Source organism: Gorilla gorilla, chromosome 20 (assembly GCF_029281585.2).
Source record: "Gorilla gorilla gorilla isolate KB3781 chromosome 20, NHGRI_mGorGor1-v2.1_pri, whole genome shotgun sequence".
NCBI lineage: Eukaryota > Metazoa > Chordata > Mammalia > Primates > Hominidae > Gorilla > Gorilla gorilla.
In genome coordinates, this window is record NC_073244.2 from 14,699,764 (window position 1) to 15,276,479 (window position 576,716).

Below are 576,716 nucleotides of genomic sequence, written 5' to 3' on the forward strand. Positions count from 1 at the left end.
AGGTAGAGGACACGCCAGGAAGAAGGGCTGACTCCATGCACAAGGTTTGCTGGGGGTCCCATCAGGGGCAGAAAGCCTTGGGGAGCCTCACCCTCTTTTACTGAAGGCGCCACACACACATTCTCTGCTCTCTGGGCTCTGACAGATCCATTTTCAATGTCAATCTCCCAGACAGTCTCTGTACTAGTGAGCAGGAGCCAGCGGGCATGGGCAGGGTACAAGAGATCCTTCAAGGACATCAAGACTTGCTCAGGGACCACCAGGAGCTGCACATTGAGGAGGCTGAGTCGCAGGGCTCCCTGTGGGTCCAGCCCCAGGAACTCCTGCCCCAGGCGCAGGTGCAGGACCATTCCTGGTTCCAAGACCGCGATGATCACCTTCCTCTGGGGAAGCTGTGGGCCCTGGGGGAGAAAAGCCGTGGGTCAGTCATTGTCCTCTGAGGGTGGCTCAAACAGGGAGAGAGCAAGGCGGGGAGCTGCCAGTAACTTCCCCAGGCATAAATGAAACCCCGCAGGGACACCCAGAATTTGCACCTGTATTGACGCCCCTTGGGACGGTGATTTCCTGGAAGTCCCCTAGGGCCTGGAGCTCAGGCAGACCTGTCTCACCCACGCCCACCTAGGTGGTGTGACCTTACCTGGGGCAGCTCCAGGGGCAGCTGTGCAGGGTGGTGGGGAGCTGGCTGTACCGGAGCTGGTTCTGCACCTGTGGAGAGAGCAGAGTGTGCAGGTGAAAGCCCTTGTCATGCAGGATGCCCTTGAGGGTTCAAGGTGCCACCGTGAGAAAGACCAAATACAGAAGAAGCCAGGTACAGGACACCCAGCCACGGAGCTGCAGGAGGAAGCTCCCGACACTCTGGACAGCACAGCTGCTCGTCTCATGACGTGATGGGACACTGGCTTGGTAGCAGGGGACTCAGGATGAAAAAGAGAAGATGCCTCACCTGGATGAGGACCCAGCTCCTCCACTTTCTGGCGTTTTGGGGCATTTGATGGCGTGCCGCTGGAGCTGTAGGACAGAGAGACACAGTCAGATTTCGGGCAGTTCCCTAACGTCCAATTCCCTGAATCCCCACAAATTCACTCCACTTCCCTGCCTTTCATTCAAGGTCACAGACTCGTCATGCACTTCCTGTGAGACCTGCTCCCAATCTGTCCTAACTCCCAGCTGTTCTTGTTCTCACCCCATCTACCTGAGCTTCCCTGAGTGAAGAAAAGGCAGGGAAGGAGGGTCGGTGCCCACAGGGAGCAGTTTACCCTTTCAGGAGCTCACGCAGATGAGAGTTGGAAAACTCTCCTTGGGTGTGAGGAGCTGGAGAAAGATGTGGAGACCCCGGAAAGGTGGCACCTCTGTCTAGACAGGTAACAACGGAATGGGGTCTTAGGATTCGAATAACAGCAGGAGAAAAGGAAGGAATTTGTCGGGCATGATGGCATGCGCCTGTAATCCCAGCACTTTGGGAGGCCAAGGTCGGAGGATTGCCTGAGTCCAGGAGTTTGAGAGCAGCGTGGGTAACATGGTGAATCCCAGTCTCCACTAAAAATACAAAACATGAGTGGGTCATGGTGGTGCATGCCTGTGGTCTCACCTACTCAGGAGGCTCAGGCGACTGAGAGGTGGAGCCCGCAGTCAGCTAAAATCACGCCACTGCACTCCAGTGTGGACTATCGGAGTGAGACGCTGTCTCAATAAAATAAATCAGTAAATAAGACAAATAGAAAAATTAAAAATTAAAAAAGGAGGAAACTCTTTTATTTTTCCTAGTAGATCTTGAAACTCTCACATCATGTCCTACAATCTCCCTTCTTGCAGAACACAGAACCCATTCCCTGTGGAGCTGGTTGGGTGGATTGAAAGTGGGGCTGCCCTGAGATATGTGTGTGGTTGGGATGTAGAAGCCTTCCCAGCACCCTGGGATGACTTACGGGCACCTCACTTCCCTCTGGCCCCAAATTCAAAACATCCAATCTCATGGCAGGTTCATGCATCCCTTTTCCCTTCCCCTCTCTCCCACACACACCCACACATCCCACAGGCAGGTCACCCCGCAGGCGTCCCCAGCACATAGCAAAGCTCACCCGCTCTCTCCTGCGTGGTCGCTCTTGGATTCGGTGCAGGAATCACTGGGGCTTCTTGGGCGCCGGGAACCTTTCATGGTGAAAATTTCCAGGGTTCTCCAAGTCAGCCACTGCCAGTGTTTGTCTGTCTCCTGCCAAGATTTCTTCTTGGCTCCCGAATCCTTTAGTTCCTTTGAGAGAGTGGTGTCAGCCCCAAAGCTGCTCCCGAAGGCTTGGGATGTGTAGCGACGGGGCTGTGGCCAGCGGCAGGTGGATGAGGCTCTGACAACTGAGCTCTTGGGGGAATCTTCTCCACTGTCAGCAGGGGTGGAGCCAGGGGATTTGTCAGCAGGAACTGATGTGATTGGCCGTTCCTGGTATGACAACCTGAGGGGCCCTCATGGAGGATTGGGGCGTAACTCAATCGATAGATGACCGATCAACAGAACCTGCCTAATCCCATCAAGAGCCAACCTGTTTCCTGTCCCCTCCCATCCTCTAGGTCTTCCCTAATAATGATAGACACTTTCTGTCATACCCAATTCATCCATCGCTGAAATAGTTTTTCATGTGTGCCTTTTATATTTTCATGCAATACAAATATGTTAACTTTCACGGTGGCTATCCTGGGAAATGTTATGTACATGAAATGAAGTGTCAAAGGAGCAGAAGCAGAAGGAAATTCACAAGCTTCTCTGAGCGTCTCTGCTTGAATTCCTGCCATGTTTCCTAAACATGTTGGCTTCATTGTTCCTACCCGAGGAAGAAGGTGCTTCAGAAGTTCAATCTTAGGGCATTTGACAAACGCTGCTGAGAATTTCAGGATGACACGAAGGAACCTTTGATTGGATTTGTGGATGTGCCTATGAAAGCGTGTGTGTGTGTGTGTGTGTGTGTGTGTGTGTGTGTGTGTGTGTGTGTGTGAAGCCAGGATGAAGTGGCTGTTCCTGGGGTGGAGACCCGTCTTTCTCTTGACAATGTTCATTGCTGTTGACCCATTGTGGGTTTTCGAGATATTTTCTCTCTTTCTTTCTTTCTTTCAGACATTTTTTGCTTTCTCCCTCCCTCGATCCTACACCCCCTCCATCCACCCCCTCACTCCCTCCCTCCCTCTTTCCAACCTTCCTCCCTCCCTTCCCTCTTTCCTTCCTTCGTGCCTTCTTCCCTTCCCCTTCCCCTCTTCCTTCCGTCCTTCCTTCCTGGGTGTAAAAGAAAAATTGGTGAATAGAAGAATAATTGAATAACTGCCTCAGACACTTACACAGTTCTCATCTCACTCTGGTGACACAGAGGACACAGAGTTGGACTCATCTCCTCGATTTTAAAAACAGTCATTCTAAAATCAAGGAGACTAGATGTATGACTTCTAGGCGAAATCTTGAAAGAAAATGTGTAAGAGTTTCATGTGCTCTTCATCTCTGTGATCAGAATTGAGGAAGGCATGAGTTTGAGATGCTGCATCGCCAAGATCGTGGTGTTGCCATTATCATTACCCTTGTAACTTGTGAGCATCCTTACTGCCAGCAATCATTATTAGATATGGGATATGAGAAAGAAGTTCATATTTACTGTATGAATATCTTGGTTTGGGAGTGGTGGCTCATGCCTGTAATCCCAGTGCTTTGGGAGGCAGAGGCGGGAGGCTCGCCTGAGCCCGGGAGTTCGAGACAAGCCGGGACAGCATAGCGAGACCCTCGTCTCTACAAAAATGTAAAAATTAGCCAAGTGTGGTGGTAGGTGCCTGTAGTCTCAGCTACTTAGGAGGCTGAAGTCTTACGATCGCTTGCGCCCGGGATGTCAAGGCTACAGGGAGCCGAGATCATGCCACTGAACTTCAGCCTGGGCAGCAGGGGAAGACTCTCTCTCAAAAATAAAATGCTTTTTCCTTTAGGCTTAAATTCTAACCCTGAAACCTCCAATGTGAAGGTACTAGGAGGTGGGGCCCTTGGGAGATGATGAGATTATGAAAGTGGAAGCCTCGTAAATGGGATTAGTGCCCTTCTGAAAGTGACGGAAGAGAGCTCGCCGGCACCTTCCATGTGGGGAGACAGGGATGATATGACAGTCTCCAACCTGGAAGAGGGTCCTCACCAGACCCCGATCATGCTGGCACCCTCATCGTGGACTTCCGGCCTCCAGAACTCTGATAAACAAATGTGTGTTCTTAAAGAAAAAAAAGTGTGGAAAGGAATGTTAATGTTCCCAGTGACTTTGAGTACATTCTTTCCTTAACTATGTCTTAATGCATAGTTGTGTTGGATGGCCTAGTTTGTAATGTTAGAATATGCATGTTAGTGAATTAATAAATAGAGCTGTAAAGAATACAGCTCTGGTTGGGAATGGTGGCTCACGCCTCTAATCCCAGCACAACGGCAGGCCGAGGCGGGTCAATCACCTGTAGTCGGGAGGTGGAGATCAGCCTGACCAACATGGAGAAATCCCGACTCTACTAAAAATACAAATCAGCCTGTCATAGAGGCACATGCCTTTAATCCCAGCTACTCGGGAGGCTGAGGCAGGAGAATCACTTGAACCTAGGAGGCAACGGTTGCGCTGAGCCGAGATCGCGCCATTGCACTCCAGCCTGGGCAACAAAAGCTAAATTCTATCTCAAATAACTAAAAAAAAGAAAAAACTAGAAGGCTGTTTGTTGACCATTTGATCGGCCAGTCTTGGTGCTTCCTGGTGGGCGAGGAGAGCCCTGCCCCATTCCTCCCCATTCCAGTAGACATGGCATAAGAGTGATTCTCACTTTCTGCTATAGCCTCCTTATCCATTGGCTGAAATGATTCTTTTTAACGTGTCTTATAAATGCTTCCATAGCAAAAAAAATTGAATTGACTTTTATAGGGACTCTTTCGGGGATTGTTAACCATCATTCCATAATTTGTTTGTACTCCTAGAAAAGGGAAGTATGCGGAGCACAGTGGATAGTTCGTCTCAAAGAATAAACAAATAACCCAATAGAAAAGAAAGAAAAGGAAGTAAAGGGAAATATACAACTGTACAAGGTGTTAGGAGAGAGTTGCTAATTGTGATTCCCCCTTAATTTTCCAAACAGACCACTTGTGGGGATCTATTCCTAAAAGACTCGTTAGAAGTGCAGACTCATGCATTTGAGAATCACTCAGGGAAATCTGAAGATGACCTGTGGTGGGGGTGTAAATGGATACTTAAATGTGTCTTGTGATTGTGTGAGAGCGTGCCTGTGTGTTTGTGTGTGTGCTGTCATCTGTGGAGTCGGGGATCCTCTTTTGCCTTGAGAAAGCTCATCTCTGTCCACTTACTGTGGGCTCTACCATCTGTGCCTTGTATCCAGTAGAAATAAAACAGTTTGCGGCAGAAATGGAGTTTTATTTTATTTTACTTTACTTTTTATTAGGATTATTTGTAGACCGGGTCTCACTCTGTCACTCAGGCTGGAGTGCAATGGCACGATCTCAGATCACTGCAACCTCTGCCTCCTGCACTGAAGCCATCCCCCCACCTCAGCCTCTGGAGTGGGGAGATCCCACACCTGTGTACTTTTTGCATTTTTTCTAGAGATGGGGTTTCCTCATGCTGCCCAGGCTGGTTTCCAACGCCTGTGCTCAAGTGATCCACCCGCCTCAGCCTCCCAAAGTGCTGGAGTTACAGGTGGGAGCTACTGTGTCCGGCCAGAAATGGAGATTTTTGTTCTTCTTTTGATGAGACGGAACCTCGCACTGTGGCCCAGGCTGGAGTGCAGTGGAGTGAGCTCGGCTCGCTGCAAGCTCTGCCTCCTGGGGTCATGCCATTCTCCTGCCTCAGCCTCCCAAAGAGCTGGGACTACAGGCGCCCGACACCACGCCCAGCTAATTGTTTTGTATTTATTTTTCTTTTAGTAGAGACCGGTTTTACCGTGTTAGCCAGGACGGTCTCGATCTCCTGCCCTCGTGACGCACCCGCCTGAGCCTCCCCAAGTGCTCGGATTACAGGCATGAGCCACCATGCACGGCCCAGAAATGGAGATTTTTGAGCAAACACATTAAAGAAAAGAAACGCAAATAGACGAAACTCATTTTAACATTTTTATTTAACCCAAGGAATACAGATATAATCAACACCAATACAATTGATGTCACAATGATGAATAAGATACATGCTACAATCCTTCATTCTCAGATGCAAAATCTAGTATGTGTTTTACAGCAAACCTCAGTTGGAAACTGAACGTCGATCACACATCCTTGATGTGCATATCAATTTCATGAGACTTACAATCTCAGGATAAGTCTCACATAGCGTAAGAGTCCAAACATACCTTCAAGTGTTCCGACAAGTTCTTCACTACTCGTTCTTAGAACTGAATTTACCAACAACAATCCCAGCCTAGTCATTGCTGAACTGCATCCCATTGAAAGAATGGGTCACAGTTCCTCTTTCTAGACACTGTGGAACGACATTGAAGTCCCTTCCATCTTTTGGCGATTGTGAGGACAGGTGCTAGAAGCCTCTGCCCTCAGCCTTGTCCACGTGAGTTCTAACTCCTTTAGAACAACTATCTCAGGGTGGGAAAGATGGTTCCAATGCTAAGTGCCTATTGCACTGATTATGAATGAATGAAAGTCTTTCTCCCTGGGGGTTGTCCCAGTTGGATTCCAAGCAGCACTGTCAGAGTGTTCCAGCTTCTCCACACGCTCCGCAGCCCTTGGGGTGGTGAGTGATTGTCCCGGTGGCTTCTGGGAGAGCTTCTTGGTTGTTGTTGAAGGTGTATTTGACGTGCATTTCCCCGGGGAGGGACACTGAACGCTTTTTGAAGTGGTTCTTTACATCCCCTTTGAGGAAATGTCTGCTCAAGTCTCTTGCTGGGTTTTGAACAGAATCATTTGTTTGTTCCATTGGAGTTTTGACAACTCTGTGTATTCCGAGTATGAGCAGTCCTTGCACGTATATGAGATTTGCAAATATTTTGTGCCCCAATCTCAAGGTTGCTCTTTGATACAAATCAAGAGCCTCTGAGGCAGAGCAAAGGTTCAGGTGAGAGGACGGAGCATTTCTCCACCTCTCCAGCATGCGCAGCATCTCTCTCCTCCGAGATGCCGAGACATCTGTGCAGCGAGACACCATGAAAAAGCAGGTGTGCTTCATTCTGAATAGAGCATCTCTGATTCCCGTCTGGTGCCTGAGGGTTCATGGCCCATGAGCCTTAGAAGAGACGTCTTCGGGCCTTGCACGTTGGCCTCCATAGAAACTTGTGGCAAATTCTGGGCTCCGGACTGGGTGAGGGAGGTAGAGGTCTGAGGGCAGAGGTGGGCAGGGGCTCCAGGCCATGGAGATCCAAGTGGAATTCTTCAGGCAGAGCCTGTCTCCAGGGACTAGGCTTGGGCATTTGGGATGAGCCCTGGGGGACGGCCGCTCTGTAGTCAGGTTTGAGGTAGAGGACACGCCAGGAAGAAGGGCTGACTCCATGCACAAGGTTTGCTGGGGGTCCCATCAGGGGCAGAAAGCCTTGGGGAGCCTCACCCTCTTTTACTGAAGGCGCCACACACACATTCTCTGCTCTCTGGGCTCTGACAGATCCATTTTCAATGTCAATCTCCCAGACAGTCTCTGTACTAGTGAGCAGGAGCCAGCGGGCATGGGCAGGGTACAAGAGATCCTTCAAGGACATCAAGACTTGCTCAGGGACCACCAGGAGCTGCACATTGAGGAGGCTGAGTCGCAGGGCTCCCTGTGGGTCCAGCCCCAGGAACAACTGCCCCAGGCGCAGGTGCAGGACCATTCCTGGTTCCAAGACCGCGATGATCACCTTCCTCTGGGGAAGCTGTGGGCCCTGGGGGAGAAAAGCCGTGGGTCAGTCATTGTCCTCTGAGGGTGGCTCAAACAGGGAGAGAGCAAGGCGGGGAGCTGCCAGTAACTTCCCCAGGCATAAATGAAACCCCGCAGGGACACCCAGAATTTGCACCTGTATTGACGCCCCTTGGGACGGTGATTTCCTGGAAGTCCCCTAGGGCCTGGAGCTCAGGCAGACCTGTCTCACCCACGCCCACCTAGGTGGTGTGACCTTACCTGGGGCAGCTCCAGGGGCAGCTGTGCAGGGTGATGGGGAGCTGGCTGTACCGGAGCTGGTTCTGCACCTGTGGAGAGAGCAGAGTGTGCAGGTGAAAGCCCTTGTCATGCAGGATGCCCTTGAGGGTTCAAGGTGCCACCGTGAGAAAGACCAAATACAGAAGAAGCCAGGTACAGGACACCCAGCCACGGAGCTGCAGGAGGAAGCTCCCGACACTCTGGACAGCACAGCTGCTCGTCTCATGACGTGATGGGACACTGGCTTGGTAGCAGGGGACTCAGGATGAAAAAGAGAAGATGCCTCACCTGGATGAGGACCCAGCTCCTCCACTTTCTGGCGTTTTGGGGCATTTGATGGCGTGCCGCTGGAGCTGTAGGACAGAGAGACACAGTCAGATTTCGGGCAGTTCCCTAACGTCCAATTCCCTGAATCCCCACAAATTCACTCCACTTCCCTGCCTTTCATTCAAGGTCACAGACTCGTCATGCACTTCCTGTGAGACCTGCTCCCAATCTGTCCTAACTCCCAGCTGTTCTTGTTCTCACCCCATCTACCTGAGCTTCCCTGAGTGAAGAAAAGGCAGGGAAGGAGGGTCGGTGCCCACAGGGAGCAGTTTACCCTTTCAGGAGCTCACGCAGATGAGAGTTGGAAAACTCTCCTTGGGTGTGAGGAGCTGGAGAAAGATGTGGAGACCCCGGAAAGGTGGCACCTCTGTCTAGACAGGTAACAACGGAATGGGGTCTTAGGATTCGAATAACAGCAGGAGAAAAGGAAGGAATTTGTCGGGCATGATGGCATGCGCCTGTAATCCCAGCACTTTGGGAGGCCAAGGTCGGAGGATTGCCTGAGTCCAGGAGTTTGAGAGCAGCGTGGGTAACATGGTGAAACCCAGTCTCCACTAAAAATACAAAACATGAGTGGGTCATGGTGGTGCATGCCTGTGGTCTCACCTACTCAGGAGGCTCAGGCGACTGAGAGGTGGAGCCCGCAGTCAGCTAAAATCACGCCACTGCACTCCAGTGTGGACTATCGGAGTGAGACGCTGTCTCAATAAAATAAATCAGTAAATAAGACAAATAGAAAAATTAAAAATTAAAAAAGGAGGAAACTCTTTTATTTTTCCTAGTAGATCTTGAAACTCTCACATCATGTCCTACAATCTCCCTTCTTGCAGAACACAGAACCCATTCCCTGTGGAGCTGGTTGGGTGGATTGAAAGTGGGGCTGCCCTGAGATATGTGTGTGGTTGGGATGTAGAAGCCTTCCCAGCACCCTGGGATGACTTACGGGCACCTCACTTCCCTCTGGCCCCAAATTCAAAACATCCAATCTCATGGCAGGTTCATGCATCCCTTTTCCCTTCCCCTCTCTCCCACACACACCCACACATCCCACAGGCAGGTCACCCCGCAGGCGTCCCCAGCACATAGCAAAGCTCACCCGCTCTCTCCTGCGTGGTCGCTCTTGGATTCGGTGCAGGAATCACTGGGGCTTCTTGGGCGCCGGGAACCTTTCATGGTGAAAATTTCCAGGGTTCTCCAAGTCAGCCACTGCCAGTGTTTGTCTGTCTCCTGCCAAGATTTCTTCTTGGCTCCCGAATCCTTTAGTTCCTTTGAGAGAGTGGTGTCAGCGCCAAAGCTGCTCCCGAAGGCTTGGGGTGTGTAGCGACGGGGCTGTGGCCAGCAGCAGGTGGATGAGGCTCTGACAACTGAGCTCTTGGGGGAATCTTCTCCACTGTCAGCAGGGGGTGGAGCCAGGGGATTTGTCAGCAGGAACTGATGTGATTGGCTGTTCCTGGTATGACAACGGGAGTGGCCCTCATGGAGGATTGGGGCGTAACTCAATCGATAGATGACCGATCAACAGAACCTGCCTAATCCCATCAAGAGCCAACCTGTTTCCTGTCCCCTCCCATGCTCTAGGTCTTCCCTAATAATGATAGACACTTTCTGTCATACCCAATTCATCCATCGCTGAAATAGTTTTTCATGTGTGCCTTTTATATTTTCATGCAATACAAATATGTTAATTTTCACGGTGGCTATCCTGGGAAATGTTATGTACATGAAATGAAGTGTCAAAGGAGCAGAAGCAGAAGGAAATTCACAAGCTTCTCTGAGCGTCTCTGCTTGAATTCCTGCCATGTTTCCTAAACATGTTGGCTTCATTGTTCCTACCCAAGGAAGAAGGTGCTTCAGAAGTTCAATCTTAGGGCATTTGACAAACGCTGCTGAGAATTTCAGGATGACACGAAGGAACCTTTGATTGGATTTGTGGATGTGCCCATGAAACCGTGTGTGTGTGTGTGTGTGTGTGTGTGTGTGTGTGTGAAGCCAGGATGAAGTGGCTGTTCCTGGGGTGGAGACCCGTCTTTCTCTTGAGAATGTTCATTGCTGTTGACTCATTGTGGGTTTTCGAGATATTTTCTCTCTTTCTTTCTTTCTTTCAGACATTTTTTGCTTTCTCCCTCCCTCGATCCTACACCCCCTCCATCCACCCCCTCACTCCCTCCCTCCCTCTTTCCAACCTTCCTCCCTCCCTTCCCTCTTTCCTTCCTTCCTGCCTTCTTCCCTTCCCCTTCCCCTCTTCCTTCCGTCCTTCCTTCCTGGGTGTAAAAGAAAAATTGGTGAATAGAAGAATAATAGAATAACTGCCTCAGACACTTACACAGTTCTCATCTCACTCTGGGGACACAGAGAAACGTGTTGGACTCATCTCCTCGATTGTAAAAACAGTCATTCTAAAATCAAGGAGACTAGATGTATGACTTCTAGGCGAAATCTTGAAAGAAAATGTGTAAGAGTTTCATGTGCTCTTCATCTCTGTGATCAGAATTGAAGAAGGCATGAGTTTGAGATGCTGCATCGCCAAGATCGTGGTGATGCCATTATCATTACCCTTGTAACTTGTGAGCATCCTTACTGCCAGCAATCATTATTAGATATGGAATCTGAGATAGAAGTTCATATTTACTGTATGAATATCTTGGTTTGGGAGTGGTGGCTCATGCCTGTAATCCCAGTGCTTTGGGAGGCAGAGGCGGGAGGCTCGCCTGAGCCCGGGAGTTCGAGACAAGCCGGGACAGCATAGCGAGACCCTCGTCTCTACAAAAATGTAAAAATTAGCCAAGTGTGGTGGTAGGTGCCTGTAGTCTCAGCTACTTAGGAGGCTGAAGTGTTACGATCGCTTGCGCCTGGGATGTCAAGGCTACAGGGAGCCGAGATCATGCCACTGAACTTCAGCCTGGGCAGCAGGGGAAGACTCTCTCTCAAAAATAAAATGCTTTTTCCTTTAGGCTTAAATTCTAACCCTGAAACCTCCAATGTGAAGGTACTAGGAGGTGGGGCCCTTGGGAGATGATGAGATTATGAAAGTGGAAGCCTCGTAAATGGGATTAGTGCCCTTCTGAAAGTGACGGAAGAGAGCTCGCCGGCACCTTCCATGTGGGGAGACAGGGATGATATGACAGTCTCCAACCTGGAAGAGGGTCCTCACCAGACCCCGATCATGCTGGCACCCTCATCGTGGACTTCCGGCCTCCAGAACTCTGATAAACAAATGTGTGTTCTTAAAGAAAAAAAAGTGTGGAAAGGAATGTTAATGTTCCCAGTCACTTTGAGTACATTCTTTCCTTAACTATGTCTTAATGCACAGTTGTGTTGGATGGCCTAGTTTGTAATGTTAGAATATGCATGTTAGTGAATTAATAAATAGAGCTGTAAAGAATACAGCTCTGGTTGGGAATGGTGGCTCACGCCTCTAATCCCAGCACAACGGCAGGCCGAGGCGGGTCAATCACCTGTAGTCGGGAGGTGGAGATCAGCCTGACCAACATGGAGAAATCCCGACTCTACTAAAAATACAAATCAGCCTGTCATAGAGGCACATGCCTTTAATCCCAGCTACTCGGGAGGCTGAGGCAGGAGAATCACTTGAACCTAGGAGGCAACGGTTGCGCTGAGCCGAGATCGCGCCATTGCACTCCAGCCTGGGCAACAAAAGCTAAATTCTATCTCAAATAACTAAAAAAAAGAAAAAACTAGAAGGCTGTTTGTTGACCATTTGATCGGCCAGTCTTGGTGCTTCCTGGTGGGTGAGGAGAGCCCTGCCCCATTCCTCCCCATTCCAGTAGACATGGCATAAGAGTGATTCTCACTTTCTGCTATAGCCTCCTTATCCATTGGCTGAAATGATTCTTTTTAACGTGTCTTATAAATGCTTCCATAGCAAAAAAAATTGAATTGACTTTTATAGGGACTCTTTCGGGGATTGTTAACCATCATTCCATAATTTGTTTGTACTCCTAGAAAAGGGAAGTATGCGGAGCACAGTGGATAGTTCGTCTCAAATAATAAACAAATAACCCAATAGAAAAGAAAGAAAAGGAAGTAAAGGGAAATATACAACTGTACAAGGTGTTAGGAGAGAGTTGCTAATTGTGATTCCCCCTTAATTTTCCAAACAGACCACTTGTGGGGATCTATTCCTAAAAGACTCGTTAGAAGTGCAGACTCATGCATTTGAGAATCACTCAGGGAAATCTGAAGATGACCTGTGGTGGGGGTGTAAATGGATACTTAAATGTGTCTTGTGATTGTGTGAGAGCGTGCCTGTGTGTTTGTGTGTGTGCTGTCATCTGTGGAGTCGGGGATCCTCTTTTGCCTTGAGAAAGCTCATCTCTGTCCACTTACTGTGGGCTCTACCATCTGTGCCTTGTATCCAGTAGAAATAAAACAGTTTGCGGCAGAAATGGAGTTTTATTTTATTTTACTTTACTTATTATTAGGATTATTTGTAGACCGGGTCTCACTCTGTCACTCAGGCTGGAGTGCAATGGCACGATCTCAGATCACTGCAACCTCTGCCTCCTGCACTGAAGCCATCCCCCCACCTCAGCCTCTGGAGTGGGGAGATCCCACACCTGTGTACTTTTTGCATTTTTTCTAGAGATGGGGTTTCCTCATGCTGCCCAGGCTGGTTTCCAACGCCTGTGCTCAAGTGATCCACCCGCCTCAGCCTCCCAAAGTGCTGGGGTTACAGGTGGGAGCTACTGTGTCCGGCCAGAAATGGAGATTTTTGTTCTTCTTTTGATGAGACGGAACCTCGCACTGTGGCCCAGGCTGGAGTGCAGTGGAGTGAGCTCGGCTCGCTGCAAGCTCTGCCTCCTGGGGTCATGCCATTCTCCTGCCTCAGCCTCCCAAAGAGCTGGGACTACAGGCGCCCGACACCACGCCCAGCTAATTGTTTTGTATTTATTTTTCTTTTAGTAGAGACCGGTTTTACCGTGTTAGCCAGGACGGTCTCGATCTCCTGCCCTCGTGACGCACCCGCCTGAGCCTCCCCAAGTGCTCGGATTACAGGCATGAGCCACCATGCACGGCCCAGAAATGGAGATTTTTGAGCAAACACATTAAAGAAAAGAAACGCAAATAGACGAAACTCATTTTAACATTTTTATTTAACCCAAGGAATACAGATATAATCAACACCAATACAATTGATGTCACAATGATGAATAAGATACATGCTACAATCCTTCATTCTCAGATGCAAAATCTAGTATGTGTTTTACAGCAAACCTCAGTTGGAAACTGAACGTCGATCACACATCCTTGATGTGCATATCAATTTCATGAGACTTACAATCTCAGGATAAGTCTCACATAGCGTAAGAGTCCAAACATACCTTCAAGTGTTCCGACAAGTTCTTCACTACTCGTTCTTAGAACTGAATTTACCAACAACAATCCCAGCCTAGTCATTGCTGAACTGCATCCCATTGAAAGAATGGGTCACAGTTCCTCTTTCTAGACACTGTGGAACGACATTGAAGTCCCTTCCATCTTTTGGCGATTGTGAGGACAGGTGCTAGAAGCCTCTGCCCTCAGCCTTGTCCCCGTGAGTTCTAACTCCTTTAGAACAACTATCTCAGGGTGGGAAAGATGGTTCCAATGCTAAGTGCCTATTGCACTGATTATGAATGAATGAAAGTCTTTCTCCCTGGGGGTTGTCCCAGTTGGATTCCAAGCAGCACTGTCAGAGTGTTCCAGCTTCTCCACACGCTCCGCAGCCCTTGGGGTGGTGAGTGATTGTCCCGGTGGCTTCTGGGAGAGCTTCTTGGTTGTTGTTGAAGGTGTATTTGACGTGCATTTCCCCGGGGAGGGACACTGAACGCTTTTTGAAGTGGTTCTTTACATCCCCTTTGAGGAAATGTCTGCTCAAGTCTCTTGCTGGGTTTTGAACAGAATCATTTGTTTGTTCCGTTGGAGTTTTGACAACTCTGTGTATTCCGAGTATGAGCAGTCCTTGCACGTATATGAGATTTGCAAATATTTTGTGCCCCAATCTCAAGGTTGCTCTTTGATACAAATCAAGAGCCTCTGAGGCAGAGCAAAGGTTCAGGTGAGAGGACGGAGCATTTCTCCACCTCTCCAGCATGCGCAGCATCTCTCTCCTCCGAGATGCCGAGACATCTGTGCAGCGAGACACCATGAAAAAGCAGGTGTGCTTCATTCTGAATAGAGCATCTCTGATTCCCGTCTGGTGCCTGAGGGTTCATGGCCCATGAGCCTTAGAAGAGACGTCTTCGGGCCTTGCACGTTGGCCTCCATAGAAACTTGTGGCAAATTCTGGGCTCCGGACTGGGTGAGGGAGGTAGAGGTCTGAGGGCAGAGGTGGGCAGGGGCTCCAGGCCATGGAGATCCAAGTGGAATTCTTCAGGCAGAGCCTGTCTCCAGGGACTAGGCTTGGGCATTTGGGATGAGCCCTGGGGGACGGCCGCTCTGTAGTCAGGTTTGAGGTAGAGGACACGCCAGGAAGAAGGGCTGACTCCATGCACAAGGTTTGCTGGGGGTCCCATCAGGGGCAGAAAGCCTTGGGGAGCCTCACCCTCTTTTACTGAAGGCGCCACACACACATTCTCTGCTCTCTGGGCTCTGACAGATCCATTTTCAATGTCAATCTCCCAGACAGTCTCTGTACTAGTGAGCAGGAGCCAGCGGGCATGGGCAGGGTACAAGAGATCCTTCAAGGACATCAAGACTTGCTCAGGGACCACCAGGAGCTGCACATTGAGGAGGCTGAGTCGCAGGGCTCCCTGTGGGTCCAGCCCCAGGAACTCCTGCCCCAGGCGCAGGTGCAGGACCATTCCTGGTTCCAAGACCGCGATGATCACCTTCCTCTGGGGAAGCTGTGGGCCCTGGGGGAGAAAAGCCGTGGGTCAGTCATTGTCCTCTGAGGGTGGCTCAAACAGGGAGAGAGCAAGGCGGGGAGCTGCCAGTAACTTCCCCAGGCATAAATGAAACCCCGCAGGGACACCCAGAATTTGCACCTGTATTGACGCCCCTTGGGACGGTGATTTCCTGGAAGTCCCCTAGGGCCTGGAGCTCAGGCAGACCTGTCTCACCCACGCCCACCTAGGTGGTGTGACCTTACCTGGGGCAGCTCCAGGGGCAGCTGTGCAGGGTGGTGGGGAGCTGGCTGTACCGGAGCTGGTTCTGCACCTGTGGAGAGAGCAGAGTGTGCAGGTGAAAGCCCTTGTCATGCAGGATGCCCTTGAGGGTTCAAGGTGCCACCGTGAGAAAGACCAAATACAGAAGAAGCCAGGTACAGGACACCCAGCCACGGAGCTGCAGGAGGAAGCTCCCGACACTCTGGACAGCACAGCTGCTCGTCTCATGACGTGATGGGACACTGGCTTGGTAGCAGGGGACTCAGGATGAAAAAGAGAAGATGCCTCACCTGGATGAGGACCCAGCTCCTCCACTTTCTGGCGTTTTGGGGCATTTGATGGCGTGCCGCTGGAGCTGTAGGACAGAGAGACACAGTCAGATTTCGGGCAGTTCCCTAACGTCCAATTCCCTGAATCCCCACAAATTCACTCCACTTCCCTGCCTTTCATTCAAGGTCACAGACTCGTCATGCACTTCCTGTGAGACCTGCTCCCAATCTGTCCTAACTCCCAGCTGTTCTTGTTCTCACCCCATCTACCTGAGCTTCCCTGGGTGAAGAAAAGGCAGGGAAGGAGGGTCGGTGCCCACAGGGAGCAGTTTACCCTTTCAGGAGCTCACGCAGATGAGAGTTGGAAAACTCTCCTTGGGTGTGAGGAGCTGGAGAAAGATGTGGAGACCCCGGAAAGGTGGCACCTCTGTCTAGACAGGTAACAACGGAATGGGGTCTTAGGATTCGAATAACAGCAGGAGAAAAGGAAGGAATTTGTCGGGCATGATGGCATGCGCCTGTAATCCCAGCACTTTGGGAGGCCAAGGTCGGAGGATTGCCTGAGTCCAGGAGTTTGAGAGCAGCGTGGGTAACATGGTGAATCCCAGTCTCCACTAAAAATACAAAACATGAGTGGGTCATGGTGGTGCATGCCTGTGGTCTCACCTACTCAGGAGGCTCAGGCGACTGAGAGGTGGAGCCCGCAGTCAGCTAAAATCACGCCACTGCACTCCAGTGTGGACTATCGGAGTGAGACGCTGTCTCAATAAAATAAATCAGTAAATAAGACAAATAGAAAAATTAAAAATTAAAAAAGGAGGAAACTCTTTTATTTTTCCTAGTAGATCTTGAAACTCTCACATCATGTCCTACAATCTCCCTTCTTGCAGAACACAGAACCCATTCCCTGTGGAGCTGGTTGGGTGGATTGAAAGTGGGGCTGCCCTGAGATATGTGTGTGGTTGGGATGTAGAAGCCTTCCCAGCACCCTGGGATGACTTACGGGCACCTCACTTCCCTCTGGCCCCAAATTCAAAACATCCAATCTCATGGCAGGTTCATGCATCCCTTTTCCCTTCCCCTCTCTCCCACACACACCCACACATCCCACAGGCAGGTCACCCCGCAGGCGTCCCCAGCACATAGCAAAGCTCACCCGCTCTCTCCTGCGTGGTCGCTCTTGGATTCGGTGCAGGAATCACTGGGGCTTCTTGGGCGCCGGGAACCTTTCATGGTGAAAATTTCCAGGGTTCTCCAAGTCAGCCACTGCCAGTGTTTGTCTGTCTCCTGCCAAGATTTCTTCTTGGCTCCCGAATCCTTTAGTTCCTTTGAGAGAGTGGTGTCAGCCCCAAAGCTGCTCCCGAAGGCTTGGGGTGTGTAGCGACGGGGCTGTGGCCAGCAGCAGGTGGATGAGGCTCTGACAACTGAGCTCTTGGGGGAATCTTCTCCACTGTCAGCAGGGGGTGGAGCCAGGGGATTTGTCAGCAGGAACTGATGTGATTGGCTGTTCCTGGTATGACAACGGGAGTGGCCCTCATGGAGGATTGGGGCGTAACTCAATCGATAGATGACCGATCAACAGAACCTGCCTAATCCCATCAAGAGCCAACCTGTTTCCTGTCCCCTCCCATGCTCTAGGTCTTCCCTAATAATGATAGACACTTTCTGTCATACCCAATTCATCCATCGCTGAAATAGTTTTTCATGTGTGCCTTTTATATTTTCATGCAATACAAATATGTTAATTTTCACGGTGGCTATCCTGGGAAATGTTATGTACATGAAATGAAGTGTCAAAGGAGCAGAAGCAGAAGGAAATTCACAAGCTTCTCTGAGCGTCTCTGCTTGAATTCCTGCCATGTTTCCTAAACATGTTGGCTTCATTGTTCCTACCCAAGGAAGAAGGTGCTTCAGAAGTTCAATCTTAGGGCATTTGACAAACGCTGCTGAGAATTTCAGGATGACACGAAGGAACCTTTGATTGGATTTGTGGATGTGCCCATGAAACCGTGTGTGTGTGTGTGTGTGTGTGTGTGTGTGTGTGTGAAGCCAGGATGAAGTGGCTGTTCCTGGGGTGGAGACCCGTCTTTCTCTTGAGAATGTTCATTGCTGTTGACTCATTGTGGGTTTTCGAGATATTTTCTCTCTTTCTTTCTTTCTTTCAGACATTTTTTGCTTTCTCCCTCCCTCGATCCTACACCCCCTCCATCCACCCCCTCACTCCCTCCCTCCCTCTTTCCAACCTTCCTCCCTCCCTTCCCTCTTTCCTTCCTTCCTGCCTTCTTCCCTTCCCCTTCCCCTCTTCCTTCCGTCCTTCCTTCCTGGGTGTAAAAGAAAAATTGGTGAATAGAAGAATAATAGAATAACTGCCTCAGACACTTACACAGTTCTCATCTCACTCTGGGGACACAGAGAAACGTGTTGGACTCATCTCCTCGATTGTAAAAACAGTCATTCTAAAATCAAGGAGACTAGATGTATGACTTCTAGGCGAAATCTTGAAAGAAAATGTGTAAGAGTTTCATGTGCTCTTCATCTCTGTGATCAGAATTGAAGAAGGCATGAGTTTGAGATGCTGCATCGCCAAGATCGTGGTGATGCCATTATCATTACCCTTGTAACTTGTGAGCATCCTTACTGCCAGCAATCATTATTAGATATGGAATCTGAGATAGAAGTTCATATTTACTGTATGAATATCTTGGTTTGGGAGTGGTGGCTCATGCCTGTAATCCCAGTGCTTTGGGAGGCAGAGGCGGGAGGCTCGCCTGAGCCCGGGAGTTCGAGACAAGCCGGGACAGCATAGCGAGACCCTCGTCTCTACAAAAATGTAAAAATTAGCCAAGTGTGGTGGTAGGTGCCTGTAGTCTCAGCTACTTAGGAGGCTGAAGTGTTACGATCGCTTGCGCCCGGGATGTCAAGGCTACAGGGAGCCGAGATCATGCCACTGAACTTCAGCCTGGGCAGCAGGGGAAGACTCTCTCTCAAAAATAAAATGCTTTTTCCTTTAGGCTTAAATTCTAACCCTGAAACCTCCAATGTGAAGGTACTAGGAGGTGGGGCCCTTGGGAGATGATGAGATTATGAAAGTGGAAGCCTCATAAATGGGATTAGTGCCCTTCTGAAAGTGACGGAAGAGAGCTCGCCGGCACCTTCCATGTGGGGAGACAGGGATGATATGACAGTCTCCAACCTGGAAGAGGGTCCTCACCAGACCCCGATCATGCTGGCACCCTCATCGTGGACTTCCGGCCTCCAGAACTCTGATAAACAAATGTGTGTTCTTAAAGAAAAAAAAGTGTGGAAAGGAATGTTAATGTTCCCAGTCACTTTGAGTACATTCTTTCCTTAACTATGTCTTAATGCACAGTTGTGTTGGATGGCCTAGTTTGTAATGTTAGAATATGCATGTTAGTGAATTAATAAATAGAGCTGTAAAGAATACAGCTCTGGTTGGGAATGGTGGCTCACGCCTCTAATCCCAGCACAACGGCAGGCCGAGGCGGGTCAATCACCTGTAGTCGGGAGGTGGAGATCAGCCTGACCAACATGGAGAAATCCCGACTCTACTAAAAATACAAATCAGCCTGTCATAGAGGCACATGCCTTTAATCCCAGCTACTCGGGAGGCTGAGGCAGGAGAATCACTTGAACCTAGGAGGCAACGGTTGCGCTGAGCCGAGATCGCGCCATTGCACTCCAGCCTGGGCAACAAAAGCTAAATTCTATCTCAAATAACTAAAAAAAAGAAAAAACTAGAAGGCTGTTTGTTGACCATTTGATCGGCCAGTCTTGGTGCTTCCTGGTGGGCGAGGAGAGCCCTGCCCCATTCCTCCCCATTCCAGTAGACATGGCATAAGAGTGATTCTCACTTTCTGCTATAGCCTCCTTATCCATTGGCTGAAATGATTCTTTTTAACGTGTCTTATAAATGCTTCCATAGCAAAAAAAATTGAATTGACTTTTATAGGGACTCTTTCGGGGATTGTTACCCATCATTCCATAATTTGTTTGTACTCCTAGAAAAGGGAAGTATGCGGAGCACAGTGGATAGTTCGTCTCAAAGAATAAACAAATAACCCAATAGAAAAGAAAGAAAAGGAAGTAAAGGGAAATATACAACTGTACAAGGTGTTAGGAGAGAGTTGCTAATTGTGATTCCCCCTTAACTTTCCAAACAGACCACTTGTGGGGATCTATTCCTAAAAGACTCGTTAGAAGTGCAGACTCATGCATTTGAGAATCACTCAGGGAAATCTGAAGATGACCTGTGGTGGGGGTGTAAATGGATACTTAAATGTGTCTTGTGATTGTGTGAGAGCGTGCCTGTGTGTTTGTGTGTGTGCTGTCATCTGTGGAGTCGGGGATCCTCTTTTGCCTTGAGAAAGCTCATCTCTGTCCACTTACTGTGGGCTCTACCATCTGTGCCTTGTATCCAGTAGAAATAAAACAGTTTGCGGCAGAAATGGAGTTTTATTTTATTTTACTTTACTTTTTATTAGGATTATTTGTAGACCGGGTCTCACTCTGTCACTCAGGCTGGAGTGCAATGGCACGATCTCAGATCACTGCAACCTCTGCCTCCTGCACTGAAGCCATCCTCCCACCTCAGCCTCTGGAGTGGGGAGATCCCACACCTGTGTACTTTTTGCATTTTTTCTAGAGATGGGGTTTCCTCATGCTGCCCAGGCTGGTTTCCAACGCCTGTGCTCAAGTGATCCACCCGCCTCAGCCTCCCAAAGTGCTGGGGTTACAGGTGGGAGCTACTGTGTCCGGCCAGAAATGGAGATTTTTGTTCTTCTTTTGATGAGACGGAACCTCGCACTGTGGCCCAGGCTGGAGTGCAGTGGAGTGAGCTCGGCTCGCTGCAAGCTCTGCCTCCTGGGGTCATGCCATTCTCCTGCCTCAGCCTCCCAAAGAGCTGGGACTACAGGCGCCCGACACCACGCCCAGCTAATTGTTTTGTATTTATTTTTCTTTTAGTAGAGACCGGTTTTACCGTGTTAGCCAGGACGGTCTCGATCTCCTGCCCTCGTGATGCACCCGCCTGAGCCTCCCCAAGTGCTCGGATTACAGGCATGAGCCACCATGCACGGCCCAGAAATGGAGATTTTTGAGCAAACACATGAAAGAAAAGAAACGCAAATAGACGAAACTCATTTTAACATTTTTATTTAACCCAAGGAATACAGATATAATCAACACCAATACAATTGATGTCACAATGATGAATAAGATACATGCTACAATCCTTCATTCTCAGATGCAAAATCTAGTATGTGTTTTACAGCAAACCTCAGTTGGAAACTGAACGTCGATCACACATCCTTGATGTGCATGTCAATTTCATGAGACTTACAATCTCAGGATAAGTCTCACATAGCGTAAGAGCCCAAACATACCTTCAAGTGTTCCGACAAGTTCTTCACTACTCGTTCTTAGAACTGAATTTACCAACAACAATCCCAGCCTAGTCATTGCTGAACTGCATCCCATTGAAAGAATGGGTCACAGTTCCTCTTTCTAGACACTGTGGAACGACATTGAAGTCCCTTCCATCTTTTGGCGATTGTGAGGACAGGTGCTAGAAGCCTCTGCCCTCAGCCTTGTCCACGTGAGTTCTAACTCCTTTAGAACAACTATCTCAGGGTGGGAAAGATGGTTCCAATGCTAAGTGCCTATTGCACTGATTATGAATGAATGAAAGTCTTTCTCCCTGGGGGTTGTCCCAGTTGGATTCCAAGCAGCACTGTCAGAGTGTTCCAGCTTCTCCACACGCTCCGCAGCCCTTGGGGTGGTGAGTGATTGTCCCGGTGGCTTCTGGGAGAGCTTCTTGGTTGTTGTTGAAGGTGTATTTGACGTGCATTTCCCCAGGGGAGGGACACTGAACGCTTTTTGAAGTGGTTCTTTACATCCCCTTTGAGGAAATGTCTGCTCAAGTCTCTTGCTGGGTTTTGAACAGAATCATTTGTTTGTTCCATTGGAGTTTTGACAACTCTGTGTATTCCGAGTATGAGCAGTCCTTGCACGTATATGAGATTTGCAAATATTTTGTGCCCCAATCTCAAGGCTGCTCTTTGATACAAATCAAGAGCCTCTGAGGCAGAGCAAAGGTTCAGGTGAGAGGACGGAGCATTTCTCCACCTCTCCAGCATGCGCAGCATCTCTCTCCTCCGAGATGCCGAGACATCTGTGCAGCGAGACACCATGAAAAAGCAGGTGTGCTTCATTCTGAATAGAGCATCTCTGATTCCCGTCTGGTGCCTGAGGGTTCATGGCCCATGAGCCTTAGAAGAGACGTCTTCGGGCCTTGCACGTTGGCCTCCATAGAAACTTGTGGCAAATTCTGGGCTCCGGACTGGGTGAGGGAGGTAGAGGTCTGAGGGCAGAGGTGGGCAGGGGCTCCAGGCCATGGAGATCCAAGTGGAATTCTTCAGGCAGAGCCTGTCTCCAGGGACTAGGCTTGGGCATTTGGGATGAGCCCTGGGGGACGGCCGCTCTGTAGTCAGGTTTGAGGTAGAGGACACGCCAGGAAGAAGGGCTGACTCCATGCACAAGGTTTGCTGGGGGTCCCATCAGGGGCAGAAAGCCTTGGGGAGCCTCACCCTCTTTTACTGAAGGCGCCACACACACATTCTCTGCTCTCTGGGCTCTGACAGATCCATTTTCAATGTCAATCTCCCAGACAGTCTCTGTACTAGTGAGCAGGAGCCAGCGGGCATGGGCAGGGTACAAGAGATCCTTCAAGGACATCAAGACTTGCTCAGGGACCACCAGGAGCTGCACATTGAGGAGGCTGAGTCGCAGGGCTCCCTGTGGGTCCAGCCCCAGGAACTCCTGCCCCAGGCGCAGGTGCAGGACCATTCCTGGTTCCAAGACCGCGATGATCACCTTCCTCTGGGGAAGCTGTGGGCCCTGGGGGAGAAAAGCCGTGGGTCAGTCATTGTCCTCTGAGGGTGGCTCAAACAGGGAGAGAGCAAGGCGGGGAGCTGCCAGTAACTTCCCCAGGCATAAATGAAACCCCGCAGGGACACCCAGAATTTGCACCTGTATTGACGCCCCTTGGGACGGTGATTTCCTGGAAGTCCCCTAGGGCCTGGAGCTCAGGCAGACCTGTCTCACCCACGCCCACCTAGGTGGTGTGACCTTACCTGGGGCAGCTCCAGGGGCAGCTGTGCAGGGTGGTGGGGAGCTGGCTGTACCGGAGCTGGTTCTGCACCTGTGGAGAGAGCAGAGTGTGCAGGTGAAAGCCCTTGTCATGCAGGATGCCCTTGAGGGTTCAAGGTGCCACCGTGAGAAAGACCAAATACAGAAGAAGCCAGGTACAGGACACCCAGCCACGGAGCTGCAGGAGGAAGCTCCCGACACTCTGGACAGCACAGCTGCTCGTCTCATGACGTGATGGGACACTGGCTTGGTAGCAGGGGACTCAGGATGAAAAAGAGAAGATGCCTCACCTGGATGAGGACCCAGCTCCTCCACTTTCTGGCGTTTTGGGGCATTTGATGGCGTGCCGCTGGAGCTGTAGGACAGAGAGACACAGTCAGATTTCGGGCAGTTCCCTAACGTCCAATTCCCTGAATCCCCACAAATTCACTCCACTTCCCTGCCTTTCATTCAAGGTCACAGACTCGTCATGCACTTCCTGTGAGACCTGCTCCCAATCTGTCCTAACTCCCAGCTGTTCTTGTTCTCACCCCATCTACCTGAGCTTCCCTGGGTGAAGAAAAGGCAGGGAAGGAGGGTCGGTGCCCACAGGGAGCAGTTTACCCTTTCAGGAGCTCACGCAGATGAGAGTTGGAAAACTCTCCTTGGGTGTGAGGAGCTGGAGAAAGATGTGGAGACCCCGGAAAGGTGGCACCTCTGTCTAGACAGGTAACAACGGAATGGGGTCTTAGGATTCGAATAACAGCAGGAGAAAAGGAAGGAATTTGTCGGGCATGATGGCATGCGCCTGTAATCCCAGCACTTTGGGAGGCCAAGGTCGGAGGATTGCCTGAGTCCAGGAGTTTGAGAGCAGCGTGGGTAACATGGTGAATCCCAGTCTCCACTAAAAATACAAAACATGAGTGGGTCATGGTGGTGCATGCCTGTGGTCTCACCTACTCAGGAGGCTCAGGCGACTGAGAGGTGGAGCCCGCAGTCAGCTAAAATCACGCCACTGCACTCCAGTGTGGACTATCGGAGTGAGACGCTGTCTCAATAAAATAAATCAGTAAATAAGACAAATAGAAAAATTAAAAATTAAAAAAGGAGGAAACTCTTTTATTTTTCCTAGTAGATCTTGAAACTCTCACATCATGTCCTACAATCTCCCTTCTTGCAGAACACAGAACCCATTCCCTGTGGAGCTGGTTGGGTGGATTGAAAGTGGGGCTGCCCTGAGATATGTGTGTGGTTGGGATGTAGAAGCCTTCCCAGCACCCTGGGATGACTTACGGGCACCTCACTTCCCTCTGGCCCCAAATTCAAAACATCCAATCTCATGGCAGGTTCATGCATCCCTTTTCCCTTCCCCTCTCTCCCACACACACCCACACATCCCACAGGCAGGTCACCCCGCAGGCGTCCCCAGCACATAGCAAAGCTCACCCGCTCTCTCCTGCGTGGTCGCTCTTGGATTCGGTGCAGGAATCACTGGGGCTTCTTGGGCGCCGGGAACCTTTCATGGTGAAAATTTCCAGGGTTCTCCAAGTCAGCCACTGCCAGTGTTTGTCTGTCTCCTGCCAAGATCTCCTCTTGGCTCCCGAATCCTTTAGTTCCTTTGAGAGAGTGGTGTCAGCCCCAAAGCTGCTCCCGAAGGCTTGGGATGTGTAGCGACGGGGCTGTGGCCAGCGGCAGGTGGATGAGGCTCTGACAACTGAGCTCTTGGGGGAATCTTCTCCACTGTCAGCAGGGGGTGGAGCCAGGGGATTTGTCAGCAGGAACTGATGTGATTGGCTGTTCCTGGTATGACAACGGGAGTGGCCCTCATGGAGGATTGGGGCGTAACTCAATCGATAGATGACCGATCAACAGAACCTGCCTAATCCCATCAAGAGCCAACCTGTTTCCTGTCCCCTCCCATGCTCTAGGTCTTCCCTAATAATGATAGACACTTTCTGTCATACCCAATTCATCCATCGCTGAAAGAGTTTTTCATGTGTGCCTTTTATATTTTCATGCAATACAAATATGTTAACTTTCACGGTGGCTATCCTGGGAAATGTTATGTACATGAAATGAAGCGTCAAAGGAGCAGAAGCAGAAGGAAATTCACAAGCTTCTCTGAGCGTCTCTGCTTGAATTCCTGCCATGTTTCCTAAACATGTTGGCTTCATTGTTCCTACCCGAGGAAGAAGGTGCTTCAGAAGTTCAATCTTAGGGCATTTGACAAACGCTGCTGAGAATTTCAGGATGACACGAAGGAACCTTTGATTGGACTTGTGGATGTGCCTATGAAAGCGTGTGTGTGTGTGTGTGTGTGTGTGTGTGTGTGTGTGTGAAGCCAGGATGAAGTGGCTGTTCCTGGGGTGGAGACCCGTCTTTCTCTTGACAATGTTCATTGCTGTTGACTCATTGTGGGTTTTCGAGATATTTTCTCTCTTTCTTTCTTTCTTTCAGACATTTTTTGCTTTCTCCCTCCCTCGATCCTACACCCCCTCCATCCACCCCCTCACTCCCTCCCTCCCTCTTTCCAACCTTCCTCCCTCCCTTCCCTCTTTCCTTCCTTCCTGCCTTCTTCCCTTCCCCTTCCCCTCTTCCTTCCGTCCTTCCTTCCTGGGTGTAAAAGAAAAATTGGTGAATAGAAGAATAATTGAATAACTGCCTCAGACACTTACACAGTTCTCATCTCACTCTGGTGACACAGAGGACCGTGTTGGACTCATCTCCTCGATTTTAAAAACAGTCATTCTAAAATCAAGGAGACTAGATGTATGACTTCTAGGCGAAATCTTGAAAGAAAATGTGTAAGAGTTTCATGTGCTCTTCATCTCTGTGATCAGAATTGAGGAAGGCATGAGTTTGAGATGCTGCATCACCAAGATCGTGGTGTTGCCATTATCATTACCCTTGTAACTTGTGAGCATCCTTACTGCCAGCAATCATTATTAGATATGGGATATGAGAAAGAAGTTCATATTTACTGTATGAATATCTTGGTTTGGGAGTGGTGGCTCATGCCTGTAATCCCAGTGCTTTGGGAGTCAGAGGCGGGAGGCTCGCCTGAGCCCGGGAGTTCGAGACAAGCCGGGACAGCATAGCGAGACCCTCGTCTCTACAAAAATGTAAAAATTAGCCAAGTGTGGTGGTAGGTGCCTGTAGTCTCAGCTACTTAGGAGGCTGAAGTGTTACGATCGCTTGCGCCTGGGATGTCAAGGCTACAGGGAGCCAAGATCATTCCACTGAACTTCAGCCTGGGCAGCAGAGCAAGACTCTCTCTCAAAAATAAAATGCTTTTTCCTTTAGGCTTAAATTCTAACCCTGAAACCTCCAATGTGAAGGTACTAGGAGGTGGGGCCCTTGGGAGATGATGAGATTATGAAAGTGGAAGCCTCGTAAATGGGATTAGTGCCCTTCTGAAAGTGACGGAAGAGAGCTCGCCGGCACCTTCCATGTGGGGAGACAGGGATGATATGACAGTCTCCAACCTGGAAGAGGGTCCTCACCAGACCCCGATCATGCTGGCACCCTCATCGTGGACTTCCGGCCTCCAGAACTCTGATAAACAAATGTGTGTTCTTAAAGAAAAAAAAGTGTGGAAAGGAATGTTAATGTTCCCAGTCACTTTGAGTACATTCTTTCCTTAACTATGTCTTAATGCATAGTTGTGTTGGATGGCCTAGTTTGTAATGTTAGAATATGCATGTTAGTGAATTAATAAATAGAGCTGTAAAGAATACAGCTCTGGTTGGGAATGGTGGCTCACGCCTCTAATCCCAGCACAACGGCAGGCCGAGGCGGGTCAATCACCTGTAGTCGGGAGGTGGAGATCAGCCTGACCAACATGGAGAAATCCCGACTCTACTAAAAATACAAATCAGCCTGTCATAGAGGCACATGCCTTTAATCCCAGCTACTCGGGAGGCTGAGGCAGGAGAATCACTTGAACCTAGGAGGCAGCGGTTGCGCTGAGCCGAGATCGCGCCATTGCACTCCAGCCTGGGCAACAAAAGCTAAATTCTATCTCAAATAACTAAAAAAAAGAAAAAAACTAGAAGGCTGTTTGTTGACCATTTGATCGGCCAGTCTTGGTGCTTCCTGGTGGGCGAGGAGAGCCCTGCCCCATTCCTCCCCATTCCAGTAGACATGGCATAAGAGTGATTCTCACTTTCTGCTATAGCCTCCTTATCCATTGGCTGAAATGATTCTTTTTAACGTGTCTTATAAATGCTTCCATAGCAAAAAAAATTGAATTGACTTTTATAGGGACTCTTTCGGGGATTGTTAACCATCATTCCATAATTTGTTTGTACTCCTAGAAAAGGGAAGTATGCGGAGCACAGTGGATAGTTCGTCTCAAATAATAAACAAATAACCCAATAGAAAAGAAAGAAAAGGAAGTAAAGGGAAATATACAACTGTACAAGGTGTTAGGAGAGAGTTGCTAATTGTGATTCCCCCTTAATTTTCCAAACAGACCACTTGTGGGGATCTATTCCTAAAAGACTCGTTAGAAGTGCAGACTCATGCATTTGAGAATCACTCAGGGAAATCTGAAGATGACCTGTGGTGGGGGTGTAAATGGATACTTAAATGTGGCTTGTGATTGTGTGAGAGCGTGCCTGTGTGTTTGTGTGTGTGCTGTCATCTGTGGAGTCGGGGATCCTCTTTTGCCTTGAGAAAGCTCATCTCTGTCCACTTACTGTGGGCTCTACCATCTGTGCCTTGTATCCAGTAGAAATAAAACAGTTTGCGGCAGAAATGGAGTTTTATTTTATTTTACTTTACGTTTTATTAGGATTATTTGTAGACCGGGTCTCACTCTGTCACTCAGGCTGGAGTGCAATGGCACGATCTCAGATCACTGCAACCTCTGCCTCCTGCACTGAAGCCATCCTCCCACCTCAGCCTCTGGAGTGGGGAGATCCCACACCTGTGTACTTTTTGCATTTTTTCTAGAGATGGGGTTTCCTCATGCTGCCCAGGCTGGTTTCCAACGCCTGTGCTCAAGTGATCCACCCGCCTCAGCCTCCCAAAGTGCTGGGGTTACAGGTGGGAGCTACTGTGTCCGGCCAGAAATGGAGATTTTTGTTCTTCTTTTGATGAGACGGAACCTCGCACTGTGGCCTAGGCTGGAGTGCAGTGGAGTGAGCTCGGCTCGCTGCAAGCTCTGCCTCCTGGGGTCATGCCATTCTCCTGCCTCAGCCTCCCAAAGAGCTGGGACTACAGGCGCCCGACACCACGCCCAGCTAATTGTTTTGTATTTATTTTTCTTTTAGTAGAGACCGGTTTTACCGTGTTAGCCAGGACGGTCTCGATCTCCTGCCCTCGTGACGCACCCGCCTGAGCCTCCCCAAGTGCTCGGATTACAGGCATGAGCCACCATGCACGGCCCAGAAATGGAGATTTTTGAGCAAACACATTAAAGAAAAGAAACGCAAATAGACGAAACTCATTTTAACATTTTTATTTAACCCAAGGAATACAGATATAATCAACACCAATACAATTGATGTCACAATGATGAATAAGATACATGCTACAATCCTTCATTCTCAGATGCAAAATCTAGTATGTGTTTTACAGCAAACCTCAGTTGGAAACTGAACGTCGATCACACATCCTTGATGTGCATGTCAATTTCATGAGACTTACAATCTCAGGATAAGTCTCACATAGCGTAAGAGCCCAAACATACCTTCAAGTGTTCCGACAAGTTCTTCACTACTCGTTCTTAGAACTGAATTTACCAACAACAATCCCAGCCTAGTCATTGCTGAACTGCATCCCATTGAAAGAATGGGTCACAGTTCCTCTTTCTAGACACTGTGGAACGACATTGAAGTCCCTTCCATCTTTTGGCGATTGTGAGGACAGGTGCTAGAAGCCTCTGCCCTCAGCCTTGTCCACGTGAGTTCTAACTCCTTTAGAACAACTATCTCAGGGTGGGAAAGATGGTTCCAATGCTAAGTGCCTATTGCACTGATTATGAATGAATGAAAGTCTTTCTCCCTGGGGGTTGTCCCAGTTGGATTCCAAGCAGCACTGTCAGAGTGTTCCAGCTTCTCCACACGCTCCGCAGCCCTTGGGGTGGTGAGTGATTGTCCCGGTGGCTTCTGGGAGAGCTTCTTGGTTGTTGTTGAAGGTGTATTTGACGTGCATTTCCCCAGGGGAGGGACACTGAACGCTTTTTGAAGTGGTTCTTTACATCCCCTTTGAGGAAATGTCTGCTCAAGTCTCTTGCTGGGTTTTGAACAGAATCATTTGTTTGTTCCATTGGAGTTTTGACAACTCTGTGTATTCCGAGTATGAGCAGTCCTTGCACGTATATGAGATTTGCAAATATTTTGTGCCCCAATCTCAAGGTTGCTCTTTGATACAAATCAAGAGCCTCTGAGGCAGAGCAAAGGTTCAGGTGAGAGGACGGAGCATTTCTCCACCTCTCCAGCATGCGCAGCATCTCTCTCCTCCGAGATGCCGAGACATCTGTGCAGCGAGACACCATGAAAAAGCAGGTGTGCTTCATTCTGAATAGAGCATCTCTGATTCCCGTCTGGTGCCTGAGGGTTCATGGCCCATGAGCCTTAGAAGAGACGTCTTCGGGCCTTGCACGTTGGCCTCCATAGAAACTTGTGGCAAATTCTGGGCTCCGGACTGGGTGAGGGAGGTAGAGGTCTGAGGGCAGAGGTGGGCAGGGGCTCCAGGCCATGGAGATCCAAGTGGAATTCTTCAGGCAGAGCCTGTCTCCAGGGACTAGGCTTGGGCATTTGGGATGAGCCCTGGGGGACGGCCGCTCTGTAGTCAGGTTTGAGGTAGAGGACACGCCAGGAAGAAGGGCTGACTCCATGCACAAGGTTTGCTGGGGGTCCCATCAGGGGCAGAAAGCCTTGGGGAGCCTCACCCTCTTTTACTGAAGGCGCCACACACACATTCTCTGCTCTCTGGGCTCTGACAGATCCATTTTCAATGTCAATCTCCCAGACAGTCTCTGTACTAGTGAGCAGGAGCCAGCGGGCATGGGCAGGGTACAAGAGATCCTTCAAGGACATCAAGACTTGCTCAGGGACCACCAGGAGCTGCACATTGAGGAGGCTGAGTCGCAGGGCTCCCTGTGGGTCCAGCCCCAGGAACTCCTGCCCCAGGCGCAGGTGCAGGACCATTCCTGGTTCCAAGACCGCGATGATCACCTTCCTCTGGGGAAGCTGTGGGCCCTGGGGGAGAAAAGCCGTGGGTCAGTCATTGTCCTCTGAGGGTGGCTCAAACAGGGAGAGAGCAAGGCGGGGAGCTGCCAGTAACTTCCCCAGGCATAAATGAAACCCCGCAGGGACACCCAGAATTTGCACCTGTATTGACGCCCCTTGGGACGGTGATTTCCTGGAAGTCCCCTAGGGCCTGGAGCTCAGGCAGACCTGTCTCACCCACGCCCACCTAGGTGGTGTGACCTTACCTGGGGCAGCTCCAGGGGCAGCTGTGCAGGGTGGTGGGGAGCTGGCTGTACCGGAGCTGGTTCTGCACCTGTGGAGAGAGCAGAGTGTGCAGGTGAAAGCCCTTGTCATGCAGGATGCCCTTGAGGGTTCAAGGTGCCACCGTGAGAAAGACCAAATACAGAAGAAGCCAGGTACAGGACACCCAGCCACGGAGCTGCAGGAGGAAGCTCCCGACACTCTGGACAGCACAGCTGCTCGTCTCATGACGTGATGGGACACTGGCTTGGTAGCAGGGGACTCAGGATGAAAAAGAGAAGATGCCTCACCTGGATGAGGACCCAGCTCCTCCACTTTCTGGCGTTTTGGGGCATTTGATGGCGTGCCGCTGGAGCTGTAGGACAGAGAGACACAGTCAGATTTCGGGCAGTTCCCTAACGTCCAATTCCCTGAATCCCCACAAATTCACTCCACTTCCCTGCCTTTCATTCAAGGTCACAGACTCGTCATGCACTTCCTGTGAGACCTGCTCCCAATCTGTCCTAACTCCCAGCTGTTCTTGTTCTCACCCCATCTACCTGAGCTTCCCTGAGTGAAGAAAAGGCAGGGAAGGAGGGTCGGTGCCCACAGGGAGCAGTTTACCCTTTCAGGAGCTCACGCAGATGAGAGTTGGAAAACTCTCCTTGGGTGTGAGGAGCTGGAGAAAGATGTGGAGACCCCGGAAAGGTGGCACCTCTGTCTAGACAGGTAACAACGGAATGGGGTCTTAGGATTCGAATAACAGCAGGAGAAAAGGAAGGAATTTGTCGGGCATGATGGCATGCGCCTGTAATCCCAGCACTTTGGGAGGCCAAGGTCGGAGGATTGCCTGAGTCCAGGAGTTTGAGAGCAGCGTGGGTAACATGGTGAATCCCAGTCTCCACTAAAAATACAAAACATGAGTGGGTCATGGTGGTGCATGCCTGTGGTCTCACCTACTCAGGAGGCTCAGGCGACTGAGAGGTGGAGCCCGCAGTCAGCTAAAATCACGCCACTGCACTCCAGTGTGGACTATCGGAGTGAGACGCTGTCTCAATAAAATAAATCAGTAAATAAGACAAATAGAAAAATTAAAAATTAAAAAAGGAGGAAACTCTTTTATTTTTCCTAGTAGATCTTGAAACTCTCACATCATGTCCTACAATCTCCCTTCTTGCAGAACACAGAACCCATTCCCTGTGGAGCTGGTTGGGTGGATTGAAAGTGGGGCTGCCCTGAGATATGTGTGTGGTTGGGATGTAGAAGCCTTCCCAGCACCCTGGGATGACTTACGGGCACCTCACTTCCCTCTGGCCCCAAATTCAAAACATCCAATCTCATGGCAGGTTCATGCATCCCTTTTCCCTTCCCCTCTCTCCCACACACACCCACACATCCCACAGGCAGGTCACCCCGCAGGCGTCCCCAGCACATAGCAAAGCTCACGCGCTCTCTCCTGCGTGGTCGCTCTTGGATTCGGTGCAGGAATCACTGGGGCTTCTTGGGCGCCGGGAACCTTTCATGGTGAAAATTTCCAGGGTTCTCCAAGTCAGCCACTGCCAGTGTTTGTCTGTCTCCTGCCAAGATCTCCTCTTGGCTCCCGAATCCTTTAGTTCCTTTGAGAGAGTGGTGTCAGCCCCAAAGCTGCTCCCGAAGGCTTGGGATGTGTAGCGACGGGGCTGTGGCCAGCGGCAGGTGGATGAGGCTCTGACAACTGAGCTCTTGGGGGAATCTTCTCCACTGTCAGCAGGGGGTGGAGCCAGGGGATTTGTCAGCAGGAACTGATGTGATTGGCTGTTCCTGGTATGACAACGGGAGTGGCCCTCATGGAGGATTGGGGCGTAACTCAATCGATAGATGACCGATCAACAGAACCTGCCTAATCCCATCAAGAGCCAACCTGTTTCCTGTCCCCTCCCATGCTCTAGGTCTTCCCTAATAATGATAGACACTTTCTGTCATACCCAATTCATCCATCGCTGAAAGAGTTTTTCATGTGTGCCTTTTATATTTTCATGCAATACAAATATGTTAACTTTCACGGTGGCTATCCTGGGAAATGTTATGTACATGAAATGAAGTGTCAAAGGAGCAGAAGCAGAAGGAAATTCACAAGCTTCTCTGAGCGTCTCTGCTTGAATTCCTGCCATGTTTCCTAAACATGTTGGCTTCATTGTTCCTACCCGAGGAAGAAGGTGCTTCAGAAGTTCAATCTTAGGGCATTTGACAAACGCTGCTGAGAATTTCAGGATGACACGAAGGAACCTTTGATTGGACTTGTGGATGTGCCTATGAAAGCGTGTGTGTGTGTGTGTGTGTGTGTGTGTGTGTGTGTGTGAAGCCAGGATGAAGTGGCTGTTCCTGGGGTGGAGACCCGTCTTTCTCTTGACAATGTTCATTGCTGTTGACTCATTGTGGGTTTTCGAGATATTTTCTCTCTTTCTTTCTTTCTTTCAGACATTTTTTGCTTTCTCCCTCCCTCGATCCTACACCCCCTCCATCCACCCCCTCACTCCCTCCCTCCCTCTTTCCAACCTTCCTCCCTCCCTTCCCTCTTTCCTTCCTTCGTGCCTTCTTCCCTTCCCCTTCCCCTCTTCCTTCCGTCCTTCCTTCCTGGGTGTAAAAGAAAAATTGGTGAATAGAAGAATAATTGAATAACTGCCTCAGACACTTACACAGTTCTCATCTCACTCTGGTGACACAGAGGACCGTGTTGGACTCATCTCCTCGATTTTAAAAACAGTCATTCTAAAATCAAGGAGACTAGATGTATGACTTCTAGGCGAAATCTTGAAAGAAAATGTGTAAGAGTTTCATGTGCTCTTCATCTCTGTGATCAGAATTGAGGAAGGCATGAGTTTGAGATGCTGCATCACCAAGATCGTGGTGTTGCCATTATCATTACCCTTGTAACTTGTGAGCATCCTTACTGCCAGCAATCATTATTAGATATGGGATATGAGAAAGAAGTTCATATTTACTGTATGAATATCTTGGTTTGGGAGTGGTGGCTCATGCCTGTAATCCCAGTGCTTTGGGAGTCAGAGGCGGGAGGCTCGCCTGAGCCCGGGAGTTCGAGACAAGCCGGGACAGCATAGCGAGACCCTCGTCTCTACAAAAATGTAAAAATTAGCCAAGTGTGGTGGTAGGTGCCTGTAGTCTCAGCTACTTAGGAGGCTGAAGTGTTACGATCGCTTGCGCCTGGGATGTCAAGGCTACAGGGAGCCAAGATCATTCCACTGAACTTCAGCCTGGGCAGCAGAGCAAGACTCTCTCTCAAAAATAAAATGCTTTTTCCTTTAGGCTTAAATTCTAACCCTGAAACCTCCAATGTGAAGGTACTAGGAGGTGGGGCCCTTGGGAGATGATGAGATTATGAAAGTGGAAGCCTCGTAAATGGGATTAGTGCCCTTCTGAAAGTGACGGAAGAGAGCTCGCCGGCACCTTCCATGTGGGGAGACAGGGATGATATGACAGTCTCCAACCTGGAAGAGGGTCCTCACCAGACCCCGATCATGCTGGCACCCTCATCGTGGACTTCCGGCCTCCAGAACTGTGATAAACAAATGTGTGTTCTTAAAGAAAAAAAAGTGTGGAAAGGAATGTTAATGTTCCCAGTCACTTTGAGTACATTCTTTCCTTAACTATGTCTTAATGCATAGTTGTGTTGGATGGCCTAGTTTGTAATGTTAGAATATGCATGTTAGTGAATTAATAAATAGAGCTGTAAAGAATACAGCTCTGGTTGGGAATGGTGGCTCACGCCTCTAATCCCAGCACAACGGCAGGCCGAGGCGGGTCAATCACCTGTAGTCGGGAGGTGGAGATCAGCCTGACCAACATGGAGAAATCCCGACTCTACTAAAAATACAAATCAGCCTGTCATAGAGGCACATGCCTTTAATCCCAGCTACTCGGGAGGCTGAGGCAGGAGAATCACTTGAACCTAGGAGGCAGCGGTTGCGCTGAGCCGAGATCGCGCCATTGCACTCCAGCCTGGGCAACAAAAGCTAAATTCTATCTCAAATAACTAAAAAAAAGAAAAAAACTAGAAGGCTGTTTGTTGACCATTTGATCGGCCAGTCTTGGTGCTTCCTGGTGGGCGAGGAGAGCCCTGCCCCATTCCTCCCCATTCCAGTAGACATGGCATAAGAGTGATTCTCACTTTCTGCTATAGCCTCCTTATCCATTGGCTGAAATGATTCTTTTTAACGTGTCTTATAAATGCTTCCATAGCAAAAAAAATTGAATTGACTTTTATAGGGACTCTTTCGGGGATTGTTAACCATCATTCCATAATTTGTTTGTACTCCTAGAAAAGGGAAGTATGCGGAGCACAGTGGATAGTTCGTCTCAAAGAATAAACAAATAACCCAATAGAAAAGAAAGAAAAGGAAGTAAAGGGAAATATACAACTGTACAAGGTGTTAGGAGAGAGTTGCTAATTGTGATTCCCCCTTAATTTTCCAAACAGACCACTTGTGGGGATCTATTCCTAAAAGACTCGTTAGAAGTGCAGACTCATGCATTTGAGAATCACTCAGGGAAATCTGAAGATGACCTGTGGTGGGGGTGTAAATGGATACTTAAATGTGGCTTGTGATTGTGTGAGAGCGTGCCTGTGTGTTTGTGTGTGTGCTGTCATCTGTGGAGTCGGGGATCCTCTTTTGCCTTGAGAAAGCTCATCTCTGTCCACTTACTGTGGGCTCTACCATCTGTGCCTTGTATCCAGTAGAAATAAAACAGTTTGCGGCAGAAATGGAGTTTTATTTTATTTTACTTTACGTTTTATTAGGATTATTTGTAGACCGGGTCTCACTCTGTCACTCAGGCTGGAGTGCAATGGCACGATCTCAGATCACTGCAACCTCTGCCTCCTGCACTGAAGCCATCCTCCCACCTCAGCCTCTGGAGTGGGGAGATCCCACACCTGTGTACTTTTTGCATTTTTTCTAGAGATGGGGTTTCCTCATGCTGCCCAGGCTGGTTTCCAACGCCTGTGCTCAAGTGATCCACCCGCCTCAGCCTCCCAAAGTGCTGGGGTTACAGGTGGGAGCTACTGTGTCCGGCCAGAAATGGAGATTTTTGTTCTTCTTTTGATGAGACGGAACCTCGCACTGTGGCCTAGGCTGGAGTGCAGTGGAGTGAGCTCGGCTCGCTGCAAGCTCTGCCTCCTGGGGTCATGCCATTCTCCTGCCTCAGCCTCCCAAAGAGCTGGGACTACAGGCGCCCGACACCACGCCCAGCTAATTGTTTTGTATTTATTTTTCTTTTAGTAGAGACCGGTTTTACCGTGTTAGCCAGGACGGTCTCGATCTCCTGCCCTCGTGACGCACCCGCCTGAGCCTCCCCAAGTGCTCGGATTACAGGCATGAGCCACCATGCACGGCCCAGAAATGGAGATTTTTGAGCAAACACATTAAAGAAAAGAAACGCAAATAGACGAAACTCATTTTAACATTTTTATTTAACCCAAGGAATACAGATATAATCAACACCAATACAATTGATGTCACAATGATGAATAAGATACATGCTACAATCCTTCATTCTCAGATGCAAAATCTAGTATGTGTTTTACAGCAAACCTCAGTTGGAAACTGAACGTCGATCACACATCCTTGATGTGCATGTCAATTTCATGAGACTTACAATCTCAGGATAAGTCTCACATAGCGTAAGAGCCCAAACATACCTTCAAGTGTTCCGACAAGTTCTTCACTACTCGTTCTTAGAACTGAATTTACCAACAACAATCCCAGCCTAGTCATTGCTGAACTGCATCCCATTGAAAGAATGGGTCACAGTTCCTCTTTCTAGACACTGTGGAACGACATTGAAGTCCCTTCCATCTTTTGGCGATTGTGAGGACAGGTGCTAGAAGCCTCTGCCCTCAGCCTTGTCCACGTGAGTTCTAACTCCTTTAGAACAACTATCTCAGGGTGGGAAAGATGGTTCCAATGCTAAGTGCCTATTGCACTGATTATGAATGAATGAAAGTCTTTCTCCCTGGGGGTTGTCCCAGTTGGATTCCAAGCAGCACTGTCAGAGTGTTCCAGCTTCTCCACACGCTCCGCAGCCCTTGGGGTGGTGAGTGATTGTCCCGGTGGCTTCTGGGAGAGCTTCTTGGTTGTTGTTGAAGGTGTATTTGACGTGCATTTCCCCAGGGGAGGGACACTGAACGCTTTTTGAAGTGGTTCTTTACATCCCCTTTGAGGAAATGTCTGCTCAAGTCTCTTGCTGGGTTTTGAACAGAATCATTTGTTTGTTCCATTGGAGTTTTGACAACTCTGTGTATTCCGAGTATGAGCAGTCCTTGCACGTATATGAGATTTGCAAATATTTTGTGCCCCAATCTCAAGGTTGCTCTTTGATACAAATCAAGAGCCTCTGAGGCAGAGCAAAGGTTCAGGTGAGAGGACGGAGCATTTCTCCACCTCTCCAGCATGCGCAGCATCTCTCTCCTCCGAGATGCCGAGACATCTGTGCAGCGAGACACCATGAAAAAGCAGGTGTGCTTCATTCTGAATAGAGCATCTCTGATTCCCGTCTGGTGCCTGAGGGTTCATGGCCCATGAGCCTTAGAAGAGACGTCTTCGGGCCTTGCACGTTGGCCTCCATAGAAACTTGTGGCAAATTCTGGGCTCCGGACTGGGTGAGGGAGGTAGAGGTCTGAGGGCAGAGGTGGGCAGGGGCTCCAGGCCATGGAGATCCAAGTGGAATTCTTCAGGCAGAGCCTGTCTCCAGGGACTAGGCTTGGGCATTTGGGATGAGCCCTGGGGGACGGCCGCTCTGTAGTCAGGTTTGAGGTAGAGGACACGCCAGGAAGAAGGGCTGACTCCATGCACAAGGTTTGCTGGGGGTCCCATCAGGGGCAGAAAGCCTTGGGGAGCCTCACCCTCTTTTACTGAAGGCGCCACACACACATTCTCTGCTCTCTGGGCTCTGACAGATCCATTTTCAATGTCAATCTCCCAGACAGTCTCTGTACTAGTGAGCAGGAGCCAGCGGGCATGGGCAGGGTACAAGAGATCCTTCAAGGACATCAAGACTTGCTCAGGGACCACCAGGAGCTGCACATTGAGGAGGCTGAGTCGCAGGGCTCCCTGTGGGTCCAGCCCCAGGAACTCCTGCCCCAGGCGCAGGTGCAGGACCATTCCTGGTTCCAAGACCGCGATGATCACCTTCCTCTGGGGAAGCTGTGGGCCCTGGGGGAGAAAAGCCGTGGGTCAGTCATTGTCCTCTGAGGGTGGCTCAAACAGGGAGAGAGCAAGGCGGGGAGCTGCCAGTAACTTCCCCAGGCATAAATGAAACCCCGCAGGGACACCCAGAATTTGCACCTGTATTGACGCCCCTTGGGACGGTGATTTCCTGGAAGTCCCCTAGGGCCTGGAGCTCAGGCAGACCTGTCTCACCCACGCCCACCTAGGTGGTGTGACCTTACCTGGGGCAGCTCCAGGGGCAGCTGTGCAGGGTGGTGGGGAGCTGGCTGTACCGGAGCTGGTTCTGCACCTGTGGAGAGAGCAGAGTGTGCAGGTGAAAGCCCTTGTCATGCAGGATGCCCTTGAGGGTTCAAGGTGCCACCGTGAGAAAGACCAAATACAGAAGAAGCCAGGTACAGGACACCCAGCCACGGAGCTGCAGGAGGAAGCTCCCGACACTCTGGACAGCACAGCTGCTCGTCTCATGACGTGATGGGACACTGGCTTGGTAGCAGGGGACTCAGGATGAAAAAGAGAAGATGCCTCACCTGGATGAGGACCCAGCTCCTCCACTTTCTGGCGTTTTGGGGCATTTGATGGCGTGCCGCTGGAGCTGTAGGACAGAGAGACACAGTCAGATTTCGGGCAGTTCCCTAACGTCCAATTCCCTGAATCCCCACAAATTCACTCCACTTCCCTGCCTTTCATTCAAGGTCACAGACTCGTCATGCACTTCCTGTGAGACCTGCTCCCAATCTGTCCTAACTCCCAGCTGTTCTTGTTCTCACCCCATCTACCTGAGCTTCCCTGAGTGAAGAAAAGGCAGGGAAGGAGGGTCGGTGCCCACAGGGAGCAGTTTACCCTTTCAGGAGCTCACGCAGATGAGAGTTGGAAAACTCTCCTTGGGTGTGAGGAGCTGGAGAAAGATGTGGAGACCCCGGAAAGGTGGCACCTCTGTCTAGACAGGTAACAACGGAATGGGGTCTTAGGATTCGAATAACAGCAGGAGAAAAGGAAGGAATTTGTCGGGCATGATGGCATGCGCCTGTAATCCCAGCACTTTGGGAGGCCAAGGTCGGAGGATTGCCTGAGTCCAGGAGTTTGAGAGCAGCGTGGGTAACATGGTGAATCCCAGTCTCCACTAAAAATACAAAACATGAGTGGGTCATGGTGGTGCATGCCTGTGGTCTCACCTACTCAGGAGGCTCAGGCGACTGAGAGGTGGAGCCCGCAGTCAGCTAAAATCACGCCACTGCACTCCAGTGTGGACTATCGGAGTGAGACGCTGTCTCAATAAAATAAATCAGTAAATAAGACAAATAGAAAAATTAAAAATTAAAAAAGGAGGAAACTCTTTTATTTTTCCTAGTAGATCTTGAAACTCTCACATCATGTCCTACAATCTCCCTTCTTGCAGAACACAGAACCCATTCCCTGTGGAGCTGGTTGGGTGGATTGAAAGTGGGGCTGCCCTGAGATATGTGTGTGGTTGGGATGTAGAAGCCTTCCCAGCACCCTGGGATGACTTACGGGCACCTCACTTCCCTCTGGCCCCAAATTCAAAACATCCAATCTCATGGCAGGTTCATGCATCCCTTTTCCCTTCCCCTCTCTCCCACACACACCCACACATCCCACAGGCAGGTCACCCCGCAGGCGTCCCCAGCACATAGCAAAGCTCACCCGCTCTCTCCTGCGTGGTCGCTCTTGGATTCGGTGCAGGAATCACTGGGGCTTCTTGGGCGCCGGGAACCTTTCATGGTGAAAATTTCCAGGGTTCTCCAAGTCAGCCACTGCCAGTGTTTGTCTGTCTCCTGCCAAGATCTCTTCTTGGCTCCCGAATCCTTTAGTTCCTTTGAGAGAGTGGTGTCAGCCCCAAAGCTGCTCCCGAAGGCTTGGGATGTGTAGCGACGGGGCTGTGGCCAGCGGCAGGTGGATGAGGCTCTGACAACTGAGCTCTTGGGGGAATCTTCTCCACTGTCAGCAGGGGGTGGAGCCAGGGGATTTGTCAGCAGGAACTGATGTGATTGGCTGTTCCTGGTATGACAACGGGAGTGGCCCTCATGGAGGATTGGGGCGTAACTCAATCGATAGATGACCGATCAACAGAACCTGCCTAATCCCATCAAGAGCCAACCTGTTTCCTGTCCCCTCCCATGCTCTAGGTCTTCCCTAATAATGATAGACACTTTCTGTCATACCCAATTCATCCATCGCTGAAAGAGTTTTTCATGTGTGCCTTTTATATTTTAATGCAATACAAATATGTTAACTTTCACGGTGGCTATCCTGGGAAATGTTATGTACATGAAATGAAGTGTCAAAGGAGCAGAAGCAGAAGGAAATTCACAAGCTTCTCTGAGCGTCTCTGCTTGAATTCCTGCCATGTTTCCTAAACATGTTGGCTTCATTGTTCCTACCCGAGGAAGAAGGTGCTTCAGAAGTTCAATCTTAGGGCATTTGACAAACGCTGCTGAGAATTTCAGGATGACACGAAGGAACCTTTGATTGGATTTGTGGATGTGCCTATGAAAGCGTGTGTGTGTGTGTGTGTGTGTGTGTGTGTGTGTGTGTGTGAAGCCAGGATGAAGTGGCTGTTCCTGGGGTGGAGACGCGTCTTTCTCTTGACAATGTTCATTGCTGTTGACTCATTGTGGGTTTTCGAGATATTTTCTCTCTTTCTTTCTTTCAGACATTTTTTGCTTTCTCCCTCCCTCGATCCTACACCCCCTCCATCCACCCCCTCACTCCCTCCCTCCCTCTTTCCAACCTTCCTCCCTCCCTTCCCTCTTTCCTTCCTTCGTGCCTTCTTCCCTTCCCCTTCCCCTCTTCCTTCCGTCCTTCCTTCCTGGGTGTAAAAGAAAAATTGGTGAATAGAAGAATAATTGAATAACTGCCTCAGACACTTACACAGTTCTCATCTCACTCTGGTGACACAGAGGACCGTGTTGGACTCATCTCCTCGATTTTAAAAACAGTCATTCTAAAATCAAGGAGACTAGATGTATGACTTCTAGGCGAAATCTTGAAAGAAAATGTGTAAGAGTTTCATGTGCTCTTCATCTCTGTGATCAGAATTGAGGAAGGCATGAGTTTGAGATGCTGCATCACCAAGATCGTGGTGTTGCCATTATCATTACCCTTGTAACTTGTGAGCATCCTTACTGCCAGCAATCATTATTAGATATGGGATATGAGAAAGAAGTTCATATTTACTGTATGAATATCTTGGTTTGGGAGTGGTGGCTCATGCCTGTAATCCCAGTGCTTTGGGAGTCAGAGGCGGGAGGCTCGCCTGAGCCCGGGAGTTCGAGACAAGCCGGGACAGCATAGCGAGACCCTCGTCTCTACAAAAATGTAAAAATTAGCCAAGTGTGGTGGTAGGTGCCTGTAGTCTCAGCTACTTAGGAGGCTGAAGTGTTACGATCGCTTGCGCCTGGGATGTCAAGGCTACAGGGAGCCAAGATCATTCCACTGAACTTCAGCCTGGGCAGCAGAGCAAGACTCTCTCTCAAAAATAAAATGCTTTTTCCTTTAGGCTTAAATTCTAACCCTGAAACCTCCAATGTGAAGGTACTAGGAGGTGGGGCCCTTGGGAGATGATGAGATTATGAAAGTGGAAGCCTCGTAAATGGGATTAGTGCCCTTCTGAAAGTGACGGAAGAGAGCTCGCCGGCACCTTCCATGTGGGGAGACAGGGATGATATGACAGTCTCCAACCTGGAAGAGGGTCCTCACCAGACCCCGATCATGCTGGCACCCTCATCGTGGACTTCCGGCCTCCAGAACTCTGATAAACAAATGTGTGTTCTTAAAGAAAAAAAAGTGTGGAAAGGAATGTTAATGTTCCCAGTCACTTTGAGTACATTCTTTCCTTAACTATGTCTTAATGCATAGTTGTGTTGGATGGCCTAGTTTGTAATGTTAGAATATGCATGTTAGTGAATTAATAAATAGAGCTGTAAAGAATACAGCTCTGGTTGGGAATGGTGGCTCACGCCTCTAATCCCAGCACAACGGCAGGCCGAGGCGGGTCAATCACCTGTAGTCGGGAGGTGGAGATCAGCCTGACCAACATGGAGAAATCCCGACTCTACTAAAAATACAAATCAGCCTGTCATAGAGGCACATGCCTTTAATCCCAGCTACTCGGGAGGCTGAGGCAGGAGAATCACTTGAACCTAGGAGGCAGCGGTTGCGCTGAGCCGAGATCGCGCCATTGCACTCCAGCCTGGGCAACAAAAGCTAAATTCTATCTCAAATAACTAAAAAAAAGAAAAAACTAGAAGGCTGTTTGTTGACCATTTGATCGGCCAGTCTTGGTGCTTCCTGGTGGGCGAGGAGAGCCCTGCCCCATTCCTCCCCATTCCAGTAGACATGGCATAAGAGTGATTCTCACTTTCTGCTATAGCCTCCTTATCCATTGGCTGAAATGATTCTTTTTAACGTGTCTTATAAATGCTTCCATAGCAAAAAAAATTGAATTGACTTTTATAGGGACTCTTTCGGGGATTGTTACCCATCATTCCATAATTTGTTTGTACTCCTAGAAAAGGGAAGTATGCGTCGCACAGTGGATAGTTCGTCTCAAATAATAAACAAATAACCCAATAGAAAAGAAAGAAAAGGAAGTAAAGGGAAATATACAACTGTACAAGGTGTTAGGAGAGAGTTGCTAATTGTGATTCCCCCTTAATTTTCCAAACAGACCACTTGTGGGGATCTATTCCTAAAAGACTCGTTAGAAGTGCAGACTCATGCATTTGAGAATCACTCAGGGAAATCTGAAGATGACCTGTGGTGGGGGTGTAAATGGATACTTAAATGTGTCTTGTGATTGTGTGAGAGCGTGCCTGTGTGTTTGTGTGTGTGCTGTCATCTGTGGAGTCGGGGATCCTCTCTTGCCTTGAGAAAGCTCATCTCTGTCCACTTACTGTGGGCTCTACCATCTGTGCCTTGTATCCAGTAGAAATAAAACAGTTTGCGGCAGAAATGGAGTTTTATTTTATTTTACTTTACTTTTTATTAGGATTATTTGTAGACCGGGTCTCACTCTGTCACTCAGGCTGGAGTGCAATGGCACGATCTCAGATCACTGCAACCTCTGCCTCCTGCACTGAAGCCATCCCCCCACCTCAGCCTCTGGAGTGGGGAGATCCCACACCTGTGTACTTTTTGCATTTTTTCTAGAGATGGGGTTTCCTCATGCTGCCCAGGCTGGTTTCCAACGCCTGTGCTCAAGTGATCCACCCGCCTCAGCCTCCCAAAGTGCTGGGGTTACAGGTGGGAGCTACTGTGTCCGGCCAGAAATGGAGATTTTTGTTCTTCTTTTGATGAGACGGAACCTCGCACTGTGGCCCAGGCTGGAGTGCAGTGGAGTGAGCTCGGCTCGCTGCAAGCTCTGCCTCCTGGGGTCATGCCATTCTCCTGCCTCAGCCTCCCAAAGAGCTGGGACTACAGGCGCCCGACACCACGCCCAGCTAATTGTTTTGTATTTATTTTTCTTTTAGTAGAGACCGGTTTTACCGTGTTAGCCAGGACGGTCTCGATCTCCTGCCCTCGTGACGCACCCGCCTGAGCCTCCCCAAGTGCTCGGATTACAGGCATGAGCCACCATGCACGGCCCAGAAATGGAGATTTTTGAGCAAACACATTAAAGAAAAGAAACGCAAATAGACGAAACTCATTTTAACATTTTTATTTAACCCAAGGAATACAGATATAATCAACACCAATACAATTGATGTCACAATGATGAATAAGATACATGCTACAATCCTTCATTCTCAGATGCAAAATCTAGTATGTGTTTTACAGCAAACCTCAGTTGGAAACTGAACGTCGATCACACATCCTTGATGTGCATATCAATTTCATGAGACTTACAATCTCAGGATAAGTCTCACATAGCGTAAGAGTCCAAACATACCTTCAAGTGTTCCGACAAGTTCTTCACTACTCGTTCTTAGAACTGAATTTACCAACAACAATCCCAGCCTAGTCATTGCTGAACTGCATCCCATTGAAAGAATGGGTCACAGTTCCTCTTTCTAGACACTGTGGAACGACATTGAAGTCCCTTCCATCTTTTGGCGATTGTGAGGACAGGTGCTAGAAGCCTCTGCCCTCAGCCTTGTCCACGTGAGTTCTAACTCCTTTAGAACAACTATCTCAGGGTGGGAAAGATGGTTCCAATGCTAAGTGCCTATTGCACTGATTATGAATGAATGAAAGTCTTTCTCCCTGGGGGTTGTCCCAGTTGGATTCCAAGCAGCACTGTCAGAGTGTTCCAGCTTCTCCACACGCTCCGCAGCCCTTGGGGTGGTGAGTGATTGTCCCGGTGGCTTCTGGGAGAGCTTCTTGGTTGTTGTTGAAGGTGTATTTGACGTGCATTTCCCCGGGGAGGGACACTGAACGCTTTTTGAAGTGGTTCTTTACATCCCCTTTGAGGAAATGTCTGCTCAAGTCTCTTGCTGGGTTTTGAACAGAATCATTTGTTTGTTCCATTGGAGTTTTGACAACTCTGTGTATTCCGAGTATGAGCAGTCCTTGCACGTATATGAGATTTGCAAATATTTTGTGCCCCAATCTCAAGGTTGCTCTTTGATACAAATCAAGAGCCTCTGAGGCAGAGCAAAGGTTCAGGTGAGAGGACGGAGCATTTCTCCACCTCTCCAGCATGCGCAGCATCTCTCTCCTCCGAGATGCCGAGACATCTGTGCAGCGAGACACCATGAAAAAGCAGGTGTGCTTCATTCTGAATAGAGCATCTCTGATTCCCGTCTGGTGCCTGAGGGTTCATGGCCCATGAGCCTTAGAAGAGACGTCTTCGGGCCTTGCACGTTGGCCTCCATAGAAACTTGTGGCAAATTCTGGGCTCCGGACTGGGTGAGGGAGGTAGAGGTCTGAGGGCAGAGGTGGGCAGGGGCTCCAGGCCATGGAGATCCAAGTGGAATTCTTCAGGCAGAGCCTGTCTCCAGGGACTAGGCTTGGGCATTTGGGATGAGCCCTGGGGGACGGCCGCTCTGTAGTCAGGTTTGAGGTAGAGGACACGCCAGGAAGAAGGGCTGACTCCATGCACAAGGTTTGCTGGGGGTCCCATCAGGGGCAGAAAGCCTTGGGGAGCCTCACCCTCTTTTACTGAAGGCGCCACACACACATTCTCTGCTCTCTGGGCTCTGACAGATCCATTTTCAATGTCAATCTCCCAGACAGTCTCTGTACTAGTGAGCAGGAGCCAGCGGGCATGGGCAGGGTACAAGAGATCCTTCAAGGACATCAAGACTTGCTCAGGGACCACCAGGAGCTGCACATTGAGGAGGCTGAGTCGCAGGGCTCCCTGTGGGTCCAGCCCCAGGAACTCCTGCCCCAGGCGCAGGTGCAGGACCATTCCTGGTTCCAAGACCGCGATGATCACCTTCCTCTGGGGAAGCTGTGGGCCCTGGGGGAGAAAAGCCGTGGGTCAGTCATTGTCCTCTGAGGGTGGCTCAAACAGGGAGAGAGCAAGGCGGGGAGCTGCCAGTAACTTCCCCAGGCATAAATGAAACCCCGCAGGGACACCCAGAATTTGCACCTGTATTGACGCCCCTTGGGACGGTGATTTCCTGGAAGTCCCCTAGGGCCTGGAGCTCAGGCAGACCTGTCTCACCCACGCCCACCTAGGTGGTGTGACCTTACCTGGGGCAGCTCCAGGGGCAGCTGTGCAGGGTGGTGGGGAGCTGGCTGTACCGGAGCTGGTTCTGCACCTGTGGAGAGAGCAGAGTGTGCAGGTGAAAGCCCTTGTCATGCAGGATGCCCTTGAGGGTTCAAGGTGCCACCGTGAGAAAGACCAAATACAGAAGAAGCCAGGTACAGGACACCCAGCCACGGAGCTGCAGGAGGAAGCTCCCGACACTCTGGACAGCACAGCTGCTCGTCTCATGACGTGATGGGACACTGGCTTGGTAGCAGGGGACTCAGGATGAAAAAGAGAAGATGCCTCACCTGGATGAGGACCCAGCTCCTCCACTTTCTGGCGTTTTGGGGCATTTGATGGCGTGCCGCTGGAGCTGTAGGACAGAGAGACACAGTCAGATTTCGGGCAGTTCCCTAACGTCCAATTCCCTGAATCCCCACAAATTCACTCCACTTCCCTGCCTTTCATTCAAGGTCACAGACTCGTCATGCACTTCCTGTGAGACCTGCTCCCAATCTGTCCTAACTCCCAGCTGTTCTTGTTCTCACCCCATCTACCTGAGCTTCCCTGAGTGAAGAAAAGGCAGGGAAGGAGGGTCGGTGCCCACAGGGAGCAGTTTACCCTTTCAGGAGCTCATGCAGATGAGAGTTGGAAAACTCTCCTTGGGTGTGAGGAGCTGGAGAAAGATGTGGAGACCCCGGAAAGGTGGCACCTCTGTCTAGACAGGTAACAACGGAATGGGGTCTTAGGATTCGAATAACAGCAGGAGAAAAGGAAGGAATTTGTCGGGCATGATGGCATGCGCCTGTAATCCCAGCACTTTGGGAGGCCAAGGTCGGAGGATTGCCTGAGTCCAGGAGTTTGAGAGCAGCGTGGGTAACATGGTGAATCCCAGTCTCCACTAAAAATACAAAACATGAGTGGGTCATGGTGGTGCATGCCTGTGGTCTCACCTACTCAGGAGGCTCAGGCGACTGAGAGGTGGAGCCCGCAGTCAGCTAAAATCACGCCACTGCACTCCAGTGTGGACTATCGGAGTGAGACGCTGTCTCAATAAAATAAATCAGTAAATAAGACAAATAGAAAAATTAAAAATTAAAAAAGGAGGAAACTCTTTTATTTTTCCTAGTAGATCTTGAAACTCTCACATCATGTCCTACAATCTCCCTTCTTGCAGAACACAGAACCCATTCCCTGTGGAGCTGGTTGGGTGGATTGAAAGTGGGGCTGCCCTGAGATATGTGTGTGGTTGGGATGTAGAAGCCTTCCCAGCACCCTGGGATGACTTACGGGCACCTCACTTCCCTCTGGCCCCAAATTCAAAACATCCAATCTCATGGCAGGTTCATGCATCCCTTTTCCCTTCCCCTCTCTCCCACACACACCCACACATCCCACAGGCAGGTCACCCCGCAGGCGTCCCCAGCACATAGCAAAGCTCACCCGCTCTCTCCTGCGTGGTCGCTCTTGGATTCGGTGCAGGAATCACTGGGGCTTCTTGGGCGCCGGGAACCTTTCATGGTGAAAATTTCCAGGGTTCTCCAAGTCAGCCACTGCCAGTGTTTGTCTGTCTCCTGCCAAGATCTCTTCTTGGCTCCCGAATCCTTTAGTTCCTTTGAGAGAGTGGTGTCAGCCCCAAAGCTGCTCCCGAAGGCTTGGGATGTGTAGCGACGGGGCTGTGGCCAGCGGCAGGTGGATGAGGCTCTGACAACTGAGCTCTTGGGGGAATCTTCTCCACTGTCAGCAGGGGGTGGAGCCAGGGGATTTGTCAGCAGGAACTGATGTGATTGGCCGTTCCTGGTATGACAACCTGAGGGGCCCTCATGGAGGATTGGGGCGTAACTCAATCGATAGATGACCGATCAACAGAACCTGCCTAATCCCATCAAGAGCCAACCTGTTTCCTGTCCCCTCCCATCCTCTAGGTCTTCCCTAATAATGATAGACACTTTCTGTCATACTCAATTCATCCATCGCTGAAAGAGTTTTTCATGTGTGCCTTTTATATTTTCATGCAATACAAATATGTTAACTTTCACGGTGGCTATCCTGGGAAATGTTATGTACATGAAATGAAGTGTCAAAGGAGCAGAAGCAGAAGGAAATTCACAAGCTTCTCTGAGCGTCTCTGCTTGAATTCCTGCCATGTTTCCTAAACATGTTGGCTTCATTGTTCCTACCCAAGGAAGAAGGTGCTTCAGAAGTTCAATCTTAGGGCATTTGACAAACGCTGCTGAGAATTTCAGGATGACACGAAGGAAACTTTGATTGGATTTGTGGATGTGCCCATGAAACCGTGTGTGTGTGTGTGTGTGTGTGTGTGTGTGTGTGTGTGTGTGTGTGTGTGAAGCCAGGATGAAGTGGCTGTTCCTGGGGTGGAGACCCGTCTTTCTCTTGACAATGTTCATTGCTGTTGACCCATTGTGGGTTTTCGAGATATTTTCTCTCTTTCTTTCTTTCTTTCAGACATTTTTTGCTTTCTCCCTCCCTCGATCCTACACCCCCTCCATCCACCCCCTCACTCCCTCCCTCCCTCTTTCCAACCTTCCTCCCTCCCTTCCCTCTTTCCTTCCTTCGTGCCTTCTTCCCTTCCCCTTCCCCTCTTCCTTCCGTCCTTCCTTCCTGGGTGTAAAAGAAAAATTGGTGAATAGAAGAATAATTGAATAACTGCCTCAGACACTTACACAGTTCTCATCTCACTCTGGTGACACAGAGGACCGTGTTGGACTCATCTCCTCGATTTTAAAAACAGTCATTCTAAAATCAAGGAGACTAGATGTATGACTTCTAGGCGAAATCTTGAAAGAAAATGTGTAAGAGTTTCATGTGCTCTTCATCTCTGTGATCAGAATTGAGGAAGGCATGAGTTTGAGATGCTGCATCGCCAAGATCGTGGTGTTGCCATTATCATTACCCTTGTAACTTGTGAGCATCCTTACTGCCAGCAATCATTATTAGATATGGGATATGAGAAAGAAGTTCATATTTACTGTATGAATATCTTGGTTTGGGAGTGGTGGCTCATGCCTGTAATCCCAGTGCTTTGGGAGCAGAGGCGGGAGGCTCGCCTGAGCCCGGGAGTTCGAGACAAGCCGGGACAGCATAGCGAGACCCTCGTCTCTACAAAAATGTAAAAATTAGCCAAGTGTGGTGGTAGGTGCCTGTAGTCTCAGCTACTTAGGAGGCTGAAGTGTTACGATCGCTTGCGCCTGGGATGTCAAGGCTACAGGGAGCCAAGATCATTCCACTGAACTTCAGCCTGGGCAGCAGAGCAAGACTCTCTCTCAAAAATAAAATGCTTTTTCCTTTAGGCTTAAATTCTAACCCTCAAACCTCCAATGTGAAGGTACTAGGAGGTGGGGCCCTTGGGAGATGATGAGATTATGAAAGTGGAAGCCTCGTAAATGGGATTAGTGCCCTTCTGAAAGTGACGGAAGAGAGCTCGCCGGCACCTTCCATGTGGGGAGACAGGGATGATATGACAGTCTCCAACCTGGAAGAGGGTCCTCACCAGACCCCGATCATGCTGGCACCCTCATCGTGGACTTCCGGCCTCCAGAACTGTGATAAACAAATGTGTGTTCTTAAAGAAAAAAAAGTGTGGAAAGGAATGTTAATGTTCCCAGTCACTTTGAGTACATTCTTTCCTTAACTATGTCTTAATGCATAGTTGTGTTGGATGGCCTAGTTTGTAATGTTAGAATATGCATGTTAGTGAATTAATAAATAGAGCTGTAAAGAATACAGCTCTGGTTGGGAATGGTGGCTCACGCCTCTAATCCCAGCACAACGGCAGGCCGAGGCGGGTCAATCACCTGTAGTCGGGAGGTGGAGATCAGCCTGACCAACATGGAGAAATCCCGACTCTACTAAAAATACAAATCAGCCTGTCATAGAGGCACATGCCTTTAATCCCAGCTACTCGGGAGGCTGAGGCAGGAGAATCACTTGAACCTAGGAGGCAACGGTTGCGCTGAGCCGAGATCGCGCCATTGCACTCCAGCCTGGGCAACAAAAGCTAAATTCTATCTCAAATAACTAAAAAAAAGAAAAAACTAGAAGGCTGTTTGTTGACCATTTGATCGGCCAGTCTTGGTGCTTCCTGGTGGGTGAGGAGAGCCCTGCCCCATTCCTCCCCATTCCAGTAGACATGGCATAAGAGTGATTCTCACTTTCTGCTATAGCCTCCTTATCCATTGGCTGAAATGATTCTTTTTAACGTGTCTTATAAATGCTTCCATAGCAAAAAAAATTGAATTGACTTTTATAGGGACTCTTTCGGGGATTGTTAACCATCATTCCATAATTTGTTTGTACTCCTAGAAAAGGGAAGTATGCGGAGCACAGTGGATAGTTCGTCTCAAATAATAAACAAATAACCCAATAGAAAAGAAAGAAAAGGAAGTAAAGGGAAATATACAACTGTACAAGGTGTTAGGAGAGAGTTGCTAATTGTGATTCCCCCTTAATTTTCCAAACAGACCACTTGTGGGGATCTATTCCTAAAAGACTCGTTAGAAGTGCAGACTCATGCATTTGAGAATCACTCAGGGAAATCTGAAGATGACCTGTGGTGGGGGTGTAAATGGATACTTAAATGTGTCTTGTGATTGTGTGAGAGCGTGCCTGTGTGTTTGTGTGTGTGCTGTCATCTGTGGAGTCGGGGATCCTCTTTTGCCTTGAGAAAGCTCATCTCTGTCCACTTACTGTGGGCTCTACCATCTGTGCCTTGTATCCAGTAGAAATAAAACAGTTTGCGGCAGAAATGGAGTTTTATTTTATTTTACTTTACTTTTTATTAGGATTATTTGTAGACCGGGTCTCACTCTGTCACTCAGGCTGGAGTGCAATGGCACGATCTCAGATCACTGCAACCTCTGCCTCCTGCACTGAAGCCATCCCCCCACCTCAGCCTCTGGAGTGGGGAGATCCCACACCTGTGTACTTTTTGCATTTTTTCTAGAGATGGGGTTTCCTCATGCTGCCCAGGCTGGTTTCCAACGCCTGTGCTCAAGTGATCCACCCGCCTCAGCCTCCCAAAGTGCTGGGGTTACAGGTGGGAGCTACTGTGTCCGGCCAGAAATGGAGATTTTTGTTCTTCTTTTGATGAGACGGAACCTCGCACTGTGGCCCAGGCTGGAGTGCAGTGGAGTGAGCTCGGCTCGCTGCAAGCTCTGCCTCCTGGGGTCATGCCATTCTCCTGCCTCAGCCTCCCAAAGAGCTGGGACTACAGGCGCCCGACACCACGCCCAGCTAATTGTTTTGTATTTATTTTTCTTTTAGTAGAGACCGGTTTTACCGTGTTAGCCAGGACGGTCTCGATCTCCTGCCCTCGTGACGCACCCGCCTGAGCCTCCCGAAGTGCTCGGATTACAGGCATGAGCCACCATGCACGGCCCAGAAATGGAGATTTTTGAGCAAACACATTAAAGAAAAGAAACGCAAATAGACGAAACTCATTTTAACATTTTTATTTAACCCAAGGAATACAGATATAATCAACACCAATACAATTGATGTCACAATGATGAATAAGATACATGCTACAATCCTTCATTCTCAGATGCAAAATCTAGTATGTGTTTTACAGCAAACCTCAGTTGGAAACTGAACGTCGATCACACATCCTTGATGTGCATATCAATTTCATGAGACTTACAATCTCAGGATAAGTCTCACATAGCGTAAGAGTCCAAACATACCTTCAAGTGTTCCGACAAGTTCTTCACTACTCGTTCTTAGAACTGAATTTACCAACAACAATCCCAGCCTAGTCATTGCTGAACTGCATCCCATTGAAAGAATGGGTCACAGTTCCTCTTTCTAGACACTGTGGAACGACATTGAAGTCCCTTCCATCTTTTGGCGATTGTGAGGACAGGTGCTAGAAGCCTCTGCCCTCAGCCTTGTCCACGTGAGTTCTAACTCCTTTAGAACAACTATCTCAGGGTGGGAAAGATGGTTCCAATGCTAAGTGCCTATTGCACTGATTATGAATGAATGAAAGTCTTTCTCCCTGGGGGTTGTCCCAGTTGGATTCCAAGCAGCACTGTCAGAGTGTTCCAGCTTCTCCACACGCTCCGCAGCCCTTGGGGTGGTGAGTGATTGTCCCGGTGGCTTCTGGGAGAGCTTCTTGGTTGTTGTTGAAGGTGTATTTGACGTGCATTTCCCCGGGGAGGGACACTGAACGCTTTTTGAAGTGGTTCTTTACATCCCCTTTGAGGAAATGTCTGCTCAAGTCTCTTGCTGGGTTTTGAACAGAATCATTTGTTTGTTCCATTGGAGTTTTGACAACTCTGTGTATTCCGAGTATGAGCAGTCCTTGCACGTATATGAGATTTGCAAATATTTTGTGCCCCAATCTCAAGGTTGCTCTTTGATACAAATCAAGAGCCTCTGAGGCAGAGCAAAGGTTCAGGTGAGAGGACGGAGCATTTCTCCACCTCTCCAGCATGCGCAGCATCTCTCTCCTCCGAGATGCCGAGACATCTGTGCAGCGAGACACCATGAAAAAGCAGGTGTGCTTCATTCTGAATAGAGCATCTCTGATTCCCGTCTGGTGCCTGAGGGTTCATGGCCCATGAGCCTTAGAAGAGACGTCTTCGGGCCTTGCACGTTGGCCTCCATAGAAACTTGTGGCAAATTCTGGGCTCCGGACTGGGTGAGGGAGGTAGAGGTCTGAGGGCAGAGGTGGGCAGGGGCTCCAGGCCATGGAGATCCAAGTGGAATTCTTCAGGCAGAGCCTGTCTCCAGGGACTAGGCTTGGGCATTTGGGATGAGCCCTGGGGGACGGCCGCTCTGTAGTCAGGTTTGAGGTAGAGGACACGCCAGGAAGAAGGGCTGACTCCATGCACAAGGTTTGCTGGGGGTCCCATCAGGGGCAGAAAGCCTTGGGGAGCCTCACCCTCTTTTACTGAAGGCGCCACACACACATTCTCTGCTCTCTGGGCTCTGACAGATCCATTTTCAATGTCAATCTCCCAGACAGTCTCTGTACTAGTGAGCAGGAGCCAGCGGGCATGGGCAGGGTACAAGAGATCCTTCAAGGACATCAAGACTTGCTCAGGGACCACCAGGAGCTGCACATTGAGGAGGCTGAGTCGCAGGGCTCCCTGTGGGTCCAGCCCCAGGAACTCCTGCCCCAGGCGCAGGTGCAGGACCATTCCTGGTTCCAAGACCGCGATGATCACCTTCCTCTGGGGAAGCTGTGGGCCCTGGGGGAGAAAAGCCGTGGGTCAGTCATTGTCCTCTGAGGGTGGCTCAAACAGGGAGAGAGCAAGGCGGGGAGCTGCCAGTAACTTCCCCAGGCATAAATGAAACCCCGCAGGGACACCCAGAATTTGCACCTGTATTGACGCCCCTTGGGACGGTGATTTCCTGGAAGTCCCCTAGGGCCTGGAGCTCAGGCAGACCTGTCTCACCCACGCCCACCTAGGTGGTGTGACCTTACCTGGGGCAGCTCCAGGGGCAGCTGTGCAGGGTGGTGGGGAGCTGGCTGTACCGGAGCTGGTTCTGCACCTGTGGAGAGAGCAGAGTGTGCAGGTGAAAGCCCTTGTCATGCAGGATGCCCTTGAGGGTTCAAGGTGCCACCGTGAGAAAGACCAAATACAGAAGAAGCCAGGTACAGGACACCCAGCCACGGAGCTGCAGGAGGAAGCTCCCGACACTCTGGACAGCACAGCTGCTCGTCTCATGACGTGATGGGACACTGGCTTGGTAGCAGGGGACTCAGGATGAAAAAGAGAAGATGCCTCACCTGGATGAGGACCCAGCTCCTCCACTTTCTGGCGTTTTGGGGCATTTGATGGCGTGCCGCTGGAGCTGTAGGACAGAGAGACACAGTCAGATTTCGGGCAGTTCCCTAACGTCCAATTCCCTGAATCCCCACAAATTCACTCCACTTCCCTGCCTTTCATTCAAGGTCACAGACTCGTCATGCACTTCCTGTGAGACCTGCTCCCAATCTGTCCTAACTCCCAGCTGTTCTTGTTCTCACCCCATCTACCTGAGCTTCCCTGAGTGAAGAAAAGGCAGGGAAGGAGGGTCGGTGCCCACAGGGAGCAGTTTACCCTTTCAGGAGCTCACGCAGATGAGAGTTGGAAAACTCTCCTTGGGTGTGAGGAGCTGGAGAAAGATGTGGAGACCCCGGAAAGGTGGCACCTCTGTCTAGACAGGTAACAACGGAATGGGGTCTTAGGATTCGAATAACAGCAGGAGAAAAGGAAGGAATTTGTCGGGCATGATGGCATGCGCCTGTAATCCCAGCACTTTGGGAGGCCAAGGTCGGAGGATTGCCTGAGTCCAGGAGTTTGAGAGCAGCGTGGGTAACATGGTGAATCCCAGTCTCCACTAAAAATACAAAACATGAGTGGGTCATGGTGGTGCATGCCTGTGGTCTCACCTACTCAGGAGGCTCAGGCGACTGAGAGGTGGAGCCCGCAGTCAGCTAAAATCACGCCACTGCACTCCAGTGTGGACTATCGGAGTGAGACGCTGTCTCAATAAAATAAATCAGTAAATAAGACAAATAGAAAAATTAAAAATTAAAAAAGGAGGAAACTCTTTTATTTTTCCTAGTAGATCTTGAAACTCTCACATCATGTCCTACAATCTCCCTTCTTGCAGAACACAGAACCCATTCCCTGTGGAGCTGGTTGGGTGGATTGAAAGTGGGGCTGCCCTGAGATATGTGTGTGGTTGGGATGTAGAAGCCTTCCCAGCACCCTGGGATGACTTACGGGCACCTCACTTCCCTCTGGCCCCAAATTCAAAACATCCAATCTCATGGCAGGTTCATGCATCCCTTTTCCCTTCCCCTCTCTCCCACACACACCCACACATCCCACAGGCAGGTCACCCCGCAGGCCTCCCCAGCACATAGCAAAGCTCACCCGCTCTCTCCTGCGTGGTCGCTCTTGGATTCGGTGCAGGAATCACTGGGGCTTCTTGGGCGCCGGGAACCTTTCATGGTGAAAATTTCCAGGGTTCTCCAAGTCAGCCACTGCCAGTGTTTGTCTGTCTCCTGCCAAGATCTCTTCTTGGCTCCCGAATCCTTTAGTTCCTTTGAGAGAGTGGTGTCAGCCCCAAAGCTGCTCCCGAAGGCTTGGGATGTGTAGCGACGGGGCTGTGGCCAGCGGCAGGTGGATGAGGCTCTGACAACTGAGCTCTTGGGGGAATCTTCTCCACTGTCAGCAGGGGGTGGAGCCAGGGGATTTGTCAGCAGGAACTGATGTGATTGGCCGTTCCTGGTATGACAACCTGAGGGGCCCTCATGGAGGATTGGGGCGTAACTCAATCGATAGATGACCGATCAACAGAACCTGCCTAATCCCATCAAGAGCCAACCTGTTTCCTGTCCCCTCCCATCCTCTAGGTCTTCCCTAATAATGATAGACACTTTCTGTCATACCCAATTCATCCATCGCTGAAAGAGTTTTTCATGTGTGCCTTTTATATTTTCATGCAATACAAATATGTTAACTTTCACGGTGGCTATCCTGGGAAATGTTATGGACATGAAATGAAGTGTCAAAGGAGCAGAAGCAGAAGGAAATTCACAAGCTTCTCTGAGCGTCTCTGCTTGAATTCCTGCCATGTTTCCTAAACATGTTGGCTTCATTGTTCCTACCCGAGGAAGAAGGTGCTTCAGAAGTTCAATCTTAGGGCATTTGACAAACGCTGCTGAGAATTTCAGGATGACACGAAGGAACCTTTGATTGGATTTGTGGATGTGCCTATGAAAGCGTGTGTGTGTGTGTGTGTGTGTGTGTGTGTGTGTGTGTGTGTGTGTGAAGCCAGGATGAAGTGGCTGTTCCTGGGGTGGAGACCCGTCTTTCTCTTGACAATGTTCATTGCTGTTGACCCATTGTGGGTTTTCGAGATATTTTCTCTCTTTCTTTCTTTCTTTCAGACATTTTTTGCTTTCTCCCTCCCTCGATCCTACACCCCCTCCATCCACCCCCTCACTCCCTCCCTCCCTCTTTCCAACCTTCCTCCCTCCCTTCCCTCTTTCCTTCCTTCGTGCCTTCTTCCCTTCCCCTTCCCCTCTTCCTTCCGTCCTTCCTTCCTGGGTGTAAAAGAAAAATTGGTGAATAGAAGAATAATTGAATAACTGCCTCAGACACTTACACAGTTCTCATCTCACTCTGGTGACACAGAGGACCGTGTTGGACTCATCTCCTCGATTTTAAAAACAGTCATTCTAAAATCAAGGAGACTAGATGTATGACTTCTAGGCGAAATCTTGAAAGAAAATGTGTAAGAGTTTCATGTGCTCTTCATCTCTGTGATCAGAATTGAGGAAGGCATGAGTTTGAGATGCTGCATCGCCAAGATCGTGGTGTTGCCATTATCATTACCCTTGTAACTTGTGAGCATCCTTACTGCCAGCAATCATTATTAGATATGGGATATGAGAAAGAAGTTCATATTTACTGTATGAATATCTTGGTTTGGGAGTGGTGGCTCATGCCTGTAATCCCAGTGCTTTGGGAGGCAGAGGCGGGAGGCTCGCCTGAGCCCGGGAGTTCGAGACAAGCCGGGACAGCATAGCGAGACCCTCGTCTCTACAAAAATGTAAAAATTAGCCAAGTGTGGTGGTAGGTGCCTGTAGTCTCAGCTACTTAGGAGGCTGAAGTGTTACGATCGCTTGCGCCTGGGATGTCAAGGCTACAGGGAGCCAAGATCATTCCACTGAACTTCAGCCTGGGCAGCAGAGCAAGACTCTCTCTCAAAAATAAAATGCTTTTTCCTTTAGGCTTAAATTCTAACCCTCAAACCTCCAATGTGAAGGTACTAGGAGGTGGGGCCCTTGGGAGATGATGAGATTATGAAAGTGGAAGCCTCGTAAATGGGATTAGTGCCCTTCTGAAAGTGACGGAAGAGAGCTCGCCGGCACCTTCCATGTGGGGAGACAGGGATGATATGACAGTCTCCAACCTGGAAGAGGGTCCTCACCAGACCCCGATCATGCTGGCACCCTCATCGTGGACTTCCGGCCTCCAGAACTCTGATAAACAAATGTGTGTTCTTAAAGAAAAAAAAGTGTGGAAAGGAATGTTAATGTTCCCAGTCACTTTGAGTACATTCTTTCCTTAACTATGTCTTAATGCATAGTTGTGTTGGATGGCCTAGTTTGTAATGTTAGAATATGCATGTTAGTGAATTAATAAATAGAGCTGTAAAGAATACAGCTCTGGTTGGGAATGGTGGCTCACGCCTCTAATCCCAGCACAACGGCAGGCCGAGGCGGGTCAATCACCTGTAGTCGGGAGGTGGAGATCAGCCTGACCAACATGGAGAAATCCCGACTCTACTAAAAATACAAATCAGCCTGTCATAGAGGCACATGCCTTTAATCCCAGCTACTCGGGAGGCTGAGGCAGGAGAATCACTTGAACCTAGGAGGCAACGGTTGCGCTGAGCCGAGATCGCGCCATTGCACTCCAGCCTGGGCAACAAAAGCTAAATTCTATCTCAAATAACTAAAAAAAAGAAAAAACTAGAAGGCTGTTTGTTGACCATTTGATCGGCCAGTCTTGGTGCTTCCTGGTGGGCGAGGAGAGCCCTGCCCCATTCCTCCCCATTCCAGTAGACATGGCATAAGAGTGATTCTCACTTTCTGCTATAGCCTCCTTATCCATTGGCTGAAATGATTCTTTTTAACGTGTCTTATAAATGCTTCCATAGCAAAAAAAATTGAATTGACTTTTATAGGGACTCTTTCGGGGATTGTTAACCATCATTCCATAATTTGTTTGTACTCCTAGAAAAGGGAAGTATGCGGAGCACAGTGGATAGTTCGTCTCAAATAATAAACAAATAACCCAATAGAAAAGAAAGAAAAGGAAGTAAAGGGAAATATACAACTGTACAAGGTGTTAGGAGAGAGTTGCTAATTGTGATTCCCCCTTAATTGTCCAAACAGACCACTTGTGGGGATCTATTCCTAAAAGACTCGTTAGAAGTGCAGACTCATGCATTTGAGAATCACTCAGGGAAATCTGAAGATGACCTGTGGTGGGGGTGTAAATGGATACTTAAATGTGTCTTGTGATTGTGTGAGAGCGTGCCTGTGTGTTTGTGTGTGTGCTGTCATCTGTGGAGTCGGGGATCCTCTTTTGCCTTGAGAAAGCTCATCTCTGTCCACTTACTGTGGGCTCTACCATCTGTGCCTTGTATCCAGTAGAAATAAAACAGTTTGCGGCAGAAATGGAGTTTTATTTTACTTTACTTTACTTTTTATTAGGATTATTTGTAGACCGGGTCTCACTCTGTCACTCAGGCTGGAGTGCAATGGCACGATCTCAGATCACTGCAACCTCTGCCTCCTGCACTGAAGCCATCCCCCCACCTCAGCCTCTGGAGTGGGGAGATCCCACACCTGTGTACTTTTTGCATTTTTTCTAGAGATGGGGTTTCCTCATGCTGCCCAGGCTGGTTTCCAACGCCTGTGCTCAAGTGATCCACCCGCCTCAGCCTCCCAAAGTGCTGGGGTTACAGGTGGGAGCTACTGTGTCCGGCCAGAAATGGAGATTTTTGTTCTTCTTTTGATGAGACGGAACCTCGCACTGTGGCCCAGGCTGGAGTGCAGTGGAGTGAGCTCGGCTCGCTGCAAGCTCTGCCTCCTGGGGTCATGCCATTCTCCTGCCTCAGCCTCCCAAAGAGCTGGGACTACAGGCGCCCGACACCACGCCCAGCTAATTGTTTTGTATTTATTTTTCTTTTAGTAGAGACCGGTTTTACCGTGTTAGCCAGGACGGTCTCGATCTCCTGCCCTCGTGACGCACCCGCCTGAGCCTCCCGAAGTGCTCGGATTACAGGCATGAGCCACCATGCACGGCCCAGAAATGGAGATTTTTGAGCAAACACATTAAAGAAAAGAAACGCAAATAGACGAAACTCATTTTAACATTTTTATTTAACCCAAGGAATACAGATATAATCAACACCAATACAATTGATGTCACAATGATGAATAAGATACATGCTACAATCCTTCATTCTCAGATGCAAAATCTAGTATGTGTTTTACAGCAAACCTCAGTTGGAAACTGAACGTCGATCACACATCCTTGATGTGCATATCAATTTCATGAGACTTACAATCTCAGGATAAGTCTCACATAGCGTAAGAGTCCAAACATACCTTCAAGTGTTCCGACAAGTTCTTCACTACTCGTTCTTAGAACTGAATTTACCAACAACAATCCCAGCCTAGTCATTGCTGAACTGCATCCCATTGAAAGAATGGGTCACAGTTCCTCTTTCTAGACACTGTGGAACGACATTGAAGTCCCTTCCATCTTTTGGCGATTGTGAGGACAGGTGCTAGAAGCCTCTGCCCTCGGCCTTGTCCACGTGAGTTCTAACTCCTTTAGAACAACTATCTCAGGGTGGGAAAGATGGTTCCAATGCTAAGTGCCTATTGCACTGATTATGAATGAATGAAAGTCTTTCTCCCTGGGGGTTGTCCCAGTTGGATTCCAAGCAGCACTGTCAGAGTGTTCCAGCTTCTCCACACGCTCCGCAGCCCTTGGGGTGGTGAGTGATTGTCCCGGTGGCTTCTGGGAGAGCTTCTTGGTTGTTGTTGAAGGTGTATTTGACGTGCATTTCCCCGGGGAGGGACACTGAACGCTTTTTGAAGTGGTTCTTTACATCCCCTTTGAGGAAATGTCTGCTCAAGTCTCTTGCTGGGTTTTGAACAGAATCATTTGTTTGTTCCATTGGAGTTTTGACAACTCTGTGTATTCCGAGTATGAGCAGTCCTTGCACGTATATGAGATTTGCAAATATTTTGTGTCCCAATCTCAAGGTTGCTCTTTGATACAAATCAAGAGCCTCTGAGGCAGAGCAAAGGTTCAGGTGAGAGGACGGAGCATTTCTCCACCTCTCCAGCATGCGCAGCATCTCTCTCCTCCGAGATGCCGAGACATCTGTGCAGCGAGACACCATGAAGAAGCAGGTGTGCTTCATTCTGAATAGAGCATCTCTGATTCCCGTCTGGTGCCTGAGGGTTCATGGCCCATGAGCCTTAGAAGAGACGTCTTCGGGCCTTGCACGTTGGCCTCCATAGAAACTTGTGGCAAATTCTGGGCTCCGGACTGGGTGAGGGAGGTAGAGGTCTGAGGGCAGAGGTGGGCAGGGGCTCCAGGCCATGGAGATCCAAGTGGAATTCTTCAGGCAGAGCCTGTCTCCAGGGACTAGGCTTGGGCATTTGGGATGAGCCCTGGGGGACGGCCGCTCTGTAGTCAGGTTTGAGGTAGAGGACACGCCAGGAAGAAGGGCTGACTCCATGCACAAGGTTTGCTGGGGGTCCCATCAGGGGCAGAAAGCCTTGGGGAGCCTCACCCTCTTTTACTGAAGGCGCCACACACACATTCTCTGCTCTCTGGGCTCTGACAGATCCATTTTCAATGTCAATCTCCCAGACAGTCTCTGTACTAGTGAGCAGGAGCCAGCGGGCATGGGCAGGGTACAAGAGATCCTTCAAGGACATCAAGACTTGCTCAGGGACCACCAGGAGCTGCACATTGAGGAGGCTGAGTCGCAGGGCTCCCTGTGGGTCCAGCCCCAGGAACTCCTGCCCCAGGCGCAGGTGCAGGACCATTCCTGGTTCCAAGACCGCGATGATCACCTTCCTCTGGGGAAGCTGTGGGCCCTGGGGGAGAAAAGCCGTGGGTCAGTCATTGTCCTCTGAGGGTGGCTCAAACAGGGAGAGAGCAAGGCGGGGAGCTGCCAGTAACTTCCCCAGGCATAAATGAAACCCCGCAGGGACACCCAGAATTTGCACCTGTATTGACGCCCCTTGGGACGGTGATTTCCTGGAAGTCCCCTAGGGCCTGGAGCTCAGGCAGACCTGTCTCACCCACGCCCACCTAGGTGGTGTGACCTTACCTGGGGCAGCTCCAGGGGCAGCTGTGCAGGGTGGTGGGGAGCTGGCTGTACCGGAGCTGGTTCTGCACCTGTGGAGAGAGCAGAGTGTGCAGGTGAAAGCCCTTGTCATGCAGGATGCCCTTGAGGGTTCAAGGTGCCACCGTGAGAAAGACCAAATACAGAAGAAGCCAGGTACAGGACACCCAGCCACGGAGCTGCAGGAGGAAGCTCCCGACACTCTGGACAGCACAGCTGCTCGTCTCATGACGTGATGGGACACTGGCTTGGTAGCAGGGGACTCAGGATGAAAAAGAGAAGATGCCTCACCTGGATGAGGACCCAGCTCCTCCACTTTCTGGCGTTTTGGGGCATTTGATGGCGTGCCGCTGGAGCTGTAGGACAGAGAGACACAGTCAGATTTCGGGCAGTTCCCTAACGTCCAATTCCCTGAATCCCCACAAATTCACTCCACTTCCCTGCCTTTCATTCAAGGTCACAGACTCGTCATGCACTTCCTGTGAGACCTGCTCCCAATCTGTCCTAACTCCCAGCTGTTCTTGTTCTCACCCCATCTACCTGAGCTTCCCTGAGTGAAGAAAAGGCAGGGAAGGAGGGTCGGTGCCCACAGGGAGCAGTTTACCCTTTCAGGAGCTCACGCAGATGAGAGTTGGAAAACTCTCCTTGGGTGTGAGGAGCTGGAGAAAGATGTGGAGACCCCGGAAAGGTGGCACCTCTGTCTAGACAGGTAACAACGGAATGGGGTCTTAGGATTCGAATAACAGCAGGAGAAAAGGAAGGAATTTGTCGGGCATGATGGCATGCGCCTGTAATCCCAGCACTTTGGGAGGCCAAGGTCGGAGGATTGCCTGAGTCCAGGAGTTTGAGAGCAGCGTGGGTAACATGGTGAATCCCAGTCTCCACTAAAAATACAAAACATGAGTGGGTCATGGTGGTGCATGCCTGTGGTCTCACCTACTCAGGAGGCTCAGGCGACTGAGAGGTGGAGCCCGCAGTCAGCTAAAATCACGCCACTGCACTCCAGTGTGGACTATCGGAGTGAGACGCTGTCTCAATAAAATAAATCAGTAAATAAGACAAATAGAAAAATTAAAAATTAAAAAAGGAGGAAACTCTTTTATTTTTCCTAGTAGATCTTGAAACTCTCACATCATGTCCTACAATCTCCCTTCTTGCAGAACACAGAACCCATTCCCTGTGGAGCTGGTTGGGTGGATTGAAAGTGGGGCTGCCCTGAGATATGTGTGTGGTTGGGATGTAGAAGCCTTCCCAGCACCCTGGGATGACTTACGGGCACCTCACTTCCCTCTGGCCCCAAATTCAAAACATCCAATCTCATGGCAGGTTCATGCATCCCTTTTCCCTTCCCCTCTCTCCCACACACACCCACACATCCCACAGGCAGGTCACCCCGCAGGCGTCCCCAGCACATAGCAAAGCTCACCCGCTCTCTCCTGCGTGGTCGCTCTTGGATTCGGTGCAGGAATCACTGGGGCTTCTTGGGCGCCGGGAACCTTTCATGGTGAAAATTTCCAGGGTTCTCCAAGTCAGCCACTGCCAGTGTTTGTCTGTCTCCTGCCAAGATCTCTTCTTGGCTCCCGAATCCTTTAGTTCCTTTGAGAGAGTGGTGTCAGCCCCAAAGCTGCTCCCGAAGGCTTGGGATGTGTAGCGACGGGGCTGTGGCCAGCGGCAGGTGGATGAGGCTCTGACAACTGAGCTCTTGGGGGAATCTTCTCCACTGTCAGCAGGGGGTGGAGCCAGGGGATTTGTCAGCAGGAACTGATGTGATTGGCTGTTCCTGGTATGACAACGGGAGTGGCCCTCATGGAGGATTGGGGCGTAACTCAATCGATAGATGACCGATCAACAGAACCTGCCTAATCCCATCAAGAGCCAACCTGTTTCCTGTCCCCTCCCATGCTCTAGGTCTTCCCTAATAATGATAGACACTTTCTGTCATACCCAATTCATCCATCGCTGAAAGAGTTTTTCATGTGTGCCTTTTATATTTTCATGCAATACAAATATGTTAACTTTCACGGTGGCTATCCTGGGAAATGTTATGTACATGAAATGAAGTGTCAAAGGAGCAGAAGCAGAAGGAAATTCACAAGCTTCTCTGAGCGTCTCTGCTTGAATTCCTGCCATGTTTCCTAAACATGTTGGCTTCATTGTTCCTACCCGAGGAAGAAGGTGCTTCAGAAGTTCAATCTTAGGGCATTTGACAAACGCTGCTGAGAATTTCAGGATGACACGAAGGAACCTTTGATTGGATTTGTGGATGTGCCTATGAAAGCGTGTGTGTGTGTGTGTGTGTGTGTGTGTGTGTGTGTGTGTGTGTGTGTGAAGCCAGGATGAAGTGGCTGTTCCTGGGGTGGAGACCCGTCTTTCTCTTGACAATGTTCATTGCTGTTGACTCATTGTGGGTTTTCGAGATATTTTCTCTCTTTCTTTCTTTCTTTCAGACATTTTTTGCTTTCTCCCTCCCTCGATCCTACACCCCCTCCATCCACCCCCTCACTCCCTCCCTCCCTCTTTCCAACCTTCCTCCCTCCCTTCCCTCTTTCCTTCCTTCCTGCCTTCTTCCCTTCCCCTTCCCCTCTTCCTTCCGTCCTTCCTTCCTGGGTGTAAAAGAAAAATTGGTGAATAGAAGAATAATTGAATAACTGCCTCAGACACTTACACAGTTCTCATCTCACTCTGGTGACACAGAGGACCGTGTTGGACTCATCTCCTCGATTTTAAAAACAGTCATTCTAAAATCAAGGAGACTAGATGTATGACTTCTAGGCGAAATCTTGAAAGAAAATGTGTAAGAGTTTCATGTGCTCTTCATCTCTGTGATCAGAATTGAGGAAGGCATGAGTTTGAGATGCTGCATCACCAAGATCGTGGTGTTGCCATTATCATTACCCTTGTAACTTGTGAGCATCCTTACTGCCAGCAATCATTATTAGATATGGGATATGAGAAAGAAGTTCATATTTACTGTATGAATATCTTGGTTTGGGAGTGGTGGCTCATGCCTGTAATCCCAGTGCTTTGGGAGTCAGAGGCGGGAGGCTCGCCTGAGCCCGGGAGTTCGAGACAAGCCGGGACAGCATAGCGAGACCCTCGTCTCTACAAAAATGTAAAAATTAGCCAAGTGTGGTGGTAGGTGCCTGTAGTCTCAGCTACTTAGGAGGCTGAAGTGTTACGATCGCTTGCGCCTGGGATGTCAAGGCTACAGGGAGCCAAGATCATTCCACTGAACTTCAGCCTGGGCAGCAGAGCAAGACTCTCTCTCAAAAATAAAATGCTTTTTCCTTTAGGCTTAAATTCTAACCCTGAAACCTCCAATGTGAAGGTACTAGGAGGTGGGGCCCTTGGGAGATGATGAGATTATGAAAGTGGAAGCCTCGTAAATGGGATTAGTGCCCTTCTGAAAGTGACGGAAGAGAGCTCGCCGGCACCTTCCATGTGGGGAGACAGGGATGATATGACAGTCTCCAACCTGGAAGAGGGTCCTCACCAGACCCCGATCATGCTGGCACCCTCATCGTGGACTTCCGGCCTCCAGAACTCTGATAAACAAATGTGTGTTCTTAAAGAAAAAAAAGTGTGGAAAGGAATGTTAATGTTCCCAGTCACTTTGAGTACATTCTTTCCTTAACTATGTCTTAATGCATAGTTGTGTTGGATGGCCTAGTTTGTAATGTTAGAATATGCATGTTAGTGAATTAATAAATAGAGCTGTAAAGAATACAGCTCTGGTTGGGAATGGTGGCTCACGCCTCTAATCCCAGCACAACGGCAGGCCGAGGCGGGTCAATCACCTGTAGTCGGGAGGTGGAGATCAGCCTGACCAACATGGAGAAATCCCGACTCTACTAAAAATACAAATCAGCCTGTCATAGAGGCACATGCCTTTAATCCCAGCTACTCGGGAGGCTGAGGCAGGAGAATCACTTGAACCTAGGAGGCAGCGGTTGCGCTGAGCCGAGATCGCGCCATTGCACTCCAGCCTGGGCAACAAAAGCTAAATTCTATCTCAAATAACTAAAAAAAAGAAAAAAACTAGAAGGCTGTTTGTTGACCATTTGATCGGCCAGTCTTGGTGCTTCCTGGTGGGCGAGGAGAGCCCTGCCCCATTCCTCCCCATTCCAGTAGACATGGCATAAGAGTGATTCTCACTTTCTGCTATAGCCTCCTTATCCATTGGCTGAAATGATTCTTTTTAACGTGTCTTATAAATGCTTCCATAGCAAAAAAAATTGAATTGACTTTTATAGGGACTCTTTCGGGGATTGTTAACCATCATTCCATAATTTGTTTGTACTCCTAGAAAAGGGAAGTATGCGGAGCACAGTGGATAGTTCGTCTCAAATAATAAACAAATAACCCAATAGAAAAGAAAGAAAAGGAAGTAAAGGGAAATATACAACTGTACAAGGTGTTAGGAGAGAGTTGCTAATTGTGATTCCCCCTTAATTTTCCAAACAGACCACTTGTGGGGATCTATTCCTAAAAGACTCGTTAGAAGTGCAGACTCATGCATTTGAGAATCACTCAGGGAAATCTGAAGATGACCTGTGGTGGGGGTGTAAATGGATACTTAAATGTGTCTTGTGATTGTGTGAGAGCGTGCCTGTGTGTTTGTGTGTGTGCTGTCATCTGTGGAGTCGGGGATCCTCTTTTGCCTTGAGAAAGCTCATCTCTGTCCACTTACTGTGGGCTCTACCATCTGTGCCTTGTATCCAGTAGAAATAAAACAGTTTGCGGCAGAAATGGAGTTTTATTTTATTTTACTTTACTTTTTATTAGGATTATTTGTAGACCGGGTCTCACTCTGTCACTCAGGCTGGAGTGCAATGGCACGATCTCAGATCACTGCAACCTCTGCCTCCTGCACTGAAGCCATCCCCCCACCTCAGCCTCTGGAGTGGGGAGATCCCACACCTGTGTACTTTTTGCATTTTTTCTAGAGATGGGGTTTCCTCATGCTGCCCAGGCTGGTTTCCAACGCCTGTGCTCAAGTGATCCACCCGCCTCAGCCTCCCAAAGTGCTGGGGTTACAGGTGGGAGCTACTGTGTCCGGCCAGAAATGGAGATTTTTGTTCTTCTTTTGATGAGACGGAACCTCGCACTGTGGCCCAGGCTGGAGTGCAGTGGAGTGAGCTCGGCTCGCTGCAAGCTCTGCCTCCTGGGGTCATGCCATTCTCCTGCCTCAGCCTCCCAAAGAGCTGGGACTACAGGCGCCCGACACCACGCCCAGCTAATTGTTTTGTATTTATTTTTCTTTTAGTAGAGACCGGTTTTACCGTGTTAGCCAGGACGGTCTCGATCTCCTGCCCTCGTGACGCACCCGCCTGAGCCTCCCCAAGTGCTCGGATTACAGGCATGAGCCACCATGCACGGCCCAGAAATGGAGATTTTTGAGCAAACACATTAAAGAAAAGAAACGCAAATAGACGAAACTCATTTTAACATTTTTATTTAACCCAAGGAATACAGATATAATCAACACCAATACAATTGATGTCACAATGATGAATAAGATACATGCTACAATCCTTCATTCTCAGATGCAAAATCTAGTATGTGTTTTACAGCAAACCTCAGTTGGAAACTGAACGTCGATCACACATCCTTGATGTGCATATCAATTTCATGAGACTTACAATCTCAGGATAAGTCTCACATAGCGTAAGAGTCCAAACATACCTTCAAGTGTTCCGACAAGTTCTTCACTACTCGTTCTTAGAACTGAATTTACCAACAACAATCCCAGCCTAGTCATTGCTGAACTGCATCCCATTGAAAGAATGGGTCACAGTTCCTCTTTCTAGACACTGTGGAACGACATTGAAGTCCCTTCCATCTTTTGGCGATTGTGAGGACAGGTGCTAGAAGCCTCTGCCCTCAGCCTTGTCCACGTGAGTTCTAACTCCTTTAGAACAACTATCTCAGGGTGGGAAAGATGGTTCCAATGCTAAGGGCCTATTGCACTGATTATGAATGAATGAAAGTCTTTCTCCCTGGGGGTTGTCCCAGTTGGATTCCAAGCAGCACTGTCAGAGTGTTCCAGCTTCTCCACACGCTCCGCAGCCCTTGGGGTGGTGAGTGATTGTCCCGGTGGCTTCTGGGAGAGCTTCTTGGTTGTTCTTGAAGGTGTATTTGACGTGCATTTCCCCGGGGAGGGACACTGAACGCTTTTTGAAGTGGTTCTTTACATCCCCTTTGAGGAAATGTCTGCTCAAGTCTCTTGCTGGGTTTTGAACAGAATCATTTGTTTGTTCCATTGGAGTTTTGACAACTCTGTGTATTCCGAGTATGAGCAGTCCTTGCACGTATATGAGATTTGCAAATATTTTGTGCCCCAATCTCAAGGTTGCTCTTTGATACAAATCAAGAGCCTCTGAGGCAGAGCAAAGGTTCAGGTGAGAGGACGGAGCATTTCTCCACCTCTCCAGCATGCGCAGCATCTCTCTCCTCCGAGATGCCGAGACATCTGTGCAGCGAGACACCATGAAAAAGCAGGTGTGCTTCATTCTGAATAGAGCATCTCTGATTCCCGTCTGGTGCCTGAGGGTTCATGGCCCATGAGCCTTAGAAGAGACGTCTTCGGGCCTTGCACGTTGGCCTCCATAGAAACTTGTGGCAAATTCTGGGCTCCGGACTGGGTGAGGGAGGTAGAGGTCTGAGGGCAGAGGTGGGCAGGGGCTCCAGGCCATGGAGATCCAAGTGGAATTCTTCAGGCAGAGCCTGTCTCCAGGGACTAGGCTTGGGCATTTGGGATGAGCCCTGGGGGACGGCCGCTCTGTAGTCAGGTTTGAGGTAGAGGACACGCCAGGAAGAAGGGCTGACTCCATGCACAAGGTTTGCTGGGGGTCCCATCAGGGGCAGAAAGCCTTGGGGAGCCTCACCCTCTTTTACTGAAGGCGCCACACACACATTCTCTGCTCTCTGGGCTCTGACAGATCCATTTTCAATGTCAATCTCCCAGACAGTCTCTGTACTAGTGAGCAGGAGCCAGCGGGCATGGGCAGGGTACAAGAGATCCTTCAAGGACATCAAGACTTGCTCAGGGACCACCAGGAGCTGCACATTGAGGAGGCTGAGTCGCAGGGCTCCCTGTGGGTCCAGCCCCAGGAACTCCTGCCCCAGGCGCAGGTGCAGGACCATTCCTGGTTCCAAGACCGCGATGATCACCTTCCTCTGGGGAAGCTGTGGGCCCTGGGGGAGAAAAGCCGTGGGTCAGTCATTGTCCTCTGAGGGTGGCTCAAACAGGGAGAGAGCAAGGCGGGGAGCTGCCAGTAACTTCCCCAGGCATAAATGAAACCCCGCAGGGACACCCAGAATTTGCACCTGTATTGACGCCCCTTGGGACGGTGATTTCCTGGAAGTCCCCTAGGGCCTGGAGCTCAGGCAGACCTGTCTCACCCACGCCCACCTAGGTGGTGTGACCTTACCTGGGGCAGCTCCAGGGGCAGCTGTGCAGGGTGGTGGGGAGCTGGCTGTACCGGAGCTGGTTCTGCACCTGTGGAGAGAGCAGAGTGTGCAGGTGAAAGCCCTTGTCATGCAGGATGCCCTTGAGGGTTCAAGGTGCCACCGTGAGAAAGACCAAATACAGAAGAAGCCAGGTACAGGACACCCAGCCACGGAGCTGCAGGAGGAAGCTCCCGACACTCTGGACAGCACAGCTGCTCGTCTCATGACGTGATGGGACACTGGCTTGGTAGCAGGGGACTCAGGATGAAAAAGAGAAGATGCCTCACCTGGATGAGGACCCAGCTCCTCCACTTTCTGGCGTTTTGGGGCATTTGATGGCGTGCCGCTGGAGCTGTAGGACAGAGAGACACAGTCAGATTTCGGGCAGTTCCCTAACGTCCAATTCCCTGAATCCCCACAAATTCACTCCACTTCCCTGCCTTTCATTCAAGGTCACAGACTCGTCATGCACTTCCTGTGAGACCTGCTCCCAATCTGTCCTAACTCCCAGCTGTTCTTGTTCTCACCCCATCTACCTGAGCTTCCCTGAGTGAAGAAAAGGCAGGGAAGGAGGGTCGGTGCCCACAGGGAGCAGTTTACCCTTTCAGGAGCTCACGCAGATGAGAGTTGGAAAACTCTCCTTGGGTGTGAGGAGCTGGAGAAAGATGTGGAGACCCCGGAAAGGTGGCACCTCTGTCTAGACAGGTAACAACGGAATGGGGTCTTAGGATTCGAATAACAGCAGGAGAAAAGGAAGGAATTTGTCGGGCATGATGGCATGCGCCTGTAATCCCAGCACTTTGGGAGGCCAAGGTCGGAGGATTGCCTGAGTCCAGGAGTTTGAGAGCAGCGTGGGTAACATGGTGAATCCCAGTCTCCACTAAAAATACAAAACATGAGTGGGTCATGGTGGTGCATGCCTGTGGTCTCACCTACTCAGGAGGCTCAGGCGACTGAGAGGTGGAGCCCGCAGTCAGCTAAAATCACGCCACTGCACTCCAGTGTGGACTATCGGAGTGAGACGCTGTCTCAATAAAATAAATCAGTAAATAAGACAAATAGAAAAATTAAAAATTAAAAAAGGAGGAAACTCTTTTATTTTTCCTAGTAGATCTTGAAACTCTCACATCATGTCCTACAATCTCCCTTCTTGCAGAACACAGAACCCATTCCCTGTGGAGCTGGTTGGGTGGATTGAAAGTGGGGCTGCCCTGAGATATGTGTGTGGTTGGGATGTAGAAGCCTTCCCAGCACCCTGGGATGACTTACGGGCACCTCATTTCCCTCTGGCCTCAAATTCAAAACATCCAATCTCATGGCAGGTTCATGCATCCCTTTTCCCTTCCCCTCTCTCCCACACACACCCACACATCCCACAGGCAGGTCACCCCGCAGGCGTCCCCAGCACATAGCAAAGCTCACCCGCTCTCTCCTGCGTGGTCGCTCTTGGATTCGGTGCAGGAATCACTGGGGCTTCTTGGGCGCCGGGAACCTTTCATGGTGAAAATTTCCAGGGTTCTCCAAGTCAGCCACTGCCAGTGTTTGTCTGTCTCCTGCCAAGATCTCTTCTTGGCTCCCGAATCCTTTAGTTCCTTTGAGAGAGTGGTGTCAGCCCCAAAGCTGCTCCCGAAGGCTTGGGATGTGTAGCGACGGGGCTGTGGCCAGCGGCAGGTGGATGAGGCTCTGACAACTGAGCTCTTGGGGGAATCTTCTCCACTGTCAGCAGGGGGTGGAGCCAGGGGATTTGTCAGCAGGAACTGATGTGATTGGCTGTTCCTGGTATGACAACGGGAGTGGCCCTCATGGAGGATTGGGGCGTAACTCAATCGATAGATGACCGATCAACAGAACCTGCCTAATCCCATCAAGAGCCAACCTGTTTCCTGTCCCCTCCCATGCTCTAGGTCTTCCCTAATAATGATAGACACTTTCTGTCATACCCAATTCATCCATCGCTGAAAGAGTTTTTCATGTGTGCCTTTTATATTTTCATGCAATACAAATATGTTAACTTTCACGGTGGCTATCCTGGGAAATGTTATGTACATGAAATGAAGTGTCAAAGGAGCAGAAGCAGAAGGAAATTCACAAGCTTCTCTGAGCGTCTCTGCTTGAATTCCTGCCATGTTTCCTAAACATGTTGGCTTCATTGTTCCTACCCGAGGAAGAAGGTGCTTCAGAAGTTCAATCTTAGGGCATTTGACAAACGCTGCTGAGAATTTCAGGATGACACGAAGGAACCTTTGATTGGATTTGTGGATGTGCCTATGAAAGCGTGTGTGTGTGTGTGTGTGTGTGTGTGTGTGTGTGTGTGAAGCCAGGATGAAGTGGCTGTTCCTGGGGTGGAGACCCGTCTTTCTCTTGACAATGTTCATTGCTGTTGACTCATTGTGGGTTTTCGAGATATTTTCTCTCTTTCTTTCTTTCTTTCAGACATTTTTTGCTTTCTCCCTCCCTCGATCCTACACCCCCTCCATCCACCCCCTCACTCCCTCCCTCCCTCTTTCCAACCTTCCTCCCTCCCTTCCCTCTTTCCTTCCTTCCTGCCTTCTTCCCTTCCCCTTCCCCTCTTCCTTCCGTCCTTCCTTCCTGGGTGTAAAAGAAAAATTGGTGAATAGAAGAATAATTGAATAACTGCCTCAGACACTTACACAGTTCTCATCTCACTCTGGTGACACAGAGGACCGTGTTGGACTCATCTCCTCGATTTTAAAAACAGTCATTCTAAAATCAAGGAGACTAGATGTATGACTTCTAGGCGAAATCTTGAAAGAAAATGTGTAAGAGTTTCATGTGCTCTTCATCTCTGTGATCAGAATTGAGGAAGGCATGAGTTTGAGATGCTGCATCACCAAGATCGTGGTGTTGCCATTATCATTACCCTTGTAACTTGTGAGCATCCTTACTGCCAGCAATCATTATTAGATATGGGATATGAGAAAGAAGTTCATATTTACTGTATGAATATCTTGGTTTGGGAGTGGTGGCTCATGCCTGTAATCCCAGTGCTTTGGGAGTCAGAGGCGGGAGGCTCGCCTGAGCCCGGGAGTTCGAGACAAGCCGGGACAGCATAGCGAGACCCTCGTCTCTACAAAAATGTAAAAATTAGCCAAGTGTGGTGGTAGGTGCCTGTAGTCTCAGCTACTTAGGAGGCTGAAGTGTTACGATCGCTTGCGCCTGGGATGTCAAGGCTACAGGGAGCCAAGATCATTCCACTGAACTTCAGCCTGGGCAGCAGAGCAAGACTCTCTCTCAAAAATAAAATGCTTTTTCCTTTAGGCTTAAATTCTAACCCTGAAACCTCCAATGTGAAGGTACTAGGAGGTGGGGCCCTTGGGAGATGATGAGATTATGAAAGTGGAAGCCTCGTAAATGGGATTAGTGCCCTTCTGAAAGTGACGGAAGAGAGCTCGCCGGCACCTTCCATGTGGGGAGACAGGGATGATATGACAGTCTCCAACCTGGAAGAGGGTCCTCACCAGACCCCGATCATGCTGGCACCCTCATCGTGGACTTCCGGCCTCCAGAACTCTGATAAACAAATGTGTGTTCTTAAAGAAAAAAAAGTGTGGAAAGGAATGTTAATGTTCCCAGTCACTTTGAGTACATTCTTTCCTTAACTATGTCTTAATGCATAGTTGTGTTGGATGGCCTAGTTTGTAATGTTAGAATATGCATGTTAGTGAATTAATAAATAGAGCTGTAAAGAATACAGCTCTGGTTGGGAATGGTGGCTCACGCCTCTAATCCCAGCACAACGGCAGGCCGAGGCGGGTCAATCACCTGTAGTCGGGAGGTGGAGATCAGCCTGACCAACATGGAGAAATCCCGACTCTACTAAAAATACAAATCAGCCTGTCATAGAGGCACATGCCTTTAATCCCAGCTACTCGGGAGGCTGAGGCAGGAGAATCACTTGAACCTAGGAGGCAGCGGTTGCGCTGAGCCGAGATCGCGCCATTGCACTCCAGCCTGGGCAACAAAAGCTAAATTCTATCTCAAATAACTAAAAAAAAAGAAAAAAACTAGAAGGCTGTTTGTTGACCATTTGATCGGCCAGTCTTGGTGCTTCCTGGTGGGCGAGGAGAGCCCTGCCCCATTCCTCCCCATTCCAGTAGACATGGCATAAGAGTGATTCTCACTTTCTGCTATAGCCTCCTTATCCATTGGCTGAAATGATTCTTTTTAACGTGTCTTATAAATGCTTCCATAGCAAAAAAAATTGAATTGACTTTTATAGGGACTCTTTCGGGGATTGTTAACCATCATTCCATAATTTGTTTGTACTCCTAGAAAAGGGAAGTATGCGGAGCACAGTGGATAGTTCGTCTCAAAGAATAAACAAATAACCCAATAGAAAAGAAAGAAAAGGAAGTAAAGGGAAATATACAACTGTACAAGGTGTTAGGAGAGAGTTGCTAATTGTGATTCCCCCTTAATTTTCCAAACAGACCACTTGTGGGGATCTATTCCTAAAAGACTCGTTAGAAGTGCAGACTCATGCATTTGAGAATCACTCAGGGAAATCTGAAGATGACCTGTGGTGGGGGTGTAAATGGATACTTAAATGTGGCTTGTGATTGTGTGAGAGCGTGCCTGTGTGTTTGTGTGTGTGCTGTCATCTGTGGAGTCGGGGATCCTCTTTTGCCTTGAGAAAGCTCATCTCTGTCCACTTACTGTGGGCTCTACCATCTGTGCCTTGTATCCAGTAGAAATAAAACAGTTTGCGGCAGAAATGGAGTTTTATTTTATTTTACTTTACTTTTTATTAGGATTATTTGTAGACCGGGTCTCACTCTGTCACTCAGGCTGGAGTGCAATGGCACGATCTCAGATCACTGCAACCTCTGCCTCCTGCACTGAAGCCATCCTCCCACCTCAGCCTCTGGAGTGGGGAGATCCCACACCTGTGTACTTTTTGCATTTTTTCTAGAGATGGGGTTTCCTCATGCTGCCCAGGCTGGTTTCCAACGCCTGTGCTCAAGTGATCCACCCGCCTCAGCCTCCCAAAGTGCTGGGGTTACAGGTGGGAGCTACTGTGTCCGGCCAGAAATGGAGATTTTTGTTCTTCTTTTGATGAGACGGAACCTCGCACTGTGGCCCAGGCTGGAGTGCAGTGGAGTGAGCTCGGCTCGCTGCAAGCTCTGCCTCCTGGGGTCATGCCATTCTCCTGCCTCAGCCTCCCAAAGAGCTGGGACTACAGGCGCCCGACACCACGCCCAGCTAATTGTTTTGTATTTATTTTTCTTTTAGTAGAGACCGGTTTTACCGTGTTAGCCAGGACGGTCTCGATCTCCTGCCCTCGTGACGCACCCGCCTGAGCCTCCCCAAGTGCTCGGATTACAGGCATGAGCCACCATGCACGGCCCAGAAATGGAGATTTTTGAGCAAACACATTAAAGAAAAGAAACGCAAATAGACGAAACTCATTTTAACATTTTTATTTAACCCAAGGAATACAGATATAATCAACACCAATACAATTGATGTCACAGTGATGAATAAGATACATGCTACAATCCTTCATTCTCAGATGCAAAATCTAGTATGTGTTTTACAGCAAACCTCAGTTGGAAACTGAACGTCGATCACACATCCTTGATGTGCATGTCAATTTCATGAGACTTACAATCTCAGGATAAGTCTCACATAGCGTAAGAGCCCAAACATACCTTCAAGTGTTCCGACAAGTTCTTCACTACTCGTTCTTAGAACTGAATTTACCAACAACAATCCCAGCCTAGTCATTGCTGAACTGCATCCCATTGAAAGAATGGGTCACAGTTCCTCTTTCTAGACACTGTGGAACGACATTGAAGTCCCTTCCATCTTTTGGCGATTGTGAGGACAGGTGCTAGAAGCCTCTGCCCTCAGCCTTGTCCACGTGAGTTCTAACTCCTTTAGAACAACTATCTCAGGGTGGGAAAGATGGTTCCAATGCTAAGTGCCCATTGCACTGATTATGAATGAATGAAAGTCTTTCTCCCTGGGGGTTGTCCCAGTTGGATTCCAAGCAGCACTGTCAGAGTGTTCCAGCTTCTCCACACGCTCCGCAGCCCTTGGGGTGGTGAGTGATTGTCCCGGTGGCTTCTGGGAGAGCTTCTTGGTTGTTGTTGAAGGTGTATTTGACGTGCATTTCCCCAGGGGAGGGACACTGAACGCTTTTTGAAGTGGTTCTTTACATCCCCTTTGAGGAAATGTCTGCTCAAGTCTCTTGCTGGGTTTTGAACAGAATCATTTGTTTGTTCCATTGGAGTTTTGACAACTCTGTGTATTCCGAGTATGAGCAGTCCTTGCACGTATATGAGATTTGCAAATATTTTGTGCCCCAATCTCAAGGTTGCTCTTTGATACAAATCAAGAGCCTCTGAGGCAGAGCAAAGGTTCAGGTGAGAGGACGGAGCATTTCTCCACCTCTCCAGCATGCGCAGCATCTCTCTCCTCCGAGATGCCGAGACATCTGTGCAGCGAGACACCATGAAAAAGCAGGTGTGCTTCATTCTGAATAGAGCATCTCTGATTCCCGTCTGGTGCCTGAGGGTTCATGGCCCATGAGCCTTAGAAGAGACGTCTTCGGGCCTTGCACGTTGGCCTCCATAGAAACTTGTGGCAAATTCTGGGCTCCGGACTGGGTGAGGGAGGTAGAGGTCTGAGGGCAGAGGTGGGCAGGGGCTCCAGGCCATGGAGATCCAAGTGGAATTCTTCAGGCAGAGCCTGTCTCCAGGGACTAGGCTTGGGCATTTGGGATGAGCCCTGGGGGACGGCCGCTCTGTAGTCAGGTTTGAGGTAGAGGACACGCCAGGAAGAAGGGCTGACTCCATGCACAAGGTTTGCTGGGGGTCCCATCAGGGGCAGAAAGCCTTGGGGAGCCTCACCCTCTTTTACTGAAGGCGCCACACACACATTCTCTGCTCTCTGGGCTCTGACAGATCCATTTTCAATGTCAATCTCCCAGACAGTCTCTGTACTAGTGAGCAGGAGCCAGCGGGCATGGGCAGGGTACAAGAGATCCTTCAAGGACATCAAGACTTGCTCAGGGACCACCAGGAGCTGCACATTGAGGAGGCTGAGTCGCAGGGCTCCCTGTGGGTCCAGCCCCAGGAACTCCTGCCCCAGGCGCAGGTGCAGGACCATTCCTGGTTCCAAGACCGCGATGATCACCTTCCTCTGGGGAAGCTGTGGGCCCTGGGGGAGAAAAGCCGTGGGTCAGTCATTGTCCTCTGAGGGTGGCTCAAACAGGGAGAGAGCAAGGCGGGGAGCTGCCAGTAACTTCCCCAGGCATAAATGAAACCCCGCAGGGACACCCAGAATTTGCACCTGTATTGACGCCCCTTGGGACGGTGATTTCCTGGAAGTCCCCTAGGGCCTGGAGCTCAGGCAGACCTGTCTCACCCACGCCCACCTAGGTGGTGTGACCTTACCTGGGGCAGCTCCAGGGGCAGCTGTGCAGGGTGGTGGGGAGCTGGCTGTACCGGAGCTGGTTCTGCACCTGTGGAGAGAGCAGAGTGTGCAGGTGAAAGCCCTTGTCATGCAGGATGCCCTTGAGGGTTCAAGGTGCCACCGTGAGAAAGACCAAATACAGAAGAAGCCAGGTACAGGACACCCAGCCACGGAGCTGCAGGAGGAAGCTCCCGACACTCTGGACAGCACAGCTGCTCGTCTCATGACGTGATGGGACACTGGCTTGGTAGCAGGGGACTCAGGATGAAAAAGAGAAGATGCCTCACCTGGATGAGGACCCAGCTCCTCCACTTTCTGGCGTTTTGGGGCATTTGATGGCGTGCCGCTGGAGCTGTAGGACAGAGAGACACAGTCAGATTTCGGGCAGTTCCCTAACGTCCAATTCCCTGAATCCCCACAAATTCACTCCACTTCCCTGCCTTTCATTCAAGGTCACAGACTCGTCATGCACTTCCTGTGAGACCTGCTCCCAATCTGTCCTAACTCCCAGCTGTTCTTGTTCTCACCCCATCTACCTGAGCTTCCCTGAGTGAAGAAAAGGCAGGGAAGGAGGGTCGGTGCCCACAGGGAGCAGTTTACCCTTTCAGGAGCTCACGCAGATGAGAGTTGGAAAACTCTCCTTGGGTGTGAGGAGCTGGAGAAAGATGTGGAGACCCCGGAAAGGTGGCACCTCTGTCTAGACAGGTAACAACGGAATGGGGTCTTAGGATTCGAATAACAGCAGGAGAAAAGGAAGGAATTTGTCGGGCATGATGGCATGCGCCTGTAATCCCAGCACTTTGGGAGGCCAAGGTCGGAGGATTGCCTGAGTCCAGGAGTTTGAGAGCAGCGTGGGTAACATGGTGAATCCCAGTCTCCACTAAAAATACAAAACATGAGTGGGTCATGGTGGTGCATGCCTGTGGTCTCACCTACTCAGGAGGCTCAGGCGACTGAGAGGTGGAGCCCGCAGTCAGCTAAAATCACGCCACTGCACTCCAGTGTGGACTATCGGAGTGAGACGCTGTCTCAATAAAATAAATCAGTAAATAAGACAAATAGAAAAATTAAAAATTAAAAAAGGAGGAAACTCTTTTATTTTTCCTAGTAGATCTTGAAACTCTCACATCATGTCCTACAATCTCCCTTCTTGCAGAACACAGAACCCATTCCCTGTGGAGCTGGTTGGGTGGATTGAAAGTGGGGCTGCCCTGAGATATGTGTGTGGTTGGGATGTAGAAGCCTTCCCAGCACCCTGGGATGACTTACGGGCACCTCACTTCCCTCTGGCCCCAAATTCAAAACATCCAATCTCATGGCAGGTTCATGCATCCCTTTTCCCTTCCCCTCTCTCCCACACACACCCACACATCCCACAGGCAGGTCACCCCGCAGGCGTCCCCAGCACATAGCAAAGCTCACCCGCTCTCTCCTGCGTGGTCGCTCTTGGATTCGGTGCAGGAATCACTGGGGCTTCTTGGGCGCCGGGAACCTTTCATGGTGAAAATTTCCAGGGTTCTCCAAGTCAGCCACTGCCAGTGTTTGTCTGTCTCCTGCCAAGATCTCTTCTTGGCTCCCGAATCCTTTAGTTCCTTTGAGAGAGTGGTGTCAGCCCCAAAGCTGCTCCCGAAGGCTTGGGATGTGTAGCGACGGGGCTGTGGCCAGCGGCAGGTGGATGAGGCTCTGACAACTGAGCTCTTGGGGGAATCTTCTCCACTGTCAGCAGGGGGTGGAGCCAGGGGATTTGTCAGCAGGAACTGATGTGATTGGCTGTTCCTGGTATGACAACGGGAGTGGCCCTCATGGAGGATTGGGGCGTAACTCAATCGATAGATGACCGATCAACAGAACCTGCCTAATCCCATCAAGAGCCAACCTGTTTCCTGTCCCCTCCCATGCTCTAGGTCTTCCCTAATAATGATAGACACTTTCTGTCATACCCAATTCATCCATCGCTGAAAGAGTTTTTCATGTGTGCCTTTTATATTTTCATGCAATACAAATATGTTAACTTTCACGGTGGCTATCCTGGGAAATGTTATGTACATGAAATGAAGTGTCAAAGGAGCAGAAGCAGAAGGAAATTCACAAGCTTCTCTGAGCGTCTCTGCTTGAATTCCTGCCATGTTTCCTAAACATGTTGGCTTCATTGTTCCTACCCGAGGAAGAAGGTGCTTCAGAAGTTCAATCTTAGGGCATTTGACAAACGCTGCTGAGAATTTCAGGATGACACGAAGGAACCTTTGATTGGATTTGTGGATGTGCCTATGAAAGCGTGTGTGTGTGTGTGTGTGTGTGTGTGTGTGTGTGTGTGTGAAGCCAGGATGAAGTGGCTGTTCCTGGGGTGGAGACCCGTCTTTCTCTTGACAATGTTCATTGCTGTTGACTCATTGTGGGTTTTCGAGATATTTTCTCTCTTTCTTTCTTTCTTTCAGACATTTTTTGCTTTCTCCCTCCCTCGATCCTACACCCCCTCCATCCACCCCCTCACTCCCTCCCTCCCTCTTTCCAACCTTCCTCCCTCCCTTCCCTCTTTCCTTCCTTCCTGCCTTCTTCCCTTCCCCTTCCCCTCTTCCTTCCGTCCTTCCTTCCTGGGTGTAAAAGAAAAATTGGTGAATAGAAGAATAATTGAATAACTGCCTCAGACACTTACACAGTTCTCATCTCACTCTGGTGACACAGAGGACCGTGTTGGACTCATCTCCTCGATTTTAAAAACAGTCATTCTAAAATCAAGGAGACTAGATGTATGACTTCTAGGCGAAATCTTGAAAGAAAATGTGTAAGAGTTTCATGTGCTCTTCATCTCTGTGATCAGAATTGAGGAAGGCATGAGTTTGAGATGCTGCATCACCAAGATCGTGGTGTTGCCATTATCATTACCCTTGTAACTTGTGAGCATCCTTACTGCCAGCAATCATTATTAGATATGGGATATGAGAAAGAAGTTCATATTTACTGTATGAATATCTTGGTTTGGGAGTGGTGGCTCATGCCTGTAATCCCAGTGCTTTGGGAGTCAGAGGCGGGAGGCTCGCCTGAGCCCGGGAGTTCGAGACAAGCCGGGACAGCATAGCGAGACCCTCGTCTCTACAAAAATGTAAAAATTAGCCAAGTGTGGTGGTAGGTGCCTGTAGTCTCAGCTACTTAGGAGGCTGAAGTGTTACGATCGCTTGCGCCTGGGATGTCAAGGCTACAGGGAGCCAAGATCATTCCACTGAACTTCAGCCTGGGCAGCAGAGCAAGACTCTCTCTCAAAAATAAAATGCTTTTTCCTTTAGGCTTAAATTCTAACCCTCAAACCTCCAATGTGAAGGTACTAGGAGGTGGGGCCCTTGGGAGATGATGAGATTATGAAAGTGGAAGCCTCGTAAATGGGATTAGTGCCCTTCTGAAAGTGACGGAAGAGAGCTCGCCGGCACCTTCCATGTGGGGAGACAGGGATGATATGACAGTCTCCAACCTGGAAGAGGGTCCTCACCAGACCCCGATCATGCTGGCACCCTCATCGTGGACTTCCGGCCTCCAGAACTCTGATAAACAAATGTGTGTTCTTAAAGAAAAAAAAGTGTGGAAAGGAATGTTAATGTTCCCAGTCACTTTGAGTACATTCTTTCCTTAACTATGTCTTAATGCATAGTTGTGTTGGATGGCCTAGTTTGTAATGTTAGAATATGCATGTTAGTGAATTAATAAATAGAGCTGTAAAGAATACAGCTCTGGTTGGGAATGGTGGCTCACGCCTCTAATCCCAGCACAACGGCAGGCCGAGGCGGGTCAATCACCTGTAGTCGGGAGGTGGAGATCAGCCTGACCAACATGGAGAAATCCCGACTCTACTAAAAATACAAATCAGCCTGTCATAGAGGCACATGCCTTTAATCCCAGCTACTCGGGAGGCTGAGGCAGGAGAATCACTTGAACCTAGGAGGCAGCGGTTGCGCTGAGCCGAGATCGCGCCATTGCACTCCAGCCTGGGCAACAAAAGCTAAATTCTATCTCAAATAACTAAAAAAAAGAAAAAAACTAGAAGGCTGTTTGTTGACCATTTGATCGGCCAGTCTTGGTGCTTCCTGGTGGGCGAGGAGAGCCCTGCCCCATTCCTCCCCATTCCAGTAGACATGGCATAAGAGTGATTCTCACTTTCTGCTATAGCCTCCTTATCCATTGGCTGAAATGATTCTTTTTAACGTGTCTTATAAATGCTTCCATAGCAAAAAAAATTGAATTGACTTTTATAGGGACTCTTTCGGGGATTGTTAACCATCATTCCATAATTTGTTTGTACTCCTAGAAAAGGGAAGTATGCGGAGCACAGTGGATAGTTCGTCTCAAATAATAAACAAATAACCCAATAGAAAAGAAAGAAAAGGAAGTAAAGGGAAATATACAACTGTACAAGGTGTTAGGAGAGAGTTGCTAATTGTGATTCCCCCTTAATTTTCCAAACAGACCACTTGTGGGGATCTATTCCTAAAAGACTCGTTAGAAGTGCAGACTCATGCATTTGAGAATCACTCAGGGAAATCTGAAGATGACCTGTGGTGGGGGTGTAAATGGATACTTAAATGTGTCTTGTGATTGTGTGAGAGCGTGCCTGTGTGTTTGTGTGTGTGCTGTCATCTGTGGAGTCGGGGATCCTCTTTTGCCTTGAGAAAGCTCATCTCTGTCCACTTACTGTGGGCTCTACCATCTGTGCCTTGTATCCAGTAGAAATAAAACAGTTTGCGGCAGAAATGGAGTTTTATTTTATTTTACTTTACTTTTTATTAGGATTATTTGTAGACCGGGTCTCACTCTGTCACTCAGGCTGGAGTGCAATGGCACGATCTCAGATCACTGCAACCTCTGCCTCCTGCACTGAAGCCATCCTCCCACCTCAGCCTCTGGAGTGGGGAGATCCCACACCTGTGTACTTTTTGCATTTTTTCTAGAGATGGGGTTTCCTCATGCTGCCCAGGCTGGTTTCCAACGCCTGTGCTCAAGTGATCCACCCGCCTCAGCCTCCCAAAGTGCTGGGGTTACAGGTGGGAGCTACTGTGTCCGGCCAGAAATGGAGATTTTTGTTCTTCTTTTGATGAGACGGAACCTCGCACTGTGGCCCAGGCTGGAGTGCAGTGGAGTGAGCTCGGCTCGCTGCAAGCTCTGCCTCCTGGGGTCATGCCATTCTCCTGCCTCAGCCTCCCAAAGAGCTGGGACTACAGGCGCCCGACACCACGCCCAGCTAATTGTTTTGTATTTATTTTTCTTTTAGTAGAGACCGGTTTTACCGTGTTAGCCAGGACGGTCTCGATCTCCTGCCCTCGTGACGCACCCGCCTGAGCCTCCCCAAGTGCTCGGATTACAGGCATGAGCCACCATGCACGGCCCAGAAATGGAGATTTTTGAGCAAACACATTAAAGAAAAGAAACGCAAATAGACGAAACTCATTTTAACATTTTTATTTAACCCAAGGAATACAGATATAATCAACACCAATACAATTGATGTCACAATGATGAATAAGATACATGCTACAATCCTTCATTCTCAGATGCAAAATCTAGTATGTGTTTTACAGCAAACCTCAGTTGGAAACTGAACGTCGATCACACATCCTTGATGTGCATGTCAATTTCATGAGACTTACAATCTCAGGATAAGTCTCACATAGCGTAAGAGCCCAAACATACCTTCAAGTGTTCCGACAAGTTCTTCACTACTCGTTCTTAGAACTGAATTTACCAACAACAATCCCAGCCTAGTCATTGCTGAACTGCATCCCATTGAAAGAATGGGTCACAGTTCCTCTTTCTAGACACTGTGGAACGACATTGAAGTCCCTTCCATCTTTTGGCGATTGTGAGGACAGGTGCTAGAAGCCTCTGCCCTCAGCCTTGTCCACGTGAGTTCTAACTCCTTTAGAACAACTATCTCAGGGTGGGAAAGATGGTTCCAATGCTAAGTGCCCATTGCACTGATTATGAATGAATGAAAGTCTTTCTCCCTGGGGGTTGTCCCAGTTGGATTCCAAGCAGCACTGTCAGAGTGTTCCAGCTTCTCCACACGCTCCGCAGCCCTTGGGGTGGTGAGTGATTGTCCCGGTGGCTTCTGGGAGAGCTTCTTGGTTGTTGTTGAAGGTGTATTTGACGTGCATTTCCCCAGGGGAGGGACACTGAACGCTTTTTGAAGTGGTTCTTTACATCCCCTTTGAGGAAATGTCTGCTCAAGTCTCTTGCTGGGTTTTGAACAGAATCATTTGTTTGTTCCATTGGAGTTTTGACAACTCTGTGTATTCCGAGTATGAGCAGTCCTTGCACGTATATGAGATTTGCAAATATTTTGTGCCCCAATCTCAAGGTTGCTCTTTGATACAAATCAAGAGCCTCTGAGGCAGAGCAAAGGTTCAGGTGAGAGGACGGAGCATTTCTCCACCTCTCCAGCATGCGCAGCATCTCTCTCCTCCGAGATGCCGAGACATCTGTGCAGCGAGACACCATGAAAAAGCAGGTGTGCTTCATTCTGAATAGAGCATCTCTGATTCCCGTCTGGTGCCTGAGGGTTCATGGCCCATGAGCCTTAGAAGAGACGTCTTCGGGCCTTGCACGTTGGCCTCCATAGAAACTTGTGGCAAATTCTGGGCTCCGGACTGGGTGAGGGAGGTAGAGGTCTGAGGGCAGAGGTGGGCAGGGGCTCCAGGCCATGGAGATCCAAGTGGAATTCTTCAGGCAGAGCCTGTCTCCAGGGACTAGGCTTGGGCATTTGGGATGAGCCCTGGGGGACGGCCGCTCTGTAGTCAGGTTTGAGGTAGAGGACACGCCAGGAAGAAGGGCTGACTCCATGCACAAGGTTTGCTGGGGGTCCCATCAGGGGCAGAAAGCCTTGGGGAGCCTCACCCTCTTTTACTGAAGGCGCCACACACACATTCTCTGCTCTCTGGGCTCTGACAGATCCATTTTCAATGTCAATCTCCCAGACAGTCTCTGTACTAGTGAGCAGGAGCCAGCGGGCATGGGCAGGGTACAAGAGATCCTTCAAGGACATCAAGACTTGCTCAGGGACCACCAGGAGCTGCACATTGAGGAGGCTGAGTCGCAGGGCTCCCTGTGGGTCCAGCCCCAGGAACTCCTGCCCCAGGCGCAGGTGCAGGACCATTCCTGGTTCCAAGACCGCGATGATCACCTTCCTCTGGGGAAGCTGTGGGCCCTGGGGGAGAAAAGCCGTGGGTCAGTCATTGTCCTCTGAGGGTGGCTCAAACAGGGAGAGAGCAAGGCGGGGAGCTGCCAGTAACTTCCCCAGGCATAAATGAAACCCCGCAGGGACACCCAGAATTTGCACCTGTATTGACGCCCCTTGGGACGGTGATTTCCTGGAAGTCCCCTAGGGCCTGGAGCTCAGGCAGACCTGTCTCACCCACGCCCACCTAGGTGGTGTGACCTTACCTGGGGCAGCTCCAGGGGCAGCTGTGCAGGGTGGTGGGGAGCTGGCTGTACCGGAGCTGGTTCTGCACCTGTGGAGAGAGCAGAGTGTGCAGGTGAAAGCCCTTGTCATGCAGGATGCCCTTGAGGGTTCAAGGTGCCACCGTGAGAAAGACCAAATACAGAAGAAGCCAGGTACAGGACACCCAGCCACGGAGCTGCAGGAGGAAGCTCCCGACACTCTGGACAGCACAGCTGCTCGTCTCATGACGTGATGGGACACTGGCTTGGTAGCAGGGGACTCAGGATGAAAAAGAGAAGATGCCTCACCTGGATGAGGACCCAGCTCCTCCACTTTCTGGCGTTTTGGGGCATTTGATGGCGTGCCGCTGGAGCTGTAGGACAGAGAGACACAGTCAGATTTCGGGCAGTTCCCTAACGTCCAATTCCCTGAATCCCCACAAATTCACTCCACTTCCCTGCCTTTCATTCAAGGTCACAGACTCGTCATGCACTTCCTGTGAGACCTGCTCCCAATCTGTCCTAACTCCCAGCTGTTCTTGTTCTCACCCCATCTACCTGAGCTTCCCTGAGTGAAGAAAAGGCAGGGAAGGAGGGTCGGTGCCCACAGGGAGCAGTTTACCCTTTCAGGAGCTCACGCAGATGAGAGTTGGAAAACTCTCCTTGGGTGTGAGGAGCTGGAGAAAGATGTGGAGACCCCGGAAAGGTGGCACCTCTGTCTAGACAGGTAACAACGGAATGGGGTCTTAGGATTCGAATAACAGCAGGAGAAAAGGAAGGAATTTGTCGGGCATGATGGCATGCGCCTGTAATCCCAGCACTTTGGGAGGCCAAGGTCGGAGGATTGCCTGAGTCCAGGAGTTTGAGAGCAGCGTGGGTAACATGGTGAATCCCAGTCTCCACTAAAAATACAAAACATGAGTGGGTCATGGTGGTGCATGCCTGTGGTCTCACCTACTCAGGAGGCTCAGGCGACTGAGAGGTGGAGCCCGCAGTCAGCTAAAATCACGCCACTGCACTCCAGTGTGGACTATCGGAGTGAGACGCTGTCTCAATAAAATAAATCAGTAAATAAGACAAATAGAAAAATTAAAAATTAAAAAAGGAGGAAACTCTTTTATTTTTCCTAGTAGATCTTGAAACTCTCACATCATGTCCTACAATCTCCCTTCTTGCAGAACACAGAACCCATTCCCTGTGGAGCTGGTTGGGTGGATTGAAAGTGGGGCTGCCCTGAGATATGTGTGTGGTTGGGATGTAGAAGCCTTCCCAGCACCCTGGGATGACTTACGGGCACCTCACTTCCCTCTGGCCCCAAATTCAAAACATCCAATCTCATGGCAGGTTCATGCATCCCTTTTCCCTTCCCCTCTCTCCCACACACACCCACACATCCCACAGGCAGGTCACCCCGCAGGCGTCCCCAGCACATAGCAAAGCTCACCCGCTCTCTCCTGCGTGGTCGCTCTTGGATTCGGTGCAGGAATCACTGGGGCTTCTTGGGCGCCGGGAACCTTTCATGGTGAAAATTTCCAGGGTTCTCCAAGTCAGCCACTGCCAGTGTTTGTCTGTCTCCTGCCAAGATCTCTTCTTGGCTCCCGAATCCTTTAGTTCCTTTGAGAGAGTGGTGTCAGCCCCAAAGCTGCTCCCGAAGGCTTGGGATGTGTAGCGACGGGGCTGTGGCCAGCGGCAGGTGGATGAGGCTCTGACAACTGAGCTCTTGGGGGAATCTTCTCCACTGTCAGCAGGGGGTGGAGCCAGGGGATTTGTCAGCAGGAACTGATGTGATTGGCCGTTCCTGGTATGACAACCTGAGGGGCCCTCATGGAGGATTGGGGCGTAACTCAATCGATAGATGACCGATCAACAGAACCTGCCTAATCCCATCAAGAGCCAACCTGTTTCCTGTCCCCTCCCATCCTCTAGGTCTTCCCTAATAATGATAGACACTTTCTGTCATACTCAATTCATCCATCGCTGAAAGAGTTTTTCATGTGTGCCTTTTATATTTTCATGCAATACAAATATGTTAACTTTCACGGTGGCTATCCTGGGAAATGTTATGTACATGAAATGAAGTGTCAAAGGAGCAGAAGCAGAAGGAAATTCACAAGCTTCTCTGAGCGTCTCTGCTTGAATTCCTGCCATGTTTCCTAAACATGTTGGCTTCATTGTTCCTACCCGAGGAAGAAGGTGCTTCAGAAGTTCAATCTTAGGGCATTTGACAAACGCTGCTGAGAATTTCAGGATGACACGAAGGAACCTTTGATTGGATTTGTGGATGTGCCTATGAAAGCGTGTGTGTGTGTGTGTGTGTGTGTGTGTGTGTGTGTGTGTGTGTGTGTGAAGCCAGGATGAAGTGGCTGTTCCTGGGGTGGAGACCCGTCTTTCTCTTGACAATGTTCATTGCTGTTGACCCATTGTGGGTTTTCGAGATATTTTCTCTCTTTCTTTCTTTCTTTCAGACATTTTTTGCTTTCTCCCTCCCTCGATCCTACACCCCCTCCATCCACCCCCTCACTCCCTCCCTCCCTCTTTCCAACCTTCCTCCCTCCCTTCCCTCTTTCCTTCCTTCGTGCCTTCTTCCCTTCCCCTTCCCCTCTTCCTTCCGTCCTTCCTTCCTGGGTGTAAAAGAAAAATTGGTGAATAGAAGAATAATTGAATAACTGCCTCAGACACTTACACAGTTCTCATCTCACTCTGGTGACACAGAGGACCGTGTTGGACTCATCTCCTCGATTTTAAAAACAGTCATTCTAAAATCAAGGAGACTAGATGTATGACTTCTAGGCGAAATCTTGAAAGAAAATGTGTAAGAGTTTCATGTGCTCTTCATCTCTGTGATCAGAATTGAGGAAGGCATGAGTTTGAGATGCTGCATCGCCAAGATCGTGGTGTTGCCATTATCATTACCCTTGTAACTTGTGAGCATCCTTACTGCCAGCAATCATTATTAGATATGGGATATGAGAAAGAAGTTCATATTTACTGTATGAATATCTTGGTTTGGGAGTGGTGGCTCATGCCTGTAATCCCAGTGCTTTGGGAGGCAGAGGCGGGAGGCTCGCCTGAGCCCGGGAGTTCGAGACAAGCCGGGACAGCATAGCGAGACCCTCGTCTCTACAAAAATGTAAAAATTAGCCAAGTGTGGTGGTAGGTGCCTGTAGTCTCAGCTACTTAGGAGGCTGAAGTGTTACGATCGCTTGCGCCTGGGATGTCAAGGCTACAGGGAGCCAAGATCATTCCACTGAACTTCAGCCTGGGCAGCAGAGCAAGACTCTCTCTCAAAAATAAAATGCTTTTTCCTTTAGGCTTAAATTCTAACCCTGAAACCTCCAATGTGAAGGTACTAGGAGGTGGGGCCCTTGGGAGATGATGAGATTATGAAAGTGGAAGCCTCGTAAATGGGATTAGTGCCCTTCTGAAAGTGACGGAAGAGAGCTCGCCGGCACCTTCCATGTGGGGAGACAGGGATGATATGACAGTCTCCAACCTGGAAGAGGGTCCTCACCAGACCCCGATCATGCTGGCACCCTCATCGTGGACTTCCGGCCTCCAGAACTCTGATAAACAAATGTGTGTTCTTAAAGAAAAAAAAGTGTGGAAAGGAATGTTAATGTTCCCAGTCACTTTGAGTACATTCTTTCCTTAACTATGTCTTAATGCATAGTTGTGTTGGATGGCCTAGTTTGTAATGTTAGAATATGCATGTTAGTGAATTAATAAATAGAGCTGTAAAGAATACAGCTCTGGTTGGGAATGGTGGCTCACGCCTCTAATCCCAGCACAACGGCAGGCCGAGGCGGGTCAATCACCTGTAGTCGGGAGGTGGAGATCAGCCTGACCAACATGGAGAAATCCCGACTCTACTAAAAATACAAATCAGCCTGTCATAGAGGCACATGCCTTTAATCCCAGCTACTCGGGAGGCTGAGGCAGGAGAATCACTTGAACCTAGGAGGCAACGGTTGCGCTGAGCCGAGATCGCGCCATTGCACTCCAGCCTGGGCAACAAAAGCTAAATTCTATCTCAAATAACTAAAAAAAAGAAAAAACTAGAAGGCTGTTTGTTGACCATTTGATCGGCCAGTCTTGGTGCTTCCTGGTGGGCGAGGAGAGCCCTGCCCCATTCCTCCCCATTCCAGTAGACATGGCATAAGAGTGATTCTCACTTTCTGCTATAGCCTCCTTATCCATTGGCTGAAATGATTCTTTTTAACGTGTCTTATAAATGCTTCCACAGCAAAAAAAATTGAATTGACTTTTATAGGGACTCTTTCGGGGATTGTTAACCATCATTCCATAATTTGTTTGTACTCCTAGAAAAGGGAAGTATGCGGAGCACAGTGGATAGTTCGTCTCAAATAATAAACAAATAACCCAATAGAAAAGAAAGAAAAGGAAGTAAAGGGAAATATACAACTGTACAAGGTGTTAGGAGAGAGTTGCTAATTGTGATTCCCCCTTAATTTTCCAAACAGACCACTTGTGGGGATCTATTCCTAAAAGACTCGTTAGAAGTGCAGACTCATGCATTTGAGAATCACTCAGGGAAATCTGAAGATGACCTGTGGTGGGGGTGTAAATGGATACTTAAATGTGTCTTGTGATTGTGTGAGAGCGTGCCTGTGTGTTTGTGTGTGTGCTGTCATCTGTGGAGTCGGGGATCCTCTTTTGCCTTGAGAAAGCTCATCTCTGTCCACTTACTGTGGGCTCTACCATCTGTGCCTTGTATCCAGTAGAAATAAAACAGTTTGCGGCAGAAATGGAGTTTTATTTTATTTTACTTTACTTTTTATTAGGATTATTTGTAGACCGGGTCTCACTCTGTCACTCAGGCTGGAGTGCAATGGCACGATCTCAGATCACTGCAACCTCTGCCTCCTGCACTGAAGCCATCCCCCCACCTCAGCCTCTGGAGTGGGGAGATCCCACACCTGTGTACTTTTTGCATTTTTTCTAGAGATGGGGTTTCCTCATGCTGCCCAGGCTGGTTTCCAACGCCTGTGCTCAAGTGATCCACCCGCCTCAGCCTCCCAAAGTGCTGGGGTTACAGGTGGGAGCTACTGTGTCCGGCCAGAAATGGAGATTTTTGTTCTTCTTTTGATGAGACGGAACCTCGCACTGTGGCCCAGGCTGGAGTGCAGTGGAGTGAGCTCGGCTCGCTGCAAGCTCTGCCTCCTGGGGTCATGCCATTCTCCTGCCTCAGCCTCCCAAAGAGCTGGGACTACAGGCGCCCGACACCACGCCCAGCTAATTGTTTTGTATTTATTTTTCTTTTAGTAGAGACCGGTTTTACCGTGTTAGCCAGGACGGTCTCGATCTCCTGCCCTCGTGACGCACCCGCCTGAGCCTCCCCAAGTGCTCGGATTACAGGCATGAGCCACCATGCACGGCCCAGAAATGGAGATTTTTGAGCAAACACATTAAAGAAAAGAAACGCAAATAGACGAAACTCATTTTAACATTTTTATTTAACCCAAGGAATACAGATATAATCAACACCAATACAATTGATGTCACAATGATGAATAAGATACATGCTACAATCCTTCATTCTCAGATGCAAAATCTAGTATGTGTTTTACAGCAAACCTCAGTTGGAAACTGAAAGTCGATCACACATCCTTGATGTTCATATCAATTTCATGAGACTTACAATCTCAGGATAAGTCTCACATAGCGTAAGAGTCCAAACATACCTTCAAGTGTTCCGACAAGTTCTTCACTACTCGTTCTTAGAACTGAATTTACCAACAACAATCCCAGCCTAGTCATTGCTGAACTGCATCCCATTGAAAGAATGGGTCACAGTTCCTCTTTCTAGACACTGTGGAACGACATTGAAGTCCCTTCCATCTTTTGGCGAGTGTGAGGACAGGTGCTAGAAGCCTCTGCCCTCAGCCTTGTCCACGTGAGTTCTAACTCCTTTAGAACAACTATCTCAGGGTGGGAAAGATGGTTCCAATGCTAAGTGCCTATTGCACTGATTATGAATGAATGAAAGTCTTTCTCCCTGGGGGTTGTCCCAGTTGGATTCCAAGCAGCACTGTCAGAGTGTTCCAGCTTCTCCACACGCTCCGCAGCCCTTGGGGTGGTGAGTGATTGTCCCGGTGGCTTCTGGGAGAGCTTCTTGGTTGTTGTTGAAGGTGTATTTGACGTGCATTTCCCCAGGGGAGGGACACTGAACGCTTTTTGAAGTGGTTCTTTACATCCCCTTTGAGGAAATGTCTGCTCAAGTCTCTTGCTGGGTTTTGAACAGAATCATTTGTTTGTTCCATTGGAGTTTTGACAACTCTGTGTATTCCGAGTATGAGCAGTCCTTGCACGTATATGAGATTTGCAAATATTTTGTGCCCCAATCTCAAGGTTGCTCTTTGATACAAATCAAGAGCCTCTGAGGCAGAGCAAAGGTTCAGGTGAGAGGACGGAGCATTTCTCCACCTCTCCAGCATGCGCAGCATCTCTCTCCTCCGAGATGCCGAGACATCTGTGCAGCGAGACACCATGAAAAAGCAGGTGTGCTTCATTCTGAATAGAGCATCTCTGATTCCCGTCTGGTGCCTGAGGGTTCATGGCCCATGAGCCTTAGAAGAGACGTCTTCGGGCCTTGCACGTTGGCCTCCATAGAAACTTGTGGCAAATTCTGGGCTCCGGACTGGGTGAGGGAGGTAGAGGTCTGAGGGCAGAGGTGGGCAGGGGCTCCAGGCCATGGAGATCCAAGTGGAATTCTTCAGGCAGAGCCTGTCTCCAGGGAATAGGCTTGGGCATTTGGGATGAGCCCTGGGGGACGGCCGCTCTGTAGTCAGGTTTGAGGTAGAGGACACGCCAGGAAGAAGGGCTGACTCCATGCACAAGGTTTGCTGGGGGTCCCATCAGGGGCAGAAAGCCTTGGGGAGCCTCACCCTCTTTTACTGAAGGCGCCACACACACATTCTCTGCTCTCTGGGCTCTGACAGATCCATTTTCAATGTCAATCTCCCAGACAGTCTCTGTACTAGTGAGCAGGAGCCAGCGGGCATGGGCAGGGTACAAGAGATCCTTCAAGGACATCAAGACTTGCTCAGGGACCACCAGGAGCTGCACATTGAGGAGGCTGAGTCGCAGGGCTCCCTGTGGGTCCAGCCCCAGGAACTCCTGCCCCAGGCGCAGGTGCAGGACCATTCCTGGTTCCAAGACCGCGATGATCACCTTCCTCTGGGGAAGCTGTGGGCCCTGGGGGAGAAAAGCCGTGGGTCAGTCATTGTCCTCTGAGGGTGGCTCAAACAGGGAGAGAGCAAGGCGGGGAGCTGCCAGTAACTTCCCCAGGCATAAATGAAACCCCGCAGGGACACCCAGAATTTGCACCTGTATTGACGCCCCTTGGGACGGTGATTTCCTGGAAGTCCCCTAGGGCCTGGAGCTCAGGCAGACCTGTCTCACCCACGCCCACCTAGGTGGTGTGACCTTACCTGGGGCAGCTCCAGGGGCAGCTGTGCAGGGTGGTGGGGAGCTGGCTGTACCGGAGCTGGTTCTGCACCTGTGGAGAGAGCAGAGTGTGCAGGTGAAAGCCCTTGTCATGCAGGATGCCCTTGAGGGTTCAAGGTGCCACCGTGAGAAAGACCAAATACAGAAGAAGCCAGGTACAGGACACCCAGCCACGGAGCTGCAGGAGGAAGCTCCCGACACTCTGGACAGCACAGCTGCTCGTCTCATGACGTGATGGGACACTGGCTTGGTAGCAGGGGACTCAGGATGAAAAAGAGAAGATGCCTCACCTGGATGAGGACCCAGCTCCTCCACTTTCTGGCGTTTTGGGGCATTTGATGGCGTGCCGCTGGAGCTGTAGGACAGAGAGACACAGTCAGATTTCGGGCAGTTCCCTAACGTCCAATTCCCTGAATCCCCACAAATTCACTCCACTTCCCTGCCTTTCATTCAAGGTCACAGACTCGTCATGCACTTCCTGTGAGACCTGCTCCCAATCTGTCCTAACTCCCAGCTGTTCTTGTTCTCACCCCATCTACCTGAGCTTCCCTGAGTGAAGAAAAGGCAGGGAAGGAGGGTCGGTGCCCACAGGGAGCAGTTTACCCTTTCAGGAGCTCACGCAGATGAGAGTTGGAAAACTCTCCTTGGGTGTGAGGAGCTGGAGAAAGATGTGGAGACCCCGGAAAGGTGGCACCTCTGTCTAGACAGGTAACAACGGAATGGGGTCTTAGGATTCGAATAACAGCAGGAGAAAAGGAAGGAATTTGTCGGGCATGATGGCATGCGCCTGTAATCCCAGCACTTTGGGAGGCCAAGGTCGGAGGATTGCCTGAGTCCAGGAGTTTGAGAGCAGCGTGGGTAACATGGTGAATCCCAGTCTCCACTAAAAATACAAAACATGAGTGGGTCATGGTGGTGCATGCCTGTGGTCTCACCTACTCAGGAGGCTCAGGCGACTGAGAGGTGGAGCCCGCAGTCAGCTAAAATCACGCCACTGCACTCCAGTGTGGACTATCGGAGTGAGACGCTGTCTCAATAAAATAAATCAGTAAATAAGACAAATAGAAAAATTAAAAATTAAAAAAGGAGGAAACTCTTTTATTTTTCCTAGTAGATCTTGAAACTCTCACATCATGTCCTACAATCTCCCTTCTTGCAGAACACAGAACCCATTCCCTGTGGAGCTGGTTGGGTGGATTGAAAGTGGGGCTGCCCTGAGATATGTGTGTGGTTGGGATGTAGAAGCCTTCCCAGCACCCTGGGATGACTTACGGGCACCTCACTTCCCTCTGGCCCCAAATTCAAAACATCCAATCTCATGGCAGGTTCATGCATCCCTTTTCCCTTCCCCTCTCTCCCACACACACCCACACATCCCACAGGCAGGTCACCCCGCAGGCGTCCCCAGCACATAGCAAAGCTCACGCGCTCTCTCCTGCGTGGTCGCTCTTGGATTCGGTGCAGGAATCACTGGGGCTTCTTGGGCGCCGGGAACCTTTCATGGTGAAAATTTCCAGGGTTCTCCAAGTCAGCCACTGCCAGTGTTTGTCTGTCTCCTGCCAAGATTTCTTCTTGGCTCCCGAATCCTTTAGTTCCTTTGAGAGAGTGGTGTCAGCCCCAAAGCTGCTCCCGAAGGCTTGGGATGTGTAGCGACGGGGCTGTGGCCAGCGGCAGGTGGATGAGGCTCTGACAACTGAGCTCTTGGGGGAATCTTCTCCACTGTCAGCAGGGGGTGGAGCCAGGGGATTTGTCAGCAGGAACTGGCTGTTCCTGGTATGACAACGGGAGTGGCCCTCATGGAGGATTGGGGCGTAACTCAATCGATAGATGACCGATCAACAGAACCTGCCTAATCCCATCAAGAGCCAACCTGTTTCCTGTCCCCTCCCATCCTCTAGGTCTTCCCTAATAATGATAGACACTTTCTGTCATACCCAATTCATCCATCGCTGAAAGAGTTTTTCATGTGTGCCTTTTATATTTTCATGCAATACAAATATGTTAATTTTCACGGTGGCTATCCTGGGAAATGTTATGTACATGAAATGAAGTGTCAAAGGAGCAGAAGCAGAAGGAAATTCACAAGCTTCTCTGAGCGTCTCTGCTTGAATTCCTGCCATGTTTCCTAAACATGTTGGCTTCATTGTTCCTACCCAAGGAAGAAGGTGCTTCAGAAGTTCAATCTTAGGGCATTTGACAAACGCTGCTGAGAATTTCAGGATGACACGAAGGAACCTTTGATTGGATTTGTGGATGTGCCCATGAAACCGTGTGTGTGTGTGTGTGTGTGTGTGTGTGTGTGTTTGTGTGAAGCCAGGATGAAGTGGCTGTTCCTGGGGTGGAGACCCGTCTTTCTCTTGAGAATGTTCATTGCTGTTGACTCATTGTGGGTTTTCGAGATATTTTCTCTCTTTCTTTCTTTCTTTCAGACATTTTTTGCTTTCTCCCTCCCTCGATCCTACACCCCCTCCATCCACCCCCTCACTCCCTCCCTCCCTCTTTCCAACCTTCCTCCCTCCCTTCCCTCTTTCCTTCCTTCCTGCCTTCTTCCCTTCCCCTTTCCCTCTTCCTTCCGTCCTTCCTTCCTGGGTGTAAAAGAAAAATTGGTGAATAGAAGAATAATTGAATAACTGCCTCAGACACTTACACAGTTCTCATCTCACTCTGGGGACACAGAGAAACGTGTTGGACTCATCTCCTCGATTGTAAAAACAGTCATTCTAAAATCAAGGAGACTAGATGTATGACTTCTAGGCGAAATCTTGAAAGAAAATGTGTAAGAGTTTCATGTGCTCTTCATCTCTGTGATCAGAATTGAAGAAGGCATGAGTTTGAGATGCTGCATCGCCAAGATCGTGGTGATGCCATTATCATTACCCTTGTAACTTGTGAGCATCCTTACTGCCAGCAATCATTATTAGATATGGAATCTGAGATAGAAGTTCATATTTACTGTATGAATATCTTGGTTTGGGAGTGGTGGCTCATGCCTGTAATCCCAGTGCTTTGGGAGGCAGAGGCGGGAGGCTCGCCTGAGCCCAGGAGTTCGAGACAAGCCGGGACAGCATAGCGAGACCCTCGTCTCTACAAAAATGTAAAAATTAGCCAAGTGTGGTGGTAGGTGCCTGTAGTCTCAGCTACTTAGGAGGCTGAAGTCTTACGATCGCTTGCGCCCGGGATGTCAAGGCTACAGGGAGCCGAGATCATGCCACTGAACTTCAGCCTGGGCAGCAGGGGAAGACTCTCTCTCAAAAATAAAATGCTTTTTCCTTTAGGCTTAAATTCTAACCCTGAAACCTCCAATGTGAAGGTACTAGGAGGTGGGGCCCTTGGGAGATGATGAGATTATGAAAGTGGAAGCCTCGTAAATGGGATTAGTGCCCTTCTGAAAGTGACGGAAGAGAGCTCGCCGGCACCTTCCATGTGGGGAGACAGGGATGATATGACAGTCTCCAACCTGGAAGAGGGTCCTCACCAGACCCCGATCATGCTGGCACCCTCATCGTGGACTTCCGGCCTCCAGAACTCTGATAAACAAATGTGTGTTCTTAAAGAAAAAAAAGTGTGGAAAGGAATGTTAATGTTCCCAGTCACTTTGAGTACATTCTTTCCTTAACTATGTCTTAATGCATAGTTGTGTTGGATGGCCTAGTTTGTAATGTTAGAATATGCATGTTAGTGAATTAATAAATAGAGCTGTAAAGAATACAGCTCTGGTTGGGAATGGTGGCTCACGCCTCTAATCCCAGCACAACGGCAGGCCGAGGCGGGTCAATCACCTGTAGTCGGGAGGTGGAGATCAGCCTGACCAACATGGAGAAATCCCGACTCTACTAAAAATACAAATCAGCCTGTCATAGAGGCACATGCCTTTAATCCCAGCTACTCGGGAGGCTGAGGCAGGAGAATCACTTGAACCTAGGAGGCAACGGTTGCGCTGAGCCGAGATCGCGCCATTGCACTCCAGCCTGGGCAACAAAAGCTAAATTCTATCTCAAATAACTAAAAAAAAGAAAAAAACTAGTAGGCTGTTTGTTGACCATTTGATCGGCCAGTCTTGGTGCTTCCTGGTGGGCGAGGAGAGCCCTGCCCCATTCCTCCCCATTCCAGTAGACATGGCATAAGAGTGATTCTCACTTTCTGCTATAGCCTCCTTATCCATTGGCTGAAATGATTCTTTTTAACGTGTCTTATAAATGCTTCCATAGCAAAAAAAATTGAATTGACTTTTATAGGGACTCTTTCGGGGATTGTTACCCATCATTCCATAATTTGTTTGTACTCCTAGAAAAGGGAAGTATGCCGAGCACAGTGGAGAGTTCGTCTCAAATAATAAACAAATAACCCAATAGAAAAGAAAGAAAAGGAAGTAAAGGGAAATATACAACTGTACAAGGTGTTAGGAGAGAGTTGCTAATTGTGATTCCCCCTTAATTTTCCAAACAGACCACTTGTGGGGATCTATTCCTAAAAGACTCGTTAGAAGTGCAGACTCATGCATTTGAGAATCACTCAGGGAAATCTGAAGATGACCTGTGGTGGGGGTGTAAATGGATACTTAAATGTGTCTTGTGATTGTGTGAGAGCGTGCCTGTGTGTTTGTGTGTGTGCTGTCATCTGTGGAGTCGGGGATCCTCTTTTGCCTTGAGAAAGCTCATCTCTGTCCACTTACTGTGGGCTCTACCATCTGTGCCTTGTATCCAGTAGAAATAAAACAGTTTGCGGCAGAAATGGAGTTTTATTTTATTTTACTTTACTTTTTATTAGGATTATTTGTAGACCGGGTCTCACTCTGTCACTCAGGCTGGAGTGCAATGGCACGATCTCAGATCACTGCAACCTCTGCCTCCTGCACTGAAGCCATCCTCCCACCTCAGCCTCTGGAGTGGGGAGATCCCACACCTGTGTACTTTTTGCATTTTTTCTAGAGATGGGGTTTCCTCATGCTGCCCAGGCTGGTTTCCAACGCCTGTGCTCAAGTGATCCACCCGCCTCAGCCTCCCAAAGTGCTGGGGTTACAGGTGGGAGCTACTGTGTCCGGCCAGAAATGGAGATTTTTGTTCTTCTTTTGATGAGACGGAACCTCGCACTGTGGCCCAGGCTGGAGTGCAGTGGAGTGAGCTCGGCTCGCTGCAAGCTCTGCCTCCTGGGGTCATGCCATTCTCCTGCCTCAGCCTCCCAAAGAGCTGGGACTACAGGCGCCCGACACCACGCCCAGCTAATTGTTTTGTATTTATTTTTCTTTTAGTAGAGACCGGTTTTACCGTGTTAGCCAGGACGGTCTCGATCTCCTGCCCTCGTGATGCACCCGCCTGAGCCTCCCCAAGTGCTCGGATTACAGGCATGAGCCACCATGCACGGCCCAGAAATGGAGATTTTTGAGCAAACACATGAAAGAAAAGAAACGCAAATAGACGAAACTCATTTTAACATTTTTATTTAACCCAAGGAATACAGATATAATCAACACCAATACAATTGATGTCACAATGATGAATAAGATACATGCTACAATCCTTCATTCTCAGATGCAAAATCTAGTATGTGTTTTACAGCAAACCTCAGTTGGAAACTGAACGTCGATCACACATCCTTGATGTGCATGTCAATTTCATGAGACTTACAATCTCAGGATAAGTCTCACATAGCGTAAGAGTCCAAACATACCTTCAAGTGTTCCGACAAGTTCTTCACTACTCGTTCTTAGAACTGAATTTACCAACAACAATCCCAGCCTAGTCATTGCTGAACTGCATCCCATTGAAAGAATGGGTCACAGTTCCTCTTTCTAGACACTGTGGAACGACATTGAAGTCCCTTCCATCTTTTGGCGATTGTGAGGACAGGTGCTAGAAGCCTCTGCCCTCAGCCTTGTCCACGTGAGTTCTAACTCCTTTAGAACAACTATCTCAGGGTGGGAAAGATGGTTCCAATGCTAAGTGCCTATTGCACTGATTATGAATGAATGAAAGTCTTTCTCCCTGGGGGTTGTCCCAGTTGGATTCCAAGCAGCACTGTCAGAGTGTTCCAGCTTCTCCACACGCTCCGCAGCCCTTGGGGTGGTGAGTGATTGTCCCGGTGGCTTCTGGGAGAGCTTCTTGGTTGTTGTTGAAGGTGTATTTGACGTGCATTTCCCCAGGGGAGGGACACTGAACGCTTTTTGAAGTGGTTCTTTACATCCCCTTTGAGGAAATGTCTGCTCAATTCTCTTGCTGGGTTTTGAACAGAATCATTTGTTTGTTCCATTGGAGTTTTGACAACTCTGTGTATTCCGAGTATGAGCAGTCCTTGCACGTATATGAGATTTGCAAATATTTTGTGCCCCAATCTCAAGGTTGCTCTTTGATACAAATCAAGAGCCTCTGAGGCAGAGCAAAGGTTCAGGTGAGAGGACGGAGCATTTCTCCACCTCTCCAGCATGCGCAGCATCTCTCTCCTCCGAGATGCCGAGACATCTGTGCAGCGAGACACCATGAAAAAGCAGGTGTGCTTCATTCTGAATAGAGCATCTCTGATTCCCGTCTGGTGCCTGAGGGTTCATGGCCCATGAGCCTTAGAAGAGACGTCTTCGGGCCTTGCACGTTGGCCTCCATAGAAACTTGTGGCAAATTCTGGGCTCCGGACTGGGTGAGGGAGGTAGAGGTCTGAGGGCAGAGGTGGGCAGGGGCTCCAGGCCATGGAGATCCAAGTGGAATTCTTCAGGCAGAGCCTGTCTCCAGGGACTAGGCTTGGGCATTTGGGATGAGCCCTGGGGGACGGCCGCTCTGTAGTCAGGTTTGAGGTAGAGGACACGCCAGGAAGAAGGGCTGACTCCATGCACAAGGTTTGCTGGGGGTCCCATCAGGGGCAGAAAGCCTTGGGGAGCCTCACCCTCTTTTACTGAAGGCGCCACACACACATTCTCTGCTCTCTGGGCTCTGACAGATCCATTTTCAATGTCAATCTCCCAGACAGTCTCTGTACTAGTGAGCAGGAGCCAGCGGGCATGGGCAGGGTACAAGAGATCCTTCAAGGACATCAAGACTTGCTCAGGGACCACCAGGAGCTGCACATTGAGGAGGCTGAGTCGCAGGGCTCCCTGTGGGTCCAGCCCCAGGAACTCCTGCCCCAGGCGCAGGTGCAGGACCATTCCTGGTTCCAAGACCGCGATGATCACCTTCCTCTGGGGAAGCTGTGGGCCCTGGGGGAGAAAAGCCGTGGGTCAGTCATTGTCCTCTGAGGGTGGCTCAAACAGGGAGAGAGCAAGGCGGGGAGCTGCCAGTAACTTCCCCAGGCATAAATGAAACCCCGCAGGGACACCCAGAATTTGCACCTGTATTGACGCCCCTTGGGACGGTGATTTCCTGGAAGTCCCCTAGGGCCTGGAGCTCAGGCAGACCTGTCTCACCCACGCCCACCTAGGTGGTGTGACCTTACCTGGGGCAGCTCCAGGGGCAGCTGTGCAGGGTGGTGGGGAGCTGGCTGTACCGGAGCTGGTTCTGCACCTGTGGAGAGAGCAGAGTGTGCAGGTGAAAGCCCTTGTCATGCAGGATGCCCTTGAGGGTTCAAGGTGCCACCGTGAGAAAGACCAAATACAGAAGAAGCCAGGTACAGGACACCCAGCCACGGAGCTGCAGGAGGAAGCTCCCGACACTCTGGACAGCACAGCTGCTCGTCTCATGACGTGATGGGACACTGGCTTGGTAGCAGGGGACTCAGGATGAAAAAGAGAAGATGCCTCACCTGGATGAGGACCCAGCTCCTCCACTTTCTGGCGTTTTGGGGCATTTGATGGCGTGCCGCTGGAGCTGTAGGACAGAGAGACACAGTCAGATTTCGGGCAGTTCCCTAACGTCCAATTCCCTGAATCCCCACAAATTCACTCCACTTCCCTGCCTTTCATTCAAGGTCACAGACTCGTCATGCACTTCCTGTGAGACCTGCTCCCAATCTGTCCTAACTTCCAGCTGTTCTTGTTCTCACCCCATCTACCTGAGCTTCCCTGAGTGAAGAAAAGGCAGGGAAGGAGGGTCGGTGCCCACAGGGAGCAGTTTACCCTTTCAGGAGCTCACGCAGATGAGAGTTGGAAAACTCTCCTTGGGTGTGAGGAGCTGGAGAAAGATGTGGAGACCCCGGAAAGGTGGCACCTCTGTCTAGACAGGTAACAACGGAATGGGGTCTTAGGATTCGAATAACAGCAGGAGAAAAGGAAGGAATTTGTCGGGCATGATGGCATGCGCCTGTAATCCCAGCACTTTGGGAGGCCAAGGTCGGAGGATTGCCTGAGTCCAGGAGTTTGAGAGCAGCGTGGGTAACATGGTGAATCCCAGTCTCCACTAAAAATACAAAACATGAGTGGGTCATGGTGGTGCATGCCTGTGGTCTCACCTACTCAGGAGGCTCAGGCGACTGAGAGGTGGAGCCCGGAGTCAGCTAAAATCACGCCACTGCACTCCAGTGTGGACTATCGGAGTGAGACGCTGTCTCAATAAAATAAATCAGTAAATAAGACAAATAGAAAAATTAAAAATTAAAAAAGGAGGAAACTCTTTTATTTTTCCTAGTAGATCTTGAAACTCTCACATCATGTCCTACAATCTCCCTTCTTGCAGAACACAGAACCCATTCCCTGTGGAGCTGGTTGGGTGGATTGAAAGTGGGGCTGCCCTGAGATATGTGTGTTGTTGGGATGTAGAAGCCTTCCCAGCACCCTGGGATGACTTACGGGCACCTCACTTCCCTCTGGCCCCAAATTCAAAACATCCAATCTCATGGCAGGTTCATGCATCCCTTTTCCCTTCCCCTCTTTCCCACACACACCCACACATCCCACAGGCAGGTCACCCCGCAGGCGTCCCCAGCACATAGCAAAGCTCACCCGCTCTCTCCTGCGTGGTCGCTCTTGGATTCGGTGCAGGAATCACTGGGGCTTCTTGGGCGCCGGGAACCTTTCATGGTGAAAATTTCCAGGGTTCTCCAAGTCAGCCACTGCCAGTGTCTGTCTGTCTCCTGCCAAGATTTCTTCTTGGCTCCCGAATCCTTTAGTTCCTTTGAGAGAGTGGTGTCAGCCCCAAAGCTGCTCCCGAAGGCTTGGGATGTGTAGCGACGGGGCTGTGGCCAGCGGCAGGTGGATGAGGCTCTGACAACTGAGCTCTTGGGGGAATCTTCTCCACTGTCAGCAGGGGGTGGAGCCAGGGGATTTGTCAGCAGGAACTGATGTGATTGGCTGTTCCTGGTATGACAACGGGAGGGGCCCTCATGGAGGATTGGGGCGTAACTCAATCGATAGATGACCGATCAACAGAACCTGCCTAATCCCATCAAGAGCCAACCTGTTTCCTGTCCCCTCCCATCCTTTAGGTCTTCCCTAATAATGATAGACACTTTCTGTCATACCCAATTCATCCATCGCTGAAAGAGTTTTCATGTGTGCCTTTTATATTTTCATGCAATACAAATATGTTAATTTTCACGGTGGCTATCCTGGGAAATGTTATCTACAAGATATGAAGTGTCAAAGGAGCAGAAGCAGAAGGAAATTCACAAGCTTCTCTGAGCGTCTCTGCTTGAATTCCTGCCATGTTTCCTAAACATGTTGGCTTCATTGTTCCTACCCAAGGAAAAAGGTGCTTCAGAAGTTCAATCTTAGGGCATTTGACAAACGCTGCTGAGAATTTCAGGATGACACGAAGGAACCTTTGATTGGATTTGTGGATGTGCCTATGAAAGCGTGTGTGTGTGTGTGTGTGTGTGTGTGTGTGTGTGTGTGTGAAGCCAGGATGAAGTGGCTGTTCCTGGGGTGGAGACCCGTCTTTCTCTTGAGAATGTTCATTGCTGTTGACTCATTGTGGGTTTTCGAGATATTTTCTCTCTTTCTTTCTTTCTTTCAGACATTTTTTGCTTTCTCCCTCCCTCGATCCTACACCCCCTCCATCCACCCCCTCACTCCCTCCCTCCCTCTTTCCAACCTTCCTCCCTCCCTTCCCTCTTTCCTTCCTTCCTGCCTTCTTCCCTTCCCCTTCCCCTCTTCCTTCCGTCCTTCCTTCCTGGGTGTAAAAGAAAAATTGGTGAATAGAAGAATAATTGAATAACTGCCTCAGACACTTACACAGTTCTCATCTCACTCTGGTGACACAGAGGACCGTGTTGGACTCATCTCCTCGATTTTAAAAACAGTCATTCTAAAATCAAGGAGACTAGATGTATGACTTCTAGGCGAAATCTTGAAAGAAAATGTGTAAGAGTTTCATGTGCTCTTCATCTCTGTGATCAGAATTGAGGAAGGCATGAGTTTGAGATGCTGCATCACCAAGATCGTGGTGTTGCCATTATCATTACCCTTGTAACTTGTGAGCATCCTTACTGCCAGCAATCATTATTAGATATGGGATATGAGAAAGAAGTTCATATTTACTGTATGAATATCTTGGTTTGGGAGTGGTGGCTCATGCCTGTAATCCCAGTGCTTTGGGAGGCAGAGGCGGGAGGCTCGCCTGAGCCCGGGAGTTCGAGACAAGCCGGGACAGCATAGCGAGACCCTCGTCTCTACAAAAATGTAAAAATTAGCCAAGTGTGGTGGTAGGTGCCTGTAGTCTCAGCTACTTAGGAGGCTGAAGTGTTACGATCGCTTGCGCCTGGGATGTCAAGGCTACAGGGAGCCAAGATCATTCCACTGAACTTCAGCCTGGGCAGCAGAGCAAGACTCTCTCTCAAAAATAAAATGCTTTTTCCTTTAGGCTTAAATTCTAACCCTGAAACCTCCAATGTGAAGGTACTAGGAGGTGGGGCCCTTGGGAGATGATGAGATTATGAAAGTGGAAGCCTCGTAAATGGGATTAGTGCCCTTCTGAAAGTGACGGAAGAGAGCTCGCCGGCACCTTCCATGTGGGGAGACAGGGATGATATGACAGTCTCCAACCTGGAAGAGGGTCCTCACCAGACCCCGATCATGCTGGCACCCTCATCGTGGACTTCCGGCCTCCAGAACTCTGATAAACAAATGTGTGTTCTTAAAGAAAAAAAAGTGTGGAAAGGAATGTTAATGTTCCCAGTCACTTTGAGTACATTCTTTCCTTAACTATGTCTTAATGCATAGTTGTGTTGGATGGCCTAGTTTGTAATGTTAGAATATGCATGTTAGTGAATTAATAAATAGAGCTGTAAAGAATACAGCTCTGGTTGGGAATGGTGGCTCACGCCTCTAATCCCAGCACAACGGCAGGCCGAGGCGGGTCAATCACCTGTAGTCGGGAGGTGGAGATCAGCCTGACCAACATGGAGAAATCCCGACTCTACTAAAAATACAAATCAGCCTGTCATAGAGGCACATGCCTTTAATCCCAGCTACTCGGGAGGCTGAGGCAGGAGAATCACTTGAACCTAGGAGGCAGCGGTTGCGCTGAGCCGAGATCGCGCCATTGCACTCCAGCCTGGGCAACAAAAGCTAAATTCTATCTCAAATAACTAAAAAAAAGAAAAAACTAGAAGGCTGTTTGTTGACCATTTGATCGGCCAGTCTTGGTGCTTCCTGGTGGGCGAGGAGAGCCCTGCCCCATTCCTCCCCATTCCAGTAGACATGGCATAAGAGTGATTCTCACTTTCTGCTATAGCCTCCTTATCCATTGGCTGAAATGATTCTTTTTAACGTGTCTTATAAATGCTTCCATAGCAAAAAAAATTGAATTGACTTTTATAGGGACTCTTTCGGGGATTGTTAACCATCATTCCATAATTTGTTTGTACTCCTAGAAAAGGGAAGTATGCGGAGCACAGTGGATAGTTCGTCTCAAATAATAAACAAATAACCCAATAGAAAAGAAAGAAAAGGAAGTAAAGGGAAATATACAACTGTACAAGGTGTTAGGAGAGAGTTGCTAATTGTGATTCCCCCTTAATTTTCCAAACAGACCACTTGTGGGGATCTATTCCTAAAAGACTCGTTAGAAGTGCAGACTCATGCATTTGAGAATCACTCAGGGAAATCTGAAGATGACCTGTGGTGGGGGTGTAAATGGATACTTAAATGTGTCTTGTGATTGTGTGAGAGCGTGCCTGTGTGTTTGTGTGTGTGCTGTCATCTGTGGAGTCGGGGATCCTCTTTTGCCTTGAGAAAGCTCATCTCTGTCCACTTACTGTGGGCTCTACCATCTGTGCCTTGTATCCAGTAGAAATAAAACAGTTTGCGGCAGAAATGGAGTTTTATTTTATTTTACTTTACTTTTTATTAGGATTATTTGTAGACCGGGTCTCACTCTGTCACTCAGGCTGGAGTGCAATGGCACGATCTCAGATCACTGCAACCTCTGCCTCCTGCACTGAAGCCATCCTCCCACCTCAGCCTCTGGAGTGGGGAGATCCCACACCTGTGTACTTTTTGCATTTTTTCTAGAGATGGGGTTTCCTCATGCTGCCCAGGCTGGTTTCCAACGCCTGTGCTCAAGTGATCCACCCGCCTCAGCCTCCCAAAGTGCTGGGGTTACAGGTGGGAGCTACTGTGTCCGGCCAGAAATGGAGATTTTTGTTCTTCTTTTGATGAGACGGAACCTCGCACTGTGGCCCAGGCTGGAGTGCAGTGGAGTGAGCTCGGCTCGCTGCAAGCTCTGCCTCCTGGGGTCATGCCATTCTCCTGCCTCAGCCTCCCAAAGAGCTGGGACTACAGGCGCCCGACACCACGCCCAGCTAATTGTTTTGTATTTATTTTTCTTTTAGTAGAGACCGGTTTTACCGTGTTAGCCAGGACGGTCTCGATCTCCTGCCCTCGTGACGCACCCGCCTGAGCCTCCCCAAGTGCTCGGATTACAGGCATGAGCCACCATGCACGGCCCAGAAATGGAGATTTTTGAGCAAACACATTAAAGAAAAGAAACGCAAATAGACGAAACTCATTTTAACATTTTTATTTAACCCAAGGAATACAGATATAATCAACACCAATACAATTGATGTCACAATGATGAATAAGATACATGCTACAATCCTTCATTCTCAGATGCAAAATCTAGTATGTGTTTTACAGCAAACCTCAGTTGGAAACTGAAAGTCGATCACACATCCTTGATGTGCATGTCAATTTCATGAGAGTTACAATCTCAGGATAAGTCTCACATAGCGTAAGAGTCCAAACATACCTTCAAGTGTTCCGACAAGTTCTTCACTACTCGTTCTTAGAACTGAATTTACCAACAACAATCCCAGCCTAGTCATTGCTGAACTGCATCCCATTGAAAGAATGGGTCACAGTTCCTCCTTCTAGACACTGTGGAACGACATTGAAGTCCCTTCCATCTTTTGGCGAGTGTGAGGACAGGTGCTAGAAGCCTCTGCCCTCAGCCTTGTCCACGTGAGTTCTAACTCCTTTAGAACAACTATCTCAGGGTGGGAAAGATGGTTCCAATGCTAAGTGCCTATTGCACTGATTATGAATGAATGAAAGTCTTTCTCCCTGGGGGTTGTCCCAGTTGGATTCCAAGCAGCACTGTCAGAGTGTTCCAGCTTCTCCACACGCTCCGCAGCCCTTGGGGTGGTGAGTGATTGTCCCGGTGGCTTCTGGGAGAGCTTCTTGGTTGTTGTTGAAGGTGTATTTGACGTGCATTTCCCCAGGGGAGGGACACTGAACGCTTTTTGAAGTGGTTCTTTACATCCCCTTTGAGGAAATGTCTGCTCAAGTCTCTTGCTGGGTTTTGAACAGAATCATTTGTTTGTTCCATTGGAGTTTTGACAACTCTGTGTATTCCGAGTATGAGCAGTCCTTGCACGTATATGAGATTTGCAAATATTTTGTGCCCCAATCTCAAGGTTGCTCTTTGATACAAATCAAGAGCCTCTGAGGCAGAGCAAAGGTTCAGGTGAGAGGACGGAGCATTTCTCCACCTCTCCAGCATGCGCAGCATCTCTCTCCTCCGAGATGCCGAGACATCTGTGCAGCGAGACACCATGAAAAAGCAGGTGTGCTTCATTCTGAATAGAGCATCTCTGATTCCCGTCTGGTGCCTGAGGGTTCATGGCCCATGAGCCTTAGAAGAGACGTCTTCGGGCCTTGCACGTTGGCCTCCATAGAAACTTGTGGCAAATTCTGGGCTCCGGACTGGGTGAGGGAGGTAGAGGTCTGAGGGCAGAGGTGGGCAGGGGCTCCAGGCCATGGAGATCCAAGTGGAATTCTTCAGGCAGAGCCTGTCTCCAGGGACTAGGCTTGGGCATTTGGGATGAGCCCTGGGGGACGGCCGCTCTGTAGTCAGGTTTGAGGTAGAGGACACGCCAGGAAGAAGGGCTGACTCCATGCACAAGGTTTGCTGGGGGTCCCATCAGGGGCAGAAAGCCTTGGGGAGCCTCACCCTCTTTTACTGAAGGCGCCACACACACATTCTCTGCTCTCTGGGCTCTGACAGATCCATTTTCAATGTCAATCTCCCAGACAGTCTCTGTACTAGTGAGCAGGAGCCAGCGGGCATGGGCAGGGTACAAGAGATCCTTCAAGGACATCAAGACTTGCTCAGGGACCACCAGGAGCTGCACATTGAGGAGGCTGAGTCGCAGGGCTCCCTGTGGGTCCAGCCCCAGGAACTCCTGCCCCAGGCGCAGGTGCAGGACCATTCCTGGTTCCAAGACCGCGATGATCACCTTCCTCTGGGGAAGCTGTGGGCCCTGGGGGAGAAAAGCCGTGGGTCAGTCATTGTCCTCTGAGGGTGGCTCAAACAGGGAGAGAGCAAGGCGGGGAGCTGCCAGTAACTTCCCCAGGCATAAATGAAACCCCGCAGGGACACCCAGAATTTGCACCTGTATTGACGCCCCTTGGGACGGTGATTTCCTGGAAGTCCCCTAGGGCCTGGAGCTCAGGCAGACCTGTCTCACCCACGCCCACCTAGGTGGTGTGACCTTACCTGGGGCAGCTCCAGGGGCAGCTGTGCAGGGTGGTGGGGAGCTGGCTGTACCGGAGCTGGTTCTGCACCTGTGGAGAGAGCAGAGTGTGCAGGTGAAAGCCCTTGTCATGCAGGATGCCCTTGAGGGTTCAAGGTGCCACCGTGAGAAAGACCAAATACAGAAGAAGCCAGGTACAGGACACCCAGCCACGGAGCTGCAGGAGGAAGCTCCCGACACTCTGGACAGCACAGCTGCTCGTCTCATGACGTGATGGGACACTGGCTTGGTAGCAGGGGACTCAGGATGAAAAAGAGAAGATGCCTCACCTGGATGAGGACCCAGCTCCTCCACTTTCTGGCGTTTTGGGGCATTTGATGGCGTGCCGCTGGAGCTGTAGGACAGAGAGACACAGTCAGATTTCGGGCAGTTCCCTAACGTCCAATTCCCTGAATCCCCACAAATTCACTCCACTTCCCTGCCTTTCATTCAAGGTCACAGACTCGTCATGCACTTCCTGTGAGACCTGCTCCCAATCTGTCCTAACTCCCAGCTGTTCTTGTTCTCACCCCATCTACCTGAGCTTCCCTGGGTGAAGAAAAGGCAGGGAAGGAGGGTCGGTGCCCACAGGGAGCAGTTTACCCTTTCAGGAGCTCACGCAGATGAGAGTTGGAAAACTCTCCTTGGGTGTGAGGAGCTGGAGAAAGATGTGGAGACCCCGGAAAGGTGGCACCTCTGTCTAGACAGGTAACAACGGAATGGGGTCTTAGGATTCGAATAACAGCAGGAGAAAAGGAAGGAATTTGTCGGGCATGATGGCATGCGCCTGTAATCCCAGCACTTTGGGAGGCCAAGGTCGGAGGATTGCCTGAGTCCAGGAGTTTGAGAGCAGCGTGGGTAACATGGTGAAACCCAGTCTCCACTAAAAATACAAAACATGAGTGGGTCATGGTGGTGCATGCCTGTGGTCTCACCTACTCAGGAGGCTCAGGCGACTGAGAGGTGGAGCCCGCAGTCAGCTAAAATCACGCCACTGCACTCCAGTGTGGACTATCGGAGTGAGACGCTGTCTCAATAAAATAAATCAGTAAATAAGACAAATAGAAAAATTAAAAATTAAAAAAGGAGGAAACTCTTTTATTTTTCCTAGTAGATCTTGAAACTCTCACATCATGTCCTACAATCTCCCTTCTTGCAGAACACAGAACCCATTCCCTGTGGAGCTGGTTGGGTGGATTGAAAGTGGGGCTGCCCTGAGATATGTGTGTGGTTGGGATGTAGAAGCCTTCCCAGCACCCTGGGATGACTTACGGGCACCTCACTTCCCTCTGGCCCCAAATTCAAAACATCCAATCTCATGGCAGGTTCATGCATCCCTTTTCCCTTCCCCTCTCTCCCACACACACCCACACATCCCACAGGCAGGTCACCCCGCAGGCGTCCCCAGCACATAGCAAAGCTCACCCGCTCTCTCCTGCGTGGTCGCTCTTGGATTCGGTGCAGGAATCACTGGGGCTTCTTGGGCGCCGGGAACCTTTCATGGTGAAAATTTCCAGGGTTCTCCAAGTCAGCCACTGCCAGTGTTTGTCTGTCTCCTGCCAAGATTTCTTCTTGGCTCCCGAATCCTTTAGTTCCTTTGAGAGAGTGGTGTCAGCCCCAAAGCTGCTCCCGAAGGCTTGGGGTGTGTAGCGACGGGGCTGTGGCCAGCAGCAGGTGGATGAGGCTCTGACAACTGAGCTCTTGGGGGAATCTTCTCCACTGTCAGCAGGGGGTGGAGCCAGGGGATTTGTCAGCAGGAACTGATGTGATTGGCTGTTCCTGGTATGACAACGGGAGTGGCCCTCATGGAGGATTGGGGCGTAACTCAATCGATAGATGACCGATCAACAGAACCTGCCTAATCCCATCAAGAGCCAACCTGTTTCCTGTCCCCTCCCATGCTCTAGGTCTTCCCTAATAATGATAGACACTTTCTGTCATACCCAATTCATCCATCGCTGAAAGAGTTTTTCATGTGTGCCTTTTATATTTTCATGCAATACAAATATGTTAATTTTCACGGTGGCTATCCTGGGAAATGTTATGTACATGAAATGAAGTGTCAAAGGAGCAGAAGCAGAAGGAAATTCACAAGCTTCTCTGAGCGTCTCTGCTTGAATTCCTGCCATGTTTCCTAAACATGTTGGCTTCATTGTTCCTACCCAAGGAAGAAGGTGCTTCAGAAGTTCAATCTTAGGGCATTTGAGAAACGCTGCTGAGAATTTCAGGATGACACGAAGGAACCTTTGATTGGATTTGTGGATGTGCCCATGAAACCGTGTGTGTGTGTGTGTGTGTGTGTGTGTGTGTGTGTGAAGCCAGGATGAAGTGGCTGTTCCTGGGGTGGAGACCCGTCTTTCTCTTGAGAATGTTCATTGCTGTTGACTCATTGTGGGTTTTCGAGATATTTTCTCTCTTTCTTTCTTTCTTTCAGACATTTTTTGCTTTCTCCCTCCCTCGATCCTACACCCCCTCCATCCACCCCCTCACTCCCTCCCTCCCTCTTTCCAACCTTCCTCCCTCCCTTCCCTCTTTCCTTCCTTCCTGCCTTCTTCCCTTCCCCTTCCCCTCTTCCTTCCGTCCTTCCTTCCTGGGTGTAAAAGAAAAATTGGTGAATAGAAGAATAATAGAATAACTGCCTCAGACACTTACACAGTTCTCATCTCACTCTGGGGACACAGAGAAACGTGTTGGACTCATCTCCTCGATTGTAAAAACAGTCATTCTAAAATCAAGGAGACTAGATGTATGACTTCTAGGCGAAATCTTGAAAGAAAATGTGTAAGAGTTTCATGTGCTTTCATCTCTGTGATCAGAATTGAAGAAGGCATGAGTTTGAGATGCTGCATCGCCAAGATCGTGGTGATGCCATTATCATTACCCTTGTAACTTGTGAGCATCCTTACTGCCAGCAATCATTATTAGATATGGAATCTGAGATAGAAGTTCATATTTACTGTATGAATATCTTGGTTTGGGAGTGGTGGCTCATGCCTGTAATCCCAGTGCTTTGGGAGGCAGAGGCGGGAGGCTCGCCTGAGCCCGGGAGTTCGAGACAAGCCGGGACAGCATAGCGAGACCCTCGTCTCTACAAAAATGTAAAAATTAGCCAAGTGTGGTGGTAGGTGCCTGTAGTCTCAGCTACTTAGGAGGCTGAAGTGTTACGATCGCTTGCGCCCGGGATGTCAAGGCTACAGGGAGCCGAGATCATGCCACTGAACTTCAGCCTGGGCAGCAGGGGAAGACTCTCTCTCAAAAATAAAATGCTTTTTCCTTTAGGCTTAAATTCTAACCCTGAAACCTCCAATGTGAAGGTACTAGGAGGTGGGGCACTTGGGAGATGATGAGATTATGAAAGTGGAAGCCTCGTAAATGGGATTAGTGCCCTTCTGAAAGTGACGGAAGAGAGCTCGCCGGCACCTTCCATGTGGGGAGACAGGGATGATATGACAGTCTCCAACCTGGAAGAGGGTCCTCACCAGACCCCGATCATGCTGGCACCCTCATCGTGGACTTCCGGCCTCCAGAACTCTGATAAACAAATGTGTGTTCTTAAAGAAAAAAAAGTGTGGAAAGGAATGTTAATGTTCCCAGTCACTTTGAGTACATTCTTTCCTTAACTATGTCTTAATGCATAGTTGTGTTGGATGGCCTAGTTTGTAATGTTAGAATATGCATGTTAGTGAATTAATAAATAGAGCTGTAAAGAATACAGCTCTGGTTGGGAATGGTGGCTCACGCCTCTAATCCCAGCACAACGGCAGGCCGAGGCGGGTCAATCACCTGTAGTCGGGAGGTGGAGATCAGCCTGACCAACATGGAGAAATCCCGACTCTACTAAAAATACAAATCAGCCTGTCATAGAGGCACATGCCTTTAATCCCAGCTACTCGGGAGGCTGAGGCAGGAGAATCACTTGAACCTAGGAGGCAGCGGTTGCGCTGAGCCGAGATCGCGCCATTGCACTCCAGCCTGGGCAACAAAAGCTAAATTCTATCTCAAATAACTAAAAAAAAGAAAAAACTAGAAGGCTGTTTGTTGACCATTTGATCGGCCAGTCTTGGTGCTCCCTGGTGGGCGAGGAGAGCCCTGCCCCATTCCTCCCCATTCCAGTAGACATGGCATAAGAGTGATTCTCACTTTCTGCTATAGCCTCCTTATCCATTGGCTGAAATGATTCTTTTTAACGTGTCTTATAAATGCTTCCATAGCAAAAAAAATTGAATTGACTTTTATAGGGACTCTTTCGGGGATTGTTACCCATCATTCCATAATTTGTTTGTACTCCTAGAAAAGGGAAGTATGCGGAGCACAGTGGATAGTTCGTCTCAAATAGTAAACAAATAACCCAATAGAAAAGAAAGAAAAGGAAGTAAAGGGAAATATACAACTGTACAAGGTGTTAGGAGAGAGTTGCTAATTGTGATTCCCCCTTAATTTTCCAAAGAGACCACTTGTGGGGATCTATTCCTAAAAGACTCGTTAGAAGTGCAGACTCATGCATTTGAGAATCACTCAGGGAAATCTGAAGATGACCTGTGGTGGGTGTGTAAATGGATACATAAATGTGTCTTGTGATTGTGTGAGAGCGTGCCTGTGTGTTTGTGTGTGTGCTGTCATCTGTGGAGTCGGGGATCCTCTTTTGCCTTGAGAAAGCTCATCTCTGTCCACTTACTGTGGGCTCTACCATCTGTGCCTTGTATCCAGTAGAAATAAAACAGTTTGCGGCAGAAATGGAGTTTTATTTTATTTTACTTTACTTTTTATTAGGATTATTTGTAGACCGGGTCTCACTCTGTCACTCAGGCTGGAGTGCAATGGCACGATCTCAGATCACTGCAACCTCTGCCTCCTGCACTGAAGCCATCCCCCCACCTCAGCCTCTGGAGTGGGGAGATCCCACACCTGTGTACTTTTTGCATTTTTTCTAGAGATGGGGTTTCCTCATGCTGCCCAGGCTGGTTTCCAACGCCTGTGCTCAAGTGATCCACCCGCCTCAGCCTCCCAAAGTGCTGGGGTTACAGGTGGGAGCTACTGTGTCCGGCCAGAAATGGAGATTTTTGTTCTTCTTTTGATGAGACGGAACCTCGCACTGTGGCCCAGGCTGGAGTGCAGTGGAGTGAGCTCGGCTCGCTGCAAGCTCTGCCTCCTGGGGTCATGCCATTCTCCTGCCTCAGCCTCCCAAAGAGCTGGGACTACAGGCGCCCGACACCACGCCCAGCTAATTGTTTTGTATTTATTTTTCTTTTAGTAGAGACCGGTTTTACCGTGTTAGCCAGGACGGTCTCGATCTCCTGCCCTCGTGACGCACCCGCCTGAGCCTCCCCAAGTGCTCGGATTACAGGCATGAGCCACCATGCACGGCCCAGAAATGGAGATTTTTGAGCAAACACATTAAAGAAAAGAAACGCAAATAGACGAAACTCATTTTAACATTTTTATTTAACCCAAGGAATACAGATATAATCAACACCAATACAATTGATGTCACAATGATGAATAAGATACATGCTACAATCCTTCATTCTCAGATGCAAAATCTAGTATGTGTTTTACAGCAAACCTCAGTTGGAAACTGAACGTCGATCACACATCCTTGATGTGCATGTCAATTTCATGAGACTTACAATCTCAGGATAAGTCTCACATAGCGTAAGAGCCCAAACATACCTTCAAGTGTTCCGACAAGTTCTTCACTACTCGTTCTTAGAACTGAATTTACCAACAACAATCCCAGCCTAGTCATTGCTGAACTGCATCCCATTGAAAGAATGGGTCACAGTTCCTCTTTCTAGACACTGTGGAACGACATTGAAGTCCCTTCCATCTTTTGGCGATTGTGAGGACAGGTGCTAGAAGCCTCTGCCCTCAGCCTTGTCCCCGTGAGTTCTAACTCCTTTAGAACAACTATCTCAGGGTGGGAAAGATGGTTCCAATGCTAAGTGCCTATTGCACTGATTATGAATGAATGAAAGTCTTTCTCCCTGGGGGTTGTCCCAGTTGGATTCCAAGCAGCACTGTCAGAGTGTTCCAGCTTCTCCACACGCTCCGCAGCCCTTGGGGTGGTGAGTGATTGTCCCGGTGGCTTCTGGGAGAGCTTCTTGGTTGTTGTTGAAGGTGTATTTGACGTGCATTTCCCCAGGGGAGGGACACTGAACGCTTTTTGAAGTGGTTCTTTACATCCCCTTTGAGGAAATGTCTGCTCAAGTCTCTTGCTGGGTTTTGAACAGAATCATTTGTTTGTTCCATTGGAGTTTTGACAACTCTGTGTATTCCGAGTATGAGCAGTCCTTGCACGTATATGAGATTTGCAAATATTTTGTGCCCCAATCTCAAGGTTGCTCTTTGATACAAATCAAGAGCCTCTGAGGCAGAGCAAAGGTTCAGGTGAGAGGACGGAGCATTTCTCCACCTCTCCAGCATGCGCAGCATCTCTCTCCTCCGAGATGCCGAGACATCTGTGCAGCGAGACACCATGAAAAAGCAGGTGTGCTTCATTCTGAATAGAGCATCTCTGATTCCCGTCTGGTGCCTGAGGGTTCATGGCCCATGAGCCTTAGAAGAGACGTCTTCGGGCCTTGCACGTTGGCCTCCATAGAAACTTGTGGCAAATTCTGGGCTCCGGACTGGGTGAGGGAGGTAGAGGTCTGAGGGCAGAGGTGGGCAGGGGCTCCAGGCCATGGAGATCCAAGTGGAATTCTTCAGGCAGAGCCTGTCTCCAGGGACTAGGCTTGGGCATTTGGGATGAGCCCTGGGGGACGGCCGCTCTGTAGTCAGGTTTGAGGTAGAGGACACGCCAGGAAGAAGGGCTGACTCCATGCACAAGGTTTGCTGGGGGTCCCATCAGGGGCAGAAAGCCTTGGGGAGCCTCACCCTCTTTTACTGAAGGCGCCACACACACATTCTCTGCTCTCTGGGCTCTGACAGATCCATTTTCAATGTCAATCTCCCAGACAGTCTCTGTACTAGTGAGCAGGAGCCAGCGGGCATGGGCAGGGTACAAGAGATCCTTCAAGGACATCAAGACTTGCTCAGGGACCACCAGGAGCTGCACATTGAGGAGGCTGAGTCGCAGGGCTCCCTGTGGGTCCAGCCCCAGGAACTCCTGCCCCAGGCGCAGGTGCAGGACCATTCCTGGTTCCAAGACCGCGATGATCACCTTCCTCTGGGGAAGCTGTGGGCCCTGGGGGAGAAAAGCCGTGGGTCAGTCATTGTCCTCTGAGGGTGGCTCAAACAGGGAGAGAGCAAGGCGGGGAGCTGCCAGTAACTTCCCCAGGCATAAATGAAACCCCGCAGGGACACCCAGAATTTGCACCTGTATTGACGCCCCTTGGGACGGTGATTTCCTGGAAGTCCCCTAGGGCCTGGAGCTCAGGCAGACCTGTCTCACCCACGCCCACCTAGGTGGTGTGACCTTACCTGGGGCAGCTCCAGGGGCAGCTGTGCAGGGTGGTGGGGAGCTGGCTGTACCGGAGCTGGTTCTGCACCTGTGGAGAGAGCAGAGTGTGCAGGTGAAAGCCCTTGTCATGCAGGATGCCCTTGAGGGTTCAAGGTGCCACCGTGAGAAAGACCAAATACAGAAGAAGCCAGGTACAGGACACCCAGCCACGGAGCTGCAGGAGGAAGCTCCCGACACTCTGGACAGCACAGCTGCTCGTCTCATGACGTGATGGGACACTGGCTTGGTAGCAGGGGACTCAGGATGAAAAAGAGAAGATGCCTCACCTGGATGAGGACCCAGCTCCTCCACTTTCTGGCGTTTTGGGGCATTTGATGGCGTGCCGCTGGAGCTGTAGGACAGAGAGACACAGTCAGATTTCGGGCAGTTCCCTAACGTCCAATTCCCTGAATCCCCACAAATTCACTCCACTTCCCTGCCTTTCATTCAAGGTCACAGACTCGTCATGCACTTCCTGTGAGACCTGCTCCCAATCTGTCCTAACTCCCAGCTGTTCTTGTTCTCACCCCATCTACCTGAGCTTCCCTGGGTGAAGAAAAGGCAGGGAAGGAGGGTCGGTGCCCACAGGGAGCAGTTTACCCTTTCAGGAGCTCACGCAGATGAGAGTTGGAAAACTCTCCTTGGGTGTGAGGAGCTGGAGAAAGATGTGGAGACCCCGGAAAGGTGGCACCTCTGTCTAGACAGGTAACAACGGAATGGGGTCTTAGGATTCGAATAACAGCAGGAGAAAAGGAAGGAATTTGTCGGGCATGATGGCATGCGCCTGTAATCCCAGCACTTTGGGAGGCCAAGGTCGGAGGATTGCCTGAGTCCAGGAGTTTGAGAGCAGCGTGGGTAACATGGTGAAACCCAGTCTCCACTAAAAATACAAAACATGAGTGGGTCATGGTGGTGCATGCCTGTGGTCTCACCTACTCAGGAGGCTCAGGCGACTGAGAGGTGGAGCCCGCAGTCAGCTAAAATCACGCCACTGCACTCCAGTGTGGACTATCGGAGTGAGACGCTGTCTCAATAAAATAAATCAGTAAATAAGACAAATAGAAAAATTAAAAATTAAAAAAGGAGGAAACTCTTTTATTTTTCCTAGTAGATCTTGAAACTCTCACATCATGTCCTACAATCTCCCTTCTTGCAGAACACAGAACCCATTCCCTGTGGAGCTGGTTGGGTGGATTGAAAGTGGGGCTGCCCTGAGATATGTGTGTGGTTGGGATGTAGAAGCCTTCCCAGCACCCTGGGATGACTTACGGGCACCTCACTTCCCTCTGGCCCCAAATTCAAAACATCCAATCTCATGGCAGGTTCATGCATCCCTTTTCCCTTCCCCTCTCTCCCACACACACCCACACATCCCACAGGCAGATCACCCCGCAGGCGTCCCCAGCACATAGCAAAGCTCACCCGCTCTCTCCTGCGTGGTCGCTCTTGGATTCGGTGCAGGAATCACTGGGGCTTCTTGGGCGCCGGGAGCCTTTCATGGTGAAAATTTCCAGGGTTCTCCAAGTCAGCCACTGCCAGTGTTTGTCTGTCTCCTGCCAAGATTTCTTCTTGGCTCCCGAATCCTTTAGTTCCTTTGAGAGAGTGGTGTCAGCCCCAAAGCTGCTCCCGAAGGCTTGGGGTGTGTAGCGACGGGGCTGTGGCCAGCAGCAGGTGGATGAGGCTCTGACAACTGAGCTCTTGGGGGAATCTTCTCCACTGTCAGCAGGGGGTGGAGCCAGGGGATTTGTCAGCAGGAACTGATGTGATTGGCTGTTCCTGGTATGACAACGGGAGTGGCCCTCATGGAGGATTGGGGCGTAACTCAATCGATAGATGACCGATCAACAGAACCTGCCTAATCCCATCAAGAGCCAACCTGTTTCCTGTCCCCTCCCATGCTCTAGGTCTTCCCTAATAATGATAGACACTTTCTGTCATACCCAATTCATCCATCGCTGAAAGAGTTTTTCATGTGTGCCTTTTATATTTTCATGCAATACAAATATGTTAATTTTCACGGTGGCTATCCTGGGAAATGTTATGTACATGAAATGAAGTGTCAAAGGAGCAGAAGCAGAAGGAAATTCACAAGCTTCTCTGAGCGTCTCTGCTTGAATTCCTGCCATGTTTCCTAAACATGTTGGCTTCATTGTTCCTACCCAAGGAAGAAGGTGCTTCAGAAGTTCAATCTTAGGGCATTTGACAAATGCTGCTGAGAATTTCAGGATGACACGAAGGAACCTTTGATTGGATTTGTGGATGTGCCCATGAAACCGTGTGTGTGTGTGTGTGTGTGTGTGTGTGTGTGTGTGTGTGTGTGTGTGTGAAGCCAGGATGAAGTGGCTGTTCCTGGGGTGGAGACCCGTCTTTCTCTTGAGAATGTTCATTGCTGTTGACTCATTGTGGGTTTTCGAGATATTTTCTCTCTTTCTTTCTTTCTTTCAGACATTTTTTGCTTTCTCCCTCCCTCGATCCTACACCCCCTCCATCCCCCCCCACTCCCTCCCTCCCTCTTTCCAACCTTCCTCCCTCCCTTCCCTCTTTCCTTCCTTCCTGCCTTCTTCCCTTCCCCTTCCCCTCTTCCTTCCGTCCTTCCTTCCTGGGTGTAAAAGAAAAATTGGTGAATAGAAGAATAATAGAATAACTGCCTCAGACACTTACACAGTTCTCATCTCACTCTGGGGACACAGAGAAACGTGTTGGACTCATCTCCTCGATTGTAAAAACAGTCATTCTAAAATCAAGGAGACTAGATGTATGACTTCTAGGCGAAATCTTGAAAGAAAATGTGTAAGAGTTTCATGTGCTCTTCATCTCTGTGATCAGAATTGAAGAAGGCATGAGTTTGAGATGCTGCATCGCCAAGATCGTGGTGATGCCATTATCATTACCCTTGTAACTTGTGAGCATCCTTACTGCCAGCAATCATTATTAGATGTGGAATTTGAGATAGAAGTTCATATTTACTATATGAATATCTTGGTTTGGGAGTGGTGGCTCATGCCTGTAATCCCAGTGCTTTGGGAGGCAGAGGCGGGAGGCTCGCCTGAGCCCGGGAGTTCGAGACAAGCCGGGACAGCATAGCGAGACCCTCGTCTCTACAAAAATGTAAAAATTAGCCAAGTGTGGTGGTAGGTGCCTGTAGTCTCAGCTACTTAGGAGGCTGAAGTGTTACGATCGCTTGCGCCCGGGATGTCAAGGCTACAGGGAGCCGAGATCATGCCACTGAACTTCAGCCTGGGCAGCAGGGGAAGACTCTCTCTCAAAAATAAAATGCTTTTTCCTTTAGGCTTAAATTCTAACCCTCAAACCTCCAATGTGAAGGTACTAGGAGGTGGGGCCCTTGGGAGATGATGAGATTATGAAAGTGGAAGCCTCGTAAATGGGATTAGTGCCCTTCTGAAAGTGACGGAAGAGAGCTCGCCGGCACCTTCCATGTGGGGAGACAGGGATGATATGACAGTCTCCAACCTGGAAGAGGGTCCTCACCAGACCCCGATCATGCTGACACCCTCATCGTGGACTTCCGGCCTCCAGAACTCTGATAAACAAATGTGTGTTCTTAAAGAAAAAAAAGTGTGGAAAGGAATGTTAATGTTCCCAGTCACTTTGAGTACATTCTTTCCTTAACTATGTCTTAATGCATAGTTGTGTTGGATGGCCTAGTTTGTAATGTTAGAATATGCATGTTAGTGAATTAATAAATAGAGCTGTAAAGAATACAGCTCTGGTTGGGAATGGTGGCTCACGCCTCTAATCCCAGCACAACGGCAGGCCGAGGCGGGTCAATCACCTGTAGTCGGGAGGTGGAGATCAGCCTGACCAACATGGAGAAATCCCGACTCTACTAAAAATACAAATCAGCCTGTCATAAAGGCACATGCCTTTAATCCCAGCTACTCGGGAGGCTGAGGCAGGAGAATCACTTGAACCTAGGAGGCAACGGTTGCGCTGAGCCGAGATCGCGCCATTGCACTCCAGCCTGGGCAACAAAAGCTAAATTCTATCTCAAATAACTAAAAAAAAGAAAAAACTAGAAGGCTGTTTGTTGACCATTTGATCGGCCAGTCTTGGTGCTTCCTGGTGGGCGAGGAGAGCCCTGCCCCATTCCTCCCCATTCCAGTAGACATGGCATAAGAGTGATTCTCACTTTCTGCTATAGCCTCCTTATCCATTGGCTGAAATGATTCTTTTTAAAGTGTCTTATAAATGCTTCCACAGCAAAAATTTGAGTTGACTTTTATAGGGACTCTTTCGGGGATTGTTAACCATCATTCCATAATTTGTTTGTACTCCTAGAAAAGGGAAGTATGCGGAGCACAGTGGATAGTTCGTCTCAAATAATAAACAAATAACCCAATAGAAAAGAAAGAAAAGGAAGTAAAGGGAAATATACAACTATACAAGGTGTTAGGAGAGAGTTGCTAATTGTGATTCCCCCTTAATTGTCCAAACAGACCTCTTGTGGGGATCTATTCCTAAAAGACTCGTTAGAAGTGCAGACTCATGCATTTGAGAATCACTCAGGGAAATCTGAAGATGACCTGTGGTGGGGGTGTAAATGGATACTTAAATGTGTCTTGTGATTGTGTGAGAGCGTGCCTGTGTGTTTGTGTGTGTGCTGTCATCTGTGGAGTCGGGGATCCTCTTTTGCCTTGAGAAAGCTCATCTCTGTCCACTTACTGTGGGCTTTACCATCTGTGCCTTGTATCCAGTAGAAATAAAACAGTTTGCGGCAGAAATGGAGTTTTATTTTATTTTACTTTACTTTTTATTAGGATTATTTGTAGACCGGGTCTCACTCTGTCACTCAGGCTGGAGTGCAATGGCACGATCTCAGATCACTGCAACCTCTGCCTCCTGCACTGAAGCCATCCTCCCACCTCAGCCTCTGGAGTGGGGAGATCCCACACCTGTGTACTTTTTGCATTTTTTCTAGAGATGGGGTTTCCTCATGCTGCCCAGGCTGGTTTCCAACGCCTGTGCTCAAGTGATCCACCCGCCTCAGCCTCCCAAAGTGCTGGGGTTACAGGTGGGAGCTACTGTGTCCGGCCAGAAATGGAGATTTTTGTTCTTCTTTTGATGAGACGGAACCTCGCACTGTGACCCAGGCTGGAGTGCAGTGGAGTGACCTCGGCTCGCTGTAAGCTCTGCCTCCTGGGGTCATGCCATTCTCCTGCCTCAGCCTCCCAAAGAGCTGGGACTACAGGCGCCCGACACCACGCCCAGCTAATTGTTTTGTATTTATTTTTCTTTTAGTAGAGACCGGTTTTACCGTGTTAGCCAGGACGGTCTCGATCTCCTGCCCTCGTGACGCACCCGCCTGAGCCTCCCCAAGTGCTCGGATTACAGGCATGAGCCACCATGCACGGCCCAGAAATGGAGATTTTTGAGCAAACACATTAAAGAAAAGAAACGCAAATAGACGAAACTCATTTTAACATTTTTATTTAACCCAAGGAATACAGATATAATCAACACCAATACAATTGATGTCACAATGATGAATAAGATACATGCTACAATCCTTCATTCTCAGATGCAAAATCTAGTATGTGTTTTACAGCAAACCTCAGTTGGAAACTGAAAGTCGATCACACATCCTTGATGTGCATGTCAATTTCATGAGACTTACAATCTCAGGATAAGTCTCACATAGCGTAAGAGTCCAAACATACCTTCAAGTGTTCCGACAAGTTCTTCACTACTCGTTCTTAGAACTGAATTTACCAACAACAATCCCAGCCTAGTCATTGCTGAACTGCATCCCATTGAAAGAATGGGTCACAGTTCCTCTTTCTAGACACTGTGGAACGACATTGAATTCCCTTCCATCTTTTGGCGATTGTGAGGACAGGTGCTAGAAGCCTCTGCCCTCAGCCTTGTCCACGTGAGTTCTAACTCCTTTAGAACAACTATCTCAGGGTGGGAAAGATGGTTCCAATGCTAAGTGCCTATTGCACTGATTATGAATGAATGAAAGTCTTTCTCCCTGGGGGTTGTCCCAGTTGGATTCCAAGCAGCACTGTCAGAGTGTTCCAGCTTCTCCACACGCTCCGCAGCCCTTGGGGTGGTGAGTGATTGTCCCGGTGGCTTCTGGGAGAGCTTCTTGGTTGTTGTTGAAGGTGTATTTGACGTGCATTTCCCCAGGGGAGGGACACTGAACGCTTTTTGAAGTGGTTCTTTACATCCCCTTTGAGGAAATGTCTGCTCAAGTCTCTTGCTGGGTTTTGAACAGAATCATTTGTTTGTTCCATTGGAGTTTTGACAACTCTGTGTATTCCGAGTATGAGCAGTCCTTGGACGTATATGAGATTTGCAAATATTTTGTGCCCCAATCTCAAGGTTGCTCTTTGATACAAATCAAGAGCCTCTGAGGCAGAGCAAAGTTCAGGTGAGAGGACGGAGCATTTCTCCACCTCTCCAGCATGCGCAGCATCTCTCTCCTCCGAGATGCCGAGACATCTGTGCAGCGAGACACCATGAAGAAGCAGGTGTGCTTCATTCTGAATAGAGCATCTCTGATTCCCGTCTGGTGCCTGAGGGTTCATGGCCCATGAGCCTTAGAAGAGACGTCTTCGGGCCTTGCACGTTGGCCTCCATAGAAACTTGTGGCAAATTCTGGGCTCCGGACTGGGTGAGGGAGGTAGAGGTCTGAGGGCAGAGGTGGGCAGGGGCTCCAGGCCATGGAGATCCAAGTGGAATTCTTCAGGCAGAGCCTGTCTCCAGGGACTAGGCTTGGGCATTTGGGATGAGCCCTGGGGGACGGCCGCTCTGTAGTCAGGTTTGAGGTAGAGGACATGCCAGGAAGAAGGGCTGACTCCATGCACAAGGTTTGCTGGGGGTCCCATCAGGGGCAGAAAGCCTTGGGGAGCCTCACCCTCTTTTACTGAAGGCGCCACACACACATTCTCTGCTCTCTGGGCTCTGACAGATCCATTTTCAATGTCAATCTCCCAGACAGTCTCTGTACTAGTGAGCAGGAGCCAGCGGGCATGGGCAGGGTACAAGAGATCCTTCAAGGACATCAAGACTTGCTCAGGGACCACCAGGAGCTGCACATTGAGGAGGCTGAGTCGCAGGGCTCCCTGTGGGTCCAGCCCCAGGAACTCCTGCCCCAGGCGCAGGTGCAGGACCATTCCTGGTTCCAAGACCGCGATGATCACCTTCCTCTGGGGAAGCTGTGGGCCCTGGGGGAGAAAAGCCGTGGGTCAGTCATTGTCCTCTGAGGGTGGCTCAAACAGGGAGAGAGCAAGGCGGGGAGCTGCCAGTAACTTCCCCAGGCATAAATGAAACCCCGCAGGGACACCCAGAATTTGCACCTGTATTGACGCCCCTTGGGACGGTGATTTCCTGGAAGTCCCCTAGGGCCTGGAGCTCAGGCAGACCTGTCTCACCCACGCCCACCTAGGTGGTGTGACCTTACCTGGGGCAGCTCCAGGGGCAGCTGTGCAGGGTGGTGGGGAGCTGGCTGTACCGGAGCTGGTTCTGCACCTGTGGAGAGAGCAGAGTGTGCAGGTGAAAGCCCTTGTCATGCAGGATGCCCTTGAGGGTTCAAGGTGCCACCGTGAGAAAGACCAAATACAGAAGAAGCCAGGTACAGGACACCCAGCCACGGAGCTGCAGGAGGAAGCTCCCGACACTCTGGACAGCACAGCTGCTCGTCTCATGACGTGATGGGACACTGGCTTGGTAGCAGGGGACTCAGGATGAAAAAGAGAAGATGCCTCACCTGGATGAGGACCCAGCTCCTCCACTTTCTGGCGTTTTGGGGCATTTGATGGCGTGCCGCTGGAGCTGTAGGACAGAGAGACACAGTCAGATTTCGGGCAGTTCCCTAACGTCCAATTCCCTGAATCCCCACAAATTCAATCCACTTCCCTGCCTTTCATTCAAGGTCACAGACTCGTCATGCACTTCCTGTGAGACCTGCTCCCAATCTGTCCTAACTCCCAGCTGTTCTTGTTCTCACCCCATCTACCTGAGCTTCCCTGGGTGAAGAAAAGGCAGGGAAGGAGGGTCGGTGCCCACAGGGAGCAGTTTACCCTTTCAGGAGCTCACGCAGATGAGAGTTGGAAAACTCTCCTTGGGTGTGAGGAGCTGGAGAAAGATGTGGAGACCCCGGAAAGGTGGCACCTCTGTCTAGACAGGTAACAACGGAATGGGGTCTTAGGATTCGAATAACAGCAGGAGAAAAGGAAGGAATTTGTCGGGCATGATGGCATGCGCCTGTAATCCCAGCACTTTGGGAGGCCAAGGTCGGAGGATTGCCTGAGTCCAGGAGTTTGAGAGCAGCGTGGGTAACATGGTGAAACCCAGTCTCCACTAAAAATACAAAACATGAGTGGGTCATGGTGGTGCATGCCTGTGGTCTCACCTACTCAGGAGGCTCAGGCGACTGAGAGGTGGAGCCCGCAGTCAGCTAAAATCACGCCACTGCACTCCAGTGTGGACTATCGGAGTGAGACGCTGTCTCAATAAAATAAATCAGTAAATAAGACAGATAGAAAAATTAAAAATTAAAAAAGGAGGAAACTCTTTTATTTTTCCTAGTAGATCTTGAAACTCTCACATCATGTCCTACAATCTCCCTTCTTGCAGAACACAGAACCCATTCCCTGTGGAGCTGGTTGGGTGGATTGAAAGTGGGGCTGCCCTGAGATATGTGTGTGGTTGGGATGTAGAAGCCTTCCCAGCACCCTGGGATGACTTACGGGCACCTCACTTCCCTCTGGCCCCAAATTCAAAACATCCAATCTCATGGCAGGTTCATGCATCCCTTTTCCCTTCCCCTCTCTCCCACACACACCCACACATCCCACAGGCAGGTCACCCCGCAGGCGTCCCCAGCACATAGCAAAGCTCACGCGCTCTCTCCTGCGTGGTCGCTCTTGGATTCGGTGCAGGAATCACTGGGGCTTCTTGGGCGCCGGGAGCCTTTCATGGTGAAAATTTCCAGGGTTCTCCAAGTCAGCCACTGCCAGTGTTTGTCTGTCTCCTGCCAAGATTTCTTCTTGGCTCCCGAATCCTTTAGTTCCTTTGAGAGAGTGGTGTCAGCCCCAAAGCTGCTCCCGAAGGCTTGGGTTGTGTAGCGAAGGGGCTGTGGCCAGCGGCAGGTGGATGAGGCTCTGACAACTGAGATCTTGGGGCAATCTTTTCCACTGTCGGTAGGGGGTGGATCCAGGGGATTTGTCAGCAGGAACTGATGTAATTGGCTGTTCCTGGTATGACAACGGGAGGGGCCCTCATGGAGGATTGGGGCGTAACTCAATCGATAGATGACCGATCAACAGAACCTGCCTAATCCCATCAAGAGCCAACCTGTTTCCTGTCCCCTCCCGTCTTCTTGGTCTTGCCTAATAATGATAGACACTTTCTGTCATACCCAATTCATCCATCGCTGAAATAGTTTTCATGTGTGCCTTTTATATTTTCATGCAATACAAATATGTTAATTTTCACGGTGGCTATCCTGGGGAATGTTATGTACATGAAATGAAGTGTCAAAGGAGCAGAAGCAGAAGGAAATTCACAAGCTTCTCTGAGCGTCTCTGCTTGAATTCCTGCCATGTTTCCTAAACATGTTAGCTTCATTCTTCCTACTCAAGGAAGAAGGTGCTTCAGAAGTTCAATCTTAGGGCATTTGACAAACGCTGCTGAGAATTTCAGGATGACACGAAGGAACCTTTGATTGGATTTGTGGATGTGCCTATGAAAGCGTGTGTGTGTGTGTGTGTGTGTGTGTGTGAGTGTGTGTGTGTGTGTGTGTGTGTGAAGCCAGGATGAAGTGGCTGTTCCTGGGGTGGAGACCCGTCTTTCTCTTGAGAATGTTCATTGCTGTTGACTCATTGTGGGTTTTCGAGATATTTTCTCTCTTTCTTTCTTTCTTTCAGACATTTTTTGCTTTCTCCCTCCCTCGATCCTACACCCCCTCCATCCACCCCCTCACTCCCTCCCTCCCTCTTTCCAACCTTCCTCCCTCCCTTCCCTCTTTCCTTCCTTCCTGCCTTCTTCCCTTCCCCTTCCCCTCTTCCTTCCGTCCTTCCTTCCTGGGTGTAAAAGAAAAATTGGTGAATAGAAGAATAATTGAATAACTGCCTCAGACACTTACGCAGTTCTCATCTCACTCTGGGGACACAGAGAACCGTGTTGGACTCATCTCCTCGATTGTAAAAACAGTCATTCTAAAATCAAGGAGACTAGATGTATGACTTCTAGGCGAAATCTTGAAAGAAAATGTGTAAGAGTTTCATGTGCTCTTCATCTCTGTGATCAGAATTGAAGGCATGAGTTTGAGATGCTGCATCGCCAAGATCGTGGTGATGCCATTATCAATACCCTTGTAACTTGTGAGCATCCTTACTGCCAGCAATCATTATTAGATATGGAATCTGAGATAGAAGTTCATATTTACTGTATGAATATCTTGGTTTGGGAGTGGTGGCTCATGCCTGTAATCCCAGTGCTTTGGGAGGCAGAGGCGGGAGGCTCGCCTGAGCCCGGGAGTTCGAGACAAGCCGGGACAGCATAGCGAGACCCTCGTCTCTACAAAAATGTAAAAATCAGCCAAGTGTGGTGGTAGGTGCCTGTAGTCTCAGCTACTTAGGAGGCTGAAGTGTTACGATCGCTTGCGCCCGGGATGTCAAGGCTACAGGGAGCCGAGATCGTGCCACTGAACTTCAGCCTGGGCTGCAGAGCAAGACTCTCTCTCAAAAATAAAATGCTTTTTCCTTTAGGCTTAAATTCTAACCCTGAAACCTCCAATGTGAAGCTACTGGGAGGTGGGGCCCTTGGGAGATGATGAGATTATGAAAGTGGAAGCCTCGTAAATGGGATTAGTGCCCTTCTGAAAGTGACGGAAGAGAGCTCGCCGGCACCTTCCATGTGGGGAGACAGGGATGATATGACAGTCTCCAACCTGGAAGAGGGTCCTCACCAGACCCCGATCATGCTGGCACCCTCATCGTGGACTTCCGGCCTCCAGAACTCTGATAAACAAATGTGTGTTCTTAAAGAAAAAAAAGTGTGGAAAGGAATGTTAATGTTCCCAGTGACTTTGAGTACATTCTTTCCTTAACTATGTCTTAATGCATAATTGTGTTGGATGGCCTAGTTTGTAATGTTAGAATATGCATGTTAGTGAATTAATAAATAGAGCTGTAAAGAATACAGCTCTGGTTGGGAATGGTGGCTCACGCCTCTAATCCCAGCACAACGGCAGGCCGAGGCGGGTCAATCACCTGTAGTCGGGAGGTGGAGATCAGCCTGACCAACATGGAGAAATCCCGACTCTACTAAAAATACAAATCAGCCTGTCATAGAGGCACATGCCTTTAATCCCAGCTACTCGGGAGGCTGAGGCAGGAGAATCACTTGAACCTAGGAGGCAGCGGTTGCGCTGAGCCGAGATCGCGCCATTGCACTCCAGCCTGGGCAACAAAAGCTAAATTCAATCTCAAATAACTAAAAAAAAGAAAAAACTAGAAGGCTGTTTGTTGACCATTTGATCGGCCAGTCTTGGTGCTTCCTGGTGGGCGAGGAGAGCCCTGCCCCATTCCTCCCCATTCCAGTAGACATGGCATAAGAGTGATTCTCACTTTCTGCTATAGCCTCCTTATCCATTGGCTGAAATGATTCTTTTTAACGTGTCTTATAAATGCTTCCATAGCAAAAAAAATTGAATTGACTTTTATAGGGACTCTTTCGGGGATTGTTACCCATCGTTCCATAATTTGTTTGTACTCCTAGAAAAGGGAAGTATGCCGAGCACAGTGGATAGTTCGTCTCAAATAATAAACAAATAACCCAATAGAAAAGAAAGAAAAGGAAGTAAAGGGAAATATACAACTATACAAGGTGTTAGGAGAGAGTTGCTAATTGTGATTCCCCCTTAATTGTCCAAACAGACCACTTGTGGGGATCTATTCCTAAAAGACTCGTTAGAAGTGCAGACTCATGCATTTGAGAATCACTCAGGGAAATCTGAAGATGACCTGTGGTGGGGGTGTAAATGGATACTTAAATGTGGCTTGTGATTGTGTGAGAGCGTGCCTGTGTGTTTGTGTGTGTGCTGTCATCTGTGGAGTCGGGGATCCTCTTTTGCCTTGAGAAAGCTCATCTCTGTCCATTTACTGTGGGCTCTACCATCTGTGCCTTGTATCCAGTAGAAATAAAACAGTTTGCGGCAGAAATGGAGTTTTATTTTATTTTACTTTACTTTTTATTAGGATTATTTGTAGACCGGGTCTCACTCTGTCACTCAGGCTGGAGTGCAATGGCAGGATCTCAGATCACTGCAACCTCTGCCTCCTGCACTGAAGCCATCCTCCCACCTCAGCCTCTGGAGTGGGGAGATCCCACACCTGTGTACTTTTTGCATTTTTTCTAGAGATGGGGTTTCCTCATGCTGCCCAGGCTGGTTTCCAACGCCTGTGCTCAAGTGATCCACCCGCCTGAGCCTCCCAAAGTGCTGGGGTTACAGGTGGGAGCTACTGTGTCCGGCCAGAAATGGAGATTTTTTGTTCTTCTTTTTCGAGACGGAAACTCGCACTGTGGCCCAGGCTGGAGTGCGGTGGAGCGACCTCGGCTCACTGCAAGCTCTGCCTCCTGGTGTCATGCCATTCTCCTGCCTCAGCCTCCCAAATACCTGGGACTACAGGCGAACGACACCTCGCCCAGCTAATTGTTTTGTATTTATTTTTCTTTTAGTAGAGACCGGATTTTACCGTGTTAGCCAGGACGGTCTCGATCTCCTGCCCTCGTGATGCACCCGCCTGAGCCTCCCGAAGTGCTCGGATTACAGGCATGAGCCACCATGCACGGCACAGAAATGGAGATTTTTGAGCAAACACATGAAAGAAAAGAAACGCAAATAGACGAAACTCATTTTAACATTTTTATTTAACCCAAGGAATACAGATATAATCAACACCAATACAATTGATGTCACAATGATGAATAAGATACATGCTACAATCCTTCATTCTCAGATGCAAAATCTAGTATGTGTTTTACAGCAAACCTCAGTTGGAAACTGAAAGTCGATCACACATCCTTGATGTGCATGTCAATTTCATGAGACTTACAATCTCAGGATAAGTCTCACATAGCGTAAGAGTCCAAACATACCTTCAAGTGTTCCGACAAGTTCTTCACTACTCGTTCTTAGAACTGAATTTACCAACAACAATCCCAGCCTAGTCATTGCTGAACTGCATCCCATTGAAAGAATGGGTCACAGTTCCTCTTTCTAGACACTGTGGAACGACATTGAAGTCCCTTCCATCTTTTGGCGATTGTGAGGACAGGTGCTAGAAGCCTCTGCCCTCAGCCTTGTCCACGTGAGTTCTAACTCCTTTAGAACAACTATCTCAGGGTGGGAAAGATGGTTCCAATGCTAAGGGCCTATTGCACTGATTATGAATGAATGAAAGTCTTTCTCCCTGGGGGTTGTCCCAGTTGGATTCCAAGCAGCACTGTCAGAGTGTTCCAGCTTCTCCACACGCTCCGCAGCCCTTGGGGTGGTGAGTGATTGTCCCGGTGGCTTCTGGGAGAGCTTCTTGGTTGTTGTTGAAGGTGTATTTGACGTGCATTTCCCCAGGGGAGGGACACTGAACGCTTTTTGAAGTGGTTCTTTACATCCCCTTTGAGGAAATGTCTGCTCAAGTCTCTTGCTGGGTTTTGAACAGAATCATTTGTTTGTTCCATTGGAGTTTTGACAACTCTGTGTATTCCGAGTATGAGCAGTCCTTGCACGTATATGAGATTTGCAAATATTTTGTGCCCCAATCTCAAGGTTGCTCTTTGATACAAATCAAGAGCCTCTGAGGCAGAGCAAAGGTTCAGGTGAGAGGACGGAGCATTTCTCCACCTCCCCAGCATGCGCAGCATCTCTCTCCTCCGAGATGCCGAGACATCTGTGCAGCGAGACACCATGAAAAAGCAGGTGTGCTTCATTCTGAATAGAGCATCTCTGATTCCCGTCTGGTGCCTGAGGGTTCATGGCCCATGAGCCTTAGAAGAGACGTCTTCGGGCCTTGCACGTTGGCCTCCATAGAAACTTGTGGCAAATTCTGGGCTCCGGACTGGGTGAGGGAGGTAGAGGTCTGAGGGCAGAGGTGGGCAGGGGCTCCAGGCCATGGAGATCCAAGTGGAATTCTTCAGGCAGAGCCTGTCTCCAGGGACTAGGCTTGGGCATTTGGGATGAGCCCTGGGGGACGGCCGCTCTGTAGTCAGGTTTGAGGTAGAGGACACGCCAGGAAGAAGGGCTGACTCCATGCACAAGGTTTGCTGGGGGTCCCATCAGGGGCAGAAAGCCTTGGGGAGCCTCACCCTCTTTTACTGAAGGCGCCACACACACATTCTCTGCTCTCTGGGCTCTGACAGATCCATTTTCAATGTCAATCTCCCAGACAGTCTCTGTACTAGTGAGCAGGAGCCAGCGGGCATGGGCAGGGTACAAGAGATCCTTCAAGGACATCAAGACTTGCTCAGGGACCACCAGGAGCTGCACATTGAGGAGGCTGAGTCGCAGGGCTCCCTGTGGGTCCAGCCCCAGGAACTCCTGCCCCAGGCGCAGGTGCAGGACCATTCCTGGTTCCAAGACCGCGATGATCACCTTCCTCTGGGGAAGCTGTGGGCCCTGGGGGAGAAAAGCCGTGGGTCAGTCATTGTCCTCTGAGGGTGGCTCAAACAGGGAGAGAGCAAGGCGGGGAGCTGCCAGTAACTTCCCCAGGCATAAATGAAACCCCGCAGGGACACCCAGAATTTGCACCTGTATTGACGCCCCTTGGGACGGTGATTTCCTGGAAGTCCCCTAGGGCCTGGAGCTCAGGCAGACCTGTCTCACCCACGCCCACCTAGGTGGTGTGACCTTACCTGGGGCAGCTCCAGGGGCAGCTGTGCAGGGTGGTGGGGAGCTGGCTGTACCGGAGCTGGTTCTGCACCTGTGGAGAGAGCAGAGTGTGCAGGTGAAAGCCCTTGTCATGCAGGATGCCCTTGAGGGTTCAAGGTGCCACCGTGAGAAAGACCAAATACAGAAGAAGCCAGGTACAGGACACCCAGCCACGGAGCTGCAGGAGGAAGCTCCCGACACTCTGGACAGCACAGCTGCTCGTCTCATGACGTGATGGGACACTGGCTTGGTAGCAGGGGACTCAGGATGAAAAAGAGAAGATGCCTCACCTGGATGAGGACCCAGCTCCTCCACTTTCTGGCGTTTTGGGGCATTTGATGGCGTGCCGCTGGAGCTGTAGGACAGAGAGACACAGTCAGATTTCGGGCAGTTCCCTAACGTCCAATTCCCTGAATCCCCACAAATTCACTCCACTTCCCTGCCTTTCATTCAAGGTCACAGACTCGTCATGCACTTCCTGTGAGACCTGCTCCCAATCTGTCCTAACTCCCAGCTGTTCTTGTTCTCACCCCATCTACCTGAGCTTCCCTGGTGAAGAAAAGGCAGGGAAGGAGGGTCGGTGCCCACAGGGAGCAGTTTACCCTTTCAGGAGCTCACGCAGATGAGAGTTGGAAAACTCTCCTTGGGTGTGAGGAGCTGGAGAAAGATGTGGAGACCCCGGAAAGGTGGCACCTCTGTCTAGACAGGTAACAACGGAATGGGGTCTTAGGATTCGAATAACAGCAGGAGAAAAGGAAGGAATTTGTCGGGCATGATGGCATGCGCCTGTAATCCCAGCACTTTGGGAGGCCAAGGTCGGAGGATTGCCTGAGTCCAGGAGTTTGAGAGCAGCCTGGGCAACATGGTGAAAGCTAGTCTCCACTAAAAATACAAAACATGAGTGGGTCATGGTGGTGCATGCCTGTGGCCTCACCTACTCAGGAGGCTCAGGTGGGAGGATCGCCTGCGACTGAGAGGTGGAGCCCGCAGTCAGCTAAAATCACGCCACTGCACTCCAGTGTGGACTATCAGATTGAGACGCTGTCTCAATAAAATAAATCAGTAAATAAGACAAATAGAAAAATTAAAAATTAAAAAAGAAGGAAACTCTTTTATTTTTCCTAGTAGATCTTGAAACTCTCACATCATGTCCTACAATCTCCCTTCTTGCAGAACACAGAACCCATTCCCTGTGGAGCTGGTTGGGTGGATTGAAAGTGGGGCTGCCCTGAGATATGTGTGTGGTTGGGATGTAGAAGCCTTCCCAGCACCCTGGGATGACTTACGGGCACCTCACTTCCCTCTGGCCCCAAATTCAAAACATCCAATCTCATGGCAGGTTCATGCATCCCTTTTCCCTTCCCCTCTCTCCCACACACACCCACACATCCCACAGGCAGGTCACCCCGCAGGCGTCCCCAGCACATAGCAAAGCTCACGCGCTCTCTCCTGCGTGGTCGCTCTTGGATTCGGTGCAGGAATCACTGGGGCTTCTTGGGCGCCGGGAGCCTTTCATGGTGAAAATTTCCAGGGTTCTCCAAGTCAGCCACTGCCAGTGTTTGTCTGTCTCCTGCCAAGATTTCTTCTTGGCTCCCGAATCCTTTAGTTCCTTTGAGAGAGTGGTGTCAGCCCCAAAGCTGCTCCCGAAGGCTTGGGTTGTGTAGCGACGGGGCTGTGGCCAGCGGCAGGTGGATGAGGCTCTGACAACTGAGCTCTTGGGGGAATCTTCTCCACTGTCATCAGGGGGTGGAGCCAGGGGATTTGTCAGCAGGAACTGATGTGATTGGCTGTTCCTGGTATGACAACCGGAGGGGCCCTCATGGAGGATTGGGGCGTAACTCAATCGATAGATGACCGATCAACAGAACCTGCCTAATCCCATCAAGAGCCAACCTGTTTCGTGTCCCCTAACATCCTCTAGGTCTTGCCTAATAATGATAGACACTTTCTGTCATACCCAATTCATCCATCGCTGAAAGAGTTTTTCATGTGTGCCTTTTATATTTTCATGCAATACAAATATGTTAATTTTCACGGTGGCTATCCTGGGGAATGTTATGTACATGAAATGAAGTGTCAAAGGAGCAGAAGCAGAAGGAAAGTCACAAGCTTCTCTGAGCGTCTCTGCTTGAATTCCTGCCATGTTTCCTAAACATGTTGGCTTCTTTCTTCCTACCCAAGGAAGAAGGTGCTTCAGAAGTTCAATCTTAGGGCATTTGACAAACGCTGCTGAGAATTTCAGGATGACACGAAGGAACCTTTGATTGGGTTTGTGGATGTGCCTAAGAAAGCCTGTGTGTGTGTGTGTGTGTGTCTGTGTGTGTGTGTGTGTGTGTGTGTGTGTGAAGCCAGGATGAAGTGGCTGTTCCTCGGGTGGAGACCCGTCTTTCTCTTGAGAATGTTCATTGCTGATGACTCATTGTGGGTTTTCGAGATATTTTCTCTCTTTCTTTCTTTCTTTCAGACATTTTTTGCTTTCTCCCTCCCTCGATCCTACACCCCCTCCATCCCCCCATCACTGCCTCCCTCCCTCTTTCCAACCTTCCTCCCTCCCTTCCCGCTTTCCTTCCTTCCTGCCTTCTTCCCTTCCCCTTCCCCTCTTCCTTCCGTCCTTCCTTCCTGGGTGTAAAAGAAAAATTGGTGAATAGAAGAATAATTGAATAACTGCCTCAGACACTTACACAGTTCTCATCTCACTCTGGGGACACAGAGGACCGTGTTGGACTCATCTCCTCGATTTTAAAAACAGTCATTCTAAAATCAAGGAGACTAGATGTATGACTTCTAGGCGAAATCTTGAAAGAAAATGTGTAAGAGTTTCATGTGCTCTTCATCTCTGTGATCAGAATTGAAGAAGGCATGAGTTTGAGATGCTGCATCGCCAAGATCGTGGTGATGCCATTATCATTACCCTTGTAACTTGTGAGCATCCTTACTGCCAGCAATCATTATTAGATATGGAATCTGAGATAGAAGTTCATATTTACTGTATGAATATCTTGGTTTGGGAGTGGTGGCTCATGCCTGTAATCCCAGTGCTTTGGGAGGCAGAGGCGGGAGGCTCGCCTGAGCCCGGGAGTTCGAGACAAGCCGGGACAGCATAGCGAGACCCTCGTCTCTACAAAAATGTAAAAATTAGCCAAGTGTGGTGGTAGGTGCCTGTAGTCTCAGCTACTTAGGAGGCTGAAGTGTTACGATCGCTTGCGCCCGGAATGTCAAGGCTACAGGGAGCCGAGATCGTGCCACTGAACTTCAGCCTGGGCAACAGAGCAAGACTCTCTCTCAAAAATAAAATGCTTTTTCCTTTAGGCTTAAATTCTAACCCTCAAACCTCCAATGTAAAGGTACTAGGAGGTGGGGCCTTTGGGAGATGATGAGATTATGAAAGTGGAAGCCTCGTAAATGGGATTAGTGCCCTTCTGAAAGTGACGGAAGAGAGCTCGCCGGCACCTTCCATGTGGGGAGACAGGGATGATATGACAGTCTCCAACCTGGAAGAGGGTCCTCACCAGACCCCGATCATGCTGGCACCCTCATCGTGGACTTCCGGCCTCCAGAACTCTGATGAACAAATGTGTGTTCTTAAAGAAAAAAAAGTGTGGAAAGGAATGTTAATGTTCCCAGTGACTTTGAGTACATTCTTTCCTTAACTATGTCTTAATGCATAGTTGTGTTGGATGGCCTAGTTTGTAATGTTAGAATATGCATGTTAGTGAATTAATAAATAGAGCTGTAAAGAATACAGCTCTGGTTGGGCATGGTGGCTCACGCCTCTAATCCCAGCACAACGGCAGGCCGAGGCGGGTCAATCACCTGTCGTCGGGAGGTGGAGATCAGCCTGACCAACATGGAGAAATCCCGACTCTACTAAAAATACAAATCAGCCTGTCATAGAGGCACATGCCTTTAATCCCAGCTACTCGGGAGGCTGAGGCAGGAGAATCACTTGAACCTAGGAGGCAGCGGTTGCGCTGAGCCGAGATCGCGCCATTGCACTCCAGCCTGGGCAACAAAAGCTAAATTCTATCTCAAATAACTAAAAAAAAAAAAAAAAAAAGAGGGCTGTTTGTTGACCATTTGATCGGCCAGTCTTGGTGCTTCCTGGTGGGCGAGGAGAGCCCTGCCCCATTCCTCCCCATTCCAGTAGACATGGCATAAGAGTGATTCTCACTTTCTGCTATAACCTCCTTATCCATTGGCTGAAATGATTCTTTTTAACGTGTCTTATAAATGCTTCCACAGCAAAAAAAATTGAATTGACTTTTATAGGGACTCTTTCGGGGATTGTTACCCATCATTCCATAATTTGTTTGTACTCCTAGAAAAGGGAAGTATGCCGAGCACAGTGGATAGTTCGTCTCAAATAATAAATAAATAACCCAATAGAAAAGAAAGAAAAGGAAGTAAAGGGAAATATACAACTATACAAGGTGTTAGGAGAGAGTTGCTAATTGTGATTCCCCCTTAATTTTCCAAACAGACCACTTGTGGGGATCTATTCCTAAAAGACTCGTTAGAAGTGCAGACTCATGCATTTGAGAATCACTCAGGGAAATCTGAAGATGACCTGTGGTGGGGGTGTAAATGGATACTTAAATGTGTCTTGTGATTGTGTGAGAGCGTGCCTGTGTGTTTGTGTGTGTGCTGTCATCTTTGGAGTCGGGGATCCTCTTTTGCCTTGAGAAAGCTCATCTCTGTCCACTTACTGTGGGCTCTACCATCTGTGCCTTGTATCCAGTAGAAATAAAACAGTTTGCGGCAGAAATGGAGTTTTATTTTATTTTACTTTACTTTTTATTAGGATTATTTGTAGACCGGGTCTCACTCTGTCACTCAGGCTGGAGTGCAATGGCAGGATCTCAGATCACTGCAACCTCTGCCTCCTGCACTGAAGCCATCCTCCCACCTCAGCCTCTGTAGTGGGGAGATCCCACACCTGTGTAATTTTTGCATTTTTTCTAGTGATGGGGTTTCTTCATGTTGCCCAGGCTGGTCTCCAACTCCTGGGCTCATGCGATCCACCCGCTTCAGCCTCCCAAAGTGCTGGGATTACAGGTGTGAGCTACTGTGCCTGGCCAGAAATGGAGGTTTTCTTTTTTTTCTCCTTTTTTTTTTTGAGGCGGAGTCTTGCACTGTGGCCCGGGCTGGAGTACAGTGGAGTGACATTGGCGCACTGCAAGCTCTGCCTCCTCGGTTCACACCATTCTCCTGAGGGGAGGGAGGGAGGGAGGGAAGGGAGAAAGGGACGGAGGGAGGGATGAAGGGAGGAGAAAATGTCCGAAGGAAAGAAAGAATGAAAGAAGGAAAGAAAGAAAGAAAGAAAGAGAGAGAGAAAATGTTCACAAAACCCACAATGAGTTACCAGCAATGAACTTTCTCCAGACAAAGAAGGGTCTGCACCCCAGGAACAGACACTTCATCCTGGCTACAAACACACACACACACACACGCACACACGCACACATACACACACACACACACACACACACACACACGTGCGCGCGCTTTCATAGGCAATCCAGATATCCAGTCAAAGATTCCTTATATATTTCCCTTTACTTCCTTTTTTTTTTTTTGAGACAAAATCTCCCTCTGTCATCGAGGCTGGAGTGCAGTGGCACCATCTCAGCTCACTGCAACTTCTGCCTCCTGGGTTCAAGCAATTGTCTTGTCTCAGCCTCCCAAGTAGCTGGGACTACAGGTGCACACCACCATGGTTGGCTAATTTTTATATTTTTAGTTGAGTTGGGGTTTCCCCACATTGGTCAGGCTGGTCTTGAACCCCTGACATGAGGTGATCCGCCCGCCTCAGCCTCCCAAAGTGCTGGGATTACAAGCATGAGCCACTGTGCTCGGCATACTTCCATTTTTTAGGAGTTCAAACAAATTATGGGTAATGATCCCCAAAAGAGTCACTATAAAATTCAATTCTTTTTTTTACTATGGAAACATTTATAAGACACTTTAAAAAAATCATTTCAGCCAATGGATAAAGAGGCTATAGCAGAGAGTGAGAATCACTTTTATGCCATGTCTACTGGAATGGGTTGGGGGTGGGGCAGCGCTCTCCTGGCTCACCAGGAAGCACCAAGGCTAGCTGATTAAATGGTCAACAAACAGCATTCTTTTTTTTTTTAAATTTTTTGAGATTCAGTTTAGCGTTTGTTGCCCAGGCTGGAGTGCAATGGCGCGATCTCGGCTCACCACAACCTCTGCCTCCTAGGTTCAAGTGATTCTCCTGCCTCAGCCTCCCGAGCAGTGGGATTAAAGGCATGTGCCACTATGGCAAACTGATTTGTGTTTTTAGTAGAGTCGGGGTTTCTCCATGTTGGTCAGGCTGATCTCCACCTCCCGACTACTGGTGATTGACCCGCCTTGGCCTCCCATTGTGCTGGGATTACAGGTGTGAGCCACCATTCCCAACCAGAACTGTATTCTTTATTGCTGTATTTATTAATTCACTAACATGCATATTCTAACATTACAAACTAGGCCATACAACACAATTATGCATTAAGACATAGTTAAAGAAAGAATGTACTCAAAGTGATTGGGAACATTAACACTGCTTTCCACACTTTTTTTTTTTTTTTTTTAAGAACAGACAGTTGTTTATCCCAGTTCTGGAGGCTGGAAGTCCAAGATGAGGGTGCCAGCATGATCGGGGTCTGGTGAGGACCCTCTTCCAGGTTGGAGACTGTCATATCCTCCCTGTCTCCTCACATGGAAGGTGCCGGCGAGCTCTCTTCTGTCACTTTCAGAAGGGCACTAATCCCATCTATGAGGGCTCCACCTTCATAACGTCATCATCTCCCAAAGGCCCCAGCTCCTAATACCTTCACATTGGAGGTTTGAGGGTTAGAATTTAAGCATGAAGAATAAAACATTTTATTTTTGAGACAGTCTTGCTCTGTTGCCCAGGCTGAAGTTTAGTGGCATGATCTTGGCTCTCTGTAGCCTTGACTTCCCAGGCTCAAGGGATCCTCCCACTTCAGCCTCCCAAATAGCTGAGACTACAGGCACCTACCACCACACTTGGCTGATTTTTAAGTTTTTTGTTGAGATGGGGTCTCGCTAAGTTGTCCTGGCTGGTCTCGAACTCTTGGGCTCAAGTGAGCCTCCTGCCTCTGCCTCCCAAAGCACTGGGATTACAGGCATGAGCCACCACTCCCAGACGAAGATATTCATACAGTAAATATGAACTCCTATCTCACATTTGATATCTAATAATGATTGCTGGCAGTAAGGATGCTCACAAGTTACAAGGGTAATGATAATGGAATCACCACGATCTTGGTGATGCAGCATCTAAAACTCATGCCTTCTTCAATTCTGATCACAGAGATGAAGAGCACATGAAACTCTTACACGTTTTCTTTCACGATTTGGCCTAGAAGTGATACATCTAGTCTCCTTGATTTTAGAATGACTGTTTTTAAAATCAAGGAGATGAGTCCAACACGGTCTTCCGTGTGCCCAGAATGAGATGAGAACTGTATAAATGTCTGAGGCAGTTATTCAATTATTCTTCTATTCACCGTTTTTTTTTTTTGACACAGTCTCACTCTGGCGCACAGGCTGGAGTGCAGTGGTAAAATCTTGACTCTCCGCCACCTCCACGTCCCAGCCTCAAGCGATTCTCGTGCCTCAGCCACCCGAGTAACTGGGATTACAGGCGTGCTCCACCACACCCAGCTAATTTTTGTATTTTTAGTAGAGACGCGGTTTCGCCAAGTTGCCCAGGCTCGTTTTGAACTCCTGAGCTCAGGCGATCTGTCTGCCTGGGCCTCCCAAAGTGCTGGAATTATAGGTGTGAGCCACTGCGCCAGGCCTGTTTTTGTAATTTTTTTTAGAGACAAGGTCTCACTTTGTGGCCCTTACTACTCTGCATAGTGGTTGAACTAAGCAACACAGTACAAGCATTCCCTTTTCTCCACATCCTTACCAGCATGTATCATTGTCTGTCTTTTGGATGTAAGCTAACTGGGGTAAGACGATATCTCCTCACAGTTTTTACTTGCATTTCTCTGATGATCAATGATGTTGAGCACCTTTTCATAAGCCTGTTTGCCATTTGTATATCTTCTTTTGAAAAACGCCTATTCAGAGGCCAGGCGCGGTGGCTCATGCCTGTAATCCCAGCACTTTGGGAAGCCAAGATGGGCAGATCTCCTGAGGTCAGGAGTTTGAGACCAGCCTGGCCAACGTGATGAAACCCTGTGTCTACTAAAAGTACAAAAATTAGCTGGGCGTGGTGGCGGATGCCTGTAATCCCATCTACTTGGGAGGCTGAGGCAGGAGAATCGCTTGTACCTGGGAGGCGGAGGTTGCAGTGAGCTGAGATCGTGCCATTGCTCTCCAGTCTGGGTGACAGAGTGAGACTCTGTCTAAAAATAAAAAAATAAAAAAAAATGTATTCATGTCTTTTTCCCATTTTCAAAATCAAATTATTAGATTTTGTCCTATTGGGTCAAGCACTGTGTCTCACGCCTGTAATGCCAGCACTTTGGGGGGATGAGGTGGGAGGATTACCTGAGGTCGGGCGTTTGAGACCAGCCTGGCTAATATGGTGAAATCCTGTCTCTACTAAAAATACACAGATTAGTCAGGCGTGGTGGCAGGCGCCTGTACTGCCAGCTCCTCAGGAGGCTGAGGCCGGAGAATTGCTTGAACCTGGGAGGTGGAGGTTGGGGTGAGCTGAGATTGTTCCACTGCACTCCAGACTGGGCAATAGACTCTGTCTCAGAAAAAAAAAAAAGGTTGTGTGCTATTGAGATGTTTGAGCTCCTTTTGTATTTTGAATCAATTTCTATATTTTACTTATCACCTGATAGACACGCTAAATGTGCATATTTTGATCAAATATCTAAGTTGCACATGATTAGTTTCTGTTTTCTTCTTGCTTCCTCAGAGTTTTGTTAGCTTTATAATGTTTAAATATTAGCTTGATGATATATTAATATTTCTAATATATTGAGGAGTTTTCCTAATTCAAAAGTTAGTCGAGCAAAATTCTCTTACGCATGTATAATATATTGTCCACAGGCCTCTAATTAAATCGTCATTGTTAAACTGTTTTGAAATTCTATCTTTATCACACATTAGGTTTTCAGGAGAGAAATGGTTCTAAAAACAAATGTTCCTCCATCGATTTACTGCCTTTTTTTTTTTTTTTTTTTTTTTTTTTAGACGGAGTTTCACTCTAGTTGCCCAGGCTGGAGTGCAGTGGCGCGATCTCGGCTCACTGCAACCTCTGCCTCCTGGGTTCAAGCGACTCTCCTGCCTCAGCCTCCCGAGTAGCTGGGATTACAGGTATGAGCCACCGTGCCCAACCATCTCAGGTTTTTCTGAGCTTGGATCCAGTGTGTTACTTTCTAGTGTCCCGCACACTACAGTCCCTTCCCTCGGATATGTGGTGACCCTTCCAAGTCCTCATTATTTTCAACAAACTTCCTTCTCAGCTGTCTCCTTTGTGAGGCTTTTGGTTCTGTCTGCTTCTTGCCTAACCCAATATCCCCTAGCCCCAGGCAGATGCTGGTACTTTGTGTCTTTCAATCCTTCAGTAGACACTATCCCTGCCGGGAAAGTCATGCTAGAGTTAACTTTAAAACTAATTGTTACATTACTAGCCAGGCATGGCAGCTCACGCCTGTAATCCCAGCACTTTGGGAGGTCAAGGCAGGCAGATCACTTGAGGCCACCAGGAGTTCGAGACCAGCCTGACCAGCATAGTGAAACCTCATCTCAACTAAAAATACAAAAATTAGCCGGGTGTGGTGGCACACACCTGTAATCCCAGCTACTTGGGAAGCTGAGGCAGGTGAATCACTTGAACCTGGGAGGCGGAGGTTGCAGTGAACCGAGATCGTGCCACTGCACTGTGGCCTGAGTGACAAGAGTGAGACTCTGTCTCAAAAAAAAAAAAAAACCAAAAAGAGATCTATGTTCTATTTGAGATAATGGAAAAAGGGATTTTACTGACCACACACAACAAGGAATATAGTCTTTCTAAAAATAGTTGGAAAAGTCACTGAACAAATGGAAAAGGGGAGCCCAAAGCAAGCCACAACAACAAAACGTGGGGAAGGGGGAGAATCCAGTTTTCACAATGACCACATTACAATATGCAAAATGTCCAGTTTTCAACATAGAGTTACAGGGGATATGAAGAAAGAGGAACGTATGGCCGGTTCATGCAAAAACAACAACAAAATGGATGGAATCTCTCCTTGAGGAAGCCTACAAAGACTTTAAAACAACTATCTTAAATATGTTCAAAGAGCTAAGCAGGCGTATCCAAGGGAGAGAACATAGTCATGTGTTTTTGGTTTCTGTTTCTGGTTGGGCCAGTAAAGCCCCTTCCTCATCCCTCTTTTCTGCTTATCACTAGAGACAGAAACTAGAAACCATGGGTTCAGGCTGCTAAAAGCCAAAAACGAAAGAGAACACCATCACCAAAATAAGGCAGGTCAGACAAGCTTGAAAGAAAACCCTTGACAAAGATGTCTCAATGACAGAGCAGGTGCATTGCCATCTTGGACAAACACCACTATTTTAAGTTCCCTTTGATTAAAAATCGCCTAAATCCAGCCCCTAAATCCTGAGTCTAATGGCTAATCTCAGCTTGACCATAAACCATAAATGACACCTTTGACCAGAAACATTCCAATGCTGAGATAAACTCCCCACTCAGAAAACATTCTGAACCTGTGATAAGCTCTCCCTCCCTAAACTTCTCTTTTTGAGATGGAATTTTGCTCTGCTGCCCAGGCTGGAGTGCAGTGGCGTGATCTCGCATCACTGCAACCTCCGCCTCCCAGGTTCAAGCGATTCTCCTGCCTCAGCCTCCTGAGTAGATGGGATTACAGGCACGTGCCACCATGCCTGGCTAATTTTTCTATTTTTATTTTTATTTATTTATTATTTTTTCAAATAAAATTTTTTATTATTATACTTTAAGTTTTAGGGTACATGTGCACAATGTGCAGGTTAGTTACATATGTGTACATGTGCCATGCTGGTGTGCTGCACCCATTAACTCATCATTTAGCATCAGGTATATCTCCTAATGCTATCCCTCCCCCGTCCCCCCACCCCGCAACAGTCCCCAGAGTGTGATGTTCCCCTTCCTGTGTCCATGTGTTCTCATTGTTCAATTCCCATCTATGAGTGAGAACATGCGGTGTTTGGTTTTTTGTCCTTGCGATAGTTTACTGAGAATGATGATTTCCAATTTCATCCATGTCCCTACGAAGGACATGAACTCATCATTTTTTATGGCTGCATAGTATTCCATGGTGCATATGTGCCACATTTTCTTAATCCAGTCTATCATTGTTGGACATTTGGGTTGGTTCCAAGTCTTTGCTATTGTGAATAGTGCCCCAATAAACATACGTGTGCATGTGTCTTTATAGCAGCATGATTTATAGTCCTTTGGGTATATACCCAGTAATGGGATGGCTGGGTCAAATGGTATTTCTAGTTCTAGATCCCTGAGGAACTGCCACACTGACTTCCACAATGGTTGAACTAGTTTACAGTCCCACCAACAGTGTAAAAGTGTTCCTATTTCTCCACATCCTCTCCAGCACCTGTTGTTTCCTGACTTTTTAATGATTGCCATTCTAACTAGTGTGAGATGGTATCTCATTGTGGTTTTGATTTGCATTTCTCTGATGGCCAGTGATGATGAGCACTTTTTCATGTGTCTGTTGGCTGCATAAATGTCTTCTTTTGAGAAGTGTCTGTTCATATCCTTCACCCACTTTTTGATGGGGTTGTTTGACTTTTTCTTGTAAATTTGTTTGAGTTCATTGTAGATTCTGGACATTAGCCCTTTGTCAGATGAGTAGGTTGTGAAAATTTTCTCCCATTTTATAGGTTGCCTGTTCACTCTGATGGTAGTTTCTTTTGCTGTGCAGAAGCTCTTTAGTTTAATTAGATCTGATTTGTCAATTTTGGCTTTTGTTGCCATTGCTTTTGGTGTTTTAGACATGAAGTCCTTGCCCATGCCTATGTCCTGAATGGTAATGCCTAGGTTTTCTTCTAGGGTTTTTATGGTTTTAGGTCTAACGTTTAAGTCTTTAATCCATCTTGAATTAATTTTTGTATAAGGTGTAAGGAAGGGATCCAGTTTAAGCTTTCTACATATGGCTAGCCAGTTTTCCCAGCACCATTTATTAAATAGGGAATCCTTTCCCCATTGCTTGTTTTTCTCAGGTTTGTCAAAGATCAGATAGTTGTAGATATGTGGCGTTATTTCTGAGGGCTCTGTTCTGTTCCATTGATCTATATCTCTGTTTTGGTACCAGTACCATGCTGTTTTGGTTACTGTAGCCTTGTAGTATAGTTTGAAGTCAGGTAGCGTGATGCCTCCAGCTTTGTTATTTTGGCTTAGGATTGACTTGGTGATGCGGGCTCTTTTTTGGTTCCATATGAACTTTAAAGTAGTTTTTTCCAATTCTGTGAAGAAAGTCATTGGTAGCTTGATGGGGATGGCATTGAATCTATAAATTACCCTGTTCAGTATGGCCATTTTCCTGATATTGATTCTTCCTACCCATGAGCATGGAATGTTCTTCCATTTGTTTGTATCCTCTTTTATTTCACTGAGCAGTGGTTTGTAGTTCTCCTTGAAGAGGTCCTTCACGTCCCTTGTAAGTTGGATTCCTAAGTATTTTATTCTCTTTGAAGCAATTGTGAATGGGAGTTCACTCATGATTTGGCTCTGTGTTTGTCTGTTGTTGGTGTATAAGAATGCTTGTGATTTTTGTACATTGATTTTGTATCCTGAGACTTCGCTGAAGTTGCTTATCAGCTTAAGGAGATTTTGGGCTGAGACAATGGGGTTTTCTAGATATACAATCATGTCATCTGCCAACAGGGACAATTTGACTTCCTGTTTTCCTAACTGAATACCCTTTATTTCCTTCTCCTGCCTAATTGCCCTGGCCAGAACTTCCAACACTATGTTGAATAGGAGTGGTGAGAGAGGGCATCCCTGTCTTGTGCCAGTTTTCAAAGGGAATGCTCCCAGTTTTTGCCCATTCAGTATGATATTGGCTGTGGGTTTGTCATAGATAGCTCTTAGTATTTTGAGATATGTCCCATCAATACCTAATTTATTGAGAGTTTTTAGCATGAAGGGTTGTTGAATTTTGTCAAAGGCCTTTTCTGCATCTATTGAGATAATCATGTGGTTTTTGTCTTTGGTTCTGTTTATATGCTGGATTACATTTATTGATTTGTGTATATTGAACCAGCCTTGCATCCCAGGGATGAAGCCCACTTGATCATGGTGGATAAGCTTTTTGATGTGCTGCTGGATTCGGTTTGCCAGTATTTTATTGAGGATTTTCGCATCAATGTTCATCAAGGATATTGGTCTAAAATTCCCTTTTTTGGTTGTGTCTCTGCCCGGCTTTGGTATCAGGATGATGCTGGCCTCATAAAATGAGTTAGGGAGGATTCCCTCTTTTTCTATTGATTGGAATAGTTTCAGAAGGAATGGTACCAGTTCCTCCTTGTACCTCTGGTAGAATTCGGCTGTGAATCCATCTGGTCCTGGAATCTTTTTGGTTGGTAAGCTATTGATTATTGCCACAATTTCAGCTCCTGTTACTGGTCTATTCAGAGATTCAACTTCTTCCTGGTTTAGTCTTGGGAGAGTGTATGTGTCGAGGAATTTATCCATTTCTTCTAGATTTTCTACTTTATTTGCATAGAGGTGTTTGTAGTATTCTCTGATGGTAGTTTGTATTTCTGTGGGATCGGTGGTGATATCCCCTTTATCATTTTTTATTGTGTCTATTTGATTCTTCTCTCTTTTTTTCTTTATTAGTCTTGCTAGTGGTCTATCAATTTTGTTGATCCTTTCAAAAAACCAGCTCCTGGATTCACTAATTTTTTGAAGGGTTTTTTTTGGTCTCTATTTCCTTCAGTTCTGATCTGATTTTAGTTATTTCTTGCCTTCTGCTAGCTTTTGAATGTGTTTGCTCTTGCTTTTCTACTTCTTTTAATTGTGATGTTAGGGTGTCCATTTTGAATCTTTCCTGCTTTCTCTTGTGGGCATTTAGTGTTATAAATTTCCCTCTACACACTGCTTTGAATGTGTCCCAGAGATTCTGGTATATTGTGTCTTTGTTCTCATTGGTTTCAAAGAACATCTTTATTTCTGCCTTCATTTCATTATGTACCCAGTAGTCATTCAGGAGCAGGTTGTTCAGTTTCCATGTAGTTGAGCAGTTTTGAGTGGGTTTCTTAATCCCGAGTTCTAGTTTGATTGCACTGTGGTCTGAGAGACAGTTTGTTATAATTTCTGTTCTTTTACATTTGCTGAGGAGAGCTTTACTTCCAACTATGTGGTCAATTTTGGAATAGGTGTGGTGTGGTGCTGAAAAAAATGTACATTCTGTTGATTTGGGGTGGAGAGTTCTGTAGATGTCTATTAGGTCTGCTTGGTGTAGAGCTGAGTTCAATTCCTGGGTATCCTTAACTTTCTGTCTCATTGATCTGTCTAATGTTGACAGTGGGGTGTTAAAGTCTCCCATTATTATTGTGTGGGAGTCTAAGTCTCTTTGTAGGTCACTCAGGACTTGCTTTATGAATCTGGGTGCTCCTGTATTGGGTGCATATATATTTAGGATAGTTAGCTCTTCTTGTTGAATTGATCCCTTTACCATTATGTAATGGCCTTCTTTGTCTCTTTTGATCTTTGTTGGTTTAAAGTCTGTTTTATCAGAGACTAGGATTACAACCCCTGCCTTTTTTTGTTTTCCATTTGCTTGGTAGACCTTCCTCCATCCTTTTATTTTGAGCCTATGTGTGTCTCTGCACGTGAGATGGGTTTCCTGAATACAGCACACTGATGGGTCTTGACTCTATCCAATTTGCCAGTCTATGTCTTTTAATTGGAGCAGTTAGTCCATTTACATTTAAAGTTAATATTGTTATGTGTGAATTTGATCCTGTCATTATGATGTTAGCTGGTTATTTTGCTCGTTAGTTGATGCAGTTTCTTCCTAGTCTTGATGGTCTTTACATTTTGGCATGATTTTGCAGGGGCTGGTACCAGTTGTTCCTTTCCACGTTTAGTGCTTCCTTCAGGAGCTCTTTTAGGGCAGGCCTGGTGGTGACAAAATCTCTCAGCATTTGCTTGCCTGTAAAGTATTTTATTTCTCCTTCACTTATGAAGTTTAGTTTGGCTGGATATGAAATTCTGGGTTGAAAATTCTTTTCTTTAAGAATGTTGAATATTGGCCCCCACTCTCTTCTGGCTTGTAGAGTTTCTGCTGAGAGATCCGCTGTTAGTCTGATGGGCTTCCCTTTGTGAGTAACCCGACCTTTCCCTCTGGCTGCCCTTAACATTTTTTCCTTCATTTCAACTTTGGTCAATCTGACAATTATGTGTCTTGGAGTTGCTGTTCTTGAGGAGTATCTTTGTGGCATTCTCTGCATTTCCTGAATCTGAATGTTGGCCTGCCTTGCTAGATTGGGGAAGTTCTCCTGGATAATATCCTGCAGAGTGTTTTCCAACTTGGTTCCATTCTCCCCGTCACTTTCAGGTACACTGATCAGATGCAGATTTGGTCTTTTCACATAGTCCCATATTTCTTGGAGGCTTTGTTCGTTTCTTTTTATTCTTTTTTCTCTAAACTTCCCTTCTCACTTCATTTCATTCATTTCATCTTCCATCACTGCTACCCTTTCTTCCAGTTGATCGCATCGGCTCCTGAGGCTTCTGCATTCTTCACGTAGTTCTTGAGCCTTGGCTTTCAGCTCCATCAGCTCCTTTAAGCACTTCTCTGTATTGGTTATTCTAGTTATACATTCCTCTAAATTTTTTTCAAAGTTTTCAACTTCTTTGCCTTTGGTTTGAATTTCCTCCTGTAGCTTGGAGTAGTTTGATCGTCTGAAGCCTTCTTCTCTCAACTCGTCAAAGTCATTCTCCGTCCAGCTTTGTTCCGTTGCTGGTGATGAACTGCGTTCCTTTGGAGGAGGAGACGCGCTCTGCTTTTTAGAGTTTCCCGTTTTTCTGCTCTGTTTTTTCCCCATCTTTGTGGTTTTATCTACTTTTGGTCTTTGATGATGGTGATGTACAGATGGGTTTTTGGTGTGGATGTCCTTTCTGTTTGTTAGTTTTCCTTCTAACAGACAGGACCCTCAGCTGCAGGTCTGTTGGAGTTTGCTCGAGGTCCACTCTAGACCCTGTTTGCCTGGGTATCGGCAGTGGTGTCTGCAGAACCGCGGATTTTCATGAACCACGAATGCTGCTGTCTGATCGTTCCTCTGGAAGTTTTGTCTCAGATGAGTACCCGGCCGTGTGAGGTGTCAGTCTGCCCCTATTGGGGGGTGCCTCCCAGTTAGGCTGCTCAGGGGTCAGGGGTCAGGGACCCACTTGAGGAGGCAGTCTGCCTGTTCTCAGATCTCCAGCTGCATGCTGGGAGAACCAGTGCTCTCTTCAAAGCTGTCAGACAGGGACATTTAAGTCTGCAGAGGTTACTGCTGTCTTTTTGTTTGTCTGTGCCCTGCCCCCAGAGGTGGAGCCTACAGAGGCAGGCAGGCCTCCTTGAGCTGTGGTGGGCTCCACCCAGTTCGAGCTTCCTGGCTGCTTTGTTTACCTAAGCGAGCCTGGGCAATGGCGGGCACCCCTCCCCCAGCCTCGCTGCTGCCTTGCAGTTTGATCTCAGACTGCTGTGCTAGCAATCAGCAAGACTCCATGGGCATAGTACCCTCTGAGCCAGGTGCGGGATACAATCTCCTGGTGCGCCGTTTCCTAAGCCCATTGGAAAAGCACAGTATTTGGGTGGGAGTGACCCAATTTTCCAGGTGCCGTCTGTCACCCCTTTCCTTGACCAGGAAAGGGAACTCCCTGACCCCTTGCACTTCCCGAGTGAGGCAATGCCTTGCCCTGCTTCAGCTTGCACATGGTGCACTGCACCCACTGTCCTGCACCCACTGTCTGGCACTCCCTAGTGAGATGCACCCAGTACCTCAGATGGAAATGCAGAAATCACTCATCTTCTGCGTCGCTCACTCTGGGAGCTGTAGACTGAAGCTGTTCCTATTCGGCCATCTTGGCTCCTCCCTCCTAATTTTTCTATTTTTAGTAGAGACAGGGTTTCACCATGTTGGTCAGTCTAGTCTCAAACTCCTGACCTCGTGATTCACCTGCCTCGGCCTCCCAATGTGCTGGGATTATAGGCATGAGACACCGTGCCCAGCCCCTAAACTCTTAAATAGTTTCAGTCTGTAAGAGAGAATACTCCTGACCTAAATTGGCCAGAAGCCCCTCTCAGGTTTATTCCCAAAATAAACCTGTCTTTGACTGTTGAGCTGCTTTTCCTGTTTCTTTCTTCAACTCTTACACTCAACATATAGAGAACATCAAGAGTATCAATAAAGAGATAGAAATTACGAAAAGGAACTGAATAGAACTTGAACCATATCCCTGCATTTTCCCTGTCCAACTCCCCCTAAGCAACCACTAATCTACTTTCCATCTGTATAGATTTATCTATTTTTGACATTTCATAGAAATGGAATTACATATAGTTGGTCTTTCGTGAGTAGCCTCTTTCCCTTAGCACAAGGTTTTCATTCATGTAGACACATCCTTCATACCTCTGTGGCTGAATAATACACAATGTATGAATATATCACATTAAAAACACTCATTTATAAATTGATGGGCATTTGGGTTGTTCTGGTCCATTTTTTGCTGGTCCAAGCTTCACCTTCAGATCAGTTACCTGTCTTTTTTTTTTTTTGAGACAGGATCTTGCTCCACAGAACAAATCACAGCTCAATGCAGCCTTGACTTCCTGGGCTCAAGCAATCTCCTGCCTCAGCTTTTTGAGTAGCTGAAACTACAGGCACATGCCACCATGCCCAGCTAATTTTTTTTTGGTAGAGATGGGGTCTTACTATGTTGCCCAGGCTTGTCTTGAACTCCTGATCTCAAGTGATCCTCCTGCCTTGGCCTCCCAAAGCACTGGCCTTAAGGTGTGAGCTACAGTTCCCATCCTATTATTAAATATTTTCAAACAGGGAGATAATTTGAAATAATTTTACAAGTGAGCATCCACTGATAGACTGAATTGTCCCCATCCCCTCACCCCCCAAATTAATATGCTGGAGCCCTAACCCCAGTACCTCAGAATGGGACTCTATTTGTAAGATCAGGCTTTTTTTTTTTTTTTTTTTTTTTTGAGACGGAGTCTCACTCTGTCACCAGGCTGGAGTGCAGTGGTGCGATCTTAGCTCACTGCAACCTCCGCCTCCCAGGTTCAAGTGATCTCCTGCCTTAGCCTCTGAGTAGCTGTGACTACAGGCACGTGCCACCATGCCCAGGTAATTTTTGTATTTTTAGTACAGACAGGGTTTCACCATGTTAGCCAGGATAGTCTCAATCTCTTGACCTCATGATCCGCCCACGTTGGCCTCCCAAAGTGCTGGGATTACAGGCATGAACCACCGCACCCGGCCAAGATCAGGCTTTTAAAGAGGCAATTAAGTAAGTTAAAATGAGGCTTTTAGGGTGTGCCCTAATCCAGTTTGGCTGGTGTTTTTATAAGGAAATTAGGACATAATAGACCAAGAAGCATGGTGGTGCACAGACAGAAGGGGCAGCAAGGGGGTAGCCATCTGCAAGCCATGCAGAGACCTCAGGAGAAACCAACCTTGCCAGCCCCTTGATCTTGGACTTCCAGCCTCCAGGACTGTGGGAAAATAAATTTCTACTTTTTATTTATTTATTTTCTTTGAAATGGAGTCTCACTCTGTTGCCCAGGCTGGAGTGCAATGGTGCAATCTTGGCTTACCGCAACCTCTGCCTCCCAGGTTCAAGTGATTCTCTTGCCTCAGACTCCCAAGTAGGTGGGACTACAGGCATGCAACACCATGCCCACACAATTTTTGTATTTTTAGTAAAGACGGGGTTTTGCTATGTTGGCCAGGCTGGTCTAGAACTCCTGACCTCAAATGATCCGCCACCCTCGGCCTCCCAAAGTGCTGGATTACAGGCGTGAGCCACTGGGCCTGGCCCAAATTTCTACTTTTCACCAGCAAGTCTGTGGTATTTTATAGTAGCCCTACCAAACTAATATAATCTACCATCTAGATTCCATCAGTGATACTTTATTATACTTGCTTGACCACATTGATCTCTGTATCATTCATCAACCCATCTTTTTTTATTTTTATTTTTATTTTTGCATTTTGAAGTAGGTTGCAGACAGTAATAGATTTCTCCCCTAAACATTTTTAACATACATATCATTAATTAGAGTTCAAAATTTGGGGCTGGAAGATCTCTTTCCAAGGTGGCTCATCTTCTGCCTAGCAATGTGGTGCTGGAAAGTTGGTCCTTTGCCACGGCGCTGCTTGAGTGTCCTCATGGCATGGTGGATGGCTTTCTCCAGGGAGGGAGCAATTGAAGAAACCAAGGAGGAAGCTTCAGTGTGTCTTATGACCTGGCCTGAGATGCCACACATGGTCACTTCAGCAGCAGCACTGTATTGATTATATGGGTCATCTGATTAAATATTGGGGTGTGTGTGGGGTGCTACACAGGACAGGAATCTCAGGTGGCAAGGATCCTTGGTGAGCATCTTGAAGGCTAGCGAACACATCCACCTTTCCTCCAGACCACCTCATCAGCCCAGAAATCCCCACCCCCTGTTATCATTTTTTTCTGCTGTAGAGCCTGGTTTCATTGTAGCTGTCTGGGGCCTCTGGCATTTATGGCTGTGTTTGGGATAAGTTGCAAGGTTTCCTTTCCCCTTTCTCCCCTCTCTGTTCTTCTCAGCCTCACCCCCAGCTTCACCCTTCCTTTTCCTCTCAGGGCCTTTCTGAGTAGTTGATGCTCTGAGGGTCAGCTGGGAATGCAGCCTGTAAGAGCGGTCTGCTGGGTGCAGGAAATGTTGGGGGAAGGTTTGCTTCCTGGGCTCCTGTCACCTCCTGTATTATGGGAGCTTGGGGGTATATGCTGGCATGTTGGGACTACTGTTGTCTTCCATGTTCTAACATTCCCTGGGAAAGGAGACACTTGGTTTGATGGGGCTCTACGTATCTGCTATCAGGTGGGGACAGACATCTGCATTGCAAGAGCAGGCTGAAGAGTTGCCTACTAGGGCTCAGCTGGTTTCTTGTGTTTGGAATAAAGAGGGCTCACTGAAGGGGCAGTCATCTTATGTTAGGGAAGACTTGAGGGACTCACACTGTGGGCTCTCCTCATTTATGTTGAGAGTGTTGCTTCCTGATGCTTCTGTCAACTCTTATTTTGTAATAATCCAATGAGAGGTAGAACCTGGCGGGTTGTCTGTTGAGATTCTCATGATTGTATTGGGGGAAGACTGTGGTATCCTTGCTGGGGATATTTGTGTCTGCTCTTGGGGAGACAAGGGAGGCAAGCTAGGGTTTGTGTTGAGAGACAGTGTTGTGGAATTTGGAGCTTTCTTTAGTATGTAGGGGACTGGAAATTGCCTTTTTGGGTTTCCTTCATCTAATGTTAGAGGAATATAGGGGGGTCACTTGAAGTTCTCATCTGATGGAATCCTTATTATGTTGAGGGGTGTAACTAACAGGCTGGAGGTACGAGCTCCTGCTTTTTAAGGCATGGAGGATCACTACCTTTGACTCCTATTTTTTAAATATTGGGGAGTCAGGGAAGAAGTGTACCTGGATGGAGGTCCCATTGTCTTAGTTTGGGAAGAAGATGGGTTGTTATTCTGTGGGGGTCCACTTATCTCTGTCCAGTGGGTTTGGAAGGGTCTCTTTTAACCTATTTTATCTAGTGTTGAGGGGGTTACTAGAGTCACTTTCTGGGTCTTCCTTATTATTGGTATAGATGAGGTAGGTCACTGGGCTTGGGATCCTCATTCTTTAGTGCTGAGGGGCAGCTGAGGAAGTCACTTATGGGATTGCTGTCATTTCAAGTATCAGACATAACTGCAGGTGCTTACTGAAATTTCCATCAGTTCTAGTTTTGGGAGGATGGATGTCTTGCTTTCTCAGTATCTTTTGTGTTTGGGGATGACACCTGCTAACTGAGGTCTTGTTGCCTCTAGTTTTGGAGGGGCCTGATGACCCCTTACTAGGACTTCTATCAGCTCTATTGTTGGATGCAGACTATACGCACCACTTGTTGGGCCTTCCATAATCACTAATCTTATGTGTTTGTGTGTGTTGGGGGAGAAATCTCCTGCAGTGCTTTCCACCACCTCTAGTTTGGGGAGATCAATGCAATGTGTTTTTAAAAGCATTTTATTTTGGAAAGTTTAGATATACATAAAAGTTGTAAAACTATACAGGGTTGTTGTATACAGTCAGTACTGATTTATATTTACTTGCATCTTATGTTTCCTGTTGATCTTAATTCCTGGAATTATGTATGTCTCTATGGAATCATTTTCCTGAAGCCTGAAGAAATCTCTTCAGTGTTTCTGAAAATACAGTTATGCTGTTAATTCTCTCAGCTTAAAAAAATCCCTCCCAGGCCGGGCGTGGTGGCTCACGCCTGTAATCCCAGCACTTTGGGAAACCGAGGTGGGCAAATCATGTGAGGTCAAAGGATCGAGACCATCCTGGCCAACATGGTGAAACCCTGTCTCCACTAAAAATACAAAAATTAGCTGGGCGTGGTAGCACACACCTGTAGTCCCAGCTACTCAGGAGGCTGAGGCAGGAGAATCACTTGAACCCAGGAGGAGGAGGTTGCAGTGAGCCGAGATCATGCCACTGCACTCCAGCATGGTGACAGAGTAAGACTCCATCTCAAAAAAAAAAAAAAAAAATTCCCTCCCATTGGAAAACATTGTTGCCTTCAGTTTTGAAGAATATTTTCTTAGGTTACAGAACTTTTGATTGACAATTTCCCCCTCCTCCAACCCATTTAACCCTTTATATGTCAGATGTCATTCATTGTCTTCTTGCTTCCATAGTTTCTTTTGAAAAGTCATCATTAGTCTTATTGATGCTCCTTTGAAAGCAATGTGTCCTTCTTCTTTGGTTGTTTGGTAGATTTGCAGTTTGTCTCTCATTTTCTATGGTTTGTCCATGTTTCCTCCATTTCCCTTAACATATTATTCTTGGTTATTTTAAAGTCTTTGTCTGCTAACTCCAATACCCAAATTGTCTCTGGATCTGCTGCTATTGATTTATATATTCATAAATGAGGACATTTTCCTGTCTCAATGGATGAAGGAGAGTGAGGTCTGACCCTGGCTATTTCCTGCAGGAGGACCTGGGGCTGGATGCTATCGCTGACTGACCTCTCTCAGCTCCTGGAATGCAGCCCTCTCCTCTCGTCTCCAGATTCAGTTGCTCCCTCCCTTCGTCCCTTCAGGCTGTGGGGTGTTAGAGCTCTGCCCTGCTAAGCTGCTGGGTGCTTTACAACTTTTTGTGGTTTCCCTGGATCCTGTCCACAGGACTGAGTAGACCCTTTATGAAAACTCTACTTGAATTGTCCTAGTCTGTGGGTGTCAACCTGAGTTCCTGCTGGGACCCTGACTGATGTGCCAACTCACTGAAATAAGGAGAAGTCCTAACAATGTCTCAGAAAACCCAACAAGATCAGGATCTACCATGTCTCTGACCACATCATCTTTTACTGCTCCCTCATCACCCCTTTGTTCCACTCCAGCTGTATTGGCCTCCTTGTTGTGGGCCTTTGCATGCCAACACTACTCTTGCAAGACAAATTCATATGACTCACTGTCCCAACTTGTTGAGATCTCCGCTCAAATGCTCCTTACCAAGAGGCTTTCTTTTCCTAGTTATATAAAATTATTATTCCCAACCCCCCTTAACTCTCCTAAAATGCTTTTTTTTCCCCATAACTCTATAATACCATATTTTCTTGATTTTTCTATAATCTGTTCCTCCTCCATTAGGTGAAGTATTTCAATGGCAAAACTTTGCCTGGCACACAGAACATACTCCGTTAATAGGGTAGTGGTTAAGTGCATGGACTGTCTGGGTTCAGATCTTGGCTCTACCATTTACCAGTCAGTGAATGCAGGCAAGTAACTTAAGTGTATCATACCAGTTTTCTCATCTGTAAACTGGGGATAATAACATTACATACTTAAGTTTATAATGCATACTGAGTTAATACTTATATGTCATTTAGAAGGGGGCCTGATCTATGGGAAGTGCAATATAAATGTCTGACCATCAGGAGTTCGAGACTAGCCTGGCCAACATGGTGAAACCCCATCTCTACTAAAAATATAAAAAAATTACCTGGGCGTGGTGGCAGGTGCCTGTAATCCCAGCTACTCAGGAGGCTGAGGCAGGAGAATTGCTGGAACCTGGGAGGCCGAGGTTGCAGTGAGCCGAGATCACACCATTGCACTCCACCCTTGATGACAAGAGTGAAACTCCATCTAAAATAAATAAATAAATAAATAAATGTTTGACCATTTATTATTAATGTATTACAATACTTTGCTATGTAAAAATATCATCTCCACATAAAAAGGAATACAGAAGAAAATACCTAATCCTGTATGCATCTAGTTACATAACATCAAAATATATAAAAATGACAAAATTACAGTGTTAATACATAAACATAATGGAAGAGTTTACCACACCTCTATCACTAAATAAGGTTAGAAAAAGAAATCTGAACATATGTACTGTACTTGGAAATACAATTAAGTTGCATTAATGTTCATATACCCTATATCCAAATATTAGAGAATATACATTGTTTTCAAAGAAACAACATGGGTAAAATTTGACCAATTTATAGGTTTACCAGTTAGATTCTGCATCCTGCTGGAAGTTAACAGAACACCACCTCAAAAACAAACAACAGATCATGTTGGCTTCAATCAGTTAGGGGTTTCTTTTTTAAAAAATATTTGTTTATTTTGAGACGGAGTCTCGCTGTTGCCAGGCTGGAGTGCAGTGGCGCCATCTTGGCTCACTGCAACCTCTACCTCCCAGGTTCAGGCAATTCTCCTGTCTCAGTTTCCCGAGTAGCTGGGAATACAGGTGTGCACCACCACGCCCAGCTAATCTTTATACTTTTAGTAGAGACAGGGTTTCACCACATTGGCCAGGATGGTCTCGATCTGTTGACCTCATGATCCACCCACCTCAGCCTCTCAAAGTGCTGGGATTAAAGGCGTGAGCCACCACACCCAGCCTAGGGGTTTCTTTTAGTCACGTAAGAAGTATAAGAATAAGGAGTCCAGAGCAGATGCAGCCAATCGGAGGCTCCTGGAGAGCCCACAGCATTGTGATTTTTGGCTGCACTTTGGTTTCTGTCATTGTGGTCAAAAAGAAGCTCTTCAAACTCTAGACCTTGAGGCCACTTTCCAAGAGACAGAATGGGTGAGGTGAATGGAAAATACGTGAGGAGTTGTTAACAAGCCAGGAGATGTTCCACACAGTGACTTCGACTTACTTCTCATTGCCAAGGGAGTGCGAAAAAAACCCGCCTGGGCTTCAGGAAAAACTATAAGATTGAGAACTTTCGATATTGTTCACAGACAACTTGAACAACATGTTTGTTTCTTTAAACGAATAAACCGAAGAGAACGGACACTGGGAAACCAACAGTATTTGGCATACCAAGATAGAAAATAATCAGTATCATAAAGCTCATGTACTCTGCCAAAAATACCACTACATTAGAAAAATGTGTTTATAAATACTAATTTCCATTATGATAAACTGAATCACTCAGAAGGTATTTGGAAATAACTTTTTGAATATGCAATGTGTGGATGTCTTTAACAAGCAAATTAATTATAATAAATATATTGCATTAAAATTATGAAATATGTTAATGTTTATTTTAGGGAACAGCTATACACAAATGTTTATATTAAAAGAAAAAAAGACTAAAAAAATTAATGAGCCAGCAGTCCAATCTACAGATGAGACACTGATAAAGGATATCCCACACTCAAAACAGTTATTATACTTTTTGTTCCCAGTGAAAATTGTGGCCACTCAGTGAAGAGTTCAGGCTGAGGCATCCTAACACTGATTACATTCCTAGGGGTTTCTCCATATAAGTTCTCTCATATACAAGAAAGAGAAGAATCACTGAAAAATTTTCCAATATTAATATACTCATAGGTTTTGCATCCAGGGAGAAGTTCCATATTTTCCCTAACACAGAGGCATCACTGAAGGCTTTCTCTTCTTCTTTATATTTCAAGTTTCTCTGTAGTGTGAATGCTCACAAGTTTCCTAACAAATGTAGAAAAACAGAAAGCTCTCCAATATTGATGATGTTCAATGGGGCATTCTCTCCAGAATTAATTCTCAAGTCCCTTAAAAACCGATAGAACATTGAAGGCTTTCCCATAGTCACTGCAGAATACCACACTATAGTTTGCTCAGTAATGTGAACACTTTTGCTGTAGGGTATTCCGCATTTCTGAGTGTTGTTGTGTGATTTCCAATGTGTCTTAAGGGATGACTGTCACTGAAGCCTTCTGAGGCCTTCACAGGTTTTCTCCCTTAGTGTGAGCTGTCACATGAATCCCTGCTGATAGCAACTGAAGGCTTTCTACAGCTGTTCCATTCTTCAGGATTCTCTCAGTACATAATCTTCTGGGCCCATGAAAGTGAGAATTCGAGCTGAGAGCTTTACCATACAGATTGTCCTCAAAAGGTTTCTCTTCAGAGTGAATTAATAGGAGTTACTGAATGCTATTTCATATTGATTAGAGTAGAAGGATGATGTGCTGAGGGCTTTTCTTCATTAATTCCATGGCAAATTTCCCAGATGCTTCTGAGTTATCTGTTTCCTGGTATTCATACCTTCTGCAGTCTCTCACATTGTATCAGGATTGGTGTGTTGTGAGACCAACACAATAGGAAATAAGTGAAAGCTTAGCAGTCCTCCTGAGGATAGGTCATAAAAGCCATTTTGGCCTCTGTATTGGTCCTCTCTTGGATCACTAACCTTGGGGAGAACTTATTGCCAAATTGTCAAGGAGCTCGGCCTTGTAAAGAGGCCTACATGGTAATGACTGAAGGTCCCCTGACAACAACCAACATCAACTTTCCAGGCAGGTGAATAAGTCATCTTGGAAGTGGACTGTTCATCAGTAAAGATGTTAGATGACCACAGCTTTGGCTGACATCTTGATTGTAAGTAAAGGCATGAGAGATCCTGCAGTGTAACTACAGAGATAAGCCGTTCTTGAATTCCTGACCTGTAGAAATTGTTAGAGAATAAACATTTCGTGTTTGAAGCCACGAAATTTGGGGGGATCATTTGTTATGCTGCAACAAATAACTTATATATCCAGTGTGAGCTCTCTCAAACTATCTTAGGGATGAAAGATCAATGAGTGCTTTCCTCCAGAAGTTCCTGCAGTAATTCATATCCACCTATTATGTATTCTCTTGTGCACAGAAAGATAGGAGTTACTTGTGAAGGATTTCCCACAATGATTACATTCATAGGGTTTTTCTCCAGTGTGAGTTCTTAAGTGTTTCTTCACAGCTGAGAGATTATTAAAGGCTTTTCCACAGTCACTGCACTCGTAGGGTTTCTCTCCGGTATGTATTCTCTTGTGCACAGTAAGAGAAAAGCTACTGCTGAAGGATTTCCCACACTCGTTACATTCATAGGGTTTTTCTCCAGTATGAGTTCTTACGTGCTGTGTCAGATAGGAGCTCTTCCTGAAGGTTTTCCCACAATCGTGACATTCATAAGGTTTCTCCCCTGTATGAATGCTATTGTGCCCAGTGAGAGAGGACCTTGTGCTGAAAGCTTTTCCACACTGATTACATTCATGGTGATTCTCCCCTGTGTGAATCCTCTTGTGGCTTTTGAGGTTACAACTGGTGCGGAAAACGTGAAAACACTGGTTACATTCGTAGGGTTTTTCTCCAGTGTGAATTCTCAAATGCAGTCTAAGGGATGAGGGATCACTAAATGCTTTCCCACAGTGATTGCATTCATAGGGTTTCTCCCCATTATGGATTCTCTTATGAATAGTAAGGTAAGATCTGCTACTGAAAGACTTCCCACATTGACTACAGTCATAGGGTTTTTCTCCAGTATGAATTCTCTTGTGCTGAGTTAGGTTAGATTTCGTGCTGAAGACTTTAAAACACTGATTACATTCATTGAGTTTCACTCCACGATGACTTCTTTCCTGTGGATTAAGAGACGAATGATAACTATAATTTATAATATTTGAAATACTTAATGTTCTCCTAGGAATCTTCTCTCCCAGGAATTCTGTTACATTATTATAACTGATATTTTGGCTACTTTCAGTGGTTGTATGTGATTTCTGCCCAGTTTTAGCTCTAAGAAAGTTAAAAAACATAGATGCTTTGCCACAAGTCCTTATCAGATTCACAAAACATTTTCTGATAATGTGTGGATGAAGTTTTGTTCCAACAGTCAATATCTGAGCCACAGATAGGAAATATTTACTTGTGGGAACTCTCCGTGAAGAAATAAGTTTGGAGCTAACTCACACTTCTCTAAATATTTATAATTTTCACAGTGTCTCTCCAGGAACACGGCATTCTCAATTATAAATGACACTTTCCTTTAATGCCTCTCCTGGTTATTTTGTGCCCTTTCTAAACTTAAAGCATTCTCCTACTGTAGAAAACCAGAAATCACCCATGTTAGTCTTACCGTTTTTACACCTTTAGACTGTTCTTTTCTGAAAACATGCTTCTTAGGAGTTAACCATTTGGCTTTAAGTAGAGTCTCCAAATCTGAAACAAATTGAAAAGAAATTTAGGTTGATGGAGAAAAGAAATGGAAAAGTGTACACATGAGTAAAGGCAGATTCTGAGGGATCAGGGTTTTTGAGGATGTTTGCAACAAAGAGGATTTGGTTATGAAAATTTTAGGTATTAATTTTAAAAAAGGATTCTAGACAAATTGAGATTGATCACAGATTGACAAGAGGAGTGATCAGGAATGCAAAGTGGGAAGGAACTTGACTGAAATTTTCAAAAGAGTTGCATCTTTGTTTCTTCCCTGAGCCCAAAGCGAAGTATGAGATGATGACAAGAGAGTTAGAGAGAAAAGAAAGGACATGAGGAAGCTCACACCAAATGTTCTCGTGCATGTTTGTCAGGAACAGGGCATTTTACAAAGTTCCCTGATTGACATGAACGAATGTAATACTCCCAACCCCCAAGTCACTGGCCAGAGCTATTCCTCACAAGGGCTCATATCCACCTGGTGCTCACCTGGACAAGTGCTTGGTAGAATTCCTCTTTCCTCTGTCATCACCTTCTTGTCTTGTTCCAACTGGGATATCAGACTGGGTTTATTAACACGACACCCTATTTACGGAAACAATACACATGATATAGGTAACAGTGCTGGGGACAACCAAGTCCATGAAATGAAAGCCAACATTTATGAAGATGGAAAAGTGTGACTTTAGGAGCAGTGAAATAAATTATGCCTTAATTCTTTTTTTTTTTTTTTTTTTTGAGATGGAGTCTTGCTCTGTCGCCCGGGTTGAAGTGCAGTGGCATGATCTCGGCTCACTGCAACCTCTGCCTTCCAGGTTCAAGCGATTCTCCTGCCTCAGCCTCCCAAGTAGTTGGGACTACAGGTGCACACCACCATGCCCGGCTAATTTTTGTATTTTTAGTAGAGACGGGGTTTCACCATGTTGGCCAGGCAGGTCTTGATCTCTTGATCTCCTGGCCTCGTGATCCACCCACCTTGGCCTCCCAAAGTGCTGGGATTACAGGCATGAGCCACCACGCCCTGCCAATTATACCTTAATTCTAGTGCATATAGTAACTCTCACGGAACAAAAATGCAACAAGCATATTCAACTAGATATTCAGGGTGATAGGGCATAAACAGCCCCAGAAGGCCATGCCTGAGTTCAAATGCACACTTCAGAGGCCCCAAAACTTTTAACCATGAAGAATATAAAGTCAGGACAAGAAATAGATCTTCAGTTCATAAGGCAGGAATTAGAGACTGCCCATGAGGGTGGGACCATATGGTCCCATTCATCACTGTACTCTCAAGCCACTGCACAGACCTAGGAACACAGAGGTGCTCAAGAAAACTTGAAAGAAGTGATGACAGTGACAGTGGTGGAGGAGGGAATTCCAAACGTTCATCCCTCCACAAAAACAGTGAGTAAACTGGCAAAAGCGGTCCGAATCAACTTTATCGGAATTCTTGAAATGTATCAAAAGTCCACAGCAATCAGGAGAATGCCTTCTCAGAAAACCCAGCTGAATCTGGGTAAGAGAGCTTTATGATACTTTAAATGGACCTCTTTCCCCTGCTTTTTCTACAACCTTGAAGACAACAGCCTGCATTCCTAGTACTTGCAGGGAGCAGAACAGACCTTACTCTGTGGTTGCTTTTCCTGACCTGTCTGGTGGTTCCCTGAAGGACTGGCTCAAAGGGTTGTCTTTATTTATCTAACTCCAAATTCTTTCAGGACTGAGCTGGTTACCTGGAACACACGTGATCGACACATGTAAAGGCAAATGTATTAGTCAGTACTGCTTGAGGCAAGAGAAAACAGTAGAAGCAAACAAAAGACTAACCAAAAAGCCTGAAAGGAAAAATGGGGAAAAAGATGTTTGGGGAGTAGGTCTTTGAAAATCTTCCTCATATTCTTAAGAACCTGCAATTCCAAGCACATACTCAGGGCTGGGAGCATGCCCAGAAAATACGTGAGAAGGCACAAAACCCTCATCTTTTGGTGACCTTCAGGCTCTGCACAAGCCAGAAATGAAGGTCAAGGCACAGTTAACTGCCTACCTAAGTATTAAAGGCAAGTCCCTATGTACACACAGGGCCGATGTAAAGAGACTAGTTTTTTCCTTTTTTGTTCCAGGCCTTCAAATCACTATATGACCATTACGCTATCAGAAAAGAGACTTCGGTGGCCACACACGACAAATACAGACATTACAAAGTTAGTTCTGAAATAGAACTATTGTATACTCTAAGAAGAGTTTACAATATATGATATTCTACAACTTTAGAATACACAATAGTTCTATTTCACAACTAACTTTAGAACTGTTGTATGTTCTATAGATACAATACCAACTACAACAAGTAAAACAAACTCTGGAGATGGGGAAAAGTCTGATTCCCAAATTGCTATATTATAATATTCCAAATACCTAGTTTCAACGAAATAATTATGAGGGAGGCAAGGAAACAAACGTTGGGCCCATTACAAGAAAAATGAAGCTGGTAGAAATGGTCCCTTCAGAAGTTCAAACACTGGACTTAACTAGACAAGTAAAATAAGTCAACTATTTAAAATCTGCTAAAAGATGTAAAAGAAATATGTATAAAGAACTAAAGGAAACCATGAGTACAAATTTTCATCAAATGAAAAACAGCAAAATAGGTACAACTATGGCATATCAAAAAAATACAAAAAATGGAAAACATTAAGAGACAGAAACTTTAGGAAGGCAAATAAAAAAATTTGAGTTTAAAAGTACAATAGCTGAAATGAAACATTCAGAACATATCTGAGCAGGCAGAAGACAAAATTGGTGACCATGAAGATAGGACAATCGATATTATCCAGTCTGAGGAGCAGAAAAAAGAGAGATGCCAGGTGCAATGGCTCATGTGTAATCCCAGCATTTTGGGAGGCTGAGGCAGGAGGACTCCTTGCAACCAGGAGTTCAAGACCAGCCTGGGAAACATGGTGAGATCCTGACTCTACAAAAAATTTAAAAAATTAGCTGGGCATGGTGATGCACGTCTCTAGCCATGCCTCCCTATTTGGGAGGCTGAGGTGGGAGGATCACTTGAGCCCAGGAGGTCAAGGCTGCAGTAAGCCACAATCACTCTGCTGCACTCCAGCCTAGGTGACAGAGTGAGTGAGAACCTGTCTCAAAGATAAAGAGAGAGAGAGAGAGAGAATGTGAGTTTTAAAAAAGATGAACAGAGCCTGAGACCTTTGGGATACCATCGAACCTACCAACATATGTAGGATGCAGAGAACCAGAGAGATGTAAAGAGAGAAAAGGGTGAGAAGGTTGAAGAAATAATGGCTAAAAACTTCCCAAAATTTGATGAAAGGCACAAATGTACAAATCCAAGAAGCTCAACAAACTCAAGTAGAATAAATTTGAAAAAATAGAGATTCATACTGAAACACACACACACACACACACACACACACACATTTTTTGAGCCAGGGTTTTATTCTGTCACCCACGCTGGAGTGCAGTGGTGTGATCATGGCTCACTGCAGCCTTAATCTCCTGGGGTCAAGCAATCCTTCCACCTCAGCCTTCCAAGAAGCTGGGACCACAGGTGTGCACCAGCACGTCTGGCTAATTTTTTAATTTTTTGTAGAGACAGGGTCCAAGTTGCCCAGGCTGGTCTCATACTCCTGGCCTCAAGGGGTCCTTCTGCCTCAGCCTCCCAAAGTGTTGGGATTATAGGCATGAACCATTGCACCCGGCATCAAACACATATTAATCAAACTGTTGAAAGACAAAGGCAGCATCCTAAAAACAGCAAGACGGAGATGACTTATCATGTGAACAGGATCCTCGGTAAGATTACAGCCAATTTCTCAATAGAAACCATGGAAACCACCAAGCGCTGGAGTGGTATATTCAAAGTGCTGAGAAAAAATGGCAACCAAGAATTCTATGTCTGGCAAAACTCCCCTTCAAAAATAAAGAAATGAAGACCTTCCCATAAACAAAGACTGAGTGTTTGTCACTATTACATCTACCCTACAAAAAATGATCAAGGGTGACTTCAGGACAAAATGAAAAGATAATGGAGAGTAACTTGAATCCACAGAAGGAAGTGAAGAACACTGGTAAAGGTAAATACAGAGGTGAATATAAAAGTCACTGACAATGTGTTTTTGGTTTATAACTTCTCTTTTATTACTACATAATTTAAAGACAAAAGCATAAATGATTACACATCTACATTAATGGGCACACAATGCATACAGATGCAATTTGTGACAAAATTACTAAACAGAACAGCTACAGTGAAACAAAGTTTTTATATACTATTGAAACTAAGTTGCTATTAAACTAGATTGTTATAAATTAAAATGCTTATTAAAATTCTCAGGGCAACCACTAAGAAAATAATTAAAAAGATTAAAAAGAAATGAGAAGGGAATCAAAATGGTCCACTAGAAAACATCTAACACAAAACAACAATGAAAGAACTTAGGAACAAAAATGATATGACACGTAGAAAAAAGTAAATAGTTATAGAGCAAATAGTAAATAGGCAGAAGTAGCTCCTTCCTTATCAGTAATTACATCATTACAAGGTGGATTTTGGCAGAATGGATTTAAAAAATAACCCAATTACAGATGGTCCCCAGCTTACCATGGTATGATTTTTTAACTTTATGATGGTACAAAGGTCATCCGCATTCAGGAGAAAGCACACTTCAAGTACCCTACAACCATTCTATTTTTCACTTTCAGTACCATATTAAATATATAATTTATAATTGTTGAGATATTCAATACTTTATTTAAAATACACTGCTATGTTAGCCCACTGCCCAACTGTAGGCTAATGTAAGTGTTCTCAGCATGTTTAGGCTAGGCTAACTTATGATGTTCAGTGGGTTAGGTGAATTAAATGCATTTTTGACTTTTTTTTTTTCATTGTTTTGCATTTTTGACTTATGGTATTTTTAACTTACAATGGCTTTATTGGGACATAGCCCCATCAAAGTTGCGGAGCATGTGTACATACTGTCTATAAGACACTTGCTTTATATTCAAAGACACAAATATGGCCAATAGTGAAAGAATGGAAAAAGATATTTCATACAATAAAAATTGTTATAAAACACAGAGAAAGACATTATAGTTGTATAAAGCATCAATTTATGGAGAAAATGTAACGATTATAAACATATATGTGCCTAATAAGAACTCCAAAATGTATGAAGTAAAAACTGGCATAATTGAAGGAAGATATAGAGTGTTCTATAATAATCGTTTGAGACTTCAATACTCCACTTTCAATAATGGATAAAACAACATATTAGAAGATCAAAAAGGAAACAGAAGGATTAAACAATAAACTAACTAGACCTAACAAATATATAAAGAACACACCACCCAACAAGAGAATCCATATTCATCTCAAATGCACATGGAACATTCTCCAGGATAGATTATATGTTAGGCTATAAAAAAAGTCTGACTAAATTAAAAAACAATGAACTCATACAAAGTATCTTCCTTAACCACAATGGAATGAAATTAAAAATGAGTAACAGGGCCAGGCGCAGTGGCTCACGCCTGAAACCCCAGCACTTTGGGAGGTCAAGGTGGGTGGATCACGAGGTCAAGAGATTGAGACCCTCCCGGCCAACATGGTGGAACCCTATCTCTACTAAAAATACAAAAATTAGCTGGGCGTGGTGGTGCGCGCCTGTAGTCCGAGCTACTCAGGAGGCTGAGGCAGGAGAATCACTTGAGCCTGGGAGGCGGAGGTTGCAATGAGCCGAGATCGCACCACTGCACTCCAGCCTGGTGACAGAGTGAGACTCTGTCTCAAAAAAAATAATAAAGTTATGTATTGGAAGACTTAATATTGTTAAGGTGACAATACTACCCAAAATTATCTACAGAGATAAAACAATCACTATCAAAATTCTGAGTTTTTTTTCCTTTCAGAAATACACAAACTGATCTGAAAATTCATGGCATTGCAAGGGATCTTGAACAGACAAGAAGTGAAAAAGAAGAATAAAGTAGAAAGATTTACACTTACTGTTATCAAAACTTACTACAATGTAACAATAATCAAGGCATTGTGGTACTGACCCAAGGATAGATACATAGACCAATGGAGCCAGGAGCAGTGGCTCATGCCTGTAATCCCTGCACTTTGGGAGGCCCAGGTAGGCGGATCACTTGAGTTCAGGAGTTCGAGATATACAGACCAATGGAACAGAATTGAGAGTATGTAAATAAACTCCAGTGTGTATGGCCACATAATTTTCAATAAGGGTACCAAGGTCATTTGATGGGGAAAGAATAAAAGTGGTGAGACAACTGGATATACACACATGCAAAAGAATGAAGTTGACCCTTTCTCCACACCATATGCAAAATTCACTCAAAATCTATCACACAGCTAAGTGGAATTGTTAACACTAGAAAATTCTTGGAAGAAAACATAGGGGTAAATCTTCATGACCTTGACTTGAGCAATGGTTTCTTAGGTATCACACCAAAAGCACAAGCAAAAAAGAAAAACTAGATACAACAGACTTCATCACAATTAAAATTTTTTTTGTTTTTTGAGACGGAGTCTCGTTCTGTCGCCTAGGCTGGAATATAGTGGATCTCGGCTCACTACAACCTCTGCCTCCCAGGTTCAAGTGATTCTCTTGCCTCAGCCTCCTGAGTAGGTGGGATTACAGGCACCTGCCACCATGCCCGGCTAATTTTTGCATTTTTAGTAGAGATGGGGCTTCACTAAGTTGGCCAGGCTGGTCTTGAGCTCCTGACCTCAAGTGATCCATCCATCTCGGCCTCCCAAAGTGCTGGGATTACAGGCGTGAGCCACTCTGCCTGGTCACAATTAAAACTTTTGTGCATCAAAGGACACTATCAAGAAAATGAAAAGACACCCAAAGAATAGAGAAATCATTTATGTATTATATTTTCAATAAGGATTTGGTACCCAGAATATAAAATGAACTTTTAAAATCCGACAACAAAAATAAACAACCCAAATAAAACATGGGCAGAGGACTGGGAGCGGTGGCTCACACCTGTAATGCCAGCACTTTGGGAAGCCAAGGTAGGCAGATCATTTAGGCCAGGAGTTTGAGACCAGCCTGGCCAACACAGCGAAACCCTGTCTCTATAAAAAATACAAAACAATTTAGCCAGGCATGGTGGCACATGCCTGTAATTCCAGCTACTTGAGAGGCTGAGGTATGAGAATCACTTGAACCTGGAAGGTAGAGGTTGCGTGAGCCGAGATCGTGCTGCGCCACTGCACTCCAGCCTGGGCGACAGAGGGAGACTGTGTCAAAACAAGCAAACAAACAAACAACAACAATAACAAAAATGGGCAAAGGACTTGAATAGACATTTTTCCAAAGAAAAATACTCAACAAGTACATGAAAAGATGCTCCATGTCATTTGTCATTAGAAAAATGCAAATCAAAACAAGAATGAGATAGCACTTCATACCTACTGGTACGAGTATAATCAAAAAGGCAAGTGCTGGGAAGATGCGGAGAAGCTGGAACCCTCCTGCATTGGCGGGAACGTGCAATGGTGCAGCTGCTGTGGGAAAGTCTGGCAGTTCCTCAAGAAGCTAAACACAGACCTAGCCTTCCACTCCTAGTATATGCCCAAGAAAATGGAAAGTGGGCATTTAAACAAAAGCTCGTACACAAAAATTCATAGTATTATAGCATTATTCTTGATAGTCAAAGAGTGGAAACAACTCAAATGTTTCTCAATGGATAAATGGATTGGCAAAATGTGGTATGTCCATACAATGGAATATCATTCAGTCATAAGGAATGAAGCGCTGGTACAACATACAACATAGCTAAGTTTTTTTGTTTTGTTTTTTTTGAGACACAGTTGTGCTCTGTTGCCCAGGCTGCAGTGCAATGGCACAATCTCAGCTCACTGCAACCTCTGCCTCCTGGTTCAAGCGATTCTCCTGCCTCAGCCTCCTGACTAGCTGGGATAGGTGCGTGCCACCACGTCCGGCTAATTCGTATTTTTAGTAGAGATGGGGTTTCACCATGTTGGTCAGGCTGGTCTCGAACTCCTGCCCTCGTGATCTGGCCGCCTCGGCCTCCCAAAGTGCTGGGATTACAGGTGTGAGCCACCACACCTGGCCCATAGCTAAGTTTTTAAAACACTGTGCTACATGAAAAGTCAGACACAAAAGGTAATGTATTTTGTAATTACATTTATATGATATGTTCTGGATAGGTAAATTCCTAAAGACAGACACCAGATGAGTGGTTACCAGCAGCAGTGGGTAGGGAAAGTAACGGGTATTGGCTGCTTCATAGGGACGGGGTTTCCTTCAGGGTGATGAAAATATGGTGATATTAGATAGTGTTGATGGTTGCACAATACCATGAACGTATGAAAAACCACTGGACTGGATATCTTAGAATGGTTAAAAATGGTGAATTTTATGTTGTATGGATTTTACCACAATAAAAAAGTAAGAAAAACAGGCAAGTCTTGCCACTGGAGTCATTAAATAAATGCAGGAATGACATTAGGCTTACCCAGTGAGGCCAGGTTCCTGCAGTTCTCCAGCATCACGTCCCTGTACAGTGTCCTTTGGGCAGGGTCCAGCAACGCCCACTCCTCCTGGGTGAACTCCACGGCCACATCCTCGAAGGTCACCAAGCCCTAAAGCATTGCAAACATCACGGCTTAGCCAAGGACCACCCCCACCAACGTGCACAGGAAGAGGGGCCAGGAGAACAGAGCCAGGGCTGGGGAAACCTGAGCACGAGATGTTGGGGGGGTGGTTCTGAGCTCACCTCCCAGGGTTCTGAGCTCCTCTCCTGGGGTTCTGAGCTCTTCTCCCTGGCTTCTGAGCTCAGCCCTCAATGCTTGTCTCCTTAGGCCATTCCCAGGTCCAGTGCACAGTACCACAGAGCAGCTGCCTTTTCTCACTCAGACTGGGAGCTCCTGTGATCTTATTTCCCTCAATCTCCAGGGGATCATGGGCCCGTGACATGGCAGAAATCAGAGAAATACTTGGTAAGTGAATGACTGATTTCCGTGGTGTTTATTAATTGCTTGGGTTTAGAACATCATCACGTCTTTACTTGGCTTTCCCTTAAAACTCTCAGGAGCACATGATGTACTCAGGGACCCTGGAGGGAGCTCTGAACCTGCAGTAAACGTTGACACACACTGACATTTTCTGGGCAGCCCTCACCCTCCATCTGATGCCTGGAAATCCTGGGATGCCTGAGGACCTGGTTTGGCCATGAGGCTCCAGGCTGCTGGAAGGTATCAAGTCCAACCTTCTGGCCAAAGGAATAATGATTTGGGAAAAGGAACATCTGACTCACCCGTAGCCAGCTTGTCAGGAGCTCATTAACCAGCTCTCCGCCCTGTGTGTGTCCTTTTTGCTGAGAGGCTGGGAACAGAGAAGACGGAGCTGGAGGAGGAGAAATGAGTCCCAGGGATTCAGGCTTGTCTGACACCCACAGATCTGCCCCTGATTGACCACACCCACCTCCCACACCCACACGGATGAGGCACCACACAGTGCCCACCTACGCTCCATGCAAACACCTACCCACAGCTCTCCTAAGATACCCGAACACAGCCCTGTCTCACCAACCAAAGACAATAGGGCTCAAGGTCTGACTGCACTTGGGGAAGGGATTATTCCCACTTCACAGATGAGGAAACTGAAGTTCCAAGGGCGTCACTGTGTTTTTATCAGGTTCACAGAAAGAACTAAAGGGAGAATTCAAAAGCTCCAGCACATTCACCACACAGGTGACATCCACAGACACCCAAATGCCTAAGTCCCAAATCCCGAGAGCCGCCCGATCAGACACGGAGGACCTCTGGGCCCCTGGGGCTCCACTCCTGCCTCACCTGCTCTGCCCAACCCCGCTCGTGTCCCATGCTGTGGGTCAGAACCTTTCAAGGCTGGACTCTGAGAAATGCCAGGACCCCACGACTCACCAGCAGTCGAGGGCAGGATGACAGCCGCCATCCTGTGACTCCGACAGCAACAGGGCAGCCGGGAAGCAGGACGCTCCTCCTTTATCCCGCAGCGCTCTGGAAGAAACGGGAGTGCTCCAAGTCTCCGTGGCCTCCTCCCTCTCGGGCTGCTGGGGATGGGCCCTCCTCAACCCATCCTTCCCATCCTTCTTCAAATGCAAGTTCCGGCTTCCACACTGGGCCTTTATTTTGCTGAGCCGGCAATGAATTCAGGGCCACCTGATGGAAAACTTGCCTTCCTCTGTCCCCAACACAACGACCAGTACCTCCCTGACCCACCCGCTTTGAGAACCTCGGCTTCACGCAGTCTCACGGCATGTTCTTCCCATCCAAGCGCACCACAAATGCATTCCCGGCTACTCCCTCCTTCCCTGGGGACTCCGGCGCCTCCATAACTCCTCCCACCTCCAGTCCCAGCTCCTGGAGGATGTCAGAGACCCCCAGAGTCTCAGAAGTTCCTCAGCTCCAGGGCCCTTTGTTCCTTCTCTCCTCATCAGCCACATGTTTCCACAGGTCCCCTCAGCCTTGGTCATCACCGGGCACTGTACCACCACCCAGAACAACGTTCAGAAACTCCCCTCTCTCTGAACCCAACCTCCCTCCTCAACTTCCACAGCGTTCACTCCTTTTTTCTCTCACCGCATGTCCTCCGACCACACGCAGGCCTCAGTCACCTCCTCCTGCCTCGGTCACCCCCCTCCTGCCTCAGTCAACCCCCCTCCTGCCTCAGTCAACCCCTCTCCTGCCTCGGTCACCCCCATCCTGCCTCAGTCAGCCCCCCTCCTGCCTCGGTCACCCCACTCCTGCCTCGGTCACCCCCCTCCTGCCTCGGTCACTCCCCTCCTGCCTTGGTCACCCCCCTCCTGCCTGTGCTCTGCCTCAGTTACCCCCTCTCCTGCCCATGTTCTGCCTGTTACCCCAACTCCTGCCCTTGGTCACCCTGCTCCTGCCTGTGCTCGGCCTCAGTCACCCCCCTCCTGCCTCAGTCAGCCCCTCTCCTACCTATGCTCTGCCTTGGTCACCCCCTCTCCTGCCTCAGCCACCCCTCTCTTGATTTCATCCTCGCCCAGCTTGGATGTCACTGTCCCTCATTTCAGCTGATTTCCTCCTCCCTACCCCCCACTGTCATGCCAGCCCAGCAGAACTCCAGCCAGGCGTGACTTCAATCATCCACCTGCTCCAGGGGACATTCGGGCAGACCACCCTGTGCAAAGGCTGTGACATTGCCACTCTGGAATAACACGGTCACCAACGTGTAAAGAACCCTCAGCCTGCAGGGCGATCCCACAGGTCAGCATGGCTTCCCACTCGTCAAACCTCCTCTCCTCTCTTTAAACTTCACACCTCCTCCCCTGTCCCCTCTGTGGTAACCGCTTCCTAACGAGCCCTTGACGATCCCAGCCTCCCGGTGCTCACACCCTGCGTAGGCCCGACGCACACACGGAATTAGAGCTGACCTGTGTGACCAGCAGAATATGGCTGAGGAGACAGCAGGGGTGGGTGCAGGGGTGACTTTCAGGACCAGGTCCTAGAAGGCACTGCAGCTGCTTCCGCCTTGGTCTCCTGGATGTTGCTCTAGAGGACACCAGTTGCCATGGTGGGAGGATGCTCAAGTGGCCCTGTGGAGAGGCCTATGTGGAGAGGAACTGAGGCCTCCCACCGACGGCCAGCTCTGACTCGCAGGCCATGGAGTGGCCCCCGGTACCCGTTGAGCCTTCAGATGATGCAGACCCAGCTGACAGCCTTCTGCAAGTTTCCAGCCAGAGCCTTCCAGCCAAGCTGCTCCTGAATTCCTGAAACACAAAAACAGTGAGAGACGATACATGGTCATTGTTTCAAGTGACTAAGGTTTGAGATCATTTGTTAGGCAGCAATAGATGACAAATCATCTCATTTTCAGCAGACAATCCCGATCCCGCTTCTCAGGGTAAAGATCATGAGGAGGAATCTACTTTCCTGTGTTGCTGCCAGCACTGCAACCTGCGCCCCACCCTTCTGCCTCCTCCCATCGCAGACAAGGAGCTGCTTGCCTTCTCCGCAGGGCCTGCTGGGCAGTTCTGGCCTGGGGTCCACCCTCCTGCTTTTGAGGAGCTGTCTGTGCTCGAAGCTCTCTCCTCCGCCCTTTCCCTTCTAGCTCTCCCATGCTGCTAGACCCTTCCTCATGCCCCTCAAGCCTGATGTGGCATCTTCTGTAGTGCGATGAGCCTATCCTTGGGGTACAGCTTTCTTTCCGGTTACTGCCCTGTCTGTATCCCCCATCCCAGCCACAGCTCTTCACTCTGTCCCCTTTCCTGAGTCCTCACACGCTGCAATCTGGCTTCCCTACTATCATCCCAAGGACAATACCCTTGATGGAATCGCCAGTGACCTTACTCACCAGGGAGACGTGGATTGCAGCAACTCTAGCGCTATTTCCTATCTGGCAGGTCAACAGAGACACAGTGGCCCACACTCTTCATTCTCACACACTGCTGGGGGTAACCCCTAGGGAAGGAAACGTGCTGATGTCAAGCAAAGCTGCAAAAAACATTTGTTCTTTCCTAGAACCCCACTTCTAGAAATCTATCTCAAAGGTACACAAATACTGAAAGACACGTGTAAGATGATTCACTATGGCACTTCATATAATCGCAGAGGATTGAAAACACCACAAGTGACCATCAGTAGGGGATTGGTTGAATAAACTATGTGATAGCTTTTAGGTTGGTGCAAAAGTGATTGCGGTTTTTGCCATTACTTTCGATGGCAAAACCTGCAATTACTTTTGCAGCAACTTAATAAATAACAAAGAAACATGTAGCCAGGAAAAAAAAAACCCCAAAGCAAAACCAAAACAAAGAACCCCTGAAAAGATTTCTAGGTATTCAGAGAGATTATCTCCAATAAATTTAAGTGAAAAAAAAATCAAGGTACAAAGCAATGTCATGTGTCCTTTTTATAAGACGGGAAAGCCTCCTTTCTCCGGATTTATAGAATAAAACTTAACTCCATAAAGCCAGCTTCTGGAGGTTTCCATGTGTGACCTCCATGACATGAACCCAAAAGATAAAAGGAGTGAAGGGTGTGAATGGGCAGGGATGGGGGCACTGGACATTCAGGGTGAGTTCGGGTTCCGTGAAAAAATCAAGTTGGAGGGAGTCTTTGGCTCTTGGGCCTCTGTGGTAGACAGATGATTAACTTCCTGCTCTCCCAAGAAAGGGGTCTGTGTTCTAATCCCCAGAACCTCTGGATCTACTCCCTTACATGGCAAAAGGGATTCTGCAGCTGTGAGGAAGGCAAGGATCCTGACATGGGGGATGATGCTGGGTGGGCCCACTGTGATTACAGGGGTCCTTATAAAAGGGAAACAGGAGGGTCAGTTCAAAGAAGGATGGGATGAGATGAGAGAAGAAGGGAGCGTGTGTGTAGCAGGGAGGAGATAACATACAGAGAGACTGGAAGATGCTGCCCTGCTGGTGTTGATGATGGAGGAACAAGCCACAGTCAGGGAAGGCTGGTGGCCTCTACAAGATGAAAAACGCAGGAAATGGGTTCTCCCCTAGAGCCTCTAGAGCAGTGGTCCCCAACCTTTCTGGTACCAGGGACTGGTTTCGTGGAAGACAATTTTTCCATGGAGCACGGGGCGGCAGTGGGGCTGGGCAGGGAATGGTTTCAGGATGATGTTTTATAAGCACATTACATTTATTCTGCACTTTATTTCTATTATATTACACAGTAATATATAATGAAATAATTATACGACTCACCATAATATAGAGTCAGTGGGAGCCCTGAGCTTGTTTTCCTGCAACTAGATGGTCCCGTCTGGGGGTGATGGGAGACAGCAACAGATCATCAGGAATTAGATTCTCCTAGGAGTGTGCAGTCCAGATCCCTCACATGCAAAGTTCACAATAGGGTTTGGGCTCCTATGAGAATCGAATGCTGCCACTGATCGGCCAGGAGGTGGAGCTCAGGTGGTAATGCAAGCAATGAGGAGTGGCTGTAAATACAGATGAAGCTTCGCTCACCTGCCGCTCACATCTTGCTGTGCAGCCCTGTTTATAAGCACTGGTCCGTGGCCCAGGGGCTGGGGACTCGTGCTCTAGAGGGAATGCAGGCCTTCCAGCTTATTGAGGATTTCTGACCTCCAGAAAGGCAAGAGGATAAATGTGTGTTGTTTTAAGTCCCTGAATTTGTGGTAGTTTGTTACAGCATCAATAGGAAACTAACACGCCTTTCACATCACACCTTCCCTTTGGGTGAGTTCAGCAGACCCAGGCAACTGCTGCAGAACTTCCCTACCCTCTACAGGGGGAAGTATCTCCTTTTTCCCCATAACGGACCTGATGTGCAGGTAGGCACACAGTAGTTCCAGTCACTGAGCTGGGGAGTGAGTGGGGGCTGGCCTCCAGCCAGCTCACTGGGCCTCCAAGAAGAAAACAACTAGAGAAGGTACCTGGGACAATTTCAGGCCCTGAGTCCCTATTCAAGGCTGTCTGGAAGCAGAAATTTCCCACTAGGACAGGAGGGGTCTCTTCAGTTTACAGATCCTGTGACACCTGCCCTGCCCTGCCCTGGATACAGTGCTGGAGGATGGTCACAGCAGATGGGCCACTCTATGTCAGCTGCCCAACACAACTTCTGGTGATGATGGAAATGTTCTATAATTCTGCTCTAATACTTGAAATGTGACTAGTATGGCTGAGAAAATAAATTTATTTTAATTTTTTTTGAGATGAAGTTTTGCTCTGGTCATCCAGGCTACAGTCCAATGGTGCAATCTTGGCTCATTGCAACCTCCGCCTTCCGGGTTCAAGCAATTCTCCTGCCTCAGCCTCCCAAGTAGCTGGGATTACAGGCGCCCACCACCATGCCCAACTAATTTTTGTATTTTTAGTAGAGACAAGGTTTCACCATGTTGGCCAGGCTGGTCTTGAACACCTGACCTCAGGTGATCCACCCACCTTGGCCTCCCAAAGTGCTGGGATTACAGGCATGAGCCACTGAGCCCAGCCCGAAAATGAATTTTTAATTGTGTTTCATTCTCATTGGTTTAACTGAAATAGCTCCATGTGGCTAGTGGCTACTGTGCTGGACAGGGCCTAAACATATGCAGGCCTGACTTCCTTGAGGATGCAGATCTGAGGCCCTGTGAGTGGCAAAGTGAGGGCAGGCACATGGCCCTGGGCTAAGGGGGCTACCTGCAGGTTTGCACAGACAGGAGCTGGGGCACAGTGAGTGCTCTCAGCCCTCTGACCAATGCATGGAGGAAAGCGAGCAGCATCACATTCTCTCAGCTCTAAACTCCCAGGTCTCTTCTTTCTACATCCTTCCTACTCCAAGACCATCATCCAGGCATAGGGAGCAATCATCTGATTCCTAAACTACCTCCAAACACCTCCTCTTTTGCCTCTTAAACGTCTTCCTTCTGAATCCTGAAGTCCTTGTTATCTGCATGCTTACACTACATGCAAATTGCATCACCCTCTGGCCCACAACTCTTTAGTGTCTTCCCACTGGCCTGAGAACAGAGTCTGAAGTGAGGCCTAATATGGTTCTGCCTCCCTCTTGATCTTGGTCACACTTCTTTCCCTATTCTTTTTTTTTTTTTTTTTTTTTTTTTGAGGAGTCTCACTCTTACACCCAGGCTGAGTGCAGTGGCGCAATCTCTGCTCACTGCAACCTCGGCCTCCCAGGTTCAAGCAATTCTCTTGTCTCAGCCTCCCGAGCAGCTGGGACTACAGGTGTGCACCACCACACCCAGCTAATTTTTCTATTTTTAGTTGAGACGGGGTTTCACCATGTTGGCCAGGCTGGTCTCGAACTTCTGACATCAGGTGATCAGCCCGCCTTGGTCTCCTAAAGTGCTGGGACTACAGGTGTGAGCCACTGCACCCAGCTTCTTTCCCTGTTCTTGTCTCGGCTTCAGCCATCCCTGTGTTCCCAGTGCAGGGAGCGTGGCAGCCTCTCTCCCGCTGCAGGGCCTTTCCTTACACAGCTTCCTCGACGGCAGTGCTCTCTTGGACATAACCCTGTCCCCTCACTCTAGTCGAGCCCTATGACTAGCTACATCTGACCCCAACTTGGAGATGGAGCAGCAATTCCCTTTTTCAGGGGCCTGTGAACCCCAAGTGGGAAAATAAAGGAAAATCCTGAAGTTCCTTTAAGGGAAATTCCGAGCATCCAGCTAGCCCCAAAAGTAAATATGGAACTTGTTAAACAGGAAGGTAATAGTAACCTAAAACAACAGCCAAAGAAGTTAAGGCTCCAGAGATGTTTGCTTTCCCCATGGAAACTAAAGATAACATCTTAACATGCGTCCCTGAGTTGCCTTTCGGAGGCTGGGACTCCCACTGAGGACCCCACCAAATGGAGCTGCTGGCTCAGAGACCCCAGATAGGCGGGACGTGAAGGCTGAGCTTCAGCGTTCTTTGTGCTAAGTTTCTTCTTGAGGGGCTTGGAGAAAGTCACTTCTCCCAGCCAGTTAACATTTTCCTACTGACTCTAAATTTTTAAACAAAGCTTCTTTTCTTTAACCAATTACAAATCAGAAAAATCTTTGAATCTACCTATGACAAGCTCCTGCTTCAAGACATCCTTGCCCTTTTAAGTCTAAACCAGTGTGTAACCTCCATGTATTGCTTTATGATTTTGCCTGTAGCTTCTGCTTTTCTGTAACTTACCACTGCCTTCGGAAATCCTTGCCTAGCCACGCACGGTGGCTCATGTCTGTAATCCCAGCACTTTGGGAGGCCTAGGCAGGCGGATCACCTGAGGTCAGGAGTTTGAGGCCAACCTGGCTAACATGGTGAAACTCTGTCTCTACTCAAAATACAAAAAATTTGCCGGGAGTGGTGGTATGTGCCTGTAATCCTAGGGACTGGGGAGGCTGAGGCAGGAAAATCACTTGAACCTGAGAGGCGGGGGTTGCAGTGAGCTGAGATCGTGCCATTGCACTCCAGCCTGGGTGACCAAGTGAGATTCTGTCTCATTAAAAAAAAAAAAACGCCAGGTGTGGTGGCTCATGCCTGTACCATCTCAGCACTTTGGGAGGCTGAGACGGGTGGATCACGAAGTTAGGAGATTGAGACCAGCCTGGCCAACATGGTGAAACCCTGTCTCTACTGAAAATACAAAAATTAGCCAGGCATGGTGGTGGGCGCCTGTAATCCCAGCTACTCAGGAGGCTGCGGCAGAACTGCTTGAACCCGGGAGGCGGGGGTTGCAGTGAGCTGAGATTGCAACACTGTACTCCAGCCTGGGTAACAGAGTGAGACTCCGTCTCAAAAAAAAAAAAAAAAAAAAAAAAAATTCCTTGCCTAAAAGCCACTGGGTAGGCCAGGATTTGAACATTTAATGGTCTGGTCCTCCTTGCTTAGTGTTCTGCAATAAAAGCCTTTCTATCTATCGTAGCAACCCTCAATATAGACATCTGGTTTCACTGCACCAACAGGTGAGCAGACCCCAGTTTGGTTCTGTAACAACTTAAGCTCTCAAGCTAAATATCCTTCCCAAGAAAGCTTCCCTGTTCCCTCTGATCAAGTTCACTAGTGCCAAGCTCCCACATCACTCCTGTCATTCATGGTTTAAAATTTATCTTCCCTGTTAGAAGGTAAACTTTATGTAGGACAGGGGCCATTTCAGGTCCTCCAGGGTCCCTGTGCATCTGACCTAGGACCTGACTCATGGAGGCGACCTGGTTTGCCAAGGATTGTCCCGGTTTGAACACTGGATGCCTTGTGCCCTAGCAAACCCCTTGGTCCTGAATAAATGAGGATGGTTGGTCACCATTAACTGTGCACTCAAATAATATCTATTGCGTGATAAGTAAACATTCCTTCAAGAATGCTGTAGGAAAGCTAGAATGGAAAAGGTGAACACACACACAATTAGTAGAAACCCCACAATTTAATACTAGATTACTTAACATGATCCTCTGCAATATGAATCACCATACTGTTATTTCAGAGAAGTTTTAAGAAACAAAGTTAATTCCTATTAGGAGGTGATATCGTTGGCTCTGTGTCCCCCCACCCAAATCTCATCTCGAGTTGTAATAATCCCCATGTGTCAGAGGAGGGTCCTGGTAGGAGGTGACTGAATCATGGGGGCGGACTTCCCCCTTGCTGTTCTCCTGATAGTAAGTTCCCACAAGATCTGATGGTTTAGAAGTTTGGCGTTTATGTCTTCTCTCTCTCTCCTGCTGCCATGTAAGACGTGCCTTGCTTTCCCTTTGCTTTCTGCCATGATTGTAAGTTTCCTGAGGCCTCCCCCGCCATGCAGAACTGAGTCAATTAAACTTCTTTCCTTTGTAAGTCACTCAGTCTCAGGGAGTTATTTATAGCAGTGTGAAAACTCTCAGGTAGTTCTTTATAGCAGTGTGAAAACGGACTAATACAGGAGGCAAGGTGCAGAGGACAATCTTTTTGGAAACCAGTTCCCTACCCTTCAATCTATAAGTTGTTGCTTAATATTCTTCCAAATGTTTTCAAATCTCATTAGGAAAAAAAAAATCCCATTACTCAAAACACATCTGGTCGCCGGTCAATTTAATTTTAAATTCGTTACTAATAAATCATCCTTTTTACAAATGCCCTTATATTTTGAAGTTTGGTGGAGGGCCAATATGCCTTTAGAAATCAAATCAACAGCTGGGTGCGGTGGCTCTTGCCTGTAATCCCAGCACTTTGGGAGGCTGAGGTGGGCGGACCACTTGAGGTCAGGAGTTAAAGACCAGCCTGGCCAACATGGCAAAAACCTGTCTCTACTAAAAATACAAACAAGGCCGGGCGCGGTGGCTCATGCCTGTAATCCCAGCACTTTGGGAGGCCGAGGTGGGCGGATCACGAGGTCAGAAGATCGAGACCATGGTGAAACCCCATCTCTACTAAAAATACAAAAAATTAGCCGGGCGCAGTGGCAGGCGCCTGTAGTCTCAGCTACTCGGGAGGCTGAGGCAGGAGAATGGCGTGAACCCGGGAGGCGGAGCTTGCAGTGAGCCGAGATTGCACCACTGCACTCCAGCCTGGGCGACAGAGCGAGACTCCGTCTCAAAAAAAAAAAAAAAAAAAAAATACAAACAAAATTAGCTGGGCGTGGTGGCACTTGCCTGTAGTCCCAGCTACTCAGGAAACTGAGGCAGGAGATTTGCTTGAGTCTGGGAGGTGGAGGTTGAAATGAGCCAAGATCGCGCCACTGCACTCCAACCTGGCCAACACAGCGAGACTTGGTCTCAAGAAAAAAAAAAAAGTCAAATCAAACAGGCCTGAAGAATGTTGCTAAGTAGTCCTGCTAGTTGTTAGTGGGAAGACTTGTAACACTACATATACATGTAAATATTTTCTATACTTATATAAAATTCAGAAACTTTTAGCATTATAGCATACCAGAAAATCTGTCTTTAGCTACAGTTACACATCTTTACGTTATTTGTATGTTTGTTTTGTGGATACTTATTTGCATGTAACTGTATTTACTTATTTACACACATGTAACCATAAATACCTCTGTCTTTTTACCTTGAACTTTCCTTAAGATAACTTCACTCTTAGTGACTTCCATGTGGTTACAACCCCAGCACAGGAAAAGCCCACGAGGAGTTCTTCTACACAGCAGAGCCTGCTGAAACCTTGTTGTAGGTTCCACACTGTACTCACCTGGTCACCCACAAACCCACAACAACAGGTGGACCTTGTGGCAGGCTTCAACACGAATCTGAGCTTGAATGATGCTTTTCTCATCTGAAAAAAAAAAAAAAGACACAAAGATTTCTTTCGAGGCTTTGTATAGGTTGTACAGTTGTTGGATACAGCTGCTGGAAACACCATCCCATTCACTTTTTTTGGGTACTCAATGATTAAATGTGTAATAAGGGCCCAGCCTGTGGGCCGTGACTGGCTTTACCTGATTCCCATCTGGCCATCTGCTCCGTAAGAGGGGAGAAAGCAGCTTAACGCTGTGTGCATTTGACTTGCTCAACTTACTAGGCTGGAGAGAGATTCTATGGTGACTCCACAGGCTTTAAAAATATCTTGTCACTTAGAGGCCCTATTAAGTGACTAAACTGAATTTTTAACAATTTATGTAGTTTATTCAGAACTGCAGAGATTTTTTTTTTAAGGCCCTAGAGCAGGGTTTCCCAACCTGGCACTACTGATAATTCTTTGTTGTGGGGGACTGTCCTGTACAACGTAGGATCTTTAAGAGCAAGCAGCGTCCCTCTTCCCCGGCCTCCACCCTCTAGTTGACAGTAGCAGCCTCCCCTCCCCACAATTTGTGACAACCACAGCCGTCTCCAGCTACAGCCAAAAGTCCCCTGGGGTGCGGAATCGCCCCGGGTGAGGGCGACTGGGGTTCCCTGAGGAGGCGACAGCGGCGCGGGACCCCGACCCAGGAGCAAGCAGCAGCTTCGTGCTGACCTAAGCTCACAGCCCGAGGCCTCATGAACCGAAACACGGCTCCCTGGAGGGACGCAGGGCCCGTGGTTGGCGGTGTCCGCGGCCCACGTCGCCCTCTGGACTCGGACCCGAGCCCCCGCCAGTCGCTCACCGAGCCCGGCCCCTCCCGCGGGGCCAAAAGCGCCGACTCGCGGGGACGGAGGGACTCGCTCCCCGCTGCCCCACGCGCGGCCCCTCCCACGGTACCGCCCCGCGCTTCCGCTTCCGGTCTGGGGAGAGGCGCGCTGCACGTCCCCTTCCGGCTCGCGCGGGCAGCCTCGCAGAGTCGAGCGTATTGGGGGTTCGGCGCTTAGGCGGCAGGCGCGGCGGGCGGGAGCGGCGGCCGCGCACCCCAGCCTTGGGCAGAGGTGTTCTAGTTTGCTTAGTGGGCACAAAGTTGGGCCCCGGCCTGGGGCAGTAGCGGGGGTAAGGTTGGCCCTGGGGCCGGGGCCAGGCTGCGAGCCGCACGAGGCCTGGGGGCGGGGCTGGTTGTGGGCGGAGATCAGTTCCGGGGCGGGGCTGAAGGCGGGGAACCGGCTGAGGCCGTACCAGGCCTGGACGGCGAGGCTGATTGGGCAGAGACCAGTTCCAGGGTCGGGGCTGTGGATGGGGCCCAGTTCTCGGGGCGGATGGTATAAGGCTTCCAGAGCGGGGATGACTGACCAGAGACCAGTTACAGGGGTGGAGACCTCCATTTCCGGGGCGGGGCTGAGCGGGAACCAGGCTGTGGTTGTGACAGCCCTGGAGGTTGGGGCTGGCTGTGGGCGTAGATAAGTTCCGGGCAGGGCGGAGGGCGGGGACTACGCTGTGGGTGTACAGGCCCTGGAGGGCAGTGGTGATTGGCAGAGAGCAGTTCTAGGGTCAGAGCTATGGGGTGGCACCAAGCCTGGGGGCGGGGCTGACTGGGGGCGGAGACCAGTTCTGGGGGCGGGACTGTGGGCTGCACCAGGCCTAGGGAGGGGGCAGTGGGTGGAGACCAGTGCCAGGGGCAGAGATCTGGGTATGAATAAAAGGGTGTGTGATGTGGGTGGGTTGGGATAGGCCCAGGAGCCAGGATTGTGGGAGATCAGATTCAGGGGTAGGGCTTTCCTTGGATCCCTAGATTGTTGATAGAGTTACTGCCCCATGTTCATACAACCCAATAGGATCAGATTATGTATGCACATTTGTCTATAACTTGCTTTCCCAAGGCAGAACATAGTGATTTAACACTAAGAGTTTAGGGGAGCAGGAGAGGACTGTGTCATAGATACACATATGGGAAAACTTAAGAATGGTACAAAGTCAGTCAAATGTTCTCCCACCACGGTCTTTCAGTTCTTTTGCTCAGAGGCAAAAATAATTTTCTCCTCTATCTTTCCAGATATAGTGTGGACATGTATGTGTGTGTATGTGTGTATGCCGTAGTCATATTCATGGAATAAATGCTATTACCTCCCCCCCCACAAGTCTCTGTTTTATACACCATGGATATAGACTGAACAAAATAGGTAAACGTCCTTGCCCTCAGAGAACGTGCATTTTAGTTGTGAGTTGGGCAGGAGAAGTGAACAGTGAATGTGATAAATAGAATACATGGTGTGTTGGTGCGTTAGATACCACTAAGTGCTGGTTGGACCTGGTGGCTTACGCTTGTAATCCCAACACTTTGGGAGGCCGAGGCAGGCAGATCACCTGAGGTCAGGAGTTCGAGACCAGCCTGCCAACATGTGAAACCCCGTCTCTACTAAAAACACAAAATTAGCCGGGCGTGGTGGCGGATGCCTTGTAATCCCAGGTACTTGGGAGGCTGAGGCAGGAGAACCACTTGAACTCGGGAGGTGGAGGTTGAAGTGAGCCGAGATTGCAGCCGGTGCACTCCAGCCTGGGTGACGAGCAAGACTCCATCTCAAAAAACAAAACAAAACAAAAACCAAAAACCATAAACAAAAAAAGATACTGCTAAGTGCAAAGGGAAAAAATTTTATGTAAGAGAGTGGTAACATTTAAAATCAGCCAGGAAGAAATACTTTCAATGAATGATACTGTTTCATGCACCCGTCGTTTCAGAAAAAAATAGATCTCTGCTTCCCAAAAATATCCATTTTCAGGTGGCTGAAGGAAGTTTAAGCAAAAATGAACAAGTTCAAAATTCAATATACTAGGAAAGTTCACTGTGGAAAGACTGTTCTCTTCAACAAATTGTGCTGGGACAACTAGATGCCAATATACAAAAGAATGAAATTGGGCTGGGCGTGGTGGCTCACGCCTGTAACCCCAGCACTTTGGGAGGCTGAGGCAGGCAGATCACGAGGTCAAGAGATCGAGACCATCCTGGCTAATATGGTGAAACCCCGTCTCTACTAAAAATACAAAAATTAGCTGGGCGTGGTGGCGGGCGCCTATAGTCCCAGCTACTCGGGAGACTGAGGCAGGAGAATTGTTTGAACCCAGGAGGTGGAGATTGCAGTGAGCCGAGATCGCCCCACTGCACTCCAGCCTGAGAACAGAGCGAGACTCTGTCAAGAAAAAAAAACAAACCAAAACCAAAAAAAAACAAAAAACAACCAACCAACCAAGAAACAAACAAAAAACAGAGAATGAAATTGGACCTCTACTTCACACCATGTACAAAAGTGAGCTCAAAATAGATCATAGACCTAAAGGTAAGAGCTAAAACTATAAACTTCTTGGAAGAAAACATAGGTGTCAAACTTTGTGATCTTGGGTTAGGCAATTGTTTCTTAGATATGACATCAAAAACAGGTGGCAAAAGAAAAAATATATAAATTGGACTTAACATTAAAAAACATTGATGCTTCAAAGGACACCATCAAGAAAAAAGACAAACATGGACTGGGTGAAGACATTTACAAATGATTTATCTGATACATGACTTGTATTCAAAATATATAAAGGCTTGCAACTCAGCAATAAAAAGATACCCAATTAAAAGTGAACAAAGAGTTTTTTTTTTTTTTTTTTTTTTGAGGTGGAGTCTCCTTCTGTCACCTAGGCTGGAGTGCTGTGGCACCATTTTGGCTCACTGCATCCTCTGCCTCCTGGATTCAAGCGATTCTCCTGCCTCAGCCTCCCAAGTAGCTGGGACCACAGGCGTTCACCACCACGCATGGCTAATTTTTGTATTTTTAGCAGAGAGAGGGTTTTGCCATGTTGGCCAGGCTGGTCTTGAACTCCTGACCTCAAGTGATCTGCCCACCTCAGCCTCCCTAAGTGCTGGGATTACAGGTGTGAGCCACTGCACCCAGCCTGAAAAATGAACAAAGAGTTCGAATCGTCATTTCTACAAAGAAGATACACAAATGGCAAATATATACATGAAAAGATGCTCGGCCCCATTAATCATTAGGGAAGTTAATATCAAAACTTCAATAAAATACTACTTCACACCCATTGGGATAATTAAAATTAAAAAGATACCCAATAACAAAGATTGGCAAAGACAAGGAGAAATTGGAATTCTTATACATTGCTGTCAGGATTGTAAAATGGTGCACCCACTTTGCAAAATAGTTTGGCAGTTCCTCAAAAAGTCAGAGTTGCCACGTGACCCAGCAATTTTATTTCCAGTATATGCCCAAGAGAAATGAAAACGTGTTCACATGACAGCTTGTACATGAATGTTCATAGCAGCATTATACATAATAGCCGAAAATTTTGTATGTCCCAAATATCAGTTAACTGATGAATGGATAAATAAAATGTGGTATATCCACACAATGGATTATTATTCATCCATTAAACAGAATACATATTCCATGGATGAACCTTGAAAACATTATGGTAAGTAAAAGAAGCCACTCATAAAAAACCCACATTTTGTATAATTCAATTTAAATAAAATTTCCAGAATAAGAAAATCCAAAGAGACAATAGATTAGTGGCAAATGTTGGGGAAAAGGGAAATGAGGGGAAGTGGGTAATGGTATGGATTTCATTTTAGATGAAAATAAGATTAGATAGTGACGATTGCACAACTGTGTGAATATACTAAAAACCATTGAACTGTACACTTTAAAAGGTTGAATATTATGGTAGCTCAATAAAGTTTTTATTTAAAAAATGTAGAATTATACACATAAATTCTTCAGTTAGGCAAAATAAGAGAATAAAAGTGGAAAAATAAAATACGTAAATATGAGTGCTTCTTCCTCAAAATAATAGAAGAAAAGTGGAAAAAGTAAAATACTACAAAAATGTGAGTTCTCTTCTTCCTCTTCCTCCTCCTCCTTTCTTCCTTCTTCCTTACTCCTCCCCTTCCTCCTCCTCCTTGTCCTCCTCCTTCTTCTTTCTTCTTTCCTCCTCCTCCTTCTTCTCTTCCTTTTCCTCCTCCTCCTCCCCTCTCCTCCTCCTTCTTTCTTCTTTTTTCTTTTTTTTTGGAGACGGGATCTTGCTTTGTCACCCAGGCTGGAGTGCAGTGGTGCAAACATGGCTCATTGCAGCCTCGACCTCCTGGGCTCAAGTCATTCTCCCTCCTCAGCTTCCCGAGTAGCTGGGACTGCAGGCGTGCACCACCACGCCCAGCTAGTTTTTGTATTTTTTATAGAGACAGGGACTCGCCACACCACAGAGGCTAGTCTCGAACTCCTGAGCACAAGCAATCCCTTTGCCTTGGCTGCCCAAAGTGCTGGGATTTTAGGCATGACCCCATCATATCCAGCTTAAGTGTATCTTAATTTTCCACACCATCACATTATTAAATGGCAAAACAAACTGGGGATAAATAATTGTAAAAATCTATGACATGTGGGCTCATATCATTATTACATAAAGAATATTCTGGATAAATAAGCAAAAGATGAACAAGCCAGTAAAAACATCATCAAAGACAAAGGCTATGAACCACACACTCCTTTACAAATACATACAACTGCCCAATACTCTAATTAGCAAAGAGGCATAAATTAAAATAATGGCATTATGTTTGTGCCTCTCAAGTAATGCAAAACATTTTAAATGGCCAGTTTTCTTCATGTCAAGACATGAAGAAATGAATGACCTCGCCCTCTGCTAGCAGCATTGATAAGTACCAGTTTCTCAGCAGGTACTTGGTAACATATACCCAAAGCTGTAAGAATGTGCATATTTATCAACCCAGCAATTTTACAATGATCTAAATCAGAGAAATGTTTGAACCTTGTTAAAAAGGATTGATCATCTACCTCCTATTTAATATGACAGAAGATTAGTAACAATGGCAAAATAAGTACTGGTGTAGCCGTATGAAATGACATTCATGGGCCTTAAAACAACAATGTCAATGTACATTTAGTTATATTAAATTACAGTCAGGATATATTGTTAGATGTGAGAAGCTGGCTGCAGAATGAAGTCGGCAGTGTGTATCCATGTTGTAACCCACAAAGTCTAGGAATATAAAATTCCAGGGCTTGACAACTACATAATGCCTGGACCCTTTCTGCCTCGAATGGGGGTGGCTAGAAACTTCTCTGGCTGGAGGGCAGAAGGCAGAGTGCAAAGTTTTGCCTCAAGCCTTGTGACAGGGATAAAGACCCTTACTCTTCACACTGGCCTCATGGACAAGACAAATTCTTGCTTTCCCCACAGAGTACCTGAGATCTGAGGATACTTTATACTCTGATAGTCACTTCCGGCTACCCTAATTCTGCTAGAGTAAAAACAACTAGTAGCTTCCACCTAACCAGATGACGCATAAAATAATTGCTACGAAATATTTCATTCCATATTTTGGTTAGTAAGGAAGAGAAGGAGGTAAAGAAACTTGAAGTGAAACAACTGGAAGGGACCAAGATGGAGCAGGCAGAGTTCCCTATACACAGGAGACAGCAAGGCTGAAATTCTACCCAGAAGATCAGCAGCCCTGGCCAGGCACGGTGGCTCACACCTGTAATCCCAGCACTTTGGGAGGCCGAGGCGGGCGGATCATGACGTCAAGAGATTGAGACCATCCTGGATAACACGGTGAAACCCCGTCTCTACTAAAAATACAAAAAATTAGCTGGGCATGGTGGTGCACACCTGTAGTCCCAGCTACTCAGGAGGCTGAGGCAGGAGAATCGCTTGAACCCAGGAGGCAGAGGTTGCAGTGAGCCGAGATCGCATCACTGCACTGCACTCCAGCCTGGGTGACAGAGCAAGACTCCATCTCAAAAAAAAAAAAAAAAAAAAAAAAAGATCAGCAGACCCACTATCACCTTCCTCCAGGGCAAGGCCACCTGTGGAAATGACAGGTGTCAAATAATCCCCAAAGGAATTGCTAAGGATGGAGATGTCCCATGGAAACAAACCGCATATTGCCTAACCCTCTCCCGAGGACATGGATATATTGAGATAGTAAATGTTTTGAAGGCCATGCAACTCTGCAAACAACCAAGCATGCACAGAACACAGGCTGTCTGGTGATAACTCCTAGATAAGCACCAATATAGCACCTCAGCCACAGATGGCATGCCACACACAATGAATTCTAAAAGTCTATTTTAACCTGCGATAGCCAACATACTCTCATTTGTGCATGCAATCAATGTAAAAATTATTGAGACGTTTTAGGTGCGACTGGCTGGGGCTGGCATTGTTGGTGGTAAAATAATTTCCCAAGACCGTCGTAGGTAAAGAGAGACAGATTTATTAGAGAAGATATGAAGATAGGTTGCAAGGATGCAACAGGCAGCACAGAAGACACGGGCCATTTGCAAAGAGGCAGAGGTTGGAGGGGATTTTATAGGGTCGTGCTGGAGGCGGCTATGTGCACGTGAGGTGTGCAGATAAGGTCGTGTTGCTGGGACTATGTGCAGACCGAGGTCTTTTGGAACAGAAAGTCATGCCAGTGGGTTGTTTGCAGTTAGCCATCTCTCAGAACAATTGTTCTCCCCCAACCAGGGGCCCTTTCCTTGTTGTTTGTTACTTATCTTATTAGGACTCCACATGAGACCTTTTAAATGATTTTTGTTTTTTGTAATGAGTTCCAGAAATCCAGTTCGTACTTTCCACTCATGGCACATCTCAATTTGCGAGTTGAATGTTATCAGATGTACTTGCCCCGTATTTAGATTTTCTTTTTTTTCTTTTCTTTTCTTTTTTTTTTTTTTTTTGAGACAGAGTCTTGCACTGTCTCCCAGGCTGGAGTGCAGTGGCGCCATCTTGGCTCACTGCAAGCTCCGCCTCCCAGGTTCACGCCATTCTCCTGCCTCAGCCTCCTGAGTAGCTGGGATACAGGTGTGCGCCACCACACCCACCTGTATTAATATTATGGCTAATATTTTGTATTTTTAGTAGAGATGGGGTTTCACTGTGTTAGCCAGGATGGTCTCAATCTCCTGACCTCATGATCTGCCCGCCTCGGCCTCCCAAAGTGCTGGGATTACAGGTGTGAGTCACCGTGCCTGGCCATATTTAGATTTTCTAGGGTTCACAGCTGTAAAATAAGATTCACATGTCCAGGTTGTTCCAAGCATACTTCAAAGCTTTCCACTTCAAGAGTCATGTCAGATGAATAATGAGAATTCCTTTGGGATCTAACAACAAAGGGGTCATTGTGGCCTTAGCAACAGAAGCAGCTGAGAACGGTGAAGGAAAACAGAAGTTTGGGGTGGCCTGAGGAGTTAGCTGGAGGTGAGGAGATAGGAGACATAGATGTAGATGATCTTTTCTCAGTGGTTCATAGCTAAGGGGAAGGGATAGACAGTAGTGGTGAAGGAGGGGGTCCCAGGAAGTTTAGGAGAGGAGTGTCTGTGTAGCTAGGAGAAACTTGAACATGTTTAAATGCCGAAGAAGGGATTCAGTAGAAAAACAGAAGTTAAAGATATGGGGACATCTGTAATCCCAGCACTTTGGGAGGTTGAGGAGGGCAGATCACGAGGTCAGGAGTTCAAGGCCACTCTGGCCAACATGGCGAAACCCCATCTTGACTAAAAATACCAAAAAATTAGCCGGACATAGAGGTGTGTGCCTGTAATCCCAGCTACTTGGGAGGCTGAGGCAAGATAATTGCTTGAACCTGGGCAGCGGAGGTTGCAGTGAGCCCAGATCATCCCACTGTACTCCAGCCTGGGCTATAGAGCGGGACTCCGTCCCAAAAAAAAAACAAAAAACAAAAACAACAGATGATACAAAGGTTACATTGCAATATTGGAAGCATAAAATTAACAAAAAGGAAGAAGGAATGAGGCTCAGATCACTCTTGGTGGATAAAGGAAATATATTTATGTATTTATGAGACAAGGTCTTGCTCTGTTGCCAAGGCTAGAGTGCAGTGGCCTGATTGCCGCTCACTGCAACCTCGACCTCCTGGGCTCAAGCTATCCTCTTCACTCAGCCTCCCTCACTCAGCTGGGACCTCAGACATGTATCATCACCCCCAGCTAACTTTTTAATTTTTAGTAGAGATGGGGGTCTCCCTACGTTGCCCTGACTGGTCTCAAACTCCTGTGTTCAAGTGGCCCTCCCGCCTCAGCCTACCAAAGTGCTGGGATTAGATGTGTGAGCCACCATGCCTGGCAGGAAATCTCTTTAAATACAATTAAAGGAAATTTGGAAACATTCAATGCTTATCAGGGATATTTGCAGATTTGGCAACTAACGTCTTTGGGAACCATCAGGTAAGTTAAGGAGAATTAAATATCTATGAGGAAAAAAGAAAGCTGGAGAAAATTTTGCAACAGGTTTTGCGGAAAATCAAGGAGTAAACATGACAGTGCATACACAGAAAATAAAGTTTCTACGCATGATGGATTCTTCCCAGTTGATGGAGAATATTTTGTATTTATAGTGGCACTAAGACGTCATGTCACGTGATTCTTTTTTCAGCAGTGATCATATGACGGCGGTAGCCATGGCGTCACAGAGAACAGGGACCTTCCAAGTTTGAAGTTTTACAAGGCAGGTATGATAAGTGGTAAGGAATTTTGGATTAATCTAAATGAAATTTTTTTTTTTTTTTTTTTAGACAGGGTCTCATTCTGTTGCTCAGGCTGGAGTGCAATGACGTGATCTCTGCTCACTGCAACCTCCACCTCCTGGGTTCAAGTGATTCTCCCACCTCAGCCTTCCAAGTAGCTGGGACTACAGGTGTGCGCCACCACACCCAGCTAATTTTTGTGGTTTTTTTTTTGGTAGGGATGGGGTTTCACCATGTTGGCCAGCCTGGTCTTGAACTCCTGGCCTCAAGTGATCCACCCACCTCGGCCTCCCAAAGTGCCGAGATTACAGGCGTGGAGCCACCATGCCCGGCCTCTAAGGGAAATATTGAAGTCGCAGACCACAGAATCCAAGAGTGCTAGGAATCAGAGGAGAGAGAGGAAGGTGAAGATACGGGGGTCTGGAGTAATTCAAATACCCAAATCACAGATACTTGTTGCTCAAGGTATGTTCATCAAGAACAGGTATCTATGGTATGGGCATTTGAATTAAAGAACCTGGAAATCAGAAATTTATAGTGGGTGAATAAGTTTTCCGATTTATTTATTTATTTGTTTTGAGACAGTCTCACTCTGTTGCCCAGACTGGAGTGCAGTGGTGCGATCTCGGCTCACTGCAACCTCCAGCTCCCGGGTTCAAGCTATTCTCCTGCCTCAGCCTCCCGAGTAGCTGGGATTACAGGTGCCCGCCACCATGCCTAGCTAATTTTTGTACTTTTTGTAGAGATGGGGTTTCGCCATGTTGGCCAGGCTGGTCTTGAACTCCTGACCTCAAGCGATTCGCCTGCCTCCGCCTCCCAAAGTGCTGGGATTACAGATGTAAGCCACTGTGCTGGGCCAGAATTATTTATTTTTGAGCATGGCTGTTTGGGTTGCTGAAAATGTCTGGGGTGTGGGATTAAGGCTCGAAGAGCAGAGCAGTTGATAATTTCATTATTGATTTACAAGCTGCAGGAACTGTGCAAACCAAGAGGTCAATGTGTTAACCAGGTGAATAGTCAAGTAATGCATAAGAATGGCAGGATTTGGGCTGGGCACGGTCATCCATGCCTGTAATCCCAGCACTTTGGGAGGTCGAGGGTGGGTGGATCACTTGAGTTCAGGAGTTCCAGACCAGCCTGGACAATATGGTGAAACCTCGTCTCTACAAAAACCACAAATAGCCAGGCATGGTGATGCACGCCTGTAGTCCCAGCTACGCGGGAGGTTCAGGTGGGTGGATCACTTGAGCCTGGGGAGGTAAAGGCTGCAGTGAGCTGTGATTGCACCACTGCACTCCAGCCTGAGTGACAGAGTGGGACAAAGAAAAAAAAAAGGCAAGATGTGAGATTTAGAAAAAGACTGTCATATTTGTCCTGAGAGGGAGTATCAGGACTTGAGCATTTAAGAGTGACAAGGGCAGAAAGAGAATAAAATAGTACTCAAACAAGGAGGGGGTTTGCAGGATGATGAAGGAGATTTTGACCTTGAACTTTCTGTGCTTGACTCAAATCTGCCTGATGATGTCCCAGGAAGCAGGTCAGACCTCTCCCCAGAGGGAGAGAGGAAGGATGAAAGTCCAAAACAGCTGAGATCCTTTTCCTGAGAAGGCAGGCTTCATTGATCAATTTGACCCCATTTCATGATTTATTTTAATAGTGTAAGAGGAAAAGAAGTGTGATGGCCAAGAGTTCACAGAGGAAGCAACGTGACTGTGTAAACCAATGCAAATCAAAGCCTGGCTTGAGCACCTCAATCCCTCTGAGAATGTCCAGTTACACATTCAAGAGGCCAGTAACGAGAATTACACCCCATCCTGGCAATGAGGTCAGATATCATCAATGGGAGGAGAGCTTGGAGAAGCCTCAGCAGGTCTGCTGGCAGAGGAGACTGCAGGGACTCCAGGCTTACAGCAGTGCAGGAGAACTTTTAAGCACTTTGGATCTTGCCAACACCTTGCAAAAACTTGTCCCTAGTTACACAGGTGGATCTCTGCTGGAGGATCTTGCCAGTGGTCTGGAGCACTCCTGCCCCATGCCCCACCTTGCCTGCTCTTCAGATGCAGTGGAGATAATTCCTGGAGAGGGAGTGGGTATCTCGCAGCTCCTCTGCAAACAATTTCTGGTCACTGAGGAAGATATCAGGAAACAGGAAGGGAAAGTGAAGACAGTCAGAGAGAGACTCGCAATAGCACTGATTGCGGATGGACTCGCTAATGAGGCAGAGAAAGTGAGAGACCAAGAAGGCTGTCCTGAAAAACGCTAAGAAAAAAAGGGAAGATAGTGCAGATGAAATAAAGTGTAATCCTTTATTAACATCTCTTTGCAGTGTCCACAATGAGGTTTTTTTGCTTTAAGCTCTTGAAACTTTAAAATATGCCAATACTTAAAAAAAAAAATTAGGCTGGGAGAGCACCTAAGAGCACCTAAGTAACTAAGCTCAGAACAGGGTGCGGTGGCTCATGCCTGTAATCCTAGCACTTTGGGAGGCTGAGGCGGGCGATCACTTGTGGCCAGGAGTTCAAGACCAGCCTGGCCAACATGGTGAAACCCCATCTATATTAAAAATACAAAAATTAGCTGGGCATGGTGGCAGGCACCTATAATGCCAGCTACTCGGGAGGCTGAGGCAGGAGAATCGCTTGAACCCGGAGGCAGAGGCTGCAGTGAGCCGAGATTGCACCACTCCACTCCAGCCTGGGTGACAGATTGAGACTCTGTTTCAAAAAAAAAACAAAACAAAACAAAACAAAAAATTACACTCCTTTGTGTGACACAAGGGAATAAAGACAATAATTTCTTTTTGAGGTGAGAGATTGGGTTTCAGGTGGGCAGGGAAAGGAGATTTTTTCTTTTTCATGTTATACTCTCATTTTTATTTACTATGTATGTATGTATGTAGTCCAGGCTGGAGTGTGGTGGTGCCATCAAGACTCACTGCAGGCCAGGTGTGGTGCCTCATGCCTGTAATCCCAGCACTTTGGGAGGCTGAGGTGGGTGGATTGCTTGAGATCAGGAGTTCAAGACCAACCTGGCCAACATGGTGAAACCTGTCTCTACAAAAAATACAAAACTTAGCTGGGTGTGGTGATGTACACCTGTAGTCCCAGCTATTCGGGAGGCTGAGGCAGGGGAATCGCTTGAACCCAGGAGGCAGAGGGGTTGCAGTGAGCCGAGATCACCCCACTGCACTCCACCCTGGGCAACAGAGCAAGACTCCATCTCAAAAAACAACAACAACAACAACAAAAACCAAAAAACAAAACAAACAAAAAAACCCCAAAACAAACCAAAAAACCCAAACAAACAAACAAAACCTCACTGCAGTCTTGAACTCTTGGACTCAGGTGATCCTCCTGCCTCAGCCTCCTGAGTAGCTGGGACTACAGGCACATGCCATTACATCCGGCTAATTTTTTCTATTTTTTGCAGAGACAAGGTCTCACTCTGTTGCTCAGGCTGGTTTCAAACTCCTAGACTTAAGCAATCCTCCCACCTCAGCCTCCCAAAATGCTGGGATTACAGGTGTGGGCCACCATGCCTGGCCAGTATTCTATCATTTTTAACACATCAATCTCAGAAACTGGTAAATCCATCAAACAAAAGCAAATTAATGATAAAGAGGACTGGAATAATTCAATAAGCTTGATCAGGCAAGTAGACAAATAGACTTTAACTCGTATTCCCAACAAGCAGAACGATGGTGCATTGTTAGATTCTTAACACTGAAAAGTCTCTCTCTCTTTTCTTTTTTTGAGACAGGGGTCTTACTCTGTCGCCCAGGCTGGAGTACAGTGGTGCGATCTTGGCTCACTGCAACCTCTGCCTCCTGGGTTCAAGCGATTCTCATGCCTCAGCCTCCCAAGTGGCTGGGATTACAGGTACCCACCACCACACCCAGCTAATTTTTGTATTTTTAGTAGAGATGAGATTTCATCATGTTGGTCAGGTTGGTCTTGAACTCTTGACCTCTAGAGATTGGCCCACCTCAGCCTCCCAAAGTGCTGGGATTACAGGCGTGAGCCACCACGCTCGGCCTGAAAAGTTTTTCTTGATATTATTAACCCTCAAATTGTGTCGACTTTCCTGATTCAAATTTCAAACACATATAGACTTAGAGAATCAGGGAAAGTCTGGTATTTCATTAAATGCAACTCTGAATTAATGGGCAATCAAGAACAGAAAAATAACTAGAGTTAGATAGCTTATTTGAGAACGTAGATATAAAAAACTCTTTCCTGAAATATTATTTTGGAATCCACTGGGATATTTCACAAAAATAATAATCAATTCTGATTGGGTAGGCTTTATCCTGTGATGATGAGGACAAAGCACTGAATAATTTTATAACCTTGAGTACTGCCTACTGACTTTAAGATAAGTGAATTAAGTCAGACACAGATAGAAAATGATGGATTGACCTCACTTCTGTGTGGAATCTAAAAAAAGTCATATAGACTGGCTGTAGGCTATTGGTATTTTTTTTCAAGCAAACAAAACATTAAAACACATTCTAAGGCTGCACGCAGTGGCTCACACCTGTAATCCCAGCACTTTGGGAGGCTAACGTGGGTAGGTCACCTGAGGTCAGGCATTCAAGACCAGTCTGGCCAACATGGCGAAACCCCGTCTCTACTAAAAATACAAAAATTAGCTGGGTATGGTGGCACCCACCTGTAATCTCAGCTACTCAGGAGGCTGAGGCAGGAGAATCGCTTGAACCTGGGAGGCGGTGGTTGCAGTGAGCTGAGATCGTGCCATTGCACTCCAGCCTGGGCAACAGAGTGAGACTCCATCTCAAAACACAAAAGAAAACAAAACCAAAAAAATCCCCACATTCTAGGACACACATGATTACCACGTGGAAGCACAAAGCAGAAAAAAATGAAATTTTAAAATAATAAATTTTTAGGGAAGCTATAAATAATATAGATATTGCACTCTATTTTTTTTTTTTAGAGATGGGGTCTCACTGTGTTGCCCAGGCTTGGAGTGCAGTGGTGCAATCATACTGCAGCCTCAACCTCCTGGGCTCAAGGGATCTTCCTGCCTCCGCCTCCCTAGTAGCTGGGACTATAGGTGTGTGCCACCACATCCAGCTACTTTTTTCTTTTAGTAGAGATGGGGGTCTCATGTTGCCAAGGATGGTCTCTAACTCCTGGCCTCAAGCGATCCTCCTACCGTGGTATCCCAACATGCTGGGATTACAGGTTTGAGCTACTGTGCCTGGCCCATAGAACCATTTCTGACCCGTTTATGTCTTCTTGGTCTACTTCCCATTGTAGAGGACCCATGAGATGGATAATATGCCACCCAGGGAACACTAATCTGGAAATTCTGGTGCATTTGAGTTTCAGAGAATGAAATAGTGGAAGAGAAACTTGCAACTGCCAGGGTTTCTTGGGGGCAGGCATATGGGAATATAAAGGAACAGGATGGGTGTGATGGCTGGTATAGGAGTCAACGGTGGGTGTGTACTGAGTGACAAAGGTGGGAGACCTTACACTGAAGTGGAATGTTGATTTTCCACCATGGCAATTTCTTTTTTCTTTTTTTGAGATGGAGTCTTGCTCTGTTGCCCAGGCTGGAGTGGAATGGTGCGATCTTAGCTCACTGCAACCTCCACCTCTCAGGTTCAAGTGATTCTCCTGCCTCAGCCTCCTGAGTAGCTGGGATTACAGGCACCCACCACCACACCCAGCTAATTTTTTTGTATTTTTAGTGGAGTTGGGTTTCATTATGTTGGTCAGGCTGTTCTTGAACTCCTGACCTCAGGTGATCCACCTGTCTTGGTCTCCCAAAGTGCTGGGATTACAGGTGTGAGCCAGCGTGCCCGGCCTCCATGATGGCAATTTCTGTATCAGTGAAACAGGAGGATTCCCTGAGCTCCCTTGCAGGACATGCGACAGGGGTGTGGCTCATCTGTTTGGCTGCTGGGTGCACTCAAACCCCTTATGGGATGGGGAGCACACAGACAGGCAGGTGCAGGAGCCGGGGCCAGTGTCCCTGGGCTCTGGCCCCATGGCAGCATCCACGGGTGGGAGACTGCAACTCCCAAAGCCCAAGTGGCTGTGTGTTACAGTGTGCTCCTTAGCCTTGCTGTCTGTGGATGGCTTAAGTGTTAACCAACTCAGTGCCCTCTTGGTACCCAAGTCCTTGTCCAGCATCCAGGAAGAATCAGGTCACACATAGACTTGAAGGATGAATGCCAGGGTTTTGTTGAATGGGGGAGGTGGTTCTCAGTGGGATGGATGGGGAGCTGGAAGGGGGATGGAGTGGGAAGATGATCTTCCCCTGGAGTTTGGCTGTCCAGTGGCTAGTCTCCTCTCTGACTGTCCCCAGTTGAACTCCTTTTGGCATTCAGATGCTCTTTCTCTTCTCTCTGCTGTGTCGTTCTGCCATTCTTCTGCTTGTGGAGCCTGGGGTTTGAGGTTTATATGGGTATAGGATAGGGGAGCATGGTGGGCCAAAAGGTGACTTTGGGGCATGAAAACAGGATTGTCTGTTCCCATTTAGGGCCACAGGTCTCCAGGCTTGAGGGTGGGGCCTTTGCTGGGGAACCTCCCTCTTCTACCCAGTATTTCCCTGTCTCCTGTCCATATCATCAGTAATGTAGTTTGGATATGTGTCCCCACCAAATCTGATGTTGAATTGTAATCCCCAGTGTTGGAGGTGGAGCCTGGTAGGCGGTGCTTGGGTCATAGGGGCAGACCCTTCATGGTTTGATGCTCCCTTTGCAACAGGGAGTCTGTACTTGTGAGATCTGGTTAAGTGTGTGGCACCTTTGCTCCCCCCAACTCTCCCTTGCTCCTGCTCTGGCCATGTGACATGCTGGCCCTCTCTTGTGACATGCTGGCCCTCCCTTGGCCTTCACCATGATTGGAAGCTTCCTGAGACCTCTCCAGAAGCTGATCAGATGCTGACATCATGCTTCCTGTACAGCCTGCAGAACTGTGAGCCAATTAAACCTCTTTTCTTTAAAAATTACCCAGTCTCAGGTATTTCTTTTTTCTTTGTTTTTTGTTTTTGTTTTTTTTTTTTGAGACAGGATCTCACTCTGTCATTCAGGGTGGAGTGCAGTGGTACAATCACAGTTCACTGCAGCCTCAACCTCCCAGGCTCAGGTGATACTCCCACCTCTGCCTCCTGGGTAGCTGGGACTACAGGCATGCACCACCATGCCTGGCTATTTTTAAAAATCTTTGTAGAGACAGCATTTTGCCATGTTTCCCAGGCTGGTCTCGAACTCTTGGGCTCAAGCAACCTGCCTGCCTAGGCCTCCCATAGTGCTAGGATTGCAGGCGTGAGCCACCGAGCCTGGCCAGGTATTTTTTTCTCTTTTTCTTTTTTTGAGACAGAGTCTCGCTCTGTCACTCAGGCTGGAGTGCAGTGGCATGATCTTGGCTCACTGCAACCTCTGCTTCCTGGGTTCAAGTGATTCTCCTGTCTCAGCCTCCCAAGTAGCTGGCATTACAGGCGTGGACCACCATGCCTGGCTAATTATTGTATTTTTAGTAGAGACAAGGTTTCACCAAGTTGGCCAGGCTCTGGTCTTGAACTCCTGACCTCAAGTGATCCACCCGCCTGGGCCTCCCAAAGTGCTGGGATTACAGGTGTGAGCCACTGCGCCTGGCCAGGTATTTCTTTATCGCAGTGCAAGAACAGCCTAATACAATCATTTTCACCAATTCTGGTGTTCCCAAGGGATGACATGGTGCGAAACCACAACACACAACTGAGAGTTGCCTTTGGGACTTCACGAAGGTGGAAGACTGTTCTCTTAGTCCAACATGAACCAGTCAGGGGTCACGTCAAGGAAGGCTCAGAGACTGTGTCCGACCAATATGGTTTATTTCTGCCCCAGCCAAGCTTCTTTGGACCCTGGCTGGGGGAAAGGCACCCCAGGCACCGGCAAGTTCCAGTCATTGCAGATCCTCCAGGTCTAGGTGTGACTGGTAGTAGCCTGGGCACTGTTGCTGGACATTGTATTCTCCTTCCTTCTTCCGCCGGCGGGTGGTCACCTACGAGGGTGAGGAGGAGGCGTGAGAATGGACTGGTTAGCCATCCAGGGAGAGGAGACCACAGGGGTGAGAATATGGCCAAAGCCAGAGGCCTTATGCTTTCTCTGTCTCCCTTCATTGTTTCATTTAATTTCTCCCTCAGTTCTTTTCCTCTTTTCGCCACTTTCTTTTCTTCTGTCTCCTTGTTTCACTCTCGGTTTAAAAAAATTTTTCCCCCTCCGATATCCCCTTCATTTCTCTCTCGTCTTGCCCCTGAATTTCTTTATCAATATATCACATATCTACCAATGATCTATTTATCTATCATCTAGGTATCAATATTTATCTACCTGTCAATCAATTATCTACCAATCAATAACCATCAATTATCTCTCACCTCTCAATCATCTGCTATTTATAATCCATCAATCATCTATCAATCACCTGTCATCCATCAATCATGTATTTATCATCTACTTATCAATATCTATCAACTATCTGTTACCTATCAATTTATTATCTACCAATTATCTATCAAAAATCATCTATTTATCATCTACCTATCAGCTATCCACCAATCATCTATCAACTATCAATCATCTATCGCCTGTCTTCTGTCTAAATATCATTTCTCTCTCATCTCATTCTCAGTCTCTTTCTCTGTGGCTTTTGGTCCTGATCTCAGCCCCCTCTCTCCCTCCCTTCCTCCTCTACACCTGTCCAGCTTAACTGAGGCATAACTGACATAAAATAAACTGCACACATTTAAAGTGAATGTTTTGATAAGTTCTGATCATAACTTATTGAATCGTCACCACAATCAACATAAGGAACATCCATCCATCATCCCCAAAACTTTCGTCCTGGCCAGGCATGGTGGCTCACACCTGTAATCCCAGCACTTTGGGAGGCCGAGGCGGGTGGATCACCTGAGGTCAGGAGTTCGAGACCAGCCTGGCCAACATGGTAAAACCCCGTCTCTACTAAAAATACAAAAATTAGCTGAGTGTGGTGGTGCGCATGTGTAATCCCAGCTACTTGGGAGGCTGGGGCAGGAAAAACGCTTGAACCCGAGAGGCAGAGGTTGCAATGAGCTGAGATCGTGCCATTGCACTCCAGCTTGGGCGATAGAGTCAGACTCTGTCTCAAGAAAAAACAAAAAAAAACCAACAAAAAAACTTTCCTCCTGCTCTTTTACAATTCCTTTTTCCCTGCCACTGCAAACACATTTTCATTCCCAGGCAACCGCTGATCTGATTCCTGTCCTTACAGATTAGTTTGTATTTTCTAGAATTTGTCTATTAAGGGAATCATATGGCATGTACTCTTTTCTTCATCTGGATTCCTTCACTAGGCATAACTATTTTGCAATTTATACATGTTGCTGTATAATTTATTAATGTATTAATAATTCCTTTTTGTTGCTGAATAATATTCCATTGTCAGGATATATTTGTTAACGGACATTAGGGTTGTTTTCAGAGTTTGGCTATTACAAACAAAGCTGTTATGAACATTTACTTGTGTATAAGTCTTCATATAGACATATGTTTTTATTTCTCTTAGATAAATTACTAGTAGTGGAATGGTAGGGTCTTACGGTAGGTGTGTGTAATTTTCAAAGAAATGGCCAAGCTATTTTCCACTTGCAGTTTATGAGAGTTCCAGTTCTGTCACATTTTCACCAACACTTGTTATAGTCAATCTTTTCAATTTTATCCATTCTTGTGAAAAGTGGCCTCTCATTGTGACTTCCGTGTACATTTCCCTAACGACTAATTTTGTTACATTTTTCCCTCTTACATTATTTTATTTACACTCTATGCAATCACTTTTTCTCTCAATATCTTGTAATCAGCATATAGGTTGTGAAGTTTTTGAGATCTGCACAACATAGTAACTATAGTTAATAATAATGTAGATTTCAAAATTGCTAAGAGTATAGGTTGCCAATGTTCACACCACAAAGAAATAATAAGTATGAGAGGTGAGGGACATATTAATTAGCTTGATTGAGTCATTCCATAATTGTACATATACCAAAGCATCACATTGTATCCCCTAAATATATGCATTCATTATTTGTCAATTAATTAAAAATAAAATTATAAAAAGAAAATAGGAAAGCCACTCTGTGAACCGGGAGAAAATATTTGCAAAACATATATCCAGCAAAGGACTTGTGTATAGTATAGTATGGTTTTATAATATATTAAGAACTCTTACAACCCAATTGTAAGAAGACAAGCAACCCTTCCTTGCTCACCAGGACACCGCAGATCAGGCATGTGATGAGTCCCAGGAGTCCTGCCAAGCCGATGAAGATGACAGCCCAGAAGGGAAGGTCTGGGGAGACAAGGGCTGGGGTGAGCCACCTCCTGCCACGTCCCAGGGCTCCTTCTTGGACCCTATGTGGCCTGAGGATGGGCACAGCCCTGGGGAAGAGAGCTTAGTGGCTCAACACCTCATGCCTCTGATGCCCCCAAAAACTGGGCCCCCAGCAAGCCAGGATCCCTGCTATCCCTTTACTATGCCTCAATAGTCTTTGCCATGGGTTGGCAACTTTGATCCTCATCCAAGACTCTGTGTGCCTGGTGCTCTTGGACAAGGCAAAGCACCATCAGGCTACCCCCTCCCTACCCTGGGCTGGGGCTTCTTTGAGACTTACCAGAATTCCCAGTTAAGGGCTCATTTCTGTTGGGAGAATACCCTAGAAATGAAAGAAAGGGAGGGTGCATGTGAGTGTGTCTTTTTTTTTTTTTTTTTTTTGGAGACAGAGTCTTGCTCTGCTGCCCAGGCTGGAGTGCAGTGGCGTGATCTTGGCTCACTGCAACCTCTGCTTCCCGGGTTCAAGCAATTCTTCTGCCTCAGCCTCCCAAGTAGCTGAGATTACAGGTGCCCGCCAAAATGCCCAGCTAATTTTTGTATGTAGTGATGGAGTTTTACCATGTTGGCCAGGCTGGTCTTGAACTCCTGACCTCATGATCCACCCACCTCGGTCTCCCAAAGTGCTGGGATTACAGGCGTGAGCCACCGCGCCCGGCCGAGTGTGTCTTATTCTTTTAAATACAATTTTACAAGCGTACAAAAAAGCAGAGAGAAGAGTATAATAAATATTCATCACCTAGATTTAGTGGTTTATATTTCCTCCAACTAAAACATATACATCCAATTTATGATTTATTGACATTTCAGTGAAAGTAAATGTTTTCACTGAAGTTTTAGAGGCCAGTAGACACCATGACATCTCACCCCAAATATTTCAATTTGTATCTCTAAAAAAATGACACATGGCTACATGAGCCCAAAGCCATTATTCCACCACAAGAGTGTCGTAAGTTAAATTCATGCCTCTGGGCATGGTGGACCTAAATTGGGCTGGGCCCAAGGGCAGTGGTGGAGAGAATGGATCATTGCAGTTGGAAACTGATGGGACCTCTCTAAGTTTTAAAATTTTCACCCAAAAGCTTTTTCTTCTGCCTAAAAACACATTTAAGCTCTCCTTCACTTGGTGGTTTTATTGTCATCTTTTAGAATTCACCTTCAATGTTATTTCCTCCAGGAAGCCTTCCCTGATGACCACACCCATGTATGAATAGGTTCACATCAAATAATTTATAATTGACAACTGCCTGTTCTTGTTATTCCTCACGACAGCATAAACTCCATGAAGAAAGGGATGTAAAGCCATCATCGGGCACGGCGAGAAGGGTTACTGGTTCCTCTACTTCTACAACCCTGTTATAGCCAACTTCTTTTTTTTTTTCTCAAGATGGAGTCTCACTCTGTCACCCAGGCTAGAGTGCAATGATGTGATCTTGTCTCACTGCAACCTCCGCCTCCTGGGTTCAAGTGATTCTCCTGCCTCAGCTTCCTGAGTAGCTGGGATTACAGGCGCACCACCATGCCTGGCTAATTTTTTGTATTTTTAGTAGAGGCAGGGTTTTACCATGTTGGCCAGGCTGGGTTTTATCTCCTGACCTCGTGATCCGCCTGCCTCGGCCTCCCAAAGTGCTGGGATTACAGGTGTGAGCCACTGCGCCTAGCCCATAGCCAGCTTCTTAAAGATGTAGAAGACATACCAATGGCTAACAAGCATATGAAAAAATGCTCGACATCACTAATAATCAGAGAAATACAGATTAAAACCATGATGAGATACCACCTTATGCCAGTCAGAATGGCTGTTACTAAAAAGACAAAAAATAACAGATGTTAAAAAGGATGCAAGAAAAGTGAACTGTTACACACTGTTGGTGGGAATGTAATTTAGTATAATCTCTATGAAAAACATGTGGAGATTTCTCAAAGAACTAAAAATGAAACTACCATTTGATCCAGGAATCCCACGACTGGGTATCTACACAAAGGAAAATAAATAATTCTGTCAAAAAGACACCTGAACCTGTGTGTTTATCACAAAACTATTCACAATAGCAAAGATATGGAATCAACCTAAGTGCCCATCAATGGAGGACTGTATAAAGAAAATGTGATCTCTCTCTCTCTCTCTACACACACACACACACACACAATGCAATACCACCCAGGCATAAAAAAGAATGAAATCATGTCTTTTGCAGCAACATGGATGGAAGTGAAGGTCATTATCTTAAGTCAAACAACTCAGATACAGGAAGTCAAATAGCACATGTATTTGACTAAATAATGCATAGACATGTCAATGCTAAATAAGGCATTATTAAATAATAATTAAATAATTAAATAATTAAATTAATTTAATTAAATAATTAAATAAGGCATCCTGGTCAACATGGTGAAACCCTGTTTCTACTAAAAATACAAAAAAAAATTAGCCAGACATGGTGGCAGGCGCCTGTAGTCCCAGCTACTCAGGAGGCTGAGGCAGGAAAATGGCGTGAATCCAGGAGGCGGAGCTTGCAGTGGGCCGAGATCGTGCCACTGCACTCCAGCCTGGGCGACAGAGCAAGACTCTGTCTCAAAAAAAAAGAAAAAAGAAAAACAAATAAAAAACAAAAACAAAAACAAACAATAACAACAACAAACAAACAAACAAACAAAATTGGTAAAACAAGAAAAAGAAAAACCTGTGACAGGCATGTGAAAGGCTTGTTGATTCTGAAGGATCAACAGTGCTCTCTTGCACAACAATAATTCAGAACCAAGGACAGTGCACATAGGCATTGGAAGGTCCCGTCTAAAACGTTATTCGCATTCGACTTGAAAAGAACCTTGTATGAAATCTAGTTATTCCTTCTGCAAATATGAGTTGAGTGTTTATTATGTGCCAGGCAGAATATGGGGTTCTTGGAATACAGTGGTGAAAGAGCAAACAGTTACTCTCTGTTATATTCCTGATACATGGTACAATGTATATAACTATTCTTTGAATGGGTAAAATTGGATATGCAAAGTTGAGCCACCTTGAAGCCATCTCTGGAGTTGGAAAATAGGTCCATCCTACCACATTTGTTGAGGATGAATCACATACAACTTGAAACTGGAAGCCCTCATTGACCTGCTGAGGCAGGAGGATCACTTGTGGCCAGGAATTAGAGACCAGTCTAGGCAACATAGTGAGACCCTGTCTCTACAAAAAATTTAGAAATTAGCAAGGCGTGGTGACACGTGCCTGTAGTTCCAGCTACTCAGGAGGCTGAGGTGGGAGGATCGCTTGAGCCCGGGAGTTCAAGACTGCAGTGAGCTATGATTGCACCACTGTACTCCATTCTGGTTGACAGAGCGAGACCCTGCCTCTAAAAGAAAAAAACAAACACAAAAAACCAGAGCCAGGTGCAGTGATGCCTGCCTGCCTGTAATCCCAGCTCTTTGGGAGGCTGAAGCAGGTGGCATGCTTGAGCTCAGGAGTTCAAGACCAGCCTGGGCAATGTTGCAAAACCCCATCTCTAGAAAACATACAAAAATTATCCGGGTGTGGTGGCGCATGGCTGTAGTCCCAGCTACTTGGGAGGCTGAAGTGGGTGGATTGCTTGAGTCCAGGGGTTGAGGTTGCAGTGAGCTGAGATCATGTCACTGCACTCCAGCCTCGGTGACAGAGTGAGACCCTGTCTCAAAAACAAACAAACAACACAACAACAATAACTAATTAGGGTAATTGTTTAACACTGCAGCTGCCTGGGGGTGGAGGAGCAATACCATCTAGGGCAGGCAAGATGGGAACCAAAAACCAAATGGCTTGCTAAGAACAAAGAGATAAGAAGTCCAGAAAGGAGATGTGACTAGTCTGAGGTCACAGAGCTGGCCAGAAGAGGGCAAATGCCTCCCATATCCCTCGGGCGTCCTTTTCTTTCCTTCAATGATGGGTAAAGCTTAGGAGAACTAAGCCACTTTCTCCCAGTCTGAGAAAGCTCGATGACGAATCAACTCCAAGCCTTCAGATTCCCAGGGAAGGACCCAGGTGAGGAAGTGGGAGCTTCCACCTCAGTCCCAATGACTCAGGGAGCTTTACCATCCACAAGGACACTGCTCCTGTCCAGGGTGAAGTTCTGCAGCTGGGTACCATTCCGGGTCATCCGCAGAAATTCCTCATAGATGGCAACTCTGTCTACTCTCCGAGCCAGTGGCGAGAAGTTACACAGGGAGTCCACCCCGGTGTGGTGCCTGTTGGGGACAGACCTGGAAGGGGACAGGGATAAGCAAAGATATTTGCAATTTTATCATGATTCTAGGCTTTCTCCTTCTAGACTCTTCCTGCAGGAACTTTCTGCAATGATGTAAACATTCTATGTCGGCCGGGCACAGTGGCTCACGCCTGTAATCCCAGCACTTTGGGAGGCCCAGGCAGGCGGATCATGAAGTCAGGAGATCGAGACCATCCATACAAATCACGAGGTCAGGAGATTGAGACCATCCATACAAATATTAGCTGGGTGTGGTGGCACGTGCCTGTAATCCCAGCTACTTGGGAGGCTGAGGCAGGAGAATCACTTGAATCAGGGAGTAGAGATTGCAGTGAGCCGATATCACGCCACTGCACTCTAGCCTGGTGACAGAGCGAGACTCCATCTCAAAAACAAAACAAAAAACAACAAAAAAAAATTCTACATCTGCACTACACAATGCAGCCATTAGTAGCTTCATGTTGTTATTAAATGCTTAAAATGCAGCTCGCGTGGGAGAAGAACTGAATTTCTAATTTTATTCCACTTAATTCATTTAAAAATAGCCACAGGGAGGTCAGGCACAGTGGCTCATGCCTGTTATCCCAGCACTTTGGGAGGCCAAGGCGGGTGGATCACTTGAGATCAGGAGTTCGAGACCAGCCTGGCCAACACAGTGAAACCCCATCTCTACTAAAAACACAAAAATTAGCTGGTGTGGTGGCGCACACCCATAATCCCAGCTACTTGGGAGGCTGAGGCAGGAGAATCGCTTGAACCTGGGAAGCGGAGGTTGCAGTGAGCTGAGATTGCGCCACTGCACTCCAGCCTGGGCAACAGAGGGAGACTCCGTCTCAAATAAATAAATAAATAAATAAAGTAATAGCCACAGGGAGAACATTTCTGGAATGTTGGGGTAACAACTTCTGAATACCCATAAAATCAATGAGAACATTGGCCAAAATAGTCCAAATCAATTTTTCCAGAAGTCTAGAAGTGAACCAAAGGCTTGCAAAAATTCGAGGGGTGTTTAGTTAAGGAAAGTGTTAAATCTCAGTAAAAAGAGCAAGCTTTGTGGCATTTTAACTTGCATTATTTCCACAGTGCTCTTTCAAGATCCTCAGTATTTTATTATTATTATTTGTGTTTTTTTTTTTTTTTGAGACAGGCTTTGGCTCTGTTGCTCAGGCTAGAGTGCATGGCACAATGTCAGCTCACTGCAACCTCTGCCTCCTGGGCTCAAGCCATCCTCCCACCTCAGCCTCCTAAGTAACTGGGACTACAGCACATGCCACTATGCTCAGCTGATTTTTGTATTTTTTGTAGAGATGGGTTTTCACCATATTGCCCAGGCTGGTCTCAAACTCCTGAGCTCAAGCAATCCACCCACCTTGGCCTCCCAAAGGGCTGGGATTACAGTCGCGAGCCACTGCATCCAGCAAGATCCTCGGTAACTTTGAAAACTGGCAGCCTCAGAATCATAATATCTGTGAAAACCAGCTGCCTAGCAGTCAAAATAGCTTTAGAGTTCTCCAGACATCAATCTGCAGAACATAGTCACTATTTGATCTGTTTGGCAGCTCCTTGAAAAAGCCCTGTTCTCAGGGCTTATGTTTATTTGTTCTGATTCAGAATTTGTTTAGTGAGGAAAGCCTGTTCTCAGGGCAGTTGTCAAAAAAAAAAAAAAATCATTGGTACCCCCCACCATTGGAAATGATACCTCTCATTGAAAAGCACAGTTAGGCTGCTAGATTCTAAGTCATCTGGTTTTAGTCCTCTCCTTCCCCCGTCTTCCATGGGTCCTGATTTCAGTAGCTGATGTCTTAATGTAGTAGATTCTACACTCTAGACTCCATGGCCTCAGCACCAGGTACCTTTATGTCTGCTGAGATTTACACCAGCTCTCTTGAGTGTTGAAGCCAGTTGGGCTCCAGCTTTAGGAAAAAGCTGGTTTTTAGTTAACAGCTCTCTCTTTCTAGGGCTCTCTTCCATCAAAGCTATGGCTTGGGGACACTTCTATTTAAAGGACAGCAGAAGTTCCTAGAGTCATTAGGTCCTGAGTTAGAACTTACCTGAATGTTGAAACTTGACAGTCAGAAAAATAACTCTTGATGCTGCTGTTTCGGAAGAGTTGATTGAGCTGAAAGACAGGGCGATGTTTCTTAGGTCAGAATCCTGGCCCCAGTTGCATCAGAGAATTTTCAGCCACTGAGCACACTTCTCCATTTATTTTGCTTCTTGTCATGACAACCACTTGCCCAGGTATGTATATCAAAGGACATGCTCTTCTAGGGTATGACTTAGCTGTGTGACCTTGGGTCAGCTACTGAACCTCTCTGTGCTTGTGTATTAACTGGGAATAAGAACCTGTCTTTGTGGATTGTTATAAAAAGTCACCCTGTGGCTACCCAGTATGCATAAGTCAGTTTCTGCATGGCAACAGAGTGGACATACCACCCCCTTCTCACCGCATCCTCAATATTCCTTTTGTTCCTCTGGTAATTGGTGGTGCCTGGCTGGGCTTTGTCCTGGGAATATGGTAGGTTTGTGATGGTGAAATTCAGGTAGAAGTGCTGGGTGCTGGAGCTGCTTGTTGGTTGATAAACTGATGACTTCATTTCTAGAATTTAAAAAAAAGTATGTAAAAATCCACTATCAAGGCAGGGTTTTAAGAAAGAGATTATTCCAGCTAGCTTACTTATTCCTGACAGTGTGAGCTGAGTTAGGCTTTTTTTTTTTCTTTTTCTTTCTTTTTTTTTTTTTTTTTTTTTTTTGGCAGGGGGGTCATTTGTTTTGTTTTTTGAGACAGTTTCACTCTCTTTGCCCAGGCTGGAGTGTAATGGCGTGATCTTGGCTCACCACAACCTCCACCTCCTGGGTTCAAGCCATTCTCCTGCCTCAGCCTCCCGAGTAGCGGGATTACAGGCATGCGCCACCCTGCCTGGCTAATTTTTTTTTTTTTTTTGTATTTTTAATAGAGACAGGGTTTCTCCATGTTGGTCAGACTGGTCTCGAACCCCCGACCTCAGGTGATCCGCCCGCCTTGGCCTCCCAAAGTGCTGGGATTACAGGTGTGAGCCACCGCGCCTGGCTGAGCTAGGATTTTAAAGGTGGGATGGAGGGTTTTAGGTAACAGCTCTATATTGGATGGAGGATCTTCCTCCATCCATCTGTCCAACTTGTATCCATCCACCCATCTACCTGTTCAATTCTCTTTCTGCCAAGCATTATAAGAATTCCCTACAACATGGGGGAAAAGAGACTGGGTTTCTCTGGGGGTGTAGTCAGCAATTGCAGGTGCTGAGAAACCCAGAGTCTTCTAACTAATGATCTTTGTTCCTAAAGGGTCTTCTTGCCTTTGCTCTTCTCTCCCCCAACCCTCCATTCTGCACACAGCACCCAGAGGATGAGCAGAATTCATTTCATTTTCTTTCTAAAGCAGAACTCATGAGTGTGTCATGTTCCTCCCCAAGCCATTCCAGTGCCCAACAAAGTCTCTGCCCACATCTTTGGCTTCAACTGTCACCTCTCCAGTATCAAAGTGGATGCTCCAGCTATACCAATCTTCTTAAACTTGCCCCAAAATGCCACATTTTTTTTTTGAGACGCAGTTTTGCTCTTTTTGCCCAGGCTGGAGTGCAATGGCACAATCTCGGCTCACTGCAACCTCCGCCTCCCGAGTTCAAGCAGTTCTCCTGTCTCAGCCTCCCAAGTGGCTGGGATTACAGGCACGCACCACCATGCCTGGCTAATTTTTGTATTTTTAGCAGAGATGGGGTTTCATCATATTGGCCAGGCTGGTCTTGAACTCCTGACCTCAGGTGATCCACCCATCTCAGCCTCTGAAAGTGCTGGGATTACAGGCGTGAGCCACCGCGCCCGGCCAGATGCCATATTCTTTCTATCTTCTAGGTTATAGGTGCATGGAGCACTATTCTCCATCTATTACCCCTGGCTAGGTCCCATTCTCTGTCAGATCTCAGCTTCTTCACCCCTTCCTGCACAAAACTTTCCAAGACAAGGTTGTGTGTTCCTCCTTGGGGCTCCCACAGGCCCCTGAAATTCCCTTATCATAGCAATGATCACACTGTATCATCAGTACGTGTTTACTTCCATTGTTTATTTATTTTTTATTTTTATTTATTTATTTATTTTTGAGACAGAGTCTCCATCTGTCACCCAGGCTGGAGTGCAGTGGCGCAATCTCGGCTCACTGCAAGCTCTGCCTCCCGGGTTCATGCCATTCTCCTGCCTCAGCCTCCCGAGTAGCTGCGACTACAGGTGGCCACCACAATGCCTGGCTAATTTTTTTGTATTTTTAGTAGAGACAGGGTTTCACCGTGTTAGCCAGGATGGTCTCAATCTCCTGACCTCGTGATCTGCCTGCCTGGGCCTCCCAAAGTACTGGTATTACAGGCGTGAGCCACCATGCCCGGCCTACTTCCATTGTTTATTGAATGAATGAATTATTCATTTACTGATTCATTCCTTTAATTAATCATTTTAATTGATCAATTAAATCAATTCTCAATTACATCAATTAATCAATTATGTACTGAATCATTTATTATTCATTAATTAAATGAATGCATCAATAAATTGATTCAAAATAAATGATCTATTGATTCATTCATTCAACACAATTCTTTTTACATGTAAAAATAGCTATTCTCTTAGATGCAATGGCTGGTGTTCTGTTCCTGCCTCGTTGGATGATCTACTGCCAGAGGTCACCTACATGGGTCTCCAGAAAGCCTCCCTTTCCCTCTCTAGAGCCTCCACCAATTCCACTGGTACTGAGAAGCCCCATCTTTCCTCATAACCCCACCTCTTCCAGTTAGGAAACCAACCACCCCACCTTATACCTGTCACATGGATGTCCACCAACTGGTAGGTGGAGCCCAGCCAATGGAATGAGGCATTCAGGGTCTTATCTAGAAAGACTTGCTCCACCAGGCTGGGGTCCAGATTGGAGGAGAACAATGCCTTGACAGTGACCAACACGGAGTCCATCCTAGGGACAGAGACCACAGGAATTCAGCCAGTACTCAGCATCAGCAGGGTCATCGGTTGCTGTCTTTAAAGAGCGAAAGATCTAGAGGCACCCACCCCCAGTCTAGAGAAGGGTTCTGATCAAAATGGGAGGCCTTCGGCTGGATGCAGTGGCCCACGCCTGTAATCTCAGCACTTTGGGAGGCCGAGGCAGGCAAATTGCCTGAGGTCGGGAGTTCGAGACCAGCCTGACCAACATGGCAAAACCCTGTCTCTAATAAAAATACAAAACTTCACCGGGTGTGGTGGCGCGTGCCTGTAGTCCCTGCCACATGGGGGACTGAGGCAGAATTGCTTGAACCCAGGAGGCAGTTGCAGTGAGCCGAGATCATACCACTGCACTCCAGCCTGAGCAACAGAGCATGACTCCATCTCAAAAAAAAAAAAAAAAAAAAAAAAGGCTTCCAGGAATTACGTCTAGAAGCAATAACAGTAACAATAATTGACATTTATTGAACACTTTTTATAGATCAAGACCGCTAAGAAGTGACTTATGCATTCTTCATCATCACTCTGGTGGAAGGTATTGTTAAAATTATCCCAATTTCTCCCACATTTTCCCTCTTGATTTCTACTTTTTATTATTTTATTTTATTTTTTGAGATAGGGTCTTGCTCTGTCACCCAGGCTGGAGTACAGCCTCCTAGGCTCAGGCGATCCTCCCACCTCAGCTTCCTGAGTGGCTGGGACTACAGGTGTGTGCCACCATGCCTGGCTAATTTTTGTATTTTTTGTAGAGACTAGGTCTCCCTATGTTGCCCTCGCTGGTCTTGAACTTCTGGGCTCAAGAGATCCGCCCGCCCTGGCCTCCCAAAGTGCTGGGATTACAGGTGTGAGCCACTGTGCCCAGCCTACTTTTGATTTTATTTGTTTTTAATTTTTTTGGGTACATAGTGGGTGTTTTTATATTTATGGGGTACATGAGATGTTTTGATACAAGCATGTAATGCATAATAATCATCAGGGTAAATGGGGTATCCATCCCCTCAAGCATATATCCTTTGTGTTGCAAACAATCCAAGCATACACCTTTAGTTATATTTTAAAATGTACAATCAAGTTATTTTTGACTACAGTCACCCTGTTGTGCTAGCAAATACTAGGTCTTATTCATTCTTTGCATTTTTTTGTTCCCATTAACCTTCTCCATATTCCCAGCTGAAATACAAAAATCTTTGAAGTTTAGAAATATACAAAGTCAGCCCTGTGTCCTGTGACCCTCCTCTTCCCAAGTATAGATATCTTCATTCCTTCATCCAGTCATCAGAGACCTGGGTTCAAATCCCAACTTTGACGGTTCTTGGGAAGTTCACTTTTCGGACCCTCAGTTTTCCCATCTGCACAATAGGGATGATTTTTGCACTCAACTCATAGATTCTGCTGTGAGAATTAAATGAGAGGAGGCTGGTTGATGTTAAGTATTATTATTGGGCTAATATTTTGAGTTCTACATCAAAAAGTTATATTTTCCCAAGTGTCCAGAAAAAAAAGAAGGTGTATGCTGGGAATTGGTGGCCCCATGAGGTTAATCCTCACTCCCTACCTTGAGGATTTATGGGAGGAGATGGTAGGATTAGCTAGACAGGGATGTAGGGGAGAATGGGTACCCCACTGGGGACGTCTAGCTCAAGGGTGCTCAGAGACACAGCCACAAGCTTGGTCACTGCTTATGACCTTCAGAACTTACGTCAAGTTGGTGACTAGGCAGAAGCGGAACGTGTCATGTAGTTGACTGCCTTTGTAGAGTGTGGTGACCTAGAAAGATAGGTAGGGAGAGTGGGTGAGATGGAGGCCTCTTGGGGGTGGGGGGGGGCCGCTGATGCCAGTGGAAAAAAACACAGGACTTGGAGCAAAGGGGACCAGAGTTCAAATCCTAACTCTGTTCCTAAAGCACTGTGTGACCCTAGGCACACCACGCCCCTTTTGGAGCCTCAGTTTGCCCATCTGTGAAATGGGAATGGTAGTGAAGAGAGTACTTTTGGAAACTGAGAGAGAACCCAGAATACGTAGTGAAGTGAAGCATTTAAAGTGATCACTTAATAGAGAAATCAGGTAGAAGAGGGAGAGAAGCACACAGGACAGAGAAGACGGGAGGGGTGAGAGATGCCCCACCTTGTCCTGGATGTCCCTCAGCAGGGTGATGTACTCTGAGGATGTGGGGTCTGGATTACTGAGGTTCCAGTTGACAATGTGGAAATTTATCTGGTACTCGCCCCGGATTGATAAATTCTGGGGTGCATAGCCTGGAGCCACAGAGAAGAAGAAAAGACAACATATGGTGGGGAAATGTTGATCACAAAATGCAGAGCCAGAATTGCCCAGCAGTCCCCTGCCTACTGTCAGAATCAGTCAATTTCAGGTCCGCACGCTGGGCATTGCAGGAGCTCTTAGACGGAAAGTTGCCCCAAAAGAGAGGGAAAAATGGAATATTACATAGATTCTCCTGAGATGAGCTTTCCTGCATGTGCTATGCAATTCTACCTTCTAGGAATGCATCCTTTTCATTTCCTGCAAAACTCCTGCTCACGCTTCAAGAGCCCAGTGAGAGGGAGCTCCAGGACAGCAGAGGCCCAAGTCTATCTTATTCATTATTGTGTCCCGGCACAGGGCCGGGTATATAACACCCTCCTCCAGGAAGCCCTCCTTAATTTACTCCTCCTCTCAGCTCCCATAGTACCCTGTTAATAACAGCAGTGGGGTCTTTGTTGTGCCCCTAATTTGTTGTTAACTTGAGTATGAGTTTTTCAGAGACAGAAAAATGTGTCTTCTATCTCCAGACCCAGCACAAGGCTTGGGGCAGAACAGCCACCCATATATGTTTGCTGAATGAATGAATTAATGAATGTGAGTTACAGCAGAGACACAAATCTTTAATTTGCTCACTCATTCAATGATTCTTTCCATACTATGATGTGCTGATGTACTGAGAACCGAGGGTACAGTGGCACTCATAATAGACCGTAATTTTGTTGAGTTCACAGGGTAAGGGGGAATCAGATAATTTAACAAGTAATTACAGTAAAGTGTGATAAATGTCAGCCTTGTGCCCACCTAGGAACTTAGGGACCATGTACAACAGGATTTCTCACCCTTGAAATTATTGGCATTTGGGGCTGGATCATTCCCTGGGGTGGTTGTCTCCTGTGCACTGGAAAATGGGCTACTGACCCACTAGGTGCCAGTTGCACCCTCCTTCCCTCCCCGAGTTGTGATACCCAAAAATGATTCCGGATATTGCCTAGAGTCTCCCAGTTGGGGGGTGGGGTGGGGCAGAAGTGCAGAATTGTCCCCTGGTAATAACCACTGACACAGAGGATCCTTATATAGAAGGGACCTGCTATCCTGTCCCAAAGGATGCCACGGCTCAGCCACTTGGGTTTTGAATTGAAATTCATTATGGATGTACCTGGGGGGGGGGTTTCATTATGCTAAGTGAAACATACCAGATAGAGAGAAACAAATACTGCATGATCTCACTTATATGTGGGATCAGAAGAAGTCAAACTTACAGAAGCAGAGAGTAGCATGATGGTTATCAGGGGCTAGGGGCATGGGGGTGGTGATAGAGAAAATGGGGAGATGTTGGTCACAAAATACAAACTTTTAGTTACAAGATGAATAAGTTCTGGGGATCGAGTATAAAGCCTGATGATTATAGTTAATAATACTGTATTGTAAACCTGAAATTTTCAATGAGGGTAGACCTTAAATGTTCTCTTTCTCTCTAACTCACACAGACGCACACAGACACACGGTAACTATGTGACATGAAAGCAGTGTTAACTAATTTGATCATGGTAATCATTTCATAAGCTACACATGTATTAAATCACTGCATTATACATCTTAAATACATACAATTGTATTTGATAGTTATACCGCAACCAAGTTGGAAACAAAAGTGAAGGAGAAAGAGACAAACAATTTATGACATTAATTTGGTCAAAGAATTTCATGCTATTTACTCAAAATAATGGGAAAGACCCTCCCCTTGGTGGTTTGGGGAAGGGTGTCCCCCAGCCAGGCCTTGGGCTATTTTTTTTAGAGAGGAAAGGGCATACAACAGGGACAAATAATAGTCATGGTGGGCCGGGCATGGTGGCTCATGCCTGTAATCCCGGCACTTTGGGAGGCCAAGGCAGGTGGATCACCTGAGGTCAGGAGTTCGAGACCAGCTTGGGCAACATGGTGAAACCCCATCTCTACTAAAAATACAAAAATTAGCTGAGCGTGGTGGCATGCACCTGTAAATCCCAGCTACTTGGGAGGCTGAGGCAGGAGAATCACTGTTGCAGAGCCGAGATTGCACCATTGCACTCCAGCCTGGGTGATAGAGTGAGACTCCATCTCAAAAACAAAGAAATCAACCCCCCAAAAGTCACTGTAAATCCAAGTTCAGCCTGACACTCACCATTGATGAAGAGGCTATCCCTGTCCAGGACATAGAAGCCCAGTTGGGTGACACCATGGGTCAGCTGACTCAGCTCCCAGTAAAGCTGCTGTATGTCCAGCCCGGGGCTCACAGGGTCAGGGTGGTAGGCGCAGGTGGTGTCCATGCCAGTGGCTGCCCCATCCTTCTCAGGCCTGGGGAGAGAGGCATTTGAGGACTCTAGAGAGGTCCCGAGACCTCTGCAGGTAAAGAGCAGTGGAGGGAGGAGCAGGGGAAAGCTGAGGAAGGGGTGGTCACAAAAGGGGTGGTTGTTACTGGCAAATGGCCAGGAAGTGGTCTCACCTGAGGGAGATCAGTTGGCAACCCAAGTAGAAGGGGCCCATGCTGCTCTTCTGGAACAAGGGTCTGAGCTTGAGAGGAAGGAGGAAGAGGGTAAGCCGAGGAACAGAGGTTGGGGGTAGGATTTATCCCACCGGGAGCTGCTGGGACCAGGGTCTCACCAGGTGCTGAAGGACCCCCTTGGTGGAGTTGAATGTAGCTGAGCCCTTGCCCATATCTGGTGAATACTGGAGATTGGAGATGGTGAAGTTGAGTGTGAGGGTCTTCAGGTGGTACCCCATGGCTGCAGGAGGGGAGGAGAGACGTCTGCAACTGAGGGCTGGTCTGAGACTAGATCAGACTGCACTCATTATTAACTAGTGTGGCCATCCAAGTCAGAAGCTATGTGTCTTCTCCCCTCCAAGTAACACCAATTCTCTTTGCTGAATATTCATCACATATATCCTCTCTCTCCTCCCCTATCCCAGTTCAGGTCTTATTTTCTCTCACCCTGATTAGCACCCTGGCAGACTCACTGGATGCCCTGTCTAAAGGACATTCTCTATACTGAACACAAGAAGAATCTTTCTGAAATGACAATCTCACTATGGCTGCCCCTGCTCTAGTACCATCCACAGCTCCCTATGGCCTTCAGTGTTAAGTTCAAATTTCTTGACTTGGCATTCAAGGCCCTTCCCAATCTGGCTCCTGCTGACCTTTCAGTCTTGCTTATCCGTCCACTCTGGGTTAAGCTTTATGTTTCATGCAAACCAAATTTCTCTCACTTCTCCCTATACTCTATGCTATTTCTGGCCACTGAGGCTTTGCTCACAGAATCCCCTCTTTCAGTTATACTATTCATGCCCTATTTGCCTGAATTACTCTTAGTCATCCTTAAAGACTCAGTTCAGGTGAAACTTTCTCCAGAAAGCCCTCCTCCTTCCCAATTATGCCAGGTGTCTCACCCCAAAACATCTGACATTATGATGGTCTATTTATTTCATAAAATGTGGGGCTCCATGAGGGCAGGTGTCTGATTGAAATGCTATTCTAATCTTCGAGGAGGAAAAATGGCCCCAAATACCTGTTGTGGCTTCTGACAGAGGCGGCAGGAATGTGGTGGCTGGCTTGGGAGCTGTGGAAGGAACAGTCCATCAGAGAGGACAAAAGCCCACCACCTAGTGGGAGAAGCTCCCCTGGGCTTCATCAGTGGTCCAAGCCAGGACAACCATTCACAGGTGGGCCATAAATGAGACTGAGGGAAGGAGTGATTGTGTGAGTGGAGGAGTGAGCAAGATGGATGGATGGATGGATGGATGGATAAAAGGACAGGTGGAAGGAAGGACAAGCAGGTGAATGGGCAAGAGGATGAGTGGGTGGATGGGCAGATGGATGAATGGTTGGAAGGACAGAAGGAAGGAGAGACAAGCAGATGAATAGGCAGGAGGATGGATGGAGAGATGGATGGATGGTTGGAAGGACAGAAAGAAGGACAAACAGGTGAATGGGGAGAAGGATAGATGGATGGATGATGGATGGATGGATGGTTGGAAGGACAGAAAGAAGGACAAACAGGTGAATGAGGAGAAGGATAGATGGATGGATAATGGATGGATGGATGGGTGGATGGATGGATAAAAGGAAGGACAATTGAGTGAATGGGGAGGAGAATGGGTGGAGAGATGGCTGGCTGGATAGATGGATGGATGGAAAGACAGAAATAAGGAAACGGGTGAATGAAGAGGAGAATGAATGGAGAGATGGGTGGATGGTTTGAAGGACAGAAAGAAAGACAAACCAGTGAATAGGGAGGAGGATGGATGGATGGATGGTGGATGGATGGAGAGATGGATAAAACACAGATAGAAGGAAGGACAAGCAGGTGAATGGGCAGGAAGATGGGTGGATGGATGGATGGAAGGACAGAAGGAACGAGGGGCTAGCAAGTGAATGGGCAGAAGGATGGGTGGGTGGTGGATGAGTGGATGGGTGGATGGATGGATGGATGGCTAGATGTATAGAAGGACAGAAGAAAGGAGGGACAAGCAGGTGAATGGGCAGGAGGATGGGTGATGGATGAATAGATGGATAAAAGGACAGATGGAAGGAAGGACGAGGAGGTAAATGGTCAGGAAATGGGGTGGATGGATGGATGGGTGAATGGATGGATGGATGGATGGATGGATGGATGGATGGATGGATGGATGGATGGAAGGAAGGACGGATGGTGTCTGAGAGATGACTGGAAGGATAGAAAAATGGATGGCTGGAAAGATAGACGAGTGGATCACTGGATGAGGCAATGGGCAAATTTAGCCAAAACCAGTAGCCAGCAGAGTCTGCAGCTTGACCGTGAAGCCTCTGCTGGGGCACTTGGAGGAGATTTTCTTATCAGGAGGTATGGACTAACAAGGTCACCATCTGACCTCAACCTCTATCCCTGTAGGGAATGTTTGTTCAAACTTCTTCCTCCAACCCAGAGGGACATGGAAAATTCACAAAGCCAAGACTATGGCTGCAGGTCTAAAAACAGGCCAAGGACTCAGCATTCTTCCTCCCACTGAGACGTTGCTCCTCACCACCTCAGGGGACCAGCCCAAATTTGGGGCAACCTTCCTTCATGAATGAGGAGAAAAGCTTGAACCAAGACCCATGGAGATTGAAATGGGCACTGGATTCAAAGACACGTACTTATAGGAGACTCATCTGGACCAGGTTCATTGTAACCTAGAAACAAAGAAGTCACACATAAGAGGAGGTGGTGGAACCGTCCCAGATACTCCATGCCTTTGTCCTTATGGGGCCCCTCCTGGATGCCTTTCCCTTTGTGTATCTAGAGATTATGGATACATTTATATATCATCTAATATTTGACTTAAGTGTGTTCACCACTAGAAAGAATTTCCTGATATTTCAATTAGCACTGACCCTTCCCTACTCACGTCTCCAGCATGCCTCCAATGAGAGGCTCTCACTACCTTTGTGTTCACAAGTCTATCCTCCTATCCAACCATACCCCCCACCTCCCCTTCCAGGCCTCCTCCAATCTATTCCTCCACCCAATGAATGTTTATTAAGGGTTTACTATGTGCAAGACTCCCTTTACATTTGGGGAATATAGGGTAGAACAAAACAGTCTCCACCCCTCTGGAGATTACATTAGGACAGGATGCACATGTAACCTATCTCTGTTCCTGGGGCCAGGCACATTGTGGCCTGGTTAATAGTAGCTGCTTGGTAAATCTAAATGAAGGAACAAAATGAAGCACATAAGCTGTGCAGTTTACAAGGGGGAACAGCTCCCTGCAATAGCCAAGTTGAAGGGACTGGATGTCAACTGAGATCATCAAGACCCAACCCGCACCTGTGTGTTTATCACAGCACTATTCACAACAGCAGAGATGTGGAATCAACCTGTATGTCCATCAACAGATGAATCCATAAAGAAAGTGTGGTATATATGCACAATGGAACACTATTCAGCCATAAAGAGAAATAAAAACATGCTGCTAAGGTTGCAGATAAAAAGGAGTGTTTATACACTGTTGGTGGGAGTGTAAATTAGTTCATCCACTGTAGAAAGCAGCAGGATGATTCCTCAAAGAGCTAAAAACAGAACTACCGTCTGACCCAGCAATCTCATCACTGCATATATGCCCAAAGGAATATAAATTTTTCTATCATAAAGACACATGTTCATTGAAGCACTATTCACAATAGCAAAGACATGGAATCTACTTAAATGCCCATCAAGGATAGACTGGATAAAGAAAATGAGGAACATATACACCATGGAATACTATGCAGCTATAAAAAAGAATGAGATCATGTCCATTGCAGGAACATGGATGGAGCTGGAGGTCATTATCCTTACCAAACTAATGCAGGAACAGAAAACCAAATACTGCCTCTTCTCACTTATAAGTGGGAGCTAAATGATGAGAACACATGGACACATAGAGGGGAACAACAGACACTGGGGCCTACCTGAGGTTGGAGGGTGGCGGATGGCGGGTGGAGGGTGGGAGGAGGGAGAGGATCAGAAAAAATAACTAATGGGTACTAGGCTTATTACTTGGGTGATGAAATAATCTGTACAACAAACCCCTGTGACATGAGTTGAACCATATAGAAAATCTGCACGCATATGTCTGAACTTAAAAGTTAGAAAAAAAGAATGAATCCATGTCTTTTGCAGCAACATGGATGAAACTGAAGTTACCTTAAGTGAAACAAGTCAGACACAGACAGACAAATATCACATGTTCTCAATCATAAGTGGGAGCTAAACAACGTGTAGACAAGAACTCAGAGAGGGGAATGATAGATAAAGGGGGCTTGGAAGGGTGAGGGGGTAGGAGCAAGGTGGATGATGAGAAAGGACTAAATGGATACAATGTATGTTATTGGAGTGGTGGATACTCTGAAAGCTCTGACTTCACTACTGTGCAATCTATGCATGTAACAAAATTGCACTTGTACCCCATAACTGTGTACATACAACGATGATGAGGAGGAGGATAGTAATAATAATAATAAAGAACATCAAGACCCAGACTAGCCAAAAACTCACTGTGGGCATGGGCAAGTCCCTTCCCTTCTCTGTGCCTCAGTTTCTCTCTTTGCTAAAATAAGAGTAATGAAAGCCCAGGATGTCTCTCCACATCCCGGTACCTACCTAAAGGCACCTCATATAAGTGATATGGGGTGCCCACCTCATGGGGTCATGATGATAAGCACTGTTCTTGGGTTGGCGGTGGAGGGGATGAAAGGCGAGCTATTTTGTCAATTCTCCACGGTCATGCTTTGCCTCTCAGAACCCCATTTAGGGGATGCCTTCTTAAATGCTATCTTTTCCTGAGTTCTAGACCAATGCTGAGGCCCAGTGTGCCTGAAGATTAGATCCCATAGATCTTCCCGGTATAGGGGCCTCAGGTAGGAGAGAAGCCCATCCCTCATCAATGGTGAGAAGAAAGCAGGGAGGGGAAATTGTTTTGTTTTGTTTTGAGACAGAGTCTTGCTCTGTTACCAGGCTGGAGTGCAATGGCACAATTTCGGCTCACTGCAACCTCTGCCTCCTGGGTTCAAGCGATTCTCCTGCCTCAGCCTCCCGAGTAGCTGGGACTACAGGCGTGCGCCACCACACCCAGGTAATTTTTGTATTTTTAGTAGAGACAGGGTTTCACCATGTTGTCCAGGATGGTCTCAATCTCTTGACCTTGTGATCCGCCTGCCGTGGCCTCCCAAAGTGCTGGGATTACAGGTGTGAGCCACTGAACACGGCCGGAAATGTGTTTTTTGTCTCCCAAGTGCCCCCACCAGGAAGACTCTTCTGTGAGTTAAACATGTGGAGTGGATCATAGCACCGAATGCTGACAAGTGGAGTTCATATCCTGGTTCCACCACTGTCAAGGTAAATTGCTTAGCCTGTCTAAGACTCAGTTTCTTCATCTGTAAAATGGGATTAATCAAAGTCCAACCTTGCATGGTGGTTATGGGAGGGTCAGTGGTAATGCCAAGACTTGAACCCCAAGTCTTTCCCTAGAGAACTGGGAAACAGACACCCTCCTGGACTGCAGTGGGGGCTGGGGGGTGGGGCAGGGAGATGGGGCTGAGAGCTGCTCACCGTTAAGGTAGAGGCTGTCTTTGTCCAGAGAGTAGGGGCCCAGCCGGGTGATGCCGTGGGTCTGCTGGCTCAGCTCATGGAACACCTGCTTGATAGGCAGACCTGGGCTGCTGAGGGGCTGCAGATAGGTACAGAGGAGGTCCACCCGTGTCTCAGCGCCGTTCTTCACAGACCTGAGGAGGGAGAGGTGCAGCTTTGGGGGATGAAGGCCACCTAGCACCTCTCCACTTGTGGTCACTGCACAACTCACAGTCCATATTTTGGTCTTGTTGACAGTTTGCACTTTCTCCACCTGGCCTTATCTATCATCTCAGGATCTTTGCAATTGCTGTTACTTTTGTCTGGAAGCTTCTCCCCATTTCTCCTTACCTGGATAACTTCCTGGTCATCCTCCAGGTCTCAGCTTAGAGGACTCCCTCCTCCTCCTCCTCCTCTTTCTCCTCCTCTTCCTCCTCCTATCTTCCTAGGCAAGGTCAGGAGCCTCCTCTGGGTCCCACAATCCTCCACTCTTCCCCTGTCACTGCCCTGGTCACCCTCTATGTAATCATAAATTATTTGTTCCTGTTCCTACCAGAACATGGTCTCCACAAAGGAGGAAATGAACCAGTTTAGCTTACTCTTATTATATTGAAGCCCCAGAACCCAGCACCCCTTGACAACTCCCTGCAAAAATCAAAGTCCTAATGAATGGAGAAACACAATACAGCATTTACATACAAGTGGACAAGGAAGGGAATTCTGACACATGCTACAACATGGATGAACTTTGAGGACATTATGCTTGGTGAAATAAGCCAGCCATACAGTATAAACCAGGACATATACCATATGATTCCTCCATTCACAGGAGGTCCTCAGAATCATCAGATTCACAGAGACAGAAAGTAGAATGGTGGGTGCCAGAGGCTTGAGGAGGGGGATGAGGAATGAGTATTTCATGGGGATGGAGTTTCAGTTTGGGAAGATGAGAAAGTTCTGGAGATGGATGATAGTGGTGATGGTTGCACAATAATGTGAATGTGCTTGATGCCACTGAACGGGAAATATAGCTAAAATGGTCAATTTAATATGATGTGTATGTTACCACAATATAGAAAAAAAAAAATCCAGGCCGGGTGCAGTGGCTCACACCTATAATCCCAGCACTTTGGGAGGCCGAGGCAGGCGGATCACCTGAGGTCGGGAGTTCGAGACCAGCCTGACCAACATGGAGAAGCCCCATTTCTACTAAAAATACAAAATTAGCCAGGTGCGGTGGCACATGCCTGTAATCCCAGCTACTCGGGAGGCTGAGGCAGAGGAATCGTTTGAACCCAGGAGGCGGAGGTTGTGGTGAGCCGAGATCATGCCTGGGCAACAAGAACAAAGCTGTCTTAAAAAAAAAAAAATCCAAGTCCTCCAAGGCCCTTCAAACTTGCTGATGTCTTGAGTCTCATCCTCTCTCTCTTTTCTTCTTGCTCTCTCTCTGCTCCAGCCACACTGGCCTCTTTGCTGTTCATAGAACATGCCAAGCTCATTTGCACCTCAAGACCTTTTCTCATGCTGTTCTCCCTGCCTGGAACAGTTTTCGTGGCCATTTGGGACACAGCCCAAGATGCATCCTGGGTAAAGTTGCTCTACCCATCACTTGCTATTTATTTATGTTTCACATCACTTTACTCCATTTGAAGCCATTTTACTTAGATATTTATGTTCCTGTTTAGCATCTGTTCTTCTCCACTGGGTGAGGGCAGGGACAGCATCTGTCTTATCGCTTTAGTACCCAGCACCTGCCTCAGAGGAGCGGTGCCATGGGCATCAGTTGACTAAAAATACAAATGGAGAAGTAAATAGTAAATACCAAGAGAGTGCAAACTGACCCAAAGAACTCAAGTTGGCAAGGATGCAAGAAAAGGAACTCTTATACATGGTTGGTAGGAATGGTAGAGGAGTGGTGTTATGGGCATGGGTTGAGTAAAAATATAAATGGAGAAATATCTAGTAAATACCATGAGAGTGCAAACCAACCCAGAAAACTCAAGTTGGCAAGGATGCACTAAAAGGAAACCTTTTTTTTTTTTTTTTTTTTTTTTTTTGAGATGGAGTCTCGCTCTGTCGCCTAGGTTGAAGTGTGCAGTGGTGCGACCTCGGCTCACTGCAAGCCCCGCCTTCAGGGTTCATGCCATTCTCCTGCCTCAGCCTCTCCAGTAGCTGGGACTACAGGCACCCGCCACCACACCCGGCTAATTTTTTGCATTTTTAGTAGAGACGGGGTTTCACCATGTTAGCCAGGGTGGTCTCGATCTCCTGACCTCATGATCCACCCACCTGGGCCTCGCAAAGTGCTGGGATTACAGGCATAAGCCACCGTGCCCGGCCTAGGAAACTCTTATACACTGTTGGTGGGAATGTAAATTAGTACAACCTCAAATGAAAAACAGTATGGAGATTTCTCAAAAAACAAAAAAAAAAAAATCAGAACTACCATTTGACCCAGCAATCCACTGTTGAGGATCTACCCAATGGAAAAGTATTAGAAATAAATAGTGGTGATGGCTGCATGACATTGTGAATATAATCAATGTCACTGAATTGTACATTTAAAAATGGTTAAAATGGCAGATTTTATGTTACATGTATTTTTGCCACAATATAAAAAAATGTGATTTTCTTAAATAGATGCAGAAAAGGACCCTCTGAGAATAGCTCAACCCATATATATCTAAAAGAAAGGAGGCCATGTGTGGTGGTTCATGCCTGTAAAATCCCAGCACTTCAGGAGGCTGAGGCAGGTGGATCACTTGAGGCCAGGAATTTGAGACCAGCCTGGCCAACATGGCAAAACCCCGTCTCTACTAAAAATGCAAAAAAATTTAGCCTGGTGTGGTGTTGGGTGTCTGTAATCCTTGCTACCTGGGAGGCTGAGGCACGAGAATCGCTTGAACCCGGGAGGCACAGGTTGTGGTGAGTGAAGATTGCACCACTGCACTTCAGCTTGGGCAGCAAGAGCAAAACTCCTTGGGAGGTTGAGGCACGAGAATCGCTTGAACTCAGGAGGCAGAGTTTGCAGTGAGCCGAGATTGCACCACTGCACTCCAGCTTGAGCGACAGAGTCAGACTCTGTCTCAGAAGAAAAAAAAAAAGAAAGAAAGAAAGAAATGAAACCAGTATCTTAAAGAGATATCTGCACTCCTATGTTCATTGCAGCACTATTCAAAATAGCCAAGATATGGAAACAAGCTAAATGACCTTCAATGGATGAATGGGTAAAGATAATGTGGCATACACATATACAATGAAATATATAAGAAAGATGAAAATCCTGCCACTTGGGATAACATAGATGGAGCTGGAGGACATTAGGCTAAGTGAAATAAGCCAGGCACAGAAAGACAAATACCGCATAATCTAACTTATAGGTGGAATCCAAAATTGTCAAACTCATAAAATCAGAGAGTAGGATGGTGGTTGCCAGAGGCTGGGAGGAGGAGCAAATGGGGTGATGCTGGTCAAAGGGTACAAACATGATAACTATGTAGAGATAATAGATATATTAATTAGCTGAAATGTGGCCATCATTTTACAATGTATACCAAAATATCAAGTTATACACTTTAAATGCAAGCAATTATTATATGTCAAAAATCAAACTGTCATGAATAAATAAAAAAGTTATTAATACCAGTCAGAATAACTATTACTAAAAAGACAAAAACCAACCAACCAAACAAACAAACAACAAACAACCAGATGCTGGCAAGAATAAAAGAAAAGGGAACTCTTATACACTGTTGGTGGGAATCCAAATTAGTACGATCTATGGAAAATGGTATGAGGATTTCTCAAAGAACAAAAATGTAGAACTACCATTTGACCCAGCAATCCCACTATTGGGGATCTACCCAATAAAAGAAATTGTTATATCAAAAAAAAAAGAAAGAAAAAAAGAAATCATTATATAAAAAAGACACCTGCACGTGTATGTTTATTGCAGCACTATTCACAACAGCAAAGGTATGGACCCGACCTAAGTGTCCATCAGTAGAAGACTGGATAAAGAAAATGTGGTATATATATATACCATGAAATACTATTCAGCCATAAAAAGAGTGAAGTCATGTATTTTGCAGCAACATGGATGGAATGGGAGTCCATTATCTTAAGTGAAACTCAGAAATAGTCAAATACCGCATGTTCTCACTTATAAGTGGGAGCCAATGGACTCCATGTCCCTTAGCTCATGGTGAAATGCCATACGTTCTCATTTATACGTGGGAGCATGGCCCTGGAGTGTGGAATAATAGACACTGGATACTCAGAAAGGTGGGAGAGTGGGAGAAGGGTGGGGAACCTCACTTAATAAGTATAATGTACACTATTCGGGTGATACACCAAAAGCTACTGTCTGGAAGTTTATTGTCTGCAGACTTCACTATGCAATATATGCATGTAACAAAAACTGCACTTGCACTCCTTAAATTCATTTTAAAAAAAGAATGGGGCCAGATGTGGTGGCTCACGCCTGTAATCCCAGCACTTTGGGAGGCTGAGGAGGGTGGATCACCTGAAGTCAGGAGCTCGAGACCAGCCTGATCAACATGGAGAAACCCCATCTCTACTAAAAATACAAAACAATTAGCCAGGCATGGTGGTGCCCGCCTGTAATCCCAGCTACTGGGGAGGCTGAGGCAGGATAATCACTTGAACCCGAGAGGCAGAGGTTGCAGTGAGCCAAGATCGTGCCATTGCACTCCAGCCTGGGCAACGAGAGCGAAACTTCATCTCAAAAAAAAAAAAAAAAAAGGAAAGATAAAAAGATTTAAAAAAATATATAGCCCACCCCAACCCAAGAGGGACCTCCCAGTCAGAACTCTAAGTTCTTAGTGGTGTGCTGTGGGTGGGGGAGTTTCTCACCTTAGTGCGATGACCCTGCAGCCTGTGTACCGTGCACCCAGGCTGCTCCTCTGGAACAAAGGACTGAGCTGCAGAGGGAGAAGGGAGCCCGGGTTGGTCAGAGGCAGGCAGGCAAAAGCCCTAGGATGGGCATGGCAGGGCTGCAGCGGGAGGCAGGCCTCTCACCAGGTGCTGCATAACGTTGTCTGTGATGTTGAACTTGAGGGAGCCGGGTTGGCCCATGTCTGCCATGTAGCGCAGGTTGTTGATGGTGAAGTTCAGTGTGAATGGCTCCTCGCTGACCACCCCGGCTAGGGCAGGGGGAAGAGAGAGAGAGAGGGAGAGATGAAGCTCTTGGGGAGGATGATGGGTGGGTGGGGGGTGGTGTGGGACAGGGTGGGGGCAGTGTGTTCCAAGGACCCTGTGTCTGCCTCTTAATAAACCCAACGGTGACTTTTAATGGAGACAACTCCAGCAGCCAGTAAGGGTGTGCTTAATGATTTGGGATGTCCAGATGGGGTCCTTCTACCCAAATGCAGGAAGGGAAGATTCTGTAAAAAGTACCAATGGTTCTGATCTTTCCCAGGGTAAAGGCTGCATATTACCACACTGATGCAGAAGTCATGACTCTAGACATTTTTAAAAAATTTATTCTCTCTCTCTCTCTTCCTCTCTCCCCATCGATCCTTCTCTGCCTTTCTCCCATTTCTCTCTCTCTCCTGCACTCACAACCAGGTATGCTAATCTTCTATGCATTGGTTAACATGGCCAACAATCTTTGCAGCCATAACCAACCTCTCAGCACTTCAGTTTACTCAACTGTAAAATGAGATGACAATGGTTCACAATGATGTTTCCTGCCTCAACAGTTGTTATAAAGCTTAAACAAGTTAATCATTGTAAATCATGTAAGCACTGCTGGGCACACAGGTCAATATGGTGTACATGTTTATTATATAAAATATATCAGCAAATGCTTTCTAATCACTCCCTGTGTGTGTAACTTTATGAAAGTATGAGCTAAGGTTTTTTTTGGTTTTGTTTTGGTTTTGCTTTTTTGTTTTGTTTTTGTTTGAGACAGAGTCTCACTTTGTCGCCCAGGCTAGAGTGCAGTGGTGCGATCTTGGCTCGCTGCAAGCTCTGCCTCCCAGGTTTTATGCCATTCTCCTGCCTCAGCCTCCTGAGTAGCTGGGACCACAGGCGTGCACCACCACGCCTGACTAAATTTTTTTTTTTTTGTATTTTTAGTAGAGACAGGGTTTCACCGTGTTAGCCAGGATGGTCTTGATCTCCTGACCTCATGATCCACCCGCCTCGGCCTCCCAAAGTGCTGGGATTACAGGCGTGAACCACGGTGTCCAGCCAAGCTAAGGTTTAAGACAAACCTCTAGAAGAAAAGTTTACTTCTCCTTCTCTCCCTGCCTTTCTTCTTTTCACCACTCTTGAACTTCCTTCTGTTCATTCTTCCTTCTCTCCTTCTTTCTCTCCTGAACTTCCTTCTGTTCATTCTTCCTTCTCTCCTTCTCTCTTTCCATCCTTTCTTCTCCCTTCCATCTTTCATTCTATTAATGCATCCTTTCTTTCTTACTGGCTTCCTTCCTTTCATTGTACCTTCTAACATCTGTCTATCCTTCCTCTTCCTTCTCTCACTTCTTTCCTTCCTTTCACCCATCCATCCATTTATCCATCCATCCATCCATCCATTCACTTATCCATCCATCTATCCATCCATCCACCTACCCACCCATCTGTCAATCCATCCATCCATCCATCCATCCATCCATCCATCCATCCACCTACCCATTTATCCATCCATCCATCTATCCACCCACCCATCTGTTCATCCATCTGTCCATCCATCCATTCATCCCTTCACCCACTCACCCACTGATCCATTCATCCATCCATCATCAATCTTTCCTTTCTTACACCTCTCTTTTCTTCCTTCCATCTACTTATCCATCTTGCCTCCTCCTTTTTTTCTTTCACCCATTTTTTTCTTTCTTCAATCCACTCATCCATCCTCTCTCCCTTCCTCCTTCCATTCATCACTTCTTCTTTCCATCTGTCACTTCTTCCTTCCATCTATCCACCTTGCCTTCCTTCCATATATACAGCATTGGTCCTACACCGCTCCAGGAACATCGGAAGGGGAGCAGGGGGACGGGGTACAGAAATACTCTGGCCCTTCCATAGCCCCGCCCACCGTTGTCCCTCCAATGCCTCCTACTGGCTGAACCTAACAGGAAGCTAGTTAGCATGGGAGCCTGGGAAATGTAGTTTTCATGAGTCAGACGTCTATCCCACAGAGCACGGGAAGGTTGGAGGAGGTTGGAGAATGGATCCGAGGACAAAAACAAAACAAAACAAAACAAAAACCCACATGTGGTATAATAGAGAAAGCCCATAAGAAGTCACATTCCTATAAAAGAGAAGCAGACAACAGAATATAAACAAATGAGTTCAAAAAAGTGGGAGAAGTATTGTGAAGTATTAACAGAAAAAAAAAAAAACCCAGGATCTCATTTGGAAGTAGGAGTGAGACAAATTCGTATAAGAAATTGACTTTTCCTTCACAGTCAGCAGAGTAAACAGACAACCCACAGAGTGGGAGAAAATCTTCACAATCTATATATCCAACAAAGGACTAATATCTAGAATCTACAACGAACTCAAACAAATTAGCAAGAAAAAAACAAACAATCCCATCAAAAAGTGGGCTAAGGACATGAATAGACAGTTCTCGAAAGAATATATACAAATGGCTAATGAACATATGAAAAAAATGTTCAACATCACTAATGACCAGGGAAATCAAAACCATAATGTGATACCACCTTACTTCTGCAAGAATTGCCACAATCAAAACATCAAAAAATAACAGATGTAACTCTGGGGGCCAAGATGGTCGACTATAAGCAGCAGCGCTCAGAGGCTCACATTGAAAAAAACTGTAATAAGTGTGTGATCCTTCCTGGCAACCAAAATGTCCAGGTTCCCTCATCAAAATTGACTAGAAGGCTGGCAGTGACCCACGGAGAGAAGGAAGAGCAGTGTGGTGTGGTGGCCCACCTGAGAGACACACGGGGAAGGGGAACCCCCTCCTTCCAGCCAAGGGAGGTGGTGAGTGAGCGGGCTACCCAAGCGGGGGAAACTGTGCTTTTTCCACGGAACTGTGCAACCCACAGATTGGAAGATCTCACTCGCAAACCCATGCCACTGGGACCTAGTGTCCCAACCCCAGAACACACAGATTCTTACAGCTGGAATCCAAGCCTACGGAACTCCCCGGGGGAGGGGCGACCATCACTGGCTGCGGCTGCCTGCTAAGTCTTTTTTGTTCCTTGGGGAAGGGGCGACAGCCAGCACTGGGACTCACAACTGCCTAACACGCTAAGCTCCCTGGGCGGGGGAAGGGCGGCACCCCTTTCAATAGCTCCAGGCTGTGCTTTTCCCCTGCTAGAGCCGGATAGGCTGGATGGCTTGGTCCCAAGACTTGTCCCCACAGCCCAACACACCGGCTGTGGCAGTCTGCAGCCAGAGTGCCTCTTCAGGGCTAACCCTGACCCATCCTTCCTCAGTGGGCAGAGCTTCCTTGCAGGATCTCCAAGGACTCCAGCCAGAGGCTCAGAGACAGAATTTGGACTCCCTGGACTTGGGCCCCTAGTGGGAGGGATGGCTGTAGTCTCTGTGGACCAGCAGACTTAGCCTCTCCTCTGGTAGTTCTGAGGAATCCAGGCAGCCCAGACATGTGGTTTCCCCCCAGTGAAGAACCCCCTCTCCACCAGGGGACAAAGTGCTTCATTAAATGGGTCCTGCTCCCCATGCCAGTCAACTGGGCGAAACCCTCCAACAATAGTTGTCAGACACCCTATACAGGAGCGATCCTACTGGCATCAGGTTGGTGTCCCTCGAGGTCAGAGGTCCCAGAAGAGGCAGGCACCTATGTTCGCTGCTCTCCAGCCTCCTTGAGTGACACCTCCAGACATGGGAGCGAATCAGATGAATAGGGCCTGAAGTGAACCCCTAGCAAACTGCAGCAGCCCTACAGAAGAGGGACCTGACTACTGAAAGAAAAACAAGCAGAAAGTGACAATAACAGCATCATCATCAACAACAACAACCAAAAGACCCCCACAAAAACCCCTTCCAAGGATCAGCAGCCTCAAAGCCTGAAACTAAAACTCCTGAAGATGGGAAAGAATCAACAAAAAAATGCTGAAAACCCAAAAGGCCAGAGTGCCTCTTTTCCTCCAAATGACCACAACATCTCTCCATTAAGGGTGCAGAACTGGATGGAGGATCAGATGGATGAATTGACAGAAGTAGGCTTCAGAAGACGGGCAATAAAAAAGTACGATGAGCTAAAGGAGCATGTTCTAATGCAATGCAAAGCTAAGAACCTTGATGTAAGGTTAAAGGAATTGCTAACTAGAATAACCAGTTTAGAGAGGAACATAAACCAACTGATGGAGCTGAAAAACACAGCACAAAAACTTCGTGAAGCATACATAAGTATCAACAGCCAAATCGACCAAGTGGAAGAAAGGATATCAGCAATGACCAAGCTGAGCCTGAACTGAGCCTTCTAGGAAAACCAAAGAGCCAACTACACATCATCAAGGAACCTAACTCTCTTGAATTCCCTCCCATAATCCTGAGTCAGCTCCAATTGAATTGGTAGCGACTGAATTTTTTTTTTTGGTAACCATTCTGAAGCTGTTTTGAACTGAGAGAAAATGAATGCTATTATCAATTGGTGATGTCTGCCATGAATGCTGTAATCAATTAATGATGTCTGTCATGGATGAGGGAGTGGAGCAGATGCCATATAGTTTTCCAGTGTAAACTCTGGCAGACACTAAAGTTGAACCAAGGCAGAAGAGGAAAGTTTCCATACATTATAAGAAAGCATACTTCATTCCTTCCTTCCCTGGGAAAATCCATATTTTCCTGTAGATCTAAATCTGTCAATCTACCATGTACAAGGTCCTGAAGCAGATACTAGGGAAGCACAAGGGAGTAAGACACAGTTGCTCCAATCAGCAGGTTTATGCACTATTAGGGTGACTGGATATAAACACAATGTTCAAAGCAGAGAAATTGTGTTTGCAATTGACCTAAAAAAATATGCAATATGACTTAAAGTGAGTGACAAAATAAAAGGTTCCCATGATTCTTTTGCCTATAATAATTCAAGATTTTTTTTAGAAATCATATTAAATAGTACTAAACACTGAGCATAGCACTTTGGTGCATATTCAGCAGCCAATAAGTTCATATATTATCTATTAACTTTGTTATCACCACCACCATCATAATCATCACCATCCCTGTCACCATCACCATCATTATTGTCATAATTACCACCATCATTACCAACATCACCATCATCATCATTACCATCATCACCACCACCATCACCATTGTCATCATGATCATAATCACCATCATCATCATCATCATTGCCACCATCGGTATCATCATAAAAACAGCTCTCTGAGAGGAGAGATTATTAATTGTTTCATGATCCATGCCATATCCCCAGGATTTGGCAGAGCCCCAGGGCTTGTCACAATGCTCAATAAAGTTTGTTGGTTGGCTCATGTTCACTAGATTTATAAAGAATTTCCATCTTTATTTGACTGATTAATGGAAGAGATGTTTACACTCATCAGCCATGCTCTAACAGAGGTGCCATTGGCTGGTACTTATTCAAGGGACCAGTAGAAGGGGTGGATCCCCAGAGTTTCCCAGGTCCACTGTGGTAGTCCCAAGAGCTACAGAGAAACCCTCTTCAGAGGAAGCATCCAAGCCTCTCATGGCAGAAAGGTCAGCAAATAAAACTATTTACAGGCCTTGCTGCATATGGGGCCCGAGCTGAGTCTCTCTGGAGCTGGCCAGAAGGGAAAGGGAGTAACTTGTGCCCTCCCAGCCCCTTCCCTTATGAAGAGGACATAGGGGCATAGGAAGAGAGGACAGCTCCTGCCCTGCTTGGTGTATAATTGGGGTCACTGGAGCATCAGTCGAATACTCACTGCTGGTGGTGGGTACAGAGCTCCGATGGGTGAAACCTGCATAGACAAGGAGGGAGGAGAGTGGGTAAGGGTTAAGGGAGAGGTGGGGAATCAAATAGGGGTCACAGATACCCTAGTGGAATGGAAGAAGTTTCAAGGAACAGGGGCCTTTGAAGATTCTCTATCAGTACCCTCAGATCAGGGAAGAAGGTACTGAGGATGAACTCAGTCCAAGATGAAGAAACTATAAAGTTCAGACATCAGTCATCACATACAAACAACATAGCCAAGACGTCAATGGCCAGTCAGGGAGTGTGACCTCAAGTCAGAGAGTAAGAGGCTGTCCAGCAAAGAGGAAGAATCTCCAACCACATCACAGCCGCTCACCATTGACATAGAGACTGTCCCTGTCCAGTGTGTAGGGGCCCAGCTCAGTGATGCTGTGGGTCAGCTGGCTCAGCTCCAAATACAGCTGCTCTCTGTCCAGTCCAGGGCCTGTGGGGTCAGGGCGGTGGGTGCAGATGGCATCCACTCCAGTGGCTTCTCCATCCTTCTCTGGCCTAGGGAGGGCAGATAAGGGGAATGACATTAAATAGATTGCCTATGGGGAGGCATTCTGAGATTCCTGGGGGCAGGACAGGAAGGGGACAGAGGAAATGGGAATCCTGGTAGACAGGTGAGAAGCCATACTAAGATTCTCTGAATGCGCCAACTTCCAGGCAGCCTGGGAATGTGAGTAGAGTCAGAAATACAAGAATTTTATAAAATTGCATTCTCATGGTATGGGGACAGGACAGCCCAGACTTGAGAAATATTAAGAGCTGGAATTGGGGATGAAAGCAAGTGGATGGGGGATGTTTATCTTGAGAGAAACCTTGGAAGAGAATTTAACACCTGAAGGAGAGGGAGGTAGGGAGAAGTAAGAAATTCAGAAGGATGACCAAGGTAGAAGCCTGATCTGGCTGATGGGCCCTGCAAATTCTCTCGATTGATGGGGGAGGTGGTAGGATCAGCAGATATGTTCATCCTGGAGCCACCAATGCCTGAATTCCACTTGTGCTGAGGACTTCCACAGGGAGGGAAGGAAGAAAGCTGATGAAACTCCTTGGGCCTGGGAACACTTGGGGCAGCCAGACTGGTTATTCTCAGTTCTCACCTGAGCAAGGTCAGCCTGCAGCCAGAGTACAGAGGGCCAACACTGGTGTTCTTGAACAAGGGCCTTAGCTGTGGAGGAGGAAGACGGGGGTGAGTAAGATGGCTGAGGACATAGAAGCGAGGAAGATGTAAGGTGGAAGGGGCTGTAATCAGGGGGCGGGGCTATCTCTCAGGTGAGGGGAGGTGGGTGAGATCTTCTTCCATGCCTTGGAATGGGTGACGTAGGTGGAACGAGACAAGGTGGGCAGGGCAGAGTGAGGTGGGAAGGGCTCTCACCAGGCCCTGAAGGACCCTCTCTGTAGTGTTGAACTTCCTGGAGCCAGGCCACATGTTCTCCTCATACCGCAGGTTAGTGATGGTGAAGTTGAGGGTGAATAGTATCAGCAGATGGCTGGCAGCTGTAGTGGAGGTGGGAAATAAACACTATGTTCAAAAGTAGAGGACATTTAAGAGTTTGTAATAGACTTATTTCTAAACATATGCAACCAGATTTAAAGAGAGTGATAAAATAGAAGGTTTTCATGCCTCCCTTGACTATAATGATCAAAGTTTTTCATAGAGCATGCTAAATAATAATAGTTAGATGCTGAGCATAACCTTTGGTGCATATTCTGTGTTCCATAATACTAGATACTATCTATTACCTTTGTTATCACCACCATCATCATCATCACCAACACTGTGACCATCATTTTCATTGTCATCACCACCACCATCAGGACAAAAACCATGATCTTCATAATCCCTATCATCTCCACCACCATCATCATCATCATCCACATCATCACCTGCACCATCACCACCAGGAACATGGTCACCAACACCATCACTGTTTCACCCTTACCATCATGACAGTCACCACCATCATCCTCATCATCATCATGATCACCACCATCACCACCACAACCACAACCTCACGGTCCACATCACCACCACTAGTACCATGATCACCAACACCATCATCACATCATCCTTAACCATCATAACCACCACCACTATCATCATCATCCTCATTGTCAATATCACCACCACATTGTCAATCACCACCACAACCACCACCATCACCACCACCACTGTCATCCTTCCCATAATCACCACCACCACTATCATCATCATCATCACATCATCATTACTGTCAAAACCACTACCATCATCAATATCATCATCATCATCTTCATAATCACCATCATCATCACATCATGGTCATAAGCATCACCATCATTATTGTAATCATCTCCAGCAACATCATCATCACCACTATCCCACATCATCCTCAAAATAAAAGAAGCTCTCTGAGGGCAGAGATTTTTACCTCTTTTGTGTTCCCTACCTTATCTCTAGGGCCTGGCAGAGAGTGGGTACTCAAAGAAGTTTGTTGGGTGACTCATCATCAGTAAATTTGCTATGATTTTTAATCTTATTTGAGTGAAAAGGACAGAGATGTTGACACTCATCATGCAGACTCTAATAGAGGTGCCATTGACTGGTACTTACCCGAAGGGCCAAATATCGAGGCTGGAGTCTTAGATGCTCCCAGATACACTGTGGGGGTCCCAGGAGCTGAGGAGAAGCCCGCGTTGGTTAAAGCAGCATAAGCTCTTTAGCTTATGCTAAAGAACATAAGCTCTTTCATGGCAGAAATGCCAGCAGATAGGAGAATTTCTGCATGTGGGGCTTGAGATTAGTGTCTCTCTGGAGCTGGGCCAGAGGGAAAGGGAATCACTTGTGCCCTCTCAGATCCTTCCCTCATGAAGAAGATATAGTGGCATAGGAGAAGGGGGTCAGCTCCTGTCCTGCTTGGAGTAGGACTGGGGTTACTGGAACATTAGTAGAATACTCACTGCTGGTGGTGGGCACAGAGCTCCGATGAGTGAAACCTGCATAGAGAGGGAGGGAGGAGAGTGGGTAAGGGTTAAGGGAAAGGTGGGGGACCAAAAGGGGTCAGTGCTACCATGGTGCAATTGAAGGAGTTTCAGGGAACACGGGCTTTGAGGATTCTATATAAGTACGCTCAGATCAGGGAAGAAGGTCCTGAGGATGAACGTCTCCAGTACAAGATGAAGAAGAAACCGTGAAGTTCATATCAATCATCAAATACAGACAACATGGCCAAGACCAGTGGCCAGGCAGGGAGAGTGACCTCAAGACAGAGTAGAGGCCTGCTCAGCAAGGAAGAAGAAACTCCAACCACATCACAATTGCTCACCATTGACAAAGAGGCTGTCGTTGCCCAGGGCATAGGGGCCCAGCTCAGTGATATTGTGGGTCAGCTGGCTCAGCTCCCAATACAGCTGCTCTCTGTCCAGCCTAGGGCTTTTGGGGTCAGGGTGGTGGGTGCAGATGGCATCCACTCCAGTGGCTGTCCCATCCTTTTCAGGCCTGGAGAGGGCAGGTGAGGGGAATAATAATAAAGTTTTGTCTAGGGAGGAGTCCCAAGATTGCTGAGGGAAGGACAAGAAGGGGCCACAGGAAATGAGAAGCCTGGTACACAGATGAGAAGCCACACTTAGATTCTCTGAGTGCACTGACTACTGTCCAGCTTGGGACGGTGAGCATACTTGTGGATAAAAGAATTTTTCTAACATTTCAGTGTGGTTCTTGCATTCTCATGGCATGGGGACAGGACAGCCTAGACTTGAGACAGGGGACAAGCTGGAATTGGGAATTAAACAAGTGAATGAAGCACATTTGTCTTGAGAGAAATCTTAGTTAGAGAATTTAACACCTAAAGGCAAGGGAGGTGGGGAGAAAAGAGGGAATTCAGAGGGATGGCCAGGGTGGAAGTCCAATCCTGCTGATGGACCCTGTGGAAACTCTCAGTCAATTTGGGTGCGATGGCAGGGGGCAGTGGTAATATTGGGAGACAGGTTAGTCTTGGAGCCACTGTTCCTTGAGTTCCATCTTTGATCAGAATAACCACAGAGAGGGCAAGAAAAAAGAAGTCCAGACTCATGGAGACTGGGAACAATTGGGGCAGACAGGTTGGCAATTCTAAGATCTCACCTGAGCAAAGTCAGTCTGCAGCCAGAGTACAGAGGGCCAACACTGGTGCTCTTGAACAGGGACCTGAGCTGTGGGAGAGGGAGGTGAGTAGGATGGCTGAGGGGGTAGGGTCAGGGGACTAGTCATTGGGGCTGGCACCAGTAGGCAGGCCTGGCATCAGTGGATGGGGGCTCACGTCTCTGGGTGTGAGAGGAGGTGGGTGAGATCTTCTTCCATGCCCTGTCATGAGTGAGACAGGTGGAACTAGACAAGGTGAACTGGGCAGAGTGAGATGGGTGGGGCTCTTACCAGGCCCTGAAGGACCCTCTCCATGGTGTTGAACTTCCTGGAGCCAGGGTGCTGCATGTTCTCCTCATACCGCAGGTTGGTGATGGTGAAGTTGAGAGTGAACAGCACCAGGAGAGGGCTGGCAGCTGTCGTGGAGGTGGGAAAGAATCAACATGTTCAAAAGTGGAGAACTTTATACATTTCCAAAAGGCCTACTTCTAAACATATGCAACAGGATTTAAAGAGAGAATAATATAAAAAGTTTCCATGCGTCCCTTGACTATAACGATAGAAGTTTCTAACAAAGCCTACTAAATAATAGTAGTAGTTAGCATACCTCTTGGTGCATATTCAGAGTTCTATAATACTAAATATTATCTGTTACCTTTATTATTACCATTGTCATCATCAATGTCACCAACACTGTGACTCTCACTATTATTGTCATCACCACCAGCATCAGCACCACCCACATCAGCACCAAAATCATGACCAACACTGTGGTAGCATCCCCACTACCATCATCATCATCATCACCACCACCACAATCATCATCATTTGCATCATGATCACCAGCACCATGATTACCAACACCATTATCATATCATCATTATTCTCATCACCACAACCACCATCACAACCATCATCATTATAATCATCATTATCTTCATTGTAACCATCACAATCACTATTGTCAATCACTACCACAACCACCACCATCCTTACCACCATCATTCTTCCCGTAATCACCCCCACAACTGTCCTGATCATCATCACATGATTACCATCATACCCACCACCACTACCATCATCATCATTATTCTCATTGTCAACATCGTCATTACTATTGTCAATCACTACCAAGACTACCACCATCACCAACACCACTATCATCCTTCCCATAATCACCACCACCATTGTAATCATCATCACAGCATCACCATCATAACCCCTGCCACCACCATCATCATCATCACCACCATCATCATCATCACCACCACCATCTTCATAATTATCATCCTTATCACCATCATCATCACTAGCATCACCATTCTTATTGTCATCATCTCCAGTAACTTCACCACCAACAACCCCCATCACCCTCACAATAAAATAAGCTTTCTTGCAGCAGATATTTTTCACTGTTTTGTGTCCCCTTCCTTATCCCTAGAGCCCTGCAGAAACTAGGCACTCAATTAAGTTTGTTAGATGACTCCTCATCCGTAGATTCACTAGGATTTTTTATCTTTATTTAAGTGAAAATGGCAGAGATGTTGACAGTCATCAGGCATGCTCTAACAGAGATGCGATTGATTTGTACTTACCCGAGGGACCAGGTTTAGAAACTGGAGTCCCAGATGTTCCCAGGTCCACTGTGGAGGTCCCAGGAGCTGAGGAGAAGGCCTCATTAGTGAAAGTGTCGAACCCTCTCATGGCAGAAATGCCAGCAGGTAGGAGTATTTATGGACCTTGCTGCATGTGGGGCTTGAGCTGGGTCTCTCTCTGAAGAGACTTGGGCCAGAAGGGAAAGGGAGTAACTTGTGCTGTCCCAGCTCCTTTGCTCATAGAGGACATAGGGGCATGTGAGGAGGGGTCAGTCCTTGCCCTGCATGATGTAGGATCAGGAGCACTGGAAATCAGTGGATACTCACTGCTAGTGGTGGGCACAGAGCTCCGCTGTGTGAAACCTGCATAGAGAGGGAGGGAAGAGGGTGGGTAAGGGTTAAGGGAGTGGTGGGGAACTATATAGGGGTCAGGGTACCTTGGTGCAATGGAAGGAATTTCCCAGAACACGAGCCATTGAAGATTCTCTATCAGCACCCTCAGATCCAGAAAGCAGATCCTGAGGATGAACTCAGGCCAAGATGAAATAGAAACCATGAAGTTCCAACCTCAGCCATCACATACAGACAACATGCATGAGCATTCAATAGCCAGGCAGGGAGCGTGACCTCAAGGCAGAGAGTAGAGGCTGCCCAGCAAGGAGGAAGAGACTCCAATCACATCACAACTACTCACCATTGACATAGAGACTGTCCCTGTCCAGGGTGTAGGGGCCCAGCTCAGTGATGCTGTGGGTCAGCTGGCTCAGCTCCCAGTATAGCTGCTCTCTGTCCAGTCCAGGGCTTTTGGGATCAGAGCGGTAGGTGCAGATGGCATCCACTTTGGTGGCTGCCCCATCCTTCTTGGGCCTGGGGAGGGCAAGATTGGGGAAAGACAATACACGGATTGCCTAGGGAGGGGTTCTGAGATCCCACAGGGCAGGACAGGAGGGGGCCAGAGGAAATGAGAAGCCTGGTAGAGAAGTGAGAAGCCATACTTCTATTCTCTGAGTGCACTGACTCTTAGCAACTATGAGCAGAATCATGGATGCAAGGATTTTTATAAAATTGCAAAGTGGAAACTGCATTCTTGTAGCATGGGGTAAGGAGAACTCATACTTGAGACAGGTGAAGAGCTAGGTTTGGGGATGAAAGCAAGTGGACGAGGCATGTTTTTCTTGGGAGAAATCCTGGTAACAGAATTGAACAACTTGTGGAAAGGCAGGGAGGGGAAAGGAGGGAATTCAGGGGGATGACCAAGGTAGAAGCTCAGTCCTGCTGATGGGCTCTGCATCTCTCAGTTGAGGTGGGAGGTGGTAGGATCAGGAAGCACATTGGTCTTAGAGCCACTGCCTCCTGGATTCCACCTGTGCTGCGGACATCTCCAGGGAGTGCAGAAGGGAAGCAGGTCAAACTGCTCAGATCAGTCAGACTGGCTGTTCTCAGTTCTCACCTGAGCAAGGTCAGTCTGCAGCCAGAGTACAGAGGGCCAACACTGGTGTTCTTGAACACAGGCCTGAGCTGTGGAGGAGGGAGAGGGAGGTGAGTGGGAGGACTGAAGTCATAGGGGTGTGGTAGAAGAGAGGTGGGCAGGGCTGGCAACAGTTGGTGGGGCTGGCATCAGTGGTTGGGGTATGCATATCTGGGGGCAAGATGAGGTAGATGAGATCTTCCATGCTCTGCAATAGGTGAGGTGGGCAGGACTAAACATGGTGAGTGGGGTAGAATGAGGTATGTGGGGCTCTTACCAGACCCTGAAGGACTCTCTCCGTGGTGTTAAACTTTCTAGAGCCAGGGTGATGCATGTTCTCCTCATACCGCAAGTTAGTGATGGTGAAGTTAATTGTGAATAGCACCAGGAGAGGGCTGGCGGCTATAGTGAAGATGGGAAATAAACAGTGTTCAAAAGTAGACTAACACTTAAGAATTTGTGATAGAATTGTTTCTAAACATATGCAACATGATTTAAAGTGACAAAATAAAAGGTTTTCACATCTCCCTTCACTGTAATGGTACATAGTTCTCATAGAGCATACTAAATAATAGTAGTTAGATGCTAAGCATAGCTCTTGGTGCATATTCAGTATTCCATACTACTAGCCATTATCTACTACCTTTGCCAACACCACGATCATCATCAACATCAGCAACACTGTGACCATCGCTATCATTATTGTCATCACCACCAGCATCAGCATCAAAACCATGACCATCATAATCCCTATGATCCCCACCCATCATCATCATTACACCACCAGCACCACAACCATCATCATCCATATAATCACCACTAGCACATGGTCACTAACACCATTATCATATCATTCTTACTATCATAACCACCAACACCACCAACATCATTATCATCATTATCGTCATCACCACCATCATTATCCTCATTGTCAACATCATGATCACATTGTCAATTGCCATCAGAACCATCACATCATCACCACCACTATCATCCTTCCCATAATCATCACCACCACTATCATCATCATCACCATCAAAACCACTACCACCACCATCATCATCATCATCACCAACATCATCAGCAACACCATCATTGTTGTCATCATGTCCACCACCCCTATCATTATCATCATCATCATCACAACAATATAACCTTCCTGAGGATAGAGATTTTTATTTCTTTTGTGTTCCCTGCCTTATCCCTAGGGCCCCGAAGAAGCCAGACGCTCAACAAAATTTGTCGGTTGACTTGTCATCACTAGATTCACTAGGACTTTTCGTTTTTATTTGAGTGAAAATGGCGGAGTTGTAGGCCAGGTGCAGTGGCTCACGCCTGTAATCCCAGCACTTTGGGGGGCCAAGGCAGACAGATCACGAGGTCAGGAGTTCGAGATCAGCTTGACCAATATGGTGAAGCTCCATCTCTACTAAAAATATAAAAATTAGCTGGGCATGGTGGCATGCACCTGTAATCCCAGCTACTCAGGAGGCGGAGGCAGGAGAATCGCTTGAACCTAGGAGGCAGAGGTTGCAGTGGGCTGAGATCACGCCATTGCATTCTAGCCTGGGTGACAGAGCAAGACTCTGTCTCAAAAAAGAAAAAAAAAGAAAGAAAAGAAAATGGCAGAGATGTTAACACTCCTCAGGCATGCTGTAATACAGATGACACTGAATGGTACTCACTCGTGGGTCCAGACAGGGAGGCTGGAGTTCTCGAGGTGGCCAGGTGCATTGTGGAGGTATCAGGAGCTGAGGAGAAGGTTTGCTGTATTAGTGAAAGCAGCAAACCCTCTCATGACAGAAATACCAGCAGGTAGGAGTATTTATGGCCCTTGCTGCATGTGGGGCAGTATCTCCATCTGTAGCTGGGCCAGAGGGAAAGGGGAATAACTTGTGCTCTCTGTTCCTTCCCTCATGAAGAGGATATAGGGGCATAGAAGGAGAGGTAAGCTCCTGTCCTTTATGGTGTAGGATCAGGAGCACTGGAACATCAGTTAATACTCACTTCTGGTGGTCGTCATAGAGCTCTGATGGGTGAAACCTGCATTGAGATGGAGGGACGAGAGTGGGTAAGTGTTAAGGGAGTGGTGGGGTTCTGGTGCAACAGAAGGAATTTCCCAGAACACGGGCCATTGAAGATTCTCTATCAGCACCCTCAGATTTAGAAAGTAGATCCTGAGGGTAAATTCACTTTGAGATGGAGAAGAAACCATGAAGTTTTGACCTTAGCCACCACATACAGACAACATGGTTGAGCCTTCAATAGCCAGATGGGAAGTGTGACCTCAGGCCAGAGAATAGAGGCTGCCCAGCAAGGAGGAAGAGACTCCAACCACATCAAAGTTGCTCACCATTGACATAGAGACTGTGCCTGTCCAGGTTGTAGGGGCCCAGCTCAGTGACGCCGTGGGTCAGCTGGCTCAGCTTCCAGTACAGCCGCTCTCTGTCCAGTCCAGGGCTTTTGGGGTCAGGACGATGGGTGCAGACAGCATCCACTCTGGTGGCTGCCCCATCCTTCTCAGGCCTAGGGAGGCCAGGTGAAACAAATAACAATTTAAAAATTGCCTCAGGAGGAGTTCTGAGATTTCCTGGGGCCAGACAGGAAGGGGCCAGAGGAAATGAGAAGCCTGGGAAAGAGGTGATAAGTCACATTTAGATTCTCTGAGTGTCCCGGCTGCCAGCCAGCCCAGGACTGTGAACAGAGTCATAGACGCAAGAACTTTTTATAAAATTGCAAGGTGAAGCCTGCATTCTCATGGCATGGAGACAAGAGTACTCAGACATGAGACAGATGAAGAGCTGGAATTGGGGATGAAAGCAAGTGGATGAGGCATGCTTGTCTTGTGAGAAATCCTGGGGACAGAATTTAACAACTGGAGGAAAGGGAGGTGGGTGGAAAGGAGGGAATTCAGAGGGATGACCAAGGTAGAAGCACAATTCTCCTGATGGACTCTGCAGAATCTCTCAGTTGATTGGGGTGGTGCTGATGGTATCAGGAGACAGATTAGTTTTGAAGCCAATGCTTCCCGAATTCCATCTGTTGTGAGGACATTCACAGGGATGGCAGGAAAAAAAAAACAATCCAAACTCTTTGCGACTAGGAACAATTGGGGCAGCTAGGCTAGCTCTTCTAAAGTCTCACCTGAGCGAGGTCAGTCTGCAACCAGAGTACAGAGAGCTGACACTGGTGTTCTTGAACAACGGCATAAGCTGTGGAAGAGGGAGAGGGAGGTGACTAGGAGGGCTGGGGACATAGTGGTGGGGCACAAGTGTGGCGAGTGCAGCTGGCACCAGTGGGCAGGGCTTGTGTCTCTAGGGGAGATGGATGAGATTTTCTTCCATGGCCCTGGCATGGGTGATGTTGTTGGGACCAGGTAAGGTGGGAAGGGCAGAGTGAGGTGGACAGGGGTCTCACCAGACCCTGAAGGACCCTCTCCGTGGTGTTGAACTTCCTGGAGCCAGGGCGATGCATGTCCTCCTCATACTGCAGGTTAGTGATGGTAAAATTGAGGGTGAATGGCAGCAGGAGAGGGCCAGTGGCTGTAGTAAAAGGTGGGGAAACAAACACTATTGTGTTTGTTTGTATTTTTAATCTGTTGCATACAGTTAAAAATAAGTCTATTGCAAACTCCTCAAGTTTCTCGACTTTTGCAACAGACTTGAAGAGTTTGCAATAAGTTTATTTTTAATAGTATGCAACAGAATTTAAAATGAATGACAAAATTAAAGGTTTCCATGCCCTTCGTGATAGAAATTATTTTTTTAAAAAGCATATTACATAATATTTGTTAGATTCTGAGCCCAGCTTTTGGTGCATATTCAGTGCTGAAAAATATCAGATATTACCTGTTACCTTTGTCATCACCATTATCATCATCATCATCATCATCATCACCATTATTGTCAGCATCAGCACCAAGGCCATCACCACAACGATAATCCCCATCAATACTACCACAAACATCATTATCACCATTGTCATATCATCATTACCATCATAATCATCATCACTGTCATTATCTGAATAATCATCATCACGATCATTGTCATCATAATCACTATCACCATCACTATTGTCATCCTCACCATCACGAATGTCACAATCCACATCAACACCACCACAAACATCATCATCATCACCATAATCACATCATCATTACCATCATAACCAGCAACATTACTGTCATCATCCAAACAACCATCATCATCTTTACCATCATCATCACCATTGTTATCATCACCACTCCAACATCATCACCACAATCAACACAACTGTCATCATCATCATTATTATTATCATTATTGTCAAAATCCCCATAATTATTGTCAATTGTAATCCCCACCACCACCATCATTCTTCCCATGATTACCAGCAGCATAATCATCATTATCCTTACCATCATCACCACCACCACCACCACTGCAATCATCATCACCGCCACCCCCATCATCATCATCACAATTATATAAGCTCGCGGAGGGCAGTGTTTTTTCTTTTTTTGTTCCCTGATGTACATCCAGGTCCTGATACAGAGGCAGTGCTCAATGAACTGGGTTGGTTGACCTATGGTTACTACATTTACTATGAATTTCCATCTTTAGTTGAGTGAATAATGACAGAGATGTTTACACTCATCAACCATGCTCTAACAGAGTGTAAACAGAGATGTTTACACTCATCAACCATGCTCCAAATACCATTGACTGGTATTTACCTGTGGGGCCAGGGAGGGATGATGGAGTCTCAGAGGTTTCCAGCTGTACTGTGAAAGTCCCAGGAGCTAAGGAGAAGCCCTCATCAGTGAAAGGAGCAAGTGCTCTCATGGAAGTAATGCCAGCAGGAGGGACTATTCATGGGGATTTTTGCCTGTGGGGCTTCAGCTGGGATTCTGGTTAGCTGGGGCAGTGGGGAAGGGGAATAATTTGTGCCCTCTATGTTCCTTCCCTTATGGAAAGGACATAAGGGCTTATGAATAGGGGTCAGCTCCTGCTAAGTTTGGTGTAAGATTGCGGCCACGGGAACATCAGTAGAATACTCACTGCTGGTGGTGGGCACAGAGCTCCGCTGGGTGAAACCTGCATAGAGAGGGAGGGAGGAGTGTGGATAAGAGTCAAGGGGGAGGTAGGGGGTCAAACAAAAGTCAGGCCTACCCTGGTGGAATGAAAGGAGTTTCATGGAACAGGGGCCTTTGGAGATTCTCTGTCAGAATCTGAGTATCAGGGAAGAAGCTACTAAGGATGAAATCAGTTCAAGATAAAGAAGAAATCATGAAATTCTGACATCAATCACCACATACAGACGTGTCCTAGCCTTCAGTGTCCAAGCAGGGCATGTGACCTCAAGTAAGAGAGTAGAGGCTGCCCAGCCAGGAGAAAGAGACTCTAATCACATCAGAGCTGCTTACCATTGACATAGAGACTGTCCCTATCCAGGGTGTAGGGGCCCAGCTCAGTGATGCTGTGGGTCAGCTGGCTCAGCTCCCAGTACAGCCGCTGTCTGTCTAGCCCAGGGATTTTGGGGTCAGGGTGGTGGGTGCAGATGGCGTCCACTCTGGTGGCTACTCCGTCCTTCTCGGGCCTGGGGAGAGGTGGTGAGGGGAATGGCAATAAATGAATTGCCTAAGGAGAGGTCTTGAGATGGCAGAGTGTAGGACAAGAAGGACAGAGGAAGTAAAAAGTCTAATACAGAGGTGGGAAGCAATACTTAGATTCCCTGAGTGTAATGGACAGCTTGGGACTGTGAGCATAGTTGTAGATATAACAGTTTTCCCAAAATGGCAGGGTGGATCCTGCATTCTTAAAGCATGGAAACAGGAGAGCTCAGACTTGAGATAGCTGAAGAGCTGGAATTGGGGATGAAAACAAGTGGTTGAGGCATGTTTGTCTTGAGAGAAATCCTGGTTACAGAATTTAACACCTAAAGTCAAGTGAAGTGGGGGGAAAACAGGGAATTCTGAGGAATGGCCAGGGCAGAAGTCCAGTCCTGTTGATGGACTCTGGAATCTCTCAGTCAGTTTGGAAGTGGGGGCAGTGGCACTGCTAATACTAGGAGACAGGTTAGTCCTGGAGCCACAGTTTCCTGAATTCCATCTTTGATAAGAATAATCACAAAGAGGACAGGAAAAAAGAAGTCCAAACTCATTGAGACTAGGAATAATTGGGGCAGCCACACTGGAAATTCTAAGGTCTCACCTGAGCAAGGTCAGTCTGCAGCCAGAATACAGAGGGCCAACACTGGTGCTCTTGAACAAGGGCTTGAGCTGTTGGGGAGGGAGAGGGAGGTGAGTGGCAGGGCTGAAGAAGTAGAGGCAGGGCAGAAGTGAGGTGGGTGGGGCTGGCTGTAGTTGGTGGAGCTGACATCAGTAGGTTGTATGGGGCTTTTATCTCTTGGGGTGAGGGGAGGTGGGTGAGATCTTCCATGGCCATATAGGTGACATAGGTGGGACTAGGTAAGGTGGGTAGGGCAGAGTGAGATGGGTGGGGCTCTCACCAGACCCTGCAGAACCCTCTCCATGGTGTTGAACTTCCTGGAGCCAGGGTGACCCATGTTCTCCTCATACTGTAGGTTAGTGATGGTGAAGTTGAGTGTGAATGGCACCAGGAGAGGGCCGGTGGCTATAGTGAAGGTGGGAAATAAACACTATGTTCAAAAGTAGAGAAAATTTAAGAGTTTGCAATAGACTTATTTCTAAACATATGCAACAGGATTTAAAGTGAGTGATAAAACATAATGTTTTCACGCCTCCTTTGACTATTATGATAGCTGTTCTTGATAGAGCACATTAAATAGTAGTCAGAGGCTGAGCATAGGTCTTGGTCCATATTCAGTGTTCCATAGTGCCAGATACTATCTAGTGCCATTGTTAACACCACCTTCATTTTCAACATCACCATGATTGTCTCCATGAGTATTATTATCATCACCACCATCAGCACCAACCCCACCACCACCACCACCATCATCATTATCACCATTAACACCACAACCATCGTCATCCCAATCATCACTTCCATCACCATTATCATCATCACCATCATCACTGTCAATATCACCATGATTGCCACCATCAGTAGGATTATTGTCATCATCACCACCACCATCATCATTATCCTCATCATCCCCATCACCACCAGCGCTATCATCATCACCATCTTCATTATCATCAGTGTCAACATCATCATCATTTTTGTCAATCACCACCACCATAATTATTACTGTCTTCACATAATCATTATCATCATAACCACTATCCCCACCATTATCATCATCCTCATCACTGTCATCATAATTAGCATCATCACCACCATCATCTATATCATGATCATTATCAACATCATCATCACCATCACCACCATCATCATCACCATCACTTACATCATCATCATCACAGGAATATAAGCTATCTTAAGCAGAGATTGCTATCTATTTCTATGTTCCCTGCTGTATCTCCAGGGCCTGGCACAGAGTAGGTGCTCAATAAAGTTTACAGGTTAACTCCTCATCACCATATTTACTATGACTTTTATCTTTATTTAAGTGCATAATGGCAGAAATGTTTATATTCATCAGGCGCACTCTAATGGAAGTGCCATTGGCTGATACTTACCTGTAGTTTCAGGGAGGGAAGGTGGGATCTCAGAGGTTCCCAGGTTCACTGTGGAGGTCCCAGGAGCTAAGGAGAAGCCCTCATCAGTGAAAGCAGCAGCATTCTCATGGCAGAAATGCCAGCAGGTAGGACTAGTATGAGGCTTGCTGCAGGTGGGTCTTGAACTGTGTTTCTCTTTTGGGCATAGGGGAGAGGGAATAACTTGTGCTCTCCCAGCACCTTCCTCTCATAAAGGGGACATAAGTGTGTATGAGGAGGGCTAAGCTCCTGCCCTGCTTGGGGTAGAATTGGGGGTACTAGAACATCAGTTGAATACTCACTGCTGGTGGTTGGTATGGGGCTCCAATGAGTGAAACCTGCAGAGAGAGGGAAGGAGGATAGTGGGTAAGGGTTAAGGAGAGGTGGGGGGACCAAATAGGAATCAGAGCTACCCTGGTGGAATAGAAGGGGTTTCATGGAACAGGAGCCATTAGAGGTTCTCTATCAGCACATTCACTTCAGGGACCAGGGTCTGGAGAATGAACTCAGTCCAAGATGCAGAAAAAAATAATGAAGTTCTAACATCAATCATCACATACAGACAACATGGCAGAGGCTTCAATGTCCAGACAAGAAGTGCGACTTCAAGCCAGAGAGGAGGGGCTGCCCAGCAAGGAGGAAGAGACTCCAACCACATCAAAGCTGCTCACCATCGACATAGAGACTGTCCCTGTCCAGGGTGTAGGGGCCCAGCTCAGTGATGCCATGGGTCAGCTGGCTCAGCTCCCAGTACAGCTGCTCTCTGTTCAGTCCAGGGCTTTGAGGGTCAGGGTGGTGGGTACAGATGGCATCCACTCTGGTGGCTGCCTTGTCCTTCTCTGGCCTGAGGAGGTTAGGTGGTGGGGGGGGGGGGGTGACAATGAAAGGATTGCCCAGGAAGGGGTCCTGAGATTCCTGAGGGAAGGACAGGGAGGGGACAGAGGAAATGAGAAGCCTGGGAGAGAGGTGAGAAGCCACAGTTAATTTCTCTAAATGCACCAACTCCCAGCCAGCCTTGGACTGGGAGCAGAGTCATGGACACAAGAATATTTATGAAATTGCAAGGTGAAACCTGCAGTTTGATAGCGCGAAGACAGGAGAGCTCGGACTTGAGGTAAGTGAAGAGCTAGAATCAGAGATAAAAGCAAGTGGAAAAGCCACCTTTCTCTTAAGGGAGACCTTGGGAACAGAATTTTAAAACTTAAGGGAAGGGATATGGGGGAATGGAAGGCATTAAGAAGGATGAATGGAGTAAGAACCCAAACTTTATGATGGGCTCAGGAGAATCTGTCACTTGAGTGGGGAAGTGCTAGGATCAGGAGACACGTTCTTTCTTGAAGCCACTGCCAACTGAATCCCACTTCTGCTGAGGACGTTCACAGGGAGGGCAAGAAGGATGCTTCTGGGGCCTCGGAACACTTGGGTAAGTCCTGATTGGCTATTCTAAGGTCTCACCTGAGCAAGGTCAGTCTGCAGCTGGAGTACAGAGGGCTGATACTGGTATTCTTGAACAAGGGCCTGAGCTGTGGAGGAGGGAGAGGGAGGTGATTGGGAGGGCTGATGAGGAGGGGCAGGGCAGAAATGAGATAGGTGGTTGGGGCTGACACCAGTGGGTAGAGCTTGTGACTCGGGGTCGAAGGTGATTCACATGGGATCTTCTTCTACATCCCGGGCATGGGTGATGCAGGTGGAATCTGGTAAGGTGTGCCAGGCAGAGTGAGATGGGTTGGACTCTCACCAGACCCTGTAGGACCCTCTCCGTGGTATTGAACTTCCTGGAGCCAGGGTGTTGCATGGCCTCCTCATACTGCAAGTTGGTGATGGTGAAGTTGAGGGTGAATGGCACCAGGAGAGGGCCAGGCACTGTAGTGGGAGTGAGAAACAAACACTATGTTCAGAAGTAGAAAAATTATGGGTTTGCAATAGAATTATTTTTAAATATACACAGCATTAAACGGGATGGACAAAATGAAGATTTTTGATCCCTCCCTTAACTATAATGATAGAATTTTAAAAAACACATACGATATCATATCAGTTGGATGCTAAGCCTAGCTTTCACTGTATGTTCTTTGCTCAACAATGTCATGTTATCCCTTACATTTGTTAGCGCCATCATAATCACCATCACTGTCACCTACAGCACCATTATTGTCATCATCATTGCCACCACCACCACCGTAATAATCCCCACAATCACCACCAGCACAACCATCACCACCATCATCATGATGATCAATATCATTACTGTCATCATCACGGCCACCATCATCACCATGATAACCCCCATCACCACCACCATAATCATCATCATCACCATCATTACTGCCATCATCACCGCCATCATCATTACCAGGATAATCCCCATTGTCATCATCATCGTCACCATCATTGTCACCCACACCATAATTGTCATCATTACTGCCACCACCACCACCACCACCATGATAATCTCCATCATCACCACCAGCACCAGAACCATCACCATCACCATCACCATCACCATCACTGTCACCCACACCATCATTGTTGTCACCACCACTTCCATGACCACCACCATGATCATCTCCATCATGACCACCAGCACTATCATTTATCACACTCAACACATCATCATTATCATCATAACCCCCACCTTCATCCTCATCCTCACCTGTCATCATCCTTACCACCTTCATCATCATTATCATCATTGCTACCATAAGCATCACCATCATCATCAAAACCACCACCACTATCATCCTCACCATCTGCCACAGTCATCATCACAAGAATATAAGCTCTCTGATGGCAGAGACTTTTATCTGTTTTGTATACTTGCTGTATCCCCAGGTTCTGGCACAGAGGAGGTGCTCAATAACATTTGTAGGTTGATGCATCATCACTAGATTTACTATGATTTTTACATTTATTTGAGTAAATAATGGCAGACATGTTGCTGCTCATCAGTCATGCTCTAACAGAGGTGCCTTTGACTGGTACTTACCTATGGGTCTAGGTAGGGAGGATGGAGTTTCAGAGGTTCCTAGGTGTACTGTGGAGGTCCCAGGAGCTGAGGGAAAGACCTCATCAGTGAAAGCAGCAAGCTCTCTCATGGCAGAAATGTCAGTAGGTAAGACAATTTATGGGCCTTGCTGTATGTGGGGTTGGAGCTGGGTCTCTCCCTGGGGCACAGGGTAAAGGGAATAACTTGTGCCCATCCAGCTCCTTTGCTCATGAAAATAATAGAAAGGCATATGAAGTGGGTTCAGGTCCTGCCCTGCTTAATGTAGGATTGGGGGCACTGGAATGTCAGTTGAATACTCACTGCTGGTGATGGGCACAAAGTTCTGATGGGTGAAACCTGCAGAGAGAGAGAGAGGAAGAATGGCGAATAAGAGTCAAAGGAGAGGTGGGTGACCAAATAGGGGTCAGGGTACCCTGGTTTAATGGAAGGAGTTTCATGGAACAAAAGCCATTGGAGATTCTCTATTACCACCCTCACATCAAGGACGAAGACCCTGAAGATATAACTCAGTGCAAGATGAAGAAGAAACCCTGAAGTTTAGATGTCAGCAATCACAAAAGACAAAGTGGCTGCACCTACAATAATCAGGCAGGAATTGTGACCTCAAGCCAGAGAGTAGAGGCCACTCATCAAGAAGGAAAAGCCTGCAACCACATCACAGGCACTCACCATTGACATAGAGACTGCCTCTGTCCAGGAGGTAGGGGCCCAGCTCGGTGATGCCACGGGTCAGTTTGCTCAGCTCCCAGTATAGCTGCTCTCTGTCCAGTCCAGGGTTTAGAGGGTCAAGGCGGTGAGTGCAGATGGTGTCCACGCCGGTGGCTGCCCCACGTTTTTCAGGCCTGAGGAGGATAAGTGAGGGGAATGACAATAAATGGATTGCCTAGGAAGAGGTCCTGAGATTCCTGAGGGAAGGACAGGCAGGGGCCAGAGGAAATGGTACAGAGGTGAGAAGCGACATGTAGATTCTGTGAGTGCACCAACTCCCAGCCAGCCTGGGTCTATGAGCAGAATCATGGACACAAAAATATTTGTAACATTATAAAGTGGATCCTCTATTCTCAGGGGATGGGGACAGGAGAGCTCAGACTTGAGACAGGTGAAGAGCTGGAATTGGGGATCAAAGCAAGTGGATAAGGCATGTTTGTGTTTGAAAGAAATGCTGGTTGTAGAGTTTATTATCTGCAGGAAAGGGAGGTGGTGGGAAAGGAGGGAATTTAGAGGGATGACCAGGGTAGGGGCCCTATCCTGCTGATGAGCTCTGCAGCATCACTGTTGAGTGGAGAGATGTTACTATCAGGGACACCTTGGTCCTGGAGCCACTGCCTCCTGGATTCCACCGGTGCTGAGGGCACCCCCAGGGAGGGCAGGAAGGAAGTTGTCCAAACTTCTTGGGACTGGGAACAATTGGAGAAGGTAGGCTGCCTCCTCTAAGGTCTCACCTGAGCAAGGTCAGTCTACAGCCAGAGTACAGAGGGCCAACACTGGTGCTCTTGAACAACGGCTTGAGCTGCAGAGGAGGGAGAGGGGGGTGAATGGGAGAGCTGAAGTGTAGGGGCATGGCAGACATAAGGTAGAAGGGGCTGGCATCAGTGGGCAGGGCTTGTATCTCTGGGACCCAGGAGTGGTGGGTGAGATCTTCCGTGGCCCTGGCATAGATGATGTAGGTGGGACTGGCAAAATGGTAGGGCTCTCACCAGACCCTGCAGGACTCTCTCCGTGGTGTTGAACTTCCTGGAACCAGGGTGACGCATGTCCTCCTCATACTGCAGGTTGGTGATAGTGAAGTTGAGGGTGAATGGCACCAGGAGAGGGCCAGGGGCTGCAGTGGGAGTGGGAAGTAAACACTATGTTCAAAAGTAGAAAAATATGATATTGCAACGGACTTATTTTTAAACACGTGCAGAATTTATCACGCCTGTAATCCCAGCACTTTGGGAGGCCGAGGTGGGTGGATCACGAGGTTGGGAGATCAAGACCATCCTGGCCAACATGATGAAACCCTGTCTTTACTTAAAAAAAAAAATACAAAAATGAGCTGGGTGTGGTGGCACGTCTGTAATCCCAGATATTTGGGGGGCTGAGGCACAAGAATCACTTGAACCCACAAGGTGGAGGTTGCAATGAGCTGAGATCGCGCCACCGCACTCCAGCCTGGCGACAGAGTGAGACTCTGTCTCAAAAAAACAAAACAAACAAACAAAAAACCATATGCAGCATTTAAAGTGATAGAATTTTGTAGAAAGCATACAATAGTAGGTAAATACTGAGCATAGCTCTTGATGCATATTCAGTGCTCAATATTGTCAAAAATTATCTATTCTCTTTGTTTCTACTATCATCATCATCACCATCATCCTCACTACCACCATTATTCTTGTCCTTCTCATTACCACCATCATCAGCATCACCATTACCATCATCATCATCACAGTCATCATCATCATCATCACCACTGTCATCACCATTATCATCACCAACACCCACTTAATCATCATCATCATGGAAATATAAGCTCTGTGAATGCATTTATTTTATCTCTTTTCTGTTCCCTGCTGTATCCCCGGGCATTAAAGTTTGTGAGTTGACTTACCGTCACTAGACTTGCCATTACTTTCCATCTTTATTTGAGTCAACAATGGCAGAGATGTTGGCACGCTCAGGCATGATCTAACAGAGGTGCCATTGACTGGTGCTCACCTGTGTGGCCAGGGAGGGAGGATGGAGTCCCAGAGGTTTCCAGGTGCACTGCAGAGGTCCCAGGAACTGAGAATAAACCCTCATTACTGAAAGCAGCAAACCCTCTCATGGTGGAAATGCCAGCAGGTAAAACTATTATGGGCCCCACTGCATTTGAGGTTTGAGCTGAGCCTCTCTATGAAGCTAGGACACAGGGGAAAGGAAATAAATTGTGCCCTCCAAGCCTTTTCCCATAAGAAGAGGATGTAAGGGGATAAGAGGTAAGGTCAGCTCCCGCCCTGCTTGGTGTAGGATTGGGGGGACGGGAACATCAGTAAAATACTCACTACTGGTGGTTGGCACAGAGCTCCGATGGGTGAAGCCTGCAGAGAGAGGGAGGGAGGAGACTGGGTAAGGGTTAAGGAGAGGTCAGACCAAATAGGGGTCAGGGTTACCCTTGTGCAATGAGGAAAGTTTCATGAAGCATGGTCATTGGGACCCCTCACCAGCACCCTCACATGGGGGAAGAAGGCCTTGAGGGTGAAATCCGTGCAAGATGAAGATGAAACCATGAAGTTGAAACTTCAATCATCAGATATAGATCACATCTTCAAACCCTCAATGGTCAGAAAGGGCATGTGACCTCAGGACAGACAGTAGCATCTGCCCAGCTAGGAGGAAGAGCCTCCAATCACATCACGGCTGCTCACCATTGACATAGAGACTGTCCCTGTCCAGGGTGTAGGGGCCCAGCTCTGTAACGCTGTTGGTCAGCTGGCTCAGCTCCCAGTATAGCCGCTCTCTGTCCAGTCCAGGACCAGTGGGATCAAGGCGGAGGGTGCAGATGGCATCCACTCCAGTGGCTGCCCCATGTTTCTCAGGTCTGGGGAGGGTAAGAGTGGGGAATGGCAATAAGTGGATTGCCTAGGGAGGGGTTCTGAGCTTACTGGGTGAAGGACAGGAAGGGGCCAGAGGAATTAAGAAGCCTGGTACAGAAGTGAGAGAAGCCACACTTTGATTCCCTGAGTGCTTCGACTCCCTGCCCGCTTGGGACTGTGAGCAGAGTCATGGATGCAAGGATTTTCATGAAATCACAAGGTGCAACCTGCATTCTCAGAGCAATGGGGAAAGAAGAGTTCAGTCCTGAGACAGGGGAAGAACAAGAATTAGGGGTGAAAGCAAGTAGATGAGGCATGTTTGGAGAGAAATTCTGGGAACAGAGTTTAACAACTGGAGGAAAGGGAGGTGGAGGGAATTTAGAGGGGTGATGGGTAAGGGATCAATCCTGCTGATGGACTCTGAAGAATTTGTCAGTTGGTGTGGGTAGGGCAGGAAGGAAGGTGAGCAAACTCTTTGGGCTTGGGAACAATTGGAGAAACCAGGCTGGAAATTCTAAGGTCTCACCTGAGCAAGGTCAGTCTGCAGCCAGAGTACAGAGGGCCAACACTGGTGCTCTTGAACAAGGGCTTGAGCTGTAGAGGAAGGGGAGGGAGGTGAGTGGGTGGGCTGAGGTGGAGGGACGGGGCAGACATGAGGTAGGAGGGGCTGGCATCACTAGGTGGGGCTGGCGTCCCTGGGGCCAAGGAGTGGTGGGTGAGATCTTCCATGGCCCTGGTGTGGGTGATATAAGCAGGACTGGTAAGGTGGTGGAGCTCTTACCAGACCCTGCAGAACCCTCTCCGTGGTGTTGAACTTCCTGGAACCAGGGTGTTGCATGTTTTCTTCATAATGCAGGTTGGTGATGGTAAAGTTGAGGGTGAATGGTATCAAGAGAGGGACAGGGGCTGTAAAGGGGTTGGGAAATAAACAGTATGCTCAAAAGCAGAAATATATAAAAGTTTGCAATAGACTTATTTTTGAACATATGCCAACAGGATTTAATGTGGATAAAAAATAAAAGATTTTCAAGCCTCTCTTGGTTAAAACGATAGAAGTTTTTCATAAAGAAGCATATTATATAATTGTAATTAGATGGTGAACATAGCGCTTGGTGCAGATTTAGTACTTAATATGGTCAGATGTTATTTTTTACCTCTGTTATTGCCACCTTCATCAGCAACATAACCATAGTTGTCGCCATGGACATCATCACTTTCATCACCATCAACATCAGCACCACCTCTACCACCATCCTCATCACCATCACCACCACAGTGATCATAATCAGCATCATTACCACCAGCACCATCACAATATTATCATTACCAGGATAACCACCAACACAATCATCATCATCATCTTCATTATCCTCATTGTCAACACCACAATCATCATTGGCAATCATCATCATCACCGCAATCATCTCAAACATCACCACTATCACCACAATCATCACATCACCACCATCACATCATCATTCCTGTTATAACCAGCACCACCATTATCACCATCATCTTCATCACCATCTCCATAATCATCATCACCATCACCAACATCATCAGCAGCATCACCATCTTTATAGTCATCTCCATCATATAATCATCATCTCCATCTCCACCACCATGATCATCACTGCCACCCTTATCATCCTCATCATCACAAGAATATAAGCTCTCTGAAGGAAGACATTTTTATCTCTTTTGTATTCCCTGCCATATTCCATGGGCCTGGCACAGAGTAGGTGCTCAATAAAGTGTGTTGGTTGCATCAGCAACACTAGATTTGATTTGCTACGATTTTTCATCTTAATTTGCATGAAAATGACAGAGATGCAGACACTCACCATTGACTGGTATCATTGACTGACTGGTGCTCACCTGTGTGGCCAGGGAGGGAGGATGGAGTCCCAGAGGTTGCCAGGTGCACTGTGGAGGTCCCAGGAGCTGAGAAGAAGCTCTCATCAGTGAAAGCAGCAAGTCCCCTCATGGCAGAAATGCCAGCAGGTAAGACTATTATCGGCCCTGCTGCATTTGAGGTTTGAGCTGAGCCTCTTTATGGAGCTAGGGCACAGGGGAAAGGGAATAATTTGTGCCCTCCCAGCCTTTTCCCTCATGAAGAGGACATAAGGGGATAAGAGGTAAGGTCAGCTCCTGCCCTGCTTGGTGTAGGATTGGGGGGACTGGAACATCAGTAAAATACTCACTGCTGGTGGTTGACACAGAGCTCCGAGGGTTGAAGCCTGCAGAGAGAAGGAGGGAGGAGACTGGGTAAGGGTTAAGGAGAGGTCAGACCAAATAGGGGTCAGGGTTACCCTTGTGCAATGAGGAAAGTTTCATGAAGCATGGTCATTGGGATCCCTCACCAGCACCCTCACATGGGGGAAGAAGGCCTTGAGGGTGAAATCCGTGCAAGATGAAGATGAAACCATGAAGTTGAAACTTCAATCATCAGATATAGATCACATCTTCAAACCCTCAATGGTCAGAAAGGGCATGTGACCTCAGGACAGACAGTAGCATCTGCCCAGCTAGGAGGAAGAGCCTCCAATCACATCACGGCTGCTCACCATTGACATAGAGACTGTCCCTGTCCAGGGTGTAGGGTCCCAGCTCTGTGATGCTGTTGGTCAGCTGGCTCAGCTCCCAGTATAGCCGCTCTCTGTCCAGTCCAGGTCCGATGGGATCAACGTGGTGGGTACAGATGGTGTCCACTCCAGTGGCTGCCTCCTGCTTCTCAGGTCTGGGGAGGGTAAGAGTGGGGAATGGCAATGAATGGATTGCCTGGGGAGGGGTTCTGAAGCTTGCTGGGTGAGGGACAGGAAGGCACCAGAGGAATTGAGAAGCCTGGTACAGAAGTGAGAGAAGCCACACTTTGATTCCCTGAGTGCTTCGACTCCCTGCCAGCCCGGGACTGTGAGCAGAGTCATGGATGCAAGGATTTTTATGAAATCACAAGGTGCAATCTACATTCTCACAGCAATGGGGAAAGAAGAGCTCAGTCCTGAGATAGGAGAAGAACAGGAATTAGGGGTGAAAGCAAGCAGATGAGGCATGTTTGTTTGGAGAGAAATTCTGGGAACAGAGTTTAACAACTGGAGGAAAGGGAGGTGGAGGGAATTTAGAGAGGTGATGAGGGTAAGGGCTCAATCCTGCTGATGGACTCTGAAGAATTTGTCAGTTGATGTGGGAGGTGGTAGAATCAGGAGACAAATTGGTTCTGGAGCCAGTGCCTCCTGAATTCTATCTGTGCTGCGGCCATCCTTTTGTAGGGCAGGAAGGAAGCTGAACAAATTCCTTGGGCCTGGGAACAACTGGGTAAGCCAAGCTGGAAATTCTAAGGTCTCACCTGAGCAAGGTCAGTCTGCAGCCAGAGTACAGAGGGCCAACACTGGAGTTCTTGAATATGGGACTAAGCTGTGGGGGAGGGAGAGAGAGGTGAGTAGGAGGGCTAAGGTCCCTGTGTGGGGACAAAAGTGAGGTGGGTGGGGCAGACACCCATGGGAGTGGCTGGCCTCAGTGGGTGAGGCTTGCATCTCTGGGGATGAGGGCAAGGTTGGTGCGATATTCTTCCATTGCCCTGGCATGAAGGTTGTACGAGGGGCTCGGCATCCAGGGCGGGGGAGAGTGAAGAGGGCAGGGTACTAACCAGACCCTGCAGGACCCTCTCTGTGGTGTTGAACTTCCTAGATCCAGGGCGATGCATGTCCTCCTCATACTGCAGGTTGGTGATGGTGAAACTGAGGGTGAATGGCACCAGGAGAGGGCCAGTAGCTGTAGTGGGAGGGGGAAATAAACACTATGTTCAAAGTGGAGAAAATAAGAGTTTGCAACAGACTTATCTTTAAACATGTGCAACATTTAAATTGAATGACTAAATAAATATTTACCGTGCATCCCTTCCCTATAATGACAGAATTTATTTATTTATTTATTTTTTGAGATGGAGTCTCGCTCCGTCACCAGGCTAGAGTGCAGTGGCGCCATTTCAGCTCACTGCAGTCTCCACCTCACTGCAATCTCCACCTCCTGGATTCAAACGATTCTCCTGACTCAGCCTCCCAAGTAGCTGGGACAGGCATGCACCACCACACCCGGCTAATTTTTGTATTTTTAGTAGAGATGGGGTTTCGCCATGTTGGCCAGGAGAGTCTTGATCTCTTGACCTCGTGATCTACCCACCTTGGACTCCCAAAGTGCTGAGATTATAGACGTGAGCCACCGCACCCGGCCCGACATAATTTATTTTTTAAAGGATGTTTTATAATAGTAGTTAGATGCTGAGCGTAGCTCTTGGTGTATATTCAGAGCTTAATATTGTCTGATGTTATCTGTTATCTTTTTTATTGCCATCATCATTGTTGCTATCATTGTCACCATCACCATTATTATTATCACCACTACCATAATAATCCCAAGCATGACCACCACAAACATCATCATCACCACACTCAACACATCATCACAAACATCATAACTGTCACTGACATGCTGATGTCCATCATCATCATGGTCAGCACCACCACCACCATTATCATCAATAGCATCACTATCATCATCGTCATCATAATCATCATAAACAGCACCACCACCATCATCATCATCCCACTCATCATGATTAATATCATAACCACCACCACCACCATCATCATCATCATCATCATCATCATCACATAAACAGAAGCTCACTGAGGGCAGAGATGTTTTTACTGGTTTTATTTTCCTTGCTGTATCCCTAGGGTCTGGTACACTGTAGGTGGCCAATTAATTTTTTTGGTTCACTCACTATCACTAGACTTATTATGATTTTCTATCTTTATTTGAATGAAAATGGCACAGATGTTTACATCAGGCATGCTCTAACAGAGACGCCATTGACTGGTACTTACTTGTGGGGCTGGGGACGGGGGATGGAGTCCCTGAGGTTCCAAGGTCCACTGTGGAAGTCCAAGGAGCTGAGAAAAAGTACTCATCAGTGAAAGCAGGAAGCACTCTCATGACAGAAATGGCAAGAGGGGAGACTATGGGGTCTGCTGCCTGTGTGGCTTAGAGATGGGTCAGTCTTTGGAGCTGGGGCAGAGCAGAGCTTGAGTAACTGCTGCCCTCTTATCTCCTTTGCTGAAGAAGAGGACCTATGGGTTTATGAGGAGGGGTAGCTCCTGTTCCGCTTGGTGTAGAATCAGGGGCATGTGGACATGAGTTGAATACTCACTGCTGGTGGTGGACCCAGAGCTCCGATGGGTGAAACCTGCATAGAGAAGGAGGCAGGAGAGTGTGTAAGGGTTAAGGATACATTGGCAACCAAATAGGGGTCAAGGCTACCCTGGTGCAAAGGAATGAATTTCATGGTACGGGGCATTTGAAGATTTCCTATCAGCATCCTCATATCAGCAAAGAATGCCCTGAGGGAACACAATCCACGGTGAGAAAGAAACTATGAAGTCCAGAACTTAGTCATCCCATGTAAAACACATGACAGAATTTTCAATTGCCACGCAGGAAGTGTGACCTCTAGTTAGAGATTAGAGGCTGCTCGGCAAGGAGGAAGAGACTTCAACGACATCACAGCCACTCACCATTGACGTAGAGACTGTTCCGGTCCAGGGTGTAGGGGCCCAGCTCTTTGATGCCATTGGTCATCTGGCTCAGCTCCCAGTACAGCTGCTCCCTGTCCAGTCCAGGGCTTTGAGGGTTAAGGTGGTGGGTGCAGATGGCATCCACTCCAGTGGCTGCCCCATCCTTCTCAGACCTGGGGAAGGTAGGTGGGGAGAATGACAATGAAAAGATTACCTAGGACCGGTCTTGAGATTGCTGAGAGAAGGACGGCAAGGGACCAGAGGATATGAGAAACCTGGGAAAGAGGTGAGAAGCCACACTTAGATTCTCTGAGTGCACAGACTACTGGCTTGTTAGAGACTGTGAGCAGAGTCATGAATACAACAGTTTTGATAAAAGTGCAAGGTGAGGCTGGGCATGGTGTCTCACGCCTGTAATCCCAGCACTTTGGGAGGCTGAGGCAGGTGGATCACCTGAGGTCAGGAGTTCAAGACCAGCCTGACCAACATGGAGAAACCCTGTCTCTACTAAAAATACAAAATTAGCCGGGTGTGGTGGCCCATGCCTGTAATCCCAGCTACTCGGTAGGCTGAGGCAGGAGAATCGCTTGAACCTGGGAGGCAGAGGTTGCGGTGAGCCGAGATTGTGCGATTGCACTCCAGCCTGGGCAACAAGAGTGAAACTCCGTCTCAAAAAAAAAAAGAAAAAAGTGCAAAGTGAATCCTGCATTCTCATGGCATGGGGACAGGAGAGCCCAGACTTGAGGCCAACGAAGAGCTGGAAATGAGGATGAAAGCACGTGGCTGAGGCATGATTGTCTTGAGAGAAATCCTGGGGACAGAATTTAACACCTAAATGAAAGGGAGGGGCAGGGAAAGGAGGGAATTCAGAGTGATGACCAGGGTAGGGGCTCAATTCTGATGATGGACAATGCAGATTCTCTCTGTTGAGGTGGAGTGTGGGGGTGTTACTATCAGGAGACACACTGGTCCTGAAGCCAGTGACTGCTGAATCCCACCTTTGGTGAGGATATCCCTAGGAAGTGCAGCAAGGAAGCAGTGCAAAGCCTTTTGGAGTGAGAATAATTGGGACAGCTAGGCTGGCTATTCTAGCCTCACCTGAGAGAGATCAGTCTGCAGCCAGAGTACAGAGGGCCGACACTGGAGTTCTTGAACAAGGGACCAAGCTGTGGAAGAGGGACAGAGAGGTGAGTAGGAGGGCTAAGGTCCCTGTGTGTGGGTGCAGAAATAAGGTGAGTGAGGCAGGGCCTAGTGGGTGAGGCTAGCTTCAGTGGGCGTGGCTGGCCTCAGTGGGTGAGTCTTGCATCTCTGGGGGCAAGGACGAAGTGGGTACATTCTTCTCCCATTACCCTGGCTTGGATGTTGTAGGAGGGACTAAGTATCTGGGTCAGGGCAGAGTGAGGAGGGCAGGGCACTAACCAGACCCTGCAGGACCCTCTCTGTGGTGTTGAACTTCCTGGAGCCAGGGTGACGCATGTCCTCCCCATACTGCAGATTGGTGATGGTGAAGTTGAGGGTGAACGGCACCAGGAGAGGAACAGCTGCTGTAGTGGGAGGGGGAAATAAACACTATGTTCAAAGGAGAGAAAATAGGAGTTTGCAATATACTTATCTTTAAATATAGGCAGTATTTAAATTGACTGACAAAATAAATATTTACCATACCTCCCTTGCCTTCAATGACAGAATTTATTTTTTAAAAGGATATTATATAAAATAGTAGTTAGATGCTGAGCATAGCTCTTGGTTCATATTCAGTGCTCAATATTCTCTGATGTTACCTGTTATCTTTATTATTGCCATCGTCATCATTGCTATCATTGTCACAATCACAATCGTTATTATTATCACCACCACCATAATAATCCCCACCATGACCACCACAAACATCATCACCACACTCAATACATCACTATTATCATCATAACCCCATGACCATCTCTGGCATCATCCTCACCACCATCACCAGTTACTGTCATCAACATCACCAGTTTCATCATCATCATCATAAACAGCACCACCACCACCACCATCATCATCACTAACATCATAACCGTCACTGACATCATCCTCATATCCATCATCATCATGGTCGGCAACATCAACACCATTATCATCAACAGCATCACTATCATCATCATCATCATCATCAACAGCACCACCACCATCATCAACAGCATTACCATCATGATCATTATCATGATCATGATCATCATCATCATCAACAACTAGCACCACCACCACTATCATCATCACATGAATAAAAAAGCTCACTGAGGGCAGAGACATTTTTATTGGTTTTGTTTTCCTTGCTGTATCCCTTGGGTCTGGTACACAGTAGGCGGCCAACAAATATTTTTGATTCACTCACTATTACCAGATTTACTATAATTTTCCATCTTTATTTGAGTGAAAATGGCAGAGATGTTCACACTCATCAGGCATGCTGTAATAGAGATGTCATTGACTGGTACTTACTTGTGGGGCTGGGGAGGGAGGATGGAGTCCCTGAGGTCCCAAGGTCCACTGTGGAGGTCCCAGGAGCTGAGGAAAAGTCCTCATCAGTGAAAGCAGAAGCACTCTCATGGCAGAAATGGCCAAACAGGGGACTATTATGAGGTCTGCTGCATGTGGGCATGAGCTGGGCCTGTCTTTGGAGCTGGGGTGGAAGGGAGCTTCAATAACTTCAGCCTTCCCAGCTCCTTTGCTCATGAGGAGGACTTATAGGTTTATGAGGAGGGGCAGCTCCTGCTCTGCTTGGTGTAGGATCAGGGGCATGTGGACATGAGTTGAATACTCACTGCTGGTGGGGGCCACAGAGCTCCGATGGGTGAAACCTGCATAGACAAGGAGGGAGAAAATTGTGTAAGGATTAAGGAGATGTGGGGGATGCAATAGGGGTCATGGCTATCCTGGTGCCATGGGACAGGGACCATTAAATGTTTCCTATTGGCATCCTCACAACAGAGAAGAATGCCCTGAGGGAATGCAGTTCATGATGACGAAGAAACCATGAAGTCCAGAACTTAGTCATCCCATGTAGAGCACATAAAAGAATTTTCAATGGCCAGGCAGAGAGTGTGCCCCCAAGCCAGAGATTAGAGTCTGCCCAGCAGGGAGGAAGAGACTCCAACCACATCACATCTGTTCACCATTGACATAGAGACTGTTCCTGTCCAGCGTGTAGGGGCCCAGCTCTTTGATGCCATGGGTCAGCTGGCTCAGCTCCCAGTACAGCTGCTCTCTGTTGAGTCCAGGGCTTTTGGGGTCAAGACGGTGGGTGCAGATGGCATCCATTCCAGTGGCTGCCCCATTCTTCTCAGGCCTGGGGAAGGTAGGTGGGAGGAATGCAATCAAAAGATTAACTAGGAAGGGTTTTGAGATTGCTGAGGGAAGGACTGCAAGGAACCAGAGGAAATGAGAAGTCTGGGAAAGAGGTGAGAAATCACACTTAGATTCTCTGAATGCACCAACTACTGGCTTGCTTTGAACTGCAAGCAGGGTAATGAATACAAGAATTTTTATGAAAGTGCAAAGTGGCTTGGCACAGTGCCTCATGTCTGTAATCCCAGCACTTTGGGAGGCCAAGGCGGGCAGATCGCTTGAGGTCAGGAGTTCAAGACTAGCCTGGTCAACATGGTGAAACCCCATCTCTACAAAAAATACAAAAATTTGCTGGGTATAGTGGCGGGTGCCTGTAATCCCAGCTACTTGGGAGGCTGAGGCAGGAGAATCACTTGAACATGGAAGGCGGAGGTTGCAGTGAGCTGAGACCAGCCTGGTGTGCAGTAAGACTATGTTTCAACAATGAAATAATAAAATAAAATAAAATAAAATAAAACAAAATAAAATTAAAAAGTGCAAGTTAAAACCTGCATTCTCATGGCATGGGGACAGAGACACCAGACATGAGACCAATGAAGAGCTGGAAATGGGGATGAAAGCCTGTGGATGAGGCACGATCATCTTGAGAGAAATCCTGGGGACAGAATTTAAGACCTAAAGGAAAGGGAGGTGCAGGGACAGGAGGGAATTCAGAGGGATGATCAGGGTAGAGGCTCAATCCTGATAGTGGGCCATTCAGATTCTCCCTGTTGAGGTGGGGTTTGGGGGTGTTACTATCAGAAAACACATTGGTCATGAAGCCAGTGACTCCTGAATTCCACCTTTGGTGAGGATATCCCTAGGAAGTGCAGCAAGGAAGTGGTGCAAAGTCGATCGGAGTGAGAACAAGTGGGGCAGCCAGGCTTGATCTTCTAAGGTCTCACCTGAGCAAGGTCAGTCTGCAGCCAGAGTACAGAAGGCCGACACTGGTGTTCTTGAACATGGGACCAAGCTGTGGAGGAGGGAGAAGGAGATGAGTAGGAGGGTTAAGTTGCATGTGTGGGTGTGTAGGGAAGAAGTCAGGTGGGCAGAACAGGCATCAGTGAGTGGGGCTGGTTTCAATGGGCATGGCTTGCATCTCTTGGGGCAAGGGTGAGGTGGGTATTATTTTCTTCCATCACCTGGCATGGATGATGTAGAAGGTACTGACTCTCTGGGGTGGGGCAGAGTGAGGAGGGTGGAGCACTAACCAGACCCTGCAGGACCCGCTCCGTGGTGTTGAACTTCCTGGAGCCTGGGTGATGCATGTCCTCCTCGTACTGCAGGTTGGTGATGGTGAAGTTGAGGGTGAATGGCACCAGGAGAGGGCCAGCAGCTGTAGTGGAGGTGGGAAACAAACACTATGTCCAAAGTAGAGAAAATAGGAGTTTGCAATAGACTTATCTTTAAACATATGCAGAATTTAAATTGAGTGACAAAATATTTACCATGCTTCCCTTGCCTACAACAATACAATTTATTTTTACAAAAATATATTATATAATAGTATTTAGTTGCTGAGCACTGCTCGTGGTGCATATTCAGAGCTCAATATTGTCTGACGTTATGTACTATCTTTATTGCCGTCATCATCCTTGCTATCATTGTCACCATCACCATCATTATTATGACCATCACTGCCATAGTAATCGCCATCACGACCACCACGAACATTATCATCACCACACTCAACACATCATCATTATCATCATAACCCCACAACCATCACTGGCATTATCCTCATCACCATCATTGTCATTGTCATTGTCATCAACATAACCACGACCAACATCAATATCATCAGTACCATGGTCACCAGCATAAACGGCATCACCACAGTTATCATCATCATCACACTTAACACATCATCATTATCATCATAATCTTCACAACCATCATGGACAACATCCTCAAGTCCATCACCATCATCATCAGTAATATCACCACCACCATCATCAACAGCATCACCATCATCAACAGCATCACCATCATCAACAGCATCACCATCATCAACACCATCCCACTCAACATGTCATTATTACTATCATAACCACCACCACTATCATCATCACATGAACACAAGCTCACTGAGGGCAGAGATGTTTTTATTGGTTTTATTTTCCTTGCTGTATCCCTAGGGTCTGGTACACTGTAGGTGGCCAATACATTTTTTTGGTTCACTCAGTATCACTAGATTTACTATGATTTTCCATCTTCATTTGAGTGAAAATGGCACAGATGTTCACATTCATCAGGCATGATCTAATAGACATGTCACTGACTGGTACTTACATGTAGGGCTGGGGAGGGAGGATGGAGTCCCTGAGGTCCCAAGGTCCACTATGGAGGTCCCAAGGTCCACTATGGAGGTCCCAGGAGCTGAAAAAAGTCCTCATCAGTGAAAGCAGAAAGCACTCTCATGGCAGAAATGGAAAGAGGGTAGACTATTATAAGTTCTGCTGCATGTGGGCTTGAGCTAGGTCTGTCTTTGGAGCTGGGGCAGAGGGGAGCTTGAGTAACTTCTGCCTTCCTAGCTCCTTTGCTCAAGAGGAGGTCTTATGGGCTAAAGAGGAGGGGCCAGCTCCTGCTCCACTTAATGTAGGATCAGGGGCATGTGGACATGGGTTGAATACTCACTGCTGGTGGTGGGCGCAGAGGTCTGATGGGTGAAACCTGCATAGAGAAGGAGGGAGGAGACTGGGTAAGGGTTAAGGAGATGTGGGAGATGCAATAGGGTTCAGGGCTACCCTGGTGCAATTAAATGAGTTTCATGGGGCGGGGCCATTAAGATTTCCTATCAGCATTCTCCCAAAAGGGAAGAGTGCCCAGAGGGAATGCCTCTCATTATAACGAAGAAACCATGAAGTCCAGAACTTAGTCATCCCATGTAGAGCACATGACAAAATTTTCAATGGCCAGGCAGGGAGTGTGCCCCTAAGCCAGAGATTAGAGGTTGCCCAGCAAGGAGGAAGAGATTCCTACCATATTACAGCTCCTCACCATTGACATAGAGACTGTTTCTGTCCAGGGTGTAGGGACCCAGCTCTTTGATGCCATTGGTCAGCTGGTTCAGCTCCCAGTATAGCTGCTCCCTGTCCACTCCAGGGCTTTTGGGGTCAAGACGGTGGGTGCAGATGGCATCCACTCCAGTGGCTGCTCCATCCTTCTTGGACCTGAGGAAGGTAGGAGGGGGAATGACAATGAAAAGATTACCTAGGACTTGTCTCGAGATTGCTGAGGGAAACATATCAAGGAACCAGAGGAAATGAGAAATCTGGGAAAGAGGTGAGAATCTGCACTTAGGTTATCTGAGTACATAGACCACTATCTTGGTTGGGACTGCAAGCAGAGTCATGGATATAATAATTTTTATAAAAGTGCAAGGTGAAACCTGCATTCTCAAGGCATGGGTACAGGAGAACCCAGACTTCAGACTAGTGAAGAGCTTGAAAGGGGGATGGATGTATGTGGATGAGGTATGATTGTCTTAAGAGCAGTCCTGGGGACAGAATTTAACACTAAATGAAAGGGAGGGGCAGGCAAAGGAGGGAATTCAGAGGAGTGATCAGGGTAGTGCCTCAATCCTGATGATGGATCATGAAAATTCTGCCTGTTGAGGTGGGGAATGGTGGTGTTACTATCAGGAAACAACTGGTTCTCAAGCCAGTGACTCCTGAATTCCCTTTTTGGTGACGATATCCCTAGGAAGTGCAGCAAGGAGACAGTGCAAAGTCTTTTGGAGTGAGAACAATTGTGGCAGCCAGGCTGGCTCTTCTAAAGTCTCACCTGAGCAAGGTCAGTCTGCAGCCAGAGTACAGAGGGCCGACACTGGTGTTCTTGAACATGGGACCAAGCTGTGGAGGAGGGAGAGAGAGGTGAGTAGGAGGGCTAAGGTGTGTGTGTGTTAGGGGCAGATGTGAGGTGGGAGGAGTAGGCACCAATGAGCAGGGCTGGTCTCTGTGGGCGGGGCTTGCATCTCTCAGGGGCAGGGGTGAGGTTGGTGCTATGTTCTTTCATCACCTTGGCATCTATGATGTAGAAGGGACTGGATATCTGGGGCTGGCAGAGTGAGGAGGGCAGGGCACTAACCAGACTCTGCAGGACCCTCTCTGTGGTGTTGAACTTCCTGGAGCCAGGGCGATACATGTCCTCCTCGTACTTCAGGTTGGTGATGGTGAAGTTGAGGGTGAATGGCACCAGGAGAGGGCCAGCAGCTGTAGTGGGAATTGAAAATAAACACTATGTTCAAAGTAGAGAAAATAGGGGTTTGGAATAGACTTATCTTTAAACATATACAAAATTTAAATTGAGAGAAAAATATTTACATCCCCCTTGCCTATAATAACACAATTTATTTTTATAAAAATATATTCTATAATAGTAGTTAGATGCTGAGCATAGCTAGTTGTGCATATTCAGTGCTCAATATTGTCTGATGTTATCTGTTATCTTTATTATGGCCATAATCATTGTTGCTATCATTGTCACCATCACCATCATTATTATCATCATCACCATGATAATCCCCATCATGATCACCACAAACATAATCATCACCACACTCAACACATCATCATCATAAAAACCACATGACCATCACTGGCATCATCCTCATCACCATCATTATTGTCATCAACGTCACCAATACCATCATCAACATCATCAGTACCATGGTCACCATCATAAACAGCACCACCACCACCATCATCATCATCATCATCACACTCAACACATCATTACCATCATAACCTTCACAACCATCACTGACAACATCCTCATGTCCGTCATCGTCATTGTCAGTAACATCACCACCACCAACATCAACAGCAACACCATAATCATAAATTATCATCACACTCAATATGTCATTATTACTATTACCACCACCACCACCATCATATCATCACATGAACACAAGCTCACTGAGGGCGGAGATGTTTTTATTGGTTCTACTTTCCTTGCTATATCCCTAGGGTCTGGTACACTGTAGGTGGCCAATACATTTTTTTTGGCTCACTCAGTATCACTAGATTTATTATGATTTTCCATTTTCATTTGACTGAAAATGGCACAGATGTTTGCATTCATCAGGCATGATCTAATACAGATACCATTGGCTGGTACTTACTTGTAGGGCTGGGGAGGGAGGATGGAGTCCCTGACCCAAGGTCCACTGTGGAGGTCCCAGGAGCTGAAAAAAGTCCTCATCAGTGAAAGCAGAAAGCACTCTCATGGCAGAAATGGCAAGAAGATAGACTATTATGAGGTCTGATGCATGTGGGCTTGAGCTGGGTCTGTCTTTGGAGCTGGGGCAGAGGGGAGCTTGAGTAACTTCTCCCTTCCCAGCTCATTTGCTCAAGAGGAGGACTTATGGGTTAAAGAGGAGGGGCCAGCTCTTGCTCCACTTGATGTAGGATCAGGGGCATGTGGACATGGGTTGAATACTCACTGCTGCTGGTGGGCACAGGGGTCCAATGGGTGAAACCTGCATAGAGAAGGAGGGAGGAGACTGGGTAAGGGTTAAGGAGATGTGGGGGACGCAATAGAGTTCAGGACTACCCTGGTGCAATTAAATGAGTTTCATGGGACAGGGATCATTAAAGATTTCCTATCAGCATCCTCACAACAGGGAAGAGTGCCCAGATAACGAAGAAACCATGAAGTCCAGAACTTAGTCATCCCATGTAGAGCACGTGACAGAATTTTCAATGGCCAGGCAGGGAGTGTGCCCCCAAGCCAGAGATTAGAGGTTGCACAGCCAGGAGGAAGAGACTCCTACCATATCACAGCTGCTCACCATTGACATAGAGACTGTTCCTGTCCAGGGTGTAGGGGCCCAGCTCTTTGATGCCATTGGTCAGCTGGCTCAGCTCCCAGTATAGCTGCTCCCTGTCCACTCCAGGGCTTTTGGGGTCAAGACGGTGGGTGCAGATGGCATCCACTCCAGTGGCTGCTCCATCCTTCTCGGACCTGAGGAAGGTAGGAGGAGAAATGACAATGAAAAGATTGCCTAGGACTTGTCTTGAAATTGCTGAGGGAAACATATCAAGGAACCAGAGGAAATGAGAAACCTAGCAAAGAGGTGAGAAGCCACATTTAGATTATCTGAGTACACAGACCACTATCTTGGTTGGGACTGCAAGCAGAGTCATGGATATAATAATTTTTATAAAAGTGCAAGGTGAAACCTGCATTCTCATGGCATGGGAACAGGAGAACCCAGACTTCAGACTAGTGATGAGCTTGAAAGGCTGATGAATGTATGTGGATGAGGCATGGTTATCTTGAGAGAAATCCTGGGGACAGAATTTAACACCTAAATGAAAGGGAGGGGCAGGGAAAGGAGGGAATTCAGATGGGTGATCAGGGTAGTGTCTCAATCCTGATGATGAACCATGAAGATTTTGCATGTTGAGGTGGGGCATGGGGGTGTTACTATCAGGAAACAACTGGTTCTGAAGCCAGTGACTCCTGAATTCCCGTTTTGGTGAAGATATACCTAGGAAATGCAGCAAGGAAGCAGTGCAAAGTCTTTTAGAGTGGGAACAAGTTGGGCACCCAGGCTGGCTCTTCTAAAGTCTCACCTGAGCAAGGTCAGTCTGCAGCCAGAGTACAGAAGGCCAACACTGGTGTTCTTGAACATAGGACCAAGCTGTAGAGGAGGGAGAGGGAGGTGAGTAGTGGGGCTAAGGTGTGTGTGTGTTAGGGGCAGATGTGAGGTGGGTGGAGCAGGCACCAATAAGCAGGACTGGTCTCTGTGGGTGGGGCTTGCATCTCTTGGGGGGAAGGGGTGAAGTTGTTGCTATCTTCTTTCATCACCCTGGCATGGATGATGTAGAAGGGACTGGATATCTGGGGCTGGGCAGAGTGAGGAGGGAAGGGCACTAACCAGACTCTGCAGGACCCTCTCTGTGGTGTTGAACTTCCTGGAGCCAGGGCAATGCATGTCCTCCTCATACTTCAGGTTGGTGATGGTGAAGTTGAGGGTGAACGGCACCAGGAGAGGGCCAGCAGCTGTAGTGGGAATTGAAAATAAACACTATGTTCAAAGTCAAGAAATAGGGGTTTAGAATAGACTTATCTTTAAACATGTGCAAAATTTAAATTGAGAGACAAAATATTTACCATGTCTCCCTTGCCTATAATAATACAATTTATTTTTATGAAAGTATGTTATATAATAGTAGTTAGATGCTGAGCATAGCTAATCATGCATATTCAGTGCTCAATATTGTCTGATGTTATCTGTTATATTTATGATGGCTGGCCATCATGATTGTTGCTATCATTTTCACCATCATAAACAGCACCATCATCATCATCACACTCCAGACACCATCATTACCATCATAACCTTCACAACCATCACTGACAACATCCTTATGTCCATCATCATCATTGCCAGTAACATCACCACCATCATCATCAACAGCATCACCATCATCATCAATCATCATCACACTCAACATGTCATTATTACTATCATAACCACCACCACCATCATCACATGAACACAAGCTCACTGAGGGCAGAGGTGCTTTTATTAGTTTTCTTTTCCTTGTATCTCTAAGGTCTGGTACACTGTAAGTGGCCAATAAATTTTTTTGGTTCACTCAGTATCACTAGATTTACTATGATTTTCTATTTTCATTTGAGTGAAAATGGCACAGATGTTCACACTCATCAGGCATAATCTAAGGGAGATGCCATTGACTAGTACTTACTTGCAGGGCTTGGGAGGGAGAATGGAGTCCCTGAGGTTCCAAGGTCCACTGTGGAGGTCCCAGGAGCTGAGAAAAAGTGCTCATCAGTGAAAGCAGAAAATAATCTCATGGCAGAAATGGCAAGAAGGTAGACTATTATGAGGTCTGCTGCATACGGGCATGAGCTGGGCCTGTCTTTGGAGCTAGGGTGGAAGGGAGCTTCAATAACTTCTGCCTTCCCAGCTCCTTTGCTCAAGAGGAGGACTTATGGGTTTAAGAGGAGGGGCCAGCTCCTGCTCCACTTAATGTAGGATCAGGGGCATGTGGACATGAGTTGAATACTCACTGCTGGTGGTGGGCACAGAGGTCCGATGGGTGAAACCTGCATAGAGAAGGAGGGAGGAGACTTGGTAAGCATTAAGGAGATATGAGGGACACAATAAGGGTCATGGCAATCCCAATGCAATTAAATGAGTTTCATGGGACAATGAGTTTCATGGGACTGGGGCCATTAAAGAATTCCTATCAGTATCCTCACAACAGGGAAGAGTGCCCTGAGGGAACACAGTTCACGACAATGAAGAAACTGTGAAGTCCAGAACTTAGTCATCCCATGTACACCACATGACAGAATATTCAATGGCCAGGCAGGGAGTGTGACTTCAAGCCAGAGATTAGATTCTTCCCAGACTCTAGAAGGAAAAGACTCCAACCACATCACAGCTGCTCACCATTGACATAGAGACTGTTCCTGTCCAGGGTGTAGGGGCCCAGCTCTTTGATGCCATTGGTCAGTTGGCTCAGCTCCCAGTACAGCTGCTCTCTGTTGAGTCCAGGGCTTTTGGGGTCAAGATGATGGGTGCAGATGGCATCCACTCCAGTGGCTGCTCCATCCTTCTCGGACCTGGGGAAGGTAGGTGGGGAGAATGACTATGAAAAGATTACCTAGGTTGTGTCTTGAGACTGCTGATGGAAAGACAGTAAAGAACCAGAGGAAATGAGAAACCTGGGAAAGAGGTGAGAAGCTACACTTAGATTCTCTGAGTGCATGGACTACTGGCTTGCTTGGGACTGTGCACAGAGTCACAGATACAACCATGCTTATAAAAGTGCAAGGTGAAACCTGCATTCTCATAGCATGGGGACAGAAGAGCCCAGACTTGAGACCAGTGAGGAGCTGGAAACAGGGATGAAAGCACTTGGATGAGGCATGATTGTCTTGAGAGAAATTCTGGGGACAGAATTTAACACCTAAATGAAAGGGAGGGGCAGGGAATTCAGAGGGATGATCAGGATAGAGGCTCAATCCTGATGATGGACCATGCAGATTCTCCCTGTTGAGGTGAGGTGTGCGAGTGTTACTATCAGGAAACACATTGGTCCAGAAGCCAGTGACTCCTGAATTCCCCTTTTGGTGAGGATATCCCTAGGAGGTGCAGCAAGGAAGCAGTGCAAAATCTACTGGAGTGGGAACAACTGGGGCAGCCAGGCTGGATCTTCTAAGGTCTCACCTGAGAGAGGTCAGTCTGCAGCCAGAGTACAGAGGGCCAACACTGGTGTTCTTGAATATGGGACCAAGCTGTGGAGGAGCGAGAGGAAAGTGAGTAGGAGGGCTAAGGTGCATGTGTGTGGGGCAGAAGTCAGGTGGGTGGAGCAGGCACCAGTGGGCATGGCTGGCCTCAGTGAGCAGGGCTTGCATCTCTTGTGGGCAAGGGTGAGATGGATACAATCTTCTTCCATAGCCCTGGCATAGATGATGTATCTGGGATGGGGCAGGAGTAAAGTGGGTGGGGCTCTCACCAGACCCTGCAGGACCCTCTCTGTGGTGTTGAACTTCCTGGAGCCAGGGTGACCCGTGTCCTTCCCATACTGCAGGTTGATGATGGTGAAGTTGAGGGTGAATGGTACCAGGAGAGGGCCAGCAGCCATAACTGGAATGGGAAATAAACACTATGTTCAAAGCAGAGAAAATAGGAGTTTGCAATAGACTTATCTTTCAATATATGCAGAATTTAAATTGAGTGACAAAATATTTTCCATGCCTCTCTTGCCTATAATAATATAATTTATTTTTATAAAAGTATATTATATAATAGCAGATGCTTAGCATAGCTGTTGGTGAATATTTATTGCTCAATACTGTCTGACATTTTCTGTTAACTTTATTATCATCATCGTCATCATCACCACCATCATTGTCACCATCACCATCATTATTATCATCATCACCACCATGATAATCCCCATCATGACCACCACAAACATCATCACTCTCAACACATCATCATTACCATCATAACCCCACCACCATCACCTGAATCATCCTTATCACCATCATCATCATTGTCATCGACATCACCACCACCATCAACATCAACACTATCATTATCATGATCATTATAAACAGCAACACTACCACCATCATCATCACCATCACACTCAATACGACATCATTACCATCACAACTTCCACCACCATCACCTGCATCATCCTCATCACCATCATCATTGTCATCAACATCACCCCCACCATCATCAAGATCACCACCATCATCATTATAAACAGCAACACTACCACCATCATCATCACCATCACACTCAATACGACATCATTACCATCACAACCTCCACCACCATCACCTGCATCATCCTCATCACCATCATCATTGTCATCAACATCACCACCACCATCATCAAGATCACCACTATCATCATTATAAACAGCAACACTATCACTATCATCATCACACTCAATACATCATAATTACCATCATAACCTCCTCTACCATCACCAGCATCATCCTCATCACCATCACCATCATCATCAACATCACTACTGCCATCATCAACAGTATGACCATCATCATCATCATCATCATAAACAATGTCACCACCACCATCATCATCATCCCACTCAACACATCATCATTACCATCGTAACTACCACCACCATCATCATCATCACAAGAATACAAGCTCACTGAGGGCATAGATTTTTTTTAATTGATTTTCTTTTTTTACTGTATTCCTGGGGTCTGGTACACAGTAGGTGGCCAAAACAAATTTGTCACAAGCATTCTTATACACCAATAACAGGCAAACACAGAACCAAATCATAAGTGAACTCCCATTCATAATTGCTTCAAAGAGAATAAAATACCTAGGAATGCAACTTACAAGGGACGTAAAGGACCTCTTCAAGGAGAACTACAAACCACTGCTCAATGAAATAAAAGAGGATACAAACAAATGGAAGAACATTCCATGCTCATGGGTAGGAAGAATCAATATCGTGAAAATGGCCATACTGAACAGGGTAATTTATAGATTCAATGCCATCCCCATCAAGCTACCAATGACTTTCTTCACAGAATTGGAAAAAACTACTTTAAAGTTCATATGGAACCAAAAAAGAGCCCACATCACCAAGTCAATCCTAAGCCAAAAGAACAAAGCTGGAGGCATCATGCTACCTGACTTCAAACTATACTACAAGGCTACAGCAACCAAAACAGCATGGTACTGGTACCAAAACAGAGATATAGATCAATGGAATAGAACAGAGCCCTCAGAAATAATGCCACATATCTACAACTATCTGATCTTTGACAAACCTGAGCAATGGGGAAAGGATTCCCTATTTAATAAATGGTGCTGGGAAAACTGGCTAGCTGTATGTAGAAAGCTGAAACTGGAACCCTTACTTACACCTTATACAAAAATTAATTCAAGATGGATTAAAGACTTAAACATTAGACCTAAAACCATAAAAACCCTAGAAGAAAACCTAGGCATTACCATTCAGGACATAGGCATGAGCAAGGACTTCATGTCTAAAACACCAAAAGCAATGGCAACAAAAGCTAAAATTGACAAATCGGATCTAATTAAACTAAAGAGCTTCTGCACAGCAAAGGAAACTACCATCAGAGTGAACAGGCAACATATAAAATGGGAGAAAATTTTCACAACCTACTCATCTGACAAAGGACTAATATCCAGAATCTACAATGAACTCAAACAAATTTACAAGAAAAAAGCAAACAACCCCATCAAAAAGTCGGCGAAGGACATGAACAGACACTTCTCAAAAGAAGACATTTATGCAGCCAAAAAACACATGAAAAAATGCTCAACATCACTGGCCATCAGAGAAATGCAAATAAAAACCACAATGAGATACCATCTCACACCAGTTAGAATGGCGATCATTAAAAAGTCAGGAAACAACAGGTGCTGGAGAGGATGTGGAGAAATATGAACACTTTTACACTGTTGGTGGGACTGTAAACTAGTTCAACCATTGTGGAAGTCAGTGTGGCGATTCCTCAGGGATCTGGAACTAGAAATACCATTTGACCCAGCCATCCCATTACTGGGTATATACCCAAAGGATTATAAATCATGCTGCTATAAAGACACATGCACACGTATATTTATTGCGGCATTATTCACAATAGCAAAGACTTGGAACCAACCCAAATGTCCAACAATGATAGACTGGATTAAGAAAATGTGGCACATACACACCACGGAATACTATGCAGCCATAAAAAATGATGAGTTCATGTCTCTGTAGGGACATGGATGAAATTGGAAATCATCATTCTCAGTAAACTATCGCAAGGACAAAAAACCAAACACCGCATGTTCTCACTCATAAGTGGGAATTGAACAATGAGAACACGTGGACACAGGAAGGGGAACATCACACTCTGGGGACTGTTGCGGGGTGGGGGGAGGGGGGAGGGATAGCATTAGGAGATATACCTAATGCTAAATGATGAGTTAATGGGTGCAGCACACCAGCATGGCACATGTATACATGTGTAACTAAACTGCACATTGTGCACATGTACCCTAAAACTTAAAGTATAATAAAAAAAAGTGAAAAGGATGAGAAAACACAAACAAACAAACAAACAAATTTGTCCACTCAGTATCACTAGATTTACTATGATTTTCCATCTTTATTTGAGTGAAAATGACAGAGATGTTTACACTAATCAGGTATGCTCTCAAAGAGATGTCATTGACTGATACTTACTTGTGGGGCTGGAGAGGGAGGATGGAGTCCCTGAGGTTCCAAGATCCACTGTGGAGGTCCCAGGAGCTGAGGAAAAGTTTTCATCAGTGAAAGCAGAAAGCACTCTCTTGGCAGAAATGGCAAGAGGGGAGACTATTTATGGGGTTTGTTGCATGTGTAGCTTGAGCTGGGTCGGTCTCTTGAGCTGGGCAGACGGGCACTTAAATAACTTCTGCCCTCCTAAATCCTTTGCTTATGAAGAGGACTTAATGGGTTTATGAGGAGGGGCCAGCTCCTGCTCCTCTTGGTGTAGGAACCGAGGCATGTGGATATGAGTTGAATACTCACTGCTGGTGATAGACACAGAGCTCTGATGGGTGAAACCTGCATAGAGAAGGAGGGAGGAGAGTGGGTAAGAGACAAGGAGAGGCGGGGGACCAAATGGAGGTCAATGCTACCCTGGTGCAATGAACCGAGTTTCATGGTACAGGGACCATTGAAGATTTCTTATCAGCATCCTCACATCAGGAAAGAATGCCCTGAGGGAACACAGTCCATGATGGTAAGGAAACCATGAAGTCCAGCCCTTAGTCATCCCATGTAGAGCATATAACAGAATTTTCAAAGGCCAGGCAGGGAGTGTGACCTCTAGTTAGAGATTAGAGGCTGCCCAGCAAGGGGGAAGAGATTTCAACCACATCACAACCACTCACCATTGACATAGAGACTGTTCCTGTCCAGGGTGTAGGGGCCCAGCTCTTCAATGCCATTGGTCAGCTTGCTTAGCTCCCAGTACAGCTGCTCCCTGTTGAGTCCAGGGCTTTTGGGGTCAAGGCGGTGGGTGCAGATGGCATCCACTCCAGTGGCTGCCCCATCTTTCTCGGGCCTGGGGAGGGTCAGTGGGAAAAATGACAATGAAAAGATTATCTAGGAAGGCTCTTGCGATTGCTGAGGGAAGGACAGCAAGGACCAGAGAAATGAGAAACCTGGGAAAGAGGTGAGAAGCCACATCAACTCTTAGTGCATGGACTATTGGCTTGCTGAGGACTGTGAGCGGAGTCATGGATACAATGACAAGATGAAACTGACATTTTCATGGATGGGACAGGAGAGCCGGACTTGAGCCCAGTGAAGAGCTCGAAATGAGGATGAAATCACATGGATGAGGCATGATTGTCCTGAAAGAAATCCTGGGGACAGAATTTAACATGTAAAGGAAAGGGAGGCACAGGGAATGGAGGGAATTCAGAGGGATGATAAAGGGAGAGGCTCAATCCTGATGATGGGCCATGCAGATTTTCTCTGTTGAGGTGGAGGGTAGCGGTATTACTGTCAGGAAACACACTGATCCTGAAGCCTGTGACTCCTGAATTCCACCTTTGGTGAGGATATCCCTAGGAAGTGCAGCAAGGAAGCAGTGCAAAGTCTTTTGGAGTGAGTACAAGTGGGGCAGCCAGGCTGGAAATTCTAAGTTCTCACCTGAGCAAGGTCAATCTGCAGCCAGAGTACAGAGGGCCAACACTCGTGTTCTTGAACAAGGGCTTGAGCTGTGGAGGAGGGAGAGGGCGGTGAGTAGGAGGGCTAAGTTTTATGTAAGAGCCAGGCAGAAGTGAGGTGGGCAGGGCTGGCCTCGGTGGGGGAGGCTTGCATCTCTCTCTTTTTATCTTTTTTTCTTTTTTTTTGTGAGATGGAGTTTCGCTTTTTTGCCTAGGCTGGAGTAAAGTGGCATGATCTTGACTCACTGCAACCTCTGCCTCCTTGATTCAGTGATTCTCTTGCCTCACCCTCCCAAGTAGCTGGGATTACAGGCATGCACCACCATGCTTGGCTAATTTTTGTATTTTAGTAGAGATGAGGTTTCACCATGTTGGCCAGGCTGGTCACAAACTCCTGACCTCAGGTGATCCACTGGCCTTGGCCTCCCAAAGTGCTGGTATTACAGGCGTGAGCCACCACTCCCTGCTGAGTCTTGCATCTCTTGGGGTAAGAGTGAGTTGGGTGTGATATTCTTCCATTGCCCTGGCATGGATGATGTAAGAGGGACTGGGTATCATGAGCAGGGCAGAGTGTGGAGAGCAGGGCAGAGTGTGGAGGGCAGGGCACTAACCAGACCCTGCAGGACCCTCTCTGTGGTGTTGAACTTCCCGGAGCCAGTGCGACGCATGTCCTCCTCGTACTGCAGGTTGGTGATGGTGAAGTTGAGGGTGAACGGCATCAGGAGAGGGCCAGCAGCTGTAGTGTGAGTGTGAAATAAACATTATGTTCAAAGTAGAGAGAATAGCACTTTGTAATAACCATATGCAGCAATTAAATTGAGTGACATAATAAATATTTTCCACGCCTTTCTTATCTATGATACAATTCATTTTCTAAAGTAGATTATATAATAGTAGTTAGATACTGAGCATAGCTCTTGGTACATATTTAGTGCTCAATATTGTAAGGTGATATCTGTTATCTTTATTATCACCATCACCATCATCACTATCATTGTCATCATTATTATTATCATTATTGTCATCACAAGTACCACCAGCACCACCATGACAATCCCCATCATGAACCACAAACATCATCATCACCATCATCACATTCAACACATCATTACCATCATAACCCCACCGCCATCACCTACATCATCCTCATCACCATCATTGTCATTGTCATCGATATCACCATTACCATCATCAATGTCACTAGCATAATAATAATCATCATCATCAACACCACCACCATCATCGTCACACTCAACATATCATTATTACCATAATAACCCCCCCACCATCACCAGCATCATTTTCTTCATCATCATCAACATCATCATTGTCATCAACATCACTATCACCATCATCAACAGTATCACCAGCATCATCATCATCATCATCATCATCATGGTCATCAACAGCACCACCACCAACATCATCATCATGACAAGAATACAAGCTCACTGAGAGCAGAAATTTTATATTGGTTTTGTTTTCCCTCCTGTATCTCTAGGATCTGGTACACACTAGGTTGCCAACAAATTTCATTGGTCCACTCACTATCAGTAGATTTGCTATGATTTTCCATCTTCATCTGAGTAAAAATGACAGAGATAGCATGCTCTAATAGAGATGCCATTGACTGGTACTTACTCGTGGGGCTGGGGCTGGAGGATGGAGTCCCTGAGGTTCCCACATCCACTGTGGAGGTCCCAGGAGCTGAGGAGAAGTCCTCATTAGTGAGAGCAGAAAGCATTACCATAGCAGAAATGCCAAGAGGTGAGACTTTTATAGGGTTTGCTGCATGTGGGCTTGAGCTGAGTCTGTCTTTGAAACTAGGGCAGAGGGGAGCTTGAATAACTTCTGCCTTCCCAGCTGCTTTGCTCAAGAGGAGGACTTATGGGTTTATGAGGAGGGGCAGCTCCTGCTTTGCTTGGTGTAGGATCATGGGCATGTGGACATGAGTTGAATACTCACTGCTGGTGGTGGGCATAGAGCTTCGATGGGTGAAACCTGCATAGAGAAGGAGGGAGGAGTGTGGGTAAGTTACAAGGAGATGTGGGGGACCAAATAGGGGTCAGGGCTACCCTGGTGCAATGGAAGGAGTTTCATGCAGCAGGGACCATTAAAGATTTCCTATCAGTGCCCTCACATCAGGGAAGAATGCCCTGATGGAATTCATTCCATGATGATGAAGAAACCATGAAGTCCTGGCCAGGTGTGGTGGCTCAAGCCTGTAATCCCAGTACTTTGGGAGGCCAAGGCAAGGTGGATTACAAGGTCAAGAGATTGAGACCATCCTGGCCAACATGGTGAAACCCTGTCTCTACTAAAAATACAAAAATTAGCTGGGTGTGGTGGCATGCACCTGTAGTCCCAGCTACTCAGGAGGCTGAGGCAGGAGAATTGCTTGAATCCGGGAGGCGGAGGTTGCAGTGAGCTGAGATCATGCCGCTGCACCTCAGCCTGGTGACAGAGTGAGACTCCATCTCAAAAAAAAAAAAAAAAAAAGATACCATGAAGTCCGGAAATTAGTCATCCCATGTAGAGCACAGGACCAAATTTTCAGTTGCCTGACAGTGAGTGTGACCTCAAGCCAGAGATTACAGGCTGCTCAGCAAGGAGGAAGAGCCTCCAACCACATCACAGCTGCTCACCATTGACATAGAGACTGTTCCGGTCCAGGGTGTAGGGGCCCAGCTCCTGGATGCCATTTGTCAGATTGCTCAGCTCCCAGTACAGTCGCTCTCTGTCCAGTCCGAGGTCTTCAGGGTCAGGGCGATGTGTGCAGATGGCATCCACTGCCGTGGCTGAGCTATCCTTCTCTGGCCTGGGTAAGAACCTACATATGCTTAGTCCATCCACCTCTCCATCCTTTTGTCCTTCCTTTCCACTCTTTGTCAACCCCTAATGCGGACTCTGGGGAAATTGTGGTTAACAAGAATGTGGCTCTCAGGCCGGGCATGCTGGCTCATGCCTGTAATCCCAACACTTTGGGAGGCCAAGGCAGGTGGATCATGAGGTCAAGAGATTGAGACCATCCTGGCTAACATGGTGAAACCCCGTCTCAACTAAAAATACAAAAATTAGCTGGGCATGGTGGTACGTGCCTGCAGTCCCAGCTACTTGGGAGGCTGAGGCAGGAGAATTGCTTGAACCTAGGAGCCAAAGGTTACAGTGAGCCGAGATCACGCCACTGCACTCCAGTCTGGGCAACAGAGTGAGACTCTATCTCAAAAAAAAAAAAAAAAGAATGTGGTTCTCATCAGAGAGATGCCCACCATAAACAAATTACTAGGATTATTAGTTTATTAGTGGAAGCAGAAAGCATTACCATGGCAGAAATGCCAAGAGGTGACACTTTTATAGGGTTTGCTGCATGTAGGCTTGAGCTGTCTGTCTTTGGAACTGGGGCAGAGGGGAGCTTGAATAACTTCTGGCCTTCCCAGCTGCTTTGCTCAAGAGGAGGGCTTATGGGTTTATGAGGAGGGGCAGCTCCTGCTTTGCTTGGTGTAGGATCCTAGGATAGTAATGCCAGGGATCTGCACGGCCACGAATAAGCCTCCTAAAGTACTAGGTGTGCGAAAGCTATACTTAGGGTTAATCTGTAATCCATGGCAGTGGCCCTTGTACTGGTGCACATAGCAGTGGCCCTCCTACTGGTGCCCACAGCATGGCGTTTTCAAATGGTGGGATCAGAAGGTTCAAGTCATCCTCTCTAGATCCTATGGACCAGCAGGGCTAGGAGATTTGTTGTGAGACTCAAGGGAGCTAAATGGCTTGGGGAAAATGCCCTTTTTGGCTGGTCCGTCTGAAACTGTGGCTGGTCCAACATGCAGTCAGAAGGTCTTCATGTCTCAGCACCTGTTCCCGGCCACAGGACGTGGACTCACCTACCTAGCCACCCACTATTGAGTGATTAGAGGGAAACGGGCTCTTTCCCTATGTCCCAGGGTTGTGAGTAGCTCTATAGTAGGAACTACTTTATAGTAACAACTACCATTTATTAAATACTTCCTATGCAGCAGGCCCAGCATTTTGTATTCATAATCACATATTTTCATCCTCAAACATCCCTATGGGTTGGTACTGCTCAATTCCCCAAGTCAGTACTATACTAATTATATTATGTATGACACAATTGTATATAACATAAAATATATAAAATGTAGATCTGTAAATATAAACTTAATATAGAAATATATATCATTTTGCATTTTATACATTATTATATTATATAGTATATACAATATATATTATTATACCTCTACCTAACATATATTAAACTGGTTTATATATAACTATTTTATATAATTATATAACTCTATAACTATTATATAACTATTTTTTATATAACTACCATATACCTCTACCTAACATATATTAAACTGGTTTATATATAACTATTGTATATAACTATATAACTATTTTTATATAACTACCATGTACATTTAGATGCTTCTTGACTCATGATGGTATTATGTCCTGATAAACCCATGTTTTTTATTTTATTTTTTGGTTTTTGTTTTCTTTTGTTTTTGGAGATGGAGTCTCACTCTGTTGCCCAGGCTGGAGTTCAATGGTGTGATCTCTGCTCACTGCAACCTCTGCCTCCCAGGTTCAATCCATTCTCCTGCCTCAGCCTCCCGAGTAGCTGGGACTACAGGTACCCACCACCACACCCAGCTAATTTTTGTATTTTTAGTAGAGATGGGTTTTCTCCATGTTTGCCAAGCTGATCTTGAACTACTGACCTCAGGTGATACACCTGCCTCAGCTTCCCAAAGTGCTGGGATTACAGGCATGAGCCATGCACCCAGCCTGTTTTTTGTTTTTTGGAGACAAGAGTCTTGCTCTGTCATCCAGGCTGGAGTGCAGTGGTGTGATCTTGACTCACTGTAACTTCCATCTCCTAAGTTCAAGTGATTCTCACGCTTTAGTCTCCCGAGTAGCTGGAACTACAGTTGTCACACCACGTCTGGCTAATTTTTGTATTTTTAGTAGAGACAAGATTTTGCCATTTGGGCAGCCTGGTCTCAAACTCCTGGCCTCAAGTGATCCACCTGCCTCAGCCTCCCAAAGTGCTGGGATGACAGGTGTGAGCCATCATGCCCAGCCCTGACAAATCCATTGTGAACTGAAAATGTCATAAGTCAAAAATGCCCTGTAGCCGGGCGTGATGGCTCACACCTGTAATCCCAGGATTTTGGGAGGCCAAGGTGGGAAGATTCTTTGAGCCCAGGAGTTCAAGGCCACCTGGGCAACATGGCAAGACCCTCCTCTCCACAAAAAAAAATTTAAAAAAAAATAGGCAGGTGTGGTGGCACACACCTGTAGTCCCAGCTACTCAGGAGGCTGAGGTAGGAGGATCACTTGAGCCCAGGAGTTCGAGGCTGCAGTGAGCTATGATCGCACCAGTGCATTCCAGTCTGGGTGACAGAGCAAGACTCTGTCTCAAAAATAAAAATAAAAATAAAAATCAACTATACCTAACCTACAGAACATGATAGGTTAGCCTATCCTACCTTAAATATGCTCTGAACCCTTACATTAGCCTACATTTGGGCAAAATCACCTAACACAAAGCCTATTTTATAATAAACTGTTGAATATCTCATATAATCTATTGAATACTGTACTGAAAGTGAATGACAGAATGGTTGCATGGGTGTTGAAGGTATGCTTTCTACTGAATGCATATTGCTGTGGCATTATCACAAAGTTTGAAAAATCATAAGTTGAATCATTGTAATTCATGGACTTTTATATATAGAATATATACTAGGTATATGTAGTTGTATGTATCCACATGTATACTACATATAATATATATTTAAATATTATATGTATTTATACTTATATACTTTAATATATTATATATACACATATTATTATACATGATGTATATATGTAACATATATAATGTTATATTATAACATATGTTATATGTTAATGTCAGATGTTATACACATCACATACACATATATGTTATATACATTATATATAACATATAAGTTATACATGTTATATATGTATATATTACATTATATATAACAATACATAATGTATATGTTATATGTTGCATATAATACATAACAAATACAATGTATACATTACATATAACAATTATGTATAATATATAATTATATATATCATATATAACATACATTATATGTAACATAATGTATATTAAACTGATTTATAAAATATAATGTATATGTTACATATGACAGATAGTATATGTTATAACATATAATATTGTTATATTATAACATGTTATATGTTATAACATAATATTGTTATATTATATCATATGTTATATGTTAATGTCAGATATGTTATATACATCACACATACACATATATGTTATATACATTATGTATAACATAAAAGTTATACATATGTTATATATGTATATATTATATTATATATAACAATATATAATGTATGTTATATGTTTTATATAATATATAACAATTATAATATATACTTATATATAACAATTATATATTATATATAATATATAATTATATATAAAAGTTTTATATAATATATAATTGTATATAATATATCATATATAACATATACATTATATGTAACATAATGCATGTATTATATATAACTTGTACTATATATGCTATAACATATATAACATGTATACAATATAATAATATGTATAATATATACATTATATATGACATATGTTATATATGTATATAACATATGCATATAAAAATGTGTCTATAAACATGTTTATAAAATATGCCTCAATATGTATATAAAATATATGTCTATATATAATATATGTATTTTATATATATAATATGTCAGGAAATAGGGCACAGAAGGCTTCAGGCACTTGCTCAGAGTCACAGATAGTAAATGGCAGAGCTGGGTTCGTTTAGAACTGAGGTCTGCCTGAGTTCACCAATGCTCTTAGCCACTAGGGCCCCCCTGTCCCCTCTTCCCCCTGGGAAGGAAAGGAAACTGGAGGTAGATTAACTGATGCTCTCTCTTGGGAGAGCCACACTTGGAGATTCTGTGAGAGAGGTGTGGAAGGTGAGAATGCCAGGCAGGAAATGATATCAACCGCTGTCTACCCTAAAAGACCTGCCCTTTCCAGCACTCAGGGACAGTGCCCTCGGTGCCTCTCAGTCACCCTCAGACCGGCCAGGCCCTCTGTGGCTGCATCTGAGCCACTCAGGAGCTGACCTCCTGCCTGTAAGGGCTGAACGCCTTCCTTTCCTCCCCTCTTAGATTCTCTGGGCAAGTTCCCTTAGAGGGAAGTCAGATTGGGGTTTTCCACATGCTGCAAGTTCATAATGGGAGCAGAGGAGGAAGTGCCACCTAAGGGATAGGAGTTTGGATATAGAACCTGAAGTGCTGCAGTTGCTTTGTGTGTCCTGGCACAAGCCACTTAACCTGGGCCTCAGTTTCCCCTTCTGCTCCTGCTTCATGAGGCTGTTGCAAGCACTGATGAGGCATTAAATATAAAGTACATAATGCAGTGCCTTGGGTCTTAGGAATAGTTATCTGCTGCTGCTGGTGGTGATGCGTAGTATCCATGGGCAATAGTTGTTCCAAGTATGAACAGAGTCAGGGAGCCCAGAGACTAGGGTCATATTCACCTGTTGGGCTGTGTTTTTCTTAGGGAGGGTCTCACCTGAGTGAGGCTAGTCTGCAGCCTGAATAGAGGTATTCCATACTGCTATTCCTGAACAAGGGTTTGAGCTGCAAGGAAGGAGAGGGGAGGTGAGAAACAACAGCTGTGGGAAGCCAGGAAGAGTGGGGCATTGGAGGGGTGGACCAGGGTGAAGTGGGCGTGGCTGAAATCAGTGGGCGGGGCAGGGAAAGGTGGGCGTGGCTGGCATCAGTAGGCGGGGTAGGGTGAGGTGGGCTTGGCTAAAATCAGTGGGTGGGGCAGGGAAAGGTGGCTGGGGTTGGATGAGGTGGGCGTGGCTGGCATCAGTGGGCGAGGCAGTGTGAGGTGGGCTGGTTTGTCTAAGTGGGCGAGGGAGGATTACGGTGGGCGGGGCTCTCACCAGACCCTGCAGTTCTCTCTCTGTGGCGTTGAACTTCCTGGAACCAGGGTGCCGCATGTCCTCCTCGTACTGCAGGTTGGTGATGGTGAAGTTGAGGGTGAATGGCACCATGAATGGGACTGTGGCTGCTGCAAGGAAGGAGAAAAGAAGGTCATGCCTGAGTCAGATCTGAACTGACTCTAAGTCAATTTCTGAGGACCCAGACGGAGTGCTTGAAGCAAGAGTCTGAAGCAGACAGGTGGGTGCTTTAGTTTGGACGGATAATGGAAAGCCAGGTAAGGAGAAAAGTGGGATGTTCCTAAAATGCACTACCTGGGCCCAGAAGCAGGTTAGGGGACCAGAAGCAGGTTAGGAGACCAGGGTAGGTGTATTGGGTCAGAACGTGTGACTACTGGAAGCTGAGGTCTCAGACTCTGCCAGGTGCCCATACCCGCCCTAACAAACTCTAGCTGAGAAGTTAAAAGGGAAAAGGACCGGAACAGTCTCATGCTTTGGGGAACAAGAAGGGAAAAAAGAGTCAACTCAATCCCATTGAACACTGAACAACAACAATAAAAATCAAACAGCAGTCCTTAAAGCAGACCTTCTCTCACCTGCTTTACTTGGCTACCCTTCCCCACTCAAGCCCAAAACTCCCAAAACTCCCAGAACTTGCCCTTCCTTTAATAAAGAGACCACATGGTAGAGAGACATAGTTACCGTGGTTACGGCCACACTAGTGAATCAGATTTGGTTTCAAATCTCCTCTCTGCCCCTCACCAGCCAAGTGACCATGGACATGTTACCTGTCCATACCTCAGTTTCTTCCGCTGTAATACAATGGGCAATATGGGCCGGGCGCGGTGGCTCACACCTGTAATCCCAGCACTTTGGGAGGCCAAGGCGGGCAGATCACTTGAGGTCAGGAATTCGAGACCAGCCTGGCCAACACAATGAAACCCCGTCTCGACTAAAAATACAAAAATTAGCGAGGCGTGGTGGCATGCACTTGTAATCCTGGCTACTTGGGAGGCTGAGGCAGGGGAATCCCTTGAACCCGGGAGACGGAGACTGCAGTGAGCTGAGATTATACCACTGCACTCCAGCCTGGGCGACAGAGCGAGAGTCTGTCTAAAAAAAAAAAAAAAAGGCGGCGAGGGGCATAATGATATTTTGGAGGGAAATTAGGAAGGTTACATGACTGTTAAAAAGAGCACATCTCCAGGGCATTACACTGAGTGGAAAAGAAGCCAATTTCAAAGGTTACATGTTGTACATTTCCATTTATATAACATCTTCAAAATAAAATTGTAGAGACGGAGATGGAGATGGAGAGCAGAAAAGCTATTCTATGCAATAGTGTTGGGCTCAGTGGGCATGATTATGAAGGCTAGCATGAGGGGAATCTTTGGGGGAATGGAACAGTTCTGAATCTTGATGGTGGTGGTGATTATAGGTCTATGCCCATGTGATAAAAATTGCATAGGGCTACCCACACACACGCACACACACATGCATGCACACACGTGCACAGACGCACACACATGTGCACACATGCACACAGATGCACGCATGCACACACGCATGCACACATGCACATATGCCCACACATGCGTGCATGCACACACATGCCTGCACACACACGCACATACACAAGCTCACATATGCACACATGCGTGTAAAACCAGTAAAATGGATTTTAACAATGTCAGTTTCCTGCTTTTGATATTGTATTAGAGTTATGTAAGATGTAGCCATTGGGGAGAAACTGGGTGAAGGATACAGGGGAATGCTACACTATTTTCGCAACATCTCCTGAATTTATTTATTATTTATTTCAAAATGAAAAGTTATTTATTATTTATTTATATTATTATTTACTTTATATTTATTATTTATTTCAAAATGAAAAGTTAAAAATAAAAAAATACATAGCATATGGCATGCCATATAGTAAGTGCTCAATAACTTGGTTGTCTTTTATTGTCAATTGTAATTGCTTGTTCCATTTCAGTCTTGCCCAATACACTGTAAACTTGGTGAGGGGAGGGACTGCATTTGACTTAGTCAACATCTTATCCCCCCTGTCCAGCCCAGAATAGGTGCCTGATAAATATTTGTTAAACCAAATTCCCTGGTAGCCCCTGTGCTAGGTGTTCTTACATAGAGTTGCATTTCACATTTGCAAACAATTTATGAGATACTATTATCCTCAATTGGCAGGTGAGGAAACTGAGGTACTGAGAGGATAAGTAAATTGCTCAAAGTCAACATGGCTGGAGAATGAGGAGGACCCTTCTCCTGCTCTTGAGGAGTTCGGAGCAGAGCGAGGATTACCATGACTGCTCCAGGTTTCCTCATGCCATCCTTTACCAACATCTCCCAGTTATATATATAATTTGTATAACTATATATATAGAAATATACATATTTATATACAGAGAAACATACATATATAACTATATATAGTTACAGATATAGAAACTATATATATAACTATAGAGAGACACTATATATATAACTATATGTTTGATATATATGGTTACTATATGGTAACTATATATACGGTTTTATATAACTATATATATGGTTATATATAGTTATGGCTATATAAATAACTATATATAACATATATGTTATATGTATAACCATAAATATATTTTTATATAACATATAATATGTTATAACATCTATCTATCTAACCAAATAGAAACTTTCGAACTGAAACATAAAGTAACTGAGATAAAAAGAATTCAATGGATGGGCAGAATGGAGCTGATAGAGAAAAGGCTTGGTGATTGTGAAAATATTCTATAAAAATTATTAAACCTGGGCCGGGTGCGGTGGCTCACGCCTGTAATCCCAGCTCTTTGGGAGGCTGAGGCGGGCGGATCACGAGGTCAGGAGATTGAGACCATCCTGGCTAACACTGTGAAACCCCGTCTCTACTAAAAAATACAAAAAATTAGCCGGGCATGGTGGCGGGTGCCTGTAATCCCAGCTACTCCGGAGGCTGAGGCAGGAGAATGGCGTGAACCTAGGAGGCGGAGCTTGCAGTGAGCCGAGATCGCGCCACTACACTCCAGCCTGGGTGACAGAGCGAGACTCCGTCTCAAAAAAAAAAAAAAAGAAAGAAAAAATTATTAAACCTGAAATTCGGAGAGGAAAAAAGATTGATAAATAACAAAATGAACAGAACCTCAGGGTCTCTTGGGGCAACATCATTTCATTGGAGATCCAAAGGGGAGAAAGAATCAGAGCAGAAAATAAACACTTTGAGACTCAAGAAGCTGAGAACACTTTAAGCAGGATAAACTCAAAGAGAACCATGCCCCGACACATCGTAATCAAACTACTGAAAATCAATGATGAAGAACAAATTTTGAAAGCACCTAGAAAAAGTGACAGCATTGATCATGGAATGACTTGCTTTGTAATACATGTTACATACGTACAAGCCCAGAGGGGTTAGGCATGTCACATAAATGGTTGAATTGATTAGAGCAGAGCGGTGAGGAAGTGGAGAGTGAACATCCTGCCTACAGCATGTAAAAAGTTTGCAGTGTTGTGACTCACAAAACATAAGGCCTGAAGGCGGAATTTAAATTACGGAACACCAGGTTCTATCTCATAACTCCAGAATCACAGGGCAGGATTAAGGGTTAGGAATGCCCGACTTCCATCTTTTTTTTTTTTTTTTTTTTTTTTTTTTGAGATGGAGCCTAGCTCCATTGCCCAGGCTGGAGTGCAGTGGCACAATCTCGACCACTGAGAAAATTTCTGGCTGAGGCAGGAAAATTGCATGAACCCGGGAGGTAGAGGTTGCAATGAGCCGAGATTGTGCCACTGCACTCCAGCCTGGGTGACAGAGCGAGACTCCATCTCAAAAAATAATAATAATAATAATAATTTAAAAAAATTAGAAAGTTGAGAAGATGCCAACCATAGCTGGTCCCCAGGAATCGCTAGTGCAAAGCTCCCGAGGTTAGACAGAGGTTAGGGTGCTAGAAGGCCACTCAAGGCGGGGTGGTCAAAATTTAGAGAGTGGGCCTGGCGTGGTGGCTCATGCCTATAATCCCAGCACTTTGGGAGGCCAAGGTGGGTAGATCACTTGAGGTCAGGAGTTCAACACCAGCCTGGCCAACATGGTGAAACCCCGTCTCCACTAAAAATACAAAAATTTAGCCAGGCATGGTGGCATGCACCTGTAATCCCAGCTACTTAGGAGGCTGAGGCAGGAGAATCACGTGAACCTGGGAGGCAAAGGTTGCAGTGAGCCGAGATCACACCATTCCACTCCAGCCTGGGTGACAGAGCAAGACTCTGTAAAAAAAAAAAAAAAAAAAAAGAGAGAGAGAGAGTGAGAGGGCGAGTGGAACAGGCTGAGTCTGGGTGGTCAGCAGGGAACAGACCATGCAGTGTTAAATTTCATAGATGCCAGAGAGGAGCTTCCTACCTGTGGAGCTGGGGATGGAGGATGTGGAAATCCCTGGGGAGAATGTAGAAGTCACTGGAGCTGAGAAAAAAAGAACATGGAGAAATGACTGGGTGTCTTCCTAAAGGAATATGGGACAGGAACTGCTCATTGGAATTTGGACTTCTATCTTGACTCACACCAAGACCTTGACGGGTCAGGGGCTGCTCTGAGGCTGTGGCTGGGCACGTAGGGAGGGAGAATGATCAGTTTCTCTTCTGAGGAATGCACCTTGGGGAGGAAGGGTCCCAAGGGCATTGGAATATCACAGGTTTGAATACTCACTGCTGGTGGCAGGGGTCCAGTACTGACGGTTATAACCTGCAGATAGGGAGGAAAGAGTAAAGAAGGACAATTATGATGGGTGAGAGGTAGGGGAGGGGAAGATGGTAGATCCAGAAATGGAAATAATGGGAAACTTTCATGATGAGCCCATCTGGGCTATCCCTCAGCCAGCCAGAGGGAGGGGAGGGGCTTCCACCTTCGATGTGTGACTTCAGCTCGCAAGGGAACCTCCATCTCTCAGCCCAGAGTGGCCAAAGTTGAACAAGTCATGGACATTTCATTGAGAAGAGGTGGGGCCAAGATCTTTTGTGAATAAAGGATAATGGCTATATTTTATTTGGTACATATTTTGTGCTTCGTCCTTTGACAATAATGGTGGAGATCATCACTATTATTATTCCTGAAATAAAAATACCATAATAGCTGTCCCTATTTATTGGGAATCTAGTATGCACAAACAATAATAATAAATACATTACAAGGGTGGAAAGACACATGTATGGATGAGTGTGCTTTCTACCCATAAAGATAATTTAGTTTGATTCTTACTCTCTCAGCTTACCTCCTTTCACAAAATTTCATGATAGTATAATTTTTTTCCAACTTACTTTCTCTGTGTGTGTGTGTGTGTGTATATGTGTGTGTGTGTGATGTAGAATTGACAAAAATGCGATGGGTGAAGGGAGTGGTGTTTTTAGGTAAAAGTACAGAGAAATGAGGGATAGAAATGGTTCATATGGGGCTGGGCTTGGTGGCTCACGCCTGTAATCCTAGCACTTTGGGAGACCGAGATGGGCAGATCACTTGAGGTCAGGAGTTCAAGACCAGCCTGGCCAACATGGTGAAACCCCGTCTCCACTAAGAACACAAAAATTAGCGTGGCGTGGCGGTGGGCGCCTGTAATCCCAGCTACTCAGGAGGCTGAGGCAAGAGAATCTCTTTTTTTTTTTTTTTTTTCTTTTTTTTTTTTTTTATTATACTTTAAGTTTTAGGGTACATGTGCACATTGTGCAGGTTAGTTATATATGTATACATGTGCCATGCTGGTGGTATATCTCCCAATGCTATCCCTCCCCCCTCCCCCCACCCCACAACAGTCCCCAGAGTGTGATATTCCCCTTCCTGTGTCCATGTGATCTCATTGTTCAATTCCCACCTATGAGTGAGAATACGCGGTGTTTGGTTGTTTGTTCTTGCGATAGTTTACTGAGAATGATGGTTTCCAATTTCATCCATGTCCCTACAAAGGACACGAACTCATCATTTTTTATGGCTGCATAGTATTCCATGGTGTATATGTGCCACATTTTCTTAATCCAGTCTATCATTGTTGGACATTTGGGTTGGTTCCAAGTCTTTGCTATTGTGAATAATGCCGCAATAAACATACGTGTGCATGTGTCTTTATAGCAGCATGATTTATAGTCCTTTGGGTATATACCCAGTAATGGGATGGCTGGGTCAAATGGTATTTCTAGTTCTAGATCCCTGAGGAATCGCCACACTGACTTCCACAATGGTTGAACTAGTTTACAGTCCCACCAACAGTGTAAAAGTGTTCCTATTTCTCCACATCCTCTCCAGCACCTGTTGTTTCCTGACTTTTTAATGATTGCCATTCTAACTGGTGTGAGATGATATCTCATAGTGGTTTTGATTTGCATTTCTCTGATGGCCAGTGATGATGAGCATTTTTTCATGTGTTTTTTGGCTGCATAAATGTCTTCTTTTGAGAAGTGTCTGTTCATGTCCTTCGCCCACTTTTTGATGGGGTTGTTTGTTTTTTTCTTGTAAATTTGTTTGAGTTCATTGTAGATTCTGGATATTAGCCCTTTGTCAGATGAGTAGGTTGCGAAAATTTTCTCCCATGTTGTAGGTTGCCTGTTCACTCTGATGGTAGTTTCTTTTGCTGTGCAGAAGCTCTTTAGTTTAATTAGATCCCATTTGTCAATTTTGGCTTTTGTTGCCATTGCTTTTGGTGTTTTGGACATGAAGTCCTTGCCCACGCCTATGTCCTGAATGGTAATGCCTAGGTTTTCTTCTAGGGTTTTTATGGTTTTAGGTCTAAGGTTTAAATCTTTAATCCATCTTGAATTGATTTTTGTATAAGGTGTAAGGAAGGGATCCAGTTTCAGCTTTCTACATATGGCTAGCCAGTTTTCCCAGCACCATTTATTAAATAGGGAATCCTTTCCCCATTGCTTGTTTTTCTCAGGTTTGTCAAAGATCAGATAGTTGTAGGTATGCGGCGTTATTTCTGAGGGCTCTGTTCTGTTCCATTGATCTATATCTCTGTTTTGGTACCAGTACCATGCTGTTTTTGTTACTGTAGCCTTGTAGTATAGTTTGAAGTCAGGTAGTGTGATGCCTCCAGCTTTGTTCTTTTGGCTTAGGATTGACTTGGCAATGCGGGCTCTTTTTTGGTTCCATATGAACTTTAAAGTAGTTTTTTCCAATTCTGTGAAGAAAGTCATTGGTAGCTTGATGGGGATGGCATTGAATCTGTAAATTACCTTGGGCAGTATGGCCATTTTCACGATGTTGATTCTTCCTACCCATGAGCATGGAATGTTCTTCCATTTGTTTGTATCCTCTTTTATTTCCTTGAGCAGTGGTTTGTAGTTCTCCTTGAAGAGGTCCTTCACATCCCTTGTAAGTTGGATTCCTAGGTATTTTATTCTCTTTGAAGCAATTGTGAATGGGAGTTCACTCATGATTTGGCTCTCTGTTTGTCTGTTGTTGGTGTATAAGAATGCTTGTGATAGTTGGAAGTAAAGCTCTCCTCAGCAAATGTAAAAGAACAGAAACTATAACAAACTATCTCTCAGACCACAGTGCAATCAAACTAGAACTCAGGATTAAAAATCTCACTCAAAGCCGCTCAACTACATGGAAACTGAACAACCTGCTCCTGAATGACTACTGGGTACATAACGAAATGAAGGCAGAAATAAAGATGTTCTTTGAAACCAACGAGAACAAAGACACAATATACCAGAATCTCTGGGATGCATTCAAAGCAGTGTGTAGAGGGAAATTTATAGCACTAAATGCCCACAAGAGAAAGCAGGAAAGATCCAAAATTGACACCCTAACATCACAATTAAAAGAACTAGAAAAGCAAGAGCAAACACATTCAAAAGCTAGCAGAAGGCAAGAAATAACTAAAATCAGAGCAGAACTGAAGGAAATAGAGACACAAAAAACCCTTCAAAAAATCAATGAATCCAGGAGCTGGTTTTTTGAAAGGATCAACAAAATTGATAGACCGCTAGCAAGACTAATAAAGAAAAAAAGAGAGAAGAATCAAATAGACACAATAAAAAATGATAATGGGGATATCACCACCGATCCCACAGAAATACAAACTACCATCAGAGAATACTACAAACACCTCTACGCAAATAAACTAGAAAATCTAGAAGAAATGGATACATTCCTTGACACATACACTCTCCCAAGACTAAACCAGGAAGAAGTTGAATCTCTGAATAGACCAATAACAGGAGCTGAAATTGTGGCAATAATCAATAGTTTACCAACCAAAAAGAGTCCAGGACCAGATGGATTCACAGCCGAATTCTACCAGAGGTACAAGGAGGAACTGGTACCATTCCTTCTGAAACTATTCCAATCAATAGAAGAAGAGGGAATCCTCCCTAACTCATTTTATGAGGCCAGCATCATTCTGATACCAAAGCCGGGCAGAGACACAACCAAAAAAGAGAATTTTAGACCAATATCCTTGATGAACATTGATGCAAAAATCCTCAATAAAATACTGGCAAACCGAATCCAGCAGCACATCAAAAAGCTTATCCACCATGATCAAGTGGGCTTCATCCCCGGGATGCAAGGCTGGTTCAATATACGCAAATCAATAAATGTAATCCAGCATATAAACAGAGCCAAAGACAAAAACCACATGATTATCTCAATAGATGCAGAAAAAGCCTTTGACAAAATTCAACAACCCTTCATGCTAAAAACTCTCAATAAATTAGGTATTGATGGGACGTATTTCAAAATAATAAGAGCTATCTATGACAAACCCACAGCCAATATCATACTGAATGGGCAAAAATTGGAAGCATTCCCTTTGAAAACTGGCACAAGACAGGGATGCCCTCTCTCACCGCTCCTATTCAACATAGTGTTGGAAGTTCTGGCCAGGGCAATCAGGCAGGAGAAGGAAATAAAGGGTATTCAATTAGGAAAAGAGGAAGTCAAATTGTCCCTGTTTGCAGATGACATGATTGTTTATCTAGAAAACCCCATTGTCTCAGCCCAAAATCTCCTTAAGCTGATAAGCAACTTCAGCAAAGTCTCAGGATACAAAATCAATGTACAAGAGAATCTCTTGAACCTGGGAGGCGGAGGTTGCAGTGAGCAGAGATCGTGCCATTGCACTCCAGCCTGTGCAACAGAGTGAGACCATGTCTCAAAAAGAAAAGAAAAGAAGAAGAGAAGAGAAGAGAAAAAAGAAAGAAAGAAGGAAAGGAAGGAAGGAAGGAAAAGAAAGAAAGAAAGGTTTCATATGGTTTGGAATATTGGAGAAAATTTGGCAAAATGGGTGTGGTGGTAAAAACAAGAGACTTCAGGATGAGAGGGGTGGTGTTGTCATTGGAGCAAGAAAGGAACTGGGGAAAAGAGAATTTGTCCTGAGTGTTTCTCTAGGTCATGGATTGCATCTCCTTTGAGGCTCTGTGAGAGATACAAGGAAAGACAGAACCCAGGGCAGCCCTGTTATTTATCTGGGTTGTTCCTGAATTGTCTCATTTGATTATCAGAACAATCCCATGTAGTATTTTTATTCCATTCCACAGAGGGGACACTAAAGTCTGGGGAGGTTACATGGCTTGTCCTGCATCCAACAAAACAGACATCTGTCTGTCATTCAATAGTACCACACTGTTAAGCCGTGCCCTAAATTAGTCATAATCCTATGGACACAGAACAGGATGTGTACTTGATACTACAATGAAATACTTTCTGTGTATTATCTCCTATGTCAAGGATAGAGGAGTATATATCCTCTATTTCAAGTCAGATATAAAGGAAATCTCCAAGTGGATTCAGAGGGGAAGTAACAAATTCAGCATTAGGTTAGATCATTAGCATAGAGGCCATTCATGCCTCATTCCTGTCCTGAGATTGGGGCTTGCTCTATTTGGACGATCCACAGTGATGTCTTGTAGTTAGGAGCCTGGAGTTTTCATGAGTCTCCAATCTTCGGTTGGAGTTTTCATACTGTCCTGTGTCATAACTGAGTAATTCTGGGCTAATTACTTCCTCCCTGGATGCATAAAGGCTCTCTGTAGAAATAAGTATAGTAACTCACGGAGGTTTGGGTAATATTAATAGGAGATAATGCATATAAAGTTCTCATCACAATTCCTGGCACAATTCCTTTTTTTTTTTTTTTTTCAGACGGAGTCTTGCTCTGTCGCCCAGGCTGGAGTGTAGTGGCACAATCTCAACTCACTGCAACCTCTGCCTCCCGGGTTCAAGCAATTCTCCTGCCTCAGCCTCCCGAGTAGCTAGGATTACAGGCACATGCCACCAAGCCTGGCTAGTTTTTGTATTTTTAGTAGAGATGGGGTTTCACCATGTTGGCTGGGCTGGTCTTGAACTCCTGACCTCAGGTGATCTGCCTGCCTCAGCCTCCCAAAGTGCTGGGAATATAGGTGTGAGCCACTGTGCCCGGCCCTACAGTTTCCTTTTGATGAAAATGAGCTGCTGTTATGGTTACTATTCTGGTGGTGGCATTGCTGCTTGGGTCATTGTTGCCATTGATGTTGTGTAAACAGTTATTATTTGAGGGGTATTTGCTCAGGGTGGGGTTATTTCATGAAGTCAGTGGATTCCACTGGCCCATGGAAACTGAGAATTTGCCTTGAGTTGTCATGATGGAGAAAATGAAGGGGAGGAGGGTGAACTGGGCACCCAGTGCCCACTGCGGAGACTCAACCATAGGACCCTCCCTCACCCATTTCTTTCCCCGTCATCTGCAAACTCCAGCTGGGCTCTTACAGGATCAAGGTGGAGGAGGAAACATTTCATACCAGGAGGTGAAAGGGAAGAGGAAATTGGCCTCCTTTGATGTGCTAGGCATTGAAAGATGAGCCCTCAAAGAACTACGAGATTTGTACCAGAACTTGGAATCTGTGTACAGCAGATGCTCAGCCTCAGCCCTATTGACATTTTGGTCTGGATAATGCGTTTTGATAGGAGGCTGCTTTGTGCATTGTTGGATGTTTTGCAACATCTCTGGCCTCTACTTACTAGATGCCATTAGCAGATGGCCGGGCATCATGGCTCATGCCTGTAATCCCAGCACTTTGGGAGGCCAAGGCAGGCGGATCACCTGAAGTCAGGAGTTCAAGAGCAGCCTGGCCAACATGGTGAAACTCCGTCTCTACTAAAAATACAAAAATTAGCCAGGCATGGTGGCAGGCACCTGTAATCTCAGCTACTTGGGAGGCCGAGGCAGGAGAATTGCTTGAACCCAGGAGGCGGAGGTTGCAGTGAGCCTAGATCGCGCCATTGCACTCCAGCCTGGGCAACAAGAGTGAAACTCTGTCTCAGAAAACAAACAAACAAACAAACAAACAAACAAATGAAAATGTCTCCAGACACTGTCAAATGTGTCCTGGGGTGCAAAATTGCCCCTAGTTAAGAACTACTGGTGCAGAGTGACCTGGGATTGTAGGAGACCCCAGCTGCAGCATAGACACTCACCATTAACATAGAGGCTGTTTCTGTCCAGGGTGTAGGGCCCCAGCTGGGTGATGTCGTGGGTCAGCTGGCTCAGTTCCTGGTACAAATGCTCTCTGTCCAGCCCAGGTCTTGTGGGGTCAGGATGGTAGGTACAGACAGCGTCCACTCTGGTGGCTGCCCCATCCTTCTCAGTCCTGAAGTGATCGGGACATACAAATGGGAACATTCAGAGACGTGGGAGAGTTAAATAGTCTGTTCAACTCTGTCTTTAAAATGGAGACTCCCACATTCTTGGCCTTAGGACATCTCTATTCACTGGGTGTTGTCTCATTTCTCAGACGCATTTCTTTCTGGGTCTTCTTTTTATAGGCCTGTCTCCCTTCTGTAAAAAGATTAATCTCCAGGGTCTCATTCTTAACTGACCTCTCTCTGTCTCTCTTTTTTTTTTTTTTTTTTTTTTGAGGTGGAGTCTCACTCTGTTGCCAGGCTGGAGTGCAGTGGCATGATCTCAGCTCACTGCAACCTCCGCCTCCCAGGTTCAAGCGATTCTCTTGCCTCAGCCTCCCGAGTAGCTGGGATTACAGGCAGGTGCCACCACACCTGGCTAATTTTTGTATTTACTATTTAGTAGAGTCTGGATTTCACCATGTTGGCCAGGATGGTCTTGATCTCCTGACCTCATGATCTGCCTGCCTTGGCCTCCCCAAGTGCTGGGATTACAGGCGTGAGCCACCACACCCCACCCTAGACACTATTAATGCTTAAAATACTATAAAATGTCTCTAGTATGTCCTCTAACCCCAACTCCACGCTGAACTCTTGATGACACCCCCTCATCCCACAATTCATTCACTCCTCATGCAACTATACTCCATGCACTCATCCATCCACTCAGGCAGTCCCCCCATCAATCTCCTTTCTTCCCTCCTCTTCCTTCTTTTTTCCTGTCTCCTCCCTTCTTCTCTCCTTCCCTCCTATTGTCTTTTTTCCTCCCATCTCTTCTTTTTTCTTCCCGTCTCCCTCTCTCACCCTTCCTCTCCCTCCATCACTCCCTTCCTTCCTTCCATTTTTTCATTCATTCATTCATGCAATTGCTACTTGCCCCACACTCTTGAATTTTATAGAACTTTTTTCATGTACTAGGCTATTTCTTCCCTCTATCCCATTCCGTAAGATGTGCCACCCCTTTAAATAATATCTTTGCCAGTGTTTATCTTCTGGCCATTGTTCACTCAATTGTCAAAACTTGGCTCAGACATCATCTTCTCCAGCTTCTGCCCAGCTCTCCCAGGTTGAGCTAAAAGTCCTTTTTCTGGGCTCCTGTGGCCATGTGTAGAGGTGTATTGTTGTCCTAACTCTGTTTCTCCTAGTGTTTTAAGTCCATGTGGTTGCTGCCTTCTCTACGTTGTGGGCTTCTTGAGGGAAAGGCCCATGGTTGACTCTCTCAGTACCCTTAGCCCCTGTCACAGGGCGTGACCTGAGGCACCTCATTCCATGTTCGCTTAATGAGTCAATGCTGCCCTTTCTAACAGGTGAGCCTCAGCGCTCCCTGCCTCTGCTTCTCTAAATAATTTAAGGTCCTTGAGAGACACCTCTTTCAGGAAGCCCTCTGTGATATACTCAGCCAGAGAGGGTGCCTTCTAAGTCTTCATTGCTGGAAGACCCCAGTCATTGATAATCCTTGCTTACTGGGCGTCAGGCTCAGGTCCTCACCTCCAGGTGAGCTTGCCTGTGAGCGTGCAGCCCTTCATGATGTGAGGGAAGGAAGTCTCACCTGAGCAAGGTCAGTCTGCAGCTGGAGTAGCCAGAACCAATACTGGTGTTCTTGAACAAGGGATTGAGCTAGAGGAAGGAAGGGAGATGAGCAGGATAGAATGAGTGGACCAGGTGGGGCAAGGGCAAGGCGGGCCATGGTAGGCACTGTCCAGCTCTTACCAGGTGATTCAAGGCCTTCTCGGTAGAGTTGAAGATCAAGGAGTCTGGGTGCCCCATGTCTGGTGTATAAAGCAGGTTGGTGATGGTGAAGTTGAGAGTAAATGGTATAAGGACTGGACTCACAACTGCTGGAGAAAGAAAGGAAAGAGAGAGAGAGAGAGCCCATCTCAGTCTCAGTTTTGAGCTGCATGTGGTGTAAGGAGCTAATACTGTTTACCTGACCATAGTGTTCAGTAGGTGAGGTTTGAGATAACCCATCTGGGCTATCCCTCAGCCAGCCAGAGAAAGGGGAAGGGCTTCCACCTTAGACATGTGATTTCAGCTCACAAGGGAACCTCAATTTTCTCAGCCCACGGTGGCCTAAGCTGAACAAGTCATGGACATTTCATTGAGAAGAGGTGGGGCCAAGATCTTTTGTGCTCAGGTCTTGGGGCACAAATACTTGAGCAGGCAAGAAATCCAAATACAGCTGACCCGCCAGCAACACGAGTTTGAACTGCATGGGTCCACTTATACGTGGATTTTCTTCCACCTCTGCCACTTTTGAGATAGCAAGACCCACCCCTCTTCTTCCTCCCCCTCCTCAGCCTGCTCAACATGAAGAGGACGAGGATGAAGACCTTTACAATGGCCAGGTGCAGTGGCTCATGCCTGTAATCCCAACACTTTGGGAGGCCAAGGTAAGCGAATCACCTGAGGTCAGGAGTTCAAGACCGGCCTGGCCAACATGGTGAAACCTCATCTCTACTAAAAATACAAAAATTAGCCAAGCATGGCAGTGCACGCCTGTAATCCCAGCTACTTGGAAGGCTGAGGCATGAGAACCGCTTGAACCTGGGATGCAGAGGTTGCAGTGAGCCAAGACTGTGCCACTGGATTCCAGGCCGAGCGACAAACCAGGACTCCATCTCACAAAAAAAAAAAAAAAAAAAAAAAAAAAATAGAAGAAGAACTTGATTTGATGATCCACTTATGATTTTCTTAATAACATTTTCTTAACTCTAGCTTCTTAGTTTATTGTAAGAATACAGTATATAATACACATAGCACACAAAATATATGTTCACTGACTATGTTATCAGTAAGACCTTCTGGTCAATGGTAGGCTATTAGTAGTTAAGTAAGTCAAAAGTTATGGCTGGGCACAGTGAAGTTAAGGAAAGTCAAAAGTTACGGCTGGGTGCGGTGGCTCAATCCTGTAATCCCAGCACTTTGGGAGGCCGAGGCGAGCAGATCACCTGAGGTCAGGAGTTCAAGACCAGCCTGACCAACATGGAGAAATCTCATCTCTACTAAAAATATAAAATTAGCTGGGCATGGTGGCACATGCCTGTAATCCCAGCTACTCAGGAGGCTGAGGCAGGAGAATCACTTGAACCCAGGAGGCAGAGTTTGCGGTGAGCCAAGATGGCGCCACTGCACTCCAGCCTGGGCAACAAGTGTGAAACTCCATCTCAAAAAAAAAAAAGTTATATGTGGATTTTTGAATGCATAGGGGTCAGCACCCTGAACCCTCATGCTGTTCAAGGGCCCAGCTGTAGTAATAATTGCCAGGAAGGAAGTGAGCATAGAGGTAGAATAGAGATTGGCTGTGTGCAAGATGCGTATACGGGGGAAATGCTACTTTATAAAGGGTGATCCAAGCTGAGATTTGAAGGACAAGAACACCAGGTGCAAAGACTCTGAGGGTGGAGGGGTGTTTGGACCCTGGAGGAAAAAAAAAAATGAGGCTGATATGGCCAGAGATGATTGGACACAGCTTATTCACTTACTCCATTCTAAAAATGGACACTGAAGCCTGGAGAGGTTACATAGCTCTTCCGGGGCCACACAGTGAGCAAAAGAGAGGACCAGGACTTAAAACAAGACCTGTAATTTACCAAAACCTACACCATTCATTACTGCTTTTAAGTCAGAGTCAGTCTCAATGACTTTTTTTTTTTTTTTTTTTTTGAGACAGAGTCGCTCTCTGTTGCCCAGGCTGGAGTGCAGCGGTGCGATCTCCGCTCACTGCAAGCTCCGCCTCCCGGGTTCACGCCATTCTCCTGCCTCAGCCTCCTGAGTAGCTGGGACTACAGGCATCTGCCACCATGCCCGGCTAATTTTTTTTTGTATTTTTAGTAGAGATGGGGTTTCACTGTGTTAGCCAGGATGGTCTTGATCTCCTGACCTCGTGATCCACTGGCGTCAGCCTCCCAAAGTGCTGGGATTACAGGCGTGAGCCACTGCGCCCGGCCTCAATGACTATTGAAATACAAGTTTTTGGCCTGGTGCAGTGGCTCACACTTGTAATCCCAGCACTTTGAGAGGCCGAGGCGGGTGGATCACTTGAGGTCAGGAGTTCGAGACGAGCCTGGCCCACATTGCAAAACCGTTGTCTCTACTAAAAACACAAAAAATTAGCCGGTGTGATGGTGCGTGCCTGTAGTTCCAGCTACTCAGGAGGCTGAGGCAGGAAAATCGCTTGAACCTGGGAGAAGGAGGTTGCAGTGACCCGAGATCATGCCACTGCACTCCAGCTTGGGCAACAGACTGAGACTCTGTCTCAAAAAAACCCCAAAAAAACAAAAAAACAAAAATTAGCCAGGCATAGTGGCATGTGGTATGAGAATCGCTTGAACCTGGGAGGCAGAGGTTGCAGTGAACCAAGATTGCACCATTGCACTCCAGCCTGGGCGACAGAGTGAGACTCTGCCAAAAGAAAGAAAGAAAGAAAAAGACAGGAAGAAAGGAAGGAAGGAAGGAAGGAGGGAAGGAAGGAAGGAAGGAAGGAAGGAAGGAAGGAAGGAAGGAAGGAAGGAAGGAAGAAAGGAAGGAAGGAAAGAAATGGAAGCTTTAAATCCAGGCAAAAAGAAAGTGTCCAAGGTGATATAGTGAGGACATCATTAAACAAGCATTAGCTTAAATTGTTGGATGAGATTGGACAGAGGGGGACACGCTGAGACTTGGTGGGCATCAGGACTCAGACCACACAGCAATTAATCAGCCACTGAATGGCAGCCGACGTTTCTTGGGAGCTGGAAGCCAGATTCCTACCTGTAGCGCTGGGGGTGGGGCTCACAGATACGAGAGGCCTTGGAGAGAACATGGAGGTCATCGGAGCTGAAAGAAAACGCAGCATGAATCGGGTTTGTTGGGTCCTATCATTTAGCGAGGGGAGAATAGGACTCTTGGTGGGCACTGGCATCTGTGCCTTGGCTCAGCCTGAGACTTTTGCTATTCTGGAGTTTCTGTGGGGATGAGAACCTAGGGAATGGGGGATACTTTCCTCCTGGAAGGCAGGCTTAGGGAGGAAGAATTCCCAGGGCATAGGGACTTCAGGGCCATGTTTACTCACTGCTGGTGGTGGAGATCCAGGACCGATGGTTATAACCTGCAGAGAGAGCGGGAGAGGAAGGAAGAAAGAATAAGAGTGAGAAGGCAGGAGGAAGTTAAGAGAGGAAGGAGGGGTAGAACTCAAAACACAGGTGCACCAACCCTCCTGTGTGCTTTCTCTGAGGTTCATTCATGAATAACAACAGCTGGGGAGGCTGAGGCGGGAGAATCACATGAACCTGGGAGGCAGAGGTTGCAGTGAGCCAAGATTGTGCCGCTGCACTCCAGCCTGGGTGACAGAGCGAGACTCCGTCTCTAAATAAATAAATAAATAAATGAATAACAGCTAGTCTTTTTTTGTTTGGTTTAGTTTTTGTTTGTTTGTTTTGTTTTTTGAGACAAGAGTCTCCCTGTGTTGCCCGGGCTGGAGTGCAGTGGTTCAAGCTCAGCTCACTGCAGCCTCCGCCTCCCAGGTTCAAGTGATTCTCCTGCCTCAGCCTCCCAAGTAGTTGTCATTACAGGCACACGCCACCACACCTGACTAATTTTTGTATTTTTGGTAGAGACCAGGTTTCACCATGTTGGCCAGGCTAGTCTTGAACTCCTGACCTCAAGTGATCCACCCACTTTGGCCTCCCAAAGTGCTGGGACTGCAGGTGTGAGCCAGCACGCCCAGCCAACAGCTTGGTCTTATTAGTTAACTGCCTCCTACACTGATGCTCATGATATCCTCACCCTCATTATCATTAACAACAATGACAATAATCAATCGCCAGAGGCCCCTTCTTATTGTGGGGCTCACTGTGTGGCTGGAATACTGCCACCTTCATTAAATAAATGATGGGGACAAAATTTTCTGTTTCCAGCCTTGTTTGTGTTTCCTTCATCCATTACGTATAATTTTGTCATTGCTGTCTGAGTTTCTCCTCTTTCGCAACTTTTCAAAGACAGGAAAGACTTTTGGCAGTATAGTTTCTGGAATTCTTTCATGTGAAATTGAGATAATAAGAGGGGAGGGAAAGAGAGAGAGAGAGACTGACTATGGGGAGGGGAGAGGTTGGGGGGTCCGCAGGAGATGATAAAGTTGCAGAATGAGAAGAAATGAGGAAAAGGGGATTTTAGTAAGTATGGTATGTTCTGAAACATGAATTAGATCCTCTTTGGCGCTCTGTGAATAGTGCAAAGAAAATTTAGACTTATTTTACATTTGATGGTATGACTGATTTTCTTGAAACTTCTGAGACTGGTCCAAGTGGAGCCCTGTGGTTTACTTGGGTTATTAGGATTTTATCTTATTTGATCTTCACAATAATCTTAGGTGACATTTTAAAAATTAAAAAAAAATCCATTCCGAAAATAGGGCCAGGTGAGGTGGCTCCTACCTGTAATCCCAGCACTTTGGGAGGCCCTTGGGCGGATCACTTGAGATCAGGAGTTTGAGACCAGCCTGGCCAACATAGTGAAATCCCATCTCTACCAAAAATGCAAAAATTAGTCGGGCGTGGTGGCACGCGCCTGTAGTCCCAGCTATTCGGGAGGCTGAGGCAGGAGAATCGCTTCAACCTGGGAGGTGGAGGCTGCAGTGAGCCAAGACCGTACCACTGCACTCCAGCCTGGGTGCCAGAGGGAGACTCTATCAAAAAAAAAAAAAAGAAAGAAAGAGAAAAAAAAAGGACACTGAATCCTCTTGACAGAATTAGTAAGATCTAACACATATGGCCGGGCACAGTGTCTCACACTTGTAATCCCAGCACTTTGGGAGGCCAAGGCGGGCGGACCACCTGAGGTCAGGAGTTCGAGACCAGCCTGACCAACATGGTGAAACCCTGTCTGTACTAAAAATACAAAAATTAGCCAGGCACGGTGGCGTGCACCTGTAGTCCCAACTACTCAGGAGGCTGATGCAGGAGAATTGCTTGAACCCAGGAGACAGAGGTTCAGAGGTTGTGGTGAGCCGAGATTGCACCACTGCACTAGGGAGAATGGGGAATGGGAAATTATTCCTTCAGTCCTGTTTGGGGTGATAAAAAAAGTTTTGAAAACAGATAGTGGTGAGGGTTGCACAACAATGTGAATGTATTAGTACTGCTGAGTTGTACATTTAAAATGTTTAGAATGGCAAGTTTTATAGTATTTATATTTTACCACAATAAAAAAGTTATTCTTACTTGTTCTTGAGGTCACACTCTCAGAGGCCAAGGTGGACATCCCAGGTGTGGTCAGAGGAGTAAAGAGGCTTCCAGCCAGTGTATTGAAGGTGGTTGTTGTCTTGGCCACAGTGGGACTGGAACCTGTGGTAGCTAAATTAGTGGCTTCAACCATTGTAGTTCTCAAGATAGTGGTTGGACTCACTCCTTCTCCATGACTGGTTTTAGGTGGTGTTGGCATCTCTGATGGTATCAAGGTCATAGTGGTGCCTGTGACAGTCCTGGAAAATTCTGGGGGTCCAACTGAAGTTACAGGTGGTGAGGTTTCTGTGTTCCAGGAGGTCACAGTTTGGGGCTTATCAGTTGTTATAGAGGCACTGGGAAGCCCAGAGACAGCAGGGGAAACAGTCAGAGTTAGAGTACCTGTGCTGGTGTCTGCTGAAGAGCTGGTGGCCAGTAAGCCTGTAGTCTCTAATAAACCAAGGGAAAGAGTTGAAGTTGGAATCATTGTGCTGGTTTCTGTTCCTGGATGGGTGGAAAGTGAGGCTGTTTTTGCAGAAACACCAGGTGAAGCAGCTGGACTTAGATCAACTCTGCTGGTTCCAGTTACAAGTAGGGTGAAGAGAGAGGATGTTGTCTGAGTTGGGAGAGCTGTGCTAGTCTCTGCACCAGGTCTAATGGTGAGTGAGGCTGTGGTCTCTGATACTTGAGGAAACACAGTTGAAGCAGGAAATGTTTTACTTGTCTCTGTTCTGGGATGGGTGCTCAATAAGGCTGTGGTCTCTGGCATACCAGGAGAATGAGTCAAAGTTGGAACAGTCGTACTGGTTGCTGCCCCAGAACTAGTGATCTGTGAAGTCACCATCTCTGGTGCACCAGGTGAGATTGTTGTCAGTACAGCTGAACTGGCTTCTGTCCTAGGACTGGTGGCCATTACAGGTGTGGCATCTGGACTACTATGGGAAAAACTGGAGGTTGTTCTGGAAACAGGTGTGCTGGTCTGTGGAGGATGAGTGACCCAGGAAGCCGTTGTATCTGGCTCACTAGAGGGAACAGTCCGAATTGGAACAGTGAAGCCAGTCTGTGTCCCAGGATGGGTAGCCGATGAGGCTGTGGTCTCTGGTTCACCAGGAGAAGGAGTCAAAGTTGGAATAGCTGTACTAGTGTCTGCTGCAGAACTAGTGACCTGTGAGGTCACTACCCCTGGTATACTGGGTGGGATGCTTGTAGTTGGAACACCTGACCTGGTGTCTACTCCAGGACTGGTGACCATTGAGGGTGCAATGTCTGATCCCCTATGGGAAAAGTTGGGAATTGTCCCAGAAACTGTTGTGCTGGTTTCTGCAGGATGAGTGAGCCATGTGGCTGTAGTCTCTGGTTCATATCGGGTCTCACTCAATGTTGGGAAGGCTGTACTGGTGTCTGTCCCAGAACTAGGGACCAGTGAGGTCACCAGATCTGACATATCAGGTGAGATAGTTGTCGTTGAAACAGCTGAACTGGCTTCTGGCCCAGGACTGGTGATGGCTACTGGGAGTGTGGTGTCTGACTTACTATGGGAAAACTTGGGAGTTGTCCTGGGAACCATTGTGTTGGTCTCTGCGGGATGAATGAGCTGTACGGCTGTTGTCTCTGGTTCATATGGGGTCTCCGTCAGTGTTGGGAAAGTTGTAGTGCTGTCTGTCCCAGAACTGGTGACCAGTGAGGTCAGCATCTTTGATGCACCAGAGGAGACAGGGAGAGTTGGAATGGCTGAACTTGTGTGTGTCTCAGAATAGGTGATGAATGAGGTTGTGGTCTCTGGCTCACCAGAAGAAAGAGTCAGAGTTGGAATAGTTATACTGGTGTCTGTCCCAGAACTAGTAACCTGTGAGGTTACCATATCTGGTACATCAGGTGAGACAGTTATTGTTGGAAAAGCTGAAGTGGCTTCTGCCCCAGGACTGGTGGCTATTGAGGGTGTGGTGTCTGGTTCACTATGAGAATAATTAGGGGTTGTCCTGGGAACTGTTGTGCTGGTGACTGCAGGATGAGTAACCCATGAGGCTGTTGCCTCTGATTCATGTGGGGACTCAGGCACTGTTGGAAAAGTTGCACTGATGTCTCTCCCAGAGCTAGTGACCAGTGATGTCAGCACACCTGGTATACCAGGTGAAATAGTTGTTGAAATGGCTGAGCTGGATTCTGCCTCAGGACTGGTGACTGTAGAAGGCATAGTGTCTAATTCACTGTGGGAAAACCTTGAGGTTGTCCTGGGAAGAGTTGAGCTACTCTCTGCAGGATGGGTGACCAATGAGATATTTGTAAACGGCTCACCAGTGGAGACAGTCAAAGTTGGAACAACAGAATTTGCTTCTGTCCCAGGATGAGCGACCCATGAGTCTGTGGTCTCTGGTTGACTTGAGGCAACAGTTAGATTTGAAAACGCACTGGTCTCTGACCCAGAACTAGTGACCAGTGAAGTCACCAGCCCTTGTACAGTAGGGGAGACAGCTAAAGTTGGAATGGCTGAAATCGTCTTTGCCTCAGAATGGGTGACCAATGAAGTTGTGGTCTCTGGTTCATCAGAAGAAATAGTCAGAGTTGGAATAGTTGTACTGGTTACTGCACTAGAACTAGTGACCAGAGAGGTCACCATTCCTGGTACCTCAGGTGAAACAGTTAGAACAGCTGAGCTGGCCTCTACCCCATGACTGGTGGCCATTGAAGGTGTGGTCTCTGGCTCACTAGAAGAAAGAGTTAGAATTGGAATAGTTGTACTGGTCACTGCCCTGGAACTAGTGACCAGAGGGGTCACCACTCCTGATACCCCAGGTGAAACAGTTGGAGTTGGAACAGCTGAGCTGGCTTCTGCCCCATGACTGGTGGCCATTGAAGGTGTGGTTTCTGGTTCACCAGGAGAAAGAATCAGAGTTGGAATACTTGTACTGTTTACTCCACTAGAACTAGTGATCAGAGAGGTCACCACTCCTGGTACCTCAGGTGAAACAGTTGGAACAGTTGAGCTGGCTTCTGCCCCATCACTGGTGGCCATTGAAGGTGTGGTCTCTGGTTCACCAGGAGAAAGAGTCAGAGTTGGAAGAGTTGTACTTGTTACTGCCCTAGAACTAGCGACCAGAGAGGTCACCATTCCTGGTACCTCAGGTAAAACAGTTGGAACAGCTGAGCCAGCTTCTATCCCATGACTGGTGGCCATTGAAGGTGTGGTCTCTGGTTCACCAAGAGAAAAAGTCAGAATTGGAATATTTGTACTAGTCACTGCCCTAGAACTAGTGACCAGAGAGGTCACCACTCCTGGTACCCCAGGTGAAACAGTTGGAGTTGGAATAGCAGAACTGGCTTCTTCCCCATGACTGGTGGCCATTGAAGGTGTGGTCTCTGGTTCACCAGGAGAAACAGTCAGAACTGGAATAGTTGTACTGATCACTGCCCTAGAACTGGTGACCAAAGGGGTCACTACTCCTTGTACCCCAGTTGAAACAGTTGGAGTTGGAACAGCTGAACTGGATTCTGCCCCATGACTGGTGGTCATTGAAGGTGTGGTGTCTGATTTACTATGGAAAAAAATGGAAGTTGTCCAGGGAACTGTTGGGCTGGTCTGTGCAGGATGCGTGACCAATGAAACTGTTGTAGCTGGTTCACCAGGGGAGTTTGTCAGAGCTCGATTAGTTGTACTTGTCTCTGCCGCCAAACTGGTGACCATTGAGGTCACCAACCGTGATACACCAGGCGAAATAGTTGAAGTTGGAATGGCCGAACTTGTCTGTGCTTCAGGATGGGTGACTAATGAGGCTATGGTCTTTGGTTCACCAGGAGAAAGAGTCAAAGTTGGAATAGTCATATTTCTGTCTGTCCCAGAACTAGTTACCTGTGAGGTCACCAGATCTGCTGCACCAGGTGAGACAGTCATAATTGGAATAGCTGAACTGGTTTCTGCCCCAGGACTGGTGGCTATTGAAGGTGTGGCATCTGATTCATGATGAGAAAAATTGAGGATTGTTCTAGGAATAGTTGAGCTGGTCTCTGCAGGATGAGTGAGCCATGTGGTTCTTGTCTCTGTTTCATGTGGGGACTCAGTCAGTGTTGGGAATGTTGTACTAGTATCTGTCCCCGAAATAGTGACCAGTGGGGTCAGTGCATCTAGTTCACTAGGTGAGATATTTGTTGGAATGGCTGAGCTGACGTCTGCCCCATGACTGGTGGCTGTGGAAGATACAGTGTCTAATTCACTGTGGAAAAAATTGGGGGTTGTCTTGGAAACAGTTGGGATGGTCTCTGCAGGATGGATAACCCATGAAGCTGTTGTATCTGGCTCACTAGAAGAAACATCTAGAGTTTGAATAACTGGACTTCTCTCTGCCCCAGAACTAGAGACCAGTGAGGCTGTGGTCTCTGATTCTCTATTGAAAACAGATGGGGTTGTCCTGGGACCAGCTGTGCTGGTTTCTGCTCCCAGGCTGGTAGCCAATGAGGATGTCATTTCTGGAACATCAGGGAAAACATATGGGGTTGTGATCATCATTTCTGTGGGGATTGTGCTGGCCATTTGCATTGATGCATTGAGGGGAGTCAGTGTTCCCAAAGTGGGAGTATAGACACTGGTGGTCAAGGTGGCTCTGGAAGTGGTCTTCAGAGCTGTGGTGGTGGTCTTCAGAGCTGTGGTGGTGGTCTCCATTCTTTTTGTCCCTCCTGTGTGTAGTCCTGTGAATTGGGGAATGGGCACACAATTTGAACAAAATGATTACACTTACTGGACTTGCAATAGCTTATTTATTCTCCATAGGAGGAAAGGGAGAGAAATGTCTCTCGGTTACTAGGATGTGTCTGGGATGCTTCTGGAATGGGAAAAGAGATTGTGATTGGTATTCCCCTATCTTACCTTGGTCTGTAACTTGGTTGCATCTTCACCTATAACTCCTCTGTGAATTCTTGACCACTACTCTATTCCCTCTTCCCATGTGTTTCCTGCACTGTCAGCCTCTGAGCCTTGTTCAAGCTCTTCTCTCTGCCTGAAGTGCCCACTTCTCATCAGATTCCTTAAGTTCTGCCATTATTGAAATCCAAGCCCACATCCACCTTTACAAATTCACGCCAGAACTCATCTTTGCTTCTCAATATTTCCTTATCACACTGTCTGAATCTGCGTTGTACCATCCTTCACAGTCTCATTTGTAACAGCTATTCACGTCTGACTGTTTGGCATACGGTAAGTGCTCAACTAATATTTGTTGAATGATTGAATGAATGAATATGTGGATGGATGTATACTTAAGTGGATCTCCTCTGACTTGAGAGAGATTAAGTATTGTGTATCATGTGTTTGAGAGCTTGGGCTCCGGAATAAGATAGCCCTGCCTGGGATTCTGGCTCTTTCTCTAAAGAGATGGGTGGCTCTTTAAGTTAAAAAATATTGCGGGACCTCCATTTTCCCATCTATAAAGTGGGGATAAGTACAATGGCCATCTCAAAGTGTTGGTAAAAAGGCGCCAAGCACAGTGCCTCCTGGGTCACAATAAGACATTACTACTATTACCACGACTGTGGCCTGCTATTGCTACTGTTATTACTATCACTTCTCCACCTACCATTACTGCTGTTATTGCTACTGTTACTACTACCTATTGCAATGGTTATTACTATGATTACTACTACTAGTACTGCTACTACTACTGTTACTACCACTATTACTATTGCTACTGTTACTGCTACCACTGCTACTACTACTGTTATTACTACCACCACTCTACCTACCATTACTGCAGTTATTACTACTGTTACCACAACTATTACTACCTATCACTATGGTTATTACTATGGTTACTGCTACTTACTATTACTACTGCTGCTGCTATTACTATTGTTACTACCACTACCACTTAATATTACTACTCTTCCTACAGTAGAGTAACAGCAGTAATGGTAGTGCTCTGTCATTACTGCTGTTATTACTACTGTTACTGTTAATATTACTGCCTATTGCTATGGTTATTACTATGTTATTACTATGATTACTACTATTACTACTATTGTTGCTACCACTATTATGATTTCTACTGTCACTACTACCACTGCTACTACCTACTACTACTACTATTACTACCAACACAACTCTACATACCATTACTGCCATTATCACTACTATTACTACTAGTATTACTGCTTATTGCTATGGTTATTGCTACAGTTACTACTACTTACTAGTGCTACTGCTGCTATTGTTACTACCACTACTACTTACCATTACTACTGTCACTACTAATAATTCTACTGCAAAATAAACATTTGCTAAATAGAATTCTCCACCAACCACACTAGACACTACCAGAGCTGACCAAGGTGACTGGAATACCTTTGAACAAGATTCCAGTAGCATTGATGAGACAGCAGCTGCTGACCAGGCTTTAGAAAATGGTTCCTAGGGAAGAGGAAGAACTAACTGGAGGCTTCTCTATAAAGCCCACAAAGCCTACTGGAGCTTGGTAGAGAAAGGGGGTAAAATGAAGGGGATTTTGACTCTGATTATGGAGCAGTGTCCCTGTGTTGCTGGATATACTCTAAAAACAATATGTCTGAGAATGCACTCTCAAGTGCTTCATGTGTATCTAACAATAATGGTGACGATGATGGTGATTATGTTGATGGGAAGGAGGAGGAGGAGGAGGAGCAATTGCAAAGCACTTGACATGCACTGTCTTTTTGAACCTCACAAGAACATTAAATGGCACATTCTGGCGAGGCGCGGTGGCTCATGCCTGTAATCCCAGCATTTTGGGAGGAGGAGGTGGGCGGATCACCTGAGGTCAGGAGTTCTAGATCAGCCTGGTCAACATGGTCAAACCCCATCTCTACTAAAAATACAAAAATTAGCCAGGCTTAGTGGCGTGCATCTGTAATCCCAGCTACTCGGGAGGCTGAGGCAGGAGAATGACTCAAACTCAGGAGATGGAGGTTGCAGGGAGCCTAGATTGCACCTCTGCACTCCAGCTTGGGTGACAGAGCAAGACTCCGCCTTAAATAAATAAATAAATAAATAAATAAATAAATAAATAAAATGAGATAAAATAAAATAAAATGCACATTGTATAATTCTTGTCATTTTACAGGAGAGAAAGAGAAATCCAGAGACCACAATTTACCAAGGTCACACACAGCTATTGACAGGGCGAAAACTTGAACATCATCGTATCTAAATCCTAAACCCATATTATTAACCATTGCATTATATTAATTCCCTAAAGGAACTTCTGGATCTTGTGGGGACCAGAATGGAAAGAGAATGAAGTGAGGTGAAAACGCCCATCTAGTAAGATGGATCTTAGGATACATTCTCCAGTTCAGTGGTTCTCAACCAGGGGCAGTTTTGCTTCCAGGGGACACTTAACAATGTCTGGAGATATTTTTGGTTGTCACAACTGTGTGTGGGCAGAAGGTATGGCATCTAGAACAGAGGCCAGAGAGGCTGGTAAACATCCTACAATGCACAGCACAGCCCCCATCGCAAAGAAGTATCTGCCCCAAATGACAATAGTGTCAAAGTTGAGAAACCCAGATTTTTATTTATTTATGTATTTCATATTACTGCCTTTTAAAGTGAAAATTTTGTTTCAGACTTTATTCAAAACAGAAGGAGGAATTACTAAATATTGTGACAAAGAAAACATATAACAGTGATGTCATAAGCCATCTTACATTTACATCGTGTTTTTATTCCCCCCATTGTACTTACATATTGTGATTTAGCTCTCCAGTGATGACAAACAAAAATAACCCAGGAGCTCACCCATCTTCTTTATTTAAGTGAAAGTTAAAAAAAATGTACAGTTCCAAATTTTTCATCATGGAAGATATAATCCTAGGTATTTTTTTTGAAGTTTCTCTTACAAGAGAGTTGTGTCTGTTTTTCAACCAGGGCATACATAAAGGCTGTTAATTTATACTTCTTTTTCCTACACTTGCTAGAACTATTGGGATGTATTTTCAGACATACTCTGTCTCTCTCTCTCTATATATATATATATATAGTATATTTTATTTAAATAAATAAAATATATATATTATTTATTTATTTTGGAGCTGGAGTCTTGCTCTGTCACCCAGGCTGGAGTGCATTGGCACAATCTCAGCTCACTGCAGCCTCTACCTCCTGGGTTCAAGTGACTCTCTTGCCTCAGCCTCCTGAGTAGCTGTGATTACAGGTGTGTGCCACCATGCCCAGCTAATTTTTATATTTTCAGTAGAGATGGAGTTTCACCATTTTGGTCAGACTGGTCTCGAATTTTTGACCTCAGGTGATCCACCCACCTCAGCCTCCCAAAGTGTTGGGATTACAGGCATAAGCCAGTGCGCCCAGCTCATAGTAAGTTTTTAATGAGCATTTTAAAAATTTGGTTAATATGGACAAATTTGTGAATATTTGATGTTGGACAAAACTCACTCAGCATGCCATGAGGAGAAAGAGAAGTGGTAACATCTGCCTGGTAACCATTAGATAAAGACTCAGTTCAGACAGGGAAACCTATGACAACCACACACAATTCTCTCTCTAAAGAATACAAACATTTTGTCTCTCTGGAGGAGGAAATATGGTCACGAGTGGCATTACTGGGAGATAAGCAAAGTTAAACCTACCTTTAGGACTGGCAGGTGAAGTGGATGTCTGAGGGCCTTTGACTGGTCTTATGGTACCTCTGTGTGCTGCTTCATTGGGTATTTTTGTGATGTGTTCCATAATGCCATCAGTTCCTGAAGATGAAGGTGGGGGAGAAAAACTGGGGTAACTCATCTCATTCAGAAGAAGAGCACTGTCTAAATGGATCCACTTCATTGGCCACAAACACTCCTCAAGTCCATCAGTATGAACTGGAGCTGGGACTATGTGCCATAAGTGGCCACACCTGTCCATAGATCCATCCACCTACCTAGAGATTTGTCCATCCTTCCTTTCATTCATCCCTAGATCTGATCATCTATTCTTCCATTTTTTCTTCCTTTTATTCTTTCCTCCTATCACCCATTCTTCCTTTTGTCTTTCCTCCCTTCTTTCCTTTCTCTTGCTTTTTAAAATTTTAATTTAAAAGTTTGTATTTCAATAGCTTTGAGGGTACAAGTGGTTTTTTCTTATATGGATGAATCATATGTGGTGAAGTGTGAGATTTTTTGTGCACCCTCCTTTCTTCTTTCCATCCATCTTTTCTTCAATCTTTACTTCATTTCATCCTTCTACCTTTCTTTCCTTCAATCTATATCCCCTTCAATCCTGTCTTCCATCATCTTTCTTTCTTTTCATCCTTCCCTCTGTGCATCTATCCTTCCTCCGCTTCATCTTTGCTTCCTTCCATTCACTCATCTCTCTATTCTTCCTTTTATCCATCCAACTACACTTCTCCCTTCTCGCCATGCCATTTCATCACTTGCTTACTGAACACCAGTGACTCAACTACTGAGTCACATAGTAACATATGGGTCAATAGCCACCAATGTGTCTAAATTTAGTGTGAATTACAAAATAATGTGAAGAAGGAGAGGGAGCAAATCATTCTCCTGGAGATATTGTCCAGTGAGGCAGAAACTCGAGTCGTTGGAGGGCCTCTTTGGATTTGTGTCCAGAGCAAAAGTTGGTGCCAAGCTCAACCCTTTCAGAGGAATGGAATCCCCAAGAAGTTCCTTCCTTTATCTACTGACCTCTTGGAAGTAGTGTTTCCTCCTTCTAGGCTCTGGGTGCCTTCTACCTTCTTAGGTACTTTGTTCCCTCTATTTTCATTAATTCACTTTTTCCTTTCACTTATCCCTTTTGTCTCTTGCTCAGCTCAAAGGGAGAAACCCTCCCTTATGTCTATGTAGTATTTTAGCTGTTCTTCTAATGCCCTATACCTCACTGATGCTCCCTTCATTAGAATCCCTGAGAACCCCCATGTTGCCAAAGCACTTCTCACCTCATTTCAACTTGGCAATTCTGTGGTATTTAACAGAACTTACCATTTCTCCTTCCTAAAACCCTCCCCTCCTGTGGCTTCTGTGATGCCAGAAATTCTTGCCTTTTCTGTTGCCTCTCTGACCACTCCTGTTTAGCCCAACAGTTAGGAGCATGAGTTCCTAGTGACACACAATTTGAGTTCTTATCCTAGTTCTGTTGCTTTCTAGCTATATGGCCTTAAGAAAGTTACTTAATCTCCCTGTGCCTAAATGTCTTCATCTCCAAAATAGGCTTCTAATAGTCTCTACTTCAATTAGTGTTACAATTGAGGATCAAATAGCTTAATAAAACTGCACTTGAAACAGAGTAAGTACCGTTATAAATATTTTCTGTTGTCATTCTTATTGTCATCATCATCATTATTAGTAGTAATATTGGAGCACCTATCACGATACTGTAATGATTCAATTATTTGCTTATTTTTGTTTCTCCAATTCCTTAACCCAGTGCCTAGAAGTGAAATTAGATAAACACATGTTTGCTAAAAGAATTTCTGGTACAGGAATAAACTAGTTAACTCTTTTTTTGCTTCTTAGGAAGGGGTCATTTCCTATGAGCCCCCAATAATGGGATTGTAGGGGCTGTGGGTCCTTACTTGTCAACCGTGTTGAGAGTGAAGGAACTTGATAAGCACTTGTCACTGTTCCCAGCTCAACGCTCTCTGTCATTCTGGTATCCAAAATGGGTGATGAAGATGTCCTGCCTGGTTGGCTTGAAGTGTCCAAAGTACTGACCATAACCAAGCGTCCTTCAGTAGTGCTGCTCTCTGTCCCAAGACTGGTGTCCACTCTATGTGGGGTAGCTGAAGAGGAAGTTATCTCATGCAGGGCTGGGATGGTTGAAGAATCAGTGGTAGTGAAGGTTGAAGAGGAGAATGGCACAGGAGTGGATGAAGGCAGGCTCTCTGCAATGGTGGACAGAGTAGCATCCCCAGGGCCTGACTCTGTCCTAGAGAATGGACTACCTGAACCTGAGATGGCTCGTGGAAGTCCAGTGGTGGCAAATGAAGTCATGGCCTCTGATAGAGAAGGCCTCTCTGTGCCAGTGGAAATAGTCTCAGCTGAAGGCAGCAAATCTGTACTCAGATGATGAGTACTTTCTGTTACAGACATAGTAAACCTGGATTCTGGGAAGGAGGTTATCCCAGTGGACTCCGTAATAGATGGAGAAGCATTAAAGGGGGTGATTATGTCCACTGGAATTTCAGTATACTGTGAGGCTGGAGGCCAGTCTGGGGATGATGTTTTTGCAGAAGAGGTGAAATCAGTCTTGGAACTCTGTAAAAGGTGAGTGGGCCCAGGAGAAGAAGGTGTATTTGTTGGTGTGACTGAGCTGGTGTCCAGGGACATGTTGGTCTTCCTAAATCCAGAAGTCAAATGAGAAAATGGCTCTGCCTCAAATCTTGTGGTCTCAAAATTAGCAGGCATTGGTGTGGAAATAGAGGTTTCAGCCATGGAAGAGGGAGTACCCACTGGGTATGTAGCCTTGGATGGCTCCGAGTGGATTGAAACAGAGGAATATAGTTCACGCCCAGAACTGGTGGTTCCCACATTGGTCACTTCCATGCTTGAAGAAGGATGAATTTTCTCTTTATCTGTGGTGACTTCAGAGGCAGCCAGTATTTCAAATGAGGTGCCGCTCAGATTTGGAGATAAACTGGTTCCAGGTTCTGTGCTTGTGTCTGTAGTCTTCACCATGTCTGGGGTGAGGAGTGAAGTGACAGAAAAAGAGGAGGAAGGGATACTCTGCGGTAATGTGGAAGAAACAGAAGGCGAGGTCGTGACAGGTAAGGACAACAGAGAAGATGAAGAGCTAGTTTTTTCCACAAAGGGAGAGCTCTTCCATGATGGATTTTCAGGACTCCTACTCATAAGAGTTGTCATCTCTGAGTGTAAAAATCTTGGAGGAACAGTTGAATGGGTCCTTGCCAAGGGGGCTGTTGTTGTGGCCAAGGTAAGAGTACTCTGTGCTGTAGCCCCAGGAGAACTCGTTTGGGTGGTGATGGTCATTTGTGTTGATTCTGACATCATGGATGAGGAAGAGAGCCTGGTGATCACTTTAGTGATGATGTCTGGAGACATCGTGGACTGATCAGAGTCAGGGATGTGTGTTCTATTAGAGGACATGATTTCTGTCATGGAGACTTCAGTAGTAGCACTAGTGGGCACTCCAAAAAGGACTGCACTTGTTTCTGTGATTGAGGTGGTCTCTTCAGAGGTGCTAGTCTCCCTGAATCCAGGAGTCAGTGAGAATGTTGGCTCTGTTGCAATCCTCCTAGTCTCAGAGTAGGCAGGATTTGATGTGAAAACAGTGGTATCCTCCACAGCGGAGGTGATACCCATTGAAGGTATGGTTATGGTTGTTTCTGAGTCAGCTAGGACAGAGGAATGAGATTCATGAACAGAACTGGAGGTCCTCACTTTGGCCACCGCTGTGTTTGAGGAAGGATGAATTTTCTCTGTATCTGTCATGATTTCAGAGGTGGCCGGTATTTCAACTGAGGTGCTGCTCAAATTTGGAGATGAACTGGTTTTAGGCTCTGAGCTTGTATCCAACACTTCTGTAGTCTTCACCAGGCCTGGGAGGATAAGTGAAGTCACAGGAAGAGGAGAGGAGGGGCTACTGTCTAGTAATGTGGAGGACACAGGAGAAAGTGAAGTCGTGAGAGGTAATGTCAGAGAAGAGGAAGATCTAGTTGTTTCCACAAAGCGAGGGCTCGTCCATGACAGATTTTCAGGACCCCTGCTCATAAGATTGGTCATCTCTGAGTGTGAAAGTCCTTGAGACACAGTTGAGTGGGTCCCTGACAAAAAGGTCATTGAGGTGCCCAAGGGAAGGGTAACCTGGGATGTAGCCAGAGAAGAACCTGTTTGGGTGGTGATGGTTATTTCTGCAGATTCTGTCATGATGGGAGAGGTAGACAGCCTGGTGACAACTTCATCGGAGATGTCTAGTGACATTGTGGACTGAGCAGGGCCAGGAATGGATGTTCTGCTAGAGGGCATAACTTCTGTCCTGGAGACCTCAGGAGTGGCACCAGAGGGCATCTTGTAAAGGACAGTGCTTGTCTCTGTGGATGAGGTGATGTCCTGGGAGGTTCTGGTCTCCCTCAGTCCGGGGGTCAGAGATGACATTGACTCTATCTCAATCCTTGTAATGCCAGAGGAGCCAGGCATTGTTGTGGAAACCATGTTGTCTCTTATAGAGGAAGAGGTGACCATTGGAGATATCACTTTTGTTGGCTTTGAGAAGCCTGGGGAAGAGGAATAGAGTTCCTCTGTAGCACTGGTGGTTTCCACATGGGACGCTGCTGTATTTTCAAAAGCCTGAATTGCCTCTGTCTCCGTGGTGGCTTTAGAAGCGGCCAGACTCTCATCTGAGGTGATATTAATATTGGGAGCTGAAGTGGTCTCAGGTTCCAAGCTTGCATCCAACATGTCTGTGGTCTTCATCATGACAGAGGTGAAAAGAGAAGTGACAGGGACAGGAGAGGAGTGGCTACTCCCAGATGGTGTGGAATAAAGTGGCGAAGGTGAGGTTAATGCAGATGAAGACACCAGGGAAGATGGAGCGCTGTTTTTTTCCACAGACAGGGGGCTTGGCCATGACACATCCTCAGGACCTCTGCTCATAGGAGTTGTCACCACTGACTGTGGAAATCTCTGAGTTGCAGCTGAGTGAGTTCCTGGCCAGGAAGCTGTGCTTGATGAGTCCAAGGTAAAGGTACCCTGTGAGGTAGCCCCAGAAGGACCTGTTTTGGGGGTGATGGCCATGTCTGTTGATTCTTTCCTTGTGAGGGGGGTAGAAATTCTAGTGATGGTTTCCATGGAGGTGTCTGATGACATTGTGGATTGAGCAGGGCCTGGGATGGATGTTCTGCTAGAAGAGATGGCTCCTGTCCTGGAGACCTCAGTAGTAGCACCAGTGGGCACACTAGAAAGGACAGTGCTTGTTTCTGTGGCAGGGCTGGTCTCTTCAGAGATGCTGGTCTCCATCAACCCAGGAGTCAGTGAGAGCTTTGACTTTGTTTGAATCCTACTGGTGTCAGAGAAGGCAGGGGTTGATGTGAGAACATTTGTATCTCCTGTGGGGTAGGTGATACCCATTGAAGATGTGGCCTTTGTTGTCACTGAGTCAGCTAGGACAGAGGAAGGAGATTCATGTGTATAACCTGAGGTTACCACATTGGTCATCTCCAGTTTCTCTGTATCTGTAGTGACTTCAGTGGTGGCCAGTATTTCAGCTGAGGTGCTGCTCAAATTTGGGGGTGAACTGGTTTCAGGTTCTGAGCTTGTGCCCAACAGCTCTGTGGTCTTCACCAGCCCTGAAGTGAGAAGTGATGTCACAGGAAGCGAAGAAGAGTGGATGCTGTCTGGTAATGTGGAAGAAATGGGAGAAGATGAGGTCATGACAGGTGAAGACAGTGAGAAAGAGGCAGAGCTGGCTTCTTCCACAGAGGGATGGCTCAGCCATGGCACATCTCCAGGAGTTCTACTCATAAGAGCGGTCATCTCTGAGTGTGAAAATCCTTGAGATGCAGTTGAGTGGGTCCCTGACATAAAAGATGTTGTTGAAGTGTCCAAGGTAAGGGTACCCCTTGATGTAGCCCCAGGAGAACCTGTTTGGGTGGTAATGGTCATTTCTGTAGATTCTGTCATAATGGGGGAGGTAGAGAGCCTGGTGATCACTTCAGTGGATGTGTCTTGTGACATTGTGGACTGATCAGGGCTAGGTCCTCTGCTAGAGGACATGACTTGTGTCATGGAGTCCTCAATCGTGGCACTAGTGAGTGCCTTGTAAGGAACAGTGCTTGGCTTTGTGGCTGAGTGGATCTCCTGGGAGGTGCTTGTCTCCCTTGGTGTGGGGGTCAGGGTGGATGTTGACTCCATCTCGATTCTTGTTATGTCAGAGGAAGCAGGTATGGTTGTAGAAACAATGTCTTTTATGGTGGAAGAGGTGACCATTGGAGATGTCACTTTGGATGGCTCTGGGAGGCCTGGATAAGAGGAATAGAATTCTTGTCTAGCACTGATGGTGCCCACCTGAGTCACAGCTGTGTTTTCAGAAAGCTGAATTGCCTCTGTCTCCATGGTGGCTTTAGAAGTGGCCAGACTCTCATCTGAGGTGATATTCATACTGGGAGGTGAAGTGGTCACAGGTTCCAAGCTTGTGTCCAACATGTCTGTGGTCTTCATCATGACAGGGGTGAAAAGAGAAGTCACCCGGAGAGGAGACGAGTGGCTACTCTCAGATGGTGTGGAATAAAGTGGCGAAGGTGAGGTTACTGCAGATAAAGACACCAGGGAAGATGGAGGGCTAGTTTTTTCCACTGATGGGCGGCTTGGCCATGACACATCCTCAGGACCTCTGCTCATAGGAGTGGTCATCCCTGAGTGTGGAGATCTGTGAGTTGCAGCTGAGTGAGTTCCTGGCAAGGAGGCTCTGCTTGATGTGTCCAAGGTAAAGGTACCTTGTGAGGATGCCCCAGAATGACCTGTTTTGGGGGTGATGGTCATTTCTGCTGATTCTATCGTGGTGAGGGGAGTAGAAATTCTAGTGATGGTTTCCATGGAGATTTCTGGTGATACTGTGGATTGAGCAGGACCTGGGGTGGATGTTCTGCCTAAGGAGAGGGTTTCTGTTCTGGAGACCTTAGTAGTAGCACCAGTGGGCATTCCAGAAAGAGAAGCACTTCTCTCTGTTGCTGAGCTGGTCTCTTGAGAGGTACTGATCTCCCTTAATCCAGAAGTCAGGGAGGAAGTTGGCGGTGTCATCATAGTTTCTGGGAAGGCAGGAGTTGATGTGGAAACACTTGTATTCCCCAGAGTGGAGGTGGTAGCCATTGGAGATGTGGCTTTTGTTGTCACTAAGTCAGCCAAAACAGAGGAAGGGGATAGATGTTTATAAATCACAGTCCCTACATGGACTACAGGTGTGTTTGAGGAGGGATGAATTTTCTCTCTATCTTTGGTGACTTCAGAGGTGGCTAAGATTTCAGCTGAGGTGCTGCTCAAATTTGGAGGTGAACTGGTTTCAGGTTCTGAGCTTGTGCGCAACATGTCTGTGGTCTTCACTGGGCCAAGGGTGAGAAGTGCAGTCACAGGATGAGGAGAGGAGGAGATGCTCTCTGGTAATGTGGAGGAAAAAGAAGTTGAGGTCATGGCAGGTGAAGACAGTGAGGAAGAGAGAGAGCTGGCTTCTTCCACAGAGGGAAGGCTCGGCCATGGCACATCTCCAGGAGTTTTACTCATAAGAGTGGTCATCTCTGAGTGTGAAAATCCTGGAGATGCAGTTGAGTGGGTCCCTGACCAAAAGGTTGTTGTTGAGGTGTCCAAGGTGAGGGTACCCTCTGATGTAGCCCCGGGAGAACCTGTCTCAATGGTGATGGCACTTTCTGCTGATTCTGTCATAATGGGGGAAGTAGAAAGCCTGGTGATCGCTTCAGTGGAGATGTCTGGTGATATGGTGAACTGATCAGGCCCTGACATGGATGTTCCCCTAGAGGATATCACTTCTGTCCTGGAGACCTCAGTGGTAGCACCACTGGGCACTTCAGAAAGGACAGTGCTTCCCTCTGTGGCTGAGCTGATCCTCTCAGAGCTGCTGGTCTCCCTCAATCCAGAAGTCAGGGAGGATGTTGGTTCTATCTGAATTCTGCTGGTCTCAAAGAAGTCAGAAGTGGATATGGAAACACTCGTTTCCCCCATGGTGTAGGTGGTACCCATTGGAGATGTGGCTTTGGGTGTCTCTGAGTCAGCTAGGACAGAAGATTGTGATTCATATCCAGAAATGGAGGTCCTCATGTTGGTCACTGCTGTGTGTGTGGAAGGATGCATGGCTTCTGTATCTACAGTGTCTTCCAAAGTGGTCAGTCTCTCATGGGAGGTGCTGCTCAAATTTGAAGTGGAACTGGTTCCAGGTTCTCTGCTTATGCCCATCCTGTCTGTGGTTATCACCAGGCCAGGGGTGAGAAGAGAAGTCACAGGAAGAGAAGGGGAAGGGAAATCCTCTACTAACGTAGAGGAAACAGGAGAAGGTGAGGTCGTGGCAGGCAGAGACAGCAGGGAAGAGGCAGAGCTGGTTTCTCCCACAGAGGATTGACTAGGCCATAACAAATCACCAGGGCTTCTGCTCACAAGAGTGGTCATCTCTGAGTGTGAAAATCTCTGAGTCACAGTCGAGTGGGTTTCTACCCAGTTGGGTGTTGTTGATATGTCCACAGTATGAGTACTCTCTGATGTAGACCCAGGAGGATCTGTTTGTGTCTTGATCATCATTTCTGCTGATTCTGTCATTATGCTGGAGGTAGGGAGTCTGGTGATAGTTTCTGTGGAAGTCTCTGGTGACACTGTGAGCTGAGCAAGGCCTGAGATGGATGTTCTGCTAGAGGAGGTGACTTCTGTCCTGGAGACTTCAGCAGTGGCACCAGTGGGCACTCCAGAAAGGACAGTGCTCATCTCTGTGGCTAAGCTGGTCCCCTCAGAGCTGCTGGTCTTTCTCAGTCCAAGGGTCAGGGAGGATGTTGGTTCTGTCTGAATTCTGCTGGTCTCAAAAAAGCCAGGAGTTGATGTGGAGACACTTGTATCCTCCATGGTGGAGGTAATAACCATTGGAGATGTGACTTTGGATGTCTGTGAGTCAGCTAGGACAAAGGAAGTGGATTCATGTCCAGAACTGGAGGTCCCCACATCGGTCACTCTTCTGTTTGAAGAAAGATGAGTTTTCTCTGTATCTGTGGTGACTTCAGAGGTGGCCAGTATTTCAACTGAGGTGCTGCTCAAATTTGCAGGTGAGTTGGTTACAGGTTCTGAGCTTTTGTGCAACATATCTGTAGTTTTTGCCAAGCCAGACGTGAGGAGTGAAGTCACAGGAAGAGGAGAGGAAGAGATGCTCTCTGGTAATGTGGAGGAAACAGGAGAAGGTGAAGTTGTGGCTGGTGAAGACATCAGAGAAAAGGAAGGCCTAGTTTTTTCCAGAAGGGGAGGGCTCATCCATGATACATCCTCAGGACCCCTCGTCATAAGAGTGCTCATCTGTGAGTGTGAAAATCCTTGAGATATAGTTGAGTGTGTCATTGTCAAAGAGGTTGTGCTTGACGTGTCCAAAGTACTGGTGCCTTGTGTTGTGGCCCCTAAAGGACTTGTATGGGTGTTCATGGTTATTTCTGCTGATTCTGTCATGACAGGGGATGTAGAGAACCAGCTGACGGTTCCTGTGGAGATGTCTGGTGATATTGTGGATTGAGCGGGACCTGGGATGGAGGTGACGTCTTCCTTGGAGATCTCAGTAGTAGCACCAGTGGGCACTTTAGAGAGGACAGTGCTCATCTTGGTGCCTGAGCTGGTCCCTTCAGAGCCGCTGGACTCCCTCAATCCAGGGGTCAGGGAGGAAGCTAGCTCTGTCTGAATCCTCTTAGTCTCAAGGAAGGCAGGAGTTGATGTGAGAACACTTGTATCCCCCATGGTGGAGGTGGTACCCATTGGAGATGAGTCAGCTAGGACAGAGGACTGTGATTTATATCCAGAGCTAGTGGTTGCCACATTGGTCCCTCCTGTGTTTGTGGAAGGATGCACGGCTTCTGTATGTGCAGTGTCTTTGTAAGTGGTCAGTCTCTCATGGGAGGTGGTGCTCAAACTTGAAGATGAACTGGTTCCAGGTTCTGTGCTTGTACCCAAGATATCTGTGGTTGTCCCCGGGCCAGAGGTGAGAAGTGAAGTCACAGGAAGGGGAGAGGGGGGGATATGTGCTAGGAATGTGGTGGAAACAGGATGAGGTGAGGTCATGGCAGGTAAAGACAGCGGGGAGGATGGAGGGCTGGTTTCTTTCACAAAGGGAGGGCTAGGCCATGACACACCTCCAGGACCTCTGCCCATGGAAGTGGTCAACTCTGGGTGTGGAAATCCCTGAATTACTATAGAGTGGGTTTCCACCCAAGAGGGTGTGGTTGCTGTGTTCAAATTAAGGGTACTTTCTAGTGTAGACTCTGGAGGACCTGTTTGGGTTGTGATGGTCATTTTTGCAGGTTCTGTCATGACAGAGGAGGCAGAAATCCTGGTGATGGTTCCTATGGAGATGTCTTGTGACATTGTGGACTGCTCAGGGCCTGAGATGGATGTTCTGCTAAAGGAGATGGCTTCTGTCCTGGAGACCTCAGTAGTAGCACCAGTGGACACTTTAGAAAGAACAGTGTTTGCTTCTGTGGCTAAGCTGGTCTCTTCAGAGGTGCTGGTCTCCCTCAATCTGGTGGTCAGTGAGGAAGCTGGCTCTGACTGAATTTTCCTAGTGTTAGATAAGGCAGGAGTTAATGTAGAAACACTTGTATCCCCCATAATGGAGATGGTACCCATTGCCGATGTGGCTTTGGTTGTCTCTGAGTCAGGTAGGACAGAGGAAGGGGATTCGTGTCCAGAACTGGAAGTTCCAACTTTGGTTACTGCCGTGTTTGAGAAAGGATGAATTTTCTCCGTATCTGTGGTGACTTCAGAGGTGGCCAGTATTTCAACTGAGGTGCTGCTCAAACTTGGAGGTGAACTGGTTTCAGGTTCTGCACTTGCGTCCAACACCTCTGTAGTCTTCACTTGTCCTGGTGTGAGAAGTGAAGTCACAGAAGCAGAAGAGGAGTGGCTACTTGCTGGTAATGTGGAAGAAACAGGAGAAGGTGAGATCATGGCAGATAAAGACAGCTGGGAAGATGGAGGGCTGGTTTCTTCCACAGGGGGAGAGCTGGGCCATGGCACATCTCCAGCACCTCTACTCACAAGAGTGGTTATCTCTGAGTGTGGCAATCTCTGAGTCATAGTCGAATGGGTTATTACCAAGGAGGGAGTGGTTGATGTGTCTAATGTAAAGGTACTCTCTGGTGTAGACCCAGGAGGACTTGTTTGGGTCTTGATGGTCATTTCTGATGATTCTGCCAGGATGGGGGAAGTAGGGAACTTAATGATTTTCCTTGTGGTGGATATTTCTGGCAACATTGTGGACTCAGCAGAACCAGAGATGGATGTTCTGCTAGAGAAGGTGATTTCCGTCCTGGAGATCTCAGTAGTAGCACCAATGGACACTTCAGAAAGGACACCACTTGTCTCTGTGGCTGAGCTTGTCTCCACAGAACTGCCTGTCTCCCTCAATTTAGGGCTCAGGGAGGAAATTGACTCTTTCTGAATTCTGCTAGTCTCCAAGAAGTGAGGGGTAGATATGGCAACAGTTGTGTCCTCCTGGGCGGAGGTAATAAACATTGGTGATGTGGCTTTGGATGTCTCTGAGTCAGCTAAGGCAGAGGAAGGGGATTCACGTCCAGAGATGGGAATCTCCACATTGGACGCTGCTGTGTTTGTGGAAGGATGCACAGCTTCTGTATTTGTGGTGTCCTTGCCAGTGGTCAGTCTCTCATCTGAAGTGTGGCTCAGCTTTGGAGGTGAACTGGTTACAAGTTCTGGGCTTGTGTGTAACATGTCTGTGGTCGTTACCAGGCTAGAGGTGAGAAGTGAAGTCACAGGAAGAGGAGAGGAGGAGATAGTCACTGGTAATGTGGAGGAAATGGGAGGAGGTGAGGTTGTGGCAGGTAAAGACAGCAGGGAAGGGAGAGAGCTGGGATTTTCCAGAGAGGGAGAGCTTTGCCATGACATATCTCCAGGACCTCTGCTCATGAGAGTGGTCATCTCTGAGTGTGGAAATCTCTGAGTCAAAGTTGAATGAGTCTTTGCCTGGGACTTTGTGGTGGATGTGTCCAAGGTAAGGGTATCCTGTGAGGTAGACCCAGAAGGACCTGTTTGAGTGGGGATGGTCATTTCTGCTGATTCTGTCATGGTGGGTGAGGCAAACAGCCTTGTCATTGTTCTTGTGGATATTTCTGGCAACACTGTGGACTGAGAAGGGCCAGGGATGGATGTTCTATCAGAGGAGGTGACTTCTGTCCTGGAGACCTCAGCAGTAGTACCAGTGGGGACTTCTGAAAGAACAATACTTGTGTCAGTGGAAAAGCTGGCATTTTGGGAAATGCTGGTCTCCCTCAGTCCAGGAGTCAAGGAATATGTTGACTCTCTCTTAATTTTTGTAGTCTCAGAGGAAACAGACATTGATGTGGAAACAGTTGTATGCCCCATGGTGGAGGTGGTATCCATTGGAGCTGTGGCCTTGGTTTTTTCTGAGTCAGCTAGGACAGAGGATTGTGACCCATGTCCAGAACTGGTGGCTTCCACATTAGTCACTGCTGTGCTTGTGGAAGGATGCATGGCTTCTATAGCTGTGGTGTCTTCATCTGTTGTCAGTATCTCATGTGAGGTACTGCTCAAATTTGGAGGTGAACTGGTTGTAGGTTCTGGGCTTGTGCCCAATGTGTCTGTGGTCATCACTAGGCTAGGGGTGAGCAGTGAGGTCATAGGAGAAGGAGTGGTGTGAATGGTCTTTGGTAATGTTGAGGAAACAGGAGGTGAAGTCATGGCTGGTGAAGGCATCGGGGAAGAGGAGAAGCTGGTTTTCTCTATAGAAGGAGGGATTGTCCGTGATAGAATCTCAGGGTCCTTGTTCATGAGACTGGTCATTTCTGAGTGTGGAAATTCCTGAGTCGCCATCGAGTGTTTTCCTGCCCTGGAGGATGTAGTTGGTGTGTCCAAGATAAATGTACCCTGTGATGTAGAGCCAAGAGGAGGACCTGTTTGAGTGACGATGGTAATATTTGAAGATTCTGTAATGCCAGAGGAGATAGGCAGGCTGGGGATCACTTCAGTGGAGATGTCTGGTGACTCTGTGGAATGATCAGGGCCTGGAATGGATGTTCTTCTAGAAGAGGCAACTTCTGTCCTAGAGGTCTCAGGAGTAGCACCAGTGGTCAACTTGCGAAGGACAGCACTTTTCTCTGTGGATACGATGGGGTCCTGGGAGGTGCTGGTTTCCTTCAGCCCATGAGCCAGGGAGGATGTTGACTCCATCTCAATCCTTGTCATCTCAGAGGAGCCAGGCATGGATGTGGAAACAATGGTGTCCCTTATGTTGAAAGAGGTAACCATTGGAGAGGTGACTTTGGGTGGTTCTGAGTAGGCTGGGACAGACGAATAAGATTCCTTTTCAGAAGTGGTGGTCCCCACATTGGTTACTGCTATGTTTGTGGAAGGATACATTTTCTCTGTATCTTTAATGTCTTCAGAAGTAGTCGGTATCTTATGTGACGTGCTGCCCAAGTTTGGAGGTAAACTGGCCACAGATGCCAGCATATCTGTGGTCTTCACTAGGCCAGAGGTGGGGAGTGAAGTCAGATGAACAGGAGAAGATGGCCTACTTTCTGGTAATGTAGTAGGTACAGGGGACGGTGAGGTTATTGCTGGTAAAGACAGAAGGGAAGAGGAAGAGCTGGTTTTTTCCACAGAGGGTGGGCTTGTCCCTGATATGTACTCAGGAACTCTACTCATAAGAGTGGACAAATCTAATTGTGAAAATCCATGAGTCATAGCTGAGTGGGTCCCTGCCTGTGAGGTTGTGATTGATGTGTCCCAGGTAAGGGTACCCTGTGATGTCGCCCTATGAGGACCTGTTTGGGTGGCAATGGTCGTTTCTTCAGATTTTGTCAGGCCAGCAAAAGTAGAAAGCATGGTGACAGATCCTGTGGAGGTGTCTGGTGACATTGTGGGCTTTTCAGTGCCTTGGATGGATGTTCTGCTAGAGGAGGTGAGTTCTGTTCTGGAGACCTCAGTAGTAGCAGCAGTGAATGCTTTGTCAAAGACCGTGCTTGTGTCTGAGGATGAGCCAATTTTCTGGGAGGTGCTAGTCTCCCTCAGTCTAAATATCAGGGAGGAAGTTGTCTCAGACTCAATCTTTGTCATCGCAGAGGATCTAGGCATTGATGTGGAAACTATTGAGTCCCCCGTGGTGGAAGTGATAACTACTGCGGATGTGGCTTCATATGGCTCTGAGTCAGGTGAGACAGTAAAATAGAATTCATGTGGTGAACTGGTGGTCCCCACATTGGCCGCTGCTGTGTTTATAGAAGGATGCATTGTGTGTGTATCTGTGGTGGCTTCTGAAGTGGCCAAGGTGTTCCTTAAATTTTGAGGTGAACGAGTCACAGGTTCTAAGTTTGTGTCCATGTCTGTGATCTTCGCCAGTGCAGGGGTGGGTACTGAGGTCACAGAAACAAGAGAGGAGGTACTGTGCACTTGCAGTGTGGAAGTTACAGGAGAAGGTGAGGTTGTCACAAGGAGAGGTGCCTGAGAAGAGAGAGAGTTGGCTTCTTCTGCAGAGAAAGGGCTTGTCTTCAACACATCATTGAGATCATTGTTCATGACACTGGTTGTTTCTGAATCTACAAAATCCTGAGTTCTGGCTGATGGAGTTCCTGCTGGAGTGGCTATGGTTGATGTGTCCAGGGTCAGCTGGCCAAGAGATGTCACCCCAGAAGGACCTGTTTGTGTGCCGATGGTCTTGTGTGTAGATATTGTCAAGGGAGGAGAGTTAGAATGACTGCTGCTGGCTTCAGGTGAAATGTCTGGGGACTTTGTTGACTGAGCAGAAGCTGGCATGAATGTAGGATCATAGTAGGTGACTTCTGCCCTGGAGACCTCAGTAGCAGCATCCATGGACACATTGGAGAAAACAATGTTTGACTCTGTAGTTGAGTTCATCACCAGGGCGGTGCTGTCCTCTTTCAGTTCAGGAGTCAGAGGGGATGTTGAGTCTCTGTCAACATTTTTAGTCTCAGGAGAATGAGGTGTTGATGTGGAAACAATAGCGTCCTCCATCATAGATCCAGTAACCTTTGGAGGTGTGTGTCCGGATGGCTGGGAGTGGATTGAGACAGAGGAATGTAGTTCATGCATAGAATTGGTGGTCCCCATATTGGTTTCTGCTGTGTTCTCTGAAAAGTGAATTGTTTCTGTATTTGTGGAGGCTTCAGAAGTGAGTATCTCACCTGAGAAGCTACTTGCACTTGGTAAGGAGCTGGTCACAAGTTCTGAGTGTGTGTCCAACATGTCTGTGGTTTTCCTCCTGCCAGAGGTGAGAAGGGAAGTCACAGGGAGAGGAGAAGTGGGGCTACTTCCTGATACTGTGGAATAAAGAGGTGAATGTGAAGGTATTGCAGGTAAAGGCACCGGGGAAGAAGGAGAACTGGTTTCTTCCACAGAGGGAGGGCTTTGCCATGACACGCCCTTAGTACTTCTGCTCATAGCAGTGGTCTCCTCTGAGTGTGGAAATCTCTGAGTCACAGGTGAGTGAGTCCCTTCCCAGGAAGCTGTGCTTGATGTGTCCAGGGTAAGGGTTGCCTGTGAGATAGTCCCTATAGGACCTGTTTGGTTGGTGATGGCCATTTCTATGGATCCTGTTACAACAGGAAAAGTGGAGAGCCTGGTGATGGTTTCTGTGGAGATGTAGGGTGACATTTTGGAATGATCAGGCCCTGAGATGGTTGTTCTGCTAGAAGTGATAACTTCTGTCCTGGAGACCTCAGTAGTAGTAGTAGTAGTGGGCACTTCTGAAAGGACAGTGCTGGTCTCTGTCACAGTGTTGATCTCCTCAGACATCCTGGTGTCCTTTAATCCAGGAATCAAAGAGGATGTTGATTCAGTCTGAATTCTAGTCTCAAAGAAGGCAGGAGTTGATGTAGAAACACTTGTATCCCCCATGGTGAAGGTGGTACCCATTGGAGATGTGGCTTTGGATGTGTCTGAGTCAGCTAGGACAGAAGATTGTGATTCATGTCCAGAAATGGAGGTCCCCACGTTGGCCACTGCAGTGTTTGTATGCATGGAAGTATGCATGGCTTCTGTGTGAGCAGTGTCTTTGTAAGTGGTCAGTCTCTCATGTGTGGGGCTGCTTAAATTTGGAGGTGAACTCGTTACGGGCTCTGGGCTTGTTGTGCCCAATACATTTGTGGTTGTCACCAGAATAGAAGTAAGAAGTGCAGTCACAGGGAGAGGAGAGGAGGGGATGCTCTCTGGTGATGTGGAGGAAACAGGAGAAGGGGATGTCATGGAAGGTGACATCATGGAAAACCCAGAGCTGGTTTCTTCCACAGGGGAAGTTGTCATCCATGACACATCTCCAGGGGTTCTGCTCCGAAGAGTGGTTATCTCTGAGTGTGGGAATCCCTGAGACATGGTTGAATGAGTCCCTCCCTGGAAAAGTGTGGTTGATGTGTCCCAGGGAAGGGTACCCTGTGATGTAGCCCCAGGAGTAGTTGTTTGAGTGGTGATACTCATTTCTGCAGATTTTGTCATGATGGGGGAGGTGAAGAGCCTGGTGATCATTCCTGTGGAGATGTCGGGTGCTATTGTGGACCGATCAAGGTCTGAGATGGATGTTCTGCTAGAGGAGATTTCTGTTCTGGAGGTCTGAGTAGTAGCACCTGTGGGCACATAAGAAAAGGCAGTATTTGTCTCTGTTGTTGAGCTGGTCTTCTCAGACATGCTGCTCTCCCTCAGTCTAGGGCTCAGGGATGCTGTTGGCTCTGTTTGAATTTGGTAAGTCTGAGAGATATTAGGAGTTGATGTGGAAACACTTGTGTCCCCCAGGGTGGAGGTGGTACTCATTGGAGATGTGGCTTTTGATGTCTCTAAGTCAGCTAGGACAGAGGATTGTGATTCATGTCCAGACCTGGAGGTCCCTATGTTGGTCACTGCTGTGTTTGTGGAAGGATGCATGGTTTCTGTATGTGCAGTGTTTTTGTAATTGGCTTGTCTCTCATGCGTGGGGCTGCTCAAACTTGGAGGTGAACTGGTTACAGGCTCTGGGCTTATTATGCCCAACACATCTGTGGTTGTCACCAGAACAGAAGTAAGAAGTGCAGTCACAGGAAGAGGAGAGGAGGGGATACTCTCTGATAATGTGGAGGAAACAGGAGAAGGGGATGTCATGGCAGATGAAGACATCAAGGAGGACGCAGAGCTGGTTTCTTCTACAAAGGGAGTTGTCATCCATGACACATCTCCAGGAGTTCCGCTCCTAAGAGTGGTTATCTTTAAGTGTGGGAATCCTTGAGACATGGTTGAATGAGTTCCTCCCTGGAAGAGTGTGGTTGATGTGTCCAAGGGAAGGGTACCGTGTGACGTAGCCCTAGGAGTAGTTGTTTGAGTGGTGATACTCATTTCTGCAGATTTTGTCACGATGGGGGAGGTGAAGAGCCTGGTGATCATTCCTGTGGAGATGTTGGGTGTCACTGTAGACTGATCATGGTCTGAGAAGGATGTTCTGCTAGAGGAGATGACTTCTGTCCTGGAGGCCTGAGTAGCAGCACCCGTGGGCACATAAGAAAAGGCAGTATTTGTCTCTGTCGCTGAGCTGGTCTTCTCAGACGTGCTTCTCTCCCTCATTCTAGGGGTCAGGGATGCCGTTGACTCTGTTTGAATTTGGCTAGTTTTAGAGATATCAGGAGTTGATATGGAAACACTTCTGTCCCCCATGGTGGAGGTGGTACTCATCAGAAGTGTGGCTTTCGATGTCTCTGAGTCAACTAGGACAGAGGATTGTGATTTATGTCCAGACCCGGAAGTCCCTACATTGGTCACTGCGGTGTTTGTGGAAGGATGCATGGCGGCTTCTGTGTGTGCAGTGTCTTTGTAAGTGGTCGGTCTCTCATGAGTGATGCTGCTCAAATTTGGAGGTGAACTGGTTACAGACTCTGGGCTTGTTGTGCCCAACACATCTGTGGTTGTCACCAGAACAGAAGTAGGAAGTGCAGTCACAGGAAGAGGAGAGGAGGGGATGCTCTCTGGTGATGTGGAGGAAACAGGAGAAGGGGATGTCATGGCAGGTGAAGACATCAGGGAAGACACAGAGCTGGTTTCTTCCACAGGGGGAGTTGTCATCCATGACACATTCTCAGGACCCATGCCCATGAGAGTGGTCACCTCTGAGTATGGGAATCCCTGAGTCACAGTTGAATGAGTCCCTCCCTGGGAAAGTGTGGTTGATGTGTCCAAGGGAAGGGTACTGTGTGATGCAGACTCAGGAGGACTTGCTTGGGTGGTGATCGTCATTTCTGCAGATTTTGTCTTAATAGAGGAGGTGAAGACACTGGGGATCTCTCCTGTGAAGGTGTCAGGTGGCACTGTAGACTTTTCATGGTCTGGGGTGGAAATTTTGCTAGAAGAGATGACCTCTGTACTGGAGACCTCAGTAATAGTACCAGTGGGGACTTTGGAAAGTAGAAAACTTGTGTCCGTGGAAAAGCTGGACTCCTGAGAGGTACTGGTCTCTCTCAGTCTAGGAGTCAAGAAATATGTTGGCTCTCTCTTAATGTTTGTAGTCTCAGAGGAACCATGCACTGGCATTGATGTGGAAGGAGCTGGATCTCCCACAGTGGTGGTGATAACCATTTGAGTTGTGGCTTTGGGTGTCTCTGAGTCAGCCAGTGCAGGGGAATGGGATTCATGTCCAGAGTTGTTGGCTTTCACATTGGTCTCTTCTGTGTTTATAGAAGGAAAAATTTCCTCTGTGTCTTTATTGTCTTTAGAAGTGGCCAGTATCTTATCTGAGGTGCTGCTGAAATTTGGAAGTGAACTGGTCACAGGTTCCAAGCGTGTAGGTAATATGTCTGTAATCTTCACTAGGCCAGAGGTGAGAAGTGAAGTCATAGGAGAGGAGAGCCTATCCTCTGGTAAGGTAGAAGAAACCAGGGAAGGTGTGGTCATTGCAGGTGAGGACAGAAAGGAAGAGGGGGAGCTGGTTTTATCCACAGAGGGAGGACTTGCCCATGACACATCCTGTGGAATTCTGCTCATAAGAGTGATCACATCCAATTGTGAAAATCCATGAGTCATAGCTGAGTGGATCCCTGCCTGGGGGGTTGTATTTGATGGGTCCATGGTAAGAGTATCCTGTGATGTAGCCCCATGAGGACCTGTTTGGGTGGTGATGGTTATTTCTGCAGATTCTGTCATTATTGGGGAGGTAGACAGCCTGGTGTTGGTTTCTGTGGAGATGTCTAGTGACACTGTGGACTGATCAGGGCCAGGGAAGGATGTACTGCTAGAGGAAGTGACATCTGTCCTGGATACCTCGGTAGTGGCACCAGTGAGCTCTTTGTAAGGAACAGTGCTTGTCTCTGTGGACGAGGTGATCTCCTGGGAGATGCTGGTCTCCCTCAGTTTAGGAGTCAGGGAGGAAGTTGTCTCAGTCTCAATTCTTGTAGTCTTAGAGGATTTAGGTATTGATCTGGAAATTGTGGTGTCTTCCATGGTGGAGGTGGTAACATTTGGAGATGTGACTTTAGATGGCTCTGGGTCAGCTGAGACAGTAGAATGTGATTCAAATGCTGAACCGGTGGTCCCCACATTGGTAACTACTGTGTTTATGGAAGGATGCGTTGTCTCTATATCTGTGGTGGCTGCTGAAGTGACCAATATGTCATCCAAAGTGTTGCTTATACTTTGAGGTGAACTGGTCACTGTTTCTAAGCTTGTATCCACCTTGCCTGTGGTCTTTACCAGTGAAGAAGTAAGAACTGAGGACATAGAAACAGGAGAGGAGGTACTGTGCCATTGCGGTGTGAAAGCAACAGGAGAAGGTAAGGTTGTGACAAGGACAGGTGCTTGAGAAGAGGGAGAGCTGGCTTCATCCTGAAAGGGAGGGTTTGTCTGTGACACGTCCTTGACATCATTGTTCATTGCAGTGGTTATTTTTGAGTGGGCAAACCCCTCAGTCACCACTGATGGAGTCCCTGCTGAGGTTTCCAAGGTTGATGTGTCTAAGGCAAGTGGAATCTTTGATGTAGCTCCAGAAGACCCTGTCTGGGTGGTGGTCATGTGGGTAGATATTGTCATGGGAGGAGAGTTTGAAAGTCTACTGCTGGCTACTGAGAAAATATCTGGGAACTTTGTTGACTGAGCAGGAGTTGGTATGAATGTTGCATCAAAAGAGGGGACTTCCATTTTGGTGGCTTCAGTAATAGCCCCCACAGACACATTGGAGAGGATGATGTTTGACTCTGTAGTTGAGTTCATCTCCTGGAGGGTACTGTTCTCTTTTCGTCCAGCAGTCAGGGAGGATGTTGGCTCTCCCTCAATGTCTGTGGTCTCAGAACCAGGTATTGATGTAGAAGCAAGAGCGTCCCCCATGCTGGAGGCAGGAACCATTGGAGATGTGGCTGTGGATGGTTCTGAGCTGACTTGGAGAGTGGAATGCAGTACATGTGCTGAACTGGCAGTCCCCATATTGGTCACTGCTTTGTTTATGGAAGGATGAATTGTCTCTATATCTGTGGTGGCTTCCAAAGTGGCCAGTATCTCATTTGATGGATTGTTCAAACTTTGAGGTGAATTGGTCACAGGTTCCATGCTTGTGTTCAACATATCTGTGGTCTTCACCAGTCCAGAGGTAAGAACTGAAGTCACAGAAACACGAGAGGATGTATGTTGCCCTTGTAACATGGAAGTGGCAGGAGGTATGGTTGTGACCAAGATAGGTGTCATGGTAGAGGGATAGCTGGTTTCTGCCACAGAGGGAGGGCTTGTCCAGGACACATCCTTGGGACCTTTGTTCATGAGAGTGGTCTTCTCTGATTGCATAAAATCTGGAGTCACAGCCAATGGAGTCTCTGTCAAGTAAGGCATGGTTGATGTGTCCAAGAGATATGGGCCCTGTGTTGCAGCTCCAGTAGGACCTGTTTGGGTGGTGATGGTCACTCCTGAAGATTCTGTCATTATCAGAAAGGTGGAGGGGTTGGTGCTCACATTTGTAAATGTGTTGGTAGAAGTTATGAACTGATGAGGGCTTGAGATGGATGTTCCACTAGAGAAAGTGGCTTGTGTCTTGGTGACATGAGTAGTAGCATCACCACTAGACACATGGGTAATGACAGTGCTTGTCTCTGTAGCAGAGCTGGCCACCTGGGATGTGCTTCTCTCCTGAAGTCCCTGGTTCACAGAGGACACTGTCTCAATCTCTGTGGTCTCGGAGGGGCCAAACACTGATGTGGAAGAAGTGATGTCCCCCATGATGTGGGAGGTAACCAATGGAGATGTGGCTTTGGATGGCTTTGTATGGCCTGGGATAGGAGAATATTCAGAACTGGTTGCCTCCACATTCGTCACTGCTGTGTCTGCAGAATGATGAATTGCCTTTGTATCTCTGGAGGCTTCATAAGTGGATAACGCCTCACCTGTTATACTGCTCAAATTGGGAGGTAAACTTGTGCCAGGTTCCAAGCTTATCCTCGACATGTCTGTGGTCTTCCCCAGGCCAGAGGTCTCAGACAAGAAAACTGAGGTCACAGGTGGAGTAGAGGAGGGACTGTTCCCTTGTGATGTCAACAAAATATTGGAAGGCGAGGTTGTAGCATGGATAGGTACCAGGGAAGAGGAAGAGCTGGTTTCTTCCACAGAGGGAGGGCTTGGCTGTGATGTATCCTCAGGACCTTTGCTAAAGAGAGTGGTCTTCTCTGAGTGTGTAAATCTCTGAGTCATAGCCAGTGGAGTCCCTGTCCAGGAGGCTGTGGCTGATGTATCCAAAGTAGGTGCACTTAGTGATGTAGCACCAGGTGGACTTGTTTGCATAGTAAGGATCATTCCTCCAGATTCTGTCATGGCAGGAAAGTTAGACAGCCTGGTGATGGCTTCTGAGGGGCTGTCTGACGACCTCATAGACTGGGCAAGGAATAAGCTGGATATTCTCTTAGAGGACGTAATTTCTGTTCTAGGCCCCTTGGTGATCGCAGTGGAACCTGGGGAAGAGATACTTGTCTGTGTGGTTGAGCTGGTGTCCATGTAAGGGCTGACATCCCTCAGTTCAATAGTCAAGAAGGAATTAGGCTCTGTTCTAGCCCTTGTAGACTCTGGCCATGTGGTTGTTGACATAGAAACAATTGCTTGTTCCCTGGTGGAGGTTGTAACCACTGGAGATGTGAGTTTGGATGACGCTGAGTGGGCTGGGATAGTGGAATGAGAAGCATGTTCGGAACTTGTGGCCCAGCCTGTGGTCTCTACTGTGTTTGTAGAAGGATGAATTGCCTCTTTGTCTGTGGTGGACTCAGAAGGGGCAATTCTCTCATATGGGCTGCTTTTCCAACTTGGGGATGAAGTCGTCCCAGATTCCAAGTTTATGTCCAGCGTATTCAGGGTCCTTAATACGCTGGAGGAGCTGGTAACCTCCTTGATGGTATCTTCTGAGACAGAATTCATCATCTCAGTGATCCAAGGTGCACTTGGGGTTGATTTTTCTTTCTCATTCCAGGAGTCAGATGTAGCTCTTGCCTCTGTTGTAAGAGCTGTCTGCCCTTGTTTCTGAAGAGTTGGATCTGGAGTTTTTGCTGTGTGTGGGATCACATCCAGAGTTGTTGCTGCTGATCTGGGCACCTGCCCTGGATGTGCAGAAGTGGTGGTGGGAAGCTGAGTGGAAGTCTGCTCTGCCTTTTTGCTTGTGGGATCTGGTCTTGAAAAAGTAACTCCAGAGCTCCTTGCCATTGCAGCTGCTGTGACTGCACTTGTAATGTGCCCTATAGAGAAGGGCAGCTGTGAGGTAGCTGGGCTGATCATGGTTTCCAAAGTGAGTTCTTGGGGAGTTGTGGCCCCCTGAGGAGCTGAGGTAGTGGCTGTGGCTGATGACAGAGATCTCCCAGTGTCCCAGTCAAGAGTGGACAGAGAATCAAACAGAAAAGTGGACAGGGGCATATTTGGGTCAGTCTTTGTACTAGCATGATCTGTAGAAACCATTGAAACAGGCACATCTTCTGCTTCTGTACTACTGGGAGTCCAACTTGTACTTAAAATGTCAGGAACTGAGATGCTCATCCTCTGGACACGAGAAAAAGTTGAGATGGGAGTAGATGCAGTTGTGTCTGAAGGACTCAATGTTCTTTCACTTGTACTGGTCTCTGTCCTTACAGCTGAAGCATCAGAGGATGGAGTGACCAGGCTGGTTCCAATGACAGTTATACGGCCATGGGGAGTAGACATGGAGTCTAATTCAGTGCTTGAGGCTAAGAATGAAGTTGTATGCATTGTGGAAATTGTTCCAGGAGCTCTTGCAACTTTCAAGTTTGAAGTCATGTCTGTGACAGTCCAGGAATCTGATGCCACTGTGGAAGACGAGGTGGAACGGTGTTCTGTAGAAGTTGTGCGCCTCTCTGTGGCCGGGGTGCTGTCCATGGTACTCACACCCACTTCTGGGTTGGGTGTGGTAGTTGAGATTGAGTTGGTCCCCATGGTGGTGATGGTGGTGGAGATACCTGGAGTAGGAGCTATGGTTACGTCCAGGATGCTCACTTCCGCAGGAGATGAAGTCTGAGATAGATGCCCAGCAGTAGGGGCAATGTCACTTGTCACTGCACTTACGTTGGCCATCAGAGTCTCAAGCCCTATTGAAGGAGATGTGACAGATGATGCAGAGCTTGTTTTTCCTCCTGAGGGATTGGTGAGGCTTGTAATGCCTTGGTCTCCAGAGGGCAGAGATACTAGTGAGGTGGTTTGTGCTGTGGAGGTGATGTATAATGTGTTTGTGACATCAGGAGATGCACCAAGGGTGATGTCACTCCCAGATGTCTGATCTGACCGAGAACTAGTTGATGAATAAGTCTCATCCACAGATCGACTTGTCTGTTGTTCAGCTGCCATTATCTTATTATTCAGGACAGTGGAGGGAATGGCTGTGGTGCTGACCCATGTCTCGGTTTTATGTTTGGATTTATCTGTCACTGAGCTCAAAGAGTTTGGGCTGGTTACAGGGTCTTCAAGGATATTGGAAGATGTGCTCAGAGAGACATGTGTGTCCACTGTGTTCCCTCCAGTAGAGCCATGCCACATAGAGAATTCCATTCCAGTTGTCTTTGAAACCAGTTCTGGACTGCTTTGCTGACCAGTCCCTGTGATGCTTCTAGCAGTTGGTGACTCTAGGGAGACAGAGGACATTGGGGCCAGTGACTGCCTGGTCCCTCCTGGAGTTCCAGAATAAAGGTTGGTCCAAGCCTCAGGTGGGGATGGGGAGAGGGAGACCCTTTCTGTAGCCAACATATTTTCTGTTGGTGACTTGATTGGTGATGTGGTTCCTGTGGGCAGGTGAGAGAGGCTGGTGCTGCCACTTCCTAGGGCTGTGGACTGAAGGGTGACTGGTTCCACTGTGGTCTCCATAGGAACAGTTGTTTCTGGAGTCTTCCAAGGAGAATTTCTCACAGTGAACCTGATCTCTGGGCTGATGCCGGGTTCCTTGGAGCTCATGATTTTGAGAGTGGTAGACATTTCTGGGCTTCCTGGGGATGTGCCTGTGATTAGAAAGTAAGTCAGTGGAGTATATGCAAGTGGTACAGAAGATGAAGTTTTTTGGTTTGACACTATCATTCATTTCCTCCCGGGATTTCAATTAAAACTATTTCCTCCTTCCCTGGGAAAGAAAATGTTGAGCTTTTAATTCTCACACTTTAAGCCTCTGGACACCAGGGAACACATTAAACATTCCAAGGGAGATGGTGAGGTTAGAGCTTTGACCATCTGGCTTGCTCAGGAGAAATTATCACCTTTAGCTCAGTTTTTCCCCATGCCCCGTATAAAAGGGCTCTTTGCATAAGGGAGGATGTGATGAACCAGGGCTTCACCCATGCAAGAGACTACCCCCAAACTATTTCCACTTTTGTCTTTGGAGCTTGCCCTTGCTAAACCAGTTTCAGCTTCCAACTTTCAGCCTCCTCTAGGTTCCCCCAAATCTTAGTTCACTGCAAAGCTACTTAAGGATTTGAGAAGAGGATAAGGGAGATGAGCTCATTCTTTCTCGTCACCTTCATTTTCTTTCAAATTCATTCCTCCCTCTGAATCCTTTCCCTAGGAAAATAACATCTACCTGTCAAAGGAGTGAGAAAAATGTGACATCCCAAGAGCACTCCTAGGGACCATATTTCACATTTTTCTAAGCAATTTGGCACTGCCAAGGACTTCAACCCATAATCCCTTCTTCCGTAGTAACAAAGGCAACATTTGCCATCTCAGGTTCACCTAGGCCCTCCCTGTGAACACAGTGATGGTCTCTGATTTAGAAAGATCCTTCACTCTGGAGCAGAAGAAAGTACAGAAAGAATCGACTCTGTAGCATTCTCTCCTGCTGAACTAATTGGCTATTGATCATGTAAATTAGTAAGTTGAAGCAACAGAAGTGTTCAATTAGTAACATCTATTGGGGAAAAATGATCAATATCCTCAGAGAAGAGTGTCAAGAAGTCAAAGGAACTTTTTTTTTTTTTTTAGATGGAGTCTTGCTCTGTCACCCAGGCTGGAGAGCAATGGCATGATCTCGGCTCACTGCAACCTCCGCCTCCCAGGTTCAAGTGATTCTCCTGCCTCGGCCTCCTGAGTAGCTGGGATTACAGGTGTGTGCCACTATGCCCAGCTAATTTTTTGTATTTTTAGTAGAGACAGGGTTTCACTATGTTGGCCAGGCTGGTCTCAAACTCCTGACCTCGTGATCCGCCCACCTCAGCCTCCCAAAGTGCTAGGATTACAGGCGTAAGCCACCACACCCAGCCTAGGAACCTATTTTAAAACCTAGTCCTTGCCGGGTGTGGTGGCTCAAGCCTGTAATTCCAGTGCTTAGGGAGGCCGAGGTAGGTGAATCACTTGAGTCCAGGAGTTTGAGACCAGCCCAAGCAATATAGTGAGAACTATCTCTACAAAAAATTTAAGAAATACACACACAATTAACCAGGCTAATTGGTGATGATCATCTGCAGTTCTAGCTGTTGGGGGAGGCTGAAGTTGGAGGATTGCTTGAGACTGGGGAGGCTGAGGCTGCAGTGAACCATGAACACGCCATTGCACTCCAGCCTGGGCAACAGAAGGAGACCCTGTTTCAAAAAAAAAAAAACGCTGTCTAGGCTGGGCACAGTGGCTCACACCTGTAATCCCTGCACTTTGGGGGGCTGAGGTGGGAGGATCTCTTGGAGCCAGGAGTCTAAGACCACCTTGGGCCAAATAGTGAGACCCCATCTGTACAAAAAAAAATTTAAAAAAACAACAACAATAAGCTGGGCATAGCACAGAGGCTCTAGAGCCCAGTGAGTGAGCTGGACTGCTGCCCAGCTACTTAGGAGGCTGAGGTGAGAGGATAGCTTGAGCCCAGGAATTTGAGGCTGCAGTGAGTACAGTGAGTACTGCAGTGAATATACACCCTGTACTCCAGCCTGGGTGACAGAATGAGACCATGTCTCAAAAATAAATGAAAGAAAGAGAGAGAGAAAGAAAGAAGAGAAGAGAAGAAAGAGAAGAGAAGGAGAGGAGAGAGAAAGAGAGAGAGAGAAGAGAAGAGAAGAGAAGGAGAGGAGAGAAAGAGAGGAAGAGAGAAAGAGAGAAAGAAAGGAAAAGTTGCTAGCATTTACTTATAAAACAATGAAACTGAAGCCTTGTATATATTTTTCTTCCCAGAATCAATAAGCAGCACTTTTAGTCAGCAGCAAGCTATCCTCCCACCTTGGCCTCTTGAGTAGCAGGGACTACAGGCCTGCACAATGCCCAACTTATTGTTGTTTTTTTTTAATTTTTTTAATAGAGGTGGGGTCTCACTATGTGGTCCAAATTGGCCTTAAGGCTTGGGTGAAAAAAAATTAAGTAAAAAAATTAAAAATTTAAAAAGAACAAGAGAAACAAAGAAAGAGAGAGAAAGAAGAAAGAAAGAAAGAAAGAGGAAAGAAAGAAAGAAAGGGAGAGAAAGAAAAGAAAAGAAAGAAAAAAAGAAAAGAAAAGAAAAGAAAAGAAAAGAAAAGAAAAGAAAAGAAAAGAAAAGAAAGGCTTGGGTGGTATTAGCAGAGCAGAAATGGAAACAAGGTCTATATTTACCTGCTGGACTAGTCCCCGTCTCCTCTGCTGGGGCAGGCCACGTGGAATTTCCTTGTGCTGCCTGGCTTGACATCTTTGTGGTGGTCACTAGCGTTCCATCAGTTGCTGAAAGAAAAGGGCAATAGGAAGGTTTAGCTATCCATTACTTCAGAATGTCAGTTTTTGAGCTTTCTTTACATTGACTGATCTTTCTATTTTGCTTCAACTCAGAGGCTCTAGAGCCCAGTGAGTGAGCTGGACAGCTGCTCAGCTGACCTCCCATCAAATACTAGTCTAACAGGACATGGTAGAAAGCAGACACCAGGCACCGTCACCAGAAAGACTGACAGATCTCAGATGGGAAGGGGTTCATTTTATAAGTAATCACAAATTAAAATGTGACAAGTGGCCAGGCACAGTGGCTTGCCCCTGTAATCTCAACACTTTGGGAGGTCAAAGTGGGAGGACTGCCTGAGCCCAGGAGTTTGAGACCAGCCTGGGTAGGATAGTGAGACACCATCTCTACAAAATAATTTTTAAAACTAGCTGGGCATGGTGATGTGCACCTGTAGTCCCAGCTCCTCTGGAGGATGAAGCAGGAGAATTGCTTGTGCCCAAGAGTTCAGGGTTGCAATGAGCTATGATCACTCCACTGCACTCCAGCCTGGATGACAGAGTGAGACTGTCTCTTTAAAAATAAATGAAATAAAATGGCGTAATATTCTGTTTAGAGCATGGATTCTTAACCTCTTTTTATTATAGGTCCCTTTGACAGGCTTGTGAAACATATGAATTCCTTTATAAATTAAAATAAAAATATAGAATAAAATATAAAATAACAATATAAAATATTAGATTACAAAGGAAATCATTGTGGATAAAGAAAATCTGGTACACATACACCTCGGAGTACTACACAGCCATGAAAAAGAATGAAATCATGTTCTTTAAAGCAACGTGGCTGGAGCTGAAGGCCATCAACCTAAGCAAAATAACTCAAAAACAGAAAATTAAATACTGCACATTCTCACTTGTAATTGGGAGCTAACCAATGGGTACATGTGGACGTAAAGATAGAAATATTAGACACTGGGACTCCAAAATAGAGGAGGCTGGGAATGAAGTGAGGATTGAAAAACTACTTATTGGGTACAACATTCACTATTTGGCTGATGGGTTCACTAGAAGCCAAACCTCACCATTATGCAGTATATCCACATAACAAACCTGCACATATACCCCTGAATCTAAAATTTAAAAAACAAAGGAAATGCTTATATTGAAATGTTGTTATCAAGATCTTAATTAACAAATGTAATACAATAATACAGGCACTTCTTTTACTAACTCATTAAATAAGATCTATTGAAAACCCTAATAACCACTATAATTATGAATAAAGTCATACATGATTTTTAAAAGTGCTTGCAACAACTGTCATAGGATATGAAAGTGTCCGGAATTTCTGTTGTTGGCAAAGGCACAGGCACCGTTAGGATTAATGTGGTTTGTTTTGTTACCTCTATTCATCAATAAAACAAATGCTAAATTTCAGTTCGAGGTTAGCAAAAATAAAGATGTAGTTTACAAATACCGGATGTTCTCACTTATAAGTGGGAATTAAACCTTGAGTACACATGGAGATATGTGAATTGAGGGTGGAGGCTGGGAGGAGGGAGAGGATTAAAAAAAATCTACTGATCAGGTACTAGGCTTATTACCTGGCTGATGACATAATCTGTACCCCAAGCCCCCATGACATGCAATTTACCTATATAACAAACCTGCACAAGTTCCCTGAACCTAAAATATTTATATTTTCAAATATAAAAGTTTAAAAAATAAAAAAGATGTAGTTTATTTCCAGATTCATCCCCAGCACACTTGGGGAAGGAGCAGGGCATTCTTACTTTCAACCAAGGAGGTCTTGGCAGGAACTGAAATAGAGCTTGCCCATGTTTCTGGAGAACTCTTTCTTCTGGCTGTGGGTTCTGTGGGAGAAGAGACAGGTAACAAGGATGTCGGGGTCTCAGATGGTGTGAAGGTTAACGTCTGTGTTTCAGCTGTTGTTCCCTCTTCTTCTGTAGTGGTCTGGCTTGAGGTTATCTCAGGAGGCTCCTCCTGGGACATATTTAGAGTGGATGTTGGAGAAAGTGTCGGAGCTGAAGTCTGAAGATGCACCAATAAGTTGGGCTGCCTTGCCATGGAAGGCCCAAGAAAGAGTGAAGTCTTTCTGGAGGTAGATGCAGTGGGGGAAAGGAAGCTTGTTTCTTTCTCAGTGGATAGGCTTATGGGAGAGGAACTAGAACCAGACCTTGCTGCTTGACCTGTGCTGAAGAGAGTTGTGAGTTTTGATGCAAGAGAGGTCGATGTCATAGCTGATGATGCCTTGCTTGGGTCTGGATAAGACATGCTCTCTGAGGCATATCTAGGGTCCCCTGTTCCTGAAGTGGGGACTCTGGGTTCATGCCCTGCCATAGAAGGGGAGGCAGATCCCTCAGGGGTTTCAGTAAAACCTGTAGATTGAAATGAGCTTGCACTTATGGCCTTTGTGGAAGTCATCATCCCTGCCCTTGGGTTTTTTTCTGGAGACTTGGACAGTGAGGAAGATGCTGTGCTTGCATCTGAGTCTGGAATGGTGTTCAGGGACTGTCCAGGAGTTGGTAAAGAAGCAGACTTAGTATCCAAACTTGGGACCTCAGAAAACTCAAATGTCAAGGTAGACTGTGGGATCCCCCAAGTTGGGGGAGCTGTAGTCAGTGATGCAAAGGCCTTTGATGGGCTTGAGGAGGCAGAGACAGGTGTTAGGAGCCCCAACTCAGCACTGGTGGGCTTCACAGGTATCCCTTTGGGTGCTGTTGATTGAGTAGCTGTCAGTTTGTTCGTGGTGATTTCAGACATGGCTGTAACCTCACCTGGGTTCATGGTCAGAGGGAGAGAAGAAAATGTTTTGGTTCCAGTTGAGTGAGTGGACCCACTTCTGATTCCTCCAGAGCTGGCCATACCCTGGCTTCCTGTGGTTAGTGGCATCACAGATGCCCTCTCAAGCCCAGCTGATGAGTCTACCAAAGCCGTTGACTCTGAGTTTTCAGAACTCTGACTGAATACAAGGGAACCCGTAGTTCCCGCAGGCAAAGTAGAAAGTGCCACCGTGGTCGAACCTTCATAGGTTGTATTCCGTGGAGCAACAATCTTAGAGGGGGAAGTGGAAGGAGGATGGAGTGGACTTTCTGTTACTCCTTGGATAGTGATTCCAGGGATGCTCCTATCTGGGTTACTTACTGTCTTAAGAACCAGTGCATCACCATTTGAGGTCTCTGACATGGTCAGGGTAGTCTCTGGGACTGTGCCAAGACTATCCAAAGCTATAGTCACCAGTGGGGTGGAATCAAAGGATGTAGCTAATGAACTTGTTGGCTCAGTGGCAGTGAGAGGGATGGCTGGAGTGTCCGGAAGTAAAGTAGGGAAGGAAGCTCTAGACAAAGTCCCCGTACTTGGAAGTTTAGAAGGTGGCATGGACACAGTTGAAAACAAGATGGTATCTGTGACCAAAATCTTTGAGGTAAGTGTTGTGTCTGAAGTCTCAGTGACTACCAAAAGGCTCTCAGGAGTAGCTGAAGTTTCCCAGTTTGCTCCAGAGGTGGGTGTAGTTGGGGTCTGTGGTGAAGAATGAATGGCTTTGCTTTCACTCGTAGTGAGAAGACTGGCTTCTGATGTAGCACTGGATCCAGTGACCACTGCTGCTGAGAGATGGGGAGTGAAGGCAGTGGCTGGTTCAATAGTTGATGCTAGAAGTGAGTGTGTCTCTCCTGCAGGACTTGTCTTGAGAAAGCCCATGGCAGGTAAGTCAGTAGTACTGCCTACACTGGTCCATGTACCTGGTGCTGGAACAGAAGTCACCACAGAATTGCTAGAGGTAGGATTTTCTCCGGAGGCAGTGTCAGTGCTGACCATGGTGCTGAAAGTTCTTACTGGTCTAGACCAGGCTAATAGGGCCGAGCTTGTCTCGACAGGGTGGGTGATTGTAAAGGGTGGTAAAGTGGATGGAGTGCCACCCACACTGGAGCCCCCATAAAGAGAATAGGTGTTACTGGAAACAGATGGAGAGGTGGCTGTATTTGTCTCTGTTGTAGATGTGGGAACCTGGAGTCTATCTGAAGAGAAGAGAGATGGGGAGGAAATTGCTGTCATTCCTGAGATGCTAGTGGGACTGATGAAGGCTGTTTTAGTGACATCCACAGTTGAAGAAGCTATGGAGGTGTTGATCAGATCAGAAGAAGAACTGCTATCTGAGGGGAGCTCATTTGTTTTCCGTGCGTCAAGGATATCTGAGGTTTTTACTGTAGTTTCATTATCCAGTGAAACTGTGCTGGTCTCTGTGAAACTAGCAGTGAGAACTATGGGGGAAGTGGTTGGAGCAGCAGAGGTGATTGTCCTTCTCTCTCCCAGTGTAATGGAGGGACTGGCTCCTGTGGGCTTTGTAGACATAGCTGAACTCATCCAATCCCCAGGAGTAGGTGTCACTCTTGAAGTCAACTCATGAGTGAGAGATGAAATGGTTCTAAATGAATGAGTTGTCTTTTCTGGGAAATGTGAGATAGTTGTCACTTCAGTATCAGGGGAGGGGGAAAAGGAGATAGTGGTAATACTCTCAGCCCCATCTGAAGGTGTGTCAATTACATCTGATGCTACTGTGGACAAGCCAGGTGGACCTGCGCTGTTTACTGGGATGCTTGTTTCTGTATTAGTAGTTGGATGGGACCCCAAAGGGATTGACACTGTCCATGGATCCTTGTTCATTCTAAAGGAAACCAAAGACTCTGAAGTGGGCAGGGATATTGTCCTAGTTAATTTGGTCCCTGCTGAAGAGGCTGTGCCTAAACTCAGGTTAGCAGTACTCTCAGATGTAAGGCCAGAAACAACTGATCTAGAAGTTATGGCCATTGGAAGAGGGACTTCAGAGCTGATATTTGCCCCCACAGGAGTCTCAGAAAGACCTGTGACTGAGGATGCATCAGTGTTCAAAGTACTCGGGGCTGTATTCTGGGGACCATGGGTCTCTGTTTCTGGATTTCTTTGCTTAGCAGCAGATGTGGATGCAGCTGAAAAGAGTGGAAATTCAGTCGTAGTTGAACTTGGGTTTGAAACCCCAGAATGAGCTGAGGACAATGCCTCAGATAAACTAGTACTTGGCCAAGTTGTAGTGGGGAGAGACGTAGTGAGGTCCCATAGCCAGGAAGTGATTGCATTCCTCCTACTGATTGTGGAATCCAGGGATTCAAGTGAGGCTGAGGAATACGGAGAGGATGTTTTGCTTCCAGAAGAGACTGAATTCTCATGGGTAGGGGAAGCAGACACTGCCACAGAGTTGACATATGGAGTTGACTGTGTCTGCACAGAAACTTTTTCTGAAGAAACTGCATGTAGTGGTTGAGTGGACTGTTCAATTGTGCCTGTACTGGTCCATACAATTGTTGGTGGGGTGATGGGAGAATGTGTCATGGGTGCTGAGTTGATGTCTGGTCCTGAGGTTATGCCTGTAGAAATGACTTCTTCCACTGGAATGGATGAAAAAGGCAATGTTAAACTTATGGCCCTGTTTCCAGGAGTGGAAGTCAAAGTGGTCTCTGCTCCAGGAGCTGAGGTCTCAGGTGGGGGATGGATTGAAGAAGACACTTCACTCTTCTCTGTGTAAGTCATGGAACTGTGAGTGCTGGTTCCCATAGACAGGGACTTAGAAGAGGTATCAGAGCCATTTTCCAATCTGGAGGCTCTAGTGACACCAGTATTCAATGACCTGTCAGTGGCCAAAGTCCCTGCAGAGCTGGTGTGCACCCCATGGCTGAGGTCAAGTGAATCTGTGGTCTTGGGGGCATTACTGAGAGTGAGAGAAATCCATGGTGTCACCTCCATTGATGGAGTTGGAGATGGAAGATCCATAGAGGCAGTTCTGAGTTTTTCTTTTTCTGTATTTTCAGTGCTTCCCAAAGCTGTGGATATAAGGGTAGCTGAGCTGGACTCTGTCCTTGCTGAAGACTTGGAGATGTCTGAGGTCATAACTGTGGTGACCTCCTTGGTCCAAAATGTGCTGCCCCCTATGAATTCCACATCAGGAGTTGTAGGAGATGAGGGTAGAGGGATGCTTGTGCTCATCTGGCTTCCTTCAGCATAGCTGGGTTCAAGAGAGGAGGAGAGAGCTGTATTTCCCTGGGTGTTCAGCCTTGGGCTGCTTCCCTTACTAGAATCTGTGACTCCTTCAGTAGTTGACTCAGAAAGGACAGAGGAAACTCTTCCTAATGACTGTCTGATGCTTCTTCCTGGAGCACTAGTAACAAGGAGTCCCATTGTTCCAGCCATAGAGACAGTGGCTGTAGAACTTCTTCTTTCCAGTGCCATGTTTGTGGATGTCTCAGCTGGGGAGGATGTTCCTATAGGAAGGTGGGCTATGCCCAGGGTGACTCCACTACTACTGCTCCCTGTTGTTGTGTTGTCCATGGGTGGAGTGGATTGAATGTTTGTTGGGCCAGTCTCAATCTCTCTGGACAGTGTGTCTGTAGATGGTTTCCAAAAAGTGGTTGCCTCAGAGGAGCTTCTCCCTTGTGTCCCGAGCTCAGGGTAGACTTCAGTAAGATGGGAAGGGGATGCTGAGGCTGGTATAGATGTTTGATCTTTGAGTGACTGTGTCACATGAGTAGGACTCATCGTTGCAGAAAGGGTGTCCTGTGCTTGTGTTGAGTGTTCAATCACACTGGTCCACGTGGTTGTCAGTGGGGTGATAGGAACAGTTGTTAAGTCCCCAGTTCTGCCCAAACTCCTGATTCCTAGGTGCTGATCCAACGTTGTTGAATCTGTATTTCTAATGGCACTGGTATCTGCCTCTGACTTTGAAAGTTCATGAGAAGGTGTGGACATAGGTGGAAAAATAGCAAATGTACTCATGGGTGAACTTGGACTTGAAATATCAAGGTCTGTTGAAGCCATTTCCTCTGTCAAACTGGTACTCAGCCATGTTGCCATGGGGAGAGTGATTGTGGTCTGCTCACTGGTAGCAAGGACCAGGGGTTCCCCTGGGACATCAGAAGTTAGTTCCAATGTGCTGCTTCCAATGGTAGGGGAGGTAGGGATTACTACAGAGACAGGTCCTGGAGCTGACTGTGTCTCAAATCCAGATGATTTTTCTGCCAAGTTTGTGTAATGTAATTGAGTGGAGTGTTCAGTTGTGTCCGTGATGGTCCGTGCTTTTGTGGCCGGACTGGTGAGATTGGGTGAACTTGAGATTTTAGGACTTCCAGAGTAAGCAGCTGTGGTGGCGGACTCTGTCTTTGGATGGTTTTCTGTGGTTCTGAGTGTCCTCACTAAGTGGGGTGTAGAGACCTGAGCTGAACTTGTATCCTTAGGATCCGTAGTGGTGATGTAGGTGGTGGGGGCCCAGGTACTACCAGTGTTAGTCTCTCCAGGAGCTGTCATCTCAGGTGAAGACCCAGAAGAGTAAGCCATTCTGGCTGTTGATACATGAATGTGGGTCTCTATTGAGGGGAAGGTGAGAGGTGTGTAAGAGCCAGGTTTTACTACTGAAGCCATGGTAAGGTTGATGGTGCTTGGACTTTCTGAACTAGCGTGTGCTCCGAGGTGGATGCTGGGTGTGTTTGTTGATTCAGGGTAGGTGCTGAGGGTTGGAAGTCCCCCTTCTGATGCCTCCATTGATGTGGCTAGAGATGGAGTGTCCAAGGGAACCAGGGTGCTTTTTCCTATGGCACCACTTGTTGGAATATTACTTGGTGTCAAGGAAGTTGTGGAAGGTAAGTTGGGCATGTTCCACCGACTAGTTTCAACTGTGTCCATTATCATGCTTGTGGTGACTCTCTGAGTTGAAAATGTGGAGCTCATTGTGACTTTGGGAGTAGGAGAAGAAGGAGATGAGGACAAGATGCCAAGCCAGGTGCTTCTAGCAGAGCCAGGATCAGGAGATGGAGGGTGAGTTGCAGTCATTTGTGGAGTCAGAGCTGAGCTTGTTCCATCTCTAGGTATTGTAATTTCTCTAGATGTTAAATGATAGACATCATCAGAAAATGTGCCAACGAATTGGCTTGTCCTTCCTGGAGTGCTTGAGCCAGCAGCATCCATGGACTGAGATGGAGATACTGACATTGAGACACTTTCTTTGGCCATGGTAAAATCCATAGATGTCTCAGAGGAAGCTGTGGTTCCAATGGGCAGATGGCTTGTGTCCAATCTTCCTTCAGTAATGTAGCCCTTTCCAATTGGGATGTTGGTAGAAGCCACAGCCATAGTGCCTGGGCGATTCGTGGTCTCTGTTGTGAGGGTGGTTGTTGATGGTTCCCTGACAGAAGTTGCTTCCATGGAACTAGTTGCTGGAGAAGTGAGTTTAGAGACCATTACAGTAGCAGAGAGAGAAGTGGCAGAGGTTGAAACAGTGGTTGTTGCTGAAGGTAACCCTGTCTTGAATCTGGGACTAGTCTCTGGCCAAGTTGTGCTTTGGGGTGCAGCAGAGTCATTAAACGTGTCTCTATTGGTCTGTGACATTGCTGCCATCCCACTGAGGTGAGATATTTTAGGAAGAGCTGAACCAGTTGAGTTTGTAACTGAGGTACTGCTCGTAGCTCTGAGCTCACTCACTAGGTGGGATGAAGAGAACTGAGCTGAACGTGTAGGCCAGGTGTCCATGGTGGGGAGTACTGGGGTAGGGACAGAGGTGCTGGCCAAGGTGGTCCTTACTCTGGAAACAGAAGTCTCAGGTTGAGACACAGATGGATTCGAAGTTTCCTCTGTTTCTTCTCCACTAGTAAATAGATGAGTGGAAGGAGTAGATGAAGAAAATGTGGTTTTGACTCCAGAGACACTTGGGAGGCTGAGAGTGCTAGGACTCTCTGACGATTCTGAAGTCAGTGTCCCAGTTGGGTGGATGTTAGGTGAGTCTGTAGTCTCAGCAGAGGTGCTGAGAGTGAGGACACTCCCTGCTGTCTCTTCCCCTGATGGAGATGGATGAGTCAGAGGGGAAGTTGCATTTCTGACTCTTTCAGGACTTGTTGCTGCATTGCTTAGGGTCATGGAGGAAAGAACGGCTGAGCTGGGCTTTGTCTTTGTTGAGATTTCAGGAGTCCCTGTGGTCATAGATGAGGTGGCTTTGTGGTGTAAGAATGTGCTGGTCGCTGACACTTTATCCTCAAGAACTGAAGCAGATGACAACAGAGGAATGCTGGTGCTTATCTTGGTGTGTCCTGCAGAGTCTGGTTCAGGGGAAGAGAAGGGATGTCTAGTGTTTAATGGAGTCAGTCCCAGGCTGGTTCCTTCCGTGGAAGCTGAGGACTGTAGAGATGATGTCTCAGGGATGACAGAAGAAACCATTGTATATGATGGCTTTGTCCCTCCTGGAGGACTTGAGCCAGCAGCCGTCTTGCTCACTGCTGGAGACACGGAGATTGGGACACCGTTCGTGGCCAGAGTCAAATCTGCGGATGTCTCAGATGATGCTGTGGCTCTGGTGAGTAGGTGGGTTGTGCCCTGGCTTCCCCTGGTGCTGCTGCCTCCTGTCATTGAAATCCCAGTGGGAACAGCAAACTGATGGGTGGTTGGGCCAGCTGTGGATTCTCTGATGAGTGTGTCTGCAGATGTTTCTTCAAGCCAAATCCCTTTTGTGGAGCTGGTCTTCAGGGTGGTGAAGCCAGAGACCACTGAGGGAACAGAAGTGGTGATAGGGGCTGCCACACTGGTTGATGCTGGGGGTCTCTCTGTTTTCATGCTAGGACTTGTCTCCACCCACTGTGTGTGCTGGGGTTCACTAAATTGCTGAGCTGTGCTTTCACTGGTCCATGATGATGCTTTTGAGGTGCTGGAAGTGGTTGCCCTCAGGATGTCAGAGCTCCCGTGGGCAGCTGTGCTGGAACTCTGCCTCCCAGAGGTGCTGCCTGTGGTTCTGAGCTCTCTTGTTGGGTGGGATGAAGAGACCTGAGATGGACTTCTGATCTTGCTGTCAAGAGTGGTAAAACCTAGAGTGGGGACCAAGGTGGCAGTCATTTCGGTCTCTTCTCCAGGAGCAGAGGTCTCAAGTGGAGTCATAGATGTATTCAAAGTTCCTTCTGTTTCCTTTCCACTCGTGGAGTGATGGGTGTTGGTCTCCTCTGAGACTAAAGTGGTAGATGGAGATGTGGTTGTCAGCGCTGAAGTGCTGGTGCCACCAAGGGTACCTGGACTTCCCGACCATTCTGAAGCCAAAGTCTTGGCTATGTGGGTGCTGGGTATATCCGTGGTCTCAGCGAAGGCATGGAAGGTAAGGATAGTCTCTGCTGTCTGCTCTGTGGATATTGATGGAGTCCCCAGAGAGGAAATTGTGCTTCTGACCCTTTCGGCACTTGTTTCTGCATTGCTTAGTGTCATGGAAAAAGGGATAGTTGAGTTGGGCATTGTGCTGGCTCTGGCCTCGGGCACCCCAGGAGACAGAGGGGAGGTGAGACTCTGGCCTGAGAATATGCTGGTCTCTGATATTTTATTATCGAGAACTGAAGCAGATGATGACAAAGGCGCACTGGTACTTATTCTGCTGTGTCCTGCGGAGCCAGGTTCAGGAGAGGAGAAGGGATATCCAGTGGTTGATGGAATCAGTTCCAGGCTTGTTTCACCTCTGGAATTTGGGGTTCCTTTAGATGATAGGTCAAGGAAGGAAGAATAAAGTGTCCCAAATGATGGGTTTGTCCTTCCTGGAGTATGTGAGTCAGCAACTGTGGTCTCAGCTGGAGTCATAGACACTGGGGCATTTTCCTTGGATGCAGTTGAATCTGCAAATGTTTTCATTGGAGATGTGATTTTTACAGGAATATATCTTGTGTCCCAGGGGGTCTCTGTGCTGTCACCTTCAGTTGTTGAGGTCTCAGTGGGGACTGTGTACTTCTCAGTGACTGGGCCACTTGTGGTCTCTACAGTGAGTGTGTATGTAGATGCTTCTTTGGTAAAATTTCCTTCTGTGGAACTGGTCCTGGTCCTTGGGGAACTCAATCCTGAAACCATGCTTGTAGCAGGGTAGTTCCTAGAGGGAGTTCCATTGACCTGGGGACTCAGCGATGGGCTGGTTCTTTGCTCGGAGTGTGTCATTCCTCTAGAGGTTGACTCAGGGAGAGCAGAGGACATCACCCCCAAAGACTGGGTGGTTCTTCCCACAACCGAAGATGTAGGACTGGCCAAGGTCTTATCTGGGGAAGTAAAGGGCAGAGTATATTCTGTCACCACGATTGCACCTGTAGATGTCTTAGGTGACAAGGTGGCTCCTGTCGGTCCTGAATCCATTTCTGGTGTGGCTTTAGTGCTCCTGCTCCCTGTCATCAAGGAGCAGGTGGGAGAAGATGACCCAGGAAGGCCTGAGGGTTTCAGCATGGACAGGTCAACATTTGCCTCTGGATGGAGGTCTAAGAAGAATCCCCTCAGAGAGGGTGGCCTCTGCAGAGCTTCTGAGCTCCCTGAAACTCCAAAATTTCTCAGGGTGGGAGATATGGCTGGGGTCCCTGCATTTGACCTGGGAAAACCTGTGTCTAGAAGAGCTGCCGTATGTATGGAGGTTGGGGGAATTGTGCAACCCTTCTAACTGAGAAGACCAAATCTCAGGGAGAGAAAGGAAAGGATAGTTCAACCACAGACAATTTCCTCAAATAAACACCTGATGATCTCAATTCTTCCCTTCAAACTTTTTAACGGATTCTCAGTGTCTGCAGAATAGAATTTCTTAGTGTGTCATGTCTTAATGATCCTCTCTCTCTCTCTCTCTGAGTGTGTGTGTGTGTGTGTGTGTGTGTGTGTGTGTGTGTGTGTGTGTGTGTGATGTCTTAGAAACCAGGAACCAGGCCAGGCGCGGTGGCTCATGCCTGTAATCCCAGCACTTTGGGAGGCTGAGGTAGGAGGATCACCTGAGGTTGGGAGTTCGAGATCAGCCTGACCAACATGGAGAAACCCCATCTCTACTAAAAATACAAAATTATTTTTAATTTTTAAGAAATAATTTTAAAAAAATTTTTAATAAAAATAAACATTGTGTGTGGTGGCATGTGTCTGTAATCCCAGCTACTTAGGAGGCTGAGGCAGGAGAATCACTTGACCCTAGGAGGCAGATGTTGCAGTAAGCCAAGGTCACACCACTGCACTCCAGCGTGGGTAATAAGAGCTCTGTCTCAAAAAGAAAGAGAAAGAAAGAAAGAAAGAGAGAGAAAGAAAGAAAGAAAGAAAGAAAGAAAGAAAGAAAGAGAAAGAAAGAAAGAGACAGAGAGAAAGAAAGAAAGAAAGAAAGAAAGAAAGAAAGAAAGAAAGGGAGAGAGAGAGAGAAGGAAGGAAGAAAGAAAGAAAGGAGGGAGGGAGGGAAGGAAGAGAGAAAGAAAGAAAGAAGGAAAGAAAGAAAGAAAGAGAAAGAGAGAGAGGGAGGGAGGGAGGAAGGAAGGGAGGAAGGAAGAAAGAAAAGGAAAGAAAGAGAGGACCAAGGGAGGGAGGAAGGGAAAGAAAGAAAAAAAGAAAGAAAGATGCAGATAGAACCCCTACCTACACCCCCATGAGATGGAGCTAACGCTCAGTGTGTGATACTGGCAGATACTAAGGCTCTTGAATTGAGAAGTGGAGGTCAGAGAAGACACGGCACTTCTGTTCAGATCAGAGCAGGGGCCCACAGATGCACTCTCAGGAATCAGTGGAAGTTGCTCTTGATTAAAATCTCATGACCCTGGCCTGCCAGGTGCGGTGGCTCATGCCTGTAATCCCAGCACTTTGGGAGGCTGAGGTGGGCGGATCACGAGGTCAAGAGATGGAGACCATCCTGGCTAATACGGTGAAACCCCATCTCTACTAAAAATACAAAAAATTAGCTGGGTGTGGTGGCACCCGCCTGTAATCCCAGCTACTCGGGAGGCTGAGGCAGGAGAATCGCTTGAACCCGGGAGGCGGAGGTTGCAGTGAGCCAAGATCACACCACTGCACTTCAGCCTGGGCGACAGAGCCAGAGTCTGTCTCAAGAAAATAATAAATAAATAAATAAATAAATAAATAAAATTTCATGACGCAGAGAGTGAAGAAGATGAGGTTGAATCATGTAAAGGTCTAGCGATGGTGATTTAGGACAGAAGAGGAAAAAAAAAAAAGAATTTCCTGGCAGCTCACTATCTCTGGCTGTTTTTGTTGAGGGAAAAGTGCAGGGAAGATTTTTCACTTTGGGCATTACTATGATTTGAATGTCCCCTCCAAAACTCTGTTGAAACTTAATCCCCAGTGTGGCAGTATTGAGAGGTGGTGCCTTTAAGAGGTGATTGGGTGATGAGGGCTCTGTCCCTATGAATAGATTAATCCATTCATGACTAATCCATGGATTAGTGGGTTATCATGGGAAGGGACTTGGTGGCTTTAAAAGAAGCTTTAGGCCATGCATGGTGGCTCATGCTTGTAATCCCAGCACTTTGGGAGGCTGAGGTGGGTGGATCACTTGAAGTCAGGAATTCGAGACCAGCCTGGCCAACATGGTGAAACCATGTCTCTACAAAAAATACAAAAATTAGCCAGACATAGTGGTGCACACCTGTGGTCCCAGCTACTCGGGAGGCTAAGAGAGGAAAATCACTTGAACCCAGGAGGTGGAGGTTGCAGTGAGCCAAGATCACAGCACTGCACTCCATCCTGGGTGACAGATTGAGACTCCATCTCAAAAAAAAAAGAAAAGAAAAGAAAAAAAGAAAAGAAAAGCTTTAAAAGAGGAAGTGAGACCTGTGCTATCACATTAGCACACTCAGCTGTCTTGACGTGTGATGCCCTGTCTACCTCTGGATGCCACAGAGTCCCCACCAGCAACAGGGCTCTCACCAGGTGTGCCCCTCTGGATTTCAACTTTCCAGCCTCCATATCTGTAATAGATACATTATTTTTCTTTGTAAATTACCCAGTTTCCGCTGTTCTGCTATAAGCAATGCAATACAGACTAAGATAGGCGTGGCTCATGGATTTCTCTCAAGATGAGGCCCACCTTGGTTCTAAGCTGCCTCTCCTAGGAATTGAGTTTTTCCCTAGGCCGGTGGGGTAAGTGAAACTATAATTCATTCCTCATGCTTTCCCAATCTTCTTTTCTACTCAGGAGCTACCAATTTTATCCAGGTCAAAATGATTGAAGAACCACGTCCTTTGCCCACTTTTTAATGTTTCTTTTGTTTGTTTGTTTTGTTTTTTGCTGTTTTTTTTAAATTATAAATTCGTTTATGTTTCTTTCTTTTTTTTTTTTTTTTTTTTGAGATGGAGTCTCACTCTGTCACCCAGGATGGAGTGCAGTGGTGCAATCTCGGCTCACTGCAACCTCCACCTTCCAGGTTCAAGCGATTCTCCTGCCTCAGCTCCTGGAGTAGCTGGAATTACACACATGTGTCACCATGCCCGGCTAATTTTTGTATTTTTAGTAGACATTGGCTTTCTCCATGTTGGTCAGGCTGGTCTCGAACTCCCAACCTCAGGTGATCCGCCAAAGTGCTGGGATTACAGGTGTGAGCCACCACACCCGGCACGTTTCTTTTAGATGCTGGATATTAGACCTTTGTCAGATGCAAAGTTTGTAAAGCTTTTCTCCCATTCTGTAGGTTGTCTGTTTACTCTGTTCGTAGTTTCCTTTACTGTGCAGAAGCTCTTTAGTTTAATTAGGGGCCTATTGGAGGGTGGAGGGTGGGAGGAGGGAGAAGATCAGGAAAAATAACTAATGGATACTAGGCTTAATACCTGGTGATGAAATAATCTGTAAAACCAACCCAAATGGCAAAAGTTTACCTATATAACAAGCCTGCACATGTACCCCTAAACTTAAAATAAAAGCTAAATTTTAAAAAAGAAAATAAAAGTCTTCTGATCCCAAATAAAACAACTTAGATGCAAAAAAGTGCTATAAGACATATACATTATTAGCTCACTCTACTTCTGAACTAAGAGTTCCTGCTGGGCGCAGTGGCTCACGCCTGTAATCCCAGCACTTTGGGAGGCCAAAGCGGGCGGATCACCTGAGGTCAGGAGTTCAAGACCAGCCTGGCCAACATGGTTAAACCCCGTCTCTACTAAAAATAGAAAAACTAGCTGGGCGTGGTGGCGGGCGGCTGTAATTCCAGCTACTCCGGAGGCTGAGACAGGAGAATCACATGAACCTGGGAGGCGGAGGTTACAGTGAACCAAGATCGCACCATTGCACTCCAGCCTGGGAGACAAACAGCAGAACTCCATCTAAAAAAAAAAAAAAAAAAAAAAAAAATCCTTCCAAGAGAGTCCTGAGGAGAGCAGATTACTTGAGGTCAGGAGTTCAAGACCAGCCTGACCAACATGGTGAAACTCCGTCTCTACCAAAAAATACAAAAATTAGCCAGGGGTGGTGGCAGGCACCTGTAATCCCAGCTACTCAGGAGGCTGAGACACCAAAATTGCTTAAACTGGGGAGGCAGGGGTTGCAGTCAGCTGAGATTGTGCCACTGCACTCCAGCCTGGGTGACAGAATGAGACTCTCTCAAAAAAAAAAAAAAAAATCAGGGGTTATAGGCTGGGCTTCCTGTCCCCCAACTACTCTGGATTAGAATCTCAAAACAAGATAAAGATTAGAATTGCATACTTGTACGTGGTCATAAAGCTGGAGGTTAAATAAAAAGTTAGGGAGCCCTGTAGCTGGGGAGCAAACTCCAACACAGGCGTCCCTTGCACTTCCCCTATGGAAAAGATCAAAAATGTTCGTCTTCAAAGAGATTAACAAAGCTCCGGGAGACCATAACAATGTGGAGGAGATGAGATTGGAGCATACCTGCAGGACTGATTGTTGATTTTTCCACCAGAGGGCTGCCTGTTGGCCGTACTGAGGTTCCATGTGGGGATGACGAACTCTCCCCAGGCTCGTGAGTTCCTGTGAGGAGAAAAGGATGGAAAGAGCACCTAAGTAAGGAAGCTCAGAACAGGGCATGATGGTTCACACCTGTAATCCCAGCACTTTGGGATGCTGAGCAGTAGGATCACTTGAGGCCAGGGGTTCAAATCCAGCCTGGGCAATATAGCAAGACCCCATCTTTACAAAACAATTTAGAAAATTAACCAGGCGTGGTGGTGCTTGCCTGTGGTTCCAGCTACTCGGGAGGCTGATGTTGGAGGACCACTTGAACCAAAAATTAGCCAGGCGTGGTGGCACGTTCCTGTAATCCCAGCTACTTGGGAGGCTGAGGTAGGATAATTGCTTGAACCCAGAAGGCGGAGGTTGCAGTGAGCCGAGGTCATGCCACCGCACTCCAGCCTGGGCGACAGAGCGAGACTCGGCCTCAAAAAAAAAAAAGAAAAAGAAAGAAAGAAAGCATGATCTGTAGACCAAAAAGGAATTGGGGAATTGGGGATGACAGTAGGTGAGGCATTCCAGGTTAAATAATGGCTTTGACCCAAGTAAGACATGAGAACATGCTACAATGGGAGTCCTTCTACCATCTTCACAGATTGTTTTGCAAATAGAGCATCAGCATGGGTGGAAGTAGCTACACCGTCTACATTGCATTGACTCAGGAATGGCACAGGAGACTGTCCTCAATGACTGAATCACTGAGCCAGGAGTAGCTGTGGTCTCAGCTGGGAGAACCCATATCATGGCAGTATTCACGACCTTGGGAGGCTGGTGTTGTGAATCACCTGGATCCACTATGTGGTGTGGCTGGTGTGGATTTTGCAAATTCTGCTCTGGGTAGACGTGGCCTGGAGGGCAGTGGAGGTGGCTGTTGTCCCCATGGTGATGATTGCTGTTGACATCTACCTTGCAAAGGTCGCCTCAGTGATGCTATTTGTTGGGCAATGCTGGGCTCGTTGGTTCCTCTGGTGACGACAGGCTTTCTGGTGCTTTGGGCAGCCAGGCTGTCACTGATGTCACACCTTTGGGGTGTTCCTTTGAGTACAGAATGTGCTCTGATCTTTCCCTGTTGCATCGCTGTCTTGTCTACTGGGTCAAAACATTAGCAGAGAAGATGCTACATGCAGGTGTTATGTGGAGTGCCTTGGTCCTCACCACAACCTGGGGAGACAAGTGCTATCCTTCCCATTTTACAGCTGAAGAAACTGAAGTCTAAGGAGGTGAAATGACAAGGCTCAGGTCCCAGAACCAGGAAGTGGCAGAGTTAGGATTTTCTTTAGAGAGTTAACAATATATATATATATTTTTTTGAGACGGAGTCTTGCTCTGTTGCCCAGGCTGAAGTGCAGTGGTGTGATCTCAGCTCACTGCAACCTCTGCCTCTTGGGTTCAAGCAATTCTCCAGCCTCAGCCTCCCGAGTAGCTGGAACTACAGGCATGTGCCACTATGCCTGGCTAATTTTTGTATTTTTAATAAAGACGGGGTTTCACCATGCTGGCCAGGCTGGTCTCAACTCCTGACCTCAGGTGATCTGCCCGCCTCGGCCTCCCAAAGTGCTTGGATTACAAGCATGAGCCATTGCACCTGGCCGAGTTAACAGTATTTTCTTTAGAGAGTCAACAATGTTTTAAAGTAAAGTTAACAATATTTAAACACCATGATATAAAGTTAATATGTTGCTTTAGAGATGGGGTCTTGCTCTGTTGCCCAGACTGGAGTGCACTGGTACGATCTTAGCTCACTGTAGCCTCAAACTCCTGGGCTCAAGTGATCCTTCTGCCTCAGCCTCTCAAGTAGCTGGGACTACAGGTGGGTGCCACTATACCCAGCGAATTTTTTTTAATTTTTAGTAGAGTTGAAGTCTCACTATGTTGTCCAGACTGGTCTTAAACTCCTGGCCTCAAGTGATCCTTCTGCCTCAGCCTCCCAAAGCACTGGGATTACAGGCACTAGCCACCACACACCACACACAGCCAGAGTTAGGATTTATTATTTTATTTTATTTTATTTTATTTCTTTATTTATTTATTTTAACATGGAGTCTTTTTCTGTCACCCAGGCAGGAGTGCAGTGGCATGATCTCGGCTCACTGCAACCTCCGCCTCCTGGGTTCAAGTAATTCTCTTGCCTCAGCCTCCCAAGTAGTTGGGATTACAGGCACGCACAACCATACCTGGCTAATTTTTTTTTTTTTTTTTTTTTTGAGATGGAGTCTCACTCTGTCGCCTAGGCTGGAATGCAGTGGCGGGATCTCGGCTCACTGCAAGCTCCACCTCCCGGGTTCACGCCATTCTCCTGCCTCAGCCTCCCGAGTAGCTGGGACTACAGGTGCCGGCCACCACGCCCGGCTATTTTTTTTTTTTTTTTTTGTATTTTTAGTAGAGACAGGGTTTCACCGTGTTAGCCAGGGTGGTCTCGATCTCCTGACCTCGTGATCCGCCCGCCTTAGCCTCCCAAAGTGCTGGGATTACAGGCGTGAGCCACCGCGCCCAGCCTAATTTTTGTATTTTTAATAGAGACGGGGTTTCGCCACGTTAGCCAGGCTGGTCTCGAATTCCTGACCTCAGGTGATCCGCCCGCTTCGGCCTCCCAAAGTGCTGGGATTACAGGCCTGGGCCACTGCGCTTGGCCCAGAATTAGAATTTAACACCAGTAGTTTTTGTAGATGCTACACCCCGCGAGGAAGACACAAGTGCCCCCTGCTGGCCAATCCTTTTAGTTTATCTTCTTGTATGTATCAGATTTAGTTATTATTTACGTAGCTGAAAGAATCTCGGTCTATTTGGTTACTTTGGTTACCTAATACTAGACCTATTTGGAAATAGAAAAGGATGTTTCCTGTTCGTTTAGAGGCATTCCAAAGGTTCTACAGACAGTGATATTTCACTACCTAGTCATAGCCTTGTCCGTGTCAAGTAGTTCGGGTGATTTCTTACCTTGGGTCCTCACACGTTCTTAGTTCTTAGCTGAATCTTCTATTTTTGAAACAGGGTCTTGCTCTGTCACCCAGGCTGGAGGGCAGAGGTGTGATCGTAGCTCACTGCAGCCCCGATCTCTTGGGCTCAAGCAATCCTCCCGCCTCGGCCTCCTGAGTAGCTGGGACTACAGGCATGCACCACCATGCCTGGCTAATTTTTTCTTTTTTTAATTGTAGAGATGCAGTCTTGTCATGTTGCCTAAAGTGATCTCGAACTCCTGGGCTCAAGCAATCCTCCCTCCTCAGCTTCCCAAAGTGTTGGGATTACGGGTGTCAGCCACCACGCCAGACCTCAGCTAAATCTTTTCTATCTTTGAAAATGCTACAGTACCCGATGTTTCCTAGAATTTAGATGGCAAGCTGTGTCATAGGGACATCTGGTGCAAGAGGGGAAAAGGGTGAAGGCATGACGCATTGCTGAACAAGACTAGTAGTAATACTTAGTTGGCGGGGCGGAGGGCGGGTCTTGAAATTTATGGCCGGGCGTGGTGGCCCACACCTGTAATCCCAGCACTTTGGGGGGCCGAGGTCGGTGGATCACCTGAGGTCAGGAGTTCAAGACCAGCCTGACCAACATGGAGAAACCCCATCTCTACTAAAAATACAAATTAGCCGGATGTGGTGGCACATGCCTGTAATCCCAGCTACTCCGGAGGCTGAGGCAGGAGAATCGCTTGAACCCGGGAGGTGGAGTTTGCGGTGAGCCGAGATCAAGCCATTGCACTCCAGCCTGGGCAACAAGAGTGAAACTCCGTCTCAAAAAAATAAATAAATAAAAATTTAAAAATCAATTTGGAAAGCCATTCCCAAGGGCAGGTAGCCCTAGATGATTTTCCAGGGAGACTGAAAAGCAATGCTTACGAAGATAGTTAGTCAATTTGTAACCTTAGGATTGACTAGGAACAAGTAGAGCTTGAAAGGGCAGCTGAGGCTGGGCGCGGTGGCTCAAGCCTATAATCCCAGCACTTTGGAAGGCCGAGGCGGGCAGATCACAAGTTCAGGAGATTGAGACCACGGTGAAACCCCGTCTCCACTACAAATACAAAAAATTAGCTGGGTGCGGTGGCGGGCGCCTGTAGTCCCAGCTGCTCAGGAGGCTGAGGCAGGAGAATGGCGTGAACTCTGGAGGCAGAGCTTGCAGTGAGCCAAGACTGCGCCACCGCACTCCAGCTGAGTCTCCAAAAAAAAGAAAAGAAAAGAAAAGAAAAGGGCAGCTGAACCCCTGGAGAGGCAGAGAATGAGGCACTTCTGTCAATCAGCACCACAGTGGTAGATGTCTCTGCCCCAGTTCCTGTGGGTAGGTGGGCTGTGTGTGTATGGAGTCAGGATTGTTGTTCTCTAGTTCGAGGAACTGAATGGGAGATAGGAAGGACTATGCTCCCCATTGCCCCTCCCCAGCCCCTGGCACCCATTATTCTGCTTTCTGTCTTTATGAATATGATGACTCTAGGAACCTCACATAAGTGGGATCATACAGAATGTGTCCTTTTGTGACTGCCTTATTTCACTTAGCACACTGTCCTCAACGTTCACCCACATTGTAGCATGTGTCACAATGTCCTTCCTTTCTAAGGCTGAATAATATTCCATTGTGGGGGCCAGGAGTGGTGGCTCACGCCTGTAATCCCAGCACTTTGGGAAGCCAAGGCAGGCGGATCACTTGAGGTCAGCAGTTCAATACCAGCCTGGCCAACATGGTGAAAGCCCGTCTCTCCTAAAAATACAAAAATTAGGCTGGGCACGGTGGCTCACGCCTGTAATCCCAGCATTTTGGGAGGCCAACACCGGTGGATCACCTGAGGTCAGGAGTTCAAGACCAGCCTGGCCAACATGGTGAAACTCTGTCTCTATAAAAATACAAAAATTAGCCGAGCATGGTGGCAGGCACCTGTAACCCCAGCTACTCAGAAGGCTGAGACAGGAGAATTGCTTGAACCCAGGAGGCAGAGATTGCAGTGAGCCAAGATCTCACCATTGCACTCTAGCCTGGGCAACAGAGCGAGACTCTGTCTCAAAAAAGAAAAAAATACATATATATGTTATATGTGTGTATATATATATGTTATATATATATGTTATATATATATGTTATATATATATGTTATATATATATGTTATATATATATATGTTATATATATATATGTTATATATATATATGTTATATATATATGTTATATATATATATATGTTATATATATATATATGTTATATATATATATATATATATATATGCAAAAATTAGCTGGGCATGGTGGTGCCCTATAATCCCAGCTACTCAGGAGGCTAAGATGGGAGGATTGCTTGAAGCCAGGAGGCGGAGGTTGCAGTGAACTTGAGATCACGCCATTGTACTCCAGCCTGGGCGACAGAGTGAGACTCCATCTCAAAAAAAAAAAAAAAAAAAAAAGGAAGAAAAAAATTCCATTGTGGGGATGGAATATATTTTTTTAATCCATTAATCTGCCGAAGGACATTTGGATGGTTTCCACATTTGGGGCATTGTAAGTAATGCTGCTATGAGCACCGGTGTATAAACACCTGCTTGAGTCTCTGTTCTGCTTTCAGTTCTTTTCAATATATACCCAGAAGTGGTGTTCCTGGATCATCTGGTAATTCTATTTCTAATTTTTTTTTTAGGAAGCATCATACTCTTTTCCACAGTTGGGGCACCATTTAGACTCCCACCCGTGGTGCACAAGTGTTCTAATTTCTGCACATCCTCAGCCTCATTTGTTATAATATTTTTATGTTTTCCTGTGTTGTTTTGTTTGTTTTTGTAGCAGCCACCTAAACGGATGTGAAGCTTACAGTGCTCACATGGTGAATAATCTCTCCCTCCTTCAGCAGTCACACTTAACTAATTAATGTAAGTTGCATCCTCATAGGATGCACGTTGAAACAATTCCAGCTTTCACCAGGGTTAGGAAGAGGGGCTTTGCTTTGTGTCACTGGCACCCACCCTCCTATTTCTGACAACCAAAAATGTCTCCAGATATGACAAATGTCTCCTGGAAGACAAAAATCACATTCAGTTGATAACCACTGTTTGGAGGCAGCATGTAATTTCAGATTTTGCAGTTACTCGGTCACATAGGGCGTTTATTCCCAAGACACTGGAGGTTCAGAGAGGTTTCCTTATTTATCCAGAAAGTAGCAAAGGTGGGATTTGAACCCAAGCTGTCCAATGTCAGTGTCTCCTCTGTTAACTGCTCTGTTGTGCTGCTTATAAAGTCATCATCCCAATACAAGGTCGGGCGCAGCGGTTCACGCCTGTAATCCCAGCACTTTGGGAGGCCAAGGCAGGCAGAGTCAGGAGTTCAAGACCACCCTGGACAACATGGTGAAACCCTGTCGCTACTAAAAATACAAAAATTAACCTAGTGCAGTAGTGCGCGCCTGTAATCCCAGCTACTCGAGGCTGAGGCAGGAGAATCGCTTGAGCCCGGGAGGCGGAAGTTGCAAGAGAGTCGAGATCGCACCACTGCACTGCAGCCTGGGTGACAGAGCAAGATTCTGTCTCAACAAATAAAGGGAACAGAACTAGACTCCTAGGAAAGGGAGGACCTAACACCCAGAGGCAAGGAGCAGGAGGCAGCAGGAAGAACCTCAACAGGGCTCCTGCCTTGAACCCCCTCTCCCTGCCTGGGCTGGTTCCCTCCAAGGAGACACCTGGGGAATCATCTCCCAGCAATGGGAAACCTGCCTGTTTATGTGACAGGGTTGGTGGCCACACTCACAGCAGCCCCATCAACGCCATCTGCCTCTAGGACACTGTGGATATGGAGAGAGAAGGTGAGCGGGTAGATGAGAGGGTCAGGGGAGGATGAGGACCGGGCTGTCTCTCCTGCCTGCTCCTGAGGAAGCCAGTGTTTGTTCATTTTTTTTTCCCCCGTTTTGAGACAGTCTTGCTCTGCTGCCCAGGCTGTAGTGCAGTGGTTCAATCATGGCTCACTACAGCCTCCAACTTCTAGGCTCAAGCAATCTGTCCGCCTCAGCCTCCCGAGTAGCTGGAAGTATAGGTGCATGCCACCACACCCACCTAATATATATATATGTGTGTGTATGTATATATATGTGTGTGTGTGTGTGTGTATATATATATATATGTATATATATTTTTTTTATGGAGATGGGATTTCACCATGGTACCCAGACTAATTTCAAATTCCTGGGCTCAAGTGATCCTCCTCCCTCAGCTTCCCAAAGTGCTGGGATTACAGGCGTGAGCCACTGTGCTTGGCCTGTTTTTTGTTTTTTGTTTTTGAGACAGGGTCTTTCTCTGTCAACCAGGCTGTAATGCAATGGTGCAATCATAGTTCACTGCACTCTCCAACTTCTGGGCTCAACCAATCCTCCTGACTCAGCCTCCTGAGTAGCTGGGACTACAGGCACTCACCGCCATGCCAGCCTGCCAATATTTGTGAGTAAGGCAGAAGACACAGAGTTTACTTACACAGTCCTCAGATTCAAATCACCTTTCTCTTTTTTTGGGGTTGGGGGGAGACGGAGTCTCACTCTGTCACCCAAGCTGGAGTGCAGTGATGCGATCTTGGCTCACTGCAACCTCCACCTCCTGGGTTCAAACGATTCTCCTGCCTCAGCCTCCTGAGTAGCTGGGATTACAGGCTGGCACCACTACATCTGGCTAGTTTTTGTATTTTTAGTAGGGAACATGGGGTTTCACCATGTTGGCCAGGCTGTTCTTGAACTCCTGACCTCAAGTGATCCACCCGCCTTGGCCTACCAAAGTACTGGGATTACAAGGTGTGAGCCACTGTGCCCAGCCCAAATCATCTCTTGAAGACTCATTTTCTTTCCTTCCTAAAATCAAGCCAATTGCAATCTTCCCAGAGCAGGAAACAAAATGCACAGTGGGAGGAAAATGAAAGAAGTGGACTCAGTGGGACTCAAGTCCCAATTACTCGCTGTGTGATCTGGGGCAAGTCACTTAACCTCTCTGAGCCTTCTCTCCTCACATGCCCAACGGGGATAACAGCAGAGGGCTGTTGAGATGATGCAGTGATGTGATCCACCATGCAGGGTGAGGGAATTAGGACTTAATACACTCCTGTTACTGTTTTTTTTTTGGGGGGGGCGGTTTTTTGTTGTCATTTTGTTTTTTTATTTTTGTTTTTTGTTTGTTTGTTTTGAGACGGAGTCTTGCACTGTCGCCAAGCTGGAGTGCAATGGTGTGATCTCGGCTCACTGCAACCTCTGCCTCCTGGGTTCAAGCAATTCTCCTGCCTCAGCCTCCCAAGCAGCTGGGACTACAGGTGTGCGCCACTACGCCTGGCTAATTTTTGTATTTTGAGTAGAGATGGGGTTTCACTGTGTTAGCCAGAATGGTCTCGATCTCTTGACCTCATGATCCGCCCGCCTCAGCCTCCCAAAGTGCTGGGATTATAGGCGTGAGCCACCGCCCAGCCTGTTACTGGTTTTTATTATTTATTATTATTTAATCATTATTATTTATTATTTTATTATTACCTACCCACGGAGCTGATGAGTGACGCCGGGGAGGAAGGGTCATGGGTCAACTGCCTGGTGGCTCCAAGTGTTCCTTGGTCTGTGGTTTGGGCAAAGACCCCTGCGTCGAAAGGCAGCCCTGTGAAGGAAGAACCAGGTTGGTTATCCCAGCAGGAAATAGAACGAAAAAAATAAAAAAAAATTTTCTTCTGGACTTGCTCTTCTTTCCATAGGAATCTCTGCATAGTGACTCGTTCATTTACCATTTCATTTATTTAATATTTATTCCAGACCCTCAGTCACTCATTCATCCAACCAGCAAATATGTCTTGAGCACCTTTTATACGACAGCTGATTCTGAAACCAACCCGATAGTCTCATAGACAGTATTTATATACATATTTAAATACTTGAAACTGACATTTGTTATTGTTTAACTATTTTAGGTTTGGGGCTACATGTGAAGGTTTGTTATATAGGTAATCTCATGTCACGGGGTTTGTTGTACGAATGAATGATTTTATCACCCAGGTATGAAGCCTAGTACCCAACAGTTATTTTTTCTGCTCCTCTCTCTCCTCCTAACACTTACCATGAAGTAGACCCCAAGTGTTTTTTATTCCCTTCTTTGTGTTCATGAGTCATCATCATTTAGCTCCCACTTCTAAGTGAGAACATGCAATATTTGGTTTTCTGTTCCTGGGTTAGTTTGCTAAGGATAATGGCCTCCAGCCCCATCCATGTTCCCGCAAAAGCAATGATCTTGTTCTTTTTTGTGGCTGCATAGTATTCCATGGTGTATATGTATCACATTTGCTTTATCCAATCTGTCATTGATGGGCGTTTAGGTTGATTCCATTGTCTTTGCTATTGGGAATAGTGCTGCAATGAACATTTCATGTGTATATGTCTTTATGGTAGAATGATTTATATTTCTCTGGGTATATACCCAATAATGAGATTGCTGGGTCAAATGGTAGTTCTACTTTTAGCTCTTTGAGGAATTGCCACACTGCTTTCCACAATAGTTGAACTAATTTACACTCCCACCAACAGTGTATAAATGTTCAATTTTCTCCACAACCTTGCCAGCATGTTATTTTTTGACTTTTTAATAATAGCCATTCTGACTATTGTGAGATGCTATCTCATTGTGGTTTTGATTTGCATTTCTCTAATGATCAGTGATAGTGAGCATTTTTTTCATATGCTTGTTGGCTACATGTATCTCTTCTTTCAAAAAGTGTTTTTTTTTTTTTTTTTTTTGATACAGTGTCTCACTCTGTCGACTAGGCTGGAGTGCAGTAGCGATCGCTGCTCACAGCAACCTCCGCCTCCCGGGTTCAAGTGATTTTCCTGCCTCAGCCTCCTGAGTAGCTGGGATTACAGGCGTGCACCACCATGCCCGGCTAATTTTTGTATTTTTAGTAGAGACAGAGTTTCACCATGTTGGTCAGGCTGGTCTCGAACTCCTGACATAGTGATCTGCCTGCCTTGGCCTCCCAAAGTGCTGGGATTGCAGTTGTGAGCCACCGTGCCCGGCCTTTGCCCACTTTTTAATGGTGTTGTTTGTTTTTCTCTTGTAAATGTACTTAAGTTCTCTATAGATGCTGGATATTAGACTTTTGTCAGGTGCATAGTTTACAAATATTTTCTCCCATTCTGTGGGAAACTTACATTTGTTTTATCTGAGTTCCTTCCTCATTAAAGGACCCCCAGTCCTCTCAAAAAGTATCAAAGAAAAGAAACTCAGCAGATCATCATATCCAGACAATGAGATGTCAGACCCCTCATTCCTCATGATTGCTTCCTGACCCCTCTTGATTTCCTGTTTTACTACACGTAGTCACATTTCTTCCCTGCTATATAAACCTGTAATTTTAGTTGGTCAGGGAGATGGATTTAAGACTGAGCTCCCATTTTCTCACTGCAGCCAAGGAGATTAAAGTCTTCTTCCTTGGTAAAAATCGTTGTCTCAGTGATTGACTTTCTGTGTGGTGAGCAGCAGGACCTAGCCTGGACCCCTGGTGTTTTGGCAACAATTCCAAGTTTGGGGCACAGAGTGAGGAACAAGACAAGTCTTCACTCCCTCAAAAAGTTTATGTCCAGAACAGAAAACCAAATACTGCATGTTCTCACTCATAAGTGGGAGTTGAACAATGAGAACACATGGACACAAGTAGGGGAACATCACACACTGGGGCCTGTCGGGGGTTGTGGGGCTATAGGGGAGGTATAACATTAGGAGAAATACCTAATGTAGATGATGGGTTGATGGGTGCAGCAAACCACCATGGCACATGTATACCTATGTAACAAACCTGCACGTTCTGCACATGTACCCCAGAACTTAAAAGTATAAAAAAAAAAGTTTACATCCTAGTGGAGAAAGCAGACAGCGATTCATCCAACAGATAAATCATTAATGTCCCTGCAGAGAGTGAAGGGAATTTTGAAGTCACTCTACCCATGAGAGAGAAGCATAATTTTCCATAGAGTCATCAGGGAAGACTTCTCATAGGAGGTAATATTTAAGGAGGGCCCTGAGAGATGAGAAGGTACTTATCACAGGGGAAGTGTGCTTGTGATGGAGGGAACTATATATGCAAAAGCCCAGAGGCTGGAATAAACCTGACCCACTCGAGAAATTTCAAGAAGGCCAGGGTGGCCAGAGTGCATTGAGAAAGCATGGCTGGAGTGTAGGCGAAACCAGCTGGGTAAGCAGAGGTCAGATCTAATGAGGAGAAAGAGAAGGAAGGGTTGCAAACCAGTGATGTATGAAGTTTAGATTTTCTTGGAAGTGCAATGGAAAGTCACTGGAGGATTTGAAGCAACGGGTGAGGGTTGTGACCAGGTTAGCATTATTAAGAGATAATTCTGCCAGAAAGCAAGGAAGTGCTCAAAGACTAAGGGATGATGTTACAAGGACAAAGAAGAGGCTATAAAGTCCTCAAGATTGGCTAGGCACCGTGGCTGACGCCTGTAATCCCAGCATTTTGGGAGGCTAAGGTGGGTGGATCTCCTGAGGTCAGAAGTTCCGGACCAGCCTGGCCAACAAGGTGAAACCCCATCTCCATAAAAATACAAAAATTAGCTGGGTAATCCCAGCTACTTGGGAGGCTGAGGCAGAAGAATCACCTGGGAGGCAGAGGTTGCAGTGAGCCGATATCATGCCACTGCACTCTAGCCTGGGTGGGAGAGCCAGGCTCCATCTCAAAAATAAATAAATAAATAAATAAGCAAATAAAGTCCTCAAGATCAGAGGCTATGACTTCAAACTATACTACAAGGCTATAGTAACCAAAACAGCATGGTACTGGTACAAAAATAGATACATAGGCTGGGCGCGGTGGCTCACGCCTGTAATCCCAGCACTTTGGGAGGCCGAGGCGGGCGGATCACAAGGTCAGGAGATCGAGACCATCTTGGCTAACACGGTGAAACCCCATCTCTACTAAAAATACAAAAAATTAGCCGGGCGCAGTGGTGGGCACCTGTAGTCCCAGCTACTGGGGAGGCTGAGGCAGGAGAATGGCGTGAACCTGGGAGGCGGAGCTTGCAGTAAGCCGAGATTGTGCCACTGCAATCCGGCCTGGGCTAAAGAGCGGGACTCCGTCTCAAAAAAAAAAAACAAAAAACAAAAAATAGACATATAGACCAATAGAACACAATAGAGAGCCCAGAAATAATGCCACATACCTACAACCATCTGATCTTCAACAAAACTGACAAAAACAGCAATGGGGAAAGGATTCCCTATTCAATAAGTGGTGCTGAGATAACTGGGCTACCCATATGTAGAAGAGAGAAAAAAAAAAAAAACAAAAAACGAAAAAGACCATGGGATGACTGAAATTTTGGGGAAACTTTTATCGGGTGTGTATTTTCATAGCTACAGCCCTCACCAAGAAAATACACACAAACACACACACACACACACAGTCCTACTGAATGGCACTAAATTATCCACGTACTCCTCATAGATTATTTCACTCCCTACAAACTTCTGAGATGGAAGAAGCCAGCTTCCTAGGACTCCAGGGAGGAGAGGAATTTATGATAAGATAGAGCAATCCCAGTTTCTTAGACTAACTAGCCAAACCCCTGTCAACCTAAATAGCAAACAGAGACAGACTCTCTAAAGGAAAATATGTTCATTTGGGAATAGAACATTGCAGTGGGAATATGCATGCCACTGTAATATACGTGCATATTCAGGAAGACAAAGCTTTTTAGAGGAAAAATTGAGGAGAATTGCATAATAGTTTTGAAATATTTGTCCTTGGCTACAAAGATCGATAACAAGGATAACACCTCTTCTGTAGAGACAGCGTCTTGGAAGGCTGGGCACGGTGGCTCACGCCTGTAATCCCAGCACTTTGGGAGGCTGAGGCGGGCAGATCACAAGGTCAGAGTTTGAGACCAGCCTGGCCAATATGGTGAAACACTGTCTCTACTGAAAACACAAAAATTAGCCAGGCATGGTGGCGGGAGCCTGTAGTCCCAGCTACTCAGGAGGCTGAGGCAGGAGAACCACTTGAACCCGGGAGGTGGAGGTTACAGTGAGCTGAGATCACCCCACTGTACTCCAGCCTGGGTGACAGAGTGAGACTCCATTTCAAAAAAATAAAGAGAGAGAGAGCAGCCTGGGTGCGGTGGCTCAGGCCTGTAATCCCAGCACTTTGGGAGGCTGAGGCGGATGGATCACGAGATCAGGAGTTCAAGACCAGCCTGGCCAACATGGGGAAACTCCGTCTCTACTAAAAATACAAAAAATTAGCCAGGTGTGGTGGTGCGCATCTGTAATCCCAGCTATTCGGGAGGCTGAGGCAGGAGAATGGTGGTGAACCCAGGAGGCGGAGGTTGCTGTGAGCGGAGATCACGCCATTGCACTCCAGTTCCAGCCTGGGCAACAGAGCAAGACTCCATCTCAAGGAAAAAAAAAAAAGAGAGACAGCGTCTTGGGTTCAAGGGATCCTCCTGCCTCAGCCTCCCACACTGCTGGGATTACAGGCGTGAGCCACCGCGCCCGGCCTGCAGGAGTATTTTTTGTGTAAGGTTGAGGTGGCCTTTGTGCAAGGTTGTGGCTTTTGGAATCTTTTGTGATAGTTGTTATCAGGCATACCAGCATGAGAACCCTCCTTTCATGGCCCTCCGTGACTCTATTTGCCCCCTTCATTCATGCAACACATATTTATTGCACAACTACTATGTGCCAGGTACTGCAACAGGCTGCATTTGGCAATGTCTGAAGACATTTTTGGTTGGTGGGAGTGCTGCTGCCATCCCGTTGTAGGGAACCTGGGATACTGTTTAGCACTTGACCAATATACAGGACAGCCCACCCTACCTCCCCAAAGGGTTATGAGACCCAAATCCGTTGACATTTGTGCTGGGATTGAGAAACCTCGCTTCAGTGGGATTGGTCCAGGTTGTAGCACACAGGGTTGTTGCCATGGAGACAGGCAGATAACGAACCTGTTCAGTGGGTTGAGAGCAGCATCCAAAATAAATAAATAAATAAGAGAATATAATAGAATTAAAAGGCATCAGGGGCTGGGCACGGTGGCTCACGCCTGTAATCCCAACAGTTTGGGAGGCTGAGGTGGGTGGATTACCTGAGGTAAGGAGTTTAAGACCAGCCTGGCCAACATGGTGAAACCCCATTTCTACTAAAAATACAAAAAATTAGCCAGGCATGGTGGTGGGCACCGGTAATCCCAGCTACTCGGGAGGCTGAGGCAGGAGAATTGCTTGAACCCAGGAGGCAGAGGTTACAGTGAGCCGAGATCGCGCCATTGCGCTCCAGCCTGGGCAACAAGAGTGAAACATCTTCTCAAAAAAAAAAAAAAAAAAAGAAAAGAAAAGAAAAAAGAAAAAAGTATTTTCATCATGCATCTATAAGCAAAACTGGTCACAATGTATTGCACACTGGTACACAATGGTAGGATGGTACTGGTACACTGGTACACAATACATTGCACACTGGTACACAATGTGCAATGTATTTCTTACCATGGATCCCAGTCTAAAAAGACTATTAGACTTTTTAGCTAATAGTTAATAATTAATGTTAGCTCCTACATTAGCTCATCGTCTGATAGACGGCACCTGCCTTCCTCCCTACCTCATCTCTTTGCCTCGTTCTCTCAGTACTGGGAGTCACTGAGGAAGAGGATGTCTCAGATCACAGGGGAGCTGGGTCAGAATCACTAGGGTCTTACAGACCCAGTCTGCCCAGGGTCAAAGCCCAGCCCTACCACATAGCAGCTATGTGCCCTTGGACAGGTTGCATAACCAACTGCGCCTTGGTTTCCTTTTCTGCAAAATGGAAATGATAATAGGACATACCTCCTATTGTCCTCCAAGTTGTTATGAGGATTTAATGAATTCATATCTGTAAAGAGCTTAAAAGAGTGCCTGGTACATGTTAGCGTTCCCTGTTAGCTATTATCATTATCATGACTTGCTCTAGAATAGCACTTACCCCAGAGTGTAATTCTTTTTATTATTAGGGGAAGCGGGCAATGTGGGTTCAGAGTCACTGAGAGGGGGTGGATCAGAGCCAGGATAAGGATGAGAAGCCCGGCTCAGATTCACTGTGTGTTGGGGACAGGGTTGGCAGAGCTGCAAGTGCTAGGACAAGTGCACCAAAACAGGTCTGACAAAGGGTTAAATGAAGCAGATGGGATTGTTCAGGGTGGGATGAAAGGTCCAGGGAGGGTGGGGACAATCAGGCAGGCTGCCTCCCTGCACCGCAGTGTTTGTTTCCTTGACAGGTGGGAGGCCCAGCTCCACTCAGGTATGTGGCCAGACCAGCCAGGGCAGCCCCCTGGACCTCTCATCCCAGGCAGAGATGAGGAGAGGGACAGGGTGGGGCCCTCCAGCCCAGGATGGCCCCGGCCCACCTCCTCTCTCCCACCCAGGAAGGGCTGAGCCACTTTGGGCAATGGGCTGAGTCCCCTGGCCCCATTCAGCCCCACTGGCCTGTCCTGTCCCCACAGGGACTGCTGGAGGTCCTTGGGGGATGTTGGCACCAACTGCTCCTTTGTCTTGCTACTTACCCTAGAAAGAACAAGCTAAGGGCTCTCCTCCCCAACTGAGGAAAGCAGGATATTTTGCCACGAGTGGCAAAGGAGGACCCCCGCTGCCCCAGAGGAAGAGGAGCGAAAACATATGTACCCACACATGCACACACACAAACACTCATGCACACTCTCTCACACTTATGCACACACAAAACTCATTTGCATGCATGCACACGCACTCTTACACATGGACACACATGCACGAATACAAACACTCATGCACACACTTAAACTTATGTACATACTCACTCACACAGTCTCACACATGTGCAGACTCAAACACAGTCACTCATGCACACACTAATACACGCACAAACGCACATACATATGTATGCACTCTCTTGTACATATGCACACACACACAGCTACACACTCACATGTAAGCATTCAAACACACCCACACATGGACACACATGCTGAAAAACAAGCACACCCTCATTCATGCACACCTACACACCTATGCACACACATATTCACACTCACACACATATTCACACATGCTTATGCACACACACTCAGTCACACCTGTGCAAACTCAAACACTCATTGCACACATTTGTAGACACATAGGTGGATGCACACACTCACAAGTATGCACGCAAGCACTAAGTTGCACACTCACACATGGACACGTGCACACACTTATGCACATTCACTCTAACACACACATGCTCATGCAGACACACACAAAGCACACACAGACACATAATCACACACTTATCCACACGCACACTCACTGGGCAGGAACTCAAGTCCTAGAGTTCTGGGTTTCATCCTGGTTCTGCCCCAACTCGCTTCACTGAGTCCCAGTTTCCCTACAGTTAAAGCAGAAATAGCAGCATTCACCTCCCCAGGCACTGCAACAAGGTCAACCTGAGATGAGCTAGTCGTGAATCTGTAACAAGAACCCCACCCCTCAAGTCTTAGCTTCTCAGTGAGGGCCTTTCCTTGAACACACTTTATTGGAAAGAGCTATGTGCCCCCACAACACACTCCAGCACCCCCGAGTCTCCATCCTGTTTCTTTTCTCCTTATTCCCTTCTTTTCTGGAGTGCAATGGCTCAATCTTGGCTCACTGCAACCTCCATCTCCCATGTTCAAGCGATTCTCCTGCCTCAGCCTCCCGAGTAGCTGGGATTACAGGCATGTGCCACCACACCCTGCTGATTTTGTATTTTTAGTAGAGATGGGGTTTCTCCATGTTGGTCAGGCTGGTCTCGAACTCCCGACCTCAGGGGATTCACCCGCCTCAGCCTCCCAAAGTGCTGGGATTACAGATGTGAGCCACTGCACCCGGCCCCCTTATTCCCTTCCTAACAATGCATCACGTACTTACTCTGGTTTTGGTTTAAGGTCATCCCCCTTTGCTGAAAGTGTCAGCTCAGCAGGGATCTTTTGATTTGCTCACAGCCATCCCCTCATTGCCTAGAACAGTGCCTGCACACAGTAGGTGCTCAATAAATACTCATTGAACAAATCGAATGAATGAATCTCTTCAAAAGTATTGACTAAAGAGGTAAAGGGCCCTTCTTGATAGAGTAAAACTGCAAAGAGGACCCTTCCTTGATATCAGTGTGCAAAATCTCACATCGAGGGACCTCCCCTCCACAAAAAAAGAATAATAAAGAGTCCTTCTTTTCCAGGTTGAGAAAGGAGGGGGATGTCTCCTCTCCTGGGAAGTGTGACGACATCTCTAGAAGCCAGTCATGAAAGAAGAGAATGAAAACTCCATCCGGTGTGGATTGAGGCAGAGACCCTACTCACTTCCTGTGGTTCCTCAAAAAATTAAAAATAGAACTATGAGCCGGGCACGGTGGCTTACGCCTGTAATCCCAGCACTTTGGGAGGCCGAGGCGGGCGGATCACTTGAGGTCAGGAGATTGAGACCAGCCTGGCCAACGTGGTGAAACTCCCCGTCTCTACTAAAAATACAAAAATTAGCCAGGCATGGTGGCAGGTGCCTGTAATCCCCACTACTCAGGAGGCTGAGGCAGGAGAATCACTTGAACCCAGGAGGTGGAGGTTGCAGTGAGCCGAGATCACTCCACTGCACTGCAGTCTGGGCAACAGAGGAAGACTCTGTCACAAAAAAACAAAAAAAGAAACAAACAAACAAAAAAAACTGTGAGCTGAGCATGGTGATTGATGCCTGTAGTCCCAGTGACTTGACAGGCTGAGGCAGGAGGATGGCTTGAGCCCAGGAATTGGAGGCTGCAGTGAGCTATGATTGTGCCACTGCACTCCAGCCTGGGTGACAGAGCAAGATCTTGTCTCTAAAATAAATAAATAAATAAAAGTAGAACTACCATACGATCCAGCAATCCCACTTCTTGGAACATATACTGTGAAAGGAAAATAAATCTCGAGACCCCAAAATCACAAAGCCAAAGGGAAAAGTCAGGTTGAGAACTACATCAGGCAAACCAGCCTCCCATTTCATTCCCAAATAAGATAGCTACCACATTGTTTGTTTGTTTGTTTGTTTGTTTGTTTGTTTGTTTGTTTGTTTGTTTTAGACGGGGTCTCCCTCTGTCGCCCAGGCTGGAGTGCAGTGGCTCAGTCTCTGCTCACTGCAACCTCCACCTCCCAGGTTCAAGTGATTCTCCTGCCTCAGCCTCCTGAGTAGCTGGGATTACAGGCGCGCACCACCACGCCTGGCTAATTTTTTTTGTTTTTAGTAGAGATGGGGTTTCAGCATGCTGGTCAGGCTGGTCTCGAACTCCTGACCTCGTGATCTGCCTGCCTTGGCCTCCCAAAGTGCTGGGATTACAGCCATGAGCCACCGCACCCGGCCAATAGCTACCAAGATTTAAAAAGCAACATACCTCCCTCAAAATTTGCCCACAAGGAAATTCTTTGTGGGACTCAAGATATTTACCCTAAAACAGTTCTGTTGAATTTCACCTTGGCAATGTAAATGGACAGCTTATCTTTACAGATGCGGGACAGAAAGTCATCCCTCCGCTCGCCTGAGACAAATGCATATCTGATTGCTTCCTCTGCCCTATTGTTCATGTAAAAATGCAGATTTATGGACCCAGACTAAGGTTTAAGTGACTATTCCTCTACCTCCCTCTCACGTGTAAACTATGTATTCAGTGAAAGGCTGATCAAAGACTCAAAAGTAGCCGGATGCGGTGGCTCACGCCTGTAATCCCAGCACTTTGGGAGGCTGAGGTGGGCGGATCACAAGATCAGGAGATCGAGACCATCCTGGCTAACACGGTGAAACCCCTTCTCTAGTAAAAATACAAAAAATTAGCCAGGCGTGGTGGCGGGTGCCTGTAGTCCCAGCTACTCAGGAGGCTGAGGCAGGAGAATGGCGTGAACCCGGGAGGCGGAGCTTGCAGTGAGCCGAGATCGCACCACTGCACTCCAACCTGGGCGACAGAGCGAGACTCAATCTCAAAAAAAAAAAAAAAAAAAAGACCGAAAAGTATGCAACCATTTGTCTCTTACCTACCTATAACCTGGAAACCGGCCCCCTCCCCACCCCCCCGCCCATGCCGCTGCCACTTCAAGTTGCCCTGCCTTTCCAGACCAAGCCAATGTATCTTACACATCTTGATTGATGTCTCATGTCTCCCTAAAGTGTATAAAAGCAAGCTGCACCCTGACCACCTTCGGCAAATGTCATCAGGACCTCCTAAGGCTGTCACAGGCGTGTTCTCAACCTTGGCAAAATAAACTTTCTAAATGGATGGAGACCTGTCTCAAATACTTTGAGTTCACAATCCAAACAAAATCAAATCAGTATCTCCAAGAGACATCTGCACCCCCCACGTTCATTGTAGCATTATTCAGAGTAGCCAAGATGTGGAAACAATTTAAGTGTCCACCAATGGATGAACAGACAAAAAAATTGTGGTTTATCTACAGTGGAATATTATTCGGTCTTTAAAAAGAAAGACATTCTGCCATATATGACATCGCGGATGAATTGGAGGACATTATGCAAAGTGAAATAAGCCAGTCACAAAAAGTCAATTACTGCATGATCTCACTCGCGTGTGGAATCTAAAGAAGTCAACCTCGCAGGCAGGTGCGGTGCCTCACGCCTGTAATCCCAGCACTCTGGGAGGCCGAGGCAGGCGGATCACCTGAGGTCAGGAGTTCGAGACCAGCCTGACCAACACAATGAAACCCTGTCTCTGCTAAAAATACAAAATTAGCCGGGCGTGGTGGTGCACGCCTGTAACCCCAGCTACTTGGAAGGCTGAGGCAGGGAAATCGCTTGAACCCAGGAGGCGGAGGTTGCAGTGAGCCAAGATCATGCCATTGCACTCCAGCCTGGGCAACAAGAGTGAAAATCCATCTCAAAAAAAAAAAAAAAAGGAGAGAAAGAAAAAACGCTAAAAGAGTTGATCTTAAATGTTCTCACAATCTCACTATTGCCCCTGCGCCGGCACTAACCGAGACTCAAACTCCTCGTTGTCGTATTTGTCGGAATAGTAAATTTGTTTGTGGGACATTACCGCTCCATCTGCGAGCCTTCAGCCCCAAGCTGCCAACCTCCAAGCAACTCCCAGCAGCAGGCAGGTATAAAGTTTTAGTTATGCAGGATGAACAAGTTCTGGAGACCTAATGTACCGCATGGTGACTATAGGTAGTAACACTGTATTATATACTTGAAATATGGTAAAAGAAGGCTGGGAGCAGTGGCTCACGACTGTAATCCCAGTACTTTGGGAGGCCAAGGCAAGCAGATCACCTGAGGTCAGGAGTTCAAGACCAGCCTGACCAACATGGGGAAACCCCGTCTCTATTAAAAATACAAAATTAGCCTGTAATCCCAGCTACTCGGGAGGCTGAGGCAGGATAATTGCTTGAACCCGGGAGGCAGAGGTTGCAGTGAGCTGAGATTGCACCAATGCACTCCAGCCTGGGCAACAAGAGTTGCTCCATCTCAAAAAAAAAAAAAAAAGAAAGGAAGGAAGAAAGAAATATGCTAAAAAGAGTTTATCTTAAATGTTCTCACAACGTAAAAAAAGGTAATCATGTGAGGTGATGATGGGTATGTTAATTAGCTTGATTGTGGTAATCATTTCACAAGATGTACATATATCAAAGCAGTGTATTGTACATGTTGTATATGTATATGGTGGGATTGCTGGATCATATGGTAGTTCTACTTTTATATAAATACATGTAATATTTGTTTTTCGAGTATACCTCAATACAGCGGGGGGTGGGGGGGGAAGTAGTCTATTACCTTGTTAATTAATTCATTCATTCATGTAACAAATATGTCTTGTACACTTACTATGTGCCAGGTACTGGAACAGGCTGAAGAGAGGAAGTGTCAGGAAGGAAATCCGTATAGGAGAGCATCTGGGATGGAAGAGTGACCCTCATGTCCTGGTCTACCCAGGGCTTTCTTAGTTTTACTAAAGTCCCTCATCCAAGAAACTGCCTCAGGCTCAAGCAAACCGGGATATCCTACTGGTCATCCTACTGCGATCTGTGTCCTCCTGACCTGGCATTTGTCCCTGCGGCTCTGGGACTGTGATCAGTTTAGGTCCCTGGGCACAGCTCTGAGCTGCAGGAGTGAGGAGCTTTTGGGAGCACCTCCAAGGTGGAGAAGAAGAGGCTGGTACCTGGATTAGAAGTCGGGCCTGGATAATGGCAGGAAGATCAAGAGAATGGGTTCAGTTCTACCCTGGCTACCTGGGGGTCTTCTCTTTGAGCCTTTTTTTTTTTTTTTTTTTTTTCTGAGACAAGGTCTCACTCTGTTGCCCAGGCTGGAGTGCAGTGGTGTGATCTCAGCTCACAGCAGCCTCTGCCTCCAGGGTTCAAGCGATTCTCGTGCCTCAGCCTCCCGAGTAGCTGAGGCTACAGGCGTGTGTCACCACGCCTGACTAATTTTTGTATTTTTTGGTAGAGACAGGGTTTCACCCTGTAGGCCAGGCTGGTCTCGAACTCCTGACCTCAGGTGATCCACCTACCTCGGCCTCCCAAAGTGCTTGGATTACAGGCGTGAGCCACCACACCCAGCCCTTCCTCTTTGAGCTTCTGTCCTCTCATCTGTAAAACGGGATGGTCATCTGGACCACTGAATCTACAGTCAGCATGAGTGCATGCTTGGATAATCTGCTATGTCTGGCCTTCTGGCCCTTGAGGCTCCAGGGAGGTAGGAAGAGTCTCCTTCACTTGATCAACCCACCCTGGGAGAACCAAGTGACCAGAAGAATCCACTGAGCATAAAGAATGCCCAGGCCAGCCGGGCACCATGGCTCAGGCCTGTACTCCCAGCACTTTGGGAGGCTGAGGCAGGCCAATCACTTGAGGCCAGGAGTTCAAGACCAGCCTGGCCAACATGTTGAAACCCCATCTTTACTAAAAACACAAAAATTAGCTGGGTGTGGTGGCACACGCCTATAATCCCAGCTACTAGGGAGGCTGAGGCAGCAGAATCACTTGAACCCAGGAGGCGGAGGCTGCAGTGAGCTGAGATCACGCCACTACACTTCAGCCTGGGCGACAGAGTAAGACACCGTCTCACAACACACACACACACATACACACACACACACACACAGAGAGAGAGAGAGAGAGAGAGAGAGAGAGAGAGAGTACACCCAGCCAGGCCTGCCCCTCTTGGACCCATTGTCTTCCTTTGCTACCCAGCAACTGGGAAGAAAGGTAACTCTCTCTCCAGGATTAGAGGAAACAGTAAGCAAACCTTTCTGCTTTTTGGTGAACCAAAAGTGGTGAAAGATAAACTGTAACTCTGGCAAAGGCAGGTTAGACCAGGAACCCACCTCACAGTTCCACCCATGCCCAGTACACACACCCACTCCCACCAATGCCCCCTTCCCTTCATAATCCAACTCCTTTAACTTCGTATCCCCCTGGCCAGGCCTGGGCTGGGACAATGACCACTGTTCAGGGACCCAGGAAGGGGCTCAGCGGCGCACGATGAGATCTGCCTATGTTCTGTGTCTTCACAGCCCTTCTCCTGGGACAGGCAGTACAGAACTCATTTCCTCAGCGGTGTGGGGGGACTCACGTACCCAGAAACTGCCAGGAGAGGAGAAATCCTCAACCTTCAGTCTCTTCCCAGGCAAAGGATAAAAACCAGCATTTGGGAATCATCCAGAAACTGGAGTTGGAATCCTGGCCGTGTGACTTTAAACAAAAGGCTTAAGCTCTCTGAGCCTGTTTTCTCTTCTGCAAAATGGGGGATAACGGTGCTGCTGTGTTCACCCATCAGGCAGGTCCAATGGAGACAACACATGTAAAGTGCAGGCACATACTACATAGAAGGTGGACCCTATAAAATGATGGTGGGCCAGGTGCAGTGCCTCACGCCTGTAATCCCAGTACTTTGAAAGGCTGAGGCAGGTGGATCACCTGAGGTCAGGAGTTCAAAACCAGCCTGACCAACATGGTGAAACCCCCGTCTCTACTAAAAATAGAAAAAAAAAATTAGCTGGGCATGGTGGCAGGCACCTATAATCTCAGCAACTCAGGAGGCTTAGACAGGAGAATTGCTTGAACCGGGGAGGCAGAGGTTGCAGTGAGCCAAGATTGTGCCACTGTACTCCAGACTGGGCGACAGAGTGGGACTCTGTCTCAAATAAATAAATAAAATAAAATGATGGTCACAGAGGTCCTTTGGGCTCTTGGAGTTTCTCAGCCACAGGGTGGAGGGAGAGGCAACTGGGAGATGGATTTCTCCAGCTCTGGAAATCTTCTAAAAATTGCTCTTTGGGGAGATGGAAATTCAGAGAGGTTAGATGTCTGGCTCAAGGACTCACAGCTTGCCAGCAGTGGGCTCAGATTTATGGCCAGGGATTAAGAGAGTCTTCTCCCGTGTTTTATGTCAAAAATCCCGCATGGTGTCTGGACTGACTCCAGGGGAATCCCTTGGGGAGGGACTGATGTGGCCAGAGGGGTGATGGGGATGGGGAGGGGTGTCAGCCCAAAGCCCAGTCCTCCCTGAAACAGGAGCAGGGTCTGCCCAATGCAAACAGCCCCCGGCATCAGACCCTGAGTGAACCTTGGGGACAAATGCAGTAAACAGCCTCTATTGGTGGTGACCTGCTTTGAGTACAGGTCAGGGGGACACGCCCCACTGGAGGTGGTGGGGTTGTCCCATACAAACCCGCCCACCATTCAGGCCATTGTGTGGAGGCCTCACAATGGTGTCCAACCACAAAGCTCTCCCTCCGTCCCCGGCTGCCCGGCCTCGGTGACTCAGGGCTGGGGGACTGGGGTGCCTTCCTCACCTGCTCCTCAGGCTAGATCCGGGGCCTGAGTAGGGAAGGGCATGGGGGCAGGCGAATCACAGGCTGTCTGCATCCAGGGCACCACCCCCTCCCCGGATGCGGGAGGTAGATGGGCCTCCCCCAACCCCAACCCCTTGAGGCCCCTCCTGGCCTCCGTTTCCAGGCCAAGCTGTGAGAAACAGCCCTTCCTCCTCCTCTGAGTAAATGAACAGACATCTGAGCACCCAGCTCATTATAGATCCCCTCTTCTGCAAGCCTCAGTTCATCTTGCACACGAGGGCTGTTTGGTGAAAAAGCCCCAACTTCCTGCCCCCGGAGGCAACCAGAGTAAAATAAGTTCTGGGTGGGTTTGAGCAGTCCTGGGTCCAGGTATGAACAATCTTGAAACTTCCCTGTAGGGAAGAGAGGCTGGCTCCCTTAAGCCCGCAACAACACACAGAAACACCAAGCTGGATGCCAGCCCTTCCCTGAGCCCAGGGTCTTTTCTCTGGGCAGTAATGTCCAGGCTAATCTCCTAAAATGACCAACAGTTCTTGAAAGACCCCTTTGGACCCAGGAACGTGCCTCCCACAACCCTGCCACGCTGCATTTCTGCTTCCAGTCCTTCCCTCGGTATCTCCCCATCACGCAGCCCAGATACATGCAGCTCACACGAAAGGACCCAGATACACCTGATGGCTCCCTGCCTCCTAGTCCATGCCTACTCCGTCCCCGCTGCCGGGAACGCCCTTCTCTTTTGCTCCTAACTGTGCCTGTAAAATTCCAACCCTGTACAATTCAGATGCCACCCTGCAGTTTAAGACCCCCGCCCCCACCGCCGCCACCCTCACCCCATCAATGTCTCTTAGCAAAGTTCCTGCTCAGCCGTGTACCCCGACTGACTGGACGCCCCAGTCTCTCTCGCCTACCAGATCGGAGCTCCTGGAACCCTGCAGCAGCGACTTGCTCATTTCTGTCCCTGAGAGCTGGGCACAGATACTGGGACTGGAGGTGCCGCTAAAACCCCCTCAGGGAGTGAGCGTGTGAGTGAGTTGGTGATAGCAGGAATCCTTGGGTGTTTCCACACTCATCTCGGCAGATACTCAATTCACAATACAGCGGTTTTGTGAACTCGCCCACATCAGTCTGGTAAATGCAGATTCATTGGGTCAGGCTGGAGGAGGCATTTACAGAAAAGCAAAGGCAAAAGAAGACCTCCTGGCTGTCCCTGCTGGGGCTTAGGAAGCACAAGTCACCTGTCATACCAGCCTCTCTCCTATAGGAATCCGTCCAGCTCCTCAATGAGCCCCAGCCGAGTCCCACTTACCTGGCCAGCAGATGAGGAGGAGGCTCACGGCCAGCACTAGCAGGGGCCTGCGTCGGTGCCCTGGGTGTGCAGGGCCCTCCTGGCCCATCCTACTGCCCGCCCAGGCTGTGCTCCTCACCCCCCGAGAGAGTCCCTGAGACTGAACCCAGCCCAGTCTGGCCCCGGCTGCAGGGAGGGTGGTGAGGACACACCTTGCTGAGCTTCTCAAGAGGGGCAGGGCTTGCCCTAGAGGGAAGCAGTGGGTGCCTTCCTGGCAAAGGTCAGCTGGCATGATTCAGCGCACTCAGCGACTGACACCTGCAGGCTGATACCTTCCGAGATCAGCGGCCCGAGGGAGCCCCCACCGCGGACAGAGCCTGACTCCAGAGTCTGTTGCCAAACTTGGGGTCCCTCTGGGCTTGAAGGAAAACAGGGACCCAGGCATAGACCTGTCCCATTCTCCAAAGCCCCCAGGTTCTACCTGACCCCCTCCTGCGCAGGGACTGGCACCGCCAGACTGGAGCTGGGTGGACCCTCCTTGGGGGAGGCACAGCTGCCTCTGGAGGGTTTTGGAATGTTCAGGAGTGTACGCAAGGCTGCATTCCCACGCAGGAACTCCCTGGCTGCCAGGGAGCTGAGGGCCGGCCTTCTCGTACCCTTCCAAAGCCCCACAGAGCCACACCCGCTATACTCCTGCCGCGCTCTGAGTCCTCCAAAACCACCTCGGGGCTGCAGTCCCTCACTCCCAGGTCAAGCTCTTCAGCTGCCCTTGACAGCAGCAGAGAGGCAAGGAAGGGGCTGGTGTGGGGTACAGGGAGGGGACTGGGGGTTTTTTCTCCTCCTCACCAGCCCTGCAATCTCCACCAGCTTCTTCTCACCCCAGGCCTGGGTGATGACAACAGTCATTTCAGAAGTAGGCTCTTCCCCCTCAAATCGGCCCAGCACAGATTGCAGGGTGATGTTTTTTAAGTACCATGCCCCTCAAGACACCCCCCTGCTGTCCCCCTTTGTCCAGGCACTCAAGAGACCCCACCCCTCTAGCCTCTAACAGTCAGAGGAAGTGGGTTTATCATCACCCATCTTTTTTTTTCTTTTTTTTTTGAGATGGAGTCTCGCTCTGTCACCCAGGCTGGAGTGCAATGACGTGATCTCGGCTCACTGCAACCGCCACCTCCCGGGTTCAAGAGATTCTCCTGCCTCAGTCTCCCGAGTAGCTGGGATTATAGGTGTGCGCCACCACGCCCAGCTAATTTTTGTGTTTTTAGTAGAGATGGGTTTTTGCCATGTTAGCCAGTCTGGTTTCGAACTCCTAACCTTAAGTGATCCACCCGCCTCGGCCTCCCAAAGCTCTGGGATTACAGGCATGAGCCACCGTGCCCAGCCTGTCATCACCCATCTTCAAGATAAGGAGACACCTGCAGGTGCCCAGTGTGAAGGAGGCAGGCAGTGGATTTGGACCTCAGCATGCCAGACACCCCCACGGGGCCACCCACTTCTCCTGGGTCTTGTACCTGGAGCCAAACTCCATGACCCTGTGGCTGGGCTCATGGCCCAGGGAAGTTTGTCAGCAACCCCTGGGGGCTTGTGCTCTGTTCAATTTCCTATTAACCATTTCTCTTCTCTCCTTGCTCTGTAGCCCTTCCTCTCAGCATAGACATACCTTGAGCCCCAGGAAACACACTGGGCAGGCAATCTGGCCAAAACAGATAAATGAACAAGTACAGGTGATCAAGCTGGAAATGAGAGTTAGGTGGGAGATGCCAAACCCAGACTGGGAGGGGGCAGGGAATCAGGGAAGTCTTCCTGGAGGAGGTGGCACATGCATCAAGAAGGAAAGATAGGCTGGAGTCCTCCAGACCAGGGGAGATGGAGAGAAGGGAAGGGAAGGGAGTTTCCCAGGGAGGAGACAGTGGCTGGAAGCACCAGAAAGGAAAGCTGGAAGGGGAAAGTTGAGCCTAAGTTTTGTCCAAACTCCCACCCTAGTTCTCTCTCAAGGTACCCGTCCCTCACTTAAGAAAAATCATCACAGAGAAACAGAAGGCAAGCCAGTGAGTTTTCTGGGCAATCACTGTATTCAATTTCCCCTACCTCAGAGATGGGAAAACTGGGCCCCTAAAAAGAGTATCACCTGTAATCCCAGCACTTTGTGAGGCAGAGGCGGGTGGATTACCTGAGGTCAGGAGTTCGAGACCAGTCTGGTCAACATGATGAAACCCCGTCTCTACTAAAAATACAAAATTAGCTGGGCATGGTGGTGCACGCCTGCGATCCCAGCTACTTGGGAGGCTGAGGCAGGAGAATCGCTTGAACCCAGGAGGTGGAGGTTGCAGTGAGTGGAGATCGCGCCATTGCACTCCAGCCTGGGAGACAATAGCAAAACTCCATTTCAAAAAAAAAAAAAAACAGAGCACCAGAATCTGCAAGATCAGCGACAGAACTGGAAACAGGCCCCAGGACTCTGGACTCCACAACCAGTGCTCTTCCCGAGTAAGCAGTGCAAATCCTCTTTCTCTAGCACACAGCAGCAAGTATCCCTAAACACTATAGTACATCATGCCTTAGGTCCAGGGGTCGCCCATTCTTACAAGGAGTGCATCTGGGAAAATGGGTTTAGATTCCAGATAGGTCATCTTAGCTCCTGGTTTTTGTTTTGTTTTGTTTTGTTTGTTTTTGTTTCATTTTGTTTTGTTTTTGGGGGATGGAGTCTCGCTCTGTCACCCAGGCTAAAGTGCAATGGCGTGATCTCGGCTCACTGCAACCTCCACCTCCCGGGTTCAAGCAATTCTCCTGCCTCAGCCTCCCAAGTAGCTAGGATTACAGGCATGCACCACCATGCCTGGCTAATTTTTTATTTTTATTCTTAGTAGAGACAGGCTTTCACCATGTTGGCCAGGCTGGTCTCGAACTCCTGACCTCAAGTGATCCACCCACCTCGGCCTCCCAAAGTGCTGGGATTACCAGCATGAGCCACTGTGCCTGGCCCTGTTATCCTAAATGAATAACCCAGGGACAGAAAATCATGTTCTCACTTATAAGTGTGAGGTAAACAACGGGTATGTATGGATGTAAAGATGGGAACAAGAGACACTGGAGGGTACTACAGGTGGGAGGCAGGAGGCGGGGCTAGGGCTGAAAACCCACCTATTGAGTACTATGCATAGTATCTGGGAGACAGGTGCATTCGTACCCCGAACCTCAGCATCATAGAATATACCCATGTAACAAACCTAAACATAATTTGTACCTCCTGAATCTAAAATAAAAGTGGAAATTGTAAATAATTAATTAATTAATTAATTAATTAATTAAATACATAAATAAATGTTTTTAAAGTATGTTTTAAAAAATTAGGCTGGGTGCAATGGCTCACGCCTATAATCACAGCACTTTGGGAGGCCAAGGTGAGTGGATTGCTTGAGGCCAGGAGCTCGAGACCAGCCTGGCCATCAGGGTGAAACCTCATCTCTACTAAAAATGCAAAACAATTAGCCAGGCGTGGTGGTGCACGCCTGTAATCCCAGCTACTCGGGAGGCTGAGGCAGAAGAATCGCTTTAACCTAGGAGGGGGAGGTTGCAGTGAGTGAGATCCAGCCTGGGCAACAGAGTGAGACTCTGTCTCAAAAAAAATAAAAGAAAATAGCCTCTGACTGTTGGTGGTAATGTAAATTAGTTCAGCCCCTATGGAAAACAGTATGAAGATTTCCCAAAGAATGAAACATAGAACTACCATTCAACCCAGCAATCCCACTACTACCCAAAGGGAAAAAAATCTGCCCAAAAGAAAAGAAATTGTTTTATCTAAAATACACTTGCACCTGTATGTTTATTGCAGTACTATACACAAAAGCAAAGTTGTGGAATAAGTGTCCATCAATGGATGAATGAATAAAGTAAATGTGGTAAGTATACGCCATGGAATACTATACACCCATAAAAAGGAATGAAATCATGTCCTTTGCAGCAACATGGTGGAGATGGAGGTCATTATCCTAAGTGAAATAACTCAGAAACAGGATGTAAAATACCATGTGTTCTCACTTAGAAGTGGGAGCTAAACAATGAGTATACATGGACACAAAGATGGAAATAATAGACACTGGGAACTCCAAAAAAAGGGAGGGTAGGAGGAAGAGTGAGGGTTGAAAAATTACCTATTGGCCGGGTGCGGTGGCTCACGCCTGTAATCCCAGTACTTTGGGAGGCCAAGGCAGGTGGATCACCTAAAGTCAGGAGTTCGATACCAGCCTGGCCAACATGGTGAAACCCCATCTCTACTAAAACTACTAAAATTAGCCAGGCATGGTGGCGCATTCCTGTAGTCCCAGAACTCGGGAGACTGACGCAGGAGAATCGCTTGAACCCAGGAGACGGAGGTTGCAGTGAGCCGCGATCACACCATTGCACTCCAGCCTGGGCAACAACAGCAAAACTCTGTCTCAAAAAAATTTTTTAAAAAATTAAAAAAAAACTTGGATGATGAAATAATTTGTACAACACACCCCCCGTGACATGAGTTCACCTTTGTAACAAACCTTCCCATGTACCCTTGAACCTAAAATAAAAGTTTTTTAAAAAAGGAACTGGGGGAGAAGTGTACAGATTTCTGGGTGCTCTCTTCTCAAAGGTCTGCCTGCCCCTCTGTGGGAAAATGGAGAGGACCACGGCAGAATCAAAGAAGAAGCAAGGCAACCTCTGTCTCCTGCTATCCCCAGACTGACCCGGCCTGAGCCAGCTTTGCTTATGTGATAACATCGCTAGGGGCAAAGAAGAGACATCAGGGCTGGGTGGTGCTGGCCGAGTGAGACAGAGGGCTGAGGGACGCTGCTGAGTAGAGAAGAGGGAGAGAGATCAGTGGCGGAGACAGAGGAGGCAGGGTCAGGGAGCAGGAGGAGAAACCCACAGTTATCACTAAACAGCAAGGTGCAGTGGGGTTTGTTTGTCTGAGCTTTTTTTTTTTTTTTTTTTTTTGAGACGGAGTCTTGCTCTGTCACCCAGGCTGGAATGCAGTGGTGTCATCTCGGCTCACTGCAACCTCTGCCTCCTGGGTTCAAGCGATTCTCTGGCCTCAGCCTCCCGAGTAGCTGGGGTTACAGGCACCTACCACCATGTCCGGCTCACTTTTGAATTTTTAGTAGAGACAGGGTTTCCCCATGTTGGCCAGGCTGGTCTCGAACTCCCGTCCTCAAGTGATCCACCTGCCTCAGCCTCCCAAAGTGTTGGGATTACAGGCGTGAGCCACCGCACCCGGCCAGGGAGTGGATTTCAATGGCACGGGAGAGTCTCCCAGGGCAAACATCATTGAAAAGGTGGAACTAGAGAAAACTCAGAAAAGCTATTGGCATTTCTTAATAAGATGGGGGTTTCCACGTAGGAGAACAGACAAGCCTGGATTGTCAGGCTTAGAAGTCACAGGGGACACTGGGCATGGTGCCTTATGCCTGTAATCCCAGCACTTTGGGAAGCCGAGCCTAGAGGATTGCTTGAGCCCAAGAGTTTGAGACCAGCCTGGGCAACATAATGAGACTCCATATCTACAAAAAATAAAATACAAAAATTAGCCAGGCATGGTGGTGCTCACCTGTAGTCTCAGCTACTCAGGAGCCTGAGGTGGCAGGATGGCCTGAGCCTGGGAGGTGGAGACTGCAGTGAGCCAAGATCACACCTCTGCACTCCATCCAGCCTAGGTGACAGAGTGAGACCTTGTCTCAAAAAAAAAAAAAAAAAAAAAAAAAGCCAGGCATGGTGGCTCATGCCTGTAATCCCAGCACTTTGGGAGGCCGAGATGGGAGGATTGCTTGAGGCAAGGAGTTCGAGACCAGTCTGGGCAATATAGTGAGACCCCATCTCTCTAAAAAAAAAAAAAACCACAAGGGAATGACAGGGGAGCTGGAGGTAGTCTAGGTTCAAATCCCCACAGTAGAAGAAATGAACATGACCCTAAAAGTGTTTACCGAGAACTTAGTGTTTGCCAGGCATCCATCCGCGAAACCAGAAGAAAGGACACTGACATTAAATCACAGCATCCACAAATGACGTGAGTTCAATATTTTCTCTGAGCCACGCCCTTCCCAGAAGTGAATGACTCTTCATTCTCGAGGTTTCTCTGTGAAGTGGTGCATTTCATTGACCCATTTTACAGTGGGGGAAACTGAGGCACAAAGAAATTACATAACTCACACGAGATTGCACAGCTGGGCCCTGTATGTTTCTATTTGCAATGTGTTCAAGGACAGGCAAGAGGAATTGAGGGGAAAGAAGCCAAAAGAGTGTGCTGAGGCGGGGCGTGATGTCTCATGCCTGTAATCCCAGCACTTTGGAAGGCTAAGGTGGGCAGATCACGAGGTCAGGAGTTCGACACCAGCCTGGCCAACATAGTGAAACCCCGTCCCTACTAAAAATACAAAAAAAAAAAAAAAAGTTAGCTGGGCGTGATGGCGTGCACCTGTAATCCCAGCTACTCGGGAGGCTGAGGCAGGAGAATTGCTTGAACCCGGGAGGCGGAGGCTGCAGTGAGCCAAGATTGCACCATTGCACTCCAGCCTGGGAAACAGAGCAAGACTCCACCTCAAAAAAAAAAAAAAAAAAAAAAAAAAAAAAAAAAAAGGTGTTCTGAGGATGGGGGCACTGTCTGTCTGGAAAAGGGGTTTGAAGGAGCTTTCTACAGCAGTGGTTTTCTTTTCTTTCTTTTTTTCTTTTTTTCTTTTTTGAGACGGAGTCTCGCTCTGTCGCTTAGGCTGGAGGCAGTGGCGTGATCGCAGCTCACTGCAAGCTCCGCCTCCCGGGTTCAAGTGACTCTCCTGCCTCAGCCTCCCCAGTAGCTGGGACTACAGGCGCCTGCCACCACACCTGGCTAATTTTTTGTATTTTTAGTAGAGACAGGGTTTCACCATGTTAGCCAGGATGGTCTTGATGTCCTGACCTCGTGATCTGCCCGCCTCGGCCTCTCAAAGTCCTGGGATTACAGGCGTAAGCCACCGCGCCCGGCCAGCAGTGGTTTTCAAGTGAGGGCAATTGTGCCTCCCAGCTGCCATTTGGCAACGTCTAAAGACGTTGTTTTAACTGAGAGAGAAGGGGTGCTACTGGTGTCTAATAGGTGGAGGCCAGAGATGCTGCTAAACATCCTACAACACACAGGACAGCCCCTTACAACAAAGTATTACCCAGCTTCTAATGTCAAAAGCGCCAAGGCTGAGAAATCCTGTTCTAGAAAAAAGGGGCCGCAGGTGGCTTATGTCTGTAATCCCAGGACTTTGGGAGGCTGAGGCAAGAGGATCACTTGAGCTCAGGAGTTCGAGACCAGCCTGGGCAACATAGTGAGATGTCCCCACTAAAAATTAAAAAAAAAAATTAGCCAGGAGTGGTGGTGCACATCTGTCGTGCCAGCTACCCTGGAGGCTGAGACATGAGGACTGCTTGAGCCCAGGAGGTTGAGGCTGAAGTGAGCCATGACTGCCTCACTGTACTCCAGCCTGGGTGCTAGTATGAGACTCCGTTTCAAAAAATAAAATTAAAATTAAAAAAAAAATAGAGGAAGGGAACATTTTACATCGTGGTGTGCAATGGTTACACATATGTAAAAATTCATTGACACGCACTTAAGATTCAGGCATTTTGTGCACACTTTACTTGTGTCTGTTACATTGCAACAAAAAGTTGTTTTTTTTTTTTTGAGACGAAGTCTTGCTCTGTCACCCAGGCTGGAGTGCAGTGGGCCAATCTTGGCTCACTGCAACCTCTGCCTCCCAGGTTTAAGTGATTCTCCTGTCTCAACCTCCTGAGTAGCTGGGATTACAAGCGTGCGCCACTATGCCTGGCTAGTGTGTGTGTGTGTGTGTGTGTGTGTGTGTGTGTGTGTGTGTTAGTAGAGATGGGGTTTCACCACATTGGCCAGGCTGGTCTTGAACTCCTGACCTTAAGTGATCCACCCGACTCAGCCTCCCAGAGTGCTGGGATTACAGGCGTGAGCCACCGTGCTTGACCCCTTCTAAGTAATGACTCGGCCCACTGCCTCACCTCTGTTCATGCCCTCATCCTCTCTCTCTGCCTGCCTTCCCGAAATAGCTTCTTTACTCATATTCATCTTCTACCACCAGCTCCACCCTCCTCCAGTTCCCCTCCGCCCGCCCAGCCAACAGAGTGACCTTTCAAAAATGCGACACCGGCCATGCCCCGCCCCGGTCCGAATTCTTCAGTGCCTTCTCACCGCCCTCGGGACCAAGTCCAAACGCTGCAGCCTGGCGCTGAAGGCCCACCTTGAGCCGGGACCTGGCCTGCACTGGACTAACGTATGACTTCGCTTCTCACCCCCAAGCCTTTGCCTCGGCCGTTCCCTGTGCCGGAATTACCCTCCCTCCCTTTACCTGATTCTGTGTCCCCTAATTCTCTCCAGGCCTCCCCTACCTCCCTCCCCAGACAGAAAGCAGAGCTCCCCGCCCTGTTCCCAAAGCACCTTGTAACTTCCTTGTAAAATCGTTTGACTACAGGATCGCGTATCTGTGTTTTCATCTCTTATAACCCTCTCTAGTGTGTGAATATGAAGAGGGTACCTGACTATGATAGGTGTGTCACACAGCCAAAAAAAAAAAAGCTTGTTGAATGATTTATTCATATATTGACCATTCACCAGGCACCAAGCGCTGGGGATAAAGAGAAGGAACAAGGCCGGGCGCAGTGGCTCACGCCTGTAATCCCAACACTTTGGGAGGCCAAGGGGGGCGGATCACCTGAGGTCAGCAGATCGAGACCAGCCTGGCCAGCATGGTGAAACCCTGTCTCTACTAAAGACACAAAAAATTAGCCGGGCGTGGTGGCGCATTCCTGTAATCCCAGCTAAGTAGCTCCCAAGTGGGAGGCTGAGGCAGGAGAATCACTTGAACCTGGAAGGCAGAGGTTGCAGTGAGCCGAGATCGGCCCACTGCACTCCAGACTGGGTGACAGAGCAAGGCTCTCAAAAAAAAAAAAAAAAAAGAGAAGAACAAGGCCGGGTGTGGCGGCTCATGCTTGTAATCCCAGCACTTTGGGAGGTTGAGACTGGAGGATTGCTTGAGCCTGGGAGGAGTTCAAGACCAGCGTGGGCAACATAGTGAGACCCCGTTTCTACAAAAAAAATTTTGTTTTAATTAGGTGGGCCGGGCATAGCAGCATGGAGCCCGGCCGCTGCAGCACCTCTGCTCCGGGATCCGTGGGCATTCTCTTCACTGTGTCCATCGGATGTTTGCCTCCCAGACTGAGGGGGAGCTCAGAATGACCCAAATTCTCAAAAAAAGTTTCCTCACCGGGCGCGGTGGCTCACGCCTGTAATTCCAGCACTTTGGGAGGTGAAGTCGGGTGAATCACGAGGTCAGGAGTTCAAGACCGGCCTGGCCAACATGGTGAAACCCCGTCTTTACTAAAAATACAAAAATTAGCCAGGCATGGTGGCGGGCACCTGTAATCCCAGCTACTCGGGAGGGTGAGACAGAATCGCTTGAGCTTGGGAGTCAGAGGTTGCAGTGAGCCGAGATGGTGCCACTGCACTCCAGCCTGGGTGACAGAGTGAGACAACGTCAAAAAAAAAAAAAAAAGGAAAAAAAGAAAAAAGAAAAGTTTCCTCGAGCTACAGCTATCAAAGTCACTGACATTTCAAGAGGTTGTGGGGTCATGTATGAAATTAAAATTGAATCAGAAGAAGTTAAGGAGAAGAGAACTATTCAGCAGCACCCAATAGTTAATCAGTCACTACAAGAAGAAATCAAAGGGATGCATGGATTGCGGATATTTACCTCTGTCCCCAAACGCTGAGCACGCCCTGGCTGCATAGATGCTGCTGCTTAAGACCTTGGATGAACTTGACTGACACCATTCTTCCCTAGGCATTTACCAAAAAATTTTTATATTTTGCTCATATACATTTCCATATTATAATTATAGAAGATGTGTAATCTATTTAGATGTTAATTAAAGGAAGCAACGAAAAAAAAATTAGCCAGGTTTTGTGGTGTGTGCCTGTAGTCCCAGCTACTCAGAAGGCTGAGGTGGGAGGATTGCTTGAGTCCAGGAAATGAAGGTTGCAGTGATCCGAGATCGCACCACTGCACGCCAGCCTGGGCAACAGAGCAAGACCTTGTCTCAAAGGAAAAAAAGAGAAAAGGAGAGAGAGAGAGAGGAGAACAAGATTCAGGAGGCTGATGCTAGAGGATCTCTTTGAGGCCAGGAGTTCAAGACCAGACTGGGCAGCATAGTGAGACCCCATCTCTAAACAAATAAAAAACTTAGCCAGGTGTGGTGGCACCAGCCTGAAGTCCTAGCTATTTGGGAGGCTGAGACAGGAGAATTATTTAAGCCCAGGAGTTCAAGACAAGCCTGGGCAACATAGTGAGATCCTGTCTCTACAAAATAAAAAAATAAAAAATTTAGACAGGCACAGTGTTACCTGTAGTCCCAGCTACTTGAGAGGCTGAGAAAGGAGGATCGCTTGTGCCCAGGAGTTGGAAGCTGCAGTGAGCTATGATCACATCACTGCACTCCAGCCTGGGTGACAGGGCGAGACCCCATCTCTTCAAACAAAACAAACAAAAAAAGAGAGATGAACAAACCAGATGCCGTGTATTTTCTGTACCCCTTTGTTTTGTTTTCATTTTTGTTTTGAGATGGAGTCTCGCTCCGTCGCCCAGGCTGGAGTGCAGTGGTGCGATTGCAGCTCACTGCAACCTCCAGCTCCTGGGTTCAAGCTATTCTCCTGCCTCAGCCTCACTCCACTTCCCAGGTGTGACAACCAAAATGTCTCCAGATATTGCCAACTGTCCCCTGGCGGCAAAATCTCTCCTAATTGAGAACCACTGATTGATGTCAATACCAAAGAGTCTTTTTTTTTTTTTTTTTTTTTGAGACAGAGTCTCACTCTGCCCTCCAAGCTACAGTGCAGTGGCATGATCTTGGCTCACTGCAACCTCCGCCTCCCGGGTTCAAGCAATTCTCCTGCCTCAGCCTCCTGAGTAGCTGGGATTACAGGCACCCGCCACCACGCCCACGTAATTTTTTGTGTGTTTAGTAGAGACAGGGTTTCACCATGTTGGCCAGGCTGGTCTCAAACTCCTGACCTCAGGTGGTCTGCCCTCTTCGGCCTCCCAAAGTGCTGGGATTACAAGCATGAGCCACTGTGCCCGGCCAAAAGAGTCTAGACTAAAGAAAAGTCCAGTTATCAAGAAGAGACATGACTTCAAGTACAGTCTGGTGGCTAAAAGCTATGGCTCTCAGAACAGTTTATTGAGCACTTAAGATGTGTGGATTTTCGTGAGTATAAATTATACCTCCATATAAAGGGGAAAATAGAGGAGGATAGTATTCTATATCTTTCTGCAGTGATGCTGATGTTCTATATCTTAGCAGGGATTTGGGTTAGACAGATGTTTGCGTTTGTCCAAACTTAGCCAACGTACACTTGAGGTCTGTGCATTTAATTCAGTGTAAACTTGACCTCAAAAGATAAAATTCTGTACGTGAATACTGACCTCTAGTTAATGCTCTGCGTGAAGAACTTTTTGTTTACTTTTATATTTATTTATTTATTTATTTTTAGAGACAAGGTCTTGCCACGTTGCCCAGGCTGGCCTCGAACTCCTGGGCTCAAGCAATCTTCCCGCCTCTGCCTCCCAAAGTGCTGGAACTACAGGCATGAGCCACTGTGCCAGGTCTCTCAAGTTTTTTTTGTTTTTTTTGTTTTTTGTTTTTTGTTTTTTTGTGAGACAGAGTCTTGCTCTGTCACCCAGGCTGGAGTGCAATGGCATGATCTTGGCTCATTGCAACCTCTGCCTCTGGTTTCAAGTCATTCTAGTGCCTCAGCCACCTGAGTAGCTGGGACTACAGGTGTGCGCCACAATGCCCATCTAATTTTTTTTTTTTTTTTTTTTTTTTGTAGTAGAGACAGGCTTTTGTCATGTTTGCCTGGCTGGTCTTGAACTCCTGGCCTCAAGTGATCTGCCCACCTTGGCCTCTCAAAGTGCTGGGATTACAGGCGTGAGCCACTACGCCCAGCCTGCATGAAGAACTACTTAGGAAAGGATGGTACTGATGAATGCAGCTTCCTTGACATTCAACCTAAGAAATGGTTGAATAAGGCAGACAGAGGAATGGGTGGATGTGCAGATGTGTGGTAAAGCAAGTTTGACAAAATGTGAATTACAGAATCTAGGGCATGGATATATGAGAGTTCCCTGCAAAATTATTTCTCTCCTTCTCCTTCATCTTTTTTTTTTTTTTTTCAGACAGGGTCTCTGTTGCCCAGGCTCTGGCATGCAGTGGCACAATCATAGTTCACTGCACCCTTGACCTCCTGGGCTCAAGCAATCCTCCCATCTCAGCCTCCTAAGTAGCTGGGACTACAAGCATGCACTACCACGCCCAGCTAATTTTTTACTTTTTTGTAGAAATAAGGTCTCGCTCCGTTGCCCAGCCTAATCCGGAACTACTCTCCTCCTCCTTCGCCACCGCCGCCTCTTCCTCCTCCTCCTTCTCCTTCTCCTTCTTCCTCTTCTTCTTCTTCTCCTTCTCCTCCTCCTTTTCTTTCTTCTTTCTCTTTCTTCTTTCTTTCTGTCTCTCTCTTTCTTTTTCTTTCTTTCTTTCTCTTTCTCTCTCTTCTTTCTTTCTTTCTGTCTCTCTTTTTCTTTCTTTCTTTCTTTCTTCTTTCTCTCTCTTTCTTCTTTCTTTCTGTCTCTCTCTTTCTTTTTCTTTCTTTCTTTCTCTCTTTCTCTCTCTTTCTTCTTTCTTTCTGTCTCTCTTTTTCTTTCTTTCTTTCTTTCTTCTTTCTCTCTCTTTCTTCTTTCTTTCTGTCTCTCTCTTTCTTTTTCTTTCTTTCTTTCTCTCTTTCTCTCTCTTTCTTCTTTCTTTCTTTCTCTCTCTCTCTTTCTTCTTTCTTTCTTTCTGTCTCTCTCTTTCTTTTTCTTTCTTTCTTCTTTCTCTCTCTTTCTTTTTCTTTCTTTCTTTCTTTCTCTCTTTCTCTCTCTTTCTTCTTTTTTCTTTCTGTCTCTCTTTTTTCTTTCTTTCTTTCTCTTTCTCTCTCTTCTTTCTTTCTTTCTGTCTCTCTTTTTCTTTCTTTCTTTCTCTCTTTCTCTCTCTTTCTTCTTTCTTTCTGTCTCTCTCTTTTTCTTTCTTTCTCTCTTTCTCTCTCTTCTTTCTTTCTGTCTCTCTTTTTCTTTCTTTCTTTCTTTCTTCTTTCTCTCTCTTTCTTCTTTCTTTCTGTCTCTCTCTTTCTTTTTCTTTCTTTCTTTCTCTCTTTCTCTCTCTTTCTTCTTTCTTTCTTTCTGTCTCTTTCTTTCTTTCTCTCTTTCTCTTTCTTCTTTCTTTCTTTCTGTCTCTCTCTTTCTTTTTCTTTCTTTCTCTCTTTCTCTCTCTTTCTGAAACCTCTTCCTCTTCTTCCTTCTTCCTTCCTTCCTCGTCCTCCTCCTTCTTCTTTCTTCTTTTGTGAGACAGGGTCTCACTCTGTCACCCGGGCTCTGAGTGCAGTGACACAATCATAGTTCACTGCATCCTCGACCTCCTGGGCTCGAGTGATCCTCCCACCTTGACCCCCACCCAAAGTGCTGGGATTACAGGCATGAGCCACTGCACCTGGCCTGCAAAATTATTTCTATGTTTGAATTTTTTATGATAAGATTTTGGGGTAAATCCCTTGCATTTTTGCTTGTTACTGCATACAAATTCTAATTTCACCTTCAAAAGGGGAAAATAAGAAGTCAGATTCACCTGAGTTCAAATCCCCGAAGGGCTTCCCTTCTCACATGGCTATGCCCTTCCTTCTTCTGACCTGCTTTCTGTCCCATCAACCTGGGCTAATGATTTATTGAGGTGAGGTTTTAAGCACAAGCTAGGGAACCAGACACACTGGGTTTAAATCAAAGACCATTATTCTAAGTGAATTAATGCAAAACAGAAGACCAAATACCACGTGTTTTCACCTCTAAGGAGCTAAACACTGAGTACACACAGACATAAAGATGGGAATGATAGGCCGGGCGCAGTGGCTCACACCTGTAATCCCAGCACTTTGGGAGGCCAAGGCCAGTGGATCACAAAGTCAGGAGTTTGAGACCAGCCTGGCCAACATGGTGAAACACCGTCTCTACTAAAAATACAAAACTTAGCTGGTTGTGGTGGTGGGTGCCTGTAATCCCAGCTACTCAGGAGGCTGAGGCAGGAGAATTGCTTGAACTCGGGAGGTGGAGCTTGCAGTGAGCCGAGATCGCACACTGCACTCCAGCCTGGGCGACAGAGGAGACGCTGTCTCAAAAAAAAAAAAAAAAAGAAAAGAAAAGAAAGAAAAAAAAATGACAACTCCACCAGTTCCCAGGTGTGCCGTCTTGGGCAGTGACTTCAGTGTTTTGTGCATTTGAAATGGGTAATGACAGCACCTACTTTGCAGCATTGCTGTGAGGCTGAAATGAGGACTCCCGGTGCCCTTCCAGCAAAGCTGGTGAAGTGGCATCAAGCATGTTTATCTGTGAGAGGGTGCGAGACACCTGCAGTCGCCCTGGGGGAGACTTTGAGAGACTTCAGAAAAGCAGGAGTGGGGCAGGGCCAAGGAAATATTTTCTTGCAATTATTTGCAATTACTAAATCTGTTTGCTTTTATCCGCCCCAGGCAATGGAACCTGAAAAACAGAGGTTTCAAAGGCACATCTGGGCTGGCACAGTGGCTCATGCCTGTAATCCCAGCACTTTGGAAAGCCAAGGTGGGAGGATCAGTAGAACCCAGAAGTTTGAGACCAGCCTGGGCAACATAGCAAGACCCCCATCTCTACAGAAAGTTAAAAAATTAGCCGGGCGGCCGGGTGCGGTGGCTCACACCTGTAATTTCAGCACTTTGGGAGGCCAAGGCGGGTGGATCACAAGGTCAGGAGTTCGAGACCAGCCTGGCCAACATGGCAAAACCCTGTCTCTACTAAAAATACAAAAATTAGCTGAGTGTGGTGGTGTGCACCTGTAAACCCAGCTTCTCAGGAGGCTGAGGCAGGAGAATCACTTGAACCCAGGAGGTGGAGGTTGCAGTGAGCCAAGATCATGCCACTGCACTCCAGCCTGGGCGACAGAGTGAGACTCTGTCTCAAAGAAAAAAAAAAAATTAGCCAAGCATGTTGGTGCACACCTGTAGTATCAGCTACACACGAGGCTGAGGTGGGAAGATTGTTTGAGCCTAAGAGTTCAAGGCTGCAGTGAGCCATTACCATGCCTCACTTCAGCCTGGGTGACGGGGCAAGATCCTGTCCAAAAATATATATATTTTTTTTTAAAAAAAGCACACCTGCTGTTTCCTGATTGTAAATCTTAAAAGCAGGATTAAGATGCCCGCCAGGACTTGCTGTGGGGTCTCCAGCCCTCAGCTCAATCCCCTATTATACTTATTATGTCCATCTCTCCATATTTACTGAATTATGTAAAGGGTACAGGCAAAGATAATTATGGTCTCAAGTATGGGTGACTCTGAAGCCAGAAGCCCCATGGGTTGAATTGTGTCCCCCTGAAAAATAGACGTTGATGTCCTAATGCCCAGTACCTCTCAGAATGTGACCTTATTTAGAAATATTGGAAACGAGGCTACCAGGGTGGGCTCTAATCCAATAGGACTGGTGTCCCCTTAAAAAGGGGATATTTGAGGCCGGGTGTGGTGGCTCCCGCCTGTAATCCCAGCACTTTAGGAGGCCGAGGTGGGTGGATCACGAGATCAGGAGTTAGAGACCAGCCTGGCCAACATGGTGAAACCCCATCTCTACTAAAAATACAAAAATTAGCCAGGCGTGGTGGTACGTGCCTATAGTCCCAGCTACTTGGGGAGGGGGCTGAGGCAGGAGAATCGCTTGAACCCAGGAGGTGGAGGTTGCAGTGAGCCAAGACCATGCCATTGCACTCCATCCTGGGTGACAGAGTGAGACTCCATCTCAAAAAAAAAAAAAAAGGTTGGGGAGGAAATTTGGGCACCAAGACAGACATACACAGAGATAAGCCCATATGAAGATGACGGCAAAGATTGGAGTGAGGTATCCACAAGCCAAGGAACCTCAAAGATTGTCAGCAAATAAGGCTGGGCATGGTGGATCACACCTGTAATCTCAGCATTTTGGGAGGCCGAGGCGGGAGGATGGCTTGAGGCCAGGAGTTCCAGACCAGCCTGGCCGACATGGCAATACCCCATCTCTACTAAAAATACAAAAATTAGCTGGGCATCGTGGTGGGCACCTGCAATTCCACCTACTGAGGAGGCTGAGGCAGGAGAATCATTTGAACCTGGGATGCAGAGGTTGCAGTGAGCCAAGATCGCTCCACTGCACTCCAGCTGGGCAACAGAGTGAGATTCTGTCTCAAAAAAAAAAAAAAAAGTTAGCAAACAACCAGACGCTGGGAGAGAGACATAGGACAGATCCTTCCCTCCACAGCCCCAGAAGGAACCAACCCTGTCCACACCTTGATCCCGGACTTCTGGCTTCCAGAACGGTGAGACACTAAATTTCTGTTGTTGAAGTCACCTAGTCTGTGGTACTTTGTCACTGCAGCCCTAGGAAATTAAAACACGCTGTAAATAGCAGTAAAGGAGCTGGTAGTGGGGCGGGAGAAGAGGGGGCAATGACTCAGTTCACACTGTCAGATTTTTGCCAGGGGCTGACAGGTACCAGGGAGAGTGTCAGGTATGAGGACGTGACAGTGACTGAGGGTTACAGCCCCTGCCCCCAGGGGGCTCAGAGTGACACTGCCGAGGTGGGTGATGAATAAGAAATAGGTCCATGCCCCTTAGGTGACAACAGTGGGTTGGACCCACAAGGAGGGAGTTGACTCTAATCTGGGGCTCCATGCAACCTGAGGTTGGATGCCTAAAAGATGGGTAGTCTTGGCCAGGTGCAGTGGCTCATGCCTGTAATCTCAGCACTTTGGGAGGCCAAGGAGAGGACATCACTTGAGCTCAGGAGTTTGAGACCAGCCTGGCCAACACGGTGAAACTCCGTCTCTACTAAAAATACAAAAATTAGCCAGGCGTGGTGGCGTGTGCCTGTAATCCCAGCTACTCAGAAGGCTGAGACAGGAGAATCACTTGAGCCCAGGAGGTGAAGCTTGCAGTGAGCCGAGGTCTCACCACTGCACTCCTGCCTGGGCAACAGAGCAAGACTCTGTCTCACAAAATTAAAAAAATAGGCCGGGCCTGGTGGCTCACGCCTGTAATCCCAACACTTTGGGAGGCCGAGGCGGGCAGATCACTTGAGGTCAGGAGTTTGAGACCAGCCTGACCAACATGGAGAAAGCCTGTCTCTACTAAAAATACAAAATTAGCCAGGCATGGTGGTGCATGCCTGTAATCCCAGCTACTCAGGAGTCTGAGGCAGGAAAATCGCTTGAGCCCCGGGAGGCGGAGGTTGCAGTGAGCTGAGATCATTCCATTGCACTCCAGCCTGAGCAACAAGAGCGAAACTCCATCTCAAAAAAAATAAATAAATAAATATAAGAAATAAAGAAATAAATTACCCAGTCTCAGGTATTTCTTTACAGCAATGCGAGAATGGCCTAATATGCCTTGCCTCCAGTGTGGGCTGAACCTAATGACTCAGTTCTAAGGAACAGAAACCGGCAAAAGCAATGGTGTGTCACTTTTGTGATTAGGTTACAAAAGACTGCGATTTCCATCTCACTGCACTCCATCTAGCTCCTTCTTGGCTTGCATGCTTTGAAAAAACAAGTGGCCACCTGGGAGAAAGCCGCGTGGCAATGACACTGAGGGTTGTTTTGTTTTGTTTTGTTTTGTTTGAGACAGAGTCTCGCTCTGTCGCCCAGGCTGGAGTGCAGTGGTGTGATCTCCGCTCACTGCAACCTCCACCTCCCAGGTTCAAGTGATTCTTCTGCCCCAGCTCCCGAGTAGCTGAGACCACAGGCACGTGCCACCACATCCGGCTAATTTTTTCTTTTTGTTTGTAGGTTTGTTTGTTTTTGAGACGGAGTTTTGCTCTTGTTGCCCAGACTGGAGTGCAATGGCTTGATCTCAGCTCACTGCAACCTCCCCCTCCTAGGTTCAAGCGATTCTCCTGCCTCAGCCTGCCGAGTAGCTGGGATTACAGGCATGCACCACCACGCTCAGTAATTTTGTATTTCTAGTAGAGGTGGGGTTTCTCCATGTTGGTCAGGCTGGTCTCAAACTCCCAACCTCAGGTGATCCACCCGCCTCGGCCTCCCAAAGTGCTGGGATTACAGGCCTGAGCCATCACACCCGGCTGACACTGAGGGCCTTAATCTAATAGCCACTGGGACTAAATCCTGCCAACAGTGAGTTTAGATGTCAGTCCTCCCCTAGCTGATCCTTACAGTGAGGACAGCCTTGGATGACATCTGGATACCAGCCTAGGAGAGACCTTGAGGCAGAAAACCCAGCCCAGAGTCCAGGCCCACTGGAACTGTGAGATAATAAATGTTGTTTTGAGCCCATTCATTTTGGAGTAATTTGTTACATGATGATAGCTAATACAAATGCCACACACCAACTGACTCATGCCCACTTCATTGACTTCCCTCTTTTTGTGGAGGATGGAGGCCTTCACTTTTCCAAATAAATTTTTTTATTTTTACTTATTATTATTATTATTATTTTGAGATGGAGTCTCGCACTGTCACCCGGGCTAGAATGCACGGGTGCAATCTCAGCTCACTGCAACCTCCGCCTCCTAGGTTCAAGTGATTCTCCTGCCTCAGCCTCCTGAGTAGCTGGGATTACAGGTGTGTGCCACCACGTCTGGCTAATTTTTGTATTTTTAGTAGAGATGGGGTTTCACCACGTTGGCCAGGCTGGTCTCGAACTCCTTACCTCGTGATCCACCCACCTCAGCCTCCCAAAGTGCTGGGATTACAGGCGTGAGTCACCGCGCCCGGCCTTCTTTTTTTTTCAATTGTTTTTTCTTTTATAGAGATGAGGTCTTGCTGTGTTGGCCAGGCTGGTCTTGAACTCTTGACCTCAAGCAATCCTCCCACCTCGGCGTCCCAAAGTGTAGGATTACAGGCGTGCACCACTGCGCCCGAACTCCAAATGAATTTTTGTTGCTTATGTGAAGTCACTTCAAAGAGGCTCTTATTGACCTCTGCAGAATCAAAGAAGTTGGACTTTTCTGTTTGGATTTCATAATAGTAAGTGAACCTGCCACTGGGCATTGCTTTTGTTTTTGTTTTTTGAGACAGGGTCTCCCTCTGTCACCCAGGCTGGAGTGCAGTGGTGTTATCATAGCTCAATGCAACCTCGCCTCCCAGGCTTAAGCCATCCTCCCACCTCAGCCTCGCGAGTAGCTGGGACTACAGGTGCACACCACCATGCCTGGCTAATTTTTGTATTTTTTGAAGAGATGGAGTTTTGCCATGTTGGCTAGGCTGGTCTCCAACTCCTGGGCTGAAGCAAATCCTCATGCCTCGCCCTCCTAAAGTGCTGGGATTATGGGTGTGAGCCACCACACTCCACCTGGACTTCTTAACTAATATCTAGAAGACAGCTGTTACTTCGGAAAAAACCCTCAAGCTATTTTTTTTTTTTTTTTTTTTGAGGCAGAGTCTCGCTCTGTCACCTAGGCTGAAGTGCAGTGGTGCGATCTTGGCTCACTGCAACCTCCACCTCCCAGGTTCAAGCGATTCTCCTGCCTCAGCCTCCTGAATAGCTGGGACAACAGGCGCACACTACCACACCCAACTAATTTTTGTATTTTTAGTAGAGACGGAGTTTCACCATGTTGTCCAGGCTGGTCTCAAACTCCTGACCTCAGGTGATCTGCCTGCCTAGGCCTCCCAAAGTGCTGGGATTATAGGCATGAGCCAGTGCGCGTGGCAAAAATCCACAAACTATTTCAAGGAGAGGGGAAACCAAGATGTTCTGAGTGAGTAGAGGAAGAAGGTGAGGATGGAGCTGAGCTGGACCCTGGATGAGGGCATTTCAGGAAAATCTGAACCCCAAAAAATGACCCCGGTGGACACACTCTCCCCAGTGCTGCAGACACTGCAATAACCAAATAGCTAGCTAGTCATGTGAAATCTTCAGAGTTAACAAAAATTCCCTAAGATGTTGACAATTTAGTTAAAACATTTCTAATCCGCTTAAAAAAAAAGGTTAACTGACACATATTGTATATATTTACAGAGTACAATGTGATATTTTGATCCGTGAACACATTGTAGACAGATTAAATCAAGCTAATTTTTGTTTATGTTTTTGTTTTTGTTTGAGAAGGAGCTCCGCTCTGTCACCCAGGCTGGAGTGCAGTGCCGCGATCTCGGCTCACTGCAACCTCCACCTTCCGGGTTCAAGAGATTCTCCTCCTTTAGCCTCCTGAGTAGCTGGGATTACAGGCATGCGCTACCATGCCTGGCTAATTTTTTTGTACTTTTGGTAGAGACAGGATTTTGCCATGTTGGCCTGTCTGGTCTCGAACTCCTGACCTCAGATGATCCGCCCACCTTGGCCTCCCAAAGTGCTGAGATTACAGGCGTAAGCCATAGTGCCCAGCCATAAATCAAGCTAATTAACATATCTATCACATCACCTACTTAGCACTTTTTAGGGGGACGAGAATGTTTAAAATAGGCTCTATTAGGCTGGACGAGGTGGCTCATGCCTATAATCCTAGCGCTTTGTGGGGCTTTGGTGGGTGGATAGCTTGAGTCCAGGAGTTTGAGACAAGCTAGGGAAACACGGTGAAACCCTATCTCTACAAAAAATACAAAAATTAGCCCAGCATGGTAGCTCACGCCTGTAATCCCAGCACTTTGGGAGGCCAAGGCGGGTGGATCACCTGAGGTCGGGAGTTCAAGAACAGCCTGACCAAAATGGAGAAACCCTGTCTCTATTAAAAATACAAAATTAGCCAGGCGTGGTGGTGCATACCTGTAATTCCAGCTACTCAGGAGGCTGAGGCAGGAGAATCGCTTGAACCCAGGAGGCAGAGGTTGCGGTGACCGAGATCGCGCCATTACACTCCAGCCTGGGCAATAAGAATGAAACTCCAACTCAAAAAAAAAAAAAAAATACAAAAATTAGCCAGGTCTGGTGGCATGCACCTGTAGTCCCAGCTACTCAGGAGGCTGAGGCAGGAGGATCACCTGAACCAGGGAGGGAGAGGTAGCAGTGAGCTATGATCACACCACTGCACACCAGCTTGGGGGACAGAGTGAGACCCTGTCTCAAAAAAAAAAGGCTTCGTTAGCAATGTTTAAATATACATGATTGCTGACTATGGCCATCATCCCATGCAGTAGATCATTAAAGTGCGTTCCTATTGACTATTATTTAAAAGACAGGCCGGGCACAGTGGCTCACGCCTGTAATCCCAGCACTTTGGAAAGCCGAGGCGGGCAGATCATGAGGTCAGGAGATTGAGACCATCCTGGCTAACACGGTGAAACCCTGTCTCTACTCAGAATACAAAAAATTAGCCAGGCATGGTGGCGGGCACCTGTAGTCCCAGCTACTCGGGAGGCAGGAGAATGGCGTGAACCTGGGAGGCGGAGCTTGCAGTAAGCCGAGATCGCGCCACTGCACTCCAGCCTGGGCGACAGAGTGAGATTCTGTCTCAAAAAAAAAAAAAAAAAAAAAAAAAATTCTCAAATAACTAAACAATAGAACTATCATTTGATCCAGCAATCCTACTACTGGGCATATACTCGAAAAAAAAAAAAAAGAAATCAATATATCAAAAAGACTCCTGGCTGGGCATGGTGGCTAAGCATGTAATCCCAGCACTTTGAGAGGCCGAGGTGGACAGATCACTTGAGGTCAGGAGTTTGAGACTAGCCTGGCTAACATGGTGAAATCCCATCTCTAATATAAAATACAAAAATTAGCCGGGCATGGTGGCAGGTGCCTGTAATCCCAGCTACTCAGAAGACAGAGGCACAAGAATTGCTTGAACCCGGGAGATGGAGGTTGCAGTGAGCTGAGATCACGCCATGCACTCCAGCCTGGGTGATAGAGCAAGACTCTGTCTCAAAACAGACAAACAAACAAACAAACAGATACCTGCACTTGTAGGTTTATCACAGCACTACTCGCAATAGCAAAGATAAGAAATCACCTAAATGTCCATCCACAGAGGATTGGCTAAAGAAAATGTGGTACATATACACAGCGCAATACCACACAGCCATAAAAAAAAAGTCTTTGAGCCGTGAAATCATGTCTTTTGCTGCAACAGGGATGGAACTGGAGGTCATTATCTTAAGTGAAACAGGTCAGACACACAGTCAAATATTGCATGTTCTTACTCATACGTGGGTGCTAAAAAATGTGTTCATGTGGATGTAGAGAGTGGAATGACAGAGCAGATGTGGTAGGGTGATGAGAAATTACTTAATGGCTATGATGTACCTTACTGGGGTGATGGATACCCCAAAAGCCCTGACTTCACCACTATACAATTTATGCATGTAACAAAATTACATACCCTCTCTAGATTTATTTATGTATTTACTTATTGAGACAGAGTTTCACTCTCCTTGCCCAGGCTGGAGTGCAATGGCATGATCTTGGCTCACTGCAACCTTCACCTGTAATCCCAGCACTTTGGGAGGCCGAGGGGAGTAGATCACCTGAGGTTGGGCGTTCGGGACCAGCCTGACCAACATGGAGAAACCCCATTTCTACTAAAAATACAAAATTAGCCAGGCATGGTCATACATGCTTGTAATCCCAGCTACTCGGGAGGCTGAGGCAGGAGAAACACTTCAACCCGGAAGGCAGAGGTTGCGGTGAGCCAAGATCTCACCACTGTACTCCAGCCTAGGCAACAAGAGTGAAACTCTGTCTCAAAAAAAAAAAGAGATGGGGTCTTGCTATGTTGCCCAGGCTGGAGTGCAGTGGCTATCCACAAGCAATCATCACAAACTATAGCCACTAACTTCTGAGCTCAAGTGATGCTCCCACCTCAGCCTCCAAAGTAGCTAGGACTACAGGCACATGCCACGACCTGCAGCTGCATAGACTTTTTTACAACCTTTATCTTCTTGATTTTCTGCCTTGGCAACGGCAGAAGCCCTGACCACATTGTTTACTGTACATCCCATGGTGTTTGACACAGGCGTTACCACCCAGCAGGTGCTCAATAAATATTTGCCAAACAAGCGAGGGAATGAATGAAGGAAGTTAGTGTCCACAAGACAGGTCTGCTTCACTCTGAGTTCAGAAACAAAGCAGATGACAGGAGCTGGTGGCACGTACACTCCCAAATGTCCAGTGCCAACACCTTGCCCTGCTCTTACTGGCTGGCCCGGCGGGAGCTGACTCGTACTTCCTCCAGCTCCCCAGCAGAAGCTGTATGGCACTTCCCAGCTGCTGGGAGGACCCCTTCTCATTGCACAGTTGGCCTCCTGACAGCCTCGCCCTACTGCTCTTCATGGTCTCCTGGGCACACCTGTGGTGTTAGCCAGCTCAGGTAACATCATGACCAGCTGCTAATCTCAAGTGTTCACAGAAGCAGCTGAGAAGGACAGCAAGGAAGCGTTCCCGTGAGGCCAGACTGGGAAAGCCCAGAAGGCTGAGGTGCACTGAGTGCTCCTGAAATATGTAAAGAGCACATTTGGCTCTAGGAGGTAGTGACTTGGAGGGTCTTCAGCAAATGACTTCAAAGAGGCATCCTCTACCTGATGCTTTCAGTGAGCCAGGCATTGTGTTAAGTGTTTGCTTTGTGCTATCTCCTTTTTTTAGATGGAGTTTCACTCTTGTTGCCCAGGCTGGAGTACAATGGCATGATCTTGGCTCACTGCAACCTCTGCCTCCTGGGGTCAAGCGATTCTCCTGCCTCAGCCTCCTGAGTAGCTAGGATTACAGGCGTGTGCCACCATGCCCTGCTAATTTTTGCATTTTTAGTAGAGACGGAGTTTCTCCATGTTGGTCAGTCTGGTCTCGAACTCCTGACCTCAGGTGATCCGCCCACTTCGGGCCTCCCAAAATGCTGGGATTATAGGCATGAGCCACCGCGCCCGGCCTCTTTTTTTTTTTTTTTTTTTTGAAACAGGGTCTTGCTCTGTTACCCAGGCTGCAGTGGAGTGTAGTGACGCGATCTTGGCTCACTGCAACCTCTGCCTCCCGGGCTCAACCCATCCTCCCACCTCAGCCTCCCGAGTAGCTGGAACTACAGGAACCCGCCACCAAGCCTGTCTAATTTTTTTGTAGAGATGGGGTTTTACCATTTTGCCCAGGGTGGTCTTGAACTCCTGGGCTCAGGCAATCTGCCTTGGCCTCCCAAAGCACTGGGATTACAGGTGTGAGCCACCATACCTGGCCAATGTGCTGTATCATTAAATGCTCTTAGAGCCACATTGAACAGATAAGCCGCTGAGAACCAATGGGTTCAGCAATGTGTTCACAACCAAGGGTTCAAATCCAGAACTCTGAAGTCAGAGATGTACAAGAATAACCACTGGCCTCCCTGTCCCTCCCTACCTTACATGTGCCTTGCTCTGGGACAGACCCTGGAAATGCTCTAAAGCAGCTCTTATGGTCGAAATGCAATGCAAGCCATATAGGTGTTTTAAAACTTTCCAGCAGCCCCTCCCACACACACACATGTAAAAAGAAACAAGTGAAAATCACGTTAATAATATATTCCAGGCCAAGTGTGATGGTACACACCTGTCATCCCAGCTACTTGGGAAGCTGAGGCAGGAGAATCACTTGAACCCGGGAGGCGGAGGTTGCAGTGAGCCGAGATGGCGCCGCTGCACTCCAGCCTGGGCAACGCAGAGAGACTCTGTCTCAAAAAATAAATAAATAAAATAAAATAAAAAATAATATATTCCAGGTCTTGGCAAACTTTCAGTAAGGGCCCAGGGTGAGTATCTTAGGTTTCACAGGCCGTGAGAACCCTGCTCTTTCTCTTTTGTTGTTGTTGATTTCCCCAATCCTTCAAACATGTAAAAACCATCCTATTTTTTTTTTTTCTAAGACAGAGTCTCACTCTGTCACCCAGGCTGGAGTCCAGTGGTGTGATCTCAGCTCACTGCAATCTCTGCCTCGCAGGTTCAAGTGATTGTCCTGTCTCAGCCTCCCGAGTAGCTGGGATTACAAGCGCCCGCCACCAAACCCAGCTAATTTTTTGTATTTTAGTAGAGATGGGGTTTCACTATGTTGGCCAGGCTGGTCTCAAACTCCTGACCTCAAGTGATCCACCTGCCTCAGCCTCCCAAAGTGCTGGGATTACAGGCGTGAGCCACTGCACCCAGCCAGTAAAAACCATCCTTAGCTTGAGATCTGGACAAAAAAGAACTACAGGCTTTGTCCATGACTGGAAGGACTCAAGAAACAAATAGTAATTCATTTAAAAAATAATTGAAGGAGGGCCAGGTGTGGCAGCTCACGCCTGTAATCCCAGCACTTTGGGAGGCCGAGGTGGGCAGATCACCTAAGGTCAGGAGTTCGAGACCTTCCTGGCCAATATGGTGAAACTCTGTCTTTACTAAAAATACAAAAATTAGCCGGGCGTGTTGCCTGTAATCTTAGCTACTTGGGAGGCTGAGGCTGGAGAATCGCTGGAACCTGGGAGGCGGAGGTTGCAGTGAGCCCAGATCACGCCACTGTGCTCCAGCCTGGGTGACAGAGCAAGATCTGGTCTCGAAAAATAAATAAGTAAATAAATAAATAAAATAATTGAAGGAGGAGAAGAAGGGGGAGGAGAAAGGGGTAGAAGAGAAAAGAACGAGGGGAAGAAAGGAGGGGGAGGGTCAGGGAGAAAAGGAGAGGGAAGCAGGAGAAGAAAACGAGGAAGAAAGAAAGAGGAGGTTGGGGCCGGGTGCAGTGGCTCACGCCTGTAATCCCAGCACTTTTGGAGGCCGATGCAGGAAGATCATGAGGTCAAGAGATCAAGACCATCCTGGCCAACATGGTGAAACCCCGTCTCTACTAAAAATACAAACATTAGCTGGGCATGATGGTGCATGCCTGTAGTCCCAGCTACTCAGGAGGCTGAGACAGGAGAATCGTTTGAACCTGGAAGGCAGGGGTTGCAGTGAACTGAGATCCTGCCACTGCACTCCAGCCTAGCAACAGAGCAAGACTCTGTCTCAAAAAAAACCAAAAAAACAAAAAGAGGTTGGAAGGAGGGAGAAGAAACATCCACTAAACCCTTACATCATGTGGACGCCATCTTTGCTGGTTAACTCCTCACTGCAGCTTAAATTTCACTAGCAGAGAAACTCCTGATTCCCTCCCCTAGGTTCACCCTACCTGCCTGAATGCTACATACTTCCCGCATCCTCCACATCATCCTGTTTTATTGTGATACTTTGTTTCAAACTTGCCTTCACTAGTTGACTCTAAACTGCGTGAAGCTGCAACCAATTTGCCCATCCTCTGGCATCAGGCACAGTTTCAACGTCTACTAGACCAATAAAGAATCAAAGACATTTAAACACTGGCAGGGCCAATATCTAGTTAGAAGATTAAAAAGGCAAGGACTTACTGTCTCCGGTCCTGGTGTGGGAATGTGGCTGGTGCCTCAGCCCTGAGTATGCAGGGTGTGACTGCTCAGTGGGCACGGGATACACTGGGATCCTGGGGCCTCCAGGGTCCCATCCCTGGCCTCTGGTGTCCAGCCTCCAGGAAGTCATAGGACCCTCTGGCCTCGCAGGTGACCTTGAAGGAACTGGGCTGAATGCTGCCCTTCTGATCAGCTTTCTCTTGTTTGGCTGCCTCTTGGTGTCCACAGAAGCATCACTCATGTTCCTGACTCTGGACAGTGAGCGTGTCCCCAGGGTTCTCCCACAGAAGATGGGCATATCAGGGCACAGGTCTTCTGCAGAAGGCTGAGATGTGGGTACATGGTGACCACCCAGGATTTCTGTGGCTGCAACCAGGCTTAGCAGGGCTCTGGTGTCCAGATGAGTAATTCCTCCTGGGGAGAGGAGAGAGAGGAGACAGGATCAGTGTTACCTCTTCAGTGATTTAGAAAATTCAGAGCCATAAGTATACTTCAGAAGAGGCAATCCTCTATAAGTCCTCCCTGAATAAGACCCCAAATTGCAAACAAACCTTGCAAACAAAGAGCTAGTCTAGGCCGGGCACGGTGGCTCACCCCTGTAATCCCAGCACTTTGGGAGGCTGAGGCGGGTGGATCACCTGAGGTCAGGAGCTCGAGACCAGCCTGGCCAACATGGTCAAACCCCCCTTCTACTAAAAATACAAAAATTAGCTGGGCATGTTAGTGGGTACCTGTAATCTCAGCTACTCAGGAGGTTGAGGCAAGAGAATGACTTGAACTCGGGAGAAGGAAGTTGCAGTGAGCTGAGATCGTGCCATTGCATTCCAGCCTGGGTGACAAGAGCAAAACTCCATCCCAAACAAAAAAAAGAGCTAGTCTAGTGCTAATCTGTCCAATTCTGGAAGCTACAATAATACAAATTGAAAATAGCAGTCCTACTATTTATGGAGTCACCAGTGTATGCCAGCATTGACCATGCTTCCTCCCAATCTTTTTGACAACTCTTGTCAATATTGGTAAAGTTTATAGCAGTATCCCTCAAAATTTGATTCACATAGGAATCATTTGTTAAAATGCAGTTTCTGATACGGAAGATCCTGCGGAGATTCTTCATGTCTACCAAGACCCCAGGTGACCATTCTGCTTCACAGACCTCGCAGAGTTCAAGTGGGTATATTTGGGCAAACTGAGCATTTAGTGACTATTTGCTGGATGAATGAATGGATGGGTGGATGAGTGGACAGACGATAGATGGATGCATGAGCAGATAGATGGATTGATGAGTGGATGGATGGGTGGGTGGGTGGATGGATGGAGGAATGAATGGGTGAATAGATGGATGAATAGAAGACGGATGGATTAATGAAAGATGGCTGCATGGATGGAAGAAGGGGTTGGTGGGTGAGTGCATGAATGGATAGATGGATGAGTGGATGAATGGATGGATGAGTGGATGAATGGATGGATCGGTGAATGGATGAATGGGTGGGTGGGTGGATGCAGGAATGAGTGGGTGAATAGATGAATAGAAGATGGATAGATGAATGAAAGATAGTCATCTTTATTAAATATCGGATGAATGAAAGAGGCAAGTTCCCCCATAACCCTCTGAAATGTGGTTATTAGAAAATAATTGTGTCCTGGAAGCCACCTCAAGGCCAGGCACATCATAGGTTCTTAGTAATAAACAAGCACCTTGGCACTTGAAAAAAATATCCAAGGCATGAAGGTTATTCTCACATTTTTCTCTTCTCTCCTAAAGCAGGTTGTAAGACTCTCATGTGAGAGCAGCCCTCCCTATCCCGGGAGGAGAGGAACATCTTATCTCTGAAGACACAGGACACAGAGAAGAATCTGAACAAACAGGCCTGGCTAAGTTTCCCCAGTTTACTGGCAGAAGATCCTTTCTTTTTTTTTTTTTTTGTTTAACCCAATCCTACTTCTCTGTGACTATCTACCTCTTTATCAGACCTAGCATAAAAAATTACACAGGTTGGCCAGGCGCGGTGACTCACCTGTAATTCCAGCATTTTGGGAGGCCAAGGCAGGCGGATCATTTGAGGTCAGGAGTTCAAGACCAGCCTGGCCAACATGGTGAAACCCCATCTCTACTAAAAATACACAAATTAGTCAGTGATTACAGGCACCTCAGCCCTTTTAGATCATGCTCACCAAGCATCCTCCCTGGCCAGTGCATGGTTTCAATAACCTCCCACGCACTTGGAATATCCAAACCTATAACTCCAGCGCCACTCCAGAATCAAATACTCAGCTCCCCTGTGGAGATAGCTGACCGACTCCAAGCCTAATATGGGTGTGACGGAGCCGATCACTGCTCTAGGTGCTGCTTTTCCTCTCTCTTGCTGAATGATTCCAACATCCACTTATTTGCCCCAAACTCCTAGAGATTACCCCATCTTCTTCCCTCATCCTCAGCCCCAAATACTATATTTCCTTCATATAACACCTGCTGTCATTTACGGTAATCACTAACTGGAGCTCCTACCCCCCAATAACCTTAGAGCTCTGCAAACAAACAGATGTGGGGAACCAGACTATGCCACCCCAAAATATGCCCCTTTAGCATAAGGACTGTTGAACTGAAGGCAATTAAGAAGTGGGCATGGGCTGGATGCAGTGGCTCATGCCTGTAATCCCAGCACTTTGGGAAGCCAAGGGGGTGGATCACTTGAGGTCAGGAGTTCGAGACCAGCCTGGCCAACATGGTGAAACCCCGTCTCTACTAACAATATAAAAATTAGCCAGGCGTGGTGGTAGGCTCCTATAATCCCAGCTACTCAGGAGGTTGAGGCACAAGAATTCCTTAAACCCGGGAGGTGGAAGTCGTAGTGAGCCAAGACTGCACCATGGCACTCCAGGCTAGATTGAGACTCTTTCTCAAGAAAAAAAAAAAAGCGGGTGCAGGAAGGCTCTCTATCCTCTTTCCATTTGCCCAAAAGCAAATAGAGACACAGGACAGAGAGCTGACTGTACTTGGAAATTGCTAAGAGAGTAGATTTTGGGGGTTCTCAAAAAAAAAGTATGGGAAGTAATATATGTTTTGTTTTGTTTTGTTTTTGAGATGGAGTCTCACCCTGTTGCCCAGGCTGGAGTGCAGTGACACGATCTCGGCTCACTGCAACCTCCGTCTCCTGGGTTCAAACGATTCTCCTGCCTCAGCCTCCTGAGTAGCTGGGATTATAGGCACCTGCCACCATACCCGGCTAATTTTTGTATTTTTAGGAGAGACAAGGTTTCATCATGTTGGCCAGGCTGGTCTCAAACTCCCGACCTTGTGATCCACCCGTCTTGGCTTCCCAAAGTGCTGGGATTACAGGCATAAGCCACCGTGCCCAGCCAGTAATATGTATGTTAATTAGCTCAATTTACTCATTCCACAATGCATACAAATTTCAAAACATCGTCTTGTATATCATAAATATATACAATGTTTTGTCAATGTAAAAAATGAAAAAGTGCCAGGCACAGTGGCTCACGCCTGTAATCCCAGCACTTTGGGAGGCCAAGGCGAGCAGACCATTTGAGGTCAGGAGTTCGAGACCAGCCTGGCTAACATAGTGAAACCCCGTCTCTACTAAAAATATAAAAATTAGCCAGGCATGGTGGTGGGCGCCTGTAATCCCAGCTACTCGGGAGGCTGAGGCAGGAGAATTGCTTGAACCCAGGAGGCGGAGGCTGCAGTGAGCCCAGATCATGCCACCGCACTCCAGCATAGGCAACAGACCAAGACTTTGTCTCAAAACTAAAACAACAACAATAACAAAACAAAACAAAACAAAACAAACACAAAAGAAACCAACGAAACCCTAACTCAATGCACTCCAACCTTGGCGACAGAGCGAGACTCCATCTTAAAAAATAATAAATAAATACAAGATTTAAAATTACACACCTGGCTCACATATTTCCACACTGGGTACTGCTATCTTGTAAGTATCCACATTTTACAAAGAATAAGATTGAAGACACAGAGAGGCTAAGCTCCCAGTGTAACACAGCTGATTAGTAGCACAACTGGGACTTGAACCCAGACCACGTGGTTTCAAAGTCAGAGGACCTAGCCACTAGGCTACACTGCTGAATGCTGTTGCCTCCATATCCTTCATCCATTATTGTGGGAAGGGGTAACTGAGGATCAGATACCTGCTCCCCAAGGAAGCCCTTTCACCTCGATTGTCCACCCTGGACAGGAGTTGAGCAACATGTTTGGACTTGTCTGCCTCTCCCCTGCAGATTCTCAACCAGGGCGGATGTCAATCTTCTTCATTCACATCACACAAGCAAAAGGAAACTATTTGTGAGCGTCAGGTGGAAGAAAAAGTAAGGTGTGGAACAAAAAACAATTGTATTTCTGGATGGTTGCGTTTCAAATAAACGAAACTCACTCTCTGGGAGTGTGGCCCGAGGGACAGAACCAGGGTCACCGCCCGGCTTCCAGAAACACCTATTTCCAGCAGAAGCGCCCTCAACGATCAGGGTCACTGGGACTCAAGACCTGGCCCCTTCCTAGGACTTTAGGGGCTGGCCTCCCAGGGAGAAGATAGAAGAGGAAGGTGAGCTCTTTTCTTTGTCTTTTTTTAGAACACTTCTATCTGGAGCCACACGCCCCTGTCACTAACGCCACACCGACCCACGGTCAGAGTTACTCATGGTCAGACTCACCCTAAACCTATCCTACACGCCCAGATGCAGCCATTCCCAAGCCCTTACCCACCGCTGGTATGCTCCCTCAGGGACATGCAGCCTCAGAGATATACTTCAACAGCATCTTCATACAACCCCCCGACCCTCTGAGACCCACCTGCTTACAAACATACAACCAGTTATTTGGCCCTACAACAGCATCAGTTTCTTTTCTTTCCTTTTCTTTTAATTTAATAATTGCAAGGGAACTTCATAGTTCTGTTTCTGGTCACATATTCCCTCGCAAATCATGCCGTAAAGGCTGGGTGTGGTGGCTCACGCCTGTAATCCCAGCATTTTGGGAGGCTGAGGCAGGTGGATCACGAGGTCAGGAGTTCAAGACCAGCCTGGCCAACAAGGTGAAACCCCGTCTCTACTAAAAACTACAAAAAAATTAGCTGGGTGCGGTGGCAGGTGCCTGTAATCCCAGCTACTCAGGAGGCTGAGGAAGGAGAATCGCTTGAACCTGGATGGCAGAGGTTGCAGTGAGCTGAGATTGTGCCACCGCATTCCAGCCTGGGCAACAAGAGTGAAACTGTCTCAAAAAAAAAGAAAAAAGAAAAAGAAAAGGAGAAAGAAAATCATGCTGTCGTCATGCCTGTAACCCTGCCCTTTGGGAGGTCGAGGCAGGTGGATCGCTTGAGCACAGGGGTTCGAGACCAGCCCAGGCAACATGTGGAGACCTTGTCTATACAAAAACACAAAAATTATCTGGGGGTGGTGTCGCGTGCCTGTAGTCCCAGCTACTCAAGAGGCTGAGGCAGGAGGATCGCGTGAGGTCAGGAGGTCCAGGCTGCAGTGAGCTGAGATCACACCACCGCACTCTAGCTTGAGTGACAGCCTCTCGAGTAGCTGGGACTACAGTTGCGTAACACCACACCCAGCTAATTTTTTTATTTTTGTAGAGACGGGGTCTCCCCATGTTGCCCAGGCTGGTCTTGAACTCCTGGGTTCAAGCAATCCACTCTCCTTGGCCTCCCAAAGTGCTGGGATTACAGGTCTGAGGATGGCATCAAGGGAATACATGACTAGAAACAGACCTCCAAACCTCCCTTGCAATGATTAAATCTACCCTCCACATTGCAAGTCACCCCTTTATAGGATAAAAGCTTTAAGGAAACATGACCGGGCACGGTGGCTCACACCTGAAATCCCAGCACTTAGGGAGGTCAAGGTGGGTGGATCACCTGAGGTCAGGAGTTTGAGACCAGCCTAGCCAACATGATGAAACCCCACCTCTATTAAAAATAAAAAACTTAGGCAGGCATGGTGGCACACGCCTGTAGTCCCAGCTACTCAGGAGGCTAAGGCAGGAGAATTGCTTGAACCCGGGAGGCGGAGGTTGCAGTGAGCCAAGTTAGTGCCATGCACTCCAGCCTGGGCAACAGAGCAAGACTCCGTCTCAAAAATAAAAACAAAACAAAAAACAAGAAACATTTATTTTCTCACATAATTCCTGTGAGCCAGGAGTTGAAGGGCAGCTTAGATGGGTGCTTAGTGGCTTTCAAGAGGTTGAAGTCAAATGTCCTCTGGGGCTGCAGTCATCTGAAGGCTTGATGTGGGCTGGAGGATCCAGTTCCAAGGTGGCTCATTCATTTGCTTGGCAAATTAGTGCTGGTTGTGGGCAGAATACCTCAGTTCATTGCCATGTAGGCCTCTCTATAGAGCTGCTTGAGTATCCTGGTGACAATATGGAAGCAGTCATGTCTTTTATGATGTAAATTAGGGCCAGGGGCTGGGCACGGTGGCTCACTCCTGTAATCCCAGCACTTTGGAAAACCAAGGCGGGCAGATTGCTTGAGTTGGAGACAAGCTTGGGCAACATGGCGAAACCCCACCCCTACAAAAGATACAAACATTAACCAGGCTTGGTGGTGTGCACCTGTAGTCCCAGCTACTCTGGAGGCTGAGGCAGGAGGATTACCTGGGAACCTGGGAGGCGGAGGTTACAGTGAGCCAAGATCCCAGCACTACACTCCAGCCTGGGTGACAGAGGGAGACTTCATCTCAATCAATCAATCAATAAATTAGGTCCAGGTGTGGACGATGGTCCTCAGGTATTATACCTTAAACACCTTGAGTACGACTTCTCTTGATCTAAAGACCAATAAATTTGCCTTCACTCACTCTTCTTTCTTTTTGAAGTTCCGGGCTTCTCTTTGATATCATTTCCCTTCAGCCTCAATAACTCTCTTTACTGTTTCTTTTAGAGCAATTCTGTTGATGATGACTTCTTTTCATTTTCTTTTACCTAACTATTTATTTTACTATCGTTCCTCCTAGATATTTTCACTGGTATAGAATTCTTAGTGAATCGTCATGTTCTCTCAGCATTTTAGAAACATTGTTCCATTGTGTTCTAGAGTCCATGGTTTCCAGTGAGAAATCCAGTCATTCAAATCATTGTTTGCTAGAGGGTGTTTGGTGTTTGGTATTTTTCTTTTTTTTAAGAGATGGGGTCTTGCTATGTTGCCCAGGCTGGACTCAAACTCTTGGGCTCAAGCGATCCTCCTATCTCAGCTACCCAAATAGCTGAAACTACGGACATGTACTGCGTTATTAATTCAAGCCTCTGCATTTTGGGGTCGTTTCTTCTATAACAATAGATAACTGGGACAGGCGCAGTGGCTCACGCCTGTAATCCCAGCACTTTGGGATGCCAAGGTAGGCAGATCACCTGAGGTCGGGAGTTCAAGAAGAGCCTGACCAACATGGAGAAACCCCATCTCTACTAAAAATATAAAATTAACTGGGCATGGTGGCGCATGCCTGTAATCCCAGCACTTTGGGAGGCCGCAGCCAGTGGATCACCTGAGGTCAGGAGTTCCAGACTAGCCTGGCCAACCTGGTGAAACCCCGTCTCTACTAAAAATACAAAAATTAGCTGGGCGTGGTGGCAGGTGCCTGTAATCCCAGCTATTCTGGAAGCTGAGGCAGGAGAATCACTTGAACCTGGGAGGCAGAGGTTGCAGTGAGCTGAGATCGCGCCACTGCACTCCAGCCTGGGCGACAGTGAGACTCCATCTCAAAAAAAAAAAAAAAAAAAAGTGTGGGGATTACAGGCAGAGCCACCATGCCTGCTGTCTGTGTCTGCTTTGTTGAGCCACCAACAGGCTGTTAACTTGAGTACATTTCTTCTGCTCTCTGACTTAGTGTACTCATCTGGAAAATGGGGGTGAATGTGCTCCCACACTGCTGAGCTGTAGAGGGCCTTAAATGAGTTAATCTCTCCCTGAAATCTCTCTGTGAATGGCCCAAACGTAATCAGATTCCATAAAGGGTAGCTGTGGTCATTCTTTTTTCCCTCCTCCCCTCTTCCACTCATTCTGGTGACCCAAGATTTCCCAGTTCTTTACCTATGACTCACCCCACCCCAGAGCTTTTTCTTTTTCTTTTTTTCTTGAGATGGAGTCTTGCTCTGTCACCCAAGCTGGAGTGCGGTGGTGTCATCTCTGCTCACTGCAACCTCCGCCTCCCAAGTTCAAGCAATTCTCCTGTCTCAGCCTCCAGAACAGCTGGGATTACAGATGCACACCAGCACGCCTGGCTAATTTTTGTATTTTTAGTAGAGACAGGGTTTTACCATGTTGGCCAGGCTGGTCTCGAACTCCCGACCTCAAGTGATTGGCCCACCTTGACCTCCGAAACTGAGCTTTTTTTTTCCCTTCCTTTTTTTTTTGAGACAGAGTCTCACTCTGTCGCCCAGGCTGGAGTGCAGTGGCGCAATCTCGGCTCACTGCAACCTCTGCCTCCCGGGTTCAAGAGATTCACCTGCCTCAGCCTCCCAGGTAGCTGGGATTACAGGCGAGCACCACCACGCCTGGCTAATTTTTGTATTTTAGTAGAGACAGGGTTTCACCATGTTGGCCAGGCTGGTCTGGAACTCCTGACCTCAAGTGATCTGCCCGCCTTGGCCTCCCAAAGTGTTGGGAATACAGACGTGAGCCACCGCTCCTGGCCCAGAACTTTTTCTTACAGGCCTCTTGGACCACCTGACCCAGATACAGGACATTTCCTACAACTCCAGAGGAAAATCCCCTTCTTCCTGCCTCTACGGAAGTGACCGAGAGAAAGTAACACTCACTGTTTCCTCTCTTCCAGACCCTTCTGAAAATTCTAATTCCAGAAAGCTCATCTTATAAATCAAAAATAAAATTCTAAGCCCCCTAACCGACTGAATAGATCCCTCTTTTGGCCAAGAGGGTCCCAAAGGAACCTGAAAAACTAGTTCAGCCCATGATAAGGAGAGGATTTGGACATCCCTCACTGTACCCCTCCCTTTGGAGTTTAAGCACAACTGACCAGCATTAACATTAAAACAGAGGCCCAGAGAGTTGGCCAATATATTGTCTTTTTGTTTGTTTGTTTTTGAGACAGAGTTTCGCTCTTGTTGCCCAGGCTGAAGTGCAGTGATGCGATCTCAGCTCACTACAACCTCCACCTCCCAGATGCAAGTGATTCTCCTGCTTCAGCCTCCCAAGTAGCTGGAATTACAGGCACGCACCACCACGCCGGGCTAATTTTGTATTTTTAGTAGAGACGGGGTTTCACCATGTTGGCCAGGCTGGTCTCAAACTCCTGACCTCACGTGATCCACCTACCTTGGCCTCCCAAAGTGCTGGGATTACATGTGTGAGCCACCACGCCTTTTTGCCTTTCTAACTGAGCCCCTGGAAAATTCAAAAACTGTTTTGCTCTCTCTCTGCAAGTCTCACTGGCAGATCCCTCAGTTATATTCGCACCCACCCCTTGAATGCTGTGGCTTCCAGAGATCCACCGGAACACCAAAGACTTCCATTCTTAACCACCTGAATCTCCGGAATCCCCTGCACCCACCTCCTCTCCCAGCGTTTCACGAATCAGCTAATCCTTCAAGGTCTTTAAAATGTATCCACGTCTTCCTCCTGGATTATTGCCTCCTGATAGCCTCTCTGATTTCTTTCCACCTTGTGCCCTAACAGTCTGTTCTTTGTACAGCAGCCAGAAGGAGGCTGTGAAAAATAAGAGTCAAAGCATGGGCTGGGCGTGGTGGCTCATGCCTGTAATCCCAGCACTTTGGGAGGCCATGGCAAGAGGATTGCTTAGGCCCAGGAGTTCAAGATAAACTTAGGCAACATAGCGAGACCCTGTCTCTACAAAAAAAAAAAAATTAAAATAGGCCAGGCGCAGTGGCTCATGCCTATAATCCTAGCACTTTGGGAAGCAGAGGCAGGCAGATCACCTGAGGTCAGGAGTTCAAGACCAGCCTGGCCACCATGGTGAAACCTTGTCTCTACAAAAATACAAAAATTAGCTGGGCATGATGACGGGTGCCTGTAATCCCAGCTACTCAGGAGGCTGAGGCAGGAGAATCACTTAAACCCAAGAGGTGGAGGTTGCAGTGAGCTGAGATCATGCCATTGAACTCTAGCCTGGGCAACAGAGCAAGACTCCATCTCAAAAATAAAATAAAATAAAAAATGAGCCAGGTATGGTAGTGCACACCTGTAGTCCCAGGTACCTGGGAAACTGAGGCGGTAGGATCACTTGAGCCCAGGAGGTTGAGGTTGCAGTGAGCTGTGATCAGCCACTGCACTGCAGCCTGGGGCACAGAGCAAGACCCTGTCCAAAAAAAAAAGAAAAAGAAAATGATAGACCAGAGCTTAATGTCTTTCCATGGCTCTGCATGTATGTCAGAGTCAAAACTAAATTCCCTCCAAGGACCTATTGGTTTGTCCCTGCCCTCATGTCCCTCCCCAGATTCCTTCTCTCCCACCTCGTTCACTGTGTTTCAGCTGCTCTGGTTTATTTGCTGTTTCTCAAACTCACTCCTGCCTCAAGGCCCTTGCATTTGCTGTTCCCATTGCCTGGAACATCCTTCCACCTACCCAAATATCTAAATAGTTCCATCCTCACCTCATTAAGTCCTCTGCTCAGATGTCACCTCTTCAAAGACTGTGCTACCTCACCCCTGAACCCTGACACCCACTACCTCTCTTGACATAGTAGGTGCTCAGTAATGTTTGTGGGATGAAAACATGATGGAAAAGAGCTTCGGCTCAAAGCTTTTTCTCCTTTTTTCTTTCTCTCCTTCCTTCCTTCTTTCCTTCCTTCCTTTCTTTTTTTTTTTTTTTTTCTTTTTTGACACATAGTCTCGCTCTGTCACCTAGGCTGGAGTGCAACGGCGCGATCTTGGCTCACTGCAACCTCCGCCTCCTGGGTTCAAGCGATTCTCATGCCTCAGCCTCCTGAGTAGCTGGGATTTCAGGTGCCCGCCACCATGCCCGGCTAATTTGTTGTATTTTTAGTAGAGACGCGGTTTCACCATGTTGGTCAGGCTGGTCTCAAACTCCTGACCTCAGGTGATTCATCCTCCTCGGCCTCCCAAAGTGCTGGGATTGCAGGCATGAGCCACCACGCCTGGCCCTTCCTTCCTTCCTTCCTTCATTCCTTCCTTCCTCCCTCCCTCCCTTCCTCCCTTCTTTCTTTCTCTTTCTTTCATCTTCCTTCCTTCTCTTTCTTTCTCCCTTTCTCCTTCCTTCCTTCTTTTCCGTCCTTCCTTCTCTTTCTCTCTTTCTCCTTCCTTCCTTCCTCCCTTCCTCCCTCCCTCCCTCCCTCTTTTTCTCTCTCTTTCTCTCTTTCTTTCTTCCTTGTTTTGCCATGTTGCCCAGGCTGCTCTTGAACTTCTGGGCTCAAGGGATCCTCCCAGCTCAGCCTCCCAAGTAGCTAAGACTATAGGCACGTACAACCATGCCTAGCTAATGTTTTGTACTTTTAGTAGAAATGGGGTTTTCCCATGTTGCCCAGGCTGGTCTTGAGCTCCTGGACTCAAGTACTCTTCCCACCTCTGCCTCCAAAAGTGCTAGGGTCACAAGTGAGAGCCACTGCGCCTGGCCCTCTCTCTCTCATCTCCGATTTTTCTCTCCACCTTCGCCACTCCCAAATGTTCTCCTCACTCCTGTCTCCTTCCATTGAAAAACCACCCTCAAGCTACTGGTGGATGAAGGGTGTGGACCACCCCACCCCTGGATCAAACCCCCAAGGCCCACCTCTATCACCCACAGCTATATTTCCTTGAACAAGTTGCTTGATCTCTCCAAGCCTGTTTCCTCAACTACAAAACATATACAAATAGAAAGTGATACATGACTGCTTCATTGTAGTAACCGTTGCACCATCTGCGTGTATCCCACAATGTCATGTAGCAAACAATAAAAATTATTAAAAAGAAAAAGACGATCTGATCTCACAGATCTGTTAAGAGGATTAAATGGGATTATTCATGTAAAGCTCTCCATTTGTGATGTCATAGTGTAAATATCAAATTAACGGTGGAACGAGCTGTTGCAATCAATTCTTATCTAAATACAACCAATAATAACAATGCTTAATGTGATTATTACTAACTATAGTTGTATTACCTCTTATATTAACCTCTCAGTCTCTCCTTACCATATTATAGATCATCAATAAATATTTATTGAATGAACGATTAAATGAATGGTTATTGAATTTTTGTAACGAGGGAAAGATCACGGACTTCTTATAAAAAATATAAAAGTCAGTCCAGATGCGATGGCTCATGCCTGTAATCCCAGCACTTTGGGAGGCCGAGGTGGCTGATCACTTGAGGTCAGGAGTTCGAGACCAGCCTGGCCAACATGGTGAAACCCCATCTCTACCAAAAAAAAAAATTAGCCAGGTGTGGTGGTATGCACCTGTAATCCCAGCTACTCGGGAGGCTGGGGCAGGAGAATCACTTGAACCCGGGAGGCGGAGGTTGCAGTGAGCCGAGATGATGCCACTGCACTCCAGCCTGGGCAACAGAGTGAGACTCCGTCTCAAAAAAAAAGAAAAAGAAAAAGAAAAGTATAAAAGCCAGGTCTGTGGCCAGGCACAATGGCTCACACCTGTAATCCCAAGACTTTCAGAGGCCAAGGGGGGCAGATAACTTGAGGTGAGGAGTTTGAGACCAGCCTGGCCAACACGGTGAAACCCTATCTCTACTAAAAATACAAAAAATTAGGCCAGGCTTGGTGGCTTGTGCCTGTAATCCCAGCACTTTGTGGGGCCGAGGCAGGCAGATCACGAGGTCACGAGCTCAAGAGATGGAGACAATCTTGGCCAACATGGTGAAACCCTGTCTCTCCTAAAAATACAAAAATTAGCTGGGTGTGGTGGCGCGCCTGTAGTCCCAGCTACTTGGGAGGTTGAGGCAGGAGAATGGCTTGAAGCCAGGAGGCGGAGGTTGCAGTGAGCCGAGATCACACCACTTGCACTCCAGCCTGGTGACAGAACAAGACTTCGTCTCAAAAAAAAAAAAAAAAAAAATTAGCCAGGCATGGTGGTATGTGCTTGTAATCCCAGCTACAGGGGAGGCTGAGGCAAGAGAGTCATTTGAACCCAGGATGCAGAGGTTGTGGTGAGCTGAGATCACACCACTGCACTCCAGCCTGAAGGACAGAGTGAGACTCTGTCTCAAAAAGAAAAAAGAAACAAACACAACTGGGTCAGGCAAGGTGGCTCACACCTATAATCCCAGCACTTTGGGAGGCCGAGATGGGAGGATTGCTTGAGGCCAGGAGTTTGAGACCCACCTGGGCAACATGGTGAGACCCCAATTTCTACTAAAAGTATAAAAATTAGTGCCGGGCACAGGGGCTTATGCTTATAATCCCAGCACTTTGGGAGGCCAAGGTGGGCAGGTCACCTGAGGTCATGAATTCGAGACCAGCCTGACCAAAATGATGAAACCCTGATTCTACTAAAAATACAAAAATTAGCCGGGCGTGGTGGCACTCGCCTGTAATCCCAGCTACTTGGGAGGCTGAGACAGGAGAATCACTTGAACCCGGGAGGTGGAGGTTGCGGTGAGCCGAGATCGCGCCATTGCACTCCAGGCTGGGCAACAAGAGCGAAACTCCATCTCAAAAAAAAAAAAAAAAAAATTAGCCAGGTGGCAGGGCACGGTGGCTCATGCCTGTAATCCCAGCACTTTGGGAGGCCAAGGCAGGCAGATCACAAGATCAGGTGTTTGGGACCAGCCTGGCCAACACGGTGAAACCCCATCTCTACTAAAAATACAAAAATTAGTTGGACTTGTTGGCGGGCGCCTGTAATCCCAGCTACTCGGGAGGCTGAGGCAGGAGAATTGCTTCAACCCGGGAGGTGAAGGTTGCAGTGAGCCGAGATCACGCCACTGCCCTCCAGCCTGGGTGACAGAGTGAGATTCCATCTCAAAAAAAAAAAAAAAAAAAAAAATTAGCTGGGCATGGTAGTGCGTGCCCATAGTCTCAGCTCCTTGGGAGGTTAAGGCACGAGAATCATTGGAACCCAGGAGAAAGAGGTTGCAGTGAGCCAAGATCGTGCCACTACACTCCAGCCTGGCTAAGAGAGAGATTCTGTCTCAAAAACAAAAACAAAAACAAAAAAGTTATTGGCCTGGCGTGGTGGCTCACGCCTGAAATCCCAATACTTTGGGAGGCCAAAGCAGGCAGATTGGATCATCTGAGGTCAGGAGTTAAGAGACCAGCCTGGCCAACATGGCAAAACCCCATCTCTACTAAAAAAATGCAAAAAATAGCCAGGCGTGGTGGTGCGTGCGTGTAATCCCAGCTACTTGGGAAGCTGAGGCAGGAGAATTCCTTGAACCCGGGAGGTGGAGGTTGCAGGGAGCTGAGATCGTGCCACTGCACTCCAGCTTGGGTGAAAGAACTAGGCTCTGTCTCAAAAAAAAAAAAAAGAAAAAGGTTCTTGTAAGGACTCTGTGAGATGGACCACAGGCATGGGTCTCGGCACAATCTGTTTGTTTGTTTGAGACGGAGTCTCGCTTTACCCCCCAGGCTGGAGTGCAGTGGTACGATCTCGGCTCTCTGCAACCTCTGCCTCCCGGGTTCAAGTGTGTCTCCTGCCTCAGCCTCCCAAGTAGCTGGGATTACAGACGCTCACCACCACGCCCGGCTAATTTTTGTTTTTTTAGTAGAGACGGGGTTTTGCCATGTTTCCCAGGCTGGTCTCCAACTCCTGACCTCAAGTGATCCGCCCACCTCGGCCTCCCAAAGAGCTAGGATTACAGAAGTAAGCCACTGCACCTGGCCAGCACAATCGTTTTTGCTCCCTAGATGTGAACTGCTGTTTTCACCAGCAGGAGCTAAGGGGCAGGCTGTCTCAGATTAGATGCTTTTTAGAGCACTCTGTAGTTCCTTAAATGGAGCTGCAAATCCACAGGTTGCTGCTCAATGTCTGACTGGCTTCTACTTTATTTCCGAGTTTATTTCTCATCTGTCTCCACCACACCCCTCCCTTCCACATACCCTGCATTCCAGCAAAACTGACCAATGCATCACATGCCAGACACACCCTGTGACGTCTACCCCAGGACCCTTGCACAGGCTTCTGCCTCAAGAGAGCTCATGATCCAGTGGACAGGCGTGGGCATTGGAATCTCACAAGCCCAGACCACCTCCCAGTTTCACCTCTTCAATGCTATTGACCTTTGGAGAGTGACAAAACCTCTCTGAACTTCAGTTTGCCCAGATATAGCATGGACTGAAAAAACATGTACCTTCTAGGTACAAGTCATGCCTTACTCAGCAACGGGGATATATCCTGAGAAATGCATCACTAGGCAATTTTGTCATTGTGCAAACACCATAGAGTGTACTTATACAAACCTAGGTGGTATAGCAACTACACACCCAGGCTGTAGGGTATGACCTCTAGATTTTACATATATATATATATATATATAAACACATATATAAAAACATATATATAAACATATATAAACACATATATATAAACATATATAAACATATGTATATAAACATATATATATAAAAAAATATATAGAAAAATATATATATATATTTTTTTCCAGACAGAGTTTTGCTCTTTCGCCCAGGCTGCAGTGAAGTGGCACAATCTCAGCTCACTGCAACTGCTGCCCCCAGGTTCAAGTGATTCTCCTGCCTCAGCCTCCCCAGTAGCTGGGATTACAGGCACCTGGCACCTCACCCGGCTAATTTTGTACTTTTAGTAGAGATGGGGTTTCACCACGTTGGCCAGGCTGGTCTCGAACTCCTGATCTCAGGTGATCCACCCGCCTCAGCCTCCCAAAGTGCTAGGATTATAGGTGTGAGCCACTGCGCCCAGCCTTAAAATTTATATTTTAACTTAAAATATATTTACAACTAGAGATGGGTCTCACTATGTTGCCCAGGCTAGTCTTGAAGTCCTGGGCTCAAGTGATCCTCTCACCTTGGCCTCCCAAAGTCCTGGGATTCTGGATATGAGCCACTGCACCAGGCCAATGATAAGCGTTTGTGTATCTACACGTATTTAAACACAGAGAAAGGACAGTAAAAATACAGTATTACAATCTCTTGGGACCACTGTCATATATGCAGTCTGTCATTGACTGAAATGTTGTTATACAGCACATAATTGTACTGAATGAGGATTAAAGCTAATGGGACATCTAGCCAGGTGCAGTGGCTCACGCCTGTAATCCCAGCACTTGGGAGGCCGAGGTGAGCAGATCACCTGAGGTCAGGAGTTCGAGGCCAGCCTGGACAACATGTTGAAACCCCTGTCTCTACTAAAAATACAAAAATTAGCCGGGCGTTGTGGCAGGCGCCAACTACTTGGGAGGCTGAGGCAGGAGAATTAGTTGAACCCAGGAAGCAGAGGTTGCAGTGAGCAGAAATAGCACCACTGTACTCCAGCCTGGGCAATAGAGAGAGAAGCTGTCTCAGAAATAAACAAATAAATAAATAAATAAGTCGGGCGAGGTGGCTTACGCCTGTAATCACAGCACCTTGGGAGGCCAAGGCAGGTGGATCACGAGGTTAGGAGTTCAAGACCCGTCTGGCCAAGATGGTGAAACCCCATCTGTACTAAAAATACAAAAATTAGCCGGACATGGTGGCAGGTGCCTGTAATCCCAGCTACCCAGGAGGCTGAGGCAGAGAATTACTTGAACCCAGTAGGTGGAGGTTGCAGTGAGCCAAGATTGTGCCACTGCACTCCAGCTTTGGCGACAAAGCGAGACTCTGTCTCAAAAAAAAAAAAAAAAAATATATATATATATATACACACACACACACACAAACACATATACTTACAATACATAATAATATTAATAACATGATATAAATATTAACGACTTAGTATAATGATAGTAAGGATTTACCATGTCAGGCATCTTTCCAAAAACTCTAAATATATTAAATCATAGAATTCTCACAACAACTTTTTTTTTTTTTCAAACGGGGTCTCACTCTGTCACCCAGGCTGGAGTACAGTGGTGCGATCTTGGTTCACTGCAACCACTAACTCCTGAGTTCAAGCGATTCTCCTACCTCAGCCCCCTGAGTAGCTGGGACTACAGGAGTGCACTACCATGCCCAGCTAGTTTTTGTGTTTTAAGTAGAGACAGGGTTTCACCATGTTGGCCAGGCTGGTCTCAAACTCCTGATCTCAAGTGATCTGCCCGCCTCGACCTCCCAACGTGCTGGGATTACAGGCACCTGGCACCGCACCCAGCTCGTTTTTGCATTTTTAGTAGTGATGGGGTTTCACCATATTGGCCAGGCTGGTCTCGAACTCCTGACCTCAAGTGATCTGCCTGCCTTGGCCTCCCAAAGTGCTGGGATTACAGGCATTATCTACTGCACCAGGCCCTCACAGCAACATTTTGATAGTACTATTATTAAGCTCATTTCGCAGATGAGGAACCTGAGAGAGGTAAGGAGAAGTACAATAATCTGCCTAAGGTCGTCGTGGAGCTAGTGATTGGCTAAGCAGCTCCTGGAAGTCTCGCTGGAGAATGTCACTGTTTAATGGACCGTTGGACATTTCCGAAGCCTTGGGTGTGTTTTACATCATTCGCTAGCCATGCACAGCTAGTGAACTCTTGCAATGCAGCTACTGGGGCTACCACAGTTGTAGCCATAATGCTATGTACTATGGGTGAGGAACTTAATTTTTTTTTTTTTTATTTGTATTAGCCAAGCATGGTGATGTGCACCTGTAGTTCCAGCTACTCGGGAGGCTGAGATGGGAAGATCGCTTGAGCCTAGGAGGTGGAGGCTGCAGTGAGCTGTATTTGTGCCACTGCACTCCAGCCTGGGTGACACAATGAGATCCCATCTCAAAACAAAAACCAGGTCATAGGTAGATAAAGAGACAAAAGGTTGCATTCTTTTGAGTTTCTGATGAGCCTCTCCAAAGGAGCCAATCAGATATGAATGTATCTAAGTGAGCAGAGGAGGGACTCTGAATAGAATGAGAGGCAGGTTGGCCCTGAGCAGTTCCCAGCTTGACTTTTCGCTCTAGCTTAATGATTTTGAGAGGTGAAGCCCGCTGGGCTTCTGGGTCAGGTGGGGACTTGGAGAACTTTTCTGTTTAGGTAAAGGATTGTAAACGCACCAATCAGCACTCTGTGTCTAGCTAAAGGTTTGTAAACGCACCAATCAGGACTCTGTAAAAACACACCAATCAGCGCTCTGTGTCTAGCTAAAGGTTTGTAAACGCACCAATCAGCCCTCTGTAAAAACATACCTATCCGTGCTCTGTAAAAACGGACCAATCAGCCCTCTGTAAAATGGACCAATCAGTGATCTGTAAAATGGACCAATCAGCAGGAAGTGGTTGCGGCCAAATAAGGTAATAAAAGCTGGCCACCTGAACCAGCAGAGCCAACCTGCTCATGTCCCCTTCCACATTGTGGAAGTTTTGTTCTTTTGTTCTTTGTAATAAATCTTCCTGCTGCTCACTCTTTGAGCCCACACTACTTTTATGAGCTGTAACACTCACTGTGAAGGTCTGCAGCTTCACTCCTGAAGTCAGCCAGACCAGGAACCCACTGGAAGGAAGAAACTCCTGACACATCTGAACATCTGAAGGAACGAACTCGGGACACACCATCTTTAAGAACTGTAACACTCACTGCAAGGGTCTGCGGCTTCATTCTTGAAGTCAGCAAGACCAAGAACCCACCAGAAGGAACCAATTCAGGACACAATCTGGGGACCCCGAAATTTACTTTCCCTTCACAGTCCCCTCCCTCTTCCTTCTTTCTCCTCCTCACTCCCTTTGTCTCTCTCCCCTTTCTCCTCACTCTTCCCTCATCTGATTCTCTCTCCATCTGTCTCCTTTTTTGTTGTTGTGGTGGTGGTTGTTGAGTTGGAGTCTCACTCTGTTGCCCAGTCTGGAGGCTAATGGCATGACCTTGGCTCACTGCAACGGCTGCCTCCCGAGTTCAAGCAATTCTTCTGCCTCAGCCTCCCAAGTAGCTGCGATTATAGGCACGCACCTGGATAATTTTTGTTTTGTTCTTTTTTTTTTTTTTTTTTTTTTTGATGGAGATGGGGTTTCACTGTTTTCCAAGCTGGTATCGAACTCCTGGGTGCAAGTGATCCTCCCGCCTCCGCCTCCCAAAGTGCTGGGATTACAGGTGTGAGCCACTGCCCCCAGCTCCATCTCTCTCTTCTGTCTGCCGCTTCTCACCCCTTCCACCCAACCAGGACGGGGAGGTGGGAGAGGGATGAAACCAGGGCGGGGAGGTGGGAGAGGGATGAAACCAGGACGGGGAGGTGGGAGAGGGATGAAACCAGGGCGGGGAGGTGGGAGAGGGATGAAACCAGGGCGGGGAGGTGGGAGAGGGATGAAACCAGGGCGGGGAGGTGGGAGAGGGATGAAACCAGGGCGGGGAGGTGGGAGAGGGATGAAACCAGGGCGGGGAGGTGGGAGAGGGATGAAACCAGGGCGGGGAAGTGGGAGAGGGATTACAAACTGCCTCTATTTACTCTCAAGCTTCTCTGTTTCCACCTCCACTAACCCTGGAACCCTGAGGCGCCCCAGGCCTGCAGTGTATAAATGCTTTCCTGGCAGGCCTTGCTGAGACTTGAGCTCAGCAGTCCTCACCCTCCTTAATCCTAACCAAACAGGATCTGTCACTAGGCTCAGCGTGCAGAGGACGCCTCGGGTCCTTTTCCTCCTGCGAAACCACAGAGGCAGCCCTAGGGGCAAACAATAAAACAGTGTGGAGGGCTGGGGGATGAGGGTGGGAGCATGCCTGGCAGGGAACGTTTCTTTTTTTTCCTCCTTCAAAAATTGGAGGGGAGACCTGGCGCGGTGGCTCACGCTTGTAATCCCAGCACTTTGGGAGGCCGAGGTGGGCGGATCATCTGAAGTCAGGAGTTGGAGACCAACCAGACCAATATGGTGAAACCCCATCTATACTAAAAATACAAAAATTAGCCAGGTGTGGTGGCGGGAGGCTGTAGTCCGAGCTACTCAGGAGGCTGAAACAGAAGAATTGCTTGAACCCGAGAGTCAGGTGGCAGTGAGCCGAGATCGCGCCATTGCCCTCCAGCCTGGGTGACAGAGTGAGTCTCAAACAAACAAACAAGCAAAAAAAAAAAGGAAGGGGATCAAAACTGTCAGTTGGGACAAATAGAGGCTTTACTATGGTAATTCTCTGGCTTTGAGTCAAGGACTGCACCCGCCCCAGGGGGCAGCGCTGAGAGCTGAGTCAGCCAGGATGGTTTAAAATTAAACTTAATTTTCAACATTGTAACTCCTCACAGACAAACACAACTGTGTTTACTAATAGCATTTCTCGGTTTTATCTGACTTTTGAGTTCTGAAGTCGGGAGATGTGGAGGCTGGAAGTATAAACTGAGACGAAGTGGGCAGAACAGCTCCCTCCCGGCTTCCCCATCCCCAGCCAGCCTCTCTGATTTTCTTTTTCTTTCTCTTTTTCTTTTTTTTTGAGATGGAGGCTTGCTCTGTCACCCAGGCTGGAGTGTAGTGGCCCGATCTCAGCTCACTGCGACCTCTGCCTCCCAGGCTCAAGTGATTCTTCTGCCTCAGCCTCCCAAGTAGCTGGGATTACAGGCACGCGCCATGATGCCAGGCTATTTTTTGATTTTTTTTTTTTTTTTTTTTTAAGTAGCGACGCCGTTTCACCATGATGGCCAGGCTGGTCTCGAACTACTGACCTCAGGTGGTCCGCTTGCCTCAGTCTCCCAAAGTGCTGGGATTACAGGCGTGAGCTCCTGCACCTGGCCCAGCCTCTCTGGTTTTGATCCAAGTCATGCCCAAAGCTTGGAAGCGGCTTTACACTACCTTTCTTTGCTCAAAAGTTTGCCATCCATCTGTCTGTCCATGCAATAAATATCTAGTGATCTAACAGAGGCTGAATTCTATGCTAAAAGCGAAGGATTATAGTATTATTTATTTATTTATTTATTTTGAGACGGAGTCTTGCTCTATCACCCAGACTGGAGTGCAATGGCGTGATGTCAGCTCACTGCAACCTCCACCTCCCAGGTTCAAGCAATTCTTCTGCCTCAGCCTCCCAAGTAGCTGGGATTACAGGCACGCCCCACCATGCCCAACTAATTTTTGTATTTTTAGTAGAGATGAGGTTTCACCATGTTGGCCAGGCTGGTCTCGAACTCCTGACCTCGTGATCCACCTGCCTCGGCCTCCCAAAGTGCTGTGATTACAGGTGTGAGCCACCGCGCCCGGCCCTATTATTACTGTTACTACTATAACAATAAAAACAGCAATTTATTTATTTATTTATTTATTTATTGCGAGACAGAGTCTTGCACTGTTGCCCAGGCTGGAGTGCAGTGGCAGATCACAGCTCACTACAGCCTCAACCTTCCAGGCTGAAGCTATCTTTCTGCCTCCACCTCCTGAGTAGCTGGGACCACAGGTGTGTGCCACTATGTCTAGCTAGTTCTTTAATTTTTGTAGAGATGGGGTCTAGCTATGTTGCCAGGGCTAGTTTTGATTTTTTTTTTTCTTGTAGAGGTAGGGTCTTGCTACATTGCCCAGGCTGGCCTCGAGCTCCTGGGCTCAAGCGATTCTCTCGCCTCGGCCTCTCAAAGTGCTGGGACTTTGGCTGGGATTACAGGCGTGCACCATCATGCCTGGCTAATTTTTGTATATTTTGGTACAGACATGATTTCACTGTGTTTTCCCGGCTGGTCTCGAACTCCTGGCCTCAAGTGATCCTCCTGCCTCGGTTTCCCAAAGTGCTGGGATTACAGGCATGAGCCACCGTGCCCAGCCGTTAATATTTGTATTGTTTGTAGGGGCAGGGTCTTGCTATGTTGCCCAGGCTGGTTTGGGTTTTATCCCCAGTAGGACAGGATTCTAGGAGCACAGCAGGGACCGGGTGGCCGTTTTACGAGCACTCCAGGGGTGGGGTTGGTAAAAGCGTCACGTCCCAGCTGTCCTACCTCTAGGATGTTTATCAATCCTGTCCTGCAAGATCTAATTCTGTGATGTCTTTGCTGCCCCTGAATGACAACACCAAGGCAGATTACCCCAACTCTTTCCCCTCTGCTGTATATTTAAGCACCTCCCCTTTGACTTTATATCCTGGACTAGTCTGTGTAAAGACAAAGAAAAACGAGAAACAAGAGGCTTAATTCTTCCTGTATTCTGGTTTCGGGGGAGGGTCAAAATATAACTTCAGTGGATGCCTTGCTCCAAATTGCAAAACTCCCTCCTGTCATGATGAAAGATGTGTTTTTCCCCTGGATAAAGCCAATTAGCTCACACCGTCGTCACAATGACTAGGTGGCTCCAGGATGAACTATGCGTTTGATAAACGGTGCTGTCAAGTTCTGTTACTGGAGAACTAATGATTATTTATCATGAGGCATGAAGGTGACAGGTTTATCTGCTTGGCTATAGAAAAAGGGTGAGATGTAGGCTGGACACGATGGCTCATCGTCTGTAATCCCAGCACTTTGGGAGGCCGAGGTGGGCAGATCACGAGGTCAGGAGCTCGAGACCATCCTGGCAACACGTTGAAACCCCGTCTCTACTAAATATACAAAAAATTAGCCGGGTGAGGTGGCGGGCGCCTGTAGTCCCAGCTACTCGGGAGGCTGAGGCAGGAGAATGGCGTGAACCCGGGAGGCGGAGCTTGCAGTGAGCCGAGATTGTGCCACTGCACTCCAGCCTGGGCGACTGAGCAAGACTCTCTCAAAAACAAAACAAAACATTAGCTGGGTATGGTGTCTCTTGCCTGTAATCCTAGCTACTCAAGAGGCTGAGGCAGGAGAATCGCTTGAGCCCAGGAGGCGGACCTTACAGTGAGCTGAGATCACTGAACTGCACTCCAGTTTGGGCGACAGAGCAAGACTTTGTCTCAAATAAATAAATAAATAAAATAAATGAAAAAGGGTGAGATTTCTTTCTGCCTTTGCAATGTCCTAGGCCTTATCTACGATGTGCACCACACTCTGGATGAATGCTTATTCAGTGATAACATTAAGGGGTATTTTTTTCCTTTCCCTTCTACTTTTGTGGAGAGGTTTTCTGAGTTGAGAGAAGATTCTTGCATTTAGTTGTATTTCCACAACATCAGCACGTCCTACATTTTTTAAATCTGCCCAGCCAGCCTGAATTTCAGGAAGCCAGAGAGGCCCTAGTTGGTTGCTCTTATTTATTTACTTAGAGACACAGTCTCACTCTGTTGCCCCAGGCTGGAGGGCAGTGATGGCAATCTCCGCTCTCTCCAACCTCTGCCTCGTGGATTCAAGCGATTCTCGTGCTTCAGCCTCCTGAGGAGCTCGGATTACAGGCACTGACCATCACACCCAGCTATTTTTTTTGTATTTTTAGTAGAGATAGGGTTTCACCATGTTGGCCAGGCTGGTCTCGAACTCCCAACCTGAGTTGATCTGCCCGCCTCGGCCTCCCAAAGCACTGGGATTACAGGCATGAGCCACGGCGCCTGGCCTGTTGCTATAATTTTAGAGAAACACAGTGGGCTCTATCATCAGTACTGGGTTCAAATCCTGTGTGGTCCTGGATAGGCCACTCAAACTCTGCCTGTTTCCTCTCTAGTAAATTAGGATTACGTCTGACAGCATCTATTTTGGAGAGTCATTGCTAGGACTAATGGTGACAAAGAGCTTAATACAGATCCTAGCCCAGATCAAACAATTTTAGTTAATAGTAATAACCACCTTGCTTTTAGGATAGCTGAGACTCACTGGGCCGCACCATGCCAAGCTCCTATCTTAGTAACAATGAAATGAGGCCTACCTTTACAATAAAAGCTAACATATCCTGTTGGCCATGTGGCAGGCACTGGGCTAATTCCTTTTTAGTTTTTTAAATTTTTTAGAGACAGGATCTGGCTCTGTCACCCAAGCTGGAGTGCAGTGGCATGATCTCAGCTCACTGCAACCTCTGCCTCCTGGGCTCAAGTCACCCTCCCACCGCAGCCTCCTGAGTAGCTGGGACTACAAGGGTGCACCACCACACCTGGCTAATTTTTGTATTTTTTGTAGAGACAGGGTTTCGCCATGTTGGCCAGGCTAGTCTTGAACTCTTGAGCTAAAGCGATCCGCCTGCCTTGGCCTCCCAAAGTGTGGAATTACGGGCATGAGCCACCATGCCTGGCTGTCTGCCTTTACTTTCTTTCTGTCCTTTTTTTTTTTTTTTTTTTTGCTTTGAGACAGAGTCTCAATCTGTTGCCCAAGCTGGAGTGCAGCAGAACAATCATAGCTCACTGTAGCCTCAACCTCCTGGACCCAAGTGATCCTCCGACCTCAGCCTCCTGAGTAGCTGGGACTATAGGCACGTAACATCATGCCTGGCTAATTTTTATTTTATTTTTAGTAGAGAAGGTTTTGCTGTATTGCCCAGGCTGTTCTCAAACTACTGAGCTCAAGTGATCCTCCCATCTTGGCCTCCCAAAATGCTGGGACTGCAGGCCTGGCTAATTAAAAAAATTTTTTTTTGCAGAGATGGGGGTCTCACAATGTTGCCCAGGCTCGTCCTGAACTCCTGGGCTCAAGCTAGTCTCCCACCTCGGCATCCAAAAGTACTGGGATTACAGGCAAGAGCCACTGCGCCTGGCCTCTTTTTGCATTTTTCTTTTCTTTTCTTCCTTTCTTTCCTCTCCCTCTCTCTCTGTTTCTCTCTTCTCTTTTTTGAGATCAAGTCTCACTCTGTTGCCCAGGCTGGAGTGCAGTGGCGTGATCTTGGCTCACTGCAACCTCCACCTCCCAGGTTCAAGCGATTATTGTGCCTCAGCAACCCAAGTAGCTGGGACTACAGGCGTGAGCCACCACACCTGGCTAATTTTTTTTTTTGTATTTTTAATACAGATGAGGTTTCACCATGTTGGCCAGGCTGGTCTCGAACTCCTGACCTCAGGTGATCTGCCCATCTCGGCCTCCCAAAGTGCCAGGATTACAGGCATAAGCCACCTAGCCCGGCCTGCATTTTTCAAGACTACAATAAACTGTCATTAACTATCGTTACCCTGCTATACAATAGATGTCTTGAATTTTTTCCTCCCATCTAACTGTAATTATGTATCTTTTTACCACCTCTCCTCATCCATCTTCCTCAACACCCTTCCCAGCCTCTGGTAACCACCATGGTAACCTGCAGACACCTTCATCTGCAACTTCCAGCCTGCAGAACACAGAGACGATACATTTCTGTTGTTGAGGCCTCCAGTCTATGGTACTTGGTTTTATCAGCCTCAGAAAACTAATGCAACCTCCAAATCCCTCATCGCTCCCTCTGGGTGTCTTGTCTACTTTTTCTCCAGTGTCCTGTAAGTCCTCAAAGCCTACAGGGGCACATAGAAGGGGCTCAATGTACAAATGCCCATTCACTGACTACATGATCCTCCCAGGGGAGGCAGAAGAAACACGAGCCAGTTAAAGAAGAGAGACTGGGGTCGGGTGCGATGGCTCATGCCTATAATCCCAGCACTTTGGGAAGATGAAGCAGGAGGATTGCTTGAGTCCAGGAGTTCAGGACCAGCTTGGGCAACATAGGGAGACCCTTTTTCTCTACTTTTATTTATTTTTATTTTTTATTTTTTTGGAGACGAAGTCTTGCTCTTGTCCCCCAGGCTGGGGTGCGATGGCATGATCTCGGCTCAATGCAAACTCCGCCTCCTGGGTTCAAGCGATTCTCTTGCCTCTGCTTCCTGAGTAGCTGGGATTACAGGCGCCTGCCACCACACCCAGCTAATTTTTGTATTTTTAGAGACGGGGTTTCACCATGTTGGCCAGGCTGGTCTCGAACTCCTGACCTCAGGTGATCTGCCCACCTCAGCCTTCCAAAGTGCTGGGATTACAGGCATGAGCCACCGCACCCAGCCTCCTTTCTCTATTTTTATAAAAATTCTTGGGCTGGGCGCAGTGGCTCACGCCTGTAATCCCAGCATTTTGGGAGGCTGAGGTGGGCGGATCATGAGATCAGGAGATCAAGACCATCCTGGCTAACATGGTGAAACCCCGTCTCTACTAAAAAATACAAAAAAAAATTAGCCGGGCATGACGGCGGGCGCCTGTAGTCCCAGCTACTGGGGAGGCTGAGGCAGGAGAATGGCATGAACCCGGGAGGCAGAGCTTGCAGTGAGCCGAGTTCGAGCCACTGCACTCCAGCCTGGGCTACAGAGTGAGACTCTGTCTCAAAAACAACAACCAAAAAAAAAAAAAAAAAAAAATTCTTGGCCAGGTGTGGTGGCTTACGCCTGTAATCCCAACACTTTGGCAGGCTGAGGCAGGCGGATCACCTGAGATCAGGAGTTTGAAACCAGCCTGACCAACATGGTGAAAACCCATCTCTACTAAAAATACAAAATTAGCTAGGCATGGTGGCACACGCCTGTAATCCCAGCTACTAGGGAAGCTGAGGCAGGAGAATTGCTTGAATCAGGAAGGCAGAGGTTACAGTGAGCCGAGATGGCACCATTGCACTCCAGCCTGGGCAACAAGAGCAAAACTCCGTCTCGAAAAAAAATAAATAAAATAAATAAAATAAAATAAAAATTATTAAAAAAAAAAAAGAGAGAAAGAGAGAAGAGATTGGGAACTGGCCCCATGTCTCCTGCTACAGGACCTTGGGAAAATCCTGAACCTTTTGAACCTCAGTTTGCTCCTCCATAAAATGGGGCCATCAGACCATCAGCCAATATCTCTAAGCTCCCCGTGGGATTGTGAATCCTACATGTCCCCCACCCCAGGCTTGCATGAAAAATAAGGTTTCTCTTAGGTGCCACACAGAGAGGATCCCTTCTGTGTCCCTCAAGCCATCTGTGACCTTCCCACTTCATAAAAGCAAAGGTCACTTGCTCATTGAAACTTCCTCTGTGCCAGGCAAGAGCTGAATAATCATTTTGCATCGCCCCAACAGGCCCCTCAAGCAAGATGCTATTATCATTATCATGATGCCCTTTTTGCAGATGGGGAAAAGTGAGGCTCAGAAAGACCAAGTCTGCAGGCCCCATCTCTACTGAAAATACAAAAACATTAGCGCCCGTAATCCCAGCTACTCCGGAGGCTGAGGCAGGAGAATTGCACTCCAGCCTGGGCGACAAGACCAAAACTCCGTCTCAAAAAAAAAAAGAAAAAGAAAGTAAAGGGGGAGAAGGAAAGGAAGAGGGTGGTTGGGGACATAGAAGAGGTGACAGTTGGGTAGGGACTCAAGCTGGAAAGGGGGACAAAGTGCAAGCCGGGTGCAGTGGCTCATGCCTGTAATCCCAGCACTTTGGGAGGCCAAGGCGGGAGGATCACTTGTGCCTGGGAGTTCTAGACCAACCTGGCCAACACAGGGAGACCTCGTCTCTACAAAATATTTAAAAACAATTAGCTGAGCTAGGTGGCACACATCTGTGGTCCCAGCTACTTGGGAGGCTGAATTGGGAGAAGCACTTGAGTTTGGGAGGTCTAGGCTGCAGTGAGCCGTGATCATGCCACCATACTCCAGCCTGGGCAACAGAGCAAGATCCTGTCAAAAAAAAGGAAGGAAGGAAGGAGTGGGGTTGACATGCAAGGCCATTTGAGGATGGGCTGGGACATTGTGGACTCATTTCCCTCCTCCCCAGAGGACCAGAAGGAGCAAGAGATCCCCTTACCTGTGGGCAGCAGGTATCTCAGCATTAGTAACACCAGGGCCCACCGCCAGCCTCCAGGGGCACCCTGCCACAGGCCGGCCATTCACGGCTTCAGGAAGACTCGGGGGCTGCTCTTTGCCCTCATTCCAGCCCCCCAGCCAAGCCAAGAGACATGTCCAGCAGCCCCGGGAGGCCAGGTGCCTGAGATCTGGCGGTTATCAAATGTGCCCAGTCGGCCTAATCCCTGCGAGGCCGGGCGGGGCTGGGAAGGATCCCCTCGCCTATTCCCAGGCCCTGATTGGCTCCCTGGGCCCTTGGTTCTGCCTGTCTGGGCTCCCAGGAAGACAGGGCTCCATGGGCATTGAGGGGAGCGGGAGTTTCAGCTGCCAGGCTCAGCTGCGGGTGTCAGGAAAAGTCTCCCTAGAATGTTCCCCAGACCCAGAGCTGCACTGCGACTTTCATGGGCCACAATCACTTTTGCAATTTACCCATTATTATTTTTTTTTTTGAAAGGAAGTCCTATTGTGTTGCCCAGGCTGGAATGCAGTGGTGCCATCTTGGCTCACAGCAACCTCCACCTCCCGGTTCAAGTGATTCTTGTACCTCAGCGTCCCTAGTAGCTAGGACTACAGGCACACACCACCATGCCCAGCTAATTTTTGTATTTTTTAGTAGAGACAGGGTTTCACCATGTTGGCCAGGCTGGTCTCGAACTCCCGATCTCAAGTGATCTGCCAGCCTTGGCCTCACAAAGTGCTGAGACTACAGGCGTGAGCCACAGCGCCCAGCCTATACTTACATTCCTCCCTCCCCAGCTTCATTGAAGAATGATTGGCAAACAAAACATTAAATGTCTTATAATTTGTAATAATTATTGAGCAAAGAGGCCCCCATTTTCACTTTGCACTGGACCCTGCAAATCACGCCTCTGGTCCTGCTGCAAGCGGTAGTCTCTGTTATTCCACAGCAGCCTCATGTTCTCTCTCTGTGACGCTCTGAATTGTATCCCCCTCAAATTCACAAGTTGAAGCCTTTACTTCCGATGTGACTGCATTCAGCAACAGTTTTCAGGCTGGGCGCGGTGGCTCATGCCTGTAATCCCAGCACTTTGGGAGGCCGAGGCGGGTGGATCACCTGAGGTCGGGAGTTCGAGACCAACCTGACCAACATGGAGAAACCCCATCTCTACTAAAAATACAAACTTAGCCAGGCATGGTGGTGCATGCCTGTAATCCCAGCTATTCGGGAGGCTGAGGCAGGAGAATCACTTAAACCCGGGAGGCGGAGGTTGCAGTGAGCCGAGATCAGACAATTGTACTCCAGTCTGAGCAACAGAGCTAGACTCTGTCTCAAAACAAACAAACAAACAAACAAACAAAAAAACAAAAAAAAACCACCATAATTTTCAGGGAGGATATTTTAAGGTTCAATAAGGTCATAAGGGTAGAACTTTGATGGGACTGCTGTCCCTATAAAAAGAGGAGGAGCCAGGTGTAGTCATTCATACCTGCAATCCTAGCACTTTGGGAAGCCAAGGCGGGAAGATCGCTTGAGCTCAGGAGTTTGAGACCAGACTGGACAACAGAGCAAGAGTTTATCTATATTGAAAAAAAAAATTGGCCAAGTGCAGTGGCTCATGCCTGTAATCCCAGCACTTTGGGAGGCCGAAGTGGAAGGATCATCTGAGGTCATGAGTTTGAGACCAGCCAGGACAACATGGTGAAACCCCATCTCTACTAAAAATACAAAAATCAGCTGGGTGTGGTGGTGGGCACCTGTAATCCCAGCTACTCGGGAGGATTCAAGCGATTCTCCTGCCTCAGCCTCCCAAGTAGCTGGGATTACAGGTGCACGCCACTACACCTGGGTAATTTTTTTTTTTAGATGGAGTCTTGCTCTGTCGCCAGGCTGGAGTGCAGTGGCGCGATCTTGATTCACTGCAACCTCCGCCTCCCAAGTTCAAGTGATTCTTCTGCTTCAGCCTCCTGAGTAGCGGGGACTACAGGCAGTGCCACCATTTTTGTAATTTTAGTAGATTTTTGTACTTTTAGTAGAGACAGGGTTTCACCATGTTAGCTAGGCTAATCTCGAACTCCTGGCCTCAGGTGATCTGCCCGCCTTGGCCTTTCAAAGTGCTGGGATTACAGGCCTGAGCCACCAAGCCCGGCCTATTTTTTTTTTTTTTTTTTTTGAGAGACAAGGTCTTGCTCTGTCACACAGGCTGGAGTGCACTGGTGCAATGGCTCACTGCAGCCTCCACCTCCCAGGCTCAAGTGATCCTCCCACCTCAGTCTCCCGAGTAGCTGGGTTACAGGTGTGCACCACCACGTCTGGCTAATTTTTGTATTTTTAGTAGAGACAGGGTTTCACCATGTTGCCCAGGCTGGTCTCGAACTCCTGAGCTCAAGCAATCCTCCCGACTCTACTTCCCAATGTGCTGGGATTATAGGCATGAGCCACTGCACTTGGTCATCTAAGTCTTATTGCTTATCTCCAGCACCTATCAACTTAGAATATGCTTGCTAAATGAATAAATATGTGAATTAAAGAATAAGTGGGCTGGGCATGGTGGCTCACACTTGTAATCCCAGCACTTTGGGAGGCTGAGTCAGGAGTTCAAGACCAGCCTGACCAACATGGTGAAACCCTGTCTCTACTAAAAATACAAAAAATTAGCTGGGCGTGGTAGTGGGCGCCTGTAATCCCAGCTACTTGGGAGGCTGTGGCAGAGAATTGCCTGCATCAGGGAGGCAGAGGTTGCAGTGAGCCGAGATCATGCCACTGCACTCCAGCCTGGGAGACAGAGTGAGTCCATCTCAAAAAAAAAAAAAAAAAAAAAAAGAGTGAAAATAGAGTTGGCTTTGAGTGGAGAAAAATCAAGGAGGACCACCCAGAGGAGGTATTCAAAACCTTCCAGTTAAAATTTGCCCACCAGCTTTGCCATATAATGTGGAATCAGAGAGTGTGATGCCTCCAGCCTTGTTCGTTTTGCTTGAGATGGCTTTGGCTATTTAGGGTCTCTACCAATGGATAAATGGATAAAGAAAATGTATATATATATATACATGATGGAATACTATACAGCCTTAAAGAAGAAGGAAATACTGTCATTTTTGACCACACGGACGAACCTGGGGGACATTGTGCGAAGTGAAATAAGCCAGGCACAGTGAGACAAATACTGTGCGATTTCACTTATCTGTGGTATCTGAAAAGATCAAATTGGTCGGGCGAGGTGGCTCATGCCTGTAATCCCAGCACTTTGCGAGGCCAAGGCGGGAGGATCACTTGAGGTCGGGAGTTTGAGACCAGCCTGGCCAACATGGCAAAACCCCGTCTCTATGAAAATTACAAAACAAAAAAATTAGCCGGGTGTGGTATCGTGCCTGTGATCCCAGTTACTTGGGAGGCTGAGGCATGAGAATTGCTTGAACTGGGAGACAGAGGTTGCAGTGAGCCATGATCACGCCACTGCACTCCAGCCTGATGAGGGAGCAACACTACATCTCAAAAATAAATAAGTAAGTGAAATAAAAAGGTTAAACTCATGGAATTAGAGAGTAGAATGATGGTTACCAGGGCTGGGGAAGTGGGAAGACTGAAGAGAGTTAGTTGGTCAAAGGACACACGTCTTAGCAAGAATAAGTTCTAGTGATCTATTGTAACTATAGGTCAAAATAATGTATTATATATTTCTTTTTTTTTTTTTTTTTTGAGACGGAGTCTCGCTCTGTCACCCAGGCTGAAGTGCAGTGGCCTGATCACAGTTCACTGAAACCTCCGCCTCGCAGGTTCAAGCGATTCTCCCGCCTCAGCCTGCTGAGTAGCTGGGATTACAGGTACACGCCACTACACCCAGCTAATTTTTGGATTTTTAGTAGAGACGGGGGTTTCACCATGTTGGTCAGGCTGGTCTCGAACTCCTGGCCTCAGGTGATCCACCTGCCTCGGCCTCCCAAAGTGCTGGGATTACAGGTATGAGCCACCATGCCCGGCCCACATATTTGAAAATTGCTAAAAAGAGTTTATTTTACATAGCAACGTCGCTATTAAGAAAAAAAAAATGTTTATTTTAAATGCTCTTACCACACACACACACACACACGATAAGTAGTGAGTTGATGGCTATGTTAATTAGCTTCTTAAATAATTCCACAAGATATACATACAAATATCAAAATATCAGATTGCACCCCATAAATAGATACAATTATTATTTGTCATTAAACTTTTTAAATAAATAAAGAAAATTTAAATAAAGAAAATTTGAAAATAAACAATTGTCCACCAGGTTCCTCTTTCTTTTTCTTTTCTTTTCCTTTTTTTTTTTTTTTTTTTTTTTTTTGAGACAGGGTCTCACTCTGTTCCTCAGGCTGGAGTGCAGTGGTGCAATCATAGCTCTCTGCAGCCTCAAACTCTTGGGCCCAAGCAATCCACCTGCCTCAGTCTCCTGAGTAACTGGGACTACAGGCATGTACCACCGTGCCCAGCTGATTTATACTTTTTTGTTTTGTAGAGACTGGGTCTGGATATGTTGCCCAGGGTTTTTGTTTTTTTTTCTGTGGGGCTGGGTGGGTGGGGGGTGAGGACCAAACCTTGCTCTGGCACCCAGGTTTGAGTGTAGTGGTGTGATCTTGGCTTACTGCAACCTCCGCCTCCCGGGTTCAAGTAATTTTCATGCCTAGCCTCCCAAGTAGCTGGGACTACAGGTGCTCGCCACCACACCTGGCTAATTTTTTTTTTTTGTATTTCTGATAGAGACAAGGTTTCACCATGTTGGCCAGGCTGGTCTCAAACTCCTGAGTTCAGGTGATCTGCCTGCCTTAGCCTCCCAGAGTATTGGGATTACAGGTGTGAGTTCGGCTCCAGGCTGGATCTTGAGTTCCTGGGCTCAAGCCATCCTTCTGCCTCAGCCTCCCAGAATGCTGGGATTACAAAGCTTGAGACAGCACCTTGGCCACCAGGCTCCTCTTTTCTTTTTTCTTTTTTTTTTTTTTTTTGAGACGGAGTCTCGCTGTGTCACCCAGGCTGGAGTGCAGTGGCGTGATCTCGGCTCACTGCAACCTCTGTCTCCTGGGTTCAAGCGATTCTCCTGCCTCAGCCTCCTGAGTAGCTGGGACTATAGCCGCACACCACCAAGCCTGGCTAATTTTTGTATTGTTAGTAGAGACGGGGTTTCACCATGTTGGGCAGGCTGGTCTTGAACTCCTGACCTCGTGATCTGCCCACCTTGGCCTCTCAAAGTGCTGGGATTACAGATGTGAGGCACTGCTCCTGACCAGGTTCCTCTTTTCAAAGGCAGCTCCCGGGGGCACGGCTGACTTGTGTCTGGTAACTTTTTTTTTTTTTTTTTTTTTTAAGGAAAACCATCTAGTTTTTTGGGAAAACCAGACTCAGAGCTCAGAGGATCTGAGCAGAGATTTAGGCTCCTGGGTCCTCCAGCTCCTTGAACCCACGGGGAATCCAGCAGGGGTTGCTCCCTTCCCCCCTAAGGAATGCGGGAACCCTGCCCAGAAGTGGCATTAGTAACTGAGCTCTCCCTTTGTCCCTAAGCTGCCATTCCATTGTCTTCTCCCAGTGACCACGGAAAAGGTCCTGGAGGGTGGAGGAGAGGTGCTCAGAATGGAGGAGGAGGAGGGGTGCTGGGATTGCTCAGCTCCTGCTGAAGTAAACACCTGCTCTGTGTTCCATAAGCTGGGACCCCAGGGTTAGGCCAAAGGGAAATGGATACCCCGGGTTTGGGTGGTCGCCACAAATTCTAATGCATGTTCTACCTACATCATAGCCGCCCCCCTGCCAAATAAGCCCAGTGGTTAAGCGTACAGTTTCTGGAGCCTGGTGCCAGAGTTTGAAACCTTTTTTTTTTTTTTTTTTTTTTTTTTTTTTTTTTTTTGAGACAAGGTCTTACTCTGTCGCCCAGGCTGGAGTGCAGTGGCACGATCTCGGCTCACTGCAACCTTCACCTCCCAGGTTCAAGCTATTCTCCTGCCTCAGCCTCCCGGCTACACCCCCCACCGTGCCCAGCTAATTTTTGTATTTTTAGTAGAGACGGGGTTTTACCATGTTGGCCAGGCTGGTCTTGAACTTCTAACCTCAGGTGATCCACCCGCCTCAGCCTCCCAAAGTGCTAGGATTATAGGCTTCAACCACCACGCCCGGCCTAATTTTTTTTTTTTTTTTTGAGGCAGTTTCGCTCTTGTCACCCAGGTTAGAGTGCAATGGCACGGTCTCGGCTCACCTCAAACTCCACCTCCCAGATTCAAGCGATTCTCCTGCCTCAGCCTCCGGAGTAGCTGGGATTACAGGCGTGCACCACGACGCCCAGATAATTTTTGTATTTTTAGTAGAGAGGGGGTTTCACCATGTTGGTCAGACTGGTCTTGAACTCCCGACCTCAGGTGACCAGCCCTCCTTGGCCTCCCAAAGTGCTGGGATTACAGGCGTGAGCCACCACACCCGGCCCTCTTTAAAGTTCTAAAATGCTTCTAACCTTTAAGCTGTCCTTGTTCATTCCTGGGCTTAGGCCAAACTAACTTTGGGAAGGAATTCAGCTCATGGTTTGACTCTGAAACAAAACTGATAACAGCCCTTTCCCTAAAAGATCCACTTCTTGCCTGGGAACCAGTCTGCCTTTGCAGGACTAACAAATTAGCTACAAGATTAGAAATTACAGTTTAGGAGTCACGCAGCCTCTGGGTCCAAGAGTCTGAACATCCCCAAATTGCTCCCAGAGGTAGCATTATTATTGTAAAACCTAAAATCAGTGCTTGAGATAGTTTGCAGACCCTGCACTCGATGGATCAGCTGACGCCATCCAGACCGTCAGACCAGACCGCTCAAGATCGCGCCATTGCACTCCAGCCTGGGCAACAAGAGTGAAACCCCATCTCAGAAAAAAAAAAAAAAAAGAAGGAAAAGAAAGAAACTCTACACTTCCTGTCCTTATTCCTGGGAATTTATTTAACAATTTAATTTCTCACCATACCCGAGGGAAGGCACAGCCTATTGCAAAGTCATTTTGCACGAAAGCAAACTGGGGCTCAGAGATCCAGGCCTCCAGTCAGTGCTGGTGTCATGGACAACCAGGCTGAGGGCCCATGGCAGAACCTGTTTTATGACATGGCCGCTCTCCCTGAAGCCAGTGAGGCACAAAGCCTAGGGGAGTGGACAAGGGACAGGAAGGCGTGGGTTTCCATCCTGCTGTGTGACCTTGGGGAAGTCATCTAACCTCTCTGAGCCTCAGTTTTCTTTCTTTTTTCTTATTTATTTATTTTGAGACAGAGTCTCGTTCTGTCACCCAGGCCGGAGCGCAGTGGCGCAATCTCAGCTCACTGCAAGCTCCGTCTCCCAGGTTCAAGTGATTCTCCTGCCTCAGCCTCCCGAGTAGCTGGGATTACACGTGCGTGCCACCACGCCCGGCTAATTTTTGTATTTTTAATAGAGATGGGGTTTCTCCATGTTGGTCAGGATGGTCTCAAACTCCTGACCTCGTGATTTGCCTGCCTCAGCTTCCCAAAGTGCTGGGATTACAGTCATGAGCCACCGTGCCCAGCCTTCTTGTTTTTTGGTTTTTTTTTTAATGAAAAAAAAAGTATTATTATGGCCGGGCACGGTGGCTCACGCCTGTAATCCCAGCACTTTGGGAGGCCAAGGTAGGTGGATCACCTGAGGTTAGGAGTTGGAGACCAGCCTGACCAACATGGCAAAACCTCATCTCTACTATAAATACAAAAATTAGCTGGGTATGGTGGCGCGTGTGTGTAATCCCAGCTACTTGGGAGGCTGAGGCAGGAGAATCGCTTGAACCCGGGAGGCAGAGGTTGCAGTGAGCTAAGATTGTGCCACTGCACCCCAGCCTGGGCAACAGAGAGAGACTCTGTGTCAAAAACAAAACAAAACAAAACAAAAACCAGAAGAGATGTGTGGTGCATGTAAAATACACATGAGATGAGATTTTGAAGACTGATTTTGAAAAAAAGAATGTAAAATGTCTTGGCCATAATTTTCATCAGAATTACTTGATTTGTATTTAAATATCATGGCATTTAGTTTATGGGGAATTTTTTTGTTTTAATTTATCTTTTTTCTTTTTCTCGAGCAAATGCTTAACATCCAAAATTTATGGTTATATGTTTGAGATGGGATCTCATTCTGCCGCCCAGGCTGGGGTGCAGTGGCTCACTGCAGCCTCTACCTCCTGGGTTCAAGCCATCCTCCCACCTCAGCCTCCCGAGTAGCTGGGACTATATAGGTATCTGCCATCCTGTTTGACTAATTTTTAAATTTTTTTGTAGAAGCTGGGTGCAGTGGCAAACGCCTGTAATCCCAGCACTTTGGGAGGCCGAGGTGGGCGGATCACCTGAGGTCAGGAGTTTGAGATCAGCCTGGCCGACGTGGTGAAACTCCATCTCTACTAAAAATACAAAATTAGCTGGGGGTGATGGCGCATGCCTGTAATCCCAGCTACTTGGGAGGCTGAGACAGGAAAATCTCTTGAACCTGGGAGACAGAGATTGCAATGAGCCAAGATTGTGCCACTGCACTCCAGCCTGGGCAACAAAGTGAGACTCTGTCAAAAAAAAAAAAAAAAAAAAAAGTTTTTTGTAGACACCGAATCTCACTATATATGTTCCCCAGGATGAACTTGAAGTCCTGGGCTCAAGTGATCCTCCCATCTCAGCCTCCCAAAGTGCTGGGATTACAGGTGTGAGCCGCCGCACCTGACCCATAGATGCTTGTTAAGGGAAAATCCCAGCACTTTGGGATGCCAGGGAGGGTGGATCACCTGAGGTCAGGAGTTCGAGACCAGCCTGGCCAATATGGTGAAACCCCATCTCTACAAAAAATACAAAAATTAGCTGGGCTTTTTGGCTGGTGCTTGCAATCCTTGAGAGGCTGAGGCAGGAGAATCACTTGCCTATAGTCTTAGCTACTTGGGAGGCTGAGGTGGGAGGATTTGCTTGAACCCAGGAGTTCGAGGCTGCAGTCAGCTATGATAGCGCCACTGTACTTCAGCCTGGGCAACAGAGGGAGACCTGGTCCCTTAAAAAAAAAAAAGACAATTCTCAAGAGGGCCTTCTACCTTCCTTCCTTCCCTTTGAAAAACCTAGGAGGGAGTTACAGATGTTATTGTTCACCAGCTGTATCCTAAGGAATTCAGGTTCATCCTAAAGGAAAATGCCTTTTCCCCTTTCCTCACCTCGTTTTAGATACTCTCTGGAGGATTTTCCTCAGATTCTCGCTGAAACCTGACTCTCTCCTGATAATGCAAATATTCCTGGGCTCTCTATGGGAAAGCTGCAGCCCTGTGCCTGACCCCAGGGCACTGGGAGAGAAAGCCTTTCCAGGCGCAAGATGTTATAGGAAAGGGGTCCCAATCCAAACCCCAAGAGAGGGCTCTTGGATCTCAGGCAAGTCTGTAAAGTGAAAGCAAGTTTTTAGGAAAGTAAAGGAATAAAAGAATGGCTACTCCATAGACAGAGCAGCCCCAAGGGCTGCTAGTTGCCCATTTTTATGGTTATTTCTTGATAATATGCTAAAGAAGGGGAGGATTATTCATGCCTCACCTTTTTAGAGCATCTGGGGTAACTTCCTGATGTCGCCATGGCATCTGTAAACTGTCATGGTGTTACCGGTAGAAGGTGTCCAGGTTCTTGGCATCCCAAACAAAGAACTGGACAAAACACACCAACAAAGCAAAAGCAAGGACGGCAGAGGCAGGGATTTTTTTTTTTTTTTTTTTTTTTTTTTTTTTTTTTTGAGATGGAGTCTTCCTCTGTCATCCAGGCTGGAGTGCAATGGCGCGATCTTGGCTCACCGCAACCTCTGCCTCCCGGGTTCAAGTGATTCTCCTGCCTCAGCCTTCCGAGCAGCTGAGATTATAGGCATGCACCCCCATGTCCGGCTAATTTTGTATTTTTTTTAGTAGAGTCGGGGTTTCTCCATGTTGGTTAGGCTGGTCTCGAACTCCCGACCTCAGGTGAACTCCGGACCTCAGGTGATCCAGCTGCCTCGGCCTCCCAAAGTGCTGGGATTACAGGTGTGAGCCACCGCGCCCTTGCCAGAGGCAGGGATTTATTGAGAATGAAAGCACACTCCACAGTGTGGGAGTGGGCCAGAGCATATGGGCTCAAAGGCCCCATTACAGAATTTTTTGGAGTTTAAATACCCTCTACTTGGGGTACGCCCTATGTAAATGGAGAGGATGAAGTAAGGTTACAAAGTCATTGACTTGGCTTCTGCCTTTCCTGTCATAGGCGAAGTCTGAATCGACCTTATATTCTTGGCCTCCAGACCCTGTTTTCCTGACTCAATGACACTGATGGGAGTGTAGCAGTGAGGACGACCAGAGGTCACTACTGGGGCCATCTTGGTTTTGGTGGGTTTTGACCGGCTTCTTTTTGCAACCTGTTTTATCAGCAAGGTCTGTATGACCTGTATCTTGTGCTGACCTCCTATCTCATCCTGTGACTTAGAATGCCTTGATCATCTGGGAACACAGCCCAGCAGGTCTTGGCCTTATTTTACCCAGCCGCTACACAAGATGGAGTCGCTCTGGTTTAAACATCTCTGACAAAGGCATTCAGAGAGAAAGTCTGTCCATGTGAACATTGTCTCCTAAGCTTGCCGGGTGCTCCAATCACGGCCATGGGCAGGACGTGTGACAGCTGGTCTCCCCCTCCAAGACTCCCAGACTAGCAGGCAAATCTAACATTCCAGAAACCCTTAAATAGTTCATGAATGACACCTGAAACCTGCATTCTGCTGGGGGAGGCAGGGACGTGTCTTGGCCATGGCTGGGAAGCAAGATTTTTAAAGCTCAGGCCTGAGCTAGAAGAAAAGACTGGAGGAAGAGGGGAGGGGATGGGCAGGATTCCACCTCTCCTGGGGGAGTTCCAGGCTGGGGCAGCACCGGTTTCACTTTCTGAAGCAGAGGGAGGTCTCTGTCCATCTCATGCTGACACCCACCCCACCTGGGCCTGGCTGCTACCCGAGGGTAACATCTGCACCCAGCCATGCACCGCACCGCCGTTCCCACTGCCCATGACTCACTCGGCACCCCCGTGCGTTCTTTGTTCTTCACCTCCTTCCCCCACCTCCCTGCAGGCTTCACACTTTGCAGGCCTAGGTCTTAGTCATCTCTGGGAACGGCTCCAATTTTCTTACAATGATAAGTAAATGGATCATTCTTTAGCTCGGCTAGAATGTCCCCATCTTTATTCTCAGAGCAATTCTTGCACATAGCCGCATGCCCTCATCATACGAATTTTGCCCTGGCTGCCACCTTGCCCTCCTTCTGGTTCCCTGTTTCATTTTCGAAGGTCTTTCTTCTTTGAGACAGGGTCTCGCTCTGCCCCCAGGTGAAGGGCAGTGATGCGATCATAGTTTACTGTAGCCTCCAACTCCTGGGCCCAATCGATCCTCCAACCTTGGCCTCCTGAGTAGCTGGGACCGTAGGCACCTGGCTAATTTTTAAAAATTATTTTCAGAGACAGGGTCTTGGCCGGGTGCAGTGGCTCATGCCTGTAATCTCTGTACTTTAGGAGGCCGAGGTGGGTGGATCACCCGAGGTCTGGAGTTCCAGACCAGCCTGGCCAAAATGGTGAAACCCCATCTGTGTTAAAAATACAAAAAAATTAGCCAGGCGTAGTGGTGCACGCTTGTAGTCTCAGCTACTCAGGAGACTGACACAGGAGAATCACTTGAACCCAGGAGGTGGAGATTGCAGTGAGCCGAAATTATGCCATTGCATTCCAGCCTGGGCGACAAAAACAAAACTCCATCTCAAAAACAAAACAAACAAACAAACAAACAAACAAACTCAAAAGAGACAGGTTCTTGCTGTGTTGCCCAGGCTGGTCTCGAACTCCTGACCTCAAGTGATCCTACTGCATTGGCCTCCCAAAGTGCTGAGATGACAGTCGTAAGCCACCACACCTGGCCTCGTTTTGAAGGTCTTGAATCAAATATTACCTTTTCCTTGAGGTATCTGGAATATATAGATAACATAACCGGTTAGGTCAGGGGTCGATCTTTAACCAGGCCCAGGGTGCGGTGCCGGGCTGTCTGCCTGTGGATTTGATTTCTGCCATTTAGTTTTTACTTCTTCTTTCTTTGGAGGCAGAAATTGGGCATAATATGAGGGGTGGTGTCCTCCCTTACTATGATCGTGCCCCTGCACTCCAGCCTGGTCAACACAGCAAGACCCTGTCTCAGAAAGAAAAGGGATCTAACATCTTTTTAAATTTACTTATTTATTCTACCTTTAGACTCTTAACACTAGAATGTCAGGGATTTTTGCATGTTGGTTCATTCACTGATCCGTTGTATTCTCAGACCTGGGGCTTGTCAAGCACGCGGGCGCTGAATGAACATCTGTTAAGGAAATGCCGAGTGAGCCAAGCATGGAATTTGTAAGGCTCTTGTGTCGGTTCGAACCCCGAGAGCAAGCCAACGAACAACATGAGCTGGTGTGGAGCAACACGCTGTTGTAACGTGCACCTGGGTGCAGACGGCTGAGGCCTTAAATGGCGTCAACCCCAAGTGAAGACGGGGCAGGGGTTTTATAGTCTCCTGTAAACAGCAAGTGTCCCAGTCTGACGTAACTGCTACATGGTACCCGGATGGCCCGTCTCTTGATCTTCAGGGGCATGTGTCTTCCGGCCGGGGTACGTGTCTTCCGCCCGGGATAGGTGTCTTCCGGCCAGGGTACGTGTCTTCCGGCCAGGGTACGTGTCTTCCGACCAAGGTAGGTGTCTTCCGGCCAGGGTAGGTGTCTTCCGGCCAGGGTAGGTGTCTTCCGGCCGGGGTAGGTGTCTTCCGGCCGGGGTAGGTGTCTTCCGGCCGGGGTAGGTGTCTTCCGGCCGGGGTAGGTGTCTTCCGGCCGGGGTACGTGTCTTCCGGCCGGGGTAGGTGTCTTCCGGCCGGGGTAGGTGTCTTCCGGCCAGGGTACGTGTCTTCCGGCCATCTCTCTTCCTGCTTCTGCTATCTTGCTGGCGCACGCTGCTGGGGCAAGTAGCCTTGCACCTTGGGACTGGGCCTGAGAAGGGAGGAGTTATTCATCCCCCCAAGTTTATCCTCCCAAGTTTTCAGGCCTCGGGGAGAATCTTTCAGAATTATTCTGTCAATATTGTTTCTTCCCCCTTACCCTGGCTCTCTCCTCCCAATCCTGCCCTGGTCCCCACTCTGCAGATGAGTAGACACTGTGTCCCACCTTGTCCTGTGGGTGCCTGGTACTTGACTCTGTGCTTGTGGCTGATATAGTTTTATTTATTTTCGAGACAGAGTCTCACTCTGTCACCCAGGTTGGAGTACAGTGGCGCTATCTCGGCTCACCGCAACCTCTGCCTCCCAGGTTTAAGCGATTCTTCTGCCTCAACCTCCCGAGTAGCTGGGATTATCTAGGCGTGCACCACCATGCCCAGCTATTGTATTTTTAGTAGAGACAGGGTTTCACCATGTTGGCCAGGCTGGTATCAAACTCCTGACCTCAGGTGATCCCCCCACCTCGGCCTACCAAAGTGCTGCGATTACAGGTGCGAGCCACTGTGCCTGGCTTGTAGTTTAATTTTTATTTTTTTTTGTTTTTGTTTTTGTTTTTTTTTTAGATGAAGTCTTGCTCTATCACCCAGTCTGGAGTGCAGTGGCACAATCTCGGCTCACTGCAACCCCCACCTCTCAGGTTCAAGCGATTCCCCTGCCTCAGCCTCCCGAGTAGCTGGGATTACAGGCGTGCACCATCATGCCTGGTTAATTTTTGTATTTTTAGTAGAGATGGGGTTTCGCCATGTTGGCCAAGCTGGTCTTGAACTCCTGGCCTTAAGTGATCTGCCTGCCTTGGCCTCCCAAACTGCTGGGATTACAGGTGTGAGCCACTGCACCAGGCCAATTAACTTCTCCTAATCTGTAACTAAGGTCTGAGTCCTGAAGACCTTCCTCTGAGCCTCAGTAAATTTGCTTAATCTAGATGGGTCCAGGTGCCAGGGTTAGTTACCCTTATCTTGTCTCCTGCTAAATTTTAGAGTCTGGAGAGTTTCTTCAGACTCCCAATAAAACTTGTTTAATCCTAAACAGGTCCATTAAGAATTCCTTCATTATCTTGTCATGCTTCAAGGCCCAGAAAAGGCCTAGGCAAAACTCTTGGTGTGCTTTTGTTATGTTCCAGCCTTTGTCTAAGGGCACTGGCTCTATCATCTTTAACTATTTAACTTAACCACGCAGTCAGTGCCGAAACAGTTGTTAGAGAGGCCTGTGTTAGTGAGACCTGGCCTGTCACAGTATCTCTCTGTCTCTCTTTCCCTCCCTCTCTCTTTTTCTTGCATAACTGCAGTATCTCTCTGTCTCTGTCTCTCTCTCTCTCTGTAGCGCTCTCTCTGTCTCTCTCTTTCATTTTTCTTTTCTTTTTTTTATTTTTTTTGAGACGGAGTTTTGCTCTTGTTGCCCAGGCTGGAGTGCAATGGTGTGATCTCGGCTCACTACAATCTCCACCTCCTGGGTTCAAGCAATTCTCCTGCCTCAGCCTCCCAAATAGCTGGCATTACAGTCACACACCACCATACCTGGCTAATTTTTTTTTTTTTTTTTTTTTTTTTTGAGACGGAGTCTCGCTCTGTCGCCCAGGCTGGAGTGTAGTGGCGCAATCTCGGCTCACTGCAACCTCCACCTCCCAGGTTCAAGTGATTCTCCTGCTTCAGCCTGCCGAGTAGCTGGGATTACAGGCGTGCACCACCATGCCCGGCTAATTTTTGTATTTTTAGTAGGGACAGGGTTTCACCATGTTGGTCAGGCTTGTCTCAAACTCCTGACCTCGTGAACTGCCCGCCTCGGCCTCCCAAAGTGCTGGGATTACAGGTTTGAGCCACCACGCCTGGACTAATTTTTGTATTTTTAGTAGAGACGGGGTTTCGTCATGTTGGCCAGGCTAGTCTTGAACGCCTGACTTCAGGTGATCCACCTGCCTCGGACTCCCAAAGTGCTGGGATTACAGGCGTGAACCACCAGGTCCGGTCTTCTCTCTCTCTTTTTCTTGCATAACTTCAGTATCTCTCTGTGGACAACAGAAACCAGATGGCCCCAGTCCAGGGTTAGGTGGGAAGATATTCACCGAGCCCAGGGGCTGGGGTGGGAAATTTGGAAAACGTAAGGCCACTTTCAACCCTTTCCCAGTGTGCCTTAACTTGGGAAGCCCCTGGGCTATAGGCTTCTGGCTCCCCAGTGGCAAAAGGCACTGAGGTCAGGTGGGGAAAGGGACCAGGATTAAGCAAAATGTCTGTGCTAGGCGGGAGATGCTGTCTGTGAAAAGTGCCCGAGGGACTGGAGCACCTGAGACGTCCTCGCTGCGTGTTTCTTCTGCCCTCGTGTGTCTCCGTTGGGAACTGCAGTAACCCAAGTCTAGGTTTTTGTTGTTTTTTGAGATGGAGTCTCTCTCTGCCGCCCAGGCTGGAGTGCAATGGTGTGATCTTGGCTCATTGCAACCTCCACCTCCTGGGTTCAAGCGATTCGCCTGCCTCAACCTCCCGAGTAGCTGGGATTACAGGCGCCCGCCACCACGCCTGGTGAATTTTTGTATTTTTAGTAGAGATGGAGTTTTGCCATGTTGGCCAGGCTGGTCCCAAACTGCTGACCTCAGGTAATCTGCCCGCCTCGGCCTCCCAAAGTGCTGGGATTACAGATGTGAGCCACCACACCCGGTCTTAAGTTTATTATTATTATTATTTTAGACAGCATCTTGCTCTGTCACCCAGGCTGGAGTACAGTGGTGCAATTATGGCTCATTGCAGCCTGGACCTCCCGGCCTCTGCTGATCCTCTTTCCTCAGCCTCCCAGGTAGTTGAGACTACAGGTGTGCACCACCAGGCCTGGCTACTTTTTTTTTTTCTTTTTTGGTAAAGATGGGATCTCACTATGTTGCCCAGGCTGGTCTTAACCTCCTGGGCTCAAGCAATCTACCCACCTCTGCTGGGCACAGTGGCTCATGCCTGTAGAGCCAGCACTTTAGGAAACCTTTATTTCTTAACACAGAGCAAGTTGGAGATCTTTTTGTTTGGCTGACAGAATCTTAAGAGATTTATTGGTGCCTGAGGCATTTCTCATTTCACAGGGGAGGGAGGGGTCTAAATAAATGCTTCAGCTCAAGCTGGATACAGTGGGAGGGATTTTCCCAAATTTCTAGCAGCCCCCAGGTTGTAATAACTTCCCAAGTCTCTGGCAGTTCCAGCCTTCTGTCAATCAGCACTGTAATCGCCTGCGTGCCTATGGCAAGAGAGTGTAGGGAACTTGCAAGGAGAGAGAGCTGTAGTTTCGCTTTCCCATGGTTTCTGGTTACTCCAAAAAGGCCCTGACCAGAATCATGGACTCTCCATGGCAAACTCTCATCTTATTTTATTTTTATTTATTTATTTATTTATTTATTTTTGAGATGGAGTTTTGTTCTTGTTGCCCAGGCTGGAGCGCGATGGCATGATCTTGGCTCATCGCAACCTCCACCTCCCGGGTTCAAGCAGTTTTCCTGCCTCAGCCTCCCGAGTAGCTGGGACTATAAGCATGCACCACCATGCCCCGCTAATTTTGTATTTTTAGTAGAGACGGGGTTTCCCCATGTTGGTCATGGCTGGTCTCGAACTCCCAACCTCAGGTGATCCACCTGCCTCGGCCTCCCAAACTGCTGGGATTACAGGCGTGAGCCACTGCACCTGGCCTATTTTATTTTTTATGTATTTTATTTTTTGAGATGGAGTCTCGCTCTGTTGCCCAGGCTGGAGTGTAGTGACGTGATCTTGGCTCACTGCAACCTCTGCCTCCTGGGTTCAAGTGATTCTCCTGCCTCAGCCTCCCGAGTAGCTGGGACTACAGGTGTGCGCCACCATGTCTGGCTAATTTTTTTGTATTTTTAGTAGAGATGGGGTTTCACCATCTTGGCCAGGCTGCTCTTGAACTCCTGACCTCGTGATCCAGCCGCCTCAGCCTCCCAAAGTGCTGGGATTACAGGCATGAGCCATCGCGCCCAGGCTTACTTTATTTTTTTAGTTTAATTTTTTTTTTTTTTGAGACAAGGGTCTTGCTATGTCGCGCAGCCTGGAGCACAGTGTTTATTCACGAGTACAATCATTGCACACTACATCCTTGAACTTGGGCTCAAGCAATCCTCCCAACTTCCAATTATCTTAAATTCTGTTTTTGTTTTTGTTTTTGAAATGGAGTATCTCTCTGTAGCCCAGGCTGGAGTGCAGTGGTGGGATCTTGGCTCCCTGCAACCCCCTCCTCCCGGGTTCAAGTGATTCTCCTGCCTCAGCCTCCCAAGTAAGTGGGATTATAGGTGCACACCATCTCGCCTGGCTAATTTTTGTATTTTTAGTAGAGACCGGGTTTCACCACCTTGGCCAGGCTGGTCTGAAACTCCTGATCTCAGGTGATCCGCCTGCCTCTGCCTCCCAAAGTGCTGGGATTACAGGTGTTAGCCACCGTGCCACCTGGCCATTCTTTTTTTTTTTTTTTTTTTTTTGCCAGAGTCCTGCTCTGTCACCCAAGCTGGAGTGTGGTGGCACCATCTCAGCTCACTGCAACCTTTGACTCCCGGGTTCAAGTGATTCTCTTGCCTCAGCCTCCGAAGTAACTGGGATTACAGATGCCCTCCACCACACCCAGTTAATTTTTGTATTTTAGTAGAGATGCGGTTTTACCATGTTGGCCAGTCTGGTCTCTAATTCCCGATCTCAAATGATCCACCTGCCTTGGCCTCCCAAAGTTCTGGGATTGCAGGCATAAGCCACCATCCCCAGTCAAATTCTGTGTTTCATTCACCAGAATAGTCACCAGAAAGCAGATTTTCTTCGTCTTTCCAACTATGTACTTACTTACAGAAATCTACAGCAGGGCCACATCTGGAGGTCTGTTTGTTCACCTGAGAAATTAAAATTTAATTCTCTTGGAAGAAAAGTAGCACAAATAAATCAGAGGTTTGATTATTCAAAGCCATTCCGCTTAATATCATGTCAGCTCAAGGCCGGGCACTGTGGCTCACGCCTGCTTTTGCTTTTGCTTTGTTGGTGTGTTTTGTCCAATTCTTTGTTTGGGATGCCAAGAACCTGGACACCTTCTACTGGTAACACCATGACAGTTTACAGATGCCATGGCGACATCAGGAAGTTACCCCAGATGCTCTAAAAAGGTGAGGCATGAATAATCCTCCCCTTGTTTAGCATATCATCAAGAAATAACCATAAAAATGGGCAACCAGCAGCCCTCGGGGCTTCTCTGTCTATGGAGTAGTCATTCTTTTATTCCTTCGCTTTCCTAAAAAATTTTTTTCACTTTATGGACTTGCCTGAGATCCAAGAGCCCTCTCTTGGGATTTGGATTGGACCCCTTTCCTGTAACACCGTGGGGTCAGGAAAGGCTTTCTCTCCCAGTGCCTTGGGGTCAGGCACAGGGCCGCAGCTTCCCCATAGAGAGCCCAGGAATGTTTGCATTATCAGGGATAAGAGATGGCCTTGCTTCCGGTTTGAAGGCTCACCAGCATCTTGGGGATGGTGTTGGTGGCCAGACAGAAATCAATCAGGGACAGGTTGGCCAGGAAGAAGTACATGGGGGTGTGGAGGTGGGAGTCTACGCTGATGGCCAGGATGATGAGCAGGTTCCCCAGGACTGTCCCAGGTACATGCAGAGGAACAGAGAAAAGAGAAGTGTCTCCTGCTCCGGCTTTTCTGAGAGTCCCAGGAGGATGAATTGAGATGCACTGGTTTGGTTTCCTGGTTCCGTGGGTGTGATTCCTCTGGAAGTATGGAAAGGGGAGGTTATAGGAATGCCAGGGAGATGGTTTTGGAAGGTTAGAATAGCTTGAATCTGGGAGGTGGAGTTTGCAGTGAGCTAAGATTGCACCACTGCACTCCAGCCTGGGTGACAAGAGCGAGACTCTGTCTCTCAAAAAAAAAAAAAAAGAAAGAAAGAAAGAAAGAATATCTCAACACTGAAATAATCTAATGATAGCAATTTTATTGATGATAAAACTGAGGATAGTAAGTAGACGTTGATGTTGACCTGCACAGACAGACAGTTTAGTAGTGACCGGGCTCTAAAATTACAGAATTCTGGTATCAACAATCAGCTCCCATTTTGCACAATAGGTTTCACTCTGGCATGCATTTCATATGGCCCTAAATATTCAATCAGGCAATATCAATTCTGTGATGCGAACACAGCCTTCTTTGGATTCTTGCCCTGACCTATGAGACGCCTCCTGCTTTTCTTCCTCTGAGAATATTTACCAACCAAATCACTGTAACACTTGCCACAGGTTAACTTTTTAAACACCGCATGCAAAGAAACTGAGCTTTGAGAATAGAATTCATTTTTGACACATGACAGAGCTCCAAAAGAGGCAAGATTTCAACAACAACAACAAAAAAACACACACATCCATGATGCAGACTAGTCACTTTAAGAAAATCTTGAAAGGTTGGGCGCGGTGGCTCATGCCTGTAATCCCAGCACTTTGGGAGGCCAAGGCGGGCAGACCACTAGGTCAGGAGATTGAGACCATCCTGGCCAACACGGTGAAACCCCATCTGTACCAAAAAAATACAAAAAATTAGCCTGGCATGGTGGTGGGCGCCTGTAGTCCCAGCTACTCAGGAGGCTGAGGCAGGGGAATGGCGTGAACCCAGGAGGCGGAGGTTGCAGTGAGCGGAGATCGTGCCACTGTACTCCAGCCTGGGTGACAGAGTGAGACTCTGTCACAAAAAAAAAAAAAAGAAAGAAAGAAAAAGAAAATCTTCATGATGCAAGAGTCAGGCACTCTGGCTTACCAAGGAATCCTGTCATGTTGATTCCTTTTAGAAGCTCCAGTTCAAAGCAGAGCACAAAGATCACAAAAAAGAAAGTAGGTCAGGCATGGTGGCTCATGCCTGTAATCCCAGCACTTTGGGAGGCCGAGGTGGGTGGATTACCTGAAGTCAGGAGTTTGAGACCAGCCTGGCCAACATGGTGAAACCCCATCTCTACTAAAAATACAAAAAAAAAAAATCCAGGTGTGGTTGTGGGCGCCTGTAATCCCAGCTACTCGGGAGGCCGAGGCAGGAGAATTGCATGAGCCCGGGAGGCAGAGTTTGCAGTGAGCCGAGATCGTGCCACTGTACTCCAGCCTGGGCAACAGAGCGAGATTCTGCCTCGAAAAAAAAAAAAGTAAATCTTCATGCAAGAGTCAGGCACTCTGGCTTACCAAGGAATCCTGTCATGATGATTTATTTTAGAAGCTCCAGTTCAAAGCAGAGGACAAAGATCGCTAAAAAGGAAATAGCCTACCAATAAGTTTCCTCAAGGCTTTCTTCATCTCCTTATTTCTCAGGCTGTAGATGAAGGGGTTCATCATTTGAGGGACCACAGTGTACATCATTGAAGCCACAGCAGTAATTCAGGAAGACTCAGCAACAGCAGAACTAATGTACACCCCAAAAGCTGTCCCATAGAACAAGGAAAAAACAGAGAGGTGACAGCCACAGGTGGAAAACGCTTTATACTTTCCTCTTGCTGATGGCATTCTCAGAACAGAGGTGACTATTTGAGAATAAGGGAAAATTATTCCAGAGAGAGGAATTGCACCAAATATGCTACTTGCAAAATATATGAGGATGTTGTTGATGAGGGTGTCAGAACAGGCGAGCTTGATGACCTGAACGACTTCACAGAAGAACAAAGGGATTTCAATGTTTTTGCAGAAGGACAGCTGCAATGCCATCAGACTCTGAACCAGGGCATCCATAGTGCTCATGAACACGGAGAGAAGAATCAGCAAGCCGCAGAAATGGACGTTCATGAGGACTGTGTACCTCAGTGGGTGGCAAATGGCCACATAGCGGTCGTAGGCCATGACTGCAAGAAAGCAACTTTCCAAGCCAGCAAAAACCAAGACAAGACAGATCTGGGTGAGGCAGCCTGTGTAAGTGATACTCTGATTCTGAGCTTGGATGTTCGCTAGGATCTTTGGGACTGTGGTTGTGGTTAAACAGATGTCAGTAAAGGAGAGATTAAAGAGAAGGAAGTACATGGGGGTGTGGAGGTGGGAGTCAGAGATGACAGCCAGGAGGATGAGCAGGTTCCCCAGGATGGTGACCAGGTACATGGACAGGAACAGGCTGAAAGGGATTAACTTCAGTTCTGGGTCCTCTGTCACTTTCATGAGAAGAAATTCTGAAACAGCTGTTTGGTTTCTGGGTCCCATGTTTTTGATGATCAAAAAATGGGATGATTAGACAATCAAATGTGTTTTCTAGACTGCGGGAGCAACGTCACCAGAGGCAAACACCATCTTGAAAAGGGGTGGATTCTAAGGGAAGAAAATAAATAAGTGTTGCCTTTTGTATTGATATTACTTCATTGCTTTTACAAAACTTGAAGCTTATACAGCACAGCATCGATAACTGTTAATTCTGGAAATGGTTAAGGGGTCATCATTTTTTATTTTTATTTATTTATTTTTTAAATTTATTTATTTATTTTTGAGACAGAGTCTTGCTCTGTGGCCAGGCTGGAGTGCAGTGGCTTGATCCTGGCTCACTGCAACCTCTGCCTCCTGGTTTCAAGCAATTCTGCGTGAGCCTCCCAAGTAGCTGGGATTACAGATGCTTGCCACAACACCTGGCTAATTTTTGTATTTTTAGTAGAGACGGGGTTTTACCATGTTGGCCAGGCTGCTCTCAAATGCCTGGCCTCAAGTGATCTGCCCGACTTGGCTTCCCAAAATGCTGGGTTTACAGGCGTGAGCCAACACGCCCAGCCTCATCATTTTTTTTTTTTTGAGATGGAGTTTCGCTCTTGTTGCCCAGGCTGGAGTGCAGTGGCACAATCTTGGTTCACTGCAACCTCTGCCTCCCAGGTTCAAGCGATTCTCCTTCCTCAGCCTCCTGAGTAGCTGGGATTACAGGCATGTGCCACCACTCTGCTGTTCTGATTATTAAAAATATTTGGTAATGAAAAAACAAAAAATAAATAAAATAAAACAAAGTACATACCAGGAAAATGGCTGGAAGACTCTGTCTGGACCCCCAGAGACTTCACGCCAGCCAACAGAAATAATACAAAGCTGTGTCAAGAACCAGGAAAGGAGAATCGCTTGAACCCAGGGGGCGGAGGTTGCAGTGAGCCGAGATCATGCCATTATACTCCAGCCTGGGCAACGGAGCAAAACTCCATTAAAAAAAAAAAAAAAAAAAACACCACAGCAAAGTGAAGATAAGGTGAAGTTTAGCAAGCTGCTCACCTCCTCTCCCCCACAAGACTGCAAGTAAATTACAGAGAATTTTATAACAGTCATCCTGTTTTCAAAGAAAATGGTAACTACAGAATTCGGGATAGTGTATTTGTTGCTGGAAGAAAACAAGGTGATTTGAGTAGAAAATCCTACAGGTAGGTTCTATGTTGATGACATTAACTTATTTTTAATGCCAGATAGGTATATGCGATTTTATCATGTTACTATTCTCTCAGAATTACAGATAGATTTTTTTTTTTTTTTTTCTGAGACAGTGTCTCGTTCTGTCGCCCAGGTTGGAGTGCAGTGGCACGATCTCGGCTCACAGCAAGCTCCGCCTCCCAGGTTCACGCCATTCTCCTGCCTCAGCCTCCTGAGTAGCTAGGACTACAGACGCCCGCCACCACGGCCGGCTAATTTTTTGTATTTTTAGTAGAGACGAGTATCACTGCGTTAGCCAGGATGGTCTCCATATCCTGACCTTGTGATCTGCCCACCTCCGCCTCCCAAAGTGCTGGGATTACAGGCGTGAGCCACTGTGCTCTACACTACCTACAGATAGATAGATTTTATGCATTACTTTGTATATGATAATGTAACAAGTACGATTAAAGAAAGACCCTTCATATTTCTAACCCTAAATATGTTTTCTCATGTTCTCCTAATATTAAAGTTATGAGTATCAGGCTTCAGAGGTTATCAGCATCTCTCAAAGTGCTTATTAAAAATTCTCATACCTCACACATTTCTCAGAGATTTCACACCAGTAGTTCTCGGGCAAGGCCAAGAACCTTCTCTGTGAGGAAAGGTCTTGGGTGGTTCCTCTGTGTGTCTGTTCTGTGGACACTAACAGAGGAATCTCAGTCCTAGGAGACTCTATGAGTGCCAGAATAGGAGCTGCGTTCCAGATATGTAAGAGCTTTTTGTTTTGTTTTGGGGGTTTTTAGAGACAGGATCTTGCCATGTTGCCCAGGCTGGTCTCAAACTCCTGGCCTCAAGCAATCCTCCCGCTTCAGCCTCCCAAGTAGCTGGGACTACAGCCATGAGCCACCATGCCTGGCTTCCCAGATAGTTTGGTGAAAATAAAGCCACCTCCTCAAGCTCCAAAGACAGCTGCAACAGACGACTCTCCACCCACTCCTTTGATTCTCTTTTGACACCTCCATTGTTTGCTCCTCACACTCAGAGAGATAATTCTGACTGATGATCCTGCTGTGTGTGTGTGTGTGTGTGTGTGTGTGCTTATAGAAAAAAATTATGCCCCAAAATCTTGCCAACTTCCCTTTTCTCCTGTCTTGTCTTACACTCGACATCTCCTTCTCAAATGAAAGTAGTTCTCTACAGAGTAATCTTCCTAGTGAAGACACATTAAACAGTTTTGCACGGGAGCACTGAGACTACAGCTAATCCTACAATTATACAATTAGAATATATTTGTGTAATACACATATAATTATACATATAGAGGATATATATGTATATCCTCTATATATATATATCTCCAGGTGTGGTGGCACTCACTCATTTGTAGCTCCAGCTACTCAGGGTCGCTGAAGCCCAGGAGTTCAAGGCTGCAGTGAGCCATGATCGTGGCACTGCACTCCAGCCTGAGTGACAGAGTGAGACCCTGTCACTAATAAACAAGTAAATAAAAATAAAATTTAAAAAGAAAATTTCTATTACAAATAGACTCTCTTCACAGCAGACCTACAGAAAGACCGTCGGTTTTCTCTGAGCACCATGTCTGAATATGATGCCTACATTTGTGCAGACATCTGTTTGCAAGAGGAAAATCAGCACAGACATGGAGCCATCTTCCCGAGGCTTGCATGAATCCCCACACTATTGCTCCCATGCATTTCTTACCCCTGAAGTTCTTGTCATAAAAAATAACTCTGTTTCTTATTCATGCAAATTATAGTCAGAGTTTCTTTCTCTTATAAGAAATAAAAGCTTCTGGCTGGGCACAGTGGCTCATGAATGCGGTGGTCACTGGTACATTGTAGTCTCTGCCTCCCTAGCGGCTCAATTGCCAAAGCTCCTCGTTAGCCAAGGAATTTGTGTTGGCACTGTAATCCCAGGGTGCTTAAATCCTTGCAGAACAAGGGAGAAATTCAGGATGGCTGCTGTCCTGACCCTAGAGGCCAAGTGTACATCATCCACTTTTCTTTTTTTTTTTTTTTTTTTTGAGATGGAGTCTTGCTCTTTCACCCAGCCTGGAGTGCAGTGGCGCAATCTCGGCTCACTGCAACCTCTGCCTCCTGGGTTCAAGCGATTCTCCTGCCTCAGCCTCCCGAGTAGCTGGGATTACAGGCGCCAGCCACCACTCCCAGCTAATTTTTGTATTTTTAGTAGAGATGGGATTTCACCATGTTTGTTAGGCTGGTCTGGAACTCCTGACCTCAGGGGATCCACCCACCTCTGCCTCCCAAAGTGTTGGGATTATAGGCGTGAGCCGCCATGCCCAGTCTATTTTATTTTTTTAATTTTTATTTTAATTCAGGGGCACATATGCAAGTTTGTACACAGGCAAACTTGTGTCATGGGAGTTTGTTGTACCAATTATTTCATTACCCAGGTATTGAGCCTGGTACCCATTAGTTATTTTTCCTGATCCCTGCCTCCTCCAGCCCTTCACCCTTCAATAGGCCACAGTGTATGTTTTTCCCCTCTATGTGTCCATATTTTCTCATCATTTAGCTCCCACTTATAAGTGAGAACACGTGGTCTTTGGTTTTCTGTTCCTACACTAGTTTGCTAAGGATAATGGCATCCAGCTCCATCCATTTTCCTGCAAAAAACATGATCTCATTCTTTTTTATGGCTGCATAGTATTCTATGGTGTGTATGTACCACATTTTCTTTATCCATTCTATCAATGACGGGCATTTAGATTGATTCCATGTCTTTGCTATTGTGAATAGTGCTGCAATGAACATAATGTGTGCTTGTGTCTTTATAGTACAATGATTCATATTCCTTTGGGTACATACCCAGTAATGGGATTGCTGGGTCTAATGGTATTCTGTCTTTAGGTCTCTGAGGAATTCCCACACTGCCTTCCACAATGGTTGAACTAATTTACACTCCCACTGACAATGTATAAGTGTTCCTTTTTCTCCACAGCCTTGCCAGCATCTGTTATTTTTTGGCTTTTTAGTAATAGCCATTCTGATTGATGTGAGATGATATCTCACTGTGGTTTTGATTTGCATTTCCCTAATGATCAGTGATATTGAGCTTTTTTTTTATATGATTGTTGGCCGCCTATATGTCTTCTTTTGAAAAATGTCTGTTCATGTTCTTTGCTCACTTTTTAAATGGTTTTTTTTTCTTGTAAATTTGTTTAAGTTCCTTATAGATGCTGGATATTAGACCTTCATCAGATGGATAGATTGCAAAAATTTTCTCCCACTCTGTAGGTTGTTTGTTCACTGTGATGATAGTTTCTTTTGCTGTGCAGAAGCTCTCTGGTTTAATTAGATCCCATCTGCCAATTTTTGCTTTTGTTGCAATTGCTTTTGGTGTCTTCATCATGAAATCTTTGCTCGTGCCTATGTTCTAAATGGTATCACCTAGGTTGTCTTCTGGGGTATTTATAGTTTTGGGTTTTACATTTAAGTCTTTAATCTATCTTAAGTTAATTTTTGTATATAATTTAAGGAAGGGGTACAGTTTCAATCTTCTGCATATGGCTAGCCAGTTATCCCAGCACCATTGATTGAGTAGGGAATCCTTTTCCCATTGCTTGTTTTTGTCAGGTTTGTCAAAGATCAGATAGTTGAAGGTGTGCGGTCTTATTTCTGGGTTCTCTATTCTGTTCCATTGGTCTATTTGTCTGTTCTTGTACAAGTACCATGCTGTTTTGATTACTGTAGCCCTGTAGTATAGTTCAGAGTCAGATAGTGTGATGCCTCCAGCTTTGTTCCTTTTGCATAGGGTTATCTTGGCTATTCAGGATTTTTAAAAAACAGTTATTTCTAGAAATCATTTTAAAAGAGAGTAAAATATTTTTCTGGAGGTGTGTAAGCTACTTCAGTTGCTTCTTGGATGTGAGCCTTTGGTTGTAGCTATTTTTTGATAAATTTTCTCTGTTTTTTTCTTGGTTGTTACTGGCACTACTATTACATGAATATTTATGATTATGTCACACTAAAATATGTCTTTGAACCAGAAATTAATAAAAGTTTTCTCATCTTATTGCTTTATCACATTGAAAGTCACAAAAATTAGTTTTATTTCTATTTCTGGTTCTCCAGCCTGGGCAACACAGCAAGATTGTGTCTCTAAAACCAAAATAAAGAAAAAATAGAAATGTTCAGAGACTCAGAAAGGGAAAAGTCATGAGGCAAGTGTTCAGATACTACCTTGGGGAAAGTTTGCTGACTCTGTGGAAAATGAGCAGGAAATGAAGTAGTGTTAAGGGTAGAATGTGTTGTCCCAGGGTTGATAAGAAATGTAGTGGTGGTCGGCCTGGTGACTCAGGCCTGTAATCCCAGCACGTTGGGAGGCCGAGGTGGGTGGACCCCTTGATCCCAGGAGTTCGAGATCACCCTGGCCAACATGGCGAAACCCCGTCTCTACTAAAAATAGAAAAAAATTAGCTGGGCGTGGTGATGCTTGCCTGTAATCCTTGCTACTCCGGAGACTGAAGCATGAGAATTGCTTGAACCTAGGAGGCGGAGGCTACAGTGAGCCGAGACTGCACCACTGCACTCCAGCCTGGGTGACAGAACAGACTCTGTCTCAAAAAAAAAAAAAGAAAAAAAAAGAAAAGAAAAGAAAAAGAAGATAAAAACTGAGCTTGGAGAATGGAACTAATTTTTTTTATTATTTATTTTTAATTTTTATTTATTTATTTATTTATTTATTTTGAGATGGAGTCTCTCTCTGTTGCCCAGGCTGGAGTGCAGTGCGGCATCTCAGCTCACTGCAAGCTCCGCCTCCTGGGTTCACGCTATTCACCTGCTTCAGCCTCCCAAGTAGCTGGGACTACGGGCGCCCGCCACCACGCCCGGCTGATTTTTTGTATTCTTATTCGAGACGGGGTTTCACCGTGTTAGCCAGGATGGTCTCGATCTCCTGACCTCGTGATCCTCCCACCTCGGCCTCCCCAAGTGCTGGGATTACAGGCGTGAGCCACTGCGCCCAGCCGTGGAACTCATTTTCGTAAAATCACAGAGCTACACACAAAGAACAAGTGATGTTTCAACCCCCAGTTAAAATGTGCTTACCCACTATGTTATCTAATCATTTTAGAAAACTCAGTGATAGATCAGTCAGGCATTCTGGCTCACCAGTATTTCTGTGTCTTTCACCCATTTTGAATCCTAAGTCCAAAGTGGACAGCATAATCAGGAAGAGAAGTTATCCTACCAATGAGTTTCCCCGAGGCTCTCTTCATATCTCTGTTCCTCAGGCTGTAGATAAAGGGGTTCATAATAGGTGTGACCACTGTGTACATCACTGAAGCCACCACAGTCCTCCTTGAAGAGTCAGAAACGGCAGAGCTAATGTACACCCCCCAACCTGCCCTGTAGAATCGGGAAACAAATGGGAGGTGAGACTCACAGGTGAAAAAAGCTTTATGTTTTCCACTTGCTGACAGCATTCTCAAAACAGACAAGGCTATTTGAGAATAAGAAAACATGACCCCAGAGAGAAGAATATCACCAAATATGCAAGTTGCAAAATAGACCAGAAAGTTATTTTTATTTATTTATTTTTATTGTTTTTTTTTTTTTTGAGTCGGAGTCTCCCTCTGTCACCCAGGCTGGAGTGCAGTGGCACGATCTCGGCTCACTGCAACCTCCGCCTCCCAGGTTCAAGTGATTCTCCTGCCTCAGCCTCCTGAGCAGCTGGGACTACAAGCAAGCGTCACCACACCCGGCTAATTTTTGTATTTTTAGTAGAGACAGTGTTTCACCACGTTGGGAAGGCTGGTCTTGAACTCCTAACCTCGTGATCCACCCGCCTCGGCCTCCCAAAGTGCTGGGATTACAGGCATCAGCCACCGTGCCTGACCGCAGTAGCCATTATTTTATTCTGATTTTATGAGATCAGCTCTTTTGGATTCTACACATGGTTGAGATCATGCAGTATTGGTCTTTCTGTACCTGGCTTATTTCACTTAGCATAATGTTCTCCAGGTTCCTCCATGTTGTGGCGAATGACAGAATTTCCTTCTTTTTAAAGGGTGTATAGTACTCTATCATATACCACATTTTCTTTTTCTTTTCCAGACAAAGTCTCACTCTGTTGCCCAGGCTAGAGTGCAGTGGTGCGATCTCGGCTCACTGCAACCTCCGCCTCCTGGGTTCAAGTGATTCTCTTGCCTCAGCCTCCTGAGTAGCTGGGATTACAGGCGTACGTCATCATGCCTGGCTAATTTTTGTATTTTTAGTGGAGACACGGTTTCACCATGTTGGCCAGGCTAGTCTTGAACTCCTGACCTCAAGTAATCTACCTACCTCAGGCTCCCAAAGTGCTGGGATTACAGGCGTGAGCCACCGTGCCTGCCATACCACATTTTCTTTATCCACTTATATGTTGGTGGACATTCAGGTTGATTACATTTCCTGGCTATTGTGACTAATATTGCAATGAACATGAGAGTGCAGATATCTCTTCAGCATATTGATTTCAATTCCTTTGAAATTCAACAGCACAAATATAAATCAATATAGCTACAGATAGTCAACCTAAATAACAGAGAGAGGCTATCTAAAAGAAAATGATGTTTATTGCCAAAGAAAGCATTGCAATAGCGATAGGCGTGCCATCATAAACTATGTATGCATTCAAGGAGGTAAAGGAAGACAAAGTTTTTTAATGGAAAAGTGAGGAAGGTTACATAATTGTTTTGAAATAATTATCCTTCACAGTAATAACTAATAACAAGGGTGATGCCAGTCTGAAGCTGGACAGGCAGTTGCTGGGCAGATGTACTTGCAGAAATATTTTTTGTGTAAGGTTGCAAGAGCCTTTTGTGCAAGGTTGTGGTTTTTGTCGTCTTGTGATAGTTGTTTTTGTTATTAGGCATGCAAGTGAAATAAATCTCTTCATGGCCTTCCCTAGCTTTACTTGTCAGGGTGTTTTTGTTTTGTTTTGTTTTTGTTTGTTTGTTTGTTTTTCATGAGATGGAGTCTTGCTCTGTCGCCCAGGCTGGAATGCAGTGGTGCGATCTCGGCTCACTGCAACCTCCGCCTCCCAGGTTCAAGCGATTCTCATGCCTCAGCCTCCTGAGTAGCTGGGATTACAGATATGCGCCACAACATCTGGCTAATTTTTGTATTTTTCGTAGAGATGGGGTTTCACCATGTTGGCCAGACTGGTCTCGAACTCCTGACCTTGTGATCTGCCCACTTCAGCCTATCAAAGTGCAGACTTTTTTGATAGCCACTACACCCAGCCTTTTTTTTTTTTAAATAAGTGACTCCATTTTGATTCTGACAATTTTAACAATATGTATACACAAGTACAGTCAGCCTTCCATATCTGCCAGTACCACATTCATGGACTCAACCAACTGTGGATCAAAAATATTAAAAATAGTAAAGAAAATATTTAAAAATATTAAATAAGAATATTACAAAAATACAATATTAAGTAATACAACTATTTACATAGGATTAACATTATGCTAGGTAATATAAGTAATGTAGAAATGATTTAAAATATAGGCGACCTGGGCACAGTGGCTGACACTGCTTAATCCCAGCACTTTGGAAGGCTGAGGCAGAAGGATTGTTTGAGGCCAGGAGTTTGAGGCTGCAGTGAGCTATAATCACACCACTGTAGTTCAACCTGGGCAACAGGGCAAGGCTCTCTCTAAAAAAGAAATTAATCATTTAATATTAAAATTAAAAATTAATTACTTAATTTTTAAATTGTAAATAAATTACTTAATTTTTAAATTAAAAATAAATTAGCTAGCTGGGCATGGTGGCTCATGCCTGTAATCCCAGCACTTTGGGAGGCTGAGGCGGGCAGATTACCTGAGGTCAGGAGTTCAAGGCCCGCCTGGCCAATATGGTGAAACTCCGTCTCTACTAAAAATACAAAAATGAGCCAGGCACGGTAGCAGGCGCCTGTAATCCCAGCTATTCAGGAGGCTGAGGCAGGAGAAGTGCTTGAGCCCCAGAGGTGGAGGTTGCAGTAAGCCGAAATTGCGCCACTGCACTCTAGACTGGGGACAGAGCAAGACTCTGTCTCAATAAATAAATGAATAAATAAGTTTTTAAATTTTTAATTAAATTTAATTTTTTTTTAAAAAAGACTTAGTATTGGATAGACCAGTAGGGTGACTATAGTTCAAAATAATCCATTGTATATTTCAAAATACCTAGAAGAGAACAATTGGAATGGTTGGAGCATAAAGATAAGACAAATATTTAAGGCGATGGATATCTAAAGTAACAAATCCTTGCAGATTATACAAATGTATTACACTATCACATGTATCCTGAAACAATGTACATCTATTATGCATTGATACAAAAATTTTAAAAAAGCCAGGCGTGGTGGCATGCACCTGCAGTCTCAGCTACTCGGCAGGCTGAGTCCAGAGGATGGCTTTAGCCCAGGAATTCGAGGCGGCAGTGAGCTGTGATCACACCACCGCACTCCAGCCTGGGCAACAAAGTGAGAGACTGTCTCAAAAATCAATTAGTCAGTCAATCAATCCAAAAAGAATTCAAGTCCAGGTGGTCCGATTCCAAAACTATCACCCTGAACCATCTGATCTCTGGTCTCATGTATTCAAAGACATTGGTCAGGTGGGGCACAGTAGCTCATGCCTGTAATCCCAGCACTTTGGGAGGCCGAGACGGCCAGATCACCTGAGGTCAGGATGGTTCGAGACCATCCTGGCCTATGTGGTAAAACCCCGTCTCTACTAAAAATAGAAAAATTAGCTGGGCTTGGTGGCATGTGCCTGTAATCCCATCTACTCCAGAGGCTGAGGCAGGAGAATCGCTTGAACCCAGGAGGCGGAGGTTGCAGTGAGCCAAGATTGCGTCACTACACTCCAGTCTGGTCAACAGAGCGAGACTCCATCTCAAAAAACAAACAAACAAACAAAAACAAAAACAAAAACAAAAACGAAAACAGAAAACCCCAAAGACATTAGTCAGGCTTTCAAGACTTCTCATTACTTCTTTCTCCCTGACATATCCCAGCAGTGTAAGCCCAAGAAGCTGAGACATCAACGGAAAGATGGTATCCTAGATATTAGTTTCCTCAAAGCCTTCAACATGTCCTTGTTTCTCAGGCTGTAAATGAATGGGTTCAGCATGGGGGTGACCACGGTATACATCACTGATGCTATTGCACCCTTCCTGGAGGAGTGGGTAGCCCCAGAACTAAGGTACACCCCAAACCCTGTTCCATAGAACAAGGAAATGACGATTAAATGTGACCCACAGATGGAAAAAGCCTTATACTTTCCACCAGCTGATGGAATTTTCATGACAGAGGAGACAATTCGTGTGTAAGAGAAAATGATCCCAGAGAGAGGAACAACACCTAACAGGCTGGTCACCAAATACACCAGGATGTTATTGATGAGGACATCAGAACAGGCGAGCTTGAGAATATGAGCTAGTTCACAGAAAAAGTGGGGAATTTCCAGGTCTATGCAGAAGGTCAGCCGTAGCACCATCAACGTGTGCAGCAGAGCGTCCAGGACACTAATGATGAAGGACAGCAGAAGCAGCAGCCCACAGAGTTTGGGGTTCATGATGACATTGTACCTCAGTGGGTGACTGATGGCCACAAATCGATCATAGGCCATCATGACCAGAATTCCATTTTCCAATCCAACAAAAACCAGGACAGAGCAGATTTGGGTGAGGCAGCCTGTGTAACTGATGGATTGAGTCTGCGCCTGGATGTTCACCAGCATCTTGGGCATCATGGTGGAGGTGAAACAGATGTCGACCAAGGACAGGATGGAGAGGAAGAAGTACATGGGGGTGTGGAGGTGGGAGTCAGAGTTGACGGCCAGGATGATGAGCAGGTTCCCCAGCATTGTGGCCAGGTACATGGACAGGAACAGCATGAAGAGGATGGGCTGCAGCTCCGGATCCCCTGACAATCCCAAGAGAAAGAATTCTGGAGTGTCTGAGAAGTTTCCTGCTTTCATGTTGTTGATGAGTCTTGATCTTGTCAATATTATCAAAACCAAACAAGTTATAAGTTATAGACCTTTTTTCCTTCCTTCCTTCCTTCCTTCTTTCTTTCTTTCTTCCTTCCTTCCTTCCTTTCTTTTTCTTTCCTTCTTTCTTTCTTTTTCTTTCTTTCTTTCTTTCTTTCTTTCTTTCTTTCTTTCTCTCTCCCTCTCTCTCTCTTTCTCTTTCTCTTTCTCTCTCTTTCTTTCTTTCTCTCTCTCTCCCTCCTTCTTTCTTTCTCTTTCTTTCTTTCTTCTTACTTTCTTTTTCTCTCCCTCCCTCTCTTTCTCTCCCTCCCTCTCTCCCTCCTCTTTCTTTTTCTCTTTCTCTTTCTTTTCTCTTTCCTTCTTTCTTTCTCCTTTTTCTTTCTTTCTTCCTTTCCTTTCTTTCTCTCTCCCTCCCTCCTTCCCTCCCTCTCTCCCTCCTCTTTTTCTCCTTCCTTCCTTCCCTCCTTCCCCCCTCTCTCTTTCTTTCTCTCTCTCTTTTCCTTCCTTCCTTTCTCTCTCTCTCTCCCTTTCTTTCGTTCCTTCCTTCCTTCCTCCCTTCCTTCCCTCCTTCTTTCTTTCCTTCTTTCTTCTTTGCAGGGTCTCTCTCTCTGTCATCCATGCTGGAGTGCAGTGGCATGATCATAGCTCACTGTAGCCTCATCCCCCTGGGCTCAAGCAATCCTCCTCTCTCAGCCTCCCAAATAGCTGGGATGACAGGCATGAACCCCCATGCCCAGCCTGTTCTTTACTTCCTTCCTAGGTACCCTATCAGTGTGTTTCTCACCTACCAATTTCCCTTTCTCATTACAGTTTGTGAAAATAAAAATTAAGCCCTCTTTATCTAGCAGCATAAGCCCCTCCCACTATTTTTATTTGCCTTCATCTGTCTTTCATTTGTATCAAAGATAATATTAATAAAGAAAATTTTAACAGTAAGCCATGCATCAGACCCTCTTTCCATTATCTTTTTCTTTTCTTTTTTTTTGAGATGGAGTCTCACTCTGCTGCCCAGGCTGGAGTGCAGTGGTGTGATCTCAGCTCACTGCAACCTCTTCCTCCCGGGTTTGAGCGATCCTCCTGCCTCAGCCTCCCAAGTAGCTGGAACTACAGGTGTGTGCCAACACACCTGGCTAATTTTTATACTTTTAACAGAGATAGGGTTTCACCATGTTGGCCAGGCTGGTCTTGAACTCCTGACTTTAAGTGATCCACCCGCCTCAGCCTCCTAAAGTGCTGGGATTACAGGCTTGAGCCACTGCACCCACCCTTCCTATTATTACTGGTGCAGCCCCTGGTTCAGGCAACCCCTGAGCCTTGGCACTGATTCCTGGAGGAGTCCTGTGTGAGTCAGCGCCAAACCTTTCCTATTCCTTCTGGCTTATCCAGATTCTTGAGAAATTGATTTTGGGGCCCCCAAAGCAGGAAGTAAAGAATTGATGTATGCCGGCAATGTCAAAACATCAGCCTGCTGTTCTCATAAACCCATAAGTTAAGGAAATTCTGTAATGATGACTCAGGAGTTGGGGCAAACATATTATAGAATCACAGCATGTGAACAGTTGAATGGTGCAGTGAGCCCATCTCAGCCCTTTGCTTCACAAATTGAGTTCCTGGCCAGACACAGCGGCTCACACCTATAATCCCAGCACTTTGGGAGGCTGAGGCAGAAGGGTCGCTTGAGACCAGGAGTTTGAGACCAGCCTGAACAAAGTAGCAAGACCCATCTATACTAAACATTTTTAAAAAATTAAATTAAATTAAAAATTAGCCAGGCACGGTGGTACGTGTCTGTAGTCCCAGCAACTTGGGAGGCTGAGTTGGGAGGATCACTTGAACCCAGGAGTTGGAGGCTGCAGTGAGCTTTCATAGGGTCACTGCATGCCAGCCTGGGCAACAGAGCAAGACTCTGCCTCTTAAAACAAATACACAAACAAGCCGGGCGTGGTGGCTCAAGCCTGTAATCCCAGAACTTTGGGAGGCTGAGGCAGGCGGTTCACGAGGTCAGGAGATCGAAACCATCCTGGCTAACATGGTGAAACCCCGTCTCTACTAAAAATACAAAAAATTAGCCGGACGTGGTGGTGGGTGCCTGTAGCCCCAGCTACTCAGGAGGCTGAGGCAGGAAAATGGCGTGAACCCGGGAGGTGGAGCTTGCAGTGAGCCGAGATCCTGCCTCTGCACTCCAGCCTGGGCGACAGAGCGAGACTCTGTCTCAAAAAAACAAACAAACAAAAAACCAAATACACAAACAAAAACAAAATTCAGGCCCCCAACCAGGAGCTGGCTTTTACTGGAGAAAGACAAATGATTATAAAAGCTTCAACCATTGGTGCATAAAACTTGGACTCAGACAGTTGTCAGTTCCGTCATGTATGCCTCAATTGTGACATGGATCCGTGACGTGAGAAGGTCCCTGAACCTCTCTGAGCAGACTCAAGTTTCTCACTTCTCCGATGGGAACTGGTATAAAAATGTGCAGGGGTGTTGCAGGGATGAAAAATGAACAGATGTTAGGATAGGTGTATCCTAGCACAGTGCTCAGGGGTCCTGCAATAACCTTTTATTTATTTATTTATTTTGAGATGGAGTCTCACTCTGTGGCTCAGGCTGGAGTGCAGTGGCACGATCTCGGCTCACTGCAACCTCTGCCTCCCGGGTTCAAGCGATTCTCCTGCCTCAGCCTCCTGAGTAGCTGGGATTATAGGTGTGCACCACCATGCCCAGCTACTTTTTGTATTTTTGGTAGAGACGTGATTTCACCATGTTGACCAGGCTGGTCTCAAACTCCTGACCCCAGGTGATCTGCCCACCTTGGCCTCCCAAAATTCTGGGATTACAGGCGTGAGCCACCACGCCTGGCCTGCAATGACCTTTCCTATCATTTTTGTTTCTAGCTGTGGACAATGCTTGATGCCTCAGGGACATGGGGGTGAGATGGGGTGCAAAAGGAAGAAGCAGGGAAGATATCCCAAGAATAATGTCAGGCCGGGTGCGGTGGCTCACACCTGTAATCCCAGCACTTTGGGAGGCCGAGGCGGGCAGATGACCTGAGGTCAGGAGTTTGAGACCAGCCTGGCTGACATGGTGAAACCCCGTCTCTACTAAAAAAATTAAAAAATTAGCCAGGTGTGGTGATGCATGCCTGTAATCCCAGCTACTTGGAGACTAAGGCAAGAGGATTGCTTGAACCTGGGAGGTGCAGGTTGCAGTGAGCTGAGATCGCGCCACTTCACTCCAGCTTGGATGATAGAGTGAGACTCCATCTCAAAAAAAAAAAAAAAAGAAGAAGAATGTCTTAGGGCTGAGCAAAGAAGGCATGTGCTCAAAATCCCACTGAGGGTTCTCCTAGTGTAATGAGGTACAGAAAAGAAAGAACTGGGCTTGACACAGTGGCTCAAGCCTGTAATCCCAGCACTTTGGAAGGCCGAGGTGGGAGGATCGCTTGAGCCCAGGAGTTTGAGACCAGCCTGGGTTGTGTGTCTGTACTCTATCTAGCCTGGGTGACAGAGCAAGATGCTGTCTCAGAGAAAAGAAAAAGAAAAAAGAAAAAGCCAGGCGCAGTGGATCGCACCTGCAATCCTAGCATTTTGGGAGGTAGAGGCAGGCGGATCACTTCAGCCCAGGAGTTAGAGACCAGCCTGGGCAACATGGTGAAACCCCATCTCTACAAAAAATACAAAAACTAGTCAGGCATGGTGGCATGCACCTATAGTCCTAGCTACTCAGGAGGCTGAGGTAGGAGGATCACCTGAGCTCGGGAGGTCGAGGTTGTTGTGAGCCGTGATTGAGCCACTGCACTCCAGTCTGGGTGACAGAGTGAGATCCTGTCTCAAAATAAAATAAAATAAGAAAGAAAGAAGCTAAACAAACATCAGTATAGGGATAGATACACAAATTATGGCACATTATTACATGTAATAATAGTGTTAAACTAAGCATAGTGAATGCCCACCAATTTCAGAGAGTGGTGGTCCCCAGGAAGGGAAGGAGAGGAATAAAAACAAATCAAGAGGACTTCATGTATAAGTGTTATACTTTATTGTTATTATTATTATATTTAGTATTTTAAATCTATTTTTAAAATTAAAAAAAATTTTTTTTTGCAGAGATGAGCTCTTGCTATGTTGCCCAGGCTATGTTGCTATGTTGCCCATGCCTGTAAGCCCAAAGTGCTAGGATTACAGGCGTGAACCACCACATCTGGCCTGTTTTGGGGTTTTAAAAGAGAAACCGAAAGACTGGAAATGTAGGTGAGTGGGTCTCAACTTCCTCTTCTGGAGTTTCTCACGGTCAAGAGATGGGGACAAGAGTCAAGTTATTTAAGGGTGAAATCTGGCAACAGACATGATGAAGATTGAAAAGCCAGACGCATCTCATCAAAGCCCCATCTGCAGTCAAAAGGATGAGGAAAACCATGGGGCCGGGCATGGTGGCTCACGCCTGTAATCCCAGCACTTTGGGAGGCCAAGGTGGGCGGATCACGAGGTCAAGAGATCAAGACCATCCTGGCCAACTTGGTGAAACCCCATCTCTACTAAAAATACAAAAGTTAGCCAGGCATGGTGGTGGGCACCTGTAATCCCAGCTACTCAAAAGGCTGAGGCAGGAGACTCTCTGGAGCCCAGGAGGCGGAGGTTGCAGTGAACTGAGATCGAGCCACTGCACTCCAGCCTGGTGACAGAGCGAGACTCCTTCTCAAAAAATAAAAAAAAGGATGTGGAAAACCAGAGAACTGTAGATTCCTTTTGTTTATTTGTTTGTTTTATGAGACAGAGTCTTGCTCTGTCACCAGGCTGGAATGCAGTGGTGCCATCTCAGCTCACTGCAACCTCTGCCTCCCGGGTTCAAGCGATTCTCCTGCCTCAGCCTCCTGAGTAGCTGGGATTACAGGTGCATGCCACCATGCCCGGCTAAATTTTTGTATTTTTAGTAGAGATGGGGTTTCACCATGTTGGCCAGGCTGGTCTTGAACTCCTGACCTCAGGTGATTGATCCGCCTTGGTTCCCAAAGTGCTGGGACTACATGTGTGAGCCACCGCACTTGGCCAGATTCCTTTTTGAAGGGACTAATTCATACTTAGGTAGGGAAGGAGTCCCTGGGATTTAGAAGACAGAATGAGAGCTGAAAATAATGAAATCTGATTATAAACTATAAGAAAACAGGGGAAGTAAATATATCAAGAAAAGGGTCACCGATTAGTTTGGAATCTCACTTATAACAATTCGGCTGAATTGTCTCTTACCTTATGGTTGTCCTCCAGATAAGATGGGAGAAAAAATAAAATAAAAAACTTGTTCAGTTTCTCACAGCATTTATTGGGAGCATTTCAGATTACCTTGAAGACATCAGTGAGGAATTCTCCATTTTTTTTCTTGGAGAATTGTAAGATGAAATGGAAGATCTATCCCCAAGAAGGGCAGATGAACCAAGTAAGGCAACGCACTCTTGGGCAAAAGGGATCATCTCTGGAGCAAGACTCAGGTGTGATGTTTCCTAACATGAGTGGGGCTGTTGAGTGGAGTGGTCACCGGTAGATTATTTGCAGTCTCTGTGGCCCCTAGGAGCTCAATTTTCAAAGCTGCTCATTAGCTAAATGTGTACAGTACTGTCATTTCTTCCCCTAAGGCAGCTCAAATCCTTAATGAGCACAGATCAGACGTGAGCACAAAGGGGGAATTCCTGGATGTTTGACTTTCTGACCCCAAGGGACAAGCTGTATGTCATTCTCTTCCTACCACATTTCCTCTTACCCTGAGGGTATCTCATTCTTGGATCCTAGGATCGGACCCCTAGGGAGCTGGTGGAATCCTCCTTAGACAGAATCCCAGCTTTCTCTGAGTCAGAAATTGCTTTTTTTTTTTTTTTTTCAAACCAAGTCTCGCTCTGCGCCCTGGCTGGAGTGCAGTGGTGTGATCTCAGCTCACTGCAACCTCCGCCTCCCAGGTTCAAGCGATTCTCCTGCCTCAGCCTCCTGAGTAGAGTAGCTGGGATTACAGGCACACACGACACCTGGCGAATTTTTATATTTTTAGTAGAGACGAGGTTTCACCATGTTGGCCATGCCGGTCTCCAACTCCTGACTTCAAGTGATCCACACACCTCGGCCTCCCAACGTGCTGGAACTATAGGCATGAGCCACCGCACCTGGCGTCAGGTATTTCTTTATACCAACACAATAATGGCCTAGTACAGTAAGTTTTTGGAAAAGAAATGGTGACATAATGTTGACAAAATGCAGATAAAGCCCAAACCCAGTCTGAAACAAATGAAGAACAAAAGCTGAAGTTGATAGAGTATGAAATGGTGCAGTGCTGTTGACAAAAAATGGGGCCTGTGTGGGTTTCTCTTTAATTATTGACCCTAAACTTGGGAAGACAAGGGGAAAAATGTCTGCATTCATAATCAAAGGAACGATACTTCCATCGTTTGGTATTTTATGTAGTTTACTAAGGAATGATTCTATTACGATTGGAAATTACATTGACAGGCAAAAGCTATTATATATGAAAAATGAGAAAGAATTAGACAATGGCTTCCAACGTAAATATTAAGGAGAACAGGTCTTTAAGAAGACAGTTCTTTCAAAAAAAAGGCCAAGCGTGGTGGCTTACGCCTGTAATCCCAGCACTTTGGGAGGCCGAAGAGGCAGATCATTTGAGGTCAGGAGTTTGCGACCAGCCTGGCCAACATGGTGAAACCCCGTCTCTACTAAAAATACAAAAATTAGCCAGGTGTGGTGGTGGGTGCCTGTAATCCCAGCTACTTGGGGGGCTGAGGCAGGAGAATCACTTGAACCTGGGAGGTGGAGGTTACAGTGAACAGAGATCGTGCCACCACACTCAAGCCTGGGTGTCAGAAAGAAGACAGGTCTTTAAGATCCTAAGTAGGAAATGATAGGTAAAAAGTGAAAGATAGGGAAAGCTGAAGCTATATGAGGAAACTCATAGTAAATGTTCTCTGCTTGCCCCTTAAGTTTTTCTTTTTTCTTTTCTATTTTTTTTTAGAGACAGGGTCTTGCTCTGTCGTCCAGGCAAGAGTACAGTGATGCCATCATAGCTCACTGCAGCCTTGAATTCCTGGACTCAAGGAATCCTCCTGCCTCAGCCGCCCAATTAACTGGGACTACAGATATGCACCACCACATCCAGCTATTTTTGTGTGTGTGCAAAAATGGGGACTCACTATGTTGCCCAGGCTGGTCTCAAACACTTGATCTTTCCACCTCAGGCTTCTAAGTAGCTGGGATAGCCACCGTTTCGCCACCATGCCCAGCCTAAAATCAAGACATATGAACAAGAGAATTCACAAGTTTTCTCTTTCTCTGTTGCACCAAAGGCAGTTCCATCATGACCCATCCAGTATCTTCTCCTTCTGGATTCAAGGTGTTTTTGATCTTGGGTCTTGATTTTGTGTGGCATGTACGACCTCAAAGCAATATGGTGAATGTTTTTTACCTGCTGTATCCCTAATGTGTATCCACATTATTGAACTGCATTGCTCACCATTTATCAAAAATCCCATGCTGCCCTGACACATCTCTGGCTTCTCATCTGAATTGGCATCAACACAGAGACCTAATGCATTCAAGTCATTGGCACCTGACTCCTGTTCTTTAAACACTCAGCTATGCCATGATTCAGGATAATTTCTTTTATTTTATTTTTGAGACAGAGTTTTGCTCCTTCCCCCAGGCTGTAGTGCAGCAGTGCAATCTCAGCTCACTGCAACCTCTACCTCCTGGGTTCAAGCAGTTCTCCTGCCTCAGCCTCCCTGAGTAGCTGGGATTACAGGTGTGTGCCACCATGCCTGGCTAATTTTTATGTTTTAGTAGAGACGGGGTTTCACCATGTTAGCCAGGCTGAACTCGAACTCCTGACCTCAAGTGATCCATCTGCCTCCCTAAATGCTGGGATTACAGGCATGAGCCACTGCACCCGGCCCCAACTTCTTCACCCTTTCGGCCTTACTGCATCTCCTCTCCTAATGCATAGAGGCCTCCAAGCCATCTATTCTTCAACCATGTTGCTATTTATTTATTTTTATTTATTTTGAGATGGAATCTTGCTCTGTAGCCCAGGCTGGAGTGCAATGGCGTGATCTCAGCTCACTGCAACCCTCACCTCCCGGGTTCAAGCAATTCTCCTGCCTCAGCCTCCCTGAGTAGCTGGTATTACAGGTGCCCGCCACCATGCCCAGCTAATTTTTGTATTCTATTTATTTATTTTGAAATTGAGTTTTGCTCTTGTTGCCCAGGCTGGAGTGCAATGGCAAGATCTCAGCTCACTGCAACCTCTGCCTCCCAGGTTCAAGCGATTCTCCTGCTTCAGCCTCCTGAGTAGCTGCGATTACAGGCATGCGCCACCATGCCCAGCTAATTTTGTATTTTTAGTAGAGACGGGGTTTCTCCTTGTTGGTCCGGCTGGTCTTGAACTCCCGACCTCAGGTGATCCACCCACCTTGGCCTCCCAATGTTATGGGATTACAGCCGTGAGCCACCGCGCCTGGCCAACCTCATTTCTTTAACTAGGTAACTGAGATTCAATCATATATTTTCCAAAACCTCAAATTCCCTACTCTCTGTCCTATCATAATACTTGCCCTGGAAAATGCTAACCATCTGTCTCTCCTGCCTACATAATTCTGCCCCCACGCGGTGATATGGGAAGCGCTAAAAAATTTGAGATCACCTACTCCAAAGGGGCCTTCGACACTTCAGGAAATTTCCAATGGGCAAAGATCTTTTCATGATTTCTCCAGGATTTTGAATTCACACCGTCTCAACTTCTGTCTTTTTTTTTTTTTTTTTTTTTTTGAGACAGAGTCTTGCTCTGTTCCCAGGCTAGAGTGCAGTGGCACCATCTCGGCTCACTGCAACCTCCAACTCCGTGGTTCAAGCTATTCTCCTGCCTCAGCCTCCCGAGTAGCTGGGATTACAGGCACGCGGCACCACGCTCAGCTAATTTTTGTATTTTTTTTAGTACAGACGAGGTTTCACCATGTTGGCCAGGATGGTCTTGATTTCCTGACCTCGTGATCCGCCCGCCTTGGCCTCCCAAAGTGCTGGGATTACAGGCATGAGCCACTGCGCCCGGCCACAACTTCCCTGTTTAATAACAAATGATTTTACAACTTACTGCAGAGAGAAATAGTAACGACCATGAGGAAGATTTCTCACCTTCTTTATTTTTTCTCTTATCCTAGATTCGAGAGATTTCTCACCTTCTTGACACTAGTGCGAAAGTAGTCCAATAACAACATCACCAGTTCTTTCTTCTTTCACTCTGCAAGCAATGAGATGTCTGCCTTCTTATCTACAGCCAGTATCTCCTGCTTTTTTTTTTTTTTCTTTGAGACAGAGTCTCTGTCACCCAGGCTGGAATGCAGTGGCACGATCTCCGCTCACTGCAACCTCTACCTCTTGGGTCCAAGAGATTCTCCGGCCTCAGCCTCCTGAGTAGCTGGGACTACAGGCACGCACCACCACGCCCAGCTAATTTTTGTATTTTTAGTAGAGACGGGGTTTCACCATGTTGGCCAGGCTGATCTCGAACTCCTGACCTCGTGGTCCACCCGCCCCGGGCAAAGTGCTGGGATTACAGGCGTGAGCCACCGCGCTCGGCCATCTCCTACTTTTCTATGCAAGGGTTTCTCATCATTGGTACGACTGACATTCAGGACCTGATATTTCTGTTAGAGGGAGTAGGGCATTCTATACTCTAACCACTAGATGTCAGTAGTATCCCGGGTAGTGGTAAAACCAAAGGCGTCTCCATAGGTGGCACAATTGTCCTTGTTAAGAATCAAAACGTGCCGGGGGCCGCGGCTCACGCCTGTAATCCCAACACTTTGGGAGGCCAAGACTGGTGGATCACTTGAGGTCAGGAGTTCGAGACCAGCCTGACCAATATGGTGAACTCCTGTCTCTACTAAAAATACAAAATTAGCCAACCATGATGGCTAATTACAGGCTTCATGCCTGTAATCCCAGCTACTCGGGAGGCTGGCTACTCGGGAGGCTGAGGCAGGAGAATTGCTTGAAGCCGGGAGGCGGAGGTTGCAGTGAGCTGAGGTCGCACCATTGCACTCCAGCCTGGGCGACAAAAGTGAAACTCAGTCTCAAAAAAAAAGGGACCCAGCGTGGTGGCTCACACTTGCAATCCCAGCACTTTGGGAGGATGAGGCAGGTGGATTGTTTGAGCCCAGGAGTTCAAGACCAGCCTGGGCAAACATAGTGAAACCCTGTCTCTATGAAAAATACAAAAATTAGCCAGGCGCTGTGGCATGCACCTGTAGTCCCAGCTACTTGGGGGGCTGAGGCAGGAGGATCACTTGAGCCCGGGAGATCGAGGCTGCAGTGAGCCGTGCACTGCAGCCTGGGTGACAGAGCAAGACTTGTCTCAAGAAAAAAAAAAAAAAAAAAAAAAGGCATGATACTGGCATAAAAACAGAAACATACACTAAAGAAACAGAACAGAGAGCCTGGGAATAAATCCAAACATATATGATGAACTAATTTTCAATAAGGGCACCAAGAGGACAAAATGGGGAAAGGATAGCCTCTTCCGTAAATGCTGCCAGGAAAACTAGATTTCCATATGCAAAAGAAGGAAATTTGACCCTTATCTTACGCCATACACAAAAAATCAACTCAAAATGGATAAAAGACCAAATATATATATATATTTTTTTGATATTACACCAAAAGATCAGACTACAAAAGCAAAAATTAGTAGACAAATGGGACTACATCAAACTAAAAAGCTTCTGCATAGCAAAGGAAACAATCAACAGAATGAATCGGCGATCCACGGACTGGGAAAAAATATTTGCAAACCACATATCTGATAAGGGGTTAATATCCAAAATTTATAAAGAACTCTTATAAATCAATAGCAGAAAAACAAATAACCTGATTTTAAAATCGGCAAAGGGTCTGAACAGACGTTTTTCCAAAGAAGGCATAAAAAAGGCCAGCAGGTATATGAGAAGGTGCTCTACATCACTAATCATCAGGGAAATGCAAATTAAAACCACTATGAGATATCACCTCACATCCTTAAGGAGAACTATCATCAAAAAGATAGGAGAGGCCGGGCGCGGTGGTTCAAGCCGGTAATCCCAGCACTTTGGGAAGCCGTGGCGGGCAGATCACCTGAGGTCGGGAGTTCGAGACCAGCCTGACCAACATGGAGAAAGCCCGTCTCTACTAAAAAGACAAAATTAGTTGGGCGTGGTGGTGCATGCCTGTAAGCCCAGCTACTCGGGAGGCCGAGGTAGGAGAATCGCTTGATCCCGGGAGGCGGAGGTTGCGGTGAGCTGAGATCCCACCATTGCACTCCAGCCTGGGAAACAAGAGCGAAACTCCATTGCAAAAAGAAAAAAAAAAAGAAAAAAAAAGATGAGAGATGAATGTTGGCGAGGGCATGGAGGAAAGTGAACCCTAGTACATTGTTGGTGGGAATGCATATTGGTACAACCTTTGTGGAAAACAGTATTCAGGCTCTTAAAGAAATCTACAACAGAACTACTATATGACCCAGCAATTCCTCTTTTGAATATATGCCTAAAAGAGATGAAATAATCACCTCATAACGATGTCTGCACTCATTTTCATTGTAGCATTATTTACAATATCCAAGTTACAGAAACAACCCGAATGTCCATTGATGCTCACATGAATACGAAATATAAAATAGCAGCTATGTAGTCTGAATAATATTCTATTATATCTATTTTGTATTTATATATGATGTCAACATTAATGTCATATAATATTGATATATATTTCATATTATATTAAATATTAATTAATATAATATTTATATTAATATAATATGTTGTATATAAATATATACCTATTACATAATAGATATTCCCATTATATGTTATATATCATGTAATATATGTAATATATGTATATAATATACTATATGAAATACATACTACATATGTATTATTATATGTATATATGCTATATATTACGGTGTATATATATTATGAAATATATATTACATTATGTAATATAGATTATATATTATATATGAATATTTTATATCCATATATATTCCATACATACATTTTATATGTGTGTGTATATATATATATGCACCATGGTCCATCCCCTCAATAATATATTTTCCAAAACCTCAAATTTCCTTGTCTCTGTCTTTTATAATACCTGCCCTGGATCATACTAACCATCTGTCTCTCCTGCCTATATAATTCTGCCCCTACTGGTTACATGGGAAGCCTTGGTTTCCTAAAGTGTTGAGATTACAGGTGTGAGCCACTGTACCCAGTCTGATTCTGGAATTTTGTATATGCAGACTCCTCCTGCTAAAATAATATATATTATATATAATATATATTCCATAATATATATAACATACATACATATATTATTTTAGCATATGTTATGTAATATACAGTAATAATACACATAGTACATAATTATAATAAATATGATATAACATATATTCCATTGTATAAAACATATAATATATATAACGGAATATTATTCTACCTTGAAATAGAAGGAGATCCTGACATTTATCACAAGATGGGTGGACCTGGAGGACATTATGCTAAGTGAAATAAGCCAGACACAAAAAGAAAAATATTGCATGACGTCACTTACATGAGGAACATTTTTTAATCAAGAGAGACAGCTCAAATACACAGAAATGAAAAATGAAACAGTTGGGGAAGGAAATGGGGAGATGTGGGTCAAAAAACACAAAATAGCAGATATGTAGGATGAACACCACACAGGTGATGGTGATTTTACGCCCTTCCCAAGGTGTCATTCAGAGGCACGTGGTCTCCATCTGACCCTCACTGGTGATATTGATTAGATCACCTGGTCCAGATGTTCTCCAATTTCTTCGCTGTACAATTTCTATTACTTTTTCTCCATTCCAACATACGAGCAGTTTATAGAGAGGCATTTAAGGCAATTCAAATATTCTGCTCGTCATGCAAATATCCCCCAGTTGTGTCATGTAGATGACAATTCTGGCCTGATTCAACCTTTACCACTATGATGGCTACAAAATGCTGTGGGTTGTAGTTGAAGATTTGAGTCTTGAGTAGAAATTGGAGAAACATGCTGGACCGTCAGATTCCACCGGGGCACGGCCGCCATGCCAATCCAAACTTCAAAACTACAATTCCCAGCATCCTCTCCGCCCCGCTTCCGTATTAGACGTAGCCAATGAAGTCCCGCGAGAATTGGAAGGCGGCAGTGAAGCGGAAGCCATTACTCTCTGGAGTCTATTGCCCCGAGACACATGGGCCAAGGAGGGGTCAGCGGCGAATTCTTTCGGCCTGTTGGGGACCCCTCGCGTCCCCACGCCAGACTGGACCTCCCGTATGAACTTCTCTTCGCATCGGCGGCGGCTTCCGTCACCTCCGCTCCCCCGATCCTACTCCCAGTCGTGTAAGCCCTGCTTTCCTTAACCCTTCTCCCCCTCAGTTTCAGGGGTCACGGGAGGCCTATCTGGAGGTGAGGACTAAGAGTGTACGAGGGTCGGGGGCTAAAGAGCTAGGCATCCAGACGAGGGGTGCGTTTAGATCTCGCGATCAGCGATATGAAAAGCTGGGGACGCGAAGGATAAAATTGGACCATTGCAGCTAGTGATGAGAGAAGCATTGGTCACCTGATCCTGAAAAGCCCTGAGTCTCTGGTGGGGGCGGAAAAGCCCGGCTGAAGTGAATTCAAGAGTTTGGGGGCAGTTCAGGAGATTGGGGGGCGTCAGGATTTGGACATCGCGAGGAGAAATCACCTTCTTTCTGCGCTGTAGTCAATTTTATCTCGTGAATGTCAGCACATTGGTGTTCTTTTTAGCACTTACCTTGAGTACCTTTTATATTTTTAATTTAAGTCCTTCTGGTTGCACTTTTTTATTTTAATTTTAGTGGACTCTCTTGTAAATAGCCTATATGTATATTTACTATTCAGTTCAACATTTTGTTAATTAACTTGAGTTAGTCCAGTTATACTTATCGTGATTATTAATATTTTCCATTGAATTTTACCGTCTTATTTTGTGGTGTGTCCTTTTCTATGCACATATTTTAACACTGGAAAATAGGACATACATGCAAAAAAAGTATGATTACACACACACGCAGACTTACACACACTTAAAAGGACAACAGTAAAGCGAATTTACAAACCAGGCCAAGAAAGAGATTATTAAATCTCAGAAAGCTGTGTGCCTCTTCTAAACTGCATCCTCCTCTCCCACCAATACTTTCTCCGTGGATTTGACTGCGTATACATCTTTTCCAGAAAATATATTTCCTAAATTTTGGTAATTATTTGTGAATGAACTCAGGCGCTTCAGTATTTTTGGAAACAATCTTTTTCTGTATTGATTCAAGCACACCTTTGTAATTTAGAGATTTCTAAATATCTTGTAGATGAGGTACTTACACCTAGCCATTCTTTTTCAGGAATGTCATGGCTTAAATTCTAGTCAGTTCACCAAATTCCACATACTGGACTTTTGTTTTCAAGTTGTGGTGAATCTATATTTGAACTTTGAGAATATTGTCATTTTTATGCCATTGAGTTGCAGTTAGTTGATTTACATCATTTATTTACATCTTCTTAATGCCTTTCAATAAAGTGTTTTTTGTTGTTGTTGTTGTTTTTTCCTTTTTGAGATGGAGTCTCACCCTTGTAGCCCAGACTGGAGTGCAATGACAATCTCCGCTCACTGCAACCTCTGTCTCCCTGGTTCAAGCGGTTCTCCTGCCTCAGCCTCCCGAGTAGCTGGGAATACAGGCACCCACCACCACACCCAGCTAAATTTTGTATTTTTAGTGGAGATGGGGTTTCAACATGTTGGCCAGGCTGGTCTCGATCTCCTGACCTCAGGTGATCCACCCGCCTTGGCCTCCCAAAGTGCTGGGATTGCAGGAGAGAGCCACGATGTCCGGCTCAGTAAAGTTTTATAAGTACCTGCAAAAAGGATTTAGGTTGTTTTTGTTATATTTATTCTTAGGAACTTTGTTTTTTGGTGCTCAGAAAAGTCTAACTTTTGTGTAGTTTGTTGGATGTTCTTCGTAGACAAGGAAAATGTGTACAATTCAAAAGGAAAATACAAATATTTATTTTATACAGACGATAAATTGTCTTTGTTTGTTTGTTTGTTTTTTGTGCTGGACTGGGTGGGGACTTCCCTTGTCATTGACTGGAGTTTGGATGGCACACTCTAGGCAGGCCTGTTTGTTTTCTGATCTTAAAGGGAATTGTCATTTGTGTCTGCCGAAGGCTTTTCTTTCGAAGAGTTTTTATTAGGTCAAGGAAGCTCCCCTCTTTTCCTACTTGAGTTTTTCTTGTGAATTGCTGCAGGCTTTTAACAAGTGATTTTTTTTTTTTTTTTTTTTGCCATTATGTATCTTTTTATTGATACATTTTGTATCTGTTTGATACAAAATCTATATTGATAGTTTTGTATCTGTTTATCGATACATTTCTAGTACCTTAAATTATGGCACTCAGTACTGCTGTGTAACAAATTAATGAGTGAATAATATAATTTTGTTTTCTATCCTGTAGTGTGGCAAATGAAACCAATTGATTTTCTCTTGTTACATTGAATTTGTATTGGTAAATAATTTGGAAAGGACATGTTACTATTTGTTACTTTTGGCTTCGGTTTGCTAATACTTTGTTTGGTGTTTTTGGATCTGTGCTTGAGTGAAATGTTCCTTTTCTGTTTCAGATTTATGCCAGCCTCATAAAATGGGATGAGAAGTGTTCTGTTTTCTAAACTCTGGAATGTTTTGCATAAGAATAGAATCTTTTGTTCCTTAGAACAGGAGTGGTACCTGGAAAAACCATTTGGGTCTGGAGTTTTCTTTGTGGAAAGTTTTAAAGCTATTGTTTCTGTTCTTTTAAGGTTTGTGGGGCATTCAAGTTTTCTGTGTTGTTATGATGAGTAAAATTTCTTTAGGAATTTATTTATTCCATCTGAGGTTTAAATTGTATAGTCAGGGTTGTTCATAACATACTCAAATTTTTAATGCTTGCTACATTTGTAATGTTACCCACTTTTTTATTTGTAATAATTATATGTTGCTTTTTACAAAAATAAATTCCGTCAGAATGTTGTCAGTTTTCTTCTTAAAGAACTTCTGGCTTGATTGAACCACTTTATGATATATATGTTTTCTATTTTATAACTTTCTGATTGTTATCATTTTCTTCCTTTTTGGGATGTTTCCAGTTTCTTATGTTGAATGCCTGTCACATCCCAAAGAATTGCAGTATCATACTTTATTGTATTTTAATTATAAATATCAAATATCATGGCTTCTTTGGCATGTGGATTTAGAATTTTTTTCTTTTAATTTTCATTTCTGTGACTTTTTTTCTGGTTATCTTTTGGTCATTGTTTGCCAACTGCATTGCTCTGTGGTCAAGCATTTTCTGAGACAAACATGGCCCCATGAGTGGTTGGATTTTATAGTTAGGAAATGCTGTTTCATCATGTTCGATCTGCATGTAGTTATTGAACTGCTTGCTTAAACTGGATTTGTGAGAGCTCTGGTGGTGGCTTCATCCATTTCTCCTTAGAGTTCTGTCCCCCCCTTTTTTTTTTTTTTTAATTTTTGTGTTTTCCTTTTTTTTGAGGCTGTGTTTTGTAGACACAGGCAGACACACACCTCTTTTTGGATTTATAACTTTTTATTATGTAATACTTCATTTTTCTCTATGGCTTTTTTGCCTTAATCTATTCTGTCTGATACTAACATTCAAACCAGCTTTCTTTTTTTTTTTTTTTTTACTTGCCTTGCCTTATATATCCTTTTATTTCCATTCTTATTGTACTTTTTTTTTTTTTTTTTTTTTTTGGAGATGAAGTTTCACTCTTTTTGCCCAGGCTGGAGTGCAATGGCGCGATCTTGGCTCACTGCAACCTCCACCTCCTGGAATCAAGTGATTCTCCTGTCTCAGCCTCCCAAATAGCTGGAATTACAGGCGCATGGCACCACACCCAGCTAATTTTTTTATTTTCAGTAGAGATGGGGTTTCATCATATTGGTCAGGCTGGTCTCAAACTCCTGACCTCAGGTGATCCACCTGCCTTGGCCTCCCAAAGCATTGGGATTACAGGCATGAGCCACCACGCCCAGCTCTTATTGTATTCTTATATTTTAGATATCTCTTGTACGTAGCATATAATTGGATTAATCTATTCTGTGAATATTAGTATTTTAGTTAAAGCATTTATTCTGTTAGCATCTTCTGTATTAATATATTTGAATGTTACATTTGTCTTCTGTTTTTTCTCTAGCTTCTTTTGTGTATTTTTGTCATTCTCCTTTTTTATTTTCTGTACATTTTGAATTTATTTACTCTATTATTTCAGTGGTTGTTCTAAATAATTCTTACCCATGCTTGTTCACTAAATCTAGATTTGCATATGTTACTCTCCTGATTTACATGGTTTTCTTATGCATTTTCATTCTTTCTTTATTGATATATCATAGTTGCACATATTGAGTTCCTTTTTTAAACCTCAGAAGAAGTTATTATTGCTATTGCATACCATCATTTCTTGTTTCCTTATACTCACATGTTTGTCACTTGGAGCACTTTACTTGGTTCTTACACTTTTTGGTGTAATTCTTCCACTGTTTGCTTTGGTTCTTTAATTACTTCTTTCTCCCTGAGGTATGTCTTTGATGATGTCTCTTTTCTGTGGGTTGCAAGCCCACAGGAACTTTGTTCCTTAGGAACTTTGTTTTTTGGAGCTCAGAAAACACCTCTTTCCCTCTTTCTCAGTGGACATTTTTGGTGGTAATAGAATTTTATATTTCAGAACTATGAAGATGTTCCATTATCTTCTGGCTTCCACTGTTAATGATGAGAAGTCAGCTGTCAGTCTAATGTTTGTTTGTTTTCTGAGACAGAGTCTCACTCTTGTTGCCCAGGCTGGAGTGCAATGGCGTAATCTCGTCTCACTGCAACTTCTGCCTCCTGGGTTCCAGCAATTCTCCTGCCTCAGCCTACTGAGTCGCTGGGATTACAGGCATGGGCCATGACACCCAGCTAATTTTTGTATTTTTGGTAAAGACAGGGTTTCACCATGTTGGCCAGGCAGCGGTTTTAGGAGCCTAGAAATGTGAGTTTTTCGTTTTGTTTTGTTTTGAGACAGGGTCTTGGTATGTTGCCCAGGCTGGTCTCGAACTCCTGCGTGCAAGTGATCCACCTGCCTTGGCCTCCCAGCATGCTGGGATTACAGGTGTGGGCCACCATGCCCAGGCTTGCTTTGTTTCTTAATAGAGAGATATTTACGGTGTGTTTTAACAAGACCTCCAGGTGACTCCCATGTAACTTAAAGTTTGAGAACTATTGCTTAAAAGGTAACCTGCCTTTTTCTCCTCTGGCTGCTGTTCAGATATTCTTTTTACCATTGGTATTATCTGGTTCATTGTGCTTAAGATTTTATCTCTCTTCAATCTGTTTATATTTTCTTTCAAAATGAAAAATCTACAGCCACTATATTTTGCAGTGATTGCCTATGCTCCTTCTCTGTCTCTCATCAGTAACTCCAGTTAGAAATGGTTCAATTCCTTATCTTCTGCCCCCGCATGGTTCTTAGCTGTATTTATGTTCCTCAACTCTTTTTCTGTGCTTCCCTTGCATTTATTGCTACAACTGGCTTTGAAACTTCAGCCTTCATAAAAATTTCATGTAAAGTTTATTAAAATACTGATTCATCAGCCCACCCCAAAGAGAACTGAACTGAGATATGATCTGGGTGTCAGAGTTACTTAAAGTGCTCCAGGGGACGCTTATGCAGCAGACTATATTTAAGAAACAAATTATTATTATTATTATTATTATTATTATTGGCTGTGTGTAATCTAAAAGCTATTTACTTAGGGCTTTTGTTGTGGGTTTCCATTTTGCTTTTTTTTTTTTTAGCAATTGTAATTGCCCTTTAGAAATCATAAATTTTTAATTTTCTGAATGTTAATTTCTTGCCAGCACATGAATTTGAAACATATCATCTGTCTGTACTTTGTGTTGCATTTGAAATAGTTATGCGTGGAAGGTTTAATTGGGGCACCTAGGTTGCTTGTTGGAAACAGAATTCCTCCCCTGCTCCCCACCCCCGGGACATCTCATCTAGCTGGTTGAAAGGAGGGTGTATTGATTTACTAATGTAATGCATTTCTGGACCAAGAAAATGGCATATGATGTTCTCACAACCTTTGTTGCCTTCTCTGTCTCTCGCTATATATATATTGTATATATTATTTATATTTTTTTTCTTTTTTTTTTTTTTGAGGCAGTGTCTCATTTCTGTCACCCAGGCTGGAAGTGCAGTGGCATGATCTTGGCTTACTGCAACCTCCCCCTCTCAGGTTCAAGCAGTTTTCCCACCTCAGCCTCCCAAGTAACTGGGACTACAGGCATGTGCCACCATGCCTGGCTAATTTTTTTGTATTTTTAGTAGAAACGGGGTTTCACCATGTTGGCCAGGCCAGTCTTGAACTCCTGACTTCAAATGATCTGCCCGCCTCAGCCTCCCAAAGTGCTGAGATTACAGGCATGAGCCACCATGCTGGGCCTATATTTACGTGAATAACAGTGGTAGAAATGGTTCTAGCAAGGGCAGAAATACCAGTCAGTAAAAGTAACAAAAGAATTATTCTCTCTACAGTATTTACATCTGCAAATTCTGAATATCCTGGGATACTGTGATTAAGTTGAATATGGGGATAAAATCAAATATTGGGAGAATTATGGTCCTGAGAAAGCTCATAATGGAACAGTTTTGGGCAACATTTGTTTTGGACCACAAACTTGATGGAGGAGGCAGATCTTCTAAAACTGAAGAGCAGGGCTGGAGCAAGGGTGAGGTTTGTGAGTGCAGAGCCAGGGAGCCACTCGCTCTGAGCCAACCTTGTGCTTGTCTGACACCAGAAGTGCTTCCTTAAATACCACACTCTTGTCTAGCAGCCTTGGTTGCCTCATCCCAGTCCTGGCCCTGGTGAGGAGAAAAACAGATCCCAGTGAGAATAGAGTAAGATGTGTAGAAATAGAAAAATAGAACTGCTTTCACCATGCTGTAAAGAAAATTAAAAGAGAAATTAAGCAACCCCAACAGCTCTGAAAAATTAACCTGTCCGTTCTAACTCATCCATGGTAACAGCATTCCAATGACCCTGGGTTTTTTTTTTTTTTTTTTTTTTTGAGACCGAGTCTCGCTCTGTCGCCCAGGCTGGAGTGCAGTGGCGCAATCTCAGCTCACTGCAAGCTCCACCTCCTGGGTTCACACCATTCTCCTGCCTCAGCCTCCTGAGTAGCTGGGACTACAGGCGCCCGCCACCGCACCCGGCTAAATTTTTGTATTTTTAGTAGAGATGGGGTTTCACCATTCACAGGATGGTCTCGATCTCCTGACCTCATGATCCACCTGCCTCAGCCTCCCAAAGTGCTGGGATTACAGGCGTGAGCCACTGCGCCTGGCTGATCCTGGTTTTGTTTCATGTATCATGTAGAAACGGGGCAGAACGTCTCTGAGTTCATAGATCCTACAGCTGTTCTAGACACCCTGCTCCACATCCTGCTGGGGTCGCTTAGATGCTGAAATCTTCCTGCTTTATTTGTATTCATGGCCACCAGTTCTTTGAGACTCTCTGATACGGTTTGGATGTGTATCTGCCCCCTGCCCCCCTCCCAATCTCATATGGAAATGTAATTCCCAATATTGGAGGTGGGGCCTGGTGGGAGGCGATTGGATTATGGGGGCAGATTTCTCATGAATGGTTTAGCACCATCCCCCTTGGTACTGTCCTCGTGATAGTGAGTGAGTTCTCCTGAGATCCAGTGATTTAAACGTGTGTGGCACCTCCCCCCAACCCTTGCTGTCTTGCTCCTGCTTCACCATATGCCTTGCCTGCTTCCCTTTTGCCTTCTGCTATGACTGGAAGCTTCCTGAGGCCTCCCCAGAAGCAGATAGCACTGTGCTTCCTGTAGAGCCTACAGAACTGTGAGCCAATTAAACCTCTTTTCTTATAAATTACCCAGTCTCAGGTATTTCTTTATAGCAGTGCGAGAATGGACTAATACACCATCACCCAGCACTGACAACCCCTGAAAGTGATAGAATCACTCAGGTGAGAACTTGGCCAGAAGCTCCACTCTGAGCTCTGGTTTGCATTGTTGCAAAACATCGACAAGGTTCCACAGACTGAATTGATGTGGGTGCGCTCTCTAAGCTCCAGCCCTCTGGACACTTTGTCCTTCATGGAGGGTGGTGGTGGATGTTGGCCCCAGGGTGTTGGGCTAAGCCATAGGGCTGTGTCCTAGTACCTGGATTACTGTTTAATTTCACAGGACCTTCTGAGGAGATCCCAGACCCCCTACATTCCATAGGCCCCTCCTTTATGGTCTCCCAAGGTGGCATCCCCTGGGTGGCTGTCTCAGTATGAAGGCAAATGTAGATCAGCTTGCTCATCATCCATTCATTCTTTCATTCCCTACTTATTGTCTTATTTATATCGGGCACTGGAATGGTGAACGAAATATCATCAAAGTAAAAAATCTCTACTCACTTGGAATGTATTTTCTAGTTGGGCACACAGGAAATCAAAACAAGTAAACTACATAGTGTGCATGGAGGAGACAGCAGAGAGATAATAATGCTTACCCGGTGTTCTGTGTCCTGTCCTACATTTCCCAGGATCCTTGGAGCTGGCAGGGGCATGTGACTAGTTCTGGCCAATGGGCTGCAAGTGCTTCAGGGTCAAAATATAGACGACAGAATGCATAGTTGTCCAGCTTCCTGCTCATCATCTATGACCAACATGGCCAAGGGTATCAGTTGGTTCAGAGACAAGTGGCATCCTTGAACAACAGGAAAACTTTTGACATCAGCCTGGGTTGAACAAGTGACATGAGCAAGGCATAAACTTTCCATTTTATTGAGTCATTGAGATTTGGGTTTGTCTGTTTTTGCAGTAAAAAATAGAGCCTAATCTTACACAGAACATTACTTGGAAATTAGTGCTTTGGGGAAAAAGAAAAGGGGTGGAGAATTGGGATTGAAATAAGCAGGGGTTTGCATTTTAAAAAGTGGCCAAGGTGGGCGGATCAGCTGAGGTCAGGAGCTCAGGACCAGCCTGGCCAACATGGTGAAACACTGTCTCTACTAAAAGTACAAAAATTAGCCGGACACAGTGGCACACCTATAGTCCCAGCTACTTGGGAGCCTGAGGCGGGAGAATCACTTGAACCCAGGAGGCGCAGGTTGCAGTGAGCTGAGATCACACTACTGCACTCCAGCCTGGGCGACAGAGCGAGACTCCATCTCAAAAGAAAAGAAAAGAGTGGCCAGTGAATGCCAGATCAGGACAGGTAAAGTTGAATAAAGATCTGAAGGATGAGAGGGGGCCAGGCACGCTGAGAATGTGGGGGAAACATGTCAAACAGAGGAGCAGCAGGTGCACAGACCCTGAGGTGGGTGCATGGCTGGTGGGGCCTGATGCACAGCAGTGAGGCTTATGTGGCTTGGGTGAGGGACCAGTGGCAGAGCGAGTTGTGGGTGAGGCGGCAGGGACCTGGGCCCTTGGTCTGAGTGAGATGGGACACCATCAGAGGATCTTGAACAGAGGAGTGATGTGATCTTCATTTTACCCATAAAGTTACGGCTGTCATGGAAGCTAAGGGAAGTCAGGGACAGCAGCTGGGAGACCAGTTAGGAAGCAGTTGGAATGTTCTAGAAGAGAAGCGATGCCTTATGCCAAGGCGGTAGCAGTGTAGGTGGTGAGAAGCAACCAGATTTTTGTATTAAGTTTTAAAGATGAGGCTGGCAGGATTTGCTGGTGATGCAGGTGTGGTTTTGGAAAAGAAAGAGGAGAGTTGAAGGTGATGATGAGCAAGGCTTTTGACTTGAGCCTCTGGGAGGCTGGAGCTGCCATCAACTTGGGGAGGCTGGTGGCAGCACAGTTGTAGGTGTTTAGTGTGGGATCCTGTTGGCTGTTGCAGTAGGGATACTAAGTAGCCACCTGGCTGCCACTCACTCTGAGTCATTCTGGGTGGGGCAGGTGCCAGGGAGCGGAGAGTGGCACCCACTATAAATGAACAATTCTGTTAAGTAATGGTGAAATCGTCAGTGGTCATTTTATTTTAATGATAATGGCATTTTAGAGTGAATGTTTGTTTACTGAGCCTATAGAGTTCCATACATAACCCAGTGTTAAAGTCTTCAGTTTCCAGATGAGAAAACTGAGTTTTGATGAACTGACTCTTGGGAGGGGAATGAGCAGAACTGTGGGCTTGCATCAAAGGGGAGTCTACTGAGGCCTCAGGGACAGGGAGACCTTCACAGAAGTGCAATCAGAACCTGGGTGTCAGCACCTCCAAATGGTGGGGGTGTTTCACAATGTGGACCTGTGGGAGATGGGGGAGAGGGGCCCAGGGGAACCCTGACCTTTAGGGGCCAGGCAGAGGAGGGATCTCAAGCCAGAGTCTTCAAAAGAGCAACCAGAGATGTGAGCACAGCCTGGGATGAGGGGGCTATGGCTGCAAGAGCAGTGGCATTCCCAGGAAGAGAGAGATAGATTCATAGTGAGCAAGATGATGTGTCAGGAGGTCAGGCAAAGGAAGGGTCAAGATGTAGTGTCAAGGAGTTCCCACATAGGGGACAGTACAGGTGACATAGGTCACTTTGAGAGGCAACAAGATGTGGCTCCGCAGTCACGTCAGCTGGGCTCACAACTTCCACCTATGATCTTGACCAAGTGTCTCGGACCCTTGGTGCCTTATTCTCTGGGTAGTTGAGAATAATTCCAGGAGGTTGTGAGGATTAAATAGGAGTGGCCCTGGAAAGACTCAGGAGAATGTCTCATACCTTGTGAACACTACACATGTCGTTATTTGTAGAATTGGCATTAATGTTGGTGGGGAAAGGTGGAATGGGACCTGCAGAAGCTTGTTAGTTGAGCATGAATGAATGAATAGTAGGTGAGGATGGAGATACTGTGCCTCAGGAACTGAGCCTCTGTCACCCTCTCTCCCCTTCCTCAGCAGTGACTTAATGTCAGAACCCAAAGGCACAATGACTAGAAAAGGGCTTTGTAAAAAGAATGAAAGCGTCATGCATCTTTGAGTTGGCCCAAGATCAAATTTGGTGTTGAATAATGAATCCCGAAGGCAGAGTTTATACGTTAAAACACACTTCCTATATTATTGTTTTGAAATGTTTCTGAATATCTAAAACAATTCCAATAGCAGAAATACTAATTGATGTTGAAAAAGATTGTTATAACCCTGGTAATGTTTAAAAGTGGTAATATTGATTATTGATCTGAGTCAGATGTTAAAGTAGCAGCGTCACGGTTCTTACGTCAGTGCTGTCATGAGAGTCGCGGTGGAAACCAGAGAGAGGAGACATGTTCATACAAAGCAAATTAAATCCCCTCCCGAGGTGTGGGCCACCATACCTCACCAATGTATTGTGGTTTTGATGTTATTTCCTTAATGACTGATGTTGTTAATCATCTTTTCATGTGTTTACAGTTCATTTCTGTAAATTTGGAGAAATGTCTGTTCTGTTCAAGTCTCCTGCCCACTTTTTTATTGGGTTGTCTTTGTTGTTGAGTTTATAATGATATTAAATCCCTATCACATACATGATTTGCAAATATTTTCTACCATTCTGTGTCTCATTCACTTTCTTGATAAGAACGTCCTTGATGTTAATTCTAAATGTTTGGTAGGGTTCACCAGTGAAGCCCCTTGGTTCTGGACTTTTTTTTTTTTTTTTTTTTTTGAGATGGAGTCTTGCTGTGTCGCCCAGGCTGGAGTGCAGTGGCACGATCTCGGCTCACTGCAAGCTCCGCCTACCAGGTTCACGCCATTCTCCTGCCTCAGCCTCCCGAGTAGCTGGGACTACAAGCGCTCATCACCACGCCTGGCTAATTTTTTGTATTTTTAGTAGAGATGGGTTTTACCGTGTTAGCCAGGATGGTCTCGATCTCCTGACCTCCTGATCCACCCACCTCGGCCTCCCAAAATGCTGGGATTACAGGCGTGAGCCACCGTGCCCAGCCGGTCCTGGACTTTTTATTTAATGGCTTTTGATGACTGCCTCAGTCTCTTGTTATAGGTCTCTCAATTTTCTTTTTCTTCTAGAGCCTGTTTGGGTATGTTTCAGGGAATTTGATACATCTAGAGCATTGATCCCCAAGCCCTGGGCCACAGACAGGTACCAGTCCCTGGCCTTTTAGGAACAAGGCCCTGCAGGAGGAGGTGAGCGGAGGGCAAGTGAGTGAAGCTTTATCTGTATTGATAGCAGCTCCCCATCACTCACATTACCCCTGAACCCCACCTCCTGTCAGATCATCAGCAGCATTAGATTCTCATAGGGGCGCAAACCCTATTGTGCACTGCACATGCAAGGGATCTAGACTGCACACTCCTTATGAAAATCTAATGCCTGATGATCTGTCAGTGTCTCCCATCACCTCCAGATGGGACCATCTAGTTTCAGGAAGACACTCTCAGGGCTTCCACTAATTCTACATTATGGTGAGTTGTATAATTATTTTACCATATATTACAATGTAATAATAATATAAATAAAGTGCACAATAAATGTAATGCACTCAAGTCATCCCAAAACCATCCCCCCTCACCTCACCATCCATGGAAAAATTGTCTTCCATGACACCAGTCTCTGATGCCAAATTGGGTGGGGACTGCTAGTGTAGAATAATCTAATGTGTTGGTGCATAATCGTTCATGGCATTCTCTTACAGCCCTTTGAATTTCCGTAAGGTCGGTAGTAATGTCCCACTTCCACTGATGATTTTAGTTACTTGCATCTTTTTTTGTTAGTAATTCTAGCTGTAGTTTTGTCACCTTTGTTGATCTTTTTGAAAGAACCAACTTTTGTTTTCATTAATTCTTCTTCTATTCTCTATTTCATTTGTCTCTGCTTTAATCTTTATTTCTTTACTTTTGCTTTCCCTAGGTTTAGTGTGTCAAGGTAGTTTTGTTTGTTTGTTTGTTTGTTTTTTGAGACTGAGTCTCGCTGTCTCACCCAGGGTAGAGTGTGATGGCACGATCTCAGCTTACCTCAACCTCCGCCTCCCGGGTTCAAGCGATTCTCCTGCCTCAACCTCCCGAGTAGCTGGGATTACAGGCATGCACCACCATGCCCAGCTAATTCTTTGTATTTTTAGTAGAGACGGGGTTTCTCCATGTTGGTCAGGCTGGTCTCAAACTCCCGACCTCAGGTGATCCACCCACCTTGGTCTCCCAAAGTGCTGGGATTACAGGTGGGAGCCACTGCACCTGGCTGGAACTGGTTTTTGTATGAGATGTCTTATTGGTGGCTTTTCCTAGGCAAAGGGAATAAGATCTCAAGTTCCTACTGGAACCTAAGTGTTAGAGATGGGGATTCAGGTTAAATGAGTGGATGTGATTACCTGGGCAAAGCATGAGGCATGCGAAGGAATGGGTAAAGAATGGCTCTTGAGCAGAATCAGCCTTTAGTGGTGAAAGAGGACCTCTGGATGGTCCAGATGATCCAGAGAAGCAGGGAAAGAACCAGGAGACAGTTGTAGAGGAGCCGAGAATAGAGAATGATTCTCAAAGAAAATAGACACCACATTTTCGTGAGACTCTAAGACTGAAGTGCATTTACTGGATTCACTGACACGGGAGTAAATTGTATTTTCTGTGAGGATGGGGATGATGGTAGTGGATGCTGGGTGTACTGAATTGGGAGATGGTGAATGTAGACTGCTCCTAAGTTTTTGCTCGGAAGGGGGCACTAAGGGGAGCCAGGGCAGGCATTGGTTTCAAGATGGGATAGACCTGAGTATGTGTCCATGCATAGGAAATTGTCTAGCAGGGCGAGAAATGAGGCTGAAAGTAAAGGAGAGCCAGGTAGTGCGAGGGTCCAGAGAGGGGGATGGGCCTGGAGCAGATTTGAAAGGATTGCCTTGAGAAGGGAGGGCAGACATCTCTTTGTCTGTCATAGAAGGAAAGGAGGAGGTCATAGATCAGTTGTGAGAAGACTATTTAAGTAACTAGAAGCAAGAAGGTAAGAAAGCCTCATTTTTTTTCTTTCTTTTAAGCAGGGTTTAATATATGTTCAAGAAAATGCATAGGTCTTACTTAGGTGATCAGTTTGAATTTTTGACAATTGTGTACACTGTACATCTGAAAATAGGTAATGTTTCTATCATCCTAGAAAGTTCCCTTTGCTTCTTTCAGTCTATCCCTGTCTTGTGATCCTCCATTGAAGAAACCCCCCCTTTTTTTTTCAATTCTATCAACTTAATTACGTTTTGCCTATTCATGGACATTATATTGTTGGAATCAGAGCGTTTCTTGTGTGTCCAGTTTCTTTTGGCCAGCATCATAGGGATTTCTCCATGTAGTGTGTCTGCATAGTTTCTTTTTATTGCTGAGTAGTATTCCATTCTGTAAACATTGCAATTTGTATATCCATTCTCTGGTTGATAGATGTTTAGATTGTTTACAGTGTTTGGCTATTAGGAATCAGACTACTACAGACATTTTTGTATGAGTCTTTGTGGATATAAATTGTTTACAGTTTCTCTTATTTAAATATCTAGGAGCAGAATTGTTGGATCAGATAGTCAATGTGCTTGTTAAAAACTGCCAAAGTGTTTTCCAAAGTAGTTGAACTATTTCACACTCCTACCATCAGGATATGAGAGGTGCCAGTGTGCCCCAAACTCAGCAGCATTTAGTATTGGTAGTCTTTTTTATTTTGGCTGCTCTAGTTTTAATTTGCATTTCTCTAATGACTATGATGTTCAACACCATTCGATGTGATTCTTACTGGTTTTGTGAAATGACTGTTTATTAATTAAAGTCTTTTGCTCTTTTTGTTGGGTTGATGTTCTTTCTTTCTGTTTTGAAGGAGTTCTTTTTATTTTTTCCAATAAGCCTTTTGCACTCCTATGTAGGAGTTCTTTAATCTGAATACGAATTCTTTTTCAGGTGTATGCATTGCAGATATTTTTTTCCCAATCTGTGGTTCACTGTTCATTTTCCTTTTTTCTTTTTCTTTTTTTGTTTTTAGAGACAGAATCTTACTCTATTGCCCAGGCTGGAGTGCATGATGGTAGCTCACTGCAGCTGTTCTCTATGAATTTTTAAGTTTCTGATTCATCTCAAAAGATGTTTAAATTCAAATTCAGTGAGTGGAGGAGGCGGCAGAAGCATAGGTGGCCGCGAATCTCTAAAGTGAGAGTTGATGTGAGAAGGTTGCACAGGAGACTTTGCCCAGAGAGCAGATTTCCAAATCATTGCCTGTGAGGTGAGGCTGATTCTAGTGATGATGCAGTCCAGGCCATGTCCCAAGGATGTATATATTGGTGTGGAGTGTGGGTGCAAAGGGCATTGGAGTTTGGAACTCATGGTTGGTCCTGGGTGGACCATCTTCATGGATAGAGCCATCCTAAATGATCGCAGGCCTTGAAGGTGAAGGAAGAGCAGAAGTCTAGGACCAGAGTGTTTAATGACTGAGGGGGTTTAACAGAGTTGTACTTGGTGGCAAATCACTTAGGAAGAGTAATTCTGAACCCACTTATAGCAGATCAGGGGCTGTTCCCCCACCACATCACCACATTGCTGGGAGAGTTTACCTAAGTAAGATAAAAGTCCAGGATCAGGCAGATCTTGCTGCTCAAAAGAGGAAATGCCAAAAAACAAAACTCAGAGTTTTCTTTGGCGAGCAGGAGAGACAGATAGCCTTTCACTGCTCCCGGTATTCTTTCATTTGCTACAGATGCCAGCTTGGAGAGTCACATGAGAGCAAGAGAGTAGCTTTCTGGTTGTCCCGGTGCCCTGCTCAGGCAAACTGACTGCCATTCTCTGAGGATGGCAGCTCTGTCCCCCACATTTGGTAAGTTCTTGGGTCAGTGCGTGCCCTGAGAAAGTGAGTGCAAGTGGCCCCTGCGACTTGATGGGGTGAAAGATACATACACCATAGAGGGCTGCTGGGAGAGGATGGGCGAGTGGAAAAGGGGTGGGAACAGAGCCCCAGCAGCCACCCCAGTGACTGTGTCTGCTGAGGGTCTTGGTGGGTCTGAGAGCGGGCCAGTGTCCTTATCATTCATGCGTGAAGAGGGTGCAGGTAATGGGTAACCCTGAGTTATCTCATTTATTATTTTGATCACTTTCAGCAAGGTCACAACTCTAGCTCTCAGAACTTGCATTTCTTCACTCCTAGGTTGGAACTATGTCACTTCTTATGAGTATGTACCCCACCACCCTCTTTCTGTTTTTGGTGGAACAGGGCTGCTCTGACTTGTTATGAAACTGATGTGTGCAAGAGAGGTGGGGGGAGGAAGAGAGAGAGAGGACTGAGGATGTGAATACTCAGAATCAGTGTGGAGCAGTTTCCTGGTTTACAAGTGTTGTATTATGAGGCAGGGCAGGCTCTGATTCTCATGAACCCTCTTTTCTCCTCCAGCCACGTCCACCCAGGATTCCACCTGTCTCCAGGACTCAGAATTTCCTGTTTCTTCAAAAGACCGTTCCTGTCCCCAGAATTTGGACCTGTTCGCATGCAGTGGTCTGGAGCCTCACACACCCAGTGTTGGTTCCCAGGTGCACTAAGATCTCTGGGTCCCTAGAGCAGGAGAGGCACTTCCTGGAAGACCCCACCAGTGCATGCTGGAATTCTTGCAGAGCTTCATCTCAGCCAATGGATGCCAGAACAGGGCCCAAGAGAAAGCCAAGGAATACTGGGGCTGTCCTGGTGTTGGGGAAGTTAGGGGAAGTGATTTATGTAGCATCTGTTTCCCTCATGCTTGCAAAATCTCAGGCCTATGCTCAGCCCCAGAGACGGGGGGAAATAAAGGGAAAAGCTCTCGGAGTGGGCTAGAACTGGAGGGAGATTAGTCCCTTGTCAGGGTTGCATCTGAAGCGACGGCACAGGACAAGATGGCCTCACTGGGGAGAGAGGATGTCTGAGGACTGATGCCTGGAGGAAATGTTGAGCCCCGTAGCAGGCCATCTGGAAATCCTGTGTTGGGTCTCTCATGCCCGGTCTTCAACCTCAGCCATCTTACCATGAACATCGTTAGGCTGGTTCCTCGCTGACCCCAAGTTTGTGTGGCATTCCAGGAATCGGTGACTTTCCAAGATGTCGCTGTGGATTTTACCGAGAAGGAGTGGCCCTTGCTGGATTCTTCTCAGAGAAAACTGTACAAAGATGTAATGCTGGAGAACTATAGCAACCTCACTTCACTGGGTAAGGCCAGTGCCATTTCTCCACTTATTCATTCATGAATTAGATGTTTTTGTTTGAGTATGTTCTGTGACCCAGGAACTATGCAGTGATTCAGAACACAGCTGTGAACAAGCAGCCCCAGCACCCATGCTTAATGGGGCCTCTCCTGGGTATTGAGGCCCGTCTATTGCAGGGACCTTGGTGCTTCTCCAGTGTGTGTCTGAGGTTGGCATGGGCTTCTGAAATACGAAATCCCCATTCTTTTGGAGGGTCAGTGTGTGGGTATTTGTGATCTTATTTCCTATTTCATTTTTTTTTTTTAATTTATTTTTGGTGATGAAGGGTTCTCACTATGTTGCCCAGACTGATCTTGAACTCCTGGCTACAGGCACGAGCCACCATGCTTTGCCTGTGGTTTGTTTTCTATCAGTCAAAAACTTTCACTGTGTTCCTTAGAAATTTTGGCACCACCGTTTTGCTGCTCCTGAGTCAGACTTGTCCACCCTCAGAACACTGAAGACCTAAGTGTTGAGCCCAGGCTACCGGAAGGGGTTGTCCTCTGCATGGCCCTCCCTCAACCTGTGTCTTTCCCGTGAGTGTAGGGTATCAGGTCGGCAAACCCAGCCTCATCTCACACTTGGAGCAGGAGGAGGAGCCGAGGACAGAGGAGAGGGGCGCTCACCAGGGCGCTTGTGCAGGTGAGCGAGCCCCGGGCAAAGAGTGGTGCTGTGGCTCTACCTCTATTCAGTGACTGGGGTGGAGGGAGGTAGGTTAGGGAGTGTCACCCAGGGAAACTGAGAGATGCTCCTTCCCTCTTTTTGCCCATCCATTCTCTGACAAATCTTTTGGTCCACACACTCCTTCATCTTTGACTCTCACATTCCCATTATTGGGCTCTTTGTCCCATTCTTTCATATTTGATGTTCCTGATCATCCGCTTTCTGTCGTTATCAACATCATCTGAATTGCCTTAAATTTCTTTTTTTTTTTTTGAGACGGAGTCTCACTCTGTTGCCAGGCTGGAGTGCAGTGGCATGATCTCGGCTCACTGCAACCTCTGCCTCCCAAGTAGCTGGGACTACAGGCACGATGCTGCCATGCCTACCTAATTTTAGTATTAGTAGACATGGGTTTCACCATGTTGTCCAGGCTGGTCTCGAACACCTGACCTCAGGTGATCCACCCACCTCGGCCTCCCAGAGTGCTGGGATTACAGGCGTGAGCCACTGCGCCAGGCCTGAATTGACTTAAATTTCTACCCCTGGCATTGCCAAATATCTCACATGACCAGATTTTTTAACAATTGCTTTTGCACCACTTTTCCTTACATAGCCTTAGGATCTGCCAAGAAATCCACCTGTCATTGTCACCATCATCCCACCATTTTCCTTTTCCAACAATTAATACTTTTCCAATTTGTTTCAGATTGGGAGACTCCATCTAAAACCAAGTGGTCACTTCTTATGGAAGATATTTTTGGGAAGGAAACGCCCAGTGGTGTGACAATGGTAAGATTTCTGTGGGATAATTCTGGATCTTCCTTCCACATCTGAGGAGACTGGGGCAGCCTAGGTTAGAAAAGCAGTTCAACACCAGGGCAAGCAGCTTCCTCCAGAGGAGACTGTGTTTCAGAGACACTGGGTATTACCAAGATGGAGACAACCCTAAAGCTAACCTCAAGCTACGTCACCTAGAGTATCTCTGAGTGAAGATTTTTATAGCTGTGTCTCAGATATTGAGTGTTGGGGGCTCAATGCAGTTTTTGTTTTATTTTATATTTATGCTATACACTTACTTATCAATTCAGTTTTGGTGGTGTTTATTTTTTGGGGGGCAGACAGTCTCACTGTTGTTGCCCAGTGCAGTGGGCAACATCTTGGCTCACTGCAACCTCTGCCTCCCAGGCTCAAGCCATCCTCCCACCTCAGCCTCCTGAGCAGCTGGGACTATAGGCGTGTGCCACCACACTTGGCTAATTTTTCTATTTTTTGCAGAGACAGGATTTCACCATGTTGCCCAGGCTGGTCTTGAACTCCTGGCCTCAAGAGATCCATCAGCCTTGGTCTCCCAAAGTGCTGGGATTATAGGCTTGAGCCACCATGCCCAGCCTCAATTCAGTGGTTTTTGTTTGTTTGTTTGTTTGTTTGTTTGTTTTGAGGCACAGTCTTGCTCTTGTCACCCAGGCTGGAGTGCAATGGCACGATCTCAGCTCACTGCAGCCTCCACCTTTCAGGCTCAAATGATTCTCCTGTCCCACCCTCCCGAGTAGCTGGGATTACAGGTGTGCACCACCATGCCCAGCTAATTTTTGTATTTTTAGTAGAGACAGGGTTTCATCATGTTAGCCAGGCTGGTCTTGAACTCCTGACCTCAGGTGGTCCACCCACCTTGGCCTTCCAGAGTGCTGGGATGGCAGGCATGAGCCACCTTGCCCAGCCTCAATTCAGTTTTAAGCAGTGAAGAAATGCTATATGCAAAAAGCTTTGAAAAAGTAACACACGTGGAGCCTTGTGGCCTGGCATTCACCTATTATCTTTGATAGAGCTCAAATGGGGCAGGGACAGCACGTCTGCACGGCAGATGGTGACAGCTCTAGTCATAGTAATGTGCTTCTATCTGTTCATAGCAGTGTATGTGGGGATGACGCTTAGGGTTGCAATGAATATGAGAATTGCTTTTGTCAGCACTTATGTCTTAACTAACAGGAAAGAGCCGGTCTTGGAGAGAAGTCCACTGAATACGCTCACTTGTTCGAAGTCTTTGGCATGGACCCTCATCTCACTCAGCCAATGGGAAGGCACGCTGGCAAGAGGCCCTATCACCGCCGCGACTATGGGGTAGCGTTCAAGGGCAGGCCGCACCTCACTCAGCACATGAGCATGTACGACGGGAGAAAAATGCATGAATGTCATCAGTGCCAAAAAGCCTTCACCACGAGCGCGTCCCTCACGCGGCACAGGAGAATCCACACCGGGGAGAAGCCTTACGAGTGCAGCGACTGCGGGAAAGCCTTCAACGACCCTTCAGCCCTTAGGAGCCACGCAAGAACTCACCTCAAAGAGAAGCCCTTTGACTGCAGTCAGTGTGGAAATGCATTCCGGACCCTCTCGGCCCTGAAAATCCACATGAGAGTTCACACTGGCGAGAGGCCTTACAAGTGTGATCAGTGCGGGAAGGCTTACGGCCGGAGCTGCCACCTCATCGCACACAAGAGAACGCACACCGGAGAGAGGCCCTACGAGTGTCACGACTGTGGGAAAGCTTTCCAGCACCCCTCCCACCTCAAAGAGCACGTGAGGAATCACACGGGGGAGAAGCCGTACGCGTGCGCGCAGTGCGGCAAAGCCTTCCGCTGGAAGTCCAACTTTAATTTGCACAAGAAGAACCACATGGTGGAGAAGACCTACGAATGTAAAGAATGCGGGAAATCCTTTGGCGATCTCGTGTCCCGGAGGAAACACATGAGGATTCACATCGTCAAGAAACCCGTGGAATGTCGGCAGTGCGGGAAGACCTTCCGAAACCAGTCCATCCTTAAGACTCACATGAACTCTCACACTGGAGAGAAACCATACGGGTGCGATCTCTGCGGGAAAGCTTTCAGCGCGAGTTCAAACCTCACCGCACACAGGAAGATACACACGCAAGAGAGACGCTACGAATGCGCCGCCTGCGGGAAAGTCTTCGGTGACTATTTATCCCGGCGGAGGCACATGAGCATTCACCTTGTAAAGAAACGAGTTGAGTGTAGGCAGTGTGGCAAGGCCTTCAGGAACCAGTCAACGCTGAAGACGCACATGCGAAGCCACACGGGGGAGAAACCGTACGAATGCGATCACTGTGGGAAGGCCTTCAGCATAGGCTCCAACCTGAACGTGCACAGGAGGATCCACACCGGGGAGAAGCCCTACGAATGCCTTGTCTGCGGGAAAGCCTTCAGCGACCACTCATCCCTCAGGAGCCACGTGAAAACTCACCGGGGAGAGAAGCTCTTTGTGTCATCCGTGTGGAAAAGGCTCCAGTGAGCGCGCCTGCTTTAGAGACACAGGATGATTCAGACCGGAAACAGACCTCGTGGGGGTAAGAGGAAGCCTCTGTGAGCTCGCACCTTACTGGGTGCAAAAGAATCCACGGAACTTGGGAGAAGTCCAGTTCCTGTAAAAACTGGGAAGACGAGGCGTTCTCATACCATAGGAGGTTTGTGAGAACTCACGCCGGGGGTGAAAATGTACATCTGTAGCATGGAGAAGCCTTCAGGGTACATTCGGTTCTTAACAAACACGGGAGGACTTAATGGCAGCTTGGCATTTAATGTCAAAATCCAAGCGTGGCATTTAATGTCAAAATGACTTCAGACCACTTCTAGCCTTCTGGGCCCATGAGTAATAATAAGCACACTAGGGAGCATCTCTGTAAACACAGTGGCTGGGGAAACCCTTCCTAGTCTCACTTGATTCCTCGTGAGGGAAATCACACTAAAGAGAGAAATCAGTGAAGTAAGGAACGTGGAAGGTCATGAATGGGCCGCAAACCACGGCCAGCTGCTTCTCTTTGTATGGCTTGCCAGCTAACAATAGTGGTTCCATCTTTAAGGAAGAAGAATGTTTGATGGAGAAAATTTGTGGCCAGTGAAGTCTGAAATACTTCCTGTCGTCTGCCCCTTTCCAGAAAAACTTGGCCGACCCTTGGTCTACAGCACGGGTTCTCAGTCGGGCGACGATTTGGCTGTCTAGGCGTCATTTGGCAATGTCTAGAGACATTTTTGGTAGTTAGAATGGGGGGAAGATACTCCTGACTTGTAATAAGAAGACATCAGAGATTCTGCTAAGTCGGCTCCAGCACACAGGAGCCCCCCACAACGAAGAGTTAGTGCCCCCAAACGTCACTGTTGCTGAGGTTGAAAATAATCATGCAGTCATTCCTCAATTACTGCCTGCAGCAACTCCTCCATTTTTATGAATCTTGTGAGCACTTACGCTAAGAGAAATTTCTTTTACAAAACTTTTAAAATATAATTAGTGCTGATAATTCCTATGTGGAAATGATTCCAGCCATGGTCCCCTCACTTGAGCATGTGAATATTCTCATGGAGAGAAGCCCCAGCGAGATTTTCCGGTGAATACGGGATTGCACTTACTCTTTCATCACGGAAACAGACCCCCGAGAGAAGCCCCAACGAGATTTTCCGGTGAATACGGAACTGCACGTACTCTCTCATCATGAAAACAGAGCCCCGCTCATAAATTTTTCGTCTTTATTTTTAAGGTTACACTCCTCTAAATAACCCTTAAGCCTCATCAAGAAAGGTTTGTTTATAGTATTTTTACTATAGCTTCATCCTTGATAACGTCCTAATTTCCTTCTGGACAACCTCCTTGACCAATGGCATATTGAGATCTGTGTGACATGAGGATATTTCTCAGTACCAGTTTGTTACTGGTACCTGATGCACACGGATTGCGACCAGAGCATGATGCCTCCATCAAGTGGTAATATGTTTGCAGCCTGCTGTCCAGCCAAGAGTGACAGATACTTCTAGTGACTTCCCCGGTATCCACTCTCATCTTCTTCCAATATCAAGAGAATCCAGGTTCTGTCAGATTAGTAAGGTGTGCTAATCTAAATTTTAAAAAATCTCTTACAGGTTTTCTTGCAGCTAGTACCATCCATGTCTCACAGCCCTGGCCACTGACAGATCAGCAGATGTCACCACGTGGGCTTCTGAGAAAGCTCTTGAATGGGGATCGTTCTTAAACATGAATTCCTCCCTGTATGTTTTGTTCTTTGCTTTACTTTTCACCTTGCAAAGAGATCCAGTACCTAGTATTGGAAGATCCACCTTAACGACCGTGCATATGAAAACCACAGTCTAAGGAAGTGACTGCAGAAAGCTCACAGCAACCCTGGCCTCCCCTGTGGCCTCTTTGAGTGTCTGCACCAGCCCTGGACTTCCAGACTTCTATCACATGAGAAAAAATAAAACTGATTATTGGTTTAAGCTGCTATGGATATTTCATTGTTTTTCTTTTAAATTTATTTATTTTGAGATGGGGGTCTCCCTATGTTGCCTAGGCTAGATTCGAACTCCTGGGCTCAAACAATCTTCCTGCCTCAGTCTCCCAAGTAGCTGAGAATACAGGCATGTGCCACCACACCCAGCTTGTTTTTCTATTTCATTTATTTATTGGTGGGAGGGGGTTTCTACACCCAGCTGGATGCTGCCTGGAGCCCATACACCTGGTCATTGGTGAGTTGTGTTTTTTTTGTTTGTTTGTTTTGTTTTGTTTTTTTGAGACAGAGTCTTGCTCTGTCACCCAGGCTGGAGTGCAATGGCGCGATCTCGGCTCACTGCAAGCTCTGCCTCCCAGGTTCATGCCATTCTTCTGCCTCAGCCTCCTGAGTAGCTGGGACTACAGGCGCCCGCCACCACACCCGGCTAATATTTTTTTGTATTTTTAGTAGAGATGGGGTTTCACCGTGTTAGACAGGATGGTCTTGATGGCCTGACCTCATGATCCGCCCACCTTGGCCTCCCAAAGCGCTGGGATTACAGGCGTGAGCCACCGCGCCCGGCCATGTTCAGATGACTGATTAGCCTATCAAAGGCATTCTTCCATTTCTTTATGGTGGCTTTGATTTCTGATCTTTCCTTCTGATTCTTTGAGTTTCTATTTTTCTGCTGATGATGTAGGGCAGATGAGCCCCCAAACGGGGGGTTAGCCCAGGAGGGTTCTTGGCTTTGCTCAGGAAAAAATTCAAGAGGCAGCGAGCAGCAAAAGAAATTGGGTTTATTGAAGCAGCAGGGCACAGCAGGGTGGCTGCCCCTTGTGGAGCAGGGCTGACTCATAGGCAGTATACCCAGGGTAGCAGCATATGGGCTGTTGGCTAGTGGTATTTATACCCAGTTTTAATTACATGCAAATTAAGGGGTGGGTTATTCAGACAGCACTCCTCATTCACCTTCCGCCATGATTGTGAGGCCTCCCCAGCCATGTGGAACTGTGAGTCCATTAAACCTCTTTATGAATTAGGCAGTCTCGGGTATGTCTTTATTAGCAGTGTGAGACACAGTTGCTCCGGCCTATAAATGACACATAGTTTTAAGTCTGTTTCCTGCAGTTCTCCTATGATTGGCCAGGGTTTTGATTCTGTTTTGTTTTTTTGCATTTTCAACTTAAGGGTAGATGAGTCTGAGGGTCTTGCTCCAGCTCTGTCTCAGGCCCCCCACCAGCTATCCCTCTTTCTTGCAGTTTACCTAACAGAGCCTTGGGGTGGGCATGTGTGGGACCGTGGTGCTAAGATTTAATGCTTTTTCTCATTTTACTCAGTTATGTTGCAATTTTGGTATTCTCTATGTCTTAAAGGCACTGTTGAAGGTACAGTTTTGTGTAGAAGATTCATAGGTGTGGAGTTACTTCACAGCATTTGAGAGGAGATTTGGGGAGGTTGCTTACCACTCACTGGCCATTGTTTTTAGTTACCTGGAAGTCTCCTCACCTTAGTTTTTGGAGATACTTTGGCTGAATATGCTATTTTATTTTATTTTAATTTATTTTTTGAGACAGTGTCGCCCAGGCTGGAGTGCAGTGGCATGATCTCAGCTCACTACAACCTCCACCTCCCAGGTTCAAACGATTCTTGTGCCTTAGCCACCTGAGTAGCTGGGATTACAGGTTTGCACCACCATGTCTGGCAAATTTTTGTATTTTTAGTAAAGTTGAGGTTCCATCACGTTAGCCAGGCTGGTCTTGAACTCCTGACCTCAGGTGATCTGCCTGCCTCAGCCTCCCAAGGTGCTGGGATTACAGGTGTAAGCCACCGCGCCTGGCCTGGATATGCTTTAAAGGGGTCATTTCTTTGTCTTCTGGCCTCCATTGTTGCTGACTAAAAGTTAGCATTATTCTTAACATTACTCCCCTGTATGTAATGTGTTGCTTGTCACTGGCTCCTCTTCAGATAATTATCTTGGGTTTTCAACAGTTTGACTCTGTGTCTTGGTGCAGTTTCCTGTGCATTTACTCTGCTTGGGGATCCTTCAGATTCTTAGATACGTGAGTCATTGTCTTTCACTAGGAAGTATTTGGCCATTATTTCTTCATAATTTTTTAATTGTGGTAAAATAAACATAACATGAAATTCACTGGGTTTTTTTGTTTGTTTGTTTTTGTTTTTTGAGGCGGAGTGTCATTCTGTTGCCCAAGCTGGAGTCCAGTGGTGCAATCTTGGCTCACTGCAACCTCCACATCCTGGGTTCAAGCGATTCTCCTGCCTCAGCCTCCTGAGTAGCTGGGACTATAGGTGTGCACCACCATGCCCAGCTAATATTTGTATTTTTAGTAGAAACGGAGTTTCACCATGTTGGCCAGGATGGTCTTGATCTCTTGACCTCGTGATCCACCTGCCTTGGCCTTCCAAAGTGCTGGGATTACATGTGTGAGCCACCGCGCCCAGCCCCATTTTCATCATTTTTTAGGTGTACTGTTTGGTGGCATTAAGTACATTGACAATATTGGCTACCACCACTATCCATTTTCAGATCTTTCTCTTCATTCCAAAAAATTATGTACCCATTAAGCAATCACTCCTCAACACTTCTATCTTCAGCCCCTGGTAACTTGTAGGTAGTGTCCATGAATTTTGTCAGAAGTAGAATAATAAAATACGTTGTTTTATGTGCATCTGCCTTATTTCATTTAAAAGTAATGTTTTCAAGGCTTATCCATGTTGTAGCATATATCAGAATTTCATTCCCTTTTATGGCCTAATAAGTTCTGTTGCATGTATGTGTCACGTTTTCATTCATCTATTGATGAACATTTGGGTTGTTTCTACCTCTTGGCTATTGTGAATCATACTGATATTGATGATTTCTTTTTCTTTTTTCTTGAGATGGAGTCTTGCTCTGTTGCCCAGGCTGGAGTGCAGTGGTGCGATCTGGGCTCACTGCAACCTCTGCCTCCTGGGTTCAAGCAATTCTCCTGCCTCAGCCTCCAAAGTAGCTGGGTACTCGCTGAGTAGCCTGCCACCATGCCCGGCTAATTTTTGTATTTTTAGTAGAAATAGGGTTTTACCATGTTGGTCAGGCTGGTCTTGAACTCCTGACCTCAGGTGATATGCCCGCCTCAGCCTCCCAAAGTGTTGGGATTACAGGCGTGAGCCACTGCGCCCAGCCTGAAGACAGCATTCTTAGCATGAAGGATGCAAAGTTGAGGCAAAGGAGATCTATCCAAACCAACCTCATTACACTACGGCTTCTGAGACACCTCTATCTGATTAACCACCCTAGCCCACACCCTTGGTTTTATCCCATTAGCGCAGTTTACTTGTCTGTCCAATTCAGTATATAAGTGTTTGGCTCTTAACTGCTTTTCTGGCTTGTTTCCTTATGAGGACCCCCATGCCACATAAAACTTTCATTAAACAAATACATGTGTATGCTTTTATCTTGTTAACCTAATCATATGTCAGTGTAATTGTCAGGCCCAGCAAGGATCCTAAGATGATGAAGGTGAAATCTTGTTGCCCCTACAATATGGACATTGGTTTGCAAGTGTCTGTGTGAGTTCCTGCTTTCAATTCTCAGGAATTTTCCGAAGTTGTTTTCTTCCTCATTTTCTCCTTTTAGGACTCCAGCTGTGCCACAGGACTCTGAAGTTCCTGTTTCATTTTTCTAATGTGTTTGTTTTCCAGTTTGTATGACTTCTACTGATAATCTTAAAGTTCACTAACTCTTCTGTCCTCTTCATCTGTGGAATCCATTTAGTGACTCCTTAAAATCCAGATGTCTGAGGTCCTTAGGAAAATAGGTGCTTCTCCCCGTTGCAGCTTGAATTTGCTCTGAATGTGGTGGTCCCCTAAGCCAATAACACAATGCCTCCTGGCCTGCCCTGGCCACCCAGGGAGGAATGAAGGGAGAGGTAAGTGTAGTGGTAATAAGCCTTGCTGTGCACAGCTTTGTGTAATAACTGAAAAGGGTGATGTGTTTTCCTGCTCCCAATCCCAAGCCTGATTTCTTCAAGATGCAGTAACTGGGACGGGCGCAGTGGCTCATGTCTGTAATCCCAGCACTTTGGGAGGCCAAGGAGGGAGGATCACGAGGCCAGGAGTTCGAGATCAGCCTGACCAAAATAGTGAAACCTCGTTTCTACTAAAAATACAAAAGTTAGCTGGGCGTGGTGGCACGTGCCTGTAGTCCCGGCTGCTGGGAAGCCGAGGCAGGACAATTGCTCGAACCCGGGTGGCAGAGGTTGCAGTGAGCCGAGATCACACCACTGCACTCCAGCCTGAGTGAAAGAGTGAGACTCGGTCAAAAAAAAAAAAAACCAAACAAACATGTAGTAACTGACACCCCCCACACATGCCCTCCCCTCCACCTCCTGTTATTTCATTAGAAACCCTGCCAAGGAACAAGGAAATCCTACAAAGAAGGTGTCTCAGGTACCCATCAGCAGCCATGCAGTGATGACAAGTGGGTCCTGATGCCATTAAAAGGTTGTTTTCAAACCACCTTCTGTTGCAAGCAGAACCCAATTGCACAGGAATCCAAGCTCCACGATCGAGCTTTGGCCATTGTTTTTAGTTACCAGGAAGGAAAATGGCAAGATTGAGATTAAGCCTGGAGGGCCGGCGGGGACCTCATGGCTGTGAAGACCCTGGACTCCTGTGTTGCTGGAGATAGTGTTTGTGCTCTCACATGGTCTGCTCAGCCGTCTTTCTGCCACGTGGAGAAGCAGCTACCGCCATTCAGCACAACAGAAGACCTAGTGTGTTTCCAGGGTGGGAGCCTACGAGTGGTGGACTCTGACTTTGACATTCAGGACAGATTTATTCCTTAATTTTCTTCCCTATATGCTTGGTTCTGAGGGCCTCAGACTCCCTCTCCAACAGCCTTCTACCCTCCCCTATTTCCACATTTTCATTTTTGAGCTTCCTTAGCTAAGTGGTTTTACTTTCTTCCCTTTCCATCTCTCTCTCTCTCTTTATATTTCTTTCTCTAGATTTTTAAAATTCTGTCTCTCTCTTTTCTCCAATTTCTCCATTTCCCTCTTTTTTTTTTTTTTTTTCTTTTTTTGAGTCAGGGCCTGACTCTGTTGCCCAGGCCAAAGTGCAATGGCACGATCTCAGCTCACTGCAACCTCCACTTCCCAGGTTCAAGGGATTCTCTTGCCTCACCCTCCAAAGTAGCTGGGATTACAGGCACACACCACCACACACAGGTAATTTTTGCATTTTTGGTAGAGACGGGGCTTCACCATGTTGGCCAGACTGATCTCGAACTCCTGACCTCAAGTGATCCTCTCCCATTTTGGCCTCCCAAAGTGCTGGGATTACAGGTGTGAGCCACTGCGCCTGGCCTTACATTGTTATTCTGCACACATTGGCCATTGTGGACATCGTTCCTCACCTGAGTGAACACATCCATGCATTCCTAATATTTGTGTCCTGGGAAACCTGGGTTTGGAGTTTGGAGTAGAGAGGCCAAGGGTTTGCAGTCAGGCAGGTTACTTGCAAAATATTTACGTATCAGTCAGGTACAGTGGCTCATGCTTGTAATCCCAGCAGTTTGGGAGGCCGAGTCTGGGGGATCACATGAGGTCAGGAGTTCGAGACCAGCCTGGACAACATGGTGAAACCCCGTCTCTACTAAAAATACAAAAAAATTAGCTGGGCATGGTGGTGCATATCTGTATTCCCAGCTACCTGGGAGGCTGAGGCAGGAGAATCGCGTGAACCAGGGAGGCGGAGGTTGCAGTGAGCCGATTTGCCACTGCACTCCAGCCTTGGTGACACAGCGAGACTCTGTCTCAAAAAAAAAATATATATATATATATATATTTATTATGTATTGTGCTAAGTTTCTTCTTTGTAAAAGCCCTTGGGGGACTGTTAAGTGTGTGTCTCAGCTTGGATTTGGGTTTTTTTAGACCAGAGATCCCTACTCCCTTTGGAGGTGTATGAGGGTATTTGTGTCTCTTGAGAAGGTCTAAGAGTTGCCATCAGTTTGGTGGCAGGGTATGTTGTACTTAGAGATCTTGTCAGAATGGATAACTCATTTTACCTCCATCACTTACGAAATGACTTTTATCAGCTACATTAAAATGCTAGCAATGTCATACTACATTCTCATAAATACTGGGAATTAACTAATGACTTTCTTGTCCAGGTATTTATAGGCTTTGGCAAGGCGGCAGTACACAAAACTGGTCCCATTCATAGTAATCTTGACGTTAAACTTTGGAGCCAGAGTACAAGCAAATAAATAAACACTAGGAAGAAAAGTAAATGCGGAGAAGAATAAATGCTGTGAGGAAGAGTAAAGTTGAGGAGGGGAACAGACAGATGGGATTGACCCATTCAACCTGTGCAGTGTACAGCGTATACTTTTTTTTTTTTTTTTTGAGATGGAGTCTCGCTCTGTTGCCAGGCTGGACTGCAGTGGCGCAATCTCGGCTCACTGCAACCTCCGCCTCCCGGGTTCAAGCGGTTCGCCTGTCTCAGCCTCCCAAGTAGCTGGGACTACAGGCACCTGCCAACACGCCCCGCTAATTTTTTTGTATTTTAGTAGAGACAGGGGCGTACACTCATTTTTGGCCACTTTACCTTTTTAGGAAACAAAATCATCACAGAAATCCTCAAGAGGCAGCTTTCCTGTACATTTCAGTTTCTCCTAAAACAGAACAGGGCTGGGAATGCTTACTGAGGAATCATCAAAGCATTTCTTTCTGTCATGACAAGAGCAATTCCAGCTTGCTCCATGAGACCCTGCTTCTCTCACTGTATTTGGTTTTCAGGTTGCAAGATTTGAAGAACACTTGTCAAAACTCGACGGTTGTTTCTCTTTTCAAGGACTGTTTGATCTGCATTTTCTTCCAGTCCATTCATTTCTATCTGGTTTGGCCTCCAAGGTCTTAATCTTTTGCCCAAGAAAACCCTTACATTTAAGCAACATGAGTTCCTTGATTTGTCTTTAGCCCAATGCTACTTTCTTGAGTTCAGAATAAAAGCTGATTATTATTATTATTATTTATTGTTATTATTATTTTGAGACAGAGTCTTGCTCTGTCACCCAGGCTGGAGTGCAATGGTACGATCTCGGTTCAGTGTTACCTCTGCCTCCCAGGCTCAAGCGATTCTTCTGCCTTAGCCTCAGGAGTAGCTGAGGTTACAGGTACCCACCACCATGCCTGGCAAATTTTTGTATTTTTACTAGACAGAATTTTGCCATGTTGGCCAGGTTGGTCTTGAACTCCTGGCCTCAAGTGATCTGCCCACCTCGGCCTCCCAAAGTGCTGGGATTACACCAGCCTTGGGACTTGACAGTTTTTTTTTTTTTTTTAAGATGGAGTTTCGCCCTTGTTGCCCAGGCTGGAGTGCACTGGCGTGATCTTGGCTCACCATAACCTCTGCCTCCCAGGTTCAAGTGATTCTCCTGCCTCAGCCTTCCTGAGTAGCTGGGATTACAGGCATGCGCCACCATGCCCAGCTAATTTTGTATTTTTAGTAGAGATGGGGGTCTCTCCATGTTGGTCAGGCTGGTCTCGAACTCCCAACCTCAGGTGATCCGCCTGCCTCGGCCTCCCAAAGTGCTGGGATTACAGGCGTGAGCCACCATGCTGGGCCCTTGACAGTTATTTTGACCTAACATTGGTGATAATTTTTCTCTACCTCAACCAAGAAGATGGCGGATTGGAGCACTTTTTTCATAGATTGACCAGTCTTCCCAACAACACTGGAGGCCAGTCATTTACTTTCTGCAGAGAAAGAGACAGGTCAAAGAGTCAACTTACCAGCTGGAAACTGGGACTAGTGTCAAGTGCTTACTCTGACATTCAGCTCTTGTTTCACCTGTTGACCCCTTTCATACCTGCATCAACCAGTGGATCTGTTGAGCTCAGAGCACATGACAAAGGGGCTTGTGGTGTTCCACTTGGCTTCCTGAAATCCCTTCCTTTCCCCTGGCAGTGCTTCCACGCAGGACTTTGAGTGTGTAGTCGGGGCAGTTTACATCCCCAAGTGAAAATGCTGAACGTTCAGCAAGCCTTGGTCAAAAGTTTTCCTAGGCTCATTAGTGAAGAAATAGCAATTACTCACTGGCTATTGCCAGGGTTGAGAAAAAGAATGTGTACCCTAGAGGCCGGGCCCAAGGGGAAGAGAGTACTTTCTCTCAGCATTGAGTAAAATCGGCCATTTTTAAAATGAGCCTTGGGAACCAGCATAACTGGTCCCTTTGTGCCCAATTTCTCCATCCCGATAATGAATTCCATGGATAACCTCAGTGGCCCATGACAGTTGCCTCTCATTGCACTTCCCTGCCAGTTCTCTGAAAGAAAGTGTCACACAGTCTCTGGAGGGAACTTCTAATTACAGGAACACAGTCTGCTTGTCTGAGTCTTGTTTTCAGTTCTTGGACCCTCTCCAGCTGGGACAATCTCTGTCTTGTGTAACCTTTGGGTAACATCCAATCCACTCAGGAATTCTTCCCTGCTAGGGAACCTATTGTATATACCCAAAGAATATTAGCTAAGTGCCTTACACTTTTAATTAGGTTTTGGGAAGAAAGATCAATAAGACCAAGTACTGCCCTTAAGAAAGTAAAGGTCTAGGAGAAGAGCGATATTAACAGTAAATAAGACACCTAGTATGGCAGGTGAATCCATTTGGGAGGCCCCAGATGAGGAGGATGTTGAACTGGGGGCCATCAAGAAAATCTAAGTAGAAGAGATGATGCAAGCTCAGTGTAGAAGGATGATTATGATTGTGATTATGATTATTTGGAGATGGAGTCTCGCTCTGTTGCCCAGGCTGGAGTGCAGTGGCGTGATCTCAGCTCACTGCAACTTCCGCCTCCCAGGTTCAAGCGGTTCTCCTGCCTCAGCCTCCCGAGTAGCAGGGACTACAGGCACACGCTGCCATGCCTGGCTAATTTTTTGTATTTTAGTCGAGACAGGTTTTACCATGTTCCCAGGCCAGTCTCAAATTCCTGAGCTCAGGCAATCTGCCCGCCTCGGCCTCCCAAAGTGCTAGGATTACAGGCATGAGCCACCGAGGCCTGCCATGTAGAAGGCTCATTAAGAGTTCAGGAGCAGAATCAAATAAGCATGCTAATCCTGAGTGCAAAGGAACTGAAAAAATGACAGTATATTACATTCTGTAGATAAAAGACAATCTTTGGAGTAAGAGGCAGACTTGAAAGGTAATATGGGACAGATTGGAGAACACACACATTTCCTTTATTCTCTCTCTCTTTTTTAAAGACTCGGTCTCATTCTGTCACCCAGATTGGAGTGCAGTGGCATGACCATAGCTTTCTGCAGCCTCAACCTCCTGGGTTTAAGCTATCTGCCAACCTCAGCCTCTTAAGTACCTGGACTATAGGCACACACTACCATGCCTGACTAATTCTATTTTTTTTATTTTTGTAGAGACACAGTCTTGTTATGTTGCCCAGGCTAGTCTCAAACTCCTGGGCTCAAGCAATCCTCCTGCCTCAGCCTACCAAAGTGCTGGGATTACAGTCATGAGCCACTGTGCCTGGCTCACACACATATATCTATATGTTAGTCTACTAGTTTCAATGTAAATGTTAGTTGGAAATCGATGGAAACCAATTGATATTTAATAAAGTTTGCAGTTGAGCAAGGTAACTGGTTCCCAATTGCAGAATGGAATGAAGCATCCTGTTTCTATGAGCTTTTGTTTCATAGCCACCCAAAACATGGTGATTTAAAGCAACCACCAGGCCAGGCTCAGTGTCTCATAATCCCAGCAGTTTGGGGGCTAGGCAGGATGATTACTTGAGTCCAGGAGTTCAAGACCAGCCTGGGCAACATGGTGAAACCCCCTCTCTCAAACAACAACACCCCACCACCTTTTATTTAGGGTTTGTTTGTTGACAATTTAGGCTGTGCTTAGCCTGAGAGTTCTCTTGACTGGCTTCTGCAGTCACTGTCTAGGTGGGGTGGGGTTTATTGTTCTTCGTTCAAGGTCTCATTCCTCCAGTCATCCAGGTAAGGCCTGTTCACACATTGCTGGAGTATTCCAGCAGAGCTTGTATTGGGAATGCCTATGCCCCATCAGCCAGTGCAATCATGGGTGAGCCCAAGGTGGAAGGGCACTCAGTTACACAAAAGGGGCTTGGATATAGGGAAGAAAAGACACAGTGGCCTTTCTTTTCTGCAGTTGGCCACAAGGCCAGTGTATTATTGCAAGAGTCTAAGCAAGGGGAAGATCTTTATTGAGAAGTGATGAACATGTGGGAAATTCACATATTTATTTATTTGTTTTTTTTGTTTTGTTTTGTTTTTTTTGAGACAGATCCTCGCTCTGTCGCCCAGGCTGGAGTGCAGTGGCGTGATCTCGGCTTACTGCAAGCTCCACCTCCCGGGTTCACACCATTCTCCTGCCTCAGCCTCCTGAGTAGCTGGGACTACAGGCACCCGCCACCACACCCAGCTAATTTTTTTTGTATTTTTTTTTAGTAGAGATGGGGTTTCACCATGTTAGCCAGGATGGTCTCGATCTCCTGACCTCGTGATCCGCCTGCCTCGGCCTCCCAAAGTGCTAGGATTACAGACGTGAGCCACCGTGCCCGGCCAAAATTCACATATTTAAAGTATACAACCTGATCAATTCCCTTCTCTCTCTTCTATCATAATACTTTCCCTGGAAACTTTTTTTTTTCTTGAGACAGAGTCTCACCCTGTTGCCCAGGCTGGAGTGCAGTGGCACGATCATGGCTCACTGCAGCCTCAACCTCTCAGGCTCAAGTGATTCTCCTGCTTCAGCTTCCTGAGTAGCTGGGACTACAAGACACATGCCACCATGCCTGGCTAGTTTTTGTATTATTTGTAGAGATGGGGTTTTGCCATGCTACCCTGGCTGGTATCAAACTCCTGAGCTCAAGCAATCCTCCCATCTTGGCCTCCCAAAGTGCCAGGATTGCATGCATGAGCCACCGTGCCCGGCCTGATTCCAGGTTTGATAGAAAAACTCTTTCAACCAACTGCCTATTGGAAAAACTTTGAATCTGCATATGACCTGGAAGCCCCACTTCCAGTTGTCCCAACTTTCTGGACTGAACCAATGTACATCTTTTTTTTTTTTTTTTTTTTTTGAGACGGAGTCTAGCTCTATTGCCCAGGCTGGAGTGCAATGGTGCGATCTCGGCTCACTGCAAGCTCCGCCTTCCGGGTTCATGCCATTCTCCTGCCTCAGCCTCCTGAGTAGCTGGGACTACAGGCGCCCGTCACCACACGCGGCTAATTTTTTGTATTTTTTTCTAGTAGAGACGGGGTTTCACCGTGTTAGCCAGGATGGTCTCGATCTCCTGACCTCATGATCCACCCGCCTCAGCCTCCCAAAGTGCTGGGATTACAGGCGTGAGCCACCGAACCCAGCCGAACCAATGTACATCTTACACGTACTGATTGATGTTTCCCTAAAATGTGTAAGACCAAGCTGTAGCCTGACCGTTTTGGGGGCACATGTTCTCAAGGTCTCCTGGGGCTATGTTATGGGCCATCGGTCATTCATATTTAGCTCAGAATAAATCTCTTCAAATATTTTACAGACTTTGATTCTTTTCACCAACATCAATATGAGAATTTAGTTCATAATACAGACATATCACAAGTCAAGTCAGAAAAGGCAAATTATGTAAACAAAAAGTGCTTAGGAAACTAGAAAACTAGAAAATTTTTTTTAAAAATTAAAAAATTTTTAAAAAATTCCTAAATAAATAACTGATAGAAAAGAGAATGAGGGCTGGGTGCAGTGGCTCACACCTGTAATCCCAGCATTTTGGGAGGCCAAGGGGGGAGGATCATCTGAGGTCAGGAGTTCAATACCAGCCTGGCCAACACGGTGAAAACTTGTCTCTACTAAAAATATAAAAATTAGTCCAGTATGCTGGCGTGTGCCTATAATCCCAGCTACTTGAGAGGCTGAGGCAGGAGAATCGCTTGAACCCAGGAGGCGGATGTTGCAGTGAGCCGAGATTGTGCCACTGCACACCAGCCTGGATGACAGAGTGAGACTCCATTTCAAAAATATATATATTTTTATATATTTTTATTATATATATTTTATTTATATATATATTTATTATATATATACATATATATATATAGCAAGAATTAGATGCCATTTTAATAGACTTTATTTTTTTAGAACATCCACCAATGCTGCTTTGATTCAAGTCCACATGATCTGTCATCTGGGCTGTAGATAGCCTGGCACCCTTCCTGCCCATTCTGCAGGGGAACATCATTATACACATTTTTTTTTTAACACCCGGTGCTCTTACTTCCCTCCAGAAGGAAACCTAAACTCCAGTGTCCTCCACGATCTGACTCCTGTTTTTTGCTTCAACTCCATCTCTTGTTCCGTCACCCTCCTGTCTTCTAATCCATCCTTTGTATTAAGAAGCAAATTACCTAAACCTTTTAAATAAGGCAAAAGGATGACCGCATTTCTGTTCAGTATCATGCTGAAGCATTGTCTGACAGGCCTAGCTAGTTCTTTCCTTCTCAAGGCAATGTTCGTTTGTTTGCTTGAGACCTGGACTCTGTGAAGTTATTGCCAACCCACAGGGAATTAATCAATTGCAAATGATTTTTGTCCAGTCGAATTGCAAATTACTTCAATTGCTTCTGTTCAGTTAAAAAGATTACTCCTAAATGGCCAGGCGTCATGGCTCATGCCTGTAATCCCAGCACTTTGGGAGGCCAAGGTGGGTGGATCATTTGAGGCCAGGAGTTTGAGACTAGCCTGGCCAATACGGTGAAACCCCATCTCTACTAAAAATACAAAAATTATCTGGGTGTGGTGGCACATATGCCTGTAATCACAGCTACTACGCCTCAGGAGGCTGAGGTGGGAGAATCACTTGAACCCGAGAGGCAGAGGTTACAGTGAGCTGAGATTGCGCCGCTCACTCCAGCCTGGGTGACAGAGTGAGACTGCACCAAAACAAACAAATGAAAAAAAATGAAATAATGTGTTAATAATTTTATATTAAAAAATTATATTTCAGAAAAATATTTACCCCTTTTTTTTTTTGAGACAGGGATTCGCTTTTGTTACTCAGGCTGAAGTGCAATGGTGCAATCTCGGCTCACTGCAACCTCCACCTCTTGGGTTCAAGCAATTCTCTCGCCTTAGCTTCCCAAGTAGCTGGGATTACAGGCGCCCACAACCACGCACAGCTAATTTTTTTTTTTTTTGTATTTTTAGCAGAGACAGGGTTTCACCATGTTGGCCAGGCTGGTCTCGAACTCCTGACCTCAGGTGATCCACCTACCTTGGCCTCCCAAAGTGCTGGGATTGCAGGCATGAGCCATCACACCCAGCCAAGCACATTTTGTTGTATATTTGAAATAATCGAAATTTATTCCTGCAAACCACACAGATTTTTGTACATTTAATTTTAATTTTAAAAGATCTGTCAGCCATTGACAGATGAATGGGTAAACAAAATGTGCGTATATACATACAATATAATGAAATATTTTGTGGCCTTAACAAAGAACATTCTCCTGAGCATGGTGCCTCATGCCTATAATCCCAACACTTTGGGAGGCTGAGGTGGGAGGATCACTCAAGGACAGGCATATGAGACCAGCCCGGCCAACATGGTGAAACCCCATCTCTACTAAAAATACAAAAATTAGCCGGACATGGTGGCGCACACGTGTAATCCCAGCTACTCGGGAGGCTGAGGTAGGAGAATCGCTTGAACCCCGGAGGTGGAAGTTGCACTCCAGGCTGGGTGACAAGAGTGAGGCTTTGTCTCAAAATAATAATATAAAAAATAATAATAATAAATAGAAAAACAACAAAAAATAAAAAACAAATTAGCTAATTGGGAGACTGATGTGGGAGGATTGCTTGATCTCAGGTCCTTGGGATTGTAATGAGCTATGATTGTGCCACTGCACTCCAGCCTAGGTGACAGAGTAAGACCCTGACAAAAAAGAAAAAAGAAAAAAAAGAGAGGAGAGAGAGAGAAAGAACATTCGGACACATATACAGCATACATGAACCTTGGCAATATTTCACTTAAGTGAAATAAGTCAGTCACAAAAAGACAAACAGTGTATACTTCCGTCTATGAAGTAGGTACCACAGTCAGAATTATAGAGACAGAAAGTGGTATGGTGGTTCATTAGGGGCTGGGGAGGGTGAATGAGGGATGAGTGTTACGGGACAGAGTTTCAGTTTGGGAAGATGAGAAGATTCTGAATATGGAGGATAGTGATGGCTGCTTAACATTGTGAACATACTTAATGCCATTGAATAGTACACTTAAAATGGTTAAGATGGTGAACTGTATGTTATGTATATTTTACCATCATTTTAAAAATTGCAAAAAACTTTTTTCTTATTGTTCAGTTCCTCCCAAACTTGCCATCAACGAAATTTTCCCCATCACTCTACCCAGATCGCTGTTTCTAATGTTTTCCATGCCATTAAATGTGATGGATATTCTTCAGCCTTTATTTTGCTTGGCCCTATAGTATCGTTTTACATGATTGTTAGAAATAAAGCTTGGAGTCATAAAGAAAAATGAGCACTCAAACAAAGGATTTCTCAGCAAAGCAAATTTACTTCTGCGCAGAAGGGTGCTTCTCATAGGGTTGGCTGCTACAAGAGCACCCTGAACAAAGGAGAGTAGAAACTTTTATTCTTAATGCGACTCTTGACTCTGTGTCCTTTCCCCGTTGGCTGGGGTCGGACAGCACAATCGAAACTAGACTTGATTGGTTACACATTTAAACTGTCTTAGATAAGGTGGGTGTGTGATGGGAGAGAGGGGAGAGGAGGAAGGGGTCTTCTACAGAGGACTAGACAGCTAGTCTATTCTTAAACAAGGAAAGAAATGTGAGCTGGGGCTGTGGCATATCTGGGCATGCAGCAAAATCAGAAAGAAGAAAAGGAGAAGAAAGGGGTACTTGGAATTAGAGAATAAGAAGCTGAGCAGGCTGTTTGAAGAGAAACCTTGCTGTATCTCACAATGGTTGACTCTCCCTCTCTTGAAACAGGACTTATGACATGTCCACAGCCTGTTTAACGCCCTGTAGCCAACGCAATCACAAGGGATTCACGGAAATAGTTGCATCTCTATTTTCTTCTGTGTTACCTTGAGACCCTTAGGCACTGGGATTACAGAGAGATGGGTCTTTGTAGCTTCTGCGACACATTCCAGAGGGAAAAACCTCTTTATTTCAAAGCCAAACCAATAGTGATGAAAGCTCTTCCAAGAATAAAGAGGCCCCAAGGGGTTGGGAGGTGCAGAGAGAGTCACCTGGCTTCAGAGCTGCCTTCTTGGAAACAGAATTAGAACACATCATACCTTTCTGCCATTTGCTCTTGATCCCAAGGGAGCCGAATGGGTTGGAGAGTAGAACATCACTGGAACAGTGGATTTAATGAGGAAGGATGAGACATCAGCTCCCTGGGGCTTGAGAAACCATAAATACTTCCCTAGAACACGTCACCTGGACAGTTTCCTGACGCCACACTCGTGCATCTTAGAGAGGAGAGTTAGGATGACTTCATGACAAGTTCTATCTCCCCGCCTTTCCCTGCTAGATTCTGTCTTCAGCGTTCAACAGTCAGGGGAGGAAGACATCATACCAGCATTTTTTTTTTTCAAGCAATGTCAGTTGAGTGACTCACACTATCCTTGTTAGTACCGTGTGTGAAAAGGATTTAAAAAGTAGTGTGGGGAGGAACAGAGATGGAGGCAACAGGGTTGATAACATCTCATGATGATTTTTTAAATGTTTCTAGAATTCCCTTACCTGGTTATATATGTCTTTTAAGGCATTGCAACTTTTGGGAGGCTGAGGCAGGTGGATCGCTTGAGGCCAGGAGTCTAAGACAAGCCTGGCCAACTTGGTGAAACCCTGTCTCATCTAAAAATACAAAAATTAGCTGGGCATGGTGGCAGATGCCTGTAATCCCAGCTACTCGGGAGCCTGAGGCAGGAGAATGGCTTGAACCCAGGAGACAGAGGTTGCCATGAGCCAAGATCACGCCACTGCACTCCAGCCTGGGTGACAGAGTGAGTGAGATGCTGTCTCAAAAAAAAAAAAAAGATTCTATTGCAACTGTTTCTGTCACCTCCACCTCTGATGGCCTTTCACTCTGGAAACTAGTGACTTTCTCAATGTCAGTAGGAACTGGCACTTCCTTGAGTGCATTCCTTTCAGTCTACCTGCTAACACCTTCCTTTTTCTTCTCTAGTATAATATAATAGTTCTCGGCCGGGTGCAGTGGCTCATGCCTATAATCCCAGAACTTTAGGAGGCCGAGGCGGGTGGATCACAAGGTCAAGAGATCGAGACCATCCTGGCCAACATGGTGAAACCCTGTCTCTACTAAAAATACAAAATTAGCCAGGCATTGTGGTGTGTGCCTGTAGTCCCAGCCATTTTGGAGGCTGAGGCAGGGGAATTTCTTGAACCTGGGAGGCAGAGGTTGCAGTGAGCTGAGATTGCACCATTGCACTTCAGCCTGGGCAACAAGAACAAAACTCCGTCTAAAAAAAAAAAAATCAACAAAGCAAAGCAAAACAAAACAAGTATGTATTAAATGTTCACTCTGCACCAGATGTTACATATATTATCGTTGCAATTGTGAATGGACTTTTTTTTCCTCTTATTTTTTCTCATTGGTGTTTGCAGATACATAAGAAAGCTGATGACACTGATTAGTTGTAATTAATTGTGTTTAAGTTGACTTTTTTTTTTTGAGACAGGGTCTTTCTGGGCTCAAGCAAACCTCCTGCCTCGGCCTCCCAAGTAGCTAATTTTTTTAAAATCTATTTTTGTAGAGGCAAGTGTCTCATTTTGTTGTCTAGGCTGGTCTCAAACTCCTGGCCTCAAGAATTTCTCCTGCCTCAGCCTCTCAAAGTGGTGGGATTACAGGCAGGAGTCACAGCACCCAGCCAGGCTGTTACATTTTATTAAATGAATTTTAGCTTATGTTAAAACCATGGTTTCTTTTTCTGCCTTGCTCTATTCATGCATATACTTTGTTATCTGACTTGCCGATATTAAATTTTTTACACTCTTAGGATAAACATTCATTAGTAATGGAGTGTGTTATTTTATCCAAAAGATAACTTCATTTCACTCCCCTTTCAGGCTTTTGCATCTGTTGTCAACATGAGATTAATTTGCAGATTTCTCGTTTGTCTTATATGCGATTTTTTTTTTTTTTACCTTCATTCAGCTTTCCATGATGAGTACAAAACCTTGGGGAATATCTGGATAAAGTAAAATTTTCTAGAATGTGATCTGGACTTGCCACAAAGAAACTTCAGTTTCGTCAGGCTTCATGGTGTATTTGTCTAAATATTTAAGTAAAAAATAATGCTGGCTGGGCACAGTGGTTCACGCCTGTAATCCCAGCACTTTAGGAGACTGAGGCGGGTGGATCACCTGAGGTCAGGAGTTTGAGACTAGCCTGGCCAACATAGTGAAACCCCATCTCTGTTAAAAATACAAAAATTAGCCGGGTGTGGTGGCGAGCACCTGTAGTCATAGCTACTCAGGAGGCTGAGGTGGGAGGATCGCTTAAGCCCAGGAAGTGGAGGTTGCAGTGAGCTATGATCATGTTACTGCACTTCAGCCTGGGCAACAGACCCAGACCCTGTCAAAAAAAAAAAATTGTTTCACATAACTACAGTGCAATGATCACAATCAGGAAATTGGCATTAATACCATATTATATATAGTATTATAGATATATAATACACTATTTGCTATATACTATATTATTAATATAGTAATTAGTATACAGCATTAATATAATACTATAAAATTTACAGAGCTCATTTTTTTATTTCTTCTCATTTATATTTTAATTATCCCAATAATGTCATCTATAGCAAAAGAAAGACTCAAGTCATCCATTACATTTGATTGACATGTCTTTTTTGCCTCCTTTAATCTGGAACATTTCCTAGACTTTTTTTTTTTTTTTGAGATGGGGTCTTGCTCTGTCACCAAGGCTGGGTGGGTTGCAGTGGTGCAATCATAGCTCACTGCAGCCTCAACCTCCTGGGCTCAGGCAATTCTCCTGCCTCAGCCTCCCAAGTAGCTGGGACAACAGGCATGTGCCACCATGCCCAGCTAATTTTTGTATTTTTTGTAGAGAAGGGGTTTCACTATGTTTCCTTGGCTGGCCTCAAACTCCTAAACTCAAACGATACTCCCACAGCCTCACAAAGTGCTGGGATCCCAAGTGTAAGCCTCCATGCCTGGCATTTCTTTGTATTTTATGGCACTGACATTTTTGAAGAGCACAAGTGAGACATTGTGCCCCTCAAGCTCAGTTTGTGTGATGTTCCCTACTCTTTAAAGTTCTGCGTCTTTGGCAGGAATCTCACAGAAATGATGTTTCGCTGTTTCCAGTGAATCCTATCAGAAAGCACATGTTTATTATGTCCCATTAAGAATCTCCTTGACCATGTAATAGGGGTGCTATAAAATCAGTGTTAAGATAGATGGTTGGGATTAGAGAGTCCATTTTCTAGAATTCTATTTTGTTTGGGACGTTATAAAATGGATATTTAATATGGGTGGTTAACTATGAGATATTTCTTCACGCCTGTTAGAATTGTTTATTATTATTATTCTTTTACCTATGAATTGGCGTTTTTGTTTATCAGTTTGTGAAAATGTCCTTAATTTGTTGAGGTAGCAAACAAATTTCAACTTTGATTGCTATGCAAAACCAGAAGATAATCTGCTTTGCAATGAACTTTATACAGTTCAGCTGCATATAGGCAACATGCTATATATGAAAAAATTGCTAACTGAACTACAGGTATTAAATACTGAAATGAGTTAACAGTTTATTATAATGTATTTAACAATCTAGGAAGTTCGCAGCCATCAGCAGTTCTAGTGCAATTTCAGGCGCAACTGGGAATTCGGGAATCTCGGTGGAGCTGTTAGTGTAGCAAACCTTGTACATAAAATACATGCATACTTTATTTATTTATTTATTTATTTATTATCATTATTATTATTTTTTTTTTTTGAGATGGAGTCTCGCTCTCTCGCCCAGGCTGGAGTGCAGTGTCGCGAGATCTCGGCTCACTGCAAGCTCCGCCTCCCGGGTTCACGCCATTCTCCTGCCTCAGCCTCCCGAGTAGCTGGGACTACAGGCGCCCGCCACCACGCCTGGCTAATTTTTTTTGTATTTTTAGTAGAGACGGGGTTTCACTGTGTTAGCCAGGATGGTCTCGATCTCCTGACCTGGTGATCCGCCCTCCTCGGCCTGCCAAAGTGCTGGGATTACAGGCGTGAGCCACCGCGCCCGGCCACATGCATATACTTTTGATAGCACATGTGAAGGGATCTCTCTAAAATGGACCTCATCGGCTTCCTTCTCAGCAAATTGACCTGGGCCACTCAACATGGCTTTTATCGTGCCCGATGTTAATGCACGTTCTTTTTTGACAATAAATTCATGGCCATCAGATAATATCAATTTGACATACACGGCATCAGGGCCTTCACAGCCACCGTAGGTTTTCTTCTCGCCATCCATTTTGTTCTTACGAAATTCTACTTTGCTTCCCCAGGAACTTTAGTAGTTTCTCGTCAGCCCCACAGCCAGCACAGCAGGGTCCGTGTGTACTGCCACAGCCCCTATTCCAAGGCCGCCCCACCCCGCCCCGCCAACCCAGCTGCCTGCTCCCGTGGGTGGGTTCAGGGGCAGTGGAAAGAATTACTTCAGCTGGGTCAGAGCCGCTTTCTGTGACTGGTGGGAGATCCGTGTAATTTTTTTTTTTTTTAAGACATGGTCTTGCCCTGTCACCTAGGCTCAAGTTCAGTGTCACAATCTCAGCTCACTGCAGCCTCGAACACTGTGGCTCAAAGCGATCCTCCCGCCTCAGCCTCCTGAGTGGCTGGGACTACAGGCACATGCCACCATGCCCAGCTAATTTGGTTTATTTTTTTGTAGAGAGCAAGTCTTACTGTGTTGCCTGGGCTGGTCTTGAACTCCTGGCCTCAAGCAATCTTTTCATCTCAGCCTCCCAAAGTGCTGGTATTACAGGTGTGAGCCACCATGCCTGACCTTAGAATTATTAACCATTACTAGCGGTTAGCTAACAATTGGCTCTATTATTAGCTAACTATTAACTAACTATTCACTATTATTAAAAAGACAAGAGTTGGCAAGGGTGTGAAGAAAAGGGAACCCCTTGTGCCCTGTCGGTGGTAATGTAGATTGGAGCAGACATTATGGGAAATAGTGTGAGGGTTTCTAAACGAATTAAAAATAGAGGCCGGGTGTGGTGGCTCACGCCTGTAATCCCAGCACTTTGGGAGGCCAAGGCGGGTGGATCACTTGAGGCCAGGAGTTCAAGACCAGCCTGGTCAACAAGGTGAAACCCTGTCTCTACTAAAAAAAAAAAATACAAAAAATACAAAAATTAGCTAGGCGTGGTGGCACATACCTGTAATCCCAGCTACTCAAGAGGCTGAGGCACAAGAATCGCTTAAACTTGGGAGGTGGAGGTTGCAGTGAGCTGAGATCACGCCACTGCACTCCAGCCTGGGCGACAGAGAATCTGTCTCAAAAAATAAAAAGGAAAAAGAAATTAAAATTTTGAGACTCTTTCTCAAAAAATAAAAATAATAAAGAAATCAAAAAGAAGAATAAATTTAAAATAAAAGAAATTTAAAATAAAAAGAAATTAAATATGATCCAGCAATCCCTCCCCTGGATATGTATCCAAAGAAAATGAAATCGCCACTCGTAAAGATATCTGCATGCTCATGTTCATTGCAGCATTACTTGCAAAAGTCAAGATATGGAAACAACCTAAGTGTCTGCTGATGGAGAAATGGCTAAAGAAAATGTGATATATATGTATATGTACATTTGTGTGTGTATATATATTTAATTGTGTATATATATTCCATTGTGTGTATATATATGTATGTGTGTGTATATATATGTATGTGTATGTGTGTGTGTGTATATATTTTTACACTATGGAATATTATTCCACTGATTGATAAAATAGGAATAGATCCTGCCGTTTGCCACAACATGGATGAATCTGGAGGCCATTATGTTAAGTGGAATAAGTCAGATGCAGAAAGAAAAATATTGCATTTTTTCACTTCCATGTGGAATATTTTTTTTAAAGTCAAATATAGAGAGAGAATAAAACAGTGGTTACCAGAGGAGGGGTGCGGCTGGGGGAGGAAATGAAGAAGATGTAGGATAATGGATACAAAGTAGCAGATATATAGGATAAACGAGTCTAGAGATCCAGTGTACCCATGAGAATTATAGTCAATAACAGTGTGTAGTATTCCAGATTTATGCTACATCAGTAGACTGTAGCTGTTCTTGCTATAAAGAAAATGGGTAACTATGTAAGATGATGGATATGTTCATTTGTTTCACTATAGTAACCATTTTACTATCTATATGTATCTCATAACATATATAGTATACGTTGAATATACAGAATATAATTAATTTTTAAATAATTAAATATATGGGTGGTTGAGATGAGAGACTTCATTTTTTAGAATTCCATTTACGTATGAAAGATTAGACAAAATGAGTCCATAAATCACAAGTAAATAGTATGGACAACATTTCTATTATATGAAGGATGCCTGTTGGATGTTAACTGATGTTTCTCTTACCGCTTCCTTTTAAATAAATAAATATAATTTTAAATAAATATGTATATTTTAAAATAAATACATATATACATAGTTTTATTTTTATTTTATTTTTTATTTTTATTTTTTGAGACAGGTCTCCCTCTATTGCCCAGGCTGGAGTGCAGTGGTGTAAACATAGCTCCCTGCAGTTGCAAATTCCTGGTCTCAAGTGATCCTTCCATCTCAGCCTCCCGAGTAGCTGGGACTACAGGTGTCCACCACCACGCCTGGCTGATGACCTTTTCTTTTGTAGATACATCAGCTACATGGAAGCAGGAAACCAAACAGGATTTTTAGAGTTTATCCTTCTCGGACTCTCTGAGGATCCAGAACTACAGCCGTTCATATTTGGGCTGTTCCTGTCCATGTACCTGGTCACGGTGCTGGGAAACCTGCTCATCATCCTGGCCATCGGCTCTGACTCCCACCTCCACACCCCCATGTACTTCTTCCTCTCCAACCTGTCCTTTGTCGATATCTGTTTCAGCACTTGCATCGTCCCCAAGATGCTGGTGAACATCCAGACCGAGAACAAAGCCATCTCCTACATGGACTGCCTCACACAGGTCTATTTCTCCATGTTTTTTCCTATTCTGGACACGCTACTCCTGACCGTGATGGCCTATGACCGGTTTGTGGCTGTCTGCCACCCTCTGCACTATATGATCATCATGAACCCCCGCCTCTGTGGCCTCCTGGTTTTTGTCACCTGGCTCATTGGTGTCATGACATCCCTCCTCCATATTTCTCTGATGATGCATCTAATCTTCTGTAAAGATTTTGAAATTCCACATTTTTTCTGCGAACTGACGTACATCCTCCAGCTGGCCTGCTCTGATACCTTCCTGAACAGCACGTTGATATACTTTATGACGGGTGTGCTGGGCGTTTTTCCCCTCCTTGGGATCATTTTCTCTTATTCACGAATTGCTTCATCCATAAGGAAGATGTCCTCATCTGGGGGAAAACAAAAAGCACTTTCCACCTGTGGGTCTCACCTGTCCGTCGTTTCTTTATTTTATGGGACAGGCATTGGGGTCCACTTCACTTCTGCGGTGACTCACTCTTCCCAGAAAATCTCCGTGGCCTCGGTGATGTACACTGTGGTCACCCCCATGTTGAACCCCTTCATCTACAGCCTGAGGAACAAGGATGTGAAGGGAGCCCTGGGGAGTCTCCTCAGCAGGGCAGCCTCTTGTTTGTGATGGATCCCTTGGCCCCAGGACTAAGATGTTTTGTGAGCACCAATGGCAAAAATGTTTTATTTTGAAATTCTTACTCTTTAAAATTAAAAAAAAATTTTTTATACTTTGAGAGTACAAATGCAGATTTCTTAACATGCATTTGCATAAGGGTGAAGTCTGAGCTTTTGGCGTACCAATTACCTGAATAGTAAACATAAGGCAAATTTTTTTTTTTTTTTTTTTTTTTTTTGTGACGGAGTCTCACTCTCTCCCAGGCTGGAGTGCAGTGGAGTGATCTCGGTTCACTGCAACCTCCGCCTCCCGGGTTCAAGTGATTCTTCTGCCTCAGCCTCCTGAGTAGCTGAGATTACAGGTGTGTGCCACCACATGCCTTTTAGTAGAGACGGGGTTTCACCATCTTGGCCAGGCTGGTCTCGAACTCCTGACCTTGTGATCCACCTGCCTTGGCCTCCCAAAGTGCTGGGATTACAGGCATGAGCCACCACACCCGGCCAAGGCAGTTTTTAAACTCTCACTCCCCTCTCACCTTTTGCAGTCTCCAGTGTCCATTATTCTGTTATAATGCCCATGCGTATACATTGTTTAGCTCCCAATTATAAGTGAGATCATGCAGCATTTGACTTTGTTTCTTTACTACCTTACTTAAGAGAATGGCTTCCAGTCCCATTGATGTTGCTGCAAAAGACATGATTTCATCCTTTTTTATGGCTGAGTAGTACTCCATTGTATATATCCTAGATATCTATATAGATACAGATATATATAGATACATACCATGTTTTCTTTTTTTAAAAAAATTTATTTTTATGTCAGTAGTTTTTGGGGTACATGTGGTTTTTCATTACATGGATAAGTTCTTTAGTGGTGACTTCTGAGTTTTTAGTGTACCCATCACCCAAATGGTAGTAGTCTCTTATTCCTCACCCCCCTCCCAACCTTTCTCCCTTCAAGTCCCCAAAGTTCATTATATTGTTCATATCCCTTTGTGTCCTCATAGCTTAGCTCCCACTTATAATTGAGAACATATGATATGTTCACATGGATCTTATGTATGTTGGTTGAACATACAAACAAGCCCAGGTTTTTCATTCCTGAGTTACTTCACCTAGAGTAATGACCTCCAGTTCCATCCAAGTTGCTACAAAAGACATTATTTGGTTCCTTTTTATGGATAAGTAGTATTCCATGGTGTATATATACCACAGTCTTTATCCACTCATTGGTTGATGGGCACTTAGGTTGGTTCCATGCCTTTGTAATTGCTAATTATGTTGCTATAAACATGCAGCTGTATGTGTCTTTTTCACATAATGGCTTTGTTTCCTTTGGGTAGATACCCAGTAGTGGAACTGCTGGACTGAAAGGTAGTTCTACTTTTAGTTCTTTTTTTTTTTTTTTTTTAAGACAGAGTCTCACTCTGTTGCCCAGGCTGGAGGGCAGTGGCATGATCTCATCTCACTGCAACCTCCGCCTCCCAGGTTCAAGCGATTCTCCTGCCTCAACCTCCTGAGTAGCTGGGACTACAGGCACCTGCCACCACACCCAGCTAATTCTTGTATTTTTAGTAGAGACAGGGTTTCACCATGTTGGCCAGGCTGGTCTTGAACTCCTGACCTCAGGTGATACGCCCACCTCGGCCTCCCAAAGTGCTGGGATTACAGGTATGAGCCACTGTGCCTGGCCTTCTAGTTCTTTAAGATACCACTTTAAAAAAAGTCCAGTCCTCCATTGATGGACACGTAGGTTGATTCCATATCTTTGCTAATGTGAATAGTGCCGTGATAAACATGGGGGTGTAAGTTAACAATTAATCTCCAAGTAATTTCCTTGATGGCACTTCTGTCCTATGTGCTATTCAAAAATTGTGTCCTTGATCATCGTTCTTAATTCTCCATTAGTGAGTTCTGAACTTGGGTTTGAAGCATTTGCTATGGCTTTGTTATCTCAAGTGGTGGCACAGAGTTCTTAAGCTATTGATTGTTCACTGACTTTATTTCTATGTGTTTGCATGTGGGTTTTTGTTGTTTGTGTGTTGGATCATGAACAGATCAACAGTGTTTATTTGTTTTCCTACTGGATGAAGTATGATTAAAATACATATTTAAATATAGCTGGTTATATATCTCTGGTGTCTCTTCTTCTTCTAAGAATATCAGTCCTATTAGATCAGGGCCTGACCCTTATGATTTCATTAAACTTTAATTACCTCCCTGAGGACCCTGTATCTAAAGACAGTCATCATATTGGGGGTGAGGACTTCACTATATTAATTTTGGGGGGTGCAATTTAGTCCATAAGAGATGTTTATGCAGATCTGAGAAAGTTTCTGCCAACTCTATGGGGAGCTCTAAAGCTAGGGCTGCTCTTTGGAGAATTCTCACATTGTGTAGAAATAACCAGGCCCTATTACCCCAGGAAGAGTGGGGCCTTGAGGGTGATAGGGACAGAGGGTGGAGAAATTCTAGGCAGAAAAGGGCAGTTCCCAGGCAAAACCCCACCCTCAAGCCAAAAAGCCTGAAACTGCAGCCCAAAGTGAGAACTTATATCCCTGTTTTCTCGCTTGAATATCACCTTTTCCTAAACCACCCCTGGCCCTGCCCCACCCCATGCTATGCCTATAAAAACCCTAGACTCAGCCAGTAGATGAAACTATGGCTGGACGTTAGAGAGAAGCAGCTTTGACCTCAGAAGGACAGCTTGATGGTATAACTTCAGAGAAGAATTCGGCAGGAGATGACTGGACTTCATTACCTGCCTGCCCCATCCCCTTTTCAGCTTCCCTTACCTGAGAGCCACTTTGATCGGACATAAGATCCCTCCCGCATTTAACATCCTTCAATTCGTTCATGCAACCTCATTTTTCCTAGATGCTGGAAAAGTGCTCAGGAGCCACAAGTGCAGATACAAAAGCCTGTCATACTGGCCCTTTGCCCTCGCTGGTGGAGGGCAGCCACTTCATGCAAAAAGGCAAAGGGCCCACTGAGCTGTTAACACTTAACACCCCACCCTAATCTTCTGTGATGCAGATGGATTCTCTACCTGGCCGGCGCCATGTTGCCTGTGTCTTTACTGCACGTGGGCTGACAAAGAAAAGGAAAGATGGAGACTCTATGCTGAACGTGTCTGGCTTTCAAGTAGCCCTTTCCTATTGGCGCAGCTGCTAGGATTCACCCATGCAAGCTTGCAGTTGCTTATCTATGTCTGCAGCTTGATTTTTCAGGCTTCTCTTTGTCAGAAAAGAAATGATTTGGGGGTTGCTTTTTGTTAGGGAAATTCCTCCAAGGACTCTTTTACCCTCACTCTCTGCCAAAATAATTTCTTTCTATCTCCTTTATCAATATGGCTGAGTCTGGGGCTGTTATGGGCTCAGAATGGGGGACGGACAGACCATAGGTATTATTCAAAAAGGCAACATTCGATTGGCTAAAAGGCATTATTCAAAAAAAATAAAAAATCTGTTGGGAAAGGGCAAGTAAACAAGAACAGAAGTTTTCACTCTGGGTCGCAGGTTTCATCCGGGACCACTAGTCCAGTCTTTCAGCCTATAGACTGTTTTTGGCTTGAAGGTGGGGTTTTACCGGGGACCCACCCCATCTGCCTGGGTATTTGGCTGTCTCCTGTCACTATCACAGAGATGACAAGAATACAACAAAGTAAAGAACCACGACATTCAAATGGATAATTTTTGAGGAAGCCATGTCAGTGCATGACATGAAAATGATTTAAAGGATGCTTTAGAAATCTCAAGAACAGCTGAAAGTAAACTGATCAAAGACAGAAATTTGATGACCATGTACAGAGAAGAAAAGTATAAAAGTAATTAATCACTGAAGGAGTTGTTGAATAGAAATATACAAAAACATATAAAGCAATTTCATAGGTGCTTTAGGAATGGGAAACAGAGGCATGTCTTTTAGAGAGAGAAAAAAAGAGCCAGAATATTTAAATTCACATTTGCCTTAGGTAGTTGTAATATCCAGGAAACAGGAGGATGTTCCATCTAACATTGCTGGGATTACAGGCGTGAGCCACCGCATCTAAGAAATATTATTAATAATATCACAGAGTGTACACACAATGTGTACACTTACTGTGCTGTTAGCAGTAAAAGCGAAGAGATATTATGAGTCATGTCACAGGGTATACATCCACTGTGATATTAACATTAATATTGAAGAGATATTATGAATCATATAACAGGGTGTACAACCAGTGTTATATTAGCAGTAATATCGAAGAGATGTCATGAATCATATCATACGGTGTACACCCACTGTGATATTAGCAGTAAAATCGAAGAGATATTTTGAATCATATCACATGGTGTATACCCATTGTGATATTAGCAGTATTATCAAAGAGATATTATGAATCATATCCTAGATGTACACCCACTGTGATATTAGCAGTAATTTCTAAGAGATATTATTAATTATATCACAGGGTGTACACCCATTCTGATATTTGCAGTAATATCAAAGAGATATTATTTGCAGTAATATCAGAGATATTATTTGCAGTAATATCAAAGGGATATTATTTGCAGTAATATCAAAGAGATATTATTAGCAGTAATATCAAAGGGATATTATTAGCAGTAATATTGAAGAGATATTATGAATAATATCCCAGCATGTACACACAGGGTGTGTACAGATTAAGAACTGCAGCCCATCCTCTTTGGGCTGTTCCTGTCCATGTACCTGGTCATGATGCTGGGGAACCTTCTCATCATCCTGGCCGTCATCTCTGACTCCCACCTCCACACCCCCACGTACTTTTTCCTCTCCAACCTGTCCTTGGCTGACATTGGTTTCACCTCCACCACTGTCCCCAAGATGATTGTGGACATCCAGTCTCACAGCAGAGTCATCTCCTATGCGGGCTGCCTGACTCAGATATCTCTTTTTGCCATTTTTGGATGCATGGAAGACATGCTTCTGAGTGTGATGGCTTATGACCAGTTCGTGGCCATCTGTCACCCTCTGGATTATCCAGTCATCATGAACCCATGTGTCTGTGGCTTCCTGGTTTTGTTGTCTTTTTTTTCTCAGTCTTTTAGACTTCCAGCTGCACAATTGGATTGCCTTACAAATTACCTGCTTCAAGGATGTGGAAATTCCCAGTTTCTTCTGTGACCCTTGTCAACTTCCCCACCTTGCCTGTTGTGACACCTTCACCAACAACATAGTCATGTATTTCCTTGCTGCCATACTTGGTTTTCTTCCCATTTTGGGGAATCCTTTTCTCTTACTATAAAATTGTTTCCTCCATTCTGAAGTTTTCATCATCAGGTTGGAGGTATAAAGCCTTCTCCATCTGTGGCTCTCACCTGTCAGTTGTTTGCTTATTTTATGGAACAGCCTTTGGAGGGTACTTCAGTTCAGACATGTCCTCTTATCCCAGAAAGGGTGCAGTGGCTTCAGTGATGTACACAGTTGTCGCCCCCATGCTGAACCCGTTCATCTACAGCCTGAGAAACAGGGACATTAAAAGTGCCCTGCAGCGTCTGCATGGCAGAATAGTCTAATCTCATGATCTTATTATCGGTTCCATTCTTTAGCATGGGTTGGAAAAGGCAGCAAGGTCAAATATCTAGACCTGCAAAGAATATTGCTTCCTTCGTTATGTCTCTAATTGGAATTGCTGAGTATTCTGATATCCTTTGTTCTTAATAAACATCATGATTGAATTCAATATACCTAGATGGACTCTTTTAGTTTCTGGGCAATGACCCTGGTATCCAGGTGAAATTACATTCTACTTCTTTCTTCTTTCTTCTCTTCTTCTCCTTCTCCTTCTCCTTGTTCTTCTTCTTCTTCTTCTTCTTCTTCTTCTTCTTCTTCTTCTTCTTCTTCTTCTTCTTCTTCTTCTTCTTCTTCTTCTTCTTTTTTTGAGATGGATTCTCGCTCTTTTGCCCAGGCTGGAGTGCAGTGGTGTGATCTCAGCTCACTACAACCTCTGCCTCCCGAGTTCAAGCAATTCTCCTGCCTCAGCCTCCTGAGTAGCTGGGACTACAGGCACCCACCACCACGCTTGGCTAATTTTTGCAGTTTTAGTAGAGACGGGGTTTCACCATGTTGGCTAGGCTGGTCTCGAACTCCTGACCTTGTGATCCACCTGCCTCAGCCTCCCAAAGTGCTGATATTACAGGCGTGAGCCACCGCACCTGGCCACATCTCTCTTCTTATATACAGTTAAGTCCTCACATAATGTTGATAGGTTCTTGGAAACTGTGACTTTAAGAAAATGAATTATAGGAGGTCCTCAAATAATGTCATTTCCTTTAACATTGTTTAGCTATAAAGTTGTTGAGAAAAAGAATCTGGTTTCATTATACATCATTTTTCTTATTGTTGCAGTTTCCAAAAATCTATTGAAGACCTTAAATGAGAATTTACTGTACTTCACATTTATATTGCTTTTCACTGTTCATTTGTAATTTATTTACACTTTGCATCTATAAAATCTATTTAGGCAGATTGTATGTGAGGATCCATGTCACTGGTCCTCAAGTTTGAGTTAGATTGAAATTGCCCGGAGAGCTTACAAGTGCTGATGCCTGGGTCTCATTACCAGAGATTCTGATTTACTTAGACTTGTGTGGGTATGAGGATATTACAAAGCATCAGAGAGAGTTCAGATGGTAAAGTTCCCAAAGGGATTAAACTCAAAAATGTCAGTTACAAAGGAGTTTTTTGTACCACCGGGCAATGTGATTTCTTCAAATGCATTGCCTTCAACACTGAACCGACTGTCATTATGCTGGGTTATTTTCACCCCTTAGAATTTTTATTTTATCTACTGCAACTGTAGATTTACATGTATATAGATTTTTTATCATATTTCCTTCTTGTGCATACATAAAAAGAGAAATAGGAAATAATAACATGGTAACAATATCCCTAGACTTCCCATTCAGAGACTGGTTATTTAAAAATATGTGTTATTTTTACTTTCTAATAAAGAAAATGCGGTGTATGCGTATACAATGAGATATGATTCAGCTGTAAAACAAATGGCATCTTGTCATTTGCAACAACTTTGATGGGACTGTAGGTCATTACGTTAAGTGAAATAGGGAAGGCACAAAAATGCATGTTCTCATTCATACGTAGGAGCTGGAAAGTTAATCTCATGAAGGCAGACAGTAGAATGTTGGCTACCAGAGCATGGTAAAAATGGGGAGGGGGTTGAAGAGAAGTTGGTATATGGGTCCAAAAGTCCATGCAGAAGAACTAAATTCGAGTATTTAATAGTACAGTAGAGAAATTTTAGTTAACAATAATGTGGAATATTTCAAAATAGCAAGGAGATACGATTTGTGTGGTTCTTATTATGTTGGTCTTTAACCTATAGTATTTCTGTTCTGATGTCATTCTTCTGTACTCATCTTTTGCCAGGTTGGGACTCTCAAAACCCTGTTCTATTTCCCATGTGGGTTTTTTGTTTTTGTTGTTGTTTGTTTGTTTTTGAGACGGAGTCCCACTCTGTTGCCCAGGCTGGAGTGCAGTGGCATGATCTCAGCTCACTGCAACCTCTGTCACCCGAGTTTAAGCAATTCTCCTGCCTCAGCCTCCCAAGTAGCTGGGATAACAGGCACAGGCTACCACGCCCAGCTAATTTTTGTATTTTTGTAGAAATGGGGTTTAACCATGTTGGCCAGGCTGATCTCAAACTCCTGACCTCAAGCCAACCACCCACCATGGCCTCCCAAAGTGTTGGGATTGCAGGCGTGAGCCACCGTACCCGGCCCATGTAGTTTTCTTATGTAATTCCACTCCTGGTCACTAAGGCTCATCACACTGAAAGTTCAGTGTACTTCACTAACACCTTCACTCCCCGAAGCCTCAGAGTTTAGAGGCTACCTTCAGTTACTGTTTCTGTTACTACATTGTTTCCTTTTGCCTTTGTCCTGCAGTAACAATTGAACCAACTCCCTATATTCAATTCTCTTCATTAAAATAACTAGATTGACTTCTATTCCTGAACTTTGATTTGGGAACAAAGGTATGTTGTAGTTCTCTACAATTGGAATATTTTTAAATGTGCTCAAGAAATAAAGCTGGTTATAAAACATATGTCTTTTTGAAGGGCATCTAACTGAGGTTTAAATGCTGGTTTTCTACTTCCAGTTGCTGTGTGGCTCTACTGATGTCTGAGGATTATTGAGCCACCAATTTCATCATAAATAATTTAATCAAGTTCTTCTATAACTTTATCCTAAGATATTAAATGTATATGTCACCAATAAAAGTGAGCTCTTCATTCACCTAATAGTCAACGAACATGATAAGTGGTACATTAATATTGCCTGTTGAAATCACATTGTAGACGCTCCCCATAGGTGATGCTCTGTCCTTTGCTCTTTATGTCAAGATTTAGAAGACAGCTATGAACTAATACCTTACATGGCAGAAGTTTGGATGCTTCAGAATAGCCATCTAAAATTAGTATGACAATCTTTGATTTGGATGGAAATTACAGATAATAGAAAAAAAGTCAGGTTTGTAGCTACTTTATCAACCATATATTGGCTCTTGAATTTGGGACCTTTGGCAGCTCACAGCTCTTTTCTGAACCTCAGATTCCTCAGTAGCAAATTAAGTACAATCATTTTTTTTCCTTCCAAGATCATGCAATGATCATATATAATGGTATCATGAACCAGTAAACGTAGTTTTCCATCAAATATTTTTAGTATATATTATTAGTATATATTATTACATAAAAGAAGTCAATTTTATGAAAATTTCCAGAATTCATAAGCAAACTGTTATTGCAGAATTCATAAGCAAACTGTTATTGCAAACTGTGTAACCTTATATGCAATACAAAACATATTTCTATTACACAAGTTCATCTAATACTGTGATAATGGTCTATCTGAGAGGCTGGCTGGGGAGATATAATGAAATATATCTCTAATTAGATAACTATTTAATAGGTAGTAATGGAACAATAAGGCCAAACTGTCATAATCAATGTATTATTGATTAGTGTATTGTTGAACATATGTGGTTTTTTTGTTTTATTTTTGAGACAGAGTCTCGCTTTGTCACCCAGGCTGGAGTGCAGTGGCGCGATCTTGGCTCACTGCAAGCTCCGCCATTCCCCTGCCTCAGCCTCCCGAGTAGCTGGGACTACAGGCGCCCACCACCGCACCTGGCTAATTTTTTGTATTTTTAGTAGAGACAGGGTTTCACCATGTTAGCCAGGATGGTCTCGATCTCCTGACCTTGTGATCCGCCTGCCTCGGCCTCCCAAAGTGCTGGGATTACAGGCGTGAGCCACTGCGCCTGGCCCAACATATGGGTTTTAAGGGTTGAAGTTTGATTTTCAACATTACCTCATCTAAGTCATTTGCTGACTGGACCAGAACATATTTATTAACTCCACATCCTCTAATTCATCATTTTTAGTGATGTTCAGCTTGAGGAACTCTAGGATTAAACAGATAATGTATTTACCTGATAAGAAATTAGTAAATGTAGATATCATTGTCATCATCTACACTTAGATCAATGCATTTCTAGTAAATTATTTGAACTCCTGTTGTTCATTATCCTGGATGGCTGAAGGACTGTCTCTTTTTTATATTTACACAAGGGCAGAGAATGAATATCATTATCTATATACTCACAACCTTGCACAGTGAGGACAGCTCTCCTTCATATAACAATGAAGTAATTGTACACTGACTTATGAGAGTGAAGGCAATTTGATATCTGTTCATACCATATTTTCTTTCCTCACTGAAGCCCTATTCCTCTTATACAGAGAACTCTTTGGAAACAAAACGTATGGTTTGTTAGTGTTTGATCAGAACCGTTGAATGGGATCTGGATTTCTTAAACAGTATTTACAGATAAAGAATCACATAAGACTTGGAACCAACCCAAATGTCCATCAATGATAGACTGGATTAAAAAAATGTGGCACATATACACCATGGTACTATGCAGCCATAAAAAAGGATGAGTTCATGTCCTTTGTAGGGACATGGATGAAGCTGGAAACCATCATTCTCAGCAAACTATCGCAAGAACAAAAAACCAAACACCGCATGTTCTCACTCATAGGTGGGAATTGAACAATGAGAACATTTGGACACAGGAAGGGGAAAATCACACACCGGGGCCTGTTGTGGGGTGGGGGGAGGGGAAGGGATAGCATTAGGAGATGTACCTAATGTAAATGATGAGTGCAGCACACCAACATGGCACATGTATATATATGTAACAACCTGAACGTTGTGTACATGTACCCTAGAATTTAAAGTATAAAAAAATCACATAAGAAAGGAAAGGTTTTGAAAGATTCTGCAAATAATGAAGGTTAATACATTAAAAAGTGATGGTAGACATTTTTCAGTTGCACATTAAAAAAAAAACTCAGAAAATAGTATCCTCCTGTTTCCATTAAGTGGACTCTTTGTGTGAAGGGAAATTAGGAAAAGATGAAAGAAAATGATTCATTCTACTGCACAAACATAACTCTTTTTTTTTTTTTTTTTTTTAAGATGGAGTCTCACTCTGTCGCCTATGTTGGAGTGCACCAGTGCAATCTTGGCTCACTGCAACCTCCGCCTCCCAGGTTCAAGAGATTCTCCTGCCTCAGCCTCCTGAGTAGCTGGGACTACAGGTGCGCACCACCACGCCTGGCTAATTTGTGTATTTTTAGTAGAGACAGGGTTTCACCATATTGGCCAGGCTGGTCTCGAACTCCTGACCTCGTGATCTGCCCACCTCAGACTTCCAAAGTGCTGGGATTACAGGCCTGAGCCACTGCGCCCAGCCAACTCTTTGGTTTTTATACAAAAGTATATACCTTGAAGACATTATCATCACTGAAGTAAATAAATCACAGAAGGATAAACACAACTGGGCTCAGTGGCTCACACCAGTAATCCCAGCACTTTGGGAGGCCGAGGCAGGCGGATCACTTGAGGTCAAGAGTTTGAGACCAGCCCGGCCAACATGGCGAAAGCTTGTCTCTACTAAAAATACAAAAATTAGCCAGATATGGTGGCACATGCCTGTAATCCCAGCTACTTGGGAGAATGAGACAGGAGAATCGCTTGAACTTGGGAGGCAGAGGTTGCAATGAGCCGAGATCGCGCCACTGCACTCCAGCCTGAGTGACAGAATGAGACTCTGTCTCAAAAAAAGATAAACACAGTATGATTCCACTGATATCAAATATCTAGAGTAGTTAAACTCATAGAGTTGGAAAACAGAATGGTGGCCCCAAGGGGTGGGCAAGAGAGAGGAATGGAGAGTTTGTTGAATGGGCACAGTTTCCATTTTGAAAGATAAAAATGTTCTGGAGATGATGGTGGTGATGGTTGCTAAACAATACAAATGTACTTAATGTCATTAAACTGTAAACTTAAAAATAGTGGAAATTGTAAATGTTTATATTGACCCTTCTATATAAAATAATATATATTTATACTTTTTAATATTTACACATGGTATATTTTACCACAATAAAAGATGAAAATTGAAGCATTTGGATCTTTACAAAGAAAAGAAAAAAGTGAATAATATACACAAGCTTTCTCCTGATTAGAGGAAGAGCCCAAAAGCTTCTATGGACACTCATTTTTCTCTTCTTCTTCCTGAATTATTATGGGGAAGTCCTTAGAGACTGGGGAACTTGGGCCAATTTGGCTAATGAGGAGCTCTGTGCCTTGAGCCCCCAAGGCCATACCATAGTGAATACTCAGCCTGTGCCTCCAGCCCTGCAGTGTGAGCTTCCAGTCCAGTGGGCTCCACACCTGTCATCTGCACCAGGAGGCTCATATCTGATCCTGTCTTCCTGCCAGTCCTGAGGACGGAGCCTGAGCCTCCATCGTGCACCACACAGGGAGGACAGCGGACCTGCTCTCCGTGGTCATGGCCCAGCAGAGGGGAAGCGCAGCTCAGTGAGTTCTGAGGGACGGTTGGGAGCCTTCTTTCCTCATCCTCAGGACAAACAGGACAGTGGAGTGGCAGATGGGAGGACATCAATGTGCAAAATATCAGCTCAGACAACTGTGGAGTTTATGTTCTTGATTGTGGTGGGGACTCCGAAATCTCATTCAAAGTTTTACTTTCTCCCTCCACTGGTTCTACTTGCTATAGACATCTCACTGAAGCTAGGAAAAAATTGGTCTCTCTAAGCTATTCCATGAACACTGTAAAAGGATTATGAAGCTGATGACGAGGATGAGGAGGAAGAGGACAGTCACCATGACATCATGAACTTTTTCTGAGGGCTTCCTGAATGTCAGGCGCCCAGTTCTGTGTTCTATGTGGTTTGTTTCATTTTATCTGCATAGCCTTCTGCAATCCATAAGTGCACACATTATTATTATTTTGCACGAGGAAAGGAGCTGTGCATTTTTATGTAACTTGTAGTATTTCATGAAGTAGAGAGGAGTAAAGCCATGTTTGAATCAGGCCATCTAAATCCTTGCACATGGCATTTGGCTAGGCCTCTTCCTGCATCCATTGGCCTGCCCTCTCGAATCCCTGTCACTCTGGACCCCTGGTGTGCTCACTGCTTACCAGGGGGTTCCTGGTAGACCACAGCTAGACCAGTGGGTGCTACGTTCACTGTATCAAGTATAGAAAGGGCAGCTGAGATCACATCAAAGATCCCAGAAAGAACTGGCACAGGATCCTTCAGGGTGCATCTCTTCCTTGCCCCTGTTCCTGGCTTTCCTTGCAGCTCTCCACCTCCCGAAAGGAGAAATAAAATCAGAGTTTTGGCCTCATTCCTACTCAGGAATCTGGAAACAGTTTGAAAATGCACCTCTGATGTGCCTGTGGTTAAGACCTCTTACCTCTGCTTACAACTTTCTGATAGCTGGGAAACATAAAAAAGGTTCGTGCCTGAGACTCAGAGACTGATCATTTATTAGGTTGGTGACAACAGTAATGGCAAAAACCTCAATTACTTTTGCATCAACCTATAATTTTTTTTTAATCCTGTTCATTCCACTTATCTGTGTGGCAGGGGGCAAGATGTTAGTGTTTCTGAGACTCAACATTGCCACCTGAGTTGATTTCTAGTTGACACAGATACATTCAGTATTGATTAAGCAGATCATGGGGGCTCCCTGTGGGATCTATGTGTGATGGATGCATAAAGTAAAGGCAACGTGTATTCTAGAAATTGTTATTAATATTTTAAGATTAATCTTTATATCACTCAACTGAAATATCCTGTGACCTGAAGTTACTGTTTCTGTACTTCCCACAGGACATTTTATTTTTGTCCTTATATAATTAAGTACTGATTATTGTGACAGAAACAACTGAGTCTCTTTCATCTCTAATTCTCCAGAGTCTCTATCCTGCTTGACACAGAGGAGGCATCAAAAATAAAAATCTCTTTTAAGAGAAATGCAGGTCAGGCGCGTTGGCTCATGCCTGTAATCCCAGCACTTTGGGAGGCTGAGGCGGGTGGATCACTTGAGGTCAGGAGTTTGAGACCAGCCCGGCCAACATGGTGAAACCCCATCTCTACTGAAAATACAAAAATTAGCTGGGCATGGTGGTGGGCACCTGTAATCCCAGCTACTCAGGAGGCTGAGGCAGGAGAATCACTTGAACCTGGGAGACAGAGGTTGCAGTGAACTGAGATCGTGCCGCTGCACTCCAGCCTGGGTGACAGAGCAAGACTCCGTCTCAAAAAAAAAAAAAGAGAGAGAAATGCAAATCGAAACTACAAGGAGGTATCATCTCACCCCATTTAGAATGGCTTTTATCAAAAAGTCAGGCAATAGCAAATGCTCACAAGGATGTGGAGAAAGGGGAACAATTGTACACTGTTGGTGGGAATGCAAGTTAGTCCATCCATTATGAAGAACGAGTTGGAGTTTCCTCAAAATACTACAAACAGAGCTACCATAAGATGCAGCAATTCCGGGCCGGGCGCGGTGGCTCATGCCTGTATTCTCAGCACTTTAGGAGGCCAAGGCGGGTGGATCACGAGGTCAGGAGATCGAGACCATCCTGGCTAACATGGTGAAACCCTGTCTCTACTAAAAATACAAAAAATTAGCCAAGTGTGGTGGCGGACGCCTGTAGTCCCAGCTACTCGGAAGGCTGAGGAAGGAGAATTGCTTGACCTGGGAGGCGGAGGTTGCAGTGAGCCAAGATCGCGCCACTGCACTCCGGCCTAGGCGACAGAGCGAGATTCCATCTCAAAACAAACAAACAAAAGATACAGCAATTCCATTGCTAAGTATATACCCCCCCATAAGGGAATCCATATATTGAAGAGATATCTGCACTCCCATGTTTATTACAGCACTAGTCACAATAGCCATGATTTGGAAGCAGCTAAGCGTTCACCATCCGTTCAACATATGAATGGACAAAGAAATTGTGTACATGTGCACAATAGAGCATTATGCAGCCATAAAAAAGGAAGAGATCGTGTCATTTGCAACAACTTGGATGGAACTGGGGGCCATCAATTTAAATGAAATAAGCCAGGCACAGAAAGATAAGCTTCACACGTTCTCACTTATTTGTGGGATCTAAAAATTAAAACAACGGAAATCATGGAGATAGAGAGTAGAAGGATGATTACCAGAGGCTGGGAAGGGGAGTGGGGGTGGGGGGAAAAGTGCAGGATGGTTAAGCAACACAAAAGTATAGTTAGAGACAATGAATGAGATCCAGTATTAGGTGACTGTAATCAACAATAATTTATTGTACATTTTAAAATAGCTAACAATAATTGTATTGTTTGGCACAAGGAAAGGATAAATGCTTGAGGTGATGGATACCCCATTTACCCTGATGTGATTATTGTGCCTTGTATGCCTGTGTCAAAATATCTCATGTCATTCATAAATATATACACCTGCTATGTACCCATAATATTTTTTAAAAAGAAAATGATGTATAATTATGTGTGTAAATGTGGATATAACTCTACAGAAATACTGAATGAAAAAGCAAGTTACAGAGTAATACCTGCTCTATACTTTCGTTGACATAAAATTTAAGAAAGCAAAATTAAATGATTCATTACTTAGGGATATAAATATATATATGGATATATAAATATATATATGGATATATATGGATATATATGGAGATATATATGGAGATATATATGGATATATATATGGATATATATATATGGATATATATATGGATATATATGGATATATATATGGATATATATATATGGATATATATATGGATATATATATGGATATATATATATGGATATATATATGGATATATATATGAATATATATATATGGATATATATATATGGATATATATATGGATATATATATATGGATATATATATATGGATATATATATATGGATATATATATGGATATATATATGGATATATATATGGATATATATATATGGATATATATATATGGATATATATATGGATATATATATGGATATATATATGGATATATATACATGGATATATATACATGGATATATATACATGGATATATATACATGGATATATATATATGGATATATATATGGATATATATATGGATATATATATGGATATATATATGGATATATATATGGATATATATATGGATATATATATGGATATATATATGGATATATATATGGATATATATGGATATATATATATATATATATATGGATATATATGGATATATATATATATATATATATATATGAGTAGAGTATAAAGAAAGAAGAGATTAACTCAAATTTCACATTGGAGGTTACCTGTGCCGTAGGGCTGGGATGCCTGGAACCATAGAAGGATGCACGGCTTCGAAGATTGTGCTTTTTTTTTCTTGTTTGTTTGTTTTGTTTTGTTTTTGTTTGTTTGTTTTTTGAAACTGAGTCTTGCTCTGTCACTCAGGCTGGAGTGCAGTGGTGCAATCTCGGCTCACTCCAACCTCTGCCTCCTGAGTTCAAATGATTCTCATACCTTACCCTCCCGAGTAGCTGAGATTACAGGTGTGTGCCACCACGCCCGGCTAATCTTTGTATTTTTAGTAGAGGCGGGGTTTCACCATGTTAGCCAGGCTGGTCTCGAACTCCTGACCTCAAGTGATCAGCCCACCTCGGCCTCCCAAAATGCTGGGATTACAGGCATGAGCCATCGAGCCTGGCCCAAAGATTGTTTTTTTTTGTTTTGTTTTTTGAGATGGAGTCTCGCTGTGTCACCCAGGCTGGAGTGGCACGATCTTGGCTCACTGCAGCCTCCGCCTCCCAGGTTCAAGTGATTCTCTTGCCTCAGCCTCCCGGGTAGCTGGCATTACAGGCAGGCCCTACCACGCCTGGCTAGTTTTTGTATTAGAGACGAAGTTTCACCATGTTTGTCAGGCTGGACTCAAACTCCTGACCTCAAGTGATCCTGTGCCTCAGCCTCCCAAAGTCCTTCGATTACAGGCATGAGCCACCACGCCCGGCCCAAAGATTGGTTTTATTGCATTTGTTAAACTGTGGGATAGGTACTTGGGTATTTCATTAGTTCTTTTTTTAAAAAAAGTACATACATATTATGTACGTTCCCTTGATTTCTTGGAACATTTCACAAAAAAAATATACACACAGAATAAAATAAATATTTAAAGCCAAAAATCTCTGTAAATACTGAGAAAAAAAGAGAGAAAGAGACAGAAAGAAGAGGGGAAGGTAAACATTATTGCTTAGACAGAAACACATTTTAGACTTTCACATCTGTCTAGCCTCACAGAAAGTAATGCAAAAGTGTTCTTAAAATTGCATTACTCACGCCTGTAATCCCAGAATTTGGGGAGGCCGAGGCAGGCAGATCATGAGGTCAAGAGTTCGAGATCAGCCTGACCAACATGAAACCCCGTCTCTACTAAAAACACAAAAAATTAGCCGGGCATGGTGGCACCCGCCTGTAATCCCAACTACTCAGGAGGCTGAGGCAAGAGAATCTCTTGAATCTAGGAGGCGGAGGTTGCAGTGAACCAAGATTACGCCACTGCACTCTAGCCTGGGCGACAGAGCAAGACTCTATCTCAAGAAAAAAAACACTTTTATTAATGCTCAAACATCCACAGGTGCCTTGCGCACTACAGACAACTTGTAGTCACTGATGGCTTTGATTATGCGCATTTAACTAAACCTTACTTATCAAAACTCTGAGTCCACCTAAGCAAGGACAGGAGTTGAATATTAAATGAATTTCAAAAGAAAACCCACATATTTGAGGGAGGCTTTGCTTCCATAGGAAAGTGAATTCAGAAACCATGAAGACAATGAAAACACTAGAACAGAACTGGAATGTGAAAATGTTGTCTGCTTATGAACTGTCAACTTTAATTTACCTTTGAAATAATGTGGTCCTAGGTCTTACAGAATATTTCTAAATATTGTAAATCAAAGGAATTTGTAGCATTGAATTAGAATGAAATAAGGCATATTTGAATGTCTTTGGTTTCTTTTAATTACAAATATTTCTTTTCTTAAATGGGGAAAGATATTTCTTTACTTTTTGTATGTGTGTGTAAGACAAGGTCTCACTCTGTCATCCAGACTGGAGTGCAATGGTGTGAACCTGGCTCACTGTAACCTCCACCTCTGGGCTCAAGTGATCCTCCCACCTCAGCCTCCCAAGTAGTTGAGACCATAGGCACATGCCACCACGCCAGCTAATTTTTGTATTTTTAGTAGAGACGGGGTTTTGCCATGTTGTCCAGGCTGGTCTCAAACTCCTCAGCTTAAGTGATCCTCCCACCTTGGCTTCCCAAAGTGCTGGGATGACAGGCATGAGCCACTGCGCCTAGCCAATATTTCTTATTTTATATTTTTACTGAAAAGAGTATGCTGTATTTTAATGTGATCATGAATTTTCTCAAATGTTCTTGCTCTTCTCACTTTGTTCAGTCAAGGGTCTCTAAGGTAAGTGTCTACAGAATCAGGTGACTAACACACCAATCAATTACAAAAGGATTTGTAGAAAATTGGGTTTTACAGACACAAAGATGGGGAAAACAGTGGGGACTGCTTTATGGGGGAGGGTGGAGGTGTATGGGGTGGAAGTCTATCTATCCAGTACTAAGCCCACTACCTTGGTGTTGGGATCATTGCTGCACCAAGCCTTTACTGACACATTATTTACTCATGTAACAAGCCTGCATATGTATTCTGTGAGTCTAAAATTAAAAAAAAAAGAAAATTAGGGTTTTCAAAACTGAGAAATATGGCTGAGGGTATATGATCCTCAAATGTGAAAACATTAATTGTAAATTGCTTGTATCCAAAATATAGACACAGTGCTGGGTGCTGATTTTGTTCTTTCCTTTTTTCCAATTCTCTTTTTCTCAATTGTGTCCAAGATACACAGAGCCAGAGAATCCCACAGGTGTCTTAGAATTCCTGCTCCTGGGACTCCCAGATGATCCAGAACTGCAGCCCGTCCTTTTTGGGCTGTTCCTGTCCATGTACCTGGTTATGGTGCTGGGGAACCTGCTCATCATCCTGGCCGTCAGCTCTGCCTCCCACCTCCACAGCCCCATGTACTTCTTCCTCTCCAACCTGTCCTTGGCTGACATCGGTTTTGCCTCTACTACTGTCCCCAAGATGATTGTGGACATCCAGGCTCACAGTAGACTCATCTCTTACGTGGGCTGCCTGACTCAGATGTCTTTTTTGATCCTTTTCGCATGTATGGAAAGTCTGCTCCTGATTGTGATGGCCTATGACCGGTTCGTGGCCATCTGTCACCCCCTGCACTACCAAGTCATCATGAGCCCACGACTCTGTGGCTTCTTAGTTTTGGTGTCTTTTTTTCTTAGCCTTTTGGACTCTCAGCTGCACGATTTGATTGTGTTACAACTTACCTGCTTCAACGATGTGGAAATCTCTAATTTTTTTCTGTGACCCTTCTTAACTTCTCAACCTGGCCTGTTCTGACACCTCCTTTAATAACATGGTTGTATATTTTATTGGTGCCATATTTGGTTTTCTCCCTCTCTTAGGGATCTTTTTCTCTTACTATAAAATTGTTTCCTCCATTCTGAGAGTTCTCTGTTCAGGTGGGAAGCATAAAGCCTTCTCCACCTGCAGCTCTCACCTGTCAGTTGTTTGCTTATTTTATGGAACAGCCCTTGGAGGGTACCTCAGTTCAAGTGTGTCCCTTTCCCCCAGGAAGGGTGCAGTGGCCTCAGTGATGTACATGGTGGTCACTCCCATGCTGAACCCCTTCATCTACAGCCTGAGAAACAGGGACATTCAAAGTGCCCTGCAGAGGCTGCAGGGCAGAATAATGTAATCTCCTTATCTGTTGCATCTTTTTTGTAGTATTGGTTGGAAAAGGCAGAGCTTTGATACAAAATATCAAGACCTTTAAATCCTTCCCCCTTGGTTACATTATATTTATTGCTTGATAGGTTCAATTCCTCTCCATGTTTCACATGTGAATGTGGGCGGCAAGCCACCAGGTGCCGAGGCAAGAGACCGAGGGCACGAGCTGTTCCAGCATAATAAAGAAAATATATAAAATAAGAATAGTTATACTAGATATAGATCATAGATATGATTATATACGAACATCATTAATCATTAGTTTGTAGCAATTACTCTTTAGTCCAATATCAATCTTCACTCTACAATCATAACCTAGGAAAAATCAGGCCATACAGAGATAGGAGCTGAAGGGACATGGTGAGAACTGACCAGAAGACAAGAGTGTGAGCCCTCTGTTATGCCCGGACACGGCCACTAGAGGGCTCCATAGTCTAGCGGTAACGCCAGTGCCTGGGAAGGAGCCCCGTTACCCTTGTGGATCTTGGTCTAGCAGTAGGGTCAGTGCCTAGAAAAAGCACTCCTCACTTAGCTGACCGGGAAAGGGAGTCTCTCTTTTTCCGGGGGAGTTTAGAGAAGACTCTACTCCTCCACCTCTTGTGGAGGGTCTGACATCAGTCAGGCCTGCCCGCTGTTATGCGGAGGCCTGTTTCCCTGTGATGCTGTGCTTCAGCGGTCACGCTCCTGTTTCACTTTTATGTTCCACCCTGTACAACTGGCTGTGCCTTCTAGACAGCAGCAGCAGAATTAGTGAAAGTACTAAAAGTCTCTGAAATGCAGAAATAATGGTGTAAGCTGTCCTCTCTCTCTCCGCCTCGGCTGCCAAACAGGGAAGGGCCTCCTGTCCAGTGGACACGTGACTTGCGTGACCTTACCTATCATTGGAGATGGCTCACACTCCTTACCCTGCCCCCTTGTCTTGTATCCAAAAAATAACAGTGCAGCCAGGCATTTGGGCCACTACCGGTCTCCGCGCCTTGGTGGTGGTGGTCCCCCGGGCCCAGCTGTCTTTTCTTCTCTTTGTCTTGTGTCTTTATTTCTACAATCTCTTGTCTCCACACACGGGGAGAAAGACCCACAGACCCTGTAGGGCTGGTCCCTACATGTGAATATTGTTTCCATTGTTTTGTCTTTAATTGGAATGTGAAGGTATTCTGGAATTCTTTATTGCAAAAATTCATGGCTGAAACCAGTATACCTGGACAGCCTCCTTTAGTTTCTGAGCAATGACCCTGGTATCTAGGTGAAATCACAACCCTGTTTTTATATATAAGAAGTCCTTGCTTAAAGTCAATAGCATCTTGGAAACTGCAACCTTAAGGAAATGATGTACAGCAGGCCCTCAAGTAAAATTGTTTTGTTCAAAGTCCATTAGTTATACTGTTGATAAGGAAAAACACACGGTTTCATTATAAATCATTTCACTTAAATTCACAGTTTCCAAAAACATATTGAGGGTGTTAATTGAGGACTTACTGTATTTCAAATTTAAGTTAATTTTCACAGTTCGTGTGGAAATTATTTACATATTGCATCTGTAAAATCACTTTAAGCAGGCTATGTGTGACGAACTTCTTCACGAGTCCTCAACCTTGGCTTTTATTGACCTCACCTGGGGAGATTACAAATGATGATGGCTGGGCTCTCTTACCCAGAGATTTTGATTTACTTGAACCTGTGTGGGTCTGGGAGGTTTTAAAAGCACCAGTGATAGTTCAGACGATGAAGTTCTTCAAGGGATCAAGCTCAAATGGGTAAGGTACTAAAGAGCTGATTGCAGCACTAGACAATGTAATTTTCTTCAACTATCTTCTTCAAATTCATTATCCTTCAGCAATATACAGATTGTCATTATGCTGGGAATTTTTAGTAAGCACTTGGAATTTGTTGAAAATGTTGATTTATATACATATAGATTTTCTTTGGATTTCACTCTTGTGCGTACTGAAAGGGAAAATAGAAAAGGATAACACGGTAACAACATCCCTAAAACTTCACATGCTATAACTGATTTTTAAAAATTTGTTTAGTTTTCTTTCTTTTTTATGAAGTGTGGGGTAGATACACAAAGTTATACTATTCAGCCTTTAAGAAATGAAAGTGAGTCATTTGCAGCAACATGGATTTAAGTGAAATAAGCCAGGCATGAAAAGACAAATATGGCATGTTCCCACTCATACCTACGAGCTAAAAAAGTGAATCTTGTGAAGGTACAAGGTAGAATGGTAATTACTAGAGGCTGGTAAGGGAAGGAAGGAGTGGAGCATGAAAAGATGTTTACAGGGTACAAAAATGCAGTTAGATAGAAGAAATAAGTTCCAGCGTTTCCTAATACAGTAGGGGAATTCTAGTTAGTGGTAATTGATTGCATATTTCAAAGTAGCTAGGAGAGAAGATTTATATTGTTCTCATTATTCTGGTTTCTAAGCCATTGTCTTTCTGTTCCCTTCCCGCCTTTCTCTACTCAGCTCTTTCATGCTAGGTTGGGGCTCTTGAAGTTATTGCTCTGTTTTCCATCTGGTGTTCTTGTTACAGACTTTCATGAACACTAAATTTCACTACACTGAAAGTTCGGTATACTTCGCGACCACCTTCTAGTATACCCCTATGCCTGCGTCAGTGTTTAGAGGCTGCTGCCTTCAGTTACTGTCTCTGTTACCACATTGTGTCCTTTAGCCTTTGTCCTGCAGTAACAATCAAGCCAACTCCCTCTGTTCAATTCTCTTCATAATAAGTAGATTAGTTATTCAAAATAACTAGATTAGTTTCTATTATTTATTTATTATTTTTTTTTTTGAGATGGAGTCTCCCTCTGTCACCCAGGCTGGAGTGCAGTGGCGTGATCCCGACTCACTGCAACCTCCACCTCCCAGGTTCAAGCAATTCTCCTGACTCAGCCTCCCACGTAGCTAGGATTACAAGGACCGCCCACCATGCCCAGCTAATTTTTGTAATTTTAGTAAAGACGGGGTTTTGCCATGTTGGCCAGTCTCGTCTGGAACTTCCGACCTCAGGTGATCCACCAGCCTCGGCCTCCCAAAGTGCTGGGATTACAGGTGTGAGCCGCGTGCCCAGCCCTGGTTTCTATTCCTGACCTAACCTTGACTGAGGAACAAAAGTATGCTGGAGTTGTCTGCAAGGGGAATATTTTTAAAATGTGCTGATGAAATAAACCTGCTTTTAAAACATATGTCTTTGTGAAGAGAGTCCAACTGAAGTTTAAGTGGCAGGGCCCTATTTCCGGTTGCTGTGTGACTCTAATGATGTCTAGGGATTGTTAAATCACCAATTTCATCATAAATAATTTCAGGGTTTTCTTCTTTTACTTTACACTGAGCTACCAAAAGTCCATGTCACCAGCAAATATGAACTCTCCTTTATTTCACATAAATGATAGTCAAAGAATTTGATACGTGGGACATTAATGCTGCCTTTTTTTTTTTTTTTTTTTTTTGAGACAGAGTCTTGCTCTGTTGCCCAGGCTGGAATGCAATGGCGTGATCTTGGTTCACTGCAACCTCCGCCTCCTGGGCTCAAGTGATTCTCCTGCCTCAGCCTCCCAAGTAGCTGGGACTACAGGCACACACCACCATGCTCAGCTAATTTTTGTATTTTTAGTAGAGATGGGGTTTTGCCATGTTGTCCAGGCTGGTCTCGAACTCCTGACCTCAAGTGAGCCACCCACCTTGGCCTCCCAAAGTGCTAGGACTACAGGCGTGAGGCACCGTGCCTGGCCTAATGCTGCTTTTTGATGTCACATGGTGGACTCTCCCCACTGGTAATGCTTTGTTGTTGGCACTTTTATTTTAATATTTAGAAGAGTGCTATGATGGATTAATACCTTGTGATGGGAAGTGTTTGGATTGTTTGGATGGTTCACAGTAGCCAACCAAAAGCAATGTGACAAACTTCAATCGGGATAGAATATACAGATGGTACAAAAAATGTGGGATTTATGGACCCTTCATCAGTCATATATCGGGCTCTTAAACGTGGGACTTTTGATAACTCAAAGGTCCTTTCTGAACCCCATGTTCCTCAGCAGCAAATTAATTGCAGTAGTCTTTTCTTCCAAGGCCATGCAATGATTTTATATCATGGTGCCATTAACCAGTCAAATGTTAGTTTCCCTTGAAATGATAGCCCCTATTATTACATTGAGGAAGTTAATTTTAGGGCCTGGCATGGTGGCTCATGCCTGTAATCCCAGCACTTTGGGAGGCTGATTTGGCAGGAAAGTTTAAGGCAGGTGTTTGAGACCAGGCTTGGCTACATAGTGAGACCCTGTCACTACATTTGTTAAAAAAATGTAAAAGAAGTTAATTTTAAATGGGTATTCTCAGAATATAGAAGTAACTGGATATTACAAACTGTGACCTTGAGTATAAAACAAAACATTTATTTATTTATTTTTTTTTTTTAAGACAGAGTCTCGCTCTGTTGCCCAGGCTGGAGTGCAGTGGCACAATCTCATCTCACTGCAACCTCTGCCTCCCGGGTTCAAGCAATTCTCCTGCCTCAGCCTCTTGGGTAGCTGGGACTACAGGTGTATGCCACCATGCCCAGTTAATTTTTGCATTTTTATTAGAGACAGGGTTTCATCATATTGGTCAGGCTGATCCTGAACTCTTGATCTTGTGATCCGCCTGCCTCAATCTCCCAAAGTGCCGGGATTACAGGCATGAGCCACCGCGCCCAGGTAAAACAAAACATATTTCTATTGAACAAGTTCATCTGTAGAGATGTGATAATAACTAAGAGTCTGTTTGAGGAGACATATCAAATGTACTGATTAGAACACTATTTTTGCTAGTACCCAAACATTTTAAAAGCTCCCAACTCCCAGCATCTTCCGATCCAATCTACCTCTACATTCCTGTCATTTGATCGTTTGTGCCCTCATATTTACCTCAGTATTTATTGATACACTGATAAATAGCATCCTTTCTTCCACATTCAACTTGTTGGAATATATATTTACATTTATCATATCAGTCAATGACAAATATTGTTGAGTACCTCACCTCTGAGCCATGGGTGGAATGTGAAAGTTTATAAAGAACCATAATATCTGGCTGGGCATGGTGGCTCATACCTATAATCTCACCACTTTGGGAGGCTGAAGCAGGAGGGTCACTTGAGACCAGAAATTCAAGACCAGCCTAGGCAACATAGCAAGACTCCATCTCTACAAAAAAATAAAATAAAATAAATTACCTGGATATGGTGGCGCAGGAGGATTACTTGAGGCCAGGAATTCAAGGCTGCAGTGAGCTGTGACTGAGCTGCTTCACTGCAGCTTGGGCAACAGAGCAAGACATCTCAAAACAAAACAAAACAAAAACTCCATAACTTCCATACAACCTATTTTATCTACTTGAATAAAGACAGGCCAAAAGAAAGTACATTTCATTAAAGAATTTACTAGGTGATCACACACACACACACACACACACACACAACACACAACACAGAGTCTACACTAGGGGGTTCTCCGCCTGAAGTGAGATGAGCACTTTCTTGATGAGCAACAATCAGAAGCTGCTGGGAACACTTGCTGAATTTAGGTGCAGAATTGCAGCAGCTTATTGTGATGTTGGGCTGAGAGCTTGTGGCGAAGGAGAACCAGGGTGGCTTATTTTGTCTGAAGGTCCAGGAGAACATTGTTAAGTCTGTAGAAATATCCAGTGTAGAGGAGAGGACGACTTGTCCATGTGCCAGTTCTACAGCATGGAATTTTTCTGACAGTACAATGTCTTGAATGGTGAGGAACTCTACCGGAAGGCGGAGGGAAATCTCCATGGTCTTGGGTGCTTAGAGACCCACGTCCTGGTAGAAGGATAGGCCTGGCCTCTGTTGCTCTGTCCCTTGCTTCCCTGCACTCAGACAGAACTCAGCTGGCATATGTGAGCTGCCCCATGAGAGTCCCTTGTGGCAACAAACTGAGGGGCCTTAGGCCATCCTCCTGCAAGAACCTAAACCCTACACACAGCCATGTGAGTGAGCTTCACAGCAGATCCTCTCCAGTCAGTCCACAAGATGACTGCAACCCCGGCTGACATCTGATTGCAGTCTTGTTAGATATGGGGAAATGCTTAAGCAATATATAAAATTACCAAGTTAGGCTGCAAAGATCAGCAGTTTCTAACATGCCAACATAGATCAATCAGACAGAAAAAATTAAGGTCTTATCCAACTTAGCAAAAACATAAATTACCAATGCATAAAATCTCAAATTACAGGCAAGGAGTATAGAAAGTAAAATAGAAAATCCTCCTTAGAAACATAAATCTGAACTTCAAGACTGAAAGTAGTGGCCGGGTGTGGTGGGTCATGCCTGTAATCCCAGCACTTTGGGAGGCCGAGGCGGGTGGATCACGAGGTCAGGAGTTTGAGACCAGCCTGGCCAGCATGGTGAAACCCCATCTCTACTAAAAATACAAAAGATTAGCCAGGCATGGTGGCGTGCACCTGTAGTCCCAGCTACTCGGGAGGCTGAGGCAGGAGAATTGCTTGAACCCGGCAGATGGAGGTTGCAGTGAGCCAAGATCACGCCACTGTGCTCTAGCCTGGGCGACAGAGCAAGACTCCATCTCAAAAAAAAAAAAAAAAAAGTAGCAACATATTCTTCTCATGGAAGGCCTGCTTCTTCTTTATTTACATGGTTCATTCAATGGATTTGCAGATATGACTCCCATTTCATTTTAAAATTAAAAAAAAATCTGATGTGGTTTGTCACTGTCTCTGAAACTTGGTGGTGGGAACTCAGAGGACAGAAGAGGTTTTAATGAGAAGAGGAAGCCCTGTTCCTTCAATGGTCATTCACTTTTCTCCTCTTCTACTTTTATTTTTCTTTAAAAATGTTTTTAAAACATTTTTAATTTTTGTGCGTAGATAGTAGCTGTATATATTTATGGGGTAGATGAAACATTTTGATACAGGAATGCAATGTGAAATAACCACATCGTGGAGAATGAGGTATTTATCCCTCAACTATTTATCTTTAGAGTTACAAACAATGCAATTATACTTTCTAAGTTATTTTGTTGTATTTATTTTATTTTATTTTATGTTTTAGACATAGTCTTGCTCTGTCGCCCAGGCTGGAGTGCAGTGGCACAATCTCAGCTCACTGCAACCTCTGCCACCTGAGTTTTATTTCAAAGACAAATATTTATTGAAGGTATTTGAATAAACAGAAAATACTGGCTACCAAATTTGCAAGATGCAAATTAGGATTAGTATGCATTCCAAATCAGTGAAAAATGATAATATCTTTTGATACTATCAAAATGATAATATCTTTATGATATAGAATACAACAGCCCAGAAATCAAGAGTTGGAACAAGATTGGCCCTGCCTAACATCACCTGTAGTGAGACACCTAAGGGGTGTGTGCTCCCAGACTCCACGGCTCTGATTTCTGTGGGCTTATAGGGCTTATATTTCAAAGGGATAGCATGTCAGACTCATTCTGGCCAGTATATTACTATGAACCATTTGATCCAACCGGCTTTCAAATGTAGAGTCATAATTTGAAGTTGAAAATCACATTATCATTCTTGCTTTTGTGTTTGTTTTTGGTTTGAGACAGGGTCTTGCTCTGTCACCCAGGCTGGATTGCAGTGCCACGATCACAGCTCACTACAGCCTCAAACTCCTAGGCTCAAGTGATTCTCCTGCCTCAGCCCTCCAAGTAGCTGGGAAGACAGGTGTGAGCCACTGTGCCCCGATAATTTTATATCACTGTTTTTATGGAAAGTAGGATGGCAAAGTTAGACAGTGTGGGCAAAGTGTCAGATTGTTAGGATATACTCTACCTCCATCTCAGTCTCCTCCTTTGGGAAATGCAGTGAATGAGACAAAATTTCTCACGAAATGTTTTCAGGATTGAATAACATCATACATGTAAAGCAACAAGCACTGTCCTGATATTGTAAACATTTTATACGACTAATCTATGATTTTCATTTTATTTCCTATCCAGAGGACAAGAAAAAACTATACTAAGGTGAGGAACATCAACATTCAAAAGGATAATTTTTGAGGAAACCAGGTCAGCACTTGATATTGGGAGTGCCATACACATCAAATTAGAAGTCTCAGAAAGGGTGGTAAGAAAACTGATCAAAGATGGAACTTTTGGGAAACATCTAGGGAAGAAAAGTCAAAAAGGGCTTACAGAGGGAGTTTTTAGGAGAAGCTAACACAAAAACAAAAGCAAAATCATAGTTGTTTTGATTAAAAAAAAAGAAAAGAAAAGAAAGAAACACATTGGCCAGGCATGGTGGCTCACGCCTGTAATCCTAGCACTTTGGGAGGCTGAGGTGGGCAGATCGTGAGGTCAGGAGTTCCAGACCAGCGTGAACAATATGGTGAAACCCTGTCTCTACTAAAAATACAAAAATTAGCTGGGTGTGGTGGCACACATCTGTAATCTCAGCTACTTGAGAGGCTGAGGCAGGAGAACTGCTTCAACCTGGGAGGTGGAGTTTGCAGTGAGCCAAGATTGCACCACTGCACTCTAGCCTGGGTGACAGAGCCAGACTCTGTCTCAAAAACAATAACAATAACAACAACAAACAAACCAATAACAACAACCAAAAATCCCACATCAAGCACATTTTCTAAAAGAGAAAAAGAGCCGGATATTTAAACCCACCACATTTGCCTTAGGGGTACGCAGTGTGTCCTCTTAGTTCTGAGGCCCTGATTTGTCATGGACAAGAGTCAGCCCTGCTGAGGAGTCTTTCCAGGGCCCCCTTCACATCCTTGTTCCTCAGGCTGTAGATGAAGGGGTTCAGCATGGGGGTGACCATGGCGTACATCACTGAGGCCATGGAGCTGCTCTGGGAAGAATGGGTCACAGCAGAACTCAGATAGACCCCAAGTCCTGTTCCATAGAACAAGGAGACCACACAGAGGTGAGATCCACAGGTGGAAAAGGCTTTGTACTTGCCCTTGGTGGAGGACGTTCTCATTAAGGAGGAGACAATCTGAGAGTAGGAGAAGAGGATCCCAGCTACAGGAAACACACCCAGCAGTGCCGTGGCCACATACAAGACAATGTTATTGAGGAGGGTGTTAGAGCAGGCCACCTTGAGGACCTGAGCCGGTTCACAGAAGAAATGCGGAATCTCAGTGCCTGTGGAGAAGGTCAACCTCTTCATCAGTAGAACATGAACCAGCGAGAACCAGAAAATGATGAACCAAGATGCCAGAACCAGGAGGCCACAGAGGCAGGGGTTCATGATGACCGTGTAGTGCAGGGGGTGGCAGATGGCCACAAACCGGTCATAGGCCATCACAGCCAGTAGGAAAGTATCCATTCCAGCAAACATCATTAAAAAATACACCTGAGTGAGGCACCCCATGTAGGAGATGTCTTTGATCCGTGCCTGGATGTTCACTAGCATCTTGGGGACTGTGGTGGAGATGAAACAGATGTCCACAAAGGACAGGTTGGAGAGGAAGAAGTACATGGGGGTGTGGAGGTGGGAGTCAGAGCTGACAGCCAGGATGATGAGCAGGTTCCCTAGCACTGTGACCAGGTACATGGACAGGAACAGCCCAAAGAGGACGGGCTGCAGTTCAGGATCATCTGAGAATCCCAGGAGGAGAAATTTTGATAGTTCTGTAAGGTTTTCTGCTTCCATGTAGCTGTTGTGTCTACTGGGGAAGGAGGAAAAAACAACATTTAATGAACAGCAAGTGGCAGCTCAGCTTGTCATCACTTTACAATATCACCTTTTGATGGACATTTGTCACCCTTCCTGGAGTCCTTACAAAGACAATGAATCTCTCAGGAAGTGGTATCTATTTTTATTCTATTTGTGTAGAGTTATCCAGCCATTCTTTAATTTTTAGAAATCTCTCTCTTTGGCCGGGCACGGTGGCTCACGCCTGTAATCCCAGCACTTTGGGAGGACAAGGTGGGCAGATCACGAGGTCAAGAGATCGAGACCATCCTGGCCAATATGGTGAAACCCTGTCTCTACTAAATATACAAAAATCAGCTGGGCGTCGTGGAGTGCGCCTGTAATCCCAGCTACTAAGGAGGCTGAGGCAGGCAAATCGCATGAACCTGGGAGGCGGAGGTTGCAGTGAGCCAAGATCATGGCACTGCACTCCAGCCTGGTGACAAAGTGAGACTCTGCCTCGGGAAAAAAAAAAAAAAAAAAAAAAAAAAAAATCTCTTTTTTTCATTTACTCACCAGTTTTAATTCCCCCATTTGTATCTATGAACTTAAACCAATTTCTTCTTTGGTGTGAATCTTCCAAAATAATTAAAGGTATGTCATGTCTTTTCCTTGATAATCCCCATGCTTCCTTCATTCTAATAGATGTACAATAGTTATTAAGTTGTGGATTTTCAACCCAAACAGCCTTTATTCTGTGATCCAGTGCTTGGAAGTGATGCGACAGTTAACTCTCAGGGCTTTCTTCCTTCCTTAAAATTAAATTATTGATATTACTTTCTTATTGAGGTTTAAAAATGCCATATGCACAGTAGGAATATCAACAAATGATAGCTATCATTACTGCTACTATTACTATTAATCTTATTCATATTTTCCTTTTATGATAATTACTTAGATGTATAACTCTTCCAAGGTACAGCATAGAGCTGTGATTTGGAAAATATTTTCTGAAATCAGACTTTTTAGAATAAAATTCTGATCCATGCATTAGTCTGTTTTCACTCTGCTGATAAAGACATACCTGAGACTGGGCAATTTACAACAGAAAGATGTTTAATGGACTTACAGTTCCACGTGGCTGGGGAAGTCTCATAATCATGGTGGAAGGCAAGGAGGAGCAAGTCACATCTTACATGGATGGTGGCAGGCAAAGAGAGACAGCTTGTGCAAGGAAACTCCCCCTTATAGAACCGTAAGATCTCATGAGACTTACTATCTCAAGAACAGCACGGGAAAGACCTGTCTCCATGATTCAATTTCCTCCCACTGGGTCCCTCCCATTACACATGGGAATTCAAGATGAGATCTGCCACCCCCTGCACCCCACAGTCATCGTGAACTCCTGCCTCTGTGGCCTCCTGGTTCTGGCATCTTGATTTATCATTTTCTGGGTCTCCCTGGTTCATGTTCTTCTGATGAAGAGGTTGACCTTCTCTACAGGCACTGAAATTCCACATTTCTTCTGTGACCTGCCTCTGGTTCACTGTGTAGGGACACAGCCAAACTATATGAATCTACCAACTTACTACTGTATACCATTGAGAAAGTTATTTGAACTGTCTTAGCTGCAGCTACCTCACCTCCATAGTAGGATAGTAAATATTCCCTATGTGGGAATATTGAAGAGTGAAATTAAATGAGATTATCCATGTCATTTGTATACTATGATTTCTGTGTCATACAATGGATATTTCATACATATGAACTTTTGTTCTTTTGCTTTTTTGTTGAGACAGTCTCACTCTGTTGACCAGGCTGGAGTGCAGTGGTGCAATGTTGGCTCACTGCAACCTCTACCTCCTGGGTTCAAGTGATTCTTGTGCCTCAGCCTCCCAAGTAGCTGGGACCACAGGCATGCACCACCATGCCCAGCTAATTTTTCTATTTTTAGTAGAGATGGGGTTTCACCATGTTGGCCAGGTTGGTTTTGAACTCCTGGGCTCAAGTGATCCACCCACCTTGGCCTCCCAATGTGCTGAGATTACAGGTGTGAGCCACTGTGCCCAGCCTGAACTTTTGTTTTTAACATTACAATAAGTCTGTCTTTCATGGCTATCATTTATCAATATCAATATCCCCCTTACATGGGGCAGCCATCAAGGATGGAATTCTGATCACTATGAATACAACAGGTCTGTTACATCTTGTGACCACCACACAGGACTCTCAACTCATGAAGATCCCTATGCTTCCCTGCTCCGAAGAATGTCTGCCCAGTGAATTCCTCCAAGAAGTAACAAAAGCCTGTGGACTACATACACAAGATGAGAAAAGAAAGGGACACAGCCATTAGGATCAAAGACAAGGCCTGCGAGAATGTGTGCTTGTGTACACATGCAGTTGAGTGGGAATGTTGGATTAATATCAGGGCAATGAATTGCCAAGAAATGAGACTGATAAGTTTGATATAAAAATTTAAAAATTTCTGTAAATCAAATCATCCTAAAAAACCAAAGGGCAACGTTGAGGTTTGAAAAAAAAGTTTGCATTTTTCATGATGGAAAAAAATTTGTTACTATTTATGCCTAGAGAATGTTGATTAATTAAAGATGGAAAAATAATCACTGAAGACCAACTTTAGTCCTGGAAAGTGGATAGAAGAGGCTTCTCTGAGATAGGAAAATTTGGGCTGAGAGAGGAAGAATGGATCATTGGTTTGTTTGTTTGTTTGTTTGTTTGGAGACGAGTCTCGATCTGTTGCCCAGGCTGGAGTATAGTGGTGCTATCTCTGTTCACTGCAACCTCTGCCTCCCAGGTTCAAGCGATTCTCCTGTCTCAGCCTCCTGAGTAGCTGGGATTACAGGTGTGTACCTCTACGCTCAGCTAATTTTTGTATTTTTAGTACAGACAGGGTTTCACCTTGTTGGCCAGGCTGGTCTCGAACTACTGACCTCAAGTGATCTGCCCACCTCAGCCTCCCAAAATGCTGGTATTACAGACATGAGCTACTGCACCTGGCCGGATCATTGTTAATTAGTGGAAGTAAGGAAAGGAAAGGGTAAATCTTCTAGGCTGACAGAAGAGAATTCGAGATTGTCCCATGGGTCATTGAGCTTGTAAAGGAAGGGATTTGAGAGGCCATTGAGATGGGGAGCAGGGAATGAAAGTGGGATATGTATTTGATGACTAGAAATAGAATATCCTATATTCTTCCTCCTTGTCCCTTTCACATTGGTCAACTTATATTTAGTTTTAGACAGTGGTTGCGATTGTTTTGTCTCATCATTTGTTTAACAAGGATTTACATGGTGCCCAACACATTACTGATTCTGAGCAAGTACAAATTGAAATGTTCTATAAAGACTGAGACCAAAGCATCAACTGTAACACAAAATAGAAATCTTCAAGTTTAAGACATGTTTGAATATAGACATAAATTTAATAGTACAGTAAATAACATACATTCATATCTCTTTTAAAATAATGATAAATGAAGTAGTAATACCAGCTCTAACAATGGAAGCAGGTTTAATGTAAGAATGTCTGCATAATTCATCACAAAAACAGGTCAGTAAAGAGAAATCATAAACAAAATCACAATAGAAAAAATGCATTTGAAAAAGATTATCAACCAGGGCAGATCCTCTCAATAAAGGAAGAAACCAAGGACAATTGCTTAACCCAATAAACAATGGTTGTTTTAATACCACAGGCAACAAGATATGCTATGTTAAAACAGTAAGGGGTTTAAATTCCTGGACACACCAAAGGCCATCTACTACAATTTCAATCTTTTGACATTTTGGTGAACATGCAAAGGGATTTTTTTTCTTTTTTGGGACATAGTCTCACTTTGTCACCTGGGCTGGAGTGCGGGGTGCAGTCTCAGCTTACTGCAACCTCTGCCTCCTGGGTTCAAGCAATTATCCCATCTCAGTCTCCCGAGTAACTGGGATTGCACGTGTAAGCTAAGGTGTCAGGCTTTCTTTTTTTGTTATTGTTTAGTAGAGACAGGGTTTTGCCATGTTAGCCAGGCCGGTCTCAAAGTCCTGGCCTCAAGTGATCTGCCCACCTCGGCCTCCCAAAGTGCTGGGATTATAGACGTGAGCCACTACGTTCAGCCAAGGGATTTTTAATATGAGAAAAAAAATTGGACTGCATGTTGAATGTCGGAAATAATTGTATTATTTGTATATGATATCACGGATACTAAGTTGAAATAGCAACAACATAACAGCTAGTAAGTGCTGTAAATAAGTCACCATCTCCACCACACCAACCCTACCCCCAATCCCCAGACCACTCTGGGTCTGGTAATCAATAATCTGCCAGGAAAAATATAGAACATAATAGAAAAATCCAATCACATTAGGAACACATAGACAATACCTTGAGCATAGTAGATCTTCCGTGAGTAGTTAATGAATAAGTAACTGGATGTACGAAATTCAACAGGAGACTAAAGTTTATAGGAAAGAGTGCAGGAGAGTTAGAGACTGTTCGGAAAATAACTTATTAAAGACGGGCCCTGGATTCCAGGGAGTGAGAACAGAAGGTGGGAGACACTGGTTTCTGTGAAAACTAAAGTACCATCAAAGTACAGGGACTTCACCTTCATAGACTCAATAAGTATGGGACTTTCCAGGCTCATTACTGTGAAGGCTAGTACTTATTCTCTCTCCTCTTTTCCTTCTTACCCCACCAGCCCTCACTGGGTCACACTAACTCTGATGGTTATCACTGAAGTTTTCTCTTCTACACGATCTGTTCCTAGGAAGCCGTACTGGGTTTTTCCAAAGGCTGGGAGCAGAGAATTACAGGTGAGGATGTTTAAACAGGGGCATGTTTAAAGTTTCCAGTGTCTCAAGAGTTGAATTCTCAGAGCACCTTATTAAATAAATTGTTCTATTTTCTTTCCACTCTCCAAAGAGTTCGGCTCCCTTTGAGTAGTAAGAAGATGATAGAATGGAAATTTTTCAGTTAATTTTGTGATGAAATAGGCAGTGGTAGGTCATGATGGATTTATTTCCCCCAAGAAGAAATTCTTTCTTTGGTTTAATTTGAAAGTCACAAGTTTTCCCCTAAGGAAAGGTTAATTTCTGCAAGGAACTAAACTCAAGAATCATCTCCAAGCGATGTGACTCCCTTGAAGAGTCTTTGGAGATTTTATGGATCCCTCGGTGTTGAAAATTTATGGAAACAAAAATGTCTTTTCTTTTTAAATTTTTTTTCAAATTATTTTTATATATTTTTTTAAATTATAGAATTATATGTATGTATCATGTACAACTTGATATTTGGAAATATATATACATTGTGGACATTCAATGTATCTAATTAACATATGCATTATCTCACAGAGTTGTTATCCTGGTGAGAACACTTAATATCCACTCTCTTAGCATTTTCAAAGAATATCATATATCATCATTAACTAAAGTCATCCTGCTGTACAATAGATCTCTTGAATTTACTTATCTTATATAACTGTAATTTTGTATTCTTTTACTAACGTCTCCACAACACCAACACTACTCCTCATCCCCAAACCACTCTGGGTCTGGTAACCAATATTCTACTTCTTTGAAATCTATATTCTATTTCTTTGAGATCATCTTCGTTAGATTCACATATGAGTGAGATCATGTGATATTTGTCTTTCTGTGCCTCCCTTATTTCACTTAACACAGTGTTCTCTGAGTTCATCCATGTTGCAAATGACAGGATTTCCTTGTGTTTTATGGATGAATCATATTCCATTGTGTATATATACCACATTTTCTTTATCCATTCATGTATTTGCAGACAACTAGGTTGATTTTGTGTCTTGGCTACTGTGAATAATGCTCCAATAAACATGGTAGTGCAGATATCCCTTCCACACACTGACTTAGTTTCTCATTGATATATACCCAGTAGTGGACTGCTGGATCATATGGTAGTCCTATTTTTAAGTTTTTGAGGAACCTCCATACTCTTTTCCATAATGGTTGTACTAATTTACATTCCTACCAACAGTGTAGAAGGGTTTCCATTTCTTCATATCCTGGCCAGCACTTACTATCTTTTGTCTTTTTAGTAATAGCCATTTGAGATGAAGTGAGGTGATACCTCATTGTGGTTTTCATTTGCATTTCCCTGATGATTAGTGAAGTTAAACCTTTTAAAAATGTATGTTGGGCCGGGCGCAGTGGCTCACGCCTGTAATCCCGGCACTTTGGGAGGCCTAGACGGGCGGATCACAGGGTCAGGCGATCGAGACCATCCTGGCTAACGGTGAAACCCCGTCCCTCCTAAAAATACAAAAAATTAGCCGGGCGTGGTGGCGGGCGCCTGTAGTCCCAGCTACTCCGGAAGCTGAGGCAGGAGAATGACTTGAACCCGGGAGGGGGAGCTTGCAGTGAGCCGAGATCGCGCCACTGCATTCCAGCCTGGGTGACAGAGCAAGACTCGTCTCAAGAAAAAAAAAATGTATGTTGTCCATCTGTGTGTCTTCTTTTGACAAATGTCTTTCAGGTCTTTTGCCCTTTTTTTTTTTTTTTTGAGACGGAGTCTCGCTCCGTCGTCCAGGCTGGAGTGCAGTGGCGCGATCTCGGCTCACTGCAAGCTCCGCCTCCCGGGTTTACGCCATTCTCCTGCCTCAGCCTCCCGAGTAGCTGGGATTACAGGCGCCCGCCACCACGCCTGGCTAATTTTTTGTATTTTTAGTAGAGACGGGGTTTCACCGTGTTAGCCAGGGTGGTCTCGATCTCCTGACCCCGTGATCTGCTCTCCTCTGCCTCTCAAAGTGCTGGGATTACAGGCGTGAGCCACCGCGCCAGGCTGTCTTTTGCCCATTTTAAAATTGGGTCGTTTTCTTCCTATTGAGTTGTTTGGGCTTCTTACGTATTTTGGAATATTAGCCCCATATCAGATGTCTAGTTTGCAAATATTTTCCTCCATTCTGTAGTTTGTCTCTTCACTGTATTGTTTCCTTTGCTGTGTGGAGGTTTTTAGTTTAATGTAATTCCATTTGTCTATTGCTTTTGTTGTCTGTGCTTCAGCAGTCATATCCAAAAAAATCACTGCTCAGACCAATGTCATGAGGTTTTCCTCTTTTGTTATTTTCTAGCTTTTCTATTTTAGGTTTTACATTTAAGACTTTAATCCATTTTGAATGGATTTTTGTATATAGTGTGAAGTAAATACCTAATTTCATTCTTCTCTGCGTGGATATCCAGTTTTCCCAACACCATTTATTAAAGAGACTGTCCTTTCCCCATTGTGAGTCTTTGGCACCTTTGTTGAAAATCAGTTGGCTATAAATACATGGATTTATTTCTGTGGTTGATATTTTGTTCAGTTGGTCTATGTATCTAGTTTTATGCCAGCACCATGCTGTTTTGGATATTACAGCTTTGTCAAATAGTTTCAAATCAGGTAGTGTGATGCCTCCAGCTTTGTTATTTTGGCTCACATTGCTTTAGCTATTTAGTGTCTTTAGTGATTCCACAAAAATTGTAGAATTTTTCTTCTATTTCTGTGAAAAATGTTTTTACAATTTTGACAGGGTTTGCATTGAATCTGTAGATTGCTTTGGATAGTATGGACATTTTAATATAGCAATTCTTCCAGTTCATGAACATGGGATATCTTTCCATTTATTTGTATCTTCTTTAATTTCTTTCAACAATGTTTTATAGTTCTAGGTGTACAAATTTTTCACCTCCTCAGTTAAATTTATTCCTAAGCATTCTATTTTTGGGGGTACCAATTATAAATAGGATTATTTTGTTGATTTCTTTTTTGAGTAGTTTGCTGTTAGTATATAGAAACACTATTGATTTTTATATGTCGATTATGTATCCTCCAACTTTACTGAGTCTTTTTTGTTAGTTCTAACAGTTTTTGGCAGTCTTCAGAGTTTTCTATACATAAGGTCATGTCATCTGCAAACAGGGACAACTTAACTTCTTACTTTCCAGTTTGGATGTCTTTTATTTTTTTTCTCTAACCTAATTGATTTAGCTGGAACTTCCAGTACTATATTGAGTAGAAGTGGTGAGAACAGGCATTCCTGTCTTGTTCTGGACCCTAGATAAAATGTTTTCAATTGTTCCCCATTGAGTGTGATGTTAGCTGTGGGTTTCTTGTGTGTGGTTTTTACTATGTTGAGGTATATTCCTTCTATATCTAATTCATTGAGTCTTTATCATTAAAGGATGTTAATTTTTGTCAAATGCTTTTTTCTGCATCTATAGAAATGGTCATATGGCTTCTGTTCTTCATTCTGTGAGTTTGATGTTTCTTGTTGTTTAATTTGCATAATTTGCACCACCCTTGTGAGGATAAACTGCTGGTCTTTTCAAGATAGAAGGAGCCCCATGTGGTCAACCTGCTCCCCTGGCTGGCTGGTCTCCTCAAGAAAGAAGGCCCTCTGGGTGTTCTGCTATTGTCTGTTGCTGACCATTCGGACATTCCGAAGCAGCACCAGCTGGATGGATCTTTGCAAATGGGAGGCTCAGCCCTTGTGGCCACTCTGTTTATCAGGCCATCATACCATCAGGTGGCCAATGATAAAGGCTGGAAAATGTTATGTGGCAAAATGAATGCCTATCTGCCTCCTATGTGACATACAACACAAATATTTTCATTTATCATATCCAGTCCTCTATGTCCATCTACATACCTGTCTACACTGTTTCATCATTTTCTTTCAAAGCCCATGACCAGGTGGTCCCACCACCTCAAATGACTTTTTCTTCCAGACAACGTGGATGACCAGATGTGCCGCTTGCAGTTCCACCCTTTGCAGAGATTTTTTCTCTACACCCCTTTTGCAGGGTGTCCCTGAACTTGGCTATAATGAAGCCATGGCTCATTTTTTATTGTACTCACATACCAAGCCAATCTGTCTATAAAGCAAACTCAGGCATTTTTCTCTTCTTTTTTTTTTTTTTTTAATAGTACAGGACATCTCCTGCTCCCCAATGGACCCTAGGTACAAGCTAAAGGCGTGGTGTTGGTGTGATAATGGTGAATGCCATTGGGATCTGCTGGAGTCTTGGCTTTTTTTTTTTTTTTTGAGACTGAGTCTTGCTCTGTGGCATAGACTGGAGTGCAGTGGCACAATCTCGGCTCACTGCAACCTCTGCCTCCTGGGTTCAAGCAATTATCGTGCCTCCGCCTCCCGATTAGCTGGGATAACAGGTGTGTGCCACCACACCCAGCTAATTTTTTGTATTTTTAATAGAGACGGGGTTTCACCATGTTAGCCAGGATGGTCTCGATCTCCTGACCTCGTGATCCACCTGCCTCGGCCTCCCAAAGTGCTGGGATTACAGGTGTGAGCCACTGCACCCAGCCGGGGTCTCGGCTTTCTACACGTGCAGCTTTCTCACGCCTCTGGTCCTGTTTGGGTTCAATCTCAGATGTGCCATTTCCACCACGGATTGGGGCTGGGCCTGTCTAATGTTACGACTTAGTAGGGCCCATAGAATCAGGTTATAGTGGGAAATTTCATATATGTGGTCATTGGTACCCCGTCATCAAGCATCCCATATCTACAGGACTTGGTAACAAACCAGGAACTATTTCTCAAAGACATATAAATATTTCCAGTGGATGGCATAGCCTCATTCTAGAATCCTTAAAACCTGATCATGATTTTCCCACTAAGAGATTCCATATGGCCAGGCATGGTGGCTCACACCTGTAATCCCAGCACTTTGGGAGGCTGAGGCCAGTGGATCACTTGAGCCCAGGGATTCAAGACCATGGCCAACAAGGTGAAACCCTGTCTCTACTAAAAAATACAAAAAATTAACTGAGCATGGTGGTGCAAGCCTGTAATCCTAGCTACTTGGGAGGCTGAGGCAGGAGAATCACTTGAACTGGGGAGGTGGAGGTTGCAGTGAGCCAGAATCGTGCCACTGCACTTCAGCCTGGGCAATGGAGTGAGACTTGGTCAAAACAAAAAAAAAAAGAGAGATTCCATAGATGCACTCTGAATTTTGTTCACCAATGACCTTCAACACCATAGATCTAGCAGATAATATGGCCCAAGCATAGGGGTGTATGATGTGAGAAGAGGAGATTATGTTGGTATGTGGGTGATCCATTTAAACACTTCTCAGTAGACTTTCTCTCAATTTTCACAATCCATGGTCAAATGCAACAGACATGACCTGAAAAGGAAATGACAACCAGGACTTGGAATGCTTAGGGATGAAGGTCAAGGTCACCCCACCGCCTGAATCACCCAACAACAGAAGTGTTATACAAGGAGAGGGTAGGTCGGGTGCAGTGGCCCATGCCTGTAATCCCAGCACATTGGGAGACTGAGGTGGGCGGATCACCTGAGGTCAGGAGTTCAAGACCAGCCTGACCAACATGGGGAAACCCCATCTCTACTAAAAATATAAAATTAGCCAGATGTGATGGCACATGCCTATAATCCCAGCTACTCGGGAGGCTGAGGCAGGAGAACTGCTTGAACCCGGGAGGCAGAGGTTGCAGTGAGCCAAGATCACACCACTGTTCTCCAGCCTGGGCAACAAGAGCGAAACTCAAGAAGGAAGGAAGGAAGGAGGGGAAGGAAGGGAAGGAAGGGAAGGAAGAAAGAAAAGAGAGGAAGGGAGGGAGGGAAGGAAGGAAGGAAGGAAAGAAGGAAGGAAGGAAGGAATAAAAAAAACAACAACAAAAAATAAGGAGAGGGGAATTGAGGATGGTGACAAGGGAGGGGGACACTACCTATATCAGTGGGACCTTGAGATGACAGGCAGCAGCAGAGGCTGCTGTTTGAACCACTGACCCTTCTTTTGTAAGTATTTCATCCTATTGGCCTCTCTTCCCTAAAACGACACAAAGGAAACCATGGGGAATGCCACTCCTTGAATGTACACAAAAAGTTTATCCAAATGGCTGAAGGAGTGGATGGTCATGGATGCTGCGTTGCATTCCTTACTTATCCATTTCAGAATGAAGGTCCTGTTCTTCCGGGCATAAGGAGTGTAGCCATATGGCAGCCTGCAGCCTCAATCCGCTTAGAGAGTTGCTCTCAGCTGAAGGAGGCTGCTTTATTCATGGTGGAAACACTCATCTCTCTTGCTGTAGGAGCATAACTGACCCAGAGCCATCTGTATTCATTACTATGTTTGTGCCAAGCTTGCTCCTGGGCTGCTCCCATCACGGCTAGAACACAGCAAGGCACCTGTGCATGCTCCTTCCTGTGTCCACAATGACATTGATGACCTGGGTCAATTACTCCTGCCAGGTGGGAGCTCCTCTCCTTGGCATGAGAGCCCTGAAGTGCTAGGCAGCAGCGTGGCTTGAAGTTCTTAGAGACTTCTGCCCTTTCTCTAGAAGGGCTAAGCCTTGTTTGAAATGCTTGTTCCCTGGTACCATAAAGAAATAGCACTTGAATATAAATTTAATTTCCTCAGCCAGGCCATTTTTATACTTTCTGCAGAAAGGGTACACTTGCCAGCAGTTTTGCCACGAGAGTACACTGAACAAAGGAGACAAGGTCATTTATAACCTGATGTGTCCACCCTACTGCTGGGTCCGGTTTCCATTGGCTGGAACGGGACCGCACATTCCGTGTTTGTCCTGATTGGCTAGCAACTTAGAACTTTTTAAAAGAGGCAAAGGCAGAGGAGAACAAAGGAAGGAGGAAGTAACTTGTGGAATGTTGAGAAAGGTAAAAACACCTTCAAATAAGAAAGAGGAACAGGCTATGACCTAATGCTTGCTTGGACCAGTATAAGCATGCCAGGGCAAATATTTAGGCTAAATTGTGAGAGCTAAGAACATAAAGTACATTGATTTCTTTATTACGGCTAGCAGATATTTAAGAATGTTAGCACAGGTCTTTGAATAAATTTTGCTTCTAAGGGAAGTTACTATTTATTCCCAATTAGACAGGGAGGAACGTCTTTGAAGAGGAACCTCTACTTACTTTTACAGCCTTTAGAAGCCAAGACCTCTAAATCTGCGGAAGTCAGACTTGAGAACAGAAGCACAAAGTCCCCAAGTGGCTCCCTGAGAGGAACGTCAGGCAGGCACCCTTCTACTTTCCACCCTTGATTTTTTTTAACTTTATCTTAAGCTCAGGGGTACAAGTGCAGGTTTGTCACATAGGTAAACTGGGTCATGGGGGTTTGTTGTACAGATTATTTGATCACCTGGCTATTAAGCCTAGTACCCATTAGTTATTTTTCCTGATCCTCTTACTCCTCCCACCCTCCATCCTCTGAAAGGCCTCAGTGTGTGTAGTTCCCCTCTCTGTGTCCATGTGTTCCCATCATTTAGCTTTCACCTATAAGGGAGAACATGCAGTATTTGCTTTTCTGTTCCTGCATTACTTTGCTAAGGATAATGGCCTCCAGCTCCATCCATGTCCCTACAAAAGACATTGATCTCATTCTTTTTCTTTTTTTTTTTTTTTTCCAGAGTCCTGCTCTGTCACCGGGTGGGAGTGCAGTGGCACGATCTCGGCTCACTGCAACCTCCGCCTCCCGGGTTCAAGCTATTCTCCTGCCTCAGCCTCCGGAGAAACTGGGACTACAGGCATGAGCCACCAAGCTCAGCTAATTTTTGTATTTTTAGTAGAGACGGGGTTTCGCCACGTTGGCCAGGCTGGTCTGGATTTCTTGACCTCGTGATCCACACGCCTTGGGCTCCCAAAGTGCTGGGATTACAGACGTGAGCCGCCATGCCTGCCTGATATCATTCTTTTTTATGGCTGCATAGTATTCCATGGTGTATATGTACCACATTTTCTTTATCCAGTCTATCACTGATGGACATTTAGGTTGGTTCTATACCTTTGCTATTGTAAATATTGCAGCAGTGAACATATACATCCATGTGTCTTTATATACTAATGATATATATTCCTCTGGGTATATACCCAGTAATGGGATTGCTGGGTAGAATGGTATTTCTGTCTTTAGGTCTGTAAGGAATCATCACACTGTCTTCCACAATGAATGAACTAATTTATACCTCCACCGACAGTGTATAAGCATTCCTTTTTCTCCACAACCTCACCAGCATCTGTTATTTTTTGAGTTTTTAATAATAGCCATTCTCACTGTCCACCCTTGAGTTTTGGACCGATGGATTTTATATATTGGGGATGTAGCACATTATGATTTTTCTTTGTCTTATGGTGTATATTACATCTTGCCAATTTTGTAGTCGGTATCTGTATATTCAAATACCTACATTAATTATTTTCATTCTCTTTGAAATTAAACACATTCCCCTATTGACCAATTAAAAACATTTTTCAAAATACTCTCCCATACTCCATGCCCCCTTTAGGCTACACTTTCTCTCTTCTCTCCCCTTCCCTAAAAAACTTCATAGTTTGTGTACATTTGCCACCTATATTTCCTCTAGACACACTCTTCACCTACTCCATATGGGCTATTACTGTCCTACCCTTCTATTTAGAGGTAATAAATGAAGCCCTTCCTAAAATCAACAAAGACTTCCATGTCACCAGAAAATGTCAAAAACTATTGTTCAGTCCTCATTTTGTTGGTTCTTTCACCAGGACAAAACCTACTCACCAATTTGCTTTCCTTCAGGAAGGACCACTTTGGAGTAGATGGTAAATGCCAGGGACTGAAAAGGGGAGAAAATGGGGAGATGCTGGTTAAACCACAAAGGGTTCTAGTGATGCAAGATTAATAAGTTGTGGATATGTCCTATACAATACAGTGCTTGTAGATGTCAATAATGTATTATTTAGAAAAATGTGCTTAAAGGCAGATGTTATGTGTGGTTATCACACATTAAAATATTAAAGGCAGTTGAAACTTTAAGAGGTGATGGGTATGTCCCTAGCCATAATGGTGGTGATGGTTTCAAGGATGTACGCCTGTTTCAAAACTCATCATGTGTATACATTAAATGTCTACAGCTTTTACATTTTAATCATACTTCAATAAAGTGGTTAAAACATAAGGAAAGTAAATTTTAAAAAAAGACCCCTTTGCCTCTATAACCTTGTGGACACCAAGGGATCCATAAAATCTCCAAAGTTTCTTCAAGGGAGGCACATTCCAGAGAGAAGATGGCTGAGTTTTGGTTCCTTATAGAAATTAAACTTTCCTGCCAGGGATGGTGACTCATGCCTGTAATTCCAGCACTTTGGGAGGCTGAGGCGGGTGGATCACCAGAGGTCAGGAGTTCGAGACCAGCCTGGCCAATATGGTGAAACCCCATCTCTACTAAAAAAAAACTACAAAAATTAGCCGGGCATGGTGGCAGGTGCCTGTAATCCCAGCTACTCAGGAGACTGAGGCAGGAGAATCGCTTGAACCTGGGAGGCAGAGGTTGCAGTTGAGCCAAGATCACACCACTGCACTCCAGCCTGGGCGACAGAGCAAGATTCTGTCTCAAAAAAAAAAAAAAAGAAAGAAAGAAAAGAAAAAAGAAATTAAACTTTCCTTAGGGAATACCTTGTGACTTTTAAATCCAACTAAAGAAAGAGTTTCTCCTTGGAGAAAATAAATTCATCTCCCACTACTGCTGCAAAATTGCCTGAACGTTTTCCATTCTGCTATCTTCTTTGTATCCTAAGGGAGCTGAATTATTTGGAGGGTGGAAAAACAATAGAACAATTTATTTAATGAGGCTCTCTGAGAGTTCAACCCTTGAGGCAATGGAAACTTCGAACTGGGCCCTGCCACCCCTCAAGTGTAATTCTCTGATCCCAGCCTTGGAAAAAACACAATTGGGTTTAACAGGGACACACCATGGAGAAGGGAAAGCATCAGTGACAATCAGAGTCAGTGTGACCCAACAAGGGCTGCTGGGGTAAGAGGAGAGAGAGTGGGTACTGGGCTGTACCTTTAGAGTAATAAGCCTAGACAGTCCCATATTTATTTAGTCTATGAAGCTGAAGTTCCTGTATTTTTTTTTTTTTTGAGACAGAATTTTGCTCTTATTACCCAAGCTGGAGTGCAATGGCGCGATCTCGGCTCAGCACAACCTCCGCCTCTTGGGTTCAAGCGATTCTCCTGCCTCAGCCTCCCGAGTAGCTGGGATTACAGGCAGGCGCCACTACGCCTGGCTAATTTTTGTGTTTTTAGTAGAGACGGGGTTTCTCCATGTTGCTCAGGCTGGTCTCGAACTCCTAACCTCTGGTGATCCCCCTGCCTTGGCCTCCCAAAGTGCTGAGATTACAGGTGTGAGCCACCGCGCCCAGCCTTGAAGTTCCTGTATTTTAAAGGTACTTTAGTTTTCACCAATACCAGTCTTTTGTAGCCCTTGTTCTGTTCCTTTTATTTCCTTCTGGAAGCTGAAGCCTCTTTCCGGGAACAGTTAGGAATGTCCATACTTGAATGTATGATTTTCTGATGATCTCCAAATCCTCTCCACTCTCTGCCATAAACTGTAGGTTCCTGGTAGGTTTCCTGAATCCAATCACCTCTTCCTGAATGACTCACTGAAGATCTGTCCTGTGCAAGGTATTGTCTATTTTGTTTCTAATATGATTGGATTTTCTTTTATAATTTTACTATGTTGCTGGCAGATCTGACTTCAAATATTACTAAAGAATTCTATATCGTTGTTGTCATTACTATTTTTTCACTTCAGTGTCCACAGTGCCATGTAAAAAATAATATTATTTTTGACGTTTGAAACTCGGGCCAATTTCCTTTATTTCATTTTTACCAATGTCTTTAAATGTTCAGGAGAATCTCAGATGATTGATGCTGAGTAGACTGCCTTGGCCTATTCATGAATTTAAGAGGAATGCTGTAGTGTTTATTGATTGATTGATTGATTGAGATGGAGTCTTGCTCTGTGGCCCAGGCTAGAGTACAATGATATGATCTCGCCTCACTGCAACCTCCGCCTCCGCCTTCAAGTGATTCTCTTGTCTCAGCCTCCCAGGTAACTGGGATTACAGGCTTGCACCACCATGACCAGCTAATTTTTGTATTTTTAGTATTTTTAGTAGAAATGTGGTTTCACCATCTTGGCCAGGCTGGTCTCAAACTCCTGACCTCAAGTGATGTGCCCACCTCAGCCTCCCAAAGTGCTGGGATTATTACAGGTGTCAGCCACCACACCCGGCCTGAGAAATGCTGTAGTGTTTTAATATGGACTATGCTGTTGGCTGTGGTTTCCTTTACTAGGTTAAATTGTCCTTGGTGGCCAGGCATGGTGGCTCATGCCTGTAATCCCAGCACTTTGGGAGGCCAAGGCGGGTGGATCATGAGGTCACGAGATTGAGACCATCCTGGCCGACATGGTGAAACCCCATCTCTACTAAAAATACAAAAATTAGCTGGGTGTGGTGGCGCATGCCTGTAGTCCCAGCTACTTGGGAGGCTGCGGCAGGAGAATCGCTTGAACCTGCGAGGTGGAGGTTGCAGTGAGCTGAGATTGCGCCACTGCGCTCCAGCCTAGGCAATAGAGCAAAACTCTGTCTCAAAAACAAAAGCAGCAACAACAAAAATTGTCCTTGGTTTCCTCATGTCCTGAGAGTCTCTGCACTGGCTGCTGTTTGATTTTCTGAAATATATTATTTTGCATTGTGTTTGTGGTTAAGGTTTTTTTTTTTCATTGACCTATTATTGTGATGAACTATATAAACAAACATCCTAATATTAAGCCTGTTTCCTATTAATAGGAGTCTTACATGTTCACGGTGTATGATTCTTTTAAAATAAACAGAAACGTATTTTATTTAACTTTACTGTTCAATTTAGTGTCTATATTCAGGCATGAAATGAATAAAAATTTCTGTTTTGTGTTATGGATGTCAGTTTTGATCTCAATCTTTATTACACATCCAAAATCGTGTTTCTTGAACACCTACTAATGATACAGGAGCTAAAAAGAAATTACTCAGGCAGCTAGTGAGGGTAAGAGAGTCCTTGGCAAGGGTTTCCCTTTTAACAAAAAGCATCCCCCAAAATCATTTCTTTTCAAACAAACAGCAGCCTGAAAAATCAAGCTGCAGACATAGAAAAGCGGGCTGCAAGCTTGCACGGGTGAATGCTGGCAGCTGTGCCAATGGGAAAAGGCTACCTGGGGTCCAGGCGTGTTCAACATGGAGGCTCCATCTTCCTTCTGTCAACCGTGTGTGCATTAAAAAGCAGGCTATATGGCCGGGCTCGGTGGCTCACGCCTGTAATCCCAGCACTTTGGGAGGCCGAGGTGGACGGATCACAAGGTCAGGAGATAGAGACCATCCTGGCCAACATGGTGAAACCCCGTGTCTACTAAAAATACAAAAATTAGTCCGGCGTGGTGGTGTGCGCCTGTAGTCCCAGCTACTCAGGAGGCTGAGGCAGGAGAATCACTTGAACCTGGGAGGCGGAGGTTGCAGTGAGCCAAGATCGCGCCACTGCACTGCAGCCTGGGCAACAAGAGCGAAACTCCGTCGCAAAAAAAAAAAAAAAAGATTCTTCGTGCACTTTGTAAACGGCACACCTGGTCCAACCAGTCCTTTGTGCCCTATGTAAATCAGACACCACCTCCTCAAGCTTATCTATAAAATCCCATGCATTTCACAATGGAACTGGAAGACGCACTCGGCAGCGCCTCGGAGAGAGCTTTTCTCTTTCTCTCATCTATGAAACCTCCGCTGTTAAACCCAATCCTTGTTTGTCTGTGTCCTTGATTTCCTTGGCATGAGGCAGCGAACCTCAGGTATTACCCCAAACGAATGACACTGCTTCACTAAGTAACGGGTACCATGTACACCTCTGGAAAGAAAAATGATGAAAGAAAACACAACCTCAGATCCACAAATAAACGTAAAATTACCTACATGAGATGCACTCAGGAAAGAGCACAGGATGGTCTCTTGTGGGGCTCACACTCTGACCCCCCTAACCCTCACTCTCCACTCTGCATCTCACTGGTCTCTCAAGTCCCAATTACTAAGCTCTCTGAGTCACGTGCAACCAGGCATTTCATCCTCCCAGCCTACACTGTCTATTCTTTCCTTACTTCCCCTTTTGAATCATGACCCAATCTTCCTCTCTTAGCTCCAAGATTCTATTTCAGAACCCAACTTCCCAGACTAAATTGGTCTTCTATGATGTTTTTCTGGTCTTTGATTAGTTAAATATCTCTAGGCATCAGTATCACTGCCCTTTTTCTACCATGGTAAATGTAATCATTTATTTTCAAATCTTAAATTTGCCTTTTCTTTTTCTAGGATGACATGATTTATGTAAGTTTTGAATATTTTGAACCAAATCCATGAATTATATATGTTGATGATCGACTCTACTGACCTTAGTACGCTGCAACCCCACTGGAAAGCACGTACACATGAGAACAGACTCACACGTGACTTGTGTTTTATTTTAATGGCTGTGTGCTTTTGTTTCCTCCTCTTATATATGTAGTCCACATGCTTTTTTCTCTTCTTGGAAGAATCACCTGGCAGGCATTCTGAAGTAAGGAGTCACAGGAATCTTCATTAATTAGAAGCGTTGCATGGCAGTCAAAGAGGTAACAGTTCTATTCATCTTCACCAGAATTCCATCCTTGATGGTCAGCACAGTTTAAGATGGATATTAAGAAATGACACTCACGCAAGGCAGATTATTGTGATGTTAAGAACGGAAGCTCACATTTATGATATGGCCGTTGTATGCCACAGAAACCAGAGCAGAAAAACAACATGCATCATCTCATTTAATTTCACTCTTCAATCCTTCCATGCAGAAAATATTTACTACTCTTATTTAGAGGTGAATTATCTGCAGCTAAGAGGGTTTACATGTCTTTCTTTCTTTTTTTTTTTTTTTTTGATATAGAGTCTCACTCTGTCACCCAGGCTGGAGTGCAGTGGCACGATATCAGCTCCCTGCAACCTCCGCCTCCCAGGTTCAAGCAATTCTCCTGCCTCAGCCTCCCAAGTAGCTGGGACTACACGTGAGCACCACCACGCCCGGCAATTTTTTGTATATTTAGTAGAGACGGGGTTTCACCATGTTGGCCAGGCTTGTCTCGAACTCCTGACCTCGTAATCCGCTCACCTCGGCCTCCCAAAGTGGGATTACAGGCGTGAGCCACTGTGCCTGGCCACATGTCTTTCTTAAGGTCACACAATAGTAAGTTGGTGGACCAAAATTCTATTCCAGAAAATCTCCCTCAAGATTCCATTTCCTAAATTACACATATGTATTGTACCTTGGAAGAGTGATATATCCAAAATAACTATCTTATAAGAAGGAGTTTAATAATATCGACAGCTATCATTTACTGAGACTCTTAGTGTACACAAAGCCACTTTTAAAACCTCACAAAGTGATACAATCATATTTTTAGAAAGAAAAAATAAACGTACACTTAGATAAAAGGTATATGTTCTTTTGATCAAGAGCAAAGTAGCGTTACTATAGTTAACAACATTGTATTGCATATTTCAAAGTAACTAGAAAAGAGGACGTGAATTGTTCCCAACACATAGAAAGGATAAATACTGAAGGTGGTAGACACCTCAGATACCCTGATGTGATTATTATGTATTCTATGCATATAACAAAATATCACATGTGCCCCATAAATGAGTAAAACATGAGGTATCCATGAAAACTAAGGAACTGAGAATTAACTGTCACATCACCAGTGTCAGGTCACAGAAAAAAAGATTGCCTGAGTTGAAAATGCATATCTTAATCATGATTATACACCTATTAGCATGAAGGAACTATGGAGATGTATCAAAAGACATGGCGAGTCTTCAGTTATTTGGAAGGATCCTATCAAAGAAGAAATTACTGTCCATAGGTTTGAATCAAATAATTAAAACTCATGAGTATATGGTAAAGGAGAAAGATTACTGCTAAATTAAAGGTAGTTTGAGAAACTCCACACGTTTCAAATTGAATTAGGCTACCAAATGGCTGAGTGAATCAGGATCTTTGGAAGGACTCTCCATAGAGGTTGCATCCAAGGGTGATATTGAAGAGTGATTGAATGTTGCTTTTTCCTCCTTCCCCAGCAGACACAACAGCTACATGGAAGCAGAAAACCTTACAGAATTATCAGAATTCCTCCTCTTAGGACTCTCAGATGATCCTGAACTGCAGCCCATCCTCTTTGGGCTGTTCCTGTCCATGTACCTGGTCACGGTGCTGGGGAACCTGCTCATCATCCTGGCCATCAGCTCTGACTCCCACCTCCACACCCCCATGTACTTCTTCCTCTCCAGCCTGTCCTTTGTGGACACCTCTTTCATCTCCACCACAGTCCCCAAGATGCTAGTGAACATCCAGGCACGGATCAAAGACATCTCCTACATGGGGTGCCTCACTCAGGTGTATTTTTTAATGATGTTTGCTGGAATGGATACTTTCCTACTGGCCGTGATGGCCTATGACCGGTTTGTGGCCATCTGCCACCCCCTGCACTACACGGTCATCATGAACCCCTGCCTCTGTGGCCTCCTGGTTCTGGCATCTTGGTTCATCATTTTCTGGTTCTCCCTGGTTCATATTCTACTGATGAAGAAGTTGACCTTCTCCACAGGCACTGAGATTCCGCATTTCTTCTGTGAACCGGCTCAGGTCCTCAAGGTGGCCTGCTCTAACACCCTCCTCAATAACATTGTCTTGTATGTGGCCACGGCACTGCTGGGTGTGTTTCCTGTAGCTGGGATCCTCTTCTCCTACTCTCAGATTGTCTCCTCCTTAATGAGAACGTCCTCCACCGAGGGCAAGTACAAAGCCTTTTCCACCTGTGGATCTCACCTCTGTGTGGTCTCCTTGTTCTATGGAACAGGACTTGGGGTCTATCTGAGTTCTGCTGTGACCCATTCTTCCCAGAGTAGCTCCACTGCCTCAGTGATGTACGCCATGGTCACCCCCATGCTGAACCCCTTCATCTACAGCCTGAGGAACAAGGATGTGAAGGGGGCCCTGGGGAGACTCCTCAGCAGGGCAGCCTCTTGTCTCTTACGGGACACAACCTCAGAACTAAGAGGATGCTATGGGTCCCTTAAGCAAATGTGAATGCACATATCCTAGATCTTGCTCTCCCCTAAAATATATGTTGCAGTTTCCTATTTTCAAAGCACCTATGACTTTGCTTAAAATGTTTTTGTATGGCCGGGCATGGTGGCTCACACCTGTAATAGCAGCACTTTGGGAGGCAGAGGCAGGCAGATCATGAGGTCAAGAGATCGAGACCATCCTGGCCAACAGGTGAAACCCTGTCTCTACCAAAAATACAAAAATTTAGCTGGGTGTGGTGGCACACGCCTGTAGTCCCAGCTGCTTTGGAGGCTGAGGCAGGAGAATCGCTTGAACCCAGGAGGCGGAGGTTTCAGTGAGCCGAGGTAGCACCACTGCACTCCAGTCTGGGTGACAGAGCAAGACTCTGTCTGAAAAAAAGGAAAAAAAAGTTTTTGTATTAGGTTGGTGCAAAAGTCATTGCAGTTTTGCCATCAAAAGTAATGGCCAAAACTGCAATGACTTTTGCACCCACCTAATATGTTTCTGCTGAAGAGCTCTCTCAGTAATTCCTTTTAAAGTTTTCTTCTCTGCACATAGTCCTTAAAGTTCCATCTTTGATCCATTTTTTTAGTGCCATTCCTGAGATTTCTAACTTGACATTATAAAACGCTTCATGTCAAATGCTGACACGGGTCCTCGAAAATGATCCATTTGAATATTACTGTTCTTCATCTTAATTTGATTTTGCTCTTGTTATCCCTGGAAGAAATAAAATGAAATTCATAAAATATTCAAAGCAAAGTACTTACCATATCAAAACTCTGCTTACTAGTTTACATCTATAAACTATTTCATCCTAAAAACCTTTCTTTGAGTTATTTTCTCTCATTCACTCTATTTCTCAAAGGAAGAGATTGAGTTGAGGTCGGCTATATCAGGCAGTGTGACACTGCAGCCCCACTACTAACTTTGCTGACCCCAATTTCATAAAAATACTCAGGAGCTTTTCAAGTTGAAAGCTGGGATCTAGATTCACAGGCTGGTTCATTCAGAAAATTCATAGAGATTAGTGCTTCGGAGTACCCTGAGCTGTTGCTTCATTCCTTGTGATTCTTGCTTTTGTCCTTCTTTCCTTCTCTCTTCCCTTCTATCCTTCCTCCTTTCTCCTTCTTTCTCTTATTCTCTCCCTCCTTCCTTTCCTTGTTCCTCTAGGTTTTTTTTAATTAATTAATTAATTTATTTATTTATTTTTGAGACGGAGTCTCGCTCTGTCCCCCAGGCTGGAGTGCAGTGGCACGATCTCGGCTCACTGCAAGCTCCAACTCCCGGGTTCATGCCATTCTCCTGCCTCAGCCTCCTGAGTAGCTGGGACTACAGGCGCCCCCCACCACGCCTGGGTAATTTTTTGTATTTTTTTTTTTAGTGGAGACGGGGTTTCACCGTAGCCAGGATGGTCTCGATCTCCTGACCTCGTGATCCATCCGCCTCGGCCTCCCAAAGTGCTGGGATTACAGGCGTGAGCCACCGCGCCCGGCCTAGGTTGTTTTATTTGTTAATGTTAATTTCCTTCATTCCTTTTTATGGTGGAGCAATATTCCACTGGATGTGCAGACTGCAAGGTGTTTATTCACTCATCCATTGATGGACAAGGGGTGATTTCCATCTTTGGGCTACTGTAAATAGTGCTGCCATGAACATGCATGTAAATTTGTTTGTTTGGTTCTTAGTTTCCATCAGTTGGGGAAGATAACTAGCAGTGGGACTTCTGGGTCCTATGGTAATTATATGTTTAACTTTTTGAGCAAGTGACAAACTGAGTTTTATAGAAGCTGGCACATTGAACATTTCCAGCAATGTATAAAGTTCTAGTATCTCCACATCCTTGCCAATACTTTTTTAAAAAAACAACTGTAGCCAGCCAGGTGTGGTGGCTCATGCCTGTAATCCCAGCACTTTGGGAGGCTGAGGTGGGTGGATCACTTGAGGCCAGGAGTTTGAAACCAGCCTGGCCAACATGGCGAAATCCCATCTCTAATAAAACAAAAATTAACCAGGCATGGTGGCATACGCCTGTAATCCCAGCTACTTGGGAGGCAGAGGCACGAGAATGCTTGAAGCTGGGAGGCAGAGGTTGCAGTGAGGCAAGATTGCATCACTGTACTCCAGCCTGGGTGACAGAGCAAGACTCTGTCTCAAAAAAACAAAAATAAAAAAACAATGAAGTGGTGTCTCATTGTGCTCTTGATTTCCATTTTCCTAATGACTTATTGAGCATCTTTCCACATGCTTGTTGGCAATCTGTATATCTGCTATGAATCAATGTCTTTTCACATCTTTGCTCACTTTGTAATTGTGCAGTTTGTACTTTTGTTTCTCACCTGTAAGAATTCCTCATATATTCAGAATACTTGACCCTTATCAGATATATGTTTGCCAAATATTCCCCACCCATTTGTATGTTATCTTTCCATTTTTTTGAAGTATACAATTTGTTATTAACTATATTCATCATAAAGTGTAAGTAGATCTCTTAAAATCACTTCCCCTGTCTCACTGAAACTTTGTGTCTTTTGACTATGATCTACCCAATCCCCTCACTCCACAGCCTCTGGTAACCCTAATTTACTCTGTTTTTATGAGTTTGACTTGTTTTCATCTACATGCATGTGAGTTCATGCAGTATTTGTCAAGCTGTGCGTGGTTTATTTCACTTACCAGAAAGTCCTACAGGTTCATCCATGTGGTAGTAAGTGACAGGTTTTTCCTTCTTTGTAAAGGCTAAATAGTATTCCATTGTGCAGATAGAGTACATTTCTTTATCTTTCTGATGATGAGTCCTTAGGTTGATTCCATTTCTTGGCTATGGTGATGAATGCTGCCATGAAAACAGAAATGCAGATATCTCTCAACATACTGCTTTCATATAAACTCAGTAGTGGGATTGCTGGATCCTATGGTAGTTCTATTTTCAATTTTAGAAGGAACCTGCATACTGTTTTCCATAATGCAGCACTAATTTATATACCCACCAACAGTATGCAATGTCCCTTTTCTCCACATACCCAACATTTTTACAATTCAACTTTTTTTTTTTTTTGAGATGGAGTCTTGCTCTGTTGCCCAGGCTGGAGTGCAGTGACGCAATCTCGGCTCACTGCAAGCTCCACCTCCCTGGTTCACACCATTCTCCTGCCTCAGCCTCCCGAGTAGCTGGGACTACAGGCACCCGCCACCATGCCTGGCAAATATTTTTCGTATTTTTTAGTAGAGATGGGGTTTCACCGTGTTAGCCAGGATGGTCTTGATCTCATGACCTTGTGATCCATCCACCTTGGCCTCCCAAAGTGCTGAGATTACAGGCTGAGCCACCGTACATGGCCAACAGTTTGACTTCTTGATAACAGCATTCTAACACGTACAAGGTGATATGTCATTGAGGTTTGAATTTGCATTCCTGAAGATTTGTGAAGCTGAGTGTTTTTTCATATACCTGTTAATTTGCATGCCTTCTTTCTAGTAATGTCTATTCAGATCCTTTGTCTGTTTTCCAATCAGGTTGTTTTCTCACAATTGAGTTGAATTTCATACAGTTTTAATATTCTTTCTTTTTCTTTTTTTTTTTTTTTTTTTTTTGAGTTGGAGTCTCGCTCTGTTGCCCAGGCTGGAGTGCAGTGGTGCAATCTTGGCTCACTGCAACCTCCGCCTCCCAGCTTCAAGCAATTCTCCTGTCTCAGCCTCCTGAGTAGCTGGGATTACAGACACATGCCACAATGCCCGGCAAATTTTTGTATTTTTAGTAGAGATGGGGTTTAGTAGAGATGGGGTTTCACCATATTGGTCAGGCTGGTCTCGAACTGACCTCAAGTGATACACCCACCTTGGCCTCCCAAAGTGCTGGGATTACAGGCGTGAGCCACTGTGCCTGGCCTGAATATTCCCTCTTAAATAGGTCGTTTTTTCTTTTTTAAAATTTAGTCGAGATGGGGTCTCCCTAGGCGGCCCAGTCTGGTCTCAAACTCCTGGGCTCAAGTGATCCTCCTGCCTTGCCCTCTCCAAAGTGCTGGGTTTACAGGCATGAGCCACCACACCAGGCCCCCTCTTTAATTTTGCAGTTGTATTCTCCCATTCCATAGGATGTCTCTTCACTCTATAGATTGTTTCTTTTGCTGTGTGGGAACTTTTTAGCCTGATGCAATCTCATTTTTCTGTTTTTGCCTTTGTTGCTTGTGTTTTGGGTTCTTATCCAAAAAATCATTGCCCAGTGTAATTTCATGGAGCATTATTCCTATGTTTTCTTTTAGTGGTTTTGCATTTTCAGGTTTACTGAGACCTGAGATGAGGAGTTAATTTCATTCCCCTGCATGTGGTTTTCCAGTTTTCCCAGCACCATTTATAGAACAGACTGTCCTTTCCCTACTGTGTGTTCTCGGCATCTTTGTCAAAAAATGATTTGCCATAAATTCATTGATTCATTTCTGCACCACCTCTTCTGTTCCATTGTCCTTTGTATCTGTGTTTCTATTGGTACCATGCTCCATTTTCTTAACAGAACGTTTTGATAGAGAAAAGTTTTAAAATTTGATGAAGTTCAATATATCTATTTTTTTGTTTTGTTGCTCATGCTTTCACTGTTGTATCTAACAATCTGCTTCCAAATAAAGTGTAATCAAGATATTCCTCTATTTTTTTCTAAGAGTTTTATGATTTTAGCTACATTATATTTAAGCTATTGACTTTTTATTTATTTATTTATTTATTTTGAGACACAGTCTCTCTCTGTCACCCAGGCTGGAGTGCAGAGGTGTGATCTCGGCTCTCTGCAACCTCTGCCTCCCGGGTTCAAGTGATTCTCCTGCCTCAGCCTCCCAGGTAGCTGGGATTACAGGTGCCCGCCACCAGGCACGGCTAATTTTTGTATTTTTGGTAGAGATGGGGTTTCACATGTTGGTCAGGCTGGTCTTGAACTCCTGACCTCAAGTGATCCACCCGCCTCGGCCACCCAAATGCTGAGATTACAGGCATGAGCCATTGCGCCAAGCCTGTTGATCTGTTTTTTATTTGATTTGATTTTTGTACATGGCAGAAAGTAGGGTTCAATCTACTTTCCTTTGCATGGAGTTTGTTCTTGGAAGGGTTTAGTTCGTTGTGCTGTGAAACACCCTATTAATAACATCCACTTGGCAGCAGAATGTGTTAGCCTAGGGTTCAATCTGTCTAAGTGGTGGTTGTCAGAGACCATTGGGTTTATCAAAAGGTCACAAAGGCAAGATTATGTTTGACTGAGCCCTGCTCATGAACATTCAGTTCCTCAGCAGACCAGCCTCTTGTCCATGACAGATCAAGGTCTCAGAACTAAGTGGATGTTGTAGGTCCATTAGGCAAATGTGAATTTAAATATCCCGGCTCAACCAGGCTTGGTGGCTCATGCTTGTAATCCCAGCACTTTGCGAGGCTGAGGTGGGTGGATCACTTGAGGTCACAAGTTCAAGACCAGCCTGGCCAATGTGGTGAAACCCCGTCTCTGCTAAAAATGCAAAATTAGCTGGGTGTGGTGGTGGATGCCTGTAATCTCAGCTACTTGGGAGGCTGAGGCAGGAGAATTGCTTGAACCAGGGAGGTAGAGGTTGCAGTGAGCTGAGATTGCGCCATTGCATTCCAGCCTGGGCGACAGAGTGAGACTTTGTCTCAAAAACAACAATTACAAAACTAAAAGAAAACAAGAAATAAATATTCTGGCTCTTTTTCTCCTGAAAATCACATGCTTCATTTTTACTCTTCCCAAAACACTTGTGATTTGGCTTTTGCTACATGTTTTTACTTTAGGTTCTCTCAGTAACTCCCTTGGTAATTTCTTTCTAACTTTTCCATTTTATATACAGTCTTTAAAGTTCCATCTTTGGTCCATTTTCTTAGAGCCACTCTTGAGAGTTCTCACGTGTTGTTTGAAACACTTATCATATCGAGTGCTGATATGATGACATGCTTTCCTCAAAAATTACCCATTTGCATGTTAGCACCCTTCACCTAAACTTGGTTGTGTTCTTGTTTCCTCTGGAAGAAATTGGATGAAAATCATACAACAGTCAAGGCAACGTGTTTCCCTTTTAGGATTGTGCTTGTTGCTTTACATGTATGGCTGTATTTAATCCTGAAAACATTTCTTTCTTTTTGTTTTTGTTTTATTTTGTTTTGAGACACAGTTTCACTCTGTCACCCAGGCTGGAGTGCTATGGTGCTATCTCAGCTCACGGCAACCACCTCCCGGGTTCAAGCAATTCTCGTGTCTCAGCCTCCCAAGTAGCTGGAATTATAAGTGTGCACCACCACACCCGGCTAATTTTTTTGTATTTTTAGTAGAGGTGGGGTTTTGCCATGTTGGCCAGGCTGATCTCAAACTCCTGACCTCAAGTGATCCACCTGCCTCGGCCTCCCAAAGTGCTGGGATTATAGGCATGAGCCACCACAGTTGGCCCTGAAAACATTTCTTTGACATGTCTTTTCTCATTCACCCTGTTCCACAAAGGAAGAAGCAGATAGAGGTGAACTATAACCTGGCAATTTGACGTTGAGACCACACTCCAACTTTGCTATCCTTTATTTTATAAGAACAGTGATGTGATTTTTTACATCAAATTAGGAATGTAGATTTGTAAGCTTGTTTGTTTTGATGATTCATAGTAATAAACTGCCTAGAATAACGGAGACGTTGCTTCCTTCTTTGTGATTATTCCTTTCTTTCTTCCCTCCCTCCCTCCTTTTTTACTTTCTTCCTTTCCTCTTCTTTCTTCCCTCATTCCCTTCTTTCTTCTTGTCTTTCTTTCCTTCTTTATTTGACCTTTATTTCCCATAATTGCTGTTTTATGATCTAACCCCAGATTGTAGAACGTGTAATAATTATACGATAGAAAAGATTTGTTCTCTCATATAGTTTAATTTTCTTCTGAGACTTTCTGGAGATGTCTTCAGGAATGGAAGCCACAGAATGTGGACTGTGTTTGGCATGCAGTTCACCCTTTTGATGAGAATTGGTAGAACTGGGTCTGCAGTGAAGGATGGGGTAGTAGATGGTGTCAGGGTTCATCCCACATCCCTAAGACCCTCCTGCCATCTCCACACACACCATCCTGTCTGCCAATGGTCAGCGTCAGCTGAGGGATCCACTTTTCCCAATGCATGGTGGCAGAAAACTAATGAATGCTTACAATTTTATGTTGCTCTGGCATTTTTTTTTTTTGAGCCAGTGTCTCATGGTATTGTGCAGGCTGGAGTACGGTGGCTCACTGAAATCTTGAACTCCTGGGCTCAAGTGATCCTCCTCAGCCTCCCAAGTAGCTGGGACTACAGGCATGCATCATCACACCCAGTTAGGGGGTCTCTCTATGTGACTCAGGATTGTCTTGAAATCCTGGCCTCAAACCAGGATTGGCCACATTGGCTTCCTGAAGCCACTGGGATTGTAGGTGTGAACCACTGCACCTGGCAGGCATCTATTTTGAATACAGGCTTAGCTTTCTGATGCTAGAGGCAGGGTTCCATTGCCTTTGACACAGTTTCCAATTCCACACCACCCTCAAATGGCTCAAGCTGGTGCAATTGTTGCTCCTTGCATCATCCTTTGAAAGTGCAAGTTGTAAAAGTTTATGGATTCACCTCAGAGGGTTTATCTGAGAAGTTGCCTCAAGCAGTTAGAAGATACAGCTTCCTGATGCAACTTCAGCTGCAGAGAGCAGGGAAGGAGGGGAGGCCTTAGAGGCCTGAGACTTCTGCTGGCATCCTTCCCACCAGGCTGCCTCCTCCCGGGAGAGTCCCTCCTTCAGCTCCAGTCCCTGTGCAGGAGCCTGGTTTCTGGAAAAGGCCCCACAGCCTGGTGGCCACAGACCCAATTCCAGTATCAGACCCATCAGTGACCACTGTGTCGGGATTCAACAGCCTCTCCAGACTGTGATTCTCACTGGCAAAATAAAAAATCTGTCTGTCTTTATTTGATCAGGAGTACTAAGGCTCCAATGAGACAGTGTATTTGAAAAACCTTGGGAATCCACTCTCCAAAGCCTAGCAGGTTTTGTTACTATTATCCAACTCAATGTACAATTCTAAGGTAAATTGAAAAAATGTATAAATCCATTAAAAAGAAAA

General features: G+C 46.3%; 11 protein-coding genes and 2 pseudogenes across 42 annotated transcripts; 7 read left to right on the forward strand and 6 right to left on the reverse strand.

Annotated features, from left to right (window-relative positions):
- Positions 1 to 151,949: 151,949 nt before the first annotated feature.
- Positions 151,950 to 175,789, reverse strand: ZNF558 (zinc finger protein 558). 23 transcript variants are annotated; one of them, XM_055371560.2, is made up of 11 exons: positions 175,410 to 175,789; positions 174,518 to 174,601; positions 168,626 to 168,861; positions 167,257 to 167,363; positions 166,337 to 166,672; positions 164,841 to 164,936; positions 164,213 to 164,280; positions 163,412 to 163,538; positions 155,363 to 155,458; positions 154,797 to 154,879; positions 151,950 to 154,299 (listed from the first exon to the last, which is right to left on the reverse strand). In XM_055371560.2, the coding sequence occupies exons 6-11, from the start codon at positions 164,869 to 164,871 to the stop codon at positions 153,517 to 153,519; spliced, it is 1,188 nt and encodes a 395-aa protein (XP_055227535.1). In that variant the 5' UTR covers positions 164,872 to 164,936; positions 166,337 to 166,672; positions 167,257 to 167,363; positions 168,626 to 168,861; positions 174,518 to 174,601; positions 175,410 to 175,789; the 3' UTR covers positions 151,950 to 153,516. The 23 variants fall into 23 exon arrangements, with proteins under 23 accessions (XP_055227535.1, XP_055227534.1, XP_055227524.1 ...); XM_055371559.2 differs by having other exon boundaries at positions 175,280 to 175,703; XM_055371549.1 differs by having other exon boundaries at positions 164,213 to 164,301; positions 175,410 to 175,524.
- Positions 175,790 to 175,846: 57 nt separating this feature from the next.
- Positions 175,847 to 186,494, forward strand: MBD3L1 (methyl-CpG binding domain protein 3 like 1). Of its 9 annotated transcripts, none has more exons than XM_055371562.2 (3): positions 175,847 to 175,929; positions 184,085 to 184,160; positions 185,833 to 186,438. In XM_055371562.2, the coding sequence occupies exon 3, from the start codon at positions 185,854 to 185,856 to the stop codon at positions 186,436 to 186,438; it is 585 nt and encodes a 194-aa protein (XP_055227537.1). In that variant the 5' UTR covers positions 175,847 to 175,929; positions 184,085 to 184,160; positions 185,833 to 185,853. The 9 variants fall into 9 exon arrangements, with proteins under 9 accessions (XP_055227537.1, XP_018872152.1, XP_018872151.1 ...); XM_019016607.4 differs by lacking the exon at positions 175,847 to 175,929 and adding an exon at positions 182,836 to 182,890 and having other exon boundaries at positions 184,088 to 184,160; positions 185,833 to 186,494; XM_019016606.3 differs by lacking the exon at positions 175,847 to 175,929 and adding an exon at positions 182,836 to 182,890.
- Positions 186,495 to 192,007: 5,513 nt separating this feature from the next.
- Positions 192,008 to 427,247, reverse strand: MUC16 (mucin 16, cell surface associated). 2 transcript variants are annotated; one of them, XM_055371568.2, is made up of 110 exons: positions 427,166 to 427,247; positions 399,541 to 399,972; positions 356,533 to 356,646; positions 347,985 to 348,083; positions 334,102 to 343,395; positions 332,213 to 332,317; positions 322,947 to 329,655; positions 307,072 to 322,058; positions 305,132 to 305,245; positions 296,525 to 301,204; positions 294,379 to 294,414; positions 294,078 to 294,143; positions 282,387 to 282,422; positions 282,084 to 282,143; positions 277,649 to 277,776; positions 277,270 to 277,337; positions 272,264 to 272,436; positions 271,584 to 271,619; positions 271,260 to 271,325; positions 270,230 to 270,354; positions 269,602 to 269,669; positions 268,836 to 269,008; positions 268,471 to 268,506; positions 268,144 to 268,209; positions 264,898 to 265,028; positions 264,609 to 264,676; positions 263,829 to 264,001; positions 263,444 to 263,479; positions 263,119 to 263,184; positions 262,284 to 262,408; positions 261,979 to 262,046; positions 261,192 to 261,364; positions 260,844 to 260,879; positions 260,523 to 260,585; positions 259,484 to 259,608; positions 259,181 to 259,248; positions 258,395 to 258,567; positions 258,032 to 258,067; positions 257,687 to 257,773; positions 256,606 to 256,730; positions 256,300 to 256,367; positions 255,184 to 255,356; positions 254,833 to 254,868; positions 254,510 to 254,575; positions 253,451 to 253,575; positions 253,130 to 253,197; positions 252,032 to 252,204; positions 251,668 to 251,703; positions 251,345 to 251,410; positions 250,105 to 250,229; positions 249,805 to 249,872; positions 249,026 to 249,198; positions 248,663 to 248,698; positions 248,337 to 248,402; positions 247,240 to 247,364; positions 246,985 to 247,052; positions 246,291 to 246,463; positions 245,928 to 245,963; positions 245,602 to 245,667; positions 244,599 to 244,723; positions 244,344 to 244,411; positions 243,571 to 243,743; positions 243,202 to 243,237; positions 242,881 to 242,946; positions 241,633 to 241,757; positions 241,350 to 241,417; positions 240,566 to 240,738; positions 240,197 to 240,232; positions 239,877 to 239,942; positions 238,760 to 238,884; positions 238,462 to 238,529; positions 237,675 to 237,847; positions 237,310 to 237,345; positions 236,985 to 237,050; positions 235,685 to 235,809; positions 235,412 to 235,479; positions 234,621 to 234,793; positions 234,275 to 234,310; positions 233,953 to 234,018; positions 232,545 to 232,669; positions 232,250 to 232,317; positions 231,494 to 231,666; positions 231,127 to 231,162; positions 230,800 to 230,865; positions 229,496 to 229,620; positions 229,208 to 229,275; positions 228,411 to 228,583; positions 228,046 to 228,081; positions 227,699 to 227,764; positions 226,481 to 226,602; positions 226,206 to 226,273; positions 225,437 to 225,609; positions 225,071 to 225,106; positions 219,219 to 219,343; positions 219,054 to 219,121; positions 214,161 to 214,333; positions 211,226 to 211,261; positions 209,619 to 209,669; positions 208,717 to 208,838; positions 208,559 to 208,626; positions 208,238 to 208,410; positions 205,939 to 206,069; positions 205,514 to 205,581; positions 203,640 to 203,788; positions 201,243 to 201,394; positions 200,847 to 200,914; positions 198,624 to 198,790; positions 194,841 to 194,882; positions 194,439 to 194,518; positions 192,008 to 192,193 (listed from the first exon to the last, which is right to left on the reverse strand). In XM_055371568.2, the coding sequence occupies exons 1-110, from the start codon at positions 427,245 to 427,247 to the stop codon at positions 192,095 to 192,097; spliced, it is 46,032 nt and encodes a 15,343-aa protein (XP_055227543.1). In that variant the 3' UTR covers positions 192,008 to 192,094. The 2 variants fall into 2 exon arrangements, with proteins under 2 accessions (XP_055227543.1, XP_055227544.1); XM_055371569.2 differs by lacking the exons at positions 239,877 to 239,942; positions 240,197 to 240,232; positions 240,566 to 240,738; ... (20 more) ...; positions 399,541 to 399,972; positions 427,166 to 427,247 and having other exon boundaries at positions 192,059 to 192,193; positions 334,102 to 343,576.
- Positions 381,262 to 382,933, forward strand: LOC129528775 (bolA-like protein 3; annotated as a pseudogene).
- Positions 427,248 to 447,422: 20,175 nt separating the features above from the next.
- On the reverse strand, positions 447,423 to 448,358 carry OR7G1 (olfactory receptor family 7 subfamily G member 1). The gene is given in 1 exon segment (XM_055371570.1): positions 447,423 to 448,358. A coding segment is annotated over 1 exon segment (936 nt).
- Positions 448,359 to 458,592: 10,234 nt separating this feature from the next.
- OR7G3 (olfactory receptor family 7 subfamily G member 3) lies at positions 458,593 to 459,531 on the reverse strand. Its single transcript, XM_004059947.4, has one exon. It carries the CDS (start codon positions 459,529 to 459,531, stop codon positions 458,593 to 458,595), a length of 939 nt encoding a protein of 312 aa, XP_004059995.2.
- Positions 459,532 to 488,348: 28,817 nt separating this feature from the next.
- On the forward strand, positions 488,349 to 495,798 carry ZNF317 (zinc finger protein 317). The gene is made up of 6 exons (XM_055371571.1): positions 488,349 to 488,463; positions 489,034 to 489,170; positions 489,690 to 489,816; positions 490,398 to 490,493; positions 491,221 to 491,303; positions 492,501 to 495,798. Exons 1-6 carry the CDS (start codon positions 488,439 to 488,441, stop codon positions 493,818 to 493,820), a joined length of 1,788 nt encoding a protein of 595 aa, XP_055227546.1. The 5' UTR covers positions 488,349 to 488,438; the 3' UTR covers positions 493,821 to 495,798.
- An 18,876-nt stretch (positions 495,799 to 514,674) lies between these two features.
- Positions 514,675 to 515,416, reverse strand: LOC101141508 (elongin-C-like). Its single transcript, XM_004059948.3, has 2 exons — positions 515,136 to 515,416; positions 514,675 to 514,796 (listed from the first exon to the last, which is right to left on the reverse strand). Exons 1-2 carry the CDS (start codon positions 515,359 to 515,361, stop codon positions 514,675 to 514,677), a joined length of 348 nt encoding a protein of 115 aa, XP_004059996.1. The 5' UTR covers positions 515,362 to 515,416.
- Positions 515,417 to 517,604: 2,188 nt separating this feature from the next.
- OR7D2 (olfactory receptor family 7 subfamily D member 2) lies at positions 517,605 to 520,820 on the forward strand. Its single transcript, XM_031004469.3, has one exon. The coding sequence runs from the start codon at positions 517,772 to 517,774 to the stop codon at positions 518,708 to 518,710; it is 939 nt and encodes a 312-aa protein (XP_030860329.2). The 5' UTR covers positions 517,605 to 517,771; the 3' UTR covers positions 518,711 to 520,820.
- Positions 520,821 to 522,501: 1,681 nt separating this feature from the next.
- Positions 522,502 to 524,240, forward strand: LOC101145427 (olfactory receptor 7E24-like; annotated as a pseudogene).
- Positions 524,241 to 537,045: 12,805 nt separating this feature from the next.
- LOC109024060 (olfactory receptor 7E24-like) lies at positions 537,046 to 537,982 on the forward strand. Its single transcript, XM_031004553.2, is given in 2 exon segments — positions 537,046 to 537,579; positions 537,581 to 537,982. Coding segments are annotated over 2 exon segments (831 nt in total). The 5' UTR covers positions 537,046 to 537,150.
- An 8,750-nt stretch (positions 537,983 to 546,732) lies between these two features.
- OR7D4 (olfactory receptor family 7 subfamily D member 4) lies at positions 546,733 to 547,671 on the reverse strand. The gene has a single exon (XM_004059950.5). It carries the CDS (start codon positions 547,669 to 547,671, stop codon positions 546,733 to 546,735), a length of 939 nt encoding a protein of 312 aa, XP_004059998.4.
- Positions 547,672 to 567,637: 19,966 nt separating this feature from the next.
- On the forward strand, positions 567,638 to 568,637 carry OR7D1 (olfactory receptor 7D4-like). Its single transcript, XM_055371573.1, has one exon. It carries the CDS (start codon positions 567,645 to 567,647, stop codon positions 568,635 to 568,637), a length of 993 nt encoding a protein of 330 aa, XP_055227548.1. The 5' UTR covers positions 567,638 to 567,644.
- The last annotated feature ends 8,079 nt before the right edge of the window (positions 568,638 to 576,716 follow it).

Excerpts from the sequence above, each read along its gene's own strand:
- MUC16 (XM_055371568.2), bottom strand. The coding sequence starts at position 427,247 with ATGGCCGGCCTGTGGCAGGGTGCCCCTGGAGGCTGGCGGTGGGCCCTG. Across the intron at positions 235,480-235,684 it reads AGAGGGTCCTTCAGGGTCTG|CTTATGCCGTTGTTCAAGAA; the intron begins GTGAGACCCCTG and ends CCTCTTCCACAG. Across the intron at positions 200,915-201,242 it reads AAAGGAATATTGAGGATGCG|CTCAATCAACTCTTCCGAAA; the intron begins GTGAGAAGGGGG and ends CCTGTCTTTCAG.
- LOC101141508 (XM_004059948.3), bottom strand. The coding sequence starts at position 515,361 with ATGGATGGCGAGAAGAAAACCTACGGTGGCTGTGAAGGCCCTGATGCC. Across the intron at positions 514,797-515,135 it reads GCTATCAAAAGTATATGCAT|TATGCATGTATTTTATGTAC; the intron begins GTGGCCGGGCGC and ends AAATAAATAAAG.
- OR7D2 (XM_031004469.3), top strand. The coding sequence starts at position 517,772 with ATGGAAGCAGGAAACCAAACAGGATTTTTAGAGTTTATCCTTCTCGGA.
- OR7D1 (XM_055371573.1), top strand. The coding sequence starts at position 567,645 with ATGGAAGCAGAAAACCTTACAGAATTATCAGAATTCCTCCTCTTAGGA.
- OR7D4 (XM_004059950.5), bottom strand. The coding sequence starts at position 547,671 with ATGGAAGCAGAAAACCTTACAGAACTATCAAAATTTCTCCTCCTGGGA.
- OR7G3 (XM_004059947.4), bottom strand. The coding sequence starts at position 459,531 with ATGAAAGCAGGAAACTTCTCAGACACTCCAGAATTCTTTCTCTTGGGA.
- MBD3L1 (XM_055371562.2), top strand. The coding sequence starts at position 185,854 with ATGGCCAAGAGTTCACAGAGGAAGCAACGTGACTGTGTAAACCAATGC.
- ZNF558 (XM_004059938.5), bottom strand. The coding sequence starts at position 164,871 with ATGGCGGCTGTCATCCTGCCCTCGACTGCTG. Across the intron at positions 164,302-164,840 it reads CATCCTGCCCTCGACTGCTG|CTCCGTCTTCTCTGTTCCCA; the intron begins GTGAGTCGTGGG and ends CTCCTCCTCCAG. Across the intron at positions 155,459-163,411 it reads CAGGAACCTGGCCTCACTGG|GGTGTCGTGTTAATAAACCC; the intron begins GTAAGCCTAATG and ends TTCCGTAAATAG.
- ZNF317 (XM_055371571.1), top strand. The coding sequence starts at position 488,439 with ATGGCAGCTCTGTCCCCCACATTTG. Across the intron at positions 488,464-489,033 it reads AGCTCTGTCCCCCACATTTG|CCACGTCCACCCAGGATTCC; the intron begins GTAAGTTCTTGG and ends TTTCTCCTCCAG. Across the intron at positions 490,494-491,220 it reads TCACCAGGGCGCTTGTGCAG|ATTGGGAGACTCCATCTAAA; the intron begins GTGAGCGAGCCC and ends AATTTGTTTCAG.